The sequence below is a fragment of the Anabrus simplex genome, chromosome 1, assembly GCF_040414725.1.
Source record: "Anabrus simplex isolate iqAnaSimp1 chromosome 1, ASM4041472v1, whole genome shotgun sequence".
In the NCBI taxonomy this organism is placed as follows: Eukaryota; Metazoa; Arthropoda; class Insecta; order Orthoptera; family Tettigoniidae; genus Anabrus; species Anabrus simplex.
The window spans coordinates 774,670,367-775,247,082 of NC_090265.1; positions in this window are offsets into that span (position 1 = coordinate 774,670,367).

The window sequence follows — 576,716 nt, forward strand, 5'->3', positions numbered from 1 at the left end:
ACGGAAGATGACAGGTGGTCGAAGCTAGTGTTAGAATGGAGTCCAAGAGTTTATCAGAGGCCTAGAGGAAGACTGCCATACAGATAGGACAAAGACATCAAGAGAATAGCTGGTGCTACCTGGCAGAGAACTGCACAAGACCGTTCCACCTGGAGAGTTCCGCTAAAGACTTACCTGAGTTCACGAATTAAAGAGGCCACTTCATGTAATGATAGAATTTGCCGATGTTGATGATGAATAAAAGTAACGAAAATGGGAGCATCTTCATTAAGAAACTTAAGAAACACATTGCTTACAACCTCTGTGCCCTTTGTTTCACTTTAATTCAGTCTTAAAATCAAATTTGTTATACTATTAGGTTGAAATTCAGCCCTAAATGATAGTTTAAAACCTTTGAAGAATTTGTTTTTAAAAAGTTTTAAAACCTTAGATAGACTGCAATGCGAGGAGCTCTCACAAGGAAAAATTAACACACATACCACAGTAGAATAAAATAAAATAATCAAATGTGCAGAAGAATTAAAACTTAGAAAGGTTGATTAATATCAGAAGTGCATTAATGGTATTTGAACGATTACAACATCATCAGACTCGAATTACTCTCAGGTAATTTAATAAGCACAATCTTCAAACAGCATAAAACTGATCACTATCCAATCATTAATAAACATCACCATGACAACAACAAACACACCCACTTCCGAAAAGCGTTGGGCCAATCCCGAAACAGAAACGCAACAATGCACAAAAGATAGGGAAAAAAGAAATTCAGTAAAGCAAGTCCCCAAAAACCAAAGGGAAAAGGCAAATAAATTAATAACACAGAATCAAAAAGAGAAAGAATGAAACTTCCAACACATAAATTTTGTGAAAAACTGTATCTGGGGTAACGTTAAGAGCTATTTAATACAGTCTTGCTCACAACATGTACAATAGCTAATCTAGAATTCTGTATACAATGTAGAATTCCGTAGCGAAGCACAGGCACATCAATTAGTTTAAAATAAAATCAGCTATGCTCGCAGTTAGACCGAAAAGAGTTACATACATATCGTTGTCACAAAGAATAAAATGAATCTCTTGAATCTGAAGAACATAACAAATACTACAAAAGTTTAAAACATGGGCCTATAAAAATTGTTCTGCAATATGTATAAAATGCGCATTCTAGCAAGCATTCTCCTGCAAGAATTTGCAACATACCCTTTAAGAACCCAAACGGCACATGTCGCACTTTAAGAGCCCAGCGCCGTCGTAGCATGAACTTTCTTCATGCCAGCATTGTTTATACCCTGTCATCTGCAGCTTTCCCTCAGTAATAAGCTTCTTCACAACAAGCACAGAAAAATCCCACTTCTCGTACAACAGTATGGATCATTGAAATTGGTACGACTGAAGGACTGCCCGAAATGAGTGCTTGTTTGTCTCTGTTCGGAAATGTCCTGATTGCTAGCGGAGCGTTCTTGTACAGACTTAATACGTGTACAATACCTCTTATAATAATAATAATAATAATAATAATAATAATAATAATAATAATAATAATAATAATAATAATAATAATAATAATAATAATCCGCCTCTGTTGTATAGTGGTTAGTGTGATTAGCTGCCACCCCAGAGGCCAGGGTTCGATTCCCTGCTCTGCTGCGACATTTGAAAAGTCGCACAAGGGGCGGAACGGGGTCCACTCAGCTTCGGGAGGTCAAATGAGTAGAAGAGGTTTCGATTCCCTCCTCAGCCATCCTAGAAGTGGTTTTCCGTAGTTTCTCACTTCTCCCCCAGGCGAATGCAGGGATGGTACCTAACTTAAGGCCACGGCCGCTTCCTTCCCTCTTCCTTGTCTATCCCTTCAAATCTTCCCATCCCCTACAGTACCCCTGTTCAGCAGAGCACGTTAGGCCGCCTGGGCGAGTTACTGGGCCTGCTTCCCAGTTGTATCCCCACCTCAAATTCTCATGTTCCAGGACACTGCCTTTGAGGTGGTAGCGGTGGGATCCCTCGCTGAGTCCGAGGGAAAAACCAACCCTGGAGGTTAAACGGATTAAGAAAGGACTAATGATAATAATAATAATAATAATAATAATAATAATAATAATAATAATAATAATAATAACCTATTTTTTGAACTACCGAATACAGATACCTTAATTTGACGCCATCTGGCTCGTTATTGAACTTTGTCGGGGGATCACCAAATGTGTCGACATCGCTTCGAATGGAGAGTTGGATGGACTTTTCTCCACACTTCAAAAATCCGACTACCTCTGCCGGGTTTGAACCCACTATCTTGGGTTCTGGAGGCCGACACTCTACCACTGATCCACAGAGGCAGCTAATAATAATAATAATAATAATAATAATAATAATAATAATAATAATAGGCGGCGAGATACTTCTCAGGTGGTAGAACGCTAGCCTTGAGAGCCCAGATTTGAGGATTCGATCCCGGCTCGGAGGTGTTCAAATACGCCAACCTCGTGTCGGTAGATTTACTGACGGGTAAAAGAACTCCTGTGGAAGAAAACTCCGGCATCTTGGCAGCTCCAAATTCCGTCCGATGTTTACATGGCATGAAAAAGCAAGAACATAAGATTGGTTGATATTGATCCAAGCCCTCGTAAGTGGTAGTAAGTGATAACGATACATAATAGTTGAGAAATCTGGCTTATTACGTCTCTCGTTGAGTGCAGACCTTAATGAGAGATGGAACAAAAAGAAAACCTCCTCAATGAAACATTAATTAAGAGGAACAATGTCAAGAGACCTGAACACAAAGTGAAATGGGGCTACCACAGACCACAATGTGGCTTGTCTTCTTCAAGATCGCATTTAGCTCGTGAATACGGGACTTTAGCCGTGATTTCTACAGAATATCTTATACACTGATTTGGAATTTGAATGCTTATATTTGAGAACAGGAAATCTGTACCGGTGGTGTTCAATCGGGGTTCTTCGTAGGATGTACGTAACGTTTAAAACAAGCAGGTGCTGCTCTTGTTAGGCATAATAAGAGCAAATCTGCTACTTTTTACAGCCTCGGGTTTCCAACTACACTCTCAACAACAAAGTCTTGAAGTTGCGTTCATTAGGTGCTCCTCAGCTATTTCTCAAACACAGTCAGCGCAAACAGCACGCTATCATACAAATCTGAATACCACGTTCAGGAAATTCAAGTAATAGTGTTAATGACTGGAACTCGTGGTACCGTAACTCGTCATTTTGCCGCCACATGGCAGTGACTCTCTCGTCCTTTGAGGCTCCATTAAGATTCTGAGCACAAATTGGTGCAAATACTCATTTATAGAAAGCTAAATTAAGGATTGGATCAATTTATCAAGGGAAATGCCCGATGAGAATCCGAGTTCCTTGAAATAATTAAAGAAACGAGAAGGTGAACAATTGGTAGGTAATCTGCCACTTCGGTGGCAACCGTTGATTGATTGATTGATTGATTGATTGATTGATTGATTGATTGATTGATTGATTGATTGATTGATTGATTGATTGATTGATTGATTGATTGATTGATTGATTGATTGATTGATTGATTGATTGATTGATTGATTATCGCACTAGTTAAAATTTCATTTTCAGTATTTTACATTACCTCTTAGATGCTTCCTTAACTAATAGAAATTCACATATGCAATTTCATATGTATTAGTTTGTTTTGATGATTACTTATAAACGCACGGGATAAGTTCCATGCAGCACTCCATGCCACTCCTTCCTGTGCTAAACCTTTTATTTCTATGTAACTACCACATCTGCTCTAATGTGTCTGTCATCTTCATAAGTTCGTCTACCCCTATCGTTCTCACCGCCTATATTTCCTTTAGAAAAATAACTTAACTAGTCCTGAATATCTTACGATTTGTCTTATCATTCTATTATATCTTCTGGTCAAATTTCGGCAAATCGATTTCCTCTGACTAATTCGATATATTACCTTTTCATTCGTGATTTGATCTACCTATCTCGCCTAAAGCATTCTTCTGTAACACCATATTTCAAAAGCTTCTATTCTCTTTCTTTATAAGCTACTTATCTTCTGTATTTGACTTACTTACAATCAAACGTCTAGACAAAAGTCTTTTTAAACATCTTTAAAATTTCTATATCAACGTTCGAATTGAGATCATTTTCCTTAAAAATGACCCTCCTTCCTTGTGCAAGTCTGCATTGTATGTCCTCCTTTCTTCTGCCATCGTTAATTATTTTACTACCCAAGTAACAATTTTCGACTATTTTCCTTAAGACTTCACTTTCTAATATAATTTTTCCTCCATCACCTGACTTCGTTCGACTGCACTCCATTACACTTATTTATATTCATCTTGTACTCCTTCTCTAATTTTGTGTCCATTCCATTTAACATTTTCTTCGGATCTTCTGCAGACTGATAAAATAATATCAACGTAAAATCTCAGAGTTTTGATTCCCTCTCTTTGAGTTCCGTTACTACCTGTTCTACATAAACATTGAAAGGGAGAGGGAGCAAACCACATCCTTTCTGGATTACTGCTGCATTTTCAAAGCCCTCGATTTTGATAAATGTAAGCTGAATTTCGTTTTTCAAATTTTAGATGATTCTTCGTTCTCAGTCATCAACATCATCGAATGCCTTTTCTAGATCTGCGAGCGCCATATAAGTAGGCTTGTCCTTCTCAATTTGATCCTCTAGGATCAGACGTAAAGTCAGGATTGCTTCACGTGTTCCCACATTTCTTCCGAAGCCAAAAGGATCTTCTCCTAACTCAGTTCAACTCCATTTTCCATTCTTCTCTAAATACTGCGGGTTGAAATTTTGCAAACGTGAGATACCAAACCAATGGCGCGGTAATTTTCAACTTGTCAGCACCGGATTTCTTGAAAATAGGTATAAATACAATCTACCGAAAATCTTATGGCACTTCTTCTGCATCATAAATACTATACTGTACACACTATACATATTTTCATTAGCATGATCGTCCATGTTATTGTTTATAACTTGCTGATTGTGAAAATGTTTCAGTAGAATTTGTTTCAGATATGTTAAATTATAATTTTAATTATCACTAATTCAAGGCTGCAAAGTGCTTTTTTTTTTGCTATTTGTTTTACGTCGCACCGACACAGATAGGTCTAATGGCGACGATGGGACAGGGAAGGCCTAGGAATGGGAAGGAAGTGGTCGTGGCCTTAATTAAGGTACAGCCCCAGCATTTGCCTGGTATGAAAATGGGAAACTACTGAAAACCATCTTCAGGGCTGCCGACAGTGGGGTTCAAACCCACTATCTCCCAGATGCGAGCTCACAGCTGCGCGCTCCTAACCGCACGGCCGTCTCGCCCGGTGCTGCAAAATGTATCTAAGGGAACGGAGATCTGGTATGGTATCTGCTGCTTGTTGTATGACGCGAGGCGACTGAAAGGAAAATTCCCAATCTCTCTCGACTTGGGAGCGTAGATTGGCAACCACGGGCTCCTAGCTGAGTCTCACATAGCTTCCACGTATGTTTGATTCTTCACTTCACTCTCTCCCGATGTGAGCTTGCATTTGGGAGATAGTGAGTTCGAACCGCACTGCCGGCAGCCCTGAAGATAGTTTTCCATGGTTTCCCATTTTCAGATGGGGTAAATGCTGGAGCTGTTCCTTAATTAAGGCCACGGCCGCTTCCTTCCCACCCTAGTCCTTTCCTAGCCCACCGTCGCCGTGAGACTTATCGGTATCGGTGTAAAAATAATCATTTGTCTGGCCTCCCTTTGTCACCGCTTGCTTCTCTTACAATTACTAAGGTATTAAGTCCAAAAACCTCTCATTGTTACCCCTTCCTTTCCTTTGCCAATATCTTAATTTCAGAAGTGTGAGACCACTAACTTTTCCTTCATCTGGTTAGAGTTAGAAGAGGATGGTTTCCCAGTTGTACTTCTTAAAACAATAATCAACACTACCACAAAAACCTCTTGTTCACTTCCTCATTGTACAGTACAATATTGATACTGTGCCCCACTTTAAAATACGCATTATTTAATGATACCGTTGTGGTTAGTCATTCTCACCAGAGCAAAGAACACTGTGTGTCGCTATTTGGTCCTGGAACATTACAGTACATTGTACTATCTCACGCCATGAATGTCAAACTTACCGTATTGACCGCAGTGCAGTGACCACTTGCGGATCATTTAATATTAAACTATTTTTTGTACATCATTTCTCTCGTTACGAAAGGTTTCATCTTGAGGATAGTTAAGGAACACGTTTAATTCCATATTGAACGGAACAATGATTTTGTAAGAGTCCACAAACAAGCCACTAAAAGAAGAGATTGGAGGCTAATTTACATTCCGAATAAGCGAGAATAATGTTTAGTAAGTTAACAAGAAAACTGTACTGATTACGTAGGTGAAACGAATTTTTGTGGCCTTCTTTAATGTTGGAAACAGATCTTCCCAGACAAGGTATGGGTATACTACGAAAACCGTAAATTTAAACATTTTTCCCAACTGTGTCAAACGTTGAAGGGATAAATGGCCTGAAAATATTTGAAATAGTGTCTTAGATATCTCTGTCAAACTAAAAAGAAACATTTCGAAAATCACTTACGGCCTAAATGCATTTCCGGAAAAACTGCATAAAATCGCCTGTTTCTTTACTCGTTTAATTTCTTATTAAAATCCTTGCCAAATTAACTTATTTACATAATTATTTCTGTAATGTGTTCCTTGTTTCAATACTCTCAAGCAAAATTTTATTTCTTGAAAAATGTAAACGCTGAATGTAGTTATAAAGGCTTAATTGAAACTCTGCATTGACTCACATTAGCGCTCGTAGTGTTGGAAAAAATGCAAACTGCTAATCTAATCGACCGGATAACTTTGATTAAGGAAAGGATTATATATTTTAGGAAAAAATCAAGAATATATTCTCATGCTTTATGTACCTAAAATTCGTAGCTCACATCTCCAGGAGTTGCTCACCTGAAGGGCTAGAAGTGTGTTGTGCGCTGCTGATAATCTACGGAAAACTTTGTTCACCGAGTGAGTTGGCCGTGCGGTTAGGGTCACCCAGCTGTGAGCTTGCATTCGGGAGGTAGTGGGTTCGTACCCCATTGTCAGTAGCCTTGAAGATGGTTTTCCGTACTTTCTCATGTTTACACTAGTCAAATGCTCGGGTTGTATCTTAATTAAGGCTACGGCCGTTTTCTTCCCACTCCGATCCCATCGTTGCCGTAAGACATGTCTGTGTCGGTGCGACGTAAAGCAAACTATAGAAACCAAATGTAACTCTCCACTGAAATAACGTTAATAAAGTAAGGTCTTCGCCCCCACTGACTAAAAAAATACTGGTTAGATAATTTGAAGGAAACCGAAGCCAAATTCCAATCTACAAAATGCTCTTGACAAATCTCGTTATATTCTATATAAGGAATGAAATTAGCGGATCGCTATTGTACGACAAGTTAGTTATATCCATTAACAGTTTCTCAGAATGGGTAACCCGTAACTTGCCTTTTTAGCCACTGTCGACACAAGACACACGCGTTGTCTTACAGGTTTCCTCGATGTCATCTTAATTTCTTCTACTGTCAGAACCTCTTTTCAATTCACTTCACTTTAGATCATTATGGATTCTATAGACTCAGAGATGACATCTAGTGTTGTTAATACAACCTACAAGGGACGTATTGATAGAAACAATAATGCGTGACATGCTATAATTACATATTAGATTCTACTTCCACGCCTCCTGTGGCCACATTAATCCGCTCCAGTATCTTTATCGAGTGTTCTTCTTAGATACTATACTTCCAATATTTGGTAGCGCGCCAGGGTAAGCCAGACCTAGAGCCGAACTTTGCTGGAGAAGTTTGAGAGTTTCAAGCCATTCCATAAAACATGTTCAAGAACCTCGAGAGCCTCTTTCGCGCATATTTCTACCGTTATTACTACAAGCAATTAACAACGAAATAACGGCTAGCTCATATTCCTGAATGAGGTAGGATGGTTTTACCTTTATCGTTTTTTGGGTTGCAGTTCAACAGTTTCACTTATTGAACCTAATTGAGTACAACACTCATGATAAACAGTTGGTCGAACATTTCTTGAATGGTTGAGATTGTAATATCATTCATTATTCAGAGAGATTCTGCAAAACAAAACAAAAATTAAAAAAATTTAACCATTAAATTTATGAACTGGAAGCGGATGCAACTACAGACTGTCTCACCATGTTCGAAAATCGAAGAAAGCAATCGCAAGCACGTGTTTTCTGAAGTACTACCTGTTTCAAACATATCTCTTTCGTTCATTAGACTGTTTCACCTGAGCAAACCGACTTCATTTTCTACGTGGAGAACAATAAGCCGTTTAACTTTGCCGGGAGGAGATTTAAACCCACTCGATGAAACTCTAAGAAATATATCTTTACTATATTTCATCGTATTATCTTTCCAAATTTTCGAAGTAGTGTAGCCTGCATTTACCCACATTTCATCAAGGAAATAAATAGATCAACCACATTCATGAAATTTCTTAATCTGATGTAAATACTTTTACTTTTCTTCTCCACATCACTGTTTCATTCTTTTCAATAAGCACCCATTGGCGATCTCAAGATACGTAAGTGCATTTCATAATGTTTAAAAGTCTGTGAAGAGTAGCATGAGAAAATGTAGGCAATATATCGTCCCTATTAACTGAAACTAGAACCTAATATTTTATTAAGACTTGGTTTTTCATTTCATACAAAAAGAATTCGCGAGTTTATTTACGGATAACGTCTTTTCTAGTAAAAGTGTCGTACTTTTCACTTAGATTTATCACTTTACGTGTTTCCTTACGAGTAACCAGCTTCCAATAACCTCAAGTTATTTCCTTTTCTTCTTTTTACAAGTTGCTTTACGTCGCACCGACACAGATAGGTCTTACGGCGACGATGGGACAGGAAAGGGCTAGGAGTGGGAAGGAAGCGGCCGTGGCCTTAATTAAGGTACAGCCCCAGCATTTGCCTGGTGTGAAAATGGGAAACCACTGAGAACCATTTTCAGGGCTGCCGACAGTGGGGTTCGAACCCACTCTCTCCCGAATACTGGATACTGGCTGCACTTAAGCGACTGCAGCTATCGAGCTCGGCAAGTTCTTTCCTAGCAAGGTAAATGCTCGCCTTAGAAATACCGAGTACATCTGTTACTGCACGTGTTACTTCATCCACAGTATTTCCAGGATTTTATTAACGAAATTTCGAAAACACGTTCAACACCAATATCTTCTCTCACTCGTTTGTTTATGTTATACACACACTAGTCTGGTTCACAAATGGCTTAAAATGACGGCACTTTCTCACACACAAACATATATACTGCATGGACATTTTCACTTCCAACTAATTACAAATTATAAATTATAAACGTTGTGTATTATTTTTATTCACCACAAAATAAGTGCAAGTAAACAAGAAAACTGGACACATGTGATTCTGATCAGCAAACACTGAGCAAACAATCAAAGAAGAATGTTTACGAAACGGATCGTCGTTTCCTGAAAACTTTTTCGTCAAGTGACTTGCCTCCGTACATCTGGGAGATGTAACGTAATGCATGTGTGTATCATTTTGGAAAGAATAAGGAATACTCGATGTAGATTGCTGATAATGAGCAAAAGCACCATGTATTAGGCTTGTTACATTTCTTCCAAACTACGGAAGCTGACCAACGTTATATTTTGTGCAGATGTTCATTTAGGGGCCGACACCGCGGTGTAGAGTTAGCGTGCCTGCATCTTACCTGGAGGCCCCGGGTTCGATTCCCGGCCAGATGAGGGATTTTACCTGCATCTGAGGGCTGGTTCGAGGTCCACTCAGCCTACGTGATTAAAATTGAGGAGCTATTGACGGTGAGATAGCGGCCCCGGTCTAGAAAGCCAAAATAATGGCCGAGAGCATACGTCGTACTGACCACACGACACCTCGTCATCTATAAAGCCCTCGAGCTGAGCAGCGGCCGCTTGGTAGGCCATGGTCCTTCGGGGCTGTTGCGCCATGGGGTTTGGTTTGGTTTGGTTCATTTAGGGAGTGCGTTCCTAAAACCAAACATAGCACAGTTTGCATAATCCGAGTCTTAAACATGGTGAGACAGACTGTGGCGTACATCTACCTTGCTCTTAAATAAATGGAATATGCGCATGTGTTCGAGACTGTGAGCGGACGAGTCACCTCACCTTCGAAAGGCTGTAATTGGAGCATTAGTCTGACGAAAATTCCACTTTTAAACAAACCAGATCTAACATCTATGCTTTCTGAAAACCATCTAAGTATATTGGGCTGTAGGCCTACCTCATTGAAGACCACGGGCGCTTCATCCCATTGATATCTTTGACGTGTTACTGCGCGTTAAACTAATACTTCAGAATACGGTCTTTCAGTCAGTTCGTACAAATTACCCTGTGCTCTTCACACTATTTAAACTATTAAATATGATTGGTAGAATAAGATTAAAGACGTACATGACATTGAAACAAAGGGTTCTTTAAAACTCAGCAATGAATATATTCTTCATTTGATGAAAACGTAAATTAATCAGTGCCCACAACATGATCTAGATATGGAAATGTGTTGTAGGATCAGCTACCTGATTGTAAAAGACTAATGTTTACACCCCAGGAGTGTCTGCTGACACCTTAAGATTTATCCTCCCCAGAAATGGCACTGCGAGGTGCTGAAAAGAGGTTGGACAATCAGCGGTGGTACCCCCTGGCTCGCAGCTAATGGATGGCAGCCTGCAGGGAAGAAGATAGTCACGCAAGCCAGGTTGACCCACACGATAAATACACTCGTGCGACTCTCAAGGAATTCACGAGCTCACCCATATGTTTCAGTTGTAAATAAAAGTTTACACAGAAAACAAATATCGTATTTAATCAGTGCTGGGTAATCCATTGAAATAAGAGAATAGATGAACTCTTATGAAAAGTAGAAATACGCCTTTTAAAACATATCTCCAAATGTTCAAACTAAATGAGTGAATTAACTTTCTTAACTCTCTTGGTGCCAGGCGGTAGTGCGAGCATCCACCCTTTAAATTGCCAGAGCCGATCTGGTCGGCCGTTAACAATCCAGTCGGAAGTTGCCAGAGCCGATTACATCGGCCGGCTTAAAATTCTGTGATATACGTAATTTTGAGGCAACCTATAGTGAAGTGCATACTTTTGTTACAACCTGTAGTAAAGGGGCTACACGTCATTATGTGCCTGGCCTTGCTTTGGCAGTTCTAAGAGGGTGTTATACCATTTCACAAGAGTCGTTTCCTGTGTTTACAAATACCGCTAACCGGTCAGAAAGAGATTGCTCCTTGCAGTGAGTGGTTTTGTGACAGGAAAATGGCATGTTATTCACGTGATAATTTTTCAGCAGGTATTGATGACAATAAATTAATGCAGTATTTAGAACAGTGCGAAGTTAACGCTGATGATTTATCGGATAGCGATAGGGAATTTAGTTCAGAGAGTAGCGACGAAATTATACCGGACACGTCCGCGCAATCACCGCAGCTAAAGAAGAGACGTTTATTTATGTCTAACAGCACTAAAGCTGCTCTGAATATGGTGGTAGATGAAACTAGTGATAACGAATATGATGATGATGATGTCTCTGGAGAACATTTTGTGGAAATTTGTCCCAATGAACCCGACAACATTCCTCAACCTCCTGTCTCCTTCAAGAAAGTTCTTGGACCTAAACATCCCCTACCGTCTGATTCTCAGCCCGTATCACACTTCTATTTACTTTTCACTTACTCTCTGCTAAACCTTATAGTCACATATAGTCCTCTATCATTACCTAAATGCCGGACTCCGCGGGCGAAGTGTAGCGTGCCTGCCTCTCACCCGGAGGTCATGGGTTCGATTCCCGCCCAGGTCAAGAATTTTCGCCTGGTCCTGAGGGTTGGTTCGAGGTTCACTCAATCTAAGTGACCCTAGGTGATTGCAATTGAGGGGATATCTGAGGGTAGGGGACCCCGGTCTGGAAAACCAAGAATAATTACTGAGAGGATCTGTCTCACTGACCATGATTCACCTCGTAAAGTGCAGGTACCGAACTGAGCAGCGGTCGCTTAGTAGATCAAAGCAAATCACGGCTTTAGTGCCATACATTTATTAATTTCGTAAATTCTGTTGTATTGTAAAATTATTTTTCTAATATATACTACAACCGAAAACGAGAAACTACTTTTTCTGAAAAAAAACTATAATATCAACTACTATTTTTTACTTATTTAATAATTCAGAATTATTTTAATACTGTGTTGTCCACACGTAGAAAATTTGTTGTCAGTATTTGCCAAACATCGATACATACACGCGAATTTTATCGGTGAGTAAAATTGTCTTGTTTTTATTAGTGACATATGTTTGAATTTTTTATTTTTTACGTTTTTATTTTTCTCGTTCAAATTAGTTATTCTATAGAATTGTATTTAGAAATACATTATACATAATTACGTATATTCTTTTGTATCGTAAATTATTTTTTCAAAGTAGATATTGAGAGAGAAAGTGCGAAAATATTTTTCTCATCCTAAAAATAAACGTTATCGACAACTATATATCAACAATAAAACGTTTTTGACTCTTTATATCACTCCAAACCAGTTTCTTATTCTACGTAGTCGATATGTAGAAAATTTCCTGCCGGTATTTGCTATACACCGGTAGATATACGCGAATTTTAAAATACATGTATTTCCACTGAAAACGGCCTGGCACTTTACAGTAGTAGAGTGGAGGCGGAGCTCTGGCCTCTTCCAGCTGATGGGGAGCGGCCGACTAGATCGGCTCTTGGCTCCAAGAGGGTTAATAAAATCACTTTTCATTCGATTATTTCGAAAGCATTCACTATTCATTTGCCTCATTCATTCGAATGGAGTTTCGAATGAATTATCGAAATAATTTGTAATTAAACCCTGTTGATCAGCGCTGTATTAAATAAAAAATGCGAACACCAACAGGGATTAATTCCAGAGGGGAAAAAAGCAGGCAAATCCATGACCAGCCACCAGCCGTACACCACAAGTGGTGACGAATTTGAAGGCCCTTATCTCAGGTGGTAACCCTGACCCCCAAATTATTATGGCACGTAAGTTAAGGTTGTCTATTTCAACAGTTAGCACTATAATCAACAAAGACCTGCCATTATAAAAGCGGCATAAGCGCAGAGTTCACAAGCTCTTGCCTCGTCACATTTCGGAACGTCGCACTAACGCAAGAAAGCTATATGACGGCTATCTGGCAGGGGACAGATAAAAAAATGTGGTGACTTCAGGCGAAGCATATGCGTACCTAAGCAACTATAACAAACCCCGCTCGATTTACTACCGCCCTAGAGACAAAAATATTTATCAAACATTGATTAAAGAATGCCAGGAAAGTTTCCCAAGAGATTTCATGATCATCGCTGGATACTGCTACAGTGGCAAGTTAACAATTCGCTGTGTCGCTAATAACATGAAGGTTAAGTCTAAGCACTCTCAGCAAGAAGTTTTTACACCCATTTATAGCACAGATATCCCAGCACTATACGGTAGGGTGAAAAATCAGGTATGGGTACATCAAGATAAAACATCCAGTTACACCTCTAGTTCGACTTCGTTGTTCTCAGAGAGAATAGAGATGAAAGCTGGAATTCGTGCAATTCCTTTTACTGACATTTCGGTGAACGCACCTGATGGATCACACATGGACTTCTGTGCATTTGGACTCCTGTGAAGGGCCTTAGGAAATAGACGTACATAAACTGTGGCATCTGGAAAGCCTGTTAGGAGGAGTGGGATAAGATAGACGTGCAATATCTGCGAAAACGTCTGTTGCAATGGAAATAACATAGCCGTGCTATAGCTAGAAATGTTGGCTTTCCAACTGAGCACGATCGTTGGTGGAGACAGGGCTTTTCGTAATTACACTACATACATCGTCCCCAAGAGATCCCGAATGACCTCTTGTCATTGAATATGGGTAGCAGAGCTTCTTAATTAATCTTATTTTCATATTGCGTGGAAGAAGAAATGGGTGAATTCCGAGTGGGTGAAGCGAAGCATATCGTTGTTGAAGAAACAAAACCTCGTATGTCACAAGGCTTTTCCTGTCCATTATTGTCCTCAAGACGGGTCACGCCTCCCAGCCACATATGGATATGCAATCCATCAGAACAATGATTGTTGTGATCGTTTTCCTATGCGAAAGTGTAAAGGCAATTGAACCTAAAATTGTCTCTACATTATACAGAAAACATGCATTCCTACAGTGGTACGGCAAGGTTCATTTTACTTTACACATTAACATAAGAAAATAAGCACAGTGAAAAATGTTATGATGGACTGCGTATCCATTATGTGGTTGAGAGGCGTGACCAGTCTTGAGGAAACTAATGGATTGGAAGAGCATTGTGAAATACGAGGTTTTGTTTCTTCATCGACGATATACTTCTTTGCAAGTGTCAATTTATTTGTTCATTCCAGTCTAAGATTTCATTTACAATGAACATGAGCGGGTGAGGAGGTGTTTCTTTTATTATAGCTATAGTTATTGCCCGTCGTATAATTATAGCCTGTGTCTTAATTGCATTAATTGGGAGAACATTTTCACTGAAATAGGAGTTGATTAGGTTTAAATTAGTATTCATCTTCTGAATGGCGGAATCAATATCTTGAATTTTTAAGTAGCTGTACATTTGTAGGTAATCTGAATAGTGGTGGTTATATATATGTGAATTACTAGCGATACCATTACTGTAATGAATAAATAGCAGAGGTCCAAGTACAGAACCCTGCAGGGCGCCTGTAATTTTACTTTTCCACTCTGATGTTTTACCGTCTAACACTACATGCTGATGTCTGTTTGTAAGGTAGGAGGTGAACAGTCGTAATGCAGTGGAACTGGAATGAAATCCTTTCAACTTAGCTGATAAGATGTCAGATGAACTGCTGAAGTCTAAGAAAATTACAAGTGTCAATATTCCATCATCAATGTATTTTCTAATGTCGTCCGTAATTCTAACTGGGACTGTCGCAGTGCGTGTCCTTTCCCAAACCCTGATTTATGGGATCAAACAGTGAATATTATTCGAAATATTGTACATGTTGTCTATTTTTTTAGACTTTTTAGGGCTTTAGAGAGAGCTGAAAGTATGAATACAGGGAAAAAGATTGAATAGGTCTTTTGGAGATTTCTTTGGATTGTGGGTGGTAAGGGCATCTTTCCATTTAGGTTTAAAGTATCGAGTGGTGAGACAGGCGTTAAATACACTAGCAGAAATGGAAAATGTTACACCATGAACACCTTGACCGAAAGCCACCAAACTTTTAACTCAATATTTCCATGTCTGCGAGATATGATGATTAAAATTTCATCCACGTAAGGCCTAATTGTTAATACAGGAACACCCCATTACAAAGGATGGCGGCTGGTGTGTGTACGTGATGGCTGCTGGGTGTGTCTAACGTTACTGTCTCTTTTCAAGTAGAGATCGTAACACAGAATGCCTAGAGGACGTGCACGGGCAGCTTATCGTCTCTTTCGAACTTTGTGAAATGTCGAATCATTGGCATGAGGAATATGATAACATCTTACCGAAAGATTGCGCAGACAGTTGTCTGTAGTGCAATGACTGCAGAACGAGTAGTGACGAGATGGACTCAGTACAATAGTGTGGCACGAAGAGCAGGTATGGGTCCTTCCAGAAGAACTACACCACTAGAAGATCGTAGGATTCGTCGGTTGGCTCTGACGAATAGACGGGTGACAACAGCTGAAGTCCGAGCAGAGGTTACAGGCAGAGTGTCACCACGAAACTTTGGGAACAGATTACTGGAAGCTGGGTTGTGATCTCGAGTTGACATGCGTTGTTTACCGCTGACACCAAACCACAGAAAACGGAAACTTGCATGGCGTAGAGTCAGAGTCAACTGAGAAATCGAGTGGCATTCTGTGGTATTCAGCGATGAGTATAGCTTCTGTTTGTGGAGGTCAGACTAACGTGAACATATCCGTAGGCGACCTGGTGAAAGGTCACAGGAGGAAGAGATTATCGAGGCGCATACCTCTCCAACTCGTGGAATCATGGTGTGGGTTGCAATAGAATATGATAACAGGACGGATTTGGTACGTGTTGAATGGAGACTACATGCTCGCCAGTTTGTTCCAAGAATCGTAAACCCTATTGTCATACCCTTAATGACGAGGGTACAAAATTGCATATCCAGCAGACTAATGCAAGAGTCCACACTGCAGATCACACCAGAAACGCCTTTGGGAATGTACGGATCCTTGACTAACCTGTCCGGTTCCCTGACTTGTCACTCATGGAGCATGTCTGGAATGCGATGGAAAGACATATACTGTCATACCACCTTATAGCGAGCAACTTTAGTGAACTGACACAGTATGTGTTTCAGGCATGACAAGAAATCCCTCAAGATGACATTCGGGGGCTGTTGGCTTCCATGCCACGCCGAATACAAAAGTGTATTCATGCCTGTGGGGTCATACCTCATAATGATGATGATAATGATGAAAAGTTCCGAATGGGCTGAAAGTTTAATCATTTAATACCTGTTATGTGGTGAACATCCCCACAAAGTTTGATAAATATCGGAGTGGGTACTCTTGGTGTAACACTTTCCCTTTACGCTAGTATTGATTTGTTTGACTGGAAAAATTCCCGATGGCGTTGGTAATGTAGGAGATAAGGATGTCATTGGCTCTCACAGGTCTTGACTTAATCCAGAGTACCTCCTTCCGTACTTCGTACTCTATAGGTGTTTGGAATTTGAATATTGGGCTGTTGCCGAATCAAATAATTGATTTTATTTTACGCGGATTTGCTGTTGTGTGTTTAAGAATTTCCTAGGAAAGTGATTGTTTACCTCATCGAGATGAATTTCGGGACCATCATAACGGTCATCAAGGTTACCAATACCTAACGATCGGAACTGTTTCCAAGTGATTCCACTATTTGTTTTATATAAATGTCGGAAATACTGACATTTCTTGTCAAGGATCTGTTATTTGAATCTGTTCCTGAGAGTTCGGTATTGTTGTTATATATCTGTCGATGAGGAATGTTTATAACGTCAATATAGAGCGTCACCAGTTGCCACCATAAATTTTAGTTCAATTGTCAACCAAGGGAAGGCAGGCTGACCGGGAAAGTTCATTTTTCTCTTAGATGTATGTTTGTCGTTAAGCCGATGGATAACAGAATAAAACAGTTCTACATTCTCATTCACATTCTCTGCCAAAATTACATTATCCCTTTCACTGCCAAGTGCATTGTGTTTCAGTTGTTGCCAGTGAATGTTTCTGAAATATCCGTACGTCAGTAGCAAGTAGTAGCAAGTAGTTTATTTATTTATTTAGCGTATGGCATTACAAATACAACACACAATGATTTTGAAGAACAAACTATATATTTATATCCAGGTTATTTATATAGCTAACTGTCTCTGGAAGCGCATGAGCAAAGTCACTGATATCGCCACTGTACTTTCTTTTCGGACATTCGCTGATAATGTGCAGGATGGTCTGCTTAGAAGCACTACAGTCGCAGTTAGGCGTAGGAATTCTTTTCCACTTGTAGTGGAAATCTGCGCAGTTACCATGGCTCTATCGTATCCTGTTAAGAGTAGACCAGGTTTTCCGAGGAAGCTCAAATCCAGGTTGCAGTGACGGTCCTATGTGTGGCAAAGTTTACTCAGGCTTAGTATCTTGTCTTCCCTGCCATTCCTTAGTAATATTGAAGTTGGTATTCTTCAGTTCTATTGCAGTTCTTATTGGCGGATTTTGGGACCTGATACGATTCAGATGAACATCGGCGATGTCGTCATGTATTGGTAATTGGAGATTATTTATTAATTTCTTAAATTCCCTGAGGAGAGCGTTTTTACGTCGAAGATCTGGTGGGGAGATATGGCTGAGAATAGGTAGACAATATGTGGGTGTAGACCTTAATGTGCCAGTGACGAGACGCATCGTGGTGGTGAGCTGCGTATCTATGAGGTTGGTGTGAGGGCTATTCAGCCAAACAGGAGCGCAGTACTCAGCAGCCGAGAACACAAGTCCCAAAGCGGTGCATCGGAGTAAATTTGCTGTTGAACCCCAAGTTGTACCACATAATTTTTGAATTACGTTGTTGCGAGTTCTTATGTTGGATTGGACGTTACGAAGGTGTTGTCGAACGGAGAGTGTTCTATCTAAGGGTATGAACATACCGAAGATGCTTTGCAACTCACGGTTGCGGTCGAGGTTTACGTCGCGGTTGCGGTTTACGTCGCGGTCGATGGAGGGTGAACATACCGGGGAGGTTTACCTTTCAGTGTTCTGAGATGTGTTTACAGTGAGTGGACGTAATGTTTAGATCTCCGCGTTCAAGTTAAAGACAAATTATCCTCTATTGCTGAGCTTTTACAAGTATAGAGTATGTATTCAAGTGGCAATGGGGATAGTGATTCATTGTGCATAAGCACATGATGGTGGCTACTTTCAAATCAGTCAGCCCGCCAGTGGAATGCTCATCCTATAAATCAAAGAAGGCAGGCGATGGGGGAATATCACAACTTATTTGAAGAACTGAAACACCACCCGGACAGATTCCATTCATACATGAGTAGGTCCCTTGAGACGTTCCAATACATATACAACAATGTGGAATCAAAAATTGATACTGTGAAGTACAATAACTGCCACACGAATACACACGCGGGCTCTGTGAACACCAGGATCAAGGGCACAGTAGAACGGGGCGATATATCACGTGATCTCGAGGCATCGACTGCGATGTAAACCGCGACCGCAAGCTGCGATGCATCTTCGGTATGTTCACACCCTAAGGTAACTCCTAGGTGTTTAGGGAATCTATTATGTCTCAATAACTGATTTCCAATGTACACCTGCAATTGTTTGTTAGCCATCTTGCTGTTTAGATGGAAGCAGCATACTTATGTTTTATTGGCATTAAGTGTAAGTCCCCACAATTTAAAGTACTGTACCTACAATTTTATGTCGTCCGTTAAGATTATCTCGGATTTCTCGAATGTTGTATCTCTGGTAGCAATAGCCCAATCACCGACATATACAAATTTTCTTGAAAATGTGGCAGGCATGTCTGAGATATATAGGCTAAATAAGATTGGAGCAAGGACAGAACCCTGAGGAAGTACATTATTTAGTGATCTTTTGGTGCTCACAGAATTCCCCATACGTACTTGGAAAAGTCTTTGGCATAGTATATTATTCAGGAGCCGGGCAGTCGTTTTACATGGTATCACTTTCAGAAACTTGAAGAGTACCCCACACGTGATCCCCGGGTGGTGTTTAGCGAGCAACAGCGAATAGGCGACCAGACATATTCCTCTCGTGGTCAAGATACAACATTAGTAGCAAGTAGTAAATAAGCTAAGTAAATGTGGTCATGTGTATAAATGTGTGTGAATGGTATTTGTCCATGTTTGAGGAAGTTTTGTGTGTGTATCATTCATTATCACGAGGCCAATCAAAGTGTCTGAGGATATATTAGAGGTACAAACATAATTAGCGGGTCCAAGTGGCGATAGCGTCATATCACAAGACTTGAAAATGTTCATTAATTTTACTTTACTAGAGGCATGTGTTAGAAAAGCTTCCATGGCTCAGTGTCAGCGCGCCGGCCTCTCACCGCTGGGATCCATGGTTCCAATCCCAGTCCCTCCACATGAGATTTGTGCTGGTCTAAGCAGAAGTGGGGCAGGTTTTTCTCCGGATATTCCGGTTTCCCTATCATCATTAATTTCAGAAATATTCACCAGTTTCATCTGCCAGTCATTAATCATTGCCGCAGAAGAGTGTGACAGACTTCGGGAGCCGGCACAATTCCTAAACTCGCCGCTAGATGGGGGCTTCATTCATTCCATTCCTACTGAGCTCGATAGCTGCAGTCACTTAAGTGCGGCCAGTATCCAGTATTCGGGAGATAGAGGGTTCGAATCCCACTGTCGGCAGCCCTGAAGATGGTTTTCCGTGATTTCCCATTTTCACACCAGGCAAATGCTGGGGCTGTACCTTAATTAAGGCCACGACCGCTTCCTTCCCAGTCCTAGCCATTTCCTATCCCATCGTCGCCATAAGACCTATCTGTGTCGGTGCGACGTAAAGCCGATAGCAAAAAAAAAAAAAAAAAAAAACATTCCATTCCTGACCCGGTCGAATGATTGGAAACAGGCGTGGATTTTCATTTTTTGCGGTCTGTATCACTAGGTTAATGTTAAATTCGCCAGAAACCAGCACGTGTTCGTAGAGTGGTGTAAGTTACATTAGGCTGTCTTCTATGTCTCCGATGCTCCCTGCGCCTGTCTGAGGTGGTTTGTATACCACCGCAATGAGATCCTTTACGGTGTTAATAACAACCTCTACGAACGTAAATTCAGGACCGCGGTTTATGGTTGAAGCTGACGTATGTATTACCTTGCTCTTAAAACCTGACCTACAAAAATAAAGCCACCGCTCGTCGATTCCAGCCGTGGCGATGAATGCAGTACTCTTCTTTTGGTAGAAGAGATGAATTTTTCGCAGCCAACCTTCGCTTAGAGTGAAAAAATGTATTCCACACACTTCAAAAATAAATCCTTTTACTTGGTCTAGGTTAGCCACAAGAGACTGGCTAAATCAATCAATCATTATTCATGTGCATTTAAGACTGTCGCCCAATTGGAAGATTCCCCATTCATTGTAGACTTTTCTTAATTTATTTTAAAGAAGCTGGAATATTTATCTAAATTTTCCCTCTATACACTACTTAATTTCCTAATTGCTTTTTCTATAAATGAATATTTGTCCCAATTTGTGCTCTTGAATTTCACCTGTACCTTCATATTATGATATTTCGTACTTTTGAAAGTTTCACTTATCGGTCTACTGATGTTTTTAGTTGGGTAAAAGGTCGTGCTGGCATTGTTGGGCTACTTTTCTTCGAGAACAAATGATAAAGTCATTCCAATCCATTTCTCATCTGGAATATCGTGACTTGTCGTATAGTCAAGCTGCTCGTGTCGTTACTCCCAATTCCTCTTTGAAACCTTTCCATAACACTACTCGTGCCACTTTCCTCTGGATCTTTTCCAATTGTCGAGTCAAGTAATCCTGGTGGGGATCATATACAATGGAAACTTAATCTATCTGTTGTCTTAGAAGTGAGTTATAGCCCTCTGCTTTACATCCTTCCTGCAGCCATTGAACACCCTCATATCCAGGTGAAGAGATCTCTAACCTTTATTTATGACCCCGTTAATGTGATTTCCCCAATGAAAACTTTTCCTTACGTTATCCTTGTATTCTGACTAGGATCTTTATTTCGATATTCTCTCCCATGCGCTACGATTTTTTACGTGTGGCCTTGTCTTACACGCAACCGCATGTGTTTATTTAATTATTTATTTATTTTCATTATGGTAACCTGCAAAAGCTGCAGGAATATTTTGAAATACAAATAAAACTTGTGAGTACAGTAAAACATACCCTAAATTTGGTGTCAGTTCTTAAGAAAAAATTTGTATAGCTAAAATATGCGAAATGGAGTCGATATTTAATAATTACTCCATAAAATAATAAATTCGTTTACTCTTGTCAGTGTTTATGACTGTATTATACATTGCCAAGTATTGGTCGGCATGCATTTTTTGTCATTGTATAGTATATTGTACATTGTCAAGTCATGGAAGGCATACGTACTATAAAGTTTTATAATATATTCTGTAAATTCAAACAAAACATACATTGAATATGGATGGTTGACATCTATATCCTACTATATTGCTTTACGAGTGTTTTACTTTTCCTTACTTGTTAAGTATTTAGACATTTGGCCTGCAAATATACTGTGATGAATCAACCAGAAAATTGACATGTATCCTAGCAGAGTCAAACAATACTATTTTTTGTGATATGAAAGAAAGCAATTTATTTTCAATGTAAAGCAGAGCCATAGATTACACTTGGTGCACATTACAGTCATCTGAGCCTTGCAGCAGTATTTGCAGCGGCCCATTTCCCCATGAAACGGAAGGTGATCCACTCCATCGTATCGAATCTCATCACTTGGTCTTGGGCACACATATTTCAGAATCTTTCGTGATATAAAATAATCTAAACTCACACCTCCATCCTGTAAAAAGTCAAAAAATATTTTTATTTTGCAATAATAGAATGCAGGTAGACTTGGCAATGTATACTCAGCTATACATATATTTCATGTGGTATTTTTATTTCTAAATTGTGATCATAAAACCATACTTATTATATAAACAGTCTTATTAAACGTTAAGATATATACTTTAAAGTAAAACAATTGCAAATATCATCATTTTGAAGTAAATAAAACAGCTTTCTTACCTCTGCAGCACATGCCTTCCTCAAACTGGCAGCCATTTTTCTAACCACATTGTCATGAAGCCCAAGTAAATGTTTTTCAAGATGCCATGAAGACGGCAGCACTATCCGGTCTGCTTTCATTAGATGTATACTATACTATACACTGCCAAGAGATGCAGTTTTAGGCATTGTGTGCAGTACAGAGAGCAAATAAAAACCTGTATAATATATTATACAATGCCAAGTTCAGGGTTTTATTTATTTAATGTTCATTATGGTAACCTGAAAACCTGCAGGAATATTTTGAAATACAAATAAAACTTGTGACTACAGTAAAACCTGCCCTTAGCGGAACTTTTAAGAACAGAAAAACTGTCGATACCGGAAAATTTTTTGGTTCCCGTGAATTATGGTTTGCTGGACGAGTTGGCCCTACGGTTAGGTGCGAGCAACTATGAGCTTGCGTCCGGGAGATAGTGGGTTCGAGTCCCACTGTCGGCAGCTCTGAAGATAGTCCTCCGTTGTTTCCCATTTTCACACCAGGTAAATGCTGGGGGTGTACCTTAATTATGGCCGTGGCCGCTGATTTCCCAGTCCCAGACCTTTCCTTTCCCATCGTCGTCATAAAACCTATCTGTGTCGGTGCGACGTAAAGCAAGTTGCAAAAAAAAAAAAAAAAAAAAAAAGATTTACGGTTTAATATTCATGTACGATTATTATCTGTATGTAGCGGAACTTATTTGACGTGGAAATAGAAGAACATAATTTATTATATTATATATTATAATATATGATTATTATTATTATTATTATTATTATTATTATTATTATTATTATTATTATTATTATTATTATTATTATTATTATTATTATTATTATTATTATTATTATTTGCGTATCGACACTGTTGGATCACGCAGTGCTTTCATGATTCGCCTTTCTGATCTTCCACATGGATTTCATTTTTCTCCGTGGGCTCTCTTCCTTTTTTCAGTCCATTTGGTGCCTGGTGCCTTATGAACTTCATTCGCTGGTTTTACTACTCATCTGTTTACTTTCTTTTACGAAACAGATTACTGTCTAATATTTCTGATATAGGCCTATCTACTTGGGCTTTCTCCACGTCCTGTGTGTCATCTTGGATCCATGGTAGACTCTTCAATTTTCTGCTGTATGTCATGATCTTGTGTGCAAGCCTTGTTGTTAGGAGTCTTTGAACTTGTCGATAAAAATTTCAATAATCCTTTTTCTAATTTCTGCTGCCTGGTTGGACAGGTTCTCTGTTGCTTCATGGGATTTTAGTACGTATGCGTCTTCAGTTTTTCTAGACCAGGAATTTTCCTCATGGCTTTCGTTCTTCCTTCAGAATCTTTTCTAGATCCCATTTTTCTATTGTTTACCAGCATTTCGCTCGCGTATAGAACTTCAGGTTTGATCACAATATTGTAGTTCCTGATCTTTGTATTTGTGGGCATACATTTTATTTAAAATGTCTCACGTTCTCCAGTACGCTCTTTTGAGTTTATGTAGGCAAACTTTTTGTGCTTCCTTTTCTAACCCGGTTGGTTCCACGTCATCAAGGTATCCAATCTGTCCGTATTTTATGTTTAGTTTCTGAATGTTGAAACTAGTACAAATGAACTTAGATTTTTCAAGTTATCCCAACCCTGAAGACTTCTGTTTGATTGTTGTGATTTCACGGTCCGCTAGTATTGCTAGGTCGTCTGAGAAAGCCAAGCAACAGACCTTGATGTCCTCTTTTGTTCGTCGGAGTTGAGTTAGTTCCCAGTGGTTCTGATTTTTTAGTTCTTTCTCCAACTCTCTAATAACTTTATCCAGGACGATATTGAAAATGAGTGAAGACAGTCCATCATCTTGTCGAATTCCAGTCTTAAGCATGAAATGACCTGATACTTCGGAAAGTATGTAAATTTTAAAATTTCAGACGTGGAACCAGCTTGTGGGTGGTTAGGCCGTATAGGTTTGCAGACGTGCCATTTGTGCTCATCAGTTGGATAGGCAAGACTCTGCTTTGCAGTGGCAGACCAACTTCTTGGTCCCGCTTTATTAGCAAGTAGAGATGGCTAACCTGCTAAAGGAGGACTGAATTCTCCGTTTTCAAAAGTATGTACTCCCCATGGAGGTACAATTCCAAAAATGGTTTTCACAGCCGAAGAATTAGTACATTTCCTCCCTAACCCTCTTCAGTACATGTGTATTCCGAGTGGATCTAACATGGCCGAGTTGCATTCGGTCAGGAAATGTCTATCTTTGCGCTAGACGCTGCAGTTTCGATCGCAGAAGCAGATAAAGGAGTGTCGCCAAATGCGGTTCGTCAATGCTTTCACAAAGCCCAGTTTATTTCACACACTGAACCGTAATAAACGAAAATAGTGACGGGCTACAAGAAACTCTCGAATGTCAGTGCAGAAGATTACGTGGCCATTGATCTAGAACAGAGGTGCTCAGCTGGTCGCACGCTGAGGCTAGCCCAGTGCGGCCGGGCTGGCGTGACGAAAATGTGAGCAGCTTACGTAGCAAGCATAGGTCACACTGAAGCGAGAGAGCGAACACAGCAGGGAAGGAAGCAGTTACGTTCGATTGTGACTTCAAAACTCTCCTCCAATACTCAGTGAAACGCTATAATCGCAAGAAAACTGAGCTGTTCAAGATATTCCGGTTTGATTGATACTGCGCTCGATATAAACAGTTAATTTTTTTCTTATATTTATACTTTAGAGAAAACTGACACGATATAATGTTTGTTACAATTTACAAAGATACAGGGTTTAATTATATACTATATTCTTTATGTGAAAATGACAATATTTCCATTTAAAGAAGTAAAATTCCTGTTAATCATTCAGCACAACGTAATATACTTACATAGTACAACAAATTTACTGCTTGATTTTGCACAGTATTATGATACTTTCAATGTTCACCAAATTTCTGAAAATAGTATTTAAAACTTCGGGCGTCCGGTGATAATAGCGATGAGTTTCATCAGGTGTGAGGACATATATATTTACTGCCCTAGATTAAAGTACAGAAATGTAAATGTATATACTAAATAGATATACAACATGCTTTCAAATAAATAACCTGACTGATGTTATTCGCGGTAAGAATGATAGGTTTGGTGAGTTCATCGGATAATTTTAAACCAAGCAACCACAAGCCACAGCTTATCCACCCATATTGTATTAGAAATGTTTCTAAAGCACTTTTTAAAATAGGATAGTGAAAATTGTAATTCATTACGTACATTATAAAAATATTTGAGGTTGTAGGTCTACTCTTTATTCTATCAGGTCAAAATGGCACTCCACTCACTCGGCTTGCTGTACACGGAAGCTCGGCGGCCGGTGATGCTCTTTTATTTTTAGTTCACGGAATTGCCGATAGGAGCGTCTTTTACGATCTGCCAGCGATCTGGGAACTGTTGCCAACTGTTAAGGAAATGTCCAACGGACTGTTGTTGCGAAATTTGTTGTAGGTTACAACCAATAAATTACTATTTTCTTGCCGTGCGGGCAGTATGCACTGCGGTGATAGTTAAGAGCCTTTTCGGGGGCCACTGTTCTCATGACAGAGTTTGGCCTGGATTTGGAAAGATAGGTTACAGCTACTAAATTACATATTTTACTTGGCGTGTTCCTTGCTGTGTTTTTATTCTGCGCGGGTTGGTAACGGAACCAGCGAGTTAGGAATTATGGGAATGACGTCATGTCTGCCAATGGCCGTACTCGTAGCTGGCCGACTAATGGTCGATGGCGCGTGAAAACTTTCGTTGTGTTATAAAAGTGAACATACATTTCTGGGCGGGTTGGGTCGGTCCCTGGCATTGGCAATGAACACATCTCTCTTCTAAAAGGATTTTAAGATACATTTCATACATATTTCTTCGCATAGTTGTGTGATCTATACTGGGGTGCCTACACTAGGGCGCTACCGGTAAAAATACAAAAATTGCAATGAACAAACAACTTATTTCTTGCAACGTAAACAGAAAATGATGTGGATTTCTGCCCTATTTTCTTTCATTATTTTCTGCCTACATTTCAAACTCGGGTATTCCTGCAGTGACCGAGAGTGACTGGGAGAACTTATCCCAACCTTCACGACCTGTGACGTGACCACAACGTATCTGTGGCTGAATAGCATACGCTCATCGCCTGCCTGCCTCTCTTAAGAGTGCTGTGCGCCCGCGGGACGGAACGTCCAGCGTGAGCACCTCTGATCTGGAAGCTGAGGCAGAGGCGGGGTTAGATAACATTGAGGAGTTCGTCACCCTTCACCTCCAAGAAAAGAAAAGAGAAATTGGTGGCGATGATGACAAGAACAAAGAAGACGAAGATTGTTTATGTAACGTTCTGAAAACCATCAGGCCAACTAACAAGTTCAAACGCACTCGTTGAATGGGCGTAACGAATAAGGAAAAACAATGTTATTGGCTTTACGTCCCACCAATTACTTTTACTTACCTTATCAGCCGTAAAGGACATTCAGTATTCCTCATTAGCAAAAAATGACGCAAAATTGTTCGCCATTATTTTCCATATCCGCATTTTAATTGAGAACCCTGCTAACAGGGATAGTTGTGTTCAGCACACAATTCTGGATTACTAGAAGTAAACGACAGTACTATACAGTATTAGTACTGGTGTTATTTCTAGTGTATTAGATAAGTGTATGTACCGTACTACTGTGAAGAAATTCGAAGAAAGAACACATTTGTTTTAGTGCTGATGAAGTGGTGTATAAAAGTGTGTGATTAGTATCATTATTGTACCTTTTGCTGATGAAGTGGTGTATATAAGTGTGTAATTAGTGTCATTATTGTATCTTTTGCTGATGAAGTGGTGTATATAAGTGTGTAATTAGTGTCATTATTGTATCTTTTGCTGATGAAGTGGCGTATAAAAGTGTGTGATTAGTGTAATTATTGTATCTTTCGCTGATGAAGTGGTGTATATAAGTGTGTAATTAGTGTCATTATTGTATCTTTTGCTAGTTGCTTTACGTCGCACCGACACAGATAGATCTTATGGCGACAACGGGATAGGAAAGGCCTAGGAATGGGAAGGAAGCGGCCGTGGCTTTAATTAAGGTACAGCCCCAGCATTTGCCTGGTGTAAAAATGGGAAACCACGAAAAACCATCTTCAGGGCTGCCGACAGTGGGGTTCGAACCTACTATCATCCGGATTCGAGCTCACAGCTGCGCGCTCCTAACCGCATGGCAAACTCGCCCGGTATTATTGTATCTACTATCATACAAAATGATATAGGCCTACAACTACTGATGAATTATGTAACGAATTTATGTAGTTATGATTATTTTATTTTGAATGGTTTCCACTGAGGATAGGTTTTCCTGTATTTCATACAGAGATATGGCTCGAAATGTTTATTTGGTGGTTATCGTCCTATTAACTCAGCACCATTAAGATGAAGATCACACTGCACCGAAACTGTTTTGCCCAATGCACGTCTTCGCTTCCCAAGTGGCTTCTTAAGTATATGCAGGAGGGAATTAACACATGCCCTCCACTTTTAGCGCCGAGCTCACTCGAGACGAGATAACCCCTTAATGTTACGTCTTAGCTGCATTAGCACTACTCAGCGGGCGCCTTTCTGCTGTTAAAATAATTGTATTTTTGTCATTACGTTAATGAAGCTACAGATCATCGTTCAATAGTCTCAGTGAGCGCGCTTTAACACAGTACATCAAAACTAATGTGTGCAATTTGTCAGATTTGAAGTAATTGCGTTTAATGGCCGCAATTAGAGATAGTTATCACCTCAGTACCGATAATTACCAACAGGTATAACAATAGATCACACGGTTATCCTCACTACGTTGAAGAGAGTTCTGATGTATACGAAACTTGCCAGGATCATATCGAAACAGTTGTGTACACAACGTCCTTCGTCGGCGGATGAGGTACGAGTAGTAAAAGAGAGTATACTAATAATGATCACATGAATTAGAAGTTTGAATGCAGAGGGAGAAAAATTCCCAAGCAGGTGCCTCTGAAATATTATTCCTCTGGTTTGAGAGGACCGGTCTAAAAAGCCAACAATAATGACCGAGAAGATTCGGCGTGCTGACCACACGACACCTCGTAATCTGCAGGCCTTCGGGCTGAGCTGCGGTCGTTTGGTAGGACAAGACCCTTCAGGGCTGTAGTGCCATGGGTTTAGGTTAGGTTAGGTTTGAGAGAAACTCATTGATTCATATTATAAAGGCTACACCTTGTCGACACATTCATCTTTCTCTGTCCATTGCTGTTCGTTTCATGTTCTTGTAATTATCGCATGTCGTTCTACTATACATAAGTCGATCTCCCACTTTGTTCCCTGCAAGGGCGTAATAAATGTGATATACGGGCACGCTTACCAAAATAAAAATTCCGGCCCCCTCAAACGAAATGCAAAACCTATGAATATCCAACATAAACTTAATTGCAATAATAATAATAATAATAATAATAATAATAATAATAATAATAATAATAATAATAATAATAATAATAATAATAATAAACTCCGCTAGAGATGGAAAACGGCACAATTTCACAGGTTTCCTCCTTCAAATACCTTGGAGAAATCATGCTACCATCGGGAGTAGACAGTAGGGCAGGGCCTCTCAAATGCCCAAAAGCTCACGCGTGCAAATCGAGGCGCAAGAGCTCCGTGCACTGTGCATCGGTCCCGCTCGGCTGAGCTCGGACCAACGCTTCGCCTCTGGGCTACTCGGTTAAGCTCGGCTACGCTCGGCTCTACTTGGCGCAACTCAGCTCGGATTTGGAGCGCTACGGAGCAAGTGTGGCAGAGGGAGACAAGGGGGGGGGGAGCGAGACAGGCGTGAGGAAAGCGACAGTAAGCACTATTGCTCCAAATCGAGGAGTGGGGGGGGGGGGGGGTCTGCACTCTGGTCAACCAAGCGAAGTCGTCTTTTGCACCGTGCACAGTGCATGCACTGTGAGAGGCCCTGCAATAGGGCAAGCATAGAAAAAGTCACTAAACGCCATAAGGCGTACACACTAACGTGGAATTACTACAACAAGAGAGTAATGAAAAATTACGACATTGCAATACAGTTGTTTTGCCGGAAAATTTATACGCCTGAGAAATCGTATCCCTTCGAGGTCACTCTAAAATTATAGAATAAGAGAAGAACAGCGGACCTCTACTCATTAACTGAGAGGTTCACTGATGGCGTACGCAAGAAATGCCTGAAATTCTATTGCCATATCTATGGAATGGACTGCAACAGACTCAAGAAATTGAAGGTAAAAATAATCTGGCTAGAAGAAACTAAGGCCGACCTCCAAGAAATGAACATCACTGGCGACACCATAGAAGATCGTGGAGCTTTCAGCACAATAGTAGATAAGCACAAATTCGTGAAGAAATCTAAAAGGAAAACTGGTACGAAGTGGTCCACTGAACGCAAGATGCAACACAGCGCATTCATGAAGAGATGTTGGGAGAATAAAAAGGCGAAAACCATCAGGCCAACGAACAAATTCAAACGCACTCGTTGAATGGGCGTAACGAATAAAGAAGAAGAACAATGTTATTGGCTTTACGTTCCACCAACTACTTTTACTGTTTTCGGAGAAGCCGAGGTGCCGGAAATTTAGTCCAGCATGGATTCCTTACATGCTAGTGCATCTACCGACACGAGGCTGACGTATTTTTAAGCACCTTCAAATGCCACCGGACTGAGCCAGGATCGAACCTGCCTAGTTGGGTTGAGAAGGCCAACGCCTCAACCGTCTGAATCACACAGCCCGGCACGTAATTACAGCACGTAGAACTAACGGAATACATTGTAAAATTATATCAACAAATGGATTATTTATTATTGTAAGATTATTGAAGAATAATGTTTCAATAGGGTTTATTTGACGGTCTCGGTAGTGTAACACTAAGCTGTTGAGCTAACATATTCGTACTTAAAATTGGTTTCATTTTACAACCACGGAACTACACTCTATACTGAAGTCACGGTTATAATAATTTATCCGTTTACAATCCAGAAAAATAAACGAACAAAATTACATCAAAAACTGTTCAAATAAAGTTTGAAAACCATCAAACCGCACAACTGATCCGCCTGGTGTGTACGTACACAAAGAGAGTTCGTTCAAAACCGCATTGAGTGATTGTTACTACATCAAGTTATTGGAATTATTTCTTGTTGTCGGATAAATGTGTAAAAAAGTTAAATGAAAACACGTTTTGTGCATAATACGATCTCAGGTGCACAACACATCAATAAAGTATCATTTATAGCTAAAATAAGATGTTTTGGTATCAATTTTCATTCCTGTAATTATTTTTTAATAATTTGGTGCAGGTCTTTTGTCGCGGTCTTGCGAGAGACGGTAAAGGCAAGCATTGCTTACAGCTATGTTCTCTAACACTCAACACTGTTACGATAACTGCTGATAGATGCAGCCGAATGGTAACTCCTCTTTGTATAATTTGCAAATACAAACCATTTCGTCGTGATCTGATCTTCAGATCATTTCCATGACGTTAGGATAGATATACTGTGCTTTTGCACGGAGTCGACGGGACCCCTTGAAGACCTGTGCATTGTAGTCCCTGCAGGCGCTAATATTACGCCCCTGCTTCCCTACCACTTTATATGTTGGTGATGAAGATTACTGTTTAATAATATGCCCAATAAATTGAATGTTCCTGTTTAGCATTTCTTTCAACAATGTTCTGTCCTGCTTTGCTTCTCCTAACAATTGTTAACTTGTCCAGGTCCTTTTTGTCATCTTATCAACATTTCCGCTGCTTCAAGGCGGCTCTTCTCGTGTCCAGCCTTCAATTCCACAGAGCAGCGAGCACACAGAAAGTCTCCTAACGTCCATGCCAATGTGCTTACTTGTCAAAATACTTTTCTTTACCATAAATGTCCGCACAATATAAGTAATCATGACGATTTAATGCAACAGCTTGGCTATAAATCATTAGAAATATGATGTGTTATTTCAGTTTGTATATTCATAAATTATTTAACAGTAATAATGGTAGGCCTGGATTGCTCTCTCTCTTCACATGCCAGTCATAAATCCACCTACACGACCTTCTACTGCTCAAGATTAAAACACAGAAACATTGTCATTCACCTGTGTTATAGTAAATGAACATTTTTTATGATTATATATGGGCCACCTTTCAAACGTTAATGACGTGCCCATCTTCTAACAGGCGAAAATCGTAATAGTGAAGAAAATTAAAGTAAATTCAAGTAAGGTATTAACTATTCTTATCCATGCTTAAAATTTAACTAAAACCACAGTGGCACCTGAAGTTGAAACCAAATATCGTGTGAAGATTTTCAGTGTTTAATCTGCGGCTGGTAATAAACATCTTTGTTTCTTCTCTCAATTAGAGATGTAACTATCATTATTGCAAAAAATATTCGTCAATTATGCCAATTACTCATATTCGTTACGAGTTTACAACAAATTTTCTAGATTTCCGCTATTGTTCACCATCTCGTTGTTCACAATATTTGAAATTAAGAGGGTTCTTCCTATTCAATACAACGATGTTTATTAACGTGAAAGAATCACATATCGTTCACATGAGGTACTAGTTTCGGCACCAAATATGTGCCATCATCAGCCACAAAGTCAAATCAGGCACACACAATAAAACATTAAAACAACTTTAAACACATTATAACACCTGCATGGATGAATATGAAATATGACTTTAAAACAACTTTAAAAACACACTATAACACTTGCACATATGTCTCACGACATAAAAAAACTAAGGTAGAGCGTATAGCACGACCAGGGATTATACCAAGAAAACAAGAATAATAGGTACCACATCACTTACCGTGCAATCCCAATAGAAAGGTCGTCGCAATGTGTAGAAGCAACAGGGCCAAGAGGCCAGGCGAATCAATTAAACAAATAAAATTAGCTAAAGGCTGGAATAATAACTACTGAATAAATTTGAAGAAAAGAAAACTTTAATTAACAAAATCTTCTAAAGAAAAATAACCGACCTCTCAAACTACAATTGATTTAAAATTTAAAAGTTGCAACTGGATCAATTAAAAGGGAAAATTAACTGAAAATTAAACCATCAAGGTCGATGCATTAATTAAAGAGAATCAAATGACAATTAAAATCTATAAATTCTCAGTTACAGTCTTGAAGATGAAAACTTCTCCAATGACAATCTCGGTCATACCCTACCAACCCATGTTACTTCAGTAATCTTCAAGAAATAACCCAAAAAGGTACATGATCCACAAGAAGGATAACTAAGAGAACATTACATCAGAGACCGAAACTTAAATCACTTGAATATCACCAAACAGCAACCGGTCCACCACAAGGCGACCAAATCAAGACCATTACATCACACGTTTCTAGCCGTCAATAATCAACTCAGATCCTCGCCTGTCACAGGCAACAGGACAACGCCCACCCACGTGTGCATTCTATTACATCGTACAGAAACAAAACAGAGTCACCGTAATTCAAAATGGCTACGCCAGTACCGAGTAGCCCAAAAGAAAAGTTTTCATCTTAACAATATTCCAATATTACCTAACACCCTCGAATAGGTTTGAAAAATTTAGTAATCAAATAATTATTATTATTATTAAAAGGGAAATAAGAAAAATGAATTAGGTTACACCGATACTACATACATATTTACCAGTGAGGAGCTCCCCCAAATATAAAATCTTGTTTCATGCGCATGAAACCTTAAGTGACAGAACCAAAAGTTAAAATTAATATCATAGTTACCATTGAACCTTGAAACCCCAAACCTAGATTGAATTTTACAAGCTCATAACAAGACCTGTAGGAAAAGTCCTTCACTTTAAATACTCAAAACAAATGTCCGAAACATCAAATATTCCATTTCTCAGATATCATAGCCATAAATTTTCTCCATGTCTTCAAACGTCATTATTAGTAGTTTCTTCGGCGATATCAACCCAGTTTCAGAAGTACATATGAATCTACTTACGAGGTCGGCTAGTTAGAAGTGAATAATCTTTTCAAATGACAAACCAAACTACGAGCCTAAGGCTCAGGTGGAAATCCTTTAACCCGGATCAAAATTCACCAACATCTTCTTTCTTGAATAATTAACTTGTCGTTAAAAACAACCAAGAGCTTAACTTCAGAGCGTCTCTTCAATTCAGTCCCAAGAATTAAAAAAAACAAAAACGCTCAGACATCATTGTCGAGCACGGTGCCTCGTCAGGTAAACTTCACGTTTCGCAGACAGATCGCAGCACACACTAGCCACCTCGTGTTTCTATAACCAAGTCCACCGCAAGATGGCTCCCCATGCGTAAATCCGAGAAGGGACCATGGTATCTCGAACTCTTAATTCGTGGACACGCACACCATAATATTAAACTATATAAATGGAATCCAATATATGTAGTTCTAAGGTAATGGAGTAATACAACTCCATTACAGCCTCCCCCTCGAAAAGATCTACAAGGGGTGGGGCATGACGAGCAGGCCCGATGAAAATTACAACTATATATAAGAAAATTTGGTTTCCTCCAACAACCAACACTGACATGTCACGAAGCGAGTAGAGGCACATGAACACACATGCCAAACCAAGTGCTACAGCTCGCCCACAGTTCGTTAAGATTCCTTTAAGTTCTTTTTTTTCACATTACAATCTTCCTTGAAATGTTCACTTAATTCCGAAGCGATTGACCTAATACGAGTAGTACATGAGTACTCAAGTTCGTTGTAACACAATTAAACCTCAGGAACACACTACGCTGAGAAGACTGGTCTTACAATAATTTTAAGAGTAGCATAAAAAATTCTCTGGAACTTGTTTTGGGGTTTTCTCTTACGTAGGAAAAAGGTAAGGTATTACCACATTAAGTAATAAGATTAAATACAAGGAGAAGAAAAGAAAAGATAAAATAAGATAACCAGGAAACACAAACATCTTCAAGACATAAGTCAGTGCACCGAATTCTACATAATCCTTAAGTGACGTTTCCACACTAATCTCCTTATCATCAGTTTCCTTTACCATAGAGGCATGAACTCCAGATCAAGGAATATTACATAAATAACTAGACAACACACAATCAATAATCATGCCAACAGCAAGAATAAGGAGGAACTAACATTACAATACAGTTAAATTTAACACACACATACATCTCCGTGAAATCAAGGGCCAGCAAACAAGTAGAATTACATAGTCCCCCACCAAAATTTCTTTTAACATCATATCTAGTTCAGAAATCAACAATTACTCAACACTTACTCAGGATCAACTTCCATACCCCAGTACACATAATCTCATTCCAAAGAGAAGCTGAATGACTAGAACAAGAATCAATAGAAGGACACGGAACAAACATGCTTAGTATAGAAAAACAAACTAGAGTAGAAGATATCAATGTTCAGAGCCATGGTAAAAGGTTAATTACAGTTGGAGACATATGCACAATTCAGATGTAGGGTACGCGTAAGGTGGGTCATCAACAACCGAACTAGCAGCGATTACCAGACAATTAACATACAATATAAACACCTACACCGGGACAGAAAATGACCAGGAGAAAGAGGGGAGACAACACTATTCTGAAATCACATACTCCTTCTACAAGCCCCCATATGCAGGTAGAGGATCGATGACTGCAGTACCGACTGCACGAACCGAATGATCCCATACTCATTCTTCTTCATGACAGAACGATAATTTACTATACCAACGACATCATTCAGATGTAACTCCCATTATAAAAGGCCTTAGATAGGCAGGTTACTTAAAATGAACGTTTAAATCCACAAGCATAAGCAAGATGACCACAGGTGAACAAGACATGGCAGAGAATATAAGAAGTTGAAACACAAGTCAGGTGACAGACCCGAAATAAACACATAGTTAAGAATTTTTCCCAAAATGAGTTGTAGATACATAAAATGAGTTTTCACCAAATCCACGCTTGACACCAAGAGAAAAATAAAAAGGCAAAGTACAACCTCCTCAAGGTGTCCATACTACAACAACCCACATAATAAGTAACTCAAATAACAACAATACATCACCACTCAAATGACCACCAGTGCCGATGTGTCAGCCACGAAGGTAAAGGACATACAAATCCTCGACAGCATCTCACAAATCACAGAGTGCCCACCCAATATCATCACAACAACCGCAATAACCATCATGACTTCAGAGGAACACAGTCACCTCTCAACGAAACCATAATGCCACCCAAATATAATTCCCAAAATCAAACCCATAATACCAAAACTCACATCCATAATAAGGATCAGAAACCGTACCCTACAGGTCAAAAGGAGGTACACTCCTTAGGTCATGAATCCTTTAACTATCTCAACATCACTTCGCTATAACGGATGGAAGAAGTAAAACTCTAAATACATTACATGAATCTACAACTCTCACCAACAATATACTGGAAAATAAGTAGTAATTTCCCTCCAGACACCTTAGAAAATGATGATAACAGCAATGAATAAACAGGGTACCAGAGCATCTTACAACGTGAAGTCCACACGAATATTCAATACTTCCACAGGATGAAATCACTTAACACAACTTTCCTTACACTTCCCCTTTTCAATAAGATTCGAACTCCACCAGATATGCAAGGCATCAAGATATAGTTACACCAATACTTAACTTTTCCAATATTGATACGGACCGGACAAGTCCTACGCTTATATCACAGTTTTAACTAAAACAATTACCTGATTAAATACCATCGACTTCCCACAAGATTTTGAACTCAACCCAAAACACACAATATATCAAGTCGCTTTCACTTGGGATAAATGAACTCTCCGAATCCTTTTCGCCACAGGATCACTGACAAGCATAGATACAGGGCTCAAAAACTGCAATATCGTACAAGGTCCCTGAAATCTAGGAGCTAATTTTGAAGTAAATTTATTTATAGCCTTGCTGACAGGATAACATTTTACGAAGACTTGGTCTCCAACACTTAGCTTGGTGGGCTTTCGGCCTTTGTCATAGTTCTTTCGTACCTTTTCATACGACACAGCCAACCTCGTTTTGGCCTCATCCCACACCTTTCGCACATCACGAGGAGTAGACACTTCAGGAAGCAGTTCCTCAATTCGAAGGAGATTTGATAGCGGAGAAAATGGAACAAAACTAAACATTAACTCCATAGGAGTTTTGCCATGAGACTCATGGGTTGCAGTATTAAACGCATACGACAACCAATGAAGACAGGTGTCCCACTTGGTATGATTCGAGTGGTGGTAAGCTATGAGAGCAGACTTCAAATTTCTATTCATCCTCTCGGAATATGAGGGATTGGGATAATATGGAGTAGTGGTCACATGGGAGATGCACAAATCAAACAAGTACTTCCTGAATAAATGGCTAGTAAACCCAGCAGCATTGTCAGATACAAGAAACTTAGGAGTTCCAAAGGAGGCAAAAATAGAATTTAAACAGGAAATAGTGGTCTGCGAATTGGTCGATCTAGTCGGGAAGATCCAGCAAAATCTGGTAAAACCATCAATGCACACCAATGCATGAGTATTTCCTCGACTGGAACGTGGAAAGGGTCCAACATGATCGATAAACAATCGCTCCATAGCTCTGGAAGCTTGAGTCGATGACAACAACCCCACACGTTTGTTTAGGTTAGGTTTACTAATGGCGCAACTTTTACAAGACTTAACCATGGATGTGATATCCTGATCCATGCTTTTCCAAATAAAAAACTCCCTTATTTTTGACCTAGTTTTGAAGTTTCCCAAATGTCCACCAACCGGACTATCATGGTAATACTGAAATATTACAGGAATTAAAATCTTGGGGACAACAATCTTTATCTTCTTATCATAACGGGATTGACAACAGAGTACCCCTTTTGCCAAGGAATAGGGTTTGATAATTTTACCAGAATTAATCTTTTCCAGAATTTCCTTTAACTGAGGATCATCGTTTTGATACAGAGCAATATCTTGATACAACATTGGAAGATTAGTCAAGATAGAATTCACATTTACCGAAACAACTTGAGATACACTCTTCGCTTCCAAGTTTTCAAAACCATCCTCCTCATCAAACATGCGACTAAGCCCATCAGCGATTACATTTTCCGTTCCACGAATGTGCCGAACATTAAATTTAAAAGCAGAAATTCTCAGCGCCCACCTAGTTAGCCTTCCAGTTCTTTTGGGTCTTTTCAGAACCCAGGAAAGAGCTTCATTATCTGTCTCTAAATCAAAATTAACGTGCTCCACATAAACACGGAATTTCTCCAACGAAAATAGTACCGCTAAACACTCTAATTCATAGACAGAATATTTCCTTTCCAGAGGGGAGAGAGCTCTAGATGCGTAAGCGATAGGACGTCTACCCATTTCCGACTCTTGCAATAAGACTCCTGCAATAGCCTTGCCTGAGGCATCAGTCTGGATGTTGAACCTTTTATTAAAATCGGGAATAGCAAGTATAGGAGCATTACTGAGAGCTCTCTTCAAGGTTTCAAAGGCTCTTTGTTGAGGGTCTTCCCACACAAATTTGACATTCTTTCTACGTAAGGAATTCAAAGGGGCAGCAATTTCAGCATAATTCGGAACGAATTTTCTAAAGAAATTAGTCATACCAATGAATCTGGCAATCCCTTTCACATCTTTAGGTGGTTTAAAATCGTGAATAGCTTGAGTACGGGCATGATCAATTGAAATTCCCTGTGACGATACTACATGTCCTAAGAAGGAGATCTGAGATTTGGCAAAATTGGTCTTCGAAAGCTTGACAGTTAAACCTGCTTTCTTCAATCTTTCAACTACCTCCTGTACATGCTTGAGATGATCTTCAAAATTTGCAGAATATACAACAAGATCATCAAGATAATGAATAACGTACTTAAATTTCACATCCCCAAACACAGAATCCAGTAATCGAGTTAACACAGCCGCTCCCGCCGATAGCCCAAAAGGTATAACCGTGTATTCATACAGATTCCAGTCAGTGGCAAAAGCAGTGAGAGGAATAGATTCCTCATCAAGAGGTATTTGGTTGTATGCCTGACTCAAATCAAAGGTCGAAAAATAATTAGCACCATGGAACCAAGAGAAGCAAGTATGCAAATCCGGTAGGGGCACAGACTGCATTACGATCTTACGGTTTAACTCTCTATAATCCGTCACTGGCCTGAAACCTCCAGATGACTTGGGCACCAGAAACATCGGAGACGAGTATGGAGAGATAGAAGGTCGAATAACACCATCCTGAAGCATCTTATCGATGATTTTCTTTAACTCAACCATCTTAGGTGGTGATAACCTATAGGGCGGAGATCTAACAGGAATCTTGTCCGTAATATCAATGTGGTATTTAAGCACATTAGTTAATCCTAATTTATCAGTGAAAACTTCAGGATACATAGCACAAAGATCACGAATTTTGCTAGCTTGGTCGGGAGGCAGATGATCAAGATCTAACTTATTACCACTGCTGTCCTCAATATCCTCATCAAGAGCACAAGCAGGATACCTTTGAAATATTATATCCTCATAAAAATTGAAAATTCTACCGGGACAAAACTTGAAACTAAAATTTCTACCTTGCCCATAAAATCAGCACCTAAAATTATTTGGTGAGATAAATCAGAGGCAACCAAACAATCAGCTTTCCAAGTGAAATCACCAATTCGGATCTTAACCGAAACCGAACCCAGAATCCTTAATCCGCCTCCATTAGCAGCCACACATTGAAGTTTAGAAGCTTTAATAGTGGGTAATTTACAACAATTCTTCATCTTCAAATACCAAGCTTCACTGATAAGTGACACCATCTACCCGAATCAATCAACCCCAATGCAGGTTCATTATTAACTTCAAGACAAATGGTAGAAGATTTCGGAACAATATCACTAGAGATACCTAAGATTTGAGGAAAGGGAATCCTATTCTTTCCATGATCTTCAACCAATAAGTTCTTATTCACTGCACTGGGTACACTAATAGGTCATTGTGAATTACCGTTCCTCATTTTAGGGCACTGTCTTTTCATATGAGACTTAGATCCGCAAACATAACAACTAGCGTTTTGATTTGAACTCACGTTACCACTTTTCCTCACTGAAGGACAATTATTTCTTAGATGATCTCTGGATCCACAAGCGTAACATTTTTTTGATGATAAGGGAGTGACATGATGGTTAGAGATATCATTAGCTCTATAAGAAACACAGGGAGGAGGATACCTAGTGTGCCGAGACTCATCTCCATGTTTTACGTCTTCAGCAAAGGTACATGCTTCCTCAAGTTCTGCAAAATTACTCGGGCACTTAGTCAAAGATAAAAAGGACCGATATTGAGGAGTAATGCCTTTGATTATACGAGCTACCATCTCTTCTTCCTGTACCATGATTTTAAAAACCTCGCAATAAAATTTCAAATCCAAGACATAGGTCAATAGATTTTCATGCAAGTACTGCGTCCTATAACAATGTTTTGGAACTAGACTTTGTAACGCAAGGGACGGAATAAACTTTGCCAAGATTAACTCGTGAAATTCATTTACACTTAAATTGCTGCTAATAGCCTTGGAAATTTCTTTTTTAAGGACACCTTGACAGTTAGGAAATAACACTCTAAAAATCCCCAGAGCATCCATGCTATACACATTAGCCGACTCAGATAATTCTACCAGAAACCGCAGAAATCTGATGGTTTCGTCAATGGAATCTACAGAAAAGACCTTTACATCCTTAAAGAGATCTTTAATAGAGTTTGGGGCCGAACATGACCTAACCAACAAATTCTCTAGCACAGGACTTAGCCCACAGCAATGAGATGAGCACGGATTAGTTACGTTTTGGGGAGAAATATTCTCATTAGCTTGACCAAAGCAATTACCTTCATTATTCTCAATTTCATCATTCAACGACAATTGACCAACCTTTTTGGTACTTATCATTAAATCAAGTTCCACAGAAATGTTGATGACAGAAGTCAACAAGGAAGTACACTGGAAAATCAACTCTCCTTCAGGCCCAAGGGAAATTAAATCCTGAACCCTGTTGATAAGGTGATTAGTTCGAGCCTTTAGCCTTCTCAACTGATAGTCAGATGGATTGCATTCTTTAAGCTGATTTAAAAAGACTAACAATTCACTAACTGAAACTGAAAGGTAATTCACTGACTCACCCACTTGGATGTTCATGTCACCTGGTTTTACAGCAGAATCCAGGGAAGCCTGAAGCAAGGCAACGTCACCCTCCATGGAACCGGTTGATACCAAGCCGCGGACTTGCAGTTCGTACTGCAGCTCCCCTTTTCGTAACATTCGCGGCAACAACACAGCACGTGCAGGCATAATGATATGAAACAGAAAACACAGAAGTTACCACCCAACGTAAGTCTGCCTTCCCTTCACAACCTTGAATTTTTGTCTCAATCTCCTTATTATTCCAGCCAATAGACCATTGTGACTTGGCTAAATTAGCCAATAATTCACAAGAAATATGAAAAGAAAAGGTGATACACCAGGTATCAATTAGTAGTTCAATAAATTACACGTGCTCAGATACTAAGCACAAATAACGTGAATAACAGAACGTAGTTGCTATGGCAACCACGCAATCTGCTACCAAATACACTCTCACGACATAAAAAACTAAGGTAGAGCGTATAGCACGACCAGGGATTGTACCAAGAAAACAAGAATAATAGGTACCACATCACTTACCGTGCAATCCCAATAGAAAGGTCGTCGCAATGTGTAGAAGCAACAGGGCCAAGAGGCCAGGCGAATCAATTAAACAAATAAAATTAGCTAAAGGCTGGAATAATAACTACTGAATAAATTTGAAGAAAAGAAAACTTTAATTAACAAAATCTTCTAAAGAAAAATAACCGACCTCTCAAACTACAATTGATTTAAAATTTAAAAGTTGCAACTGGATCAATTAAAAGGGAAAATTAACTGAAAATTAAACCATCAAGGTCGATGCATTAATTAAAGAGAATCAAATGACAATTAAAATCTATAAATTCTCAGTTACAGTCTTGAAGATGAAAACTTCTCCAATGACAATCTCGGTCATACCCTACCAACCCATGTTACTTCAGTAATCTTCAAGAAATAACCCAAAAAGGTACATGATCCACAAGAAGGATAACTAAGAGAACATTACATCAGAGACCGAAACTTAAATCACTTGAATATCACCAAACAGCAACCGGTCCACCACAAGGCGACCAAATCAAGACCATTACATCACACGTTTCTAGCCGTCAATAATCAACTCAGATCCTCGCCTGTCACAGGCAACAGGACAACGCCCACCCACGTGTGCATTCTATTACATCGTACAGAAACAAAACAGAGTCACCGTAATTCAAAATGGCTACGCCAGTACCGAGTAGCCCAAAAGAAAAGTTTTCATCTTAACAATATTCCAATATTACCTAACACCCTCGAATAGGTTTGAAAAATTTAGTAATCAAATAATTATTATTATTATTAAAAGGGAAATAAGAAAAATGAATTAGGTTACACCGATACTACATACATATTTACCAGTGAGGAGCTCCCCCAAATATAAAATCTTGTTTCATGCGCATGAAACCTTAAGTGACAGAACCAAAAGTTAAAATTAATATCATAGTTACCATTGAACCTTGAAACCCCAAACCTAGATTGAATTTTACAAGCTCATAACAAGACCTGTAGGAAAAGTCCTTCACTTTAAATACTCAAAACAAATGTCCGAAACATCAAATATTCCATTTCTCAGATATCATAGCCATAAATTTTCTCCATGTCTTCAAACGTCATTATTAGTAGTTTCTTCGGCGATATCAACCCAGTTTCAGAAGTACATATGAATCTACTTACGAGGTCGGCTAGTTAGAAGTGAATAATCTTTTCAAATGACAAACCAAACTACGAGCCTAAGGCTCAGGTGGAAATCCTTTAACCCGGATCAAAATTCACCAACATCTTCTTTCTTGAATAATTAACTTGTCGTTAAAAACAACCAAGAGCTTAACTTCAGAGCGTCTCTTCAATTCAGTCCCAAGAATTAAAAAAAAACAAAAACGCTCAGACATCATTGTCGAGCACGGTGCCTCGCCAGGTAAACTTCACGTTTCGCAGACAGATCGCAGCACACACTAGCCACCTCGTGTTTCTATAACCAAGTCCAACGCAAGATGGCTCCCCATGCGTAAATCCGAGAAGGGACCATGATATCTCGAACTCTTAATTCGTGGACACGCACACCATAATATTAAACTATATAAATGGAATCCAATATATGTAGTTCTAAGGTAATGGAGTAATACAACTCCATTACAATATGAATATAAAATAAAATATGGTACATGATGAAGTTATCGCTTTCATAACATTCTGGAACGTTGATTGCCCATTTTCACTTCTTTTACGAATTTACCGTACAAGATGTGAACATTATATCTATAGTTGGTGTAGTTTAGATTGTAAATGGCTTGACCAATGAAGACGTGTGCAGTGCCTGTTCTTGCGTAATGTATTCTTAAGAAGCAGCGATTTAAATGAACTGTGTAGAGAAGAAAGGAAGTTTCCTGCGAATTTTCCTGAAGTCTACAAAACAATGAAATCATGCGTATGAGCAGAGTAAAAGAAGATGGAAGAGAAATCTGTGCTCCAAAGTAGCGTTGGGCAAGTTAAAAGCGAGAATGGAGGTCATAACGTGGACAAGGGTTGTAACTAGATGGTCTGAAGTCCGGAACTATCTGGATCAGAACTGGACGTGATCGTGGAATTTGGAACAATCTGTGGTAGCCCTCTTCTCCACTAGCAATTTGGCCGTGCAGTTGGTGCCGCGCAGCTGTGAGTTTCCATTGGGGGGATAGTGGGATCCAACCGCAGTATTGGAAGGCCTGAAGATGGTTTTCTGTAGTTTCACATGTTCACACCCGTCAAATGCTGGGGCTATACAACAATTAAAGCCACAGTTGCTTCCTTCCCACTCCTATTCCTTTCCTTTCCCATCGTTGCTATAAGAACTATGTCTGTCGATGCCACGTAAAGAAACTTGCAAAAAAAAAGAGAGAAAACAAGAAAGATACTCTTCTCCAGTAAGGGGGTTGAATGGGGTGCAACAGAACAAAACGTACTATTTAATCTATATAGTATTTAGTGTAATGTTTTATTTCTGTGAGCCGATTAATTTTCCTGTCTTTCAGAAACAATTTCCGTAAATTTGATTGTAATTTTCTTTCAAGATTACATTATCTCCTCGTTGGGCCACGAGGTCGGTGACTATCCTGCCTATTTGAACTGGAATATTGACAAAAAAACACGTGTCGTGGAAACTGAACTCTTCACGACCTACAAAAAATATCTCAGGTCCTAGATTGGACGTCAAATTAATATTTTGGTGATACTTTTAGCTACAATGACGGAAGAGATGCTCATGTAGTGTGGTTGATTTAATTTATTATATTTGGATTTAAATTCTGTATATTTACTGGGCATGTAATATTTCTTAATATTCTGATGAATAAGCAGGACTGATTACTTTATTCATACTTTTATTGCTGTGAAAATAAAACTGAGACAAAATTCAATCAAATCTCACATACATGTCATTTTGTCTGCTTGTCAACTCTACAGGGATTCAACACTACTTATGCCACCACTCTCCGTCGCTTTGCCGCTAATAAGAGAAGAATTCGATTCAAACAGAGAAAAAAAGACGATTATTCTTCACGTTATATGGTAGGCTGGACAAATGTATTGCAGATAATCAGTATAGATTCAGAAGAGGGAAAGGAACAAAAGATGCAATTGAACTTTTAAGAAGTATAGGTGACAGATTGATTGAATGAGGTAGAGAAATTTATACTGTTTTCATTGAATTGGAGAAAGGCTTTGACAGAGTACAGTGGAATAAATTAACGCACATTATAAGGAAGAATGGTGTTTACTGGAGGGAAAGTAGGCGCGGGACGATAGAACATTCTTTATCTGAAGGTGCAAGAATTCCAAATGTTAAGCAATACGAAGTTGTGAAACAAAATTCGGCTTGTTGGTGAGAGACTTGTAGACATTGTGTGTTTCCTTGGGAATGAGGAGCTTGGATTTCGAAGTCATTTTGAAGAGGAAGACTGGATTAACAGGGGCAGTTGTTAGATTGTTGTTAGATCTTCTTTCAAAACAGGGATAGTACATTCGAGATCATCTCCAGTCCACATCGGGCTTTAAAGGTACATCATGCGAAGTACAAAATGGATTAAATCTGTAACTGCCATCATTCAGGTGACAATCAAAGCAGAGTTAGATTATTGTGATTTCATAGGTATTCAGGCAGATGAGACCTTAGGTGTATCAAATGGTTATCAAGTTAGTGTAACATACCGGTTCTGCTCAAAACAGGGTCCCACAGAAAGATGTTATGATGTTTCGATTGATAAGACTCTATCAGGCATATCAGAATTAATCGTCGACATTCTGCGAAAGTGGGCAGTGATTAATAAAGTCGTATGTCAAACATACAATGGAAGGAAAGTATAGGTGTGTACAGCATTACGTTAAACATGTTTGCCCAAGGGCAATATTTCTACACTGTTATGTCCACAAGTTAAACCTCGTTCTTCTCCATGGCTACAAAACAATAAAATCAGTCAGGCTCTTCATTCATAATCTGACCGAGTTTCATTCAGTTTTTAGTAGATACTCAAAAAGAGCTCGTCTTCTAGAATGCAAAGGATTCAGGCTCCCATAATCATGCAGTACCCATTGAAGCTTTCATTCCAGAGCAGTCCACACAATATGTTCACACTACGATGGTCTAAGACAAGTTTTTGAAGACATTGCAGAGGATGATGAGGATTGGGACAGTGAATCGTACAGTTCAGCTGTTGGGTAGCTTACCATACTCAAGAAGGTCCAATTCATTTATTTTCTCTGTCTCTGTAGAGAAATGTTTATTTATACAGACCATTTCCTTGCTCTACTGCAACACAAAAGCACATCTGAGAGTAATTCTGTGCAATGATGAAAATAGAAAAAAACGCTGGTATCATAAAGGACATGAGATCAGAAAACACAGTATCCTCTTGCGTTGAAAAATGTCGCAAAATAAATAGTGAGATAAATGTAGTTAACAGGACACAGCAAACGCTCAAAATGTTAACATATGAAGTTCTAGACATCTTAATTATGGAAATGGAAATATGGTTTGACGATTTTGAAAGCATCCAGTGTGAGGCATTGGATCCAACTCATTTCATAGTTTACAAAACTGAACAGTTATCAACATTTACCCATGTTTTATTAGATAAAGTTTGGAAAATGAATTGATTAACATTTCTTCCGATATAGGAAAACATTTGTCCCCTCAAAAGCTTTTAAATTATACTTTCCTCAATGACCTCGAACTAGTGTATGTTGAAGTGTCAAAATTGATTCGTTTACTGTAATATTATTATTTCCTGCAACCGCGGCTTCCTCTGAAAGTAGTATGATTACTCCGAAGAGAATAAAAACATACTTGCGTAATAAATTATGAATGAAAGACTCAGAAGTCTTAGTACCATTTCTATCGAGGAAATTCTTATGAGGGAATTGAACAGTGATACGGTATTGAAGGACGGTGTGATTAACCGTTTTCCAACCAAGAAAACTCGACGTTAGGAGTTACTTTAAGGTAAGATTTCATGCCTACACATTCATTAAATAATAGCTTCACCACTGCTGGGAAGCATAATAATTGAAGACATGAGATACAAACAGGATTGCAAGCAATCAACTTCATGATCCGAATATATGTATAAAGTACCGATATTTGATAAGTAAAAATGAAATATTTATCCAGCCATGTAGATACTATATATTTATTGCTTTTGGATCTAAGCAATTTCTTCAGCTAGTAGTACACGTTTCGTTCCTGTGCACATAGTTCAAGTTTCATTACGATACAAGTTCTGCACCAGTCAGAGTTCAGATTTTCATTATGATACAACTGTTTGACCAAATAGGTAAGGATAGCATCGCACCTGCGCTCAACGCACTAGCTTCACACTTGTTTCCAAAATCAAACATGTCGGACACACATATTAACATCAGTGCACCTTCTACTTCCAATATTCCAGAGCCACACGGCACATTCCCGCAAATTCACTTCACCAACTGTACATTAAACAGTTTGTACTTGAAATAAAGCTAGGTTATGATAACCTTCTATCAAAGCTTTGAAAACATATGACATTGTCAAGGTCTCTGATCCACTCACGGAAAATCAATAACCCAGCGCATGCGCTCTGCGCTTTGTTCAGTAAACTCAACTGTCAAGCGACATCTCGACAGAAATTTATGAATATTTAAAAAATAGAGATATAATTATCGTCGATTGTAAACAGTCGTATGCAACTCGCCTATAATGGTAATTAAGACACTCGTATTGAAATTATAAAACTCGCTTCGCTCGTTATTATTATGTCATTTGTGTATGTTCATACATCTGTTTTAGTCATTATATGTGTTTGTAAAGTTTTGTGTTATGACTGATGATGGCCAGCCAAGGCCGAAACTAGTTCCTAGATTAGAAATGTAATGAAAATATTACATGATATAGTATTGAAAAGTTGGACCATTACGACATATGTTAGTTATTATTACATTTACAACATGTCATAAAATAAAATGGACATGGGAGTTTCTCAATATTCTAAATAATTTGGTAATAAGGTAAAGGGCATGACCGTTCTGTACGCTCAAATGGCACTCTGGGACGCTTGCATTTGATGTGAACACGTAAGACCATTATGACTGACAATTATGATGTTGTTTTAGTAGCCGAGAGTACGTCTTCAAGTGGAGCTTAATATTAGAGTGGGGAGTGAGTTTACTGACCATCTTTATATGCAGGGCGCTGCTCTCTACACGTGCTGCCGGGAATTAAAATGTTCCTCGTCTTCCATTAGCCCAAGTAGCACATCATGAGCTAATGTGCGGCCCTCTTTAAGACACGTCCCACCAAAGTTATGTCTAACAGATATTACAGCCGAACGTTTATCACCCATTGATCAAAGTGGCTCAGTACTTGTGAGGTCAGTTATTGGTCGGTGATCATGGAAATGAATCTGCGTGCCCCTCTGAATCCTGCTCCTGACAAATGACGAATGTAACTTAAGTGAGGCAAAACACTCGGTTGTAATGTACAAAGTAGATCACGTACCTGTTTGTACATGACACATTGTGTAAGGGTGGTGGTATTCCCAGCTTGTCACAAGAGGCAGCAGCTAGAGGCTATAATCCTGAAATAGTGTGTTGGCGAGCACGGGGTCCTTATCTGAGTCTTCTCATTCCTTCCACTTAATTGTATCAGGCTCCTCCCTTTCATCTATCCTATCCGACCTTGCTTGGTCAACTCTTGTTCTTCTCCGACTCCAACGATATTAGAGTACTCGAGCCCTAGGGAGCCTTTCATTTTCACACCCTTCGCGGCTCTTGTCTTTCTTTGGATGATACTTTCATTTTTCGAATTGTCGGAACCCTTCTATATTTTATCTCTGACTAGTGTTGCGTAGGGTATGGTTGCCTAGTTGTACTTCCTCTTAAAACAATAATCACCAGCACTACCACAACCACCTCAACAATAGAGGGAGAAAAGAGATGGACAATGGAAACTGGAGATGGAATCAATGTTACAGAATTACTGCGGAGGGTGTATTACAGTGCAATGACTTATGGATCTGTGACGTAGCCAGTGAGGGGAATGAGTGAATATTGGGTACAAGTCTTACTAGTGAAATTTCTGAAACCGGGCGAGTTGGCAGTGCGCGTAGAGGCGCGCGGCTGTGAGCTTGCATTCGGGAGATAGTAGGTTCGAATCCCACTATCGGCAGCCCTGAAAATGGTTTTCCGTGGTTTCCCATTTTCACATCAGGCAGATGCTGGGGCTGTACCTTAATTAAGGCCACGGCCGCTTCCTTCCAACTCCTAGGCCTTTCCTATCCCATCGTCGCCATAAGACCTATCTGTGTCGGCGCGACGTACAACCCCTAGCAAAAAAAAAAAAAAAAAAAAATTCTGAGAACTATGTCTCAGAAGAAATGGGCAAAAGATGTAGAGTCTGATAAAGCAAAAAGGGATGACCACGGATCATTTGAACACGTTAAAAGTATGAAGCAGGTGAAAATAAAATAAATAGACCTAAAACAAAGATTGAAGAATCTCTCCTTCACAAAGAATAGATGAATGATTTTGAAGAATGGCTAGATTTAGTACTTCAGATTTCATTATTAAATGTCATTTCTATATTTGAACTGTACTCTTTTACGAATGTTCTCGCAATAATGCATTTGTAGAAATATTAACAAGAATTCGGTGCCTCTCCCATTGAGAATGTAATGAAATAAAACTTATAATTTGATATACGGTTGAAAATGTGTTTTATTTACATCAGATGAGGACATGCAATATCACTCTACAATATCATTTCACTTCATCTGTCATTCATTAATCATTGCTCCAGCGAAGTGCGACAGGCTTCGGCAGCCGGCATAATTCCCATTCTAACCGCTAGACTGGAGCTTCATTCATTCCATTCCTGATCTGGTCGTATGACTGGAAACAAGCTGTGGATTTTCATTTCATTTCATATGCAATATTCCACAGATTACCTTAACGTCACATACACAGTACTTCAGATACTGGCCCTGTAATCTGGTCCAAGCAGTTAATGCGTTTTCAGAGCTGATTCATCAGTAAGCCAATACTCATAAATTATATGCTTATGTGCCTGGTTGAATATCTCAGGCAGGAGAGCTCTGCTGGCACAGACTGGTACTATTTCAGGCTGCTCACTCTCGTGCTGGTACATTTATCGATACATAAATGATCTCCTGTGGGAGAAAATTCCAGCAGGTAGGTGTCTTCGAAGACTATACATGTCGAATTTTAGCGCACCTGCGTCTTACACGGATGCCTCGGCTTCGATACCAGGCCGCATCAGAGAATTTTACCTGCAGCTCAGGACTGACTCCGAGCCAATCTGCCTACGTTATTATAAATGAGGAGCCACCTGACGCTAGACGACCAAGAATGACGGCCGAGAGGATTCGTTGTGTTGACCACACGACACCTCGTGATATGCAGGCCTTCGGGAAGAGGACGGCTGGTTGGTAGGGCAAGCATCATCAGCGCTGTACCACAGTGGGTTGAGTAATTTATTTACTTATATCTTCTTCTTCTTCTTTCTTCGTTATGCCCGTTTACAGGGCGCGTAGGAACTAGTTAGCTTGATGATGGTTTTCCTTTCTTCTTCTCCTCCCAAAGTCTCTTCATGAACTCGCTATGCTGTTTCTTGTGTTCTTCCGTTCATTGTTTCCCTATGGTTCTTTTAGCCTTTTCTGTGAACGTGTGCTTTGCAATCAGAGTTCCAAAAGCCTTGCGATCCCTGATGGTATCTTCTCTGATGTTCATTTCTTTTAGTCTTGCTTTATTTCCTCTAACCAGTTGATTTTACCTCCTTTGAATTAATTATACAGCCAACGGCCGTAGCCGTGTTGAAACACCGGATCCCGTGAGATCTCCGAAGTTCAGCAACATTGGGCGTGGTGAGGAGTTGGATGGGTTGCCATGCGCTGTTGTTTGGGGGGTAAGGGAATGGAGGAGCGGAAAGGAACTGGCCACCCTATCGCACGTAAACTCCGGCTCAGGAACACCTCTGCGGAGGTGCGGACCTGCCTTCGGGCAGAATAACCCTTACCTTACCTAAATTAATTATACCAAGAAGATTTTATGCATATCTAGTGTCGTCCATTCTAGAGATGTGGCCATAGAATTTCAATCGTCTCCTGCGTACGGTATTGGTGAACTTGTCGATTGCTTTGTACAAATCTACGGTTTTTCTTTTGATCCACATACCATTTCCATGAACGGGGCCATATATCTTCCTAAATTTATTTATTTAATTATTTTTAAAGCATTGTTCTGAACATTACAGTTTCCCCGATTACACTGTTCACTACTTTTTAAATATAATCAGCAATCATTACAGTACAACAGTGCTTTGAACTAATAATATAACATAATTACAGAAGAAACGGATAGAGGAAGAGGAAATAAAATTAATATTGGATTCAGTTATATCAAGCCGCCACTTATTTTACAAAGACTGTAGCATTCCATTGCAGGATTTAGCAAACTTCTTTTCCGACATGCTAATGATGTCTATATGAGATGATTTACTAGATTATATTCAGTCATAATTATGTATAATGGGGAGTTCTTATGTGAGTCTGTTAGTTTTCAATATGAAGAATATATTTACTGGGAGTTATATTAGGAACAATTATGCAATTCTCTCTCTGGTGTTACTATCGTCAATTTTGTTATTTATTACTTTATGAAACAAATACATACCCTGAAAATTTCTTCTGTGAGGTAGTTCCCTAGCATTAACAGCTTTGAGAATTAGGGCGTACGATTCGTAGTAGGGATAATAGCCAAACATCTTGTAATAAAGGTCCCAGGGGCTTTCAACTTGGGAGCGTGTGTTGGCGACCACGGGGCACTTAGCCGAATCCCGGTATTGCTTCCAACTACTTGTGCCAGGCTCCTCACTTTCATCTATTCTATCCGACCTTGCTTAGTCAACTCCTGTTCCTTTACGTCCCCGACAGTATTAGGTTTGCGAATCCTAGGGAGTCTTTCATTTTCACGCCCATCGTGGCCCTTGTCTTTCTTTAGCCGATACCTTCATTTTTAGAAATGTCGGATCCCTTCCATTTTCTCCCTATGATTAGTGTTATATAGAGGATGGTGTCCTAGTTGTACTTCCTCTTAAAACAATAATCACCACCACCACCACTACCACCATCACAACTCTTGTAATAAACATAATGAACATATCTGAGGAACTTTCTTTGGACTTTCTCGACATATTTCACTGGGTAGGGATTTCAAATAATCGATCCATCGTACGAGAGCAATATTCAATATTATCAAGGTCCTACAAGAAAAACTTAAGGAATTCCTGACAACAAATCCCATACATGTGTGAGCTTTGCTAACAATATTTTCTGTATGAGTTTTGAAATTTAGGTCGCAGGAAATGTAGCACCTAGATCTCGTACATCACTAACTACGCGAAGTGGTTTATCTTCGATTTCGTATTGATATTTGATGCTAGATTTTAGTCGAGTGAAACTCATTGTTTTAAATTTATTAATACTGGAAAGTAGGTTATTAGGGTATTATTATTATTATTAATATTATTATTATTATTATTATTATTATTATTATTATTATTATTATTATTATTATTATTATTATTATTATTATTATTATTATTATTATTATTATTATTATTTCATAAACGTAGACTACAACAAAGTATAGTATATTAGACAAGAAGCAGTGTTGTAACCTGTGGAAGGCCCTAGAGTTCCAGCAACACGTCAAGCAGCTATGTTTGGCGGTGCCTTGCACGCCCTGCGCCTTGTCTGCCACCCTCGTCTACTCTCGGAGTTCTTCGGATTTATTCGCGTCGCGCAGGCAAAGCTCTCTTCTCCTCTTCGCTTTAATGACTCCAATTTGCAAGACCAACTTTTATTAGTCTATTAACCGCCAAGTTTATATTACGGCTGTGCATTGCCGTGACTAGCAAGCAAACTGCAGCGACTGATGTAAACCACAGCAAGGTCCGTGTCACCCAATGCACCTCATTTAATTGTTCTCTCACTAGCCTAAATAACTCACGGATAAATTTACGAGTTAATTTTTTTTCAAGGGATAAAATAATTTAGTGCTTAGCGCGGCTAAAATAGACGATGGATTTAAGTAGTCGGCAGTGTTGAAGGTAATTCAATTCAGTTAATTACAGAGAAACGAGTTCATTATAACACGAACGAGGAACTTTAATTCCTCATAACAGGATATTAAAGAGGCTAACATGTGAGGTACTTCTATCACTAACAGAATCTGCGCATAAGTTAGAAATATTTCTAATTTACTTCATACAGATCTACCCTATATACTGGGTGGATCATAAGCCACTTACCACACGGCAGTTGCTGTTACAGAAAAACCTCATATCTCAAAATGCTCTTCCTATCCATTATGTTTTTCAATACTGGTCACGTCTCCCAGCCCCGTATGGATACGCAGTCCATCAGAACAATTTCCGGTGTGTTCATTTTGGTATAGGCCTACGTTTGAATAAAGGAAAGTTCATCTCAAGCGCGTAGCTAGGGAGGATACTGGGGTTTCGAATCCACCCCCCCTACCGCACACGGAAATTTTATACGAGGAAAATAAGTAGAAACTGCCAATAAACAATAAACTAAATAGACATTCAAATACATAATTTTAGAACCAACAGATCTGTTCAATTTTTTTCGAAGAAGCTTCGAAATTAGTATTTTAGATTGTAAACTGAACATACTATTCGCTGTAAAACTGTTGACTTTGATCGCTTTGTTCTTGTTCTGTATTTTACTCTAAGATTTTTTACTGTATTGCAATCAGAATATCAACAAAATTACTCAAACTCAATCACTACTGATCTGCATTTAGGGCAGTCGCCCAGGTGGCAGATTCCCTGTCTGTTGTTTTCCTATTTTCCTAGCCTTTTCTTAAATGATTGCAAAGATTTTGGAAATGTATTGAACATCTCCCTTGGTAAGTTATTCCAATCTCTAACTCCCCTTCCTAAAAGGGAATATTTGCCCCAATCTGTCCTCTTAAATTCCAGCTTTATCTTCACATTGTAATTTTTCCCACTTTTAAAGACACCACTCAAACGTATTCGCCTACTGTGTCATTCCACGCCCTCTCTCCACTGACAGCACGGAACATATCACTTAGTCGAGCAGCTCGTCTCCTTTCTCTCAAGTCTTCCCAGCTCAAACTTTGAAACATTTTTGTAACGCTACTATTTTGTCGGAAATCATCCATTCACTTGTATCAGTGTCCTTATAATAACAAGACCTGCATGCGCGCACCACGCACACAGAAGCTCATTTATGGTTTGGTGTTCATCATATTGTAGTCCGGCTCCATGGCTAAATGGTTAGCGTGCTGTCCTTTGGTCACAGGGGTCCCGTGTTCGATTCCCGGCAGAGTTTTAATCTTCATTGGTTAATTTTGCTGGCACGGGGACTGGGTGTACGTGTCGTCTACATGATCATTTCATTCTCATCACGACGCACAGGTTGCCTACGGGCATCTAATTAAAAAAAAGAACTGCACCTGGCGAACTGAACATGTCCTCGAACACTCCCAGCACTAAAAGCCATACGCCATTTCATCATATTATAAGTAACCATCACTCCTCCCCTCCATTGGCCGATCCTATCTACGCTACTGATCAATCTTAAATACATTATACTGTATGAGTGCGTAAATACGTCGTGCAAACATACATCTCTAAGGTTCTGTACGGCATTTTACTGTACACGTAACCATAGGAAAACGAGCACAATAAAAATCGCTCTGATGGACTGTATATCCATATTTGGCTAGGAGGCATAAACAGTCATAAGGAGACACTCTAATGAAATTTCTAACTTGAATATTTTTCAACCCACTATCGGCAGCCCTGAAGATGGTTTTCCGTGGTTTCCCATTTTCACACCAGGCAAATGCTGGGGCTGTACCTTAATTAAGGCCACGGCCGCTCCTTCCAATTCCTAGACCTTTCCTATCCCATCGTCGCCATAAGACCTATCTGTGTCGGTGCGACGTAAAGCCCCTAGAAAAAAAAAAAATATTTTTCAATGATTCTTTTGCCATTCTTTCCTGAGATATATCTCTTCTGAAAGAGTAATGTTGGCAAACTTCAATATTTTATCTATAAAACGTTTTGAATAGGAATTGTTTTATCAGCATCGTAAACAAACAAAAGTCCCTGGAATCAAAATGTTTTTCCATTTGGCACCAAATGTTTCATTAATCTGCAGGATAACGCTAACAAATATCGGTGGCAGAGTTTTTTGTTTTACAAATATATTAGCATGTTGAAGTTTTAAAAATTAATGTTTCATTTTTTTAAAATATGTACACACACAACATTTCGAAGATAAAAATAATTTTCAATCACCTTCCACCGTAAGATGGCCATTATCATCTATGCAACATCTATCTAACTACAACTACAACTGTGTAAAACTATATCAGACACAAATTGCATTATAAAGGTATCATTTTATGAAAGAAGACATGAAAATTTTGCTAAGCCATAAAACGCGAAATAAAGCCTACGCAACTTCACTCAGTTTAAAATTGTGCGCCATTCGGACTTCTTCCTTCTCTCCTCTAGTGTTGTTTTCATCACCTTCTTCTTCCTTAGCGCTTTGCTTACACCTCATATCTTTTTCGTGGACTTTAAAAATGCTGGCATTTAAAACATAAAAGCATTTTTAATAGAGCACACATCAGGGTATTTTTTACTGTTCTAAACCCAGTTCGATAATTTTTTTGAAATTAATGAAACTTCACTTCAGTCTCCCCTTAAGGATAATAATGAATAGGAAGAGCATTTGCTGTAACAGTGACGGTATGTTATATGGACACTTGTTCGGAAACGTATTATTTACATGTTGAACTTACTTTCTACAACTCCACTCAGTGAATTAATCACGGGAAACACACAGGTACAGAACGTACCCGGATACCACTTAAAACTCTTCATTATATTAAATGTTCAAAACGCATTAACTCTCCCTTAGCTCAGTTACTCAATGAATAATAAAAATAAATACAACACGACGAATTAAAATAAAGATATAACGGCACAAGTAAATTTAAATTTAATTTCTATAAGAACAAACACCATCATTATGTGAGCATATCAGTCTGAAGAAATAAGAATAGAGGGGTATGAAAAAGAAGCAGCATTCCAGAAAGGAAAGACGCAAGGTAGCAGTTTACCCCCCCTACTTTTCAATGTTTATGTAGAACATGCAGTAAAGGAAATCAAAGAGGAATTTGGGAAGGGAATCACAATCGAAGGCGAGGAAATAGAAACCAAGAGATTTTCCGATGATATTATTCTATCTGAGACTGCAGAAGATCTGGAGAAATTGCTGAATAATATGGACAGAGCCTTGTGTAAGGAGTACAAGATGAAAATAAATAAGTCCAAAGAAACGTAATAGTGTGCAGTCGAAAGAAGTTAGGCGATGCAGGAAATATTAAATTAGAAAATGAAGTCTTAAAGGAAATAGATGAACACTGAGACTGGTGTAGTAAAATAACTAATGATGGCAGAAGTAAGGAGGACATAAAATGCAGACTAGCACAAGCAAAGAATGACTTTCTTAGGAAAATAAACTTGCTCACTTCGAACATTGAAATAGGAATTAGAAAGACGTTTTCGAAAAGTTTCGTCTAGAGCGTGACATTGTATGGAAGTGAAACATGGACTATAACTAGCTCAGAAAGGAAGAGAATAAAAGATTTCAAAATGTGGTATTGCAGAAAAATGTTGAAGGTGAGGTGCATAGATCGAGTCACGAATGAAGTGATACTGAATCGAATTGGTGAGAGGAGATCGATTTGGCTAAGTTTGACTAGAAGAAGAGATAGAATGATAGGACACATCTTAAGACACCAAGGACTTGCGCAATTGATTTTTGAAAGAAGTGTAGGCAGTAAGAAAGGTACGGGTAGACCAAGGTATGAATATGACAAGCAGATTAGAGCAGATGTAGTATGCAGCAGTTACGTAGAAATGAAAAAATTAGCACAGGATAGGTTGGTATAGAGAGCTGGATCAAACCATTCTGTGGACTGATGACTCAATCAACAACAGCAATGAGGTAAGTTTATTGACATGAAGTCGTTAACAGACATGTTGACAGTCCATGCTTTGGCGTGCGTGGTGGAAGTACGTTGGAAGTATAGACCTAGAAGTTTTCTGCACGGAAGTATTTCGTCGCTGTTGCAGCAAAACCTCTTAACTCCCAATGCTCTTCCTATCCGTTCATTTCCTTAACACTAGTCACACCTCCCATTCACTTACGGATATGCAATCCATCAGTACAGTTGCGTTCGATGCCAATGTGTAAAGGAAAAGGAGACGTGGCCAGTCTTTGGTAAAATATTGGATAGGAAGAGCATTGGGAGATACTATATTTTGCTGTAACAGCGACGATTCGTGGATACTGACTGGCCTCAAATTTCCGAGAGTACAATTCCAAATTACACGCCCAGAAATACAGGTGATAGTCTGTAACGATTATTGTAAAACTGATATGTGTTTGGTATCATTATCTACCATATCTACCAAAGTTTAATAATACTGTTCGAATTTAAGCAATCTCATTGCCTTTTAAAGCGGTAAATTAAAAATATGATGGAATTCGTACATTTTCATATACCCGCTCCCCGCAACTTTTGAGTAGCTTCAGAGCATTAGTCGCTCTTTAAATTACCGTATTAGGAATCGGAGGTAATTAGGACAGACTACCGGGCGGATTCGCCGTGTGGTTATGGGCGCACAGCTGTGAGCTTGCATCTGGCAGATAGTGGGTTAGATCCCCACTCTCGGCAGCACTTAAGATGGTTTTCTGTGGTTTCCCATTTTCACACCAGGAAAATTTTGGTGATGTACCTTCATTAAAGCCACGGACGATTCCTTCCCACTCCTACAGTAGATCTTTCGTATCGCATCGTCGCAATAAAACCTATCTGTGTCAGTGAGACGTAGAGCAAATTAAAAAAAAAGAGTATACTTTCTCCACCACACATTGAATATTTTGAATATTGTCCAATCCAATTTAAATTCTGTGGAGATTCAATCAATCACGTCGACGGTTACTGAAATACGAGTATTATAGAAATGAGATAACAAATAAATTCGTGTCCTCATCCCGAGGTGGTGCAGCTCTTTTCAGGCACAACCCCAATGAAGGTGAGCTGCGTGCACCATTTGACCCACATACCAGCCCTCCCGCAATTCTTAAACTTCTGGCAGTGCCAGGATTCGAACGCGGGCCCCCAAGGACAACGGCTAATAACACTAACCGTTACGCTACGTAGGCGGACATAGAAATAAGATGATCGCACGTGATAGGCAACAGTTTGGTTATTATAAAACGGGATGAGTGGTTAGAAATTCTTTCAGGTTTGAAACCCAACACGTAGTATTTACAAGGTAGCGAATAAATCAAATACGGCTGCAATTACAAAGACACGCAACGTTATCACTGAGGTATGCAATAAATTCAAATGAATTATTATGTTAGTTATGTTATTTCCATTGACAGCATACTACTACTAACTGTTTTCATTTCTTCCCTGAAGGAGGAGGCGGGCCTCCTAGATGGTGCCGCCATATCTCAGGCCAGGAGATTTGTATCGGGGAAGGTGAGACGGTTGCCAGCCATAGTCCATACTACAAACTCTCCCGGCATTGGCCTTAGTATAGGAGAATTGATAACCACGGAAAACCATTCTCAGGACAGCCGACAGAGTAGACTTGCCCCTCACCGTCTCCCGAATACAGAGAGAGCCACGGTAGAGTGGAGGCCACCCATCCTCCGCTCGGTTGGCCGGTCGGAGTGCAGAGCTGTCGAAAACGGACCAGCCGTGTGCACCCCTCCTCTGGTCGGATGGCCGGTCAGAGTGCAGAGCTGCTGGACCACGGACCAGCCGTGGCCACTTCTCCTCTGCTCGGTTGGCCTGTCTGGGTGCGCAGAGCTGTTGGAACACGGACCAAGCGTGGCTACCCCTCCTCTGCCCGGTTGGTCGGAGTACAGAGCTGTTGGACCACGGACCAGCGGTGGCCACCCCTCCCATGCTCGGTTGGTCGAAGTACAGAGCTGTTGGACCACGGACCAAGCGTGGCCGGCCCTCGTCTGCTCGGTTGGTCGGAGTACAGAGCTGTTGGACCACGGACCGGCGGTGGCCACCCCTTCTCTGCTCGTTTGGCTGATCGGAGTGCAGAGCTGTTGGACCACGGACCGGCGTCCACCCCTCCTCTGCTTGTTTAGTCGGTCGAAGTGCAGAGCTGTTGGACCACGAACCAGCCGTTGCCACCCCTCCTCTGTTCGTTTGGTCGGTCGGAGTGCAGAGCTGTTGGACCACGGAGCAGCCGTGGCCACTTGTAGGCCCAGACCCACTCGGCATCCGCCGACTCTTGTCAACATCCCTTTTTCTCAGCTAATACTAAGAGTTCAGCGGTAAATAAGTTTATAGTGAAGAGCATCCTTTTTACCGTCTTCTGACATAGCAGGCTCACTTTACATTTTTTGTTTAAAATTTAAGTTAAACATTGAAAAATATCGATGCACCATTCAGCACTGCCATAAGGGTGAATACACCTTACAATAGACCACTGTGCTTTGTCTTTCTCAAGTAGTGTAAGCGACATCTACCAACGTTATTACACAAGGCCGGAATATTGCGCTCAGCGACTGTGTAACACTGGAGTTCAGCGCTTCGCCACTAGAATCCCTGTATAACACCAAATACGGTAGATATAATACGCGACACTGAGCGAGATATCGAGGGACAGCTACTGGAGCACACTCTAGCGGATAGACCTGAACAGTACTGATTCTCTCATAAGAGCACGTGTATTTTTGTGTGAAGTTTTTGGTGTTATTTATGCGTTTTCAGTGAGTTGACATAAATAAATAGTAGTGTGTGTCATTCCTTGATATCTCCTCTCAACATGAGGGGAAAGGTATATGCTGTATTTGGCTGCAGTAATTACGAAGTAGAGAAAAATGTGCGGTCGTTCTTCGGGTTCCCTCGCGACAAGAAAATGTAAGTAATATTGTGTTTGCATATATATTCATCCAGTGACAGAGATTTTTATAGTACTTCATAATCTTCTGACCTGCTCGACCCATATTTTCACTGGCATAAAATGTAATACGCATATTTTATTGTATAGTGCAGCAGTTAACCTTCAATACCGATGTGTTGTTGTAGGTGTGATCTGTGGGTTTTGAAATGTCACAGAAGCGATTTGGATAAGGTGTACGCTTATATAAGAATTATAAGATTTGTTCAGATCATTTCCAGGCCAGCGACTTTAGAAATCCTCGACAATACAGCCAAGCGTATGTTTCATTTTAGCTCTAATTGTACGTAAATATTCCTCAAAGCATCACTATCGACAACATTTTCATACTTTTCTTTCTTTATCCCTCTTCTCAGATTAAAGCCGGGATTTTATAGATTATCTTTCTGTTAGTAGGCTTCATGTTAGGAGGAAAATTGTCCAGCTATTAAATGTTAATTCGCCGGGCTGAGTGGCTCAGACGGTTAAGGCGCTGACCTTCTGACCCAAACTTGGCAGGTTTGATCCTGGCTCAGTCCGGTGGTATTTGAAGGTGCTCAAATACGTCAGACTCGTGACGGTAGATTTATTGGCACGTAAAAGAACTCCTGCGGGACTAAATTCCGGCACCTTGGCGTCTCCGAAAACCGTAAAAGAGTAGTTAGTGGGACGTAAAAAACATTATTATTATTATTATTATTATTATTATTATTATTATTATTATTATTATTATTATTATTATTATTATTATTATTATTATTATTATTATTATTAAATGTTATTTCATTGCATCATATGTGTAAGGAATGTGCCGATATTTTTATTGACAAGTATCTTAATGTGATGACACAATGTTTTTAAATGAGAAAAAAGACAAATCCAACCGTAAGAGTTCAGGCAATAATGCTAAGGCTAAAAAAGTAATGCATAAATGAAAGATCAAGCCATTTCACTTCTTCTTTATATGTCTAATTTCAGTCTTTGAATAATAACCTTTTAAATAATTCTTCATTCATTTATCCAGAATTGCTTAAGGAACTTCGAAGTTAATATCTCAGTAACACTTTCTTTCTAGACGTAATTTATTTATCCATTTCCGTATATACATTTCCATTGATATTTGAATTTAGCGCGATTTGTTCAGGTCAAGTCACTAGGAGCGCCACCGTCGAATTGTCTTCCATTTTAGCAAGGCGAAATCCGTAAGTGTCGCGCATTATCTCTACTGTATTTGATAACACTCAGAGCGCACTAGGTGAAATTATTGTAAAGATGAGGGTCTATGTTTCTTTCCTTCTTGATCAGTTTACCCCCCGTGGTTGGTTTTTCCCAGAAACTCGGCGAGGGATCCCACCTCTACCACCTCAAGGGCGGTGTCCTGGAGCGTTAGATATTTCGTCGGGAGATACAACTGTGAAGTAGGACTAGTAGCCCGCCAAGGAATCCTCACCTTCTATGCTGAAGAGTAGCCTTGTGGGGGGTGGGAATATCGGAAGGGGCAGGCAAGGAAGGGGTAAGGAAGTGCCTGTGGCCTTAAGTTAGTTACCATCCCGACATTCGCCTGGAGAAGAAGTGGAAAATCACGGGAAACCACTTGGAGGTTGTCTGAGGTGTGAATTTCCTCCTCTACTCAGTTGACCTCCCGAGGGTGAGTGGAGCCCGTTTTAGCCCTCGTACCACTTTTCAAATTTCGTGGCATAGCCGGGAATCGAGTCCAGGCCTCCGGCGGTGGCAGCTAATCGCACTAACCTCTACACCATACAGATGGACATGAGAGTATATACCGACTGTTTTTATTGAAGTTTAAAACTTTCAGGTTTCTCATTCATTTTCGCCTTTGCTGGCGAGATGTAGTGTTTACAGTGCGCTATGTCTTCTGGTATGGGCAAGAATAAATTTGTTATTTCATTGATTTGTCTCACTCTTATCCTTGGCTTTGACAATATGAACGCGACTGAGGTATGAGCGATGCTAGTAATAGCCTACCTTTCCTTATGCAGCCAGTCCATGCTATGGATGGTATGAACATATCGCTCATACTGTCGGTTGGTGCATGGATTTCAGTGGGTTTGACGGTATGATATGTAATACGAGTAGTAATAGCAACTTCTGACTCAGTGAGGAAAGCAACGGGATACTACCTCACACCTCATTTTCCTAGTACTCCTCTCCAGCGAGGCCTAGGCTATCTACGACAGCTGTTGGCGGAGCTGTGGAGGATCAAGCCAGCTTTCGAAGGATAATACCGTAAATGAGCAGTCACACGTTAAAATTTCAGAATTCTTTTGTTGGGAGGCCTTATGCGAAGTTGCAAATGTCTTTCACTCCTGCTCCTGCGATTAACGGCTACATTATCCAGGAGCGGTTTCATGTATTTTTACAGAAAAATAATCGGAAGTTCAGAGTCGCATTCGTCACACTTATTTGTTTGAAAGGACTTTTCTTTTTGTACAGTTTGTCAGCAAGTTCTTCCGAGGCAGATATTGGACGGCACGAGACAATTGCATAACTTGCTCTAGCAACGGCACAAATGGTCTTGTACGGTACCTGAGCCCTCTCTCTCTTGAAAACACATGAGGCTTTCACTCGCAAGGAGAGAAATAGGTTGTAAACTACCTTCACAGCTAGTATTCTGCTTCGCGCACCTTATAGCCTGTTACTATTGCTACCGTTATCTTGGATGTAGTAGCTACACATTCTACAATAAAACCAAATCGTGTTTAGCTTCTATGGAATCAAATGTGTATGTTAATAATTTACCTCAAACGGGGTTTTCAATTACAGGGAAGCCGTGTTCGACTCTGTCGTCGTATCGGAGGTTTCCTAGATATGGCTCTCACTTGTTTGTGGTAAGGAAAGTCTGAGATTACTCAAGGAAAGGAATTAGGCCGAAAAAGCCTTCTAGTTGTGCTCTCACTATAATTGTCTTCACTACAATACGTACTAGAAACCATTGACCTCTCCAAGGAAGTCCGCTCAGTAACTGGTTTATCATTTGTCGATAAACAGCTGAAATCCACTTATTTCCAAAATCTGGATTAATAGAAAACATACGAAACAAAATGGATTTACACTTTCCCTCGCGAGAAGTAAAAAACGGAACACAGCAGTAAAACATTTTACCAAAATATTCATTAAAACGACCACTATTTGCAATAACGCTATTGAGTTAAAAAGGAGCTAATACTGAAGCTAGGGGGGTGAAATGCGATCCTAGCGGAAACTGGTGGAACTTCATGTAGCATCATTTCTAGCGGCCTCGTGCATAGCGTAGGCAACAATGTAGATGCACATACGAGTAAATGTAAGTTTATTGGCATTTACAGACTTCCAAGATGGCGTCAGGGAACATAGCCAAATGGTCATTATTGCGAAGCCTGTATATACCGCTTGTAGTAATTATTACATGGAAGTTACAGAAAATAATAAGACTTACTGTGATGTACAAATTGTGTTAATATTTAATATGTTAGTACTTTGTATCCCTAAAATTGTAACATCCATGTATGTTACCATAAGTTTAGGTTATATTACTTCTGTTGTCAACATTCCTTTATCTAAGCTAATTTAAAGCCTACCGGGATGAATAAGATAACAGTGGATAGGAATATTTACCGACTTATGAACATAGTACGTTGTCTATTTAAACCTATCAGGCTTGCTAACACATATATTAACTTTGAAGAAGAACACTGTTGCCATTTTAATCAGAAATTTTAGTGCTAAACGGGGCCAGAATACAGTGTCACTGCTCGGTTAATTGACACCGAAAATATTGTTGTCAAAGCACGATTTAACCTCATCCCATCCGACCCAACCTTGCCTTTCCAAACGATCAAAGTGAAGGTTGCCTTTCCAATCAAGGAACAAACACTTCAAGGAGCTCTGCTACAGTTGCTTTATGTTATGCCGTACTCAAGGAAAACTGTTTGTAGGCTTTTCAAGAAAAATATTGTAGCAATATTATTGTATCAGTTATCAAAAATGACAGGAATGGATTCAAGATGGTTGCATTCTGACATCAACTATTGTATACAAACAGGTATTTTAAATTGTAAATTCGTTCACATTAACTAGCTCTCTTTATGTTTTTGTGTATGCAGTACCCTTTGCTGAGTATTTCAACAACCCTACAACAGTCTAAAAGGTAGCAGAGAAAGGTTGGATTATTGGTATTATATAAAACATATATGATCTTTCTTACAGAAAATAGTCTTAAAAAACACAGCTCGTTGTTTCAGCAAATTTCCCTCGTGTTCTATGCTCGTGAAATTATCGACAAACTCGTTATATTGCATAATTTACTAAGAACCATTTTGACAGTGGCCTACGTACCTTCACAGACTATAAATAAGTCGATGATCGGCTTTGAGTCAATAAACTTATACCATTGCTGTGCTCACTGCCTATTTCCTACCAGTGCTATGTCCTGTTTCTGAAAGTGAAACAGAGATTCGAGACATCGCTGCATCGTTTACTGAGGTTTTCTTTAGTATTGATTAATACTGCATTTAGTGTTGCTCTGTAACAAACATTGTGCCTACACAGCTTGAGTTGTAACAGCCAGTAAAATCCCACAATTGTCATATTGTTGATTTGAGCCATCAGTCCATAGACTGGTTTCATGCATCTCTCCATGCCACCCTATCCTGTGCTAATCTTTTCATTTCTACATAACTGCTGCATCCTACATCTGCTCCAATCTGCTTGTCATATTAATACCTTGGTCTACCCATACCGTTCATACCGCCTACACTTCCCTCCAAAAACCTTCCGCACAAGTTCGGGGTGTCTTAACATGTGTACGTATTATTATATCCCTTCTTCTGATCAAATTCAGCCAGATTGCTCTCAGCAATTCGATTGAGTATCCCTTCATTCTTGATTCGATTGATCTATTTCACCTTCAACATTCTTCTGTAACACCACATGTCAAAAGCTTCTATTCTCTTTCTTTCTTTCTTTCTTTCTTTCTTTCTTTCTTTCTTTCTTTCTTTCTTTCTTTCTTTCTTTCTTTCTTAGCTAATTATCGTCCATGTTTCACTTCCATACTGTGCCATGCTCCTGACGAAAGTATTCAAAAACATATTTCTAATTCCTATATCTATGTTCGAGGTGAGCAAATATTTTTCCTTAAGAAAGGCCTTCCTTGCTTATGCTAGTCTGAATTTTAGGTCCTCGTTACATTTGCCATCGTTAGTTAATTTTGCTAACCAAGTAACAATATTCATCTGCTTCCTTTAAGACTTTCATACCTAATATAATATTTCCGGCATCATCTGACTTCGTTCGACTACACTCCATTATATTTGTTTCCAGATCTCCAGATCTTCTGCAGTGTCAAATAAAATAACAATATCATCAGCAAATTTCAGAGTTTTGATTTCCTCTCCTTGGGTTGCGATTCCCTTCCCAAATTTCTCTTTGATTTTCTGTACTTTACATATTGAAACCTTGCCTCACTCCTATTTAGATTGGTGCTTGTTTTTCAAAACCCACAGATCATACGATTGAGTAATGATTACAGTTTGTGATTAGTACAATTTTAGTCGGGTTCGTTTTCCTATGCTATCGTGGAAATGAAGCTGAACATTAATTACATTATAGTTGTAGGAGTGAGTAAATTCGTCGCGCACACATGCACTTTAGAGTATAATGTATTTAAGGTCAATTTTCCTTTACACGTTAGCATAGGAAAATTAAGACAACGAAAATGGCAGTGATGGACTACGTATCGATGTGTGGCTGGCAGGCGAGACTAGTCTTATGGAGAATGATGTAGAGGAAGAGCATTGTCAGGTATGAGGTATATCATTGACACCATGCTTATTTATTTTCCTGATTTGTAAATTCATCTCCCGAAGCTGGACTTGGAGTAAATATGTCATTTTCTTTGTACATATTAAACGTTTGCCTCAAACATTGTTTTTGACATGAAAACGTCTTTGTTTTCGGTCTGTCGCTGAGCGTGGGCTAGCGTTGAAAAGCCAGTCACGAACGTGACGGTAGATTGCAACCGGGCCGATGACCTTCGATGTTAGGCCCCTTTAAACAACAAGCATCATCATCATCATCAGTAGATTGCAACACAGATTTCTCCATCTCTGTTAAACATATCGACATTGTAATTACGCCGCTAGAAAAAAAGAACTCCTGAGCTACAAACTGATACCAAAAAAGTCTGACCCAACTCACCGAAAAGAAAATGACTGCCAAGGAACGCCTCATTTTGGCACTACCGCGCTGGAAGGCAATTATTTAAATTTCGCAACCATCAGGTCTATTTCAGAAAACAAATTGTCGTTTGGAAGGCAACATAATACCTTATAATCCGACTTAAAATAATTTCTGTTGGTGAAGCCTTTTAACGGACATCTCTTTGAAAAAAAAAAAGAAACTTGTGAATGTTTAATAAAATGTTCATAATGACCAACATTAAATCACAACAAAGAAAGGTAAAGATCCTATTATTCCACAGTGATAAGATAACTAAACGCCGAACAAAATCAGCTCTGTAAGACCAAAGTTGAGTTCGCAGCGATCAAGAGAATATCGTCAGAGTTTCTAGCACGAGCGAGTCGAGTGCGTCCGTGAAGTTGGACGATACCAACGAAATTGTTCAGTCGAGTCGGTTGGGAGAGTTCTACTGTGCCTGTTAACACCAACATCACCAGACCAGTCCGCCTATGTGGTCTAGTGGTTAGCGTGATTAACTGCCAACCCTGGAGGGCCGGGTTCGATTCCCGGCTCTGCCACGAAATTTGAAAAGTGGTACGAGGGTTGGAACGGGGTCCACTCAGCCTCGGGTGGTCAACTGAGCAGAGGGGTGTTCGATTCCCACCTCAGCCATCCTCGAAGTGGTTTTCGTAGTTTCCCACTTCTTTTCCAGGTAAATGCCGGGGTGGTACCTATCTTAAGGTCACGGCCGCTTCTTTCTTCTTCCTTGTCTATACCTTCCGATCTTCCCTCTCCCCACCAGGCCCCTGCGTAGCATAGCAGGTGAGGCCGCCTGGGCGAGGTGCCGGTCCTCCTCCTCATTGTATCCCCTCCGATCCAAAATTCCCACGCTCCGGGACACTGCCTTTGAGGCAAGAGAGGTGGGATCCTTAGCTGAGTCCCAGGGAAAAGGCAACCCTGGAGGGTAAACATATGAAGAGAGAAGAAGAAGAAATATTAAAACAACGATGAAAATCTACATTGCATACTCCTACTACTACTACTACTGAATGCTTTTATTCTTCCCGTCTCTCAGGCCGGAAGTTTTGTTACGGTGAAGCAGATGCTCGGAGAAGGCGAGGGAGTTGGCAGCCGTGGCCTATACTTGGAACTGTCCCGGCATTCCAATTAGTGCAAGAGAATGGAAAACTACGGAAAAGCGTTCTCAGGACAGCCGACGGTTAGGACCAGCCGTGAGGTCCTGACCCGTCTCCCGAATGCAGAGGCATAGAGCCACGGTAGAGCCGTGGCCACCCCTCCTCTGCTCGGTTAGCCGGTCAGAGTGCAGAGCTGTTGGACTATGGATCAGCCGTGGCCACTTGTGGGCCGAGACCCACTCTGCATCCACCGGCGTACATTGCATATCTATCTATCAAATGCTTTCATTCCCCACCCTGAAGGGGTGGGGCGGGCCACCTAGAGGGTGTCGCCCTCTCTCTGGCCAAGAGATGCGGGCAGGTTGGGGAGATGTGACGGAAGAAGGAGGTGGGTAAAGGATGTGAATGTGTAGGAGATGGCGAGGTGCTTTATTTATATCAAGGGGTTTACAATAGGAAGTACAGAACATTTTTCAACAGTGGTATTACAGATTTACAATTTCGGTTGTGGCATGTTACAAAGATTATGCACTGCATTATAAACATGTAGGGAAGCATGGTGGGATAAAGGAATAATGCAGAGGCTGTGGGACAAGTGAGGGGTGTGTGAGAGGGGTGAAAGAATGGGCTAGGTTGTGGAAGATACAAGAGAAATGATGCAGTGAAGTGAGTAAGATATAGAGGGGGTTTGATAGGGGTGGTGGTGGGGGAGAGAGATCGGGTGGAGGCGGGTAAAAACAGATGTGTGGACTCGGTGGAAAGAAAGGTGGAGCTGGCCGGGGACGGCGACGAGGTGTTGGAGGTCGGGTGGAAGTTTGGTGAGAAGAACGAGAGGGTTCAATCTGATGAAGGCGGCCGTGGATTTGAATTCCGTTGTCGATGAGGTGTTGGGCGGTGTCCGGAGTCGGTAGATGAAGTCGAACAAGGTGCGTAGGTCCTGAGACATTGAAGATCCTGGTTGCTCGGCGCACTGGTGTTCCGGTCTGGCGAAGGGCTTGGACGATGGTATCCGTGGATAAGAGCGGGTCCACTCCTCGGATGACGCAGGTGTAAGCTGGCAATAATGGTGGCGTCGTGTCGGTGGCAGGTTCAGATGCTGCTTGTTGGCTTGATGGGGTAAGGTTGGGAGGGGAGGTGACAGTAGTTATCATTATAGGGGTGGGATGGGTAGTAACCGAAGTGGTGAGAGAGTTTGTGATGGGGTTGTGAACAGAGGAGATGGTGGTGGTAATAGTGGTGGTGGTGATCGTGGCGGTAGAAGTGATGCAGAGAGAGGACAATGGTTGTGGCGGGGTGGGGTAGGGAGATGACGTAGAAGCATCAGATGCAGGAAGATCAGATGAGTAGTCCGGTAATTGTTCAAGAACTTGGCTAGGAGTGGGTTCCACGCGATGAAGACGGCTGCGAATATGGGCACCAGTGGCGAGAAGATGGTCACGGTCGGTCGGAGAGGTGAGAAATAGAAGGACCTCTGGTGCTGGAGCGGAGCCTTCGTAGAGTCTGGTTGCGCTGTACACTCCCGTCTTGCGGAGGTCGGAGAGGATGGTTTCTTCCGAGATGGAATGGTGGACGTCCAGGACAATACAGGTGAACATAGTCTATAGCCGACTTCCAACTAGGCGTCTGGCAAATATGCTTGTATCGGTGCGCTGGGTGCGATGGTAAAGTTGTGACGTCACCCGGCCGAATCAAAAATAATGAGGAGAAGGTTTCACCAGAGCTGTGTTCTTACATTGCAGGAATTATTTCAATGTTTATTATATAATAATCGCGTATTAGTTAACGATTGTATGTGACGGATTTTATTGAGGGAATGCTTTGTTTATATTGTAACTGGAATATATTCAACGTTGAAACGCAAAACTTAAAACTACTGCTACTTGTTTTCACATCATACTTGCTGCACTCTTTTCAATCTCCAATATTTCAGGCTGCAGGCTTTCAGCAATATCTGCTATTAACCCTCTCATACATGAATTAATTTTAGTTCGCGTTTGCTGTAGAAAATGTCAGACCGAGCTCGATAGCTGCAGTCGCTTAAGTGCGGCCAGTATCCAGTATTCGGGGCTTAACCCCACTGTCGGCAGCCGTGAAGGTGGTTTTCCGTGGTTTCCCATTTTCACACCAGGCAAATGCTGGGCATGTAACTTAATTAAGGCCACGGCCGCTTTCTTTCCATTCCTAGCACTTTCCTGTCCCATCGTCGCCATAAGACCTATCTGTGTCGGTGCGATGTAAAGCAACTTGCAACAAAAAAAATAGTCTGGCTTCAAAGTCCAATTGGTTTTCGGTGTCTTTGATTTACCAACAACTCTTATCTGTAGCTAGTACCTTAACAATCATATGCGATATGGTTTGCCATAATGGAATCTCTACGATTTTTTGCGATTTTTATGCAAAGCCTTTACTGTGATATCCAAAGACCGCGAATATTACTGCCTACTATAATATTAATGTTATTTGCTCTACGTCCCGCTAACTCTACGCCGAGGTGACGTAATTTAGTCCCGCAGGAGTTCTTTTACGTGCTAGTAAATCTACTGACACGAGGCTGACGTATTTGATCATCTTCAACTACCACCGGACTGAACGAGGTTCGAACCTGCCAAGTTGGGGTTAGAATGCCAGCGCCTCAACCGTCTGAGCCACTCAGCCTGGCTACTTGCCTACTGGCGTGGGCTAAATAGCTTACTGCATTCCGACATAATTATTATTAAGAAATGCATCACAATTTGGAAATATCCCGGTGGCAATACTCACTTACAGTAGTGTGATAATAAACTAAAGTTAAAACATAATGAACGAACAACAGCTACAACGAGTACAACAAGCAATTCCATGGAAATAAAATGTTACAATAAACTAGTACTTTGACATTCTGAATTTAGCATCATCACATACGAATTCACACACACCTTAAGTATTTCAAGGGCTTAACACTTTGGCTTTCATCTCTCCTCGCCACAAAACAGCAACAATTACCGCCTAATGATCAGCAAACTCTGTGAGTAGACGGGACTAGTAGAGGAACGAAACCACCAAAACTAGTAACCTCACTTTCACAGATTAAGGCGAATAAAAGACTAACGTATGAGAAAGAGAAAAAAAATACTTATCGGAAATATCTTTAAGTGTCCCCTTAATGATATCGTATCATAATTGCGGAATTAGCTCTGTTTGCGTCGCTAGGGCTGCAACCTTATTTTCTCGTGTCTACAGTGCGCACTCCGTATTTGAGATACATAACTATTTCATTCTAATCTTCGCGAAGATTATCCAAATCAGTCCTGTGGGAGAGATATCGTTCTCCTCTTACAACAGTTTACCAGGTGTAAGCTTCACGTTACAGTCGACTGCTATCTCAATGATGGAGGAGCTACTGGCTTTATTAAACAGGGACTTCAACCTACTTTCCTGACTTTAATATACAGGAATATTGTGATACACTGACTAAACTTGGAATAGTTCTCTAAGGGAGCTTTCTGTGGCAGACGTATACAAACCTTCGTTTCATGAAGTACAGTGTGCATCAAAAGTTTTAGGTCACATTCGAATAGCACGAAATGTCACCCACGTCATAAATGTCTGCCCTAGATACTGAGTGACTTTTTTGACACTTCATTCTAATTTGATAAAACATAATTTATGGTAAACATCAAACAAGCTCCAAAAATCATGAACACAACAAGAGGTAAAGTATAAAAGGTCAAGAGCTTTAAGTATCTTGGTGAGATGATCCAGTCTAATGGCTTAGAACAGGAGTCAATGAATGCTAGAATCAGAGAGACAGAATTAGCTTACCATTTGACAAAATATGTGTACAACAAGAAATCATTAAATCTGAGAAAAAAACTAAGGCACTATAATTCCATGATAAAACTAGAAGGACTATATGCTACCGAAACCTTGGATTTAACAAACAGAGAATTGATGGAACAACTAGAGAAGAAAGAAAGGAAGATCCTAAGGAAGAATCTGGGACCTATATACAGTGGCTCAAAAAAGTATTGGTCTGTCGAGATATGCTACATGTGAGGACGAGGAATCGAATGTATCGATGATAAAAATTGACATATACTAGATTCCTTGATTATTTATCATCTTTTGTAACATGTGCATTGTAAAAAACGTTATTCTTCCATGTCCATATAACTAAAAAACCATAACTTAAAAAAAATCATTTTCACTTGCCACCAAAAAAGTGTTGGTCTGAATTAACATAACGCAGTTTCTTGATCCTTCGTGAACGTTTCAGTATTTGGTAGGTCCTTCTTTCCTCTTTATAATCTCAGCTAACCTATTTGGCATCGATCGGACGAAGGTTTCCGTAGTTTTCTTTGGTATGTTATTTCCATTCGGTGACTAAGGCTTCTTTCAGGTCAGCTTTGTTTGATATTGCATGCTTTCTCACGTTTTTCTCCAAATAGTGCCACTAATTCTCGATGGGGTTGATGTCGGGAGATTGTGATGGAGTTTCCATCCAACGCGGAGTATTATATAACAGCCATAGCTTCGTGTTCAGGGCTGTGTGTTTGGGGTCGTTATCTTGCGTAAACGTATACTTTGTGCTGAGAGTCCTATTTTTTGTACACTTGATGGAAAATGTGCCTTGAGGATGTTTATGTATGCGTTGTGATCCATAATCAGTTCAATAAAGGCTAATTCACCTTCACCATTCGCACTCATGCATCCCTCACCACCAGAGAACCCCCTCCATATTTCACCGTAGCTGTCACATTCTTTTCTTCAAGTTCAGAATTCGTTTTCCTCCACACAGTCGCTCGTCTGTCTGACTGGAAGAGGGCAAACTTTCTCTCATCGGTAAAAACGACTGTCTTCCAATCCTCATAGCTGTAATTTCTGTGCTCTTTAGCGTACGCAAATCTTTTCTTCCTGTTAGCCTTACTGCTGTACGGCTTTCTACGGGCTGATCTGCCCGCATATCCTTTTTTGCGTAGCACATTTCGGATGGTTTCAAATGACACTTGCACTCCGACATCTTCTTGTAACGCAGTTCCTATCTTCGGCGCACTTAAATGAGGATTTTGGGCCACTTTACGCACAATTTGCCGTTTGTCTGGTACTGATAACTTCGAGGGGCGGCCACTTCTTGGTCTATTTTCTATTGTCTTTTTTCGTTTGTACCTGTAAACAATATTTTTAAGAGTTGTAACAGCTCTTCCAATGATTTCACTTATGTCCTTGAAAGATTTATCTTTTTGAAGTAGTCGCACTACACTCCCCCTTTCTTCCATGGTTGTTTCTTTAATTTTCCTTCCCATTGCTAGCTGAACACGGAAACAGTGCTGAATATTACCTTCCAACGTGTCAGCACAGACATAAAGAGCCCGAGTTCCGGCAGACAGCACGATGTCACGATGATATTGTGTACTAGACCAATACTTCTTTAGCGTGTAATGACGCATGCATGGTCCGTTTTCAAATAGCGTGAATCTCATTGGCTCCATATTCAACCTACTGATGTACTTGACTGTCCTACATATCTACATACGTGTAATTCCATTATATGTACAATTATTTGTACTATACTGTTCCGTTCATACCACGGCTATGGGCAGACCAATACTTTTTTGAGCCACTGTATGTTGGTGGAGCTGGGCCCGTGCTGTAGAGGTAGCGTGCCTGCCTCTTACCCGGAGTTCCCGGGTTCGATTCCCGGTCAGGTCAGGGATTTTTACCTGAACCTGAGGGCTAGTTCGAGGTCCACTCAGCCTACGTGATTAGAATTGAGGAGCTATCTGACGGTGAGATAGAGACCCCGGTCTAGAAAGCCAAGAATAACGGCCGAGAGGATTCGTTGTGCTGACCACACGACACCTCTTAATCTGCAAGCCTTCGGTCTGAACAGCGGTCGCTTGGTAGGCCAAGGTCCTTCAAGGGCTCTAGTGCCATGGTAGGAGAGGTATATATGTTGGTGGACAACGAAGATTAAGACCATAAAAGAGAGTTATACAAAATGACTGAGGGAATGATGAGAGTCGATGAAGAAGAGACGAATACATTTTATGGACATCTCCTACGTATGAATCAAGAAAGGCTGACTCGCCATCTCGTTACAAATTTCGGAGGGAAAAAATGTTGTTCCCCGGTGGTTTATGGAGATACATGCCAATATGGAGAGAACTGCGGTTAGTCATGAAGACATCCAAAACTGGAACCACTTTCGACAATTAGTTTTAGACTTCAGAGGCTTCCGGGGAGGAGGAGAAATTAAATTCTCAAAGATGATTTTTACACAAGAGAGAAGTAAGCAGATAAGCCAGCGAATGAAGCTACATTGACAAAATATCAAAGCTAGGGGAGGGAAAGATGATCCAGAATACCGTAAGTGTTACTCTGTGGTCCAGGGTGGACAAAATCGAACAGAAGAAGAAGATGAATTACATTTATATCATCGCTGTTGCAGCAAAACCTCGTATCTCCCGACGCTCTTCCTACCCATTATTCTGCTTAAGAGTTGTCACACCTCCCAGCCACATATGGACATGTTGTCCATCAGAACAACGTCCGTTGCTTTAATTTTCCTATGGTTATCCGTAACGGAAAGTGAACGTTACCGCATCGCGCTGTAGCAATGTACGTTTGAATGACGTATTTACGCACTCCTACAGTGTACTGTACTTAAGGTTCATATTCCTTTACACATGACATTAGCATTGAAAAATGAACACAACGAAAATTATACTAATAGACTGCGTAGATGGCTGTAAATGATGTAGTCCAGGCACTCGCAGGAGAACGGGCAAGGGAGCGGTCAGGTGGCGCATTTGGTGTCCATTTGACGGGCATTCAGTTGCTGCGTGGTCCTGAATTGAAGAGTGTCGATTTCACCGCTCCAAAGCGCATTTTGAAAAGGTGATCAGTGTTAATGGATTAAAATCGAGATTGCTCGTGACAGAAATGCGTCACAATGTTATCGAAGATTACGTGAAGCCTGTGGCAAAAAGCCGTTACCGTAGAAGACGGTTGCAAGATGGATGATGGCATTTCGTGAGGATCGGAATGAGACTGCAGATTCGCACTGCACAGGTCTGCTGTCTTTTCCTGAACATCAGATTGATGTTGTGCGTGATCTCCTTTCCGTAGACCATCGATGGACCGTCCTGACGTGGCATCTGTACTCCGTGCAGGACACAGGGCGCTCCGTCGCTGTCAGCAACAGACAATGCCTTGCCAACGGTGCCCTACGGCCTCCCAACATTTGGCAAAAGGATGTGACTACACTGAAGGAATGTAATAAATTGCACTTCATTAAATATTGCCACTACTTTATTTACACTCCTCGTACAGTGGAGCATTGTCAAATTCGCGGTTTTGTCACAGCAGCGATTATCATGGGATCAAGATACACATTAGTAGAACTCATACTAGAAATAATCAACAAGTCTCAGTCTCTCCATGTCAATGATTGCTTGCTTCTTCACAGCAGATTGAAATGTTCGTTGAAAAAAGAGAACTTCATGCTAACACGTAAACTACTGGTGTCAATGTTTTAGCTGAAGATGATGCTAAAGTGACACCGATTTTTGAGTAATTTGACACACGAGATTAATACTAGGAGTGAGCTCTTGGCTTCTGTCATTAACTTACTCCCTCGCCCAAAACATCCGTTAGGGCAATACTTCCAATATAGGACAAATAAACAAGCTATGCACAAGCAAAGAAAACACAAAGAGACAACCAAAACTGAGCGAACAACAAAACGGCACCAATAAACCGCCGTGAATGATCGAAACATCAACTCACTCAATCTCACTTTTTCTATCGGCGCAGAAAGGCTATTAGATCTGTTTAAAATGCCAGTGCTTCAAGTTGTAAAATTCCTTCGCGTGAAATATTCTGAAATCTCTGAAATTATCGGGCAAACTAATGGAATGATCCGATCCAAATATCCGTCCCAAACAGTGAAACTGATAGTTTATTTAATGACACTATAAGTGCGTGGGAATTCACATTTGCTGTTAAACTTAAGGCCCTGGGAATGTACCGACCACATCCTCGTCAGAGTAATCAAATAGATGGCAGAGTCCCTATATGCCGTTTACCTAGTCTTTTCTTACATAATTTCAATGAATTTTGAAATTTATTGAACTCACTTGGTAAGTTATTCCAATCCTCTTAAGCGAATATTTTCCCCAATTTGTCCTCTCGAATTCCGACTTTGTCTTCATATTGGGATCTTTCTTGCTTTTAAAACATCACTCAAACGTATTCGTCTACTAATGTCATTTCACGCCATCTCTGCACTGACGGCTCGGAACATGCCACTAGTCGAGCAGCTCATCTCCTTTCTCCAAAGTCTTCCCAACCTAAACTTTGTAACATTTATGTAATCGTACTCTTTTGTCGGAAATCAGCCAGAACAAGTCGGGCTGCTTTTCTTTGGAACGTTTCCAGTTCTCGTATCAAATAATCCTGGTGAGGGTCCCATACACTGGAATAACCCTAGGCGGGCTGTTACCAGAGACTTAACTGCCCCCTCCCTTACAGCCTTGCTACAAACACTAAATAAGCCCCCCAACCCCACAGCACTACAGCAATGAAGGGCTACCACTGTTCAGCTCGAATGCCTGCAAATTACGCGGTGACGTGTAGTCAGCACGACGAATCCTCTCGACCGCTATTCTTGGCTTTCTAGACCGGGGCCGCTACCTCACCGTCAGATAGCTCCTCAATTCTAATCATGTAGGCTGAGTGGACCTCGAATCAGCCCTCAGATCCAGGTAAAAATCCTTGACCTGGTATCGAATATAACCCGGGGCCTTGGGAAAGAGGCAGGCACGCTACCCCTACACCACGGGGCCGGCTACAACCCCTAAACACCCTCATGATGATGTGTACCCTTTATATACAATCGTGTTGATGTGAGTACCCCAATTAAGGTCTTTCTTTATATTGACACCTAGGTATTTAATATTGATCCCAATAAGGAGCTTTCATCTCATCAACGCAGTAATTAAAACTGACAGGAATTTTCCTATTAGTGAACCCCGTTTATCAGCATACCATTCCCTGCTGTCCAGCTCACAACATTGTCCAGTTCTTTTTGCGGTTGCTCACAATCTTGTAACTTATGTATTAATCTATACAGTATAAAAACATCCTAAAAAATCGATACCATTTATATATATCTATATAAGAAAATATAAAGATCCATTAATACTGCCTTGAGAAATTCTCCTCTCAATGACTTCAGGAACCGGTAACCTGCAGACAGGAATATCACGCAAATTCAGACGCAGTGTAGGAGAACAAAGCGCTCATGTTTACTAGGCGACTTATATAAAGTTCTCGTCTGTTGCCAAATCTGATTAACCGCGCCATCATCCACATTCTGGATGACTTTAATGAAACATCAATACGGCTTTCAATTAATGCGAAATCATGAACCTCTAAAAATCTCAATTTTGAGGATGGCGTGGTTATTATCACGAAATATTCTGAGCCATCTTCACGCCTTGCTCACGGCACCATACATCAATTCCAGGAAATTGTCCTTAATATCAACTTTAGCAAACGTAAAGGGATATATATCAAAATTATCACCAATGAAAAGAAATTGTATTCACGGCAGATGAAAACAAGATATCATGTTTGAAGAAGGGAGATTCTATTATAAGTACTTAGTCCTAAATTGATCAAATGATAATATTTTTAGTACGTCAGGTCTTAAATAAGCTAAAAACTAAACGAAAGGAGCACGATTTGTTCCGGGTCATTTTCAGCACAGGGGTAGTGTTACGAAGATTTTGCAAACTTTGTGTTGGGAAGACTTGGGAGTAAGGAGACGAACTGCTGGACTAAGCGGTATGTTCAAAGTTGTTAGTGAATAGATGGCGTGAAATGCTATTAGTAGATAAATGAGCTTGCGTGTAGGTTTGAAAAGCAGGAAAGGTCACGATATGATGATAAAATTTGAATTCAAGGGGTCACATTGTGGTAAATATTAATTTATAGGAATAATTGTATCAAGGGAAATGTTCGATAAACTTACAAGTGCTTTAAAATAATTTTATAAAAGAGTAGTTAAGCAGCTGATAGGGAATCTACCACCTGACAGGTGGATTAGTTGATTGATTGATTGATTGACTGATTGATTCATTCATTCATTCATTTTTCTTCAATTGCTAGCAATATATATGAGGGTTTTTTTTTCTAGTTGCTTTACGTCGCGCCGACACAGATAGGTCTTATGGCGACGATGGGATAAGGAAGGGCTAGGAGTAGGAAGGAAGCGGCCGTGGCCTTAATTAAGGTACAGCCCCAGCATTTGCCTGGTGTGAACATGGGAAACCACGGAAAACCATTTTCAGGGCCGCCGACAGTGGGGTTCGAACCTACTATCTCCCGAATACTGGATACTGGCCGCACTTAAGCGACTGCAGCTATCGAGCTCGGTGGTATATATGAGTAAGGCACTGATGTTTTAAATTCGTTTTTTAACAAATAAATCGGTTCATTTTGAGAAAGCAGACATGTCCACTACTACTAGTTTTGAGAAAAGTCGAATTTGGAATTTCTGCCTACTTTTTATACAAATTATTTGTGAGATCTTCTGTAATAATTTTGACCGTTTTTTGGAAAAGGATAAGCAAAAAAGAGTGTTACAGAGACAGAAAATTACTGGACATGTGTGATTTCTCAAATAAATAAATAAATAAATAAATAAATAAGTAAATAAATAAATAAACTCTTGAGAGGAAAAAAAGATAGCACCATGAGGGTATTTCGTGCTTACAAACATTTAGGCACAATTTAATTTTAAAGTTTCATCTTTAAGTTTCCGTTTATACAACAACGTTTAAGTCAAAATTCAGAAGTTTTCCTACATTGTCCGTGGTAACAGTATCACTTATTGCAGTTACTCACGGTGATCCTCCTGTTAACTAACAATAACGCCAAAAGAGTGTCTTTTCATGCCTGTTATTCATGTTCAAGATATGTTCTGCCTATTAAAAGTAGACCAGGGCAAAATTTTGAAGGTCCCTTATAGTGAAGTGGACATGGATGCTTTCCCTCTGAAACATGGAAACAGGCATAATTTTAACAGATATGCATTAAACCTATTTTGTCAGGAAATGGACATTTTTGGTTTCTCAGATAACCGATTCAAATATTTAGTGACGTCATTTTAATCTTACTGCTAATGTTACAAGGTCTAAAAGCGGGTCCAGACATGGACGCCCAACTCTGTAACGTAACCTCGTCGCACGCCAAGGTTAAACGAGGCAGGGCGAGTAGATAAACAAATGTTGGAACTTCCATAAAGCTCCTTAGTCCAAACACGGCCGACTGGATCCCTCGCTGCGCTCCTTACACCGGCCTTGGCAATCGCTTGTGAAGCCCAGCATAAAGCTGTAATTGGAAAGTTTCACCATAATGCCGCTGGAGCGCTGGCATCGTACTCACTGACAGGAAGCTGTATACCGCAAATTGCCGCATTACCAGTTTTATTTATATTGTTTTGCTGTCGTGAATGTCGGCAATGTGTTCACAATAAGGTGCTTGTTGGCTTGATAATTTGAGCTGATAGTTATGCGCTAGAGAGTTTAATTTTTTATTGTGCAGTGTGGTGATTATAATTTTTAAATTTTGTTTACAACTCTAGGAATTTGTGACATTATTGTGCGCCTTTTTGTACTTCGAGCAGAAATTTTCTGCAAACAAGAACAAATGTAATGAGTGGCTCAAAGTGTTTTCTCGCTGTAACTTCGTCCTAAACAAGAATTTTAATTTATGCCGTAATTCTTTTCTTAATGGCGTAGTGATTTGCTTTTCTTTAACTGTGTTTGGAAATATTCGAATATGTACCGGTATTGCTGTGTGCCTTTTTGTATTTCGAACAGGAAGAAAGAGCAAAGGGAAACTATCACTTCACGAATTCTCTGTAGACAAGGACCAAACTACGGAGTGGCTGAAAGTAGTTTGCACTTTCATCTTAGTTTCCCGTTTCTATGTCGGGTATTTATGTAATTTCTTTCTTAATCTGTTTACCCCTCTAGGGTTGGCTTTTCCCTCGGACTCAGCGAGGGATTCCACCTCTTCCACCTAAAGGGTAGTGTCCTGGAGCGTGAGACTTCGGGTCTGGGGATACAACTGGGCAGGATGACCAGTACCTCTCCCAGGTGGCCGCAACAGCTATGCTAAACAGGGGCCTTGTTTTGGGGATGGAAAGATTGGAATGGATAGAGAAGGAAGAGGGAAGGAAGCGGCCGTGACCTTAAGTTAGGTACCATCCCTGCATTTGCCCGGAGGAGTCGTGGGAAACTATGGAAAACCACTTCGAGGATGGCTGAGGTGGGAATCGATACCCCCTCTACTCAGTTGACCTCCCAAGGCTGAGTGGACCCCGTTCCAGCCCTTGTACCACTTTCGAAATTTCGTGGCAGGGCCAGGAATCAAACCCGGGCCTCCGGGGATGGCAGCTAATCACACTAATCGGGTATTTTTACCCCTAAATTTTCTTTCATTGAATAATCCCTTAGGCGGAGTCGTATTTGTCAACGACAGCAGCACAACACATTTTTATCCAAGATAATCTGAACTTTAAAATTTAAACACTGACAAGTAACGACCATTACTGCTATAACGGTAAAGCCAACGTATGAAGTGTTGTTACCTGAGCAATGAACAGTTTACAATGTATTTGTTCAAAATACGTTTCTCTCAATGAATTTTTATTCAAAATTCTTCTTCTTCTTTTTCTTGGTATTTGTTTCACGTCGCACCGATACAGATAGGTCTTATGGCGACGGTGGGATAGTAAATAGCTAGGAGTGGGAAAGAATCGGCCGTGGCCTTCATTAAGGTACAGCCTGATGTGAAAATGTGGAACCATGGAAAACCATCTTCAGGGCTGCCGACAGTGGGGTGAGAACCCACTATATCTCGGATGCACGCTCACAGCTCTGCGCCCCTTTCCGCACGGCTAACTCGCCCGGTATTTAAAATTCTAGTGAAAGATATGATTGAAATGTAATCTGAAACTATACAGAGTGAAGCGAAATTCGCGCATTCGGGCGTCGCAGCGCGACTCCTCACATGCCAGCAATAAATAAATGTCCCTCACAAAAGTTCGTCCTGCGAGTATAACCGGCTGAAAAGAACGTTGAAGAGTTGTTATCTGACAACACTGTAACCACATGTTGGGTAACTACCTCTGTCACCACGTCTGAGCAGTGCTGTACAGTTAGTGCATTGGATAGAGTTTCGAGTTAGCATGCAGGAGGTCGAAGATTCGATCCTTGGTTGAGTCGCTCTTTTTTATTTGCTTATTTCCATCGGACATTACATACTGTAATACAGTAAGACACCGTTTCTTAGGTCACATGTATCCTACATTTACAAAATTTGGTAACGCTGAACACGTAACGCATCTAGTAGATGAAGTGGTGCAATAAATTCACGCCCACGAGGTGGAAAGGGCTTCTTTCAAAGCTGACCAATGAAAACGAATTTTTGTGCATTTCTAGGATCGTAATATGTAAGTGCAATTGGTTTCTAGAGGACCCCTGCGATCGCTGTTGACGATTAAGATGCCAGATACTATGCCACCTGGACTACATTTACGAAATAAAAAAATATACGCCTCAAACCAGGTTCGACCCTTCCACTTCCTGCATGTTAACCCAAAACTCTATCCCGTGCACCACCTTACAGCACGGCTAATGTGTGCTGACAGAGGTAGTTACCCAACATGTGGTTACAGTGTTGCCAGATTGCCACTCCTCAACTTCCTTTTTCTCCTGGATATACTCGCAGGACGAACTTTTGTGAGAGACATTTTTTTATTGCTGGCATGTGAGGAGTCGCGCTGCGACACCCGAGTGCGTGAATTTCGCTTCACCCTGTATATATTGAAATTAAAATTTAAACATGTTTGAGTCAAAATGCTTATGTTATCCATACAACCAATATAGAAAAAGTAGGACTTTTATGTTTTGTCCAGCCCTTTTCTAGAGAGCAGCACTTGAAGAATGTTAAAACTCTAATTGAACAATGACTCTTAATCTCAAGGTTAACGTGAGAAGACAAAAGTACTGTGGTAAGTTCTGTTATGAATGAGGATACAACTATAAAGGTACTAAACACTGTGAAGGAGAGACTGAACATTGAACTGACAATGGCCAGCATTGACAGGTGCCACAGTCTTGAAGGTCGTAAGAGGACAGTCGCAGACGCAGTGTCTAATGGGAAGAGACCCATAATAGTAAAATTTGTTAGGTACCATGAGCGAGAAGCAGTGTGGCGTGCTAAACGGGCTTTAAAGGGTATAGTTGTTAATAACAGAGTCTCTTACTCAGACGAGGAAGGAGTTGCTTCAGAAAGCCAGAGAATGTGTGGCAGGCGAGCTTGGTCACAAGATGGATGTATCATTTTACTGGACAGTGCGACAAAAAGTGTTTTGTAAAAACACCTGCTGAACTAGGTTCTGTTCTACAAAGGCTTGGTGCAGAGAGAAACTGATTATTCCACAATTGCTGTATTATACTGTAGTGATCTTAGGATAGGTTTATATTATAGTCCGTGTGCCTCAGTTCAGTTTATTTTTATGTGTGTGTGAGTGCAAGTATAAGTTAGCAATACATATGAAGGTAAGACACATGTTTTCTCTCCTGGGTAATTCCGTTATTACAGAGTACTGTCATGGCTCCACCTAAGTGTGGCAATGAACTTCAGGTAGACAGCGGGCCTGCTCCTTCCCTTTCCCCGTCCTCCCAGCACCTGCGCCCTTCCCACCCATTGCTTTTGTAACACGCTAGAGAAACTATTTGTGACTAAACCCTACCTATTCTTTGAACTGCATTCACACAAATTCACAGTCTGTCCCAGCCCATATTGACGAGCTTAAAGCCCTACTTCAAGACAGCAACGTGCATATTGGTGGAGTGAGTGAAACATGGTTCAGGAAATCCATTCCTAGTAGCATGGTAGATATAAACGGATGTCGTCTATACAGGCATGACAGAGATGACAGGAGTGGAGGAGGAGTAGCTTTATACTGTAGAGACGATATCCGTTGTAAAATAGTTTACACTTCTGGCCACTCTGCTGAGACGAGACCTGAGTTCATGTTCGCGGAGGCAATTATTTCCCCAGTAAAAGTATTAATTAGTGTTGTCTACAGGCCCCTCCAGAGTAGGGCATATGACAGACTTTGAAGACATTCTACATCGACTATTACCGACTTATGAACACGTATTAATATTCGGAGACTTCAGTACTGACATATTGCAGCAGACAAGTGAAACGAAGCAATTGCTAAACATATTCTAGTCGTATAACATGACAGTATTACCACTAAAACCGACTAACCACACTATCGGAACCACCTCCTCATCTCATACCCTTCTTCATTTAATGGTTACGAATAACCCTCATAAAATGTTGCTTCATGGTCAGATTCCTGTTCCATGCATTTCTAAGCATGACTTGATATACCAAAATATAAAATGAAATATATCACTTATAGGGACATTAAACATATAAATATGAATGACTTTAGACTGGATACTTTTCATTCTCCTTGGGAGGACATAATTAACATAGATGATATTGACTACAAAAGTTCAATTCCCTCTTACTTGGTGTCCTCAATAAGCATGCTCCGAAACGTAGAGTTAAAGTATGTAGACCTCCCTCACCATGGCTAACTGATGACATCAAACGCATGATGTCCCATCGAGATTCATTACATCCGCTATATAGATGAACCAACTCTCCTGATGTTCTTGAACAGTATCGGTCTCTGCGTAAAACAAATTAAGTATTGATCCGAAATAAGAAATTCTCTCACTACCAACAGCTAGCTAATAATAATATGAATGCACGAACCACATGGCGAGAGCTTCGCTCCATGGGAATAGGGAAACTTAAACCTAACCATTGTAACCCAGATATATCACTTGACGAATTAAATAAACACTTCTCTGACGTTAAAATTAAGTACCAATCACAGATTATAAATCATACAATTAACACATTACTGACTAAACCGCCACCAAATAGACCAATGTTTAAATTCCTTGCTGCTAATGAAACTGAGGTGAAACGTGAACTGCTTTCAGTCAAGTTAAATTCCAATGGAGTTGATGATCATCCCATCATCATCATTGAACGCATTCTAGATTTCATTTGCCCAGTAATTACTCACATATATAATTTCTGCCTCAGTCTGGAATATGTCCAAGGATATGGAAAGATGAAATCATAAATCCGGTATCGAAAAGAAGTCTCCAGCTATTTCCCTATCAGATTATCGACCTGTGTGTATACTTTCATATCTCTCCAAACGCTTCGAACGGATAATCCATCGGCAACTAGCGGGATATCTTAACAAATATTCCTCGTTTGACCCATTACAGTCAGGCTTTAAAAAAGGGACACACCGAGCTCGATAGCTGCAGTCGCTTAAGTGCGGCCAGTATCCAGTAATCGGGAGATAGTGGGTTCGAGCCCCACTGTCGGCAGCCCTGAAGATGGTTTTCCGTGGTTTCCCATTTTCACACCAGGCAAATGCCGGGACTGTACCTTAATTAAGGCCACGGCCGCTTCCTTCCAATTCCTAGACCTTCCCTACCCCATCGTCGCCATAAGACATATCTGTGTCGGTGCGACGTAAAGCAAATAGCAAAAAAAAAAAAAAAAAAAAAAAGGAACACAGCACGACCACTGCCAAATTCAAGGTTACAGATGATATTAGATACGCAATGAGTGAACAGAAGGTCGCATTACTTACTCTTCTTGATTTGAGCAGTACATTCGACACTGTTAACTAACCGGTAGGCATATTGCTAGCCAAATTAAAATCCCTTCATCTAAATCAGACTGTTTTACAGCTCTTTAGCTCTCCTCACAAACCACAGACGAGTGTTTATAAAGAATAAGACTTCTCAATGGGCAATGGAACACGCAGGAGTACCCCAAGGCTCTGTACTTGGACCATTGCTTTTTATTTTATGCATAGACGACATAGCATCTCGACCGAAATATTGGAACTATCATATATATGCGGGTGACCTCCAAATATATTATCACACAAATTTGGGAGATATTCGTCTAGCAACTGATAGAATGAATGCTGACTTACAAGATATATCATCATATGATTGTGAGAACTCTATATTAATTCCCTCCAAGACAAAAGCTATTATAGTTGGAAAATAGAAATTGATAAACATGACAAAGTCTTTAGACATCGCTTCACTTACTCTATCTGGTACCAAAATTCCATACGAAAGCTCGGTAAATAATCTAGGTGTTGTTATAAATCAAAACCTAAATTGGAATGAACACGTCACACGTATCTGTAACAGGGTATATGCCTCACTCCATCCTCTGAAATCCCACCGTAACATTTTACCGTTAAATATGAAAGTCAGGCTTATAAAAACATTAGTTCTACCTTTCTTCTACTATTGTAATGCTGTATTCATAGATGCAACGAAAAAACAAATTAGAAAAATACAAAGCACCATGAATTCCTGCATCAGATTTATATTTTCTTTACGCTAAGACACTCATGTCACACCTTATTACAAGCAAATTTTCCTCCTGAAATTTGAAGAACTCAAAAATCTTCATGTAGCCCTGTTGGTCTACAGATCACTAACTGAGAGAACTCCCCTGTACCTGTCATCAAACTTTGCATACCTTTCCTCTTTCCACCAGCATAATACACGCTATGTTACTACACTTGTCATTCCCTTTAGCAGGTCAGCTGCCTATAATCGCTAATTTATTGCGACAGGAAGTAGATTATGGACCTCTGTTCCAAATAACATCCGAAGTAGTAACTCAATAGAGTCTTTCAAGTCTTCCTACAGAAGGTATCTCTTAGATGCATAAGCCCACGCTGTGAATCTTGATGAGTGAATGGTGATGTATGGATGTGTGTATAATTTAGTTAATTTTCTTTAAATTAAACTTATTTATCATTAAAATTCATTTAGTAGTTTGACAAATGATATGTTCATATTGGAATGATTATGATGTATTTATTTTGAATTTATGATACAAATTAGTTTCTTTTAAAAATATTTAATATTTTCTACGGTTTTTCTCTACAGTGACGTGGTTAAGTGTAAGACAGGACCATGAGTCCTAACTTCGCCACTATTAAAGACAAATAAATAAACAAAATAAATGAATGCCTTGATAATAATCACAGTGAAGGAACGTAAGTTGGACTATTCCACCTCTCCGCAGTTTAATTTCATGACGTCATTTTGGCAAATATCGACGAATAGAAAAAAATAGAGTAGACGAATAGACAAAAACAAAATGATACCGTGTGTCAGGAATTAATAACCTGAATCTTAACCTTTACGTCCAGATTACATTTCCAGTCTTTTTCTTTTCTACAAATATTTCTGAGTTTCGTTACATATTTACTTAACTTTAACATTTCTTTGTATGTGCAGATTTCAGTCCTAATTCTGTTTTTACCTGAATTTCCACATTATAGCCTAATAATAGTCTGACATTGGACGCGAGTAAGACATTTTCAAAGGAATAGCGCTAAACAAACGAAAGAACCAGGTAACAACCACCACGCTAAATTTCATTACATTTTAAGTCACTCCAACTCAATACAAAATTTACTACAACTTCCGCATAACAGTACGGTAGTTAGAATCCATTGGTAATACGTAAGAAAATATTTAACTTCTAGTTTGCAAAACTGCAGCCTTCGTATCTGGCTGTTTATCTGACAGCCGTAGTACAGGCTCTCATTTACTCATTACCGTCCAGAGAAAAGCGCGACGCGGTTACGTTATGAGGTTCTGTTGCAAGTCTGGACGTGCCTTAAGATGTTTCACATGACACCCCCTGAACACATTGGTCTAGTTGTCATTTCAAGTTTTGTGATGTCACGGTTCTAAACTTGTTAAGAATTCCGAAAACACAGTTCTAACAGCTGCAGAGTGTGTCCGTTAGAGTCATTTTACAATTCTTTATTTGATGTTACCTATCCTAATCTGTCACTCACGGATAGAGTTATAACTGATATTGTAGTCGGCAGAGCAACGCTCAGAAAAGTGCTATCTAACGAGGTTGAAAACATAAATCTCGTTAATGGATTATACCGTCATTTATCAATTCACTTAATACTCGCTAAGTAAAGCTTGGGAAACACAGAATACGACGACAGAAGGTCTTTATAAATTTATTTTGTAAGTCCATTAAAGTGAAAGAGTAAGTTTATTTGTGGCTGTCAAGTTATCAATTTCCCGGTATATGAATAAATAGATTGAGACAGTATCTTATCACAAATGCCATTAATCGTGAAAGTTAGAGTCACGAAATGCTCGCCGTCTCTGAGCAAAACACAATCTGTGCCACTTATTCTGTGCTGCTATCAGCCCCGGACAAAATTTTCTCTAGCTGTTGGGTTACAGCAACAGTAAGGCCATTGAAATATTACTGGAGAGAAAACTTTATTTTACTTCTCACATGTGGCATATAAATTGATTAATGACACATACAAGAAACTGAGTTTTGTACTCAGTAAGGTATCGTCATTTAAATAGCTAAGTACATATGTTAATTAGCTTGTTCAAGGCCATCGTGAAACCAAGGTTAGAATATGAAAGCGTTGTATAGATTCCCAGAGAAAAATGCGCATTATACTAAATTATAAAATACAGAAACGATTTCGCAGAGTATTACAGTTCAAGATGAAAATACAATTTTCCCTGTATGAAAATCAAGTGAGCACAAATATATCTCGCGGTCTTGGCCATCCATCAACGACTGCTAATTTCAGATGGCAATCAGCCATAAGACATAGCCTGCACGGTTGGTACGTAACATTGTCTGACCATCCATCCATACCTTTCATCATTGCCTGCACGGTTGCTAGGTAACATTTTCTGACCATCCATCCATACCTTACATCATTGCCTGCACGGTTGCTAGATAACATTATCTGACCAACCATCCATACCTTACACCACAGCCTGCAAGGTTGCTAGGTAACATTGTCTGACCAACCATCCATACCTTACATCATTGCCTGCACGGTTGCTAGGTAACATTTTCTGACTATCCATCCATACCTTACATCATTGCCTGCACGGTTGCTAGATAACATTATCTGACCAACCATCCATACCTTACACCACAGCCTGCAAGGTTACTAGGTAACATTGTCTGACCAACCATCCATACCTTACATCATTGCCTGCACGGTTGCTAGGTAACATTTTCTGACCATCCATCCATACCTTTCATCATTGCCTGCACGGTTGCTTGGTAACATTGTCTGACCATCCATCCATACCCTACATCACAGCCTGCCCGGTTGCTAGGTAACATTGCCTGACCATCCATCCAATACCTTATATCACAGCCTGTACGGTTGCTAGGTAACATTGTCTGACCAACCACCCATACCTTACACCACAGCCTGCAATGTTGCTAGGTAACATTGTCTGACCAACCATCCACACCGTACATCACATCCTGCACGGTTGCTAGGTAACATTGTCTGACCAACCATCCACACCTTACATCACAGCCTGTACGGTTGCTAGGTAACATTGTCTGACCATCCATCCATACCTTACATCACAGCCTGCACGGTTGCTAGGTAACATTGTCTGACCATCCATCCATACCTTACATCACAGCCTGCACGGTTGCTAGGTAACATTGTCTGACCAACCATCCACACCTTACATCACAGCCTGCACGGTTGCTAGGTAGCATTGTCTGACCATCCATCCATACCTTACATCACAGCCTGCACGGTTGCTAGGTGACATAGTCTGACCAACCATCCATACCTTACATCACTGCCGCCTGCACGGTTGCTATAGTTTCACTTCCGTCACACATTTTGTCGCGTCACTTTACATAAAATTTCGGATTACCCCGAGCCATAAAACATATTGGTGTCAAAAGGTACACCTATTAAAGACTTCATACATCTATTTTCCTCTGAATGTCAAACTATGCCACAATTAAATACGAAAAGAGAACGCTACCATGCTGCTTCCGTCCGATATTATAAAATACAGAATTAATCATTCCGTTTCCCCGGCACAATTAAAATTTAAATTCACAAAGTGGATAGGAAAAAGTCATTATTTAAAACAGAGAAACTTAGAACATATGGCCATACAAATTCTCCTCACCACAGACTAACAACTATCTACAACAGCGTCGTTCGTAAAAATCACAATAGTACGGTACGGTAAGGTTCATTTTAGGGTTGGCACTATGTCCCTGTTTCGGCACACTGTGCCGGTGCAGTTATGTTCCGCTGTTCCGGAACACGAATTGTCAGTTGTTCCGAATCATTCTCGAGCGAGACCGAGACAGTGACTCGCTATCCCATCAGAATCGCCACTATGCACTGCCCTTCGCCTACTAGCTGATTGTCGATACCGGCAGTGTGTCGCCATGTACTGTAGTGTTCCGTGTTCCGTCGTATCCGTTTTGTTCTGTGAGTTCCATTGCAGCGGCAACTGGCCTTCTGTACATGCGGATAACTTTCTGTTTTGTAAGAGCGTTGACGCCTAGTAATATATACCGTACGACAAATGGTAAACTTAGCATAATGTCGCACCGGAGTCCTCCTTAGGACTTTTTAGTAGAATAAAACCGGACAGGGTGAAATGCAATTTGTTCTATTTTGTCTGCAAAGGGATCTTCAACCGGCACAATGACGAGACATTTCCAACTTAAACATCCCACTATTTTTATTTTCTTGTTCTCCTTGTATAGTTTTATTTTTAATCTCCATTTCGCTTGTATATAATGTTTAATTTTTATCTTCGTAGTTTGCTTGTATGGGTTAATTTTTATTTTCGTGTTCTGCTTGTATAGGCCTAGTTTTATTTTTTAATCTCCTGTTCCGCTTGTATATAGTGTTCAATATTTATCTTCGTGTTTTTCTTATATAGGTTATTTTTTTATTTTTATGTTCCGCTTGAATGTTGTGTACGCAAATAGAGTACTGCGAGTACATTTTTAATTGGTAAAAATAACATTGTGACATTTGTAAACACATCTACCGCCAGTATAATTGTGACAGATGTATTTCAGAATGAATGAAAAGATTCTCATCCTAAAAACATCGTTTAGACATGGTTTTTTGGGTGCTTATTACAGAGTGCTTTTTTACGAGCCGTGAAGTTTTATTCTGGCCCTAATTACTTTTTGCAAGTTGTTTTACGTCGCACCGACACAGACAGGTCTTATGGCGACGATGGGACAGGAAGGAGCTAGGATTAGGAAGGAAGCGGCCGTGGCCTTACTTAGGTACAGTCCCAGCATTTGCCTGGTGTGAAAATGGGAAACCACGGAAAACCATCTTCAGGACTGCCGACAGTGGGGTTCGAATACTGGGTACTGGCCGCAATTAAGCGACTGCAGCTATCGTGCTCGGTCCCTAATTACTCGCAATATAGGCCGATGCATTCAAATGTTGAATATATCCTTGGATTAGTTAGTTTTTGACACTTGTACTGGCCATTGTAACCGTGTTACATGTATTTCATATCGATCGAAAAAATCTTCACCTAAAAACAGTCTTTGAACGTTATTATTGGGCGCGAATTTCAGTGTTCCGACTGTTCCTGCACGTTTCGTGCAACTTTACCCTGGCCGTCACTACACACGATACGTCCAGTAGAGCAGCACATTCCTGCTGACGCGGAGCATGTCATGTTGCCTCACGAACTTCTCTCTACCGCGCAGTTACAGTCCCGTGTGCCGGCACATTGTACCAAAACACTCCGCCACAAGCTCCTAATGTTCCGGAACAACTGACTGTTCCGGTGTGCCCAACCCTAGTTCATTTTCCTTTAGACGTTAGCATACGAAATTGAACACATGAACATTCGTCTGATGGACTGCATATCCATGTGTTGCAGGGAGGCGTGACCGGTCTTAATGGAAATAATCGTCTGAAACGCGGTATTATTCGTGGAACTAACCTTCGATATATTAATGTGATATGGAAAGACAGAAAAGAGCCTCCATGGCTCAGGCAGCAGCGCGCCGGCCTCTCACCCCTAGGGTCCGTGGTTCAAATCCAGGTCATTCCATTTGAGATTTGTGCTGGACAAAGCGGAGGCGGGGCAGGTTTTTCTCCGGGTACTCCGGTTTTCCCTGTCGTATTTTATTAAAGCAACACTCTCCGATATCATTTCATTTCATATGTCATTCATTAATCATTGCCCCAGAGGAGTGCGACAGGCTTCGGCAGCTTCATTCATTCCATTCCTGACCCGGTCGAATGACTGTAAACTGGCTGTAAATTTTCATGCAAGGACGGAAGTGCAGTGCGCGTTGGTGGCGGAAGACTAAAATGTCGGATTTGTGGCGACAATGTGTGATTAAAGCAATTGTTGATTTTCACAATGTGGAAGCTTGTAAGAAGACATAGTAATGTGGCAAACAACGGAGGAGGCGTTGAGGATGGTTAGGAATCGTCTAGACAGTTAAGCATGTGAATAACAGAAATCCCTCGCGACTGAGTGAGGGAGTTACTAGGCAGTCGCGTGTCAGGAACGAGTCATTCGGGAGTGTGGCAGTCTTGATTACGCAACGTGTGAGGATGACACTGCACAGTAACAGGCCATGTTGGACATTAGAAGTTGGACAAGAGAGAGTACCAACTGCTGAAGGGGAGTGTTTGACAATTCAGAGAGTTATAAGATAATTTTGAAACCTAAAACAAGCATACCCATTATTTTCGCTGCTGATTTTAATATTGCTACCATATATAATAGACCTCTCATTGCCTTATGCTACAGTAGTTCAATCTGAATCACATCCCAGCTTACTCACCGTCTACCTCAGACAATACTTACATTGATATTACGTTCGCAATGAACTTTAATGTCATCTGTATGCCATTTGTATCATAATTCTCACACCACCTTATCGTTATAAATAAAATTATACTTGACTACTAAACGTGAAAGCATTCCTTCATTCTTATACTTCACACGTAACATCCCATCCCAAGGGGCGTATTCACGCATGAAACTTACGGCTGTCTCCGGAACAAACTTCCCCGTTTCTTCGTGCATACAAACTGTGTACACACTACACGGTGTTATTATTCTGCAATGATTAAACAAAATAACAAACGATCGTTCTTGAAATACACTTTCGACGTTATTTCTAGTACAATGTGGTAATAAAGATTAAATATTCTATGATTATTGTTAATATTATAATTATCATTACAATCATCCTTTCTCTATTTACAGACACCGACGCTCTAAATTTCCGACGGCTAGAGAGTCCTTCATTTTCATGCCCTTCCTGGCCATTGCCTTTCTTGTGCCAATACCTTCACTTTTCGAAGAGTCGAACACTTTCCATTTTTTCTGTCTGATTAGTGTTAATAGAGGATAGTTGCCCAGTTGTGCTTGCACTTAAATCAATAATCACCGCCACCAACTCACAGATGACCAAGCCAGGCTGCGGCCCTCGCAACCGGCCCGATGATATGCCGCGGTCCATTCTCTACTGTTCTCTCCGCCTGATTTGCCTGTATGCCTTCTAAAATTTGCATCTCTAATGTTCCGTCTCTAGGCGAGCACCGAAGATCCTAGTACACCGCTATCACGATATTAAAAGGAGGCTGAACACGAACAATCAGTTCAATTGTTTGCCTATGTCGGCAGTAGTGCTGGTGGTTATCAGTGTCTCACCGGTGTCAGAGTATCGTCCTGTACTGAGCGGAGTACTGCATGTGTAGTCCCTTGGAGTACTGTGCGTGAACTACTTTGGAATACTCTGTGTGGACTGCCTTGGAGTACTGTGTGTGTACTGCCTTGGAGTACTATGTGTGTTCTGCCTTGGAGTACTCGCTGTGCAATGCCTAGGAGTATTGTGTGTGTACTGCGTTGGAGTACTGCGTGTGGACTGCCTAGGAGTATTGCGTGTGTGCTGCCTTGGTGTACCGCGCGTGTGGTGCCTTGGAGTACTGCGTGTAGAACTATTGGTTTGTCATTGTTGAGTACTCCGCAGACTGTGTTGACTGTGTGAGTGGCGGACCTCCTCTAGAGTCGAGCCAAGGAACAGCCGTCGTGTTCAAACTTGTCTCCGTACAGCTATTGGTGAGTGAGGAGACTGAGCAGAACAGTGCGGAGCGAAACTGAAAGGTGAAGCCTGTACCAGGTAAAGAATGTTTAGCAGGAGTCTTGCTGTGAGAGACTTGTGAAGAGACAGAAATGAATGGTAGTTCTTGTTTTCCTACTAACTGGGTCATCCTGAATTGAATTAGATCGATAAAGCTTGTAGATTTGATTCGTAACAATATTAACCAGATGTGGGTAACATGATGATCGTGTGCAGACTCAATCTCTGCTGAGCTACATGGACTGCGTAGCAGCGAATTAGGCCCTGTTTAACCTCCGTCAACAGGATATCAATTACTCTTGTATGTACAGTACATTTCCTACTTCGTATCCGGTGTTCCGCAGTTGTGAGCTATTTCGTGACATGTTGATCGTTCAGTATGAACTGTATTTAGTTGAAAGGCTTCCTGGAGTATCGTCGTGAATTGAAAGGCTTCCTAGAGTATGGTCGTGAAATAGAGGGTGATCCAAATAAACCTTTACACATTTAATGGGTTATGATTTCCCTCTGGACTCTAGTGTAAACATGAAATTGTGTTTAACGTTCTTACTGGCTCTGTGAGAACCTACCTTGGTACCGCTACCATGCACTGATGACTATAACGACTGTTGTTAGTTCGCAATCTATAGTTTTATTACGCATATATATAGAACAGCCGGCTCCGCGGTGTAGGAGTAGAGTGCCTGCCTGTTACCCGGTAGCCCCGGGTTCAATTTCCGGCTAGGTCAGGGATTTTTTCCTGAATCTGAGGGATTATTAGAGGTCCACTCAGCCTACGCGATTAACAATTAAGGAGTTATCTGACGGTGTGATGGCGGTCCCGGTCTAGGAAGCCAAGAATATCGGCCGAGAAGATTCGTCATGCTGACTACACTATACCTCAAAATCTGCAGGCCTTGGGGCTGAGCACCGGTCGCTTGGTAGTCCATGGCTCTTCGGGGCTGTTAGACGATGGGGTTTGGTTTAGTTTACATATAACGAGCGGGTATACGCGTGATCGGCTCGCCCGGAAGGAAGAGGGTTCGATTACCCGCTAGAAAGACGTAAAATTTAAGAAAGGAGATTTGAACTTCCGGAGGTACATATAGTCCTGATGTTCACCCAAAATGAGTAGCAGGTTAATTCCTGGGGGGAAAAGAAGCCGAACCTAGAGCTAAAATCTCTACTCCACCATCTGCCGAGGTGGAAGCCTCTACCACCCACGACTCCCAGGGTCATCATGCTCTGTACAGAGATGACTTTGGTTTGCTTTGCCTTTGGTAAAGGAAATCAAAGTGGAATTAGGGAATGGAATCGAAATCCAAGGAGAGGAAATAAAAACTCTGAGATTTGTGGTTGATATTGTTATTTTATCTGATTCTGCGGAAGACCTGCAGAAATTGCTGAATGCTATGTACACAGTCTTGGATATGGTGTACAAGATGAAAAATAAATAAATCCAAAATGAAAGTAATGGAGTGCTGTAGAATACAATCTGGTGATACAGACAATTTTACATTAGAAAAGGAAGTGTTAAAGGGTATAGATGGATCTCGTCACTTGAGTGGTAGAATAAATAATGATGGCAAAAGTATGGAGGACAAAAAATGCAGACTAGCACAAGCAAGGAAGGAATTTCTAAAAAAATAAATTTGCTCACTTTAAAATTGATATCGGAATTAGAAAGAATTTCTTGCGCCTGGAGGGTGGCATTGTATGGAAGTGAAATATGAACGATAACTAGCTTAGAAAGAAAGTGAATAGAATCTTTGGAAATGTGGTGTTACAGAAGAACGCCGAAGATGAAGTTGGTAGATCGAGATACAAATGAAGAGATACTGAATCGAATTGGTCAGAGGAGATCGATTTGGCGAAATTTGACCAGGAGAAGAGATAGAACACATGTCAAGACACGCAAGACTTCTTCAGTTAGTTTACGTCAGAAGTGTAGGCGGTGTTATTGTCAGGTGTAGGCCAAGATATGAATGTGACAAAGATATTAGAGTAGATGTAGGATGTAGTAGTTACGTGGAAATGAAGCAGAGGATAGGGTAGCATGGAGAGTTCTATCAAACCACCATATGAAGTGCTGACCCAAACAACAATACAACACTAATACGCAGAAATATCTTCGGCAGCATGATTTATTGTCGAAGGATATTGGAAATAAAATCCCTTGATGGAATCACAAAGGATTTTTCGAAGAGAATTTGTCGTGCGTGATGTTCCAGCTAGACCAACAATTCTGTATATCGATGGTAAGGAAGTTGGAGAGAACTGGATCTCTCGTCAGAAAGAGTAGAAACTAGAGCTAGGATGAGCCAAGAATGTGCTGATGTTGTTCGAGGACTCTTAATGAACTTACTAAAGAAATAATTGCTCCGATTGAGCCAGGAGACATGGCGGAGGGCTGGAATTGGGTTTACAAGCATATACAATGCATGCAGTGCTCAGGGCGGGAATCTTACACAGTTACTCTGCAATTTAGAATAGATTGCACATGTTTTCTATTATTGGTTCAAGAGTTATAAGTAGCACTTGGATGTTGAAGAAAAAAACTTTTTTTCTCTAAAGTCAGAGGACGAGTCCCAACATAATCTGTCCATTCTGGGTCATTGTAGGCCAGAAAATTGTGGGTTTTATTTGTTCTTTTCAGCATTTTTAGGTATTAACGGCCTTTTTTGTAACTTCATGTTCTTTCGACTGCTCACTCTCAGTTGGAATCATCATTAGTTCATCAGTTTAATTATTCTCTAGTAAATACATATATTCTATTTGAATCATATCTGAGAAGAGAGAAAATGAAATTAAAATTATATTAAATGAAAAAATTAAACTAGTGCTTGGAGAAAGCCAGAGGTATCAAATTATACGCTTGGTAAGAGAAATATTCAAAGGAGAAAATGTTGATGTGGGTGTTTTTGAAGAGGACAATCTCACTTGGTTCAAGTATGAACCGTTAAAATCCCTTGATGTGAGTAAAAGTTTCCCGGTGTCTCAATGTCCGACAACCGACGATCCTTTACACCTAACAACCTGGAGATGATTATTGTGATATACTGCAGAGCCAACTGAGATGAGGTTCTAAGTCTAGTGTAGTATGGAGTGAATGACGTATGACTTTCAGTGCCGGGAGTGTCCGAGGATATTTTCGGCTTGCCGGGTGCAGATCTTTTGAGTTGACGTTCGTAGGCGACCTACGCGTCATTATGAAGATGAAATGATGATGAAGACGACACATACACCCAGTCCCCGTGCGAGCGGAATATACCAATGATGGTTAAAATTCCCGACCCTGCCGGGAATCAAACCCGAGACCCCTGTGGCCAAAGGAAAAGTGGTAAGCCACGGAAAACCACCTACAAGGATGGCTGAGGTTGACTCAGTTGTCTTTCCGAGGCTGAATGGACACCGTTCCAGTCCTAGTACCACTTTTCAGAGCCGGGAATCGAACTCGACCTCCAGTGGTAGCAGGTATTCACACTAACCACTACACCACACGGGCTGACAAATATGTAATTAAAACTAAAATTATGAATGAATTTAAATTGCATTTTTACGTTCCTCTTGCCAGCTTTTATGTCAATTGTTTGGATGTTGTTAGGTCCTCTTATAGGTTGTCAAGTTCCGAGCACTAATTTTAAGTAAGGTTGGTCCTTTGTCACAAAATATAAATTATTTTTCACCAAATCACTCACAAGATACAAGGCGGAAGGTGCATAGACACTGTGGATTCGAACTCTTAAATCTCCGTTTTCGTTTAGAGAAGTGAAGCTCTGTAATGCTTTTTTCTTGTGTTGTGTTACCATTTCGACTGAGAAACTTCCTAAACTGCGTAACTGAAGAAATTAAGCCTTTTTACGCTCAGGACAAACAAACTTCAATGTTCCCAATTTATCCAGTGAAGCTTACGATGTCTTCAGCAAATAAACAGGGTTCCTTATTACCAAATCCTCGTAAAGCTGGCAGCGATCGTTACTTGAAGGTCTCACTACGTCCAGACTGGGCCACTTTACGGTCGCTCAACAAACACCGGCTGTGGGAGACATTAACATTATCGTCAAGACGAGGAGCGTTAAGTGACAATGGCGCTACCTAACATTATCGTCCGTACATTGTTGAAATTGTTTATTGGTCGACGTTGGACGACGTTGCTGGTCTCGCCATAAGTCTGTGCCCGTAACTGGAAGTTCAGGCCCTCACGCTGCGTAAATAATGACATAAACGCACTAAAGTCTTGCTAATCTATTATTGCACAAGTGATAATAATAATATCCGCCTCTGTGGTGTAGTGGTTAGTGTGCTTAGCTGCCACGCCCGGAGGCCCGGGTTCGATTCCCGGCTCTACCACAAAATTTGAAAAGTGGTACGAGGGCTGGAACGGGGTTCACTCAATCTCGGGAGGTCAACTGAGTAGAGGTAGGTTCGATTCCTACCTCAGCCATCCTGGAAGGGTTTTTCCGTGGTTTCCCACTTCTTCTCCAGGCAAATGCCAGGATGGTACAAAACTTAAGGCCACGGCCGCTTCCTTCCCTCTTCCTTGTCTATCCCTTACTATCATCCCATTCCCTTACAAGGCCACTGTTCAGAATAGCAAATGAGGCCGCCAGGGCGAGGTACTGGTCATCCTCCCAAGTTGTATCCATCGCCACAGAGCCTGAAGCTCCAGGACACTGCCCTTGAGGCGGTAGAGGTGGGATCCCTCGCTGAGTCCGAGGGAAAAACCAACTCTGGAGGGTAAGCAGATTAAGAAGGAAAGAATAATTAATAATCATCATAATAGTAATTGTAATGATAACAGAGACGTGATAACATTTAATTTTGTTTCAACTTCAGTTGCTGAAAATCATGTTCTTTCTTTTTTAATCTGCTTACCCTCTAGGGTTGGCTTTTCCCTCGGACTCGGCGAGGGATCCCACCTCTACCGCCTCAAGGGGAGTATCCTGGAGCGTGAGACATTGGGTTGGGGGATACAACTGGGGAGAATGACCAGTACCTCGCCCAGGCGGCCTCATCTTCTATGCTGAACAGGGTCCTTGGTGGGGGATGGGAAGATTGGAAAGGATAGGCAAGGAAGAGGGAAGGAAGCGGCCGTGGCCTTAAGCTACATACCATCCCGGTATTTGCCTGGAGGAGAAGTGGGAAACCACGGGAAACCACTTTCAGGATGGCTGAGGTGGGAATCGAACCCACCTCTACTCAGTTGACTTCCCGAGGCTGAGTGGACCCCGTTCCAGCCCTCGTACCAATTTTCAAATTTCGTGGCAGAGCCGGGAATCGAACCCGGACCTCCGGGGGTGGCAGCTAATCACATCACAGATGCGGACTGAAAAATCATGATTTTATTATTATTATTTGATATATACAGGGTGGAAAGAATGCTGCACATAGAGGTCGGCATGCGGTTCCTCGTTGAAATTAACAACAAAAGGTAATCTTGCAAAACCTAGTCCCACCGATAGGTTTAATAGAAATGCGAGTTAAGGAACGAGGCTCTGGCAACGCTGTAGTGGCGTGCATCGTGGCCAAGCACAGGTCGCATGAACTCGGCGCTCTGCCGGAGCTGTCTCATTAGATCAGTGAGACGAGGAAATTCCATAAATGCCGGTTGTGCGGACGCGCCGTTGTTCGAGTAATGTTCGCACCAATTTTTTTTCAGTTAATGTATGAAATTGTATCCAATGTACACCTCCGCTTTGCAATACACTATGTTCTATCTTACTGTTACAGTTAACCATTCAAACATAAAATGAATTTCTTACAGACGTAAACGACCACTTTGTTTCTACCATGGCAAAATAAAGGCAATACGTAGAACATACTAGTGGATACAGTAACATCGTCTCTATCCAATGAGGTACAAGGAAACACAACGCATTACAGTAGGTAAGCTACACTGGATTGCCCATTATGCTACGCATAATCATTCCATAGTGTACGTGTGACGTCCAGTCTTATCTTCACAGAGCCGGTACGTACACTTACGAGCAACGTTCACTTCACATCAGATGTTTAAAGCGACCACCTTGCATTTGCAAACACTTCGCTACTCGCTGGAGCATACTTTGCCGGACCCTACGCAACACACCTTCATCCACCATTGCCGATGCAGCATACACGCGAGCTATCAGGTCTTGTACATCCATGGTTGGAGTACTATAAACATGTTCCTTTATGTGTCCCCACAAATAAAAATCTAGAGGATTAAGGTCCGGGTAACGTGGAGGCCGGAACATTGTACCTCCACGACCAATCCATTTCCCTAGAAACCCTTCATTTAACCAGTTACGCACAGTTATTCCAAAGTGTGGTGGTGCACCATCATACTGAAACCATAGCTGTCGCCGAACACCAAGTGGAACGTTTTCTAAAGCGTCAGGCAAAGTATTGCCCAGAAACGTACGATAGCGGGGCGCATTGAACTGGTCCGGCAATAGGCAAGGGCCTAGAAGCACTCCTCCCACGATTCCAGCCCACAAGTTTATGCCAAAGCGTGCCTGAAAGCCACGTTCACGGGTGGCATGTGGGTTGTGGTGAGACCAATATTAGCTGTAGTGATGGCTGAAAATATCTTCCCGAGTGAAGCCACATTCCTCATTCCATATCACATTATTTATAAAATGATCGTTATCTTCAATTTGTTGCAAAAGCTGTACTCGTTGAATGCGGTCTTCTGGCCGCTGGTGTTGAGTTAACGTGTAATGATATGGATGCAGTTTGTCGCCGTGCAACATGTCAATAACCAGTGTTTCAGAAACCTGGAACTGTCTTGCAATATCAAGGGTACTTCGCCGAGGTTATTGGTGAACGGCTTCAAGAATATCGTCCTCTGTTTGTGGAGTATGTGTAGTCCTTGGACGACCTCTGTCCACTACTTGTGAACAAAGATTACCGGTTTCCCGCAGGCGTTGCTCAAGGTGACGAAAAACATTCTTATCGGGACGGCGCCTTTGAGGGTACCGTGCTGCATACTCACGAGCAGCAATAGAAGCTTGGTTATCGGATGCACCGAACACTAAAAGCATATCGACGTATTCGCCGTTTGAGTACTCCATCAGGGAGCCGCCCTACATGCACTTGACAGGATCGGTTATGGTTGTGCACTGCGTGGTTCGTCGACCCATGCATTCAGTCGAATGGATCACATTGTCATATGTTGAACTATTGTAATGTGAGAACAGGATGCCATGCTTACAAACGTAGTTACACAACGGGAACTAGGGACCCGACTTCACACATACAAAATAAATAAAAAGCCTGACGTAGATTCGAGCCGTAGCTCCACGGTGCATGTGGGTTTAATAACCCAGCCGTTTACTCAGTGAGCTGGGACGGCGGGTACGGTAGAGCGGGATGATGCACGTTTCTCTATTACATTCCGATGCACTGCAGGATGTGACAGTGTTGCCAGCTTCTCGTTTCCGACTTGTTTTCCAACAGCACAAGATCCGATTTGGCTATAGAAACTTTCGTCTTGCAATGGGATGAAGAATCGCAGGCCGACCTCCAAGTGCAGCATTTTTGTTCATCCTGTATATATGTGAATAAGCCCATTAAGACTACGCAAAGTACTGAGAGGCGTGTATTTGCCTTGCGTTGTGCCCATATTTATTTTATTCTCTTACTGTGGGCTTCCTTTCTGTCTTCATACCAGGTTGTTCCGCTCTACTTCTTTGGTCTTTCCTCTTAGTCAACTTGCCATTTGTGAATTCCGGATCTGAAGATGACGTTGTTCTGGTCATCTGCTTGTGTAATTCCTGCCTGTTTCAAATCGGTTTTGTTTTCCCCAATCCATTACATTGTGTCTGTGTTAGCTTTACTCCCGTTTTCAAAGTATTCGACTATTTGTTAGGTAAGTCTGCCTGGATGCATTATTTTAATATGGACATGGAATCTTAGCCTGCGTTTTCTAACGTCACTGTGAATACTTTTGTATTGTTTGATTTCCTGTCTGCCTCTAAGTTGATATTGTCCATCGGTGAATTTTTGACCTGGAATTTTTCTTATGTTTTGCGTTCCTTTTTCTCAGTGTTTTAAATATCTGCTTTACTGTTCAAAATTAATGTCTCTGATCCATAAAGGCATTCTGGTTTAATGACTACTGTAATGTCTTAGTTTTGTGTGCTTGGAGATACATTCTTTTGTTGCCATATTTTGGGTTAGTCTATATGCAATTGGGTGGCGTATAATATTTCATTGGCTTTCTTTTCATTCCATTTTCCTGAAGTGATTTACCGAGGTACGTAAATTGTGGTACGTTTTGCCATATTTTGCCTCTATGAATTTTGGTTCTTGTTTATTGCAGGTCATTTGTTTTGTATTTTCAAAAGATATCTGGAGGCAGACTTTTTCCGCAATTTCCTTCAGGAGTTTCATGTGATTTTGGACTGTTGAAAGGTCGTGGGTTAATATTGCTAGGCTGTCCGCAAGTGCTAGACAATCTATTGCTAGTTTTCCTCTGCCTAAAGTGATTGGTTAGTGAATTTTGGGGACCAATTTCTGTTTGCGCCATTCTTGTATCACTTTTTCAAGGGCGCAGTTGAAGAGTGTTATTATTATTCTTACTATTATTATTGTCCGACTCGTTGGCTGAATGGTGCCAGCGTTGGGGGGTCTGGTTCAGTGGGTCCTGAGTTCAATTTTCGACCTGGTCATGTTTCTTCATCGCGTGTGATTAAAACTTCTTGTTCGGGGACTGGTTGTTTGTGTTTGTTTCAACACTCTCCTCCTCATATTCAGACAAAACACCTCATCACCAACCAGCACAGAAACACGCAATAGTGATTCTACCCCTTCACATAGGATTGACGTCAGGATGGACATCCGGCAGTAAAACAGGGCCAAATTCACAAGCCCGTCAGACGATAACCGAAGAGATGATAAAGAAAGGCAACACTGAACGATTTTTCATTTCGGAGTAGTGTATGTGAGCATTTAAAATAGTCGCTGAATCTTTTTAACATCCACAATAATTTTTTTGCAGTGTTGTGTTCTGAATTCCAAGCTATTCCAGGATTTCCCACGTAAGTTTGGGTACAATGTCTCTGCCTCTGCATCATGGACCAGTTTGCTTGGCGAATGGTATGTGTCTCACTTAGACATGGTTCGTGGTAAACTTCCTTGGCCTCGGAAAAGTCTCTTTCAAACCGGATGGCATAACCTAAATGTTATATGTGCTTAAAATTTATCAAATACTTGCTTTAGTTCATTATCACATTATCGTATGATTGCAGTAACCACCTTTGGAAAACAGTTAATTTGGTTGTTACGTCACTACGCCGAACTGTGTGCTTTCTGGTGCTATAACTTGTTTACCGCATCTTAGAGAAAATAATTAATATTCTCTTCTTTCTTCGGTTGACAGGAGAGCGAGAACGAGCTAGAAACATGTCGTAATAGTAATAAAAATATACGCGGTGTGTCTTATAATGGGGGAAATTGTATTGTTGTTTCCTTGTCACTATAGAGCGATACGAAGCTTACTGAGTGCATTTCTAATTGAAGCATTTGGAATTATAGGTTGGTCGGAAACAACGTGAGCGGTAGAGAGTTGGTCATACTGATGATTAACTTTAAAAAAAAATCGATATCTCGTGCTGAAGACCGCCAATCAGTTCGCTTCGCGGGTGAATTCAAAAGGGCATTGGGAGGCGGTGTTGCTAAATCTGCACATGACTTAAGTCATATTCCTTTGATATTTCAAACTCATGTTAGCATCGATTTATCTTCATTCTAGAGCCTCGTTCAAGCGTGATGATGTTATTTTGTACAGGGTAATAAATAAGTCACAAGATTGTGAGCAACTGCAAAATGACGTCGATAATGTTGTGAGATGGACAGTAGGCAATGGTATGGTGATAAACAGTGTTAAAAGTCTGGTTCTGAGTTTCACAAGTAGGAAAAGTCATCTCAGTTTTAATTACTGCGTTGATGGGGTGAGAGTTCCTTTTGGGGATCATTGTAAGTATCTCGGTGTTAAATATGATTAAATATGATTGTAAATAAAGGGTACATATCTCTGCACATGGTTATGAGGGTATTTAAGGGATGTAGTAAGGATGTAAAGGAGAGGGCATACAAGACTCTGGTAAGACCCCAACTACAGTATAGTTCCAGTGTATGGGACCCTCACCAGGATTACTGGATTCAAGAAATGGCAACACTCCAAAGAAAAGCAGCTCGATTTGTTCTGGGTACACTTCCGACAAAAGAGTAGCGTTACATAAATGTTCCAAAGTTTGGGCTGGGAAGATTTGGGAGAAAGAAGACGAGCTGCTCGACTAAGTGGTATGTTCCGAGCTGTCAACGGAGACATGGCATGGAATGACATTAATAGATGAATAAGGTTAAGTGGTGTCTTTGAAAGTAGGAAAGATCACTATATGAAGATAAAGTTGGAATTCAAGACGACAAATTGGGGCAAATATTCGTTTGTAGGAAGGGCAGTTAGGGATTGGAATAACTTACCAAGTGAGATGTTTAATAAATGTCCAATTCCTTTGACATCATTTAAGAAAAGGCTAGGAAAACAACAGATAGGGCTTGCGAGCGCTTTTGTCGTACGCAATCACTGTGACCGACCAGAACAACGAATTCTGCTCCAATATGCCTATCATTTTGCGTCGAGATTCCAATTTTGATTCCTTCAAGAACAGAAGAGTTACTAATTTTGTTGAACAGTTATTTCAGCTAAACTGCATGACCTCTATCGAACTTGCCTCGATCTTACATCAGTCTGAACATCTGTTGAAGTGTGTTGTCATTTCATAGATCATAATCTTTTAAGTAATTTTAAGTCAGAACCTGAAAACACTAAGTTTGGGTAGCATTTCACCAGGTCACGTAGACGTAATCACTCTTGAAGCTTTGAAGCCAAACTCCGATTGATTTCTTGCTATTTGCTTTACGTCGCACGACACATGTAGGTCTTATGGCCACGATGGGACAGGAAAGGTATAGGATTAGAAAGGAAAAGGCCGTGGAATTAATTAAGGTACAGCCTCAGGAATTGCCTGGTGTGAAATTGGGAAACCGCGGAAAACCATCTTCAGGGGTTCAGGGGTTCGAACTTACTATCTCTCGGATAAGAGCCCCTAACCGCACGGCCAACTCGTCCGGTAACTCCGATTCTTATGCGTATAGTTATGGATACGGAGACGTCAGTGATGAAGGAAAGAGAAATATCCTAATCACCGTTACGAGTTATCTTCGGAAAAGCTTCAGTTATTGTTATTTCATACGCGATGTACACCTGCTCCTGTAATGAACTGGTGATGAAAAACGATTTGCGAACAGTAAATGCGATGGGTTTATAATTACTTCGCTAGTTTAATCACAGGTTGCTCTAGGCACGTTCACTTAGCCACCTCAATTAATGTTTGTATCGGGGACAGGTAATAGTGTGCATGCAATAATCGAAATACTCAGAATATCATATAAACGATGTTCTGGCACATGTGCGAACAAAGCCTCGAGCTACTGTTCTTCTTTTAGCTTCACCGGAATGTCCACACATTCTGAGTGATCCTCAAATTATCGAGTTCATACAATTAACGTACGTTTAAGGAGGGGCCAAAGTTTTGTTATTATTATTATTATTATTATTATTATTATTATTATTATTATTATTATTATTATTATTATTATTATTATTATTGTTGTTATTATCTCGAATACTTTCGGAGTTATGATGAAAAGCGTGAAGGTCTGCTTGATGCTCCTTTCCCGCAAATTTTGTTTTCAGAACCGTTTCTCTGACAACTCAGAACGTATTTAAGATATTAAGATGAATCTTTGTATGCATGTATATATCATAGAGGAAAAGAATGTATAATAGAATTATTGAGCTAGCGTCATTGGTTAAGTTTTACAAATATTTTCAAATGAAAATTATTGAAATTATTGACCATTTGAGAATACAGTATCTTCATAAAAATATTTATACTTTATGAAATTCACTGATACGGGTACAGGTTGTAGCTATAAAATTATTTATCATAATAAGGAAAGAATCATAGAAAAATATTAACGTGTTTGGAAATTATCAGGGAAACGGGGAAATAGTGGCCAAGATACACCGCTATTTTGAATAGTTATATATTGAATACTTGAATAATGAAGTTACTTGTAATTTATTAGTAGATCGAGCGAGTTTCTAAATATGTAGATATATTATTAAGGAATAATATGTTTGTCATACTAAGTTTCCTCTTAGTATTCATTTACATTGCTGCGGGAAATATTTTATACACCCCATTTTTCTATTTTCAAAGGTGTAGATGCCCCCTCAAGAAAGAGCCTTACTCACCGTCAAGACGACCACGAAGATAGGTTTGTGTGAAGATGCCGGCGTTCAGCCAGTGAAACTACGGGAGGCGCCAGACGAGACGGTCATCGTCATCATCAGTGAAATGAAATGAAATGGCGAATGGCTTTTAGTGCCGGGAGTGTCCGAAGACAGGTCTTTTGATATGACAATCGTAGGCGACCTGCGCGTCGTAATGAGGATGAAATGATGATGAGGACAACACATACAACCAGACCCAGTGCCAGCTAAATTAACCAATGACCGTTAAAACTCCCAACCCTGCCGGGAATCGAACCCGGGACCCCTGTGACCAAAGGCCAGCACAATAACCGCTTATCCATGGAGCCGGACATCGTCATCAGTGTTTAAAGGCAATGACTTGGTGCAGCCATTGTTCTCTGCCATTAGCTCCATGTTCCATTTCATGGTAGGAACAATAATGAAGATCCTCTGCCAAGACTTGAAGGTCGTTCTCGGCCTTTCTTCCCCGTGATATTTCCCTTCCAGCAGACTGGTCGCAAGTTGCAGCCAGTGAATATAACTTATCTTCTCTGTGTCGTTAGTATTAGTTCCCTGTTCCCTTCATGTTGCTGCAAAACGCGTTTCTTCGTTTTTTTTCAATCCATTTAATTCATTTCCAGCCCCACATCACAAACGCTTCCAGTCGTTTCCATTCCCGATCTCACACGGCTCAAGATCCACAGCGATACAACAGCACATAAACAACTCATAACATATTTCTTCTTAATTCCAAAATAAATTTGCACTGATCCAAATGAAATGAAATGGCGTATGGCTTTTAGTGCCGGGAGTGTCCGAGGACATGTTCGGCTCGCCAGGTGCAGGTCTTTTGAATTGACACCCGTAGGCAGCCTGCGCGTCGTGATGAGGATGAAATGATGATGAAGACAACACATACACCCAGCCCCCTTGCCAGCGAAATTAACCAATGATGGTTAAAATTCCCGACCCTGCCGGGAATCGAACCCGGGACCCTTGTGGCCAAAGGCCAGCACGCTAACCATTTAGCCATGGAACTGATCCAAAGATTTATCTTAATACTAAACGGTTGTTTGTCAAGAGCTTTTTGCCTTCTCATCGCTCTGCTGCACATGTCATTGGTGATCAGACATCCTATATGACGGAAACTGGCGACTTGTTCCTCCATCTTCTCAGTAAGCTTGATGTTGATGTGAATTTATTCAGGATGTATACACACAACTATTATCTTGGTCTTCTTAACATCAATGTTAAAGCGCGAATCTGACAATGCTGATGACAACACATTCGGAGTAGTGAATGAGTTGCAGGACTGTGCGTGACAGCAGGGGGACTTAAAACAATATACTGAGATGGCCACCAGGCAATGGTATGAAGGTAAATCGGATGATAAGACAAGTTGTAAGTTTCACCAAGAGGAAAAGTCCTCTCAGCTTTAATTATTGTATTGATAGGTTGATAGTACCTCATGAGGAACACTGTAAGCAAACTAAACCAAACCCCATGCCTCAACAGCCCCGAGGGGCATGGCCTACCAAACGACCGCTGCTCAATCCGAACGACGGCAGATTATGAGGTGTCGTGTGGTCAGCACGAGGAATCCTCTCGGCCGTTACTCTTGGCTCTCTAGACCGGGGCCGCCAGCTCACCGTAAAATAGCTCCTCAATTGTAATCACGTAGGCTGAGTGGACCTCGAACCAACCCTCAGGTACAGGTAAAAATCCCTGGCCTGGCCAGGAACCGAACCCGGGTCCTCCGCGTAAGGGGCAGGCATGCTACCTCTACACCGTGGGGCCAGCTCAACACTGTGAGCACCTATGTGTTAATATAAGGAATGGTCTTCACTGAGGTAATTTATAATGAGGTACTTAAGGAAATATACAGATCTCTTCACAAGGTTATGAGAGTATTTAGCGGTTGCAGTAAGGATGTAAGGCGTGGTTTCCCATTTTCACACCAGGCAAATGCTGGGGCTGTACCTTAATTAAGGCCACGGCCGCTTCCTTCCCACTCCTAGCCCTTTCCTGTTTCATCGTCGCCGTAAGACCTATCTGTGTCGGTCCGACGTAAAACAACTAGCAAAAAAAAAAAAAAAAAAAAAAAGGATGTAAGGGAGAGGGCCTACAAGTCTCTGGTAAGAACGCAGTTAGAGTATGGGTACGGTGTATGGGGCCTTCACCATGACTGCTTGATACGAGAACCGCAAACAATTCAAAGGAAAGCAGCACGATTTGTTCTGAGTGTTTTACGACAAAGGAGTAGTGTTACTAAAATGTTGCAGATATTGGACTGGGAAGACTTGGTAGTAAGGAGACGAGATGCTCGACAATGTGGTATGTTTCGAGTTGTCAGTGGTGAGTTGGCGTGGAATGGCATAAGCAGAAGAATAAGCTTGAGTGGAGCTTTTAAAAGTGGGAAAAATCATAATAATTATGAAGACAAAGTTGGAATTAGAGAGGGCAGATTGAGGCAAATATTCATTCATAGGACGAGGAGCAAGGGATTGGAATTATCAAGGGAAATGTTCGATAAATTTCCCAAGTTCGTGTAAAATATATAAGAAAAACAATTATAAATAAATGTAAATATGTGGTAAACACAGTAAACACAGAGGAATGCGACAGGCTGAACAGAATTATATATTATTTGTATGAAAATAATATTCGTTTAGAAACCCGTAAATTAAATTGTAGATTCAGTCGATCAGAACATAATGGGCCGATTGCTGAAGCCTTAGACAACGTCTACCTAAACAACGTCTAAATCGATCACAGTCTTCCATTGCAAAAAACAATGTTCAGCCGGTGTTTAACTAGACATCGTTTAAAGTTTCAATATTGGTTTGAAAATGGACATAGAAGTATCCTTCATGCACCTCTTTGCTTGTCGCAACCAATTAAATTCGTCGGTGCTCACGCCGAACACCAGTCAGCTGTTTGTCTTCCTATACACATTACTCAAATATGGCTAAGCATGAGCATGGCATCCCCACAGACAAGAATATCGCTTTCGGTGGAAATTGAATGTCATAATATTATCGACACTAAAGCGACACGTAACGGCACGGAGAAGTGTAGCTTTGATTATAGCGTTGTTACGGTGAGTGTAATCTACTCGTAAATAGCTTCGACGAAGGGAAGATGAAACAATAGTAATGTTTTTTTTTTGCTATTGGCTTTACGTTGCACCAACACAGATAGGTCTTATTGCGACGATGTGACAGGAAAGGGCTAGGACTCGAAAGGAAGCATCCGTGGCCTTAATTAAGGTACAGCCCCAGGATTTTTCTGGTGTGAAATTGGGAAATCACGGTAAACCATCTCCAGGGCTGCCGACAGTGTGGTTCGAACACACTATCTCCCGAATACTGGTTACTGGCCGCACTTAAGCGACTACGGCTATCGAGCTCGGTCAATAGTAATGTGTAACCGAATGTGTTATACGGGCCATATAGATGTAGCTTGCATTCTGGACATCGTAGATTTGAAACGCGTCATCGGCAGCCCTGAAGATTGTTTTCCGCAGTTTCCCTATTTCTACACCAGGCAAACACTAGGGCTGTTATTATGGCTACGGCTCTTATTCCCCAATCCTCCTTCTTAAACAGTAATTACCACCATCAGCGCTTGGTTGCCGAAAACTTGTCTGAATTGGCGCGACGATTATATTATACACTGAAGAAAATGGAAATTACAACACCCAAAAAGAGTGGTGCTACATTGCTGCAATTAAACACGCAGGACGAGTGTTCTATTGTACTTCGATGATTACACGTTCAGATTCCTCTGACCGCAAGTTTGGACAGCAATAAATACAGGATATGCCCACCACGAGCTGCAATACATTGATGAATTCGTCGAGGCATGGAGTCAATAAGGCCCTGGATCGCTTCCTGAGGAATTGTGGTCCATGCTTGCTGCACTGCACGGGTCAGTTGTTCCAGAGTTATGGGTGGCTGAGGACGGTTGACCAGTTGTCGACCCATCATGTCCCACACATGCTCAATAGGACTGAGGTCCAGGGATCTGGCGGGCCATTCTAAGGTTGTGACGTCGTGGAGAGCTTCTCTGGAGATGCGTGCAGTGTGAACCTGGGCATTGTACTGCTGAAACATCCCTTTAGCAATGTTCGCAATCATATGTACAACCACTGGATTGAGTACCCTATCAACGTACTGTCGAGCAGTCATAGTGCCCTCAACAAGCACTAATTGTGATTTCACATTAAAGCCAATAGTTCCCTAGACCATAATCCTTGGTGTTGGCCCTGTGTGCCTCGCGACAATAAGATCTGGGCGGCACCTCTCCCCGGTACGTCGGCGCACACGATTCCGGCGATCACTGCGGACAAGACAGAAGCGCGATTCATCACTAAAGACGACCCTATGCCATTCGTCGACCCACGTCGATCTTTCTCGACACCAGGCCAGCCTTATACGTCGCTGTTGTGGGGTCAATGGAACACCTTCTGCAGGGACACGGGCTCGTAAGCCAGCTGCACGCAGGCGATTACCAACTGTTTGTTGTGTAACGTGGGGTGCCACAGCTGCTCGAATTTGCGCTGCTGTTGCATGGGGTTCCATCCGAGCCATCCGACGATCCTCTCTCACAGTTGTTCGTCGCACTGGGTCTGTGCCAGACCTACGAGAGTGGGTACCTTCATTTGACCACTGCTGCCATACACGTTGTACCGTAGATGACTGACGGCCAACATGTGCAGCGACAGTCCTAAGCGATAATCCAGCCTCACACAGTCCAATTATCCGAGCCCTCTCGAACGGCGACAGTTGTTGATAGCGTGCTCTTCTCTGTCGTCGAGGCATGTTTGACGGGGAACACTTCACTGCACAGACTGCAAGTCAACTACGCTACACCAGAGTCCGTATACTGTAGTTGATTCCTCCGTGACCAATCACGTGGGGAGACCTGTAGCAACAATCCAATGGGTCTGAATCATTGATCGTTTACATACCTACATGGCATCGTTCCATATCTTGAAAATCAACACAAACGCTTGCTTGCTGCTTGTTGTTTTAAGGGGCCTAAAATCGACCGTCATCGGCCCTCAACACAAACGACCAATGCCTTCATAGTGTTGCAGTTTCCATTTTCTTAAATGTATATAAACCACATACGACCTACTTCTAGTATTCACTATTATGTGTGCTTACTTGCCAGTAAGTATAAGTGAATCCCTCCCGGTTTATGTTAGTGACAGCCTTCTGGTGACTGGGATAAGTAATTTTGACATGTATGTAGTCGAAGTGAACTACAATTCCATGGAAATTACCACATGTACAAAAAATATATCGGTTGCCAAGAATTGTATTCAATTTGATAGTTACCGGATTGTCCCATTGTCAGTCTCAAGAAACAGGTCTCCTGAAAAGCGAAATATTATTTTACGCTCGACCTCCCCGTTCATTTCAAATGAATTGCTGCGATTTCGCAGCGGGCGACCCACAGAGAGGCCGTCGGACTAACATTTCTTCCCGGAATCGTCTCAACATGTTAATACAAATTACATGTTTCATGGTACATAACCTCTGATTGTGATTTACTCCTATCATTTGAGGTTAAACAGTGTTCTCGGCAGTGTTTAAACATTGCCGGTTGAACATCGGTTTTAGACAGTGTCTAAGTTATAAATAACGTCTATGCAATGCGGCAGCCGTACTTAGACACTGCTTACCGTAGACATCGTCTAAACACAGTTTCTGCAACCGGCCCAATGAAGTTTTTTTTTTTTTTGCTAGTTGTTTTACGTCGCACCGTCACAGATAGGTCTTATGGCGACGATGGGACAGGAAAGGCCTAGGGGTGGGAAGGAATCTGGCATGGCCTTAATTAAGGTACAGCCCCACCATTTGCCTGGTGTGAAAATGGGAAACCACGCAAAACCATCTTCAGGGGTGCCGACAGTGCGATTCGAATCCACTATCTCCCGGTTGCGAGCTCACAGCTGCGCGCTTCCAACCGCACGGCCAACTCGCCCGATCAATGAAGTTTCAAAATCTTCACTATACACTTGTATACGCTATAACGTTCAGTCTGCAGCCTTGTCTGAATTAACTATACTCTGCAACAAACTCTTATCTGTGCGGACTCGTTCTGAATGTTGGCCGGCAGGTTGGGGGAGGTGGCGGTATAGGCCTACTATTTCTAATCACTAGACTGCGTGCCAAAACCTTCGATTAAATTCCGAAATCTCCCTTCGGTGCTCATATGGAGTGAGGGCATATGACGCTGTTGAGTGTGATTCGTCGGTCTGATGGCGACGTTAAGCCTTGAGCAGACCCCTTGGTGTTATTCGACAGGAGTAGGCTACGTGTCGAGACCGGGTTTGACTTTCTCCCTACCTCTTTATCATCATCAACCCACATCCACACGTGCAGGTCGCCTATGGGTGTCAAATAGAAAGACTTGCACCAGGAGAGCCGAAGATGTCCTCGGACACTCCTGGTACTAAAAGACATACGGTAAATAAATAAATAAATAAATAAATAAATAAATAAATAAATAAATAAATAAATAAATAAATAAATAAATAAATAAATAAATAAATAACGTATGTTATGATTAAAATTCAGTTTAACTGTTGTCGCTTTCTCGTACCCTCCATAGCCGATTCTCCTCCTCACACTACCCCAACACCGAAGCTTCAGCCATAGCTTTGAATTCTTTATTCGAAACACCCCCGGTGTCTTTGTACTCCTCTGTTTGTACCAGCACTATTCTTGCTAAATTTATATCTGTTATTTCCAACGTATGAATCAGATATTGTGAATGCACCCAGGTTACTGCGAAGTCAGCCTGAAAACAGAACAACGTTACCAGACAACTCACTTCTTTTTTACATTCGACCACAACTGCGAGCTTACTGGATTAGCCTTATCACTCCCCCATTCAGTTTCATATCTTATACAACCTTCTGGAAGATACACATCCAAAATACTCATTCCGACCTTATTTGTGCCACGTTAGCACCAAGCGTATTATTTACAGCCAGCTAAGGAATAATTTCGGAAGTAAAACACTGGCAGGATCTTTAACTCAAGGTACGGTAGCTTAAGTCTTTAATGGGCGTCTCCGAAGACCTTAAAAAGTAGTTAGTGGGACGTAAAACAAATAACATTATTATTATTAAGTCTTTACTGTACCCATCTATAGGGCTATATTAAAAGAGTTTATTAAGAGCAGATTTGGCAAATCCGTCTACCCGTTCTACTGGACCGATTAGCTTCAGTTTTGTTCAATTCTCTCCGGAATCACCTCCCGATAAATCATGCGACATTGATAGGTCTCTAAGTTCAGCTAACTTTGAATAATCATAAAATCAAGTCACTAAATAATTACTCCAATAATTGCAGGCGAAGGCTTACCCTAACCCGCAATACCTCCTGTACTTAGCGGGTTGCAAATCGACTAACACTTTCATTAATATTCTGATATAATGTGATTTTCATCCTTAGTAATACCATTGCATGCAGCCATGTTTGATTACTACCTGTCAAGCCAGACAATACACACTTCCTCTATTCATGGAAGAATACCGTTTCCTGCTAGGTACTATTTGATTCTCTAACCTTTCCTAGCTCCAAATATATTCAACTGATGGCAGAACGTTCCCAATAACTTATATGCTGCTAAGAGAAAAATGTCTACGTACGAACAGACATACGCCTTAGACATTTTCTGTGAACACCTATCGAAGAATAACCTAGCTAAACTAGAAAGAGTGAAGGCCATCTATCTTAAAGAAGTCCTCTGCCTGGAAAGAAAATGCTCCTTCGAGATTAACCTATGAGCTCACAAGACAACCGTTCTATACAGAAGAACTAAGATTAAAATTATCATTGCCTTCTACGACAAAACACCAGGCTTTACATCATGAGTTGCAGCGAATACATGGATAGATTTCTACCAACTGACGGCACAATGACTGACTACGAGCTGCGGCATAACATGACGCACTTCTTATTAAAGGTTCAAAACCGAGCTGGATAGCTGCAGTCGCTTAAGTGCGGCCAGTATTCAGTATTCGGGAGATAGAAGGTTCGAACCCCACTGTCGACAGCCCTGTCCCATCGTCGCCGTAAGACCTATCTGTGTCGGTGCGACGTAAAACAACTGGCAAAAAAATGTTCATAAAACCATTGAAAAGGTCAGGCAAAACAATATGGCTACGACAAGCATATCAAGACGAGTTATTTGACCTACTTTTAACGAATGCTGTGGAGCAGCTCGAGTCCTCTAGTTAAATGAGAATATGCCTCTTGAAAGGAAATATAAAATTAAACTTTGTATCAAATATTTAAAAAATAAGTTGTGAACTCCTAGCTGGAAGGAATGCAATGGAAAGTGTTCACACTAGTCCTGCTAATAGAAGGGTTTAATTCAAATAACGTCCATGCCGTGGTTAAGGAGACAAATGAGAGGTTAGTTGGGTTTGTGTTATCTGCTGGAGGTCAACAAACTGAAGCACCTCCTGTATTGTGTGGTGAAACACGAGACTTGTTGTCACCTCGGGGCACGTTCCTTTGTCGAGAAGTGCTTGAGTTCTTCACCCTCGTATTGTTTCGTACGCAGCAGTGGATGTCCTCAGTGCCCTTCCTTCATGATGCTGCTGAATCCGCAACCGGAAATATCAAAACTCAGAGGAAACTTCGTTCTCTAGCATCCTTTCGTTCCTAGTAATAATGACGAGTTAAATTTAACAACATAATTCGTAAGCTCACTGGACCAAAAGTTAGTTCACCTTGTTATATATGCATAAAATTCCATTATCTGAGTGTTTTCTTTCCATCATTGAATGGTGGGTGATGCAATTCCCTTCCTAATACCCGACCAGGTGGTAAGTACGTTCACTTTCAACGTATACTTCCATGGTTTCCCACGTTTACTGCAGGTAAATATGCAACGATTGTTACCATTCCTATCCCAGGTCACTGTCAGCGTAATTGTGTTAACGTGACGTCAGACATAGGCACTACCTTCATGATATCCAGGCCGTACTGTAGCGAGTACGGGAAAGCGATCAGCTGATCGCTAGGACGGAAGATTAGCACGTGGTTTAGTTGGGCTGGTTATGCATTTTTCGCTGTTCTATTTAAATTTCCAACGTTGACCGCATATCTGCTCAGAAACATCACAGACTGAATCATCATCGACTGCATTTTTAAGAGAAAAGTGCTCAATTAGCGAAGAAAACGTATGTGTGAGCCTATAGGGTAAGAAGGTCGCTCTCCATACTAACTTAAAAAATTAATTGATATTGTGAGTTCAGTGTTACATTATCAACCACGATGTATATACGATTGAATTAAGGTGCTCAGAGAGGGAAATCGCCATGCCGAATAGCTTCTGTACTGCTGACTGGAAAGCTAATTAGAAACTACGAGAGTACAGTCCCGTATTTGCGTTTCTTTCTGATGAAGAAAGAGTTAGATTATGAAAGAAGGCTATTCCTAGGGAGAATTTAATAGTTTATGAAAACACAGTCGTGGGTATCAACCACTTTCCTGAAGTGGTTCCTGAGGGAAATAACGAGGGTCTCGTCCAGATGGTGAGTTAAAATGTATTATGCCATAAGCATGGGTAAAGTTACGTACATTTCAATGTTGACAACATTTCTTAGCAGACAAAGTAGGGGTCACAATACTACGAAAAAGTTAAAATTAAGCCATTTCCTTAATTTTTAAGAAAACTGAAGGGCTGAAGGTTTCAAATTTTGAGTCTTGGACAGCTCTATCAAAATAAGAAACAAGTTTTGAAAGTCTCTCTCGGTCTAAATGCAATTTCGGAGAAACAGCCTAAAATCGCATGTTTCTTTAATCGTCTATGTTTTATTCAAATCCTAACAATATTAACTTATTTGTACATCTCTTTTTGTAATGTGTTCCTTGGTTCAATATCCTCAGGCTTTTTTAGATTTTTCAAAAATGGCCACACCGAATCTAGTTATAAGTGCTTAAGTGAAACTCTGCGTTGACTCTCATTAGCGTTAGTAGTGGTAGAAATAGGCAAACTGCTAATGTAATCGACCGGATAACGATGATTAAGAAAAGCATTGTAATTTTTAGGAATAAATGCACTATATATTATTACATTTTATTATATTGTATTTACCTAAAATTCGTAGCTCTTATCCCTACGATGTTTTCAACATTGAGTTGCGTGCCTGAAGATCTACAACTGTGTATTTGTTATGTAACCAGGCTTAGGTTTATCTGCGTTCAGCGTGTTAGAAAAATAAGGTCTAATTTGTGCATTTTCCTAATATATTGTGGAATAAGACTATTGAGATTTTTCCTCTTAAACTTCGTATCATAGACTACGGTAGTGAGTTATTCCATGAAAACTGAAGGTGAATGTAGTCTTATAGGCGTAACTTGCATTTTCAGAATTTACAATGTTTTAACAATCGCTTAATTTCATGACAGTTGCAGTAAACACATTTTTTATTGTTGTTGGAGGCTAGAGGTCCAGGAAAGCTGCAGTGTTCATGGAGTGGAAACCGTGAGATGCAGAAATAATTTACATTTGGGTTGTATTTTTAATATATTGTATTAGTAATTGGTTGCATCTTTTCTGTCTGTCTGTCTGTCTGTCTGTCTGTCTGTCTGTCTGTCTGTCTGTCTGTCTGTCTGTCTGTCTGTCTGTCTGTCTGATGTGACTGTTCCAGTTGACTTGAAAATGGATAGAAATTCTAAGAATTTTTCGGCGGAGTGTAAGCCTCTACTCACGGAAACGAAGGGGTATACGCGAGAACAGTATGTTACCGGGAAGGATATGCATTGTATGTAAGAATTAATAAATATTTATGGGTATTTTTTGGTTTTATAAGGTGTTGACAGTTTCTTAGGTAATTAAAACGAGTATTTTATTCAAGCGGAGCGAGTGGGTATCGTCTCCAAATCCCATCAGAAATGTGACTTCATCAGAGCTACAATACGGCCTGGACATAACGACGACAGTGACAGAGGTCACTTAGAGGGACTGGCACACACGCAGAAGGAACGATAGGCAATAATAACTTTTAGTACCTGTGTTTCCTCCACGCTGTTTCGTATTCAAGTAGTATCTAATACATTTCTGCAGTACCACTCGTGATCTACAAAGTTGTGCGAATGATGGAGAGTACTGCTACTGACCGCCGTCGACAGCGCAATGAGGACAATTAGATGCTCTTAGCGTTGATAGCACGGGCATGTCAAGAATACATGACCCCAGCTAACATACTTGTAGCGGAGTGTAGTGTAGTATGAGGCAGAGGGCGATAGAGTGCATTCCCTGCCACTGACAGGGGCCAGAGGCTTTCAACTTGAGTTGGTGACCACTGTTCCACGAGCTGAGTCCGGCATTGCATGTGCCAGGCTCCTTACTTTCAACGTTCTTGTCTGACCTCTCTTAAATGTAGCTTACATCCCCTTCAGTCTGTCAAACGCACAGGTTAAATGAAATGAAATGGCGTGTGGCTTTTAGTGCCGGGAATGTCCGAGGACATGTTCGGCTCGCCAGGTGCAGGTCTTTTGATTTGACTCCCGTAGGCGACCTGCGAGTCGTGAGGAGGACGACATGACGATGGAGACGACACATACACCCAGGCCCCGTGGCAGGGAAATTAACAAATGATGGTTACAACTCCCGACCCTACCGGGAATCGAGCCCGGGACCCCTGTGACCAAAGGCCAACACCCTAACTATTTAACCGTAGAGCCGGACACATGTCAAATATAAATATTATACTACAATATACCTGTAAGGAACATTGTTAAACAAGGAATAAGAGTACACACCATTAAACAAAGAACGACATGTTTTGTTCTTCAAAGAACAATATCAGATTCTATCAAGTCACACTCAAATATTTACGTTTATCTCTGTTTAATATTTAGGAACTTAAATTCTAGAACTTGTCTTAATTATGTATTGCTTTGTCTCCTCTCCAGCTTTAAGTGACCCTTTATTCAGCGATACCATTGAAATAAGTTCTAGAATTTAAGTTCCTAAATGTCAGAGATAAACATAAGAATTCTAAATATTAGGGTGTGACTTGGTAAAATCTGATGATGTTCTTTGAAGAAAGAAACATGTCGTTATTTGTTTTACCCCTTGTTTAACAATGTGTTTTACAGGTAGCCTATGTTTTAGCATAATACTAGCTGATGTACCCGTGCTTCGCTACGGTTTTCTACCTTTGGATACAGAATTCTAGGGTTAGGTAGAGTACCCGTTGTGAGCAAGGCTGTATTAAATTGCATAGCACTTAACGTTACCCTAGAAACGCGACGGGGAATTCACCAAAAGTCTTTTCCCATATGAAAACTGGGTTAGTGCATTTTCCTTTAAAGTAAGGCCCGCTTGCCTACCATCAGTCACCGTCAGTTTGGGGAGTTTTCATTATGATGTCAGACACTCACACTCTACCTGCCCTTTTACATCCTCAGAAATACTGTCTTAGTGATTTTCCTAACTGAAACGAACATAGATCATTACAATGACGTCAGTAGGACTGGCGCGATTAAAAGCAATGCTTTCATACGAAATACTCTATCAAATGAAAAACCACACGTTTTCTCACTTTTAACGATCGCTGCCGATCTGACAGTCCAAAGTTCCAGAGCTGGAATGACCAGGCCGCAGACTGCCGTGATCCGTGAACACTCTTCGTCTTTTTTCGGCGGGGGCAGTCGAATAGTGGAGAGTCCCAGGACAAAAACTATGTCTTTTAACTAATCTGTTTCCTAGGAGTACCTAATGAGTCGGAAAATCTCAATTCAATACACTGCGGCGGAAAAATCTATCTGACTTAGAGGCAAATTTTTCCTCCAAGCCAGAGCAGAAACCCCCTCTTCACTGCTAATTTGGAATAAAATGAATGTAAAATTTAATACAGGTGAAGAAGAAGAAGAAGAAGAAGCTTTTCTTAAGAAACGGCTCTTTTCCGTGTTGAATTTTGAGTTATTTAGTGAATTGTGGTGCTATAATCTCGAATAGGCCTAAATTGTAATTCTAAACCAGGTCATACCACTACTACTACAACTACCACAGCCCGTCAGTGTAGGGATCGAATAGCTGGAATACTATGATGAGCCAGTGTGTTACGTTCCAGCATTATCGGAAAATGTATGAATGTATGCTAAAGAAGAAAGTTTTCTAACTCCCCAGCCATTTTCCACCAATATTTCGTCAGGCTGTTATACTTGGTACACGGCAGTAATCCCATCTATTGGAGTTGAGTGGAAGTATAAGAGACAAAGAATATCACAACAAACAGTGGTCAATGTAATGTTATTGTTGACAATGTTATGCGCTTTCGATATTGTAGGCCTTCATATTTAGTTTTCTTCCGACTCTGAAATACTACTCTTATCATAGTCGGTACGGTAAAACTGATTAAAACACAAATTATCGAAAATTGAATTCTCTATAACTTTTGTTATATAGTAATTTTCGATATGACCAACAACATAGGTATTTAAAAAATAAATTTAGGCGCCTTCCCCTAAACTAAAATTTCACCCAGAGTGAATAAAACTGTTTATAGCCTAGACTGTAGCTTCTTATTCCCCGTTTCTATATACCGATTTCATTAAATTCTGTTTACTCATTTTCTCGTGGCTCGGCGTTGATATGGACATAGCCACAAAAATACAAATTAATGAACATCTGTGTTATCGTAGTCGGTACGGTAAAAATGCATAAGACATAAATGATCGGAAATTTAATTCTATAAAACTTTAGTTATGTATTATTATTTGACAGGACCACTAAAAATATAAATATTTGAGAATTAAATTTTAGGCCTTCCCCTAAACTACCATTTCACTCAGCGTTAATAAAATGATTTATAACCTAGATTGTAGTGGTTCATACCCCGACTTTACATACCGATTTTCATCACATTCTCTTCAGCCGTTTTCTCGTGATGCTGTATAGACAGACAGACAGACAGACAGACAGACAGACAGACAGACAGACAGACAGACAGACAGACAGACAGACAGACAGACAGACAGACAGACAGACAGACAGACAGACAGACAGACAGACAGACAGACAGACAGACAGACATTACGGAAAAGTAAACATTGCATTTCCTTGTTACAGTGGACATGACCGATACAGAAATACCATTCTTTTCAAATTCTAAGCAATGTATAGACAAAACTCTTATTTTATATATATAGATTTAACGTATCTGTCCGACTCGTTGGCTGAATGGTCAGCGTGCTGGCCTTCTGTTCAGAGGGTCCCGGGTTCGATTCCCGGCCGGGTCGGGGATTTCAATCGCTTCTGATTAATTCTTCTGGCTCCGGGACTGGGTGTAGGTGTCCATCCCAGCATTCTCCTCATAATATTCAAACAATATTCCACACTACCAACCACCACAGGAACACGCAATAGTGATTACATCCCTCCAGATAGAGTTGGCTTCAGGAAAGGCAGCCTGCCGTAATACAGGGCAAAATTTGCGCCGCAGTTCGTACCCGCGAACTCACATGTGTGGGAAAAAGCGGTGGGAAATGAAGAAACTTTAACGGATATGTTCGAAAGTCTGAAGAGTTTTTTAGGTACCCATTTAACTGAGTCGAATCTGGGAGTATGGCTTCCTTGTTAACAAACGACGTCCCTTAATCAGCTTTTGTTCTCATTCGATCCCATCGCTAGCAGTCTGGGGAGGCCCAGGGAGTCTATGATTTTTCAAGACCTTCGTGGCCCTTTTTTCTTATCGCAGATACCTTCATTCTTTAAAGTGTCCGTCCGACCGCTTCCAATTTCCTCTGATTGGTGTTACAAAATTATGGTTTTCTGTTATACTTTATCTTATAATAATCACCACTGCCACTTTTTGTGTGTCTTGTAAAGAAGATCCATTTTCAGAATATACAAAATACTACAAGGGATTGTTTATATTTCTAAAGTAAACAAAGCGTAACTAGCGAGTGCATTTTTATGTGCCGTAATTACATACTTTTTGCGCAATTTTTAACACAATTTGCTACGTTTATTATTCCTGTTGTTTATCCTCAAGCCTTAACATAATCTTATCTGTATAAAAAATCGTAACGACCGTGTGCCTGTATATTGACTATTTTGGCGAAATGTTCCTACAGTTATCGTTTCAGGTGTAATGGTGATCATCTGCATATATTTAGCTTTGCCGCCTGTTCGTCTGTTTGTTTTTTTGTTTGTTTGTCTGTCTATAACTTGAAAACTACTGGATATATTTCTATCAAACTTCGTATTTAGAATCCACCTGTCCTTGGGTAGGTTGAAGGGCGAATATTGTTTCTAAATCCCTGAACTGACTGGTGGTTTAATTGAAACCGATGCCGTGATTTTGTACTCCCATAAAACATACACAACCAAACTTAATGGAAATCTACCTGCCTTAATGGAAATCAAGTTTTAAACCTTTTTTCTCATGTCCATAATTTCGAGACGAGGATTAATAAGGGAGATATCATTAACGGACCGTTTTTCGGCACAAGTCCCACAGGACTTCACTCAAGAGCGGGTGCGTGTAAAACGTCTTGAAAACTACTGAAGTTATTTCAACCAAACTTAATATTTAGCATCCACTTGTCCAAAGGTAGGTGTTAAGGCCCATACCATTTCAAATTCCTGGAATGAACAGGGGGCTTATAGGGAACCGAAACAGTGATATTACTCTCCCACAATATTTACAAGACCAACCTGACTGGAAATCGACCAAACTTGATGGAAATCCATTTCTAAAACTTTTTTAATGTGCATTTTTTCGACAGGAGGAATAATAAGGGAGATATCATGAACGGTCTGTTTTGCAGGCTAAGTCCTGCGGACATAGCCCAAAAGGTGTACGTGGAGCAGATTCCTTATCTATATTTGCAATTTAAAAAAAATCCTATTCACTGCATGTACAGTAATTTACTTCGATATCCGTATGCAATGTACCGTACTACCGTAGCGAAGCACGGGTACATTTGCTAGTTTCACACAAAAACACATATTTTCACAATTTTTTTTATGTAAATACATATTTTAAGAAAATCCATAATAAACACATAAATCGGCGATATTTTTTACTCAATAAAATTTAAAATGCTACTGTGTTATAAAATGGTGCTCATAGTCTCATTTTACGATTACGATCTTGTTCTCTAACAGTGTATCTTACGTCATATTTCTGAGTATTGTGGCTATTTTTGGACTTCCCTCCGGAAGTTCGAAATTTTGCTAGTCACTGACTAAATACACCATTACTCGCTAGTTTTAGTCAGCCAACTCTGGTTTTGTTTATAGAATGTCAGCGAAAGACTGTCACAGAGAGATAAGGTGACGGGGATTACCCTGAATTAAACTGCGCACTGGGGACTGGGAAGATATTCTCAGTGAGATTGTGTCACTCCTAACAGTAAGGTTAGTTGTTCGGGTCCATATATCATTTCCCTGGTCGTGTGATCTTTTTTTGAATTTCTAAGGGACAAGAAATATTTATTTCAGTGTCTGCTGCTATTTTTATTTATTGAAAGAGTGATTCACAGTAAATGCGTGCGTAACCTGCAGAACAGTGCCGAAAGTGATGTCGAGTACAAGATTGCGTCTTCAACAAATAATAGAGGAATTTAAAAACATTTTCACAACCATGCCAACCATGAGGTAAAACAATAAGTGCAGATCAACGTCCTCAAATAACCCAGCATTTGTCTGGAAATAAACACATTGCGGCTGCTTCGCGTGTGCGTTCGCGACAATTACGAATGGATGAACCAGCTACTTCATATGCAGGCCCATCCAAATACTCCCAGTATTGTCTAGATGTATGCAGTGCATTTGTTTGCGCCGGCATTCCTCTTGGAAAAATAAATAGTACGGGCGTGATAAATTTCCTTACAAAATACATACATTTTGAGCCTCCAGACGAATCCATATTAAGGAAAAACTATCTTCCAAAATGTTATGAAGAAACTTTACAAAGAATTCAGGCGGTATGTGATAGCGAAAAACTGTAGGTGAGCATTGACGAAACCATTTATCAAGTGACAGAAAAGTAGGGAATGTTGTAGTTGAAGTGTTGAATGACAAAACTGCTTGTGAACGTTCTTATGGCACCTGGAAACTATGTCACTCTAGCCAGGTTGTTAAATGAAGGAATGCACTTACTTTGGCCAAAAGGTACAAAATACGACAATGTATTGCTTCTATTTACTGACAGTGCAGCTGATATGAAAAAAGCAGCCGAAGGCCTTTCTGTAAGCTTTCCGAAAATGATACACATAACTTGCATAGTTCATGCTGTACACAGGTTATGTGGAACTGTAAGCGCTCAATATCCTAAAGTGGATAAATGAGTGTCTAATGGGAAAAAAGTATTTGTAAGAGCATCCTCAAGAATAGATCTGTTTAGAGAGAAAAACTCAGGTCTTGCACTTCCTCCTCTGCCTAGTGTCACGCGGTGAGATACCTGGCTTTGCGCAGTGGTATACTACGAAGCCAATTTTGAAAGTTTCCCATCCGTTGTGATTGCACTAGATAATAACACGACTAACCTTCAATTGAAATTCTTCAGGAGTTACTGAAAGACAGCTCACTGAAAAGTGTTTTTGTTTTGGCGTTTATATCTGCCAATCTGAGCGTCTTGTGTAAAACCATGGTCATACTTGAAAAATCCACTAACCTGTTGTTCGAAACAGTGGAGGAAATGCGTGATGTTGAAAATAAATTAGATTCACTCGCAGCTTCGCAGGTACTGGGACTGTTAGAGACCAAATATCAAAATTTGTTCTGTAAAAACTGAGGTTTAAGAAAATGTGCGAAGTTGCTCAGGTATTGGAGGGTGCTCATGTTCGTGAAATTGAAGGCATCAGTGTTTGATGATATTCCTCTCTTTAACTATGTACGTCTGACGTCCTGTGATGTTAAGCAATCGTTTTCACAGTGTTCGCAGGCGTTCTTCAGAGATAATCGACATGTATTTGTGATGGACAATTTGTAGATGACCTTTGTTGTTCACTGCAATTCTGAGGCTACTTCTAGCAACTAATATTCCAGGAAGTGTTTGGTGAGTACGAACTGGTACTGGATTTTGCTATAATTAAACAAAACATCACCGTTTTTGTAAATACGGTAATATCTACTGAGGCACATCAAAAATGAATATACCGTACTGTACCTTTCGGTATATAGACAACCATTTGCCTTAAGGAGCACGTTTGGCAACACCATACTTTAATATAAAATTTTATATTTATTCACCTCTTGAACGCGAGTAGTTATGTGGTATTTAAAGCAGAATATTTTAACATTTCTATCACATACTTTAAGATTTTCCAAGGTATAAAAATAAAAAAAATCACTTTGTAGCGCATAAAAAATCCGCTCCCGACACATAACACATGCTATTTTCGTGAACTAAATATTGACCAGGTCATCACGAATTTCAACACAGAGTACTGACTAAATTCATCAGAAAGAAGCAGGCATAAATTATGTACAATATTAAGTTTAAGTATACACAAAGATAATGGTCACATAAAAGAATTTTAATTAGCTTTCTTGGTTATGAGGTGGAAATCGGGCGCTTAATACTGATAAGAATCCAAAAGCTACTCGAATGAAATGCAAATATGCAGACAACAAAGTTTGTTCAATCAAATAAAGTCAAATTAAAAAATTACTGAATTAAATTGAAACAAGAATAGACACTTTGAAAAATACATACGTAACTCAATCGTCGATCTTTGGGTAGTATCCACGACCATTCTCCAGCAAAAAATTCCAATATGTTTTTAAAATTGTATTTTTAACTTAATGCAATTGCGCTGAGGGTTAGAAAATTATTAAAATCACCAAGAACACTTTCTTTGTAACTACAGAACAGATCAACGAAGGTCACACTTCCCAGGGGATATGTCATTCCTCAAGAAGACACAATTGCGTTCAGCCGCATACATCTTATTGTTTTCAAGAATCCCCTCCCCTGATCACCCAGCATGGAACAAGCAAAAGTAAAATTTGTTCCGAGAGCTCCAGGAAGTTAAAAACGGGTAAACGAGTTTGTGCAGCAAAGACAAAAGGACCTAAGAAATTAAACATGTTGGCAATGAAAATGAATAATATAGTAAGGGACCAACACGGGCATGAAACTACAAGCCTCGAACCGGCATCAAAACATAGATAAAATGGAAATGAATAATCGAAACGGTCAATCGGTATGACACATGTCCTTCAACACAAACATTTCGGTACTGATATGCAAATATTAGACCGGGTACACAGATCCAACAGTAACATAATTTCGTAAATATCGTGACCCCAAGGTCACCCAAGGGTTACGCAGATGGGCACAGGAACGTGCGCATGGTGCATGCACGAAGAGTACGATAACAAGAGCGTGCAATGCAACGCACCAGAGAATTCCCATCACGACCGCGATTCGTACAAGGCAAGAGAATTCTCGCGATGACACGAACGGCAATCACAATCTGATGGTTTAAGGCAAGCGAGAAGGCTGACAAAAATATACAGTATACGCTGGACCATCTCATAATCAAATGGCATGTCAACCAAGTACTAAAACTCACACGTACACAGTCCGTTCATACAACGGAGTAAACATTGCATATCGAAAATAAGGAAAAAAACAATATTAAATATAAGATAATTTACTAATAGCTCGAGCTAACGAGGACTCAAACAGGAAAATGAAAGGTAGTTATAGATGCACTTGAAACGTTTAAAAACATTCTTATACGTTAAAAACGCTGCTCCAATGTGCAGGGAAGCCATTTTCTTTATACAGTCCCCAAAATAACAATAACCAAAACAGTAAGGGAGATAAAAGATTCCCAGGTGGCAGGAAGTTTGATCTTCGGCGACGAACACCGAGATGTCCGCCATCTCTCGCACACACATGATACTATTAACCTCATATCAAGTGAAGTGGCAAGACGCTATTACAGTAAAACTTTGTTCGGAATAAACCGAACTGACATGTCGATACGATAATTAGCCAATGCAAAGTGGCTCAAACTTATTTTAAAAGTTTGAGTTATACCTTTCCATTTACTGCTTTCTTGCACACTCGCCCTACTGGTATATTATTGATGTTTGTTTACAATTTGCTTTACGTCTCATCGACACAGACAGGTTTGTATGGCAAGGAGTGGGAAGGAAGCGACCGTGGCCTGAATTAAGGAACAGCTCCAGCATTTGCCTGGTTATTATTATTATTCTCGTTTAGGACCATTAGAGACCGCGTCAAGTAAATATAAGGCATTTCTGGAAGCCTCTTTTGCAGCCCCAAAACGGTGCATTTTTACCGTGTCCGCCTGTCTTCTCTCTTCTGTCCAGCCGCTGTTCTGCTTTTGCTCATTGTAGAAGCCCTTAAAATTGTTGATCACTGACTGTATTTTGATCGGTTAGAGATGTCCTGATTCAGTCCCATGCTGTTGAGGTCATTCCTTACTTCCTTGAACTATTTATCCGAGTTGTTCGGTCTGTTGTCCAATACATTAAACATCTGCTTCGTTAGTCGAGATGCATCCACCCTGAACACATGTCCGTAGAACTTCAGTCGTCCTTCCCTTACTGACTACATCAGTCGTCCCTGTATATATCTTCTCTTCCTCAGAGACCATACTTTCCATCTGTTATCTTAAGATCCATTATTTTGCAAAGGATCTTGCGCCCATACTACTTTGTTTCTCTCCTGTCATTCTGAGGCTTTCACTTGCGTACAGACACTCGGGTTTGATCACTGCGTTATCGTGTCTGAGTTTATCTTTCCTTCACATTGCCCTTTTCTGGTACAGGACATGCATCCTATGAAACGCTGCAGTCATCTGCTCTCGCCTGCTGTTGTTAGCTTCTGTCTCACTAGTTTTCATCTGCACTATCTCATCAAGATATCTGAGACTGTCCACTTTTTGTATTTTACCATATTCTCTTGGGTGTTGAGGTTCTGTTTGGATATTGCTTATGTACTTCGTTTTCTCGAAGGAAATTTTGAAGCGAGCTTTCTCTGCCTGCTCTTTCAGCATGTTAATTTGTTCTACAGATGTTTCTATGCTTCTTGATGGGATTTCCAGGTCATCGGTGAAGGCAAGGCAGTTGACTCTCACGCCGTATTTTTGAGCCTCCAAAGTTAACTTTGTTCAGTAACCCTTTTCCGGCTAATTCATTTTCACATTCTCGGATGACCTTTCCTGACACGCAATTGAAGAGAAATGGGGACAGTCCATCACCTTGTCTGACACCAGTTTAAATTAAAATTTTTGGATAGTTCTTCCAAGTGTTTTACTTTTGAATGTGTCTGTGTTAGAGTTTGCTTGATAATTTCCACTGTTTTACAGTCCACTCCAAATTCTATCAAGATGTCAAACAATACTTCCCCGTCGATCGAGTCATAGGCTTTCTTAAAGTCAACGAAGACCCCTACTAGGTCCTTAGACACGTAATTTTCCAATACTCTTTTCAAGCACCAAACCAGTTCAACGCAGGACCTCCCTTTCCTGGTGATTATTATTGATATCATCGCAATCATTGAATTTTGTATCGAATTTCAACACATTGCAGGTAGATACATACGTTTGGTATAATAATGTACAGATTAACAATTTGTTCCATACTCACCACGGAAAAAAATACCATATTCGCATAATATATCGTCGTTGTTACCGAAAACCTCATATCTCCCAGCGCTCCTCCTCTCCATTATTTTATTAAGACTAGTCATGCCTCCCAGAAACACATGGATATGAAGTTCATCAGAACAATGTTCGTTGTGTTCATTTTCCTGTGGTTATGTGTAAAGGAAATTGAACCTTATCTTACCGCGGTGTAGAAATGTGTGTTTTACATAACGTATTAACGCACTCCTATAGGTATTTAGCTAAATTGCACTGACGGACTGCATATCCACATGTGACTGTGAGGCGTAAGGAGAATAATGTTTAGGAAGAGCGTTGGGAGATATGTGGTTTTGCTGTAACAGCGATGATATTGTCCATCAGTTTGACCATTCCTTCGTATCCAACTTCATTAACAAGTGAATTGTATGGCTAGTCAGAGTGACTGCACCATCGTTGTTGGAAAAATGTAAAATAAATTGTAAATTATTTCACCAGTTGTAATTAAAAAAGGAGGCTGTTGAGTTTCCTCCCATGCGCGTTGTTGTAATGACACTATCAATGTTTAACGCGTTCATCCGTTGGAATTGCAATTCTCAACGCCACAAACTGTTATTGTTATAAAATAAAATGGATGGCAGGCCACATGAATGGAGTCCTAAACGCTTCACAAGTAAAACAATAAATATGTAATCTGTACTGCTTTCAACATCACCCATAAAAGTAAATTATTAAAGGCTGGTGGACCTCTCGGTGTAGTGTGTTGAGATATCTCTTTACTGTACTCTACAAAATGCCGTCCTGTATCTAAACAATCCAGCGCCACGTCCATTTAGAGCAGACGTGTTGAGGAAGCCAGGTAAGGTGAGGGTGGTTACGGCGGGTTGTCTATAAACTACGTGTTCGTAAGATGGAGGAAGGACACGTCTCAACTTCTCCGTGGTGTGATATTATAACATTAGATAGTGTGATGTTGTGGGAACTTGTTTTAATCGTCTCACTGAAAACAATAACTCAGATTTCAATTTGAATGACGACTGTGAAGTCCCCTGAATTTGCTAAATAATAGCATAAGGGGACAAATTCCAAAATTCATCTAAGACTTAAGAAGTGTAAAGCAAAATTCCTGGTAGATTCAGGATATGTTTTTCTATAAGTTGAATGTAACAGTGAAGGTGGCCGCAATGACAGGAGAGTACTCGAAATGAGGACATTGTACGATAATACAGAATAATGTTAAGCCCATGTTGCAAAGACTTCACTTTAATGAAAAAGGTAGGAAAGAGTTTTACAAATTAAACAGCCCTTCAGATCATATGTAAGTTATTATGAATGTTTCTGAATTTTACGCTACCCTTAATATCAAAACATACACCTTGCGTGAGTTAGTGTCTTTATAATAATTGCAGTACCAGTACGTTACAAGAAATTTAGTCGTTTATGAACAACTCGCTTACGACCTCAAATTCCCTCAGCTATTCCTTCCAAGATACATTTTTGTGAAGATTTTCTTATGATCTGTGCCACAGGATTAGGATTGTCTACAGCAGGTCGCAATGTAACCGCAAATATTTACAATAACGTCAAGAAAGTATGTGGGGTGATGTTGATAAAAAGTTACATATTTTAAGGCATATTAATACTTGGAGTTTAATTCCGTACATGCTTCATTAATGTTGGCTGATTATAGTTTACTTCCTCGTATTCGCGGGCACTTGTTGAGTTCAACTGCAATCATTCCGGAAGTATTCGCTCCAGAAACCTGTAACCTGTCTTGCATTGCTGCATGATTGCTATGCTATACATACATACATTATCATTATAGACTGTTATGCCTTTCAGCGTTCAGTCTGCAAGCCTCTGTGACTTTACTAAACGTCGCCACAATCCTCGATTTGCAACTAGTGTTGTGGCCTTATTTAGTTCTATACCTCTTATCTTTAAATCGTTAGAAACCGAGTCTAACCATCGTCGTTTTGGTCTCCTTCTACTTCTCTTACCCTCCACAGCAGAGTCCATTATTCTCCTAGGTAACCTATCCTCCTCCATTCGCCTCACATGACCCCACCACCGAAGCCAGTTTATGCGTACAGCTTCATCCATCGAGTTCATTCCTAAATTAGCCTATATCTCCTCATTCCGAGTACCCTTCTGCCTTTGTTCCCACCTGTTTGTACCAAAAATCATTCTTGCTACTTTCATGTCTGTTACTTCTAACTTATGAATAAGATATCTTGAGTCCACCCAGCTTTCGCAAACGTAAAGCAAAGTTGGTCTGAAAACAGACCGATGTAAATATAGTTTCTTCTGGGAGCTGACTTCCTTCTAACAGAATACTGTTGATCGCAACTCTGAGCTCACTGCATTAGCTTTACTACACCTTGATTCAATCTCACTTACTATATTACCATCCTGAGAGAACACACAACCTAAATACTTGAAATTATCGACCTGTTCTAGATTTGTATCACCAATCTGACATTCAATTCTGTTGAATTTCTTACCTACTGACATCAATTTAGTCTTCGAGAGGCTAATTTTCATACCATACTCATTGCACTTAATTTTAAAGTTCCAAGATATTAGACTGCAGGCTTTCGGCACAATCTGCCATTAAGACCAAGTCGTCAGCATAGGCCAAACTGCTTACTATATTTCCACCTAACTGAATCCCTCCTTGCCATTTTATACCTTTCAGCAGATGATCCATGTAAACTACGAACAGCAAAGGTGAAAGATTACAGACTTCTCTAACCCCTGTACGTACCCTTAACCAAGAACTCATTCTACCAACAATTCTCACTGAAGCCCAATTGTCAAAATAAACGCCTTTGATTGATTTTAATAATCTACCTTTAATTCCGTAGTCCCCTAGTATGGCGAACATCTTTTCCCTCGGTACCCTGTCATATGCTTTCTCTAGATCTACGAAACATGAACACAACTGCCTATTCCTCTCGTAGCATTTTTCAATTACCTGGCGCATACTGAATATCTGATCCTGACAGCCTCTCTGTGGTCTGAAACCACACTGGTTTTCATCCAACTTCCTCTCAACGACTGATCGCACCCTCCCTTCCAAGATGCCAGTGAATACTTTGCCTGGTATACTAATCAATGAGGTACCTCGATAGTTGTTGCAATCCTTCCTGTGCCCTTGCTTATAGATAGGTGCAATTACTGCTTTTGTCCAATCTGAAGGTACCTTACCAACACTCCATGCTAATTTTACTACCCTATGAAGCCATTTCATCCCTGCCTTCCCACTATATTTCACCATTTCAGGTCTAATTTCATCTGTTCCTGTTGCCTTATGACAGTGGATTTTTTTTACCATCCTTTCCACTTCCTCAAGCATAATTTCACCAACATCATTTTCCTCCTCCCCATGAGCCTGACTGTTCGCAACACCACCAGGATGATTTCCTTTTACATTGAGAAGATGTTCAAAATATTCCCTCCACCTCTCCAGTGATTCCCTGGGATCTATTATGAGTTCACCTGAATTACTCAAAACACTGGTCATTTCCTTTTTCCCTCCCTTCCTAAGATTCTTTATTACTGTCCAGAAAGGTTTCTTTGCTGCTTGACGTAGCCTTTCCAGGTTGTTACCAAAATCTTCCCAGGACTTCTTTTTGGATTTAACAACTATTTGTTTCGCTCTGTTTCTTTCATCTACGTACCAATCCCTGTCTGCCTTGGCCCTTGTTTGTAGCCATTTCTGATAAGCCTTATTTTTACGTTTACAGGTTGCTCTCACTTCATCATTCCACCAAGATGTTCGCCTTTTCCCATCTTTACACACAGTTGTTTCTAGGCATTCCCTTGCTGTTTCTACTACAGCATCTCTGTATGCCACCCATTCTCTTTCTATATCCTGAACCTGCTTACTGTCTACTGTTCGAAACTCCTCACTAATCATATCCATGTACTTCTGTCTAATTTCCTCGTCCTGGAGATTTTCTATTCTTATTCGTTTGCAGACAGATTTCACTTTCTCTACCCTAGGTCTAGAGATACTTAGTTCACTACAGATCAGATAGTGGTCTGTATCATCGAAAAATCCGCGAAAAACTCGTACATTCCTAACAGATTGCTATGCTATTATTTCCAATTTTGTGAACGCCAAATTGATTTGTGAGAAATTATAATTTCTTGCATGAGTCTCATTTTCTAAGGAACTCCTTCAGAGGGAACGTCAAAATTTATACTACGTATTTATAGCTATAGGATGGTTAAGTTGAAATATATGGTAGAAGTAGGACTAACAAAATAATAATATAAAATGAATGGAAGTCGTTATAAGAATCGTCGAAACATGATTTGTATTCCTCATAAGGGTGAAACGGCACAAACATGTAAAATGACAGACGAACTTTCACAAATCGACTACAGAGCATTAATATCGGAATTTCATTCGAATAAACAATTATAATTGCCCGAACAGTCATCAAAATACGTAAATAGATCAGTAATATATATAAACTAGCAAATGTACCCGTGCTTCGCTACGGTATTCTGCATTGTATTCGAATATCGAAGTAAATAGTGTACATGCAGTAAATAAGATTGTTTAAAATTGCATATCTCTTAGCGTTATTCGAGAAACAGCTTGGGGAAGTCCCCATACGCTGTTTCCAATGTAAAGTGCTTGTTACTGATTTGTGATATAACGGCAGGCTCACTTGCCTACTGCAATTCACAATCGAGTTGGGAAGTTTTCCTAGGCATTCCCTTGCTGTTTCTACTACAGCATCCCTGTATGCCACCCATTCTCTTTCTATATCTTGAACCTGCTTACTGTCTACTGTTCGAAACTTCTCACTAATCATATCCATGTACTTCTGCGCGGTCACAATCGATTTGGGGAGTTTTCGTTACCATGGCAGCCCCCTGCTTCCAGACAGATAACAGTTGATGAGTTTTTATTAAAATGGCAGGCAACTACCCTACTATCAGTCGAAATTGAGTTGTGCATTTATCATTATAATTTCAGGCCCTTTTTCCTACTGCCAGCCAGCTTACTGCCAGTCACACTAAGTTGGTGAGTTTCCTTCGAAATAGCAGGCCACTATGCCTAATACCAGTCACATTTTAGATGAGGACATTTGTTTATAATGGCTGGCACCCTGGCCTAGAGACAAGCACAATCGGGTAGGGGAGTTTTAAAAAAACTGCATGCTCAAACGTAAAAAGGATACAGATACGACAAAAAGTCATAAGAGCAAGGTTGTAGATAATTTCAAATTGAACGGAGATTGTGCCATCCGTTATGTGATAGGACTTCCCGAAGGTCTGCACCATCATTAAAATTGCCTCCATATTTCGATATTCATCGGGGATAAAAAGTGAAAAATTTAAAGATCATGGAAGTTTTCCGTCCGTACAGGCTAAAACGCACAATTTAGTCTAATTTCCATTTTCTTTTTCGTCTGGCAGTTTATGCCGCAATCTGGATTTTGGGCGAGGAGTGTAAAAATTAGGACTTTGAGGAAACTAAACCAAAAAATATGCAGATGGTCATTATTACCCCTTAAACGGATAGCTGTGCGAAATTTTCGCCAAAATAGTAAATTTAGAGGCACACAGTCGTTACGATTTTATTTGTATAGATAGATAAGGAACCTTCTCCACGTACAACAACTTTTGGGCTATATCCGCTGGACTTAACCTGCAAAACCGACCATTCATGATATCTCCCTTATTAATCCTCCCGACGAAAAAATGCACATGAAAAATAAGTTTTCGAGATGGAATTCCATCACGTTTGGTCGATTTCCAATCAGGTTGTTCTTGTCTTTTATATATTGTGGAAGAGTAAAATCACCATTTCGGTTCCCTATAAACCACTAGTCCATTCCGGGAACATGAAATGTTATTGACCTTTAAAACCTACCTTTGGACAGGTGGATGCTAAATATAAAGTTTGGTTCGAATATCTTCAGTAGTTTTCAAGTTGTAAGAAATACGCTTTGCACGCACCCGATCTTGAGTTAAGTTCGATGGGACTTGTACCGAAAGACGGTCCGTTAATGATATCTCCCTTATTAATCCTCGTATCGAAATGATGCATATGAGAAAACAGAAATTAATTTCCATTAAGGCGGGTAGATTTCAATTAAGTTTGGTTGTGTATATTCCGTGGGAGTGCAAAATCACGGTTTCGGTATCGTATAAACCCCCAGTCAGTTCAGGGATTTAGAAACAATATTTGCCCTAAAACCTACCCAAGGACAGGTGGATTATGAACATGAAGTTTGATGGAAATCTATCCAGTAGATTCTAGCATTCGCATACATATGGAGTAATTAAGGAAGAAAATAATACAGTTAAGAAAGTTGAAATAAATAGAAAATAGGTTATAAATGAGGACAGCTGGATAACGACAAGTATGTAAATGCCAAGTGAATGTATTGGAAAATCAAATGCCCCTCAATAAATAATGCTGGTGTGAGTTATGGATATAATAAAGCGTTAACAGAGGAGAAATTTAAGCGCAGTGATTCTTAGGTAAACAGATAAGAAGATGACTAATGGTGTTATTACATAAGCTATTCGAGGGCGGTTATAACCTCCAACGATATTCCGCCAATATTCCGCAGATAGGCAGATTGACGCCTCTCTTGCCTTCTACCCAAGGAACAACCACGAATTTAAAAGCATGATGAGGAAAATGGCAATACATTACTTCCCTGCTGGCAAGCAGTCAGAGAACCTGTAGGTTCGTTGTCGGTCTGTCGGTCACTCAATGCAGAGCATGATACCCGCAAAAAATAGTAAATTTCTCCGTCATGTGAAGAGTAAGGTAAATTATGAACATAACGAAAGTTGTTTATAATGAAGAGGCGTTTCACACACGGTCCACGGAGTTTACAGAAAATCAATATTATAAGATAAAATGGGGGAAAACCGTTCTGGTTTTCCTATAAACCCCCCGTCTCTTCAAAGATTTTAAAATGATATGCATATCAAAACCTTCCCTGGGATGAGTATACTCCAAATATGAAGTTTGGTTGAGATCTATCCAGCCGTTTCGACGTGATGGTGGAACAGACAGACAGACAGACAGACAGACAGACACGAAAAGTAAAAACCACCGATTCGGTCTTAAGTTGACCTAAAATGGATGAATATCTGAAAAATTGGCAAAACAAATGAAATTACATACAGCGGACCCCCTACAACTTTATTTATATAGATTGTCTTATTTTTCACTCTCTTGAAGTACACTGACCGATAGTGTATGGTAACTGGACCGCAGCACAGAACACTCATGCGCTGTCCGTTTCAAAACTGTTGGTTAAATAGGTCCTCCAGAAATAAAAATGACTAAACTGTCTTTCAATGAAATGTGTGACGCAATGTTACATAGCGACCGTACAGCTGTGATGTGAAGTGTTGATGGATGGCCATGACATACAGATCCCCGGCCTGTGCAGTTCTCGAGGTACCGTTGCTAGGTAACATGGCGTCATAAATTTTATTACATGACACTATATCGTTACGCAGGTTTTCACATCATGCCCAGTTCTAAGATATAGTTTGTCAAATCCTATTCTCCGTTAAAACAAAGAAATTCTATTATTCTAGAAATATACTTTAAAACGTGTTAGGTCATGTTCATCACATACAGGACATATCGAGAGATGTTAAGTACAGTCAAATTCCTTCGGATCTCAGTGCTGTCCGGTTAGCCATTATTTACCGTATTTAACATACCTTCGACATGTAGGCAACTATATCGTCGCTATTACCGTAAAACCTCGTATCTACCAATGCTCTTCCTATCCATGACCCTCTTTAAGACTGAGCACACCTCACAGCCGCATATGGATACGTAGTTTTTCAAAATATCGTTCGTGTTGTTCCTTTTCTTATGGTTATCCTTAAAGAAAATTGAAAAGTATCGTAGGAATTTATGTTTGCATGATGTATTTACGCATTGCTGCTGTATAATGCATTTAATGTTCATTTCCCTTTACACACCAGCATAAGAAAGTGAACACGACTGTCATTGTTCTGATGGACTGAATATCCAAACTTAAGGAGAATAATGGTTAGGAAGAGAATTGGGAAATTAGCGGTTTTGTAACAGGGACGATATGTAGCCCTACTCAACAATACCTAAAACTTTGAAAGTTTGGAATAGTAATTAAATTATATTTACAAAATCTCATGTCTTGCTTTGTGCCAATGCTACCATCAAGAAAATAGATCAACGAACACACAAGGTGTGATTAGATAACCCATAAAATGTTCGTAATATTTTCTGAAACATGTCCAGAGAAAAATAGATATAAATTTGTTACTTTTAACCTTCATACTTCCAATAGATAAATAAAATTTCGTGTGGCTATTTCTAGCCGAGTGCAGCCCTTGTAAGGCAGACCCTCCGATGAGGGTGGGCGGCATCTGCCATGTGTAGGTAACTGCGTGTTATTGTGGTGGAGGATAGTGTTATGTGTGGTGTTTGAGTTGCAGGGATGTTGGGGACAGCACAAACACCCAGCCCCCGAGCCAGTGGAATTAACCAATGAAGGTTAAAATCCCCGACCCGGCCGGGAATCGAACCCGGGACCCTCTGAACCGAAGGCCAGTACGCTGACCATTCAGCCAACGAGCCACTTCCCATAGACAGTAGCCAAATATTTAACTTAAACAGACATTGTTCACTGTATAACTTCAGAAAGATTTTCACCTTGATATGAAAAACCTCAGTCTGTTTCCAGTTATTCGAAGAGGATATGAAATGTGACGACTGTGAAAGCCTGTCGCACTCCTCTAGCGTAATGATTAATGATTAACAGATGAAATGATATTGTAGAGTGTTGCTGATAAAAAGATGGCAGGGAGAACCGGAGGACCCGGAGAAAGACCTGTCCCGTCTGTGCTTTGTCCAGCACAAATGTCACATGGAGTAACAGGGATTTGAACCACGGAACCCAACAGTGAAAAGCAGGTGCGCTGCCGCCTGTGTCATGGAGGCTTAACCACCTTGATATATACTTTAATATTTTTGTTCAATGTTGGGTCGTCGTTCGAGATATTTCCAAATTAATTCTTGCTTCAAGAACATGGAGCACGTTGGACAACGGACAAGAGGCTCTGTCAGTTTCATTAACATATGTGTTCCAGATCTCGTATGACTTGAAAACAAATGAACATTGTTCTGTACTCGGTGATAATTTATGGACAAACCACAAGCGAATAACAAATGACGTTTAGTCTGACACAGACACGGCCGACTCTATTTGCATATCATGAGCAACTTCTGTTGGTCCAGACAAGATAGCCGACCGATCGTATACCATTCTCAGTACATCAAGGATAACTTTCTACTGAGTATACCATTCTCAGTACATCTTTTACATCTAACTAGCTGGAATGATTTTAAGTAATGTTTATGACTCGTGAGTCAACGACCAGTGCATCCATTATCAATACATTACAATTTAAATAGCTCTCTCTGTGGGCCAGAGGTAGAGAGGCGACCTTCGGATCCCAAGATAGCGGGTTCAAACCCGGCAGAGGTAGTCGGATTTTTGAAGGGCGGAAAAAAGTCCATTCGACACTCCATGTCGTACGATGTCGGCATGTAAAAGATCTCTGGTGACACATTTGGTGTTTACCGGACAAAATTAATTAAATCTCAGCTACAGACGCCCAAGAGAGTTTAGATTTACTTGGCCTGGCATCTAGTAGGCCTAGAGTGGAACAGAACGTCGAAATTGACGAGCAGAGGGCGTCAATTTGATATGTCTGCACACGGTACCTGAGGCCATACGATGATGATGATGATGATTATTATTATTATTATTATTATTATTATTATTATTATTATTATTATTATTATTATTATTATTATTATTCAAATGTAATATTCAGCTCCAGAATATCATCGATGTTTGAGGAAATTGTGATGTTACTCCAACCAGCTCGTAACATACCGCTTAGACTTCGGGGAAGGGAGGCGAGTTGCTCGACTATGTGGTATGTTCCGATCTCCGATCTGTCAGTGGAGCAGTGGCATCGAATGACATTAGTATACGAAAAAAAGTCTGAGTGGTGTTGTTAGAAGGAGTAAAAGTAGTGAAGATAAAGTTGGAGTTGAAGATGACGAATTGGGGCAAATATTCGTTTATACTCGTAGCAAGAGGAGTTAGATATTGGAATAATTTATCAAGGGAGATGTTCAATAAATTTCCAAATTCATTACAACTATTTAAGGAAAGACTAGGTGAACAAAAGATAGCGAATTCTTCATCTGAGTGATTGCTCTAAATGCATGTCAGTATTGATTGATTGATTGATTGATTGATTGATTGATTGATTGATTGATTGATTGATTGATTGATTGATTGATTGATTGATTGATTGATTGATTGATTGATTGATTGATTGATTGATTGATTGATTGATTGATTGATTACCCGCAACAGAGGAATAGATATTGTTTTCCAAGAAAATGCCTTATCACCTAACAAACATCCTACATTCAGAGAAAACCTACTTCAAATTGATGAGCGACAGATAAAGCTATTTGGAATGTTCATGACTACGAGTTTATCAAATACAATTACATCGTTCTGTCCAGTGTGCTAAGAGTTTCCTCAGTCGGAGGAGCCAAGACGCTGAATACGAAAGTTCCGTTTTGTGAAAGCAACTTCTTCAGTTACTAATATACATGGTTTGTCTGGTAATGTGCGGGCGTGCATGTGCATTGACCCAATTTTAATCCAATGTTGTAGGATAAAATTCAGCGCTCCGATAGCAATATTTTCTTTTCATGCTTTGCTTTACGTCGCACCGACACACATAGGAAAGAGCTAGGAGAGGAAAGGAAGTGGCCGTGGCCTTAATTAAGTTACAGCTCCAGCATTCACCTGGTGTGAAAATGGGAAACCACGGAAAACCATCTTCAGGACTGCCGAAAGTTGGGTTAGAATCCATTATGTCTGGAATGCAAGCTGACAGCTGCGTGCCCATAACCGCACGGCCATTTCTCTTAGTCGGTAGCAACAACAATGCACAAGGTGAATTTGGCGACATTTATGTACAATGGAATCCATTGGGTATCGTTACAATGAATAAAACTAAGTAATTTTTCTTCTGTCCTCCTCTGTGGTGTAGTGGTTAGTGTGATTAGCTGCCACCACCGGAGGTCCGGGTTCGATTCCCGGCTCTGCCACGAAATTTGAAAAGTTGTACGAGGGTTGGAACGGTGTCCACTCAGCCTCGTGAGGTCAAGTGAGTAGAGGTAGGTTCGATTCCCATCTCAGTCATCCTGGAAGTGGTTTACCACTTTACCACTTCTCCTCCATGCAAATGCCGAGAGTGCACCTAACTTAAGTCCACGTCCGCTTCCTTCTCTCTTCCTTGTCTATCCCTTCCAAACTTTCCATCCCCCACCAAGGCCCCTCTTCAGCATAACAGGTGAAGCTGCCTGGGTGAGGTAGTGGTCATCCTCCCCAGTCGTATCCCCCGATCCAATGTCTCACGCTCCAGGACACTGCCCTTGAGGTGGTAGAGGTGGGATCCCTCGCTGAGTCCGACGGAAAAAGCAATCCTGGAGGGTAAACAGATTAAGAAAGAATGTATTGAAATAGTATTTAGTATTTAGGTAGTATCTCTTCACTTCACTTCACTTTGAGATCAGTATTTGTGACAGTACTTGTGGTGTCTACGTTGGCTGGTACAGTAAACATGTGGTTACAATCGTGAAGTTACCAGAAGCCTCGTATGTAGGACAATGCAGTGACTGTGCATTAGGGGAAGCATGTGTCTCCACTACTCTTGTGGAAATGCCTGGCTCTGGCTTTTATATCAAAAATTTAGTTCCCAGAAGTAAACCATAATTTAATTTCATCTATTGCAAATGTTAAAAATATATTGATGTTACAACAAGAGCAAAAACTTGCTTTCGTACTGCTGGTCCTTGGTCGGACAACTCTGCACTCCGACCTGCCAAACGAGCAGAGGAGGGGTGGCCGCGGCTCTGCACCTCTGCACTCGGGAGACGGAGAAGCGCCGGTCCACACCGTCGGCTGTCTTGTGAATGGTCTTTTTATATACAGCGATAGCATAATATACTCAAAAATGAAGAGTATAAAAGTCCACGCTCGCATTTTTTTAAAATTTGGTACAAATTACATTATTCACACTCACATTTTGATTTTGCAGTCCTTTATGTCTCTTGACATTCAGCGACATTTTCAACATTCATTACACAATACTGAAATTTCTATCAAGTTTATAGCAATGAAATTTTAATTGCTTCGTTCACATTATCATTAACACACTGTTCCAATAAATGGGAGAATTTGTCATTTGATCCATGCAACTTCTTCCATGTGCTAGAGACAGGAGTAGATATCACTTCATAACCTCAATATTTTCAGAATCATTTCCTATGTGATAATAATAATAATTTCATGTGGCTATTTCTAGCCGAGTGCAGCCCTTGTAAGGCAGACCCTCCGATGAGGGTGGGTGGCATCTGCCATTTGTAGGTAACTGCGTGTTGTTGTGGTGGAGGATAGTGATATGTGTGGTGTGTGAGTTGCAGGGATGTTGGGGACACCACAAACACCCAGCCCCCGGACCATTGGAATTAACCTATTAAGGTTAAAATCCCCGACCCGGCCGGGAATCGAACCCGGGACCCTCTGAACCGAAGGCCAGTACGCTGACCATTCGGCCAACGAGTCGGACTTCCTATGTGATGAGAAATTGTCTCAGTTCCACTAATGTACCTCCAAGGAAGCTTTTTCGTCTTGTAAACCTATTACTAAATGGAGGCATGTTCGATAAGTTCCAGTTGCACAATGGAAATAATGCAACGCAAATCTTGAACTAACCGCCAAATGACTCAATGTAAACAACTATATCCAAGCAATACAGAAATGCAGACAAAACAATAGCCAGTCACATTAAGAAGCCAACACAAGTAATATTCCGTACATACTTAATATAACGTCTTAGGAAAGACCGGAAAATTTGAATAATGATCTTTCCACTTCAAACGTATACACACACACACAACTACAGCACATGATTTAAAACATGTTTTTTAATACTTGAATTTGAGCTGCTGATAAGATTAATATGTAAATTTAAAGAGGATAATATGCAGTATTCTATTTCGTAATAAACCAAAAAACAACATTTCATCATGTTCAGGGTACGGGTTCCCTTAAGACGAGACACGCCTCCCAGCCACTTGTGGATATGCAGTCCATCAGAACACTTTTCGTTGTGTTAACTTACGTGTTACGTGTAAAGCACCGCAGTGTGCTGTAGGAACGTATCCATTGTTTGAGGTATATTTACACGCTCCTACAATATACTGTGTTTAAGGTTAATTTTTCTTTATGCACAGACATTCCAAAATGAATGCAACGGATATTGTTCTGATGGTCTGCAGATACGTACGAGGCTGGGAGACGTGACCAGTCTGAAAGTAAGTAATGGACAGAAAGAGCCTTGGGAGATACGAGGTATTGCTTCTTAGGCGTCGATATGAGGGTCTGCCGTGATGAAAGCCAATAAAACTTGGCTGATAGCTCGGCTGTTATTGTTAAGACTCGTTGATATAAATAGGCTTTAATCCAGATATAATGTTTATTATGATAAATAGATGTTTTCTTCATTAACAATTCAACGTCCTTAATTATTACTAAACTTTAGAATTATCACACCCTTATTCTTAAAATTATAGCAGTTACACGGAGAGAGTGGCTGGGAGGTTTGGATCACATAGCAGTCAACCTCACTATCGGCAGCCCTGAAATACTTTTCCTTGGTTTTCCATTATCACTGCAGGAAAATTCTGGCACTGTGCACTAATCATGGTTCATGTTTGTGGGTTACTGTAGTCACTTCCTAGTTCGTGAACCATGGGCAACGGCTGAGTGGCCTAGTAAGTGGTCCTGAGAGTCGGGATACCAGTTGCTATGGAATGGGAGTGGGCATCTCGGACATATTCTGAGTCATGGCCCTCCTTGTGCTCAGGCGGCTAGGACTATACAATTCACCGGTGGTCCATAACCCATTAGAGGAGAGATCCTCACTTGGACTATGTGCAAGTAGGGTAGCATTCTGCTTCATGAATTAGTAGTATAATAGACGGGTTCGGCCGCCTCCTCCTCCTCCGGCTCTCGGAAGAGGCCTCCTCCTCAGCCAGTGGCCTCCTCCTCCTCCTCAGCCAGTGGCCTCCCAGTGGCCACCTCCTCCTCCTCCTCAGCCAGTGGCCTCCCAGTGGCCTCCTCCACCTCAGCCAGAGGCCTCTTCCAGTGCTGCCAACTTAACCTAACTAGCGCGAGATAAACAAAGCCACGTGCTTTTTGACAGACAACAACGCACCGCTAACCTCAGTACTGCCATCTTGACGGGCCTAAACCTCAGTAGTGCCAACTTAACCTCATAAGCGCGAGGTAAACAAAGCCACGTGCTTTTTGACAGCCACGTGCTTTTTGACAGATTTGTAAACAAAGCCACGTGCTTTTTGACAGCTGTCATCGACAACAACGCATCGCAAACATCAGTACTACCATCTTGACGGGCCTAAACCCCAGTAGTGCTAACTTAACCTAACTAGCATGAGGTAAACAAAGCCACGTGTTTTTTGACAGCCACGTGCTTTTTGACCGATTTGTAAACAAAGCCACGTGCTTTTTGACAGACAACAACGCATCGCAAACCTCAGTACTGCCATCTTGACGGGAATAAACCTTAGTGGTACCAACTTAACCTAACTAGCGAGAGGTAAACAAAGCCACGTGCTTTTTGACAGCTGTCATCCGCCATCTTTAAACCACAAAGCACTGTGCTGCCCTCTTTATCGCAGTAGCTGCAAAATTCGTCACCTGTCATCCGCAGTGCTGCCATCTTGACGGGTCTAAACCTTAGTGCTACCAACTTAACCTAACTAGCGTGAGGTAAACAAAGCCACGTGTATTTTGACAGCTGTCATCCGCCATCTTTAATCTATAGAGCACAGTGCTGCCCTCTTTAGCTACTTACCTTTGAAATGTGGTGGCGGATAATTTGAAAAATGCTTTTTGACAGCAGCCATATTTGTACACCGTGCTGCCCTCTTTAGCTAGATACCTGTGGTGGCAGACAATTTCACGTGACAGCAGCCATCTTTAATCAAGAGAGCACCGTGCTGCCCTCTATGTGGTGGCGGCAATTTGAAAAATTCTACATTCTCTTGTTTGGAAACAAACCCATGCGCTTTTTTTTGACAGCTGTCATCCGCCATCTTTAATCCAGAGAGCACCTTGCTGCCCTCTTTAGCTACTTACCTTTGAAATGTGGTGGCGGCAAATTCTACGTGCTCTTGTTTGGAAACAAAGCCATGTGCTTTCTTGACAGCTGACATCCGCCATCTTTAATCTATAGAGCACAGTGCTGCCCTCTTTATCGTAGTAGATGTAAATTCGTCACAGCTGTCATCCGCAGTGCTGCCATCTTAACGGGCCTAAACCTTAGTGCTACCAACTTAACCTCACTAGCGTGAGATAAACAAATCTACGTGCTTTTTTTGACAGCTGTCATCCACCATCTTTAATCTATAGAGCACAGTGCTGCCCTCTTTAGCTACTTACCTTTGAAATGTGGTGACGGATAATTTGGAAAATGCTTTTTGATAGCAGCCATCTTTGAGCGCCGTGCTGCCCTCTTTAGCTAGATACCTGTGGTGGCAGGCAATTCCACGTGACAGCAGCCATCTTTAATCATGAGAGCACCGTGCTGCCCTCTACGTAGTGGCGGCAATTTGAAAAATTCTACATGCTCTTGTTTGGAAACAAACTCACGTGCTTTTTTCTGACAGCTGTCATCCGCCATCTTGCATCACAAACCTCTGTGCTGCGCTCTTTAGCTAGATACCTTTGAAATGTGGTGGCGGCAATTTGAAAAAATCTATGTGCTCTTGTTTAGTAAACAAAGCCACGTGCTTTTTTTTGACAGCTGTCATCCACCATCTTTAATCAATAGAGCACTGTGCTGCTATCATGCGGGTAATTTCATCACCTGTCATCCACCATCTTTAATCTACAGAGCACCGTGCTGCTCTCTGTAGTAGCGGGCAATTTGAAAAGTTCTGTTAGCTGTCATCCGCCATCTTTGAGCACCGTGCTGCCATCTATGTGGTGGCGGTAAATTCCACGTGCTCTTGTTTAGTAAACAAACTCACGCGCTTTTTTGTCAGCTGTCATCCGCCATCTTACATCGCAAACCTCAGTGCTACACTCTTTAGTTGAAATATGGTGGCGGATAATTTAAAAAGAAAAATTCTACAGCAGCCATTTCTCGGCGCTAATTGCACAAGATGGTGGCTATACATGACTCCTTAAAGGTGCTTATGCAAGATGGCCGCTATACATAGACTCCCTTGGGATGCTTGCGCAAGATGGCGGTTATACATGGCTCCTTTTGAAATATGGTGGCGGATAATTTAAAAAGAAAAATTCTACATCAGCTATCTCTCGACGCTAATTGCACAAGATGGTGGCTATACATGACTCCTTAAAGGTGCTTATGCAAGATAACCGCTATACATAGACTCCCTTGGGATGCTTGCGCAAGATGGCGGTTATACATGGCTCCTTATGAGACGCCCTAGAGATGCTTGCGCAAGATGGCGGTTGCTCTTATGAGGTGGCTTAAGGGTCCTTGCACAAGATGACTAGAGACGCCCTAAGGATGCTTGCGCAAGATGGCGGACGCAAGATGGCGGCTATACACAACTCCTTATGAGACACTTTAAGGGTGCTTGCGCAAGATGGCTGCTGCTCTTAGCTTAGAGGCTAACGTGTCGTGCTAGTTCGATTCATTAAATTTGGAGGCTTAAATGCAAAATGTTAAAATTCTCGAAAACGATGCATCGTAGAGCAAAACGGACAAAATTTTTCTGACCAATGATTTAACAGCTGCTGTTATGCATGCGGTGGAGGGCAATTTGAAATTCTATGTGCTTAATCAACAGAGCGCCCTGCTGCCCTCTTTAGCTGAAATGTGGTGGTGGATAATTTGAAAAATTCTTTTGACAGCTATCATCTTTAAAAACAATGGCGACTATACATAGGCTGTTAAGGCCTTATCATGCTCCTCCTCCTCCTCCTCCTCCTCCTCCTCCTCCTCCTCCTCCTTCTCTACCTCCTCCTCCGCCTCTTATGTCAAGGCATAGCTTTATATCGAACAAGTTTAAACCTGCATCGCGAAGGCAAGCGTGTGCAGCGATAACATTATTGTGCATGTTTAGACTTTCGAAACATAAGAAGAGTAGAATCAAACGCTGTACTCGATACGACATGTGATCAGAACATTGATTGATGCGTTCAGAAAACAAAATAAGTGATCAAGACTAGAATCGAACACTGTACTCAATACATCATGTGTTTAGAATATGTCATGGGATACCCTTGATCAGATTGAAACATAACAAGACTAGAATAGAACACTGTAATCGATGTTGTTAACTTCAACATGTGATCAGAACATTGATTGATGTGTTCAGAACACAAAATAAGTGATCATGACTAGAATTGAACACTGTACTCGATACAACATGTGATCAGAACATTGATCGATGTGTTCAGAACACAAAATAAGTGATCAAGACTAGAATCGAACACTGTACTCAATACAACATGTGTTTAGAACATGTTAGGGGGTACTACAACCTCATCGATCGCTATCAGCAAGAACGCTTGTACTTTGTTAAGTGTAGAAAATTAATCTTTATTGGTAAATGGTTTTATGTTCAGAACAAGGAATGGAACCTAGGGGTTACGTCTTACCTAATAAAATCCCTGAGGTGCGATGAGTTACGTTTTTCGAACTAGTGTTTGGAACACTGAACTTTTCAAGATGGCAAGAGTGAGGTTAGCAATGTTCTGTTGTTGGATTTTAAATTCTACGCTATAACATGCATAAGGTGGCAGCCTTGAGGTTTACCGCCGTAAAGATGGTAAGAGTGAGGTTAGCAATGTTCCGTTGTTGGATTTTAAATTCCTCCGCTCTAACATGCATAAGGTGGCAGCCTTGAGGTTTACCGCCGTAAAGATGGCAGCAGTGAGGTTAGCGACGCTCTATTGTCCTCCAAAGTGAGGTTAGGGTTCGTCAAGAAGACAGCTGTCAGAAAAAAGCACGTGGCTATGTTTACCAAACAAGAGCACGTGGCCGTGACGTCACGGTCACGTAATCAATCCTTAGCTCGACGTCGTTAAGAGCAGCATTAAGGTGAGCTATGCTTAGAAGTCTTGGGAACAGAGCAGCAGTATGAATTGCCATGTTTCAAAGCGTGTACACATCACCTATCGATTTTACATGCATCGACCATCGAACTACACTTCATCCGCTAGATCGTGCTGCTATCTTAGCATAACCTATACCCATAAAATTAAAATAAAATGAATAGCCATGTTTCAAAGCGTGTACACATCACCTATCGATTTTACATGCATCGACCATCGAACTAAACTTCATCCGCTAGATCGTGCTGCTATCTTAGCATAACCTAAAAGTACAATGAATAGCCATGTTTCAAAGCGTGTACACATTACCTACCGTTTTTGCATGCATCGACTCTCGTACTAAACTTCTTCCGCTAGATTGTGCTGCTATCTTAGCATGACCTTAAGGTACAAAGAATAGCCATGTTTCAAAGCGTGTACACATTAACTATCGACTTTGCATGCAACAAATATCGTACTAAACTTCTTCCGCTAGGTCGTGCTGCTATCTTAGCATAACTTATACACATGAACTTAAAGTACAAAGAATAGCTATGTTTCAAAGCGTGTACACATTACTTATTGATTCTGCAATCATCGAATCTCGTACTAAATTTATTCCGCTAGATTGTGCTGCTATCTTAACATAACCTATACCAATGATCTTAAAGTACAATGAATAGTCATGTTTCAAAGCGTGTACACATCAACTATCGATTTTACATGCATCGACCATCGAACTAAACTTCATCCGCTAGATCGTGCTGCTATCTTAGCATAACCTATACGCATGAACTTAAAATAAAATGAATAGCCATGTTTCAAAGCGTGTACACATCACCTATCGATTTTACATGCATCGACCATCGAACTAAACTTCATCCGCTAGATCGTGCTGCTATCTTAGCATAACCTATACGCATGACCTTAAGGTACAAAGAATAGCCATGTTTCAAAGCGCGTACACATTACCTATCGACTTTGCATGCATCGACTCTCGTACTAAACTTCTTCCGCTAGATTGTGCTGCTATCTTAGCATAACTTATACACATGAACTTAAAGTACAAGGAATAGCCATGTTTCAAAGCGTGTACACATTAACTATCGACTTTGCATGCAACAAATATCGTACTGAACTTCTTCGCTAGATTGTGCTGGCATCTTAGCATAACTTATACACATGAACTTAAAGTACAAAGAATAGCTATGTTTCAAAGCGTGTACACATTACTTATTGATTCTGCATTCATCGAATCTCGTACTAAATTTATTCCGCTAGATTGTGCTGCTATCTTAGCATAACCTATACCAATGAACTTAAAGTACAATGCATAGTCATGTTTCAAAGCATGTACACATCAACTATCGAATTTGCATGTATCGACTCTCGTACTAAACTTCTGCAGGTAGATTGTGCTGCTATCTTAGCATAACTAAGACGCATGAACTTAAAGTACAAAGAATAGCTATGTCTCAAAGCGTGTACACATTACCTATCGATTTTGCAAGCATTGACTCTCGTACTAAACTTCTTCCACTAGATTGTGCTGCTATCTTAGCATAACCTATACGCATGACCTTAAGGTACAAAGAATAGCCATGTTTCAAAGCGCGTACACATTACCTATCGACTTTGCATGCAACAAATATCGTACTAAACTTCTTCCGCTAGGTCGTGCTGCTATCTTAGCATACCTTATACACATGAACATAAAGTACAAGGAATAGCCATGTTTCAAAGCGTGTACACATTACTTATTGATTTTACATTCATCGAATCTCGTACTGAACTTCTTCGTTAGATTGTGCTGGCATCTTAGCATAACTTATACACATGAACTTAAAAGTACAAAGAATAGCCATGTTTCAAAGCATGTACACATTACCTATCGATTTTGCATGCATTGACTCTCGTACTAAACTCCTTCCGCTAGATTGTGCTGCTATCTTAGCATAACCTATACGCATGACCTTAAAGTAAAAAGAATAGCCATGTTTCAAAGTGTGTACACATCACCTATCGATTTTGCATGCAACAAATATCGTACTAAACTTCTTCCGCTAGATTGTGCTGCTATCTTAGCATAACTTATACACATGAACTTAAAGTACTAAGAATAGCCATGTTTCAAAGTGTGTACACATTACTTATTGATTTTGCATGCATCAAATATCGTACTAAATTTCTTCCGCTAGATTGTGGTGCTATCTTAGCATAACCTATACCAATGAACTTAAAGTACAATGCATAGTCATGTTTCAAAGCGTGTACACATCAACTATCGAATTTGCAGTTATCGACTCTCGTACTAAACTTCTGCAGGTAGATTGTGCTGCTATCTTAGCATAACTAAGACGCATGAACTTAAAGTACAAAGAATAGCTATGTCTCAAAGCGTGTACACATTACCTATCGATTTTGCAAGCATTGACTCTCGTACTAAACTTCTTCCACTAGATTGTGCTGCTATCTTAGCATAACCTATACGCATGACCTTAAGGTACAAAGAATAGCCATGTTTCAAAGCGCGTACACATTACCTATTGACTTTGCATGCAACAAATATCGTACTAAACTTCTTCCGCTAGGTCGTGCTGCTATCTTAGCATAACTTATACACATGAACTTAAAGTACAAGGAATAGCCATGTTTCAAAGCGTGTACACATTACTTATTGATTTTACATTCATCGAATCTCGTACTGAACTTCTTCGCTAGATTGTGCTGGCATCTTAGCATAACTTATACACATGAACTTAAAAGTACAAAGAATAGCCATGTTTCAAAGCATGTACACATTACCTATCGATTTTGCATGCATTGACTCTCGTACTAAACTCCTTCCGCTAGATTGTGCTGCTATCTTAGCATAACCTATACGCATGACCTTAAAGTAAAAAGAATAGCCATGTTTCAAAGTGTGTACACATCACCTATCGATTTTGCATGCAACAAATATCGTACTAAACTTCTTCCGCTAGATTGTGCTGCTATCTTAGCATAACTTATACACATGAACTTAAAGTACTAAGAATAGCCATGTTTCAAAGTGTGTACACATTACTTATTGATTTTGCATGCATCAAATATCGTACTAAATTTCTTCCGCTAGATTGTGGTGCTAAATTAGCATAACCTATACCCATGAACTTAAAGTACAATGAATAGTCATGTTTCAAAGCGTGTACGCATCAACTATCGATTTTGCATGTATCGACTCTCGTACAAAACTTCTTCAGGTAAATTGTGCTGCTATCTTAGCATAACTAAGACGCATTAACTTAAAGTACAAAGAATAGCCTTGTTTCAAAGCGTGTACACATTACTTATTGATTTTGCATGCATCAAATATCATACTAAACTTTTTCCACTAGATTGTGCTAAAATCGTGTTAGTGTGCTGCTATCATAGCATAACCTATCGATTTTACATGCATCGGCTATCGTACTAGACTTCTTCCGCTAGAGCATGTAGCAATCGCTTTTGTGTACCACTAACCTATGTGCACGAACTTAATGCACAAAGAAGAGTTACGTTCTAAAGCGTGTACACATCACCTATCGATAATGTATGCATCGACTATCGTACTAAACTTCTCCTGCCAGAGCGTACGACTATCGCTTGTGTGTGCATGAACTTAAAGCTTAAAGAATAGCAATGTATAAAAATCTTGTAAACAAAGCAGCAGCATTACGTATAGTCAAGTTTAAATGCGTGCACACATCATGTATCCATGATGCACACAGTACTAAACTTATTCCATTAGAATGTACAAAGTTCGCATGTGTTTGTGCTGCTATCTTAGCATAGCCTATGTGCATGAACTTAAAGAATAAAGAATAGTTATGTGTAAAAAATCTTGTGAACATAGCACAATGTTTACTACGTAGGTGTAGACATTGAACTTTGCATGCTGAGGCAACATACTACGTGACCGTGACGTCACGTCCACGTGCTCTTGTTTGGTAAACATAGCCACGTGCTTTTTTCTGACAGCTGTCTTCTTGACGAACCCTAACCTCACTTTGGAGGACAATAGAGCGTCGCTAACCTCACTGCTGCCATCTTTACGGCGGTAAACCTCAAGGCTGCCACCTTATGCATGTTAGAGCGGAGGAATTTAAAATCCAACAACGGAACATTGCTAACCTCACTCTTACCATCTTTACGGCGGTAAACCTCAAGGCTGCCACCTTATGCATGTTATAGCGTAGAATTTAAAATCCAACAACAGAACATTGCTAACCTCACTCTTGCCATCTTGAAAAGTTCAGTGTTCCAAACACTAGTTCGAAAAACGTAACTCATCGCACCTCAGGGATTTTATTAGGTAAGACGTAACCCCTAGGTTCCATTCCTTGTTCTGAACATAAAACCATTTACCAATAAAGATTAATTTTCTACACTTAACAAAGTACAAGCGTTCTTGCTGATAGCGATCGATGAGGTTGTAGTACCCCCTAACATGTTCTAAACACATGTTGTATTGAGTACAGTGTTCGATTCTAGTCTTGATCACTTATTTTGTGTTCTGAACACATCGATCAATGTTCTGATCACATGTTGTATCGAGTACAGTGTTCAATTCTAGTCATGATCACTTATTTTGTGTTCTGAACACATCAATCAATGTTCTGATCACATGTTGAAGTTAACAACATCGATTACAGTGTTCTATTCTAGTCTTGTTATGTTTCAATCTGATCAAGGGTATCCCATGACATATTCTAAACACATGATGTATTGAGTACAGTGTTCGATTCTAGTCTTGATCACTTATTTTGTTTTCTGAACGCATCAATCAATGTTCTGATCACATGTCGTATCGAGTACAGCGTTTGATTCTACTCTTCTTATGTTTCGAAAGTCTAAACATGCACAATAATGTTATCGCTGCACACGCTTGCCTTCGCGATGCAGGTTTAAACTTGTTCGATATAAAGCTATGCCTTGACATAAGAGGCGGAGGAGGAGGTAGAGAAGGAGGAGGAGGAGGAGGAGGAGGAGGAGGAGGAGGAGGAGGAGCATGATAAGGCCTTAACAGCCTATGTATAGTCGCCATTGTTTTTAAAGATGATAGCTGTCAAAAGAATTTTTCAAATTATCCACCACCACATTTCAGCTAAAGAGGGCAGCAGGGCGCTCTGTTGATTAAGCACATAGAATTTCAAATTGCCCTCCACCGCATGCATAACAGCAGCTGTTAAATCATTGGTCAGAAAAATTTTGTCCGTTTTGCTCTACGATGCATCGTTTTCGAGAATTTTAACATTTTGCATTTAAGCCTCCAAATTTAATGAATCGAACTAGCACGACACGTTAGCCTCTAAGCTAAGAGCAGCAGCCATCTTGCGCAAGCACCCTTAAAGTGTCTCATAAGGAGTTGTGTATAGCCGCCATCTTGCGTCCGCCATCTTGCGCAAGCATCCTTAGGGCGTCTCTAGTCATCTTGTGCAAGGACCCTTAAGCCACCTCATAAGAGCAACCGCCATCTTGCGCAAGCATCTCTAGGGCGTCTCATAAGGAGCCATGTATAACCGCCATCTTGCGCAAGCATCCCAAGGGAGTCTATGTATAGCGGTTATCTTGCATAAGCACCTTTAAGGAGTCATGTATAGCCACCATCTTGTGCAATTAGCGTCGAGAGATAGCTGATGTAGAATTTTTCTTTTTAAATTATCCGCCACCATATTTCAAAAGGAGCCATGTATAACCGCCATCTTGCGCAAGCATCCCAAGGGAGTCTATGTATAGCGGCCATCTTGCATAAGCACCTTTAAGGAGTCATGTATAGCCACCATCTTGTGCAATTAGCGCCGAGAAATGGCTGCTGTAGAATTTTTCTTTTTAAATTATCCGCCACCATATTTCAACTAAAGAGTGTAGCACTGAGGTTTGCGATGTAAGATGGCGGATGACAGCTGACAAAAAAGCGCGTGAGTTTGTTTACTAAACAAGAGCACGTGGAATTTACCGCCACCACATAGATGGCAGCACGGTGCTCAAAGATGGCGGATGACAGCTAACAGAACTTTTCAAATTGCCCGCTACTACAGAGAGCAGCACGGTGCTCCGTAGATTAAAGATGGTGGATGACAGGTGATGAAATTACCCGCATGATAGCAGCACAGTGCTCTATTGATTAAAGATGGTGGATGACAGCTGTCAAAAAAAGCACGTGGCTTTGTTTACTAAACAAGAGCACATAGATTTTTTCAAATTGCCGCCACCACATTTCAAAGGTATCTAGCTAAAGAGCGCAGCACAGAGGTTTGTGATGCAAGATGGCGGATGACAGCTGTCAGAAAAAAGCACGTGAGTTTGTTTCCAAACAAGAGCATGTAGAATTTTTCAAATTGCCGCCACTACGTAGAGGGCAGCACGGTGCTCTCATGATTAAAGATGGCTGCTGTCACGTGGAATTGCCTGCCACCACAGGTATCTAGCTAAAGAGGGCAGCACGGCGCTCAAAGATGGCTGCTATCAAAAAGCATTTTCCAAATTATCCGTCACCACATTTCAAAGGTAAGTAGCTAAAGAGGGCAGCACTGTGCTCTATAGATTAAAGATGGTGGATGACAGCTGTCAAAAAAAGCACGTAGATTTGTTTATCTCACGCTAGTGAGGTTAAGTTGGTAGCACTAAGGTTTAGGCCCGTCAAGATGGCAGCACTGCGGATGACAGCTGTGACGAATTTACATCTACTACGATAAAGAGGGCAGCACTGTGCTCTATAGATTAAAGATGGCGGATGTCAGCTGTCAAGAAAGCACATGGCTTTGTTTCCAAACAAGAGCACGTGGAATTTGCCGCCACCACATTTCAAAGGTAAGTAGCTAAAGAGGGCAGCAAGGTGCTCTCTGGATTAAAGATGGCGGATGGCAGCTGTCAAAAAAAAGCGCATGGGTTTGTTTCCAAACAAGAGAATGTAGAATTTTTCAAATTGCCGCCACCACATAGAGGGCAGCACGGTGCTCTCTTGATTAAAGATGGCTGCTGTCACGTAAAATTGTCTGCCACCACAGGTATCTAGCTAAAGAGGGCAGCACGGTGTACAAATATGGCTGCTGTCAAAAAGCATTTTTCAAATTATCCGCCACCACATTTCAAAGGTAAGTAGCTAAAGAGGGCAGCACTGTGCTCTATAGATTAAAGATGGCGGATGACAGCTGTCAAAATACACGTGGCTTTGTTTACCTCACGCTAGTTAGGTTAAGTTGGTAGCACTAAGGTTTAGACCCGTCAAGATGGCAGCACTGCGGATGACAGGTGACGAATTTTGCAGCTACTGCGATAAAGAGGGCAGCACAGTGCTTTGTGGTTTAAAGATGGCGGATGACAGCTGTCAAAAAGCACGTGGCTTTGTTTACCTCTCGCTAGTTAGGTTAAGTTGGTACCACTAAGGTTTATTCCCGTCAAGATGGCAGTACTGAGGTTTGCGATGCGTTGTTGTCTGTCAAAAAGCACGTGGCTTTGTTTACAAATCGGTCAAAAAGCACGTGGCTGTCAAAAAACACGTGGCTTTGTTTACCTCATGCTAGTTAGGTTAAGTTAGCACTACTGGGGTTTAGGCCCGTCAAGATGGTAGTACTGATGTTTGCGATGCGTTGTTGTCGATGACAGCTGTCAAAAAGCACGTGGCTTTGTTTACAAATCTGTCAAAAAGCACGTGGCTGTCAAAAAGCACGTGGCTTTGTTTACCTCGCGCTTGTGAGGTTAAGTTGGCACTACTGAGGTTTAGGCCCGTCAAGATGGCAGTACTGAGGTTAGCGGTGCGTTGTTGTCTGTCAAAAAGCACGTGGCTTTGTTTATCTCGCGCTAGTTAGGTTAAGTTGGCAGCACTGGAAGAGGCCTCTGGCTGAGGTGGAGGAGGCCACTGGGAGGCCACTGGCTGAGGAGGAGGAGGAGGTGGCCACTGGGAGGCCACTGGCTGAGGAGGAGGAGGAGGCCACTGGCTGAGGAGGAGGCCTCTTCCGAGAGCCGGAGGAGGAGGAGGCGGCCGAACCCGTCTATTATACTACTTGAATTTACCGAGCTCATAACATTTTAAGCAAGCCTCGGACCTATGGGAGTAACGGAGTCCCACTCCCATTTGACAGGCGAGGGACTCTTTGGAAACAACTTGGCGAACGAAATGCAATTGGATGGGGAGCTATGAATATTAATGGGGCTTATGGAAGAAAGAAAGTAGAACTGGCTGAGTCAGCAAAGAGGATGCATCTGGATGTGCTAGGAGTAAGTGATATTCGGGTAAGGGGAGATAACGAGGAAGAGATAGGAGATTATAAAGTGTACTTGACGGCTATTAGAAAGGGAAGGGCAGAGTCTGGGGTAGGGCTGTATATTAGGAATACCACTGCATGCAACATAGTTTCTGTTAGGCACGTAAATGAGCGAATGATGTGGGTAGATTTGTCAGTTGGAGGAATTAGGACTAGAATTGTATCCGTGTATTCACCATGTGAGGGTGCAGATGAGGATGAAGTTGACAAGTTTTATGAAGCATTGAGTGACATCGTGGTCAGGGTCAACAGCAAGGATAGAATAGTGCTAATGGGCGATTTCAATGCGAGAGTTGGGAATAGAACTGAAGGATACGAAAAGGGTGATTGGTAAATGTGGGGGAGATATGGAAACTAATGGGAATGGGAAGCGTTTGCTGGACTTCTGTGCTAGCATGGGTTTAGCTGTGAATATTGAATTTTCACGACTGCATTGTAATCGAAACAGACTTTCAACGTATTAGGTCGTGTTACGTACATACAGTACGTGTTGAAGAGATGTTAAGTACAGAACAAAAATGGCCAACCGGACACCAGTGGGATCCGAACCCACAACTTTACATCTCTTCAACACGTACTATATGTACGTAACACGACCTAATACGTTGAAAGTCTGTTTCGATTACAATACGGTCGTGAAAATTCAATATTCATTGACATGCCCCACAACGGGCGACTTAAACGCACTCTACAGTGTGCTAGCAGCAGTGCCAGACCTGTAGCTCAGATCCTTTCAAACAGAACAAAGATGGCCTAGGCCACCATAGCTCAATTGGTAGAGCAACCGAGGCGAAATCGGGAGGTTGTGGGTTCGGATCCCACTGGTGTCCGGCTGACCATTTTTGTTTTGTACTTAACATCTCTTCAACACGTACTATATGTACGTAACACGACCTAATACGTTGAAAGTCTGTTTCGATGGGTTTAGCTGTTACGAATACATTCTTCAAGCATAAGGCTATTCACCGCTACACATGAGAGGCTAGGGGTACCAGATCCATAATAGACTATATCTTAACAGACATCGAATTCAGGAAATCTGTTAGGAATGTGCGAGTTTTCCGCGGATTTTTCGATGATACCGACCACTATCTGATCTGTAGTGAACTAAGTATCTCGAGGCCTTGGGTAGAGAAAGTGAAATCTGCCTGCAAACGAATAAGGGTAGAAAATCTCCAGGACGAGGAAATTAGACAGAAGTACATGGATATGATTAGTGAGAAGTTTCAAACAGTAGACAGTAAGCAGGTTCAGGATATAGAAAATGAATGGGTGGCATACCAGGATACTGTAGTAGAAACAGCAAGGGAATGCCTAGGAACAACTGTGTGTAAAGATGGGAAAAGGCGAACATCTTGGTAGAATGATGAAGTGAGAGCAGCTTGTAAACGTAAAAAGAAGGCTTATCAGAAATGGCTCCAAACAAGGGCCGAGGCAGACAGGGATTTGTACGTTGATGAAAGAAACAGAGCGAAACAAATAGTTGTTAAATCCAAAAAGAAGTCATCGGAAGATTTTGGTAATAACCTGGAAAGGCTAGGTCAAGCAGCAGGGAAACCTTTCTGGACAGTAATAAAGAATCTTAGGAAGGGAGGGAAAAAGGAAATGAACAGTGTTTTGAGTAATTCAGGTGAACTCATAATAGATCCCAGGGAATCACTGGAGAGGTAGAGGGAATATTTTGAACATCTTCTCAGTGTAAAAGGAAATCATCCTGGTGGTGTTGCGAACAGCCAAGCTCATGGGGAGGAGGAAAATGATGTTGGTGAAATTATGCTTGAGGAAATGGAAAGGATGGTAAATAAACTCCATTGTCATAAAGCAGCAGGAATAGATGAAATTAGACCTGAAATGGTGAAGTATAGTGGGAAGACAGGGATGAAATGGCTTCATAGAATAGTAAAATTAGCATGGAGTGTTGGAAAGGTTCCTTCAGATTGGACAAAGGCAGTAATTGCACCTATCTATAAGCAATGGAACAGGAAGGATTGCAACAACTATCGAGGTATCTCACCGATTAGTACACCAGGCAAAGTATTCACTAGCATCTTTGAAGGGAGGGTGCGACCATTCGTTGAGAGGAAGTCTGATGAAACCCAGTGTGGTTTCAGACCACAGAGAGGCTGTCAGGAACAGATTTTCAGTATGCGCCAGGTAATTGAAAAATGCTACGAGAGGAATAAGGCTGTTGTGTTTATGTTTCGTAGATCTAGAGAAAGTATATGACACGGTACCGAGGGAAAAGATTTCGCCATACTGGGGGACTATGGAATTAAAGGTAGATTATTAATATCAATCAAAGGTATTTATGCTGACAATTGGACTTCAGTGAGAACTGATGGTAGAATGAGTTCTTGGTTCAGGGTACGTACAGGGGTTAGATAAGTCTGTAATCTTTCACCTTTGCTGTTCGTAGTTTACATGGATCATCTGCTGAAAGGTATAAAATGGCAAGGAGGGATTCGGTTAGGTGGAAATGTAGTAAGCAGTTTGGCCTATGCTGACGACTTGGTCTTAATGGCAGACTGTGCCGAAAGCCTGCAGTCTAATATCTTGGAACTTGAAAATAGGTGCAATGAGTATGGTATGAAAATTAGCCTCTCGAAGAGTAAATTGATGTCAGTAGGTAAGAAATTCAACAGAACTGAATGTCAGATTGGTGATACAAATTTAGAACATGTCGACAATTTCAAGTATTTAGGTTGTGTGTTTTCCCAGGATGGTAATATAGTAAGTGAGATTGAATCAAGGTGTCGTAAAGCTAATGCAGTGAGCTCGCAGTTGCGATCAGCAGTATTCTGTATGAAGGAAGTCAGCTCCCAGAAGAAACTATCTTTCCATCGGTCAGTTTTCAGACCAACTTTGCTTTACGTTTGCGAAAGCTGGGTGGACTCATGATATCTTATTCATACGTTAGAAGTAACAGACATGAAAGTAGCGAGAATGATTGCTGGTACAAACAGGTGGGAACAATGGCAGGAGAATACTCGGAATGAGGAGATAAAGGTTAAATTAGGAATGAAATCTAACGATGAAGCTGTACGCATAAACCGGCTTCGGTGTTGGGGTCATGTGAGGCGAATGGAGGAGGATAGGTTACCTAGGAGAATAATGGACTCTGCTATGGAGGGTAAGAGAAGTAGAGGTAGACAACGACGATGGTTAGACTCGGTTTCTAACGATTTAAAGATAAGAGGTATAGAACTAAATGAGGCCACAACACTAGTTGCAAATCGAGGATTGTGGCAACGTTTAGTAAAGTCACAGAGGCTTGCAGACTGAACGCTGAAAGGCATAACAGTCTATAATGATAATGTATGTATGTAATGTATGTGCATTAATCAAGTCCATGATCGCTTCCTTCTTATGCCTAGTCCTTTCCTATCCCATCATCGCCGTAAGACGTCTGTGTGTCGGTGGGACGTAAAGCATATTGCAAAAATTCCAATATCTTAACATTAAGGGGGAAGTAAAACTGAATATACTGCAGTAATATATTTTAGAATTGCACAACATTATTTTGTATTACAATACACAAACCGTCATCGCAGTCTAGTGACACGTGTATGCAGCTGCCGCACTCTAACAAACAAGTGCGTCTCGACGCCAGCTCACTGGTAGAGGGCGAAAGAGCGCAAAGAGAGTATGGATCTTCAGCAGTATTGCTTGATTCGAGGACTGGAAAAGATCACAAGAACAACATTTTCTGTTCTCGGTGATTTACAAATAATGGTTGTGTTACAAAATATTGCAACTTTGGGCTAGGAACACTTGGGAGTATGGAAACGAATTGCTTGACTAAGTGGCATGTTTCGAGCTGTAAACGGATACTTAGTGTGGAATGACAGTTGTAGACGAATAATATAAAGATGGAATTCGAGAACAAAAATTCAGGCATACATTTCTTTGTAGAAAGAGGAATTAGGTATTGGAATAACTTACGGAGGAAGACGTTCGATACATTTTTCAGTTCTTGGAAATAATTTGGGAAAAGACTAGAAAAACAACTGATAGGAAATCTAATACTTGGGTGGCAACCATTGCGGATCATTGATTGATTGATTGATTGATTGATCGGATGAATGATTTATTGCTTTCTTGCTTGCTTGTTTGCTTGCTTGCTTGCTTGATTGATTCATTCATTCATTGATTGATCGATTGATTGATTGATTGATTGATTGATTGATCGATTGATTGATTGATTGATTGATTGATTGATTGATTGATTGATTGATTGATTGATTGATTGATTGATTGATTGATTGATTGATTGATTGATTGATTGATTGATTGATTGATTGAAGTCAGGTTGTACGTTTCTCCAAGAGTCAATGTCCTCTCAGTTTTAATTATTATGTTGATGGGGATGATAGTACCTGGTAGGGATAGTACCTGGTGTTAAGTATAAGGAAAGTTCTTCATTGGGTTAATAACGTTAATGAAGTTGTAAATAAAAGTTACAGATCTCTTCGTATGGTTATGAGCATATTTAGGGCTTGTAGTAAGAATTTAAAAGAGAGGAAGCATAATTTGCTGGTAGAACCCGAACTAGGATACAGTTCCAGAATTACAGGGTGTCCCATATAATCGCACGGTGCTTGTTCTCTGCGCTACGGCAGTTGACTCACCCGAACTTATGTCGCGCGCGCCTACCGTGCTTTAAGCGTGTAGGCTATACAGTACAATCTTATATGAAATCTTGCATTATAAAAGATGCTGGAAGTGTCGCCCTTCCTGAGTTACACAGGCATGATATTGGGTAATCACATTCTGGCTGACGCGAACAAATACTGCCATTGTAATGTTTCTGATTTCATTCGTAGCCTTATGTTTCATTTCAGTTCCACCGGTGTGTAAGGATTTGTTCGAAACACTTTTTATTTCAGTTCCCACAAATAAAAATTACACAATTTTAAATCTGGAGAACGAGGGGAAATAAACCAGCACTGATCTCTTTGTCTGCAAACACTTCCCAGATTGTAAGAAGGGAATCTTATCTTCTAGCCTACTGCATGAGCAGGGGCTGAACCTGGTTTAAAAAACCCATGCGTTTTTTCTCCTCCCCTTAACTGATGGAAGAACGATGTCAAAATTTATCATGGTACCTCTCTGCATTTACTGTCGCCTCGAAAAAGCTAGCCCAAATTATTCGTCTTGCATTAACAGCATACCAAACACCAAACTTCCTATCATAATGAGGGACTCCATAAACACCAGTAGGATTTTTTGCACACCAATGGCGAGAGTTATGACTGTTCTCACGGCCATTAAGATGAAACCAGGCCTCATTCAAAAAGAATGCAACTGTGAATCGAATAAACGATCATTCAATAATGCAAGGTACCACTCTTGTGGCTAGATCAGCGGGTTTTAAACTATGGGTCCGTATAAACCTGTACGGTTTGATGTGTATCAGCTTGGTAGCTCTGTATGCAGCAAAAACCGAAAACCCTGCTAGTTGTGCTAATTTTGTGAGTGATTTATTCGCACCAGTGTCATCTAGCTTATCGTGTGTTAAAACAGTTCGTGTGCGCGCATGATCTTTTATTGAGCACTGAGTCACTACTTTTAAATTTATTTAAAATTACGTGAATCTGTGCTCGTGAAGGTGGCACTTCACCAGGAAATTGCTGAACAAGTGCATCGCGATCCGTCGATCCGACTAGTTCTTAAAATAACGTATACACACAAAAATACGGTGCTGCAATTATAACTGTATCATCATGTTAACAGCTGAGTTTCAGACTGGCGACTGATGCTTGCGAGGTCGAACACATGATTGCTACTTGCAAGGTCAAGAACTATGCGCGCACCTCCAGTACCGCAGCTTACGTATCGGAGAGAAAAAAACGCCGCTTGGACGGTCTTAGTTTATGTGGGAAATCCTGTATTTCATTCGAGAAATGGCAAAGATCAAAAGGAAATTAAGGCGATTTGTTGTGGGTGATTTCGGAAAAAAGAGTAGTGTTACGAAAATGTTGTTGATATTGGGCTGCGAAGACTTGAATGGCATTACTCGACGAATAAACTTGAATGGAGTTTTTAAGTAGTAGCGTAGCCAGGATTTCAGTTTAAGAGGGGGGGGGGGGCATTAAGGTAGATCTTAATTCAGAATGTCATTGCGATAGGTGTCCAAACTTTCAGAGTTTAGGTGATATAGGATACCTAAAAAGAAAATGAGTGTCCTTGGATCCAAGTATGAGTGGTAGATTCGTGCGGATTCCGGAAACTAATAATAATATGCATTATATATAAAATGCTTAATAAAAGTACATTCGTTAAAACTCTTGGGCTGTCTGGACTCCTTGGATGGCATCCCCACAACCCCCACGCCAACCTCTGTTATTCCCCTCCCAATATAACTGCAGCATTTCACACATTTCGAATTCGAGTGAAATGAATGCAAGAATAATTATAGTTTTAGTAAAGATGCAATATTCTGGTTTAGAATAAATACGGTAATTTCATTATAATAATCGTCATGTGATGAGAGCTATAAAGAAGAGTCATTTTATACAAATATTGCAGCAAAGAAATACACATACACACACAACATGTATATAGAATGTAAGGGTTATGGGTATAGATATTTTGTCAGTTGGTAGAGAAAACTACACGTCACAACGTATGCTAGGTAGGGTTCACCTCGCCCTGTGATTTTCCCTCGCAAGCCTGGCATACAGAATATAGTAGTATAAAGTTACAGTTTTATGACGCTAATATTCGTACGCATGATTTTTATTAACGTGCCAAAAACCAACGACATGGAGCTGTTGTCATTTTAACACCATTTTAAAGGCCACCGACCCAAGCCGGGATTTGATCTTACGATCTCGAACTCCGAAGGACAGTGACTCAACCAACTGAGCCACATGAAAAGGAGGCGTTTATGATTACTGTCATAAATATATGCAGTTAGTTTGTACAAAGGTTTTATCAGGGGCATTTATTAAGGCGTACGTTTTCCAACTGTCCCAAATGCACGAGACAGGACGGAAGAACTAGCTGAAAGCTAAAGAGCTTTGACGTGATGTCACTTCCTTCTCTGTTCACTGTTCCAAAATAAGTTCCTTGGCGTAAGAGCCCCGAAGGCCCATCGCCTACCAAGCGATCACTGTTCAACTCGAAGACCTGCAGATTATGAGGTGTCGTGTGGTCAGCACGACGAATCCTCTCCGCCGTTATTCTTGGCTTTCTAGATCCGGGCAGCCATCTCAACGTAAGGTAGCTCTTCAATTATAATCACGTGGACTGAGTGTACCTCGAACCAGCCTTCAGATCCAGGTAAAAATCCCAGACCTGGCCGGAAATCGAAACCGGTACCTCCGGTAAGAGGCGGGCACGCTACCCATACACCGTAGGGCCGGCTGTTTACTTTTAGGTCTCCTTATTTTATAATTTGACGTAGGGTATCCTGCATTCGATTCCCGGCACTGACAGAGTTAAGTAAAGCAGAGGATGGGAAGGATACAGCCTTGTCTGTGGGTGCAATAGAGTTGTTCTTGCGTCTCCAGTAATCGAAATATCTACAACCTGGAAGCTAGTCACTTTCACTAGACGTAGTACCAACGTGGTTAGGTTTTTAAGAAGACAAATTAAATGAAGATTCTACTTCCTTACAAACGAAGAACGATACTATCCATTTTAGGAACGGTTTCAATAATGCAGTCGGTTTATATTAAGACGTCAGAAGCTATGATTTCGATTGTTGGATATAATTACATGGTAACAATGAAAAGCATCAATACATACTGAAGATCCGTCACCGCACTTGGTTGGACCGGCTTTCTTTTCATATATACCCGGCGAGTTGGCCGTGCGGTTAGAGGCGCACGTCTGTGAGCTTACATCCGGGAGATAGTGGGTTCGAACTCCACTGTCGGCAGCCCTAAAGAAGGTTTTCCGTGGTTTCCCATTTTCATACCAGGTAAATGGTGGGGCTGTACCTTAATTAAGGCCACGACCGCTTCTTTCCCACTCCCAGCCCTTTTCTTTCCCAACGTCGCTATAATCCCTACGGTGCATCGTAAAGCAAATTATAAACAAAAAATTAAATTTTCTTTTCATAACCTCTTCCAAGGAAAAGTCGTATCCACGCTACTGGCCTGAATTCATACCCCACTAACTGAAATTATTTTGTGGGTACGTCAATGCATCCACTCACCATTTCAGGTACAAGGTATGCCCGAAGAATGGTTGGATACTCAAAATATACCACCATAAATGATGCGGTTATGGCCCAAAGTAATAAAGAAGGGTAAGGGGTGGGATCTAGTGTTTTAAGAAGAATACGAATCATTAGAACGTGACTTCCCATTTTAAAAATGTTTCATGCATCGGCTGCGATTCAACCCTCGGCTGTCTTTATGAGAATATAGAACCATTGGAACTGAGTTATCACGGCCGCTAATTACGAATTAGTTACCCGCACTTTTGTTGGTGCCATTTGAGGTTCCATTCAGTTCCCGGGGATTTGACAAAATATGTAGGACTACTTATAGAACTGAGGCATGCATCCGCGACCTGTCTTGCCACTGTTAGAATTTTAAAAAATACGTTTTCATAGCTTTGATGCACATAGTTTTCGCTTCTTTATGAAAGCTTCAAAAAAGCTACTTATGTTGCACAAAATGAGGAACTAACGTGTAGCTCTCAATCCTGTCATACTCTTTCAACGCTAAAACTCAAACAGAGCACAACTCTTCACCACGGTACAACCCGGGATCCCAGGGACATTCTTGTTTCCTAGAACCGATCTGCAAAAGCTGACACGATGTTGCACGCTTGCAACTGTTCCTTTCCGTGGCCCCCGTTATCTCGGTGGTCACGTTCCGGCCCCTAGTGAGTAATCCCTTGCTAATTGCCCTTTTCCTCATCTCTTGACATTAATCAACACGAGGTCATATTCACAACACTGAAGTCTCTACACAGAAATATCCCCGCCCATCATAATCCTAAGTGTGTTCCTTTCATTCAAGCAGTATAAATATGGAGAACTAGCAAGATACTAGTTCTTCGCTACTGCTTTAAACAGAAAATTATTATTCAAAGTTTTAAATTTTAGAGAGTCCACTGTCAGCTAAGCCTGTAAAATACGCCCTTAGTTCGTACGCCAAACGTTTTTGGGGGAATGATGATTTATTTTCAGATCTAACGCATTTTAACCCAATACGGAAAAATTTGAATGTTTTAAACCCTGTCTTATTTACAATCTTTGATGTAAAAGCGACCAACCTGTGAAATTTTGATTTTATAAGTCGAACAGTAATGGAGGAATGAATACATTTTAACGGGTGAATGTTTCTAAATATTTATGAACATCTAGAGTATAGAAAACCAACTTTCATTAAAAAAATAAGTTAGAGCCTGAAAGGGTTTCAGAAGAATGGATATTGTATTTTTGAGGGTCAACGACCGTCTAAACTCCTTAGGGGAGACATATTTTGAAGTATACGATATTTCACACCTAAGACATAAAAGAGCACCCTTCTTGTAAAATTAGAACACTGTAAATCAAAGAGTTTTAGAGGGATGAATAATTTCGTTTACGGAGCTAACCTCTTTTAACACTTTAGGGTTAGAACGTTAAAAGATATTTTCTATTTCACACGTAGGATTTGAAATTGAAATTTTGCCTTCGTACGTTAAACCTTTTCGGAGGAAGGAATGAGTATTTGTTTTCGGACCTTAACCCCCATTCAACTCTCTGAGCGGTTAAATTTGTTGCAAACCGTCTGTTATTTGCCGCCTAGGATATCATTTGAAAATTTAACTTCATAATTCGAACGGTTTCCTATAAATGCATATTTTTATCATCATTCTTCACCCCCACCCCCAAAACAGAACCCCCATAGTGGTGTATTGCTTTAAGTCCACTTCTTATTGGCATCCTTACAAAAATTAATCAAACCCTTTTACACTCCCTTCAGTTGATTCCACCCCGCTCCCCCACCACAAAGTACGTGCGTGTTTATTTTTAAAGGAGATTCCAAATGCCAATTTCCTCGCCCGTAATATCCTTCGTTTTCGAGATATAGTATCCTCAAACAAAGAATTCAGTTCATATTTCAAATCATTTATCTCTCCCCGTTGATTGGATTTTCCGAAAACAAAAAAATACGTGTTTCTAAAAGGAGATTCCAAATACAAATTTTCACGTCCGTAATATCTTCAGTTTTGGAGATACCTGTATCGAAATTTAAAAAATTCAACCCCTTTTTCAGTCATTTAATCCCCCTTTAAGTGTTTTTTCAAAACAAAATATACCTGTTTCTTTATTTTTAACGGAGATTCCAAATACCACCATCCTAATAAAAATAATTTTACCCTTTTTCAGTCATTTTACCCTCACCCTTAAGTGTTTCTATCGAAAATAAAAAATACGTGTTAACTTGCTTTTAGAAGAGATTGACAATACCAATTTTCACTTCTGTAATGTGTTAAGTTTTCTAGATATAGTACAGATTGCTCATTTTAAAAATTCACCCCCTTAACGCTTACCCTCAAGTGTATTTACAGAAAGCAAATAAGGCGTGTTCCTTTACTTTTTCAGGAGATTCCAAATACCAGTATTCCCCTCTGTAACATGTAACGTTTTTGATATATATCGTAGATATACTCATTTTAAAAATTCACCCTCCTTGTGACTCCTGTTTACCCCCTCTTAAGAAGATTTACCAAAAACAAAAAAATACGTGTTTCTTTGTTTTTAATGAAGAAAATCAAATACCCATTTTCAAGACTGTAACTTCTTCAGGTTTTGAGATATAAGTATCCTCATAAAAGGTACTCAAACCTTTTTTCACCTTTCTTCATGCCCCTTAAGAGGACTTCCCGAACACAAAAAATACGTGTTTCCTTATTTTTAAAGAAGATTCCAAATGCCAATTTTCACGTCTTTAAATTGTTAAGTTTTTGAGATACAGATACACTCATTTTCACCGCCTTTGCAACTGAATATCCAAAAATCTTCCCTTAGTGATCACGTTGTTTCAATGACGGTGAAATCCTGACATTCACCTCCCCGCGGTAGAAAGGGGGCAACGGCCGCATATAAAAATAATATTTTAGTTGCAGGCGGCTAACGAATGAAGGGACCGATTATCTCCCGGTATAAGGAGATCCTCTATACCAAGTGCCAACAGTCTCTTTGAGAGTGGATGAGCGGGTATGGGTAAGGGCACTCTATTGTCCTGGGGTCAAAAAATTGTCTCCGTTTGGAGACGACGTCTTAAGAAGAAGAAGTGATCACCTACATTGTAATATAAATTTGTCCTCAAAACATCATTTCATTATGTTCAGTAGTTTTGGCTCGGCGATGATGAATCAGTCAGTCAGTCAGTCAGTCAGTCAGTCAGTCAGTCAGTCAGGACATGTTATTTTATATCTGTATATAGATTATGTGTGGCCCCACTGACCTTTGTTTGTAGATTCTTTGTCGTCACGTTAATTTAACATTTCGGGGTAAGTTTTTAAGTGGTTTGTACCGTACGTAAAACAACAGCTGATCCTCACTCTAGTTTCAGGAAACTTCACTACATCCACATTTCATAAGAAAAATAGACGTACCCCTGGCCGTTAGTGTTTTAAGCACACAAAAGATTATAATAATGAAGATATTGTTGGAATTTAAGGGGATAGTTTGGGGGACAAGTACAAGAACTATACTGGAAATTATAAGGCACAAATCAGATATAAGGAATTTAATACATAGAAAGCCCATACTAGTAGACAAATTTTCCGAAGTATAGTGAATCCTTGAGCCTGCAGTTCAATGATTATCGTGGTCAACTATAGTTTCCAGTTTGTACAGCAAATCACAAAATATTTAGGATACGCAAAGTAGACTTCTTGCTTGAAACAGATGAACCCTCGACGTGACACCGTACATGGCAAAAAGAAACAAACCGCGATACATTAGCTCAAGAAGGGCTATCGTTAACACACGTGATGCTTTAAATCAAAGAAAGACTGTCAGGGGTTAACTTAATGTATTCTAAGCGAAGCTGCACAAGACTTCAAAAGGTTTGGCTTGTAACAAAAGTAGTTCCGAGATGAACTATCCACAACGTTCGACAAATGTTGATAGAAGAGTAATATTTTAAACAGGTTAAATTTCTGGCAATGATTTTGTGGAATTAGGACATTCCCTCGGCGGTCAACACAGTTCTTAAAGTTGGAGATACATTAGTTTATAACATTTAACACACTTGAGTTCGGAGTATGAAATCCGATAGATATAAGCTCGAGTCTAAAATCAATCTGTCTCTAGACCGAGGGCCACCCGGAGCCTTGTTAAAAGAACCCCTGTCTAAGTATCCTACTTTCTCACGCACCACCCACAACAAAATATAACAGCTTACTTCATATAACACCTTACTTCACTACATCCACATTTCATAAGAAAAATAGACGTCAGTTTGCGCATTAGCCGACGTCTGCGTCTGTCTCTCGCTCCCACCTGCACAAACACACACATTCACAATCACTCATCATCTACTCTAGTCCAGCTCCATGGCTAAGTGGTTAGCGTGCTGGCCGTTGGTCACAGGGGTCCCGGGTTCGATTCCTGGCAGGGTCGGGATTTTTAACCATCATTAGTTAATTCCGCTGGAACGGGGACTGGGTGGATGTGTCGTCTTCATCGTCATTTCATTCTCATCACGACGCGCAGGTCGCCTACGGGAGTCAAATCAAAGGACCTGCACCTGGCGAGCCGAACATGTCCTCGGACACTCCCGTCACTAAAGGCCATACGCCATTTCTTTTTTCTTTTCATCATCCGCTCTTATTTATCCATGTATGTACTGTATGTTCTACATCACCCGCACGTTGTAAGTTACGTATTTATACAAAGCACCACAATACGATCAGTGTCAAGTATGACTACTGCCTTGTGATATCAAATAGTTTCATTGTATACATTCCCCTTCGTCTGTTACGTGTGGTATAACCTGTTTGTCAATGTTGAAAGATGAAATGAATAATAATAAAGTATACACGTTAACTTAATTATTCAGTGTAACGGAGTTTGTAAAAACAAAAACAGGATGGAAAACAAACTTGTATGAGTATGTCAATATCTGTTCACGAACCAATGTTGTCACGTCCACAATGCAATCACGTATTATATTACAAAGATCAAAAATCAAAAATAAAATAATCTGTTTAACCGTGTAAAAGCGCAAATATACATTCCTGCAGTACGGTACGTAAGGTTCCTTTACACAATTACATCGGAAATTGTTCTGATGGACTGCATATCCATGGGCAGGGAGAACATTGTGGAATAGGATATATTGCTCCTTAGTCCACAAAGCTTTCACTCTCTTACATCAAAATTTATCTGAACACAGACCGGTGTAAAGATAATTTTATCTGGGAGGTGACTTCCTTCTTACAGAATTGTGTTGAATGCAACTGCGAGTTCACTCCGTTAGCTTTGCTACATTTTGATCCGATCTCACTTACAACACCTCCTTCCTGGGAAAATACAAAATACCTGAAATGTTCTACCTGTTCCAGTTCTCTATTTCTAATCTTGGCAACAGCTACTGCTAAAACCTCATATTGTACACTCAACAGCATCCAGATCATTTATATGAGAACGGAAAGCTAATTATGAATCAAATGGCCCTGCCAGAATTCACTATGCGGAGGCATGAGGTTGAAATCTTATATTTATCAGGTGTATCAAATGAGATCGCATGTTCTAGACAAGGACTGGCTTGTTGAGCCATCAAAGCCATCTACACAAAGCGGACTAAGCATGAACTGCAGGTGAAAAACTTATCATCGGATACGGCCAACAATGACGGCGACGAGTAACAGAACATTTATTAATGTAGGAGTGTTGGCGATTTACTCTCTCCATTCTAAAATAATATAGAAATTTTCTTGCAACATTCTAAAATCCTGTGCTGAATGAATTATTTTTTTAAAATATTTACATCATTGACGAAATATAGAATATTACTCGTGGAATAAGTTATACACAACCGTAGGTCATTGACTAGTATCAGAAATAACAAAAGGCCGTTAGCTTCCCATGGAATTGCATTTAGTTCACCAAGTTGTTTTCAAGGAGTCCGTCGTCTGTCAAATCGATGTCGAGCTCGGTAAATTTTGTGAAAGCAGGATGCTACCCTACTTACACATCGTCTACACCTGAGCACAGAGAAGGACCTGACTCAGAATATGCCTGAGATGTCCACCCCTATTCCCTAGCAACTGGTATTCCGGTTCTCAGGACCACTTACTAGGCCAATCAGCCGTTGTCCATGGTTCAAGAACTGTCACGTGGCTACAGTAAACCACTCCAGGAACCATATCAAATGATACGTTGCATGATACGTTGCTATTTCTCGTAAAATACTTTCTTGAATGGATTATCTCCATACCTCGCATAACTTATGCTTCATACTCCTTCTATATCGGATTTATGGTCTCCACTATTATTACACTACAGTATTAAGAAGTAACACATTTACCATGAGATGATTTTCTAAGACTGTTCAATGAAATTGAGTTTACATGAAGTATGCGATCTGCAGTGCAGCCAAGATTTCTCTCTCTCTCTCTCTCTGTGTGTGTGTGTGTGTGTGTGTGTGTGTGTGTGTGTGTGTGTGTGTGTGTGCGTGCGCTCTATTTTGAGTAGTTTTATTAATTGCGCTTGTGCATTTCCGAGAAGCTTAACCATTTTAGAGCATTATTTGGTTATCCATTTCCATGAAGGTTTGTTTTGATTTGGTTTTGTGTTTTTCTTTTCAGCTGTGTTCTTTGTTTTGTGTTGTGTGTTGTGCTGTGTTTCGTTTTGTGTTTTGTTTTATTTTATATTGTGTTTCTTTTTGTTTTGTGTTCTTCTGTATTTTGTTTCTGTTTTGTTTTGTGTCTTTTCGGTTTGTTTTGTGTTGTGATGTGTTCTGTTTTGCTTCGTTTTGTTTTGTGTTGTGTGTTATACTGCGTTTGGTTTTTGTTTCGTTTTGTTGTATTTTTCTTCTTTTGGTCTTGTCTTGTGTGTTTTAATATGTTTTGTTTTGCGTTTATAGTATAATAATTATAATCTTCAACTCTTCTTTCTTTTTCTTCCAGGTAAGTCTTGATTTAAGGATAAAGTACGACACTGCCAACGGAAAGAAGTATGGAGGGTTCCATTCAGAAAGGTATCGCATGTTTATTTAATGACCAGGCTAGTACTAAATGTACAGAATGAATGAACACTTGCGGATTACACCCGAGGAGATATTTGTGTGGTAGGTATGAGTGGCATTGAAACCTCAGTGGGAATTTGTTTCAAGAAAGTATCTTAAATACAGGTGATCATCATTTGATTACAACGTTTTCGTTAGTCACGTCTTCTATAATTTGAGTGATAATCTTGAGCGATAAATTACCTTACAATGAACAGTATTTGAGGCGGTGCGGAATGGCATACGTTCAGACCATTTGCTACAGCTCGATGACAACAATACCTTCACAGAATATTATGATATAACTTGTTTCAAAACTTATGGTGAATATTTCTATCTGCATAAATGATTAGTATTCAGTGGAAAATAATTTGAAGTTTACGAAAATTGGTTTGAATACCCACCGTCATGTGTTAATGCGTGCAGACCAAGGAGTGGTACCGTTTACTGCGTGAATACTCACATTTCATTCCCTTTGCGTTGAGCACTGAAGACAAAGAACCGTCTAGAAAATCTTGTCAAGCTTATGATCAGAACTACGACTTTTTAGGGTATTTTTCGTAGGAAGAAGGGTGAGAGAATATGACACAAAAATGGGGCAGAAATAGAGCCAAAGCCCTGCTTATCCAGTTTCATATAATGTAAATCAGCTCACTAGAAACTACATATCTTAGACGGTTAGATAAATCAATCATCAGAAGATGGAAAAACATGAAACTGTTGTACCACAAAACATTAAGTATCTGTAAGTTTTTAATAGCCAGTTTGTTTGGAGATATGACATCATTGTTATGCTACTACTTTCTTTCACATCGACAAAAGCCAGGTCGTATTAATTTGAAATGGCAGCTTCGTAGACGTTGCAAAATTCACAACATTCCGATTTTTCTGAAGATTATCCTCAAGGATTTCTTTGGCAAAACCACCTAATGGTCCCGTACGGAAGTGAAGATATTCCATTATTTTACTCATCTAGGCCTTGTTATTCCAAGCTGTTGACGTCTAACGTCATATATTTGTAACCATGGACACAAAATAGTTCTGGCTACAAATCATATATCTTCTCTGGTAACAGAATCTCCTGTATTTCTGAAATTTCACCTGCGTCGGTTGGATCCAGAGGAAACACAAACTCGTAAATTTTGTCAAAAGCCACACACTAGAAATCAGCACAATTAATCCATGTTCCCCATCGAGTAATTTTCGAATAAGCAGGCCTGTGTTTTCTCTGTAGTGAACAGTATGATACGGTGCTCTTTTTGAGACATGAATTAATTAGTTAATTCACGATATATTCATTCGTAATGGATTCAAAAATCCTGTGAAGACCATGGACCAAGCAAGTTACATGATTTAATTTGGGAATTAAAGGATTCAATTGGTCAAGAGCCGAAAGGATGTACGCAGCCGGGTCCGCAATCACGAGAAGAATTTTTTCGAAGTGGGTAACACAGGGCCACGAATTTTGACAAAAATCCATGAATGACTGCATCGCTGCACTGGAACTGGCTACATGCAACTCATGTAACTTCCATAACTTCTTCACCTGCAGGGGACAAGCCAAAACACTCAAAATGCAGCGATCCGTTGAGTGTGTGGTTGCATCTAGTATGATTCCCACATCGTTATCCTACACTTTGTCTTTAATTCTTTGTATGGTCTTTCATAAATATACTCAAAATGTTCCTTAAACTACTCTCATTTTTGGCACTGACATCTCTGTATACTTTTCAAGAAATCGTTTCGAGACAGGATGGTTAGTTTAGTTTAGTAATGTTTTATTTTACCCGGCAAGATTAAGGCTCTCAGGCATTCTCTTCCATCTAACCAGGCACTGGAATGTACAGATATTACATCGTATTACTTTACAAGATTTAGATTTAATATAAATTAAATCAATAATAATACATGAATTATGAGTGATAAGATAAGATGAAATAAATTAGGTATAATAAAAGGATAAATTCTTAGAAGTAATATTCTACATGTAAAAAAATAGGTTGTACATAAAATATAATAACATTTGAAAAACAAATCCGGTAAGAATTTTTGACTAATCTTCAATAGAATGATTGTGAGTAGCAGCATCAAGTTTACAGATGATCCTTACTGGTGCATAAAATGTCTCCTAAGTGTTTCCTTGAAAGTGCGAATAGCTATTAAGCCTCTGATATTTTCGGGAAGGAGGTTCCGCTCACGGCAGGCAATTGCTGTGAATGAATTTCGTAGATGGCAGTTCTGTGGATAAGTAAAGCAAGGATGGAATTATTAGTAGGTCTGGTGTTAAGACTGTGATAAGATCACCTTATTAATTGGAAATCTCACTAAAAGTGTAGTTGCACACAGATCAGTTTAAAGTCCTTTAAATTCTATATCTTCGCAGAACACTGCTCTAAGATATTTCTTAACGGAGCTGTCGGGACTTACTTGTTTGAATAGTCATTTTCTTCAATCAATCACCACTGATCTGCATTTAGGATAGTCGGCCAGGTGGTAGATTCCTTCTCTGTTTTCTTCGTAGTCTTTTCTTAAATAATTGCAAAGAATTTAGAAATTTATTGAACATCTCCCTTGGTCGGTTATTACATTCCCCAAGTCGTCTTCATATAAAGGAATGTTTGCCCCAATTTGTCATCTTGAATTACAACTTTATCTTCATAATTGTGATCATTCCTACTTTAAAAAATCAAAACTTTCGCCTGCTAATGTCATTCCAAGCCACTGACACCTCGGAACACACCCCTTAGTCTTCCTAGCCCAAACATTGCAACATTTTCTTAACGCTGATATTTTGTCGGAAATTACCCAGAACAAATCGAGCTGAGTTTCTTTGGGATTGTTTCCTCTGATCCTTCGTCTTTGAAATATGTTGGATGTGGTACCGTTTGTGTTTTTCATTGAAAGTGATTCCTGAATCAGAAATAGTGCATCGTATAACACTTCCATGTCCAGCCCCGCGGTGTAAGGGGCAACGCGTCCGCTTGCCACTCGGCGGCCCCGGGTTCGATTCTCGGTTGGGTCAGGGGTTTTGATTGTAAATTACTAATATCCCTGGTCTGGAGCCTGGGTGTTTGTGTCGTCCTTAACGTTCCTTTCCTCTCTTTCAACACTCTACACTTCCTCCATTACAATTACACGCAAGTTCATATCACATGTTGCAAGTAGGGGCAAAAGATCTTTATAGGTCGAAGTCCCGAACAAATAGCATTAAAAATAACACTTCCAACAGTTTCTATGAAATTCTGCCTGAACTCCAGGGACAGGAAAATCTATCGGGATTTGGACTCATTTGACATGGCTAATTCTTGACTGAACTTGCGAATGTAAACTAGCGAGGAAGGATATTTTAATAACAGTTAATTGCTCGATGTTATTCACTATTATTACCACAGCTAGATTTAAACTTCAAGCTCACTAAAACTCGATTTTAATTGGACCGTTGTTGACTTTGCGAATTCCATTAATGAACTGGTAGTTCTGTAAGTGTTACATTGTTCCCCGCACTTGCAGGTAAGCTGAATCACTGAAGTCGGACAGATTCACAACTCCCATGTTTACTGACAGCTGAGGAGAAATATTACGATAACGAACAACTTAAAATATTTAAATATTTCTTGGGTTTTGGAAAGTTAAAGCCCAAAGTGAATTTCCTTTGTTACATGATGTACTCCATGCCATGCAAGCTTATATACTAAGGGTACAACGTTACTATTTCTCCCCTGTTAATACTGAATATGTATTTCCTAAGTCTTGGGTTCGATTCAGTGTCGCTAACGATACAGTTTAAGAACCCTATTTGGCTAATACTGGGTAATTAGAATTGAGGCATCTTCGAACAATGCATTTAATAACGCAGTTTGTGTTAAATGACGAACGCAACATTTTGTTAATAGGATTTTTTTTCGCCCCTTTCGTATGTATAGAGTTCAACAGAAATCTACAAGAACTCCTCTGAAAAGGAAAGCAACATTACCTCCTCTATAAGGATTAGTTCAGTTGAAATGGTAAGAAATTTTGTTATCAACCTCACCTAATCGTGTCTTGTTTCGACTTTGGTACGGTTGGTAGACTTAGCCTTTGTGTATTTTCATTAACATGTAACATATTTGCTTGTGCGTATTATTAAGCGTGATTCACTGCTCTTCGACAAATAATAGCAAATTTGAAGAAGGGAGCTGAATTATTTACACAAGGCGAACACCGAAGAATACGGTTATAGTAATGTGTACAACAAAATAAAGGCAGAAATACATACCATGAAACTAAGAGAGAGTGTGTTTCCTTAACTCCTCGTTGCGCTTGAAAACCAACTTACTTATGAATGTGTCGTTGATCGTTTACTTGGGTAAGTGAACCTCTATTATTGAGACCTATATTGAGGTTAGTTTGTTGATGGTTATGTCTTGTGATTTCAATATGTAACTAGTCAAGTTGGCAGCAGTGATGAACCATTAAAGAAAGGTAATAGGGGAGCGCTATTTGCTTTTTAGTGCGCAGCCTTACGTGAAAACTACTTCTTCTCCTCTTCTTTTACCGCTTTTTCCCAGACCTGTGGGGGTGTGAACAGTATCGCACACGTGATATTTGGCCCAGTTTTACGGCCGGATGTTCTTTCTGACGCCAACCTTATGTAGAGGGATGTAATTTATTTTGTGTGTTTCTGTGGTGGTTAGTAGTGTGATTTGTTGTATGACAAACAAAAATTCCCAGTCCCCAAGCCAGAAGAATTAATCGCACCCTACCGGGAACCGAACTCAGTACGCTCTGAACCGGAGGCCTCAATGCTGACCAATCATCCAAGGAGTCGGATCATTACGTGCCGAGTACTATAAAATAAAATATCTCCAGCGCTATGTACTTTCATCTGGTGTGCCATTTGTCATAGTGCAGTACGGGCCATTGTTGACAGCTTTTGAACACCTGCTGTTGATATGAGATTTGAGTGTGTTCTGGTAGAGGACAATACGTAGAAATGACTAACAAATTTGTGAGTGGTTGAACAAACTTATAATTTTATGTGTAAGTGTTATGTTTTTGTTTAATTGCTTGGCATACTCGACTTTAGTTCAAACGTTCCTTAGTTCAGTTGCAGCCTGAGCAGAGAATTTTGACTTTAATTGTTTAATTCTTCCAGCACAGGACTGTGTATTTGTGACATATACAACGTCCTCTAATATTCGATAGTGTGGTGAGTAGTTTGTGTATTAAGACGGTCCGAAACATCCAGTGTTCGATCGAGAGGAATCAACATTCTCGGCCAAGCCAAGAATCGAACCCTGGGCCCTTTGAACAAAATTAATTACGCTGATCGTTCAGCCAAGGACCATGGCTTCATATTGTGTATATGAGTTAAGAATTTACCTCATATTACACCACGAATAAACTTATAATATTTCCTTTGCAACTGTGGGTAAAAAACTTAGATGCGAGGGTTTATGTACCTTTTCGCCACGCGAATACTTAACAATTAATTAAAATATAGTGTCGACTGCGTAAAATACAGAAAATCAGCAGATAAAATTCCAAAATGCGGATAAAATGCGATTAAAGACTGAATAAGCCGGTAAAAGGCAAAGGGATTACTGAAAGGAGAAAGTGGATCTGGAAAATTACCTTCATTCTCAATTTCAGGCGACGTATCACACACTGGTTTCTTTCAGGGGCTGCAATTTTCACCTATAAAGATAATGTAAACCACTAAAAATCCTGCTGAAGTCTGGAAAGAATAGATTTGTTAATGAGGCATTTGGTGTGGTATGTACAATCCTCTGCGGACGTGCTGTATGCTATTTATAGTGCCCAGTATTTAGAGTTGAGGAAGGCTGTTCTGTTTGAACAATAACTGAATACAATTAGAGTCACATTATGAGCTCAGCACATCTGAGGCGTGCAGCCCAATGACAGCAAGTGTCATACATTAAAACACTCTCGGAACAAGGTCGGAGATTCATATTCCAGCTGCGCCTAACGCGATTCATCACAACGTGACAGGTGAGTTATTTGCTGTGAACTAAAGCGACAGATACTTATTACTCTGGCTGAAGGCATGTCCTTAGTAACTTGCGTTGTCCTACTGAATAATACATACTTAGGCAGGATAAACGGTTGGGATTTTGCGTTGTGAAGAAAACAGAGGAATTCTTTACGTTTCTCGGAAAAATGGAGCCGACTTTAACGGGAATCGAACCCGGGACATCTGTGACCAAAGGTCAGCACGCTGACCATTTAGCCATGGAACCGTACTCCATTTCTCGGAGATTTTACTCCACGTCTTTACAACAGGAAACAAGTCTATCCACAACAAAGACGTCTCTAACAACGACGGATTGCATTTGAAAATGGTTGTCCGTTGAACCATAGCACGTAGTGCTCTCGTTTGTAAACTCATATCCTCATCCCGAGGTGGTGCAGCTAGGTTTTAACGTACTTCCACAATGAAGCTGAGCTGCATGTACCATTTCAACCACATACCAGTCCTCCTGCCATTTTTAATTTTCTGGCAGTACAAGGAATTGAGCCTGGACCAAGGGGACGGCAGCTGATAACACTTACCGGAGGCAGACATTCCCTGCATCGCAGTTTTCTAATATGTGCATTTTTCCTGTTAATAGGAATGTAGCCTAAATTCCTGGCTGTAATATTTATTGTAATAATATTGTTTTATATCTTAATCAATGTAATTTTTTATATTAATTGTCCACACTTCTTCGATTATATTAATTTGTTCATGCATAGGTAACCTACTGGCTGAAAAACATATTATGATAAATTTTTTCGTATAGTTAATTCCATTGCAACTGTTCAGGACGTATTAAACCCGAGTTCTTACAGGTTACAATTGGCAGGCAATACAAAATAATTATAGAAGGTTTTGTGTCCTTAAATCCTAAACTCGCCTATAAGCAACATGGAAATGCTGTAAGGAACGCCCACACTGAATCCCAAAATGGCGTTTCCATGAGTAACATTTATGTGCTGATCTGTGTATATAGACCTCGGCCTTATCAATGCAAAGTGACGACGCCATCGTAGCTCCAAGTGAGATGTTCCCTAGTTAGTGCATCTGTGTTTAGAAAAATAGACAGCAAGGTCATCAAATTGATTAAGGACGAGTGTTGTGGTTAAGTGTAAGAGAGGTTCATGTGTCCTTACATCGCCACATACAAAGGCGTAAAGTAAACAAATAAATAAATAAATAAATAAATAAATAAATAAATAAATAAATAAATAAATAAATAAATAAATAAATAAATAAATAAATCCGCTTGGATTCGGATTGGAAGTGAGTCCACAAGATTGATCCAGGTTAAGCTACTCACTGAGGATTCGACAGCACAATGCCACCAAATTGGGCGATGTTGATGTTGGCGTTTTACCCGCCGTTCCCACATGTCCCACAGAGTTTCACTAGGTTCCAGTCAGGTGATCTTGCAGGTCAATCGAGATATAATAGCGTGCGGGAATGTTCATAAGACCAATCACATCTGCGTCCAGCCCGATGAACTTTGCTGTTGTCATTTTGAAAATCAGGATATACTTATCATGCAAATGTTGAGTGAAAGACAACACCTGATCATCCAGAATGTTTAAATAAGCATATTGGTTCATGTCAGTGGTCACGTCAAGAGCGGGCCCAATCCATGATACGAAAAAAAATCCCAAAACTTCACAGACCCAGCTTCGGCTTGAACCGGACCTTGCAAGCATCCAGGATGAAATGCTTCATTTGGCCTTCGGTGCATTCGACGACGTGTGTCATTGAAATACAGGAAAAACTTGAATCGTCAGTCCGCATTACATTCCGCCAGTCAGCTACTGTCCACGTTCGATGATTTCCAACCCACTGAAGACGCGCAGCTTTATGTGCATGTGTGAGCATGCAGTTCCCGCCACAATGTTCTCTCACTAACAGGTTTGGATGGACCTTCACTCACTGACTGCAGCAATTCCTGTTAGGTTTGGAAGCGATTTTGATTGACAAGCTGCGAAACGCGTCTCCGGTCCCTCTCAATCAAGATCTTTTCCCGACCACAATTTTGACGTCGTGTTTCGTAGCGACGTGTAGTGCACCACTGCTCGTAGACACGTTGAACAGTCTGCTGCGAAACACCATCAAATCGAACAACTTTACGCACCGAATGGCTATGGCCACGGCCAAATACGATTTTCCTTCTTTTGCTACTCTGGCACATCCTTACATCTACCATGTTGATATTCACTGTCCATTTGAAGCATCAATGTCTCACTAATCGCTACTGCTTTATGTTCACGGAGATACAGTGCGCGTGCGGTTGAGGACGTGACTCATTCGCTGCGGCGTCTGTACAAGCTTAGCGATCCATATGTGCGTCCGCACTAGGGTGACTAATTTTTATCCGGTGAGCTTACTTGGTAGGAGTCATGAACTACGACAAACCTAAATACCTCTAGTGAGCACCAGTGGCTTTATACAAGGACAGTCATTTCTATTCCGATGACTTACATAACATTAATACACTTTACATGCAATTAACCTTCTCTCCAATTAGATGACAACAATTAAATAAGGAGATATATACTAGATTTTGATGGGTTACTTCTTGTGATAGCACCAGTTGTGCGTAATGTTGTTCTTGACTAGTTGTCGATCACTTAGCAAGAGCCTGGTTAACATGAAGAATGTTTTTGTAGACTCCTCAAGTTGTTACTGAAGTGTTGTGATACATACGTCAACATGTGGCTGCCAGCGGCTTTCCGTGACGTATCCGCTTCCTTGTTTTCCGTGGCCCTTCCAAGTTTTATTTTCAATGTTGCCCTGTTTAGATCTGTTCCTTCCAGTATAAGAAAACCAAGTGTCAGGTTAATATTCAAGAAGTAGGTAAGAGACAAATGTACAAAGCCTTTAAGGGGAGGTCGTACCACCTGTATTCGTGAAGTTAATTTTATCTACTTCAGGTACATATTTTGATAACACTATAAATAATATTACTGTGAAATTTAGTGCACATACAGCTTAGGGGTTTCAATGTCAACAGAAGCTATTAGACTTCGAATAATAAACTGACTTAATCTATATATTAAAAGAGTTTACAACAAACAGTTTTGGAAAATCCGTCCGTCCGTTCTACGGGACCGATGAGCTTACTTTTTGTTTTATTCTCTCTGGAATTATATTCCGGTGAATCATGAGACATTGGCAGGTCCATATTCAGCCAACTTTGAGTAATCATAAAATCAAATCATTAAATGATCACTCCAATAACTGCAAGCGAAGGCTTACCCTAGCCTGCAGTATATTCTGTACTTAGCGGGTTGCTAGGCGACTAACACTTTTATTAATACTCTGATACATGTGATTTTGATCGTAAGTAATGCCATTGCATACAGCCATAATATTACACACTTCCCATGAACACGGAAGAATACTATTCCCTGATAGATACTGTCTGATTCCCTAACCTTTTCCAGATTCCAAAATATATTCTATATATGACAGAGCGTTCCAAATAACTTGCATTCTGCTAAGAGAAAAAATCTACGTAGAAACAGATCCCATCAAGACATACGCTTTAGACATTATCTGGGAAAACTTATCGAAGGACAACCCAGCTACACTAGAAAGAGCGAAGGCCATGTATAAAATTGTCTCTGTCTTTCAAAACACGCTTCCTCAGGGCTAACCTATGAGCTCACAAATCAATCGTTCTATACAGAAGAACTGCGATTAAATGTACCATTACCTTCTACGGCACAATACCAAACTTTGCATCAAGAACCGCAGGATACAAAAGCGAATATATGAATATAATTTTAACAAACAGGTGGCATAGACGAATTCTGACTACGAACTGCGGCGTACCATAACGCGCTTCTTATTAAATGTTCACAACATTATTGAAAGTGGCAGGCAAACAATATGACTACGACAGGTATATCAAGACAACTTGCCCGACTTATTTACAGTATAACAAATGCTGCGGAGCATCACGGTTCCTCTAGTTTATCTAAAAACATTATCGGACACACATTTTTATTCATATAGAAGAATTTGCAGACGAATAAATTCAAAATATTTTAATTAATGAGGTTAAAAATTACGAATATGTGGAAAACAACCAGTGGTATAGGAGATTGATATTTCATGCTCGTATATCTAGTAGTTTACTTTCCCTTTAAAAGATACACATTGTCGCCATAAGACCTATCTCTGTCGGTGCGATGTGAAGCATAAACACCAAGTAATGTGACTGATATCCTACAAAGATTTTTTTGGAACCCTATTCCATACGACTGTATTTAATGACGTATTAGGTTTCTGTGTTCGATCATGCAATCATTTACGGAGTAATTCTGGATCAACAAGTCTCCTGAACACAGACATTTTTTTTTTTGCTAGGGGCTTTACGTCGCACCGACACAGATGGGTCTTATGGCGACGATGGGATAGGAAAGGCCTAGGAGTTGGAAGGAAGCGGCCGTGGCCTTAATTAAGGTACAGCCCCAGCATTTGCCTGGTGTGAAAATGGGAAACCACGGAAAACCATCTTCAGGGCTGCCGATAGTGGGATTCGAACCTACTATCTCCCGGATGCAAGCTCCCAGCCGCGCGCCTCTACGCGCTCGGCCAACTCGCCCGGTAACACAGACATTACAATAGAAGCAGCCATAACAAAAATATGTTCAACAACATTACTTTCTCCACAGCAACTAGAGTATGAATGTATTGTAACTCATTACTGAAAGGGAATGTAAGCTCAAGTGCCCACTCTTCGTTTAAATTGTTTTAATACGTACTCACATAATAAAGTACACTTCAAATAAAAAAGAACTGATAATTTTGCATAGGGGTTTGGGTGTTTACTAGCTCCCCTTAAACGTCGCTACGATGATTTCTATAGAGGTAAGGGTTATTCTGCCCGAAGGCAGGTCCGAACCTCCGCAGAGGCGTTCCTGAGCCGGAGTTTACGTGCGGTAGGGTGGCCAGTTCCTTTCCGCTCCTCCATTCCCTTACCCCCACCAACAGCGCGTGGCAACCATCCAACTCCTGACCACGCCCAATGTTGCTTAACTTCGGAGATCTCATGGGATCCGGTGTTTCAACACGGCTACAGCCGTTGGCATTTCTATAAAAAGTCACCATAGAATTAGTTATCGACTTTTGGACCTGAATTTTAACAAGACAGGTCGTGATATTTCACTCAATTTTTACTTTGTCGGTAAAAGTTATAGAACGAAAAGGTTTGTAAATAATATTTTTAATACATGTTTTCTTGAAAGTGTTTTCTCTGAAAGAAACTGTAAAGGATATACATCGAGCTTTATATTTGAAGACCTTTTGAAGATCGGCTCCTACTGAATTTATTTGCAGGAAGTACGTACTCGCCCTTATCCCAAACTTATTTACTCAGATTCGTATAAACCTACGTATCCATTTTCCCGTGAATCTGTAACAGACGTATATGAATCCAACTGAACCGGACATATGTCTTATTTATTCTGCCCTGTCTCAGATTTGATACTGAAAAAGTGCGTACAAGAAGAAGATTTTAAGGTACATTTTAGGGGCTTGGGCGATTCTAGGTCGTCACATCTCGTTTTATTCCAGCTGCGCTCTGCTAGGACATTTCGTCACTTCCCCATATATTTTCTAATGATCGTTCCATCTCATTTCAAAAGTCTTTTCGGGTGATGTTGACTATCGCCAGGTGGTTCGTTAGCTACATGACTGAACAATATTTCCACACCGTTGATAGACTTGGTAATAAATATTTAATTCGCGAATACTTCCTTTATTACAGCCCGCACAGTAGAAAAGAATAAAATGTGAAAGAAGGCAATTGTACTTTTTATTTTTCTTAAGCGATTTTTTTGGAGAGAACCTGCAAATTTTAAGATACGTTGACTAGTTTACACAATTAGGTGATATCGCGTTACCTAGCAACAGTACCTTGAGAGATCTGTATGCCTTATACTTCACATCACAGCCTCCACGGCTGCTAGGTGATATCGCGTTACCTAGCAACAGTACCTTGAGAGATCTGTATGCCTTATACTTCACATCACAGCCTGCACGGCTGCTAGGTGACATCGCGTTACCTAGCAACAGTACCTTGAGAGATCTGTATGCCTTATACTTCACATCACAGCCTGCACGGCTGCTAGGTGACATCGCGTTACCTAGCAACATTACCTTCAGAGATCTGTATGCCATATACTTCACATCACAGCCTGCTCGGTTGCTAGGTGACATCGCGTTGCCTAGCAATAGTATGTTGAGAAATCTGTATGTCATATACTTCACATCGCAGCCTTCACGGCTGCTAGGTGACATTGCGCTGCACATTTCATTGAAAGACACATTTATTATCATTGATTTTTCTAAACGAAAATTTAATTACATTGCTATAAAAGTTAAGTCAATTATTTCGATGTTAACGGAGAAATTTGAAATTTCCTCATTTGTCTATCTGGAGTTCATTTACGTTCCAGAAGCACCCTGAGAATTAACCTACTACCTTCAGCTATGAATGAAACCACCCAGTGCGCCAAGCTGTGTATATATAGACCTACGTACGCTGGAATCGAAAAGTGGTATCTTTAATTCATTGGTTTCTTGTTCAGCTCAAGGAGAAGAATGTAAGTTGTGAGGGAATACAAAATAAGTTGCCGACAGTACATTAGCCTGTTAAATCACCTGCAGCGGGCGCAGGTCGATCTCGCTCTTCCCGATAACGAACAAAGTTTCTGTTACTGGAGTTGGGAACTTTACGAGACCTCGCACGGGCCGCCCATTAAAACAAGTTCTTATTTTGTAAACATCATCGAGTACTGAGTTTCATTTCGAATGTAGAGAAGGGATTAGCTGGCTGGCTAATTACACTGGCTTTGAAAACACAGCCCTTTGCAGTTCTGCGGATCAGCAGGTAATCCATTCTTCATGGCCGTGCAGTCACAAAGCGGGAGAAAATGGCTTTACAAATATCCGCGGGTAAGCAAACTGCACATGTTCTTCATTGTGCTGAGTGGCCCAGTTGCCGTAGCCATTGCATGCTAATGTATGTTATCAATCCTCACACTGGGAAGGAAAGGGTTATCCCACTCTCTGGGCAAGGGATGTGGGTGGGGTGAAGGGGATTTTTAAGGAAGAACGGGGCGGGTGAAGTGAATTTGAAATGATTATGATTAATCTTGGGAATATAGACCTCCCGGCTAAGTATTCCTTATATATAATGCCTTATTTGACATTGAATTACCTTGAATATAATTAATTTGTACATAATGTTATATAGACTGCATCGTTCATTTTTTGGGCTTTGCGGAACTTGTGTTATTTCATACAGAAGTTAAATACGTATTTACATACATAGGTGCATTTTGCACAATACACACACTAGACAAGTGTTTATAGATTTAATATACAATATAGACATTAAGGAATTGTATAAATAGATTTGAATGCGTATAGTTGATCGAACGTTCGTAAATACGTGATTAGAATTATTTCACTAATTTTATACATTTTTTTCTGAACTTTGACTAGATATTTTCATACTTGTAGACATTGCCTTTCACCCATACAAAATTTATATTATAAGGCGTGATCAAAAAGTTTCCGTTAGAGGGCGCTGCTGCAGCGCAACTCCGATGCGGGTATATAAGCCCGGACATGTAGGCAAACGGATTAGTTTGACAATCGTGTCGTGCCGAGGTGCGCGCGTTAAATGTGGCCACTTGAACTACGGCGACGGTTATTACCAAAGGCGTCCAAACAGGACCTACATGCTGTTATTCTGTTCTTGGTTGCCGAAGGACAGGCACCGGCGGATATCGGTCGCAGAATGAAGATTGTGTATGCGGGAGCATGTCTGTGGAAAATCGCCGTTGTGGGCTGGTGCACCAAGTTCCGTGCAGGTCGCGTTTCGACACAGACGCCGGTCAATCTGGGAGACCAGCCTCATCCATTACAGATAACAAGAGGGCGATGGATGAGGCGATTAGGGCGGACGGGCGCATAACCATTCGCGCGCTAGCAATGTATCTCGACATCAGATTCGGTGGCCTCAGAAAAGGCTTTGAAGTTTCTACGCCTACTCTCGGACGAGAATGTGCAGCAGGCGGTTACAGGCTTCTCCAGACAGCAGGACACGGTGTTTTACCACATGAGGATCTTCAAATTAGTGCGTCGGTGGAATTTTTGTCTCACTTTTTACGGCTATTTTGCCTGATTAGCATCCAGATACAGGACTGTACGACCGAAGAATGGAATTGTTTTGATCGCCCCTTTTATGATACACAAATTTGACACACATTTATTTACATATCTGGAGTTGTGCCCACGAAAACCACTGTGTGGGAGAAATACTGACCCGCAACACAAATATCATAAAGAATGAAAATTATTTGACTAGACTGAACCTTAGATGACACGTCCTTACCGGCCAAAGTTCTATATTGATAAATTTGACATAGCGGTTTTCACAGGAGCAACAACGATGTGTTATGTTAAGAAGGAGGTAATTCCTTTTCAGTGTTACCTTGGTTAATGTAACTCCCAACAAAGGTAAATGGTTGAAAATTTCATCAGGTTTTGAAAAACGAGCCTATCTTCCTAACTATCTTGGTGCTATAGACGGCATTTATTCGAAACACGAGATAGATCAATATATCTGTAACAATTAAAAATTATATGTGGAATTTTTACTTATAATTGTTCAGTTTTACAGGCATATTGTAGTGTTTTTGAATGGGCGAAAAAATAAGTTATAAGCTACACTTACTAGACAAGAGTTTAGATATACAGTAATGCACAATTCAGAAATTAAAGAAATTCTCAACAGACTTGAAAGTATACATATATAGTAAAGAAGAATGTGTGCAAATATAAGATTAATCTTAGCACATAATTTAAAGCGTGAGTGTACAGGGTATAAGGTGGTTAAATGTTAGAAATTATGGGTGAAATAGTGGACGTTTGATTGCCGGAATGAAATAAAAACGAATACGTGAGGGAATTAAGGATGCTGTAGTTCACTATGACAACATTTTGTGGCTGAATCCTGCATCAAAATGTGATGCGGCCAGATTCACCGTATTTGGAATAATTTCGTTCGGCAAATGGAACTTAGGTCGTTCAGAGCATGAATTCCTTCTCCCAAGAAAGATACCTGGCTGAAAATTGCATCAGGGTTTGAAAAAAGAGCCTATCATCCTAACGGTCTTGGAGCTATAGACGGCAGACACGTTCGTGTAATAAAACCAACAGAGTGTGGCTCATTATTACAAGTACCGTATGTCTTTTTTCCAACTATTTTAGCCTGTCACTGATTCAAACTATAACATTGTTTACGTTGAAATAGGATCCTACGGGAGGTTTTCAGACTCAACAATTTATTCTAACAGTTCACTTGATCTCATAATACTAAATAATGAACTACATCCTACAAACTCCAAACCACTTACAGAGAATGGAATATGGTTACCATTTGTTCTGAATTTGATCTTTCGAATAATTTGTTACTTCCATACGCAAGGAAAAAATTGTCTAGGAAGGAAAAGGTCTTCAACTATCGTTTATCTAGCGCTAGGAGAATAGTGGAATGCACTGTCGGGATTCTAGGGAATAAGTGGAGAGTGTTTCATAGGCCACTAAATGTGTTAATTGGTATTGCTGAGGATATAGTTAAGACATGCTGTTAACTGCATGATTTCGTAAGGCAATTACGACGACACCCTCACTTGTGAAGGATTCCTGGACTTGAGAGGCTGCCCCTCTATAAGCAGAAGATCTGCGAACTGTACGTGCGAGGAATTTACAAATTACTTTGTCTGCCAAGGAGGAAGTTGTGTGCAATGGAGAAGAATTTAAACAGAAATGCACTTGTCAGAAACAACTGAAATTTCGTTGGCAGTGAGTTTGTATGTCGTGTATATTTGAAGTTAGCAATTACTGTTACTATCTTCAAGCTTGCTAGAATATGTGAGGATGCATAAACATTGTTTAACGAAATAAGTGTAGGCCTAAATCTTACCTATTTCATTTTTCTCCTTTCTGCTTAACTCCTGGAAGTTACCGTGAAAGACTTCACAAATCTCCCATGCATTGACCTTCTCAATTCTGTTCCTATACGCGTCACTAGTGTAGTTCCATACAACGGGTTGAGCTTGATCTCGGCAATAAACGTGTCCGTATCGAAAGGCTCCATCATGAGAAATGATGGCAGGAACTTGTCACCGTCGTCACGATGTGGCTAACATGTCGCCCGTGTGACAAGGAAAGTGCTGCAGTCGGGCTGTGGTCAGTGGGTAGGGTCGGATACGGCTGGCGACTGAACAGAGGAAGCATTCTTCCCAAGGCAATGCGGCGAGAAACGACCACACGTCAACCACTTTTTTGTCGACAATGACGACAGAGAAACGCTTGCGTGTAAAGGCGCTTATTACAGATGAAACCCGGAAGCGGTGAAACATCACTGTATCTGCTCAGTCCGCCTGGCTAGTCCACTTTCTTACCAGGTCGTGGTCGGGTATAGGCGGTGATAACAGTAACTCTTAGCAGTGACATTACTTGAAGGGACAATGAGCAGACGATCTTGCTGCTGATATTATTCTTATTTCTTCTTATTATTATAATATCAGAAGAAGTCCTTAGATGTGTACTTTATTCTTCATGTGAGCTAACATCTCTTAAATAATTTTCTTTTCTTTACGTTTCACTAACTACTTTGATTTTTCGGAGACGCTGAGGTGCCGGGAATATTGTCCCGCATGAGTTCTGTAACCTTCCAGTAAACCTGCCGACAGAGGCTTACGTTTCTGAGCAGCTTCAAATACCACCGGACTATACCGGAATCGAACCCACCAACTTGAGCTAAGAAGGCCAGTGCTCTACCGCCTGGGCCACTCGGCCCGGCTGGCCTCTTAGCTCCAAGTTGTTCCACTTAACTTCTTCCGTCTCTCCGTTTGGTGAACTTGCCTTTTGTGAGTTCTCCCTCCTTCTGTTGGCATGTGTTCCGGTGTAAAAATTTCTTCCGTTTCTCCGTTTCGTGAACTTCCCTTCTGTGAATTCTCTTTCTGTCGGATTGTTCCGGTGCATGGTAGCTCTTCATTTCACCAGTCCACTCCATAGTATATGTTTTAGCTTTTTCTCACAGAATTCAAATAATTATGTGCTTTTTGAGTCTGTGAGAGTTTAATTTTTAATGTGTCCATAAAATATTAATACTTGTTTGCTAACATCACTGCAGTGTATTGTTTGTTTCCGGGACTGTATCGCTCGAGTCTGAGTCTTGGGCTTATGATTTCCCTCTCTCCTTTCTCAGTGTTTCCGATGCCTGCCTTTCTGTTCAAAACTAGTGTTCCCAATCCAAAGAGTGGTTTATCTTAGCACTTTATGATTCCAATGTTAGGCTATATTTTGTTGTAGAATTAATGAGTGACTAAATATGCTGTACTCAATCTTTAGCATCTAATTTCTTTGGATCTTACTTTCATTTCACTGAGCTATTCAAACTGTGGAACTCATTATTAGTGTTATTGTTACTAGCAGTAGTAATTATTGTTGACGGGACAATCACATAGCATGTGCAAGGTTATCTAACTCCCCAGCTATCAGAGATGAGTGATAGCAGAGGAGATAAATCACATCACAACAATGGTAAATGGTTTCATGAGCTTTCACTATTGTAGGCATCAACATTTACTTTTCCTCCGATTCTGTCATATTCGTGCATCTAATGTATAGGGCGTTCTTCCTACTTTCATGACACCTTCTTGGCTTATTATTCAAGCGATCGTTCCTTTACGACTTTTTCTCATTCACAATTTTTTTTTTTGTTGACATGAACCGAAGACCACGCAGTTTTACACCTAAAGAAATCATGACGAAAACCATTGCCAGTTAACGCCATTGAACAATATTACCATGTTATAAATACTCTACGTTGATACAGACTAAGCAACATGGGTAATAAATTTGCGAATTCTATTATCATAATTGGTGCGGTAAGATTATATAAAACATAAATGACTGGAAATTGTATTTGCTATTATTTTGTTTTGTTGATAGGACCAATAATATGGGTATTTAAAAACTACATGTTTGGCGCCTTCTCCTAAGCGTCCATTTCATCCAGCGTGAATAACATTATGTATATCCTCACTTTACATAACGATTTCCATTAAATTATATTTACCCATTTTCTCGTGGTTCGGCGTTGATACTGACTTACCAACAAAAATCTAAATTCATGAATATCTCCGTTTCATAGCCGATACTGTAAAAATGTATAAGACATAAATTATCGGAAATGTATTTCTATAAAACTTAGATTTGTATTTTTGCCTTCATGTGAGTCTATAGTTCTTTAATAATAATTTCATTTTATTTATGTTCCACTACTTAGGCGGTTTTTGAAGACGCCGAGGTACTGGGAATATTGTCCTGCACGAATTCTTTAACTTTCCAGTAAATCTGCCGATACGAGGCTGACGTATTAATCGATAGCCGCATTAATAACATAGATATTTGAGAATTATATTTTCGTCCTTCGTCTAAACTATCATTTCACTCAGCGTGAATAAAATTATTTATAGCCTTGATTGTAGTGCCTCATTCCCGAATTTTACATACCTGTTTTCATTAAATTATGTCCAGCCATTTTCTCGTGATGCGCGTACATACAGACGGACACACAGACAGAGATGACGGAAAATTGAGAAGTTTATTTGCATTAACTTAAATTCTGTGCAATGTAAAAATTATATATATATAATATATATATATATATATATATAATATATAAATTGTCGTCGTCAATTTTTATATGAAAATATTAACCTATTTTCTTGTTGTCCCATTTTTATTAATACAATTTATCATGTTAAAATATATCAACATTCACAACTTAAGTGAAAATTCGCAGGAATATGTGTAGTTAAAGAATTACAAAGTATGAAAATATAAATGAAAATCTTGGAAACCATGTTTCAATGAATGTGCGGCCGTATGTAATATAGAGAAATCGGAAGATCAGAGAGATCCTGTAAAACAACTGCTAAGGAACTGAACATCTCTGTGACCCTATGATATAATTACTCAGGGATACTAAGCACTTCTACGGCTGTTATCGTGGAAAAATCTCACATGAGTTACATACATATTAGTGTAGATTCTACACACCATTACGTTTGGGAGATGGTGGGTTCGAACTCCAACGTCGGTATTCCTGAAAATTTCGTGGTTTCCCAGTTTCGCACCAGGCAAATGTTGGGGATATACCTTATTTAAGGCCAGGGTTATATCATTTGTGTAAATAATATCTGGAATTTCAATTTTATGACAGTCATCCTTATCTTTCAAAACTGTGTTGGTCTATTGTTTCATGCACAGTATTTATGTGGAAATGTAATTTTTTGAACAAATTTTAAAAATCTGTCTTTTTTTTACTGAAACATTGTTCAGTGTATTTATTTATCTTTTACTATCTGGGTAAATTCATATTGTCGACAAGTGTTCAATTTCCCCATTTAATTTAGAATACGAAAGGTTCCTTTGAAGTATAATGCATCCCTACAGTATCTTCTGGTACGGGCAATAACAACTTTCATTGACCTGTATCAGACTCATCCTTGAAGTGGATGACACGAAAGTTACTGAAGTTTGAGCGATGCCAGTAACACCATTGCTTATGCAGCCAGTTCGCGTTATGAGCTTTAAAACCCGTTGGTGGTGCTGTTGGGAATCGAATCAAACTTCGGACTGAGGACTAAAACGTAAGATGACTCGTCTGAGAGTTAGTTCATCTTCAACAATTTGAGGATCCGAACAACAAATATATTTCGTGTTTCTCAGCACGATCTTTCACTCCCATATTCTGTGACTCTGCAATTCCACTGACTTTAACATGAGCATTTACATTAAGTGTTTAACCACTCCAGCAATTTCAGCTTGATAATCCACGTAATGAGGAACTATTGTCAAGTAGAGCAAGACTTTGTAACAACTAGGTAATATGATCCTCACTAACAATCTCAAGTATCCAGTAACCAATATTGTAGCTACGTCTTGCCGCTAATCGCTCGCCTCATCAAGTGTCTGAATTCGTGGAGCGTAGCGGAGCTCTTTGTCTATGCGCTATTGCTTCCATATTTCAATTGAGAATAATACCGCGTATTGCTTCATAATTCAGAAAATGATATTTACCTTTCTAGCTCTATTTAACTCTTACCTCTGAAATAGCTTTCGTACTTTTTTCAGCTCCTTCCAGGTTTGAATACTGTTAAATCATGGGAATGAAACAAACACTGATATCAATTTCTTCGCTATATAACACTTTTTGAATCATTCTCTGAGTCGTCCTCGGTTCTGTAAATGTGTTGTACGTATATAAACAGCGATTTAGTGGTTGGCAATGAAGACTCGCCTTCCCCAACTTGCATGTTTCTTGCAACATGACTGTCAATATTAGGAAGAAAATCGCTATTGCTATCTCACGATTTCCTTCACGCAGACTGTTTCGTGTTTCCTTCGACTTCACTCTTACAGCACATAGTGTTTCTCTTGTCAGTGACAGAGATGAAATGAAGAATTTAAGAATGCGTTGTAGAGAGCGTTCGTGGCTCAGGCGACAGCGCGCCGGCCCCTCACCACTGAGTTCCGTGGTTCAAATTCCGCTCACTCCATGTGAGATTTGTGCTGGACAAAGCGGAGGCGGTACAGATTTTTCTGTGGGCTCCGATTTTTTCTGTCATCTTTCATTGTAGCAGCACTCTCCAATATAATTTCATCCCTGAGCCACTAGTCATTGCTCCACAGGAGTGCGACAGGCTTCGGCAGGCGGTGTAATTCCCATCCTCGCCGCTAGTTGGTGCTTCATTCATTCATTTCCTGACCCGGTCGAATCACTGGAAAAAGGCTGTGGATTTTAATTTTCAATGCATTGTAATCAAAGTATGAACGCTTACGGCGATTTTTGCAAGCAGCTGCATGCTTTCTCTCGAAATGGCTCTAAACATTAAATCACGGAGTTAGGTCAAAAATCGACCACTTTCAGCGCCAACAATACGTAAATGTTGACGCAAAATAGTTCACCATGTTCACCCACACGTGAATAGGAAGGATTACCAACTTGAGGATTGCCAGTGTCTGTGAAAAAAAAAATTAAAATGAAAATCCACAGCCCGTTTCCAGTCTTTCAACCGTATCAGGAATGGATTGAATTAAGCCGCCATCTAGCGGTGAGGATAGGAACTGTGACGGCTGCCGAAGCCTGTGGCACTCCTCTGGGGCAATAATTAATGACTGACAGATGTAATGAAATGATATCGGACAGTGTTGCTGGAATTAAAGATGGCAGGGAAAACCGGAGTATACGGAGAAAAATCTGCGCCGCCGTCGCTTTGTCCAGCACAAATCTCACATGGAGTGAACAGGATTTCAACCACGGAACACAGCGGAAAAGGCCGGCGCGCTGCCGCCTGAGCCACGGAGGCTTCCCAGCGTCTGTAAAACAGCTAATTTTCTAGCTTGTCTGTTGGCACAGATGTATCCTTGACCTTTCCTAAAACAATGAAAATGTGGAAAACAGCATGGAGCCTGAGAAATACTGCTGTAGCACGTGCTGCAGCAAGTTGCTTTACGTCGCCTGATATCAACTAGTTATTAATAATACGTGTGCTGGCATTTTTATTTGAGCCAGTTAATCTGCTTGGGCATCAATTTTGACGTTGTTTGATAATCTACTATACTGCAAAGTAAATCGGATCTCTCTTGGAAGATGATTGAGTTTTAATTAACTTTGTCGGGAAAACACCAAATGTGTCGAATGAACATTTTTCTACTATCCACAGACAGAGATTATGATATCAAGACAGAGTCCGCGACCATTACAACAGGTAACTCAATTCCAATGGCAATGCAATCGTGAAGCTGGGACTCGAATAGCGATGGTAAAGCCTGCACCCTCTGACAAGCAGCTCTGTGATGAGTGTACAGTGTACAGTGTACAGAAAGACATCCAGAGTATGGAAGCTTTCCAGATGTGGTGTTGGTACTGAATCGGAAAATAGCCTGAGCAAAGAAGATGAAGATTGGAAAGGTACTTGAGAGGAGGTAGTTGCTGAGCCAGATCCAAAAGGGACATATCACGTGGATAGACCGTATGCTTCGACATGGCAGATTGAAGTTAGAAGTGACTGAAGGTAAGCCCGCTCGAGGAAGACCAAGGAAGACATTCACCCGTTGAGATCGCTCGACTGTGAAGCTATGGAGAGGCGAAACGTGCTGCTCAAGGTCAGGAAGACGTGTTACGGGATAAAAAATCTCCTGCGCCGTAACATCCGTCTACATAATGTCCGCTATTATTTAATTTTAAAAATGACTTCCAGCCCAATTCATTTGAAATATTATTACCGAATGACTTATACAAGTTATAGGTTTGTTGTTGTTGTTGCGGGCGAGTATGTGAGAGTCCCAGGGTGAAAACTATGTGCCCTTCTCATCTATTTCCGAGAATTAGCAATGAGACGGAAAAATCACTGATTTTGTAGATGCGGGGGAAATTCGATCTGGCTGAGAAGCGGTATTTGGCTTCGGTCAGGGAAGAAACCCCCTCACCGCTGAGACATTGAATTACAATTTTGAGTCGGAGAGCTATTAAGGGGTGTGGCGACCTTTGCATCAAACAGCCTCTTTCATGGTTTTAATTTTGAGTTAATTTAGTGAGAAAGTGGTTTAAGTTTAGAAATTTCCCAGCAGAGGTCGTAAGTGAGCCAAAAGCCGTGATTTTTAAAACATGTGTTTCACTTCTTGCTCCTTACGACCCATTTTAGGAGTAGGATGCCAGGTTAGCTTGAGTGACTAAGCGACATTCTAGATTTGGTCATCTTTACTACTTTGTTTACACGAGTTCTAATAAGCGGGATACGAAGTTTATTTTGTATCCACCTATAACATCTCAATCTGGGGCCTGTGATCATCATTATGAGTGCTTTATTCCGAATGGTTTGCAATTTAGGAAGAGGAGTTTTAGGAATATAGGTCCAGCTCTCACAACCATACAGCAGAATGGGTCTGATACATGGTAGGTAAATGTTTCTCTTTCGACCGTGCCGTGCCACGTTGTAAACCCTGATCTATATTATATCTCCATGAAAAAATTCTGTCCATAGTTCAGCCTAAATACGTAATTTTGTTTTTTCCAGGACAAGGGGAAGTTATTTAAAGAAAGTTGACCAAATCTAGGCCGACGCTTGGTGAAAATAATTGCTTGTGTTTTAGCAGGATTTATTTTTACCTTGTTTCGTATGCATCACTCCCAGAAAGACGTGATTCATTGTTGCAGCGCGCGTACGGCATGGCCATTTCTCCTCTGAGAGGTGTAAATAGCAATACCATCCGCGTATACCTGGATCTCCACTCCTTGAAGGGTTAAAGGTCGTCCACATTTAGGCCGTATAGGGTGGAGAGAAAGGATTCATCCCTGTGGGAACCCGAAGTTATGGTATCTAAGAGGACTGTTTGTAAGTTTAACAGTGTCACTACATTCCTGCTCCTATCCCATCACCGAGCTCGATAGCTGCAGTCGCTTAAGTGCGGCCAGTATCCAGTAATCGGGAGGTAGTGGGTTCGAGCCCCACTGTCGGCAGCCCTGAAGATGGTTTTCCGTGGTTTCCCATTTTCACACCAGGCAAATGCCGGGGCTGTACTTTAATTAAGGCCACGGCTGCTTCCTTCCAATTCATAGGCCTTTCCTATCCTACCGTCGCCGTAAGACATATCTGTGTCGGTGCGACGTAAAGCAAAAAAAAAAAAAAAACTATCCCATCACTTTGTACTGTCACCCCCAACAAGAACAGCTGAGGTCAGACAGCGCGTCGAGGCTTGGAAGGCGACTGCCGACACGTGCGTCGTTGAACAACCCACTGGTGCATTTCCTGGAACAAGGGGCGCCGCCATATCGTCGCCATATCGATTGATCGATACAGGACAGCTGGACACTGGAATTACTTTTTCTAAGAGGACCCATTTGTTTGAGTTCCAGGAAATTGCTAATAAATTCTATTCGATATGAACTGCTGAAGCACACCGAACTCCAAGTCGCATTCTTATTCCATCGTTCCGAGCAAAGTTTCTTACTTTACATGAGAAGCTCTTCTCTGCACTTCACGACTTCTGTAGACCATGATATCTTCTATAGAACTGTCACACACACACACACACACACACTTACAATAATAATAATAATAATAATAATAATAATAATAATAATAATAATAATAATAATAATAACATTCCCTAGTTTAAGTACAGACCTCAAACTGTATTCGACAATAATGAGATGAAATGTACTGGGACTGAACAATTATCACGGATAAGAGGACTATCCACAACAAAGCGGATAGAGTGGTGTTAGGGAAGGGAATAAAAGTGGCTTTCTGATAGAAATAGCTGTACGGAACACCGGGAAACTCCATGAAAGATATACCGAGAAAATCAACCATTGGTGGAGCATATTCAGAGACTATGGCACAATGAAGAGGTGATGATTGTACCAATGGTCCTTTCGACTACAGCTCCTATACCTAAATCTCTGGCGGAAGGACTGAACATCGACAAGGCAATGTAGAAGACGGTGGTCATTGGCACGACTGGAATTGTTCAGAAATTTACGCGTTCCAAATCTGCGTAAAAATATAGTGTAGATAAAATAAGGTTTATTGTGCATTGATTTCCTAAAATCTATACAATTGATTGAATATCGTTAATACGAAAATGTTCAAAATAAATAAATAAATAAATAAATAAATAAATAAATAAATAAATAAATAAATAAATAAATAATAATAATAATAATAATAATAATAATAATAATAATAATAATAATAAGAATAAGAATAAGAATAAGAATAAGAATAAGAATAAGAAGAAGAAGAAGAAGAAGAATAAGAATAAGAATAAGAATAATCTAGAGGACCCGTGCTGTTTCGCAGCTTTCGTTATATATAGGTTAGATAACGTGTCTTGGTATAAAATCGCTCCATGTGCTGCCTGGTACTTTTTGAATGTTTACTTATCGGATTATTATTACCTGTTAATTATGTGTGAAGTAAAATTTTGTAGATATCTTTGTCGTGAGAATGAATGATATTTTAAGGACTTGATTTGTTTTGTTTTACAATTTATTTTATGTCCCACCGACACAGGCAGATCTATCACGACGATGGGATTGGAAAGTGGGAAGGAAGCGAGCGTGGTGTTAATTAAGGTACACCCCCAACATTTGCCTGGTGTGAAAATAGGTCCACGGAAACTACTTTCAGAGCTACCGACATCGGGGCTCGAACCCACTATCCCGAATGTAAGCTGACAGCTACGTGACCCAAACCACGCAGACACTCGGTCTGTTTTTACTAAATATTTTGTGGGTTTAGAGTTATTTTTGCGTTTAATTTACAGTTTTATATAATTTTGGTTCGCGTGGTACTTCGTCCTTTTGGCAGACAAGATTGTCCGGGAAGTTGTTGATCCACTCAAATAATAAAAGTAAGGGATAGCTTTATGCATTTGCACGTCGCGCTAAAGATATGATGTACACGATTCAAGTGACCACTGGGACCGTCACCAATCAGAAAATAACAATAATAATGGCGTATGGCCTCGGGAGAGGCCTGGTGCAGGTCTTTATCTAGTAGACGGCCTATTATGCGACCTGCATGTCTGTGAAGATGAAGATGAGGGCCCTACCTAGGATGATTTCTAATGTTGAATACGCCACACACAACCAGCCCCCGAGCCATTGGAATTAACCAATTAAGGTTAAAATCCCCGACCCGGCCGGGAATCGAGCCCGGGACCCTCTAAACCGAAGGCCGGTATGCTGACCATTCAGCCAACGAGGCGGACACCAATCAGATAAGCGAACGCGAAAACTGTACGGGAATTTCTCTCCACAAACCATGAGTCCTCGACTGACCACTCAGTTATGTAATCTATTTATTTGTCGTAAGTCTGTACAGAGTTCTCCTCCACATTCAACAGACACTATGCATGAACTGAATAACTGAATGGCTACATGAATGCATGAATTAATTATTGAATTATTGCGTGACTAAATTGTATTCATGCATGCATGAATGAATAAACACTTCTCTCCCAGTCACGGGTAACCACCAACTGAGGAGAGAGCATTCCTAATTGAATGAATCGATGGATGAATGCATGGGTGAATTTATGAATGAATGCATGAATGGATGAATTAAATGCACTCGGCCTATAGCTACGAAACACCACCAGCTACGGAGAGATTATCCCATTCGGAGTGAATGAATGGCACTCATGCATGCATGAAAAGAAAAGGAAACTCTTCACTCCCAGTAACGGATAACCAGTAAATGCGGAAAGAGCCCTCTTTATTGAATAAATGAATGACTGAATGAACAGATGACTGAATGGATGGGATAATGAATGATTCAATGAGTGAATGAATGTTCTCATCCTACAGCTACGGAACACTACCACCTGACGAAGAAATATTCCATCTATTGGACCTGACACATTACATGCAATTTAAGAATTAATTATATTATGTAGGTTTGAACCCCACTGTCGGCAGCCCTGAAAATGTTTTTCCGTGGTTTCCCATTTTCACACCAGGCAAATGCTGGGGCTGTACCTTAATTAAGGCCACGTCCGCTTCCTTTCCACTCCTAGCCCTTTCCTGTCCCATCGTCGCCGTAAGACCTATCTGTGTCGGTGCGACGTAAAACAACTAGCAAAAAAAAAAAAAAATTATGGAGTACTAACAACAACGACAATACAGTAATACTAATACTAACTATAATAATTAACACTATTGACAGATTCTTAACTAACCGCTTCATAAATCAATCATCCATCCAGTTATGCCATCTACAGCGAGGAGATGTCATACCAGACGGCACATGAGTGCGCGCATGTGTGTGCGCCCTTTCTAATTCTGGTCACGCACATGGCCGGCAGTGGATCGACAGGTGGCCTTAAAATACTGGCAAGCAGTTTGGCCAATTAGAAAGCTACAATTTTCTTTAATAATTTAAATATATTCGGCAAAAAATGTTTATGCTTTTAAATAAACTCTGCAAATCTACAGGACCAGAGATTTCGTCAGAATGCTTTACGATGTCAGTCGGTTCAGCCGTTCTCTCAAAATCGATGTAACAGAAATCAGCCTAGTGTTTTAAATATACAGATTGTAAATCGGAGACCGCAGAATATCTAGAGAAAATACTGAATCGTATGCGAAAAGTCACGGGGAAGGAATTCAACATTTAAGTAAAGAATTAGGAAAGGGACATAGTAGAATGCAGTGGAATAGTCAAATGATGGAGGAATAATATTATATAACGAAATTAAGTGTTAAAGAACGTAGATAATATCGTTAAATAGGTAACGTAAGAGGTAAGGAGGATATAAAATGCTTACTAGCGTAAGCGAAGTAGTCTTCTGTTAACAAATTAAATTTGCTCACCTTAAGCGTGGATATGCATTTTAGGAAGATGATCTTGAAGATTTTCGAGTGCTGAAGTATGATATTGTATGGAAGTAACAGAAACCAGTATCTGAAGGTGCTATAGAAGTTGCCGAAGATCGGACAGTTGGATCAGATCATATATAGACTTGATTAGGAGACAAGCATCCGATAAAATTTGACAAAATCAAGGTACAGAACAATAGGACACCCCGTACATGTTTAGTTACTTTTTCAGGTAAATGCTTTTTTTTTGCTAGTGGCTTTACGTCGCTCCGACACTGACAGGTCTTATTGCGACGATGGGATAGGAAAGGGCTAGAAGTGGGAAGGAAGCGGCCGTGGCCGTAATTAAGGTGTGAATATGGGGAAACCACAGAAAACCATCTCCAGGGATGCCGACAGTGGGATTCGAACCCACTATCTCCCGGATGCAAGCTCACAGCTGCGCGCCCCTAACCGCACGGCCAACTCGCCCGGTTGAGGTAAATTTTAGGGGGTAGACCCAAGAAGACCGAACAGATTAGTTTAGTTGTACGATGCAGTAGTTACGTAGTGAAGAAACGGTTAGGAGGGAGTAGGGTAGCATGAAGGATCTGCAGCAAACCTGTCTACGGACTGATGTCCCAAGCAATATTATGGTCCATACGATTGAAGCAAATACAGTAATCCAGTCTACGACTAATACGCAGTCTATATAAACTTAGATTGGAATAAACAGAATGAAATACGTATCAAAGCAATCAATCAATAATGATTTCGGACAATAAATGTCTATGTTGCATCAGAGAGCAAAATCGAACTGTGTAAGTAATCATTCGACACTTATTTACGGAATTGAGATTTATTTTCCAGATAACAAATCACGAGATTGTATATGGATATTCTTTGCTATTGTGTGTCCACGATGTATCATAAAGCAAGGTTAATTTTCCTAAGAATAAATCCCTAGATTTTATGTAGATATTCCATGATGTATCATAAAACAAAGTTAATTTTCCAGAGAATAAATAGTGAGATTGTACATAGATATTCCTTGCTATTGTGAGTTTCATGTTGTATCATAGAACAAAATCCGCCACCTGTGGGCGATTATTTGATACTCACTTATGGAATTTATGGAGGTTAATTTTCCAGAAAATAAATCACTAGAAATCGTCATATTATATCATTATGGATAAGTGCCACGCTATTCGTTTGGTATAAAAATGGCGTCAATACACCGGTACATCACATGTTAGAACCAATTTCATTGTATTAAATCTTTGAAGATATAACGACCAATACGACTTGTGCGAGTGTCGTGAGCTTTGGTGCAAATGTTGATACTGATCGTACAGCATAGGACATCGGCTGCCAAATGGTCTGTCTTTCAACCCACAAAATTTCGATCACATCTGCAGGGTTTGAACCAACGATTCGGGGATCGGAAGGAGGACACTCTAACATTGATTCATAGTGGAAAGTTACCGAATTCGAGAAAGGAATGCGGTTTGATTTGATTTGCAGTTGCATATACACACAGACGGTTGAGGTTCGAATACTCGTTAATCATAAACCACTCTTTATATTAGAAATTGCATAAATTCTCGTAACAAAACTCAGAATTAGCCAGTATGGCAACAGTGACCTCAGAAATAACTATCCTGATTAAATGCAATGTGTGATGCGAAGGAAGGAGAAGAAATCTTGTAATTCTACATGTGATGTACTTCAATCAATCACTACTAATCTGCGTTTAGAGCAGCCGCCCAGTGATAGATTGCCTATCTGTTGTTTCCCTAGCATATTTTTAAATAATTCCAAAGAAGTCGGAAACTCATTGAACATCTCCCTTGGTAAATTATTCCAATACCTTAATCCCCTTCCTATGAATAAATATTTGTCCTGATTTGTGCTCTTGAATTCTAACGTTATCTTCATATTGTGATCTTTCCTACTGTTAAAGGAACCACTCAAACTTATTTATCTACTGATGTCTTTCCACGCCATCTCTTCACTGTCAGCACGAAACATACCATTTAGTCAAACAGCACGTTTCCTTTCTCCCAAGTCTTTCCAGCCCAAATTTTGCAACATTTTTGTAACGCTAAACTTCTGTCGGAAATCACTCAGAACAAATCGAGGTGCTTTTCTTTGGATTTGTTTCAGTTCTGGAATGAAGTAATCCTGGTGATAGTCCCATACACTGGAGCCATACTCTAGTTGGAGTCGTACCAGAGACTTATATGACCTCCTCTTTACATTCTCACTACGTCACTTAAATACCCTCAAAACCATGTGCAGAGTTTTGTACCTTTTATTTACAATCCCATTTATGTGATTACCCCAATGGAGATCTTTCCTTGTATTTACGCCTAGGTACTTACAATGTTTCACATAAGGAACTTTCACCCCATCGATCCAGCAAATTAAAACTGAGAGGACTTTTCCTATTTCGTGTAACTCACAACCTGTCTTCTAACCCCGTTTATCTTCGTACAATTGATTATTGTCCATCCTACAACATTATCGGGGTCATTTTGCATTTTCTCACAATCTTGTAACTTATTTATTACTCTATAGAGAATAACATAATTCGCAAAATAGCTTTATCTCTGATTCCACTTCTTTACTCATATCATTTATCTCTATATAAAAAACGCTAACATCGACTGGCTGTAATCAACGGCCAGCCAAGGGACATAAATAAACGATATTCTGGGTATACATTTATATTACAGTGTAGGTGCTCACCAAGGGAGGAATGTTTGGATACTCCGTCGCTAAAGGGGAGAAAAGTGGGGAGGGAAACTGTTTAAATGAGTACATCTATATCTCAAAAACTTGACAGTTTGCAGATATAAAATTGGTATTTGGAATCTACTTTAAGAATAAAGAAACACGTACTTTTTTGTTTTCAGAAAATTCCCTTAAGGCGGAATGCTATTTTTTTTTGCTACTTGCTTTACGTCGCATCGACACAGATAGGTCTTATGGCGACGATGGGACAGGGAAGGGCTAGGAGTGGGAAGGAAGCGGCCGTGGCCTTAATTAAGGCGGAATGAAAAATGGCGAAAAAGGGGTTGAAGTATTTATATTGTAATAGTTATCAATATAAAGCAAATCCTAACAACCGTATGTCTGTACTTTGATTATTTTGGCGAAGTTATCGTACAGTTATCAGTTTCTAAACGGGAAGTCGTATCACAAAACGGATTGTACAATTGGCTTCATTTCTCGACTGTACGTACATTTTTATGTTTTTACATGTATACTTCATAGTTTGAAACACTTATATGAAAGATGGAATCATAAAATTCGGCACGAACATTGGCCTCCTGGTAGCCATATGTAAGCCAAATTCTATATATCCAGCTGTGACATATGTATCCGAAAAATAATTCAGTGTGAGAAAACCTTACACAAATTTCTCCTTATTGTACGATTCTGTTTCTGACTCAATCTAACTCATAAATAGAGGAGATACGCGTAAATGTTTCAGCATCAACCATTCAGCTGTTAAAAGAGGCAACTCATGGCGCAATCCGTGTGTCGATATAACGTAGCGTTTAGCAGCTGTTATTCAGTGTGTGGGTCTGCAATATTGTAATCATGCAAATACATTCGTATGTCGATCTGTATATACTCATTGAAGTCAATTTGTACCGATCTAGAATGGGTGTGTCTGCCATTATAATTAATATGTTACAAATCGATAGTCACTGTTAGCACTAGGACGTCTGCTATTGTAATCTATACTCCCCACATCGATTTTGACTGTCAGTAGGAATGGGTTCCTCCAACTCCTGTGTAACTGGCATTAGTAAGGAGGGCCTACCATTGTAATGAATAATTAACTTCTCGATTTGAAGGCAAGGGAACGTGAAATTTTCTTCAAATTCCCCTACCCGATTGTGTCTGTAAGTAGGAAAGGGGGCCTAATATTGTAACGAAAACTCCCCAAGTAGATGGTGACCGCACAGTAGACAAGGGTCCTTTCATTGTAATGGAAACTTCCCGATTGCGAATGGTAGTAGGCGAGTGAGCCTTCCGTTATCTTCACAACTCTGCATCTCGCAAACAAGGTATGGAGACCTCCCCATGCTGCTTCTTGGATAACGCTAAGAGACATGCAATTTAAAAAACCTTACTCACTACGTGTATAGTAACTTACTTCGATATCCGTATACAATCTAGAATATCGCAGCGAAGCACGGATATATTTGCTAGCATATTAAAATAAAATATTGAGGTCAAAAATACTGCCTTGAAGAATTCTCCTATTAATTCCTTCAAGGTCATTAGCTGATGTCAAACAAATGTCCCCGCGCTGAAGACTAAACGGGCGCGATCTGTATCGTTTATTAAATAAAATTTGAGTTACAACCTCTTGTATAACTTGTCTTAAAATCTCTGGATCTTGTACTCTAAACATTATTACTCTTATCTTAAGCGAGCACATAAACTTGACAACGAGCGCAGTTTGCATCATAAATAATTACACAACTTCTCAGTTTACGAGAGGAGCATACAGTAAATTCTTCCTCCCCGGTGTGAAATGTTCCCATTGACCGTCGCTATAATAACAAGAATATATCACTGAGGTAAATCTCTCCCTTACGTGCTTCAGGACAGGTCTTCTTAAACCAGAAGCGTCTTGCTTAAAAGAGGACAGGACAGAGGAATAACTTCAGCGCACAGTCGATTAGTTGTTGTCCATTCGTTCCCGAGATCGCCGGTGTGATGCCGACGGAGGTCGGTGGAATTTAAGATTGAACATAGAAAAACATAGAAGAACATAGAAAAATTTGGCGTATTGAACATTTTTCCCGAAGCAATGGAATTGAATACTAAAAGGAAACTTAGGAAACAAACACATTATTCCTTAATAATATGCGTACATATTTAGTAATCATGTAAACCTACGACATTATATACAATTAATTATTCAAAATGGCGGTGTATCATGACCACTATTTTGCCGTTTCCCTGATAATTTCCAAACACATGAATATTTTTGTATGGTTCATTTTTATTATGATCATTAATGTTATTGCCGCAACGTGTGCCAATATCAGTGAAGTCCATCAGGTATACATATTATTTCATGGAGTTATTTTCATGTAATATATTTTTCATCGATTTTCATTTTAAAAAATAATTCTAGAATATCTTCTTATTCTCTAAGATATATACACTCATGCAAAATTTAATCGTAATATCTTAGAAACTTTCAGAGTGATACGGGAAACGGTTCTGAAAAGCAAAAGTTACGGGAAACGTTCAATAAATTTAAGGGCTTGCTTGGGTGACCGTAAATGCGAAAGAATCGGAGATATTGATAATAATTTTGCACTGTTATAAGCGGAAAGTTAAATTTTAGTTGCGAAAGTAAATAGAAAAATCGCATGTTTGGTCGGTCAAAGGTGTTCATCCCCACTTACAAGTCTGCAATTGCTTACACTTTCATCTTTCCTACCCAAAGTTCCTTGGCCAAATTTTACTCTTTCCCCACCCCGACGGTATTAGACTTGCGACGCGTTGGAAGTCTTTTTAGGACCTTCGAGTATTTTTCTTTCATTTGCTGGTACCTTCATTCTTTGAAGGATAGGAATTCTGACTTTTACTTTCTGATTAGTGTAACAGAGGATGGGCGTCCTGTTGTACTTCCTCTTAAGGCAGTAATCACCTCGTAAGAGAACCTAAAGGAACAGTACAACATTAGTGATAGGCGCTCACTAACACACCAGATAACTGCTAGTCCGAGTTGTCTTTGTGGCTCTGGTGAAGTTGGAAGGCGCTGAGTAATCGCCACAACTTCTCAGAGTCATCAATAGTAACCCGTACCTGTAATTACCAAAGTTGGAGACTCCGACTCCGCTGTTGCAAACTGCAGACATAGTTCAAGCAGTTCCCACAGAAAAGTAATCATACCCAAATAACTCAGTTACGTAGTTCAGATGGAAGGAAGATTCGACTCTTCCCTAGACCATTTTTTACTTCTTCCCTTTACTAAGTTATACCGATATACAGGGAAACACTACAGCCGTACTTACATTAAGGCGAGAGTCTAAAATTTGTTAATGAAAGGTACCATTTATTTATTCAAACGCGACGTAATTGAGAAGCTTTTAACAACATGAAAAACATCTGAGACAGACCGGTATTCCAGAAAATAAAATAAATGGCTGGCATCAATATAGACGAGTAATCAAAGGCTAGCAAGGGTTTAAACTGGAGCGAAAGCCTATAAGAATGGAAGATTTTAAGTTACACTGGCGAAATCTATATATTAAAAGAGTTTTCTAACAACTACTTTGGCTAATTTGTTCGTCCGTTCTACTGGGCCGATATGCTTCATTTTTCTTTTATTGTATGCGCGATTACCTACCGGTGAATCATCATACACTGATAGGTCTCTAAGTTCACCCAACTTTGAGTAATCATAAAATCAAATCATTAAATGAACTCTCCAATAATTGCAGGCGAAGGCTTACCCTAACCCGCAATACATTCTGTATCTACCACGTTGCTAAGCGACTAACACTTTCGTTAATGTTCTGATATATGGTGTGGTCTTGAGTGAAATTGCAGGCAGACATGTTTGACTGCTATCTGTCAAGCCAGAGAGTATACACTTCCTCTGATCAAGGAAGAATACTAATCCCTACTAGATACTCTTTGATTCCCTAACCTTTCCCAGCTTCCAAAGACATTCAACAGACGGCAGAGCGTTCCTTACATGCTGCTGCGAGAAAAAAGTCTACATACAAAAAGACCCCATCATGACACGCAGCTGGGATCGCCTATCGATGGATAACTTAACAACACTGGAAAGAGTCAAGGTCATGTATTTTGAAAATGTTTTCTGCCTGCCAAAAATTAATCCCATTCGAGACTAACCTATGAGCTCACAAAACAACCGTTCTATATAGATCTGTCATTGTCTTCTACGACACAATGCCAAGCTTTAAATCGCAAACTGCAGGATAAAGAAACAAATATATATTGTAGATATCTTTTTACCAAAACAGACGACATGATGGCGTCAGAATGGATGTATTCTGACTACGAATTGCGGTATGCCATAACGCGCTTCTCATTAAATGTTCATAAGACCATTGAAAATCGCAGGCAAACAATAAGACTACGACAGGCATATCAAGACGAGTTATCTGACCTATTTATGATGAAAGCTGTGGAGCAGCACGGGTCCTCTAGTTTTATTATTATTATTATTATTATTATTATTATTATTATTATTATTATTATTATTATTATTATTATTATTATTATTACAAGAATAAATACGACGTGGTGTGCCTAGTGGTGTGATCGTTACGGCGTCCAGTCTATATGGCTGCCAGCGTGGTTAGGGTTTGGAGCTCCATTGGTCAAAACGTGTTCACCATCAGAATGTTGGCCGGCAAGGTACGGGAGGTGGTGATATACAATTTGTAATCACTAGACTCCGGGCCTCTAAGATCAGACGTAAAGTCAGGATTGCTTCACGTGTTCTCACATTTCGTCTGAAGCCAAATTGACCATCTCCTAACTCGGTTTCAATTGTCTTTCCATTCTTCAGTAAATAATACGTGTTAAAATTTTGCAGGCGTGAGATATTAAACTAATGGTGCGGTAGTTTTCACACTTGTCAGCATCGGCTTTCTTGGGAATAGGTATAACAATATTCTGCCGAAAATCGGATGGCACTTCTCCAGTATCATACATTACACAATAAACGGAATAACCTCTCCATGCTGGTTCCTCCTAAGGCAGTCAGTAATTCTGAGGTATGTCCTCAGTTTCCGCTTGCCTTGTTCTTAATTAGGTCTCTCAAAGATCAGTCGAATTCTGACCTCAAAATTGGGCCTCCCATGCCATCAACATCAACTGCCTTTTCTACTTCCACAACCCTACCATATACTTCTTTACCTTGAAGCAACTGTTGGATATGTTCCTTCCATCTTCCTGACTTGTCTTCTTTCCCTAGAAGTTGTTTTCCATCTGAGCTCTTGATATCCATACACCTAGTTTTCCTTTCTCCAAAGGATTCGTTGATTTTCCTGTATGCATTTTAGTTAGTGATACTTTGGTTTAGTGATACTTCAGTTAGTTTAGTTTAGGATGTAATGATTTAATAAGTTTAAATTACGTTATATCAGTTCCAGTTCCAGGTCCAGTGATTTGAAATTGTTAAATTGTAAAAATTATATTGTAAATTAGTATTCATTTATATACATGAAGTGGTTAAGTGTAATAATAATAGTAATAATAATAATAATAATAATAATAATAATAATAATAATAATAAAATGTATCCAGACATACGTTATATTTCAGGCGAATGGAGTAGGATTGGTTACTTAGGAGAATAGGCTAGTGTACTCTGTCGTGGAAGGTAAGACCAGTAGTGGGACATTAAGGCCATGTTGCCTACACTCGAGTTTTAATGATTTTCTGGTGAGACATATGGAAATAAACGAGTCCTTTGATTTAGTTTCAAATAGGGTATTTTGGAGCCTGTTATTTAACTCTCAGAGCTGTGAGCCTATAATGAACATATCGGTACTCAGAATCAATTTGCTTACCACGAAAGTAGTCATCATTTGAATCATTGTGCAATGGGAGGTATTGGTTTAATCAGGAGGGTGCGTTTTAGACCACGAGCCTTCTAAGCAGAGTCCAGCATTGCCTGTCTCATCACTTTTATATTTCCTTGTTCCCTTCAGACGCCCACAGCGACGTTATATCAGTTCCAGTTCCAGGTCCACTGATTTGAAATTCTTAAATTGTAAAAATTATATTGTAAATTAGTATTCATTTATAAGTTATACATGAAGTGGTTAAGTGTAAGAAAGGGCCAGGAGCTGTAACTTCGCCACAATAAAATCGCTCTGTTATTATTATTATTATTATTATTATTATTATTATTATTAATTATTATTATTAATATTTCGTTTCCGTATCTTTTATCGATATCTTTATTGTTCGAAGTGCTGTTCATCTCTTCCTTCTGGTAAAAGTTCAGACCTTGTCACGCAAGTTTGTATCGTAGTAATCATGGCTGACGATGGGCGAATGGACACTGCCATTGGTTGAAGGCTAGTCCACTGAAATGTCGTTCCCATAATTCAATACAGACAGAAGCTATGACCATCTTACGCGGTGAAAAGACCTAAGAGTGAGGCAATGTCAAAGAATAACCATATGAAACAAATAAGAGTAAGAATATCTGCCTATGTTGAACTATGGTAGTGACATTTCATACGGCAAATCTTCAGGCGATGCAGAGTCCATTCGTGCCAACGCCAGCCACGATTATTAACGATTATATAACAACGTGATTGAATATAAAAAAGAAATAGAGGCCTAATTATTAGTAGTACGTAGCGTTCCCGATACCGGAAGAAAAAAAATCACAACGAAATGTAACGTGAATGATAAACAATGTATAATAGAGAAGAAGAATGTATGTAAATGGAACCAACCTTAATGTAGTGGAGGTTAGGCGACGACACGAAAAAACAACACGATTGAACTTCTCATTCACTAATAATTTGACGTGATGGACACACCATTCACATACTCTGCTATTTGAAATCAAATTGTGACGTAGATAGAATTGAAGTAAATCCTTGAAGTTGTTCTTGTAATTCGCTGAAAAACTTGTTACATTAATAACACATCCATCGTACGATGCCATGTCAATATAATTAGATATGTTTTCTGTATCAACAATGGCCAGATGCATTGGATGCGCTATGTACGAAGAAAGAAGTAGGCTTTGCTTCTATCAATCCTATCATTTCGTGACCAGTAAGCGACATAGAATGCCGTGGTGTATTAATGTGAAGAGAAACGTCATTGTGGTCCAGGGCTAAGTCGTGCGAGTCGTCTGCGAGAAAAATAAACATAGTCCAGGGCTAACCTAACCTAACTTAACCGCGAGTCGTCTGCGAGAAAAATAAATAACCTAATCTAACCCAACCTGCGATAAAATTAAACATAGTCCTAACCTAACCTAACCTATGTGAAAACAAATGTAATTGTGGTCCAGGGCTCAGTACCATTTAGTTCCTAAGTACAGTGGTTGGCAGCATCGGCGAGTCGTGCAAGTCGTCTGCGAGAAAAATGAACATAGGACAGTCATACCGCGCGTAGATATTGCCGATGCAAGCGGTAACCATGGTACTAATGTTGCGTGACATAGACTGAAATTCTAATGAAGTGGCGAGTCGTCTGCGAGAAAAATAAATAACCTAACCTAACCCAACCTGCGATAAAATTAAACATAGTCCTAACCTAACCTAACCTATGTGAAAACAAATGTAATTGTGGTCCAGGGCTCAGTACCATTTAGTTCCTAAGTGCAGTGGTTGGCAGCATCGGCGAGTCGTGCAAGTCGTCTGCGAGAAAAATGAACATAGGACAGTCATACCGCGCGTAGATATTGCCGATGCAAGCGGTAACCATGGTACTAATGTTGCGTGACATAGACTGAAATTCTAATGAAGTGGCGAGTCGTCTGCGAGAAAAATAAATAACCTAACCTAACCCAACCTGCGATAAAATTAAACATAGTCCTAACCTAACCTAACCTATGTGAAAACAAATGTAATTGTGGTCCAGGGCTCAGTACCATTTAGTTCCTAAGTGCAGTGGTTGGCAGCATCGGCGAGTCGTGCAAGTCGTCTGCGAGAAAAATGAACATAGGACAGTCATACCGCGCGTAGATATTGCCGATGCAAGCGGTAACCATGGTACTAATGTTGCGTGACATAGACTGAAATTCTAATCTTCCTTCTGATTAGCGTTAATGGATGAAGCTTGCCCAGTTGCACTTCAAACAATAATCATCGAGCGAGTTGGCCGTGCGGTTAGGGTCACGTAGCAGTGAGCTAGTATTCGGAGGACCACTCTTTCAGTAGCTCTGAAGATAATTTTCGATGGTTTCAAATTTTCACATTAGACAAATGACGGGGCTGTACTTTGCTTAAAGCCACGGCTGCTTCCTTGCCACTCCTAGCCCTTTCTTATTCCATCGTCGCCATAACACCTATCTGTGTCGGTGCGATGTAAAGTAATTTGAACCAACATCCCATTGTATTTTCAAGGAGTACAACTAGGCAACCATACTTAAATACACCCCAAGAGAATGTCCCCAGTAGTGATAGCCCGATAAATGTCTTAAGAAGCCGAGATTTGTATTCCCGGCAGGTCCAGTGATTTGAAATTTGTTGTACTGGCAAGTCAAAGCCGTAATGGGCTTTTCAACCACGGGGGAGGAGCATATTGAAACACGTTGATTTAAATCCTGCAAATGATATCATTTTCGGGATTCAAACAGAGAACGCTGTGTAGGTGGAAATGTGAGCTATCTGAGATCAATATTTGTCGCATTTATTACATACGGTTACTTCTTTAGTGTGTAATATGTATGAGGCAAGAGAAGTTCCACCCGATCTCCGGCAGAATGTTGTTATACCTACTCCCAAGAAAGACGGTGTTGACAATTGTGAAAACTGCCGCACCATTAGTTTTGTATCTCATGCCTGCAAAATTTTAGCACGTATTATTTACAGAGGAATGGAAAGACAAGTTGAAGCTGAGTTGGGAGAAGATCAGTTTGGGTTCAGAAGAAATTTAGGAACACGTGAAGCAATCCTGCCTTTACGTCTGATCTTAGAGGATCGAATTAAGAAGGACTAGTCCACGTACATGGCGTTCGTAGACCTAGAAAAGGCATTCGCTTATGTTGATTGGAGCAAACTCTTTCAGATTCTGAAGGTGATTAGGATCAGACACCGAGAACGAAGAATTATCTACAATCTGTATAAAAATCAGTCTGTAGTGATAAGAATCGAGGGTTTTGAAAAAGAAGCAGCAATCCAGACAGGAGTGAGGCAAGGCTGCAGTTTTCCCCCTCCTTTTCAATGTTTACATTGGACAGGCAGTAAAAGAAATCAAAGAGGAATTTGGAAAGGGAATCACTATCCAAGGAGAACAATTTTTTTTTTTTGCTAGGGGCTTTACGTCGCGCCGACACAGATAGGTCTTATGGCGACGATGGGACAGGAAAAGCCTAGGAGTTGGAAGGAAGCGGCCGTGGCCTTAATTAAGGTACAGCCCCAGCATTTGCCTGGTGTGAAAATGGGAAACCACGGAAAACCATTTTCAGGGCTGCCGATAGTGGGATTCGAACCTACTATCTCCCGGATGCAAGCTCACAGGAGAACAAATTTAAACCTTGAGGTTTGCCGATGATATTGTTATTTTATCTGAGACTTCAGAAGATCTCGAGAAGTAGCTGAATAGTATAGACAGTCTTGGATAAGGAGTACAAGATGAAAATAAATAAGTCCAAAAGAAACGCAATGGAGTGCAGTCGAATGAAGGTAGACGGTGCAGGAAATAATAGGTTAGGAAATGAAATCTTACAGTAAGTAGAGGAATATTGTTACTTGAGTAGTACAGTAACTAACGATGGCAGAAGTAAGGAGAACATAAAATGCAGACTAGCACAAACAAGGAAGTGCTTTCTTAAGAAAATAAATTTGCTCACTTCAAACATAGATATAGGAAAAATATTTCTGAAGACTTTCATCTGGAGCGTGGCATTGTATGAAAGTGAAACATGGTCGATAACTAGCTCAGAAAGAAAGAGAATAGAAGCTTTCGAAGTGTGGTGTTACAGAAGAATGCTGAAGGTGAGATGGATGGATCGAAACACGAATGAAGAGATACTGAATCGAATTGGTGGGAGGAGATCGATTTGGCTAAATTTGACGAGAAGAAGAGAGAGAATGATAGGACACATCTGAAGTGACTCAGGACTTGTTCAGTTGGTTTTTGAAGGAAGGGGTAGACCAAGGTATGAATATGACAAGCAGATTAGAGCAGATGCAATATGCAGCAGTTACATAGAAATGAAAAGGTTAGCACAGGATAGGGTGGCATGGAGCGCTGCATAAAACCAGTCTATGGACTGATGACTCAAACAACAACACTTCTTAAAATGAGATCCTCTAAGTGCTGTTTAGACAACAGCCATCACGGTGTAAGTGCTCAGCCTGTGTTATTTTTATTTTCATCTGTGTAACAGTTCTTCATGTTTGCATCATCATTCCACAGATTAGTTTGATGCAACTCTTCATGAAACCTTATCCTATAGCAATATTTTAATTTTAACTTCTGGATTTTATACTCCCTTCAACAGCTAACTGAACAAGTTCTGGGTGTTGTAAGGTACAGTACGTCCTATCATTCTCTCTTTTCCTCTGGTCAAAACTCAGCTAGTCGTTCTCCTCTCAGTACCTCAATTCCGCATTCCTTCACCTGTCATCCAATCTATCCATTCTTCTGTAACAACACATTTCTAACCTTTTCTTCTCTCTCTGGGTACTCCGGTATTTCCAGTCATCTTTCATTCCAGCAACTGTATTCAATATTATTTCATCTGTCAGGTACTAATCATTGCCCCAGGGGCTTCGTCAGCCGGCACAGTTCCGATCCTCGCCGCTGAATGGGGGTTTCATTCATACCATTCTTGAGTCGATTGAGACTGCAAACAACCTGTGGATTTTCATTTTTTCAAATAAGAACATTCATCAACTTCCTTTAGCTCTTCACCTCCTAATCTAATATTTCCTGCTCCATCTCACTTCGTTCAACTCATTCCATTACTTTTGTTTTGAATTTATTCATTTTCATTTTGTACTGCTTCTCCAAGACTGAGTCCATTACATTCAGCAGTTCTTCCTAATCTTCTGTAGAGTCATTTAAATAGCAATATCGTTGGTAGGTGTCAGGATTTGATTAGCTCCCCTTGAACAGTGGTTATTTTCCCAAACTCTTCCTAATTTTCTTTACACCCTACTCTGCATAAACCTCGAAAATTAGAATGCATGAACTGTATGACGATAATTATTGGATAGGCTACCTATTTACTCACACTGACTTTCCTTACCTTGTAAGTAGTCATAATTTGAAAGAGAGGCATTTTTTGACAATTTGAACGAACAATTAAGATGCTTATTAGAATTGACGGACGGTCCTAATATTCAGCATACAACTTGTATGCATAAGTCTTTTCCAGTTTTACTAAGAGATGGCGCCAGCGAACAGTACGCAGTGTCTGAATTTGACACGTACGTCAGTTTGTTAGTCTGACATTAACCTACCAACACACACAGGTTGAGTCCGTCAAGCACTAATGTCTGTGTTGTATCGTTCAGTGATCATGTCGACGTTTGTGTCTGGAAAATAACATTTGCGGCACGCATTGATTTTGTTAATTAATCGAAAGAAAAAGGCTGTGGAAAGTCATCGTTTCCTGGCAGAAACATATGGTGAACACACACCATCAATTAGAACATGTGTGTCATGGTTTCGAAAATTTAAACGTGGTGATTTCAATGTGAAACGCAGTGCGCGCTCTGGCAGATCATAAAAGTGTAAACAAATCTTGAAGCCCGACGAAACCGTTAATGTACAACGCTATCGCCAACAAATGATTAATTTAAATTACTCATTGATCGAAAGGCAACTGGAATGGGCCAGAAGACATGGCAAAGTGATTTTGTTACAAAACAATGCGCCGTATCACACAGCAAAACCAGTGAAAGATAGCTTGAAATCGCTTAGAAGGGACATCCTTCCACACCCGCCGTACTACCCCGACCTGGCGCCATCTATCACCTCTTCGCGTCAATGGGGCACGCGCTCGCACAGCAGCACTTCAGCAATTTCGAGAGGAAGTTGTTAAATGGCTTGGCGAATGGTTTGCCGCAATAGACAAGCAGTTTTTCTGGCGTGGTATTCATAACTTAACTGAAAGATTGGCGCAGTGTGTAGAAGCCGATGGTCAATATTTTGAATAAACCAAAAATTGATTTCCTTTGAAAATTACGTATTTTCTTTGTCACAAAACCCGGCAAGAACTTTACATACACCTGGTACTCAATAAAACCAGACAATTACACATGCCGTCCAAAGAACTTCCTCCTTATCTAATTCAGTTCGATAGCTTGAAGTTGGAGTGAAATATTCCACCCAGAGACAGTAGTGAGAGAGCCACGTCTGTGTGATAAGTTATACAGGTGAGGTAACATCGATGCAATCCCATTAGCCACCAAAGCAGAATGGATAAATTGTTGCTTTCTCTCACTGCACTGTCCAAATTCAACTATAAGATGGCGCACCTCATATACAAGTGATCTACCAGTGCGGCTGGTAATATGATCTGACTTCTCCAACATCAACACGACCTGATCTGCGCTCAACGGTGAGTTGTTGTGGTGCTACAACAGGATCATCCTGTGCTGATCTGTCACGGAACACGTGTATCAGGAAACGGCACTCACTTCATCCTCATTTCTTGTGTGGCACTGGATCGAGATATCTTGGTATTTCAACAGTTACTATCGATGCTAGAATTTTAAGGGGCAGCCTCCAAACTCCGCGAGAAGTACGCTCCAGAGGTTTCGGTGGGAAGCTCTTCAGCAACCTCCCTATGGCCCATACTTGTCCCCTTAAGATTTTCATTTATTTGTGGATCTGAAGCATAACATTCTTCGATTTCGGCTCCGTGGACAGCCAATTAGAAATTTCAAGAATTGGACTGACTGTCACATCTCCCAGAGGGGATGAACGTCTTCACAGTTCTGAATATTTTTAGTTCTGCAATGTTCTAATAAACAATAATAGTAATAATGAGAAAGCAAAGTATACGGGAGGGATTAAATCAGGTTTCAGCAATTAACCATTTATCACAAAGAATGGAAATACCGCTCAAGCAAGCACCTAGGTGAAATTATCGAACCAGCAGGGTTAAAGCAGCAAGCTAATAAAGACAAAATTGCAAAACTTCAAAGAGCATTCAAAATTACTTGGAAGAGATACAATAAAAGAACTATATCAATAAAAGCAAAATTACGGCATTGTGTCACAGTAGTTAAAACAGAAGCACTTTGTGCATCTGAAACTGTTACAATTGCTGGAAAATCTCGAATAAAGATAATCGAAAAACAAGAAATTAAAATCCTCAAAAAAATCTTAGGACTAAAATGCGAAAATGGAATTTGGATGAAAATAAATTTTATGAAATCTATGAAGTTACAGAAAAAATCACAGATACAATCAGGAAACGGCGATTACAATTCTATGGTAACTTATATGGAATGAATAATAAAAGGCTCACAAAGAAAATTAGTTGAGCATAATGAATTAATAATAATAATAATAATAATAATAATAATAATAATAATAATAATAATAATAATCGTATGATCTCAGCTGCCGTGTACAAACATTTCAATTTGACGCCATCTGGCTCTCTGCTCGTCAATTTCGACTTATTGTTTTTAATCTAGGCCTACTAGATGGCACACAGAGTATGTACATCTACGCCATAAATTTAATCGAACTGGTGAGAAGAGATCGATTTGGGGAAATTTGACCAGAAGAAGAGAGAGAATGATAGGACACACCTTAAGGCACCAAGAGCTTCTAGTTGTTGTTGTTGTTGTTGTTGTGTAGTTATGTTATAACTTTTCTTTATTAACACTTGTAATGTTAAGCTAGTACATTAATAAGCTCAACCTATAGTATTGTAAGCCGTAGTGTTAAGCACTGTGTGAATCTGTATAAGATGATTCTTTATTTAGAATGTTAAACTAGCAGTATTTCTAGTATTATTTTCTTTGCATGGAATTGGCTGTTGTACTATTGTAGTAGTAGTAGTAGTAGTAGTAGTTGTTGTTGTTGTTGTTGTTGTTGTTGCTATGTTTTCCTTTATTTTATTATCACCACTTGTAATTTTAAGCTAGTAGTAAGCTCAAACTATAGTATCGCAAGCAGTGGAAATATTGAAGTTGTGTGTGAATTTGTTATGATGATGCTGGATTTAGAATTTTAAACTAGTAGTATTTCTTGTAATATTTTCTTTGCATGGAATTCGTTGCCGTACTCTTGTTTTTGTTGTTGTTGTTGTTGGGTAATTACGTTTTGGCTTTACTTTATTATCGCACTACTGCAAGCGATCTTTGCCACCGGGATATTTCCCAATTGCGATGTTAATTGTTAATAACAACTTGTTCAGTTAGCTTTTGAGGGAAGCGTAGGTGGTAGAAATGGCAGGGGTAGACCAAACAGACAAGCAGGTTGGAGTAGATGTACGATGTAGTAGTTACATAGAACTTAAAAGTTCAGCAACACCGTCTCAAATGTGCTAGTATGGCTTTTGGTCGTCTTCGGGTAAGGGTCTTTGATAATCATAATATCAGCACTCAGACCAAGCTTTGTGTGTACAAAGCTAGCGTTATACAATCTCTTACATATGGATGTGAAACGTGGACTACCTACAGGAGGCACATACGATGCCTGGAAAAATACCATCAACGTTGCCTGAGAAGGATCCTGAGATGAAATGGCAAGATCGACGCACTAACATCAGTGTTCTGGAAGAAGCTAACTCCACAAGCATTGAGGCCATGATTATCAAGCACCAACTTCGCTGGACAGGCCACATCGTTCGCATGCCTGAATTCCGTCTCCCAAAACAAATGATGTACTCCCAGCTAAAGGATGGTCATAGAAAACTTGGAAGACCACAAAAGCGTTACAAAGATGCACTAAAAACCAACATGGAAAAGTGTCAAATGAAAACTAACAAAGCTACAGCACATAACCGCACAGTCTGGCGTCGCAATGTCTGGGAAGGAACTCAGCGCTTCGAGCAAGAAAGGCGGAGAACAGAAATTGACAAGCGCAATGCAAGAAGACAACATCAGCTCATGAAGAAAAACCAAACTACACAGCCAGTACCTAACGGAACAAATGTGTGTCAAAAATGTGGAAAAATCTGCGGTTCTAGGATTGGCCTCTACAGTCACTTAAGATCTCACAAAAACTAAGTTCTTCAGGAAGACAATCATACTCGTTTACGAGGGATAGCCCATTAAAAGTTCAGCAGATATAGGGTGACATTGTGAGCTGCATCAAACCAGTCTATGAACTGATGACCCAACAACAACAACTTGTTAAAAATTACTCTATGATGGTCTGTGAGAAGATGGTACAAGAAGAAGATCGTTAATGTTTTCACAGTAGGAAGTGTAAGTATAGGTTAAACATGAGTAAGGTATATCCATCTCGCAATCTTACATATCCACAATGAGTCGAGAGGTCATCCTTCCTTCCACCGATATGATATGGTCAGTCACAATGGAGACTCTATAGTTCACTGTGTGCTTTGTTTCTTCCTGAAATGCTTCCTTCAAAAATATATGAGTGTTTCATAAAGCCAGAGTTGTAGTCATGGGACAGTGGAACGCGCACCTGGTTTGATGTCCTGGGGGCAGATTTGATTTGTTTCCCCGTTCTCTTCACTCCAGGTATATAGCGATAATTGATCTCCAGTGTGACCTGCACAAATTCACTTGATTGCAGTTTAATTGAAGCTACATTCAAGACATGTTGGATGTTTTACAGTTTTTCAGTGCTGAAGCATCACACAAGCATTCACACATACGAATGCAAAACTCATCACGGAATTGAAACTGCCACGAAGAATTGACACGTACAAGCACCTGTAAGCAATAGATAATCTATCTACATTCCTCATGGTGCTTGCGAATTTCCCTCCAAAAGCTCTTTCCAACAGAAATGAACTAAAATCGATCAGGGAAAAATCAGCTTTTTCTGGAATGTTGAAGTTTCATGCAAACGCGAGACAGGTAGTGCATATAACACTGGTGATATATCATCGCTCTCCTGGGCTGGGTAGGTCAGGCGGTAGAGGAGTGGAAAGGTGACCACTTCTATCCCAGCTCCGGCCAGTACTCTTACCTGAATGTCGTCAGCTATGAATCCTTCAAATCCCTATCTTCTTCAGTCCTGAACCTGTCTTAGCGTTCGGTGGACTCTATTTTGCTCAAATAACTTTAAAAAATTCACCAAAGGAAATTAGTATGTTTCACTAAGTTGTTTTATGACTTGTAGCATATATGCTACATCAGGACTCAGAGTTGACTTTTCTACCATTATTATTTTTTCTTTGAACTGTTTTGTATTATTTTAAGTTAAACAAAACCACATGTAGAGCATATGATACTTACAGACTGAGGAGGGTATTCAGCACTCCCTCATAAGACTGCACTATTCTAGACGCTACTTTTTACAGCTCAATGTACTGTAGATACTTTTCTTAAACTTTATCTAGTGAAGTGCATCGTTCAGCTAGTGCTCCCACCACCACTGGAACAACAACCACTCTGTCCAAATGCCAGATATCTGCTACGTGTGGACGTTTTGACCGATATTCTTCTGCTTGTTAGAAGGAGCTCGATTGCGATATCGATCTGTTATGTGACCTCTGACACCTTGTCTGTCAGTGCGTCAGAAACATCTTAAATTCACAGTTATTGGTATTTATGTATTTATTTATTTGTTTATTTATTTGTTATTCGCTAATCGGCCAGCAAGGGACCACTATAAGTTTCATTATACATTCTGGCGTTTACTCAATGTTTTCATTGATCCAGTAGGTTTTCAGTAGCTCACTGTGTCGAGTACTTAGCATCAGTTGTCCACTTCACATCACAGAAACTCCCAAAAGTCACGATACTTTTATTAAGAGGTGTCGTTTGTACACGTCATCTGGTCGTAGGCCCATTTCTTCGAGGTCTTTCTTGACGAATTATTATTATTATTATTATTATTATTATTATTATTATTATTATTATTATTATTATTATTATTATTATTACCTATCTATTACACGAGTTTTTAAAAGACAGCTTTTTCCAGTCAGTCCGTCCGTCCGTTCCACTTGACCGATTTGCTTCATTTTTGCTTTAGTTTCTTCGGAATTACCTTCCGATGAATCATCAAGCATTGATAGGTTTATAAGTTTCAGTTAACTTTGAATAATCATAAAATCAAATCATTAAATGACCACTCCGATAAATGCAGGCGAAGGCTTAACCTAGCCCGCAATACGTCCTGTACTTAGCGGGTTGCACACAGTTAAGGAACGATATATTTACGCAAAGATATCAAATCTAGAGGAATAATTATGGCGGCGACTATAGGGAAACCAGCAATTTCAACCGAACATGATACACATAATACACGGAATACTATCTGCAGGGAAATGCTGTGGGAGAAAGACACACCTAGCACCCATCGGGGTGGAGTGGGGATGGAGAAACGTGTAAAATTAATAAAAAATGACCAATATTCGCATTTCATCTCTAGTTTACTGACTCTCTGATTGAATAGTAACACACCGGACTGCATTTAAGTCCACGTTCATCCACCATCGGCATGGAGGGTTGAGAAGGTGTTAAGAAACAATGAAAATGTCCAGAATAACCGAAGTGTTGTATGTGTATGTTCCAACATAACTTTCAACCAAACTTGGTATACATATGACTTATTTATAACAAATGCTGCAGGGAAGCATGGGTCCTCTAGTTATTATTATTTTTTTATACCTTCAGAATCATTTACTGCCTTTGGAGAAACCGGCATGGCGAAGTTAATCCACTTGGTGTGTAAGGGGAATTTATAGATGAGAAGTGCCATCCAATTTTGGAACGAACGTTGTTATATCGATGCCTAAACATGCAGGTGCTGACAAGTATGAAATCAATCCCATCATTAGTTTAGTATCTCACGGCTGACAGATGTTAACATGTGTTATTTACAGGAGAATGAAGATAGAAGTTGAATCCGAGTTGGGAGACGATCAGTTTGGCTTAGGAAGAAATGTAGGTACAAGTGAAGCAATCCTGACTTTACGTCTGATCTAAAGGATCGAATTAATAATGACAAGCCGATGTGCATGTCATTCGTAGATCTAGAAAAGAATTTGATAACGTTGATTGAACAAAGATGTTTGATATTCTGTAGATAATCATGATCAGAAGAGAGGATAATCCACAATCCGTACAAAAGTCATGATGCAGTGATAAGAGTGGAAACTTATAAAAATGTAGCAATAAACCAACAAGGAATGGGACAGGGCTGAAATTCACCCCGCCCCACTACTTTCCAATGTTCCTTTGTTCAGTGTATTTATTATAGAACCCTCATCGCCTATCTGTTCCGGTGAGACGTAGAGCAGCTTTTAAAAACATAACAATAGTTCTACAACCCCGAAAAGCAATGTTCGTAGGAGGAGCGACATACAGGGATAGGTTTATAACCCAGCAATATTAAAAAAGCGTTTAAATGACATTAAAAGAGGAAGTACATCCCATTCTTAGATACTGCACATAATTACCATAAAATGAATCCATATGCATGATAGATACTACACGTAAATACGAAGGAAGTACAGTAGCCATTACGCGGAAAGGTAATTAGAAAATAAATATTTCAGTGCATTTGCTCTGAACTGTCGTAAAGGCGCTGTTAAGGCTGTATCCCGTCGCCTACTTTATAACTTAATGGTTTAGTGTTGTATTATTTGCAAATCAAATGTTGACGACTCTTCCTGTGTTACAAATCAAATGATAGACTTGCCTCGTGTGACACATGTGCACATCATTAGGTGTAATTAACATTGTATGTGATCTTATAAGACCGTTTTTAACAGAGCACAGGTGTTTGACTAAATCGTTTTAATTCATACAGAAATAAGCTTAATTTCTAAAATGCTGTACAGATCTCCAGTATGGATCCTATATGGGAGATTATAAATAATTCTTGTAGCTCTGTTCTATTGTTTCTTTTTACAAGTTACTTTACGTTGCACCAACACAGATAGCTCTCATGGTGACGATGGGATAGGAAAGGGCTAGGAGTGGGAAGGAAACGGCTGTGGTCTTAATTAAGGTACTGCCCACCATTTGCCTGGCGTGATACGCGAAATCATGGTAAATCATCTACGACGCTTCCTACAGTGGGATTTGAACCCACCATATCCCGAATGCGAGCTCACAGCAGAGCGACCCTAACCACACGACCAACTCGCTCGGTTGTTCTAAATTACCTCAAGTTCAGGAAGTAACTTTTTCTTACAATATTCCCACATTATATGCAAATAAATATGATGGCTATCAATTAATTATTAATACTTAAGCATTTGACTTCTCATATGAAAGTGACATACCTCAATCTGTAGAATATTTTGACTAGATGATTTTCTCTTCAATGAAATGAATACGACATTTCCATATAAGGATACTGTAATATCAATCATTATTCACATGAATGAAATTGAGTCAATTCTTTTCACAAAATTACTTCTACATTTTGGGTCTAAAACGTGTGATTATTTGTGAATGTACATATGATTAGTTTTATAGTTAATTTATTCTCTTTAAACCACAATCTCAGTTTAGAGATATAATATTGCATTTGGCATATTAATTCTATTTCGTTTCGTCCTTAATAAAATATGTTACTGTCATTAGCGAAAAATACCATTTTACCTTTAAGGTCTAGATCCACTACATCATTCACATACACATACATCGTTCTTGTGCCTGCAAAAGTGCTATGTAACCGCTATGTATTGGATAAATAATGACTTGTAGCACATAGTTACTTAAGAATGAGAATTCTTTGAGGATCATCGCACAATATCGAAGCTTAGAAGACAGATTCTTAGCAGCCAGTGTTCTAAGCAGAAGGATTATCACATACTGTTTCTGACAGGCACAGCGACTATTATATATACATGCTACATAGTATTCGAAATGAAATTTGTCCCTGAGACACTCGTTACTTCATCGTAGTCTGCATAAGATCTGTGTCAACTGTTTAATGATATGGAAAGAGCCTTGAAGGAATAAACTGTCAATGTGCTAATGGATGGAGAGAAATTAGTCCAAGTAAATGAGTTTAAATATCTGGGGAGCCTGATCACATATAATGGAAAGTGTACGAGGGAAGTAGATGCGCGAATTGCACAGGCGAAAGAAGCCTTCTCAAAAAGGAACTCTCTACTAACATCCAAGAATGCTTACTTAGAGTTGCGGAAGCATTTTGCGAAAAGTTTTATATGGAGTATTGTAGGCTATGGCTCTGAAATATGGACTGAGCGGAAAGCAGATGTTTTGAAACTCAGGACATTTGAGATGTGGTGTTGGAGACGAATACTAGAGATACCTTGGACTGATAAAGTCGCAAACGAGAATGTTCTGAAAAGAGTAAGTGAGAAACGCGCCCTGGTTGAATCCTTGAGCAAAAGAAAGAATAGCTTTGTTGGCCATTTGATTTGTCATTCTGACTGGTGCACTACCCTTATTGAAGGGAAGCTTGAATGAAGGGAGGAGCAAAGGAAGACCAAGAAATCAATTTATAGACGGCATTAAAGGCAAAGGCACCTATTGTCATTTGAAGCTCTTGGCTAAAGAAAGAAGATGCTTGGAAAACGTGCATGTCACCCACCAACCTAACGGTTGAGGAGAAGAAGAAGCAGAAGAAAAGAAGAAGATGTCCTCTTATAGGTTAACTTCATTATGCGGAAGCTTTCTAAGTATAATGATCGGAGGTTTGCGAAGATTTTCGATGCTGCATTTTAAATTGAGGTAGGCCTAACAGGTTATGAGCATGATTTCACTATTATGGTACCAAACGTTGACATATTTTAGTCGATTTTGCACATTCAATTGAGATAGGCCTAAAGTGAATAAAAATCACGGTCGAAAGTTATACAGGGTGTGAAAATGTAATAATTGTTCGTAAGGTACTCGTCATTTTTCCGAATGGTATTCTATGCAATGCATAGGGTAAGAAGGCTATCTTCGATATGCTGAACTGGAAGTAGCTTCACCTGTATGTTATTGGATCTCACGAGAAGAATCGATTCATTGATATTATCGCATTTAACAGAACGTAACACGAAGGTTACAAACTCGAAGACCAGAAGAACTCGCAAGACCAGGCAAATGGAGTTGACGAAGAAAAAAATACATCTATGAGGATTGCATCCCACATTTGCGTGAAAAGTTTTTCGGACGCTAGGGTTGTTTCTTGGAGACCGAGGAATAATTTTTAATATTTGCGGAATTTTTTACAACGATGTGACGTAGAAAGGACTTTGTTAAACTTTATTGCGGAAAGTATCAAAGCAGACTCTGTGGCTATAATACATCTCCAGATTTTCAGAACCTGGTGGATTAGATTTATTTTATAAGTTCATAATGACTCATGTCCTTTTGTATGTCCAGAAATGGATATGCTATGTCGTGCGACAACTTGAAGAAAATTGAGCAGTATCATTTATTATGTATTCTGTAGTATTGCAAATGTGTTTCTTTCTAAATTTGGAGCAATAACCATTTGTTTAGTTTCTCTACTTTAAAATAAGATGAGAATGACGGCCCCTAAAGAACAGGCCCCTTTTATTCACAGCGACCATGACTAAATTTTACTTACCAATGGTGATTTGCAGTTTCCACATACATCACTGCCAGACGCTATTACAAGAACACGTACGAACAAATGCTCAAAAACGTAATTATTTACACCGTGCGTTTATTATTGACGAGATCATAAATTCATTAGAGGATTTAATCTAGCAGCCTGCGTCAAAATCAGTCACAGGTGGCGTACTATACATGCAGCAAAACAACTAGAGTGGTTACGAGATATAGCGTCACGTAGGTTAACAGGATCATTCGAGATTCTATATCTCATTTTCTATTCTTTTTCCTATTACATAAGGGTCTTAGTTCATTAAAGACCCACGAACGCAATAAGCCAATTCTATCCGTAAGTGTGAAGAAACAGGCCTCTATCTCAGTATCAAAAAGACCAAAGTTACAGTAATAATAATAATAATAATAATAATAATAATAATAATAATAATAATAATAATAATGGCATGTGGCCTTCGGAAAGGCCTGGTGCAGGTTTTTCGAATTGACGCCGTATTGGCGATCTGCGCGTCTCTGAGGATGGGATCCTACCTAAGATGATTTGTAATGATTAAGACAACACACACGCCCAGACCCTGAGCATTGGAATTAACTAATTAAGGTTAAAATCCAAGACCCTGCCGGAAATCCAACTCGGGACACCCTGGACCAAAAGTCAGCTTGCTAACCAATTATCCATGGAGCCGGACACCGAAGTTATGACTACGGATGAGTGTGGTACAGTTTGTATAGAGCCAAATGGAGAGGAGATAGAGAGTGTGGAGGATTTCATCTTCTTGGGAGCCAAAATCAGTGAAAGTGGAAATTGCGGTCCTGAAATTAAAAGACGGATTTCGATTGAACAAATCGCTATGATGACTATGTCCCCGATATGGAAGAGCAGAGATATCAGTTTGGCTCCAAAATACGGATTATATTTGCACTGGCCATGTATGGATGCGAGAGCTGGACGCTGAAACAGGCAGACAAGAGGAAGATCGACGGTTTTGAGCTCAGGCTAAAACTCTTATGAACACCATGGACTAGAAAAGTGATCAATAAGGCAGTTTTGGAGCGTATCAAGCCCCGTATGTCATTCGTTGCTATGATTATCAAACTGAGACGTTATGCGATCAGATGTATTGAAGAAAATATTCATACTAGGAATGATCTGCGGTACAAGAAGACCAGGTCGCCAGAGGATTCGTTGGTTAGGCACAATTAAAACAAACACAACCCTTACCCTGGAAAAACTAAAAGCTTCAGTGTGGAACAGGACAGCTTGGAGAGCGCTAATTTATAGTATCGCCGATGGTCTGAACGAATGACATCATCATCTTCCGTAAATGATTTGGCCTGCACCTCAGATAAGTGTTACTAGCCATTTTAACACACTGCGATCTTAAGCAGCGTTTTTACTGTTTACTGAGAACATGTTATACATTCGATTATGGTATTTAAACACATTTTTCGCTTTATTTTATACTTTGAATAATTTCACTGAAAACGTTTACGAAAATCGTTGTCTTATGTAAAGCAAAACTCCCTCTTAGAGAGAAACATATTCCCTTTAACTCATACGTCTTGTTTATAGTCTTCAGTACGCTGAGCAATTTCCTGAGGGCTTGAAAGAACCGCAACGTAATTTGCCTCACAGATTCTTTTATTTTCTTGTAAAGAGAATTACTCTGTGTCTGTAAACAGACTGAGAACAAACAATATATGATGTGGTAGTATTTTACAGCCGTGCACCTTGTTAGCGACCGAAATATTATGTAATTGTGTCCAGTAAGAACCATCAGTAAAATATAGATTTATCCGTAGGTAGAAGCCAAGCAGTTCTTAAATACATTAACGTACCAGTGAAGAGATGCATCATGTTGCCTTCTAATTTCCTCTAAATACACTACTGTGCAAAACATATGGACGAAAGTAATTTTCGCATGTTGTGTCACTACCAAGTCACATAGCTCGATGAAACTTGAACCATACATAGGAAGAACTGCTACAGTTAGGCAGGGTAGGAAAGTGAAAAGAATATGCGAAGAGACAAACAGAAATTACACTTTTATTTAGAGACAATAACTTACACGTAAGTCACTGAGACTCATGATGGTGCCCTGGGCATCATAAAAGAAGGTACGTGGTTCTTTAAAGTGTGTGTGATCACCACGGACAGCGATCCATGCTCTGCAACGTGATCCCATTCTGGCCACATTACTCGAAAGGAGTTCTTATGGTACGGCATTCCATTCCTCCACCACCGCAGTTGACATCTGCTGGATGTTCGTTGGTGCATGTGACGTGCTGCAATACATCTGCTCAACATGTCCCACACATGCTCGATGGTATTTAAGTCGGGAGAATGGGCAGTCCATCCGCCGAATATCCTCTCGTTCCAAGAGCTCCTCAACCTGCGCTGTTCGATGCAATCGTGGATTGTCATCCATGAAAATGAAGTCAGGACCTAATTCGCCCTTGAAATTACGGACATGAGCAATGATTACACTGTCACCACAATGTTCATTAGTGAGTGAACTACGTTCAAACTTTTCGAGGTCGGTACGCCCATACAACAATATGCCTCCACACACCATAACATTTGGACCACAAAAATGATCATGTTCGACAATGTTCCTGGGTGCATTACGTGTTCCCACCTCTCGCCAGAAGATGGTACGTCTGGAATAATTATTCAGACTGAATCTGCTCTCATCTGAGAAGAGCACACGACCCCACTCCTCGTCGGTCCAGACCTAACGTTCTTGGCACCATCGCAGACGGTGCCACCGATGTGCGATGTCAACGGAACACAACCTAATGGTTGTTGAGAAAACAGACCACCCCTATGTAGTCTCTGTGCCACTGTGGAGCGTGAGATTGGGTGCAGTGAAGTCCTGTGAAATGTGGTTGCAATTGCATCCGCTCTTTGACGTGAGTCTCTTCTTGTCTGTTGCACAATGCAGCGGTCATCTGCTGTTGCAGTTGACCGTGGTGACCCCCTCATCTCCTTCGGGCAACAGTGCCTGAGGTTCGGAGTGTTCTCCATGTACGTGAAGCAATGCTGTGAGCAATACTGAACTCCTGGGCTACACTCGTCACACTTCGTCCTTCCTCCAATTTTCGAATGATTCTTCCCCGTGTGCAGTCATCCATATGTTGTCCCCGGGCCTTGTTGTAATGAATAACACCACCACAGTTCACAACAACAGCTCGGTGATGACTCACACTGTCTTTCCCGTTCCTTCAACTGCCTCGTTTTGTGGGGCCAGACCCATTTGGCGCTATAGTCACGTTGACCTCACGCCAGGTTTCTATGCACGTTTGGGAGACCTCTGGAAAAATGTACCGCAATTCATTCATTTCCTCCGAGTTGTTGAAATGTTATGTTGCTTTATTCATTTCGTCCTTAAGTTTTTTCACGGCTGTGTTGTTTAAATGGATTGCTAAATTTAAATATTCTTTAGGTTAAAGAAATCGCATAAAGATAAAATATCACCTTCCGTCAGACTGTAAAAAAATATGGTAGTTATTGAGAGAATATTTCGAAGTTACTTGAGACTGGCTGCTAATTAATTCGTAATGAGGGGCGGGGGGACGATTTTTAGGAAAGTGATTAACCAACCGCGATAGTTCACCTAGAAAAAATTTTATTGGCATAAACGACGTAAATTATACAAAGCAAAGTACTATTTATGACACTCTGTTTTACTGTTGAATCAGAGCTACTGAAAATTCCGCCATTAATTTGCACAAAATAAAGCTTTGTAAATGCTTTATGATTTTATTTAGTTAAAATATATTAAGTTAGTCCATTCAACAAGAAATGTGTACAATAATAATTGTTTAAGTTTCCAGTGGGTAAATAATCTCGTTCCCACCAAAAATTGGCAACTTCCTCCGAATATGCATTAAGGGTTCAGTCTGCAAATCTCTGTGAATTAACTAAGTGTCTCTACAATCCTCTATTTCGTCGCCTAAGAAGCAATATTCGGTATGTCACAATGCTCTCCCTACCCTTTATGTTCCTTTGGTCACGCCTCCCAGCAACTTGTGGATATGCAGTCTATCATAAGAGTTTTCATTGTGTTAATTTTCCTATGCTAAAGTGTAGAGGAAAATGAACCTTATCGTACGGCGCTGTAGGGATATATGATTACATGACGTATTTTCGCACTCCTACAATATAATGCATAGAGGGTTACTTTTCCGTTACACACCAGCATACCAAAATGAACACAACGGAAATTGTCCTGATGGACTACATATACCTATCGGGCTGAGAGGCGTGACCAGTCTTAACCCACTGAAAGGCGTGCATAGTGCAATATCACTGCCAGTTTTATAACACTTCTGGTTATAAATGGCAGGAAAATGTTTCCATCGTAGTATGTAAAGCCTAAGTGATCGTCCACCAGATGACCATAGTTCCATAAATTTCGTCGTACCAGGCGTTCTTACTAGATTCTTCATCTCAATAGGTACATTGTGTATTGCACTCTGTTCGCCCACCTGGCCGTGCAAGCAATACTTGTTTCACCTTTATTTCATGGCACTCATTCTGAATGTAGTAAGAGTATGTACTGTTAAAGACGCTTCGTTATTGTTGTAGTTATTATTTGGATATAACTGTGGTTATTTCCTGCAATAGTTCTTGTATTGTTTCTAATGGGACCGGTCCAAACAGATGTATTTCAAAGACGCAGATTCAAATTGTGTCATAACTTGCGTTAATTGTTTGTAAAGACTCTATGTGTGTCCACTGGGGGTAACAAAAGTGTTTCTGGCTACATTTACCGTTATTAAATTCTGGGGAGGAATTGTGCGTCTGCTCTCGTAACGAAGAAACGCACGCCTGCCAGAAGGTTAAGGACTATAATTGACAGGAAGAGCACAGTGGCATACGAGGTATTGATTCTTAGGCGTCGATTTGTAGCTAACGTATTTACGAACCTATGTTCTTGTGCAAAGCAATGGTGTAATTTTCAGTAACTCTGATTCAGTCCTAAATAGTGAAACAGAGTGTGATAAATAGCACATTTCTTGGTCTAATTTACGTCGTTTAAGTAAAAAAATGACTGGTAAGTGAAATGGACACACTTGTATCTTGTATCTTGCCGTTATCGGAATCATCAGTCGATGTTCAGAATACGGCTTGAACCTACACCAATTTGAAGATAGATGGTTTACTGCACAGTTTATCTGTGCTATAAATTAAAAAATGAAGTGAGGAGAAAACATAGTATTGTCTCCCGTGACAGCCAACCCATATCGAGGAATTGCTTCCGTATTCGCAAATATACATTTCACAGATATATTTAAAGGGCGGAATAATAATAACATTCATATATCTTCAGTATAGAATGAACTTTAAGGGTTGTGTATGTAAACTAACAATGTATGTCTACAATCCTCTATCTGTAAGTATTTCTGCCTAACCACAACCTGTACTTCTTCTACGCTCCAGTGCCGAGTCTAGTATTCTCCTAGGTAACCACTGACCTCACATTACGGCACCTTCGATGTTAGTTTAATGCCGATATCTTCTTTCTTTGATCTGTCAGACCTCTTTCCTTTTACTTTTTTATCAGTGTTATAGAGGATGGATCCTCAGTTGTAGTTCACCCTAACACAATAATCACCACCAATACCATTACAGGATATGGTCGGACAAAACTTAAATGAGGTTTAACAAGTATGTAGCGAAAGGAAGTAAGAACAAGCAATACATGAATTATGGAAAATAATGAAGGGTAAGAATAAGAAGAATAAGAGACATGCTTGGCAAGGAACAGTGTATAGGCCTCTAATTAGTGGAAGGTTAATATGATACTAGTGGACCCGTGTTGCTCCGCGGCATTCTTTATAAACAGGTCAGATAACTCGTACTGACATGCCTGTCCCAGGTATACTGTTTTGCCTGCCCTTTCCACTAGTTTTATGAACACTTAATACCGGTACATATTAAGTGATTCATTCGTAATGAAGTTTATAAAACGTCTTTCCATACAATATGCTCTGTGCTTCCTCCATTCGGCCGTATCTGGATCTTAACATTTTCAAAAAATCTACCGAGATGGTGCAATATACAATTGGCAGTGGTTGAATACCGGTTCGAGTAAGTAGACTACCCACTTTTTCAAGCGTTTGTCTCTGCGCTTCATTGTAAGTCATACGGAAGGCTAGTCGACTTGATACCTTGCCGCCTGTACATGCTAGACCGTTTTCTATTAGCAGCATGTGCATAAGTTACTAGGGACCCTCTGACATCTGTTGAGTATACTTAGAAGGTGGGGAAGGTTAGAGGTTCAAAGAGTAGCTAGAATTTTCGGAGGAAGTGTATACTCTCTTGTTGACAGGTAGTAATGAAACATGGCTGCATGCAATGGTATTATTAAGGATGGACATCATATATCAGAATGTTAATGAAGGTGTTAGTCGCTTAGCAACCTACTTAGTAGAGAATGTATTGCGGGTTAGGGTAAGCCTTCACCTGAAATTATTGGAGTGATCATTTAATGATTTTATTTTGTTATAACTCAAAGTTAGCTGAACTATCAATATCTTATGATTTACCGGCGGGTAATTCCGGAGAGAATAAAGCAAAAATGAAGGAAATCGGTCCAGTATAAACGACGGACGGATTTGCCAAAACTATTTTTTGTAAACTCTTTTAATCTGTAGATTAAACCTTGTAATATATAAGTTGTTGTATTGTCGTGTCACTAACATTTTCCTTCATTTAATTATTAAAGTGTTCGTGAATTGAACGAGAATATCACTTCATTCATTCATTCATTCATTCATGACACTCTCTCCCCAGTTAGTGGCTATCCGCGACTGGAGAGAAGAGTGTTTAGTCATTCGAGCACGAACACAATTAATTCAATCACTAAATCATCCATTTTTTAAAATAAATAACAATAGCTGGAGTTTACTTCAGGTGAATTCATTTTTGACGTAGTGTAAATTGAAGAAAAATAAATAAATTACAATTAGTATTTTATTCACATAGGTAGGCATTTATCCAAACGTAGGAGATAACGGACACAACAGCCATTTATACAAACGAACAAGTGCATTTTATGAGTCATAATTCGTTCTAAAACTGTTTCTTAACTTAACTGTGCGTGAGCAGTAGTTACGAAAACAACAACAGGCGTTTTACTAAATATAGACAGTATTTTATTTATATAGGTTGATACATTATGTGTAGAACAGTGATGGTGGAACATGTTCAAGTGATCAATCGAGAGCCGCAGGAGTTAATGTTACGCTGCTCACTTTTGATAAGGAGACGGTATGTCACAGTGCGGGGCTTTCTTATCTCAACACGGGCCCGAACTTCAAGGGTATGCTCAACTTCTGTCAGCTCCGTTATCAACCACGGAGAACTGAGCAGGTTAAAATTCAGAGACTGAAGAAGACATAATCTTCAGCAGCGTGTGATTTAGTACGGATGATAAAGAAATTATGACTGCGGGAATGTGGGGTGATTAAAATACACGGTAGATCTTCATTCTGCGCACAGCAACTTAGAGGTGGTCAGCTGGGCGCCCGTTGAGGCTATCCAGTGCGTCGGGATGGGCTCACGTAAATGCGAGCGGCTTTCGTAGCAAGTATAAAACACAGTGAAGCGAGAGGCAGGGAAGTGAAGCAGTGTCGTTCGATTGTGAGTACGAAGCTCTCCTCAAGTACTCAGCGGAATGTTGATTGCGGTACCGTACAGTCAAGGCAGCCTCTGCATGAGAAGAAGTATTTCATAAAATAATTTAAAAACATTATAATGGCCAGAAAAACCACCTTTTCCAGACATTGTGGTTTGATTAATGCAGCGCACGATATAAACAGTCAGTTTTATTTCCTTATATTTATACATTCAAGGAAAACTGACACGTAATGGTTTTTTGTGGTGCAATATACAGAGTTTAAGCGTAAAAACTACGATTTACAATTCCTTGGATCTAAATGACAGTATTTTTATTTTAAAATAGTAAAAATCCTGTCATTCATTAAGCAAGACGCAATCTTTCTTTATTCGAATCAGAAGTACAATAGAACAATACTACATTTAAAAGAAACAACCTATATACATAAATATATACAAGTAAAAGGTCTACAACAATGTATTTTGAAGATATACTGACCCGCAGCACATACGTTATGAGGAGCGAAAATGCCTTGGCAATATGCACACAATATTGCACCTTACATGACAGGACCTTACCGGCCAAAGTTCTAAGGTAATTTTTTTCGCATAGGAGGTTTTGTCCCAGCAGCGACGATATGTCATACATATGTCACACCGATTCGGCCCAACATTTGGCCACTTCAAGGGCATTTGGATTGGCCAGCACCTAATCTTCCATTGTGCAGTTTAATATATTTACATAATTCAACAAGTTTATTGCTTGATTTTGCATCGTATTGGGCGATTTTCCCTGTTCATTGAATATCTGAAAGTAGTATCTAAATATAATATATATAAATATAATAACACGTCCGATGAAAATAGCTAGCCCCTAAATGGCGAGGGAATTTTATCAGAGTGAGGACATAGATGTTAACCATCCAAGATTAAAATACAACAACAATGTAAATTATCTACTAAATAAATGAACAGTATGCCTTCAAACAAATACGCTAACTGATGTTACTCCCCGTAAGCATCATATTTTAAATCCGAGCAACCACAAGCCACATTTTATCCACCTTAGCTCCGTAATTTATTAGAGTTGTTTCTCAAAGCACCTCTTAAAATATAATAGTGAAAATTGTAATTCGTTATGAACAGTACAAATATATTTCAACTTGTAGGTCTAAGTCTTCATTGTATACGGTCAAAATGCACAAACTGCAGCGACCTTAAATAACTTATTCCTTAGTACGTAAATTGAAAATGACCCGGATTCCTGCCTTCATTCATTACTTTCGCCTCCATTTCAAACTCGGGTATCATCGCAGTGATCGAGAGTAACTGGGAGACCTTCACGGCCTGTGACGTAGCCACAATGTCACTGTGGCTGAATAGCATACGCTCATCGCCTGCCTGCCCGCCCACTTACAGTGTTGTGAGCCCGCGGGACGAAATGTCCAGTGTGAGCACCTCTGATTTAACTCATACTACGTTTGAATTTTGAAAACGTGTACCTTTCTGGACGAGATTTGCTTGGATGTGAAGCAGTTATATTCATTCAAATGTTGTTTACCCTATATATTAGAAGTACCTTATCATTGGTTTTCACAGTGCCATTTCCTTATTTCATTACGTACGGTGCATTTTAAGTTCTTCTTTGCTGCGCTGTCTGCACACGTGATATGTTTGGAACTGCTTCCTGAGACAAAGCGAGTTTGATATACAGCATTCTCCACCGTAGACTATGTATTAGATGGGAGGGCTAGGGACGTAGTTAAATTAAGAATAAAAGAGAAAGTGGACTTCAACTGAAGAAAATGTCTGTTTCCATGACTAAATGGCTTCCATCATAAGAAAAGTTAAAGGGCACTTCAGAAATAGCAGTAACTGTAATACTGTCAAATTATTTTTAATATAACATACAAACACAGCAGTGTGTTCTTTACCTGGACATAAAGTCGCTCGATTCGAGTGTTCGGGTTTAACTGAGGCAGGTAGAATTCTCTAAGTTCGTGTGCCGCGGTAAAATATTTCGCTCAGTTCGAGTACGCCCAGATATTCAGGTTGGAGTCACGTGTATTATTATTAGTTTTAAATGTCACTAGTTACTTTCCGGTTACATAAGACGCCGAGGTGTCTGATTCTTTTCCCCCAGTAGTTCATTTACATACTGAAAGGAGGCTGACTTACTGAACGCCTTAAAATACCATCGGACTGATCTAGGGTCGCACCCAGTAGATTGGACTAAGAGAGCCAGTGCTCTACCGTTAATGGACATTTACATCGTGATCACTGACTAATGGCAAGGAAATGTAAATCCACAGTATGGTTCCGGTCATTCGACCGGGTTAGGAATGGAATGAATAAATCCCCCATCTAGCAGCGAGGACAGGAATTGTGCCGGCTGCCGCAGCCCGTTGCACTTCTCTGGGGCAATGATTAATTAATGGCAGATGAAATGAAACGATGCTGGAGAGTGTTGTTGGAATGAAATATGACAAGGAAAACTGGAGTACCCGGAAAAAGACCTGTCCCACCTCCGTTTTCTCCAGCACAAATCTCACATTGAGTGGCCGGGATGTGATCCACGGAACCCAGCGGTGAGAGGCCGGCTCGCTGCCGTCTGGGCCATGGAGACAGTTTATTTAGTTTTCCTCTCAGGTTGAACCGTGTTGTTATTTTCTGCACATTCCGTACAGTTTGCCGATGTTTCGAATACATTGCAGTATTCTTTGTTAAGGCGACTGAAATATCCTACTCGGTCTGAGGGATTCAGTCTCCCAGGCAGCAATCAAAGTACGAGAGTGGTCACTGACCTTCTTCTCACGGTTCAACCCTGAAGAAGAACTAAATAACTCTACACATCGTGGAAGCTTCATTTCAAAAGCAATATTGAGATGTTGGTACCATTCGATCTTCGTTCAAAAAGTCGCTGTACGCAGTTAGAATTTACGAATGAAAACTGGGTGTCATTCCAAACGTTGCTATGTTAAATGGTCCTGTTACTTCAAAAGTGTCTAGAGTATTTGAACTTAAAGGAGTTAACCAATAAGGTAATTAGAATGTAAGTCACATGACTTGCTATACCCAACCACCCATAAGGTGATCCGATGTGTAATTACGTGAGCGTGCGTTCAACAATACACCTCAATACGTATCGAAATTACACTCGTTCTGCTGTAGGAACCAACGAACTAGTGAGCGCGGAACCATACTGTTTTACGGATACTGGAATGCCTAGGTCTGTGGTCAAGAAAGGTGAACGCCTGGCTGACCTGTGGGTTACTCCAGTACCAAGAGGAGTGAGCGTGAATCCTGCAGAGCTTAGGAATATCAACAGACTACTTCCAGCACATCTTGGTCCATCTTGGGGAACAAAAGCTCAAGGCGTAGAGTTGTAAAATGAACGTCAGTTAACCAAAATTATTACAAGGGGAAAATCCCTGTGGAGCAGCAGATGCCATGTGCAATGCCATTCCATGTGAAATTTCGTAGATGTGGAAACCAGAACTAATTCCGGAATGATTTTTTTCGTGTTAACCGTGTCGACTTTTGTCACAACGAGTTTCCAGATTGGACTGTCTGAAATGATAGTGTTCTATTAAAATTAGTTTATTTTCCTCTTTAAGTAGTGAATTTTATTCTTTTATTCAATAAGCACTGATTCACTGGTACAGTATGATTATCTGAATAATTGAAGATATAACTCATTAAAATTTTCCAGCTCCCTTCTTATAACTGTTTGTTACATTCCTGTGTTATTCCTAAAATGTTCTTCAAAGTCCACCCTCTCATATTAGCATGTTAATACAATTCCCAAACATGCGTTATTCCTAAACTTGCTATCTCACAATTAGTGTTCTTCCAAGACCGGCTATATCCATGCTGTTTTAACAAACCTGGCTATGTGCATAATTAATCACTAAAAATATCATTAAAATTACAATCCTTATGTGTGATTTTTTGAAAAATTGTAAATTAGCAGAATAATTTTTGGATATGAAATGGTTTCAAAACCAGACGTTTCTTTCGATTCATTAAAAATATACAAAATGCCACATAGCCAGTTTTATAGTGGACTGCCTCAATTAAGAGGATACCAAACTAAAGAACCAATTAAGGTGGACGAGGAATGTAGAGGAGAGAAGTCTCTCAGAAGTGAAGCACCAGCCCCAGAGCTTCACTATCTCCACATTTTGATTCTTGTCGGAGCGAGTGAATGTTGACTAATGCTCAAATTAATTTGGTGCAGGTAGAACGAAGACACTTCTCTAACGTTTGTTTGGTGTTTCCCAACTTTGTGTGGCCATATCTCCGTCTGCTGAATCGCTAGCATCAGTGTGTGCCAACCACACAGAGTTGGAGGAGTCACGTTTCATTATTTTCACGTTATTTACTTTAAGCGGGCAATAATGAAGCTGAGTACTTGTAATAACATGCCCTGATAGTTGGCTAAGCCTTCAATTAGAAACCCTCATAGTTTTGGGGGCATGTAGTAACATGTAAGTATCTATTTTCTTTGAATATTTAAATTGCGCCGGTCTGAGTAGCTCAGACGGTTGAGGCTCTGGCCTTCTGACCCCAATTTGGCTCAGTACGGTGGTGTTTGAGGGTGTTCAAATACGTCAGCCTTGGTCGATAGATTTACTGACACGTAAGAGAACCCCTGCGGCACTAAATGTTGGCACATCAGCGCCTCCGGAAACCGTAAAGAAATAGTTAGTGGGACGTAAATCCAATAACATTCTTTTGTTTATTTGCGAATTGATCAGTTAGGTTCACGTTACAGATTTATTTTTCTTTGTCTGAAGTTTCCTCTTCCTCCAGTACTCCTTCATATGGGCGGTAAGCTGTTTCTTCTGTTCATCCGTCCAGGTTCTTACCATCTTTGTAGTTCTTTCGAGTTGAAAACCTTCCAAATTTTGAATCAGAGTCTGAATTCTTCTCCTGTCTAACATCTGAATTTCCTGAAGGTTGGTCTTCTCTAGATCTTTACGAAATTCCTTAATGCATGCCATCGCTGTCTTCTTGTTCCACAGGTAGTCGTATAATTTGTCCATTCTGTACAAATATCTGAGAAATGATAACCTTCTCTTTTCCATGGTATCTCAAATTTTCCCCACATTTTTGTAGACTTCATTGTTGTTCCGATGTTTCCGGCCGGTTTATTATTATTTAAATTGATGCTTTCACGACCCGTAATTGTAGACATGTTATAGACTTTTCGCCTTTTGCCGCGTCAAGAAAACAAGGTGAAACTCTTTACGTTTCGCAGAGAACTTTGCTCCGTGTCTTCTTATCAGTGAAATGCCGTATCACTGGTGAAGAGACGAGATTTTCTTCAGAAGACACGGAGCAGTTTTCTCTACGAAACGTAAAGTATTTCACCTTGTTTTCTTGGCACAGGAAAAGTCGAAAAGCCTATTATCCTGTCTGCAATTTTCGTGAAGTCAAACCTATCGTAAGGAACAGTCTTTCATTATTCGGGTATGTTTTACTCAACACCAGACTACTAAAATATTTGTGATTTTGTGACCGTAACCAGCATTTCTCTCTTAAATGCTCTTTCTTAGAAAAAAATCAGTTTTCGTAGTAATTTCTCATTTGCAACAACAACAATTCCTAAATTATTATGCTGGTGCGTAAGTCTGTACCGTTTTTGGTTTGCGTGTAGGTTCTCCGGTTGTTATGGGTTTATTTATCGACTGTCATTTTTGTTCATATGGGCAAGTCTTGTTCTTCAGGCTACGTATTGAATTTTTCATTCTCGGCAGCCCAGTAAGTGTTCGTGTGGACGTTAGAAAATGGAGTGTCAAGAGGAGAAAGTGTAATATTTCTGACATATTCTTGTCTTTGCGTTCGATAGAGGGGCGAAGGCAGCTACAAACACAGCACGGCAAGAAACTGATTTTATCGTTTTAAAGAGGGTCGTTTTGACGTGAGTGACACTCCACGTTCAGAAAGACCTTCAAAAATTTTGAAGACCGTTTAAACACCTAAATCTACAATAGGAAATGAGATTAACTGTGTCCAGTCAACCACAGTGCGACATTTTCATTCTGTGGGCAAGGTTCGGATATAACGTGTGTGGGTACCGCATGCTCCAAGTCAAAACCACAAAAATTAGCAGGTGGCCATATGTGCATCTTTGCTTACTCATCATCGATTGTCTTGTTAGCAACGTATCATTCCTATCCAAAACAGTTTTTGATGGCGATAAATTATGTGTTTACGCTATCCTAAGGAAAAGAAAGTAAAGGCTGTGTCCTAACAAGAAAAGCAGCTGCTAGTATAAATGGACATCCAAAAAAGGTAATGTTATGCATTTGGTGGACAAAGAGGGTATACTGACCCAAGAATTGTTTCTTCAAGGTGTAACCATCATTGTCGACATTTAGTGCGAGCAACTGAGATGCCATGCAGACGCAACCCAAGAAAAACAACCAACAGGACTGCGTAAAGTGAAGGTACTGCACGATAACACTCACCTATACTCTGATAACCTTAAAAAGTACCACTACCCAGGAGTTGGGTTGGGAAGCCATTTCACACCCGCCTTATTCACCTAATCGTGCAACCTCAGATATTCACCTTTCCCGCTTTCTTTCAGACAACCTTCAAGAAACTTCCCTCCCGAACATTGATTGATGACTTTTAAAAACTCAGAATGACAAGATTTCTACAGGCTAGGAATCGATAAACTACCGCAGCGTTGCCAGACTATTGTAGATAGTGAACAAGATTACATTGTTGGTGATTGATTTCTGCTTTATGAACATCTTATGTTTTTAAGAAACTTATCAACAGCGACGGGAATTATAGACAAGAATAGGTTAGAATGCAAACATATTTAACAAGGCGCAAGTGTAATCTAGTCGCTCTACAGATATGCCGATGAGTTCCTTACATTTTAGGGGTTCGGATAGTTCAGATCGCAATTACTTATGCAAACCTCACTACAGGACCGTTGTGCGGGTAGTAGCCACTTGCGCCTTCGTTAAATACGTTTGCACTCTAACCTATTGGTGCCTATAACTCCAGTCTCTACTTATGAAAAAACGCCACAGACTTATGCACAAGCTGACAAGGTACAAGTTCATAAATACGATTGATGAACTATGAGTGTCAGAGCTGGACAGCATACAAGTAGAGACAGCGTCAGTGAAAGCATTGAGCAAGTGACGTTGTATGAGTTCTATATCGTGCGGGTAACATCCGTCGTAATTGCTAACGGTTTTCACAAATGCCATGTTGTCGAGAGTTTAATGTTCATGACACGGATTTGTCCAATTACAGACGAACAAATGCTATCAACAACAACGAGAATCGAACTCGGTACTACAGAAATAGATAGCCTATAACTAAACGATTGGATGTATGACAAAATAATCATAATAACAGTAATAATAATTATCGAAATAGCATTCAGAGTCATCTGTGATTGTCACTGCCGAACATTTCTGGACGTAGAAACCATGAAATGGTCTGTATAAAAATTCTGAGCTTTATACATGCGACTAGGATCACCCTTCATATTATCCAAATATTTTAATGGTTTCAGTGAGTAAGTCCTGAAGGGATGTCTCCATACAGCCACAAATTGGGACAGCTGATCTCTGAATAGTCTTCGTTTGCACTTATATCAAGGAGCACCATTCGGTTATGAAGTACCTGAAGACCAACTTGACAGAAATAAACTCATTGCTTGCAGAACTGTCTAGACAGAGGAACTCAAAGGACGTTACAGTGATCACTGAATTATGAAAAGAACATGTCTTTGTGGCTTGCGCGATAACGTGCGAAAAACAAAGACTTCATTAATAATAGTGATAAAAATAATCGTATTATTGGTTTTAAGTCCCACTAATTATTTTTGAACGTTTTCCGAGACACCGATGTGCCGGAATTTTGTGTTTTAGGTGCCAGTAAATCTACCTACAAAAGAATGACGTATTTGAGCACCTTCAAATACCACCGGACTGAGTCAGGATCGGACATTCCATGTTGGGTTCAGAAGACCAGCGCCTCAACTATCCGAGCCACTCGGCATGGCACAAAGGACTGAGTAAAGAAGAAGAGTGGACATCATCGTAGCTACCTTCAGTATAGTCTTGGATTCAGTTTTGAACACTCTTGCGGCTTTAATTTGATTTTAGGAATCCCGAATGTTTGAAACTCAGTTTCAAGCACAAAAACAGGTTTAAAACTGTCACTCTGCTTTGCAGTAGTTTTCAAATCTAGGAGAATGTCAGCATAGTACCTACGATATAGATCACGACTTTCTATTATTTTATCAATTCTAGCTACAGATATTTTTCAAACTTGATACATAGAGCCTAAACAAACAAGGAGAGAGATCAGACACTGGGCTCTTCTGTCGTGCTGTTTTCATTGTCCTGTTGAATGGTATCTGCTATTCATTCCTTCCTATGATCAGCCTTCTCTAGCAATCAGATGAATGACTTAGTGGTCAATGCCTGGATATTACGGCTCCAACTCGCCAAACTAATAATATTATATTGAATACACTGCTGTGGTTCAGGAGTGCGGCAAACAAACTTGCTTCCTTGTTATGACACATCGATCGTTCTGAATGACAGGAGAAATTGCTGTTTACTTCACAAAGTCATGAGTCAAAGACTCACATAACTATTACGGGAGCTTTCCTTAGGATTGTGTGAAGTTTTGCCTTCATGACCAAGTCAACTTCTGGTGAAAGGAGTGCCTTAGTGCCTAGGAGTCATTGGTGGGAACACGACTATTGCACGTTTTTATGGAGTTCTGTTGATGGTACTTTTCAAGGGTTTTTTGTTCCTGTTTGGGGGAAATTTAAGCGTGAAATCCAACTCAGCTACATGTTCAGCTACCATTCTCCTTCGTGTTATTTAAAGGGGCTGTATTGAACCCTTGAACTTACCATTCCATCGTTGGTCGGCCACGGCTGCTACAGTAGAACAATCTAGAACTCTTAACTCATGGGTCGTTGCGGGAATAAATTCGGTCACGATCTTAACCAAACGATGGGGTTCAGAAAAATGTGCTTACTAACTTCTATTAAATTGAAATAGCACGATAACATCATTAATTTAATATGCATTCTTGCAAAATAAAAAAATATAAATTATTGATTTTTGAATGTCCCAAACACAGTCACATTACATAACGTCAATTTGTTTCTTACACTATCGAAGAGTTGCTTCGGAGAAGTTAATATGTTAGTGGACAGCGAAACTGAAAAACTGAAAAGAGGAAGACCTGAAAACCGGGCACCTATTATTCCAAACGAGAACTGAGAGTTAATCCACACGATCCGTGGAAAATCTGACTTTCAACAAGTAGAACGCCTGATTTCTCTCAATTAAGGTTATCCACCGGTCGAATACCCTTCACGGATACGGAACACCCGCCGAATGGACCCTTAATCGAACCAAACTGACTATCAGTTGCTTTGGATAGGTTGCGAAATATTATGGGAAAGCATGGTGTTCACTACGAGTTAACAGCATCATTCACAATTGAACTAAAATCCCACCATGTATTTGTCATTCATGACACCCTTAAGTGACAAGGTAATCCCGATGCTAAATGTGCATCACCCAAAACAGCTGTTCGGAAGGAACCAACAACAACAGGATCCGTGAGGATCTTACGTTATGTCGTTCTAAAGGAACAAAACTGCGAAATGCAGGGAACACTTACTAATCATGCATTTTGAAGAAATGCCAAATACTGAAGTTAATTAAAAAGTGGAAAGTCACTTGAAAAATATTATTATCGAACCGATTTTCAGGTTAGAAATGGGTTTGTTATGCTTAATAAAATTACCAGTCCACGCTAAAATTTACTACAACTTTAAGGAATTCTTTCCCTTGAAAAACAATGCTACCCGTACAGATCTATCTATTTATTGTCTGTCCCAACACACTACTTATAAAGTGATTACCTAATTACTTCAACTATGAATAAAAATGAAAGTACGACAAGATTGAAAATAAAATATTGTTACTGGCTGACGAATCGAAACCGCATTCGCAACTCAAGTCTCACACTAATACACTGAGTGTCAATATGCACACTATCAAACGAAACGGACGTCAAAACGAGAAAACAATAAAGTCCGTAAAATAAATTAACATCTCGAAGTCATTAAAGCTTAACACGCACGGAGAATCACAGTAAAAATATTAAATCTCCATCAGGTCGAGGTCCAATATTTGGGCAACCCTCATTCGCTGATAGCGGTCCCGTTATCTCAAGGATACGCACAGACTCTCTTCATAATTTATATTTTACCAGGCCAGGCCACTTCAACAAAAAAAACAAAAGAAACATATAATCTGAGACTTGAGTGTGTACAGCTGCCATCCCAGACCTATCGTCGGGCTCACTTGAAATCTGTACATCCTAACACTAATCACTATGTACATGATGCCTTCCAAATTCTATCGTCGGGCGTGAACTAGGACGTCTCATCATCAGTGACACCAAAGATAACATGTGACGTCCTAAATCTATCGTCGGGCGTCAAAATGGGTCGTACCACGCATCCCTTAACATATCAGGCGAACTAGCAATTTCAAACAACTCCGACATTTAATACTAAATCTGGTCAGGCAAATAACGCACGACGGAACCAACGTCTCTTACTATCAAATGAATGCAAGTCAAAAAATACAGTAAGTCTCTACCTCATTACAATACGTGAACTCAAAATAAAATGTACGTGACGAACAAATCTCCACCTCGAACACAATCTCAGCCTGTGCATTGAAGTTTTAGGGAAGCAAAGGAAAATTCCCAACACACGTTTACCATTTAGTGGATGCCTTCAAAATAATAATCATCACTACCGCATTCGAAATTCTCCAATCGCCTATCATCAATTCCAACTATTTATATCAATGACCTATCCAGTGAACAAATTCAATACAACACCAACCGTGTGTCTAAAGTGCTCTTTTATCCTTGAGGTCGCATCATTTTAATATTCATACAGGCTTTACGTAACAAAATCACTGGACGTTTACTACCAAGATTTTAACCTTTTACTAGAATCGTTTTCACTTGGGATCTTTCTATAAATTTACGGTGCTTCACACAGTAGTCGTCTCAAATTCGGATTGATTGCGGAAAACAATACAGCCTGCCTCAACACAGCCTGTTTCCTAAATACTTCCTCTGCAAAATATATATAGCTTGTCTCAAACTCCTTCTCCTCGCTTTATTCCAGCGGTATCACTTAAAATCCAAGCTTCATTTCATCCATTTCTCTCATCTCCACATACATATAAATTCGTCGCTCTCAATCCCTTTCTCTTATATTTCCAAGACCCTTTTTCATAATTCAATCCGCTGGTGAAAACAACAACCATTATTAAACACATCTCTTACTTTACTATTATTACGACTTTCAGACCTCGAGAATCCAAGAGCACACAGCGACTTTTCGTATCATTGATATACACGATGTCTTAAAATTTCCTTCCCATTAATAATGGTAACTCTATCAAATTTCATCGAAATTATCTAAATATGCCTGCGATCCTTGTAAAAAAAAATATATACTGGTAAAATGCACTTTAACATAGAAAAATTTCCTTATCCCGCGGTAGACATTATTATTATTATTATTATTATTATTATTATTATTATTATTATTATTATTATTATTATTATTATTATTATTATTATTATCGACAAACATTTCTGAATTCAACTGACCCTTGAAATTTAGATATTCGCCACGACTAATTTACACTTATAACTTTCCAAAAATCCACGCTTTGGACACTATCTCATCGAACATTTAACACCAAAATTTAAACGTCGCATTTTACCGTTCTTGACATGAAATTTACACACTGAAACTTTCACACGCTGACCCAAAATTACAACACCTTTCGCCTGATAATTACGAATATCAACCCGACAATCATCTTGAAAATTTTGTTGGGACAGAACAATTTAAACTAACTACAACATAATATAAATATAGACAGACCTGCACATGGTACCATTCCCAGCATTCTGGTCACATCGTCACCAGCAGACCTCGTGCTTAGCCGTACATTTTCACAGATAACATTTTCATTTCCAAAACCTCACTCTTACAAACACTACCCTTCTCACACACGATATTAAAATTACCACATAAATCAGGCACTTTCTCTATAATTTGCACCACGACTTCCCTCGTTCTGCAGTCGACTACAACTGTCTGACTCGTTCCCAGAGTCTCTCTCCGTTACTCCAATAAAACAGGTGTTCAACAGATAAAGGGAGCAGAACTACTCTGAATAGCTTCCCCAAACCCTCTTCACTTTCAAGCGTACATGAGATGATATAAATAAAACCTGCTGTGTATATTTCAACCAGCCTACACTTTCCTAGTTCGTCGGCTAACGTTCAGAACTTTCCAATCACATTCTCTTCTTACCCGAGTATGTGGACCTTAGCCACGGACATGTATTTAATTATTTGTCGATCAATCTGGCGCGAATTTCCAATGACGACGGGCACAAGCTCCCGCGGCTTCGAGTTCCAGATCGACACTGAAAAATCTACGGTGGGGGTTTCTTTTATAATCTCAGAAGGGACGCTATCCCCACTATGAGGCTTGATTGTGTAATCTGCCAATTTTGCGTCTAATAGACCAATTTTGATGAGACTTGTCCCAGACCTCCGGACAGGCTTGCACTTATTTTAGATGTTAATCTTATAATTTTACTACACTCACAACAGGGGAAATAAATTATTTCTGCCCGTGCGTTTCGCGCGTTTTCTTCATCCCCTGACCTTGGCACGTGTAGCTAGTTCACTGATCTGATACTGACATGTACTTAGGCTTAACTGCATTTAAGTTTTTCCCTGGGGGCTCTGTCTTCACGTAGGGTGTACGAATAATTTTGCTTATTTATTTCTTTATTTGCCGTATTGCCAAAATCCCTCGTTATGTAGAATTCCATGAATTTAAAGAATTGTTGGGCACTCGAGTTCCACCGAGGTGTCCCGATATTTCACGAGCTTGCCGTGAGATCCTTCCCACGCGACATCGGGGCTCTTAGGAGCGCAACATGGCTGCCCTCAAACATAAAAGTAGCTTCTTGATATCAAATAAATATTGAGAAAAAAATATTTTTCTAACCGTAGAATTATGGGTTCAGTATATCATGTTACTAATAGCTTGGTCAGTAATTACATAGTTTGTGGAATAATGATAGCAATACAGATTTGATAATTCAAATACCTGGGAGAAATATTTCAACAAAATGTTTTAGAAAAATTTAATGTGGAGAAAGGGTGCACCAGATGGAAAGAGCGTACGGCATCACTAATAATATTTACAACACGAAATGCTTATCTAAATGTCTTAAATTAAGGCACTAAAATAAAGCGATGAAATCAGAATGTCTTTACGCTAGTGAATGTCTAGTTTTAAATTATAATTTAGATAAACTTGAAGTACTAGGAAGAATCATAAGAAAAAGCTAACGTTGAATGAAAACAAAAGAACAATGGAAGCTAAGAAGTAATAAGGAAATATACCACAAGATGGAAAAATAACAGAATCAATAAGAAAAGGGGGATTGCTTATATTTTGGATATATCTATCGAATGGATGATAACAGATTGACAAAACAGATATTCAAGCACCTTTTAGAGAAACAAGTCAATATCGAGCTGGATACAAGAGGTCAAAGAAGATTTAGCAAGAAAGAAAGTAAGAGAAGAGGAATGTATAGAAAGTTTGAAGGCTGGAGGGATTCCAAGGAAGAATAAAAACGAAACCCGGCCCTAAAAGGACTAAGGAGAGAAGCGTAAGGCTTAGAGCAAGGCCCCTCAGAGTGCATGCACCAGCGCAATGCACGGCGGAAGGTGCATAAGACGACTTCGCTAGGTTGACCAGAGTGCAGATCCAAGCTCCTCGATTTTGAGCAATAGCGCGCTCTCGTTCTTTCCCTACCTCTGTCTCCCCCTTCCTCACTCGGTCTACAGCGCTTCACCATCCGAGTAGAGTTGAGCCGACTTTAGCCACGCTTGGCCGAGTCATCCCGAGTCAAAATGCTGGCCCGAACCGAGCCGAGCCTGGCCGATGCATGGTGCTCACAACCACTGCGCCTCGGTTTGTACGCGTGAAATTTTGAGCGTCTTAAAAGCCCTGGCATTGAGCAATATGAAGGAATACTGGAAATTGACATGTGGTTCCTAGCAGGCCTCATCTTAAATAATAATTATATTAATAATACCGGGCAAGTTGGCTGTGCAGTTAGTGGCGCGCAGCTGTGAACTTGCATCCGGGAGATAGTGGGCTCGAACCCCACTGTCGGCAGCCCTGAAGATGGTTTTCCGTGCTTTCCAATTTTCACAACAGGCAAATGCTGAGGTTGTACCTTAATTAAGACTACGGACGCTTCCTTCCAACTTCTAGTCCTTACCTATCCCATCGTCGCAATAAGACGTACTGTATCTGTGTCGGTGTTACGTAAAGCATTTGCAATAATAATAATAATAATAATAATAATAATAATAATAATAATAATAATAATAATAATAATAATAATAATAATAATAATAATAATAATAATAATAATAATAATAATAATAATAATGTAAGTCCCGATTCTTGATACGAAATAGGGGTTGAGGTGATATGGCAAGTTTTACGTCCGGATGCCCTTCCTGACACCAACCTCAGTTGAGGAGCTAATCAAGATAACATGAACGATGGTGAATGGAATTTGAGTAAGGTGGTGGAAGGATCCATCTGTGGCCCACGAATGGTAACTGTCCCGACATTTCCCTGGAAGTGAAAATTATAAACCACAGAAAACAATTCTTAGGATATTCGGCGGCCGGGTTCGAACCCACCTGTCTCCCGAATGCAGAGATTGGTTCCGTAGCTGTAGTGCGTTACCACGGTTGCTAGGTAACAGTACTTCACAACCCAGCCTGCACAGTTGCTAGGTAATAGTACTTTACAACACAGCTTTCACGGTTGCTAGGTAACAGTACTTTACAACACAGCTCGCACGGTTGCTAGGTAACAGTACTTTACAACACAGCCTGCACGGTTGCTAGGTAACAGTACTTTACAACACAGCTTGCACGGTTGCTAGGTAACAATACTTTACAACACAGCTTTCACGGGTGCTAGGTAACAGTACTTTACAACACAGCTTTCACGGTTGCTAGGTAACAGTACTTTACAACACAGCCTGCACGGGTGTTAGGTAACAGTACTTTACAACACAGCTTTCACGGGTGCTAGGTAACAGTACTTTACAACACAGCCTGTACGGTTGCTAGGTAACAGTACTTTACAACACAGCTTGCACGGTTGCTAGGTGACAGTACTTTACAACACAGCCTGCACGGTTGCTAGGTAACAGTACTTTACAACACAGCCTGCACGGTTGCTAGGTAACAGTACTTTACAACACAGCTTGCACGGTTGCTAGGTAACAGTACTTCACAACCCAGCCTGCACGGTTGCTAGGTAACAGTACTTTACAGCACAGCTTGCACGGTTGCTAGGTAACAACACTTTACAACACAGCTTTCACGGGTGCTAGGTAACAGTACTTTACAGCACAGCTTGCACGGTTGCTAGGTAACAATACTTTACAACACAGCTTTCACGGTTGCTAGGTAACAGTACTTTACAACACAGCTTGCACGGTTGTTAAGTAAAATACTTTACAACACAGCCTGGACGGTTGCTAAGTTACATTACTTTACAACACAGCCTGGACGGTTGCTAGGTAACAGTACTTCACAACCCAGCCTGCACGGTTGCTAGGTAACAGTACTTTACAGCACAACTTGCACGGTTGCTAGGTAACAGTACTTTACAACACAGCTTGCACGGTTTAAAGGTTACACTTCCATCACACATTTTGTTTCATGAAACTATTCTGTTACACAGATTTTCTGATGATCCTGAGATCTAAGACATGTATATTTCAAAAAGTGGGCCTTAACTGACACAAAACTGTGACTTTTGTTTGTGAGAAAATTTTGAACCGAAACAATCCACGCATAGCTGAGTCCAGGGAGATGAAATTAAGCGAGTGATGAATAAAATAAGAGAATTACGATGCGTGTCACAGAATTTCATTCGAAGATTCCAGGTCTGGATAAACGAAAATGGAAAACTTTCAGCAGCTTTTACGATATTAAAGTAAGAATATACAAATTATTGTCTGCTTTTACTGACTTTTTTGTTCTTCATTATGACGAGGTTGTTTCCTTATTCCCTCTTGTTGAAGATATTTTTTGTAATATCTGAAATCATTCCTGTCCAGTTTCGACTCAGTTAATATATAACTGTTAGAATCTTCAGTTTGTCGAAACTGAGTAAATAAATGTATAAGGTATCTGAAATAGAAAACATATTATAAAATTAGTACACCTGAAAAAATTCATTAAAATAAAATCACACGTTTCGTACATGAAAAAAAATCAGTTCGTTGCCTCTAGTCCAGCATTTACTGCGAGGTTTGTGAAAAACCGTTGATCTGTCATTGGCGTAGGTCCAATTTGTTGTAGTCCGTTGACCTATTTCAGCCACGTTACGTTCCTCCCCTTGCCTAGGTCAATAACACGCTATGGTATTACTATTATTATCATTGTTGTTGTTGTTTAGTTATGCCCATTCATAGAGCGCGTTGGAACTTGTTCATTGGCTTGATGACTTTCGCCTGCCAACTCTTCCAAAGTGTCTTCACGAAGTCGCTGTGTAGCCTCTTCTGTTCTTCTGACCATTTTGTACCAGTGCTGCCGCTAGTTTTGACGACAAATGTGTGTTTATTTACTGAGATCCCGAAGACTTGGCGATTTATCATGTCTTCTCTGATGTTCAATTCATTCAGGTCTTCTCTTGTTTTCTCCAGCCAATTTGAGAATTCATTACATTGAATAATCTTTTTGTGAGTCTATTATTATCCACCCTAAAAATACGTCTAAAAATTTCAAACGTTACAGTATCCATCTGCCTATCTATAAAGGACGGCAGTTCGCCTTTTGATCCAAATTCCATTTTCTCTTATGGGGCCCAAAGTTTTTCTAAGAACATTCTTGTTTGTCAGCATCTGTGTTTCCTGTACTGCTGCAATTTGAATATCAAATGTATTCAGGATGTCAATTAGTTGTTTGAATTTCCCAGTTTTCAGAAGGGTGTTTGCGTTGACTGTACCTATGGAGTTCTTTTTCTTGGGAGGAAGAGATTTTAAGAAGCTCCGACTCTCCTCAGCATGACGCTCCCAATCCCCGAGAATCCGATGATCGGGAGAACCCGAACTGTGTACGTCCGGGCCCTGGCGTAGTTGATTTCATCGACAACGATCCATCATGCCATGTTCATAAGTTGAAAGTGAGTAGATGGAGTATCACTTTAGATGATCACATGATTAAAACCCGATTGTGTAGATCGAGAGATGCCTCTTGATGTTCTGCGACTGTCTGAAGTGTGTTTGGTCCGTGAGAGCTGTTTTATTTCGCTTAAGTCCGCCGGTAAGCAGGTGAGAACCCCCCATCCGCCACCTGGGACGCGCCAGGTGGAAGTACCACCTCTTCCCCCTGCTACGGCATCATAGTAGGTTCGTGGTATTATTATTATTATTATTAATATTATTATTATTATTATTATTATTATTATTATTATTATTATTATTATTATTATTATTATCGTATTACAATAATCTTTGTAAGATATCCAAGGGTTCATAAAGACCATCTAATGGGCTGTAATATACCCAGTAGCGGCGACTGAAAATTAGAAGTGGGAGGTGTAGCAAAAAATGTACAGACAACTAAAACTAGCCGGATTTGTGGAATATAGTGGACAAGGGGAGGGGTGTATACACATCAAGACTGAAAAAAAAGCTACAAAATTGTAAGTTTTTAATGCTCTTTGAGCAAATTCCGTCAGAGAGGTAACGGTTGACAGTTTACTACACAATAAAACTTTCCCCAAAGGAACAATATTACATATGTATTACAACTAAATAGAAGTACGGCAAGATTATACAATTAAAATCATTTAGTATTTGATTACACACTGAGAAAGTAGCAAATAACTAAATAGACTGCCAGACTTACGAATGCCCGTGGCACGCGGGAGAATAATACCTCATTGTCCATGACCTTAGAAAACTTTCAGCAGCTTCTATGATATAAAGGTAAGAATAGGAAAACCATTGCCTGCTTTTATTGTCTTTCTTGTTCTTTATGATGATGAGGCTGTTACCTTATTCCCTTATTCCTTATTATTTCTTATTATTTACCTAGGCAACGCCGGGTACTACTACGTTGTATCTCTTCACAAACAACAATAATAAAAATTAAATGCAGTTGTGAAAAAACGTACCATATGCAAAGTCTCCAATTTTTGCTGCTGCGCTAAACAAATTGGTTAGCCGTGACGAACGATATTTTGTGCGCATATCCGCCAATAATTTTGTTAATACTTAAAGAAAATACACGAAAATATTGTACAAAATGCTTTCTAAATAATTCCTATAATTCCTCGTTTCAGTCGGCTAAAATGGAATAAAAATGAAATGTTTCGTCCACAAAGTGGGGGGCCCGACTATTCCCATCCGCCCCGCCCTGATTGTCGCTACTTATTATACCGGTAATTTGGGGTATTTCATTTTCGTTTACTTCAACTGTTTTGGAAGAGTACATTTGGTTTTTTTAGATTAATCTACGATTATAATTGTAATGGTAATTTAAATTGACTTTGAAAACTATTTAGAGATATTTTAACGGAATATTTAACGGATTGGCTAGTTTTATAATTAGGGCATCATTAAGGGAAAAATGGAAAAATGGGGCTTATTAAACTGCTTTACTGCTACTGGAACGAATACTAAAAGCAAACTTAGCATGACAAACACATTATTCCTTAGTAATATGCCTATAAATTTAGGAATCATATAAACCTATGACATTATATATAACTAATTTTTCAAAATGGTGGTGTATCATGGCCTATGTTTTGCTGTTTCCCTTCCAAACACATGAGTATTTTTCTATGATTCTTGTTCATTATGATTAGTAATGTTATAGCTGCACCCTGTACTGTAGCTCATTCCATGTTAAGAAAACAGTATTGCTCTTATGACAACAAGGTTGCCATATCGAACAGCTCTGCCCAGCAGCATTACGGGTAAACGGCGGCACATAAATTGGTGAAACTCGGTATTCGTAAATAGGAAGAAACCAATCTGCAAATTATTTTTATTAAATCCAGCACCCTGGGGGTTTATAGGAGCTATTTTTTATTTTGCACAGAATCAGAGATAAACTACGGCACATACAAAACATCAGCATTGAATTGTAAGGCAAATTGGGGAGAAAATAGACAAATATTAATTTTTATAATCTCGAGGGCTTCTAAAATATTCAAAAAAGGCAGTTTTGCCATTCATTGTTTTCATTTAAAATTGAACTTTTCTCTTTATAACAGTGCAAATGTTTTGTTAATATCTCCAATACATAAATGCGAGGGCAATTAATTTTCCCAGGCAACGCCGGGTACTACTCTGCTGACGTACCTCTTCACAAAAACAATAGTAAAATTAAATTCAGTTGTGCAAAAACAGCGGTAAAATTAAAATGAGCTTAAGAAAGAACAGCTAGATAACAAATCCAAACACAAATAAAACACATGGCAAATGTTTATATCAGTACAAGTCATGCCATGAAGTATCTGTGCACACCACAACAACAAAATCTTCAGTAACAACTTCTGCACACAGCGATAATAATAGAACACACACAAATACTATGCAATACACAAAAAACTAAATATCTGGTACGCAACCAAATTAATGTTAAAGAAGGAAATGGCACACGTAGGTTTATCACATAACTCTCACTCAACACAAGACAAGTACGCACTGATTTAAAGCCTAAAAACACAGAGGCAACATTAAATACTGGAAATGACTTCATTACAGAAATGAGCTGCCGACGGTTCACATAGTGAGGAACTACACGATGCTTATACCAGACCAACACAGAAGAAGGAAGGCAATGGAGCGATGTACTTATGATAAATAAAATATTAAGTAGTTATTTTAATAACTCACTGGCGAAAATGCTTCATACATCACGAAGCACACTATAATATCCCTTAATCACGAGGAATTATCGGTGTATAAAACGGGGTGTGTTCACCCCTTGTAGATCCATTAGAACAATACTGTTTCCTTAACGTAGAATGGGCTATAGAATCAGTGAAGTCCATCAAGTATAAATATTTTTCCATGAAGTTATTTTCAACTAGTAAATTTTTCCATTAATTTCAATTTGCATTTTTTAAAACTTAACCAACGAAGACATCTCAAGATCAATATTATAGTATATCTCCTTCTCCACAATGAAGTACAAATTCATGGAAAATTTCATCTTAATATCTTAATACTCTCAGAGTTATCAGGGAAACGGTCCTTAAAAACAAAGTTACGGGAAGCGAGCAACAGACATACCGATAAAAGGCTTGCTTGGGTGACAAAGCTTCACGCTTTTGGTCATTACTCCGAAAGTATTGAAGATATTAACAAAACTTTTGCGCTGTTATAATGACAAATGTTCAAATTTAAACGAAAAAACATAAAAATCGCATTTTTGGTCCGTCAAAGGCGTTCGTCCCCACTCAATATACTGAACCCTTGGGCCACAGGTCAATACGTTCAATACGTTCCATATTTCAAGTTCCTAAGTATTTAAACAGAAATAAACATACATATTAATTTCAAAATATTTGACTGTGAATTGATAGAATGTGATATCATTGTATTTTAATTCAGTTGTTTCCTTTTTTTCCTCAGGTGTAATTCTTTTATGTTTTCTCTTTCAGGTAGCTTATACATTTATTTACTCAAAGAGCCTAGCAGTTTTAAATCTTGTTGAAGAGGATGGCGCAGAGGATCGGTAGTTTCTGGGAGAATACAGCCTGCTCTTCCGTGGCAGTCACTGCATAACTTTGTTTAATCATTTATTTAATATCCAAATACAATGCAGGAACCCTATTTTAACATAGGTATATTAGGTTTATAGATTAAAATCACAACAAAAATGTCCTTATTAATTTAGTTTACAAAAATTTTGTTAATGAATGTGAGAAACTGCACTTACTATAATCTATCAGCTTCATTGTCCGTATTGATGAATTAGAATACGCTCCCCGCAAAATTGCGGCCCAACAAAGCACTTTGATCGTGTATTCACAACAGTTGGTCTCAGTGCCGACATGCTGCAAAGACGTTTCAACTTAACACCGAAACCTCAGTGATCCTCTATTCTATAGGAACTGTATTTTCAACCTCTGTTATACAATTTTTGGAGTGTGTGGCATTCAAGGGACTCCAGCAAGCCAAAGCCCTTTATTGCACCATATGTATATATGTATATTGTTTGACATAATGTTGGCAACAGCACAGGTTTTTGAATGGAACTCCAATGAGTCTAAGCCCCATATTGTACCATATGTATATATCTTAAGTAATATTATATTAGAATAAGTCATTCTTGTTAAATTAGTTTTAGTAATGTTTTACGTACTATCGCTATTAAGCAGGTTCACCAACATCTGATGATGACCTTTTTACAGGTCGAAACCGGTACTGTTTCAATGAGATAACTTCAAACATATGTAATAAAGTATTGATTAGGTGGAAATCTCATTCTTCATAATTGCAAACTGCACTTAACAACATTGTCTCTTGAATACATTATGCAGTGGTTTAGAAAATTCCAGGTTACAACCATTCGGGTGACATTGCAAAAATATCTTCTTATTTCAAACACTGGACACTCACATATCTAATGATGCACTGTATGAACTGATCCACAAAAGCATAAGTAGCCGTCTGTAACATCAAGTTTAAAGCGTTCTAAATACGATTTCAATTTTCCATGACCAGTTAAAAATTGAGTTAAAACAAAGTTCGGCACTAATAAGTTACATAATAGTCGATTTTGAACGTCCGGAAAAAATATTTCTTGCGTAACAGATCCTTTAAAACTACGTGTCCATAAATACCCCTGTGATGTAAAATATATTACCTGATTCGTCTTTGAACATAACATATTGGATATTTATGATATACAATAACCAAAATAGACGTAGCAGCTGATTTAGCTAATGAGTCTGCTTTTTCATTTCCAGTAAACCCAGTGTGACCTCTAATCCAAGATGTACAGATGTGCGAACACTCCTGAGTTATTGTTCTGATATTGATAGCTATTGGATTTAAGTCATATTTATCGTTTACTGAGTTCAATGCATAACTTGTAAGATAAGTCCCAGATATGGATAAGAGTCACTCTACAAACGTTTTGCAAGGTAGATTACATTTCTGTACTCTCTATTCTTTTGAGGATACAACATAATTCGGGTACTTTGCTGCCAAGTCACTCATTCTGGAACAAGACTCTAATAATATTCTGGCATTGTACCATTTCATAACATTGATTTACTTCGGAAGTAGTTGGGCTCTGGGCAATACCAGGTTTGTTTGTAAATACATTACTTAATTATTGTGCATCGTCTTAACGTCAGAATATTGAAAGGAAGAGCTTGTGTTTGAGTAAGTCTCTTTAAAGGTGGACTCATCAAGTAAGTGGCCGCAGTACTAATTAACGGTAGTCAGTTACTTAATTAAACGCAAATAGCGAACAGATACTGAACAACCGGAGCTCGGTAAACATCGTGTTTGTACTCCGGGGAGCAAACGTAAAAATACAATCACTTCACTGATACCGGTGAAGTGAACAGTCACCAAACGTATGCATTTCACTTTTTCACGTAGCGAGCCTGCATCTTACCCGAATGCCCCGTGTTCGATTCTCGGTCCAGTGAGATTTTTTACGTGAAACTTTGGGTTGTTTGGAGTTTCATTCAGCCCACCAGGGAACAATAAGGGGGAGGTATCGACACCTGCTAAGTATAACGGCTGAGAGAATTTGATGTGTCACCTCGTAATCTGCAGGTCTTCCAGCGAACTTTTGATAGGACAATGCCCATCAGTGCTAAAGCATCATGGGGTTTAGTTTTTATTGGCAATGCTTTCCGTACAGTGAGCTTTCCTGTGAGATTTGTGCTGGACAAAGCGAAGTCGGGACAGGTCTTCCTCCGGGTACTCAGGTTTTCCTTTATTTTATTCTAGCAACATTCTCCAAAATCATTTCATTTCATTTGTGAGTCATTCATCAATGCACCAGAGGAGTGCGACAGGCTTCGGCGCCAGCACAATTCCTATCCTCGGGGCTACGTTGATTCCATTCCTGACCCCCTCGAATGACTAGAAACAAACTGTGTATATTTATTTTCACAGCGAGCTTTTCCGAAACGAAAACTGTATCGCATATGTATCCCTAATTACATACGATGGCACCACTCTCAGCAAGTTACATTTTTAAATACACGTGACCACTCAAAGAGCTCAAGGACCTGTGAAACGTATATATTTCCCTGAAATGCAAGTAGACCTTGTACGGTAGTAAACGCCATCAAATGGTTTAAGGAAACCTGTCCTTTTAGAGAGCCCACTTCAATAAGGGAAAATAGTTTATTGGATGCACTTGTGTCTCTTCATTGTACGTTCTAGTGTTCACAAAGAAAGTGAAGTGAGATCTTCAGTGGAAGTTGTACCTCAGGTTGTGGAAGGAAACTGAAGTTTTAAATATGATTAACTGCTATTTGCAACCTTGTTTGTTGACTAACTTAGATAAATAGTCGATATTATAAATGGACGTTAGATAATATAATGACGCTCACCTTTTTCATCTACAGTACCACCGCACTTACGCAGACACTAATGGATTTTGTGTTGAAATTGTATCTCCCAGGAACTGTCACTTTTTTACAACAAGGAAGGTTTTCCTAATGCAACCTTGTGTGGAGGGATGTATTCACCTCTCGTGGTTGATAGGTGGTCAGAATGTGTATAGGACGAAGGGTGCGTTTTCCATTTTGGGAGAATCAAATGATCATAATCATGCCTTTAAATAAACGAAACAACGAGCTAGTTGGCCGTGCGGTTAGGGATGCATAGATGTCAGCTTGCATTCGGGAGAAAGTCGGTTTGAACCCCACTGTCGTCAGCCCTTAAGTTGCTTTTCCGTGGTTTCCCATTTCAACACTAGGCAAGTGCTTCGACTGAGCGTTTATTAAAGTCACGGTCACTTCCTTGCTACTTCTACCCCTTTCCTATTCCATCGTTACCATAAGAGCTATCTGTGTCAGTGCTTGGTAGAGCAAATTGTAAATGAACCGAAACTCAAATTGATAACGAATAGTTTATTTCGAGAGACATCTTCGTGTAATTTGGAGTGAACAAGTATAGGATTCAGTCCATCGCGGAGGTAAAACTGACCGATGGTCTGTAAAACTACGACGAATGAAATATTCACTTCTGTAGAGAAGGTTTCTTAAAACATTTTGTATCTAAGCCCTCTCAGCATATCGCATGCATGTTCAAGCAAAACACAGAAATTTGTAATGTCACCATGTTTAATTTTATGCTTATAATATTACTAGCATGTGCCCGCGTTTATTAATTCAACCGTTAGATGTTCTAAACTCTTTATTTCAAAGCAAATTAAAACATTATATTTATTAACTCACATATTTATGACGTGAATTGCATGAAATAAGTTATCTTTTTTTAAATTCTTACTTTCAATGCTTAAGATACCGGTTTGATGGATGGTACAAATAATATTAAAACCATGTAAAAGACCACGTTATATAATACGAAATATATTGTTTCCTTATAGAGCTTCGGAATAAACTATATTAATGCCCTTCCATTTGGAGGTATGATGTATACTGTATTGTGTTTGCCTTTCGAACTCTTGAACAATCCACTTACAGTTGACAATGGCAAAAGCACCGTTTTCGAAGATGGAGACCTACAACTTTAAGCGATTATCCTATGTCAAAATTTCATATCTCTGTGTGTCGTAGATTTCACTGGGCTTCGCACACATACACACAAACACTTCCGAATATTACGGGCTGATGGCTCCTCGTGTCGTGGAGCGAAAATCGCTTCCTACTGAACTGACTTACAGTCTGAGGAATATTACTTCGCCCGCGGCATGCTCAGTCATGATGGTGGCTTCAATAATATTCGTCATCAGTTTCAATCAGTGTTCATTTCAGAAGGAAGGATTCATATTCCTGAGAAGGATAATTGGTGCCACAATCGTCCACCCCAAGATGTTCGAGGGTACTCCAGGTGACTCCAAATTGTTCAAAATCTCTGTCGTGTAGTTGACAGCCTCATCTGAATGACATGTCGTGTCAATAGACTTTTCAATTTATAGAAAACCGAATAATTCTTGTGAATGTTGCTTCTTGATGACGTTGACAGCTTCATGTCTTGGTGCAATAATTGCTCTTAGACACAACCATGCGTCTTAGGTGAAAACCTGTGCCCACCTATGACAAACATTTTAGATCTTTGTTTGCCGTGGATTTGGCTGGGCATCGCACACATGAACACAGACAGACAGACAGACAGACAGACAGACAGACAGACAGACAGACAGACAGACAGACAGACAGACAGACAGACAGACAGACAGACAGACAGACAGACAGACAGACAGACAGACATCATGGACTGAAGGAAAATGGCTTCCTATTCCACGGACTTAAAATTGCATCTTGACTGATATATGTATTATTCCTTGTTTATTATTATCGTCTATCTTGTGCCATATATGTTTCCTCTAAATGTATACGTGTCCAACACTTGTCCCCTTCCTCGACGGGGTTTGGGTATGAAGTGAGATGAATCTTCGTAGCCAGTTTTTGTATGATAGTAAGAATGAAGAGGATGAAACCCGGCGCCGGCACATAGTCCACTCCTCTCGAATAGCTCAAGACTTTACGTTCCGATCCGACGGACGAATCACCATCAACACCGCCATATGCCCTCACACCATATAAGACCAAAAACGGCTTCCTCCGCCCTGGACGCAAAACGGCTCCTTGAATATTGTGTTCTCTACCTATCTTATGTACGTTGCCTAGCGACAGTGACTCTTGCATTTAATCTTGGTGACAGCACGTTGGATTGTCATATTCCAATGTACGTTTTTCGATGGGTTTTCGTTCATAACTCACCAACGAAAGCGAAAATGAAAATTCCGGCTTCGAGGTGCATTCGGACCGCTTTCCATCTACCTATGTTCAAAATTTCAAATCTCTGCGTGCTGTAGATTTTGCTAGGCATCGCGCACAGACACACAGACACACAGACAAACACTTCCTTTTATAATTATAGATTATTTTTCTATCGTTTTCCCACACATGTGGGGTCGCGAGTGCGAACTGTGTCCCACATGTGAATTTGGCCATATTTTACTTCCGGATGCCCTTCCTGACGCAACACTATATTGGAGGGCTGCAATCACTATTGTGTGTTTATGTAGTGGTTGGTAGTGTACAGTGTTCTCTGTATATGTATCAGTGTTGGAATAGTCTCCGAGCCGCACAAATTAATCAGAGGCGATTAACATCCACAGCCCGACCGGGGAATCCGGGACCCTCTGAACCGAAGGGCAGTACGCTGACCATTCAGTCAACGAGTCAGTTTCATGTGTATAATAGGCCTAATATTGTCCGGCCCCGCGGTTTCGATTCCCGGATCAGGAATTTTTAATTGTAGATGATTAATATCCCTGGCCTGGGGGCTGGGTGTTTATGTCGTCCTTAATGTTCCTTTCCTCACATTCAACAATTTTACACTTCCGCAACTTTCAAATACACGCAGGTTCATAACATATGGTGCAAGGTAGGGGCGAAAGAACTTCTTAGGTCGACACCCAAAATAAATAGCATTTAAAACGGCCTAATATTTCCTTTCAGTTTAAGGTTTAATTTAACTTCGTTTACAGTACATAAACACACATCCTATTTATTCTACATAAAAGTTATAAAACAATGTGACCCTTTGGTGATAGGCCTAATTATAATAGTCTGGATCTGGAAACTTAGGCCTACTTCAGAACAGCTGTATATGGCGTTCGTTCTAGTTTTGGTACAAGGCTCCACACTTTCGACCTCCCTTGGCGCATTTTGTTCTCTTCGAAGACTAACGTTATTAGGTTCGAGAGGCGAAGGGTGACTTAATGTGACGCCTTCGTGACCCTTCCTTTCCCTTACCGATGCCTTCTCTCTCCGAAGAGCCGGATCTCTACCATTTTTCTCCTAACTTACGGCCATGTCTATCCCTTCCAATCTTACCATCCCCCCCACAACCCCTGTTCAACATAACAGGTGAGGCCGCCTGGGCGACGTACTGGTCATTCTCACCAGTTCTATCCTCCGACCCAATGTGTCGCGCTCCAGGACACTGCCCTTGAGGTGGTAGAGGTGGGATCTCTCGTTGAGTCTGAGGGAAAAACCATCAACCCTGGAGCGTAAACGGATTAGGAAAGAAAGAAAGAAGATTAGTGTTAGGATGGTTGAAATTGTCGTAAATCAATAATCACCACCACCACCATGACCAGAGAAAGGACGTTGTTGTACTAGCTCACCAGCACTTTTCAAGAGCGTTACTGGTAAAGGAGAAATCCACACTTTAACCAACTTAGCTCACGAAGCAGCCGTCAGGTGTATTTACTGAGCTGCCGGTAACTCTTACATTTTACTCGAGTATTTGCAAAGACCACGGCGGAGGCTTTAACAGGAGATAAGGCTACGTGCTGGGGTGCCTCCATGGCTCCAACAATATGGTTCCCCTGAGATAAACATCACAGCACCGTCTGATTCTGAATTCAATTAACAAACACCACGAAGAGATAATTAACAATCTTAAAATCCTTACTCTTCAACCTTTATGTTTCGTTAAATGATATGAGTAAAAGACTGGAATCATAGGTGAGGCTAGTTGCGAATGATGTTATACTCTGTACAGTAATAAATAAGTTACAAGATTGTGCACGAATACAAAAAAGACCTCGACAACGTTGTGAGATAGAATGATCGTAAACGGGGTTGAGTCAGATTGTGAGTTTCACTAATAGCAATAGTCCTCTCAGTTTTAATTACTGAGTTGATGCGGTAAAAGTTCCTCATGGGGAACACTGTAAGTATCTAGGAAAGATCTCCATAGGGGTAATCACATAGGCCTACGTAAATAAAGGTTATAGATCTCTTCATATGGTTATGAGGGTATTTAGGCGCTGTAGTAAGGATGTAAAGAAGAGGGTATATAAGTCTGTGTTAAGACCCCAATTAGAGTATGTTACCATGGTATGGAACCCTCACCACGATTACTTGATTCGAGAACGGGAAAAATTCAAAGAAAATCAGTTCGATTTATTCTGGGCGATTTCCGTCAAAGGAATAGTGATACGAAAACGTTGCAAAGTTGGTCGCCCGGGTGAGTGGCTCACACGGTTGAAACGCCAGCCTTCTAACACCAACATGGCAGCTTCGATCCTGTCTTAGTCCAATGGTATTTGAAGGTGCTCAAATATGTGAGCGTGGATTTACAGGCACGTAAAGGAACTCATGCGTGACTAAATTTCGGCACCTCGGCTTCTTCGAAAACCGAAAGTAGTTAGTGGGACGTAAAAACAAAGAACATTAACATTGGAGAGAAATCAGACGAGCTCCTCGACTAGGTGGTATGTTCTGAGCTGCCGGTGGAGAGATGGCGTGGAATGTCAATAGTAGACGAATACGTATGAATGGTGTCTTTAAAAGTAGGGAAGATCACAGTATGAAGAGAGTGTTGGCGCATATATTCGTTTATAGGAAGGAGAGTCAGTGACTGGAAATTTACCAAGGGAGAGGTTCAATAAATTTCCAAATTATTCGCAGTTGTTTAGAAAAGACTTGGTAAACAACAGATTTCTCTACTGCCTAAATCAGATCAGTGGTAACTGATTGATTGATTGATTGATTGATTGATTGATTGATTGATTGATTGATTGATTGATTGATTGATTGATTGATTGATTGATTGATTGATTACGTGGATGTATGGTGTTACCTAGGTATATTCGAAACTGTTTTCATGTCCCGTGATCTAACACAAGTCAATGAACCAGTTATCTTCCTCCCTTCATTGCTGAAATAATATTTCACGACAAACGAGTTGTTCAACCCGTTGGAAATTGCCGTTGGTGGTATAATTATATTAATTATACTGGTAAAACGCATGCATGTCTAATTAGTACACAAATACAAATTATATTGCTAATATAATTGTGATTTGATGTGAGTGTTAATTACATATTAAGTGCACCTGTATTATTAATATCACTAGTTCATCCATTTGAACGTCACGACCAACAATGAACTCTATACAAGCATTCTCTCAAGGCGTACTTTGCTCTTCCAAATCACAGAATAATTAAAACGAGCAATTTATACAAACTCTGTTGTCCTATCACATAATTATGTCCTTTATTTTATTAATAACAAAATTATTCGTGGAAATACGCACAAAATATCGTTCGTCGCTGCTAACAGATCTATATAGAGCCACGGCAAGCAGAGGAGACTTCGTATTTGCTGGGAGGAAGGGTAGCAGGGGTTTAGTCTTTTGCAAAGATCATGGACACTGAGATATGATTCACCCGCTTGCCGAGTGCATTCGTCAGTCTGGCAGAGTCTTCAGTATTTGTTAGTTTGTTAATGTGTAGTCAGTGACTAAATGAATTTTAACTGTATAAACACGCCGTAATTTTATTTAATTGTAATACATGTGTAATATTGTTCCTTTGGTGAAAGTCTTATTGTATTGAACCCTTGACTTACCATTCCATCGTTGGTTGCCCCAGCTGCTACAGTAGAGCAATATCGAACTCTTAAATCTTGGGGTCGTAGCGGGATTATTTCGGTCACGATCTTAACCATAGGATGGGGTTCAGAAGAGAGCCTAACTACTTGAAATGAGGAGCAAATATATGCTTACTAACTTTTATTGAATCAATTAAATGCAAACTTTATTTATATAAAATCACTGATGAAGAAAAATTAATGATTTAATGTTTCAAACGCAGTCACATTGCATGGCGTTAGTTTTATTAGTTACAGTATCGAAGAATTTTTTCGGAGAAAAGTAGAAATATCACAGATTAGTGGACAGCGAAAACTAGAAAAATGAAAAGTAACCTGAAAATCGGGCACCTATTGATCCAAACGATAACTGAGAATTAATCCACACGATCCGTGGAAAATCTGACCTTCAACAAGTAGAATTCCAGATTTGCTCTTAACTAAGATTATCCACCAGTCAAATATGTCGGATATGGGAACACCCGGCGAATGGACCGTTGATCGAACCAAATTGACTATCAGTTGCTTTGGATAGGTTGCGAAATACTACTGGAAAGCATGGTGTTCACTACAAGTTAACAGCAGCATTCATAATTGAAAATAAAATTCCACCATGTATTGTCATCTCGTGACACCCTTAAGTTATAGAATAATCCCGATGCTGAAATGTGCATCACCCAAACAGCTTTTCATTAGGAACCAACAACAACTCGATCCGAGTGGATCTTACGTTACGTCGTTCTGCAGGAACAAAACTGCGAAATGCAGGAAACACTTATTCATCATGCATTTAGAAGAAATGCCAAACACTGAAGTTAAATAAAAAGTGATAAATCACTTAAGAAATACTATTATAAAACCAACTTTCAGGTTATAAACGGTTACGTTACGCTTAATAAAATTACAAGTCCACATGGTAAAATAAAATCAAAAATCTAAGAATTATTTCCTTTACAACAACGACCACCATTACAGATCCATCTACTTATTGTTTGTCCCAACAAACTAACTACAAAGTTATTGATCGACCAAATTCAACTATTACAAAAATGAAAGGACAAAATATTGAAAATAAAATACATTCCCGGCTGACGAATGGAACCCGAATTCGTAACTCAAGTCTCACATAAATAAATTAAGTGTCAACACGCACACTAGCAAAGCAGTTGGACGTCTGAACGACAAAACAATTAAGTCCGTAACTAAAATAAAATACTGAAGTTCAATGAACCCAAACGCGCGTGGCAAACCACAGTAATATTTAATCACCTTAAGCTCAGTACCCAATACTGGACAACTCTCACGTTCATGCCACTAGTGGTTCCATAATCTTAGGTAAACACCTTCCAGCTGGTAAGGGCTGTGCCAAACATAGCCTCAATATTACTTAGCTAACACTCTTCGCATTGCATACACTACTGCAGACACTACCATCGCTCAAGTCACTTCGCAAAAACACCTAATCTAAGACTTGAGTATATACAGCCGACACCCTAAACCTATTGTCGGGCCTACATAATGTCTACACACCCTAACACTAACCGCTATGTACCTACACACACCTCTCTAAACCTATCGTTGAGCGTAAACTGGGACGTCTTATCATCAGTATACCCCTAGGATAACATGTGACGTCCTAAATCTATTGTCGAGCGGAAACTGGGTTGTCACCGCTTCCTCTAGAATGTCAGACGAAGTCGTAACTTCAAACACACTCTAAGATATTTTAGCTGTAAACCTTGTCGAAACGATAGCACACAATGAAACTTTCCACGGAATGAACCTAAGTCGGGAAATGCAACCAAGTCCCTATCTTGTTAATAAAACGTGAAATTGAAAATAATAACGCGTGGCAAACAATCCACAACTCAAACACGATCTCGACATGCGCAATGAAGTTTGGGAAAAGTAATAATAACTTTCAGCACACGTTTAAGATCGCCAAAACAGTAATTATCACCACCGCAAAAATCCACACTATAATTCTAGGGTGAGGACCAAAATTCACCTACCATCTCACTATTCCAAACAAATCGTATCCATAACTATCCAGTGAAGCGAAATTCAATGAATCTACACAGCCAAACTACTGCTTTAATAACGTCCAATATCTTATCGCACAATGTTTCCGATTTAATGATAAATTATCTCGTAATTTATGAAATGTACTGACTGGAAATTTGTTATAACAATCAAACAACACCAACCGTGTATTCATAATGTTCTTTTACCCTTCAGGTCGCCTTAATATTCATTATGCTAACTTTACCTAATCGTCACTTGGACTTAACTGCCAAGATTTACAATCTTCAACAGAAATTGCTTTTTCACTGGGGGATCTTAAATTGAAATCATAATGTGCGTCAGAGAGCACTCATTTCGAACCAACATTCACCCGGTCAGCTGTTCCGGATTGTTAGCGGAATATCACTAGAGCCTGCCTCAGAAATATTACATTTAATATATAGCCTGTCTCAAAACTTCTTCGCCATCAACAAGTATAGCCTGTCTCAAAAATTCATCTTCATCGTCTCTCACGGCGGCATCACAAATGAAATACAGGCTTCCTCTGCCCTCAACATCTATACAGCTCTTATTTCAAAATATCATTCCAGCACAATCCATTTCTCCCTGTTTCAAAACTTTTCACCTCAATCCTCCCGTGACAAACAACTTTTAGAAGAATCCTTTTTATTTATTTTCACTACAACTTTCGCACCTCAAGAATACAATAATACACCGTGACTTCCTATATCACCGACATACACGATGTCACAAAATTACCTTCCCACAAAAAAATGACTTTATCAGACTTCGCTGGATTTCGAGACAACACAAATCTTATTGAACATATCTGTTGAATACACTTTTAACATAGAAAAATTTTGTCACACGGTAAATATTATTATTATTATTATTATTATTATTATTATTATTATTATTATTATTATTATTATTATTATTATTATTATTATTTCGACAAAATTTTCTGAACTCAAGCGATATTCGAAATTAAGAAATTCACCACGACTACATTATCGTTGTCACTTTCCTAACTTTACTCCATTTGAACACTATCTCAAAAAATATTAACGTATTATTTAAACTTCGCATTTTATAGTATCTCGACATGAATTTTACAACCCTGAAGAGTTTCACACGACGACCAGAAATGTAACACATTTGCCTGAGCATTATTAAATATTAATTCGACACACGCACTGAAATTTTTATTGGGACAAACAAATTCTAAATACAACATTGATAAAAATATAGTCACAGACCTGTAATCATAGTCGTCTTGGAGATTCCGGCCACATTTAGCCAGGCTCCCTCGTGGTTAACCCTTCATGGCTACATTTGTCGTCATCTTCTTATATATATATATAAAACTTAAATTTTACACTCGTTATCGGTTAACACCGCAAATGACACACTTTCTTAGCGTTTAACATGCACCGAGCACCCTTCTCAACTGGCTACTGTCACTGTTTTCCCAGGATCCTGCTTTCGCTCACGCTACTGCTGGCCAGGTGGTTTCAAATAGATAACAAAAATCAGACCTCACGTTTAGCCTCCAGACTTCCCTTTGACAAATATCAAACACACTCAATTGTAATACGCAGAGAAGCTCAGCTCCGTATTTTAACCATATATCTAAACCTTCACAGTTTTCGTCGGCGGAAGTTCAGGAAAATTTCTATCACTTTCCATTTAATATTCTACTTGAACTATTGACAAGAATGTATAAGAAGTTACTTTGAGAACAAAACCCCGCACTTTGTTGCAGACGAGTGACGTGGGCTTCACCGTTCCGACCATCAGACAGAATGTGTAAAATAGGCCGAGGGGGTTTCTTTTATACCTTTTATACCCTCTCCATGAGGCTCGATGTCGCAATCTGCTAATTCCACATCTACTGGACCAATTTTCTTGTAATTTATTCCACAAATTCGTACAGACTTATAATTCACCATGGTGTTAATTTGATATTTTTCCCATACTTATAACGGGCGTAATGAATTTTTCTGCTATGTAGTTTCGCGGCTTTTCTTCAGGAAAATGACCTCGCCACGTGTCGCAGATCCGCGAGCGTGACGCCAACTTTACTCCAGGCTTAACTGCGTTTACATTTACCCTGGCGATTCTATCTTCACATACGGTTATAAATAATTTAGATCCTTTATTCTTGGATTTACCATGTCGCCAAAATCTCACATTATGAAGGATTTTTCGAAATCGATAGATCATTGAATACTCGAGGTCCACCGAAGTATCCCGGCATTTCACGAGCTCGCAGCTTGCTTGTCACGGTCAGCTCGTTCCCACAAGATAGCGAGGCTCTTGAAATAAAAACATGGCTACTCTTAAAAAAATGATGGTTCATGTTTGTGGGTTACTGTAGTCACGTCCTAGTTCGTAAACCATGGGCAACGGCTGAGTGGCCTAGTAAGTGGTCCTGAGAGTCGGGATACTAGTTGCTATGGAATGGGAGTGGGCATCTCGGACATATTCTGAGTCGTGGCCCTCCTTGTGCTAAGGTGGCTAGGACTAGACAATTCACCGGTGGTCCATAACCCGTTAGAGGAGAGATCCTCACTTGGACTATGTGCAAGTAGGGTAGCATCCTGCTTCATGAATTAACCGAGCTCAGAACACTTTAAGCAAGCCTCGGACCTATGGGAGTAATGGAGTCCCACTCCCATTTGACAGGCGAGGGACTCCTCGGAAACAACTTGGCGAACGAAATGGAATTCGATGGGGAGCTATCAATATTAATGGGGCTTATGGAAGAAAGAAGGTAGAACTGGCTGAGTCAGCAAAGAAGATGCATCTGGATGTGCTAGGAGTAAGTGATATTCGGGTAAGGGGAGATAATGAGGAAGAGATAGGAGATTATAAAGTGTACTTGACGGGTGTTAGAAAGGGAAGGGCAGAGTCAGGGGTAGGGCTCGTTATCAGGAAAACCATTGCACGCAACATAGTTTCTGTTAGGCACGTAAATGAGCGAATGATGTGGGTAGATTTGTCAGTGGGAGGAATTAGGACAAGAATTGTGTCCGTGTATTCACCATGTGAGGGTGCAGATGAGGATGAAGTTGACAAGTTTTATAAAGCATTGAGTGACATCGTGGTCAGGGTGAACAGCAAGGATAGAATAGTGCTAACGGGCGATTTCAATGCGAGAGTTGGGAATAGAACTGAAGGATACGAAAGGGTGATTGGTGAATGTGGGGAAGATATAGAGGCTAATGGGAATGGGAAGCGTTTGCTGGACTTCTGTGCTAGTATGGGTTTAGCTGTTACGAATACATTCTTCAAGCATAAGGCTATTCACCGCTACACATGGGAGGCTAGGGGCACCAGATCCATAATAGACTATATCTTAACGGACTTTAACTTCAGGAAATCTGTTAGGAATGTACGAGTTTTTCGCGGATTTTTCGATGATACAGACCACTATCTGATCTGTAGTGAACTAAGTATCTCTAGGCCTAGGGTAGAGGAAGTGAAATCTGTCTGCAAACGAATAAGAGTAGAAAATCTCCAGGACGAGGAAATTAGACAGAAGTACATGGATATGATTAGTGAGAAGTTTCGAACAGTAGACAGTAAGCAGGTTCAGGATATAGAAAGTGAATGGGTGGCATACAGGGATGCTGTAGTAGAAACAGCAAGGGAATGCCTAGGAACAACTGTGTGTAAAGATGGGAAAAGGCGAACATCTTGGTGGAATGATGAAGTGAGAGCAGCCTGTAAACGTAAAAAGAAGGCTTATCAGAGATGGCTCCAAACAAGGGCCGAGGCAGACAGGGATTTGTACGTAGATGAAAGAAACAGAGCGAAACAAATAGTTGTTGAATCCAAAAAGAAGTCATGGGAAGATTTTGGTAATAACCTGGAAAGGCTAGGTCAAGCAGCAGGGAAACCTTTCTGGACAGTAATAAAGAATCATAGGAAGGGTGGGAAAAAGGAAATGAACAGTGTTTTGAGTAATTCAGGTGAACTCGTAATAGATCACAGGGAATCACTGGAGAGGTGGAGGGAATATTTTGAACATCTTCTCAATGTAAAAGGAAATCATCCTGGTGGTGTTGCAAACAGCCAAGCTCATGGGGAGGAGGAAAATGATGTTGGTGAAATTATGCTTGAGGAAGTGGAAAGGATAGCAAATAAACTCCATTGTCATAAGGCAGCAGGAATAGATGAAATTAGACCTGAAATGGTTAAGTATAGTGGGAAGGCAGGGATGAAATGGCTTCATAGAGTAGTAAAATTAGCGTGGAGTGTTGGTAAGGTACCTTCAGATTGGACAAAAGCAGTAATTGCACCTATCTATAAGCAAGGGAACAGGAAGGATTGCAACAACTATCGAGGTATCTCATTGATTAGTATACCAGGCAAAGTATTCACTGGCATCTTGGAAGGGAGGGTGCGATCAGTCGTTGAGAGGAAGTTGGATGAAAACCAGTGTGGTTTCAGACCACAGAGAAGCTGTCAGGATAAGATTTTCAGTATGCGCCAGGTAATTGAAAAATGCTACGAGAGGAATAGGAAGTTGTGTTTATGTTTCGTAGATCTAGAGAAAGCATGTGACAGGGTACCGAGGGAATAGATGTTCGCCATACTGGGGGACTATGGAATTAAAGGTAGATTATTAAAATCAATCAAAGGCATTTATGTTGACAATTGGGCTTCAGTGAGAATTGATGGTAGAATGAGTTCTTGGTTCAGGGTACTTACAGGGGTTAGACAAGGCTGCAATCTTTCACCTTTGCTGTTCGTAGTTTACATGGATCATCTGCTGAAAGGTATAAAATGGCAGGGAGGGATTCAGTTAGGTGGAAATGTAGTAAGCAGTTTGGCCTATGCTGACGACTAGGTCTTAATGGCAGACTGTGCCGAAAGCCTGCAATCTAATATCTTGGAACTTGAAAATAGGTGCAATGAGTATGGTATGAAATTTAGCCTCTCGAAGACTAAATTGATGTCAGTAAGTAAGAAATTCAACAGAATTGAATGTCAGATTGGTGATACAAAGCTAGAACAGGTCGATAATTTCAAGTATTTAGGTTGTGTGTTCTCCCAGGATGGTAATATAGTAAGTGAGATTGAATCAAGGTGTAGTAAAGCTAATGCAGTGAGCTCGCAGTTGCGATCAGCAGTATTCTGTAAGAAGGAAGTCAGCTCCCAGACAAAACTATCTTTATATCGGTCTGTTTTCAGACCAACTTTGCTTTACGGGAGCGAAAGCTGGGTGTACTCAGGATATCTTATTCATAAGTTAGAAGTAACAGACATGAAAGTAGCAAGAATGATTGCTGGTACAAAGAGGTGGGAACAATGGCAGGAGGGTACTCGGAATGAGGAGATAAAGGCTAATTTAGGAATGAACTCGATGGATGAAGCTGTACGCATATACCGGCTTCGGTGGTGGGTCATGTGAGGCGAATGGAGGAGGATAGGTTACCTAGGAGAATAATGGACTCTGTTATGGAGGGTAAGAGAAGTAGAGGGAGACCAAGACGACGATGGCTAGACTCGGTTTCTAACGATTTAAAGATAAGAGGTATAGAACAAAATGAAGCCACAACACTAGTTGCAATTCGAGGATTGTGGCGACGTTTAGTAAATTCTCAGAGGCTTGCAGACTGAACGCTGAAAGGCATAACAGTCTATAATGATAATGTATGTATGTATGTCTTAAAAAAATTGTTTGTACCTGAAATAGATATTTGAAAATTTTTTCATCGTAGAATTATGGGCTCAGTATAGTATTGATTCAAAATCTCTAAAAACTATCATTACCACACTTATGTTGGTAAACTGTCAACTTTTAACGCTCTGTCGAAAATCGCTCAGAGAGCGTAAAGAAACTTGCCATTGAATAGCATTTTCTCCAGTTTTGATGTACTCATATATACTCTCCCTTCCGCTCTGCCGCCCGCTATATCCCACAATCCCGGGTACTTTCTGTTGTCGGTTAATTTTTGCCCCCTCCCCCACTTTTAATTCCCCACTTCCCGTTACTGGCCACACGTTCGTCATTCTGATCTGAAAAATTAAAACAAATGACTGTAATACGCGGCAAATGGTGGATAGCACTGTAAGTGGCCTTGGGTTGTTATGGTAACTCGCTGGGATTACGTTCGGCAATCGATAGGTTGCTACCTATTTAGTTATAACATGTGGAAAATGGTTGCTTACGAAGTGGAGATGGCCGTGTATGACTTCTCATTTAGAAAGTACACGAGCGTGTAAGGAGTGCACATTTTCGCCTCAAGCCTTGACCGTACACTGCGTTCTCTCCCACGCATTGTATATTAACTACGATCACGTTGTGACAGATGCTTTGGGCTCAAGGTCACTACTTCGCTTTTTGTTCACAAAGTGCAATAAGTTGATAAATATGCTCGTTATGACGCAACAAGAGCGTCTGATGAGCACGCAGTTTGCTGGCTTTTTTCTTCCTAGTGTAAATCATGTCAATTGACAGCTCTATGTCCAAGAGAAACGTAGTCTCTGTTTTCCAACGACAGTGACTTCCTTGTCAAGAAGCTACCTGAGAAGGGTCAGAGTAGATCAGTAGTTCACCCACCGATCTGCTAAGGAAGACCAGATCGATGTGTAAGTTGAGTTTTTAAATTCACATTGAAAAGTCTATAGATATTGCCAGCCAACCCTTTTATAATCAGACACCTAAATTAGTGTGAGCTATGCCGATCGCGAAGCTTCGCACCACTCTTCATGACAGAAGGTTTCAATGCCACGACCTTGGTGCATCCGCAGGTTTTAAGTGCTTTGTCATACTGTACATTTATGTTTATCATAATAAATAAAATGGATTGCTTTTTAAAATCCTATCTGCCTTTTCATGACAGGTTTTGAAGACTAATCCATCTTAAGTACAAAGGAAATTTTTTGAAAAAATCGTGACGTCGCCATTACATTGACACTTTTTGCATGTTGATTTTTCCACCTCTTTTTCCAGTAATTTGTGTTTTTTTTTACATGAATACGTCTTATGGCTGGGCTTCATCGGAAAATTTGTGTAATTTAACGGGACAATATGTATGACGCAAGTGACATCACATTGATCGTTTTCATAGGCTTGGTCGCCAAAGATGCTGTGGCTGTGGATTTGTATAAATAGTGCATATTGAAATAGAAATTGTACCTTCAATGACGTCACATGGTCGTTAGCGTAGGCCTTGGTCGCTAAAGATACTACGGCTGTGGATTTATAAAAATACAGTGTCTTGAAATAGGAATTGTACCTTAAGTGACGTCACATTGGTCGTTAGCGTAGGCCTTGGTCGCTAAAGATACTGCGGCTGTGTGTTGAGTGTGTTCAAATAGAAAGTATACCGTCAGTGACGTCACATTTGCTGTTAGCGTAGGACTTGGACGCTAAGGACGCTAGGGCGTTGATTTCTATAAATAGAGTGTGTTGAAATAGAAATTGTACCTTCAACGACGTCACATTGGCCGTTAGCGTAGGCCTTGGTAGCTAAAGATGCTGTAGCTATGTGTTGAGCGTCTTGAAATGGGACGTATACCGTCAGTGACGTCACGTTAGCCGTTAGCGTAGGCCTTGTTCGCCAAAGATGCTGCGGTTGTGTGTTGAGTTTGTTGGAAAAGAAAAGTGTACCGTCAGTGACGTCACTTAGCTGTTAGCGTAGGCCGTGGTCACCGTGTTGATTTCTATAAATAGTGTATGTTGAAATAGTAATTGTACCTTCATTGCCGTCACATTAGCCGTTAGCGTTGGCCTTGGTCGCCAAAGATGCTGCGGCTTGGACGTAGAGATGCAGTTCTCTTTGATAAAACACTGAGTCTCATTTATTGAAAGACATATTCATGATCAATTTTTTTCACGAAGAGAAACGTTCCGTTTCCTCGTTGACTCCTTCAAAGATGAAATGAATCCATGAACGACTTTTCTGGGATAATACATAAGAGAGGGAAGTAGCAGGGTTCGACCGGCCCATGAAATCCGGCACTTGGTGCTTGGGACAAACGCAAGATTGATTTACTTTTGACTTACCTGCAAACTATTTCTGACTTCACTGTCCAATGTATCCTCCTCCCTTCCAGCACCTCTCGCAGCTAGTACCGCTTTTCAGTTTACATAATTACCTGTTCTCCATTAACAATTCATCAACCATATTAATGAACAAATAGGGAAATTAAATTAGTTCACGATACAACAGTAATAACTTCTGGAAGTTTAATTACGGTAGATAAGCGTGTGCAACTGGCCGTAACATGGTCGGTAATGAAATATAGTTCTTATAATAGCGAATAGCTAATTAATGAAGGCCTCATCTGTAAGCATTACCTAAGTGTAGGTCCCAAATTGGACCTTCAGATGAGTTCGGCACGTTAAAGATCCCACTCGGAGTTAGAGACAATAATCGCGTACTAACGCTATCGGTCGTGTTTATGCGCTCAACTCATGCAACCCTGCGCGCATGGGAGGAAATATTCCACACCGCATAATATAAAAAGTCCCAAGCTGAAAGATAATGGCTTGTAAAATAAAACCAATCTTAAGGAAATGAATAATAATATTATGCAAGGTTAGAAACTGTTCTATGGGTATTTTGACCTAAAGACAGGAAATCAGAGACAAGGATAGAACAGAATATATTTATGTTACAAGTTTGAGAGGAAGGGAATAATAATCCGTCATGACCACTTTTTTAAACATACTTCTGATCATGAAATCCCATTATTGCTTTGAAATTACTCAGATGAGATATATATTTTTTGGCCCTTGCGAGAATTAAAAGTTCTTTCTAATCATCCCAAACTCAACAAGGCTTCATTCATTTGCAGATCTTGCCATTGAAAATCATATCAGAGCACGCTTGAATTACGAACATGTCAGGGAAAATTTTGTTAATTATAATTAATCATCTATAACATGACAGGTATTTGTAACGTGAACAGATACATGCCAGTCATTTTCGAAATTTACAGGCAATATTTACTTCTACCTCTGAGCAGATCCAAGAGACTCTATCCACTCTACACGCAGTATCCTTTAGTTCATCTCGCCTACCTTCAAAATGTCCCCTGGGTCATTCCTCAGCCATGAAGTTCATCTACAGTCACGCATTAAAATTAGTTTTTCCCCATTTTTATGGTGTTTCCTTACTTCGGACATCACCTGCTGTTCTCAAACGGTTCAGTCGATGCCAAGTTGCACTGAATAACCGAAGTGATCGTAGGTGTGTGGGATATTAGGCTGGTGTTGGCTGAAGTTACGGATACTGTCCCATATTGACTTGCACATCTCCCCCGTTCTGTCCAATAGACCAGAATGGTTCCCTTGACTGTAGATGAAGGGCTGAGTCTTATTGGATCGGTAGCTGTTACAGGAACTTCAGATTGCTGCAATTCTCCCGTTCATGAATTGGTGGTTTGGTTAGATCTTAGGACGTCCGATGTTATCCTCAGTGTTTCTTTGACGGGATTATCGACTCTCTCTATGTGAGAACTTTGGATCTACACTGGTACGCAGTATACTGCATTAGAATAAACCAGTACCAGAACAGCCGTCCTCTGAGTTTCTGCTCGCGCTCCCTAAGTAATTACTGCTAGTTTTCGGATGGTATTATTTATGATTTACATCTCTTCTCCAATCGTCTACAGCAGTTGTGCTCAGCTGGGCGCCTGTTGATGCTAGCCCATTGCGCCGGGCTGTCCTGACGTAAATGCGGCGAGCTTACGTAGCAAGTATACGTCACAGTTAAGCGAAAGAGCGAGCGCGCTTTGAAGGGAAGGGAAGAGTGAATTTCAGTTATGATTACAAAGCAATCCTCCACTACTGAACAAGGTGATGAATAGCGGTACAGTATTTTAGAAAAAAACCTCTATAATTCCAAGATACCGACCTTTTCATGATATTTCGGTTTGATTTGTACTGCGCTCAGTCAGTTTTATTTTCTTATATTTATAAATTCAAAGAAAACTGACACGTTATAATTTTTATGTTACAATTTACAAAAGTACAGACAGGGTTTAAGCGTACAAGTTAGGATTTACAATTCCTTTGATTGAAATGACAGTATATCCATTGCTTAAAAGTAACATTCCTGTTATTCATTCAACAAAAAGTTGTGTAACTTACTTACATAATTCAGCAAGTTTACTGCTCACAGTGTTGTAGTGTGTTACTTCCCTGTTCACTGAATTTCTGAAAATAGTATTTACAACTTATCAGGCGTTTAATCGGGGATTGTTGGTGAGTTTATCACGAAATTTAAACCCAAGCAACCACAAGCCACAGCTTGTTCATATTAACGTATTATATTATAAATGTTTCTAAAGGACCTCTTAAAATTTAATAGTGAAAATTGTAATACATTAGGTACATTACAAACATATTTGATCGTGTAGGTCTAACTGTTCATTGTGTCCGATCAAAATTCATACATGCAATTAATATAAATAACTTATTTTTACAACGTATATTGATAGTGACGTGAATTTCAGTATTCTCTGCTTCCATTTCAAACTCGCGTATCACCGCAGTAATCGAGAGTGACTGGGAGACCTTCACGGCCTGTGACGTAACCACAACGTCACTGTAGCTGAATAGCATACGCTCATCGCCTGCCAGCCCGCCCGCTTACAGTGTTTTGCACCCGCAGGTCGTAATGCCGAAAGTGAGCACCTCTGGTCTAGAATGATGTTACAAACTAGCTGAAGAACTTACCTTAACTGACTGGTAACTGAGTGTCAACTTAGTCTACTAGGCAAGCAGAGTTAAAAGTCAGCTGATGAGAATATGTCCTCACATTACCTTCCCATATTCAAGAAGGCTTTCGAAATATATTAAAGACATCTGTAGCATTCATAGATCTACCTGCTGGTTACTTTTCAGTTAGGATGGATGGACTGATGCTGAAATTCAAATGGACCATCCCCTACTTAAAACTAACCGCACTGCTGTCGGGTATGTTTAAGTACGGATATGTACGTAAGTTCAGCAAATTGTACTCAATCTGCTCAAGAGAATACTAAGCTGCTGAATATCTCGCACCCATGGGCGTTGCAGTTGTTAAATTCGGGCCTGAACATCGTCGTTAAAGAAACCAAACATCTCACGTCACAATGTTGTTCCTGTCCATTATTTTCCTTAAGACTGGTCACGCCTCCCAACCACATATGGATTAGGGTTGGGCAGACCGGAACAGTCACCTGTTGCGAAACATTAGGAGCTTGAGGTGGGGTGTTTGCCTACAGTGTGCCGATACACGACACATGGAACTGTATCTGCTCGGTTAAGAGAGAACTTCGTGAGGCAACATGGCATGCTCCGCGTCAGCGGTAACGTGCCTGCACAAGACGTTCTCTGTGTATATAAGAGTTACGACCAGCGTAAAGCTGCACGGAACGTGAAGGAATAGTAGGAATACTGAAATTCGGGCCCAGTAATCATGAATAAAGGCTGTTCCTTTTCAGCCAATATGAAATACACGTATCAAGGTTACAGCGACAGTACAGGTGTTTAAAAGTAACTATACCAAGGATATTTTCACCAATTGAAATGATTCAGCCCTTATTGTGAGCAATTAAGGCCGGGTTAAAGCTTAACGGGACGTGAAAAATCAGTCGGAACTCTGAAATATGCGCTCAAAAATATCATGTTTAAACGTTGCTTTTAGGATAAGAATGTTTTCATTCGTTCTGGAATAGCTGTCACAATTATATCGACAGCAGATATATTTACAAATATCACAAAGAGAACTTCGTGTGACATTCTCCAAAGTTTAGTCTTTTCTACGGTATACGATATGTTACTAGACTCCCTTTCCAGTTGAAAACAAAACAGAACACATTAGTGATTCGCATGTACCGAAGCCCAGTGACCGGTGCAACAGGACTCACAGAACACAGAACACTCCAGCACGTGGTGGCACACATTCAGCTAGTAGGCGAAGAGCGAAGGGCAGTGTATAGTGGCACTTTTGATGGAACAGCGAGTCACTTTCTCGGTCTCGCTTGGGAATGTTTCAAAACAACTGACACTGGGTGTTCCGGAACAATGGAACATAACTGGGCGCCGGCACAGTGAGCCCAATCCTGACATGGACATGCTGTCCATCAGAACAATTTTCATTGTGTTCATTTTCCTATATTTATGTGTAAAAGAAAATGAACCTCACCGTACTGTAGGAATGTAAGTTTGCCGGACGAATTTACTTACTTCTATATTTAAGGTTCATTTTCCTTTGCACTTTGGCATATGTTTCTTCATCTATGGTAAACTGCAGTGTGCTCTGCACCTCTATAAAGGGAAGAGGTTGAATAAGAGTGTATTATTTATCAAGAGACACAGCAATATCCTGTTAACCTGTGAATTATTGATTCAGTTTTCACCAGAACCGTTCTGTACATGTAGCTCTGCCCACCACGAGGCCAGTTGAGACGGATACAGTTAGTAATTTACAAGGTCTGCTTCTCTCTAAGTTCACCTGCTGCGGCAGAATCAATATCCCAAAGAGCCTGGGATATTGTTAGGAAATGCAACTCGACGCGACACGCCGCAGTTCCTACCATCCATCACGGTGTCTTACCAGATAGAGTTTGCCGTCGGTATGTCACAAGTTCGTGTCGTACCCGATTCTAACATCGATAAAAGTTGTAAAAGCCAAGTTGTAAATTACCAACACACTCTGATCGAATGTTAATGCTGTTTACTTCCAACTCGCACGGGTGGCAGTCGCCATACACTTATTTTCTCTATTATTAGTTTTCTTGGGTGAAATTCAGTCCTTCTTGCAGCTTTCGTTACATTCAACAGATATGTACTAATGGGTAGTATGAAGTCGTGGCGATTATATTGAAACTAAGTTCTTTAAATTTAGTCACAAGCAGGATTAACGATCCTTAGACAACTCTCACTACAACTTAAATTAGTTAGCACTGCATAATGTAAATAAGAGTTAGTATAAAATAATATTTTCACAGTGGAAATAATGTAACACTAGGGGACCCGTGCGAGAAATCTCTCATGTTCATAAAGTATGTGGTGAAGTAGCCACCTGATAAACTACTGGTGAACTAAGAAATACACAAATCAGTACAATATTAGTCAGTCTTACTCACCAATTAATCTTTGATATTTTAACATTTATGTTATCCACTTGAACGGAAGCAAATGCAAGTGCATTATTATACTGACGAATGTTCCAGAGGGAATTTTTGGTTTTACTATCATTCCTTTCTTAACTGATAATTACAGCATACTACTAGCAAATGTACCCATGCTTCGATGCGGTATTCTATATTGTATACGTATATCGAAGTAAACTACTGTACATGAAATGAATAAAATACTTTCTTATCGCATGTCTCTTAGCGTTATCCTAGAAACAGCATAGGGAGTTCCCAATTCCTTGTTTATAATGTAAAGTGTGAATTCCGTAGTTGTGACGATAACGGCAGGCTAACTTGCCTACTGCCATTCAAAATCGAGTTGAGAAGTTTGCATTATAATGGCAGGCTCCATTGCCTAATGTGGGGTCACAATCGATTTGGAAAATTTTCGTTACAATCGCAGGCTTCCTTCCCTGCTTCCAGACAGATTACAGATGAGAAGTTTTTATTATAATGGCAGGCCACTTCCCTACTGTTAGTCAAAATTGAGTTGTGCTGTCATCATTATAAAGACAGGTCCCGCTTCCTAATGCCAGTTAGCTTACTGCCGATCACACTGAGTTAGTGAGTTTCCACTAAAATAGTAGGCCACTACGCCTAATGCCAGTCACATTTTAAATGGGTACATTTGTTCATAATGGCGGGCACACTCACCCACAGCCAAACACAATCGGGTAGGGAAGTTTTGAACAAAATTGCATGCTCCCTTGCCTTCTGCAAGTGAAATCGAGAAAGCAATTATTATTTACAATGGTGGACCTTCCTTACAAATGCCACTTACACAGGAGTTGAAAAACGACTCCATGCCTACTGCCAGCCAAAGTCGATCGGGGGAGTACTGATTACAATACCAGACACACCCTTTTTCGATCGCTACAAATCGACATCAGTAAATATATATAGATCGACATACAAGAGTATATGCATGTTTAAACACGGTGAATAAGCTGAAATTTGTGTAAGATTGTCTCACAGTGCATTTACTTTTCGGATAATTATGTGACAGCTACAAACATAGCATTAAGCTCACATATGGCTACTGTGTGGGCCAATGATCGTGCAGAATTTGATGTTTCTGTCTTTCCTGTAAGAGATTCAAAATATGAATTATGCGTGTAAAAGTGCAAAATTTACTTACAATTGAGAATTAGAGACATATCTAATCTATAAGGGATAATAATACGACAAAATGTCATAGGACCAAAGCTGTAGATCACTCCAATTTGAATGAAGAATGTGCCATCCGTTTTGTGATAGGACATACCATTTAGCCATGAAATACCTCGAAACGAAAGTATGCATCATAATTAGAATTGCCTCGATATTCTTCGGGGATAAAAAGTGAAAAATTTAAAGAACTTGGAAGTTTTCCGTCGGTTACAGGCTAAAATGTATCTTCTCATTTCCGTTTTTCCTACCAATTTTCCCACATCTGTCGGGTTGCGGGTGCGAACTGCATCCCACATGTGGATTTGGTCCTGTTTTACGGCCGGAGGTCCTTCCAGACGCCAACCCTGTATGGAGGGATGTAATCACTATTGCGTGTTTCTGTGGTGGTTGGTGGTGTAGTGTGTTGTGCAAATATGAAGAGGAGAGTGATGGGACGGACACAAATAGGCCTACCCAGTCCCCGAGCCAGGAAAATTAATCATAAGCGATTAAAATCCCAGACCCGGCGGGGAATCGAACCCGGAACTCTCTGAATTGAAGGGCAGTACGCTGACCATTCAGCCAACGAGCTGGACACAGGCTAAAATGTATAATTTTGCCAAATTTCAATTTTATAGCTCGTGTGGCAGATTGTGCCGCATTTTTTATTTTGGTGGAAGGCGGTAAAAATGAGGACTTTCGGGAAACTAAAGCCAAAAAATACGCACATGATCATTATTACCCTTTAAACGGGTAGCTGTACGAAAATTTTGCCAAAGATAGCCAATGTACAGAAACACGGTCGTTACGATTTTATTTTATATATTGGTAAGGAATCTGTTCCACGTACAACACCTTTTGGGCTATGTCCGCTGGACTTAGCCTGAAAAAACGACCGATCATGATATCTCGCTTATACATCCTCCTATAGAAAGATGTATATGAGAAAAAAGTTTTAGAAATTGATTTCCATTAAGTATGGTAGATTTCCATTAATTTCGGATGTGCATATTTTTGCGGGAGTGCAAAATCATGGTTTCGGTTTCGGATAAACTCCCAGTAAATTTAGATATTCAGAAATAACATGGCCCTAAAACCTACGCAAGGACAGGTGGATTCTAGATGTCAAATTTGGTAGAAATTTATCCAGTAGATTTCAAGTTATAAGCACTGAGACACACAAACATACAGACAGGCCAACCGACAGACACCAAAGCTAAAGAAAATACATATGGTCATTATTACACCTGAAACGGATAACTGTAGGGAGATTTCGCCAAAATAGTCAATGTACAGACACACGGTCGTTACAATTTTTATTTATATAGATGGCAAATAAGCATGAGCACGTTTATAAGTGCAGGCCTTCATTTCGAGATTTACTGATCCTGAACGGTACATCATATCAACAAACGGTTTTCACCATCAGACGTTCCATTTATCGTTCTATATGTTTGGTCCTAAAACATTTTCTCGTATCTCCAATATTTATGGATTAGATTGAGTTCGAAAATTTCAATAGTGTGAAATTTGGGTACATTTTTAACAGTTTACATTATTTAATGCATACTTATGTATAAGCAGGAATCATGAAATTTTGTTCACGTATGGCCATTGGTCATGTCAATGTGCGTACCAAATTTGAAGACTCTATCTTTCTTATAAGTTTGTCAAACAATGAAATATAGGCCTACGTGTAAAAGTCACAAAATTTCCGTACAATCGAGATATACAGCTAAATCTTAAGTATAAGGGAGAGAGACACGACAAAAATGCATAGGACCAAAGTTTTAGATCACTCCAAATTGAACAGAGATTGTGCCATCCGTTTTGTGATACGACTTACCGTTTAGCCGGGAAATAAATCGGAACGATGGTCTGCGTCGTTATTAGAATTGACTCTATAATTCGATATTCTTCGGGGATAAAAAGTTGACAATTGAAAGATCTTGGAAATTTTCATCGGTTACAGGCTAAAATGTGGAAGTTTGCCAAATTTCAATTTTGTTGCTCGTGTGGCAGATTGTGCCACATTCTTGATTTCGGGGAAGGGCGGTGAAAATTAGGACTTTCAGAAACGAAATAGATAAAGAATCTACTCCACGCACAAAAACTTTTGGGCTATGTTCGCTGGACTTAGCCTGAAAAACGGACCGTTCATGGTATCTCCCTTATTTATCCTTCAATCGAAATTATGCACATGAGAAAAAAGTTTTAGAAATTGATTTCCATTAAGGATGGTAGAATTCCATTAATTTTGGATGTGCATATTTTGCGGGAGTGCAAAATCATGGTTTGGGTTTGGGATAAACCCCCAATAAATTTAGTTGTTCAGAAATAATATTGGCCCTAAAACCTATCCAAGGACAGGTGGATGCTAAATATCAAATTAGGTTAGAAATATTTCCAGTAGATTTCAAGTTATAGGAACTCAAACAAACAAACAAACAAACAAACAAACAAACAAACAGACTCGTTGGCTGAATGGTCAACGTACTGGCCTTCGGTTCAGAGGGTCCCGGGTTCGATTCCCGGCCGAGTCGGGGATTTTAACCTTCATTGGTTAATTCCAGTGGTTCTGGGGCTATATGTTTGTGCTGTCGCCAACATCCCTGCAACTCACACACCACACACAACACTATCCTCCACCTCAATAACACACAGTTACTACACATGGCATATGCCGCCCACGCTCATCGAAGGGTCTGCCTTACAAGGGCGGCACCCGGAAAGAAATAGCCACACCAAATTATTAGTACTGGACCAAAGGCCTGCACGCTGCCCTTTTAGCCATGAAACCGAACATCTAATTCATTGAAATGAAATGTCGTATGGATTTTAGTGCCGGGATATCCCAGGACGGGTTAGGCTCGCCAGGTGCAGGTCTTTCTATTTGACACCCGTTGGCGACCTGCGCGTCGTGATGAGGATGAAATGATGATGATGACAACACATACACCCAGCCCCGTGCCATTGAAATTAACCAATTAAGGTTAAAATCCCCGACCCGGTCGGGAATCGAACCCAGGACCCTCTGAACCGAAGGCCAGTACGCTGACCGTTCAGCCAACGAGTCGGACATCTAATTCAATAATATGTCGTCTGTTCATAACCAAAATTCAACTTGTAGGATTCCAGCAAGGTATCGTGGCTACGTGAACAAAACCTAATCAGACTAACCAATACACCACACAGGCAGACATAATGTATTTAAGGTTCATTTTCGTTTACACGTCAGCATAGAAAAATGAACACAACGAAAATTGTTCTCATGGACTGCATATCCATATGTGGCTGGGAGGCGTGACCAGTCTTATGGAAAATAATGGATAGGATGAGCATGGTGAGTTACGAGCTTTGGTTTCTTGAACGACGATATAGTTTATTGTATATGAGTTATTTTAGTTACTAAAGAAATAGTAAATTTACCTGCATTCATTTGTACAATGTCAGCAATACTGTATTTATAAATGTTACGGTATTTTATTTCTCTTAAAATTGAGTTACGTCAGTTCAGTATTGACATTGTATCACAGTATCAAAAAGTTAGTGATGAAATTGAAAATTAAGTGACACTAGCGTGCATAAAGAGAATATTTCCTTAATTTTAACGCCATTATTGGCGTGACTTTACATTTAACGTAGGGTTACTCGTGTGAATGTCATTTTAGCCAGATATCAAGCAAGTTGAAATAAGTGCAATTCAGGTTCTTATCACACTCCATCAAGTTGTTCTGCTTTGCCCTTTAGATTTATTATTTATTTATCTGCGATGCATAACACAATTTGCAGTTTCTATTCTCTTCCTTTCGACAACAATATTTGTTGTTTCACTTGAGAGCTATACGGGAGGTTTATTGGAATGATGGACTCGAGGAGCAATAAACGACGCGCACGCTAACTAGGGCTGTATGTCGGCTTTAAAGGAGACTTTAAAGTGTGGGTGGATTTAGTGTTAAATTATTACATCCAAAACTCCAGCGTTCACGTAACTTGCGAGTGTTTGTTTAGCGTCGCACACCGGTGATGAGGACCTGTCTAATTGCTCTTCGATCTCAACTATTAAGAATTCAGGCACGAGCTCGTAGTTTGTAGAGCATAGCCCTTGTTAAATGTATCTGGTTTATATTTCTTGAGGGAATATACGTATTTGCTTTTATCAGTTTGAAAAATGAGAATAGCAAGTTTAGCAACCCCAAGTTCTCCGGTCGTACAAAGTTGATCATTCGTCATTTTATGTTGTCGTTTGAGTCATCAGTCCATGGACTGGTTTGATGCAGCTTTCCATGTAACCATATCCTGTGCTAAACGTTTCATTTCCACATAACTACCACATCAAACATCTGCTCTAATCTGTTTGTTATATTCATATCTTGGTCTACGCTTACAAGATACACTCTCCTCAAGGTGACGAACTTCGGGTTACCTGGCTTATGGTACAATGCCATATTAAGAACTGGAATTTAAAGGGTAAACGATAATATTGAAAAAAAATTCCTTATGTGAATGTGTCCTGAAATCTTCAGTTTAATCTCTGACACATTTATCTGTGTTCTCAACTTCAGAAATTAGAGCGCTTTAAAATTTAATCTCTAAAATTTCGGTATAGTGATTTTTTGTGGACAAATTTTGTAAGTCACATAGGCTATCAAAATATTATTATTCTTTTCGTTTTGGCCATCTGAGGGCCACGTTAATTCGAATCAGCTTCCTCTGTGTCTAATATTCTTTCATTCCCATACATTACAACCTTCTTCGCTCTTCTGTCTATGATGATTTTCTTCTGGGCCTAGTTCTGTCCTGAAAACCTGTACAAGGCTGATATTTTAATTTAAAAATCACTCTTGTATATCTCTGGTTCCTGTGTTTCTGTTTCTTGTTGATCCCTCCGTACCTCTTGGATCCAGAGTACTTTTTCTCTATGTTGATATACAGTTCACCGAGCTCGATAGCTCCAGTCGCTTAAGTGCGGCCATTATCCAGTAATCAGGAGAAGTGGGTTCGAGTCCCACTGTCGGCAGCCTTGAAGATGGTTTTCCGTTGTTTCCCATTTTATACCAAGCATATGCCGGGGCTGTACCTTAATTAAGGCCACGGCTGCTTCCTTCCAACTCCTAGGCCTTTCCTATCCCATCGTCGCCATAATACCTATCTGTGTAAGTGCGACGTAAAGCAAATAGCAATATATATATACAGTTCTTGGTTCGATCGTCTTCCGAACTGACCATCCTCCGCTCTTCGCGGTCACAATATCTTCCTGAGAATCTTTCGTTCCAACATTTCTAATCTCTTAAGTACTTCTGTTCTTACTAGGTTAAGAGTTTCTGCTGCGTATAAAGCTTCATGGCTGATCTCTGTCTGGTAATGTCTCAATTTTGCATTAATCGAAATATCGTCGTTGCCGGGACAAAACCTCCTATGTGGTAATATTTTGGAGATATTCTGACCCGCAGTACATACATTATGAAGAGCGAGAATGCCTTGACAATATTCACACAATATTGCACCTTAGATCACAGAACCAAAGTTAAAAGCTAAAATATTCCACATAGTCGGTTTCGTTTCGGCAGCGACGATATTATTCTTACTGTAGACATTCATAGTTAGTCTGTATAATAAATTCATTTTGTTTATTCGATCTCCCATTGCTCTCATACGTTGTAAACTTATGTTTTTAGAACTCCGTTTGTTCCTTTGGGGTCGCATTTAGACGAAGGGTTTGAAATTAACCCTGTTTTCGTAACACTTCTAGAAACAGTGTGCATGGGTACACGTTATAAAGTCGAAAACTGTCTCTACATTCCGAATTTCGGGTTAATATTTCCTCTTGGCCTTCGACGAGGTGTTCAGTCATTATTAATTCTTTTTAGCAGACTGGCAATTGACATCATCTCCTGACTGAATGAGTAAAGGATTGAGAAAATACTTCACCCCGCATTCCCTTAATATGAACTCTTCACTTACGCCTGGGCTACCTATGAGAGCTCCTGTAGTTACAAGCAGCCCTGGGGTCAGTGAAGAGTCATGTTACCACACTTCAGCAGCGTACGTAGTGTGGTCGTGCAACCGGAACTGCTGCTCCCTCGAAACATTGACACATAATCCGCAGCATAGCCTTACAAACTATGCTCACACATACATGCACATTTTGTCACGCACAGTGTAATTTATTCACACGCTATGTAGCTACATGTGACCCTTATCTTAATTGCTGACCAACGTGGATAAATTTAGTCTTAATTTTCTCTAATTTATGGCAGAAAATGTTGACTTCGAAATTTAGGATTATAAACCAAACAGACCATATAAAATAAGATGTGGCGTGCAATAATTCGTCACGAGTACATATTTGAGTAGAGGTGTGGAAACTCGACGAAGAGGGAATGAATTAGATATTTATTATTTCTCCTGTAGTTGTTATCACATTCTAGAATACTCATCAACCATACTTCTCTTTCACAATTTGCTTCACGTTGCACCGACACAGATAGGTATTTTGGCGATTATGGGATTGGAAAGTGCTAGTAGTGGCAAGGAAGCGGCCGTGGCCTTAATATGGGTACAGCCCCATCGTTGGCCTGGACTGAGAATGGGAAACCACTGAAAACCATCTTCAGGGCTGCCGACAGTGGGGTTCGAACCCACTACCTCCCGGATGCAAGCTAACAGCTGCACGCTCCCAACTGCATGGTCAACTCGTCCGGTACATCCTTTTCACCTGCCGAGTTTTCTTCTTTCCTTTGCTATAGTCGCTGTCAATCGTTCCCACTCAGAGCACCGCTATAAGTCAAGATGGGAGTTGGGAAAGTCGTACCTAACTCACAGTGAGTCCAGCCCTTCTATATCCCATAACATGGCACTCGGAACCTTGCCGGCCTAGAAACAATCAAGTCTATTAACTTGGATGTATAAAAATCAGAATAAGCTTGTATTTTAACGAAATGCTGGGTACTTGTCTATAGCACGCAGTTGAAGTGCTAGTGAAGTGCCATCTTGTACAGCCCTATCTTTAACTCGGCGAGTCTTATACTACTTCCAGCAATTGGTTTTCGTTCCAGTTCGAAGGACGTAGACCCTAAATTGAAGGAAACATACCGGCTTTATCACCTTCGTAATGTCCCTCCTCATAGGGAATATAAAGTTTATACCCCGACATAAATGTCAGGACATTTCAGCAGTGTATTAGCCTCTTCTTTCAAATTCACTGTGCTCACTACTTTCCACTACAAAGGATGGATACAGCCCTGTGATCTCTGAGCTTTACGGCATCACAGTACATTTCTGTAAACGGCGATGAAGTAGCCTACTGTGAAAGTAATCTCATTATCACCACGACACATCCGTAACACCTTATTACATTCTCCCTGTGCCGAAAATCTCCACCGCATGTAGAAATCACCGTGATTTTTCAGAGAAGCCTTCAAATGCATGCTACCAATAGACTAAACCTCGTTATACAATAGTTGGCGAATAAGATCCATTGAAATTCAAGAACATCCAGTCAGATATTGTATTTATCATTTTTCTCTATTTACTTAACACGCCTTATTGTGTCGCCGTTCTTAATGGCTTGGATGTTGTAATAACGCAGATGGGAGGCAGCAGAAAATACCAAACACACCTCCACTAACAATGAACCTAAGACCTCGCAATAAGAAACAGGCCCACTATCCTTACATTACGGAGAAGTTGTGGGGATCAAACCGCAAAAACTGGACAAGTACACAGACTTTTCTTACTGTGTGTCGTCTAGAAGTTATGAGCTACAGAATATCAGTATACCGGATCATTTTCTTACCCATTTTTCAACACTAGCGCCTAGTGAGAGGATTGTACTACGAGCAAAACCCGAAACGCGCTTGCGCACTTCCATGTTTCGTTAGTTGTTGAATGAGACCGCGCTAATGTAACTATTTGAGTAAACACATGCTTTAAGTCGCACCGTCACAGGTAGGTCTTATGACAACGATGGGACAGGAAAGGGCTAAGAGTGGGAACGAAGTGGCCGTGGCATTAATTAAGGTGCAGTCCCAGCATTTGCCTGGTATGAAAATGGGAAACCGCGGAAAACCATCCTCAGGGCTGCCGACAGTAGGGTTCGAACCACTATCTCCCGGATAAAAGCTCACAGCCGTGTGACCCTCACCTCACGGCCACCTTTTATAATATGACTATTATTATTCCGTTTTCGGTGGTTTCGATCGTTTCTATTATTTTATTTTATTTTATTTTATTTTCTCTTTCCTTTTCTTTTCTTTATTTCCTTTTCTTTATTTTGTTGTTGTTCTGTTCTGTTCCGTTTGGTATGGTGAATAAGATGATAAGCAGTAACTGTAGCCTATGTTTACTCGCGCTGAGTGTGAACGTGTGTACGAAGCAAGATGTTCTTTGCGGAGGCGTGGAAAATAGAAACATCCTTTGAAACTGGAAAAGATAGTGCCCAACTCATGGAAACCCCAGGGTAGCGGTATTCATACCTGTTACGTATCATAATATTATAATAAACATTTTGTACAGCAATCATAAGAAGCTGCATGAGCACCCTGATACAGAACTATCAGAACTATTAGTGACAGAAGTGGGCTCTTAAAAGTGCTGCTGTATATGTCTGCCGAATAAACTCTCAATCTACTGTGTGTAACTGCGTGCAGAACATCCACCAGCCTGAATACACTGTTAAGTACCTGTATTATACGTGTATATTACCGACGTGAATTAATCCATAGACTGTACTACTTCTCATTGCTCTTTCCTTTCTGCTGTCATAATGCGCGACTGTAGCATCCTGGTTCTCGCTACTTGCCTGCAGTTTCACATGCGCACATTGAAAGCGGTTCATAGTACGGAACTGTCCCTAGGCGCTTGTTTTTTCAACCCGTTAGAGGTTGAATTTCCAAAAAAAAAAAAAAAAAATATTAATTGTATCACTACATGACGGTTAAAAAATAATCCGCAACTTTCATGTTTCTAGGTACAGTAGTTCGTACTGGGCACAGATGAATCTGGAAGTCAGTGAATGATTATAGATTGCTTCGTCCTAAACCGGGCGATGGAATAATAGGAGGGTAAAACTTCAGCCGTACTCACGCAAGTTTCATAAGGAGGTGATGTAGAATAAAACATGCAAAACTTACGTGGAGTTCCCTTTAGGGAAGATATGTGTCCATTGCTATGGTCAGTGACCCACCAACCTACCCCAAAAAGTACATTTACTTTTATAACCTAACGAAGAGTAGCGCACGCCATTTTCCATTGCTGGAATGGCTACTCGCATTGCTATTGGCTGTCGTAAAAAGCGTTGTTACGTCATTGCAATTAATGACTAGAAGCACATAGCGTTGCCATACCGAGAAGTAAAAAAGCACGGCCTTTTCCAGGCCCTACCCTAACCAGTGCAGACCAATGGTGTTTCCTCCGGTAAGTAAAGTCCTAACGCCTCTCCAACCTTTGCTCACTGATGGTCTAGTTGCTAAGTAGAGTGGTTGGTAGCGTTGTGCTTCGCTCGATCATGCCGTCTGCGAGTCATCTGCGAGAAATAAACATAGGACAGTCATACCGCGCGTAGATATTAGCGATACATGCGGTAACCATGGTACTAATGTTTCGTGAACACCACTGAAGTTTTGATAATGGGAGAAGTAAAGGCTAAGTCAAAGAGGGAAGTGTCTGTCTTAATATTAAGGCAAAGCTGTAGCATTTCCTTGCTTTTAAAATGGAAAACCATAAAATTTTATATTAGGGCTTGCAATGGTTAGCTTCGAACCCGCAATCTCCGAGGTGTAATCTCACAGTAGTACGCAGCCAATTCACTTGGTTGCACTAGCCATGTGACCACCAAGTTGGTAGCCAGAAAACGTGAATCACATGCTTTTTGCTCGATGACTGGATCATAATATGTGTAATAGTAGACATCGCTCCCACGGACCATTGTCCACTTCGATTGTGTTTCAGAGTTGGGGAATGCGGACGAAGGGGAGACGGAAGGAAATAAATAGCTGCTTTGCTCGGCAGAAGATCAATACGTTTGGACCTCCAGATTCTTGTGTTGTAGGGTCATTACAGGAGCTCCAGCTGCTCTTATTAATATTTCAGCTCGTAGTGTGCAACACCTCCACCAGTCCCCGGGGTCTAATCTCCTGAGCTTAGGAGGCTTGTAATAGGCGATGACGGCCACTCCACTCCACTCTCCTCCGTCCTTCGGCCATATCTATGTGTTTGTAACTTTCTCTATCTCTTATTATGATCTAGGGGAACTTGTTAGTTCATAAATGGACATGCAAATAGCAATAAATCGCTTTTACATATTTATATGTCTTAAAAACATTCTATCGTTAAATTAATAGTGTTTCGCCCCAGTGCAGTAGTGGGATTGCTACACTCTTCCAAAACACTGGCTAGTGCACCTTTGAAACACTGCTGCTACTCCTCCTCAAGTTCTTATTCCATCCCTGAATGGGACAGCGGGCCACCTAGAGGGTAACGCCGTCCTTCAGGCCAGGAGATTTGTAACGTTGAAAGACATTGTCGGTGAAGGTGAGTGGTTGGCTATACTAGAGCTATTCCTGCATTCGCTTTAGTGGAGGAGAATAGAAAACTTCGGAAGACCATTCTCAGTGCAGCCGACGGTGAGGACGAGCCCCCGCTCAGGCGGTGACGCCGTCTCTCAGGCCGGGAGATTTGTATCGGACACCGGTCGGAGTGCAGAGCTGTTGGACCATGGACCAGCCGTGGTCACTTTTACGACAAAAGCTACACTGCATCAGCCCTTTGAAACACCGTTTCACCGAGCAAGTGGCTGTGTGGTTTGGACCACGTAGCTCTCACCTTGCATTCGGGAGATAGCGGGTTCGAACCCCACTGTCGGCAACCCTTAAAATAGTTTCCCGTGGTTTCCTATTTTCACACCAGGCGAATGCTGGGGCAGTACCTTAACTAAGGCCACGGCCGATGAATTTCCACCTCTAGCCGAGTGCAGCCCTTATAAGGCAGACCCTCCGATGTGGGTGGGCGGCATCTATCATATGTAGATAACTGCGTGTTATTGTGGTAGAGAATAGTGTTAGGTGTTGTGTGTGAGTTACAGGAGTGTTGGGGACAGCACAAACACCCAGCCCGCGGGCCATTGGAATTAACCAATTAAGGTTAAAATCCCCGACCCGGCCGGGAATCGAACCCGGGACCCTCTGAACCGAAGGCCAGTACGCTGACCATTCAGCCAACAAGTCGGACAGGAAAGGAAATGAAGCTGCCAGTTTTGAAGTTGTAATTCTATATTTCGATTTTCGTACTTCCACACATTCATGCCCGCACCTTCTTTCACCTCTGTGATCCACAATATTTCCGTAATAATAATAATAATAATAATAATAATAATAATAATAATAATAATAATAATAATAATAATAATAATAATAATAATAATAATAATAATAATAATAATAATAATAATAATAATAATAATAATTCTGTACGGCCTATGTAGATGTCTGGTGCAGGCGACCTGCGCGCCTGTAAAGACGGGACCTTATCTAAGGTGCATCCTAATTTTGAGGAAGACACAGACACAAACACCCAGACCCCAGGCGTTGACTATAAAAAGTTAGTTAAAACCCCCGATCCGGTCAGGTATAGAACCCGGGACACCTTAGACCAAAGGCGTGGATCCTAGACAATCAGCCATGAAGCCGCACTGAATACACAGTTTCTGGGTTCTTTCAGCAAATGCATCCATCTTGAAATTCTCAACCTTTATCGTTTGAATAGCAGTACTCCTCACGCTGGGGTATTGCTGCTGTCAAGTTATATTCCGCCTCTCCTCTATACTATGTAGAATGTGGTGTAAAGGCAGGTTTTGAAGGAAGCTGATCATAAAGATCACAAAGCAACTTTTAAGCCTCACGTATAAAAACCACAGGCGTATGTGAATTATATAACTAACGGTCGTGAGTAAACTACAAAGTGTTGTACTTTGTCTCATATCTTGATCCTAATAATAGGAAGAGCTCGTTGACATGGTCGCTCCAGGTTCATTAAATCAGGACTCTGAGTATGTGTGTTTGCACGCCATGCCAACACTTAAATGGGCCATCGTGGTACCTGGAGGCTGGCACCTAACGCACTGCTGCCAACATTAATAACAGCGAATCATGCTTCAAGTTACAGAGTATGTATGTAGACACCTCTGTGCAGGTCGTGGTTGCCACGCCGCGCCGCACGTGAAACTATTGTTGCTAGCGGAAACTAAAAATTTCAAATACATTTTGCACCTATGTTATTTATAAGAAGAAAGCTAATTCGTAAGTACAAAAGCTGAGTTGAAATCGCATAGCGGTACGACCTACAGACCGCTGACAGAACGGATATCACAGATAAGGCTATCTGCGGCTGATGTTATACTGTCGTCTTTATCATCGCTTCTCTGCCTATCAGCAAATTTTCGCATGCATTTTCCAAGCCAATCTGTCTTCTGTCATCCGTTTAGTGTTCCAGTATCTTCTATTCATTTGCACACTGTCGATCATCTAATATCTCTTTATTCCTCTCAAACTTCTCCCTGCAACTTTTCCTTCCAGTGCGTGTGTTGGTAAACATTTCCATCGTAAACAGTGGCTTAACCAATTCCTCTTTCTCTTTTGAATGTTTTCCAGTAGCGTTGTCCTTTCTTCACCTGCTCTTTCCAATACTACTTCATTCCTTAATTTTTTTTGCCAGTTGATCTTCTCCATTTTCTTCCATACCACATTTCAAAAGATTCCAATTATCTTACTTCCTCCCTTCTCAACGTCCAGGTCTCAAACCCATAAAGAGCAACGCTTCATACAAATCATGACACTAACCCCTTCTTAAGGTCCATATTCAGTGGCTTACTCATCAGCACATTTTGCCATTGAAATCCTGCTCTTCACCTCATCCAAACAATATAGATCACTTGTGATTGTGCTTCTGATAGCATCGTGTGCGTAATTTTCACTCCTTAATTCCTTTTTGTACTGTGTGTGAAAGACATTTCTTATTCTATGCTCATATGATTCCTACACAGTTGCATATAAGGTGTTAAACAGTGATTGTAGGTTTCATATTGAAGAAATGAAGTATACTTCGTCGTAGTGGCAACCCCATAATAGGGGAAGTTATAATATAAATATAATGTGTAGAGTAGCAATTAATTTACAGGATTGTGGCGCACTACACCAATACCCAGGCAGTTTTGTAAGATGTAAAGAGGGCAATGGTGTGGTAAATAGGATGAAAAGCTAAGTTGTAGCCTAATTTTCACCAAAAAGAAAAGTCCTCTCAGTTTTAATTATTGTGTTGATGGAATGATAGCAACTCATGGGGAATACCGTAAGTACCTAGGTGTCAATATAATGAATGGCCTCCATTAGGGTAATCATATTAACAAGTTTTTAAAGGATAAAGATGTCTGACATAGTAGCGGCGATTGGGAATTAGATGTGGTGGTGGGGGCGGGGAAAAATGCACAGTCAACAAAAAGTACCCGCGTTTTTGGAATATCACTAAAAATGGTACGAATTTTGATGTAAGAAATTTGAGTACCATAATAATAGTTTTTGAGACTTTGATTCGATACTAGACAATAAAAGTTTTACCAAAGGAACAGGAAACAGGAATATCTATTACAATTAAATAGAAGTACGGTGAGATTATAAATTTGAAATTCATTTAATTTGACTACACACTAAGAAACCAGCAAGACACTGAAGAGACCGCCAGACTAACGAATGCGCGCCGGCACGCGGGTGAATCAATCCTTAGTGTCCTTGACATTGGCAAAAAATGAATACACCTTAGCTACCCTTCTTCACAGCACACTCAACGTGTCCACTACTTGCTGTGGCGCTATAGAAATAGGTTAGCAGCTACGAACGATATTTTTTTGCTTATTTCTGTTAATAATGTTGTTATTAAAGAAATAAGGGAAAGAGTTAGCTGATAAGGTAATAGGGCTTGTACAAATAGCTTGTTTTAATAATTCATATCAGTTCTAGTTTCAGCCGGCTAAAATGGAATGCAAATGCAATGTTTTCTCCACAAAGTGCGGGGGAGGGGCAAGTGCCCCCCATCCCCCTCTAATCGCCGCTACTGGGGGAATAGTGCCGCATGGGGATCACTGAAAGTCCATAGGTGATAAAATAAGGAGTGATCTTCTTTGGGATAATCTCATTAAGAAGTTTGTAAAGGAAGGATGGAGATTCCTTCACATGGTTACTAGAGTATCCAGGGGTTGTAGTAAGGGTAGCGTGCTTGCGTTTAAACGGAGGCCCCGGGTTCGATTTCTGGGCAGGTTAGGGTATTTTACCTTTTCTGTAGACTAGTTCGGGGTCTACACAGTCTAAGAGATTACAATTGAGGAGCCATCTGATGGTGAGATAGCGACCCCGGTCCAGAAAGCCAAGAATAACGGCCGAGAGGATTCGTCGTGCTCATCACACGACACCTCGTAATCTTCAGGCCTTCGGGCTCAGCAGCGGTCACGTGGTAGGCCATTGCCTTTCGGGGCTGTTGTGCCATGATGTTTGGATTTTTAATAAGGATGTAGAGGGGAGGTGAAGAAGGCTCTTGTAAGACCCACTTCGAGTATGTGGCACCCTCACCAGGACTACTTGATGCGGGAACTGGAAATGATCCAAAGGAAAGCAGCACATTTTGTTCTGGGTGATTTGCGACGAAAGAGTAGCGTTACAAAAATGTTGCAAACTTTGGGGTGGGAGGACTTGGAGTAAGGAGATGAGCTGCTCGACTATGTGGTATGTTCCTAGCTGTCAGTGTAGAGATGCTGTGGAATGACGTTAGTAGACGAATAAGCTTGATTTGAGCTTTCAAAAGTCGTAAAGATCATAATATGAAGATAAAGTTGGAATTCAAGAGGATACATTGGGGCGAGTGCCCATTTATAGGACGAGGAGTAAGGGATTGGGAAAATTTATTAAGGGAAACGTTTCATAAATTACCAAATGCTTTGAAGATATTAAAAACTATACTAGGTTAAGGATTGATAGGAAATCTGCCACTCGGGCGACAGCCCTAAATGCAGATCAGTGTGATCTGCTCTGTCTCCACGAAATCCTTCACATTCAAGTTTTTAATCAGACTGATGTTATTATTTCTAACTGCCCTTAGTTAGTTCTATTCTCAAATCACTTTTACGATGAGTCGGCGGTCCTAGAAACATTTAGATTTCGTTAGGCAAAATAATCTAAATATTATTTGTTTAAAAAATTCGTTCAACAGAAAATTCTGTGACGTTATAGTTAATCATTATTGCATTTGCCACATGGTTCTATCATAACCTAGTGTAGCTCATACAAAAGGTTTTGGTTTTTACGAATTTTTAGAAAAAGCCTTGTTGCTTAAATTCATAACAGTGCTGTACTTGGTTACCCTCACTGCATTCATATGTCCAGAGCTCAAGAAATATTGTGCAGCCCTTGTTCCCTTCCTCTCCGGGGTCGGGTAGGAAATGAGATGAATCTTCGTAGCGAATTTTTATGACCGGTTACCCTTTCTGACGTCATGTTCATCAGATGAGTTAATGCGGTGAAATTAATGACGTTACATTTATAGTAGGAAGGAAGGGTGTGAAACCCAGTGCCTACCTTTGTCGAATAGCACTAAGGGTTCTGCTCAAAACATTACGTTCCCATCCGCCGGAAAAATCACTATCAACACAGTCATATGCCCTCACCCCAGATGGCTAAATGGTTAGCGTGCTGGCCTTTGGTCACAGGGGTCCCGAGTTCCATTCCTGGCAGAGTCGGGAATTTTAACCTTAATTGGTTAATTTCGCTGGCACTAGAGCTGGGTGTATGTGTCGTCTTCATCATCATTTCATCGCCATCACGACGCGCAGGTCGCCGACGGGAGTCAAATCAAAAGACCTGCACCTGGCGAGCCGAACTTGTCCTCGGACACTCCCGGCACTAAAAGCCATATGCCATTTCATTTATTTATTTTTCACTCCATGTGAGCACTGCGGACAGGTTTGTATTGAAATCTAGGCTTTTGGCACGAAATCTAGTGATTAGAAATTGTATACCACCACCTCTCCTACCCTGCCGGCCTACATCCTGATGGTGAAAATATTGTCGACTATGAGGACTTTAACGGACTAACTAGTCAGATCATATAGAGTTGACTCCTTAATGTTCGTGGCCACCAGGGCGTCTCAACAAACGATCTCAATATAACATGTATATCTATATCCAGCCCCCGTGGTGTACCGATAACGAGTCTGCCTGATTCCCGGACAGATGAACGATTCTAACCAGTTTGAGTGCTGGGCCACTCACTTTCATCGATAATAATTGATGGTCCCGGTCTCGAAATGCTGTACCGGGTGCGTTGGCAACGGGGTTATGGACGCGCAGCTGTGAGCTTGCATACGGGAGATAGTCGGTTCTAATCCCACTGTCGGCAGCCCTGAAGGCAGTTTTCCGTGGTTTCCCAAATTTACACCGGACTGTTCCTATTTTAAGGCCACGCCCGTTTCCTTCCCACTCCCAGTCCTTTCCTGTCCCATCGTCCCCATAAGACGTATCTGTGTCTGAGTGATGTAAGGCAAATTGCAAAATAATAACCTGTAGTGTCACTTGATCAGTCGAGTTCAACCAGTGATCAATTTCTTGTCCAGCTCCTTGGCCGACTGTTGAGTCATAGGGACCCGGCCTCAACTCCTGGCCGGGCCGAGGATATTGTAATGTTGAAACAATTTCTTAGCAGAGTAGGTGCCCTCACACTACGGAAAACGTAAAATTAAGCAATTTCCTCAATTGTGCCGAAATTTGAATGGATAAAGGGCCCGGAAAGGTTTCAAACTGTGAGTCTTGCATACCTCTATAAATCTAAAAAGAGAACACATTTCGAAAATCACTTACGGCCTAAATGCAGTTCCGAAAATACAGCCTAAAATCGTTTCTTCCTTTACTCGCCTTCTTTATTATTCAGATACTAGCCTAATTAACTTATTTACATTATTCATTATGTAATGTGTTCCTTTTTGGACATACAATGCGCCGAGATGGTAGTCTACAAAAGCTGATTGTTGAGGGCAAAGTCCAGGGAACCAGACAACGAGGACGAATACCAACGCGATGGATTGATATGGTTAACGGCCCCCTACAGTGTTCTCTCAGAGTAACCACATTGAAAGCTTTAGATGGGGAAGAATGGCGGAGTATGGTTCATCGGCTAGAGGGCTGAATATTATGATAGTCACGACGCCTCAGTCATGAGGCAAAACGAAAAAGAAGAATGTGTTCCTTGGTTCAATACCCTTAGGCGATTTTTGAGTTTTTGAAAATGTCCACATCGAATATCGTTATAAAGCCTTAAGTAGAACTCTGCATTGAATCACATTGCCGTTCGTAGTGGTAGAAAAAGGCAAACTGCTATTCTAATCGACCGTACAACGATGATTAAGAAAGGGTTGTAATTTTTTGAAACAAATAAAAATATATATTGTCATACTTTATTATATTTTATTTACCTAAAATTCACATCTCTTTGATGATTTCAGCATTGAGTAGATTGCTAGAACTGTGGATTTTATTCTTCTTTGTGTTCGTCTCAACTTGATGTGAGAAGAAGTTTCATGTCGTATACTGGTACGTTCTGTTCCTCTGTGTTTCCCATGAAAACTTGTAGAAAATGTGTTCTAACGTGGAAGTACAGAGTTTTCCGACCCATGTCCACATAACATATCATTGCTGCGGAGCCAAGACCACGAATATCACAATGCTCTTCCTATCCATTATTTTCCTTAAGTCTTCTCACGTCTCCCACCCACATATGGATACGCAGCTCATCAGAATAACGTTTGTTGTTTCTGTGTACAAAAGGAAAATTGAAATTAAATACATTATACTGTAGAATGTATGTTTGTATGACATATTCACTCACTCCTACAGTGTAATATATTTAAGATTCATTTTCCTTTACACTTTCGCATAGGAAAATTGAACACAACGAACGCTGTTCTGATGGACTACATATCTAAGAGTGGCTAGGAAGCGTTACCAGTCTTAACGGAAATTATGGATAAGAAGAGCATTGTGACATACGAAGTTTTGTTCCTTCCACGACGATATTTCCTTCTTCTACGTGTAAGGAAGGTGCCCTGAAAATTTATCGCAATATCAGTTAAAGTTGACGATAAAAGAATCACAGAGCATAATAATGTTATCCTCAGATGAGTACGATCTACTAACACATTTAAATTATTTAAAGAAGATCTAACATGACGTGGGTACGGGCACTCATTACAGTTAGCGGTGTGTCTCCTCTGCTTCTTGGACGTTCACCATAAATTGTTAAGTAATAATAACCATCATCAACGGTTCTCTGCTTATCAGCAGGGTTTCGCATGCATTTTCCAAGCTGATCTGTATTCCGCCTTACTATTACTCATCCAATATCCTCCATTAATTTCCACACTGTCCATCATCTGATAACTTTTTCTCCCTCTTAACCTTCTCCCTGCAACTTCCCCTTCTGATGCCTGTGTTAATAAACCTTTCCTTCGCAAACGAATTCTTCTTTCTCTTTTGAATGGTTTCCAGTATTGTCGTCATTTCTTGACCTACTCTTTTCAATACTACTCCGTTCCTTAATTTATCTTGCCAGTTGATCTTCTCAAATTTCCTTCATTCCCACATTTCAGAAGATTTCAATATTCCTTCTTCCTCCCTTCTCAAAATCCAAGTCTCAGACTCATAAGGAGCAACGTTCCGTACAAAGTACTCCACTAACCTCTTCTTAAGTCCCACTCATCAGACACCTCTGCTTCGTGTACGCTTCCTTGACCATTGCGATCCTCCTCTTCACTTCATTCAAGCAATATAGATCAATTCTAATCGTGCTTCCTAAATATCTGAATGCAGATAGGCCTACTTGTTCTGTTTCTTCACCTGAGAAAACTATCTTTGCTGTTACATCCTTCTTCTTCCTCCTCATCATGCCCTTTGTTTCATTTGTGTTAATTTTCATAACCAAAGTTTTCACACGATCTGCTCAATTTTTCCGTCATGATATTCATCATTTTATCAGTTCCTTCAAGGACCACCATGTCGTCAGAAAATTTGATTCAATCAGTACGAATAATAATAATAATAATAATAATAATAATAATAATAATAATAATAATAATAATAATATAAAGAGTTGCTCTTCTAAAAATACCAAGATATATCGTTACAACATTGTCGTCAAGGCGGTATCTGTCTATGCCTCAGAATTCCTTATCCTCTCTCAAAAATGCGTGCTCGGTAAGTTAGAGCTAAAAGATTCTCCACAACATACTTGGCCCAATCTACATAGAGAAGAAAAGAGCGGGATATACATAAGAAAATGCAGACAAGAAATCTACTCCAAGATAGGGACACAATGAGCAAACGCAGGGCTCTCTTCTGCAGTTGAAATGTCGTATGGCTTTTAGTGCCGGGATATCCCAGGACGGGTTCGGCTCACCAGGTGCAGGTCTTTCTATTTGACTTCCGTAGGCGATCTGCGCGTCGTGATGAGGATGAAATGATGACGAAGACAACACATACACCCAGCCCCCGTGCCATTGGAATTAACCAATTAAGGTTAAAATCCCCGGCCCGGCGGGGAATCGAACCCGGGACCCTCTGAACCGAAGGCCAGTACGCTGACCGTTCAGCCAACGAGTCGGACTATTCTGCAGTTATTTAGGACGGATAGGCGACCCTCGATGGAAAAAGTCATTTTTGATTATTTTGACTCAAAATCAAAAATAACAATTCCCTGGTACGTTAACGTCAAGAAAGACCTCGAAGAAATGGGTCTACGACCAGGTATTAATTGCGTGTAGCTATTTCCAGCTGAGTGCAGCCCTTGTAAAGCAGACCCTCCGATGAGGATGGGTGGCATCTACCGTGTGTAGGTATTTGCTGTTATTGCGGTGGAGGATAGTGTTATGTGTGATGTGTGAGTTGCAGGGATGTTGGGGACAGCACAAACACCCAGTCCCCGAGCCAAGGGAATTAACCAATGAAGGTAAAATCCCCGACCCGGCCGGGAATCGTACCCGGGACCCTGTGACCCGAGGGCCAGTACGCTGGCCATTCACCCAACGAGTCGGACTACGACCAGATGACGCGCATAAACAAGGCCTTTTCAGAACAAGCATTATAACTTTTGGAACTTAGCGGGATGAGAAGTGGACAACTGGTGCAAAGAGGTCGGATGAACGCCGTGATCGATACAGCGATCCAAAGAAAATTAGCTGGACCAGTTGCAAATTCAATAAAAGTATAATGAAACTTATCGTGGTCCTTAATTGGCCGATTAGCGAAAGATGATGATGATGATGATAATAATAATAATAATAATAATAATAATAATAATAATAATACCGGGCTAATAGGCCGTGCGGTTAGGGGCGCGCAGCTCTGAGTTGCATCTGGAAGATAGTAGGTTCGATCCCCACTGTCGGCAGCCCTGAATATGGTTTTACGTGGTTTCCTATTTTTACACCAGGCAAATGCTGGGGCTGTACCTTGACAATGGCCGCCTCTTTCCCACTCCTAGGTCTTTGCTATCCCACCGTCACCATAAGACCTATCTGTGTCGGTGCGACGTAAAACAAATAATAATAATAATAATAATAATAATAATAATAATAATAATAATAATAATAATAATAATAATAATAATAATAATGTGCAGTTTCTGGAGAGGCCTGGCGCAGGTATTGCGAACTGACGCTCGTAGGCAACCTGCGCGTTTGTGATGATTCTACCGATGATGAATTGTAATATTGATGATGGCACACACCTACCCAGTCCCTGAACAAGAATAATTAACGAATTAAAATGAGCATCTCCGACCTGGATAGAAATAGAATCGAATCCTCACGAGAATCACTTTGCAAGTACCTATGAGTTAATGTAAGGAATGATCTTTATTCGCGTAATCACATTAGCGTGATTTGTTCTGGGGTAATTCTGACAAAAGAGTAGTCTTACACATTGTCTTACACATTGAGGTGGGAAGGCACGGAATCAAGGAGGGCAGCCTGTCGATAGGAAGTAACATAATATTATTAAGATAAAGTTGAAATTCAAGAGCAGAAATTGGGGTAAATATGGGTGAATCTGCCTCCTGGTTGTCAGCCCTAAATGCGGATCAATGGTGAAAGGTTTATTGAAAGAGCCGTATCGCCTCAGCTCCTTGGCTGCCAAGCGGGACCCTCGTGGCTATTCCTTAAGACGAGTTAGTTCTGTCAGGTGAACGCATAATGTGCCTTCCAATATCCCTAAAATCATGAACCCGAGAACCTGACCCACCTTTCCCACAGACTTGGGATCCAGCTCTATTCGACCGAGGCAGCTTTAAACTATCGTTACCCCACAAAACTATAGGCTGTTATTTGTAGCATATATGTCCTTCTATGATGTATTTAGGTCGACAGGTTCGAAAAAACAGAACAACCCAATTCAAAGGACAGACGTCAAATCTCGAGAAAGATGATAACTATAACAAGAAAGAGACCGCTTCGCTTAATGTTTTTCATCGAGCTTGCTTTAGGTACGTGGCCAGAATGTCGACTCTAATGGCCATTCAGTGGACAATTGTTAGGAGACAAGCGCCAAGAACGAGCACATTTTGAATGCTGCCTCCGTCCAGCGTTTGGCGCCTAACGACGCTGTGATCACATGCACTCCGCGCGATGTCACTCGGCTAAGTTCGGATGTTTCCGGCAGACGCTACTCGCCGAACGTGTGAACATGTCGGCTGCCTGCGAGCTCGTGAGTGGCACAGCTTGGCACTGGCTGGGGAAACACACCTGCTCGGGTTTCAGCTCTCCCCGTCTTGAGTTATAATGAAAGACGTTGTTTTGGGAGGGAATACTAGCGATCCTTCGGTCAACGAACTAATCCCCATGCACACACAGGTCCACCTTGTACTTCAGATTTTAAGGGGAACTTTATTGAAATTTCCATCTTAATTAATTTTAACCTTATTTACGCCACATTTGGCGAGATAGTCAGAAATTTTAAAATTCGGTTTCAATTGAGTAATTGGTTTCGAAATGATGGCTCCCTTCTTCCAATAAAAGTAGTCAGTTCATCTTTCAATGCTCCAGACGCAACAATTTGTTGTTTTCTTTTATAGGTACAATTTACTTGTTAAGGAAACAGGGAAGTGTGACAGGCTCAAAAATGTCAAATTTCGTTTTTGTTCTTAAAAATATCCAATAATTCCTGAAGAATATGGTGTATCAGTTATTGTGTAGAAGTTATATGTGAGGCAATAAAATTAGGTTTAAACATAACTCTGCACGCTGAATATAATTAGATGGTAGCTACCAGTTAAACTTTTCTTTTTTGAATTTTCCGTAAATCATATTTTTTTGAAAAGTTGTGTATCCTTTTCTCACAAACAATCTCATCAATGCATTTGGAACTTAGTAGTTTGTTAGACACTATACAGCTCTGCTTGTAGTAAATTTAATCAGATACCTTGATTAGTTCATGGAGGCCAGCTTGAAGAGCACTAAAAATGTTACTGAAAATTTCACTTTTCAAGTAGTATATATAAGAAAATCTCAACTCCTGTAAACAATAGGACGAAATTTTACTTCAGAAGCTCAAGAAAGGTTTAAATATTATACATGCTAAGTTTCTTGGGTCTAGTTTGAGTATTTTCTCAAAAAATGTTACACCGATTGAGGGAATTTTTAAGTTAAGTTTTCTATAATGTTCTTTCTGGCCCAAAATGTTAAACATAGAAGCATCATTTTCTACCCAAAATAATTATGAATGTATTTTCAATATATTAAAAGAACATTCAATGAAATACCGGTTTTCGTTTCTGAGACATGTAATTAAACATCGGAAGTTACATTCTCCTATCGTTTCACACTTCCCGGTTCCCTTATGTCTAGGAAGGTTGAGAAAATTATTTGTAGTGTTATGCTTATTAAAATGAAAGCCTATACCTTTAATTACATATTTTGTTGATAAGAGGCATTCCATCATAAAATATACTTCAATTTGTGAACAGGTAGCTGTTACCCACAGCTTCGCTTCGTAATTTGATAAAAAATACTTGTTCCTCGGTACTGCACTAAGACATTATCTGCAAATCCCTTAAGTATGAAATCTCACCGAGAAATTGCATTTCATTTACCCAGAACCTCTTTGTAAAGCCGTTTGTGGCATTGCCTTTTGGGGCTAAGATGGCCAGGCTACTGGCAGACCTAAATCTGGAATACGGGAAATGGAACTCTATGTGGGAGAAAGAGTCATCTTTTATGCTGAAGGCCGGGCTGGGTGGCTCAGACGGTTGAGACGCTGGCCTTCTGACCCCAACTTGGCAGGTTCGATCCTGGCTCAGTCCGGTGGTATTTGAAGGTGCTCAAATACGTCAGCCTCGTGTCAGTAGATTTACTGGCACCTAAAAGAACTCCTGCAGGACTAAATTCAGGCACCTCGGCGTCTCCGAAAACCGTAAAAGAGTGGTTAGTGGGACGTAAAGCAAATAGCATTATTATTATTATTATTATTATTATTATTTTATGCCGAAAAAAGATTTTTTGTTTCTAAAGCAGATTAAAAATACCAAATTTCACGTCTGCAACATCTTAGTTTTGGTGAGATAAGTATCTTCATGAAGAGAATTCAACTCCTCCTTCACTTATTTTCGATCTCCAGTTTAAGTTAATTTTCCGAAAACAAGAATTATGTGTTTCTTTATTTTTAAAGGAGTCTACAAATACCAATTTTCACGCCTGTACCATGTTACGTTCTTGAGATATAACGTAGAAATACTCATTATAAAAACTGCCCCACTCCTTGGCTGAGTGGTCAGTGTTGATGTCTTCGATTCACAGGGTTCCAGGTTCGATTCCGGGCTAGATAGAGGTTTTTAATCGCGTGTGTTTAATTCTTCTGGCTCGGGGACAGGTTGTTTGTGTTTGTTCCAAAATTCTCCTTTTCATATTCACTCAACACACCACATTACCAACCACAACAAGAATACGCAATAGTAGCCTAATTACATCCCTACACGTACGGTTGCCGTCAGGAAGGGCATCCAGCCGTAAAACAGGGTCAAATCCACATGTGCGACACAGTTCGCACCCGCAACCCCACAGGTGTGGGTAAAGCAGAAGAAGAAGAAGAAGAAGAAGAAGAAGAAGAAGAAGAAGAAGAAGAAGAAGAAGAAGAGGATACTCTTTTTAAAAATTCACCCGATTTTTTATTCTTTTCACCCCCTTAAGTGGATTTTCCAAAAAAAAGTGTTCATTTTTAAAGAAGATTCTAAGTACCAATTTCAACGTCTGTAACATCTTCATTTTCTGAGATTTATATATCCTCATATAAAGAATTCAACTCCTTCCTCACTTCTTTCCACCTCACGCCCCTTAAGTGGATTTTCTGAAAACGAACATTTGTGTTCTGTTGTGTTTAATGGGGATTCCAAATACCAATTTTCATGTCTGTAACATGTTAGGTTTTTGTGATATATTGTAAATAATTTCGCTGCTGTAGAATCCTGGAGCTGACGTTGCCATGGTTACGGCAGTTCATTACTTTATCCGATTCCTAGAGCAGGGGTAGTGTGGTGCCAATATCTCCGTAACGGTTGGTTTTAGGGCCCGTAAGTCTTACCGAGCTTTGTTCTTTGCATCAAGGCGATTAAACTGAGCTTTGTCTCTTCCTTGCACGACAAATTCGATATTGTGCCTGTATTAGCAAAGTATTTTTATACATCCCGCCGCTACCCCCACCCCCACATCGAAATGTTTTGAAAATAAAATAAAATATAGCCCATGTTACTCAATGGTAATGTAGCTTCCAATAGGTGAAGTAATTTTTAAAATCGGTTCAGTAATTCTTGAGTCTATCCGGTGCAAAAAAAAAAAAATACAAATTTTTCCTCCTTATAATATTAATAAGTATAGACAAGATACAGATGGATATTTGTGCAAATTTTCAAGGAAATCGTTTAAAAATCAGATTTATCTAGAGGTTTTGAATCCCTTTGAGAAGAAAGAGTAACAATAAGACATTGTCGACAACACTACTGTAGGCATTTAATGCGTAAAGCGTCTTCTTCTGAGGCGGGATGTGCACGAGTTAAAATGAATAGTTGAAACGAAAAAAAAAAAAACTTAAAATCTTGGATCTCGTTGCATAGCAACTTCTGAGAAGTCAACATCGTTACACAAAACGCCGTCAGTGTTAGTGATTGCGCCTCAATCGCCAATGCTTGCACAAGTGCACTAGGCGCTGATACGGTTCCTGCTTCCGAAATTTTCGGGAATATAAATTGGACGGTTCTCGACTTCCCAGATGAGGATTACCTGCTCTGTTCAATCAATCAATCAATCAATCAATCAATCAATCAATAGTCCGCATTCAGGCCAGTCACCCAGGTGGTAGATTCCCTGTCTGTTGTTTCCGTAGCTTTTTATTTAAAAATTGCAAGGAATTTGGAAATTTATTTAATATCTCCCATGGTAAATTATTCCAGTCCTTAACTGCTCTTCCTATAACAGAATATATGCTCCGATTTGTGCTCTTGAATTCCAACTTTACCTTCATACTCTGGTCTTCCCTACCATAAGAACATCACTCAAATCATCAACTATTGTCATTCCACGCCTTTTCTCCACTGACAGCTCGCAACATACCACGTAGTCAAGCAGCTCATCTTGTTTCCCGAAAGTCTTCCCAGCCCCAACTTTGAAATATTTTCGTAACACTACTCTTTCATCAGAAATCACCCAGAGAAAGGTCGAGATGCTTTTCTTAGGATATTTTCCAGATCTCGAATCAAGTAGTCCTGGTGGGGGTTCCATACACTGGAACCATACTCTCGTTTGGGTCTTACCAGAGACATATATATCCTATCCTTTACATCCTTACTACAACCCCTAAATACCCTCATAACCATGTGCAGGGATCTGTACCTTTTTTTTACAATCCTAGGGTCTGATGACCAACAAGTTCGGCCACTTTAAACAACAATAATAATCATCATCGTCATCATCATCATCATATTTACAATCTCGTTTATATGATTACTCAATGTAAAGATGTTTCCTTACATTAAAAACTAGGTTATCTGTACACATTAACATTCATATTTTGGAAATATTTAGACATTTTCCCTGAAATGGGGAGAATATTGAACATTTTCACAACTTACAATGTACACATTTTTACCTCTGTGAATTGAGTTGGTTTCGTGATTTAATCCATCGGAACGATCGAAATACTTTAAACTGAACTCACACATGAGCTACTCGCATTATTTTTACGTAAAGCTACGCTAATTTTACCAAGTATGTTAGCCATCGTCTTTTGTACGATGCCATCATAAATTTCAACCCTTCCTTTTATGAATAGTGCAAGGCCGGTTCGGGCATCTCTTATATTTTCCGAGTTATGAAAAAATATCTGATACACACAATTTCCTCGCATCGCTGAAAGCCATATAGATCCCCATTCGCACCGATTTATCACATCAAAAACAAAGCTACGGTAGAGTGGGCGTGCCCGGTTGAAGGGATATAAACATTTCCGAAAAATAAATTAGTATACATAAAATCAGGTATCTCCATGAGCTCCGAATTTTAAGGGATCTTTTTGTTCGAAAGACTCATTGCAGGTTTCATGACCATTTATGGCCGCGAAACTCAGTAGGATCTCATCTTTCACAATGCCAAAATACCTTCAGTGAGATTTGTAAATGAGTTATTTTAAAAATAGTTTTTAAAATATTATTTAGTATTACTTTCCATATCAGTACAAATTTTGTTTGTATAAACATGTAATTTAAACCTCAGGCTAAAAATTGACCACTCATTGGTATTGTGCCTACGCTTGCATATTCGGCCTCCGAGTCACACTGCGATAGATCCCAGCACGGCTCCGTTGACAATTTTTTAAAATCATATTGACCTTGTGGTGTTGAGAGTACCCGGTACCAAGTGTTAAGTATATAATGTTTGTAGAAACGTCTCATTATTGCTCGTCAGTATGTCCACATCGCCAATCTCTGACTCCTATAATTAGGTAGTATAGACAAGGATTTTATTGACCGGGGGAGCAGTTTTTCAGTGAGGTGGGTAAGTGAGAGAATTGTTCATTTTCACCTATCGAGTAAAAGCAACTATGCAGGTTCTAAGAATGAGGTAGGGACATATTTCAGGACACATTGCTCACACGTAGAATACAACGGAAATTGTTCTGCCGGACTGCGAATCCACACGGGGCTGTGAGGCGTGACCAGTCTTAAAACCCATTAGTTCCAATTGTTCTGAACGACTTCAGCTATGATTCTCTAATGGAAAGAAAGGTGGCGGTCAGTTGGTGGTAGGATTATTCCCGCTTTTCTGACAACCGGAGGTAGTGAAATGTAACCTTACATGATGGTCACTTTGTTCTGCTGCGTCGTTCTACCGTACGTTTAAGTTAAAAGCAAATTATTGCATTTTATATACGAGGTAGTTCATATTGTGTTAGTTTAGTCCTGCATAGTCTTGCCGAATTTTTCTTGTTCACAATTGGCAAGGTCCAGGTCCTTTCTTGGGCGTGAAGGAAGGGGCACCATAGGGCACATATCTTGGGCCAGTTTCACTGTAAGTGAACGTACCACAAACAACGCTCCTTGTGAACTGAAGCTGAACTATCTTCATGTTAGCTTCAAGAATGTTACATATTCTTCAAGCTGCTGATACTTTCAAAATATTGAGCGTGTTCATGAGAATAGGCCAGTACCATTTTTGGATATAATTACTGGTCTGTATTGAGATAAGAACCTATCGGACAAGGAACAATAGGAACAATGGGTATCAACCGTTCGAATATTGTGAGTGCCATTATGTAGTTAGTTAGATCAAGAAGTCAGGACAGTAGTCGTTATTTTTAAGGGCATTCTTTCTCATGAGCTCTGTTTGAAGGGAGGACACTAATTGCCATAGTGAGTAGTGATTCTCATCACAATCATTGTCAGCGTTTTCGATATTGTACAAATACCAGGTAATTTGTCTAGCTACAAACTATGATACATTGTACCCAACTAATCAAGCCAAGATATATAGCCGCGTTAAAAAGAAGCACATACAGGTTGGACAGCCTTGCTAACAAATAAGTACAATACGCACATGGGTGGCGTGGACTTGGTTGACAGGTTCCTATCTCCATATTTTCAAAAATGGTACTGGCCTATTCTAATGAACACACTCACTATATTGAGAGTAGCGGCTTGGAGAATCTGTACCATTCTTGAACCAAACCTGAAGATAGATCAGCTTCACTTCACAAGGAACGTTGCTGGTGACACGTTCACATACAGCGAAATTGGCCCACGATCTGGGCCATGTGGTTCTCTTTCCTTCATGCCCAAGAAAGGGCCTCAACATCATTTGATCTTAGCAGAACGTCGGGGACGATGTAAAATATGCAAAGGAATTACCAGAATGCTGTGCGTCCAGTGTGAAGCCTAGCTACACATTCATTATTCACCAGAGTACCACATCTAAGAACATGCATTGCCCTGTCTCATTGATCCCATTTGGGGGCATGTCTTTTCTATAGTTGTAAATTTCTTTTCTTTTTTAAAAACTGGTCATTTGCCGTAATTAAGATATTAATGTGTGTGAAAATATTTTTTTCATAATATTAAGATTTTTCAAAGGAACTAATGTGTCCTCACATGTAGAAGGCAACAGAAATTGTTCTGAAGAACTGCATTTCTATACGGGGCTGTGAGACGTGAACAGTCTTAAGGAAAATAATGGACATTATGAGTATTGTGAGATACAAGGTATTGCTTCTTAGGCTGCGATAAATACTGTAATAATAATAATAATAATAATAATAATAATAATAATAATAATAATAATAATAATAATAATAATAATAATAATAATAATAATAATAATCTATATGTTAAAATAGTTTACCAAAAACAGCTTTGGCAAATTCGTCCGTCCTTTTTACTAGACCGATTTGCTTCATTTTTGTTTTATTCCCTCCGGAATTACGTGCCAGTGAAACATGAGACATGTATAGGTCTCTAAGTTCAGCAAACTTTGAGTAATCATAAAATCAAATCATTAACTGACCACTCCAATAATTGCAGGCGAAGGCTTACCCTAACCCGCAATACATTCTGGGCTTAAGAGGTTGCTAAGCGACCAACACTTCCATTAATATTCTGATACATATGATTTTCGTCCTTATTAATGTCATTGCATGCAGCCATATTTGATTACTACCTGTCAAGCGAAGCGTATACCCTTCCTCTGATCACGGAATAATACTATTACCTACTAGATAATCTTTGATTCTATAACTTTTCCCATCTTCCAACTAGGTTCAACAGATGGCACAGCGTCCCTAATAACTTACATTGCTCTATGAGAAAAAAGTCTATGTACAAACAGACCCTTAGATATTATCTAGGTACATCTACCAAAGGATAACTTAGCTACACTATAAAGAGTGAGGGTCATGTATCTTAAAAAAGTTCTCTGCCTGGCAAAAGACACTCCTTCGTGACTAACCTATGAATATAGAAGAACTGAGATTAAAAATACTATAGCTTTCTACGACACAGTGCCAACCTTTACATCAAGGAATACAGAATAAATAAAGGCGAATATAAGAATAAATTTTTCCCAAACAGACGACATGATAACGTTCCATTTTTTTTTTTTTTTTTTTTTTTTTTGCTCGTTGCTTTACTTCACACCGACCCAGATACATCTTATGGCGACGATGGGACAGGAAAGAGAGAGGGATGGGAGGGAAGCGGCCGTGACCTTAATTAAGGTACAACCCCAGGATTTGCCAGCACTTGCCTGGCGTGAAAGTGGGAATCCACGGAAAAAGTCTTCAGGGCTGCCGGCAATGGGGTTCGAACCCACTATCTCCCGAATAGTGGATACTGGCCGCACTTAAGCGTCTGCAACTATCGAGCTTGGTCATGATTACGTTAAAATGGATGTATACTGACTACGAACTGCGGCATACCACAACGCGCCTCTTATTAATTAAATATATATAAAACCATTGAAAAGGGCAGGCAAAACAATACGACTACTACAGACATATCAACGCGAGTCATCTGACGTATTTATAACGAATGCTGCGGAGCAGCAGGGGTCTAATAATAATAATAATAATAATAATAATAATAATAATAATAATAATAATAATAATAATAATAATAGTAATAATATGCCAAAACTACTGGACATACAGAAATGAAACTTTGGGGATACAATCATATTAAGCTGTAGGTGCTCGCGAAGAGAAGATTTTTGGATATTCCGTCGCTAAGGGGGTGAATAAGGGGATGAAATTTTAAAATGAGTGTATCTATATCTCAAAACTTTAAAAGTTTTCAGATGAAAAAATTGGTATTTAGAATCTTCTTAAAAAATACCGAAACACGCCTTTTCTTGTTTTCGGAAAATACCAATAGGAGGGTTGAAAAAGGGATAAAGAAGTTGAATGCCTTTAATCAGGATACCGGTACTTATATCTCAGAAACTGAAGATACTACAGACCTGAAAATTGTTACTTTTGATCTCTTTTTTAAAATTCATGAAACACTATTTTTTGTTTTCGGAAAATCCAATTAATGGGACGGTGAAAAGGGGGGGGGGAATTTTTAAAATGAGTGTTTCTATATCTCAAAACTTTGAGAGTTTACAGATGTACAATTTGGTATTTAGAATCTTCATCAAAAATGAAGAAACACTTATTTTTTGTTTACGAAAAATGCCAATAGGAGGGGTGAAAAGGGGTGAAAAAGTTGTTGAATATTTAATGAGGATTCTTATATCTCAGAAAATGAAGATATTACAGACCTGGAAATTAGTGTTTGGGATCTCCTTTAAAAATAAAGAAACATGTATGTTTTTGTTTTTGGAAAATCCAATTAAAGAGGGATGAAAAGGGGGAGAATTTTAAATTGAGTGTATCAATATCTCAAACTTTTAAAATTTATAGATGTAAAAATTGGTATTTGGAATATCCTTGAAAAATAAAGAAATACGTATTTTTTGTTTTCGGAAAATCCCAATAGGAAGGGTGGAAAAGTGGTTGAATGCCTTTAATGAGGATACTTATATCTCAGAAACTGAAGAGAGTACGGACCTGAAATTTGGTATTTGGGATCTCCTTTAAAAATAAAGAAACATCTATTTTCTTGTTTTTGGAAAATCCAATTAATGGGGGTTGAAAATGGGGGAGTGAATTTTTAAAATGCGTGTATGTATATCTCAAAACAACTAAATTGTACAGATGTAAACATTGGTATTTAGAATCCCCTTTGAAAATAAAGAAACACATTTTTTGTTAATGGAAATTCCCAATAAGAGGGGTGAAAAAGGGTGAGAAATGGGTTGAATGCCTTAAATTAGGATTCTTATATCTCAGAAACAGAAGGTATTACAGGCCTGAAAATTGGTATTAGGGATCTCCTTTGAAAATAAAGAAACACGTATAATTTTGTTTTTGGAAAATCTAATTAATGGGGGTTAAACAGGAGTGACAAATTGGGGTGAATTTTTAGAAAGACTGTATCTACAGTATATTTCAGAAACGTAAAATATTACAAACGTAAAAATTGGTATTTGGAATCCCCTGTAAAAGTAAAGAAACATAGGTGATTTGTTTTTGGAGACTTTACTTAAGGGGAAGTAAAAGGGGGTTAAATTTTAAAATGAGCATTCCTACATATATCTCAAAAACCTAAGTGAAAAATAGTATTTTTTTATCTCTGTTGAAATTAAAGAAGCCCGTAATTTTTGTTTTCTGAAAAACCACTTGAGTGGAGGGGTAAAAGTGACTGAAAATGAGGTTGAATTCTTTCAATTAGGATACTGATATCTCAAGAGCTAAATATGTTACCGACATGAAATTTGGTATTTGGAATTTCCTTTAAAAATAAAGGAATACGTATTTTTTTGTTTTCGGAGATCCACCTAAAGGGAGGAGGGAAATTGAAAAATTAATTGAATTATTTGTATGAGGATACTATTATCTCAAAAACGAAGATTTTGCAGACGTGAAAATCGCTATTTGCAACCTGCTGTAAAATTAAACACACACGTATTCTCGGAAAATCCAATGATGGATGGGGGGGTTGAAAAATTGAAAAATTAATTAAATTAATTGTATAAGGATACTTACATCTAATAGAAACTAAAGTTGTTACAGACGTAAAAAATAATATTTGGATATCCTTTAAAAACAAAAAAAAGCGTTTTGGGGCGAAATCATTTTGTGGGAGGGGATGAAAAGTTGTTGAATTCCTTTTATGTGGACAGATATCTAAAAAACTGAAGATGTTAGAGTCGTGATAATTGGTATTTAGAAGATCCCTTACTATTAAAGAGACAAGTACTTTAAACGGGAAATTAAATTAAAGGGGGGGGGGGAGGGAGTGTGAAAGGAAGTGATCAAAATTGATTTTTCATGGGGATACTTATATGTCAGAACTGAAGGCAACAGACGTATTTGGAATCTCCTTTAAACGTAAGGAAACACGCCTTCTTTTGATATTTTTTTTTGGGGGGGGGGGTTAAATCAACTTAACGGCAGTGGGGTGAAAAAGAAGTTGAGACCAATTGATTTTACTGTTCACAATGTACTTATTCTGATCATAAACTGATCATTTTTAATCTTTCCTGGGTTCGTTTTCAAGAACCATCATTTCCTTTGGAGTACATACAGTTAGATTACAGTAGATTCTTCTGGCGTTTAAATAAAAATGTAAACACATTTGAAATAAACCATATGAATGATATTGACCGTGCAATTGTTCACCTCTATAATAAAGTCAATAATTCACGGAAGTATATCATTCGTGTCGCCAGAAATCTCGCACACTTGCTTACGCGCGACGATGGTTCTGGTCACATTGTCAGCAATGACAATGGCAGAGGATGTAATTTTCCGCCAAGTAGCGGTCTTGCATCTTGCTGTGGATTCCAGACCATTATTATTAATAATAATAATAATAATAATAATAATAATAATAATAATAATAATAATAATAATAATAATAATATTCTGGACCGGCGTCAAAATGTGCGGACTACGCTGGAAACGGGTCCTGGCCGGGTAATGACTACGATTGGAGTCCGGCCGCGGGTTCAGTACCGCCAAGGCACCCAAGACGACACCACGCCGGATCTCTTCAAGGATTTGATCCATATTAAAGTGCTTATAGGTACAGATGGCAAAGATTTAGGGGCCCAACTGGGCTGGTGGTATACCTGGACCTAGCCCGGGAAGTACAAAATCGATTGCTGGAAAGAAAGATTGAAAAATGGGAGGAACTTTGCCGTAATCTCTCAGAAAACGAGTCAGATCACGAATTTTGGTGGATTCTCTCAGAAAACGAGTTAGATCGCGAATTTCGGCGGATTATATATAAAACGTTAAGCATTCAACTATAAATTTCATTATAATACCATAGCGAAGCACGGGTATCTTGCTAGTTGTATATTATGTATGTTGTAATTATTTATGTTGCAAATATTTGCAGATATATGTATAGTTTCGTAATAAAGAGGGTGACCTCTTGCTTAGACGGAGTCAATTTTTTTTGCTAGCGGCTTTAATATCGCACCGACACAGATAGGTCTTATGGCAACGGTGGGATAGGAAAGGCCTAAGAGTTGGAAGGAAGCGGCCGTGGCATTCATTAAAGTACAACCCCGGCGTTTGCCTGGTGTGAAAATGGGAAACCACGGAAAACCATCTTCAGGACTGCCGACAGTGGGATTCGAAGCCACTATATCCCACATGCAGAGACCGAGTCAGCCCATTATGTTACCGGCGCGAGCCGAGCCTTCCTAAATGGATATAATAATAATAATAATAATAATAATAATAATAATAATAATAATAATAATAATAATAAATGTTTTTTACAGTGTTGCTTTACGTCCCAACGATGCAGATAGGTTATATAGCGACGTTGGGATAGGAAAGGCCTAGGAATGGGAAGGAAGCGCCCGTGGCATTGGTTAAGGTGGATCCCAGCATTTACCTAGTGTGAAAATGGGAAACCACGGAAAACATATTTCGGGGCTGCCGACAGTTGGGTTCAAACCCACTACCATCCGGTTGCAAGCTCACAGCTGCGCGTATCTAACCACACGACCAACTCGACCGGTAATAATAAATGTTCCTTGTGACACTCATACAGAAGGTGAACCAAATGTTCCCTGAAATGAAAGCTCAGGCTTGTGTGAGTAAATCTCTGGTATCTACATAAATGTTAATTCGTATTCATTGTTCAGCATAAATTATCTTCATCCAATGTTCTTCTTTAACTCGCGAACTGATAAATTCATACTTAAGGAGAAAAATTACCGTTTAACGTCGGTCTATACATTCAAAACTTGTTCGCTGTTTATACTCATTCCTTCTCGACATCATATCATTTTGAAGCTCAAACAATGCCTTAATTAATCGAAATGCTCATGTTGAATGTGACTGAGAAGTGTCCAATGGATTTAAATAAGCGCTAATTACAGTGAAGGATGATAAATGAACGTTTTTGTTTACTTGACATTATTTACAGGCTGATAAAGTTATTAATTGCAACTCTTAAGTCACACTAAGTGACAAGAAGGAAGCATTAAATGTGCAACCATCACGACATACAGTAGATTACATCCGAGTAAGCTGAATATGTCCATCAATCCACGTATCCATGTAGCCGCAGGGATACAAACATAACAGTACGCGAAATATTGAAGATATACTGATTGTGACGTGGCATATGTCCAAAAAGGAGTGAGGCAAGGCGACAGTTCGTCCTCCCTCCTTTTCAATTTTTCTACAGAACAGGCAGTAAAGGAAGTCAAACAGATATTTTGAGAGGAAATCACAATCGAAGGTGAGGAACTCTAAACCCTGAGATTTTCCGATGATATTGTTATTTTATCTGAGCTTGCAGAAGAGCTGGAGAAATTGCTGAATAGCAAAAGATACAAGATCAAAATAAATAACTCCAAAACATAAACAATGGAGTACGATCGAACGAAGTTAGGTGATGCAGGAAATATTAGATTAGGAAATGAAGTCCTAAGGGGAGATTGTACCTTGTATACTGACAAGGTTACATTTGTCTCATTTAGGTACATTTATCTCAAGAAATTTTAGTGGCTGATAGAAGATGATTGTCTCTTCCAAACGCCATTTTTGTTCATATATATTTTGCATAAATTGGTTTTTAGAAATTATTTCGTCAGTTATTAAAAATCCATATTTTTCAAATTAATTAATTGATAATTACCAAACATTTCTACTTAATTTCTTAAAATGCATGAATAATATTATACTTAACCTTTGTAATATGTATACCCAGCTCGATAGCTGCAGTCGCTTAAGTGCGGCCAGTATCCAGTAATCGGGAGATAGTGGGTTCGAATCCTACTGTCGGCAGCCCTGAAGTTGGTTTTCCGTGATTTCCTGTTTTTTCACCAGGCAAATGCTGGGGCTGTACCTTAATTAAGGCCACGGCCGCTTCGTTCCCATTCCTAGGCCTGTCCTATCCCATCGTCGCTATAAGACCTATCTTTGTCAGTGCGACGTAAAGCAAATAGAAAAGAAATGTAATATGTATAATTTTCATTCTCCTAAGATGGTTAGTTTCTGAGAAATTTGTAATTATCTTATAATTAAATTTAAAAATATCGATTTTTAATGACTTGCGAAATGATTCCTATAATCTAAATTATGCAAACTAATTAGGTACAAAAATGGCGTTTGGAAGAGACAATCGTGTTCTATCAGTCACAAAAATTTTACTTTGTCATCATCCATAGTTGTTGAGATAAAATTACCTAAATGAGACAAATTTAGCATAGTCACTATACAAGACACATTCTCTCCTTAAAGGAACTACATTAATATTGTTAAATAGGTAGTAAAATAACGAACCACGGCAAAAGTGAGAATGATATAAAATGCAGACTAGCACAAGAAACTAAGGCCTTTCTCAAGAAAAGAAATTCGCTCACTTCGAACATTGATATAGAAATTAGAAAAAAATATTTTGTTAATTTTGCGCCCACTTTGGTGTAAACAAACAAGTTTCTGAGGACGTAGGTATACTAGCATTGAAGGGCTTCCTTCATAATATAAGAAAAGTGTTGTTACTCTAGCGTTAACAGACTATGTAAACGTTTCCTGTGTTACAATAATTATGTGCGTTAATTAAGACTATTTGTCCGCCTCTGTGGTGTAGTGGTTAGTGTGAATAGCTGCCACCGACGGAGGCTCGGGTTCGATTAGCGGCTCTGCCACAAAATTTGAAAAGTGTTAGGAGGGCTGGAAAGGGGTCCACTCAGCCTCGAGAGGTCAACTGAGTAGATGGAGGTGGGCGTGGTTAGATTCCCTCCTTAGCCATCCTGGGAGAGGTTTTCTGTGGTTTTCCACTTCTCCTCCAGGCAAATGTCGGGACGGTACGTAACTTAAGGCCACGGCCACTTCCTTCCCTACCGGGCGAGTTGGCCGTGCGGTTAGGGCCGCGCAGCTGTGAGCTTGCATCCGGGAGATAGTGGGTTCGAACCCCACTGTCGGCAGCCCTGAAGATGGTTTTTCGTTGCTTCCCATTTTCAAACCAGGCAAATGCTGAGGCTGTACCTTAATTAAGGCCACGGTCGCTTCCTTCCCATTCCTAGGCCTTTCCTGTCCATCGTCGCTATAAGATCTATCTGTGTCAGTGAGACGTGAAGCAAATAGGAAAAAAAGAAAGAAAAGCTTCCTTCCCCCTTCCTTGTCTATCCCTTCAAATCTTTCTATCCCGCTGAAGACCCCTGTTCAACATAGCAGATGAGGCCGCCTGTCCGATGTAGTGGTCCTCCTCCCCAGTTTTATCCCCTGACCCAAAGTCTCACGCTCCAGGACGCTAACCTTGAAGCGGTAGAGGTTGGTTCGCTCGTTGAGTCTGAGGGAAAAACCGACCCTGGTGGGTAAACTGATTAAGAAGAAGAAGAAGAATTAAGTGATTAAATAAATAATATCCGAAGGAAAATGAACATTTAATACAGTATAGCCAACTGTAGGAGTGAGTAAACATATATTCCCACCGCGCGGTACTGTAAGGTTTACTTACATAGATCATCATTATAGACCGTTTTGCCTTTCAGCGTTCAGTCCGCAAGCCTCTGTGAATTTACTAAACGTTGCCACAATCCTCTATTTGTAACTAGTGCTGTGGCCTCATTTAGTTCTTTACCTCTTATCTTCAAATCGCTAGAAACTGAGTCTAACCATCGTCGTATTGGTCTCCCACTACCTCTCTTACCCTCCATAACAGAATCCATTATTCTCCTCGGTAACCTATACTCCTCCATTCACCTCACATGGCCCCAACACGGAAGCCAGTTTATGCGTACAGCATCCATCGTGTTCATTCCTAACTTAACTTTTTTTTACTCATTCCGAGTGCCCTCCAGCCACTGTTCCCAGCTGTTTGTACCAGAAACCATTCTCGCTACTTTCATGTCTGTTATTTCTAACTTATGAATAAGATATCCTGAGTCCACCCAGCTTTCGTTCCCGTAAAGCCAAATTGGTCTGAAAATAAACCGATGTAAAAAGTTTCTTCCTGGAGCTGACTACTTTCTTACAGAATACTGTTGATCGCAACTGCGAGCTCACTTCATTAGCTTCACTGCACCTTGAATAAATCTCACTTACTATATTATTATCTCTGGAGAACACACATCGTAGGCCTTAAACACTTTTTGTCTCCAATCTCACATTCAATTATCTTGGATTGCTTGCCTACTAACATCAATTTACTCTTTGAAAGGCTAATTTTCGTACCATACTCATTGCATCTATTTTCAAGTTCCAATCTGCCATTAAGTTGTCAGCATAGGACAGACTGCTTACTACTTTTCCACCTAACTGAATTACTCCCTGCCACTTCATACGTTTCAGCAGATGATTCCTGTAAAATACGAACAGCATAGGTTTTAAGATTACACACTTGTCTAACCCCTGTAATGATCCTGAACCATGAACTCATTCTACCATCAATTATCACTGCAGCCCAATCGTCAACATAAATGCTTTTGACTGATTTTGTCTCCCAGTATGGTGAACATATTTTCCCTCGGTACCCTGTCATATGCTTTCTCTAGATCTACGAAATATAAACATAACTGTCTATTCCTCTCGTAGCATTTTTCAATTACCTGGTCCATACTTTTCTTTATATACTGTATTAGCATAGGAAAATGAACACAATGAAAATTGTTCTGATGGACTGCATGTGGCTGGGAGACGTGACCACTCTCAAGGAGCATAATGGATAGGAAGAGCATTGGGAGATGTGAGTTTTGGTTTCTTCTACGACGATATACTGTAGTAGCAATTCACTTAAGGAACAAGCGTGTCTGATCAAAAGGAACCTGCAACCTCGTTGCAGCACCGAACGACTTTCGTTTGCTTTATAAGTTTTCTCCCCCTAACATGCAAGTGGCATTCCTGTAAGTTGTGTACAATAAATTGCTTATATTTTTACGAGCTTTAGAAGTTATCCACACACGCAACAGCTGTCACGACTGGGGTAGGCTATTAACATCAGCTATAAATCAGGGAACAAATGCCAGGTATACTATTGAAGAGTAAGTCGGTCTTAGGAAAATATGTGAGATTTGTTCGAATAACTCGTTAGTGAGTCATACGTAACTGCTCCCCTACAATTAACCACATTTCCGCAATAAAACACCACAACAGGACACGTTAGTAGTATTAAAGTGACCTTGTCCGAAACACTCCTGGACTGTGCAAAGTAGCTTGACATTAACTTTACGATGCCTTTACATGGAGGACCTACTGTTTACAGTGCACTAGGTCTTCTGATATAGGCTAGAGCAATTTTGTTACTTTCATAGATCTGTCACTGTCTTATCCTTATTTTCGACAATATGAAAGTGACTGAGGTATGAGTGATGCTAGTAATGCCATTTCTTATGCAGCGATTCCCAGTTATGAATGATGGGAAAATGTTGCTCATACGGTCGGTTGGTGCATGTATTTCAGTGGGCTTGCAGACAGATATGTATAGTCCTGACGCTCAACCCGTACCCAGCGGCATTCAAAGAGTTCGGCAAACGTTTGATCACCCTGGCCACTTACGGGCCTAGCAGGGGGTGATTTATGACGGCAGTGGGCTTTAAAACGGAAGTTCGCATTCCCCTTCAGAAATCCTCACAGCTCTGTTGCCAATGCACCTCTTGTTAAATAGACGTCAGTCTCTCTTTTCAGCTCAAACAATTCACACTTGCTTTGTTCGCTGTTTGCAAGTTTTGGATTATATCTTTGCTTCGTTAATTAATATTTGTGAAGTGTGTTGTTTTTCACTTCGCTTCACGCAGTAATGTGGAGGCCGTGGGAATCACACCTGGAAATTATCGCATCAGAAAATCCTGAATTAAATCTGCCAGTGCAGGCAAACGATCCTCAACCGAGCGCCGGTAACAGTGATATTCGACCGAGTAGTACTGGTTCCGTGTTCGCGAGTGATACTCAGCCGGGTAGCAGTGGTTCCGCGCCCACGATTGATATTCAGCCGAGCAGCAGTGGTTCCGCACCCGCGAGTGATACTCAGCCAGGTAGTAGTCCTTCCGCGGAGAAAAGAAAGGCGACTAAAACTTGAAGTAAACAAAGTCAACGGCTGGTACGTAACGCATACGAATACGTTATGAAGAACAACGTTCGCAAGGGTTATATTTCTGAGACAGCAAAAATGTTGAAACTTAACAGGAAAACTGTAAGTAAAATAGTAAAGAGGGGACCTACAACTCCGAAAAAGTGTGGTAATAATAGGGTTATCTTTAATAAAATTGATGATTTTTGCTGTGACTTGGTGAGACGCGAGGCATATGCATTCTTTACTAACCGTACAGGAACTGTTAAAGCATTTGAAAAATGTGTGTGGCTTTCCTTATGAAAAAACTACTCTACGACAGCTGTTGAAAAAACTTGTGTTTTGTTTCCGAATTCTGAAGAAAAAACAGATTGTAATGGAATCTGCTAGAATAGTAGCTTGGCGATATAAATCCATAGAGCGTCTCCGGAAGTTGCGTTCCGAGGGATGCAGAGTTGTCTATCTAGATGAAACTTGGTACGATACTCATGACATTGTGAAGAAAGGGTGGGATGATGGAACATGTAATTGCGTACTGAAAGCACCAACATCGCGGGGCAGCGTATTATGGTATTGCATGCTGGAGGCAGTGAGGGCTGGGTTGAGAATTGCCTTTATTTATCGGCTAAAAACATTCGAGACTGCAAAGCTGAAAGCTATGACGAAATGACGACTCAAGTTTTCGAAAACTGATTTAGGTCTCATCTTCTAGAGAACCTACCACGTGACCGAAAATGTGTAATCGTGATGGACAATGCAAGCTATCATTCGCGGCAACTGATTAGGCTTCCTTCCATGAACACTAATATTAAGGACATTATTAAGTTTATGGAGTACAATAACATTCCCGTGCCAAAACCTGTACCCATCAAGGCAGTTATGTTGCAGGAAATCAAATCAGCCAATATCAGTAAAAGGTACGCTGTAGAGGAGATCGCAGCCTCACGTGGACACGAAGTTTTGCGACTCCCTCCATATCACTGTATTTTAAACCCCATAGAAATGATGTGGTTTCAGCTGAAGACATATGTTAGGAAAAATAATGTTACGCCAACTTTGAGTGCTAGTGTGTGTCAACTTCTTCGTGAAGGAGCTGGAACGATCGGTCCTGAGAGGTGGTCTGCTTGTGTTCGAAGCACCATTAAGACAGAAGAGAAGTACATGAAACACGACACGGATAGCAACCAAGATAGATTTGTAATTCACCTAGCAGACAATGACGAGGACGACGAATAGAGGTAAGGTAAATACTGCATTTGTTTTAGAAGTAGCTAAATTTGCTGGATATTTTTTGTCCGAACTACATACTCCGATTATTATTATTATTATTATTATTATTATTATTATTATTATTATTATTATTATTATTATTATTATTATTAATCTGCTTACCCTCCAAGGTTGGTTTTTCCCTCTGGCTCAGAGGGATCCTACCTCTACCGCCTCAAGGGCAGTGTCCTGGAGCGTGAGACATTTGGTCGGGGGATACTACCGGGGAGAATGACCAGTACCTCGCCCAGGCGGTCTCACCTGCTATGCTGAACAGGGGCCTTGGTGGGAGATGAGAAGATTGGAAGGGATAGGCAAGGAAGAGGGAAGGAAGTGGCCGTGGCCTTAAGTTAGGTACCATCCCGGCATTTGCCTGGAGGAGAAGAGGGAAAACACGGAAAACCACTTCCAGGATGACTGAAGTGGGAATCGAACCCACCTCTATTCAGTTGACCTCCCGAGGCTGAGTGGACCCCGTTTCAGCCCTCGTACTACTTTTCAAATTTCGTGGCAGAGCCGCGAATCGAACCTGGGCCTCCGGGGGTGGCAGCTAAACACACTAAACAACTACACCACAGAGGCGGACAATTATTATTATTATTATTATTATTAATATTATTATTATTATTATTATTATTATTATTATTATTATTATTATTATTCCAGTCCCTAGTTCGTGATTTTACTTTTCCTTTGCCAGGCGTGTTGGCCGTGCGGTTAGGGGCCCGTAGCTGTGAGCTTGCATCGGGGAGATAATGGGTTCCAGCTCCACTGTCGGGAGCTCTGAAGATAGTTCACCGTGGTTTCCCATTTTCACACCAGGCAAATGCTGGGGAAGTACCTTAATTAAGGCCACGGGCACTTCCTTCCCACTCCTAGACCTTTCCTAGCCCCTTAGTCGCCATAACACCTATCTGTGTCGGTGCGACATAAAACAAATTGTAAAATATTGTTGCACTTTTCATTTCTTTACTGAAAGCGAGACACTGATATTAGCAGCATAAAATTAATATTTTAATGGGGCTACTTTGTTATCAATTTACGTTTAGTCTTTGTCGAGTTTATTTGCCAATGCCTTCTTCCTGTTTTTTCTTTCTTTCTTTCTTTCTTTCTTTCTTTCTTTCTTTCTTTTTTTCTTTCTTTCAACATCTGCGACCACCGCATGGGTTAAGCACGAAACAAATTATTCTGCGATATTGGTTTGTGCTATGGTTCATTATCAAGTTTTTATATTTATATTTTGACTTTAGAATAAATTAAATGTTAACATGTTTAAAATAATCGACGCAAAATATGACAACCTTGCTTTTGACAGAGCTCACTTGCCGTTTAAACGACACGCGCCTCTTGTGTCCAGAGGAACGGAGCCGACTGTCAACCCTCATTATTACCAGGGTGGGCCAAGTTTTGCGATCAGAAGATACCGCTTGGGTATACGTTGAGCGTCAGGACTATAGTAACAACACTGGCTCGGTGAGAAATGTAACGGGAAACTAACTCACTCCTCATTTCCCTAGTACGCGTCTTCAGTGATGCCTAGGCCATATATGGCAGCTGATGGCAGAGCTGTTGGGGATCCAACCAGCCTTAGGGCTGAGGACTGAACGTAGATACATGACTTTACACTCAAAATGGAAAAAGGAAAAGAAAATGAAAAATGAACATTCCTGGATCTCCCTTTAACATACACTGACTGACAGAGAAAATGCAACACCAAGAAGGAGTGGTTCGAAAGGGATAAAAGTTGGGAAAAAAACAGAGACGGCACGGACGAATAATTGATGTTTATTTCAAACCGATATGCAGGTTACACAATGCGCACGGCATCGACTCAGTAGGATGTAGGACCACCGCGAGCGGCGATGCACGCAGAAACACGTCGAGGTACAGAGTCAATAAGAGTGCGGATGGTGTCCTGAGGGATGGTTCTCCATTCTCTGTCAACCATTTGCCACAGTTGGTCGTCCGTACGAGGCTGGGGCAGAGTTTGCAAACGGCATCCTATGAGATCCCACACGTGTTCGATTGGTGAGAGATCCGGAGAGTACGCTGGCCACGGAAGCATCTGTACACCTCGTAGAGCCTGTTGGGAGATGCGAGCAGTGTGTGGGCGGGCATTATCCTGCTGAAACAGAGCATTGGGCAGCCCCTGAAGGTACGGGAGTGCCACCGGCCGCAGCACATGCTGCACGTAGCGGTGGGCATTTAACGTGCCTTGAATACGCACTAGAGGTGACGTGGAATCATATGCAATAGCGCCCCAAACCATGATGCCGCGTTGTCTAGCGGTAGGGCGCTCCACAGTTACTGCCGGATTTGACCTTTCTCCACGCCGACGCCACACTCGTCTGCGGTGACTATCACTGACAGAACAGAAGCGTGACTCATCGGAGAACACGACGTTCCGCCACTCCCTCATCCAAGTCGCTCTAGCCCGGCACCATGCCAGGCGTGCACGTCTATGCTGTGGAGTCAATGGTAGTCTTCTGAGCGGACGCCGGGAGTGCAGGCCTCCTTCAACCAATCGACGGGTAATTGTTCTGGTCGATATTGGAACAGCCAGGGTGTCTTGCACATGCTGAAGAATGGCGGTTGACGTGGCGTGCGGGGCTGCCACTGCTTGGCGGCGGATGCGCCGATCCTCGCGTGCTGACGTCACTCGGGCTGCGCCTGGACCCCTCGCACGTGCCACATGTCCCTGCGCCAACCATCTTCGCCACAGGCGCTGCACCGTGGACACATCCCTATGGGTATCGGCTGCGATTTGACGAAGCGACCAACCTGCCCTTCTCAGCCCGATCACCATACCCCTCGTAAAGTCGTCTGTCTGCTGGAAATGCCTCCGTTGACGGCGGCCTGGCATTCTTAGCTATACACGTGTCCTGTGGCACACGACAACACCTTCTACAATGACTGTCGGCTGAGAAATCACGGTACGAAGTGGGCCATTCGCCAACGCCGTGTCCCATTTATCGTTCGCTACGTGCGCAGCACAGCGGCGCATTTCACATCATGAGCATACCTCAGTGACGTCAGTCTACCCTGCAATTGGCATAAAGTTCTGACCACTCCTTCTTGGTGTTGCATTTGCTCTGTCAGTCAGTGTATAATTGAAAATATGATGGTGTTTGAGGTCTTTTAGGAAACCAAGAGAAGAATCACCACAATTAACATTAATCTCCCAACAACCCACAAATTGGCAGCATACAACAGTTATATTAACGGAATGTTGGACATTCCTACAGATGAATAACAAACAAATTTATCAGGATAACAAAAAGATCGCAAAAGCGAACGGATACAGCGAAAAATAGTTGACAAAATCACACGTAAATAAAGGAAAGTGTTAAGGAAAATAAAACGTTACTAACAGTATTTTCAAGTTCTCATATTTTGAAAAATTCATTTATAAAATTGTCAATATTTTAAAAGAAATTTGATTTAAAATTGCTTTTAGAAACCGGGAGAACTTTCCAAGAAAATATATCATCCAAATATTGTCGAAAATAATCCACAGTTCTGGCCCTTCAGGCAAGCAACTCAGTCTTGAAAGCAGCCAAGGGATATCAGCTACTAATTTTAGGAAAATAAAACATAATAAAGTACGAGAATACAATCTTTATTTATTCCTAAAAATTACAATCCCTTTCTTAATCATCGTCATCCGGTCGATTAGATTAGCAGTTTGAGTTTTTCTACCACCACTTGCGCTTAATGTGAGTCAATGCAGAGTTTCACTTAAGCCCTTATAACTACACTCAGCATGGAATTTAAGAAAACGCCTGAGGGTATTGAACCAAGGAACACATTACAGAAATAGTTATGTAAATAAGTTAATTTCGCTAAGATTTTAATAAAAAAGAAGACGAGTAAAGAAACAAGCGATTGCAGGCTGTTTTCTGGAACTGCACTTAGATCGGAAGTAATTTTCGAAATGTATTCATTTAGTGCGGTACAGATATCCAAGACTCTCGCTTTGAAACCTTTCTGGGCCCTTTAGCAATCAACGTTCATCAAAATTGAGAAAATTCCTTATTTTTACATTTCCGTAGTTTAGAAACCTCTACTCTGTCTGATAAGAAATGTTTTCAACATTAAAACAGAATAAGTCAGGATAAAAAAAAACAAATTGCAAAAGCGAATGGCTTACATCGCAGGTAAATAAAAGAAATCATTAAGGAAAACAAAAAAAAATTAAAAAATTTATACTCTTACTTAAAGTTCACATATTTTGGAAAACACATTGATAAAATAGCTAATATTTTGAAAGAAGTTTGATTTAAAAATAGCTTTTAGAAATCAAAAATGTTTCGTAAAAATATATACAACCCAAATACTTTTAACAGAAACGTATCCTTACACCAATTCGCGAGTGTATGGACTCACGTGCAATGATTAAAAAAGTTATGATAATTATTTGGGGATATTAGGTCGTGTAATATTAATTATTAGCTGACGCGTTTCGATCGTCTTCAGAGCAGTAACAAAGCATAATGGCAACTGTCACTCCATAGAAACCAGACTCAAGACAGAGAGACCCTGTTAGAAATGTAGTTCATTCCAGGGCCTCCAGAGTCACGGAGAAAGGTGTTGACGAGTTAACTATGGAGGGTAGCCATGATCTACTCAGTATATAGGCTTCACCTTTGTTAAAATTATTCTGGCGTTTAGCATTTTCTATCTCCTCACGAATGATTCTAGGATTAAAATATTTCTCTTTATAAATGACAGAAGTTGCATCAACAATTATTTGATGGTCGTTATGTACGGCATGTTCTGCCTCAGCAGAACTTCTCTGGCTGGCAAGGACGTAAGTGCCTATGATGATATTACGCTTAAAATGGTCTTGATATTGTACTAACTGAGTAAACCCGCCCATATAATATATATCTTCATGGTTCCTATCATCACCATCCTTGCCAAAAGCGTGCTGTGCTTAACACCCTAATCAGCCGAGCAAGGGAGGTTTGTGAGGAGGATAAATTAAACGGTGAACTTGAGTTCCTAACCAGAACATTTCTGAGCAATGGCTACTCAAGAAAACAGATTGACGAAGTGCTAACTCCTAAGCCAAAGGACAGATTGTCACGTGATCCTCGTCCTTTGAATCTGGCCTTCTTGCCATACGTACAACCTGTCACGGATAGGATTGGCAATGTTCTCAGAAAGCGCAATATCAAGACCATTTTTAACCCTAATATCATCAAATGCAATTGTTTGCGATCTCTCAAAGATTCTATTGGTTTAAACTTCGCTGGGATATATATGATTCCTTGCTCCTGTGGGTCGGTTTATGTTGGCCAAACATGTAGAAAGGTAGCAAAGGGGTTAAAGAACATCGCAGGCACTTATGTCTTTGCCAGCCAGAGAAGTCTGCTGTGGCAAACATGCCATACATAATGGCCATCAAATAATTGTTGATGCAAATTCTGTCATTTATAGATAGAAACGTTTTATTCCTAGAATCATTCATGAGGCGATAGAAATTGCTAAACGCCCGAATAATTTTAACAAAGGTTACACCTATGTACTGAGTAGATCATGGCTACCCTCCACAGTTAACTCGTCAACACCTTTCTCCGTGACTCTGGAGGCCCTGGAATGAACTACATTTCTAAGAGAGTCTCTCTGTCTTGAGTCTGGTTTCTATGGAGTGATAGTTGCCATTATGCTTTGTTACTGCTCTGAAGAGGATCGAAACGCGTCAGCTGATAATTAATATTACACGACCTAATATCCCCAAATAATTATCATAATGTTATTTAGTGGTCATGAAAGTCTACGTATAAAGATTTAAAAATATTTATATAGGACGGACCGGGCGAACATTTGCTCAACTTTATCAGCAGCATCTTAAAGCAGCACAATATAATAAACATTCTGGAACTAATCTGTCAAGGAAATTACGGGTTATAACCGAATATTCATGAAAATTCCGAAACGATTCTAGCGGAAAAGAAAAAGGATCGAGTTAAAACTGGGGCAGAAAATGTACTATTCGTAACTCTGAGATGACACAGCGTCAAGTGACGCTCACTAAACAGCAACACATCCAGTGCACTTGAGTAACAATTAATTAATGCTATTGGTTTTACGTCAAGCTAACTAACCTTTTACGGTTTTCAGAGACGCCGGAATGTTCCCCCGTAGGAGTTCCTTTAACTTATAATAAATCTACAGACTCGAGGCTGACGTACTTGTGCACCTTCATGTACCACCGAACTGAGCGAGGATCGAACCTGCTATGTTGGGAACAGAAGTATCTCAAGCGGGAGGGTACTGATTTAGCTTCTTATTGAATCTTCTTGAGAAATATTGCTTTGATTTCCTCCAACTTATTCATGTCGCCCTCTGTCACGTTTTTCCAGATTTTTCGAATCCCTATGTGACATTTGGACCGATTGTTCATCGTGAATAATGTGAAAGATGCTTCAATAACCGCGCAATATAGATAGAAAGACAACAGCAGTTAAGACGAATCAGAATAACAAGAGCTTACCTATGCTGCCGTTCAACACTGCGCTTGACCATGTGTAGTTATTTGCTGTCATTATAGCGTCGTCCCGAACACCGTTGTACCCACCTTTTCTAGTAAAATCAAATGCATTCTCTGTTGCTTCTGCTGTATCTTCATCATTTTCGTCTGAAGTCCTGTTCTAGAAAATATTCCCAGTGCCATATCGTCAGCGTTTGTTAATACAGTCGTCGAGGTAGAGTTCAACGTTACTCGTAATGTCTGCTGTTGCTTAGTTGAATAGCAGCGGGCTTAAGTGGTCTCCTTGCAGTACCCCGTTTGTTTGAAATACTCCATTTTTGTTTTGATGTTGCATTAAGACTGGACAATGCACAGGACGTATTCAGCTCTGTTGTTATTCTTGATGTATCTTTTGGGGTTCTGGTTATTTCGTTATGCGAGTGTAAAATATCGAGTGCTGTATTTCTAGATATGTTAACTATCTGACTTGGATTAAGAGGTATAAATCGCGAACCAAATGATGTAGGCTACGTCAAAACCGTCACATTTTTCAAAACAAACCCCACCTCGATGTATTTAACTGAATCCCGCCAAATATCATATATTCCCTAATGTCCCACAATCCAATCTCTACGTGACCTGATAATATAGACGTTGTCGCGTTAGAACTGGGAAATACATCCAAGAGTTTCAGAGAATCAGCTGCCTTACCACTAAAGGGTAAGGGTGTTGTACTATACAGGGTGAAGCGAAATTCGCGCACTCGGGCGTCGCAGCGCGACTCTTCACATGCCAGCAATAAAAACAATATATCTCATTAAAGTTCGTCCTGCGAGTATATTCGGGAGAAAAATGACGTTGAATAGTGGCAATCTGGCAACACTGTAACCACATGCAGTGTAACTACCTCTGTCAGCACATATTAGCCGTGCTCTACAGTTGGTGCAGTGGATAGAGGTTTGGGTTAGCAGGCAGGAGATCGAGGGGGTCGATCCTGGTTTAAGGCGTATGTTTAGTTCGTAAATGTAGTCCAAGTGGTATGGTGTCTGGCATCTTAATCGTCAACAGCGATTGCAACGGGTCCTCTAGTGTGATTAGCTGCCACCCCCGGAGGCCCGAGTTCGATTCCCAGCTCTGCCACGAAATTTGAAAAGTGGCACGAGGGTTGGAACGGGGTGCACTCAGCCTCGGAAGGTCCACTGAGTCGAGGTGGCTTCGATTCCCACCTCAACCATCCTGGAAGTGGTTTTCCGTGGTTTCCCACTTCTCCTCCAGGCAAATGCCGGGATGGTACCTAACTTAAGGCCACGGCCGCTTCCTTCCCTCTTCCCTGTCTATCCCTTCCAGTCTTTCCATCCCCCTGCAAGGTCCCTGTTCAGCATAGCAGGTAAGGCCGCCTGGGCGAGGTACTGGTCATCCTCCCCAGTTGTATCCCCTCGCCCAGAGTTTGAAGCTCCAGGACACCGCCCTTCAGGCGGTAGAGGTGGAATCCCCCGCTGAGTCCGAGGGAAAAACCGACCCTGAAGGATAAACAGATTAAGAAGAAGAAGATATACGAAATGCAAAGGCTATGAGCTTGCTACTTGCAACCGTTTCCCTGCAAATATTGACGTTTAATATGTTTTATTTTCAGAGAACTTCCACATAGTTCTGACTCTTATTTTCGAATATTACTTCTTTCTTATAATTTGCTTTACGTCGCACCGACACAGATAGTTATTATGGCGACGATGAGATAGGAAAGGGCTAGGAGTCGGAAGGAAAAGGCCGTGACTTTATTTAAGGCAGCCCCAGCCAGCATTTGCATGGTGTGAAAATAGGAAACCAGGGAAAACCATTTTCAGGGCTGCCGACATTGGAGTTCGAACCCACCATCTCCTCAATGCAAGCTCACAGCAGCGAGCCTCTAACCGGTATTTCCGGATCTTTGGCTGACTGGTACAAAGCGAGCGCTGCTCAGACCATAGGCTTGCAAATTACGAGGGGAAGCGTTGTTAGCGTGACGAATCCTCTTGGCCACTATCTCATCATCAGATTATAATCACGTACGCTGAGTGGCCCTCAAAACACCTCACATCCAGGTAAAAACACTTGGCTCAGCCGGGAATCAAACCCAGGCCCTCCAAGTAAGAGGTAGGCTCGTTATCCCTAGACCACGGAGCCGGCTCTCGCAAAATTATAACAGTTTGCTTGATTGATATGAAATGTCGTATTGCTTTAAGTGCCGTGATATCCCAGGACGGGTTCGGTTCGCCAGGTGCAGGTCGTTCTATTTCACTCCCGTAGGCGACCTGCCCGTCGTGATGAGGATGAAATGATGATGAAGACAACACATACACCCAGCCCCCGTGCCATTGGAATTAACCAATTAAGGTTAAAATCCCCGACCCGACCGGGAATCGAACCCGGGACTCTCTGAACCGACTCTCTGACCGTTCAGCCAACGAGTCGGACAGTTTGCTTGATTAACGTATTCCTTTTAATGAACTGTAAACTTAACTAAACTCTACACATTCAGTGCATTTCTCAAGCTGAATAGTAACTTCTACTGGTAGTTCCTCTTCTTTCAGTCTCGTGAGTTTCACAAAATCGCCTTATATTTACGGGTCAGTGGGTCTTGAGTCTGCCAGCCTGCAGCACTGGGAGCCACTGCCTTGGAAAGATTTCATTGTCCCAGACGCAGTCTTATTTAACTGGACGTCTCCTTGTTTAACAAGAGGGCTACTGCGGCTTCACGCTGGGCTGTACTGTGTCACAGTAGTCGAATAGGGTAGTTCATGGGTGACTACTGACGAAAGTGAGGGGTATTGGACTAGACAAACGAATGGTTGAATGGGTGGCTAAATTTCTATAAAATAGAACTCAGCCAATTAGAGGTGGTGAAGCATTATTTGATTCTGTAGTTGTTCGGACGGGGGTTCGGCAAGGCACTGTTATTAGACCTTTACATTTTCTTATACAGGGTGTTTCAAACGTTGAAACAGGTAATAGTGGGTCCACAACAGATTATTATAAGATATAATACCAATTGTCGGAAATGCATATTTATTGTATTGTGGACAAACACAGCGAACATCGCATAACAACAACGTAGCTCATAGTAATTGTTCAAAGTGACGACCGCCAGTCTTAATGCATTCATGACAAAGGTGCACGAAGTTCTGCTGCACTCTCTATAAGATTCCTGATGTGTGTTGAACCTGGAGACTAGCAGCTTGGACCCTAACAAGCAGGTATTCATCCGTTTCTACGGGGGTTTCATACACCAACGACTTGACGTAACGCCAGAGTAAAAGGTCTAGAGGTGTGTGATCCGGTGATCGCGCTGGCCATGGGACATGGCATCCCTATCCAGCGATGAATGTACGTGTTCTTCAGACGCTTGATGACATTAATATCGAAGTGGACTCGTGCACCGTCGTGTTGAAAGCACACCCTTTCGCCGACAACAAGGGATGCAGTCTCCACAAACTGTGGCAGCACATTTCGCAGAAACACCAGGTAAGGTGGAGAAGTCAAACAGGGAAGCAGCAAATGAGGTCATATTAGGTGACCTAGGAGAATGCCATCCTGTACGTTGGCAGAGAATAGTTGCTGCTGGCCACCGATTTGGGTGGCATGGCGATTGTCCTCACACGGCTGTTGCGGCTGATGAAGACACCATCACGAGGAATGAGGCATCATCTGTGTACAATACAAACTGTACAAAGTTCGGCACTAGGGCAGTGCGGTGGATAATCCATTGACAGAAGTGCTCAAAATCTGTTAGTCCCAGTGCTTGCACCCGTTCTTTATGATAGGAGTGTAACACCTGTTCCGCCAATACTCTCCACACTGTATCCTTCGAAGTGTGCATTTCACGGGCACGTTGACGGGTGCTTATTGCTGTGTAGTCGGCTGCAGCATTCAACACTATCTTCTCAAAGTCCGGTGTTCAGACATGTCTTTGGTGGGAAGCCTTTCTGCGGCGTGAACGACCTAGTCTCTCGTAAGTTGGTATCCACAGAGATAAACTTCTTCGAATTAGGATGATGCCTGTTGGGAAAGCGTTCTCTGTACATTCATGCTGCTGTACGGCTACCACACCCTGCTGCACCGTACATTAATATCTGCCAGTTCTCGTGACCAGTTATGTTCCATTTTTGACAGCGTGTCATGCACTGTACACAGTAACACATATCACTATGGACACATCACAAGCTGTCGGGGATAGTGGTGTGCGTGCGGCACAGGTTAATGTGCCGGTGCGACGCACTCCCTCGCCACATGACACACGTGCTATGAGCTAAGTTTTGTACAGTACGCCTGTTTGGTTGTCAAGGGTGTACGCTGTTTATCACCCGCTGCCTATTCCAATATACAACAGAGACCCAGCATCTTTGCGGGAGTGCGGTAGAACTCCTTGCGCCGTTACAATACATGCATTGAGACTGGCGATCGTCAGTTTGAACAATTACTATGAGCTACGTAGTTGTTATGCGATGGTGTATGTCCATAATACAATCAATGTGCATTTCTAACCATTGGTACCCTATCTCGATATAATCGGTTGTGGATCCTTTATCACCTGTTACACTCCGTGTATATAAATAATACGAGTGTAGAACCGCAATAAGAAATACGGTATTTTGCAGATTACGTTATCTATATAAATAAAATCTTAACGACCGTGAGTCTGTACATTTACTATTTTGGCGAAATTTTCGTACGGTTATCCGTTTCAGGTGTAATAATGACCATCTGCATATTTGTTAGCTTTTTACTGAAAGTCCTCATTTTTAACTCCACCCCCCATCCCCAAACAAGATTGAGGCACAATCTGTCAGACGAGCTAGAAAATTGAAATTTGACAAAATTATATGTCTTAGCCTGTAATCGACGGAAAGGTTCCAAGATCTTTAAACATTTCGTTTTTTACCCCAGAAAAATATCGGAATATTGAGGCAATTTTAATGTCGGTGCAGACCTTCGTTTCGAGGTATTTCGCGGCGAAGCTTTGACTGATGAAAGCAGGGTGGGAGGCCTATAATACAGCACTATATCGCATGTAGAAAATTTGCCCAGATCTAGGCTACGTACTAATGGTGGCCTTATTGTACTCTTCGAACAAGCAGAACAGTGTCACCGGGCATAGTGGCTCAGACGGTTGAGGCGCTGGCCTTCTGACCACAAGTTGGGAGGTTCGATCCTAGCTCAGTCCGATGGTATCTGTAGGTACTCAAGTACGTCAGCCTCGTGTCGGTACATTTAATGGCACGTTAAAGAACCTCTGCGGGACAAAATTCCGGAACTCGCTGTCTTCGTAAACTGTCAAAAGTAGTTAGGTGGAACGTAAAGCACAATAACATTATTATTATTATTTTATTATTATTACTATTATTATTTTATTATTATTATTATTATTATTATTATTATTATTATTATTATTATTATTATTATTATTATTATTATTATTATTATTATTATTATTATTATTACAGAACATTGTCCTTATGAAAATGTATTGTAACCTGTACCACCACACTTAGCCCAGATCTAATTTGATGAGAGAGAGAGTATTTACAGTGCACTGTATCTCCTGGTGTGGTATGCGTAGAACAAGTAATCGTTGACTTAGACAAAGTAAAAGTGACAAATATGAGCGATGCTAGTACTATATAAAGTAATAAAGTAATTGAGAGTAAGTGAAAAAATGACCTAAACGATGTTATGAGATGGGCAGCAGACAATAATGCGATGGTAAACGGGGTGAAGAGTCAGGCTGCAGAGTTCACCAAGTCGAAAAGTTCTCTTAGTTTTCATTATTGTGTTGATGGAATGGAAATACCCCATAAGGACTACTTTAAGTTCCTACGTGTTAAAATAAGGGATGATCCTGGTTGGGGTAATCACATAAACGGGGTCGCATGAAGCATGCTCGTCAAAATTCTTATAAATTCGTTGCTCGTTTGATAACAATCGAGCTGAAGAAAGAGCGCGCCATTCTGGGGAAAGCGTTTGTAGGATACATTTGTATTGTTGAGAGTGCTAGCTGGAGCTCATCCATGTTATTCTATAGCCTGCAGTCTATTTATTCAGCAATTTTCATTATCATTGTCATCGCATTATGTTTCTGCACCTCGTTTCTATGTATTTAATATCGGGTAGGTTTAGTATACGTTAATAATCGACATTTCATTTTGCGTAGGCTCAGAATTCACATTCTTATTAAGTTACCTGTATTATTATACTCTTTGCAGTCTCCCGTTTTTTATGTATAGCGAAATATATGATTGTGAGACTCTGTGTGATGACCACCTCCCGAGCCGAGGCCGGCATTTCGTGCCACTTACTTCTGCCAGGCTCCTGTAATCCGTCCTGTGCGACCTCCCTCTTGAGTACCAAGTGGGCATAAGCTGGTTGTTTATGTACCGGATGAGAAGATCGTAAATATTGTCTACAAGAGCGTGATGTAAGACACACACATACATTAGTGGGCCTCCTTAGTTCGACCACTTTAATCCTTTCTCATAAATCCATACGAAGCACGTATACTTCTATTACTAAATTTTTTCATTCCTCCCCTGAAGGGGGAGGCGGGCCTCCTAGACGGTGAAGTTGTCCGTCTCTCAGGCCAGGATATTTGTAACGGTGATGGTTAGAGTGTTTTCGGCCATAGCCTATACTAGGAACTTTCCCGGCATTCGCCTTAGTGCAGGAGAATGAAAATCCACGGAAAACCATTCTCAAGACGGCCGACGGTGGCCGCCCAGGGTAGAGCCGTGGTCACTCGTCCTCTGCTCGGTTGGCCGGTCCACGGACCAGCAGTTGCTAATTGTGGGCCAAGACCCCCTCTGCATTCGCCGAGGGGGTAGTCCGATATAGAAATGAAAGGATACTCTAAAATTTGAAGTGTTTAGGTTATCATTTTTATATAAATAAGAAGCTTATTTCCGGAAGGTAGACTACTAAAGCCAACAGATTCAAAACTGAGATGATAATTGACAACACAGGTTGGTGGGAAGCTCCCTAGTGGAAATCGACAGCCTGATTCTAGTCATTCGACCGGGTCAGGAATGAAATGAATGAAGCCCCCATATACTGGCGATGTAGGAATTGTGCCGGCTGCCGAACCCTGTCGCACTCCTCTGGAGGAAGTTTGAAAATATGAAAGAAAACTAAATCGCCAAAACGGCTCAAATCGATGTCAAACAGAGCGTTGAAAATCCCATTTGGTGCCAATAATAACCCATAATTACCAAAATTCACGGGGTTAATTGGCCATAACATAATGTATCCATGCAGCCAATGAGGAGCCATTTCCAGTGCACGTGACTATCAGGACTGTCTTATGTACTGTATGTATAATAGATATGAGTAAGAAACCTGAAATCACAGATAAGGCTACTTGCTATGATGAATACTGTATTGAGTACTAAATGAGTTACAGTATTGTAAGTGACTGAAGGGGGACTTAACCAATGTAGTCAGATGGACAGCAAACACTCGTATGAATTTAAAAGGAACGAAAAGTTAAGTTATAAATTTTCACCAAATTTCCTCTCAGTTTTAATTATTGTGTTGATGAGGTGATAGGACCTCATGGGGAACACTGTAAGTACCTTCGTGTTAATATAAGGAATGATCATTGAAGTAAACATATTAACGTAGTGTCCAGCTCCGTGGATAAACGGTTAGCGTGCTGGCCTTTGTCCACATAAGTCCCGGGTTCGATTTTCGGGAGGTTCAGGAATTTTAACCATAATTGGTTAATTCCGCTGGCACAGGGGCTGGGTGTATGTGACGTCTACGTCTACATCATCACTTCACCTTCATTACGACGCGCAGGTAGCCTACGGGAGTCAATTAAAAAACCCTGCATCTGGCGAGCCGAACTTGTCCTTGGACACTCCCGGCACTAAAAGCCATAAGCCATTTCATTTCTTTTTTCATTAACGAAGTAGTTAAAAAAGGTTACAGGTATCTTAACATGGTTATGCGAATGTTTGGGAGCTGTAGTAAGGATGTAAAGGAGAAGACCGCACTTAGAGAATGGCTCCAGAGTATGGAAACTTCATCACGACAACATGATACGAAAACCGGAAACAATTCAAAGGAAAGGAGCACGATTTGTTCTGGGTGGTTTCCGACTAAGGAATAGTGTTACGAAACTGTTGCCAACTTTGGGCTGGGAAGACTTGGGAGAAGGGAGAAGAGATGCTCCCTTATGTGGTATGTTTCGAGCTGTCAGTGGTGAGTTGGCGTGGAATGACATTAGTAGACGACTAAGCTTGAGTGGAGCTTTTAAAAGTAGGAAGAATTAAAGTATGAAGATAAAGTTGGAATTCAAGAGGACAAATTGGGGCAAATATTAATTTTTAGGACGAGGAGTAAGGGAATGGAAATAAATTAACAAGGGATGTGTACGATAAATTTCCAAGTTCATTGAAAATATCAGCTAGAAGAATCAGCCATCTGGGCGACAGCCATAAATGAATGCTGAACTATGTAGAATGACAGCGCCAGAAGTTATCAAACTGAAAAACATTTAACACAAATACTTTGTATAATAATGCATTTGTTCTATTTGATCACAGTAAAATAGGTGAAATGACCTTTGACTTGACATTATCCACCCTTAACTTCTTTTCCTCTATCCTGTAAAATTTTTACTTTTGGATTTGTTACCTTTTCGAAAAAAGCTTCTCAGTGTAATGTAGACTGCAAAACTTTCAGGACTAAAACACCACCAGAAGTAGCATAGAATTATGTAGCTTTCCAGTACCAGCACAGTGTTTATAACCGGGTAAATCAGCCGTACTCGAACTGCATCAGAACAGACAACTTGAGAGCCTCAATATCTCCCCAGAGAAAGAATGAAACTGGTAGAGTGACGAACTTGGAGCGACTAATTATTCATTCAGAGATGAGATAACCAACTTGCGACTCCAATTACGAAGCAGACGGGGTAATTGAGATCAGCCATATTTCTAGCTCGCAGTGCACTTTTATGGCAACAACCTGATTAAAGAAAGCAGGGCAGAGCCAGTGGGTAATGAGAGCAGGCGCGGGGCTTTAATCTGGCAGTAAAGTGCTCCCTGGGATTCCTTTATCAGTACACATTCCTTAAATCTAATTTTATGAAAATTATATGCTTAGGATTATCAGCGTGTGAGGCTAATTGTCATGGTGTTACAAGAGATGTAGAGGACAGATTGCTAGACAATCAGTGCCAGCTGACACTATTACTATGAGCAGAACGTTACACATCAGCATAGGGAAATGCACACAACGAAAATTGATCTGGTGGAGTGCATATCCATAGGTGGCTGGGAGGCGTGACCAGTCTTAAAGAAACTAATGGATAAGAAGGGCATTGTGACATACGAGGTTTTGTTTCTTCAACGACGATGTGAACATTCTAAGAAAATCTGATTTAGGGATATGTCTGTAACTGAAATGTGTTTAAAGCAGAGCTGGGACTCTTGATCCCCGAGGACCCGCTTGTAGGCCGCCAGTCAATGCTGATTGACATAGGATTACCGCCGTGGTATTAGCGGTCCCTGTGCTTGCCGCTGCAGCACATGACCTTTGAACACACATTATTGCATGTGTTTTCGTTATCGAAAACTTACTCCTTTCCCTTGTGGACTCAATGACTTATCCTCCGACCTGAGGTTTGTAGGATCGAATCGAGTCCATTCACATTTGGCCGATATTACCTTGGCTTACAAACGAGAGATCCGTGTCAATAGATCACCTGGACTGCTAAAAATGTCCTTGGTGGCAATGTCATGCAATCCATTAAGACAATTAAAAACTTCGTGAAATATTATTTTCATCATCATCATCATCTGTTTACCCTCCAGGTTCGGTTTTTACTTCGGACTTAGTGAGGGATCCCACCTCTACCGCCTCAAGGGCAGTATCCTGGAGCTTCAGACTCTTGGTGGGGGGATACAACTGGGGAGTATGACCAGTACCTCGCCCAGGCGGCCTCACCTGCTATGCAGAACAGGGGCCTTGTGGAGGGATGGGAAGATTGGAAGGGATAGGCAAGGAAGAGGGAAGGAAGCGGCCGTGGCCTGAAGTTAGGTACCATCACGGCATTTTCCTGGAGGAGAAGTGGGAAACCACGGAAAACCACTTCCAGGATGGCTGAGGTGGGAATCGAACCCACCTCTACTCAGTTGACCTCCCGAGGCTGAGTGGACCCCGTTCCAGCCCTCGTACCACTTTTTCAAATTTCATGGCAGAGCCGGGAATCGAACTCGGGCCTCCGGGGGTTGCAGCTAATCACGCTAACCACTACACCACAGAGGCGGCCTGAAATATTATTTTTATAATTATTATTGTCCGCCTCTGTGGTGTAGTGGTTAACGTGATTAGCTGCCACCCCCTGGGGCTCGAGTTCGATTCCCGGCTCTGCCACGAAATTTGAAAAGTGCTACGAGAGCGGGAACGGGGTCTACTCAGCCTCGGGAGGTCAACTGAGTAGAGGTGGGTTCGATTTCCACCTCAGTCATCCCCGAAGTGGTTTTTCGTTGTATGCCACTTTTCCTCCAGGAAAATGCCGGGATGGTACCTAACTTAAGGCCACGGCCGCTTTCTTCCTCTTCCTTGTCTATCCCTCCCAATCTTCCCATCCCCCACAAGGCCCCTGTTCATCATAGCAGGTGAGGCCGCCTGGGCGAGGTACTGGCCCTCCGCCCCAGTTCTATCCTCCGACCCATAAACCTCAAGCTCCAGAACACTGCACTTGAGGCGGTAGAGGTTGGATCCCTCGGTGAGTCCGAGGGATAAACCAACCCTTACTATTATTATTATTTCCTTTCACCCTCGTTGGGATACGTAGAATCAATCATTGTTGTTCTTTTCTTAGTGGTCTGTATTTCTTCATTGTTTCAGTTTTTCGTTTCCTCTCGTCATCCGAGATAATACGTTTGACTTTTAATGTAGATTTGTCTTAGAACCTTATATTTTTGTCTTTACTTATTACTTTAGCTGGTCGATCGAATTGTGAATTCTCTGCAGTTTTCAATTCTACGAGGACTTTTTCAGTTTCTTTTAATCATTTGGGTTTTGTTTCGCGGTTACGGAAGAAATCGTTGTTTGGTTGCTGTATTAGACTTAATCCTGAGAAGATGACCGTCAAATTTATCTTCCTTTTTCACATAGTATCTGAGAGCTTTTCAATGTTCTTGTAGAGTGTTTCGTTCTTGATGTATATTATCTTGTTATCCTGAAATGTGTTCCTTTCCTTTAGCTCAAGTTTCTCCATCTGGTCTTTGAAATTCATGTGCAGAATTTCTGCGGCGAATAGTGCTTCTGATTTAGTCACTCTCTTGTAATCTTAAATTTCGGACTCGCATGAAAGGGATTTCTTGTTGTATGTATATTTTATTAGTTCGAAGGCAATTTCAAGTTTGATTTTCCTGGATTCCATTGCTATGCATTCCGCAGTGTTCCAACTAATCCATTCCTCGAGATATTTGAATTCTTTTACTATTTCAGTCTTTTTTTTCTTGGACTTTGAGGTATTTATGTGGGTGATTTATGAGCGAGATGAGGCCTCGGACTTAGGACCTGCAATAGTGAAGTTGTTGTTATTATTATTATCATTATTATTATTGTTATTATTATTATCATCGATTCGTTGTGCCCAACTAAGGAGAGCGTTTGAACTTACTCAGTACAACGTATCTTCTTTTCTTCTCAATATCTCTTCCTTTTTCATTCTGCGTTCTTCTGTCCTTTCTCTATTCGGGATAGTGGGGAAGATCGTGAACAGGGTGTATGAGTTTTAGAGGGTTGGTTATTCTGATAAATAATTATTGAAAGAAATAACTTGATTTCGCGCAGCGTTGTCATTCTATCAACTGCTGGACTTTTGGGGCGAATTAAAATGGGCTTTGCGCGACAGTGTTGCTACATCTGCACGTGATTTTAGAGCGATGCCCAGAATGAGCATGAAACACAAAGAAAGCGTTGGTTTCCGCCGCTGTCACCGTAGCGCACTTGGTTCGGCGCCATAGTCACTTCAGAGGTCTGTGTTCAAGTCCCGCTCCTGGCGATGATTTTATCTTCGACTGGTGCTGTCATACCGGTCATAAGCCACGTGGAGGTTTAGCAACACCGCGTCGCGAAATCGCCGACGGAGCGATCTGATTGGCTAAATTCAGCAGCTGATAAAATGACAACGGTGCGAGCTATCGAATTATTCTTTTTCAAATTACTTATCAGTATGACCAACCCTCTAACACTCATACATCCGATTCTTTCCGACCACCCTAAATTTCCTTTTAGGTTTTTGTAGAAATTAATGTTTGTTTACTAAGCTTCTAAATGTTGCTCTATCAGGAATGTTTCCCTGGGTAATACAAATTTCTGCTAGTTCTTACTTTATTTCCACTAACCAATTGTTGCGGTTTTTCAGGGATAATGCTAGGTTTAGAAGTTTTCTGGTCAGCCTGTTGTAATCCATTCTGTGTAGGTGTCCCTAGATTTTTTGTCGCATTTTTTAATCGTATATTCGATTCTTTCTCTGACTTAATACATTTTGTGTGGTTTCCTTTTCAACCAAATTCCATTTTCAAATTATGGTCCTGAGAATTTGCGTTGAATTTTCCTCTCTTGTTTTAATGTTGGAAACATTTCTTAGCAAACGTAAAATTAAGCAATTTCTTCAATTGTGGCGAACGGTGAAGGATTAAAGGGCCCAGAATGGTTTCAAATTGTGAGTCTTGAATAGCTCTATCAAACTAGAAAAGCAAATTTCGAAATCACTTCCGGCCTAAATGCAGTTCCGGAAATACAGCCTAAAATCCCTCTTATCTTCACTCGTTTCCTTTTTTATTAAAATCTAACCCAAATTAACTTATTTACATAGTTATATCCGTAGTGTGTTTCTTTGTTCAATACCCTTAGGCATTATTTTGATTTTTTGAAAAATGTCCACAGCGAATGAAGTTATAAAGGCTTTAAGTGAAACTCTGCATTGACTCACATTAGCGCCCGCAGTGGTAGAAAAAGGCAATCTGCTAATCTAATCGACCGGATAATGTTGATTAAGGAAAGGATTCTAATTGTTAGGAATTAATAAAGAATATATTCTCATACTTTATTATATTTTATATACCTAAAATTCGTTGTCATATCCCCAGGAAGTTTTCAACATTCAGTTGCTTGCCTGAAGGGCTAGAACTGTGGATTTTTCTATGTTTGTTAAGAAGCCTCCTCCAGTGTCAACTTATTTGTGATCTACTGCCAGTTATCAGAGTTTAGGATACATAAAATGCCTCTGGTTGGATGACTGTGTTTTAGTCTCGTAACTTAACATTTTTTATATAGAGTTTGTTGTTTGCATTGCAGGTAAATTATCAGTTCTTTATTTGTTTTGTTTTTTTTCCTGATTTATTCCTGCTGGTTGAATCAGTTCACCTATACTAAGGCGCACGAGAGTTGGAGTCTGACATTAAGCGCCACCGGCGAAAAACGTTGACTAACGCTGCTCGAAAATGTCCTCTTGCCATGGCAACGATGACAGCGATGCCAAATTTAAGGAAGCTATCGCCACGTTGGTTGGCTTGCTCTCAGTCGCTCTTGTGATATTACTCGGAGTGGTACTGTGTTAGCTGTGTTACTTGTTGCTGTTCTATGTATTTACGTGGTTTTTTGGTGAATATTATTACTTTTTGTAAGTTAAACAGTGGCTAGTTGTACAGTTCTTTTCAGTATTTAACGTGTTCATTTGGTGAGGCTATTGTCAAAAAGTGATGATTTTGTTAGTGCTTATGAAATCTTATCGGCAATGGCGTGTTCTATCTTAAATGCTGGAATTATTAGCACGTGCTTAGGAACGGGTCAAAAGTTTATTGAACTGCATTGGACGTTACATGTTTTATTAAGCACTCAGCCTGCGTTAAAGGGTGATATGCCACAGATGACATGACTACGCAGCGTTCTTCAAAGTTACTACTTTCGCCGCTCATATGTCAGAGGTGAATATTGTTTTAAGAGGAAGTTCAACTAGACCTGTGATTATCGACTAATTTTCTGAACTTAGATCTAACACAATGTCATCTGTGATGCCTATTTCCTGAAGATCTTTTCCAAGTTGGAGCAGCTAATTTTTTACTTACTTTCATTGGCAGGGCAAGGCTCAGAATTCGTTTGGTCAATCACTGATTACTCATTCTGAAAATATGTCCGTAAAATTTCACACGTCTCTTCCTAAATGTGCCTCAGATTTTCTCCGAGTATTTTTACAGCTCATGAGATTTCCTTGTCATCCAGACTGTACAGATTGGTCCAAAAATTTTCCTTAAGATTTCTTCTTGCTTTTATTATTATTATTATTATTATTATTATTATTATTATTATTATTATTATTATTATTATTATTATTATCAGCAGGTATCTCTAAGAGGCAAGAGTCCACGGGCAGTTTACCAGACTTCTACTGTAATATCAAATCTCAGTAGGCAGAATCACTTTTTCAAGAGACAGTATAGACGAGAGCAGAAAGAAGTCGTTTATGAGAATTTTCGCGTCATTATTTTTGATGGCTTACCTATTCACGGACAGTGAACTTATTGACATGCCGTAGAATGTTGTTCCATTGTTGCCATTTGTTCTTGAGTTCCATATATTTCGAAATAAAGCAATGGGCCATCATTACCCACAACGCAGGATTGCTGTGGATGATAACAGCTGACAGTTTACTTGGTGCAGCCGTAAGATCAATGTCACACTACCTCATTGTTCAAGTTACATTACGCTATGCGTCAATAAGAACCAATTTCACATTTCAGCGCACCATTCCCGAGCTTTCTTTCTCCTCAGCGTATTGTTTCCATGGACAGCAATATATCCGCACTTAGTGCACGCTCCAAGTCTCCGGCGGTCGTGCGAAGCGAAACGGTCCTCTCCGTACCCGATTGCATTCGCGCCATGAATTTTTATGGCAGAGGGGCCATTGTAGTTTACATATTCCAACTCCACTGGCTGTTTAATTATCGTACTTGGTGAATGTTAATACTTCTTTGCTGAGGCAGATCATTATTATTGTTATTGATCATCTGCAACAGGGACGAGCTGACCGAGGTGACAGGTCAAAACGTGAAAAAGAAAAAAAACAACCTTCTTCGGTCGTTTTAAAAAGTTTATACATCGCTGTTCTCCTTGTTTATATCACCATTAGTTTTACCGAGCCGATTAGCTAGGGTTATGGAGCCGAGCTCTGCTTTCGAGAGAAGAATTGTTTTGAACTTTACCTTCGACTGTCCTGTCCTGAGAATAGTTTTGTGGTTTCACTTCCAGGCAAATGCTGGGATAGTTCTTATTCGTAGGCCACAGCCGATCCCTTCAACCTTCTTACCCAGTTTTATTCTTTCTTTCATCCTTTCTTTCTTTCTTTCTTTCTTTCTTTCTTTCTTTCTTTCTTTCTTTCTTCAGTTTCATTCTTTCTTAATCCTTTTACCCCCCAGATTTTGTTTCTCCCTCGGACTCAGTGAGGGGTACGCCTCAAGTCCAGTGTCCGGGAGCGTGAGACTTTGCGTCCGGGGATACAACTGGGTTGGACGACAGTACCTTTTCCAGAACGCCTCACTTGCAATGCTGAACAGGGGCCTTGTGCGAAGATGGGAAGATGCGAATAGAAGCGGCCATGGCCTTAAGTTAGGTACTATACCGGCATTTGTCTGAGGAGAAGTGTGAAACAACGGTAAAACACTTCGAGCATGGCTGAAAAGGGACCTGTTGATTCTGAGTGGAATCCAGCCCTCGTACCACTTTTCAAATTTCGTGGCATAGCCGGGAATCGAACCCTAGCGTCCGAGGGTGGCAGCAAATCACATTAACCACTACACCATAGAAGCGGACCCAGTTTTATTCACCATCTTCATGAACTTCTCAATTCGTTTTAGTGACAGAAAGGGCATTATGTCGTAAAATTATGCTACTTCTTCCCCGACCCTGTATCAGGGAACGTGACTAAATGGTAGACATACATACCTCGATTACTTCTCACGTTGTTACTTCTTCTGTGGGAGCATGGGAGCATGAAGACCAGTTTCTCCATTGTTGCGTATCAGTATAAACTAGGTCCGGCTCCATGGCTAAATGGTTAGCGTGCTGGCCTTTGGTCACAGGGGTATCGGGTTCGATTCCCGGCAGGGTCTGGAATTTTAACCATCATTGGTTAATTTCGCTGGCAAGGGGGCTGGGTGTATGTGTCGTCTTTATCATTATTTCATCCCCATCAAGACGTGCAGGTCGCCTACGGGAGTCAAATCGAAAGACCTGCACCTGGCGAGCCGAACTTGTCCTCGGACACTGCCGGCACTAAAAGCCATACGTCATTTCATTTCAGTATAAACTAGAAATAACACAAACAAATTATTAAAATCGACTACAAATGCCTGCAAAACGGCTATGAATGAAATAATCAGTTATTTAGAGAACCAGTCAAGGCCTCCACCAATACTTCACATCGTAGCCCCTAAGATCACATCGACCATCTGTACTCTAACGCCCCTCTTTGATGATATGTCTCTCAGTCATGAAGAGGATGGTTGCCTAGTTGTACTTCCTCTTAAAACAATAATCACCACCACCACCACTCTCAGTTATGGCCATCCATCAATAATTCACAGCACAGCCTGCACGGTTGCTAGGTAACATCCCGTCACACAATTTGTGTCGCTAAATTCATAACGCAAATTTTCAGGTGACCGCTGCCATTAAGACATGTTTATGCCAAAACATATATTTTAGGAATAAACCTCTTTTTTAGGTCAGGTTACTTCCCACAGTCGGCGAATATACCGAGAGATCACTATTTATGGTATAATGCATCATAAATCATTTAAAGAAATATTAAAAAGGCACAACTTTACAAATTAAGCCACCAAATGCAAGCAACAACACAAAAACAATAATATGTCTCCGAAATATTACATGGTGGTTGCATGGTGGTTGGCGCATCCTTAAACGGTATGATACCGGGTGAGCTGGCCGTGCTGTTATTGGCGCGCAGCTGTGAGCTTGCATCCGAGAGAAAGTTGCTTCGAATCCCACTGCCGGCGGCCTGAGGATGGTTTTCAGTGGTTTCCCATTTTAATTCAATGCAAATTCTGGGGCTGTGACTGAGTTAAGGTCACCGACGAGTTCTTCCCACTCCCGTCCCTTTACTATCCCATCGTCGCCATAAAACCTTTCTGTGTCGGTGTGATATAAAGCAACCTGTAGAAAAAATCTTAAATGCGAATATTTTTACATGGGGTTAATCTGCTGCTTTGCAACGATTACGCGTATTCAAGTGGCATAACATGTTTGCAGCAGGAAACTATGTTGATGACGAAAAACGAATATTTTATTTAATAATATTAAATGCTGCAAAAATTAAGAAATCTTTTTTTAAGGGAAAGAATCTGCGATGTTTCTTTTTTAATTTGCTGGCTTACAGACAACGAGATGTGGTGAACCCGGTACGCGTCAGAATTTTCCGCTTATAAAGCACAAGGATTTAAATGCACCTTCATCACTGACAAGGGAAATGGTTGGCTTGGGACAGTCAATGAACATGTCCCACATTGAATGGTATTCATCATTTGGTGAACGATAGTATTATAATTCATAGCTGGGCGGGTTGAAGCACTTAGTTGATGGTGACGTACAGTACAACAATCATAATCTAAGGAGAGGGTATCAAAACTCTCAGACTTGCCGATGATATTGTTATATTATTTGAGACTGCAGAAGATCTGGAGAAATTGCTGAATGGTCTGGGCGAAGTCTTGGGTAAGGAGTACAAGACGAAAATAAATACGTCCAATATTAAAGTAATGGAGTGCAAACGAAGTTAGGTGATGCTGGATATATTAGATTAGGAAATGAAGTCTTGAAGTACAGTAAGTAGATGAATATGTTACTTGGGTAGTAAAATAACCCATGATGGCAGAAATAAGGAGGGCATAAAATGCAGACTAACATATAGGAAGACCTTTCTAAAGAAAAGTAATTTGCTCACTTCGAACATTGATATACGAATTAGAAAGATGTTCTTGAAGACTTTCCTCTGTAGCATGGCATTGTATGTAAGCGAAACATGGACGATAATAAGCTGAAAAAGAAATAGAATGGAAGCTTTTGAAATGTTGTGTTACAGAGTGCAACCCGACAAAGATAAAAACAGGAATGATAATAAAACCCCATAAATATAACCAAATGTGCACAAGAAGCAAAATACTTACCATCGAGCAGGAGCAGTATTAACAAAACCAGCGTGGAGGGCACAGAACATAAGGGAAAGGACTGGATCGAGGTAACTACTTGAGGGGTTGCCAGGTCAAGATTGCTAAATGAAAGCAAGATTAATGTTTAAATAACTTGAACTTTACTTAAAATTAGGAAAAATTTAAACAGAATTTAGGAATGAAAACTGCAGAGCAAAAAAAAATCTGTAAATAATGTCTTTAAATTATAGATAAAAATCAATTTTCAAAGCAAAATATACTATGAGTGCGCACTCGGATAACAACGTAAAATAATTTTTATGTAGTAATAAATAAGTAAATAGAAGAAAGATAAAAATTGTAATAATTCAACTCATTAAATTAGGAGACAAATGTCTATTTTTAGGATAAATAAAATCGTGAAAACACACTCAGATTACAAGCTACACTTTGCCTTAGAATCAATGAATGACAAATGTTAAAACGGATCCGTGCATTAAATATTAATTACATAACTGGCCAGCTTTTCTTTGTGAGTAAGTATACTACAATTAATCACAATAAACTGGAATTTGCTTCCGGAACCAGTACACAAGGATTTCAATCACCCCGAAACACGGAAACACACTCAATATTTAAGGCAACGATAGCAGACCCAAAAAAAGGTTCCACACGTAAATAATTGAAAGGACACAAGAGAAAATCGCACGAACCCGAATAAAAATATGTCTGAAATAAACTACAAATTACGAAGGGAAACACATAAAATTTCACAGACAACAAAACAATGGTACACACGAAGCATACAGCTTCCCAAAACCGAAGCCAACATCCGACTTAAAGAGACAATAGGCAAAGCCCACACAAAATTAGCGTACCGGAGATAAGATAAAAACATGGCACGCAATAATGAAAGAAGAAGGAAAGAAAAACGGACGCGAATAACCTGAGGAGGGCAAAAGTATCATCAAGAAATAGGGAACAAATTCCAGTTTATTATAACCAGAATATTACAATAATTATGTATAGTCTTTTAAATTTAACATTTCTTCCAACCAAAATATTAATAAAGGATTTAAATGCCGGTTACACAATTTTAATTTTAGGAGGCCTTGGAAAACGGTAATGGCCGAATAACACCGGAAATAAACTATCCCATTAAGTAATTAAACAATGAGCCATTACGAAAACAATACTAGTACATAACGTCTTTCAAAACGTTGTCAACAGTCCATCGGATGCCACAAATATGAACCAAGAAATGTAAAAAGTAATCCACCAACAAAAATAATAATAATAACTTTAAGAAACAGAAAAAGGCAGCACAACGATAATCTCAGTTAAATTAAAGTAATGGAATAATAGGTCTCTCACCCGCGCATATACCATGTTCCAGAATTACTCCATAAGAATAATTTGGATATAGAACATTACCAAAATCACGTTAAGTTACATTTTAATATTTACCAGATACAATTTATATCATTAAAATGTCCGATGAAGAAGAAAGTCCAGCTTAATTTAATGAATAAACGGTGGTCGCCAGGTCCATAAACTATAGGCCTAATTTCAATTACAGTAGCGGAGTAGAGACGAAGTAATATTAACAGCGTTGCCAAAACATTTCTTCTAATATAATAGTTGTCGCAGATAGCTTGATACACACGTTCTTCTCCAAATAATCCGGCAGCAGAACAGTTTCGAAACAATTAAGTAGATACTTGTACTTACATTTTTGGGTGTCCAATTTAATATACTGTAATCCAATAGCTTACATTCTAGCTCATTTTGTAATGAAGAACCCTCCTTCAGATAGTTCGGTCACACTAATATTAAAAAAACTGTAAATATGAAACACACAACATTATCGCGCTTCAATTAAGGCAATGCCTTAATTAACGAGGCTATTAGCCTGGTTTATCAAACTCCACTCAAACAACTTTCAATTGCATTTTGTACACAACTTCTCCAAACGCGTCCATCTTGGCGATCTGCCGGGAACAGACTGGCGTTCAGTCCAGTCAAGCCGCGGGTCGCTCAGTTGAAGATCGACACTGCGCACGCTCGAGTCAAGAATTTGGTTATTGAGCCAATCAGAATTTCGAAGCAACCGACGTAACAATGGCAAGAAGATACATTTTAAATCGCCACAGTTTCAGGCACATAATTTAACAGCAATGCAAATGCAACCAATGGCCGATAATTGCAGATAAAGTCCCACACACAAATACATATGTCCAACAAATGAGTGTATGGTAAATTATTGTCTCACAGAGGAATGCTGAAGGTGATATGAGTTGATAGAACCACGAATGAAGCGATATTGAATCGAATTGGTGGGAGGAGATCGAGTTGGCTAAATTTGACGAGAAGAAGAGATAGAATGAAACGACACATCGTAAGACACCCAGGACTTGTTCATTTAGTGGTTGAGGGAAGTGTAGGCGGTAAGAACGGTAGGGGTAGACCAAGGTGTAATTATGACAAACAGATTTGAATAGATGTAGGATATAGTAGTTACGTAGAAACGAAAAGATTAGGACATGATATGGTGGCATGGAGTGTAACATCAAATGAGTCTCTGGACTGATGACCCAAACAACAACATAATGGGTGCAATGGAAACCACAAAGTCTTACTTTAGGTTACATATCCGTTAGAGTATTATGAAGAGCGTTTCCCTTGCAGTCCTTAAATAATCTACAGAAGTGCAGTACTCACGCACCACATGACTTCTATTGCAAGCTACCAGAGGCGAACAGCTGCCGGACATAAATGTGAAGCTTCCTGCAGCTATGTTTGTTAAAATGATTGTGCTTTTAAATTATGATATTTCGTTTTCATTTATATTATATGTGCAAACATTACGCTTTGTCCAGTGCGGCAGTCCATAATTGTGGGAAGCAAGTTAATAAATACGCACCAATACTATATTTATAACAATTTATACCGAAAATGAAGCTTCGACAGCGTTAACAGAACTTACACCATTCTTCAAATGTATTCTGCTAACACTTACAGAAAAAAGATTCATGTCTATCGAACCCACAATGGAATACATTGAGAGAAAGTCCCGCTTACAGGAAGTTAGTGTCTTGAAGGTGCTCAAATACGTCAGTCTCGTGTCTGTGGATTTACTGGCACGTAAAAGAACACTTGCGGGACAAACTTCCGGCACTTCAGAGTCTCCGAAAACCCCCAAAGAACTTAGTGGGACGTGAAAAATAATGGCATTTGTATTAATGTTAGTGAACCGGACTAGTACTTGGCAGTTGCGGAAAAATCGTAAAATCATTTCTATTGTTTTATTCTTTTTCAACAGCAAGCAGCTAGGCAATCAGGTGGCCCTTACGAAATCATCCGTTTGATCGTATTAAAGGAAATATCCGAAATCTGAATAGTTATGAACTTACAGAGAGAAACACAGTCTAATAGTTTTGTTTTTTACATTCAGCATTCGCAATGTTTATTATGGGATCTTTGTGATATGTATATGGCAATTCTTTTTTTATCTCTGGTATTCTTTGGCTTGCAGTGTGTGCAAAGCAGACCTCTATGCTATACTTGAAGCACTGTGGCACACGCTGTCCAATGAACGTCGAAAGTTTCTGCTGTGTACTGACTCCTGATGCATGTATTCTGCCGCACACTCTGGTGCAGCGGATCCAAGACCTGCTGGCCGGGTTTTGGAGTGCTAGCACCAGAATCACGTTTTTTTTTTGCTTCCTAGCCACATGGGTGTAGCGGAAAAGGCGTTAGCTGATAGGGCTGCCAAGGAGTTGGCCATACTGCCCCCGTTGCGTTACAAGGTTCCAGTCAGTGATATTCTTTCTCAGTTGAAACATTCGCAGATGTCCCATTGGGAGATGGAATGGCAGACTACTCCTCTTTGAAATAAGCGGAGAGAAGCAGCGGTATAACGTCGTCTTCGGATAGGCCACGGTATAGCAACGCACTCCTACTTGCTGTAGGGAGAAGCCCCCACGATGTGCACTTGCGGCTGTAATCTGTCCGTTACACACATTCTTACGGAGAGTGTGGACCTGCCTGATCTGCGCTGGGTACCATCTCGCTCATTCTACGAGATGACGAACTGTCATCCGTTTTATGAGGGATGTTGGCCTGTTTAAACGTATATAAAAGTGAATTTTCTATTTGTTCTTCATTTTCATTTCCTAGTAAACTACATATTTTATTCAGTTTGATCTGTTTTAGTTTGTCTTTGTGTTTTAATGTGTTCTTGAAACTTTTAATTTGATAAAATATATTATTTCATTTCAAGGACTGTGCCTTCTTCTTCTTCTCCTCCTCCTCCTTCTTCTTCTTCTTCTTCTTCTTCTTGTCCGTTTTACCCTCTTTGGGGTACGGTAGATCTATCAATGGTTAGTGAGTCGTGTTTTCCTGTCCTCCCAGTAATTTTTCTTCCTTTAAGATCTTGCATTCCTCTATTTTTCAGAAATTCTATATAGTCGTTTGGGTTTCAACCTGTCCTGAAAACTCTTTATTTTAGCTTTGGTCATTTTCTTCCCAGATCCATCTAAACGCATCTCTTATGTAATTTGGAATTGTCGTATGTCCTTCTCAGTTTCCTTAAACCAGTTCGGCTTGGTTTTCTTATTACGGAAATAGTCAAAGATTCTCTTAGTTATCCTTTTCGGGTGCATTCTTATGATGTGGCCACAGAAGTCAATTCACCTTTTCCTTATTGTGTCGGAAATCCTTTCTTTTTTCCTATACAGGGTTTCATTGCTCATGTGTGAAAGTTCGTTATTATGGAATTTGGGGCTAGAATATTTCGCCGTATTTTCCTCGCCTTTATCTCCAAATTTTCCATTGGACCATATGTAGTTATAGACAGTGTTTCTGCAGCATGAATGGTTTCAGGCTTGCCTACTGTATTATAATGTCTGATCTTGGAATTCCAGGAGAGGGATTTTTGTTATAGGTGTATTTCGTAAGCTGGAAGGCTGTTCGTCGAAATTCCATTGCTTTCTTCTCATGACCATTCCAACTGATCCATTGACCAAGGTATTTGAAATCCGTGACGATCTCTATTTCTTATTCCCCCACTTTCAAATATTTTGGATGATTCTTAATGTTGGTTATTACTTTGGTCTTTCCAAAGGCGATTTTGAGACCTATCCTCTCTGCTTGCTTCAGCAGTTCGAAGGACTACTCCTTCGCTACCTCCCACGTCTCAGCTAGTAAGGCCATGTCGTCTGCGAAAGCTAAACATTTGATCTTGATATCATTGTTTACCAATCCCAATCGAATTCCACCACTGGTTGTCTTATCCCATTCTCTGGCTACCTTCTAAAAGGCACAACTGAACAGTATGGGGGACATTCCGTCACCCAGTCGGACATCAGTTTTTATCTCAAAAGGAGCCGACAATTTTCCCATGAATTTGTCTTTGGAAAATGTATTAGTGAGAGTTCCCCTAATGAGGTTTGTCGTTTTGTTGTCTAGGCCGAATTCTTTGAGTACAGAAAGGAGAATCTCCAGGTCTAGTGAGTCATACGCCTTTTGGAAGTCAATAAAGGTGATGACGTATGTTTTTGCCCTAGATTTCTGGTATGCTATGAGATTCTTAAGGATCAATTTAAGTGCATTTTAATTTTAAATTATTTTATAAAAAAATACGGCATTGCGAAATAGATCAACTGAGTATTATTATTATTATTATTATTATTATTATTATTATTATTATTATTATTATTATTATTATTATTATTATTATTATTAGCTCATGGCAAGGAAATTATATGCATAATATACAATATATACACAATAACAAAAACATAGATTCACTTTCAGGCATCCGTGTTATCTGTTATCATATCTGAATGCCCAACTCTTGAATCCTCTGTAGTATTTCCGCTGTTGGTGATAGGGAGTTCCAATCTACCTGCATAAGCCCGTAGCTGACACTCGCTTACAATGTGGGGAGTCTTGCAAGGGGCTCTACAATCGCATTCTGGAGGTTGTACAAAGTTCCAATTGTAGAGAGAATCCCTCCACCTTCTGTGACCTGTACTCATCCTGTTCAGTCTGGTCGAAGCTGCACGCGGCAGTTGGGATCCGTAAGGAATTTTTTCCCCTCTGAAGTTGTTATGAAGGGCAAGTCAGGAGAGTTACTGCAGCGGCCTTCCCACTCCTCCAAAGCACTGAAGTTGCTGGACGTCTTCAAAGCAGCATCAGAAAGGGGTGGATGTCGTGAATTCAGTCTTTGGAGACTAAGAGCTGGTATGTCGTCTAGAACAGGTAACAGAGGATTCTTGCAGATCTTGTTGTACTCTCGAAGAAGAGCACTGGGTCTTCGTAAGTCAGGTGGCTCCATTCCAGACAACAGTGGGAGCCAGTGTACTTGAGCTGATGTGATGGTCCCAGATATATGACGCATGCTGGTATTCAAATTGTGGGTAAACATACTTCGTACACGGGCTATTAAGCCACACTAGCGCACAAAAGTCGGCAGTGGAGAAAACGAGAGCTAAGGCTGAAGAGCGCAGGATGTTTTCAATAGGTGCCCAAGAAGTAGCAGGAATCTTTCTTTCTTTCTTTCTTTCTTTCTTTCTTAATCTGTTTACCCTGAAGGTTTTTTTTTGCACGGACTCAGCAACGGATCCCACCTATACCGCCTCAAGGGCAGTGTCCTCGAGCGTCAGACATCGGGTAGGGGGATGAAACTGGGGAGGAGGACCAGTACCTGGCCCAGGCGGTCTCACCTGCTGTGCTGAACAGGGGGCTTGTGGGGGATGGGAAGATTGGAAGGGATTGACAAGGAAGTGGGAAGGAAGCGCCCGTGGCCTTAAGTTAGATTTCATCCCATCATTTGCCTGGAGGAGAATTGGGAAACCACGGAAAACAACTTCGAGGATAGCTGAGGTCGGAATCGAATCCACCTCTACTCAGTTCACCTCCCGAAGCTGAGTGGACAGCGTTACAGCCCTCGTACCACTTTTCAAATGTCATGGCAGAGCCGGGAATCGAATTCGGGACTCCGGGGGTGGCAGCTAATCAAGCTAACGACTACACCACAGAGGCGGACACCAGGTATCTTCTGAATAACATATTACTGAGTACTTTCTGTTTATAATCACCTTCTTCAGAACATCTTTTAAATTCTAGTCAGTGACTGTGGTGCTCAAGTGCAGTCTGTCAAGCACTTAGTTTTAGAGTGCCACCTACGTGCATTTCCTGGTTCCGTAGAGGAATTATTTGAAGGAACACCGGAAGTGATTACATGGATAAAAAATTTGGACATTAAAATATGAATGTTAAGTCCTTATACTGTTACCAACTTGTACATTTGTATATTTTGTATTATTTTTGTATATTTTGATTGTCACATATTACGCTAATAAAAATAGCGGGTAAATTTCAAATTTTAATGATCATCACATTTCGTTTCAACACGTGCCATTTGGGGCTGATGACCTAGTTGTTATGCCCCTTTATACTACAAACATCATCATCGTCAATACCTTTGTCTTGTCACGACCAACAGTGGCAAAAGTAAGAAGAAAATAAAAGGAATGTGGATTTAGGATTTTAATCTCTCTATATCTTTTAAAGTAAATGGAAGGTAAATTCAGAATGAAATTTGCATTAAATGTGTACGTTGCCGTCATAAAGCTTTGTTAGCACGAACGAGAAAAATACCGGATTCCGGTTCACAATCAGTAATTTTGTTATGCTTGTTGGCAGTAGCATCAGGAGTGCAGTCATGTTCCGATAATCCGGTCTGAGATATATGGAATGTCGTCCATTTATATGTGAAGAAAAAATTATTAATTTTAAGTAAGTAATTATTGTCATACGGCAGAATGTCCAGTCCCATAAACTGTATGATGTCTTCATTGATGATCTTCGCAAGTATTTTCAGAATCGAACTGATCCTAACCAAACACTCCCCTTGAATGAACTCAGAACAGAAAAGAATACCCGGAGAGAGTAACAATTTATTGTGATCAAAAATGTGTTTTGACACATGCATTCTTTTTTCTTATTACTATTTATCTATTGCTACTTTACATTGAAATTAAACTAATTAATTCTTTCATATCCGCCTCTGTGGTGTAGTGGTTAGTGCGATTAGCTGCCCCCCTCGGAGGCCCGAGTTCGATTCCCGCCTCTGCCACGAAATTTGAAAAGTGGTACGAGGGCTGGAACAGGGTCCACTCAGCCTCGGGAGGTCAAATGAGTAGAGGTGGGTTCGATTCCCACCTCAGCCATCCTGGAAGTGGTTTTCCGTGGTTTCCCACTTCTCCTCCAGGCAAATGCCGGGATGGTACCTAACTTAAGCTTGCTTCTCTCTTCCTTGTCTGTCCCTTCCAATCTTCCCATCCCTCGCAAGGCCCCTGTTCAGCATAACAGGTGAGGCCGCCTGGGCGAGCTACTGGTCATTCTGCCCAGTTGTATCCCAGACCCAATGTCTCACGCTCCAGAATACTGCCCTGGACGCGGTAGAGGTGGGATCCCTCACTGAGTCCGAGGGAAAAGCCAACCCTGGAGGTTAAACAGATTAAGAATAACTCTTTCATCCCAATTTCTAAATTGTATTTTTTTAAACTGTATTTATATATTGCTGCCCTAGACGTTAACAGTTATATATTCTATGTCAAACTTGTATCTGTTTTTTTTTTAATGATATTTGTTCGCGGTGTCGACCTCTGCAGATCTATTGCCACTACTTTCACCATATGAGAGCAACCTGCGTGTAAGTGTAGTTGCGGAAGTGTAGAGTGTTGAATGTGAGGAAAGGAACGTTAAGGACGACACAAACGTCCAGTCCCCAGGCCAAGGATATTAATATTTTACAATTAAAAACCCCTTACCCGACCGGGAATCGAACTCGGGACAGCCAGGTGAGAGGCGGATGCGCTGCCCTCTACACCGCGGGGCAGGACAACTTATATCTTACCTTCCCTAAGTTGTATTAGTGCTTGCTTTTGTCTCATCACTTTTATAGCATTACCCTACAAATACAACATACATTTTGAATGAATTGAATGAAAGCATGAATGATTACATGAATTGGTGAATGAAGGATTTCATTATTGAATTGTGTTCATGCAGGAATGAATGAATAAACACTCTTCTCACAGAGTCACGGATAGCCACCAACTGGGGAGAGAGCATTCATGATTGAGTGGATGAATGAGTGAACGAATGAATTATTTTTTAAAACTTGCTTTACATTGTACCGACACAGATAGGCATTATGGTGACGATGGGACAGGAAAGGGCTAGGAATGGGGAGGAAGCGGCCGTGGCCTTAATTAAGGTACAGCCCCAGCATTTGCCTGGTGTGAAAATGGAAAACTATCTTCAGGGCTACCGACACTAGGGTTCGAACCTACTACCACTCTAATACTGGTTACTGACGGCACTTAAGCGATTGCCTCTACGGAGCTCGGTGAATGAACGAATGAGAGAATGAATATTCTCATTCAGTTCGCATGCAATTTAATAACTTACGGAATAAAGAGTAACAATTTAACTCCTGCTTTTTTTCTAAGAAGTGGCTTTACGTGGCACCGACACAAATACGTCTTATGGCGATAATGGGATAGGAAAGACATTATGGCGACGATGGGACAGGAAAGGGCTAGGAATGGGAAAGAAGCGGCTGTGGCCTTAATTAAGGTACAGCCCCAGCATTTGCCTTGTGTGAAAATGGAAAATCATCTTCAGGGCTGCCGACAGTGGGGATCGAACCCACTATCTCCCGGATGCAAGGTCACAGCTTCGCGCACCTAACCGCACGGCCAACTCACCCTGTATCTCTCGCCATATTTAATATTATATTTAGACCTTATTTCTTCTTCCTTTCTTAATCCGTTTACCCTCCAGGGTATATTTTTTCCCTCGGACTCAGCGAAGGATCCCGCCTCTATCTCCTCAAGGACAGTATCCTGGAGCGTGAGACTTTCGGTCAGGGAACAAAACTGGGGAGGAGGACCAGAACCTCGCCCAGGCGGCCTCACTTCCTATGCTGACGAGGGGCCTCGTGGGGGAGATGGGAATATCGGTGGGCATAGACAAGAAAGAGGGAAGGAAGCGGGCGTGGCCTTAAGTTAGGTACCATCCCGGAATTTGCTTGGAGGAGAAGTGGGAAACCACTTCGAGGATGGCTAAGGTGGGAATAGAAACATCCTCTACTCAGTTGACCTCCCGAGGCTAAGTGAACCCCGTTCCAGCCCTCGTACAACTTTTCAAATTTTGTGACAGAGCCGGGAATAGAACCTGGGCCTCTGGGGGTGGCAGCTAATCAGACTAACCACTACACCACACAGGCGGACATATTTAAACCTATTAGTAAATATATCTCCATGTTGTCACCCCCAGTTTTATTTCTGACCTAGATGTAATACAGTGTTACATATTCTCGTACAAACATGTATCTTATTCGTCATTATTTTCGTTAATGATAGTTTCATTTTTACTTTATTTTATACCTTCTAAAATTCAAAAAATTGCAGCTTTTCCCAGTGCAATCCGTTTGTTACTTCATAATTTAAGGATTGTGTAGAATTCTTTCTATATATGTACTTAGTGAGAATTGTTGTCTCCTTCCAGGAAGCAGTTGTTAAGTGATTTTTTAAGAGATGGAAGAAAGAAGGAGGCTCCGCTTGACGTCACCTTTGAAAAAAATCGTGATCACATTTTTGCCATCACTGACTGCTCCTTGCACAATCGCCAGCTCCCTTTATAAAGTTGGTAACAATATCACCAGTTTATTGGGGATTCAGGAATACTTTTCCTATAATTGATGGTAATTCATCATTAGGCTGGGCGGGATAGTTTTAATTTTAAATGCGATCTGTTTATCATTAATGAGCCGATAGAATTAGCTTTATGCACGTAGTCCATTGTTTGTTATAAGCCTGACTAATTAATATTATTTTCAATGAAATGTTTGCAGTCTAATCGCGTGTTACATGGAGGATGAAGACTTAGCGTAGTGTTTGACACAAAATTGAACACTAAGCTCATCTGTATGTTAATAGCCTCTTCATACGAGGAATTAAACACGGGTGTAACAGGTATTTCATATGTTCACTCATTTAGCGCATAATGTCTCACATATTTACGTAAAATATTATAGAAATAAATCCTATTCGGCTTGCTATAAGATGTCTAATGATTCCACACACGAGATTACCTTGGGAGTGACTTCGTGAAAGTCTTGTAGGGAGAAAGGAAATTAACTATTTATGTCTGATGGTCTGTAACTCAACCCCAGAGTCTGTTCAGCCATATTTATTTAGGAAGATGGCAAATCCTCAGACACTGTTGAGCGTGGTCCACGCAGGCGATTTTGATACAGAAGCTCGTGGCTGTTTTTGCAGACAAGTTTACGGAACTTTAATCTTGAGCGAAGCTGCTCTGTGTCCTATGTCGTTTCCTATGAGGGTGAAATTAATGAGGTTTAAATTCCCATATTACTGGATATTTGAGAAAATATTTCTGTAGTGTCAGAGGAGTTCATAACAAATTTAGGAAAAAGGCATTGTTAATGATAATTGCAAAAGGCTACTGAAGTTTATTTGCCAATGGGCATCCATTTGTATATCGTCGATGAATAAATCAAACCTCGTATGTCACAATGCTCTCCCTATCCATTATTATCCTTAAGACTTGTCACACCTCCCAGCCTCATATGGAAATGCAGTCCATCAGACAATATTTCGTTATGTTCATTTTCCTATGCTTCTGAATAAAGGAAAATGAACCTTATAGCACCGTATTCTAGCAATGTATGTTTGCGCGGCGAGTTTACTCCATCCTACAGTACGCCGTATTTAAGGTTAATTTTCCTTTACATTGTCGCGTAGGGAAATGAACACAACGAACGTTGTTCTGATGGACTGCATATCCATATGCGACTGAGAGGCGTGACCAGTCTTAAGGAACGTAATGGATAGGAACAGTATTGTGACATGAGAGGTTTGGTTTCTTTACCAACAATATCTTTCTTAACAGTTTTATCCGTAAGAACTGCAGATCTAAGATAATTCCATAAACTCCTAATCACAAAATTATCATCAAATATTGTCCTAGGATACGATTTCATGACTTATGCCAACATGTAAAGTGAATTTAATAAGAAATCGGGGTTTTCCTCCAAATCAGAAGATTTTATTTACTGTGGATAGCGCCCGTATGAGGAACAGGGATTGTTTCCTAAATGTGAGGTGGTAGCCCCCTATCCAGAAAGAGTACGGTGGGCCTTCTGTGAGTCCAGGGAGATTCGTTTCGGTGATTTGTAGCGTGCAGAGGGTGGGCAGGCAGTGGCCGGGCCTATATACTAGGAACTGTCCCGGCATTTGCTTTAGGGCAGGAGAATTAGGGTGACTAACCGTCCTGCATTTTAAGGCATTTTTAAATGTCCACGTGGGGCGTCATTTGTCCCGCAATTGTTTCGTTTGCTGTCTGAACGAGTTTTCACCTTATTGTCATCGGCACTCCACTGGCCTGTCGTCTAGCTTTAACTAAGCATAGCGTAACCGTTTCATGATCATTGCCAGTGCAAAGAAACCGGTTACAGCATCTTTGGAGAAGCGTTCTGGATGTACCTTCCGAGTTCCGAGTTACCGTTAGCAGTGGCAATTCTGTACCTTGATGATGATGATGATCCTTGTTGTTTAAAAGGGCCTAACATCTAAGGTCATCGGCCCCTAAAACCATAATTTAAACCTGAGTAGGCAAGAGTGAAAATTGAACGAATATGTGCATTTAATGCAAAGTGGGAAACCAACCCGCCGTACTTAGGTATCTCTTGATCAAACTAACGTCCACAAGGCATTTTGCAAACTTTGCAAGAAAATATTCATTATTTATCATGGTTGAAGGGTTTTCAACCCACAGACTAAAAAGAAATTTTGCAATAAAGGTGAGTGAACTTTTGTTGTTCTTATTAAAAAAATAGGAAAATTGGCAACACAATGCTTTTGAAAATGTTACAATTTAAGTCATTTAAAAAATTGAAGCTAAAAAGGTAATTGTCCCACTGAATTATGGATTGTCCCGATATTTTAACTGACTTGACCCTCATTCCTTCCTTCAACAGTTGGTCACACTGAGGGGAATGGGAAACCACGGAATACCATTCTCAGTGAGAGCCTACCTTGCTCGGTCCTGGTGGCCACTAGACCAGACTTTACATACAGCCTGCATTGTCTGGTGAATTTGAACATCGTATAGGTGAGGTGGTCACCCAAACCCTCGCACTGCAGCTTCTTCAATCAATACATTCAGAGGGAATAATAATAATGCCATTTGTTTTACGTCCCACTAACTACTTTTTAAGGTCTTCGGAGACACCGAGGTGCCGGAATTTAGTCCCGCAGGAGTTCTTTTACGTGCCAGTAAATCTACCGACACGGGCCTGTCGTATTTGAGCACCTTCAAATACCACCGGACTGAGCCAGGATCGAACCTGCCAAGTTGGGGTTAGAAGGCCAGCGCCTTAACCGTCTGAGCCACTCAGCCCGGCTCAGAGGGAATAAAGGAACGCACAGTATTTATACTTAGTAGCTGCTACAGGCTTGCGCTTCTATTACTGACACATCTACAGAGTAGAAAAATATTAAATACGACACAATACAGCACAAGTGTCGCTACATTGTTGACTGTCCTCGACGTCAACCCACTCTCTTAATCACTGTGTGTGCTGTAATAGTTTCGAACAAAGGAGTGAGAAGAAGAAGTTATGTTATTAGTTGCTGGGTTTAGACCCAGAAGGTAGAAGTTCGAGCTCCAGTCGATACTGGGTTGAAATATTCATCCAAAAAGTACGTGGTGTCGAGAAGTGTACTCAGACTTAAACCCACAACCAAAACCAACATGAGTCTGGTTGGCTGCAGCGGCCACAGAAATAACTGGAATAAGCTGAAGGATAGGAATAATAATAATAATAATAATAATAATAATAATAATAATAATAATAATAATAATAATAATAATAATAATCTAGCTTCGGAAAGACTGAGTTTATTAGCAATATCAAATCTGTCCCTAGAAAAAGGAGAGTGATACGAAGCATAGGCCATAAAGAGATCCAAAATTATAAAGTGGCTTGGAGAGTAGATTTCAGAAGACCTTTGTGAAATGGTTGCTCTCAAACAGAGGAGATTCAGGCTAGACAAGTCATACCATGTCTACAGAAAACTGTACGCCTCAATTCAGCTACCAATGAATGTCAGACTAAGGCATTACAATGCAATAGTGAGATCGTCAATCCTCTACGCAAGAGAATGCCTATCTCTAACTATGAAGATCTTCGAAGTACAAGAAAGGAAGTCCCCTCAGAAAGATAGTTGCACCAACGATCTACTCAGATGGAGGGCGATGGTACAAACCAAACCGTGTACTATACCAACACTAAGATGCCATCAGAAGAAGACGGTCCGCTTTCTAAGGAAGCGTCATGGTATACGAGTGTAATTTAAGAGTATTTCTTAGCAGTTTTAATACACGATATCATTTAGATTAATCACGATTAATTAAGATTTAAAGCAAGTCATGTTTAGCTAGATGTGTTCCATTACGTTTGCGCATAACTCATATGTTTGTAAAGGTGAATCTTCCAACATCCAATTATAGGGAAATTAGATTAAGACCATTTCGTAGTTGCGCTGCGAGGTACCGCTATGCGATAATGTTGAGAGGAGTTATACTGACCTGCAGCATAAGTGTCACTTAGAAGAAGAATTCATTGATTTAGTTCATACAATATAAAACCTTTCTGGCCAGAGTTCTAAGCTGGAATATTATCACATAGGGGTTTTTCTGGGCATAACGATGATATTCAAATTAAAAATAGCTCGTAAATGTACATTACTTTCAAAATTAATTTGTTCAGTTACGAGTATAATGTAGGTAATAGTGAGAACTTTTTTTTAGGTTGTAAATTGAGTTTAATTTCGATTACAGTTGAATCGGTCGATCTGATGGTAAGAACATAATATTGGAACAGGGGCAGTCTCAGATACACGTCATGTACCACCACACTAAAGATCCGTATGTAAAAAATTGCAACATAAATCTGCCCAACCAGCTCAGTTGCTTCCAGAGTTGCACCAACTTTATCTCAAAAAAAAAAAGCACCGATTCGCGTGATGCCGTATAAAAATGTCTTTCGGGATTAGAGGAATCTCTTTAATCAGTTGTCGGAGGAAATTTATAATGTTGAAATAACTTGACTCCGTCACTAGAAGGAATAAAAGAACGTTAGGATACTTCTAAATTAAAACCTGAACTGGGATCCTCACAGGAGTAGTACATCTCTTTAGAAACATTACAGATCTATTTTATCTATTTTAAATACCCACATTGCATTCTTCCTCAGTATTATTCAATGTTGAATTCTACTGCCGGGAAATTGTTAACCGGATATCAAAAGGCATTACCTATTATAAAAATAATCCCCCGTAACAGCCTACCGTAGACCTCTGTGTAATTGATTGCATGTGATCTCCGAAGATTCCTCTATTTCACACCCACGGGGTCACGCCTGTGTGGCTGCGTGATGATGATAACGATTCTACTCCTGTCCAATTATACTAAGGGCTTAATGTCTCCATCCAACGACGAATCATTATCAACAATGTCATATCCCCTCACTCTATATGGACACTGTGGATAGGTTTTGGTATTGAACCCTTGCTTTCAGCATGAAATCTAGTGATTGGAAATTGCGTGCCCGCACCCTCTCCTACCCTGCCGACCATAATAGTGGCGTATTCTTTTTTCAATGAATGGGACTAGAATCAGGTAGCCACGGTGTCAGGTATTTTGGCACCTAAAGGAGTTTGGCCATGTTCGGACTCTCACAGTGATAAGTTTTGTAAAACCATGTTTGTAATTCATGGAGGGAGGAACAACATCAAACCCAGAAGTGATGTTCCCAAACGGATCGATCAACCTCATTACAGAATACAAAACAACGATTCCACTGTCAGTGAAAATGTTTATTATACTGTGATCTTGAGGAACAACCATACGAAATATTCACAAATAAATTTAAGAAGTGGTACATCATGCATCCCTTTTACTCGGTGCATGAGTACTTTGAAATAAATGAGTTTGTTATGTATTCAAATTATATATTTATCCGAGAATGTGTATGATTATTTGTGACGTTGTTTCCTTTGACAATATCAAGTATATTTAAAGTACGGATTGTCTAAATACATTATCTTCTGTTCCGTTCGTGTTCAAAACTGAAGGAGAAAGTGTAGCTATAACTGAAATGAGCTGCTACTTCATTAGAAGCAAATTTAATTTCCAGCTGACCGGTGTTATAAGCCAGCGGTCATATGAACGTATAATTCCCCGAGTTACGACCGATATATTTTATCAACTTACTTGTTGGGCCGCTATCGGCTCGCCACAGCCTACAGAACACATTAACTAAACATAATATTGGCTTTTTAGCATGCTAGCTCACAGTAAAGTAGAATCTTACACATAGATACCAGGGCTTAGTGTGAAATTAACGTAACTATAAATCTTAAATTTCTCAGGACAGAAAAAAATGAAATTTTCTTTAATAATTCGGAAATTTTGGTATGCCTCATACGAATTGGAGGAGACATACTATTTCTGTCATCAAAACAGCACATACAAATGAATGTATTATCCTAACAAAACAGGCTTGTAATGCCATTTACACATAAGCAGAGTCATTTTATATTAATAATTATTGGCGTACGTCTTTATGTCCGAAAACAAGTCGAAGTAGAAATATGAAGTTGGACGAAATCCTGTTTGTCTTTAAAAGAGAATACAACTTTCTCTTAACAGTTACTACTACAGATATCCTCATTCTAATGCGTATATTCTGTTTTAATCGACGTGTATAAATTATTGGATACATCCATTTCATTTCTCACTAAAATGTCAATTCACTGGCAGCAAAATTCTTAACGGGCACTGCGTTTATTTCAAATGAAATATATACCTTCTTGTTTTCTATTTAAGCACTGTATTGTGTACAAAATTTTGCATAACAGATAGAGTTACGACCCTTTATCACCTTGTAGAAGATGAAATGCTATGGATTGGTGTGAGAAACTTAAAATGTCAATTATTTTAGGTATGATTAAGCAATTGATTGATTGGTTGATTAACTGATTGGTTCATTGATTGAGTGATAGATTGCTCGAATGGCATATACATAGTCTCAAGATGGTTAATTTATTTTTCTGCTATATGTGGAGAATGATTACCTCTTTAATGTAATAATAATAAGAACAATAATAATAATTGTACTGGTGGGTACACCTTCTCCGTCCGGTTGAACTGCGCGCCTTCCAGAAGGCCATCTGTGCTACGAATCTGAATCTAATGTAACCCAAGTTACTTGGACCTTCAACCATTACATGTCTGTACTATCGGCCTATGTGCCCCCTCTGGCGGAATTACGGACAATTAATTTTTAAGGGAATTTTCAAATTTCAATATTTGTAAACCTTATGTTTTTGTAGATTGTTTTTTTTTTCATGTGTTAAAGTTGTCAACACTCCTACGGCTTCCTTCTTCTTTAGTTATTAATCACTGAGCTCGATAGCTGCAGTCGCGTAAGTGTGGCCAGTATCCAGTATTCGGGAGATAGTGTGTTCGAACCCCACTGTCGGCAGCCCTGAAGATGGTTTTCCGTGGCTTCCTCTTTTCACACAAGGCTGTACCTTAATTATGGCTACGGACGCTTCCTTCCCTCTTCTGGCCCTTTCCTGTCCATCGTCGCCGTAAGACCTATCTGTGTCGGTGCGACGAAAAGCAACTTGCAAAAAAAGTTATTAACCAATCTGGAATTTCGTGTATATTTCTCTAGTCAATTAAAATTGGGGGTGTGTACAGGCATCCAACCTATCTACAAAAAGTTATGGAACTTTCCTCTCTGAGATGCTTAAAAGCTGGGCGCTTTAGGGTCGTATTGTCATCTTCATCTCTCTGGTCTAGTGAGAGCGGCTTGTTATTAGGAGCCAGGGGCTGCCTGCCGTCTTTCGGAAGGTCCAACTACTCAGGATAATGGCAGAAATTACTTAACATGTGATAGCTTCAGGCAGATAACTTGAGGGGAAGTTTTCAAACTTCTTTGATCAATGTAAAGTTCTAAAGTCATTGTTTAAATGTAAATTTTCGGCAAGTCTGTTCAAATCCCTGCTGCGAAACAAGCAAATTACGGGAACAAAGAGTGTTCATCTTTTGTAGATTCCCATTCAGCTTGGTATGAGGTGACTAAAATTTTCTAAACATCTAAATTATTCACACTCTTCGGCATTCAAAATTGTTCGTTTAGTCACCCCTCTGTAGTATAGACTTAGCCTCTGCAACTTCGGGTCATAAGCCCATTTCGGGTTTTAAGTGTTTTTCTAAAAGGAGTGTAAGTGTTTCGCCTCCTACCCTTTTGTCCATGGCCATTCATGTTAAATCTTTCATTTTTAAATCAAGGCCATTTAGAATGGGCATTCATTGCCCCAGTTTATTTGGCAATTGGTTTTCGACGAATGTGTAAAAGACTGTTCAGCAGAAGTGACTGTAAACACTGTTTTTGAAAGTTGAGAGACGTAATTTTGTAAGAAGCTTGTGCCTCTTAGAGGCTGGACTACAGTAACATTTCGAAGAATGTTAATGAGTGGAGCAAAAATGCCTTTGTAAAATAGTGTATCTTCAGAGCTCCAGTGCTCATCCCGTATATATTATCTTGTTGATAATTCTATCCAACTCCTATACCTGATTTATTGGACTTATAGGCCACTGTTTTTATCGGAGCTGACGAGCTCGTCGATATTCCATTGAAGTGTTATTTGTTGTTGCTTGTTAAGGTTTCCTACGTAGCAAATTTTAAAATCAAAAACAAAATGGGAAAGTAATAAAATTTTAAAATTTGGTGCTTTAACTGATGCTCTTATCAATAATAATAATAATAATAATAATAATAATAATAATAATAATAATAATAATAATAATAATAATTGTACCGGAGGTACACCTGCTCCGTACGTTGACAACTAGCGCCTTTTATAAGGCCCCCTGTAACTCAAATTCGGAAACCACTAGTTCAAGAAGTTCGGCCGTTTTTTGACAGATGTCTCTACTGTCAACTTATATCTTGCCCTTTGGAGTGAAGGTGGACTATTAAAGTTCAAGAGTAATTTTGTTTGTAAAGGTTTCGTAAACTGGAATGCTTTTGATATTCAAAAGTTATCAACACTTCTATCTCTTTCCGCCACCTTAAGGAGGTGTTCAATGAAAAATGTTGTACATTTATGTATTCATCAATGATAATATTTTGACGTTTATTCGATTATCCAATGAGAATTGGCATGTGTCAGGGCCTTGGCCCAGAGTTTTCTGGAACCTTCCCCTCTGCTATAAAAGCTATCATATTTTCGGACCAGTTTGTCTTAGTGATCGATCCAGTCTAGAGTGTGTTCGTAACGGAGGCGAGGGGCACCTCATCCATCTTCTGGAGGTCCACCAGCTCAAGATAATGGCAGTTTCGGCTTAAATATGTGATAATCTTTTAAAGCTAGCTCGAGGGGAAGGTTTCAATTCTTTAGTAATGTAAGTTTATTTTCTGAAATGTAAATTTTAAACTTTAAATGTAAATTTCAATCAATCCGAAATAACTTAAACGAAATCAGGGAATAGAGAGTGAGGTACCCTCTCGCGTTCGCTGTCAACTTAACTTTGAAGTGACTATGTTTTTGTAACATTTTCTATCTGGTAATTTCTTTAACTTAAATATTTTTCTCTCCCTAGTCACCTCCGTAGTATAGGCTTAGCCTCTGTAAAGTCGGGCCCCAAGCCCAAATAGGGTTCTATGAATTTAATGTGCATTTTAAGGAGCGCAGGAGTTCACCTCCTCACCATTTTGGTTTTTGGGCCAGTAAATTTAACCTTTTGTTTTTACTACAGGCCTTGTAGAATGGGTACTTCTTACCCCTGTTCAACTCTATTTCATTCTTTTCATGTTAAAGATACCAGACGGTTGTGCGCATAAGACAGTGAAGACTGTTTAATTTTGGTAAATGTAGGTTGTGCCTTTCATAGGCCTGAAAAGTGTGAATTTTCAAAAATAGATTCCTAAGTGTAAACTTATAGAGCAAAGACGCTCTTTCTATTAATGTAAAGGTTGAATGGTGCCTTTGGAAGGCTGGAATGGTATAATGTTTGGAGACTAGTCTCCTAGATAATTTTGTGGAGCAGAGGTGCTCTTGTAAGGTAGCATATTTTGGATACTCTGTCTCCTAGAGGTATTTTTGAATGGAGCAGTGGTTGCTCTTGTCACATTGGCAAGGTAGGAGCTTCAAGCTCGTATTGTTAACCAATGCTATTTAATTGTTTTAGGAATTCATAATATTACTTCTCGAGCTCATTGTTGTACCTGCGATTTTGCTATTCGCTTAGCGAATTATTTGTTAAAATTTAACATCTGAAAAGATGGAAAAATGTTAAAAAAGGAAATAAAATTGCAAAGTTTAAAGTTTTATAATAATCTTTCGACTTTAGTATTCATGCCCGCACCTTCTTTCACCTCTGTGACCCAGAATATCTCCGTAACAATAATAATACACCTACACAATGCACAAACGTATGGTTGACTCTTGATGTACAAAACACATTTTTAACAATTTCGATTAAAAGCAAAACATTCCGGCAGAAGCGGAGTAGTACGAGTACAGAGCGCTGATTGGCGAGCGATAGGTAAGGGCGGAGATAAGCAAGTACTAATACAGCTTAGGGTGGGTGTAGATGGCAACGCGTCCGCCTCTCATCCGGCGGCCTCGGGCTCGATTCCCGGCCGGGTCAGGGGTTTTTAATTGTAAATTATTAATATACCTGCCCTGGGGACTGTGTGTTTGCGTCGTCCTTAACATTCGACACTCTACACTTCCGCAATTACTCTTCCTTAGGACAAGACAGTCGACGGTAGAGTTCAAAACAATTCTTCTCTCGAAAGCAGAGCTTGGCTCCATAATCCAAGTCGAAGCCATGTTGTTGCTACACACAACGCGTCTTCTATCCATGACTGCTGGTCTCCTGGTAATGCTATAGTCAAAAATAGGCCTCGAAGAAATGGACTACGACCAGATGATGCGCACAAACAAGACCTTTTCATAACAAACATTGTGACTTTTAGGACTTTTCGGGATGTGAAGTGGACAACAGTTGGCAAGTGCTCGAAACAGCGAGCTAATGAAAACCAACTGGATCAATCGAAAACCTCTTACAAGTACAGAATTGTGCAGGCGATTAGTAAATTCACAGAGGCTGAGTAAAACATGAAATGGCGTATGGTATTTAGTGCCGGAAGTGTCCGAGGATATGTTCGGCTCGCCAGGTGCAGGTCTTTTTTATTTCACACCCGTAGGCGAGCTGCGCGTCGTGATAAGGATGAAATGACGATGAAGACGACACATACACCCAGCCTCCGTGCCAGCGAAATTAACCAATGATGGTTAAGATTCCAGGCCCTGCCGGGAATCAAACCCGGGACCCCTATGAACAAAGTCCAGCACGCTAGCCATTTAGCCATGAAGCCGGACAGAGACTTGGTGACTGACCGCTGAGAGGAATAACAGTGCATAATGAAGATGTATATTTTTATGTATGTTATTATTCCTGATAACCTCTCTGCAAGTTCACCAGCTACCAAATCTTCCTCACTGCACCCATAAGGCCTCCTTCAGTACCTCTCATACGCATGTTAGACGAAGATGTCTCGTTGGATAACAGATGTATCCCCTGGGATCCATTCACTTCTCCAAAACATCGCAAGCCTATTTGATAATTACCTTTGAAAATAAGCATGATTTATGATGGAGGCTGAGAGGTGTGGGGAAGAAATACTCAGCCTGTGATTCTCGATATTACTACAGGAGTGCGAACAAACTGTACGTCATTTATTACAGGTAAATTGAACACTGGCCAGGGACAAGATGCAGGCATATGAAGAAGGAATATCAATAAACTGTGCTAAGAACCTTCAGGAAAGTACCAGGAATACTTGTGAAGAGTCTGGTTTAAAATAAATCATCTTAGGGGTGCCCCAGCTCAAGCAGACAACCTCAAGGGCCACGCTAACTGTCAGTAATTACTGTACAATCCCGAAGTTAACATAGTAACCACGATGACTGTAAGAACAAAATATACTAGCCCCAATACGGAGTTACAGCCAGTACTGGGGTACAAATAAGAACATGTGAGTGATAGAAGTACACAACCCAAACCCTAAAGACAAGATAAAATTTAAGAAAACGAAACACTTACCTCCCCAAAACGTGCAAGCAAGGCAAAGGCCGTGAAGAAATTAAAAACCTGTCGCCGTGTTGAATTACCCAATGGAGAAAAAGAAACCTACACAATTTGGGTAAGAAAGATTGTTTTTAATTCAAAGAAGCTTTACCCCACATATCAAATCAAGGGAGAAAAAGAAACCAACACAATTTGGGTAAGAAAACGATTGTTTTTAAAGAAGATTTACCCCACATATCAAATTAAGAAAATAATAATAATAATAATATATTAATAATAAGAAGAACGTAATTGTAATCGTCCTCAGATATTAACACTCGAACAAGCAAAGAAATAAGGTTAATAAGGTCATAGATAATAAATAGAATGTTTACTAAATGAAATAATGGTTGACCGGTCCCTTTAAGAAAAAATACATTATTTTAAATAAGCTGAGTGAACCTCAGGGCCATATGCACCTCCGGAAGTGGAAATCTTGTTTCTTAAAACATTATTTTAAATAAAGTAAGTTTAAATTAATATTACCAAACTTAGTCTTTCATGCAGTAAGATTTATACCACCTAGTGTTTATCGTGACTTCACCAAATGTTAGAGGTAATCTTTAACCACGCCAAGGGGTTAACGCAAGAGCTTTAGGTTATCTCACGAGTCTTTAAGTAACACAAGTTACCCAAAACCCCAAACAGGAAGAATAATAATAAGATGGTAAGAAGATACTTTAGAAAATATCAGAGGCCAAAACGGGTTAAATACTCAGTAAGATTCACTGTCACACCAGCGTAAAATCCGTTATCGTCACCAAATCAATTATTATCACTTCACAACAATACCCCACATCAACGCATCACCATGGTGACGAACACAAGCCACCATACAAGGGGCCGTCAACCAGCACCAACCGCCCACACACATCAATGCGGCCTAAAAGACAGGCACCGCAGAAAATCTATTAAACGCATACTTATATTACAGAAGAAATATAAGATGACCAAGAGTGTAAAAGGGAAGATTAAATAAAGTCAAACAAAACAACGAAACCTTGCGTGAACCCACTTAGCTCACAAACCCATACAATTTACCTCGAACGTCAATAATAATAATAATACAAAACATAAAATGTGATAGTTCCCAAAAAGCCTCAAATGGCTGGGCTATACCCCATTATTAATATTAAAGAAATTGTAAAGGAAAGTCACAGATCTCTTCATAACTTATGGTTAGGAGGGCGTTCAGGATTTGCAGTAAGGATGTAAAGGACAGGGCGAATAAATCTCTGGTAAGACCCCACTTAGTGTATGGGACCCACATTAGGATTACTTGATACGTGAACTGGATAAAATCAAACGGAAGGCAGCATGATTTGTTCTTGGAGATTTGCGACAAACGAGTAGTGTTACGAAAATGTTGCAAACTTTCGGCAGGGAAGACTTGAGAGTAAGGAGACAAGCTGCTCTACTAAGTGGTAGGTTTCAAGCTGTAAGTGGGGAGGTGTCATTAATAGAATAAGCTTGAGTGGAGGCTTAAAAGGTGGGAAAAATCATGATATGAAGAAAAAGTTGGAATCAGGAGAACAAATTTGGAGAAATATTCATTTATAGGAAGAAAATTTGCAACAAGCATTTGAGAGAAGACTAGGAGTCTACCACCTGGGCGACAGCTCTAAATGCAGATCAGTGGTGAGTGATTGTTCCGCTTGCCGGTGTTGGTGAGGCTATTAGGTGTCAGCAGTACTGCGCGGCCGGCTCCCTTGAACGAAGCCCTTCATCGCAGCCTTAAGCCCGACTTACTGCGGTTGATGCTGTAGATACCTTAGTTCCTTGAAGGGTCTTCCCGCCCTAACAGGATTACCTTTCAAGTAGCCGTTACTTAATATATATCCCGCCGACACTCCGTTGGAAATAAGGCACTGATTGACTTGCATGTGATCAGCCTTCAGTACTCTCTTCTTTGGATGTAACTTGCCGAGCATGCAATGATGAACCCTCATTTCCCCTGTATCCTTCGCTGACGGGTTGGTGCATGTGCAATTACAGAAAATCGATCCTCAATTCCCGTTCAGCAGTAATGCCATTCACCGAGCTCGGTAGCTGCAGTTGCTTAAGTGCGGCCAGTATCCAGTTTTCAGGAGATGGTGGGTTCGAGCCCCACTGTCGCCAGCCCTGAAGACGGTTTTCCGTGGTTTCCAATTTTCACAACAGACAAATGCTGGGGCTCTACAGCCGCTTCCTTTCCACTGCTAGCCTTTTCCTCTCCCATCGTCGCCATAAGACATATCTCGGACGTAAACCCACTTGTAAAAAAAGAATGTAATGCCATCTAGTGTAAGCGAGTTGCAAGAGAAGTGACAATAGAACGTCTTTATACAGGGCGCATCATAATGAATAGGGCAAATTGAAACAGCTGTAAGTACGCGATAGTAGAAGCAAAAATGTCTTAGTAAACATGCGTCAGCAAACGAGCCGTTTGCGAGATAAGTTAGAGGTTGTGGTTACCAGCCTCGGCTGACTTCATTGTGTGTAAACGTCATCCTAGTTACGAAAAGGTACCAATACTCATTAAGAAAAGATGTAAGATGCTGTGATAGCAGCGCAGTTCTTTTAATGATCAAGAAAACATTCTCCTTACACATATCAATACCGTGCCACCTATCTGAACCAAATTTTGTATAAGGTAATTCCGGTAGAGTTGCCGCACTTTTTATGTCTTTTGTTATATCTCGGTATATTTACTTAAAAAATTGTTGCAAATTCATCGAGCATAATTTGAAAACATGTACATTTGATCAGAGCTGAACAAAATATTGGCAATTGAAAGTAAATGGGAGAAAGGAGGGAACAAAGGAATTGTTGCATCTGCGGCGTCTCTCCCTGGATCCCGGTATAGATGCCGACTTTGCTCGGGAGAGATGCCTCAAGTAAAATAATTAATGACAAAATCAAAATCAAACACTAGAACGTACTACAAGACAATTATATCCACATAATATAATCATTCAATGGTAAAAGAATCTATCTGATAATTTACAACATTAAATTAATCATATTTTAATTTCGATTTACTATATATGTGCAATGGATTCTTCACTGTGTTATATAAAACCCCACGGCATTTAACACCCTTGAAAGGGCTCTGGCCTGCACAGCGACCGCTGCTCAGCCCGAAGGCCTGCAGATTACGAGGAGTCGTGTGGTCAGCACGACGCATCCTCCCGGCCGTTATTCTGGGCTTCCGAGACCGGGGCCGCCATGTCACCGTCAGATAGATTCTCAATTCCAATCAAGTAGGCTGAGTGGACCTCGAACCAGCCCTCAGGTCGAGATAAAATTCCCTGACCTGGCCGGGAATCGAACCCGGGGCCTCCGGGCGAGAGGCAGGCACGCTATCCCCACAACACGGGGCCCTCGTGTTATATAAAGGAAACATCAAAATCATATTGAATATAATTCTGTCCTGACACAGTAATTTGGAAACATGTCTAAGGCAGGATTCTTGGATCAAAAACTGATATTTATCCTCTTACAAGTTTTTACAGATTGTTTCTTAAAACTTTGTTCTCTAGCAGTTTTGCTGCAACAGTCGTTATATGTAGAGCAAGATTCATGCAGTCACTGTTCGTAACACTGGATACAGTCATCCTTTTTTGAATATCATTTTGACTTCGGTGATTATTGAAGTAGCTATACCTGCTGGACCCAGTGAGCCTTTTTCCAGATTTCGTGACTGCATTCTAAGTTTCAGTGTTCGTTCCGGAATTCTGTAGTATCATTCTGCCTCCCTGATCAGTATTTCCTTGGCTTTCAGTCTTTTAACAGCCTCTCTTAAATTTTCCTGTGTCCATTGAGGTATTTTAACAGTGCCCTTACTTTTATACTGAGCAGGCATGTCGCAAATTTTTATTGCTGAAAATAGTAAATTTTATATAATAAAATAATGTTCCCAATGAAATTAATAAAAATAGATTATGTATATTAAGAATCGTGAGACGGTAAGATATTCGAATAAAATACCGGTTCACTCTGAATAGTATTGAATGCTTCCAGATCGCTTGTAGAATCTGATAGCAATGAGGCATCTCAGCCGGATTGTTATGCGGCAACTCTCCCAACTATCAGGGAGAGACGCCGCACCCTCCTGTTTTCATACCTCAAGGCTATCATTGCCCAAAATTAGTTTACTCTCAACTGCAGTTATGCTTCTGACGTCTACTGTACTAAAAACGTCTGATTTAAGCATTTGAAGCCATAATAATATAGAATAAATTAACACACGCAGAAACTTTGTCAGGAGGAAACATGTACTCGCCTCATGATATCGGCTATAATTGGCGTAATATACGAGCAAATTTCGTCACACTCGCAGACAGTAGTTCTTCCTTAGAAACTGAAAAACCACACATATTGCCATCTAGCTGTAACGATGGGCACCTTTAGCTACAGTGTATGCGGCATCTCTACCGGGGCGGCATCTGTCCCGGATTTACCTTACTTAACATCTAGAACCCTGCGGGTAACCTCGTATGCAAGAAATCTTAACAGCTTTCTCCATTTCCCATATTTAGGCCGTTTGGTACATTAACGTAGACTAATATAAAAGCGAAATATGGACTTTTTCGTACAAGGACGTGATAAAGCTCATTTTATGCCTCACGACGCTGAGAACGAAACTCGCTATGCCACTTCAGGCAGGTAACTCAAATCCCGACAGCTAGTCTATACTAATATATAAAGAGGGACTGCGAGTCTGTTTGCATGTCAGGGGTAATCTCAGAATCTACCGGACCGATTTTGAAATTATCGAAAGGTAGAGAGCCCAACACGAGGGAATTTTTCCCACAACCTACCTTTATCCCATACTGAATTTCATTTTCTATCAGTTCGGTCTTCATTCCCTGATGATATTTTCTAGAATGCAACAAGAGTGGAGAAAGGTTATCTCGTTGCCTTAGGCTTGCGTTTTTCTCAAATGGACTAGAGAGCTCGTCCATGTTAAATTTTAGTCACATGCGATTGTGACATCTGTGCACCATGGTCCAAGTGAATACAGGTGCATTTCAAAAGTTGTAGCAAATTTAATTTGCAATCATTTATGACATTTCTTTATCGTGCGGTAATATTTACGAATCCCTTCGGCCCTTTTTTTCAGCTTTATAGATCGGGACCACTACCTCAACCGGGCCTTCCTGGTAATCTCGTGATTATAAATTGTATACCACCACCTCTCCTACCTCTGCCGGCCAACATTCCTTTCTTCTTTTGCTAGTGGTTTAACGTCGCACCGACACAGATACGTCTTATGGCGACGATGGGATAGGAAAGGCCTAGGAGTTGGAAGGAAGCGGCTTCCTTTCCCCTCATGGCCCTTTCCTATTCCATCGTCATCATAAGATATACCGTGTCTGTGCAACGAAAAACAACTAGCCAAAATAATAAAATAGAAAGGGAGCATATCCCGTCACATACAGTGCAGTCACTCAGGATACCCCCACATTTTCAAATATAATTACAGGTAGTGTAATACTGTAACAGCTACGACGCAATCACTTCCGAATTCACAGATCATTACAGTAGACAATTTCCAACATCCCATCACTACTGTCTAGGCTACAGTCAATCGAGCTATACAATGAATTATCTATGTATATAAAATGTGAGTTTTGTCTGTACATTGTTCATATTTTAATAATGGTATTTATGTATCGGTCGTGTCCTCAGTAACAAGAAAATGCACTTGTAAATTATCCGTCACCGGGCGAGTCGGCCGTGCGGTTAGGGGCGCGTGGCCGTGAGCTTGCATCCGGGAGATAGTAGGTTCGAATCCCACTGTCGGCAGCCCTGAAGATGGTTTTCCGTCGTTTCCCATTTTCAGACCAGGGAAATGCTGGAGCTGTACCTTAATTAAGGCCACGGCCGCTTCGTTCCCATTCCTTGGCCTTTCCTATTCCATCGTCGCCATAAGACCGATCTGTGTCGGTGCGACGTAAAGCTACTAGCAAAAAACAAAATTATCCGTCATGTCTGTCTGTTTACCAGTAGGGCCTATGTATGTATGTATGTATGTACGGGTATCACGAGAAAATGGCTGAAGGTAATTAAAAGAAATTGGGTATATAAACTCTAGTGCTAAGGTATAAAAATCTAGGCTATCAATAATTTTATTCACGCTGAGTAAAATGGTCGTTTAGGGGAAGACCTAAAATTCTCAAATATTTATGTTATTAGTGATCCTATTGATAAATACTATATAACTAAAGTGATATATAATTACATTTCTGATCATTTATGTTTTATATATTTTTACCGTACCGGCAATGATAAGAGAGATAGGCCTTTTTTATGAATTTCTATTTTTGTTGTTAACAACGCCGAGAGGAACAATTGTTTAATCGTGTTAACTGGCGATGGTTTTTGTCGTGATTGTCTTAAGGTGTAAAACCACGTGGTCATCTGTACACATCGTCAAGTAAAATTGTTAACTGGATTATTAAAAAAATAAGAAAAATCGTAAAAGAACAATCGCTTGAAAAATAAAACAGGAGTAAGTCATGAAAGAAGGAAGCTTTACATTAGATGCTCTACTTAATATCACAGAGTTGGAAGGAAACTAAATGTAAAGGCCTACAATATCGAAAGCTCATAGAACTAATCAAGAATAACGTTACATTGATCATTGTTGTGATGTGATTTTGCTGTCACTCATCTGCGATAGGTGGGATTACAGCTGTGTCCCGAGTAAAACAGCCTGCCGGAATATTGCGGGAAAGTAGCTGGGGAGTTAAATAACGTTGCACATTCTATATGTTTGTCCGGTCAATGACGGGTACTGCAGCAAGTGTAAATTTAAATATAACACCATCACTCGGAAATTCGCGCCGAATTTACGGGAAATTGGAATATTGCCCTCAATGCATTAATTCGAGGATTTACAAAGTAATATTTATCACTCAGTAGTTTTACCTTACGCCTGTTTTCACTCTGCCCAGGATCATATCGAGCAATACCGCGTGTATTCCTATCCACTATTTTATTTAATACTGGTCATGACTCCTAGCCACATACAGTATGAATATGCAGTCAGACTGAACAATCTTCGTTGTGTTGATTTACCTATGCTTACGTTTAAAGAAAAATGAACGTTACCGTACCGTATTATATAAATGTATTTTTGCGTGTCGTACTTGCCCATTCCTACAGGATAATTAATTTAATGTTCATTTTCGATGTTGATGATTATAGAGGTTGGCCCTTAGTGATACGAGTTGCAACGAAATGAAGCTATAATTAAAACCCAAAATGTATCCACTGACTAAATTCGAGAACGAATGTTGATGAAAAAATGACCATGAATCCAAAACAATCAGTGCGTCCGATTCGCAATGTCTTATTTTATCGGATGTTGCTTGTTGTGCAAAGGGGTCCAAAATCCAGGTCACCAGCCCTACATAATAGTACTAATCACGGGTAAAGTAGAACCATGGTCTTCCTCCTATAGTGGTAATAATGACAAGTAAGGTAGACTTGTGGTGTTCCTCGCATGGTGGTACAATAACAGGTAATGTAAACCCGTGGTACGTCACAAACAATGGCACCACTCACAGCTAATACATATCCATGGTGTTCCTCATATAATGCCACTACTCACGAGCAACGTAGACTCATGGTGTTCCTCACTTATTGGGACTAATCACGGGCGCCGGTGTACGCGTTGTGTTCCCCACATAGGCAATGCAGAGCCACGGTGTATCACACGTTATGGTACCGTCCACAGGCAACACAGACTCATAGTGTTCCTCGCATAAAAGCACTACTCACAGCCAACGCAGACTCATGGTGGTCCACACACAGCGGTACTTATCATGGGCAATGAACATCCCCGTGGAGTTCCCTCATATAGTGGTGCCAATCACAGGCAATGCAGACCTATGGTCCTCCTCATATAGTGGTAACGCCGACCCGTTGTGAATACAGGGGAACCAGCGCAATTCAGCGCGGCGCACGGCAGCACCGCCCGCACATTGTTCTGATGGACTGCATTTCCATTTGTGACAGGCAGGCGTGACCAGTTGAAAGGAACAGAGTGGATAGCAAGAGTATTGTTTAGACTATTGCTTTCACTGCACGTAATGGTAGGCATGGTAATAAGCTCTTGGGTGTTTGCCGAGTCAAGAAAACAAGGTGAAACGCTTTACGTTTCGCAGAGAACTTTGATCCTCGTCTTCACAAGAAAATGTCCATGAGAAGTCTTTCTCGTGAACAGTCCTGTAAAATGTGAGCCGAAAAGCAATTCCTCTCATATTCCAGAACGCCACTTATCAGCGGAATTGGGTTGTGCTTTTCTTTCTCAGCCTCAGGTTGGCTTAAATAATGAAGTCATTGTATGAGGTTTACGGCCGTGCAATTAGCGAACTCCTCATTGGGCTATGTATAATTAATGAAGAAGATGCTATTCTTAGTTTGATCAGAACGCATTCTGGCAGCTAAATTACTAACCATCATAGTGATAATCACTGCTGCCAGAGTCGCCACTTCCGACGTTAGCACGCGAAAACAATTATACTCATTATGGCCGACCGCTGCGCCGGTCTGCTTCACTAATAAATGTCCCAGAGCCGCAAATTTCCCCTGTTGTGTGATAACCCTCGTACCTAAATAAAGGTGTAGTAGCACTCCAGAGGTTTTCTGTAGGAGCACTCGACCGAACCGAACATAGAACTATTGATGTCAAGAAAATTCTTCATAGAAGCTGAATACGAGACTATTTCACAGTGGACCGAACTTGGCGTGAAGAGTAGTCTGCTTGAAACCCGAACAACTAGCTCTAATACTGGATCCCAGGTAATGACTCCATGATTTCAAATTATCAAAGATAATCGATGATTATGATGATGATTTTGTTGTTTAAAGAGGCCTAACAGCTAGGTCATCGGCCCGTAATGGTACGAGGTGAAATGAAATGAAACGATAATTAAAACTTCACAATGTATCCACTGACTAAAATCTGAAACGAATGACGATAAAAAATTGACCTAAATCCAAAACAATCAGTGGATCCGATTCACAATGTCCCATATTCTAAGATGATGTTTGTTGTCCAAAGGGCTCCAAAATTCAGGTCACCGGCTCCTCATAATTGTACTAATCGCTGGTAAACCAGAACCATGGTGTTCCTCCTCTCGTGGTACTGAAATGGCGTATGGCTTTTAGCACCGGAAGTGTCCGAGGACATGTTCAGCTCGCCAGATGCAGGTCTTTTTATTTGACTCCCGTAGGCGATCTGCGCGTCGTGATGAGGATGAAATGATGATGAAGACGATACATACACCCAGCCCCTGTGGCAGCGAAATTAACCACTTATGTTTAAAATTTCTGACCCTGCCCGGAATCGAACCCGGGACTCCTGTGACCAAAGGCCAGCACGCTAACCATTTAGCAATGGAGCCGGACTGTAGTGATACTAATCACAGGTATTCACAGGTAATGTAGACCCATGATATATCACACATATTGGCAGCACTCACAGGTAACACAGACCCATGCTGTTCCTCACATAAGGGTACAACTCACAAGCAACGCAGACCTATGGTGTTCCTCACATAGTGGGACTAATCAGGGGCGCCGGTATTCCCGTGGTGTTCCTCACACAGTGAATAATCACTGGCCACGTATACTCATGGTGTTCCTCATATACTGGTACTACTCATAGGGAACGTAGACCTGTTCTGACGACAGGGGATACAACGCTGTTCAGCGCGCCGCACGGCAGCTCCTTCCGCACGGACGCCAGTCTGTGTGTCGAGCACCCGCTCCCCAGCCTCGGTGGAATGCACACAATGGTACTAAACACAGGCAACGCCCAGACCTGCGGTGTTCCTCACATAAGGGCACTAATCGTAGTAATGTTGACCCGTGGTATTCCTCACTTAATGCTACTAATCACAAGTAATCCCATTGTTCCAATTCCATCATCCCTTGGTCACCCTGTTTAGTCTCCGTCAAGATGGTGACAGGGAGTAGTCGTGTGTCGATATCGCTCCGTATCTTTTGTCTGTTAGTAGTGGTCAAATATTGTATCACCTCCGTTCGAGTTTGCCTCCGGGATGAGAATGTGCTAGACTTCGACGCGAAATATGAAAACCGTTGGGAAACCGCTTTTATAAAGGGCTCGGAGCTTCGTATTTCGCCCCACGTGCTGGCTTTAAATGAAACTATGTATCTGGTGACGTCCCAACCAGGCGGCCAGTCTGCGAGAGAATAGCAGACGAACTCTAGCACGAAGATATCTGATTCAGCGATTCGTGTGCTTCTACTGGCTGTCCAGCGATAAACATCTGAACCCAGGACCCCAGCATGACAGCGGTATGAATTTATTCTACCAAAATGTAGGGAGTATGTGGAATTCTTTGACGGGCTTTTTCCTCGCTTTCAGTGACGCCAGCAAGGATTATATTTGTATAGTTGAAAGTTGGTTAAATGATTCTGTTGGTGATAATGTACTGTTGTCTACTGATTACTGTGTATTTCGTCAAGACAGACATCAGGTCCATAATAACAAAGTTAAAGGGGGAGAGATTATGGTTGCTGTGGAATCTGTTCTAAGGCCAGTTTCCCGGCCAGAGCTGGTGGGAGACTGGGAGTGTCTCGTGGTCAAGGCCACCCCGACACCAGGAAGGGCTGTGTTTGCAGTGTGCTGCTACCTGCCTCCGGACGAAGGATGAGTAATCTACGAGCAACGCTGGCCAACGTTACAGCTATTTTAAACCCACAGGATATTCTTGTATTTTGCGGAGATTTTAACATCAGGCATTTGGCTTGGAATCGCGGTCCAGTTATAAAACAAAGCTGTGCGGAAGTCTTCTTACTTCATGAAATCGTCAGTGAATTGGAACTCAAGCAAACGAGAATTCCCTTGACCTTGTTCTAATCTCGGAACAATATTGTGGACAGTTGGACTGCTCCTTCAATTATTGCATGTTTTCATCTTGCATCTTTGGATACCTCCAAATCATGTGGTCGCGATGACGTACCCGCAATAGTTTTGAAAGAGTGTGCATGTGAGCTAGGTAGGCCACTTGGCGTCATTCCAGTCGGGGTATTTTCCGTGTGAGTGAAAGAAGGGTTACGTTATACCAGTGTTCAAAAAATACAACAAAATGGTGTCTGGTAACTATAGGCCTGTTGTGTAATTGTCCCTTATTTCAAAGGTGGCAGAGAAGATCGTGTATGAGGAATTGTACAGCTCAGTATAACAATATATTAATATAGCTCAGCACGGTGTTGTAGAGGAACGCTCTACCGTATCCCATATGGCGGTGTATATTAATTTCATTTCAGAATCTCTGGATAGGAGGCAACAAGTGGTTGTTGTTTATACGAACTTCTCCAGATTCAGTTCAACATGATGAGCTACTTATCAAATTGTCAGCATATGGGATAGGAGGAAGTGCTTTGGAGTGGATTAGAAGCTATGTCACTAATAGGGTTTGCGTAGTAAAAGCTGATGGTGTTATGTCAAAGCCGTACCACCCTACTTCCGGTGTCCCCTAAGGATCTTATTGGGCCCTCTTATCTTTGTCATATTCATAAATGATATAACAAAATTTATACAACACAGTAATTGCCTTCTCTATGCTGACCATGTAAATATCCTTAAGGGGATAAATAATGAGTTGTACTCTAAGTTGCTACAGTCTGACTTAATCCTCTTCAGTAACTGGTGTAAAAAGTGGCTGCTTGGTTTGACTACTTCAAATACATTGCAATTACATTTTCGCGTAAGTTGGAACAAGTAAATTTTCCTTACCAGTTATACAATTTTCAAATAACTCATGGGTATGAAATAAATTATCTTGGTGCGACACTTTTAAACTGTTAAATGTTTGCAGAAATAGTTTAATAACGTCTATTATTTAAGGAGGTTCAGTTTTATTTATTATTTTATTTATTTATGTATTTATTTAAGGTGCATTTGTTATAAACTATGTTTCAATGAATCATCTTTAATTGGGCAAATGACCTATAAGCCTTTGCTGCAGCCAGAAGATATCGTGGGTGTACTCTTCAACGTTCAGGGATATTCTGGTCACCATTAGTAAGAATCATATTATTACTTGGTGGCATTTTCCGCTGCGTAAACGGGATAAAGTCAAGGGTTATTATAGGAATTGTGGCGATACGCTTTACATAATTCATTACTGTTCCCTAAGAAGATTGTATGGTACCATTGAAGAATAGCATGGAGTCAACGAAGACGCTCTTGTTTGGTTCACAAATTCAGACACGTAGTTTTGATATTATACGATGACTTTTTTACACAAAAGTACATTTCGTTGTGTAATAAGGAAATATTTTATAAAATCCATAGAATTGTAAACTTTAAAAAATCATGAACCTTTAGCCAATCCACACAGGCTGTAACTCATCGGAACTTTATCTAATCAAAGACAAATATCCACTGACTAAGAGGAGCAATGCCCATGCTATCTCTTCTCTACAACAATGGATCTTGTCATACTGGGAATGGTGTATCCGAAATAAGGTGAAATGTAATGAAATGGCGTATGGCTTTCAGTGCCGGGAGATGCGAGGACGGGTTCGGCTCGCCAGGTGCAGGTCTTTTGATTTGACCACCGTAGGCGACCTGCGCGTCGTGATGAGGATGAAATGATGATGAAGACAAAATATACACCCAGCCCCCATGCCAGGAAAATTAACCAATGATGTTTAATATTCCAGACCCTGCCCGGAATCGAACCCGGGACTCCTGTGACCAAAGGCCAACACGCTAACCATTTAGCCATGGTGCCGACCAGGTGAAATTAAACCCTACAAAAACACTGACAATTATCTTCAGCAAGCGTCGGACTGAGTTATATGGAATTATGAGTCATGGAATAACTACCATACTCAGTCTAAACAAACCTAGTTCCCTGGAAGCAATTGTTTAGTGCTAGTACCAACCATCGTCCTGTTATTGTCTTTCATGTGAATAAAGCATAACAAGTGGCATCGCAGGACCCTCTACGGGTTCAAATTCCTCTCCGTAGAGGAATATTTAATTGAATGTGTTCAATATATACCTCGTCAATGCGAATGAGGAAGTCCATGGCATGGGAGTAAATGGCAGCAGGGGGAGGATAGACATTATCACCAACAAAAGGAAAACAAATATGTATATTAGACCCCGCAGTAAGATTTGAAAAGCACTCCGACAAACCAGAGAAATTAGACTGAGAAAATAAGTCCATTTACATGCCTAAAGTGCCGTATTATATGAATAAATACGACGTGGACGACGTAGATGTGAGGGGTCTCATGATCGGTGCGAGAGGGGCAGTCCCCAAGAAGACGATAGAGTTGATGAAGACCTTGAACATCAATTCAAAGGAGTTCATCAACTGGGAGCTAAAATCGCTCAGAGGTTCTCTTCTGACACTCACCACTAGTTATATTCGCCAGATTGAGATATAATTTACTTCCTTTTTATTTTTTAATGAAATTATTTTTGTGTATTCTTTGTCTTCGGCAGCTTCCAAGTGCAGGAAGATCTTGAAAATTTATTTTATTTATTCCTCACTTACTTTTGTGGCCCTCTATTAACACTTAACCGCTTTAAACAATAGTATTTAAAAATGTAAATACAAAAGTAAAACATAGTAATTCTACAAAGAAATAATACTACGGACAGATATACTAAGTCACAAATCAGTACGGCAATTAGTGTGACAATATTAATAATAATAAGGATAATATAAAGAAGAAATATAGAAATAATAAGAATAATCACTGAAGAGCATAATAGATGAAGAAAACCCATTCACACAACATACACACAATAACTCACACAACTCAGTTATGTTCCCAGGATTTTTTTTGTCAGACTAATTTGAATTTATGAGAGGAAGTAACGTGCCGAATGTCCATTGGGAGTGTATTCCAAAGTCTCGATGCAGTAACTAAAAATAAATTATTGTAGGAATTCGTTCGATTTAGTCGAATTTCAAGTAGGGAACCAGAACGGGTACTAATTTCATACAATGAGGAAAGGAAACAAAAATTAGAACATAAGTAAGTAGGAGTGTTCTACGGGAGAACTTGGAAAAATAGCCATTCCAATGTTTTGAAATATAGTGCAATATGAGTGTCATGTCGCAGTTGGAAGGGATGTCGTATGCATGAGTTTTGTGCTCGTTGAAGTCTCTAAGCATGTTTAGCATTTAGATTGACTAGTACCGTACCACAGAGTCTAAAAATTGGGAATAATAATGATTGGATTAATTTTAATTTAAGTTTTTGGGGAAAAGAATTCTTGTGACCTTTCAGGGGATATAGAGCTGCATGAACCTTTCTAGTGCATACATTGGCTACGTGTTCGTTCCAGAACTGATTACCATTGATGAATATTCCAAGATTAGTTACATTTTAAGGTACAGTACTGAACCCTTGAACTTATCATTCCATCGTTGGTCGTCTGCCTCGGCTGCTTCAGAAGAGCAATATCTCTTGGATCTTGGGGTCATTGTGAGTTTTTTTATCACTTCATTGACCAGGCGGTAGGGTTCAGAGCAGAGCATAACTACTCCAAATTAGCAGCAAAAATGTGCTTACTAAAATATCTATTCAATTTAAATCACAATAATTTATTTATTTAATTGATAAAGAAAGTCACATGAAAATTTTACACCATGTTTTAACGCAATCACAATGTATAACGTGAGTGGTAAATTTTATTGAAATTGTCGTGGACAGAAAAAGCCAGAAAAGAATGAAATACCTGAAAATCGGGCAACATTGATCCTAACGATAACTGAACCCACACGATCCGTGGAAAATCTGACTTTCAGCAAGTAGAATTCCAGATTTCAGCAAATTAAGATTATCCACCAGTCGACTATCCTATCGGATATAGGAACACCCCGCTCATGGATCCCTAGTCGAACCAAATCGACTATCAGTTGCTTCGGATAGGTTTCGAAATATAACTTGAAAGCATGGTGTTCATTAAGAGTTAACAGCAATTGTCACAATCAAAAATAAAATTCCACCATGTATTGTTATCTCGTGACACCCTTAAGTTACAGGGGAATTCCGATGCTGAATAGGTATCACCCAAGCAGATGTTCAGAAGGAACCAACAACACTTGATGCGATGGGATGCTACGTTACATAGTTCTGAATGAAGAAAACAGCGAAATGCAAGAAAATATTAATTCATTATGCATTTAGAAGAAATGCCAAACACTGAAGTTAAAGAAAAGATATGAATCACTTGAAAATGTTCCAAATAAACCAACTTTCAGGTTATGAAACAGTTATGTCGTTAAATTCGTTAAAATACAAGTCCACACTATAAACAAACAAAAGGAAATCTTTGCAATTTTCTATAACTACGACTAAAATTTTAAATCTGTCTGCCTACACTTGTCCCAATAAACTAAACTACAAGTGAACGGTAAATCAATGTCTCACATAAATAATGTGAATAACGAAAAATGAAAATATAATACATCAACAGCTGATAAATAGAAACCGCATTCGCAGTGAAAATCCTCCAAATATCAACTAAGTGTGAACTATGCTTAAATGGCATGTTCATAAATGTGACGTTTCTCATGTGTAAATGGCTACTTAAGGCTTCAGTTCAACGGACGTATGTGTTTCTATCAATGTCCTAGAGAGGGCAGCACTCTATGTTATAAACATGGAAGATCGTTCCTTTTACGAGACGAGTAGTATTATCTCTTTGAAGCGATCTTTGCTTTGTTTATGTGGGATGAATTAACCCTCAACTGGTATCATCTATGTTTGTAACGTAACTGGTATCGTACGTCTGTCAGACTTCAGATATTTACTTTTAAATTAAACAATGTGTTCTTAATTGTTCGTTATTTATTCAACTTAATTCCTTTACATATGTATTTTTGAAGATGTCAGTGCAAAAGGTAGAAGACAAAAATTACAAATCCAGAAAAAACAATAAAATATTAGAATGATGCTCCAAAAATGTAGACGCCTCTGTTTTTTCTAAAAAATCTAGACAATATGATTATTATGATCATTTCGCTGATATGTCAGTGTTATACAAAGACCGTACAAAGAAATAAAACATAATATTACTGGAAAACTCAAAACACAAATTTCAACTTTAAGGTTCAAAGTCACTGTTTGTTAGAAAGCACAATTTTCCTTTTCACAGGATATGTTACCTTATTATTACATGTATATAACTACAACTCAAAACATTTTGTGTCTAGATATAGCTATGATTTTCAAAATATATAGAAAAACATGTTAGATTTCAAAAATGTTTCACACGCCCACATACGTTCATTCATTTATCCGCAATGCACTCTCAGCAGATTTTTTGGCGCACTCCAAGAAGATCGGTTTTCCACACTTCTGGCACGGGTACTTCGTTCTCCTTTTCAGTTTAGGATCGCAAAGGTAGCACGTTTTATGAACCTCGAAGAATTCAGGCAGTTCATGCAGAATGTGAGTTCAAAGTTTGGTTCAATAGGTCGTAAAACTCGCCGAAATGTTCCTGATTGTGGTTCCATTATTATTTATAGGAATTAAATGCACTGTAAGTAACAATAATGTTATACTAACTCACAATAATCACAATAAACACTCAATACTGAATAACGTCATTCGCGAACAATAGTCACGGAACTGGCATACGTCTGTCAGACGGGGCGATAAGTTTACTACGCACTTACCCAAGGTCAAACAAAGCAAGCGGTACCTCACCTTCCCTACAGGGAAACAACACTCCAACTGAGAGGTAGACAAGGGAAGAAAGCAGTAGGCTGAGGAAAGGAGAGGGAATGGCCTTGGAAAATTTTTCAGCCGTCTCACAGACGTATGATACCAGTTGAGGGTTAACAATGGAGCCCGCGCAGATGGGAATAGCGTTCCTATGCTACAAACGGGTATTTAATATATTCAAACTGACCACATACTAGAATCCTCCCTATTGTTTTAATTATTCATATTACAGGTACCGATAAGTTAATCTTGGTTTTATTTTGAGTCTATGTTTATCTCGTGGGTCTCTTGCGATTTTTATAGCTGATTGATATGCGTCTTTCGGCCCACAGCATGAATGGAATGTGTGTCTGTCATTATTATTGTGATTATGAGATGTTGATAACTGGGTCTCTGATTGATTGAGTGTGCACTGCGACGTATGGTATTTCGCCATCAAATGTATGTAAACCCTCCGTGTCTACTCGAAGTTCCATTCTTGTCGTACGGGGCGCGTGACATGATGGATTTGTGTACGGGATTCTTTCCGATTCCGTTGTTAAATTGTTTTGCGCCGTGGACGCTGCTACCTGATATATGTGTGACCTGTTGTGTGTGACCAGGTGAGTCATGTTAATTGAATTGGTGTTCGACCTTATTAACTCGAGCGGCCGCTCATATTGCTATCCGATACCGGCAAATGTGTGAATGTTTGTGTGCGTGTCCGTGAGCGAGGGGAGCGCAAAGACGATGTATTGGTCAGTTCCATTCATGTTTTTAATCTTGCTTCTGTGCCTTATGTTGGTTCTCGGTACAGTGTTATTTATTTTTACCATGTCTTGATCTTTGACATGGCTTGCCCGTGAGGCCACCATGTTTGTTTACTTTCATGCATTTGGGCTATGCCCATGCCTGTATTCCTCCTTGGGTTTTTAATTTTGCTTTTTGGTCCAGAGATGTTTTTCTCTGTTGGGGTTATTATCTAACGTATTCTTATTACCTGCCCTTCCTTTCTCCTTGATTCGTGGAGGCTTTGATGAGCTGTGGTTATTGTTGTGTGGACAATGGAGTGTGTAAAGACGCGTCCGTTATGAACGAAATGAATCTCGTGAAAAGAACGACCTAGTTGCTGCGTGTAAATTGAAATAATATTGGTACATGATGTAACGAGAATGTATTTGAGGCGGTGAGCTTGGGGTAATTTTTATTTTTATCTGGGAGTGTGTAATAACGCCGTGCTCCCTCATTGATGTTGAGAGTTTCATTCAACAAGGTATGCTTATTTTAAAATACTTTATCTTTTAATTATTAATTCCCTTACTTTGTTTTCGGTTTCAATTTTATTTTATTAATAAACCCCCACTTAAATTTCATTTGGGTTTTATTGCTGTAGTATTAGGTTCATAGCCTTATTCATCAATAATGTAGGTCATTTCCAGTTCAAGGCGGTGTTCTCCTGGCCTTTCCTAGTCGCGGTTCACGCCTCATTTTTCCCTGTGTGTGTGTTACGTTTGGGGTTATTTAATACATTATCGGTGAGGGAGTTAGGGTTTGGCACAAATGGTAGCAGAAGCGTGCTCGACTATGATATCTCCTCTGTAAAAAGAATCAGACGAGGTAGAGCTGAACATTTATATTATGTCAGTCCTAATTATCCCTAGAGTAAGCCTTATGAAGCCATTATTTTCAGATTCTAATTCTGAATGTTACCACTAATTCTTGTATTCTTGTGACCATGTGTATGTGGGTTTGTTGTGTCTGCTACTGTCGAAATTGTGCCTAGAATATGGAAAGTCAGAAAGCATTAGACATGATTAATAAAAGTGAAATTTATACCGGGGAAATCTCCATTCTTGAAAATCAAAAGAGGGAGGGAATCGATGTTGATGGATCGCCTGTGTCTGGTAGCGATAGTGGTAAATGCCCTGATGATAGGAATGCCATTGCATGTCGAAATTGTACCCTTGGCGAGAACTGTGTGTAGGCCGTTTTCCCAAATTCTAGACCTGCTAATGATCGAAATGCTAATGTGAACCCTGCTTTTGACGTCGCCCGGAAATGGAAGCAAATTTTTTCTGGGGAAGGGAATAGCTCCAGTGTCATCGAATTTCTCGAACGCTTGGAAGATATTGCCGAATGTAGCTCGCTCCCCTTGATCGTTTTGTTCCTGTTATCCCGGGGATGCTGGAGGGGCCAGCATTGAAATGGTTCAGGCTGATAAAAGCAAGCGTTCAGTCATGGGACGATTTTGCCACCCGTATCAAACAGCGCTTTGGGTTGTCCGACATGGACTACTGTTTGAAACAAGAAATTTTCAGGAAGACGCAGGGAATAGGTGAAGGAATCGACGATTATGCAACCGGTATTTTGAAATCTAGCCCCCGATTATAAATTGAACATAAAGAGATCTCAGGTTGAATGTGTTGAAGACACCATTAACCTAGATCGTGAGTTCGACCGCGCCAGTTAATAAGGTCGAACACCAATTCAATTAACATGACTCACCTGGTCACACACAACAGGTCACGCACATATCAGGTAGCAGCGTGCACGGAGCAAAACAATTTAACGACGGGATCGGAAAGAATCCCGTACTCAAATCCATCATGTCACGCGCCTCGTACGACAAGAATGGAACTTCGAGTCGACACGGAGGGTTTACATACATTTGATGGCGAAATACCATACGACGCAGTGCACAAACACTCAATCAATCAGAGACCCAGTTACCAACATCTCATAATCACAATAATGATAGACACACATTCCATTCATGCTGTGGGCCGAAAGACGCATGTCAATCAGCTATAAAAATCGCATGAGATCCACGAGATAAACATAGACTCAGAACAAAACCAAGATTAACGTATCGGTACCTGTAATTAAAACAATAGTGGGGATGCTAGTATGTGGTCAGTTTGAATACATTAAATACCCATTTGTAGCATAGGAACGCTATTCCCATTTGCGCGGGCTCCATTATTAATTCATCCCTCATAAACAAAGCAAAGATTCGCTTCAAAGAGACAATACTACTCGTCTCGTAAAAGGAACGATCTTCCATGTTTATAACATAGATTGCTGCTCTCTCTACGACATTGATAGAAACACATAAGTCCCTTGAACTGAGGCCGTAAGAAGCCATTTACACATGAGAAACGTCACATTTATGAACATGCTATTTAAGCATTTTCGAAGTACACGAGTCGCAGCACGATGGTGTATGTTAACAGCAACGCACAGTTTTCTTTGTTTTGTCCCTCTCAATGTCATGCCTGCGACATATAAAGGGTTATGATGGTAACCAAGTTTCCTCATCAGAAGATATATCCTCCACCTCCTCCTCTTTGTCTCAGAATTCATCAGGATCTGCAGTGGTAGGCTCACTTGGAGCAGGTGGAAGTAACATCTCCAATGTCTCTTTTAAAAACGGTTTTGTCCTCTTTCTAGATAGTGGGTTCATTGCTGTCAAAGGATTGGAACATAGAAGAAATCGATTAAGCACATCCAGTTTACATGATTCTCTAGAGAACTTTCTTGTACATCGTTAGCGATACAAGTGAAAATACTTATTTCGTGTTTCAGTGGCCTCTTCAGAGAGCTGACCTATTGAAGTAGAACATTGTTTGTAAATGTAGAATCATGGATGAGGATTTTGTGAATTGTATTATCTGATGCCATCGATATAACTAGACGTACAGCTCTGCAGCAGCCATTGCATATTTATCTATAGGAATTTTATGTGTAGCTACTTGATATCACTTATAGGATCAATCTGAAGCGGTATACGAGATCGAAATTTATTCCTGTTATTTCAGCAGCTACTTCTGGATGCATGAAAAACCGTAAACTATTATTGCCATTTTAGTATTACCAAATCCAGGCTTTGGTACGTCAAATATCAGTCCCAATTTGTTTGTGAAATTTTCTTGAATTTTTAATTTCTTTTGTCTTATCACCACCATTCAACCACCATTTCTTAATTTGTATGACAGAAGCAAAAGACCGTCAAATAAACGTATCCTGGCGTGCAGATTCGATAACCCAAGCTCTAAAGGTCCTTCTTTAATACTTCGCTTGAGTGTTAAATTATTTAAGTCTTTAGATGTTGCACTGCATATGTAACATTTCATTGTTGAAGTTGCCTGAGTGGCAGCATTACACATCTTAGCATTAACCATGGTGAACATTACTTTATGTTTGACAGCAAAATGCCCTGCCTGCTAACATGACTTTTGTTTCATGCAATGTAACTATTAAGTATTTTGTAAAATCTCTTTCTTCATTTGTGGCGTCTTTGGATCTTTAATAATAACAAATAAAAAACCCATATTTGCAAAAGAACTCTGAGAAATGTTAGCATCGGGATCACTGAAGAGGCATACTAGGGAAATGAGGAGTAAGGTAGTTTCCTGTTGCTTTCCTCACCGAGGCAGAAGTCGCTGTTACATATCAGTCTGCCATGCCCACTGAAATCCATGCAGGTGGTGGTTGTGATTATTGTTTTAAGAGGAAGTACAACTAGGCAACCATCTTCTATATAACACTAAGCAGAGAGGAAGAAAATGGGAGGGATCCGACACTTCGAAAAATGAATGTGTCAGGCAAAGAAGGCAAGTGCCACGAAGGGCGTGAATATGAAAGACTCCCTAGGCCTGGAGTGCTCTAATACAGTCTAGGTCGGAAAAGAGTAGACCAAGGGAGGTCGGATAGGACAGATGAAAGTGAGGAGCCTGGCACAAGTAAGTGTAAGCATTGTCAGGACCCAGCTAAGAGCCCAGTGATCGCCAGCCACGCTCGCAAGTTGGGAGGTCCTGGGGGCCCCGTATGTCGCCAGTTACGACAGGCAGCGGATACCGTGGGTGTTATTCTACCGCCTCCACCCACAGGTGTAGGAATGCATGCGCCACCCGACCCTATGAGCGATATTTTCATACCATTAATAACAGGGACTCGCTGCATAACGAATAGTGTTACTAGCATCTCTCATACCTCGGTCACTTTCATATTGTCAAAGGCGTAGGTTTATGCGAGTGAAATTACTCTATGACACTTAACTCAATATAGATGTACACATGAGATTTGTTAAAAGCTACGCTTAGTCTAGCCTCGTATATGACTCTCAAAACAGCAATGGGAGAGCTTTTGAGATGCGAACGCATCATGAAAATACCTCGGATAGTACGGAAGAACATGCCGAACGAGTTGGCTGTACGTGAGACTAAGACAGATCAATGAAGGAAACAAATTTATTCTTGCCCATACCAGAAGACATAGAGCACTGTAAACACTACGTCCCGCCAGCAAAGGTATAAAATCTTATACGTTGTATATAAAAATGAATGTTTTTATGTTCGTATTCTATAGACTCAAAAACTACTGCACCGATTTCGCTGAAAATTTCATACTTTGTTCTTATTGCTCCTGAGAGGGTTATGGAAGTGGTTCGATATGTTAAGTCCTCACCATTCCTTAGATTTAGCCCCTATGACACATCACAATAGGCTGATATAGGCAAAATATCGAATCTGTCGTACAAGGCCGAGACAAAGCTCATTTGAAGCGATGCGAGAAACAAACCTCGGTATATCTATAGGGGACCCGAAAACCACATTTTAAGGTCCTAAAACCAACTGTTTTCGAGATATTGGCACCTCAGTACCCCGGCTCTAGGAATCGTCTGAAGGAAAGAACCGCCGTAACAACAGCAACGTTAAAACAACGACTCTAGATTATCGAAAAAGACCAATATTAGTGTCGATCCATAGTTTTTAGGGTCGCTGAGATGAACTGTGACAAAATTATAGATGTAATAATATATATAAAATAACTTGTCCTGGCTGACTGACTGACTGACTGACTGACTGACTGACTGATTCAGCATCACCGAGCCAAAACTACTGGAGAGAACGAAATAAAATTTTTGGATGTTCCGTCGCTAATGGGATAAAAAGTTGGGGGTGGGGGTGAATTGTTTCAATGAGCATATCTGTATCTCAAAAACTTAAAAGTTTACAGACGTAAAAATTTGTATTTAGGATTTCCTTTAAAAATAAAGAAACACTTTTTTTTAAATTCCCCTTAAGGGCAGTGAACAAGGGGTAAAAGATGTTGAATACCCTTTATGAGGATACTTATATCTAAAAAACTGAAAATATTGCAGACGTTGAAATTGGTATTTGGAATCTCTTTTAAAAAATGAAGAAACATGTATTCATTCGTTTTCGGAAAATCACTTAAGAGGATGAAAGAATTGAAAAATTATTTTCGTTATTTGTATAAGGATACTTATATCTAAAATAAAACTAAAAATGTTGCAGACGTATTATGAATCTGCTTTAAAAATGAAGAAACACGCATTTTTTTGCTTTCGGAAAATCGACCTAAGTGGGGGAGGGGAAGGGTGAAAATAAGTAAAGCATTTGAATTCTGTTTATGATGATACTTATATGTCAGAATGTGAAACTCATTTTTCTTTGGAATCTCCTTCAAAAATAAGGAAACAATTTCTTTTTGTTTTCCGAAAATCCACTTTAGGTGTGAAAAGAATTGAAAAAGTGGGTGTAATTTCTAATTTTTAATTTCCTACCACTTTTTTTCACACCAGCGGGCTTGCGGGTGCGAATTGCGTCACGCATATGGATTTGGTCCCGTTTTACGGCCGGATGCCCTTCGAGACGCCAACCCTATATTGCGTGTTTCTGTGGTGGTTGATAGTGTGGTATTTTGTCTGAATATAGTGAGGAGAGCGTTGGGACGGACACATACACCCAGTCCCCGAGACAGAAGAATTAATCAGAAGCGCTTAAAATCCCCGACCCGGCCGGGAATCGAACCCGGGACCCTCTAACCGAAGGCCAGTACGCTGACCATTCAGCCAACGAGTCGGATAAATGAGTATCAGTATATCTACAGTATATGTCCCAAAGCTAACATGTTACAGACTTGGAAAAAGGTATTTGGAATCTCTTTTAAAAATATTGAAACAGTTTTTTGTTTGTTTTCGACTTGAGAGAAGACTGCTTCTCACATGTACAGTTCTATGTCACATGGTCATCTTAGCCCCAAAAGGCAATATCACAAACGTGATTTACAAAGAGTTTCTGGGGTAAATGAAACTCAATTTTTCGGTGAGCTTAGGCTATATTCTTAAGGGATTTTCAGATGATATCTTAGTACAGTACCGAGGAACGATTACTTTTAACAAATTACGAAATCCATGCGAGGGAACCCGCTGGTAACTTGCTAGTTAGTATATAATCAATCAAATAACAGTATATACATACTGGGGTAAATAACTCGCACCGAACGGAAACCTACGAAATGAAGTGAAATAGAATAGCAAAGCCGAGTCTGTGAAGGTTTGTTTACAAACACTACAGCAATGGTGCTCAAAAGATGGTCGGAAAACTGCACTAATTTATTTCTAGGAAATTGCGTCCAAAGAGGTTTTAAATATGAATGAAACCGAACTCACTGCAGCTGTGGACATCGAGAACGACAAGAAGTAGACTGTCGTCGTGACATCTGTAGAAGAAATGAGGAAATTACGAGAAGTAATACGAACATGGCCCGCCTCTGTGATATAGTGGTTAGTGTGATTAACTGCCACCCCAGGAGGCCCGGATTTGATTCCCGGCTCTGCCACACGAAATTTGAAAGTTGGTACGAGGGCTGGAACGGGGTCAACTCAGCATCGGAAGGTCAAATGAGTAGAGATGGGTTCGATTCCCACCTCAGTCATCCTGGAAGTTGTTTTCAGTGGTTTCCCACTTCTCCTCCAGGCAAATGCCGAGATGGTACCTAACTTACGGCTATGGCCGCTTCCTTCCCTCTTCCTTGTCTACCCCTTCCGATCTTCCCATCACCCCACAAGGCCTCTGTTCAGCATAGCATGTGAGGTCGCCTGGGCGAAGTACTGGTAATTCTCCCCAGTTGGATCCCCCAACCCAATGTCTCACGCTCCAGGACACCGCCCTTAAGGCGGTAGAGGTGGGATCCCTCGCTGAGTCCGAGGAAAAAACCGACCCTGGAGGGTAAACAGCTTAAGGAGAATAATAATAATACGAAGATGTCGAATATTCGACAGTGCCACTACAGCAGGGACCAGAGTGTCGAATATTCCACCGTTGCCGGTTCTACTGAGTGTGATAGACGTCTTAGTTTAACATAGCCCAGGAAGCCGTCCATTTGCATGCCCTTCGTGGGCGTCACTTTCCCTTTACCGATAACTACATTGTTCAGAGTATCAGAGACATAAGGATGGGTGAACACGGGGAGATACGTTCATACTCGTAGAGGTCGATGACTGTAACGCATTTGTTCTATACAATAACAGAAAATACATTTCACTACAAATACTATCTATATCTCACGAGAAAATAGTGTATCTCTTTTACGAACACTGAATACAGGCTTTCTCCCGGCATTTTTGTGGCACTTAAGCTTATGCCGGAAAGAAAAGGTAAAATGATTAGAGAAATAAACAGATTCAAGTGCATAGGCTGCTGGATTGGCCACTAATTACATCCTGAGATAGAAATCTGGACTAGGATTGAGTTAGCGAGACGTAGGTTTATACGAGTGAAATTACTCTGTGACACGAAACTCAAAAAAGATGTACGCATGAGATTTGTTAAGTGGTGTGCTTTGTCTAGACTCTTATATGACTCCCAAAACAGCAACGGGAGAGCTTTCGAGATGCGGATAACTTAACGCCTCCTAAACATACCTCGGATAGTACGGAAGAACATACCGAACGAGTTGGCCGTGCGGTTTAAGGTCGCACAGCTTTGACTTTGCATTTGGGAGATTATTTATTTATTTATTTATTTATTTATTTATTTATTTATTTATTTATTTATTTATTTATTTACGAAGCACAAGAGCACTGAGCAAATTTCACTTGTACTGTCAACAGATTAATTAACAAATGTAAACATTCATAATAAAATATAACAAACATAACAAAAGATAACGAGTTGAGGTACACAGCCTATTAATAACAACAATGAGAATGTCCATGTTCATAGCCAAGTCGTCGTGGTTCAGGATGGCTGTATAACCACTACACATCAACTTATCCTTAAGAGTCTATTTACATTCCTCTCGAATATACTTTTACTTGATGCTGTATCAAGCTCTTGTCTCTTATTAATACTCTTCAGGAGATTTGGGAGGTGGACTAGAAAACATCCTTGAAGTATTGAAAGCTAAGTGTGGGGAATGTGGAGTAGGTCTTTGACTGGTGGAACGGGAAGGAACACGGAGAAAGAAGGGTGAGACAAGATGTTTCGAGCGGTAATGCCCATTTAGGATCCCGTGGAGGAAACTCAGGTCAGCTACCTGTCGCTTGATGTGCAGCGGTGACACATTTATTCCACTAAATACTTAATTTCTGAGTTTGGGGTTTCTGTTCCTAACAGATGCAGCAAAGAAGGACACTGCTCTGTCTAACTGGTTAATATCGGACGGGGAGGCTGTTGTCCAAATCAGAGAGCAGTAGTTCAAGAGAGTTTCAATGATCGTTAGGAAGAAGTCACGAAGAGCACTGGGATCAGATATTTCTGTGAAGTGGTAGAGAATGCCTAATCATTTCATAGCCTTGGTGTGTACAGTATGTATGTGGGTTCGAATAGCACCGCCGGCTGCCCTGAAGATGTTTTTCCGTGGTTTCCCATATTCACACCAGACAAGTGCTGTACCTTAATTAAGGCCACATTCGCTGCCTTCCCAATCCCAGCCCTTTCCAATCCTTTCGTCGCCGGTGCGAAGTTAAGCAAGTAGCAAAACTAAACAAAGAAAAAGAGATGGACAAATAGGAAGTCCTGCGTAAAGTACAACCAAAGAAAGAGATATTTCACAGCATTAAAATAACAAAAACCTCATTAAACAACTCAAACTACGATTACAATTTGTGTTTCACCCAGAGGATAAGGCAGGAAATTTAGTATCAAGGATGCCTATGAAAGACATGATTTATTTCGTTTGTTAAATTAGTCTGGTTTATCTCATTACTTAGGTTCTGGTACGTTTAGTTCATAAACGTAATTGTTCTGGGATCAGAAATCACTTTGCACAGCTCAACAGTTGTCTGCCGGTGCTATGTAGGCCTACATAAGGCCAGCTGTTTCAGAAGATGAACAGTTATCCGATATGAGTCTTCACGTGGACATATCATGAGCTCTCTCAACGAATATTTGGAAGGTACGGAAGAACATTCCCATGGCTCGTTAGGAATTGCGATTGGCTGAATGAGTGGGAACGCCGGCCCTGTGGTGTAGGGGCAGCGTGCCTGCGTCTTATCCGGAGGCCCTGGGTTCGATTCCCGGCCAGGTCAGGGATTTTTACCTGGACCTGAGGGCTGGTTCGAGGTCCACTCAGCCTACGTGATTGGAATTGAGGAGCTATCTGACGGTGAGGTAGCGGCCCCGGTCTAGAAAGCCAAGAATAGCGGCCGAGAGGATTCGTCGTGCTGACCACACGACACCTCGTCGTCTGCAGGCCTTCGGGTTGAGCAGCGGTCACTTGGTAGGCTAAGGCCCTTCACGGGCTGTAGTGCCATGGGGGATTGGTTTGTTGGAGGTGAGTAGGAACTAACAGTTTTGTGGATGAAAGTTTTTGGGAGATGACATTCCCACAATCTCTTCTAGAGATCATTACATAAATAACTTACTTTCTGCTTATACAGGGTCTCTCACATAAACTAAGACCGTCAAAGCGGCGTTTTTACTCCCGTATACGTAAGGTGCACTACGGGAAGAGTGCGCATAGTTCTTGACCTTGCAAGCAGCGTGCACGTGTTCGAGTTGGCAAGCATCAGTCGCCAGTCTGAATCTCAGTTATCATTGAAACACCATATTTTCGCATGTAAAACTTCTGGCTTCATCTTAATGGTCTTGTGAACAGGCATACTCTCGCTACTGATTTGCTGAAAATCATAATGGTCTTTATGAAATCCCTCATTATGATTGGGCCGGGCTGAGTGGCTCAGACGGTTAAGGCGCTGGCCTTCTAACCCCAGCTTGGCAGGTTCGATCCTGGCTCAGTCCGGTGGTATTTGAAGGTGCTCAAATACGACAGCCTCGTGTCGGTAGATTTACTGGCACGTAAAAGAACTCCTGCGGGACTAAATTCCGGCACCTCGGCGTCTCCGAAGACCTTAAAGAGTAGTTAGTGGGACGTAAAGCAAATAACATTATTATTATTATTATTATGATTATTATTATTATTATTATTATTATTATTATTATTATTATTATTATTATTATTATTATTATTATTATTATTATTATTATTGAAGGATTGGTGTTTGGTGTGCTGTTAGTGCAAGGCGAATAATTGGGCTTATTCTTTTCGAGACGACAGTAAATGCAGAGAGATACCAAGATGACATTTTGACGCCGTTCTTCCAGCAGTTAATGGAAGAAAAAAATCGCGTGGGTGGTTACAGCAAGGTTCAGCCCCTGCTCATACTGGAGAAGGTTCCCTTCTTAAAAGCTGGGAAGTGTTTGTAAACAGAGTGATCAGTGCTGGTGTATTTCCCCCTCGTTCTCCAGATTTAACCGTGTTTTATTTTTACTTGTGGGTAAACTGAAAGAAAAAGTGTATCGAATAAATCCTCAGACATTGAAGGAACTGAAAGAAAATATTACGAATGAAATGAGAAACATTACTGGTAGAACTAGCTCGTGTCAGCCAGATACAATGCCTGTATAACCTACGAAGGATGACACTTCCAGCATCTTCTTTAAGGTAATATATTTCATATAATATTGTGGCACACGCTTGAAGCACAGCGGCCGCGCGCGACGTAAGTTCGGCTGAGGCAGCTGCCATAGCCCAGAGTACAAACACCGTGCGTTCGGTCTGAGTTTATGTGAGAGACGCTGTGTGGGCATGATAAATATGACATTCACAACTTATAACGGAAGGGAAGATGGAAGTGGGGCAAGGAGAGAAACGCAGGAGAAATTCCAAATGTTAGGAGGTCTCCCAACTTATGACGACAGCAGTGGAGAGAAATGTCTATACCATAAGGAACTCCGAACATCGTTAAGGAGACACCAGTAGAAAAAGTACACCAGTCTTCCACTAATGAGATATTCTTTTTTCAGTTAGAAGGAAAATAGACGTTCACAGACAGAACAAAATTTGCATTTGACCTAGTATTAGTGACACTAGATGATCACTAAACTATCAAGGGAGATGCATGTTAAAATTCCGGTCTGGTACTGATTACTTTACAGGAGCTCACACGTTCGTGCCGAGAGCTAATTGTTTAATGCACCTATAAAATGAATGCAAAGCAGAACAAGGCTGAGAAATGAAGTGAGTGCGTTAAGCTGAGCACGAAACTACAATGTCCTTGTTGTCTCAAATATACACAAGCTACGTGTTGTATTTCATTCCGTACGTGGATATGGTTCTCTGAATTAAAGCCGATATATTTCTCAGTTTCGCCATCAAGAGGATTAATTTAGCTGGTTAGAGGATTATCTACTAAAATAGTTAAATCTTGGTTCTCTCTTCAATCTGACACGTCCTACTGTCGTTCTGTTACATGAGAACGTTTCCTACCGGGCTTCAGTTATGAAATAATGTGTCTTACTTTAGTAACATATATATAGTACACATTCTCCTAGCCCTAAACACTGAACTTCTGAACAATCACATAAAGCTCAAACGGTTATGCATGCACTTCGATGCCACCATTCTTCGAGGTGGATTCCCCCCCCCCCGCCCCCCTCTGATTAGTGCAAGAGAGGATGGTTCTCCAGTCGTGGGTCTCATATAAACCCAGACCGAGCAACTGCACTACGGCAGCTGCCTCAGCCGAACTTATGTCGCGCACGGCCGCCCTGCTTTTAGCGTACATACAATCTTATATGGAATCTTACCCTATAAAAGATGATGTAAGTGTCATCCTACCCTGGTTTTACAGGCATTGTACCTGGTAACCACGTTCTGGCGGAAGCGCGTAAGTTCTGCCCCTGTAATGTTCCTGATTTCATTCGTAATGCTTTCTTTCAGTTCCTTCAATGTGTGAAGATTTATTCAATACACATTTTTTCTTGCTTTACGTCGCATCGACACAGATAGGTCTTACGGCGACGATGGGATAGAAAGGCCTAGGAATTGGAAAGAAGCGGCCGTGGCCTTAATTAAGCTACAGCCGCGGCATTTGCCTGGAGTGAAAATGGGAAATCACGGAAAACCATCTTCAGGGCTGCCGACAGCGGGGCTCGAACCCACTATCTCTCGATTACTGGATACTGGCCGCACTTAAGCGACTGCAGGTAAAAATCACACACTGTAAGATCTGGAGAATGAGGGGAAAATAGACCTGCCCTGATCACTCTGTCTGCAAACACTTCCGAGATTGTAAGAAGGAAAACTTATGCTGTATGAGCAGGGGCTGAGTCTTGTGGAAACCACCGAAGCGATTTTCTTCTTCCGTTAACTGTTGGAAGAACGACGTCAATATGTCATCTTGACACCTCTCTGCATTTACTGTCGTCTAAAAAACATGGGCCCAGTTATTCGTCTTGCACTAACAGCACACCAAACACCAACCTTCCTATCATAATGAGCGATTTCATAAACACCATTGCGATTTTCTGGTCACCGTTAGCGAGAGTTATGACTGTTCACATGACAATTAAGATGAAACCAGGCCTCATCCGAAAAAGAACACAAGCAATGATGAAAGATACCATTCACTATATCTCACTCTTGTGGCTGGATCATCAGTTTTTAAACACTGGACCCGTGTAAACCTGTAGGGTTTGATGTGTAACAGCTTTCTAGCTCTGTGTGCAGAAGGAAACGAAACCCCTACTTGTTGAGCTAATTTTGTGAGTGATTTATTCGATGACCGTTTAAAATTTGCACCAGCATCATCTAGCCTTTCCTTTGTTACCACTGTTCGTGTGTTCGCATGCTTTTTATTGAGCACTGAGCCAATAGTTTCAAATTTATTTATCATTACGTGAATCTGTGCTCGTGAAGGTGGCGCTTCACCGGGAAATTGCTGAACAAATGCATCTCGTACCCCGTCAAGCCGACTCGTACTTAAAATACCTTTTACATACGGAAATACGGTATTGCAATGATAACCGTCTCGCCATGTTAACAGGTGAAATTCAGACTGGCGACTGATGCTTGCGAGGTCGAACACGTGCAGGCTGCTTGCAAGGTCAGGAACAATGCGCGCGCCTCCCATACTGCAGCTGCCGTAGCGCAGAGTACAAACACCGTGCGCTCGGTGTGAGTTTATATGAGAGACCGTGTAGACCGTCTGTCTCACTACTGTTCTATATACCATTCTTTTGAGCCCTAAAGAGCTCGTTTCTGATTTCTAGATTCGTCATCAGAGTGAACCTCAACGCTCAGTAAGCGGTCATCTTGACAGATCGTATCTTGATGAGGAAAATGCACGATTTGTTTACTCTTTCCCATCACTCATATTGACTCAGAGGATTCCTTTTTCCCCCTTGTGTTTGTTCTTCGTTCTACCGACTTTCATAAAGTCCTCATTTTTCCTACTTTCATCCAGCTGTGTTCTTATCTTATCCCTCTCACACCAACTCATATCTGTCAGTGAGTGAATAAGGTGAAGCTCCTGATGAAGCAGAAATGATCTCAACGGGGACCGAGAAGAAATGCAAGTAAAGGAACTGGTACTGATGGGCAGAGAGCGTCGCGCTTTCCTCATTGACTTTTCTTTAAATTCCATTATGAGTTCTTATTCATAGCAGAGGCAATTAGTGGTTGCATGGTTGTTGTGTCCTCCCCCCCCCCCCCCCAATTTCGTGGAGAAAACATTACATTTGTATTCCATTTTCGCCGGCTGAAACTACCGATTATTAAAAAGCAATTTGTACAAGCCCTGTTGTCTTATTAGCTAATTATTTCCTTAACTTTCTTTAATTATTAACTAAATTATTTACGGAAATACGCTCAAAATGACGTTTGTTGTGTGGCTATTCCGACCACTACTCTTATACTTTCATCTCTTCCACACAATATAAATAACATTTGTTTGAGCGCCAGTTGCTTTTTTAAGAAAAACAACAAAATTCGGTAGAGCATACCTCTTATATCAATTATCTCAAGGCGTGAGGTGATAAACTCACATATTTGGCAATATACAGGGATATGGATCAGGAAAATATTAAGTTACTGTTGCATTTCCACAATTGAGGATTGTACATGGAACTGGAATCACTTATTATAATTAAAAATAAAACTGAGTTTATGACTAAATTTACGTCACAATGAACAATCATTGACGTCTTAGTTAAATTAAACTAAAGAAATATATTGTGAGATTTGCGGTACTAAGAAAAGGAAAATTTAATCTAAACAAAAAAAGCTATTGGCATGAACTTGAAGTGAGATGTGATATCGCCGCTGATTACACTCTTCTTCATGTTATGAATGCATAACATGTCTGATGCTTTAATTACCTGTTGTCTGCATACACCGCTGTTGAACTTGAAAATTCTTGGGAAAACCTGTGAGCTGAAGTCGGGAGCCGTCTGCTGTAATCTTCTTATGTCACAAGGAGTTGGCCTACATACCATGTACGCGTGTAGGGAGCTCCAATGTAATTACGTCCACTCAATATCTTTTAAATAATTGGAAAATATTATTGGAACATCTTGTGAAGTCCGTCCTCACAAGAAAATGATGTTTCTTTATCAGCATAGTACCCGTCTCTGCTCGGATACAAGCACCACTTGTAGACCTCCTCGATTATTACCGGACCTCTTGAAAACACAACTCTTAGCTCTGACCATCACTCGAAGACCACTTCTTCCATTTGATACATCTGACTGTTACATATGATCTGCACGATATCAACTGCTTATGAACTGAGTAAGAACAGAATACCTCTCCCCACCGTCGCCTTGACTTTATATCACCTCGCGATGACGACTCATCTCCCCACTCACTGTTCATCCCTTCCACTTCCACATATAGTAGCTGGCGAATACTGACACTTGGTCGCAATCACGTGTCCACGCACTGATGTCATCAGTCATGTGTCGTCTAAGCGTACCCAAGCGGTCCGAGAATGACTATGCCGAATGCGTCACCGGGAAAACTCCTTGCACAGTTAAACATAGCCTCGATTGCAAAATACTATGCCAGCTCATCTAGCCAAAGTTACAAGCCACAGCATGACAATATGAAACCAACAAATCTCACTTACTACAATACAGAATAATTACAAACATATTCACTTAACCTATGATTAAATACAATAATATACGCGATACCTAATTATTACAGTCTAAATGATGAGAAACAGAATATATAAAATCTAATGAATCAGGTTAATAATAATAATAATAATAATAATAATAATAATAATAATAATAATAATAAATACAGAATGGAGTCTGTAACCCTGTTGTACGGTTACAGAACGCCTCCCTCATGAAATAATCGATTAAATGAATCGATTGATTCATGAAATATCTACACAATCACCTGAAATCGAGTACACCATAGACACAAGTATAAAAATGCACTTTACAAATTTGGTACATAGTATCATCCATCTGGATGTTCGTTGTTACACATATAAAACATTTATCAATTATCATTTTCACTTTGATTATACAGTATTATTTACATATAGATTACATTTCTTTCTCACTTCTGTCGTTTCAAACGTTCATTGAGTGTTCAAAAGTAATTCTCGAAGACATATCCTTATATACACTGTCTCCAAGCACTGGAGTTTATTGCACTGCCGTGCTTTACTTAATATCACAACACACGCTAATTTCACTGAAGTCCTGTTCGCAATGCCAGCTTCATAAAATATGGTGAATTCACATAATAATGAAAATTAATCAACAAACTCACATGATATATTTCTTAAGATTCCTTATATTGAATGTGCCTACGATATTTCCTTCCTTGTCTTCTAATGAATAAGCACATTTCCCAATCCGTTTCACTACGGTGAAGTATCCCTGATATAACAAGAAAAACTTAGAAAATTGACCAGCTTCTGCTGATGACGGGAGTGGCACTCTGAGTAAAACCTTGTCACCAAGCTCAAATTCATCCAATATAGTCTTACAAAAATTATCATGCACAATCTTACCGTGTTATCCTTCTTAGGTATAATAACAAGTGGATTTAAATTAGGACTACATGATGGTTCAATTATATTATAATCTAGCATAATGTCAATCTGCTCTTCAACAGCGCTAGCGTATTTTAACGGAATGGGATATTTCGGTCCTACAAAAGTTGAATTATCAAGAACATTAAATTTGTGTTCGTAAAGATGTGTTCTACCAGGCCGGTTACTAAAAACATCACTATGTGATATCAATAATTCACACAATTCGTCCCTCTGACTCTCCGCTAAATTACATTTCTCCACTGTCTCATACAATTCATCTCTAGAATCTCTCTGTATAGACACATGGCAGACATCAATATTCTTCCTAATATTAGGAATTTCACAAGATCCTTCCGTACTAGAACACACTTTATTCGCACTAATTTCTGACAAAACATCATATGGTAAACTGACTTCCCTGCTACTCTTTCCCCAAATAAGATTGACATTACACAGATCAAAATTTAATTTAGCCTTGTGACACGTTAACCAGTCGGTACCTAAAATAACGGCATAAACTAAATTAGGCACCACTAAGCATGGTTGGAAAATACATTCTCCACTTATGCTAATGGGGACAGCTATTTGTTTATTCACTCTTTGAGACTTGTTTCCAACAGCTGTTACGATGAACGTATTCCTCACTGGAATTTCCGCTACCTCATACTTCTCTCTCAAAACTTCCTCATACAGCTTGGAATTTACACATGACTTCTCACTCCCAGAGTCCAACAAAATCTTAACTTTTCTGCCCCATATCAGCAGTTCAATCGTCGGTGTAACAGTAACACTACTTAAATTATCCTCATTACATAATATAAGATCACTTAACAAATCTTGCCTTATATCTAAATTTAAATTACACTTATAAAATTTATTGTCTACGATTAAGTCGTCACTTAAAACATTTGAATTATTGCTACTTAGGTCACAATCATGTTCACTTACAACTATAGGCTGGTCGACATTAACATACTTATCTACCTTATACGTGAACTCACCATTTACGGACTGTCTCAGTGACCTGTTTATACAGCCCGTTGCGCGTTTAAAGTACTTGGTTCGGTTACGACTTGTTGGTTACACACCTCAGTCGGCCTCCCCTGTTGCCTATTTCCTCTAGCTTCATTATTATTATTATTATGGTCTGTATTCTCCCGCCTCCCAGCTTCTGGTTGATTACCATAATCACGCCTCCCAGTCATGAAATATTCCGAACTATTTTGATAATTTCTCTCCCTGTGGAAATTATTATTAGGTCTCTCCTGATATTCTCTTCTGTAGTTACGATTATTCATAGGCCTGTCCTGATTATTAGATTGGTTACCCCTTCCTTCTACATTCCTATTTAGTGTCCTACTATTATTCAAGCTACTACCTAAAGCATCAAAACTTTCCAAGAAAATCTCCATTTCCTTAATAGTCTCCACTCTTTGCATACAAACAGATTCTCTTATTCTATCGGGATAGTGCTTAGCCATAAGTCTAACTATATCAGCCTCAGGTCCAATACATTCTAAATTTCTCCACACCAACACATGAGCCAAAAAGTATTCAGTCATTCTAACACCCTCGTTAGAATTATACCTGCCAAACATTACTCTCTCTCTCTCTCTACTCTGAACACCTTCACTCCAAAATTTAGCCATGAATTTCTCCTTAAATTCAGTTAGACTAGACATCGAGCTTTTATATACTTGAAACCAAGACTTAGTCTCTCCTACGAAAGCATTAGATAAGATCTCCAATACAGTTTCCCAGCTAATAATATTGTCTCTTAATTGAACAGCAAATTTCTTCTCTACTACTCTCATAAATTCCATCGGGTTAAATTCTTTCCCAGAAAACTTAGGTAAATCATGATCTCTAGTGATTAAACCATTATTTACAATTATCTCACGTACATTCTTACTATCACGCACTTCTTGCTGGAGTACTCTCTGGCAACTCAGAAATTTTTCTTCCACTGTTTCCTCAGTCTTTTCTTGAATTTTTCTTAATTCCTCCAACTTTTTTTCCGATTCTCTCACCTTCTGTGATAATGATTTCTGCTCACTCCCTAGATCACCTACTTCTCCAAGTTTTCTTTCCACCAGTTCTACCCTACTAATACATTTCCTAGTTTCTTGCCCCACTGTATTGGTTATCTTTTCAAACCTTTCTTCTACTAACTCATTGATTTCTCCTTTATTGGACTCGATCTTGGCGCCTAATTCATCAATCTGTTTGATGCATGTCTCACTAATTTGCTCTATTTCAGTATGGAGATTGCTCCGACCCAATTCCATCTCAGCTCTGATGTCACTACACTCCCTATTTACCTTACTTTCTAAATTATTAATTTGCTTACTTATTTCTAACACCTTATGATCTATCTTATTACTAACATCATCAATCTTCTTATTAATACTATTTATGACCTTACTCTGAGCTTCAATTTTCCCACTCATAATATTATTCTGAGATTCAATTTTCTCACTAATGACCGCTTCAATTTTCTCACTCATAATATTATTCTGAGATTCAATTTTCTCACTAATAACCGTTTCAATTTTCTCACTCATGGCATTATTCTGCTCAGTCATTTTGGACATCAGCAAATTAAATAAACCCAGGTCAATCACCCCTTTACTTTGATCTTGCGTGACAGCGTTTTCCTCAGTTTCTACTATTTTCTGACTTTCAGCAGGTCCCACCTTAGTCACCAACTTCCTATTTATGTTACCACCTTGGATTTCCTTGGACACAATAACCTCAGCCTCATCACCTGACTGCATATTGCTATCCTTGTCCATCTTCGGTTCCCTACTTATTTTTCGCGATCTCAAAGCTATTTCCCCTTGCAATTCCTCTGACATTACCCCTTAAATACAAACTTCAACAAAATGACCTTCCTAACATTACTCGGTGAATTTAACATGTGCGTACTCATTAAAAGAACTGATCCATGTATATTGCCATTCAGAAACACTTTTTCTGAACCTTTCGAGTCCCACGTTGCTGGCGACACTTTGTGGCTACTCCGACCACTACTCTTATACCTTCATATCTTCCACATAATATAAATAACATTTGTTTGAGCGCCAGTTGCTTTTTTAAGAAAAACAACAAAATTCGGTAGAGCATACCTCTTATATCAATTATCTCAAGGCGTGAGGTGATAAACTCACATATCTGGCAATATACAGGGATATGGATCAGGACAATATTAAATTACTGTTGCATTTCCACAATTGAGGATTGTACATGGAACTGGAATCACTTATTATAATTAAAAATAAAACTGAGTTTATGACTAAATTTACGTCACAATGAACAATCATTGACGTCTTTTAATTTAACTAAAGAAATATATTGTGAGATTTGCGGTACTAAGAAAAGGAAAATTTAATCTAAACAAAAAAAGCTATTGGCATGAACTTGAAGTGAGATGTGATATCGCCGCTGATTACACTCTTCTTCATGTTATGAATGCATAACATGTCTGATGCTTTAATTACCTGTTGTCTGCATACACCGCTGTTGAACTTGAAAATTCTTGGGAAAACCTGTGAGCTGAAGTCGGGAGCCGTCTGCTGTAATCTTCTTATGTCACAAGGAGTTGGCCTACATACCATGTACGCGTGTAGGGAGCTCCAATGTAATTACGTCCACTCAATATCTTTTAAATAATTGGAAAATATTATTGGAACATCTTGTGAAGTCCGTCCTCACAAGAAAATGATGTTTCTTTATCAGCATAGTACCCGTCTCTGCTCGGATACAAGCACCACTTGTAGACCTCCTCGATTATTACCGGACCTCTTGAAAACACAACTCTTAGCTCTGACCATCACTCGAAGACCACTTCTTCCATTTGATACATCTGACTGTTACATATGATCTGCACGATATCAACTGCTTATGAACTGAGTAAGAACAGAATACCTCTCCCCACCGTCGCCTTGACTTTATATCACCTCGCGATGACGACTCATCTCCCCACTCACTGTTCATCCCTTCCACTTCCACATATAGTAGCTGGCGAATACTGACACTTGGTCGCAATCACGTGTCCACGCACTGATGTCATCAGTCATGTGTCGTCTAAGCGTACCCAAGCGGTCCGAGAATGACTATGCCGAATGCGTCACCGGGAAAACTCCTTGCACAGTTAAACATAGCCTCGATTGCAAAATACTATGCCAGCTCATCTAGCCAAAGTTACAAGCCACAGCATGACAATATGAAACCAACAAATCTCACTTACTACAATACAGAATAATTACAAACATATTCACTTAACCTATGATTAAATACAATAATATACGCGATACCTAATTATTACAGTCTAAATGATGAGAAACAGAATATATAAAATCTAATGAATCAGGTTAATAATAATAATAATAATAATAATAATAATAATAATAATAATAATAATAAATACAGAATGTAGTCTGTAACCCTGTTGTACGGTTACAGTTGCGGCTAAGCAATTTGTATAGCGCCACAGCTACTAGTGGAGACTTTGCTTGTGTTGTGAGGAAGGGTAGCAGTTTTTGTTGTCAAGGTCAAGGGCAATGAGTTATGGTTCACCCGCTTGCCACCCGCATTCGTCAGACTGTCAGTCCCTTTAGTGTCTCTTAGTTTTTTAGTGTGTAGTCAAATACTAAATGATTGTTAATTGTATAATCTTTCTTAATCCGTTTACACTTCAGGGTTGGTTCTTCCCTCGGACTCAGTGAGAGATCGCACCTCTACCGCCTCAAGGGCAGCGTCCTGGGTCGGGGGATACAACTGGGAAGGAGGACCAGTTCCTCGCCCAGGCGGCCTTACCTGCTTTGCTGAACAGAAGCCTTGTGTTGGGGATGGGAAGATTGGAAGGGATAGACAAGGAAGAGGGAAGGAAGCGACCGTGGCTTTAGGTTAGGTACCATCCCAGCATTTGCCTGGAGGAGAAGTGGGAAACCACGTAAACCACTTCTAAGAAGTATGAGGTTGGAATCGAAACCCTTTCTACTGAGTTGACCTCCCGAGGCTGAAAGGACCCCGTTCGACCCTCGTACCACTTTTCAAATTTCATGGCAGAGCCGCGAATCGAACCCGGGCCACCGGGGGTGGCAGCTAATCACGGTAACCACTACATCCCAGAGGCGGACGCCAGTTGTAATTCATGTGCATTTTTTCCTTTTTTTTGGCAGTCTTATTGTACAGTTTGTATAGTATTGAATCAATATCTAAAAAACTATTATTACCGCACTTAAGTTGGTATTTTGTCAACCTTTACCTCTCTATCGAAATTCGCTCAGAGAGCATCAGAAAACTTACCTTTTTGTAGCTTTTCTTTGCAGTTTTGATGTATATACCCCACCCCCTGCCCCACTTCTAATTCCCAATCAGCGCTACTGTTTATTCATATACCTGGCTTGTATGGGCTCTCAGCGCACCTGCCGGTAGCGCTTTATGCAAAGATACATCAGACATCGAGAAATACCACTCACACCAATAGCTGAATTGACACCCGTATGCTAGTGCGTCCCATTGAATTAATTCATCGTCACGTAACTGCTGAATAGATGGCAAAGGTCACTCATAAATCAGTGAACCATGAACGATCTACTTGCAATGAATACTACCCCATTAGCAAATCAGCACTGCCTTTTAGAAACTATAGCTATCATGAGTTCAGCCTCAATGATCCTCTAACATTTACCTAGGATAGGATTACATTAACATGCTATCTCAGTTGATCTAGTTTAAGTCCAGAAGGTAAATTATACGTTCAACAATTAGCTACATCCTTAACACTGTTTGGAAAAGCAAAATGGACCACATGAACGATACCACACTTCTAAACAGAAAGCCAGACTACTAGGCAGTCATGTTATGACCAACATAAAATTAAAAATTCAAATGTTGTTTTTTGAGTCATCATTCAATGGATTAACATTGTTCAAATCTCCATGTCACCCTTTTCAGCGTTAACCTATTAATTTCTGCCTAACTACCATATTCTACATCTACTGTAACCTGTTTTTATACTTCTACAGTTCTTACCGCCTACAGTTCCCTTGAAAAGTATATGAACAAGTCAAAATTTATCTAATCATTCTCTCTCTTTTTCTGGTCACATTTCACCAAATCCTTCTCCTCTCGCCACCTTTATTCTGTATATTTTTATTCATGATCTGATCTTACCTTATTTTATGCTTTTATTCTCTTTGTTTCTTATCTAATTGTTGTCCATAATTCACATCCACACAATGTCATACTCCAGACAAGTCTACAAAAACACCTTTTTAATTTGTATAATTATGGATGTTTGAAATGAACAAATTTCTTATCTTAAAAAAAGGCTTTGCTGTACTAGTCTGCATTTTATGTCACCCTTACTTCAGTCTTCGTCAGTCATTATCTCACCTTAGTTACAATATTCACTTAGTGTTGACATTGGGTCCAATAACTTCCAGGATAAATTCATTACTACTATTTAGATGTTACGGACATCAATATTCTAATCGTATCTTGATTTACTGGTGTAACTAAAATACTGCTTATACAGAGACTAGATAAACGCGTAGTGTTGTTAAGTGGAATGTTCAAGATAACACACATTAAGTACACTATGAATCATACTGAATACTTGCATGCTATCGCCTTCGACTGTACATAAGGAAAGCGATGTTACTCTTTAGATTAGTTCTTTAGGTAAAATATAACGGAGGTTACCGTGTAATTGGGTCAAGTTGTGAACGGATTGCCGGAAGTAGTTGTACTTGGAACCTGGTCTACGATCCAAGTTTTATGCTTCCAAGAACATGTAGGCTACAGAACATCGATATTGCGTGCTGGTCTCTTGGCTAAATGTTGTGTTTGACACACGGTGACCATTAATATATTCAAGTCACTAACTGGCATTAATAGGACACAGGTCAGCTTAGTTATGCGAGAGTGACAAGGAGAGAATGACAGGTTGTTTGTGAATTCCTAAACCAGTCATTGCTCTGGCCATAGACGAAAATTGAGGTTTTATGTTAAGGACGCCGCAGTCTCCTCCCACAAAATGATTGTTTTTATTTTATTTATGCGATAAGTGAGCTAAGGTGTTCACCTCAAGTAAGGTACAATCAGCAATGTTACTGCGGGGTTCATCTCGAACTTCCTGACGGAAACTGTTGGAAACGAGAAGCTGAATACATTAGCAAAAACCTCAGTTTCTCCACGTGTCCCGTATCGCATGTGAATAAGAAGTGAAATGAAAGAGCGTTGGAACGAATAGCATCAAGGGAAATGTCACACGGGAGTTGTTCTTTCCAATCGTTCTTCACCTACTTTAATCCAAAAATTCTTCGAACCCAGTTTAATACTTACACATTTTACGGCTGGACATGGTAAGTTTAGAAATTATTTTCAACGGTTTGTACCTATATGATACCTATGTGAGTGCCAATAAGAACGAGCATGTAACTTTCTATTGTCTACTACACACCATCGAAGGAAACAATTGGTTAGGACCCTCAGTTACTGTAGCCTAGTGTAAATTTATCTCCTCCGGCTTCTGATATATTTGTGAAAAGGTGTTGCACTTCATCTTAATTTAAATTCAATGATATCCTTAGCGGAATTCACTGTAAAATGGTATGTATGGTATTTAGAGTAGTATGTCCTTGTTGCCGACAGGGATTCGTCATGTAACGGATTGTTTGCTTGCTGGATGCAGAGACGAGGTGGGAGCGGCTGGCCTGTTGCTTTACGCTCTGATTTCCCGCCGACCAACTGAGCAGAGGAGGGGTGGCCACGGCTCCACCGTGGCTCTACGCCACTGCATTTGGGAGACGGAGAGGGTCTGGTCCCCACCGTCGGTTGTCGTGGAAATGGTCTTCCGTGCTTTTCCATTCACCTGCACTAAGTCGAATGCCGGGACACTTCCTAGTATAGGCCATGGCAGCTAACCCTCTGACCTTCACCACAAATCTCCTTCCCCATTACAAATCTCGTGGCCAGGAAGACGGCGTCACCCCCTTCAGCGCAGGAATGAAAACGGACTATTCTTAGGCCCTCATACTCCTTTTACTGTGTTTCAATTATTCTTTTTTCGCTGTCCACTGTTTTACAGTCTGTGGAATACAATAATTTAGACTTGTGTCCGACAGACTGTGTGCTTAATACGTTATAAAAGCAGTCTGCGGTACATCCCGACCGTGCTTTTGGACCGCGGATTAGTAGGATGCCATAGGTGGATGCAAGCTCGAAAGTCAAACCGCAAATCTGGGGAAGAAAATGAGGTGCAAAAAGCCTGAAGTATCAGTGTTGTTGACCAATATGTATTAGCTAAAAGAGCGTGGTTAACTGTCTTGAATTCCACTATCGGCAACACTGAAGTTTCTTTTCAGGGATTTCCAATGTTCACATCAGAGAATTGCTTGCACCGTACATTAATTACGACCACAGTCGCTAACATCTTAGTGCTAGCCCCTTTCTGTCTCATCACCGCCGCAAGATCTGTGTGTGTCAGTGCGGCGTAAAACAAATCTTAAAAAAGAAACAAAGTGGTACGAGAGCTGGAACGGGATTCAGTCAGCCTTGGGAGGTCAACTGAGTAGAAGGGGAGGGTTTCAATTCCCACTTCGGTCATCCTCGAGGTGGTTTTTCGTGGTTTCCCACTTCTCCTCAAGGAAAATGGCGGGATTTTACCTTACTTAAGGCCTCGGCCGTTTCCTTCCCTCTTCCTTGTCTATCCCTTCTTATCTTCCAATCCCCCCACAAGGTCCGTCTTCAGCAAAACAGCTGAGGCCACCTGTGAGAGGTACTTGCACTCCTTCTCAATTTCATCCCCGAGCGAAAGTCTCACACTGCAGGACACTGCACTTGTTGCGGTAGATGTCCGATCCCTCGCTGAATCCGAGGTAAAAAAACCAACCCTGGACGGTAAACGGATTAAGAAAGAAGAAGAAGGAAAGGAAAAGAAACATACTGAATAAACAGCCCTGTCCTTTAGGAAGTGAAATCCGTTTCAAGTCTACGACCTGAAAGGAGCTCTGTGTTAGTACAGCATTTATCGAGCCAGGAATCTACCTGAGTGCTGGGAGCTAACTAATGTGTTGACAGCCAGCCTGCTTGTTAATGATTAATTGGGATATTATTTCCATTCTGATTGTGTATCTGGCACCACATGTCACTGGCTAACCCACAGTAGTAAGAGAGCCTTATTGATTGTGACAAGCCATTTTAAATTATTTATCTAGTGAGATTAATGTCCACCGCAAATACCTGCCAATACTGCTTCACCAGGCAGGGATGTGAATGTTCATTGACCCGCTTCTGGGATTCTTTCAATGATGATTTTCAGCGACATTTTTCAAGAGGGATTCCATTGTCATATAGCATTGCTCCTCTAGCAAAGCAAAGTTATCTCCGTACAGGCCATGAAGGCCCCTGGATGGGTGGAAGGCGAAGGCACTTGATAGGGTAGTGCGGTTAGCTGTACGTCCGCCCGCCTTTGCCCGCAGGAATTAACCTGGTACTCATTTTTGGTGTAGGCTGAGTGAAACTCAGGGCCATCTGCAATTCCGGAATTGGAAATTTTGTTACTTAAATGTTACGACTTCCTGACGGAGAATCGAACCCACGTCCTTCCGGGTGAACCCAGCACGCCTTTACCGCCTCAGCTAGGCAGCCTCTATTGCTCCTCTAGACAAGGTAAAAATGCAAGCGTAGATTTATGTCCTGGTGATGTCTTCATTTTATTGTACGGGAATGAGGATGGGTAATCTCAGAACATTGATAAACTGGAAACAGGAGACATGAAAGTACCCGGAATCATTGATGGTGGGCACAATAGTAGGAAGGTAAGGGTAAATGCTAAGTTGGGAACGAACTCCTTTCATGAAGCAGTAGATAGATAGATAGATAAGAAATGGGTGAGCCCTGTTTTCGCAGAGCTCCACACGTAGGTCTATTTCATGAAGCAGTACGCATAAACCGGCTTCAGTGGTGGGGTCATGTGATGCGAATGGAGAAATGGGCTGAGTAACAGGAGAAGAGGGTGATAAAGGCTTCGGTGATTAGACTCAGTTTATTTATTTGTGATGTGGAAGAAAATGAATTCACAGAGCTAGCAAAAGTTAGAGTACTGCGCAGGCGTGAAGTTATCTCTCAGCGGCTTGCAGACTGAACGCGAATGGCATAGAAAACTATAATGAGGATGATATGTGTTAACACTCTATGTTTGCTACTTTTAAACGCCACACTAGCACCGAAGGGTTTCGCCAGCGGAAGGATGGGAAGGGGCTAGAAATGTGAAGTTTGCTGTCATCGCCTAAATTAGGGTACAGCCCCAGCATTTGACTAGTGTGGAAATAGTAAACCATGGGAACACATCTTCAGAGCTCCCGAATGTAAGCTCAGAGCTAAGCGACCATAACTGCACGGCAAGCTCGCTCGGTGGTACAATTTAAATAAGGTGGACGTTATAGGGTGTCTTCTCCATTCTGCAAGGCCATGGTTGCTTTAGCAATGACGTGATGGTCAAAGCGGCCCGGATGCGGAGGGCGGGAATTTACTTGTGTGTTCTACGATAGTACGATAGTAAAATGCCAGTCAGTTTCAGTTCCAAGATATATAAGGCGGGACCAAGAAGGTTCTTTTTAATGGTCGTGCTGCAGCGTATATGCAGCGTAGCGCGACTCCGATGCGGGCATAAAAGCACGGACATATAGGCAAAAGAGACTAGCGTGGGAGTCGTGCCGTGTCGAGGTGGGTGCATTAAATGCGGCGAAGTGAACTATGGTGAAATTTTTACCAAATCCGTCCAAACAGAACCAACGTGCTGTTATTATGTTCTTGGCTGCCAAAGCACAACCGTGGACATCCATCGGAGAATGAATGCTGTGTATGGGGCAGCATGTCTTTCGAAAACCACAGCTGTTGAATGGTGCACCAAGTTTCGTTCGGGTCGCGTTTCGACACAAAACGCCGGTCCATCTGTGAGGCCAGCCTCGTTCGTTATGGACAACAACAACACCAACTCAAGTGGGAGACACTGAGCATCCGCCTTATTGTCCTGATCTCTCCCCATACGATTATCACACCTTCGCTCCCCTCAAAAAGGCCTCGAAGTGTCGACGCTTCCTGTCGGACGATGATGTGCAGCAGGCGGTTACGGACGTCTTCACGCAGCAGGACACGGTGGTATATCACAAGGGGATTTTCAACGTGGTGCGTCGTTAAGAATAAGTGCCTGAATGCTCGCGACGATTTTGCCTGATTGGTATCCCTATTCAGGACTGTAGGTCAGTCAAACGGAAACTTTATGATCGCCCCTTTTACAAGACGACCATACACAATTTTACACTGCTTGGCACCGAGAGTTGGACGGTAGCAATGGACACCGAAAATGCGCACGCTCCGTTGGATCATGTATATTTCTTTTTTGACCACTTCACCTATGAAACTTGGTGTGTCATGTATTAGTGTAAACATGAGAGAATACGAGATACACTGTAATGTGCAAGTTCTCAGAGTGGCACTTACTTCCCTCGCCAAAACTGCCTAACACCTGGACACCAACGGTGATTGCCGAAGCAGGGATGGCTACACGGGATCAGTAAGGACATGACAGTATTAAACCTCATTCGTGAGGACAAAGTGGCGGTCGAAGATCCGCAGAGCGGGATGTCGCTAAGATGTAAAAAGAGTTGATATCGTGATCGTAACCGCTGGATCTCCAGTTTTATGAAGTTGAACCACTTGTGCGTGACGTTTCATTTCAAAACGCTGTCATGCACTGGCCGAGAATTGAAATGCGGCCGTCTAGTACAATGCTTAATTAACATGAACCATCCCAGAAGGACAGAATAGAAATTTGTTGATTATACAAGGAATCATGGAGCTGATCTTCTACTGTTTATTACATTATTATTATTATTATTATTATTATTATTATTATTATTATTATTATTATTATTATTATTATTATTATTATCGCGTGGACTCAGCGACCGTGTAGCTGACATTTTAATTTGACGCCATCTGACTGCCTACGCATCAATTTCGACGTTCTATTTTACCCTAGGCCTACAAGTGGCGGAGTAAACGGAATCTCTCTTGAGCGTCTATGCTTGTGGAATCAATGAGAAATTCAGATTAGTGCATTCGATTAGCTCATGATTCATTTTGTGTAGGTACGATTCACTTTCTAGAGGCCAAATAATTATAATTATGATAATGGCACTTGGCTTTCCAAAAATACGTGAACTGTTGATCAGTCCTGCAGTATTCCATCATAACCAAACACGGTGGACTTTATTTGCCTTTCTCATCACATCTAGTACACACATTTTTCGTTTTTTAATTTTTTTTACAGTCGCACCGACACAGATAGGTCTTATGGTGACGATGGAACATGAAAGGGTTAGAAATGGCAAGGAAGCGTCCGTGGCCTTAATTAAGGTACAGCCTGGTCTAAAAATGGGAAACCACGGAAAACCGTCTCTAGGGCTGCCGACTTTGGGGTTCGAACCCGCTATCTCCTGAGTGCAGGCTATAACTACGTGGTCCAAACCGCTCGGCCACTTGCTCGGTAGTTTCAGTTTTACTGCCAAACGTACCACAAAACGCCTAGGAACTAACATACACAAACTAGGAACGTAAACTACTACGGCTATTTCTTCTTCTTCTTACTTTTTTCTTTACAAGCGAATGGACCGCTAAGGATCACGCTACAACTTCATTTCTTTCTCTTCGTGTGGAGTTTTCTCTGTGTCCAATACTCCTTCATGCGTTCGCTGGCCTGCTTCCGTTGTTCATCTGTCCAGGCTCTTCCGGTCTTCCTATTTCTTCCTGCGGCTTGAACACCTTCCAAATTGTTCAGTGTGTTCCTAAACCTATTCCTTTCTAACAGCTGGTCTTGCAAGATGCTTAACCTTTCCATATCCTTCTTCGTTTCCTTAATCCATTATTATTATTATTATTATTATTATTATTATTATTATTATTATTATTACACAGATTCTTATAAGAAAAAACTCTCAAAGAGTCAAACTGTGTTATTTTCACATTAAGCGGCACATAACCCAAACTTTATTAAGGGCCAATGCGGACTTGATTTTAAAATACGTCTCCCTTACACGAGTAAATGTACTCAAATCTGCTGCCATATTATCTCAACCAACATGACCCAGTATAAGCCCATTGCCTAACCAGCTGATCTTACGGAATTAGTTTCATAACTGCCGCCATTACCACTGCCATCATCGCATACAGCGATTCATACCGACTATTTCCTATCCCTTAAAAATTCCAGTCTAAATTAACACCATACTGTATCTATTTCTCAGTAATGTGAAAAACACATAATCTAAATTGAGGCAGCTGACGTAAAGAGGGCACGTAGAAGTATGGGACCGTTTTTGGCAGAATGCATAGGTTTATCCACCATGTTCTCTAGTTAATCATGGCGAAAGCTGATGTTGTTACACCTGTTTAAAGTTAGCCGTGCAACTTTTCCAGTTCGTGATCTGTGGTTGGAACTTTGGACTTATCAGACAGTACATTAATCAGAAAGAAGTAATTGAGAATGCCAAGCCTTAAATTATTGCAATGGTATTGTGCCGAAGAAACCATTCTCTCTTTTTGAAGTTACCATGGATGTGGACCTACTGCCAGAATGGGATAAGGTTTTACTCCATTCTTTCTGGTCAAGCCAGTATCCAGAAATAATGTCCTATTCACAATAATGCAGTCATCATCATCAGTCGTATTACTCATTACTGAGTGTCGTGACTCCATTGTTTTGTCTCTAGAGAGTTACATTCTTCACACAGTGTCGCCATCAAACTCGATCTTCAGCTTGACTTAGGACGTTCTGAAGAGAAGGCCAGTTATCTTCCTAGTCTGATCTAGCCATCTACTTGCTGTCCTTCCACTTGGTCTTCTGCCTTCTATTTTGCCTTCTATGGTAGACTTTTCCAGGTTGTCTCCATCCCTTCTTAAGATATATCCAAAGAACTGAAGTATTCATTCGCTGACACGTGTAGAGAGACGTTTCACTATGCAGCATATGATCATAACCACAATGAGAAGTGGTCCTGTTTTGTGTTATCACACATTCACTGCAAATTTCAGCCTTTTTCGCATTTGGGATTGTCCTTACAAACAAGAAAACTTCACCTTTGTAAAGACCGCTCCGCCAGACATCAACGAAAGAAAGTGAAGGATATAAGGAGCCTGTGCAAATTTTTGTCTGAAGACTATGTTGCGTTTATTGGGGGGACGATAAACCAAGACTGAATAGAAAATTATATTCTTTGAAAATACTGATCTATTGTAAGCCACTTAATTTTTCCACGAACTCAATCTTAGGTATTAATATCGGAATATCTTTAATTTAAAGCATTGTAGGCCTATTTAAGTCTTGTTTATTGAATTTTACCACCAAAAATGCTGTCTGCGTAGAAAGGACTCATAATATTGATTTAATAGTTCTTATTTATTTAATTAATGAGCCATTTAAGTCATATTTTATATGAATTATTCATATCTGAATGAAAAATGAAAACCTACAACCTGTTTTCCAGTCATTGATGGGTCAGGGATGTGAAGAATGAAGCAGATATAGGCTATTAGTACGATGGGGTCGCCACTCCCAAAATGATTTATTAATGACTGATAAATGCTATGAAATGAGAATGGAGAGTGTTGCTGGAATGAAATATGACAGGGAAAACCGCAGTACCCGGAGAAAAACCTCTCCCGCCTCCACTTTGTCCAGAACAAATCTCACATGGTGACCAGGATTTGAACCACGGTATCCAGCGGTGAGAGGCCGACGCGCTGCCACGGAGGCTCCTCATATCTAAATAAAGTACTCTAAATAATAACAAACACTACAGTATGAAAAAAATAAACACCGTAAACAAGCGAAGACAGGTATTTCATTTCTTTTTTTCATTCTCCAAAATGAGTTTTCACCTATGTGCCCTTTTTGCGAGGACTGCCTCAATTACTGTCTACAGTTAATACGAATATTGATTATCGCTAGCTATACGAGGAAAAACGTTGGTTATTTTAGTATCTTATAATTAATTTTTGTTTCCTGTATTAAAATATTCACCAGTCGTTCCTTTACAAAGCCACATAATTGTTTTGTCACCTTTTGCTATTCATATTTCATTCACTGGCTCGTTAAATCTTGTACTATGGTAACCAAGCAGCAGCCTTTCTGCTCAACGGAGCATCGCACGCTTGGTATACCTTCACTGTGAATATTTTACTTTTCTTTACGGTACAGGTTAAGATACATTTTATTTTCTATGTTGGTAACGAGAGAAATGCGGGGAGCAGTAGTAATACATCCTAACAAGGCTTCTATTGTTTATACGAAACCGTGGAAACGTTTCGTGAGTACTTTGTAGTGTGTTTTCACATTCCTTGGTGATTATGAAATAATTTTTAGTTATGAGGAGAATGAAGAAGTTTGGAAAGCGTTAATTTTGTACGGTAACAACTCTGGTTTTAACAGCACTGATGTAGAATAAGCCTATATCGCATCAGTTGAAACTTCACTCCAAAAAGTTCTACCAGGACAACAGAGAGCTAATGTATCATAACGAAAACTTTCGGATTGAGTAAGGAAGCTTATACAAATTAAGGTAATATTGTTGTTGTTTTATATGCACTTGTGATATTGTAAAATGTAAATATTGTGGAAGATTTGAATGTGAGTATTTGAAGTCTAGGCCCATTTTATTTATTTATTTCGACTTTCCGCAACTGGAGATTGCCCCTGATGACAAAGTATACAAAAAGTCAATGTGAATATTAAAAGTAATTATGAGTTTGTTAGCACGTTTTACATACTGAATGTTATTGCACCAAAACGTTTTGGAGATATGATTCTTCAGTATTTGGATGGAATGTTTCAAGGTAGTCACTGCAACCTTTTTTTTATAAATGCCTGATTGAGGTTAAATAATTTACAGAACTGGACGAAAAAGTGAGGAAATTAATGGTTCCTCTAGCGCCAACCATTAATCCTATGACTTCGATATCACCCAGCCGGTATTCTTGTTGACAGAATGGAATGGTTGGTTTATATGTTGTTTTCTTTTCCTTATGTTCCTCATTGGGTTGTGTTTCGGATGTCTCGAATCTGATCGTCGAATCTATTATGAAGCTCCTTCGGTGGTCTTTAAAGGCTATCATAGCAATTGGACGGGTGCTGCCTGCAATAGAGAGACCGTGAACCTCCTCGAAGACTGAGTCCCTTACCGCTTGAGCAATGGCAGATCGTATTTTATGGTGCCTAGTATTTCGTAGAACATCTCCATGCGAGCAGTAATCGAGAACTGAGGACGTAAGGCTATACACTAAAGAAGAAATATCGCCGCCCTATTTTCTTTTTTAATGACTCATGACTGCTGCCAACTTGACTAGTCACATAATGAAATTACGGGACATAAACATCAACAAACTAACTTCAATGTAAGTATCAATACTGGAGGTTCCCTTAAGCAAGTAAATGATCAATCAAAACATTCATAATTAAGGAGTTAAGAAATTAAGTAGATAAACACTCTCTCTCACTCTCACTCAATTTAATGTTATATATTTCTGTTTTAATTTTGATATACTCATTACTATAACTCTATTCTTCGGTGTAAATAATTCAGTTCCCTTCTTTAAATTTGTTGTTACTTGTCGGGCTGCAGATAAATCACGCTGTAACGATACAACAAGTAAATATATGCTGTAACTCAATAAAAGCCGTATCTAAGTCGTGACAAGAAGAGGTTGGGTTAGGTCAGGTTCATAACGATAATTCCCTCCATTTCAACTGAATTGATCTATTACGAGGAAATAATATTATTTTCCTTTTCGGAGAAGCTCTTAAAGAATTTTACTGCTTCTTACACATCCTAGTTGTGTTCTATAAGTAAGAATTGGACGAAATAAGAATGTATTATTAAAATGCTGCGTTCATCGCTTAACACCAACTACGTTTTAAAATGCATTTTTGAAACATGCTACAATTCTACTTACCTGGTATTACCTCAAAAGATTTACCATCCTGCGTTAAAAGAAAATATGCTTTACTTATACCCACAAATGTAACAATAGTGATGTTCGTAATAGAGCAGTGGCTGTTCGTAAAATCTCGCAAGTCACGACAAAATTATGACTATTTTATGCCAACTCCTAACTGTAAGACGTAGTAACGGTACGTAGGGTCCCTAAACTGTATGGTTAGTGACACTGATTCGAACCAAACAGTTAGAAAAAAACTATAAATCACTACCTTCAATATTAACAAGGGAGCAAGAGTGAGGTTGTACCTTTAGTGTATGCGCTTACATGGCAGGGGGAATGGGACTGACCAGCAAATTAAGTATTGACTGGGCCGGGCTGAGTGGCTCAGAGGGTTGAGGCGCTGGCCTTCTGACCCCAACTTGGCAGGTTCGATCCTGGCTCAGTCCGGTGGTATTTGAAGCTGCTAAAATACGTCAGCCTCGTGTCGATAGATTTACTGGCACATAAAAGAACAACTGCGGGTGTAAATTCCAGCACCTGAGCGTCTCCGAAAACCGTAACGGAGTAGTTAGTGGGACGTAAAGCAAATAACATTACCATTAAGTATTAACTGCAGTTCATAAAGAGCCTCAGACTCAGCCTGATGAACTTGAGACTTTTATCGTGTACCCCAGTAGAAAATCAGCTCAGGAACTTCGTGAAATGATGAAATTACAATCTATACCTTCAGACGTTTCCCTATATACTGGCATAATTTCAGGGCAGAAGTTGAAGAGCAGCTAATGAGGTGGCTGAGGTATAGATTTAGCTCTCTCTATCGATCGGCGGTAGAGTGTCAGCTACCTGATCCCGGGATCGCAGGTTCAAATCCGACTGAGGCAAGGCCTGCGACACTACATGTCGAACGACGTCGGCGTGGAAATCATCCAAGGTGCTCGAGAGAGATTCAGTTTACACTGCCACCTAGTAGGTCTTGAGTAAAATTAATGTGGAAATTGACGAACAGGCAGCCAGATGGCACACGGTAGCTGAGGCCATATTATTATTATTATTATTATTATTATTATTATTATTATTATTATTATTATTATTATTATTATTATTATTACTTTAACCCTTTACTACAACTGAATATTAATTGCCTTGGCGACATCCAATGAAATAAAACAATAAATTATGATTCCATCGAGACGGTTGTTCAGGAATGTGATCTTTGTAATTCATCATCTGTCAGAATTGGGCAAAATGTGTTTACTTCTGCCAGCTTGGTAGGAAATTTGGTGTTCATATGATAGAATGCCTGTGTGATGCCAAGATCAATCACTCATCTTGAAACTGTGGGGCTTCCATTGAGTGACAATTTGAATATTGTGAAGAACATTGAGTGTGATTAAAAGAAAGGGAAGAGTGAAGTGGTTGACAATCATTCTGAAAAACTGCAAAGAGTGTTTTTCTCAAATGAAGGTTATTCGATGCTTTGTAAGATAATTTACATTCGTTGTGGACACCATACATTTCGGGATTTTCAGCAGCAGTTTTCTCCGAAGGACATAACCTTGTTCACATCTAGCAATTTCACTGCCGGAAAGGAATACTAAGATCAGGTATGGGTATATTCATCGTTATTTTTATAGAAATTTGCCGATTCACAACAAGTTATATACTTTATCAGATCATTATAAGTTGCTAATTGTTTTTTGTTTTTTTAGGATAAGTGTGCTGCCAATTCTGAGGATAAAAATTAACTTTGTAATTAACAGAAATTGAAGGTAACAAACAAAAACTTGCAAATGTCCACTAATAGGCCTAAATTAATAAATTATGGTGTGAGGTAATATTTTTTCCCTTTTTCGGTCATATATTAAAAACTTTAAAGGTCATATTTGCTTGCATGCTTCGAAGATTTTTAGGTCATTAAATTCTGCCCCTTAATTAGTATTATTGGTGTTCAATCTCTACATGAAGAGAGGACTATAAATATCATACGAAAAGACCAAGTACTTCGAGAATAAGCACCCCGGGAACGCCCCATTTGACGACCATGTATGGAAAGGTTAGAAAAATCAATCGATTCCGGTATCTCTGAGAAAGGATCCAACCCAATGGTGCCAAACTCAACGCAGCATACTGTGCCAGGAACTGTTTTAGCATGGTACATTATTCTAAATTTACTAGGATTTTTGGAAAAGAAGGGCAGTAATATGTGGCAGTAATATGCCCGACATCTTATGTGAACTCGATACGAAGTTCCTCGTGGCAAGCAGGACACGTCACGAGCGATGAACCTGCGGGTGACGTCAATGCCACATGACGTATGCCTTTCTCTCGAATGTAGGAGAACAGAAAATTTACTAACTTTTTAACCGATGAAGATACAGAAATGTCACATACCTCATCGTGTAACTAGTGCTCTGAAGGCAAACATATGTCAACTTCAGTAAATTCTATCAAGGCATTCAAGAGATATCAAGTGAGAAAGAAACCACTTTTTTTTTCTCGTGACGTAGCGAGTAACCTTGGTCTTTTGGAATATAAGCCGAGGCTCCGGCCAGAGCAAACCAGTTCCAATTCTTCGCTCACGGCTGGCTCGTCAGTTATGCTGCTCGTGACAAGTGAAGTCAAACTTAGTGTTCATTCTACGGGAACGTCGTATTATTTTCGACAGCAAGTTTTGACACTTAGTGTATTTGAACACCAGTGTGTAACGTATGACTTTCCTTGAGAAATTGTTGGACTTACAATTCGTCAGTGACATTTGAACTTTGGAAATGAATATGTTTATAACATTGAAGTTATAAGACTTGTAATATTTCGCCATTATTTTAACTTATAAAATATCTCGATTTTCGTGTGAATAACTTTAACCAACTTGGAGCTAGCACGACTACTTTAAAATTTAATGGTCATGAACTGTTTCAACTTAGAACATCGTGAGTGTAGGTTTGCAACACATTAACTATTTTGAATATTATCAAAGTCTAAAACCCCTTTAACTTGTGCATAATGACTGTTTACTCATTTTCGCAACAGACTCTACCATTTGAAATCAATTCGTGCGAATAGACTGTCTAACGAACTGTAAATACGCCGTAATATATTACGCCTGCTTCATAATTCAGTGACATCGTGAATTATAGGATTCGTACACTAATATTTGAGGAAGTGTGATAGTGAGAAGGTACACTGCGATGTTTTACGACAGAGAGCTATTTATTTATTTATTACAGTGAAAGTGAGTCATGATAAACTGTTCTTAGAATGAGAGTCATTTCTGACAATACGAACGGTGTGCAGTGAGTGTAAAGATGAACTATGCATAGAAATGTGCTTTTCATTTTCCAATTATTTCAACTTACGTACAAACTGGGGCTGGTAAAAAGAAAAGTAACCGTGCTTCGAAAAAATTCTCATCTAGTGAATGGTGATTATTTCTGAAGCCGTTTTAATCACTTCTAACACCACAAATCAAATTGTGCTCATTTTAACACTCTAACAGTTACCTAGTCAGATGGACTTTCTCGTGTTAGAGATACTCTTTATTAACGTGAGAAATCCTGACTCAAGACGACGCAGATCGACGGAGAACTACGCAGATCGGCGGAGAACGACGTAGATCGACGGAGATTGATGCAGATCAACGCAGAACGTGGGCTTGGTACTACGAGGGACGGTTCCTGGGACGCGGTACTATGGAACATCGTGGTACGTTGTGTTCAAGCAGTATTGAACAGTCCGAGCTTAACAAGAAGACATATTACAGGTGATATAAGTGTCTTTTCATTCACAAACATAATTATGACTCTCAAAAGATCTCTTATAGACAATGTCATAGCTGACAAAGAACATTAACTCAATTCAAAACCTCACTTACTTGATGTTTTGATGAACAATTATTAGCAGAATATAAACTTTGAAAATTGAAGTTTTACAATAATTAAAAAATAGAGACAGACTTTTTGAAGACAGTGTCTTATCACGTTAGCTCTCGTAATATCGTAGGCCTATGTTCTCACTTGTTGTAACTTTAGTATTTAAATTCAGTGGTTCATTTATATTGAAGGCGTACAATAAACTCTTAATTTTCCATATGCATATAAATTGTATAATAAGTTACGTAAACATAGGATAATACTTAGAACATTCTACCGGAAGATCTAATTTAATTTGAAGTGTTTTATATATGAATATTTTGAGAATTTCACGAGGAGATATTATAGAATTTACTATGTTTAATTTACGTAGAAAACATACTCTGAAATCATAAACGATAGCAGAAAAGGCTTTAGGATTTCGTTAAATTGGAATATCGACTTACTTTCAACATGAATTATTGTTTTAGATCAAGAAAGTTATAATGGACATAACTGGTTGAAAAGAATCATTACTCATTTGGATAGCAAGATTTTTATACGATCAACACATTTTTTGGGGTAATTTTGTTGTAGAAACTGGAACATATTTTCCAATAAATATCTTTGATCACCACATTCAGCGATATAATAGGGTAACTTTTCATATATTGAATAAATGGAAGAAAGTTATGATAACTATTATTTCGCCTTGCGATCCTTCCTCTCTGTACCCGCTTCTAAGGACTAGGCACCCCTTAGAAAGATCTCGTGCTCATTGATACCAATATTTCTTGGTACAATAGCAAGTGTTGCAAAAGCTTTGCAACAAGAAGTGCATTTCGAAGAACGCTAAAATATGCCATTACGAAACTGTTGTCAGATCCCAGTTCTTATATGCTGCGGAGACCTTACTGGTGAACAGGAAAGGCACCTTGGATAAGCTGGTAAAAACTTGAAGGATGTATCCTCTGGAAAATTCATGGGCCATGAGAGCTCCCGGATGGAACCTACCGACAGAAAGCGAACTATGAACGGTACCAACACTATCATGCGACGTAGGTGGCTGAAATTTGACGGGCTCTGAGATTGGACAAGGCAGGCTTACGAAGAAGAACTTCTCCCTCATCTAAAGCTACAAGACTGCAGCATGTGGCTCAGCGAAGTAAAAAGAGAGCTTTTGCTGACATTTCTGATACTGATGTCTCAGACCACCCTATATTTTATAAATTGGTAAACTCGTTGTCTCCTCTGCCAAAGGTTGTCAAATCTTGCAAACCTCTTTCGCAGGAAAGAAAGGAAAAACTTAGCACGACTCAAGAGGTACTGGGAACGAAAGCGAGCGTTCAAAAACAACTAGTGGTAAGTGCTTCCTAGTGGTGTTAAACCACTAATAATTGTTATCACTGTATGGTATGCTCACTGCGCCAGTTCAAGGAGAGGTAAGGTCATCGATGTGAATGATACTGTGATGAAATGAGATGGCGTATGGCTTTTAGTGCTGGGAGTGTCCGAGGACATGTTCGGCTCGCCAGATTCAGGTCTTTCGATTTGTCTCCCTTAGGCGACCTGCGCGTCATGATGATGATGATGATATGATGATTAAAACTACACAGACACCCAGCCCCTGTGCCAGAGGAATTAACCAATGTTGGTTAAAATCCCTGACCTTGCCGGGAATCCAACCCGGGACCCCTGTGACCAAAGATCATCACGCTAACCATTTAGCCATGGAGCCGAACGATATTGTGATAACTGTTCTGGAAAGGTGCAAGAATGTGTAGAAACTGAGATAGATCCAGTTGCGGAGCGGGCAAATGTTATAGCCGAACGGTGCAGTCAATGGATTATAATCAAGACATCCGGGATTGAATCACGTCCTTGCAGCACCTTGAAATCATTTAAGAAAACACTAAGTAAACAACCAGTGATGGGGAATCTGACATCTGGGTGACAACCCTAAATGCAGATTGATTGATTGATTGATTGATTGATTGATTGATTGATTGATTGATTGATTGATTGATTGATTGATTGATTGATTGATTGATTGATTGATTGATTGATTGATTGATTGATTGATTGATTGATTGATTGATTGATTGATTGATTGATTGATTGATTGATTGATTGATTGATTGATTGATTGATTGATTGATTGATTGTATTAGTGGTTATATTGCAGGTACCGTGGCTATGATCAAACTGCAAGTTTGCTTATGGTTAATGTGGAGGCATGGAGAAAATATTACAAACTGCGGTCCGTCTGTGGGTGAAGGGTATCTCCTGATTGTCTTAAGGGGACTAAAAGGGGAACTCACAGGGAGCTGTCATTTAGAATCATGACATTTAGCTAAATCTGGCATGACTTCTACTTACAGTTCCTCACTTTCATGTTTACTATCCAACCTTCCTTGGTCAAATTTGTTCTCTTCCCATCCCAGCTATATTAGATTTTCCAGGACTAGAGAGTCTTTCATTCGCAACCATTTCGTGGCCCTTGCCCTTTCTTTGACCGATTCTGCACCCTTTTGTCGGTAGAGCTGCGGCAACTACTCTTGACTCTTGCCACGGCTGCTGTAAAAAAATCTACTTACCGCTATTGGAGATTCTGTCTCATTGGTGATCAGTTCTTCGTCGCCTTCAGGGTGATAATAAGGAGTGTCTACTCCTGGCTATCTATACTACCTACTAAATAAATTACATGACTCAGACTGGTTTTTTAAACATAATAAATCTTTATTAATCAAAGTAAACATATTTATCATTATTAACTGATTACTAAAATGAAATGCAAACATAAATTATTGAGTTGTAAACGTGTTAAATATGTGTCCAAATGAAAAACTAACAAGCTTTTACAGACATTGTTAAATGATTTTTTTAAAAAATAGATTTTTATGAAATTAATTAATTAGTTAAATTTATGATGGACTTTAATATCCAATTAATTAATTCATTATCACCTTATTAATTCATCTTATACCTGATAAATCTGTAATTAATATTATGATCATTTATGATCTGAAGTGCCTTACACTGGCTTAATAAGCACCAGTTTAATTACATGATTGACCCTTCTTCTTCTTGAGGCGCCTTCTCCTAGTTGCAGCATGGACAGCATCTTCTGAAGTGCAGTTGTGCCATCTTCGGATGTCCTTCAGCCATGAATTCTTCCTCCTGCCAACAGACCTTTTCCCCTGTATTTTACCTTCAATGATGAGTTGTAATAGCTGGTACTTCTCGCCTCTCATAATGTGCCCTAGATATTGGGTTTTTCTTTTTTTAACAGTAAGTAATAGTTCTTTTTGTTTCTTCATGCGATGAAGGACTTCGTCATTTGAAATTTTCAGCACCCACGGTATTCGGAGTAGGCGGCGATATAGATAAATTTCAAAAGCATCAATTGTTTTTTCTAGATTTTGGTCAAGGGTCCAGCTTTCACATCCAAAGAGAAAAATGAAGAATACATAGCACCGAATCATTCGCATTCTTAATTGCACACTTAGGTCCGATTTTGTAAATAGCTGTTTCATGCTAAAAAATTGCCTCCTGGCCTGTTCTATTCTAGATTTTAACTCCCTCTTGGAATCACATTCCTCATCTAGCACAGTACCCAAGTATTTGAAGGAGGATATTTGTTCAATCTTACTGCCGTTTATTGACAGGGTTGCTGGAATTTTTCTTTTAGAGAAGACTACAACTTTGGTCTTGGAAGCGTTGACAAACAGGCCAAACTCTTCACTGCGCTGGACTAATTTGTCTATCATGCGTTGGAGCACAGGTAATTCATTTGCTATGACAACAGCATCCATCATCTGCGTACCTGATATTGTTAATTGCCTGTCCATTTATAGCTATCCCGCTGTTTTCCTCCAACAATACCTCCTTAAATATTGCCTCAGAATAAATGTTGAATAAGAGAGGTGACAGCACACAACCCTGACGAACACCTTTTCTGATTGTAGACGCTTCTGATGTTCTTTGGTCGATTTTGACATCTGCGGTTTGATTCCAGTACAGTGCGCTGATAATGCGTAAATCGCATTGGTCAATACCAGTCGATCTTAATATCTCTACCATCTTTTCATGTTTCACAGAGTCGAAGGCTTTTTTGTAGTCAATAAAACAAGTATATACATCGACATTCATGTCCCTGTACCTCTGTACTAGTACATTTAAGGAGAAGAGTGCGTCACGTGTGCCGATCCCATTTCGGAAGCCAAACTGGGTCTGATCCATATAATATTCACATTTCTTGTAAATCCGGGTGTGTATGATTCGCAGAAATATTTTGAGGGCATGGGACATCAAACTAATCATACGGTAATCATCACACTGGGAGGAGTTCTGCTTCTTCGGTATTGGTATGAAAGTTGATCTCAGCCAGTCAGAAGGTATCTTTCCTGATATATAGATGATGTTGAACAACGATGTTAGTAGACTGAGGCCGGTTGAGTCCTGTTCAGCTATAACTTTAACAACTTCGGCGTAAATTCTGTCTGAACCAGTGGCTTTACCATTCTTCTGAAGTTTAATGGCATTCAATACTTCACTCTTTGTTATTTCAGGACTGGCTTCATTGATTCTTTCGTCAGGTGGTGGAGGATCATCTCTGTCATCATTGAAGAGATATTCGACGTATTCCTTCCATCTTTTAAGTTTTTCTTCAACTCCTAAAATAATCTAATTGTTTGTGTTCCTTAATATTTGTCCGAATCGCTTCGTTTGTAGACCACTCAGCTCTTTCACCTTTTTATATAGGTTAAAGTGATCATGCTTCTCCTGAAGTTCCTCGATTTCCTTGCATTTGTCAGACATCCAGGATTCCTTTGCTTCTCTGATTTTTCTACGTATCTCTTTGTGTAGATTTTTGTATTTAACGGGGTCTTTACCTTTATATTTCCTCCTTTCATTCATAAGCTCCAGGATTTCATCAGTCATCCAGTTTTGCTTTTTGCTGCTGTTGACGTATCCTATGTTATTTTCCTGGACTTGAGTTATGCTATCTCTTATAGAGTTCCATGTGGATTCTACTTATATATGTTGAGACTCTTTTATTGCTTCCATCTTTTCTTCCAGAGCAGCACGAACACTAGTTCTGACATCAGAACTGGCCAATTTTTTGATGTCTATGCGTCTTGATATTTTAGCATACCTTGTAGCGTTTCTAAAGCGTTGCATTTTAAAGTCCATTACTACCGGGTTGTGGTCACTGTTAATGTCGGCACCAGGATAGGTTTTTACTGATTTCACGAATTTCTTCAGCTCTTGACCCTGAATGTCACCAATTGTTGTTTAATAATAATTTATAATTTTACACCATGGGTTACTAGCTTTTCAACACCTTAGAACGTTCCAATGAGATTTCAGGAGTCATTTCTCCTTAAACTTTTTTTATTATTTAAATGTGGCAAATTTTCATTGTAAATAATGAATATAAAGTATAAAAATAAAGATAAAATAAAATAAAATCACTGTGTAACATTCCATCATTTGACAATAGATTTCCGAAACTGTTATTACTGAAACTTGGAAATTACTGAACTTTATTTTTAACATCAATATTACTGTTTCCACAACAATGTGGGATCTATATAATCCTATTTGAATATTCTCAAAAATTTACTTTTACAAACATTAATTATTCATTAATAATAGATTCGACATATAATTAGTAACAAAATATAATTTATTCACCAAGTTTTTAGTTCAGTAACTCCTATAACTCTGTTGTGCAATATTGTGTGTGTATAAATAGTAAATCTAGTACGTTGTTTACCTATTCTTACGCGAGCTATCATTTCCCTATTTAACATAAACGTAAATGGTGATTATATCACTAAATTGAAAGGAAAATTAATGAAAATAACTATGTTACACTATATTCACAGAGGAATATTACCTAATTATACTCATAAACATTAAGATAAATAACAATCATGGCTGAAAAACAAATTACATCCTAAATCCTACCTGTGTTCACATTATTTACACGAGTTTTCATTCACACACACACACACACACACACACACACACACACATTATCAAGTTTATAAATACAAATATAATTGGCCTCAGATTGCACCGTTCGCACATAAAAAACAGGTTATCCGGCTTAGAGTCCAATAATTACAAATCTCTGCGTGCAGACATTTTTCTTCCATGACCATTACAGTCTTTCATGGCTTCATTAATACTTTGCAGTAATAGATAGATATATAAAAATCAGGAATAATTAAAACAATAGTCAGCTTGCAATAAAACATAATTTTGGAAACATGTGGTATTAATGGCTTACCAAATATCAAATTTAACATAAAATCGTTAATAAAATGATTGTAACACGATTTCTGCACGTCAATTGGGGTTTCAGATTGCATTAATAAATATTAATCATAATCAATATCTATTGCTTACGTAATTACGTTACTTAACGATGGTGTGCCATATTGCTTATATATTCTTCACTCGTGACATTCACATATTATACTAAGCCCCTCGACTACATTATGAGACTTGTCCTCCCACTCAATTTCATTACTACCTCGGCACACACGGCCGGCATTTATTTTCTTAGCTCTAAAGGCTAGAATATTCTTAAATTACATTACATCAGCACTTGGCTGGAATCCTTTCTCTTCAGCTTATAAGAACCTATAAATATTGTAATAGTAAGGTAGGGTGCTCATATTTCGTCACCTAGCAGATTTGGACTTGTAAACATTCAGTAATATTGTGGACAAGGCTAGAAATTGGTGTATATATTATTGAATATATTCTCCACTTACGGGAAAGTTACGGTGACACTGTTATAACGTAAGGTAGTCAACATTTGACATAAACATAAGTACTACAAAAACTAAACTACCAAAGATGTGTTCGTAATTTCGTCCCTCACAATATTTATGAAAATTACAAGTAATTTCAATATAGTTTCCCTTTCTAATCTCACCAAACATTTCCCCCATAATGCATTACTTGAAGGCCATTTATGACAACTGTTTTCTTGGTATTCTTTTTAACATAAGCTTCCAGCGCTGCGGTGGGATATTGAACGCTTTACTTGCACGTTTCTAACCCATTATCTTGTCATTGTTTACCGTAATAGCCTACTTCATAGCCTCCTTATCCCACTGCTTGCGCTTTTCCATCTGAAAATAATAATAAATTCATAAATCACAAAGTCCGCCTCTGTGGTGTAGTGGTTAGCGTGATTAGCTGCCATCCCCGGAGCCCCTGCCACGAAATTTGAAAAGTGGTACGAGGGCTGGAACGGGGTCCACTCAGCCTCGGGAGGTCAACTGAGTAGAGGTGGGTTCGATTCCCACCTCAGCCATCCTGGAAGTGGTTTCCCACTTCTCCTCCAGGCGAATGCCGGGATGGTTCCTAACTTAAGGCCACGACCGCTTCCTTCCCTCTTCCTTGCCTATCCCTTCCAATCTTCCCATCCCTCCACAAGGCCCCTCGTCAGCATAGCAGGTGAGGCCGCCTGGGCGATGTACTGGTCATACTCCCCAGTTGTATCCTCCGACCAAGAGTCTGAAGCTCCAGGACACTGCCCTTGAGGCGGTAGAGGTGGGATCCCTCGCTAAGTCCGAGGGAGAAACCGGACCTGGAGGGTAAACTGATGATGATGATGATAAATCACAAATAAAATGAAGGGGGACGAAATTTTGTACTTATTATAATGGCCGCTGAAGTATATCACGCCAACCACCCCACTGTAGCGATTACACGCCAGGAACTACACCACACGACTGAAATGTAGTCCAGTATATCAATGCTCACTGTAGGAATAACAGGCTCTTAACTTGAATGCTGCACTAACTCAGCTCAGCATGGAAAAATACATCCTCCTTGTACACGGAAATTAAACGTGGTACACACAACCAACTCTCACAATGAAATGAAATGGCGTATGGCTTTTAGCTCCTGGAGTGTCCGAGGATATGTTCGGCTCGCCATGTGCAGGTCTTTTGATTTGACTCCCGTAGGCGACCTGCGCGTCGTGATGAAGATGAAATGATGATGAAGACGACGCTTACACTCAGCCCTCGTGCCAGCGAAATTAACCAATGATGATAAAAATTCCCGACCCTACCGGGAATCGAATCCGGGACCCCTGTGGCCAAAGACCAGCATGCTAACCATTTAGTCATGGAGCCGGGCACTCTCGCAATGAGACAACGCGATGAGGCTATGAGTGTGCGAGCGACTAAACATTAGGTACCAACCGTACAATCTGGAAATCCCTTGGGGGAAATAATTAGGTGCGGGGACGGAATTTGACCCCCTACCTTATAAGTAAGTCGAATGTATCAGCAAAAGGTTGAATATTTTGAATGTATAATTCCTTTATCTGTGAATCTTTCAACAGATCTGAAATGTATCCTGGGCACAGCTCCGTTGAATTTCTGTCTCGCCGGGCTGAGTGGCTCGGACGTTTGAGGCGCTGGCCTTCTGACCCCAACTTGTTAGGTTCGATCCTGGCTCAGTCCGGTGGTATCTGAAGGTGCTCAAATACGTCAGCCTCGTGTCTGTAGATTTACGGGCACGTAAAAGAACTCCTGCGGGACTAAATTCCGGCACCTCGGCGTCTTCGAAAACCGTAAAAGTAGTTAGTGAGACGTAAAGCAAATAACTTTATTATTATTATTATTATTATTATTATTATTATTATTATTATTATTATTATTATTATTATTATTATTATTTCTGTTTCGTTCTTTTTGTACTTTTGTTATTCCTGATGTACTTTCTTGAATATTTGCGTAGCTTACTGCGAACCAGAAAGTAAACACGTACTTATATTTTCTCTGTTAAACAAATCGAACAACATAAGTCACTGAAGGGGACATTGACCAAATAATTCAAAGAAATTTGTGTTCTCACGACCAAGAAATGTGTATATAATCTGTTAACGCAATAATTATTTGCTGTTGTGTACAATTATTACAATCACTTTAGTCACCGGTTCTGCTCGTATTTTATATTTTAATTCCATTTAGAAAAATGGAAGGCTATTTCAGGCAATAAATTATCATGCAATGAGCTTAATTGTTAATGTAACCAAATATACTGTAATGTGCAATGATAACACAGTTGATTAATAATATTGTATAGGCCTATTACTGTGTACAATAAATAATCTCATTAAATGCCATCATGTTTACCTGTTATTAAATTAACTAATTCTCAGTGTACATACATTACTGGTAGTTTATGCTTTATCTGAGAACAAGTTCTCCAGTATTTTCTGCTGATACGGATTACCTTCAGAATAATTAAAAATATTGGTTAGTTTCTGTGAGAGTGGACTGCTGAGGTGATCCTATGAAATTGTCTCGAGTTTGTTTGCTGTTTTGAAGTAGCAAACAGTCTAGGGTAGTGATGGTAGTATTCGAGATCAAAATGTCCAAGAATTAGATTCTTACAATATCTCGAGATATATCGAATGCTGATAAAAGTATTCGAATACTTCCGCTCGAGGTATTCGCTAATGATAATCCCAAAGCAAGACCACATTGGCCTCTCCTTATGCAATACCCGAGAAGAGAGAGGATAGTACCGCCGTCTCTGGACGTAACTCAGAACTACCTTGTATTCATGATTGGGGTTCAATGGTTAAAGCGAGTAATGCACACCAAGACAGTATTTATCTAAGATGTATTCGAATGCCTCTCTCAGGCAGAAGAACGAGGAGTTCTCGAATATAATCTTACTGATTGAGCTTGTACGCCAGTATCAAGTTGTAATGATGGTTATAGGTCAGTATATGAACTCAAATCACTCATAATCAATTGTTTGCTTTCTTTATATTTCTTACAAGGAGAAATATTTAATTTTATTTTTTTGGAATTTTGATTTACGTTGCACAGACCTACGAAAATCTTACGGTGACGATGGGATAGGAAACGCCTACGAGCGAAAAGGAAGTGGCCGTTGCCTTAATTAAGTTCAACCCAAGGATTTTCCTTGTGTGAAAATGGGAAACCACGGAAAACCATCTTCAGGGCTGCCGACAGAGGGATTCGAACCCATTTTCTCCCGAATTCAAAGTGACAGATTCGTGCCCCGACCCACGCGGCTACTCTCTCGGTGAAATAAAATGTTAGTTAACACAACTGATATGTAATATATGAATGGAAATACACAGTACAGTCGGACATTTTGACAACAACCAATGGCGTGATATCAAATTTTTATAAAATACTTGCAGTTTAAAATTCCTTATATGTTCGTCAACTGTACAAGGCTAAAGCGCTTCCTGGACTAGGATTATTCCCGACTAGCTGATGTACCCGTGCTTCGCTACGGGATTCTTAGAAAGGCTGTCTTTGTAGTTTTCCTAACTGAAGTCAACTGAGGTCATTACAAAATTGTCAGTAGGAGTGTAGCGATTAAAAGCAACATTATCATATAAAATACTCGATCAAATGAAAAACCGCCCATCTTCTCACTTTTAACAAACAGTACTACGGAGCCGATCTAACAGTCCAAAGTTCCAGTGCTGGAATGACCTGGCCGCAAGCAGCCGTGAACACTCCTCTGCCATTATTCCGTTAAATATGCACACTGCTCATTCCAATCAGTGTCCCAGAGTAAGAATTGTATAGCTCGAATGCTATGATGAACCAGTGTGTTAAGTACCAGTAGTATCAGAAAATGTATGAACCAGAGGAAAGGCATGCTCAATAAGACAGTTATCTAACTCTTCATCTACTTCCTGCCAATATTCAGGCAGGCTGTTATACTCCGTCCGGGCGAGTTGGACGTGCATTTAGGGACGGACAGCTGTGAGCTTGCATCCGGGAGATAGTGGGTTCGAATCCCACTGTCGACAGCCCTGAAGATGGTTTTCTGTGGTTTCTGAACTTCACAACAGCCAAATGCTGCGGCTGTACCTTAATTAAGGTCACGATCGCTTCCTTCCCTCTCCTAGCCGTTTCCTATCTCATGTCGCCACGAGACCTATCCGTGTCGGTGTGACGTAAAGCAAATTAAAAAAAACTCGGTACTCAGCAGTAATCCCACCAATCGGAGATGAGTTGCAACAGAAGACACAAGGCACATCACAACAAACAGTGGCCAATGTAATGTTAATATTGATCAATTTTATGAGCTTTCTATATTGTAGGCCTTCAGATGTTTCTTTCGATTCTGTGATGTTAGGGCGTCTTACACAAGTATTTATAGCGTAGACTGTAGTCCCTTATTCCCCGACTTTACAAGTCGATGCACATTAAATTCTGTTTACCCACTTTCTCTTGGCTCGGCGTTGGTACAGACTTAGCAGCAAATATTCAAATTCATGAATATCTCTGTTATCATAGCCGTTACTGTAAAAATGTACGAGACATAAATGATAGGAATTTCAATACTACAGTATATAACTTTAGGTACGTATATTTATCGATATCACCAGTAATAACATAAGTATTGGAGAATTAAATTTTGGGCCTTCCCCTAAACTACCAATTCACCCAGCGTGGATAAAATTATTTACATCGTAGATTGTATCCACTTATTTCCCGACTTTGTATACCGATTTTCATTAAGATAGGACCATTAATAACATAAATATTTCAGAATTCAATTTTAGGCCTTCCCTTAAACTACAATTTCTCTCAGCGTGAATAAAATTATTTATGGCCTAGAATGTAGCAACTCATTCCTTTACTTTGCATACCGATTTTCATTAAATTCTCTTTAGCCGTTTTCTCGTGATGCGCGTACATACAGACAGACAGACATTACGAAAATTAAAAAGGATATTTCCTTGTTAATATGGACATGACCGATACAGAAATACCATCTTTTTTTAAATTCTGAGCAATGTACAGACAAAACTCTAATTTTATATACCAGGTGACTCACGGACGCCGTACTTTCTACTTATAAATGTCCCGCATGCATAAGTGATGTGTGGGGTGTCTACCGACTGATTTTAACAGGGGAACTACTGCCAGCGGCCAGGTTACGTCACAATATGAAGAGATAAGAAACAGAGTCACACTCGCAGCATGTTACTCAGCGCTGGCGGTCGAATGCATCCCTTGCATTAGTAAACATCGTTTTCGACCGCATAGTTCTAAGCTGGTGTATGGTACAGCCGCACTATATTAACTGTCTGCTTATCGCCAATGGCTAGTGTGTTCAGCAGCGACGAATACATAGACATTTTAATCTGGACAACCCGGTCGGAATGCAACCGAAGCTCCAAACAGACGTATGCCCTCTACACAAGTATTTCACCGAACATTATCGTTTTTGTTTCATACAAGCAACTCTTTTATCGAGTGGAATGTCTACACATGTAGAACCCTGACAGTAACACGTCTATAAATATCGCTTTAGTTACACCACACGTTTCGAAGACGTGTCACCCAAAGCCTATTATTTAAAGTTACATTAAAGTTACCAAATGGAATGAACAAGGAATAGAGGTGGTGGAGGGGCTAACTCTCCCCTCCTTAAGAGGAATAGATGGCATTCATTCGCACAACACGTCAGAAAAACGTATGGTGTTACTGTCAGGGATAAATTAACAAGTGATTAAATTTCCTTTTCTGCATCTTTGGCGTGTTAACAAACAGTAGCAGCGATTCGGGGGTGGGGCGTGAAGGGAAAGACGCCCCCTTCCCTCGCCACTTTGTGGAGTAAACATTACATATTCACTTTAGCCACCTGGAACTAGGAATTATTATTGTTTTGCTAATTGCTTTACGTCGCACCGACACAGATAGGTCTTATGGCGACGATGGGATAGGAAAGGCCTAGGAGTTGGAAGGAAGCGGCCATGGCCTTAATTAAGGTACAGCAACAGCATTTGCGTGGTGTGAAAATGGGAAACCACGGAAAACCATCTTCAGGGATGCCCACAGTGGGATTCGAACCCACGATCTCCCGGATGCAAGCTCACAGCGAATTATTTGTAAAAGAAACGTTATCTGTACAAGCCTTTGTGTCTTATCTGCTAATTCTTTCCTTTATTTTCCTTAATTTTTAACATAATTTTTGGCGGAAATAAGCACCAAATGCCCTTCGTCGCGGCTAACCGATTTGTATAGCGCTACGGCAAGTAGTGGAGACTGCATGTGCTGTGGGGAAGCGTAGTAGAAGTACAATGTTTTTGCCAAGGTCGTACACTGAGTTATAATTCACCGGTATGCCGCACGCATTCGTCAGTCTGGCAGCCTCTTCAGGGTCTGTTAGTTCCTTAGTGTGTATTAAAATACTAAATAACTTTTATTGCTTGATCATGCCGTACTTCTATTTAATTGTACCGGCTGAGCTAGCCGTGGAGTTAGGGCCGCGCAGCTGCGAGCTCGCACCCGGGAGGTTTCGAATCCCACTGTTGGCAGCCCTGAAGACGGTTTTCCGTAGTTCCCCATTTTCACACCAGGCAAATGCTGGGGCTGTACCTTAATTAAGGCCACGGCCGCTTCCATCTCATTCCTAGGCCTTTCCCGTCCCATTGTCGCCATAAGACCTATCTGTGTCGGTGCGACGTAAAGCAAAATAGTAGAATATAGTTTTACAATTGGTTTTACGTCGCACCGACACAGATAGGAATTGTGGCTACGATGAGACAGGGAAGGGCTACGCGTGGAAAGGAAGCGGCCATGGCCTTAAATACGGTACAGCCCCAGCACTTGCCTGGTGTGAAAATGGGAAACCACGGATAACCATCTTCAGGGCTGCCGACAGTGGGATTCGAAACCACTATCTCCCGGGTGCGAGCTCGCAGCTGCGCGGCCCTAACTCCACGGCTAGCTCAGCCGGTACAATTAAATAGAAGTACGGCATGATCAAGCAATTAAAAGTTATTTAGTATTTTAATACACACTAAGGAACTAACAGACCCTGAGTAGGCTGCCAGACTGACGAATGCGTGCGGCATACCGGTGAATTATAACTCAGTGTCCACGACCTTGGCAAAAACATTATACCTCTACTACCCTTCCCCACAGCACATGCAAAGTCTCCACTACTTGCCGTAGCGCTATACAAATCGGTTAGCCGCGACGAACGTCATTTGGTGCTTATTTCCGCCAAAAATTATGTTAATAATAAAGGAAAATAAGGGAAATAATTAGCAGATAAGACACAAAGGCTTGTACAGATAACGTTTCTTTTACAAATAATTCGCTGTGAGCTTGCATCCGGGAGATCGTGGGTTCGAATCCCACTGTGGGCAGCCCTGAAGATGGTTTTCCGTGGTTTCCCATTTTCACACCACGCAAATGCTGTTGCTGTACCTTAATTAAGGCCACGGCCGCTTCCTTCCAACTCCTAGGTCTTTCCTATCCCACCGTCGCCATAAGACCTATCTGTGTCGGTGCGACGTAAAGCAATTAGCAAAACAATAATAATTCCTAGTTCCAGGTGGCTAAAGTGAATATGTAATGTTTACTCCACAAAGTGGCGAGGAACGGGGGCGACTTTCCCTTCACGCCCCACCCCCGAATCGCCGCTACTGTTTGTTTACACGCCAAAGATGCAGAAAAGGAAATTTCATCACTTGTTAATTTATACATGTGTAGACATTCCACTCGATAAAAGAGTTGCTTGTATGAAACAAAAACGATACTGTTCGGTGAAATACTTGTGTAGAGGGCATACGTCTGTTTGGAGCTTCGGTTGCATTCCGACCGGGTTGTCCAGATTAAAATGTCTATGTATTCGTCGCTGCTGAACACACTAGCCATTGGCGATTAGCAGACAGTTAATATAGTGCGGCTGTACCATACACCAGCTTAGAACTATGCGGTCGAAAACGATGTTTACTAATGCAAGGGATGCATTCGACCGCCAGCGCTGAGCAACATGCTGCGAGTGTGACTCTGTTTCTTATCTCTTCATATTGTGACGTAACCTGGCCGCTGGCAGTAGTTCCCCTATTAAAATCAGTTGGTAGACACCCCACACATCACTTATGCATGCGGGGCATTTATAAGTAGAAACTACGGCGTCTGTGAGCCACCTGGTATATATAGATATCCAGAGTTCACTTACATTTCAGTTACTCCGGTTATGTAAGATTCGAGAAGTTGCTTCCAAATGCAAGTTTGGATTCTAAAATGCTCTCACATGCATAGTAATCGATTCTCTAAAGTATCTGATTCTGCCCAACATTAGTCTACAGTATTTCATGAAAGAAAGATTACAATGATTCCTTACAGTGTTCGACAGAATACAAGAACTGCGTGTGCTATTAGAAGAAAGATGCTGAGTGATGCCCCAGTCTCACACGGAGTTTCCGGATGACCGGCTCCGATTAAGGATTTTAGCCCATCGACCGAAATGAGGTCTTGATTGCTCTCTTGACAATTAGGTTAAGACTGCATTGAGTGGGATGGAGGGGAATCCTGTTGTGCGGTTTTCATTACTGGTCAGGATATGACCTGTGCCCCTTTTTAGGGGGCGACTAACTTTTGGAGATCTTGGATTTAGGTCCAGGATTTCTTTGCCCAACAAGTAGTGGGTGATGTTAGTCTCTCATGGCACAAGGATGTAGTGAGCAAGCAGATACAGGTACACATTCAGGTCCTAACCACGCGAAATGTTGCTTAACTATCAATGGTGCTTTCCAAATAATTCAGTGGTATGAAGAAGAAGGTTCGGAGTGGGATTCAGCAAGGCAATTTGCTGGGGAGTGGGGTGTACTGGTTATGGCTTCTTGGCAGGAGAGCCAATACACTCACACAAAGGGAAAATGGTGAAGTAGCTCAGTTTGTGGATCAGGACTCTTCCATATCCCAAGATTGTGGGCCAAACCCCACCGAGGTACCCGGAGTTTTGAAGGCCGGAAGAAAAACCTTTCTGCATTCCATATCGTTCGATGTCGACATCTAGTGGCATATTCTGTACTGACTGGACAATTAAAACTACCCATGGTTCCCTTAACGTTGGCCCTAATTCTCTGTCACGTGGTCGAGTAAATCGGAACGCCAAAACTGACAAGCAGGCAGTATAAATAGCGTCAAATTAAAATGTCTGCACATAGTAGCAGAGGCCGTAGATTACTACCACCATTATTTTTTTCAATTTTCGTATCGGCCAGCTATGAAACAGGAGCTGCCTGGCCGAAGTGGTAAAGGCGTGCTCGGTTCGCCTGGGAGGGTTCGAATCCCCGTCAGGAAGTCGTAAAATTTAAGAAACAAGATTTCCACTTCCGGAGGTGCACATGGTCCTGAGGTTCAGTCAGCCTACACCAAAAATGAGTACCAGGTTAATTCCTGGGGACAAAGGTGGCCGGGCGTAGAGCTAACCACTCAACCCTATCAAGTGCCGAGGTTACGGATAGTGGAAGCCTTTACCTTCCACCCCTCCAAGGGCCTTCATGGCCTGTACGGAGATGACTTTGCTTTGCTTTGCATCTATGGATCAGGTGTGACAATCTTTGCAGTATTTTAGCCTTCTCTGCCTTCACTCCACTCTTTTCATTCTTTCTCCTACGTTCTTCTTCTTCTCTTCGGCATATGATCCCCCTTTCCTCACAAGTGTTTCTCCAATCTCCTAGAAACCGTGGAACTGTTTTACTAGATGTCTAATTTGATTTACGTCCATTGTAACATCTTCCGGAAACCCCATCTTCGTCAAGTTCAACCTCACTTCTCGAAACCATTCGAGCTCTGTCTTCCTCTACCTGAATAATTCATATATTCACTTCGTTAGTCTCTCATCCTCAACGAGTGTCCACAGAAGTGTAACCTTCTCTATTGTTATATTTTATTTGCGAATTGACCACTTAGGATCACGCTACAATTTCAATTTTTCCTTGTCTGGAGATTCCTCTTTCTCCAGTACTGTACTCCTTCATATGGGCGATGTGCTGTTTCTTCTGTTCATCCTTCCAGACTCCTTCCGTTCTTGCAGTTCTATCGACTTTAAACCCTTCCAAATTTTAAATCATAGTCCGAAATATTTTCCTGTCTAACCTCTGAACTTACTGGATGTTCGATTTCTCTAGATCTTTACGAACTTCCTTAATCCATGCTGTCCCTGTCTTCTTGTGCCATAGGTAGTCGAATAACATTTTGGTTAGTCCCGTTTTATCCATTCTGCACAAATGTCCAAGAAATGATAACCCCTCTTTTTCATGGTCTCCAATATTTTCTCCACGTTTTTGTAGACTTCATTGTTGTTCCGAAGTTTCTAGCCGGTTTCAGTCTGGATTGGATCCTAGATTTTTCGTAGTATTCTTCTTTCTAGGATCTCCAGCTTCTCCAAATTGTAATTTATCCAGAGGCTTTCGCTAGCATACAGGTATTTCTGTTTTTACTACAGTGTTTAATACCGTGTTTTGGCATTACATGAGATGCATTTCTTGTTGTAGATAATTTTAGATAGTCTATAAGCTCTCCCTATTTTTGAGATACGATCGTTTACAGCAGCTTCCTCTAGTCCGTTCTCTTGTATGATTTCCTCTCTATCATTGTTATTAGGCTTCTTATTACAAGAAAATGACAAGACAATCCTCGCTGTCCTTACAGTTATTCGTTATCTGCACCGCCGTACTCTCTTGAAGTAAGGCTTCTTCTGTAAAATACAGAAAGTTCTCGGTAAGTGTTATTCAGCTCTCCCTTGCCTTTCAGTAAGTGTGAATGAAATAATTATCTTCCTCGAAAGGAAGCTTGTGGTGCGGTGGCTGACTCCATCACTCTCCCTCAGAGCGTGCTACAATCACGTATTGGATTTCACCACTGAGCTGCCCATTACTGAGGGATCGTCTTACCACTGCTCGAAACACTAATTACTGTATCCTCCTGCCTTCCGAGATACTTAACAACAAGCGTTCCTACGACATTCTATCTACATCTATCTATCTGTACATATATAGTCTACGTATTTTCATTGCAGTCTCAGCCTGTGTGCTGTGTGCACGAAGTAAGAGTCTTCTTTACTCATTGACGTACAGGGTGACCCGAAAGTCCGTTAGCATTTGACGAGGCAATACTTCACAGAATATTGTAGGTAGAGAGGTAATAATTGACACACATGACCGGTATGACACGGGGTTTTATTGAAACCAAAATAAAGTACACAAAATGGCCAACAGATGGCGCTTCCTACGATGCAAAGCAATAATTAGCATAACAATCGAGGTTTAGCAAATTCGATGTTCTTTACACAATCATCAGCAATACTTGTAGTCGAGGAACAACGTTGTGATCAGGACTGTGCACCACATCCGTAGGTATGGTGAGAAATTGCCGTCGGATATTGTGTTTTAACATCCTTAATGAGGTCGGACGATCGCGGTAGACTTGCAACTTCAGGTAACCCCACAACCAATAATTACGCGGAATGAGGTCGGGGCACCGGGTGGCCAAGCATCACATGCCGCGATTGCAGGCGCATCTGACGCCCTCTCTCACTACAGCTCCTTTTATGCTGTACACGGGTCCTCTGCAGCATTACTGACGTGCTGCTGTCCAGCGCCATCTGCTGGCCTGTTTGTGCAGTCGTTGTTGATGTCAATAAAGCCCCATGTCATGCCAATGATGTGTGTGTCAATTAATACCTCTCCATCTCCAATATTCCGTGAAGTATTGCCTCGTCAAATGTTAACCCACTTCTGGATCACCCTGTACGTACTTTGAATTCAACTGAACACCCTTGTCCGATTTCTCTCGCTGTTGTAGCAGAGTACACAGAGTAAGCATAATTACTAGTGGTCGGAAGTCTATGACCTAAAGAACTACAAAATTTGCAAGCAAATATGCCCTAAAAACTAGCTCATTATCACCTAACAGAAAGGTAAAATATAACTCAAATATTTCTGGGATAGGCTGCAAGTAGGTCTATTAGAGTATTACTAAAATTACACGTGCCGATAGAGAAGCGTTCCACAACCCCTTCACACTCTCGTAAATTGATTTCTATACATTTCTCCCTTGGATTGTTTTTTAAATACTGACCCTTTGTTCAGTGCCTACCTTAACGTCAAGTACTAGAAATGAAGCAACAAACTGGGGAAGAAATCTAACAACTATAAAGGTACGATAGGACCAACAGAGTGCGTGGGCGGTAGTTGACAAAAGATTGGACCTAGGCCTACACATTGCTTACATATCAAGGAACATCTTGAGACTGTCCATCGTTCACCCTGTGGATGGGGACGGTGGAATAACATTCTATGTCTGTCGTAAGAGGCAACTAAAAGGGTCGGTATGGGGTGTTAGGTTTGGAGCATGGGATGGCAACCACAGTTCCACTAGGTGAGTTTGCCTTCATCCACGTGCGTCACCTTCATCTGTCCTGCCCCACCATCTCCCTTGATCGACTCGTCTTCTTTTCCTACCCCGACGCTATTAGAGCAATCGAGGCCCAGGCAGTCTTTCACTTTCACGCCCTTCGTGGCTCTTACCTTTGTTTGGCCGATACCTTCGGTTTGAAAGGGTCAGACCTCTTCCTGTATTCCCTCTGATTAGGATGATTGCCAAATCGTACTTCCTCTTAACAGTACTCACCATCAGCTCCGTCTGTGCTCCGTTCACGTCAAGGCAGGCGATGCAGCGCATCTGAAGGAAATTCAATAGGTACTTCCGCTTCCGAAATGTTGGGTAATATTATTTTTCGTTGTTCTGCAGTTCCTGTAACTTTCACCGATTATAATTATAGACATCGTACTTTTTCGCCATTACTAGTCCACATACTACTGAACGCTCCAGAGCGTACCGCCAGTTGAGACTCACTGTTATACAGGAAACAAACAAGCACAAAAACAAACGTCCCTAATAAGCCTTTGACTTACCAAGTGACTGCCCTGCAGCCCGAAGGTCTGTAGATTACGAAGAGATGTGTGGGCGGCGAGACGAATGTTCACAGTCGTAACGTCTACATTTTAATGACAAGTTCAGTAGACTTCGAACTAGCTCTCAGAAAAACTAAAATTCCCTGACCTGGCCAGTAATCGAACCCTTGGCTGCCCCTTGATCTCCCCTCTGTGTTTGGGGGGGGGGCGGCAGAATAACACCCGCGCTGTCCCCTGCCTGTCGTAAGAGGCGACTAAAGCGGGCCCAGGGGATCTCAAATTGGGAGCATTGGTCGGGGACCACGTTGCCCTCACCTAAGTCCCGGCATTGCTTCAATTTACTTGTGCCAGGCTCCTCACTTTCATCTATCCCATCCGACCCCGCTTGGTCAACTCTTGTTCTTTACCGACGCCGACGGTATTACGTAGTAGGCCTAGGTAGTATGGAATATTCACGCCCTTCGTGGCCCCTGCCTTTCTTTGGCCGATATCTTCATTTTTCGAAGTGTCGGATCCCTTCATTTTTTCCTCTCTGATAAGTGTTAACCGAGGATGGTTGCCCAGTTGTACTTCCTCTTAAAACAATGTTATAGAGTAAGAGGAAATTTGACATCGTCAGGCAATAGGCTAAATAAGGTCAAATCAGAATGATGATAATGAAGGGTATTATTATTATTATTATTATTATTATTATTATTATTATTATTATTATTATTATTATTATTATTATTGGACAGAAACGGGCATGACTTCGACTTCTCAGTATCTTAGATGATGCTATCTTTATTTAGTACCAAGCACTCTCAGCTACTCTTTATATAGAATGTATATTTGGATGGGATTTGAACATTGAGCAGTAATAACATTCATAAACTGTTGAGTGTGTAGCCTAGGATATCAGAAGACATGGCTTGCTGTAGATCGTTGAAACGTCCCCCAGCTTTACTTGCACACGGATCAGCACTCAAGCAATGCGGCGCACGTCCCAGCAGTGTGCCTAGTACCCGCCACCACACATCACCAAGTGTTAAGAGATCGACAATTTTCAGCTTTAAATTTCCATTTTAAAATATAATTCAAATTTTTAAGATTAATTGGCATATCTTCTGTTAAGAGATTTGATTTTTTCAAGATTACGAAGTGATAGTTGAAAATGTAAGTAAGTACACAAGTAAATGAGTAATTAAGTAAGTATGTAGTTATTTCCACTACAAGTGGCTTACAACCGATGGTAGCACAAAGTGGAGATTACAAAAAGGTATACAATAAAATGAAATGAATAAACTACACTATACTGATTCTGGATGTCAAGCGAAGATAAAGTGTAATGACCCCTTATATGAAACTGATATTAAAGATGTTTCCAGTAATCATTTTTCTAACAAAAAATTAATATAACAAAATAATAACTTAGAAACATTCAGAATTAAATTAAACCACCGTATTTTCGTAATAATAATAATAATAATAATAATTGTACCTTCAAATACCACCGGGCTGAGCCAGGATCGAACCTACCAAGTTTGGGTTAGAAGGCCAGCGCCTTAACTGTCTGAGCCACTCAGCCCGGCTGATCACCGTCTTGATAAGTGTGTGCGTTAAGGCAGGAGGCAGGGCCGCCTCTTTCTTCGGTCAGCAGAACATCTAAAGGTAATGTCCACATAATTTCATTCTTTCCTGCTACCTCCGCAGCTTTATTCGAGGGGAAGGTCCGAATATTTAATTATGTAACAGTACTTTCCTTTGGCTAATGTAAAACCTTCATAAAATCCTTAAGAGTAAATCGGGGTTAGAGAGTGAGTTACCCTCTCGAGCTCCCCTTCATATTGGTTTGAGGTGACTACGTTTTGTAACGGCTTTCTCCTATAATGTAGCAAAGTAATTTCTATGCGAATCACCTCAGTAGTTTGGGAATAGCCCCTGCTTCATCGGCCGAGAGCCCTATAGGTTTTAATATTTCATTACCTGGAGCGCAGTTTTCGCCACCATTCAGTTTGTGTTCGGGCCGTTTATTTAACCTGTTCTTTTTCGCAAAGGCCCTGTAGGTTGGGTACTAGATAGCACTGTATAAAATTATTTTCAATTTGTAAATAGTGCCTTGAGAGGCCAGAGATTGTAAGTTTTGATGTTGCCTTGAGTAGGCTGGTAGAAACTGAGAGCCTGTAAGCTCTTTTCAAAGTTTTGTAAGAGTGAAGTGTGCCTCTGAAAAGCTCGATATTGTATTTTGGGAGCAAGTGCTCTTGGATTAGGGGATTTCTGCCCTTAACTAAACAATACCACTGTTAATTGTAAATTTGTATCTTAGGGGCTTGTAGCCCAGAATCTTGAATTTTCCAATTTTTGAAATTGTCATTGTACCTGAAGTTTCATTGTTATGTTCATTCAGTGAAAAATAGTTAAGTTTGAAGTTCTAAAAGAAATATAACCTTTTACAATTTTAATTCAGTTATTGATATTGTAGTTAGACCCATTCAAGCCCACACCTTCCTTCACCATCTCTGCGTTCCACACAAACCCGGAACAACAACAATAATAATAAATTATAATAATAATGACAATAATGATAATAATAATATAATCTTCTTAATCAGCTTACCCTCCATGGTTCACTCGGAATAAGCGACAGAACCCACCTCTAACGCCTTAAGGGCAGTGTCCTGGAGCGTGAGACGTTGGGTGGTGGATACAACTGGGGGAAGGACCAATACCTCGCCCAGGCGGCCTTACCTGCTTTGCTGAACAGGGGCCTTGTGGGGGGGATGGGATGATTGTAAGGGATAGACACAGAAGAGGAAGGAATTGGCTGTGGCTTCAAGTTATGTACCATCCCGGCATTTGCCTGGAGGAGAAGTGGGAGAACCACTTTCAGGATGGCTGCGGTGGGAATCGAAACCTCTCTACTCAGTTGACTTCCCGAAGCTACGTGGCCCCCTTCCCGCTCTTGTACCAGTTTTCAAATTACGTGGCAGAGCCGGGAATCGAACCCGGGTCTCTGAGGGTGGCAGGTAATCGCAGTAACCACTATACCACAGAGGCGGACATTAACAATATTATTATTATTATTATTATTATTATTATTATTATTATTATTAATAATAATAATACTGATAAAGTTAAGATAAAACTGTATACGTTGCCATTGATGCTTTCACGGCCCATACTTATAGACATTCGATCCAATAAGTCAGTGGTCCGTCTGGAGTATTCAGGCATGTAACTCCATGGTCACACAATTAAAATATTATATAATAACATTTATATCACACTGAAAAATGTGTAGGTAATTACAAATTCAGTGTCCATCATTTACGAACTTATACTTTTCACTAGCACTAATGATCTTCTTAAACGTTTTGATACCGGAAGGAAATCTATCAAAGACTGCTGCACGCAATTTATTCCAATCCCTCATGGTCGTGTTTATGAAGGTAAACTTGTCCACATCCGTATGCTGGTGTCTGTCCCTAATTTTGTGCTCGCGATCATTTCTCGATAAGCGCGAGTGTGGTTCGAACCTACTCCTAATACTACTGTAGGCAGCCCTTTTCGTGTAGCACTTATAGAGACCACACATGCGAGCTGTAGTTCTGCTAGATTCAAGACTTTCCCAATTAATCGTTTCTTCCTATTCCCGTTTACGAAACGAACTTAATGACTTCATTTCTCATTGAAATCTCCATATTTTTTTAACCAGTCGACAAAAGAGGATATAATTTTCACTTACCAGTAAAGAGAGCTTCTTTCCTAACATTAGAAAGTATTCATAATAAATTATATAGAATGAAATAATAATGAAATAATGAAATAATAGTGCAGTACTTCGTGATATGATTGTTCATTTCGATCGCAGTTTCTGGCATTTGATATCTTACAATTACTCTTACAGTTGTAAACTACATACAATGTATGCCCTCTTACTTGTAAGAGGCAACTAAAAGAGGCCCTCATCAAGGGAGCATGAGTTGGCGACGACGGTTCCGCTGGCTGAGCCTGGCATTGTTTCCTCCGTCCTACCTGACATCCCTTGATTAACTGTCATTCTTCTCCAAACCTAACGCTTTTAGGTTTGCGGGCGTCGGTAATGTTTCATTATCGTATCGTTCATTGCCCTTGCCTTTCTATCTCCGATATTTTCAGTTTTCGATGTGTCGGACCTCTTTTATTTTCCGTCTTCATCGTAAAACACCACCACTACATAGGTAATTAGTCCGTGGTCTATTCCCCCCTGTGGGTGGGGCTGGTAGAGTAACACCCACGGTGTCCCCAGCTTGTAGTAAGAGGCGAAAAAAAGGGACCCCGGGAGCTCTGTACTTGGAGCTTGTGTTGGCGACCACGGGGCCATTAGCTGAATCTTGGCATTGCCTCCACTTACATATGCGAGGCACCTCTTTTTCATCTATCCTACTCGACCTGCCTTGGTCAACTCTTGTTCTTTTCCGACCCCGACGGTATTAGAGCACTCGAGGCCTAGGATTTTTTTTTTTTTGCATTCTCAGGCCCTTCATGGCCCTTGTCCTCCTTTGGCATATACCTTAACCAGCATGTGCCCGCGGCTTTGCCCGCGTTTATTAATTCAACCGTTATATGTTTCTAAACTATTTATTTAAAGCAAATTAAAATATAATATTTATTAACTCACATCGTTTTGACGTAAATTACATGAAATACATTATTTTATTATTATTATATTGTCACTTTCAATGCTTAAGATACCGGGTTGATGGATGGTACAAATAATATTAAAACAATGTAAAATACCATGTTATATAATAAAAATGTATTGCCTCCTTACAGAGCTTCGTGATAAACTATATTAATGCCCTTCCATTTGGAGGTAAGATGTAGCCTATTCTGTATTGTGTTTGCCTTTCGAACTCTTGAACAATCCACTTACAGTTGACAATGGCAAAAGGACCGTTTTCGAAGATGGAGTCCTACAACTTTAAGCGCTTATCCTCTGTCAAAATTTGAGATCTCTCTGTGTCGTAGATTTGACTGGGCTTCGCACACATACACACACACTTCCGAATATTACGGGCTGATGCCTCCTCCTGTCGCGGACCGAAAATTGCTTCCTACTCAATGGACTTACAGTCCGAGGAATACTACTTCGCCCGCGGCATGCTCAGTCATGATGGTGGCTTCAATAATATTTGTCATCAGTTTCAGAGCCTTGTTCATTGCAGAGGGAAGGATTCATATTCCTGAGAAGGATAACCGGTGCCACAATCGTCCACCCCAAGATGTTCGAGTGTGCTCCAGGTGACTCCAAATTGTTCAAAATCTTTGTTGTGTAGTTGACAGCCTCATCTGTATGACATGTCGTGTCGATAGACTTTTCAATTTATAGAAAACCGGATAATTTTTGTGAGTGTTGCTTGTTGATGACGTTGACAGCTTCATGTCTTGGTGCAAGAATTGCTCTTAGACATAGCCATGCGTCTTAGGCGAAAGCCTGTGCCCAGCTATGACTAACCAGACATCATGGATTGAAGGAAAATGCTTCCTATTCCACGGACTTAAAATTGGCATCTTGACTGATATATGTATTACTCCTTGTTTGATATTATCGTCTCTCTTGTGTCCTATATGTTTCCTCTAAATGCATACATGTCCAACACTTGTTCCCTTTCTCTACGGTGTTTGGATACGAAGTGGGATGAAATTTCGTAGCGAGTTTTTACGACCGGATGACTTTCATAACGTCAACCTAGTCAGATGAGTTAACGAGATGAAATGAATGACATGATATTATGATAGTAAGAATGAAGAGAATGAAACCCGGCGCCGGCACATAGCCCACTCCTCTCGAATAGCTCAAGACTTTACGTCCCGATCCGACGGACGAATCACAAGCGAATCAACAGCGTCATATGCCGTCACACCATATAAGACCAAAAACCGCTTCTTACGCCATGGGCGTAAAATGGCTCCTTCAATATTGTGATCTCTACCTATCGTATGTACGTTGCCTAGCGACAGTGACTCTATGCATTAAATCTTGGTGACAGCACGTTGGATTGTCATATCCGATGGTTTTTCATTCATAACTCACCAACGAAAGCGAAAATAAAAATTTCGGCTTCGAGGTGCATTCGGACTTCCTTCCATCTCCCTATGTTCAAAATTTCAGATCTCTACGTGCTGTGGAGTTTGCTGGGCATCGCGCACGGACAGGCAGACACACAGAGGCAAACACTTCCTTTTATTATTATAGATTTTTCGAAGTGTCGGGTCTCTTCTATTTTTTCCCTCTGATTAGTGTTACATAGAGGATGGTTACCCAGTTTTACTTATTCTTAAAACCACCACTCCGTGTCTACGCAATCCTACAGTCCCGTGCGAATTAATCGGAACAATGCAATTTTTTCCATTATTTTCCCAATGGTTAGCGACAGTGTGCTCCGCATGACTTATTCTTAGTTTCCGCTCTCTCTACACGTCATTTACACTGTTTTAAAATGTCGTTTAATTTGTGTGGCGATTGTTGTGGATACAAACTGTATTTATTTGAAGTGAATCTCTTTTGAGGATTTTTGAGGTGGTAGTAATACCTACTTCTTCAATGAATATGACTCCCAGGAAGCGTAGTGCGATTATAGCATTATCTCAAATTACTTCTATGACACAGAGTTACCTACTAAATTTGGTGCCGGTATAGGCGCTATAAATAGATTTATTCAGCGGTACAGACAAATTGGATCAATTTCACCAAAGAAAACGGGAAACAGTGACAGGAAAAGGAAAACAACGCCAACTAACGACCGTTTTTCCTCGGGAGAAGTAAATTAAACCGTAGGCCAACTGCTGAGGACGTGGCACGTGAATTGGGGGAAAGGGGAGTGAATGTAAACGTTATTGCCACGTCCCGATTAATTCGCACGGGATTGTAGGACATATTTAAATTATGTATTCTGATCAGTGTTTAGTCACAGCTATGAAATTAAGCTGCCTCGTTCTACGGACGGCGTGCCTTGACGTAAATATCCCCTCAGTTTTAAATCAACTGGTATCATTGACTTTCTTATTAGTATCCAGCTTCAGTGACTACTGTGGACAACAAATTAGGTAGCCTAACGTAGCTCACCTCAGCAGGTCGAGCCACAGCTTGACTCGGGCAATTTGGTGGGCTGTAACGAGGTCACCGAACTATCGATCCAATAATTGTACTTCCTATTGGCCGCACGAATAACAAGTGGTCGTCTTAAACTTGAGACTTGGAAATCTGCCAAAATATTTGATGATAAAGGAGTATACAAGGTGCAGTGTATTAGAAGTCGATACAGTTTATCTGCAGTGAGGACGTTAAATATAGAGCACCGAGTATTGATGCAGCTTATTATCAGCAGTTCTTTATACACAGTATCAGAACAGTTTTTTTTGTCATGATCTGTATTTATTACGGGAGGAGACAAAGTGGACCTTTCATCGTCTTATAGGACACTTTATACTGAATTTCCGACTCGTTGGCTGAATGGTCAGCGTACAGGCCTTCGGTTCAGAGGGTCCCGGGTTCGATTCCCGGCCGGGTCGGAGATTTTAACCTTCATTGGTTAATTTCAATGGCCCGGGGGCTGGGCGTTTGTGCTGTCTCCAACATCCCTGCAACTCACACACCACACAAAACACTATCCTCCATCACAATAACACACAGTTACTTACACATGGCAGATACCGCCCACCCTCATCGGAGGATCTGCCTTACGAGGGCTGCACTCGGCTAGAAATAGCCACACGAAATTATTATTATTATTATTATTATTATTATTATTATTATTATTATTATTATTATTATTATTATTATTAGCGTATTCTCCCAATAATGGAAGACGTTAAGCAAACAACTCAATCAAGCTTTCTTTGGGTTCTTCTTGTTCTTCCAATAGGCTTTCATTCTCTCTGAGAAGGCTTGTTTACGTTCTTCCGACCATTTCGGTCTGCACTGTTTTTGCTTTGGTTGCTCTGATGTAACTTCCCACTTGTTGACTTTGTGTCTGAAGGTGTCTCTTTCTAAAATGTCTGAATGTTCCACTTCATTCCCACATCAGCTATCATGATACTAGTGGCCTATCGCAGCATTAGCTGTGAACAAAGACTAAAAAGGTAACTGATGTTTGATGTTAAGGAAGTTTTTGGAAAATATACTGAACTCCGGAAGAACTTTTACTTAATTTCATTAAACTAACATTACCGTTATGACTATACATGTGGGATTTTTGGACCTTGGCAATTGCACTATTGAACAATTGAACTTACTGTTACTGCAACAGGCAAACCAAAAGTTGTCGTGAATGTCGTACCATCCGGTAATAACAATCGTGTAATTTTCACGTCCATGCAGCAGCGATTGCAATCCCACCTCTGCTTCCAAATGTGTACACTAAACTTGAATAAACAAATGTTACTTGCTTCTAGCACTCCACACTCAGGAGCCGTCATCGACTAAGTTCGTGCTCGATCATCGTGGCAGGATATTCAACCGCACCCTCCCTCTGCTTGAGCTCATCAAAACTAAGGATTAACACTTTTCTCGAGCTCAGGGCATTCTGAACAGAATTACCGCCTCCGATGCGTTCGGTACTATGAGCCGAGCGGCAGCGAATATAGTCGATGATGGCTCCTCAGTGTCAACGTTAGACGAAAGTACAAACTTTTTTACGCAGCCTCGCGGAACTTGTAAAATAAATTGTGTTCGGACTTGATTTCACAGAGCCATCTATTGGCCAAACATAGAAAGAGCTGCATAGACAACTTTCACAGAGCCCTCTATTGGCCTGCACAGAAAGACCAGTGAAGACATCTTTCACAGGGGCACCTACCCGTTCGTATTATTCAAATAAATGACTATTTTAGGCAAATAAAAAACTCCTTGAAATACATAATATTTTTAAAACTAATCCTGGTATGGAGACTTTTCTTTTGATGTACAACACATAGGCGTTGTTCATGCGGTTTTCTCACAATATTTTGTTACAATTTCAAATGAAAAAATGAAATGAAATGGCGTATGGCTTTTAGTGCGGGGAGTGTCCGAGACGAGTTCAGCTTCCCAGGTGCAGGTCCTTTGAATTGCCCCCGTAGGCGACCTGTGTGTCGTGATGAGGATGAAATGATGATGAAAACGACACGTACACCCAGCCCCCTTGCCAGTGAAATTAACCGATTGTGGTAATAATTTCGGACCCTGCACGGGAAACGAACCCGGAGCCCCTGTGACCAAAGGCCAGCACGCTAACCATTTAGCCTTGGAGCCGTACATTAAATGATATATTAGATAATGTACGTAATGACTTACTGACTTATGACTTATTTCCTTTAATTCCATGTGGAACACAGGGCCTCAACGAAATTTCTCCAGCTTGTTCTATCTGCCGCCAATGCTTTCACCTCTCTCCATGTCTTGTCAACTCCTGCAATCTCCTTATCTATGGTTCTCTTCCAGGCAATCCTCGGTTTGCCTTGCCTGCAACTGCCTTGTGGATTCCAACTCAATGCCTCTCTTGTGATACTCTCTTGTGGTCTTCTCAGGGTGTGCCCAATCCATCTCCATTTTCTTCTCATTATCTGTTCCTGTATGGGACTTTGACTTGTGGCCTCCCAAAGGTCTTTGTTTGAGATAGTTTTTGGCCACCATATTCTCATAATAATGTACGTCAACACCTTCCTATTTCTTTCCTTCATTAATATAACTTACCAATGCTAAGTATATATTTTTTATTTACTCAAGAATGGACCCCTGGGCCGAGGCTCTTAACGGTGCAATACAAGGAATAATATTGGCAGAGTTTACAATATATTTACAATACAGTAATACCTTATTTATAAATACGTTACAGTCTTAGAGAAGGGGAATTCCTTACAAATGTATAAGACTGCTGTACATTACTTGGTTTTTATATATTTCAATTTACATTCCACCTTCATCCATAAATCCTACTTTGTGTTAAAATTACTTACTGTGCTATTGTGAATTTTGGGTCCAGCTCCTCAGCTCATTTACAAGAGAACTGACCTTCAGTCCATAAAGCCTCGTTCAGTTCTCAGCTGGACAGGGATATTTACAATATTTGGATAATTCCTTTAGCTCGGTTGTGATGTTTGGGACATCACTGCATGTTTTCAATTATTGAACTATATAATTAATTGATAAGATGTATATACTTAATCACTGATAGGTCACTTTTAAATTAATATGTATATATATATATATATATATATAGGGTTTTTATCATCCATTTCAATCATAATTTCATTTCTTTGTATCGCGGCTATAACGTATTCTGAACGAACAAATAATTGGGTAAAGTATTTCACCATCATTCATATTAATAACTTGCAGTGAATTTTCCAATAGCCGCTGTGAGGTGACCAGAGTCAGCAGGCTAATTTCAGCACATTTCCAGGAAAAGTACGTCATCAAGGTTACGAGAGACCTTACCCTCTCCACCTCATGAAGAGACAGTTGATACATTATGAACGCCCACTTTTCGAACTTCGCTACCTGACGCTTTATTTCAGCGGGGAAGTTCAGCCTATGTGAATGAACGTAATGAAGCAACGTGATGGATTCACAGCAATACATAGGAGAAGGGATGAGACCTCGAATCTTACTGGACCATGTGATATGGCTGATGGAAGGAGACTTTTGAACCTATATACGTCGAAGACAAGAGCTGGAGAGGACATTCTTATTCTCACTCTTAGACACTGAGATACTCTTGGAAGACACTCTTACTACGATTCTACGTCTGCACATCGGAGAAGATTTTAACTTAGTTCACTTCGCATCTGAGTAGTACCGTAGGATACTACTCAAAAGTTACTCTCATTGGGACTTGTTATCTCAATGACGAGAGGGATAGTCAACGGGAGACCGGTTTTGACTAGTACAGGGAAGGAGAGCTTTTATTATGAATTTAGCTACGCTACTGTTCCGTAATACGGAAGAATACGAGTGTATTCTCTCCATGAACATAACCCATGGTGATTTTGCATTTACAATTAGGACTCATTACGACTTTATGAAAGGAGTACAGTAGGAAGTGTTAAAGGCAGGAGAAGCAGAAGTAGGACTGGAATCCAACAACAGATGTCGCAGCCGGTACGAGAGATCCACCCATCATCATCTACATATGGTAAGCTAAAGGCATAAGTTACTGCAAGTCTTCGCGCAAAAGTTCATTTTCTTAGAGTTAATTTCATTCAATTTTTCTTTTGTTTCCGTAAGTTCAGATATCGTTAATACGGCGTTACGTCACGTTTTTCATCCAAATAAATAGCTGTTTTAATTTGTATTTTATGAAATGATTATTAATGATCCTAAATTCCAAGTTAGTGTACTTAATGGTTAGTGTCTCGTCACCCTATCCCTGGGAGTTTTTGAGTCTCATGACGTATTATTATTTTTATTATTATTATTATTATTATTATTATTATTATTATTAATTATCAACTATCGTTTTCAAGCCATAAATTTGAAGGCTGGCGCCCATGGGATATTGTTTATTGAGAAACAATGAAATATCATTTATTTATATTACTATTAAAGTGACCCGCCACGTTATAATACTGTCACACATTTGTGGGCTGAGTGGGTACGTCACATATTGACGCCGCAAGTGTGGGGCTCGTAAATCATTAAGTACTTGTATAGAACGACTAGAATCAGTATTTTTAGGGTAACTGTTGGTTATCCACGTTATATTTTTCTTGTGTGTTTGATTTTGGGGGTAGCATGGCTGAGCAAGAGGAGAAAGACATGACGCTGCGTAGTGGGCACGTGCTGAAAGGTAGTACTTTAAGTAATTCTAAGGAAGATAAATGTGTAGAGGATGAAACTGATAATAGGAGCGAAGATAGCGAAGGGAATAAGAGTAGGAATGACGAAGTTACGTTAATTCAGACGATAGTACGATGGGGGGCGAGGCGGAGGTTAGCCCTAACAATGAGGCTAATAATACTCAGTTACTTGAAATGATGCAGTTAATGTTGAGTAAGATAGAGGATAGAAAATCTGTATTAAAAAATGAAATGGAACAAAGTAAATCCGAAATAAAAAAGGAATTGGAACAAATTAAAACAGATGTGGAAAAAACTAAATCAGAAATTAAAAATGAATTAGAACAAACTTAATCAGAAATTAAAAATGAAGTAGAACAAACTAAACGAGATTTAAGCAAGGCATTGAATGAACACAAAGTCGAAGCCAATAAAAGGATGGACGAACACAGCAAACAGTTACAAGAATTATTTAAACAAAATGAAAGATTTAACAAGCAGATAGAGGAACAGAAAGAGACAACTAAGCAAAACAAACAAGAGGTAGAAAATAAATCTGTAGAGCAGAGGAATGAGTTGTTGGGTTTAATGGAGAAAGAAAGCAACAACACCAGAAAGGAGTTAGAGACCCAGGTGGCAGGTATTAATAATAAAGTTGAGACCGAAAAGGAAGAAATGAGAGAATTTAAGGAACAGGTACAAAACAATATCGATACGGTTAAGTGTATAATAGAAGACAACACTAGGGAACAAAGAGAAAAGTCTGCGATGGTAGAAGGCAATACAGTGGAAATTAAGACGTTGAAAGTAAAACAGAACACTGCAGTGAATGAAATTGAAAGAAGAGATAAAGATGTAGAGAACAGCATAGCGATGGCAGAAGCACGCATACGACGAGAAGTAAGAGTAATTGTATTTGTTGCCCTTCGCTGATAGGCTACTTGCATTGCATTTTTGCACCTTCCAAACGTGGTTCCTCGTACCATGTGCAAATGAGTTCGTGCATGCGATTGTAATAGTCTCAAAGAAAAGTTGAAATCTGGACAATTTCTTCAGTTGTTCGTCAAATCTCTTCTAATACATAGGAGTGTGTAGACAATTCCAAACAAAACAGAACAATCCTAACAGCCCACCATCTTTTTCTATTGTGTACTTTCATTCTCCGTGATTGTATTTCGTTCCTGATAACACTGAGGTATTGTGATCCGTATTGGGTATTGATAGCGTACTTTTAGGGTATAGGGAAACCTAAGAATCTAACAATTCAATTAAAAACAGTCTCACCAACAGAGGAATGGCATGTGTTCCTCATTAATGTAGGAACTTTTCCTTCTCGATAGCTGGCTAACGGGAGACGCAAACGCTTCGTTGAACTTGTAAGTTAGAATCAAGTTACACGTTCCTTTATTATCCCCGCGGGGAAGGGACGGAACGAACAGGTACTTTAAACCATATGTTCCTTGTACACTTTTATAGCAACTCGAACTTTCTCGCAAGATGTTATTAGCTCAATGTTCTCGTTACTGCACGTCAATGAACCTTAACTACTAACGTTTATGATTCTCTAGATATTTTTAAAATGAGTGACCACAGAAATGCTATGAACATGATGTTAGGCAGAGAGAATTTATTGATGATTTAGTACTTCTTCTCGGTTGAACCGTATGGTTGTTTTCTCTACATTCCGTACATTTTGGAGACATTCCCAATACATTGCACTATTCTTTGTCACGGCCTATCTTGGATGACTATCATACATACATTAAGAGATACAGACCTCAACATAAACACGCAGGACGAACCTCTAATTACCTAACAGCGCGGGCAAGTCCCACTACCTGGCGGTCACACATAACATTCCGGAATTCTCACGAGACAGCCAGGAGGCTTATGCCAGCTACAGAGGGTAGGATATATAAGGCCAAGGTCAGTAACTACCGTCGTAGTGTGATTGCTGCCTGGGAGGCTGATTACCTCGGATGGAGTAGGGGTTTCTCAGTCGTCTTGACGAAGAATACTGCTATGTATTCGAAACGTCGGTAAACTGTACGGAATGTACAGAAAACAACAACCCAGTTCAACTCGCAAGAAGAACTAAATAATTCTGCACACCGTGGAAGCTTAACTTCTGGTATTTATTGATATTTGTTTGAATTTCTTTCTTAAGATCCTTACAAAACTTACTCCCAAGGCCATGAATTACGATGGGAAGATGTTTAATTAACACCTGTTAAATCTGCGCACTCATGCAACTGCCAGTGAGATTTCTGTATGTGCTAACGAATTTAAAGAATTTTATACCCAGGACTTTCCCATTTCCAACGCGAATCTAGTATTAATATTCAGTAATGATCGCGGAAGTGCTCATATTCAAGGCTTTGGATATGTGGTGTTCGCGTCGACTCCTAAGAATACCTTAAGACTGATAGAATAAAAAACGAGAACCTTATCAAAAGAGCAGTTAAGGCACGCACTTTGGTTGATACCTTAATCATTATAAAAAATAGCTTCGTTTATCCACTTGCTTCGTCATTCTGGTTGGTACACCAGCCTGTTTGAAGGAAAACTGGAAGGTAGAAGGAGCAAAGAAAGACCTAGAGTACAATGTATAGACAGCACTCACATTGCCACTTGAAGCTGTTGGTCAAAGGACGGAAACACATGTAAGCTATGCATGTTTCCCACTAACGGTTACGTGAAGGAATCGTATCCATGAAATTTCATTATAACGTTTGTCCTGAATGGAAGTTAATAATTGCTTTTGCGCAAATCAAGAGTAAAATTAGCGGTAAATGAATAAATATTGGCATACGTACCTACGGCTTTACGTCGCACCGACACAGATAAGTCTTATGGCGACGGTGGGATAGGAAAGGCCTAGGAGTTGGAAGGAAGCGGCCGTGGCCTTAGTTAAGGTACAGCCCCAGCATTTGCCGCAGAAGAGAGTCGTGTCTACAACGAAATAGTCGCCGTAGATGCGTATGTCTATTCCTCTAGTAATTTATTAATTTACCGCTAATTGCTACTGTTGATTTGCATGAAGGCAATTATTATCCTTCATTTAGCACAAAGATTGTGCAATGAAATTTCACGGATACGATTCGTTCACGTAAACTCCACTTACATTAGGGATGAGGAGGAGCAGAAGAATTGGTGTTGATCTCCTTCCCATTATGAATATCCTGAAGTAAGTATTAGCCGGAATGAAATCAATTGCCGTTCTCTTAGTTCAGAAACTACTGTACTATGTGCTCCTGAAGACATTCATTTCTCCTCCATTGTTTTGAGACCTACCTCTTCTGCAAATATCATTAGCGCATGACATGTCAAATGGGATCTATTTTGTAGGAACTGATAATCCCAGTAAATATTTACAGTCACATGGAACGGAACCATCGCTAATCTGGTTCTAGATTTGGGACACAGTTTCATCATTCACTTATATTACGTTCTCAGCAGACCCCTTTATAATTCCCCTTAGCGTGAGGGCTGTCGAATACATCAACGACATCCCCTTCCTGTCGTAAAGGGTGACTGAATGGCGACCAGGGACTCTCAACTCGTGAGCGTGGGTTGCCCGTGCGGTTAGTAGCGCTTAGCTGTGAGCTCGCATCCGGAAGATAGTGGGTTCGAACCCCACTGTCGACAACTATCGGCAGCCCTGAAGATGCTTTTCCGTGGTGTCCCATTTTCACACCAGGCAAATGCTGGGGCTATACCTTAACAAGGCCACGGCCGCTTCCTTCCCATTCCAAGGCCATTCCTGTCCTATCGTCGCCATAAGACCTACCCGTGTCGGTGCGACGTAAAGCAACTAGCATTTTAAAAAACATCTTCCCCTTACTTGTGGGTGGGTATGGTAGAATAACACCGACGAGTAGTATAATTCGATGGTTCGGGCGCCACCACCCCCACCGGCTCCCAGAGGCCTCCTCCACCACCACCACAGCCAGAGGGCTCCCAGATACCTCCTCCACCACCACCACAGCCAGAGGCCTCCCAGAGGCCTCCTCCAGCACCACCACAGCCAGAGGCCTCCCAGAGGTCTCCTCCACCACCCGCGGAAAATTTGAATTTGTAAACAAAGCCACGTGCTTTTTGACAGCTATCATCGACAACAACGCATCGCTAACCTCAGTACTGCCATCCTGACGGGCCTAAACCTCAGTAGTACCAACTTAACCTAACTAGCGCGAGATAAACAAAACCACGTGTTTTTGACAGCCGCGTGCTTTTTGACAGACAACAACGCATCGCTAACCTCACTGCTGCCATCTTGACGGGCCTAAACCTCAGTAGTACCAACTTAACCTAAATAGCGCGAGATAAACAAAACCACGTGTTTTTTGACAGCCACGTGCTTTTTGACAGACAACAACGTATCGCAAACCTCAGCGCAGCCATCTTGACGGACCTAAACCTTAGTGGTACCAACTTAACCTAACTAGCGCGTGCTAAACAAAGCCACGTGCTTTTTTGACAGCTGTCATCCGCCATCTTTAAACTACAGAGCACTGTGCTGCCCTCTTTATCGCAGTAGCTACAAATTCGTCACCTATCATCGGCAGTGCTGCCATCTTGGCGGGTCTACACCTTAGTGCTACCAACTTAACCTACCTAGCGCGAGATAAACAAATCTACGTGCTTTTTTGACAGCCGTCATCCGCCATCTTTAATCTATAGAGCACAGTGCTGCCCCCTTTAGCTACTTACCTTTGAAATGTGGTGGCGGATAATTTGAAAAATGCTTTTTTGTCAGCTGTCATCCGCCATCTTTAATCGACAGAGCACCGTGCTGCCCTCATGCGGGACAATTTCGCTAGCTGTCATCCGCCATCTTTAATGAACAGAGCACCGTGCTGCCCGCATGCGGGGCAATTTCGCTAGCTGTCATCCGCCATATTTAATGAACAGAGCACCGTGCTGCCCTCATGCGGGGCAATTTCGTTAGCTGTTATCCGCCATCTTTTAATGAACAGAGCACCGTGCTGCCATCTTTGTGTTGGCATCTTTATTCTTTGACATGTGGTGGCGGTAAGTTCTACATCCACAATCTGAGAGCACCGTGACGTACTCTTCATTGTGGCGGACAATTTAAAAAAAAACATGTCAAGGAATACCTTTGTTCTAAAAGAAAACAAGACTACGGTTCTGAACGGCTTGCGTAAGTTAGCGATTGTTATAACCTCCTTTTCCCTGCTCTGTTAAGGCATAGCTTTATCGAACATACAACGCGATCTTACACATAAGACAGCATGCATATCACGTACCTGCAAGTTTAGACTTGAACACATAATACTGCTTATAGTTCGACGTTGTTGAACACTGCATTGCATGACTAGAATCGAGCACTGTTTAGAATATCAAGCTACATCTCTATCGAATATGCATTGCAAAAGCAAGAGTATGCAAGTTTAGACTTGAACACATACTACCGTTTATAGTTCGATGTTGTTGAACACTGCATTGCAATCAAACACTGTTTAGAAAAAAATTCTCTTCTCAACATGAGCTAGACAATAACATACTTACGAATCTGCTCATCACCTTCTTTCTTGCTTTTCTTCTTTGAGTAATAAACGAAACTCTATCTTGCAAATAAGGAGCGGGAGGAAGGTAATACCTAACCTAAAATAAAAGAATATGCCAATTCTACATTATTTATATACATCTTGTATGTACAAGTTTTATCTCGAATCATTTTACCATAGTGATGTTCGCGTACTTCTCCTATTCTCGATGCAATTCTTGTATGTACAAGTTTAAACTTGCCGTACTACGCTCTCAGCGTACCTCTCCCTACAATATGTACAGTGAATTGTGATGTAAGACAGCGTAACGTAAGTACACACCTCTAGCATAATGTTTACACACATCTGCTTTATGTAACGTAGTACCTATCAATACTACTATGCCCCCATGCTAGAGTTGGTAGAATTTGGAATGACAAACCGTTTGCAATCATCATTATTAAGGGCTACCTTACTAATTAAATGTGTGTACAACTGGTGCTTCTTGCTTCTAATGACAGACATTTGCTTATGCAAAACAGGTGGATTACTTTTAATGCAATTGTTATAGTTTTCAAAACTTAGCTGATTCTGAACGACATTCTTTTTAACCCCCTTCAATCTCTTTATTTGTAATTCATTTAAGAGTTTTATGCAATATGACTTGGATTTAGTACCTACAAATGAATCGATAATATTCCCAGCACATTCATCTTTCATTTTACCTAGTACCTTTTTGTTCACTAGCGGTAGATGATATTGATTATTTGCAGGATAGTTACTTGTATCAAACCTACCCAAGTCAGGCTTTATATCATTGTAATAGTCATCAGTTTTGATTTGATAAATAAACGAATCGGTATCTGTGTAGAGCAATTGCGCATTATGCGCGTACTTCTTCATCATATAATCGTAATGGAATTCATACATGAGTGTTTTAGCCAATTCAAGTACTGCGAAGCCGACGTAGGTAGGTTTGTCATACTTAACCTTAACAGGATTCATCTGTATAATAACTAAATTCTCATGTATGATGGTGCAGCTGTGGAAATTTGGTTTACTTATTAAATAGTTAGCACCATACCTTTTCTTAATATTTTCCCAGTTTGTAATCAATTTTACATCAACGCGTTTGTCAACATTTTCCATAGTCTTACCAAACACACTGTTATTCATGAGCTTGTAGAAATCTTTTTTCAAACTCGTTAACCGCATTCGTTCTTAAATTATTGTTCAGATCGATATATGGCTTTAGCCACGGTGACTAATTAAATTCTAGTACGCGATGAATTTTGGATAACTTCAAACCATGCTGCAAACACTGTTTTAAATTTCGGTAATGAATGATATACTTAGATTTATCACACAAATTAGCAATGAGCATTTTCGTCGTTGATGCGATGTACGGGGACTTCACATTGTCAGGGCAGAAAGGTAAGTCATTATGAGAAGTGTGTAACTCTTTAGATTACTGTAAGTCAACTTCGAGGAAATAGCCTTTATCAGCTTCATCGCCTAGGGTGTGCAGCTGTAAAGCATCAATTTCGCACTGCGTTAGCCAGCGGAAACCACTCACCGGTAGATGCTGACTCATCGCCCACCCATACTGATTATTAGCATCGAGATAAAGGATATACTGAGATTCCTGACTAGAATCGAAACTCGGCATGTACTTATTATTTGCCTTGGAGTACCGCCCGCTGCACTGACTTAAACCGCCTCGAATAGATGATTTTATAAAGTGCACCATATCAATATCAGTTAGCAGTTCCAAATTCACCTGCGTGTATTTTAACATCGCATCCCAACTTAACCCAGGCGCAGTAAAATACTGACATGGGTCAAGGCTGTACGTTTTCTTGCAAACACAGCGAAAATTTTCAAAAACATCAGCTAACAAAAGTACATCCGTCTTTAAATATAAATCGGAGTATTCACCCAGCGTTTGAATGTGGAACTGCTCCCAGATATGTTGTGCATGTAAATAGTCATCATCACTAATATCTGCTGAATTCAGCGAGCTGTAAAAGGATTGTTTCGAGCGCAAAGCACGTTCTTCGAGGCGTTCTAAGCAGTCAAGATATTCATAACAAAAAACACCCTTACGCCGAAGTAAATTAAACTGCGCTTCTTCGGAAAAAAACGCGTCGAATTTCCGTAAATTGTTCTGGCTGTAAATGACTAGAAAGTTTATCGAGGCTACTCGCCATAAAGCGAAACGAGTCAAGGAATCTCAGTTTTATAGAATGCTCCGCATCTACTTTTACAGACTTTGCAAACGCAATGTACCGCTCTTTATTCTGAGGGATTATATCTACTTTTTCATCTGAAGCTCCAAATTGTGAAATGATGACATGAGAGTCGTAACCAGATAAGTTATGAAAAATTACAGGGATAAATTTAGGAACTCTATACTTAAGATTACAGCTATAATGAGCGGCACATCTGTAGAAACCAGTTAAATGATCATGATCAAAAAATTTAGGGTCATTTTCGGAAAATTCCCCATCACAAATGCTACACTTTGTAGCACGTTCATGATCATTTAACTGAATTTCGGTGAGTGGCTTCATAGGAATATTACTATTTAGAATACGACCAAGACGAACTGCATCACTTTCAAGTCTTTCTAAAAATACTTTAGCAGCATCATGTCCTCGATACAGCTCTAACTTGTTAAGCGTACTATCGTAACTACACTTGATGTAATACGCGAAGCTATACGGGACATGCGTGTGCGTAGTATTAGTGAAAGAGTTGTCAGGATTAGGTAAGCATGTGTTGCATGGCGTGAGGATGGCTTCAAAGTCTGCATAAATCACGAACGGTACACACATCTGCTTGTGAAAATTTGTAAATTTTAAAACATTATTGCCTGTAGTAGGTATCTCTGTACGTACATGATTGCAGTCATTCTTGGAATGCTTCGTTAACTGATCTTCAGTTCTAAAATACTGCAAGGATCCATCACATAGCCACTTTTTGTTACACCTGTTTGACAACTGACTACCAACAAGTCTACTCAGATTTTTAATCCAGCAAAAGTGACTATTCTCACTGTTTTCAATATAGAGTAAGTTAACATGAGTACTCTTCTTATGACATGTATAATACAGGGGACCTACTACAGACTTTTTCTCTACACCATACACATTAATGCTAATGTTATTTAGTTCCTCAAAGCGCTTAATATCCTTTATCTGCACAGGAAATTCTATACTATCGAAATTTAGTTGCGTTGAATAGTGTGGATACGATGATGTTCTATTCGCTACATTCCGTTTCACAGGATTTAAAGCCGATATCACCGCCCATGCAAAACATGCTTCGTCATTGTTTTGGATGTTTACAACAGCTTTTCTTTGCTGACTCCATGTCGGCAGCTCGATGTGCGAAGATCCACGCATAGGATTGTACTTATTGATGTTAACTTCTAGATACATTATTTCAACTAAAGCCCACCCTGATTCCTTTTCCTGAAATTCCTCGCTCTTAGTTGAAATAATGTTAGAGACATCCCTAAGTACATCACCAAAATTAGTCAACTCACTTATGACAAAGTTCTTCGTATTAAATGATTTAATGTCCGTTATTTCGGATTCATCCGTGCTTTTAATGTACAAGGCGAAAAGTTCAAAATTAACTTTAAATAAATTATGATTGGACAAAGATTTAGCAAGAAGCTGTTGTACATCCGGTTGAACACAATTTAAAAAGTTTGAAGTGCTCTGAAACTTTTGACTGGTGCGAATTCTGTAACTAGAAATCCTACTTTTAAATGCTGTATTAATTTCCTCGATGTTCGCGTTACTACCACTTCTACACGCATTATTTTTATGCGCATTACTCCGTAAGTGTCCCTGAAAATGTGAAGATGGTACATCAGTATTATAGTGTTCGCAGTAAATAGTTTGAAGTTCATTTTTCCTAGGTTTTTTACTACTAGTACTTTCTACAGCTACATCAGTAGCTGCACGCTTTTTCCCTACTACTACCTGAGGGCAAGTAGATATTTGATGTACCTCTACTAAGTGAGCCTGGTATTGCTTTACATTAGCGAAATACACCCCACAAACTTCGCATAAAGCGGATGTTATCCTAGGGTGTTTTACTTTTTTATGCCGCGTAAGGGCATCTACCCTCGTAAACGTCGCCTCACACTGCTCGCAGGTGAACGTAGTAGACGCTTCTCCATGTTTCATTTTTAAATGTCGTGTGAGAGCATCTCGTCTTGTAAACGTTACATTGCATTCCTCACAGCAGGGGAACATCTAAAAAGAGAACAACCAATAGAGATTAGGTGAAAGTTACGATGTTCGGAAGAAACCAAGTTTCAACGTATAGAGGTCGGACATTGCTATGAGTTTGAAATTATAAGATTAACCTCGTCTATAGCATGAGGATTGAAGAGAACAACTATTTATGATTAACTTAAAGTTAAGATGTTCGGAAGAAACTAAGTTTCAACGTATAGAGGTCGGACATTGCTGTGAGTTTGAAATTATAAGATTAACCTCGTCTATAGCATGAGGATTGAAGAGAACGACTATTTATCAATAGACTAAAGTTACGATGTTTTAGAAGAAACCAAGTTTCAGCCTGTTGAGGTCAGACATAGCTATGTGTGTTTGAAATTATAAAATTAACCTCGTCTATAGCATTATTATTGAAGAGAACGACTATTTACCAATAGACTAAAGTTACGATGTTTTAGAAGAAACCAAGTTTCAGCCTGTTGAGGTCAGACATAGCTATGTGTGTGTGTGTGTTTGAAATTATAAAATTAACCTCGTCTATAGCGTGAGGATTGAAGAGAACGACTATTTATCAATAGACTAAAGTTACGATGTTTTAGAAGAAACCAAGTTTCAGCCTGTTGAGGTCAGACATAGCTATGTGTGTTTGAAATTATAAAATTAACCTCGTCTATAGCATGAGGATTGAAGAGAACGACTATTTATCAATAGACTAAAGTTACGATGTTTTAGAAGAAACCAAGTTTCAGCCTGTTGAGGTCAGACATAGCTATGTGTGTGTGTGTTTTGAAATTATAAAATTAACCTCGTCTATAGCATGGGGATTGAAGAGAACAACTATTTATGATTAGCTTAAAGTTAAGATGTTCGGAAGAAACCAAGTTTCAGCCTGTTGAGGTCAGACATAGCTATGTGTGTGTGTGTTTGAAATTATAAAATTAACCTCGTCTATAGCATGAGGATTGAAGAGAACGATTATTTATCAATAGACTAAAGTTACGATGTTTTAGAAGAAACCAAGTTTCAGCCTGTTGAGGTCAGACATAGCTATGTGTGTTTGAAATTATAAAATTAACCTCATCTATAGCATGAGGATAGAAGAGAACGACTATTTATCAATAGACTTAAGTTACGATGTTTTAGAAGAAACCAGGTTTCAGCCTGTTGAGGTCAGACATAGCTATGTGTGTGTGTGTTTGAAATTATAAAATTAACCTCGTCTATAGCATGAGAATTGAAGAGAACGACTATTTATCAATAAACTAAAGTTACGACGTTTTAGAAGAAACCAAGTTTCAGTCTGTTGAGGTCAGACATAGCTATGTGTGTTTGAAATTATAAAATTAACCTCGTCTATAGCATGAGGATTGAATAGAACGACTATTTATCAATAGACTAAAGTTACGATGTTTTAGAAGAAACCAAGTTTCAGCCTGTTGAGGTCGGACATAGCTATGTGTGTTTGAAATTATAAAATTAAACTCGTCTATAGCATGAGGATTGAAGAGAACAACTGTTTATGATTAGCTTAAAGTTACGATGTTCGGAAGAAAACAAGTTTCAACGTATAGAGGTCAGACATACCTTAAAATCTTCGCGCTGCAAACTGTTACTCGGATGAATAAAATGCGTGCGTTCAAGATTGAAACTCGAATGCTAATATTCTGGTCATACCTAAAAAGAAAAGGACAAACATATATGAATGTAGTGTAGGGTACATCAGCTAGACTAGCTCTCTTTACAACTCAAAGTTCGAAAACATACCTTAAAAATGCACGTGTTGCAGACTGTTACTCGGATGAATAAAATGCGTACTTTCAAGCCTGTAACTCGAATGATAATATTCTAGTTGTACCTAAAAAGAAAAGAACAAACATATATGAATGTAGTGTAGGGTACATCAGCTAGCCTAGCTATCTTTACAACTCAAAGTTCGAAAACATACCTTAAAAATGCACGTGCTGCAGGCTATTACTCGGATGAATAAAATGCGTGCGTTCAAGCCTGAAACTCGAATGATAATATTCTAGTTGTACCTAAAAAGAAAAGAACAAACATATATGAATGTAGTGTAGGGTACATCAGCTAGCCTAGCTATCTTTACAACTCAAAGTTCGAAAACATACCTTAAAAATGCACGTGCTGCAGACTGTTACTCGGATGAATAAAATGCGTACTTTCAAGCCTGTAACTCGAACGATAATATTCTAGTTGTACCTGAAAAAGAAAAGAAAATATATGAATGTAGATGTTTATTACCTAGCGTAGAAGTTGCTTTGCAAACAGTAACTAACAGTTCTGGCTTACCTTAAGATAAAGGCTGAAGAATAATATTCACAGCAGACAGTACTTAGACGGGAGATGTGCACGTAATAAAAACATACAAGGAACTGTGAGCGCTTCACGCAGACTGCAGCGAGTCAATATACTCCTTGTTACCAAGCGGATATCAAGAATTGCAGACGTTTGCAGTACAGTTGGAACTAAATGTTTATGCAACAAGAGCTCTCCTGAGGGTCTTACGATGAGTTCTGCAGGCTGACGTATTTAAGCCGGGATCGAAACTGCTGTTGATGCCGAGGTGTCAGACTTTAAGAGTTCCGCCGCGGATCGAGCCTTGGAAAGTTAGCACGCGATCCTCGACTTCTGGACTTAAACGGGAGGGTACTAAGCTAAGCAAGAAGCCGACATCCGCAGTATTCCTTACCTGTAGACACTTAAAGGTATTGAGCTAAAACCGCATCTAGCTAGATCATGTCATTACACGTTATGACGATCGCGCAGGCCCCTCGCCTAGCATTTGCTATTTTTTACGGCTTCCGACAGTAGGAGTTTGAACCCGCTATCTCCCGAAGTAGCGAAAATGATTGCGGGCACAAAAGTGTTGAGGGTGATTCATTTGTCGGATGGAGGTGATAAGCCTTGTGCAGGCTTCTTCGGTAGGAGTAGGCTATGTGCTGGCACCGGGTTTTACCCTCTCCCTACGGTACTATATCACATTCTTAGGCAGTTTCGAGGGTGTGCAAAAAGCCAGCATTAAGTAAGGGCTGTTGATGGGGGTGTTAAACCTTGTACAGGCTCCTTCAACAGGAGTAGCCTAATTGCCGGCGCCGTGCAGGCTCTTTCGATAGGGGTAGGCTATGTTCTGGCGCTGTTTTTTATCCTTTCCGTACAATCATAATATTTTATGTTAGGAACTTACACGAGCTAAATGCTACACGGCTAAGAAAACGTTCCGCGAGTTACAAGTGGCTTATCAGCACGCAGTGTCCTCGTTCAAGGTTAGTACAGCCGGAAGCCGAGTGTACGATTTCAGCCAACGCATGCATTCCATACTTCGCTCTAACTGACTGCGCCGATACAACTTCAAAGATAGTGTTCTATGCGGTAGAACAAAAAAATGTAACCCATAACCCGTTCCTAAAGCTTAACACTGTAAATGTTTGGAGCTCCTGTTTTTACAGCTAGATGTGGTTCCTAACGTAGCAGGGCCGGGATTACAAATATGTTTTACAGCCGAGTGCCTCCTCCTGACGCAAGAGTTTAAATCGCAAGAATCTGTTTTACGACCGGTTGCCCTTCCTGACGCGAGATTTTAAATCACAAGAATCATTTTTACAACAGGATGCCCTTCTAGGATTTTAAAAAGCAGTATCTAACCTCTTACATCATACACTATTGTTTTACGGTACGGCCGGTTGCCCTTCCTGACGCGAGATTTTAAATCACAAGAATCTGTTTTACAACTGGATGCCCTCCTAGGATTTTAAATAGCAGTATCTAGCCTCTTACATCATACACTATTGGTTTACAGTCGGTCGCCCTTCCTAACGTCAAAGAACTGGGAATAAGAATCTGTTTTACAACTAGATGCTCTTTTTAACACGAGAATCGGGGTTTTACAGCTAGATGCTCTTCTTAGAATTTTAAAAAGCAGTATCTAGCCTCTTACATCACACACAATTGTTTTACGGTACGACCGGTTGCCCTTCCTGACGCTGAAAGACCAGGATTTAGCCAGTTACCCTTCCTGATGTAACAAGACTAGGATTTATTTTTAGACTGCACTTGGCTAGAAATAGCTACATGAAATTATTATATGGAAAGAGAATCACTTTGTATGTTCGATAAAGCTATGCCTTAACAGAGCAGGGAAAAGGAGGTTATAGCAATCGCTATCTTACGCAAGGTGTTCAGAACCGTAGTCTTGTTTTCTTTTAGAACAAAGGTATTCCTTGACATGTCCGCCACAACGAAGAGTACGTCACGGTGCTCTCAGATTGTGGATGTAAACTTACCGCCACCACATGTCAAAGAATAAAGATGCCAACACAAAGATGGCAGCACGGTGCTCTGTTCATTAAAAGATGGTGGATGACAGCTAACGAAATTGTCCCGCATGAGGGCAGCACGGTGCTCTGTACATTAAAGATGGTGGATGACAGCTAGCGAAATTGTCCCGCATGAGGGCAGCACGGTGCTCTGTTCATTAAAGATGGCGGATGACAGCTAGCGAAATTGTCCCGCATGAGGGCAGCACGGTGCTCTGTCGATTAATGATGGCGGATGACAGCTGACAAAAAAGCATTTTTCAAATTATCCGCCACCACATTTCAAAGGTAAGTAGCTAAAGAGGGCAGCACTGTGCTATATAGATTAAAGATGGCGGATGACAGCTGTCAAAAAAGCACGTAGATTTGTTTATCTCGCGCTAGTTAGGTTAAGTTGGTAGCACTAAGGTTTAGACCCGCCAAGATGGCACCACTGCCGATGATAGGTGACGAATTTGTAGCTACTGCGATAAAGAGGGCAGCACAGTGCTCTGTAGTTTAATGATGGCGGATGACAGCTGTCAAAAAAGCACGTGGCTTTGTTTACCACGCGCTAGTTAGGTTAAGTTGGTACCACTAAGGTTTAGGTCCGTCAAGATGGCTGCACTGAGGTTTGCGATGCGTTGTTGTCTGTCAAAAAGCACGTGGCTGTCAAAAAACACGTGGTTTTGTTTATCTCGCGCTATTTAGGTTAAGTTGGTACTACTGAGGTTTCGGCCCGTCAAGGTGGCAGCAGTGAGGTTAGCGATGCGTTATTGTCTGTCAAAAAGCACGCGGGTGTCAAAAAGCACGTGGATTTGTTTACAAATTCAAATCTCGCGCTAGTTAGGTTAAGTTGGTACTACTGAGGTTTAGGCCCGTCAAGATGGCAGTACTGAGGTTAGCGATGCGTTGTTGTCGATGATAGCTGTCAAAAAGCACGTGGCTTTGTTTACAAATTCAAATTTCCCGCGGGTGGTGGAGGAGACCTCTGGGAGGCCTCTGGCTGTGGTGGTGGTGGTGGAGGAGGCCTCTGGGAGTCCTCTGGCTGTGGTGGTGGTGGAGGAGGTATCTGGGAGCCCTCTGGCTGTGGTGGTGGTGGTGGAGGAGGCCTCTGGGAGCCGGTGGGGATGGTGGCGCCCGAACCATCCAATTATACTACTCCGACGGTATCCCATGTCTGTCGTAAGAGGCGACTAAATGGTGCCCCCGGGAGTCCCAACTAAGGAACGTGGGTTGGCTACTACGGAGCCTTTCACATGTCACATAACCGTGTTCGTTTCTTTCCAGTCCCCACTGTCTCCCACCCAAGTTTTTCTAGCATACTTGTCACACTATTACTAGGATTGAAATCGTTCATCGGAACGTATTCCCAAAAAAGTTGCTGTTTCAGATTAATGCATTTATATGAAATAGATCACTAGATGTTCGGTTCCCATCAGTATCTAGTACTGTATTCATTAAATAACATTACCTTCGGCATGTGCTCAATACGACCTAAGTTCATTGGTGAATCTTTAACTGCTACCGGTCTTGTTTGTTTGTTTGTTTGTTTGTTTGTTTGTTTGTTTGTTTGTTTGTTTGTTTGTTTGTTTGTTTCTCCAACCTTTGTACCGTTTCTCTACGGGGTCGGGTATGAGTTGAGGTGAGATGAATCCGTCGTGGCGGGTTTTTATGACCGGATGCCCTTCCTGACCTCAACCTCATCAGAGGAGTTAATGAGATGAAATGAATGACGTGATATATGATATCAGGAAGGGAGAGGGTGAAACCCGGTGCCGGACGTAGCCTACGCATGTCGAATATCACCAAGGGGTCTGCTCGGGTCTTAACGTCCCCATCCGACGGACGAATCACCATCAACAGCGTCATATGCCCTCACTCCCTATGAGCACTGAGGAGAGGTTTGGAATTCAATCCAGACAGGCTTTTGGCACGCAATCCAGTGATTTGAAATTGTATACCACTAACTCCCCTACCCTGCCGGCCAACATTCTGATGATGAACATTTTCGAACAATGGTACTCGAACCGGCTAACCACGGTGTCAGACCGATTAGACTTCAGCGTCTTAATGATCATGGCCACCAGGTGGGCTTCAGCTGATACCGGACTATTCACATGATAAATGTTACCCTGACAAGTGACTTGATTGAACCACAAATGTAATGACATAAGCTTTCCGAATGTGAAGAGACTGTGGCTTGAACCTAGTGCCATCAACTGCACTCGTCGCCCAGACAAGGTCTACTCATGTTATTTATTTAACAATAGCTACCTTCACTAGTTGATTGACAACGTTTCCCAGAAACGGTTTGTTGATAATGAATGACTGTTCCTTTATATGTCGTGTATTACACTATCTCAATATTTTTTTCTAACCTGTGGTTGTAAAAGGGTTTATTTATCTGAAACTTTTATATCTAGGAATTTCTATCCATTTAGAGAAGTTTGGTTTATGTTTTATCGGTAATAGCTTTCCTATGATTTGAAAAGTTTCAATTGGCCAGGCAATCATGGAAACAGAACTGCAAAATTCCATCATACGATGCTTGAGCAGGCCGGAGTAAAATGAAGTGAACTCAAGGAAGACGAAGTGGGCGTCATTTACGTGTACTTAATGCAACTCAAGTCCTCATTCTTTTAATGAAGATAGTCGAGTAAACTGCGGATCATCAAGTCCTCACATCCACTCGATCCCTTGCCATTCGCTACACCATCCTGTCCTTCACGTGAGATATTATTATTATTATTATTATTATTATTATTATTATTATTATTATTATTATTATTATTATTATTATTATTATTATTGCGTTCCGGCCTTCTAAGGACCACGTTATAATTTCAATTCTTCCTCCTTACTTCTTTCCTTCTCTTCCAGTATTCTTTCATTCTTTCACTGTGATTCTTTTTCCTGTCTTCAGTCCACTTTGTGCCTGTTTTCTTTTCCTTCCTCCATTAGAATCCTTCCATTTGTAAGACTTTCTTCCTAAAAATCTTTCTTTCCAATAATTTCTTCTTTTCGTATGTTGTTCCTTTCCAGGTCTTTCTTGACTTTTTGAATCCAAGTGGTGGTTGGTTTCTTTTCCCAAAGATTTGTTTAGTTAGTCTATTGTCATCCATTCTGTAAATGTGTCCAAGAAATAGCAATCTCCTTTTTCTTATTGTTTCTGATATGTTTTCTATGTTCTGGTAAATTTCATTGTTACTTCTTAATTTCCAAAACTCTGCAATTCTTAGAGGACCTAATATTCTCCTTATAATTCTTCTTTCTAATTTTTCTAATTTATCGAACTTGTAGTTCAGTGCTAGACATTCGCTGGCATAAAGGCATTCTGGTTTCACTACTGTGTTGTAGTGATTTATTTTAAGTTTTCTTGATAAGCACTTTTTGTTATGAGTATTCTTAGTTATACCGTACGCTCTTTCCATCTTCTGTATCCTCTCCTCTATAACAGACTTTTCTAAACAATTTTCTTGAATTGTCTCACCCAAATATTTGGATTTCTTTACCTTTTCTATTTGACGAATATCCGTTACTAAAAACTTTGGGGCACTTTTTATATTCGTCAAAATTTCGTTTTCTCGGCAGAGATTCTCAAGCCTGTCATGTTGGCTTTTCAAGGAGACTGACTTGCATTGCTGCATCTGTAAGGCTTTCTGAAAGTATGGCCAAGTCGTCTGCAAATGCTAGGCAATTTATTGCAACACCTGTGTTCTTCTTCCCCAGCATGAGTGGCAATAATTTGGATTCTTTCAGTTTTTCATTCCAAATTCTTACAATTTTCTCCATGACACAATTGAAAAGGGGTGGAGATAGACCATCGCCTTGCCTGACACCTGTATTTATTTTGAAAGGTCGAGATATTTCACCCATAAACTTTACTTTCGGGATAGTGTCTGTAAATGTTTCACGAATTTTGACAACATTAGTCATTCTACTACCGAATTAACAATGCACATCTACTTCTCTTAAGACTTCATTTCCAACATTTCGTAATGTAATATTTCCTGGATCACCTGAATTCATTCGACTGTACTCCATTACTTTTCTTTAGGAGTTATTTATTTTCATCTTGTACTCCTTCCTCAAGACTCCGTCAGTACCATTCAGCTATTTCTCCTGATCTTCTGCAGTCTCAGATAAAATAACCTCACCCCCAAGTCTCAAATTTTTTATGCCCTGTCCTTGGATTGTGATTCCCTTTCCAAATTCCTCAAATTTCTCTATGATTTCCTTTACCACCTGCGCTATACCGACTTTAAAAGGCGAGGGGACAATTTGCAGCTTTTCTCACTCGTTTCTGAATTGGTGCTTATTTTTCATAGCCCTTGATTCTTATCACTCCAGTCTGATTTTTGTACAGATTGTACTCTGGACATTCTTACATTTGGTCTCACTATATCGGAAATTTTAGTTGTGGACATTCTGTTCATTGGATGTTGTGCTGTGGACCAATTGACCTGGAATGAGAAATATGGATGAAGTCCTATCACTCAATTATGGGAAGAATTTTGGTGTACTTTTGAGATCCATCAGGGTTTTTTCGATGGATGCCACAACCGTTGGAAAGACAAGCCGTTTTCCTTTGCTACATATTTCATTTTTCGAATATTGATTATGGTGGTACCATCTTCATGCCACAACAAAACATCTCTTTAACGGAAACTGAGTACAATTAATTCAATTTGTTCAATTTAGCGTAAGATAATACATTTAATCTTTTTATATCAGCAATTCAATATTTTACTAATTCAGACGTGAGTTGCACCTCACACAATATGAATGGATGGTACTTTCTAATAGTGATAAAACGTTATATGATTAAATAACAGGTAGGAAATAAAAAAGGCATTCCTGAATCATAACAAATACTTTCAGGATCAATTAATCACTACTGATCAGCATTTATGGCAGCCGCCTAGGTGGCAGATTGCCTGTCTGTTGTTTTCCTAGCCTTTTCTTAAATGATTTCAAAGAAATTGGAAATTTATTGAATATCTCCGTTGGTAAGTTATTCCAATCCCTAACTCCTTTTCTTATAAACGAATATTTGCCCCAATTTGTCCTCATCTTACTATTGCCTGTAGTCCATCTCACAACATTATCGAGGTCATTTTGCAGTGGCTCACAATCTTGTAACTAATTTATTACTCTATACAGAACAACACCATCCGCAGAAAGCCTTATCTTTGATTCCACTTCTTTAATCATATCATATCACTGCCTTGAGGAATTTGTCTCTTAATTATTACAGTGTCAGATAAAGCTTCGCCTTCTCTAATTCTCTGAGTTATATATTTTAGAAAAATAGTCAGCCAGTCAGTCACTCTTTTGTCTAGTCGAATTGCACTCAATTTTGCTAGTAGTCACCTGTTTGAGTTGAAGTGTGTTTTGTCTACCTAAGTCTTTTAAATTCATTTTTCCTCTGGTTCGGATGTTTGATCTCAACATTCACAGCGACTCTGAATTGCCTTTTCACTATGACAGCACTTGGTAAATACTCGTCGGAGCGTGCTCCAAGTGGCAGGCAGGCGGACATATGTAGGATAAGAAGCGAGGCTTCTTCAACGTTACTGATCCTTGTTTACTTGCCGTGCTCTTTCTTCCTGACTACGGCTCTGCGCCCGGCACGATGCTGCCCACATGGCACGTCCCCATTTTATGACACGAGGTCACGGGATCGACCACGTTCTCGGCTCAACATCTAATATTAAACATCATCCAGTCAATTTTCACTCCTTGAACCATTTCGTTAACATCTCGAAGACCACTTTATTTTACCCTAGTCCTAGACTGCTCTTCCATCAGCCAGTCCATTTCCTGAGTGGCCCTACATCATTTGGTAATGAAACTAGAAGACGTTTGTGAAATACAAGAGCGTAACTTCTCAGCGTCGAACATTTCAGAACGTTCAATATTTATAGTTAATCTTCACTTCATTCGTACCGAGGGAGTTGGCCGTGCGGTTAGGGTCCTAACAGGTTTGAGTTAGCATTCTGGACATTATGTTGACGATGATGACGATGGTGATTTTTTTAAATTTGACATCCAGCAACAAGCATTTGGTATTTCTGGTATAATCGCAATATACTCGCAATTCGGGGATACGAAAGTAAAACAATTGCATTTTGGGGTTGGGTTCGAATACCACCTTCGGCAGCCCTGAATACGTTTCTCTGTTGTTTCCAATTTTCACACCAGGCAAATGTCGGTCATGTACCTTGATTAACGCCATGGGCGCTTCCTTCCCAGTCGCTGCCTTTTCCCATCCTTTCATCGTCAAAATCCATCAATGGTTTGACGCTAAACCACTTGCACAAAAAGTCTTCATTCGTTACTGTGCTTTTTTATTGGAGCGGTTTGTGATTTCGCCACTATGCTCTAAGTCAGCGGTATTCAGACTTTTATTGTAATTTATTAACGTTTGATAGATGCATTACGTTTTTCCTTAGAATTATTTGACTATTACTACACTAAATATAATTTATTTTGTCCTAGACGTTAACAATGTTATATAGCCTGGGACAACACATATCCTTCCTTAGCTTATTCAATGTTTACTTTTGTGTCACAAGTCTTTCTGGAGTATCCTACAATTAACTACATGCCTTACTTAATGGCTGAATTATGAATAGAAGATAATAACAACAATTTATATATTACTACATTTGATATTATATTAGTAGGACACGCAGGCCTCTTATTCATCTTATTCTTCACTATTCTTGCTTGTATTTGTTTTGATATTTTAATTTACCTTCTCCAGATACTTTTTAAAATGAATTATATTCTTTCCGGTGTAATCCACTCTTTATTTAATAGTTTAGAAATTGTATTGAATTCTCTCTCACTTTCTATTTTTATCTTTTATTCACTTCCGAGGTATTTTACCCTCAGAGCTTCGGTTGGCCTACAAACTCTTAATAGATGCGCTCCTTCCAGTTCTTCTCCTTCGAGTTGACACTGATTTTCGTTCTCTCTCTCTCTCTCTCTGACCCTTATTGTTTAAATTCCCATTAGCCACCACACCACTCCTTTCTCTTCTCTGTTTGGAAGACTTTCTCTCCCCTATTGTCATAATGTGTGCAGTTTTACAGAATTCCAGTGTCCTTTTAGCTCCAAATTCTGCGATAATCGTCTGTTTCTCAATATCTCTCACTCTGGCCAATGGTCGAATAATAGGATTATCATTAAGCAATGAAAATGCCAGGTACTTTTCTCCAGCCATTGCACTCCGTTCAGTTTTTGGGCTGCTTCTCTGAGCTTTACTCCGAAGGAGTTACGAGGATTTCTTTGCCCAGCGACGGTATATATTTTCAGTTGAAAATCCTGTGGTGTCAGGAAGGGCATATGGCCTAAACCACTACCCACAACACATTCATTCCCCAGTGCGTGCAGAGACCCTGCGCAAGCAGGGTGAAATGCGCAAGATGATGCTGATTATTATTATTATTATTATTATTATTATTATTATTATTATTATTATTATTATTATTATTATTATTATTATTATTATTATTATTATTATTATTATTATTATTATTATTATTATTACTTCACAACTTTATAATTGGTAATACAACACGTATTTCGATATTTTACCTATAAGAAATATTGCCCTATCGTAATTTATGTAACTTTGCAATATACGCCTTCATCATTTTCTTCATTGTGGAGGATACAGCCTTTTCAATTTTGGTCCGTACTGAACATTGAGGAATGTTCTGACGATGTTGCAGGTCTTGAAAATTGCAGCCTTTCGTGCCACATTGTGAGTGAAGATAGGGAGCTGTATTTTCATTATTTTTTCTGGAAATGATTTTGGTGTGAGTCCAGTGGAAGAAAGGAGAAAATTAAGAATTATCACTCTGCCTTGTTTCCAGATCCTTGCTACTTCCATAGCCAGAGGAGTTTATTTACCGACCTTCTATCTGTATTTCTGTTTCATACTGTGGTCATTCGGGATAGCGATGTCAATGAGATATGTGTGTTGATTCTTTTTATCCGTTAGTCTTATGTCTGGTTTATTGTGCGGAGTTGTCTTATCTGTTTGTATCGTTCGATCCCAGTATGGTTTAAAATTTTCATTATTATTATTATTATAATTAGTATTATTATTTGACATCCAGAAACAAGCTTTGTTATATCTGATATATAATCGCAAAATACTCGTAATTCACGGGGTACGAAAAAAAATCATTTTGGTTTTTTGGGGTACGCCATCCTGAAATTTTGAATACTACTGCCCTAAGTTACACTTCGTTTTATCCTTAAGTAGTATACGTCATCGTAAGCATTTAATGTGGGACTATTTCCCTGCTTACATTTATTCTTCCATGTAAATTGTTATTCACATGCAACACCCATTGTAATCATGGACATCATAATACAATAATATCAGATGGATTATAAGAGACAAATTCATGAAAATCTTGATACCCTTCTTACGAGAAACTACGACTCCTGTGATAAATCTGACCTTCTAGCCTCATGAAATGACCCGTGGTTCATTCCGAATAAGCTAATTAAGAAGCTTGAAAAATGTGGAGATTGTCAGCGCATTATGGATCGTGAATACATAATAAATAGCGAATACAGGGTCTCTCATATAAACTCATACCGAACGCACGGTGTTTGCACTCTGCGCTACGTCAGTTGCCTCAGCCGAACTCAACGTCACGCGTGGTCGCACTGCTTTAAGCCTGTATACGATCTTATATGCAATCGTACCTTATAAGAGATGCTGGAAGTGTCGTCCTTCTTGGGTTAAATAGGAATTATATCTGGTAACCTAATTCTGGCTGACGCGAGTGAGTTCTGAACCGCACCCCTCCCTTACCGATAACATATGACATAATATAATACGCACATCGGGAGATTCGAGGCATGGACCGCGACTAGGAAAGGCCTAAGACACAGCCCTGAACTGGAAATGACCCTTACCAACAATGCACAATAGGGATGAGACTAATACTACTAGCAATAAAATTCAAATAAAATTTAAATGAGGGTTTTTTGATGTAATAAATTTCAAAGAAAAAGAAAATGAAGCCACCAATTTAAAGTATTAAAAAGATACGTACATGAGTTCATTTGGTTCAGTCGATGTACTGACGTAAATGCGAGAGCACAGCATTTCTCAAAACACCAACCTTAATATTAAATTTACGACGTGCTCGCCGTCTCAATTGTAATCTCACTACATATTTAGCTAATTTGAATACAATCCACACCGATAAGTTTGGTCTTTCTTTCCACGAGATTAATTACATTGTTTACATACGCGTCCTTGAAAATCCATCAACAACAACAACAACAACAATAGCTATAGAAAGATAAGATCCCCAAGCATCCGGGAGAAGAAACTCAGAGCAGATAAAAAAATGGAATGCAGGTATCAGCATGGCTCAGAGAGAAAACATCTCTGGACCAAGGAAACAAAATTAATACCCAAGGAGAATCACAGGCATGCAGATAGCCTGAATATAAGAAAGCAAACATGGCGGCCTGGTGGGCAAGCTAACGGCCAAGACAGAGATCAAGGCAAAATAATTAACATCGTACCGAAAACAAACACAAGGTACGGAAACAAGATCAAAGGGAAAAAAATTAAGCTGACCGATACGCCGTCTTTTCACTCTTCTCACTCACCAACACACACGCACACTGACATTCAGACATTGCCGGTAACGGCAAACGATGCGAACAGTAACTCCCGTCAATAAGTTGAACGCAAACTCATATTCTGTGACCCTCACGGTCACAAACAAAGGTCTCACATATGTCAAAGATAGCGTGCACGGCGCAGACAATTAGCAGTAGAATAATAGGGACCCAGTGGTCACGCATAAACCCATCATCTTACGCACTTCGTAAGTTACGACACGAATTGATCTCCGCGTCGACACGCAGGGCATACATTCATTCAATGTCGAAATACATTAGATCGTAGTGCGCATAAATAGAATTGATCAGAGACACAGTTACCAACATCACACAATGACAGCAACAAACACGCGGCCCATTCACGCCGCAGAGCAGAAAGGTGCATATCAATCAGTTGTAATTAAATGCGGAGAATATCACTACGAACCGTAGAAAAATATATTAAATATATTAAAAATAAATTTAAATTAAATAAATTAAATATATTAAAAATATATTGAAACAAGGATCACCATACCTGCGATATTAGCCGTCAAAATAAAAAGAAGGATGGCAGTTTAAATCTAATAAATACCCATCTCTAGCTCAGAAAAGCCACTCCGATCAGTGTGGAATCCATATTATATTCCTCTCTCATAACCACAACAAACATTCGAGTCAAAGAGATAAAGTTACAGTTTCGCCGGAAAGAATGACCCTCCGTGTTCACGTGCTGCCCTCTCTAGTACAACCTTGGAAATAGTTAAGTCAATCAATGATAAGCCGCAAGAGGCCTTTAGCAATAATAGAAAGGTGACTTTATGAAACAGCCATTCAAACATGGCTCAGTTCTGCCGATGTAATGTTTATGATTTCATTCGTAATGTTTTCCTTCATTTTCTCCAATGTGTGAGGATTTGTTCTCGTTCTCACTAGGCTAAATGGTGACAGTATCAATGGCAGTTGTAATTGGGTATATCGTATCTACTGCGCGACACGTAAACACATACAACCATCACTTATGTTACTTTTGTTATTAGTCTGAAAGTATCGTGTAATTCGCAGACAATATGGACTGCAACAAGGATAAACTTCCACCCGAAACAATCTAAAACTTTAAGAACTAAAACATAAATAAAACTTGAAATTAAACAAAAAAGTACCAGGGCAACTCATGGAGTGATTTCAAATCAAGACACGTTATTTTACCTATTAATAATGAATGCACGGGTCCTATAGTAGAAACCCCTACTTGTTGGGTTAAATTTGTCGGTGATTTATTCGGTGATCGTTCAAGACTCGCACCAATGTCATCTTGCTTTTCCTCTGTAAAAACTGTTCGTGTGCGCGCATGTTCTTTTATTGAGCACCAAGCTAGTAGTTTCAAATTTGTTTACAATTAACTTATGTGAATCTATGCTCGTGAAGGTGGCACTTCACCCGGTAGTTGCTGATCAAATGCATCGCCTACCCATTGAGGCGACTTGTACATAAAGTGACTTTTACAAACGAAAATACGGTGTTACAATGGCAACTGTCTCACCATGTTATCAGCTGAGATTCAGACTGGCGTCTGATGCTTGCGAGATCGAACACATGGACGCTGCTTGCGAGGTCAAGAACTATGCGCGTGCCTCCAGTACCGCAGCTTAAGTATCGGAGAGTAAAAACGGCGCTTGGACGGTCTAGTTTATATGGGGGACCTTGTATGATAACGGAAGATTAAACTGGCGAACTCTACACTGGCAAGGTATGTTTCAGTCATCTTCTAAGGCTGCACATTGACGATAAAACCACCCTGCTGCACCTTCCTTCGTGAACACTTGTTTTTTTTCTAACCTAGAGTAAGCCAATGCAATATTTTATTTTCATTACCCTTTGTTCTTGAAGAAGTTTGCCCTCTCTTTATATTTTCTAATAATAGAGAATGGCTTTCCAATTGTTAGATAATAATCACAATCATTACAGCTCATGTTCTAATTTTTATATCCATCATACAATTTTCCTTAAGCCAACTTCTCCCTTTCTTCCCTAACACTTTGCATTTTTAGCGAACAATATATTGTGTCAAAAGATATGTCCAAACATTTTAAATTTTCTACTTCTGATTCCCTTCATCAGTCTTCCGGCCTCCTCTACATTTCTTAATAACTCTCGCCTTGTCTATCTTTCACTTGAGCTCCTGTTCTTCATTATTATCGGTGTGATAAGAGAAAATCTTTAAGGGACAATGCAGGCGGACGCGGAAATTTAGAGGACACGCAGACTCCTTGCTAAAACGTAACTAACTAACTAAATAAATAAATATAGCCTAATGTCACTCTGCACGGAAATGGTCTGATCAGTTTTCTAGAATCATTAAAAAATATTACAATTCGTACGTAGAAGAATCGCCATCTAGCGCCATTTATTATAACACAGCTGTAAACCATTCTTCCACTTGCCGTCTCCCACAACACCGCGACACGCTCCTCACAAAAGACCTGCACCAAATGAAAATTGATACCTAAGTATCATATTTTAGTTAGAAAATGATACTTTGTTGATGCGTAGTGCACCTGAGATCTTATTATGTACACATTTTGCTGAACATTTAACTTTCATCACACATTTACGCGGCGACAATAAAAACTAGCTGTAGTAACACTCAGTCAGTTCAATTTCGAAGGAGCTCTCCTTGTGCGAAGGCTTATCAATTGTGCTGTTTGATATTTTTTCGAACTTTATTTGAACAGTTCTTAATTACATTTTGTTAATGTATCTTTCTGTGTTGTAATCGAATAAATTATTATAACTGAGACGTTGGTTTTAGTTACTGAGGATAGTTCTGTAGTTACTGTAAAATGAAACCAATTTCAAGTACGAACAACTATGTGGTGTACTTTTCAGCAGCTTAGCAGTTAAAGCACGGAGGTAGCCAAATAATATGTAATAATATTAATTTTTTATAACCTTACAATAGTGAATAATCCCTTTGTTTATGTAATCTCACATTATACTTCTTATTATATGCCTGCTGTAATTAAATTGGTATTGGTTACTAGCTGTTACCCTCGGCTTTGCACGAATACATTTCATAATTTGATAAAAGTAATCTTTCGTGGCTACTGCACTAAGACATTCCTAAGTTACAAAATCTCACGGAATAACTGAGTTTCATTTACCCCAGTACCTTTCCGAAAACGATAAGTATGTTTCTAAGGAGATTCCAAATACCAATTTCCACGTCCACCCTCCTTCTTCTGCCTTCAGCCCCGCCCCGTAAGTGGTTTTCCCGAAAAGAAAAGTACGAGTTTCTTCATTTATAAATTAGATTAAAAACACCAATTTTCATATCTGTTACATCTCCAGTGTTTGAGATATAAGTTCCATGAAAGGTATTCAACCCCTTTCTTCACCCACCCTAAGGAGATTTTACGAGAAAAATATGTTTTTTTATTTTTAAAGGAGATTCCAAATACCAATTTTCATACCTGTTACTGTACATCTCCAGTGTTTGAGATAGAAGTTCCTCATGAAAGTTATTCAACCCCTTTTTTGCACCCACCTTAAGGAGATTTTACGAAAAAAATATGTTTCTTTATTTTTTAATGAGATTCCAAATACCAATTTTCACGTCTGTAACATCTTTAGTATTTCAGATATATGAATCCTCATACAAATAATTCAACTAATTCTTCAATTCTTTCACCCCCTCCCTTTAACAGGATTTTCCGAAAACGAAATAAATAATACGCGTTTCTTTACATTTAAAGAAGTTTCTAAGTACAAAATTTCATGTCTGTAACATATTCAATTTTTGAGATATGAGTATCCTTATAACGGAAATTCAACAGCGTTTTCAGTCCTCTTTACAACCCCGTTAATTGTATGTGCGAAAACAAAAAAGACGCGTTTCTTTATTTTTAAAGAATATTCCAAATACCAATTTTTACGTCTGGAACATCTTCAGTTTTTGAGATATACTCATTCTAAAATTTGACTGCATTTCTCACTTACCCTTAAATGGATTTTCCGAAAACAAATTATCCGTGTTTCTTTATTTTTAAAGGAGATTCCAGAAACCAATTTTACGTCTATGAGATATAAGTATCTACTACATAAAAGCTATTCAACCTACTTTTACGTTCTTTCACCCCCTTAGGGGGATTTTCCGAAAACAAAAAATACGTGTTTTTATTTTTAAAGTACATTACACATTACAATTGCAATTATCAATTTTTACGTCTGTAAACTCTTAAATTATTGAGATATATTAATACTCATTTAAAACATTGGCTCACCTTTACAACCCCTTAGCGCAGAGTATCGAAAAATCCTCTCTTAGTGAACACCTATACTCTAATATAAATGTATCACCAAAATGTTATTTCTTTATGTCCAGTAGTTTTGCCTCGGCGATGACGAATCAGTCAGTCAGTCAGTCAGTCAGTCAGTCAGTCAGTCAGTCAGTCAGTCAGTCAGTCAGTCAGTCAGTCAGTCAGTCAGTCAGTCAGTCAGTCAGTCAGTCAGTCAGTCAGTCAGTCAGTCAGTCAGTCAGTCAGTCAGTCAGTCAGTCAGTCAGTCAGTCAGTCAGTCAGTCAGTCAGTCAGTCAGGACATGTTATTTGATATATACAGATTCGTAGGTTTTACATTTTACTTGGAAGGGGGTGTGTGGTTATTTTGCCAGTCGAGCACGTACTACATTCGTTGCCTCCCTGCACACCTAAGGACCTTTGAAGAGGCACCATAATTTTAAAATATTTTGTTCGATTTGACGTGGAGTGCCGATACACTATTGAAAGTGAACGAGGTGTCACGTTTTAGCTTTTGATATTCATCGACGTAATACATTTCGAATTATACAAGTTTTTCTCAAATACAACAGTAAACAAAATGATACATACAATATTTTAAGATCGTACTGTGTGATACAGTCATGTTTATTGTACGGCCTGTTTGTTGATGTTCGTCTCCGGGGAGTGCTTAATGGATAACACACATGTTTATAGATTGCTCTCGTGATTAACAAATAAAATAAACTGTGAGCCGATTAATTTCGACAGAAAACTAAACAGGACGAAACTCTCGGCCCAATGTTCTAATTCCAGGCTGAAGTAAAATGAATGTTAATAACAGGGGGAGATGCACTGCTTGTATTTTCGTAAAGTAACTTGAGAAGGATTTAAAATTAACGGAAGATTTACTAGATCGTCCACCGTCTGTTTACGTGGTTCGATGAGTAATGTTCATATCTTTGTTTCCTTAAAGATAGAGTAGAAGGTAAAATCCTAGACTTCCGCTGGAAAAGCTAGTTCAAAACCATAGTGTCATATAACCGAGCGAACTGCATATCGATGGTCTAGAACCATACTGTTTTATGTCCATTTATTTTAGAATATTAGTCATGAAGTTCAGCGAATGTTCCATGTCCAGAACTACGCTGTGATTGACAGGGAGGGAGGAGACCCTTTTAAAACACCCGATATCAACAGAAAGGTTTTGTTTCATGTCAATAATTCCTTATTATATTTCGGACCATAATGCTCCACGTCCAAGAATCAATGTACTAATGCAACGCCAGGCACAACATATCAATTTGCCTGAATTATTTTTCTGGAAAGCGACAAATATGGCATAAACGATATAGAACATAAATACCAAGAACCTGGTCATGCTAATGTTCAAGAGGTCGATTAAATGCATGCAATTATAGAACCCCACATTAGAAACATGGAATTCTATAGATCATTGTCTGTGTTCAGGGTCATTCTGAACTGTAGGCCAAATAAGAAATTCAGAGTTATCTAAATGGTGCTAAAGGATGCTTTTGAATTTTATTATAAACCAGTCGCTCTTAAATGAAATCTATATGACGATTTGACTTAGAATTTAAGTATAGACAATATGAAAAGTGTAGTAGTTCAGTGAAATAAGAATGCTCTTTTTCAGAAAGTGATTTTAAGGAAGTTTGATATTTCTGCACATAAAACGAGGTGTAATTCTGCTGTACGTTTACCACAACCAAAAGTAAGTAGCACCGCAATCTGCAAAGAAGATAGAGGAGATTAAGTCAATTCACAAGTATTTTTCATTAGAAGAGAATGAGGTATGAAACTGTTTCCTGAAATGAAACATGTATCAGTGATAGCAGAAATAGAGAATAATAGTGTATTACAATTATTTGTTAAAATAAATATACGTAATATGAATGTTCCATGTCCTTGATCCCTTCCCGCTGTGGGTAGAGGCAGTAAAATAACACCCACGGTATCCCCTATCTGTCGTAAAGGGCGACTAAAAGAGGCCCCAAGGTTTCTTAAATTGGGAGCGTGGGTTGACGAACACGCGGCCCTTATCTGAGTCCTGCCATTGCTTCCCCTTACTTGTGCTAGACTCCTTACTTTCCTCTATCCTATCCGACCTCCCTTGGTCAAATCTTCTTCTTTTCCGCCCAAACGGAATTAGGTTTGGAGTCCTAGGGAATCTTTTATTTTCACGCCCTTCGTGGCCCGTGTCTTTCTTTTGTCGGTACCTTCATTTTTAAGTGTCCGATTCCTTCCATTTTTTCCCTCTGATTACTGTTAATAGAGGATTGTTGCCTAGTTGTACTTCCTCTTAAAACAATAACCACCGAGCTCGATAGCTGCAGTCGCTTAAGAGTGGCCAGAATCCAGTAATCGGGAGATAGTGTGTTCGAGCCCCACTGTCGGCAGCCCTGAAGATGCTTTTCCGTGGTTTCCCATTTTCACACCAGGCAAATGCCGGGGCTGTACCCAAATTAAAGCCACGGCCGCTTCCTTCCACTTCCTAGGCCTTTCCTATCCCATCGTCGCCATAAGACCTATCTCTGTCGGTGCGACATGAAGCAAATAAAAAACAATAATCACCACCACCACTCCTTCATCTCTGAAAAAATCTATTTCAGTAAGCCATTTTTTTCTATGTCCATCACCGTCACCTCCCTCACGCATATGTATTTCCAGTGTTTGGAATAGTTTGTTCATTAATACATCTCATAATTACAAAGGAACATAATAAAGTCACGAGGTCAGCCAATGATAACAAATAGGGTTTAAATTGACTGTCGTAAAATGAAATCGCTTCTACCGTAAAATGAGAAAAATGAGACTTGGAACATCATGGTTCTAAACGGTCGATATATCTAACGTATTTTTGTGAATACTCGTACAATAATTTTGTGTGGATATTTCTAGTTGAGTGCAACCCTTGTAAGGCAGACCCTCCGATGAGGGTGGGCTGCGTCTGCCATATGTAGGTAACTGCGTGTTATTGTGGTGGAGGATGGTGTTATGTTTGGTGTGTGAGTTGCAGGGATGTTCGGGACAGCACAAATCCCAGTCCCCGAGCCAAGGAATTAACCATTTACAGTTAAAATATCCTACCCGAATCGAACTCGGGACCCTTTGCACCAAATGTCAGCACACTAATCATTTAGCCATGGAGCCGGACGTCTGTACCCATAATAAAGTAAAAAGAGAAGGAGTTTTTGAGTTTGTCTGTATGCGGAGTCTAAGAAACACACAACTGTATTCTGTAATGCATTCACCACCAAAAATACAGCGTTATTATGGGCTCGCTACTTCATCAGGTTAGTTGAGCTAAGTGTAAGTTACTTGTACAGAAATTTCTAGGTTGTCCGTTAGAGAAAATCTTCACTCTTCTCAAGGTGCTGCAATTGTAAAGGAGGTTATGCAAAGGTCAGCAGCATATTATATTGCTAGGTCACAGAACGAACGCTGCTGGTGGATAGTTTCGTGTGGGAGAGTATTTTTATGTGCTCGTTCCTATCTGCGAACGGAAATTAGAGCGATGGCTTGGAAGCCTCCGTTTCATAATTACATTCTTATGTTGTTATCATAGCCTCGATACGTTAATTCATGTAAGCTATTTCGAAGGAGGCTGAATTAACATTTATTTATGCAAACTGCACGAATACAAACCCTTCTTAATGGCTACAAAGTATTCGAGACATCCAAATTGCAGCATATACATTGCTTGCCATTCATCCGGCCGCTGTAGCACCACTCAATTCGAGTATCCCAGCTTTCCATTTGCATTCTAGAACGGATGTATTACATCAAAAATGCCACCTTGTCATGCGAGTTTAATTGTACTTTAATGAACAATAAATGTGTGGTTCGTATTGATGGAATAACTTGAACTTTCTGTAATGACAGCGAAGTTCAGGGAAATGTCTAGAAAAACTAGATTACCATTCGTTCGAACCCCACTGTCGGTATTCGTGAAGATAGCTTTCCGTGGTTTCTAATTGACACACCAGGCAAATGCTGAGGCTGTACCTTAATTAAGGCCACAGACGCTTCCTTCCCACTTCTAGGCCTTCCCTATTCCATCGTCGTCATAAGACCTATCTGTGTCGGTGCGACGTAAAGCAACTTGTAAAAAGAGAAAGATTACCATTCAGTCCTTAACGTAAATATATAGGAGAATTAAGCCAAGCAATATGAAGGTATCTCACACTCCTTGGCCGAATGATCAGCATTGAGGCCTTCGATTCAAAGGGTCCAGGGTTCGAGTGCCGGCAGGGTCGTGTATTTTAATCGCGTCTGATAATTCTTTCTGACTCGGGGACTGGGTGTTAGTGTTTCTCCCAACATTCTCCATTGAAATTCGGTCAACACACCACACTGCAAACCACCACAAATGCAAACAATAGGGTTGGCGTCAGGAAAGGCATCCGGTCGTAAAACAGGGGCAAATTTACACGTGCAACACAGTTAGCACCCGCGATCCCACAGATGGAGGAAAAGCGGTGGAAGGAGAAGAAGAGTATCAAGGTATTTCAAGGTATTGTTTAACCACTAAAAATATATATTACTACAAATGATATGTGGTATCATTTACGGGAATATTGTGGACTATAACAGCATTTGATATTGTTTTCAATAATTACTTCAATTTAACCCTCTGAGAAATCAGACACTGAGACAATTTTAAGTCATCACTTATCGTACTTTATTTTCTTAATCCGTTTACCCCCCAGGGTTGATTTTTTTCTGGGACTCAGCGAGGGATCCCACTTTTACCACCTCAAGGGCAGTCTCCTGGAGGGTCAGATTTTGGGTCGAATGTTACAACTGTGGAAGAATACCAGTACCTCGCCCAGGCGGCCTCACCTGTTATGCTGAGTAGGAGACTTTTAGGGAAATGGGAAGATTGGAAGGGATAGAGAAGGATGGTCTTAAGTCAGGTACCATCCCGGCATTTGCTGGAGGAGAAGTGAGAAACGACGGAAAGCCACTTCGAGGATGGCTGAGGAGGGAATCGAATCCCCTCTGAGTGGACCCCGTTTCAGTCCTCTTACCGCCTTCTTCTTCTTTATCTGTTTACCCTCCAGGTTCGGTTTTTCCCACGGACTCAGCGAGGGATCCTACCTCAACCGCCTCAAGGGCAGTGTCCTGGAGCTTCAGACTCTGGGTCGGGAGATACAACTGGGGAGGAGGACCAGTATCTCGCCCAGGTGGCCACGTGTGCTATGCTGAACAAGGGCCTTGTGGGGGATGGGAAAATTGGGAGGGATAGACAAGGAAGAGAAAGGAAGCGGCCGTGGCCTTAAGTTAGGTACCATCCCGGCATTTGCCTGGAGGAGAAGTAGGAAACCACGGAATACCACTTCCAGGATGGCTGAGGTGGGAATCGAACCCACCTCTACTCAGTTGACCTCCCGAGGCTGAGTGGAACCTGTTTCAGCCCTCGTACCATTTTTCAAATTTCGTGACAGAGACTGAAATCGAACGCGAGCCTCCGCGGGTGGCAGCTAATCACACTAACCACTCCAACACAGAGGCGGACCATTCCTCGAACCACCTTTCAAATTTAGTCGCAGAGCCGGGAATCAAAGCCGGGCCTTCGGAGTTTGCTGCTAATCACACTAACCACTACACCACAGAGGCGGAATAAACTACACCTAGCCTAAATGATAAATCATTTAGTGTTTCCTTTTTGTACAATAAATTTAATATCTTCGGTCATCATCGCCTAAATTGTAAAAATTCCGGATCGTTGTGGTCATTCACTCTTTGTGAACTGGCGTATTTTAGTCACATGAATTACCAATAAGTGGATGGAAACAATCCGTGACCACCTCAACGTGTCCCCAATTTGTAGGAATATTGTTAATCAAAATATCAGGACACAGTGCGCGAATAAACTTTGTATCTTAGATTAAAGGTGTGTGAAGGGGAGAAAATGCAAGTGTTACGAACGGACCACGGATTTTAGGCAAACATCTATTTTGTTCCTGAAGGGATAACTTACAATGAAGCTGTGTTTACAAGTTTCGTGCATTTATAGTGTTAAAAACGGTGGTCCTCACATGCCTTCATTGTCGTCGGAGCATAGTCTATATTGTCAGGTCATCCGGCCAGAGGCTGGTTGGATCCTCAAATAGCACCACCAAAGGCTTTGCAGTTATAGGAAAACAGCAAAAACCAATGGCAGAGCCCAAATGAGGCGTACTAGGCAAGATGAGGAGTGAGGTAGTTTGCCATTGCTTTCCTCACTGGGCCAGAATGTGCCACTGCAGCACGACTGACCCTATAAGCAACACCTTTCATAACACTCAGATACTATTTGTGCTCCGAATGTAATTATTCAGCACCACTCCCAGCAACTTCCATATTGTCACAGTCATGGATGAGACTGGGACTTCAGTGGAAGCTACACTTTGCCCGGGCCTGTGCCGAGAGACGGATACAAAAGTAATGCACCCATCAAGAAAAGGCAACAACAATCCTATAATTCCTACTTTTTGTCTCTATATGGATTTTAAGATATTTTAAATTTATTCCGAGAAAGTAAAATAATTACCGACTCGTTTGCAGTATCTTTAACAGTACACTTTTAAAATACTTTACAAACAAAATTTTGAAATAGGGTAACTGTAAACTGCACTCCCTGGAAGTCCTCCGGCAGTAAACACGCCCGTAGCCTGCGTGTCACAAGGCAGGAGACAGGCTAGAGTGACCGTCTGGAAACATAACTCTACATTTATTTCTCTGAGTACATTACAGTTATCTGTTTGTTCAGGGAGTGATTTATGCCGAAAGTGTCAGCTTCCGAGTCGTCTTTACTCAAAATGTGGTTACAGGAGTTTCCCCATTTCACATCGGATGATGAAATTATATTGTAGCAAAGAGGTGAGTGATATTTGATTTATATTTCTCCCTAACGAGTCATTATCCATTCAGCGAAATATAAATGTTACGATGCCTATTAAAAACAACTAAAATTATAGCTACCTAAAATTCATTTTAGAACCTATATTTTCATATTTGAGAGTCTCTTTTAGTCACCTTAAATATAATTTTTAGCACAATACCGAGCGAGTTGGCCTTGCGGTTAGAGCCGCGTGACTGTGATCTTGCATCGGGAGAAAATGGGTTCGAATCCCACTGTCGGCAGCCCTGAAGACGGTTTTCCGTGGTTTCCCAATCCTACACCAGGCAAATTCTGGGGCTGTACCTTAATTGAGGCCAAGACCACTTCCTTCCAGTTCCTAGGCCTTTCCTCTCCAATCGTCGCCAAAACCCTATCTGTGTCTGTGCGACGTAAAGCGACTAGCAAGAAGTAAAAATAAAAATGTTAGCACCTAAAAATCGGAGATCTAATTATGAAGAAAATAACGACAAGAATGCGGCGATATGTTTCGGCGCTTGAAGATTTAGGATCGGCTTCCAACCTCCCAAGTGCACGAGCGTAAACGTGACACACACTTAATATTTTAGCTACACGCAATGAATACGGACAAACGTACAGTAGCTCAGAGCAGATTTATCGACACCGGAGCAACATAATTTCGCATATTTTTTGGAGAATTCCCGGCGTTTCTCGACAAGATGTGCAGCATCAACTATCCGGAAAGACACAAGGAAGAGAGAAAGAATATCGCGTGAACAGCTCTCCATCGAAAAAAAAATGTGGTTCGTTGACGCTTTAGGATTTGGGAGGTAGAGAACTGAGAATAATCGTTCTTATTCTCACAATACTTGTATTTGTACCCTCAAACTCTCTGTAAATTTTCAAAACAAAGCTTTTTCACACCCTGTATTATATGTTTTTTCGACATTTTATTTCCCGGCCATTTGGAACAACTTTGAATATTCCAGCTTCGTCTCGTAGTGTTTCACTAATTTCCGATAGGTGGCAGGGATATTGCTAACCTTCAAAATTGCGTTCTTAACGGGGTGCGTACCCAACAGAGATAAATTATTGAGTTTCTTTTGGCGGAAAGACAGGGTATCACAGATATTCATAGGTACTTGCAGAATGTCTACGGAGACCTGAAAGTGGACAGAAGCACGGTGAGTCTTTGGGCGAGGCGTTTCATCATTAAATCATCGACAGGAGCTCATGGGGAATAACACGGTGTATTTGAATCCTCAATAAAGCTTTTAGAAAAGAAAATAGTTGTATTATGTATTGAACCCCCTTCGTAATTCAAATTATCACTCACAGAAATCAGTGAAAGTCTGAATAAAAACGTGCTATTTGGGAGTGGAGGTTAAAGAATACACTCAGTCTGCTGAATGGGGGACGAAAATGGGGTCCTGGGGCTGAACATGAGAGCGTGGTTTCCCTAGCTGAGTCCGGCAATCCTTCCACATCAGGTTCCTCGTTTTAATATTTCCTATCTAACCGCTATTGGTCAACTCTTGTTTTCTTCCGTCCCGACGGTGTATTATAAGTGCAAGTGTAGTTGTGTGAATGGTAATCATACGTGAAATATATTTGTGCAAAATTTTCAACACCAGATTTCATTTATTTCTTAATATTCACTGCACGTTTTCCTTTTTAAAATCGTAGACCAAGTGCCATTATCAATTAACAATATAATCCATCGAATAGCTGGTATCACAAATTTGTAACTTTTGTTTGGCAGGACAGAGCAAAACACGTGACTGTTAATGGTTAAAATGAGTCACGATGACAATATTGTCATCGTCCTTCACTGCACACATTCTGGATATTAATAGTTAATCATCATGCTTCAAAAGTAAAGTCTAGGCGATTAAACTTACTGGTCTGTAGCGCCTGAGCGTTGAACAGTCTCTAAATTCTTCCGGAAGACTAAAACATAAGATTTATTGAAATGTACACGATTGCAAAGAGTTTTACGCTATCCCAAGTTCTATCCCAGTTCATTTTCCGGATGCAAGAGCTCGGTTACCAATCGAAATGCAATATTCGTGATCTTGAAACTTTCTTGAGATGCGACATGAAACAAGTGGACGAGAAAGGAATTATTAAGAAAGAGACAAATGGACAAAGTTTGCGAGAGTGACAGATCCTTTAAAGAAGTTTAATTCATTTCACTCAACTGCTGTCTTCAGGTCAAAACAAAGGACATGCACCGATTTATTACGACGTGGAATTTCTCGTAGCGGTGGTGTCTTTGGTAATTAATGTTGATAGCCAAACTAAACTCCATTCATGGAGATAAAGCACAGTACTTACATATGTTGGAAATAAAGTAGCTTTGAAGTTCTGTACAACCTCTAATTAAACAGTACTTTTCTGCAATACTCTCTTCAGGATTCGAGATGTGTCGATACCGTAACAAAAAACTCGACGCCTGGATATTTTGATCTCGAATTTAGTGTGAGTCTACTCGAGGTCATACCTCTTACTTCAAAATAGGACTCAGAGAATTAGAGTAAGTGAAGCGTTATCTGATCCTGTAATAATTAATTAGGGGTCCCACGAGGCAGTATTATTGGACTTATATATTTTATTATATATATAAATGATGAGAGGAAAGAACTGGAATAATAAGATTTTTTGCAGATGATGTTATACTGTATGGAATAATAAATGAGTTACAGGATTCCGAGCGACTACAAAAAACCTCAACAATGTTGTGAGCTGGACAACAGAAAATGGTATGATGGTAAACGGGATTAAAAGTCAATTTTAAGTTTCACGAAGTGGAGAAGATCTCTAATTTTTAATTACGGTATTGAAGGGGCGAAAGCACCTCACGGGAGTCACCATAAGTACCTTGCTGTTTATATGAGGAATTATATTCTTAGGAATAATCACTTTAATTATCTCTTCATATGATTATGAGCCAATTTTGGGGTTGTAATAAGTATGTAAAGAAGGAGTCTGTCACATTGAATGGCTCTTCAGCGTTGAGTCCATTGGTTCAGAGGGCCCCGCTTTCGATTTCAGGTTGGGTTGGGGATTTTATTCACGTCCGATTATTCCGGTACGGGAACTGGGTATTTGTGTTTCTTACAGCACTCTCCTCTTCATATTCAAACAACACACAGCGTAGGGTATCCATCAGTAAACATGTGCCAAATCCACTTGTGCTCAACAGTTTGTTCCCGAAACCCCACAGCTGTGGAAAAAGTACTAGAAGAAGTAGTAGTAAGGTTAAAAAGGAGGAGGCATATAAACCGAAAAATGTTATTGTTTTTACGTCCTACTAACTAAATTGGACGGTTTTCGGAGATGCCGAGGTGCCAGAATTTTGTCCCACAGGAGCTCCTTTATGTTCCAATAAATCTATCTATACGATGCTGACGTATTTGAGCACGTTCAATTACCACCGAACTTGTAAAGTTGGTTTCAGAAGGCCAGCGCCTCAACCGTCTGAACCACTCAGCCCAGCATATACAAATCTCTGGCAAGACCCCGTTAGAGTATGGTTCCAATGTATTGGACTCACACCAGGACGACTTCATACGAGAACTGGAAAAGTTCCAAACGAAAGCAGCACAATTTGTTCTGGGTGATTTCCGACAAAAGCTTAATGTTACGAAAGTGTTGCAAACAGAAGACTTGGGATAAGCTGACGAGCTGCTAGACCAGCGCCTCTCAAACGCCCAAAATCACACGCGTGCAAACCGAGGCGCAGAGGTTCTGTGCACCGAGCATCGGTACGACTCGACTCGGTTCGGATGAGTGTTTTGTCTCGGGGCGACTCGTGTAAGCTCGGCTAAACTCTACTCGGATGCAGGAGAGCTGCAGAGCAATTAAGGAAGTGGAGAGAGGCGGGGAGAGCGAGACAGGCGTAGGGAAAGAGAGAGACAGCGCTATTGCTCAGAAGCGATGAATGGGGATCTGCACTCTGTCAGACCAACAAAGTCGTCTTTCGCACCAATGCATGCACCATGAGAAGCTCTGTGCTGGACTAAGCGGAATATTCTGAGCTGTGGAATGACAATAGCAGACGAATAAGCTTGAGTGGAGCTTTTAAATGTTGGAAAGATCATAACTTGAAGATAAAATTGAAATTCAAGAGGATCAATTGGGGACAATATTCATTTAAAAGATGAGGAGTAAGGAATCGGAATAATTTATCAAGGGAAATGTGCAATAAATATCCAAGTTCTTGGTAATAATTTAAGAAAAGTCTAGGAAAACAATAGAGAGATAATCGGCGATCCGGGCGAGAACACTAAATAGAGATTGATTGATTGATTGATTGATTGATTGATTGATTGATTGATTGATTGATTGATTGATTGATTGATTGATTGATTGATTGATTGATTGATTGATTGATTGATTGATTGATTGATTGATTGATTGATTGATTGATTGATTGATTGATTGATTGATTGATTGATTGATTGATTTAATATGGAAAATGTATTTTAATTGCTAGTAGGAAATAGTAAACGAAGCTGGTGTACTATGGATGATCAGCCAAATAAATTCTATCAGTTGAGTTCGTTCTCTTCCTGGAAATCTTGGAGTCCCCGTGAGCTCCATAAAACTTGTCATCAAGGAGGTGAAATTGTATTGTATTAATGTGTGCCGAATTAAATCAATTTATTTTAATAACACCACCTCGGCCGTGTATTTTAAAATGAAAGAAATATTCTCTCAGCGTGACTCGACATTTCATGTCATTAACGCTGAAATATTTTTGTTCCCAAGAAAAGGGACGGCTAAATAACATTGACACTGCCTGCCTTGTCTCATACATTTGAGTTAAATAAACACGGTTTCGCTTGCCCCAGCCACATAAATATCTTGTGCGCTTTGTTGAAGCTCGAAATGTTTGCTCTGATGCGTGAATATATGGTGGAAGGTATAATTTAATTTCAAACACTCTTAAGTTAGAAGCGAGTGGTATTTATTTCTTTAGCTAACTTACTCCCTAGGTATCCGTTATGTACATAGTAGCTCACGAGTTTCTTCCCATCAACACTACTATTATTCCTCTCGTAAGTACATACCATTGTACTTTGTGGATCACGCGAGCTGCAGTGATTGCTGGTTTTTATGAGTTTCAGATAGTTGAGTCCAACCAGAGGTTGTTTGGTCTTCGACAAAGATTATGGACTGGAGTCAACTGATGATCTTCGAATATGTTCTAACTAGCCATAAATAATTGTATTAATAATCCTGCATCCTTACGTAGTGTCACTCCTTGGCTGAATGGTCAGCGTTGAGGCCTTTGTTTTAGAGTGTCTCGCTTTCGATTCCTTGGCCGGTCGGAGATTTAATGTTGAAAATATTTCTTAGCAGAAAAAGTAGGGGCCGAAAGTTTAAAGGCTAAAGGGTCCACAAAGGTTTCATTTGTGAGTCTTGAATAGCTCTATCGAAATAAGAAACAGATGTTGAAAATCACTTCCGGCCTAAATACAGTTCCGGAAAAACTGCCTAAAATCGTTTGTTTGTTTCTTTACTCTTGTTTTTAAATTCAAATCCTGGCCAAATTAATTTATTTACATAATCATTTTTGTAATGTTTTCCTTGGTTCAATACCCTCAGGTGTTTTTTGATTTTTTAAAAAATTTCCGCACCGAATGTAGTTACAAAGGCTTAAGTGAGACTCTGCATTTACTCACATTAGCGCTTGTAAAATGAGACAATGCGTTGACTCACACTAGCGCTCGTACTGGTATAAAAGGACAACCTGCTAATCTAATCGACCGGGTAACGATGATTAAGGAAATGATTGTAATTTATAGGAATGAATAAAGAATCTATTCTCATACTTTATTATATTTCATTTGCCTAAAATTCGTAGCTCATATTCCTAGAGTGTTTTCAACATTGAGTTGCTTGCCTGAATGGATTTTAATCCCGTCTGATTATTTCTTATGGCTCGGGCAGTGGGCGTTTGTGTTCGTCCCAACATAGTCCCCTTCAAAGCACCAGACAACCAGCCACCACAAAAACACGCAATAGTGATTACATCCCTCCACATGGGTTTGCGTTCAGAAGGGATTCTGTACGTAAACCAGGACCAAATCCGCGTGCGCGATACAGTTCGCACCTGACATCCCACAGGTGAGGGAAAAGAGGTATCAGAAATGTGGACTCACCCACCGAGTGCAGGCATTTTAATTATACGCCATTTAAACCTTCTGCAGGTCACTTTGGACATTGCATTTTACTCTACGGGATGGCAGAGTAAATGGGACCTCTGTTGGGTGAGATTCAATGAACACCAACTTTGTCACAAGAGAACTTTTTCATGCACCATCGTGGTAGACTCTCTCCCGTCTTCCAAACTGGACTACCTCTGCCGGGTTTGAACCTTGGTACCTTGATACTTTACCACTGAGCACAGAATAAGCGATGTCCCAAGTCTTCTTGTTGAATGAGTGGAATATTCTTCTCTCCCAGTTAGGCAACTGTGAGCGCTGGAGTCAGTTATAAGTTCCTAAATTTAACCATGATACATACCGAAGTGTGAGTCATACATCCATTCACAAATAGCAAATTCCCTTCATCTGTTCATCCTGAAATTCGTACTTCCCTACACACGTACCTGTCGGACGTATTCGATGAGAATCAGATCTCTCCCCCAAGTAGAGATTCTGCCACTCTACAATTTGTGAAGTTGGTATTAAACCTGACATCAAAAAAGGATGCTTTCTGACTGTTACGAATTTTCATGTTTCAATCGTAGAATACCGAAACTTCTTTTCTAAACTTTCCGCTAGATATGGCTCGGATCCTGCTCACCTCCGGCATATTTTAGTGCTGAATTTGGGAGTTCTACATTGGATTTAGTTTCTAGTAGTGAACTGTCAAACAACTCTCAGAACGCATCTTCATATTGCGCACATCATTGAAACGTCGTATACATCTTCCTAAATTCCTGACTGCATCTTCCTGCGCTTTTAATTAAAGACTGGCCGAAACCCGTCAAAACATGACGGTCAACGGGGTAAATATTTAGTGCAGGATTTTTACATATGATAAATTCTTTGTACAATTACTTTTTATCATTACTGCAAATTTTGAGGGTGTCAAAAGGTCACACTCTTGGAATTGCGATATATACCATGGCTGAGACCTACATATTACAGTGTTTTCCCTTGAGAATTTTCGATCGTAATACAAAATGCCGACTGAGTATGAAATTGATGGCACTGAAAATAAAATAGAAATGTTTTATTTAAAGGAGTTAAAACTCGAGGGATTAAAGATCTCTGCCAATTTTTAATGTACAGTGCACTGATAGACCGTTGGGATACAAAATGGTGGCTATTCCTGTCCAAGCAACAAATATATATATCACAGCCTTAGTGCAAAAGTTACGACAGGGAGAAAATGACTTTTACTCTTCTCCCACATAAATTCAAGCTAGCAAATATAGGGAGAGCTACAAAGAGACTATAACATTGCGCCGAATACCTTCTTCTCGACTAAATGCCTCGCTGCAGCTGCAGCTCAACGCAGAATGGAACAGCTGACCAGGAAAACAGCGCATGCATGCTTCCCCCCCCCCCCCAACATCTTCTCCACCCCTCGCGCATCGTATGCTTCAGTGCTACCAGAGTCCATGTGGCCTTGAACTTACTGGTGAGTGTTTTGGCCGATCACAATGCTACATTTTTCTTTAATAATTAGCAAACATGCGGCAAGGAATGTGTATGCTTATAAAAACACTTTGTAAATCTAAAGGCCAAGAGCGCTTTACGATGTCAGTCGGTTCAGCCATTCTCTCAAACTCGATGTAACCAAAACCAGCCTAGTGTTTAAGTATACAGATAAGTCTTCTCCTTAGGCGGGTGGGTGGCGGTATAATTCATCCATTGCTTTGATTTACTTGTGTCAGGGTCCTCATGTTTCTTTAGTCTATGGTCCGACTTCTCTTGTTCTACTCATGTTCTCTTTCAACCCCTACTGTATTCGGTTTAGGAGGGCTATGATGTATTTTATTTATCGGTCCCCTTCTCCCCCTGCCGTAATTGGTGACTAAAAGGGGCCCCAGTGTCTCTGAACTTGGGAGAGTGGGTCGGTAACCACGGGACCCTTAGCCGAGCCCTAGCATTGGTTCCACTTACTCCTGCCAGGTTCCTCACTTCCATCTATTCTACCTGACCTTCCATGGCCAACTCTTATTCTTTTCCCACCCCGAAGCTATGAGAGCATTCGAGGGCTAGGGAGTCCTTCATTTTCACGCCTTTCTTAGCCCTTGCCATATTTTGACCGATATCTTCATTTTTAAAGTGTAGGATCCCTTCAGTTTTTCTCTCTGATTATTGTTATATAGAGGATGATTGTTCGACGGATGGCGCTTCATACGATACACAAGCAATAATTAGCTTAAAAATCGAGGTTTTCTTTATAACACATGCTCAGCATATCGGCCGTCATTCATCAACAATATCTGTAGTCGAGGGACAATGTTCCGATCAGCACTGTACAGCATATCCGTAGGTATGGTGAGAAATTACCGGTGGATGTTGTCTTCTAGCATCCCTAATGAAGTCGGACGATAGTGGTAGCCCTGCGACTTTTTGTGTACTTTATTTTGGTGTCAATAAAACCCCATGTAATGCCAATCATGTGTGACAGTTCTACCTCCAATATTCCGTGAAGTATTGCCTCATCAAATATTAACGGACTTTTGGGTCATTCTGTATAATGATTTCTTCCTAAGACGAGACCGCTTGGGTAGAATGAGTGTTCCTTAACACATTTAAAAGACTGGTACTATTTTTGTAATATTCAAATAAAAGGCCAAGTTGTTTTCTGTTAAAAATTACAACACGAGCTGCAGGTCGTACTGTCAAGGCCTGCTGGAATCATTGTTTAATTAGTTACACCAACATCGGCTTTAAAGCGTAACTTTGCTTATGATAGACAGTTGGCATGAGAGACAAACTGCAGTTTTAAATAAGAAGCAGTTTCAGCACTGATGTTGAGATGCGGTATAGAGAGTTCTAACTGAACTTGGCTGCCGTTTCTACATCCCGAGTTTCCCCTCTCAATGGCTGTTTCTTTCCAACACAAGAAGCTTTCACAAATTATGCCTACGTCTTCATTTTTTCAGAAGGAACTAATTTCGTTCTGTCAGTAAGGGTTGCTTAAGTTGGAATTTATGTCTGAATAGCCAGGGTTGAGACCTTCGGTTCAAACGGGCCCGTGTTCGATTATCGGTGGGGTCGGTGATTTTAATAGTGTTTCATTAATTACTCTGGCTCGGAGACAGGCTGTTTGTTTGCGTACCAAAACTATTTTCTTCATATCCAGGCAACACCCGTCACTACCAACCATAACAGAAACACGCAACGGCGATTACATCCCTTCATATAGCGTCAGCGTGAAACGACATACCATTAGTATTAACAAATACATCGCAATTGAGAAATATCCCGGTGGGAATGTTCGCTTACAGTAGTGTGATGATAAAGTTAAAACATAATTATCCAACTACTACTAATACTACTACTACTACTACTGCTACTACTACAAATGTACAACTAGCAATTCCATGGAAAGAAAATGTTACGAGAAATACGAATAGTTTAACATTCTAAATCCAGCATTATCATACACAATTTAACACACAACTTAAGTACTTTCAATGCTTAACACTACGGCTTACAATACTATAGTTCGTGCTTACTGCTAACTTTACATTACATCACCATCATAGTAAATGTCTTAAGCGTTCTGGTGATTATTTTGAGGTACGAAATGCTCCAATACAATTTTTGGCAGGTGACCTGTTTTTGTTCGTCCGCCCCTTTTACTTCAAGACGGTACCTCACCCCACGTAGGCTGGGCATTAGGAGGAGTATCTGGCTGTATAACAGGAACAAGTCCACATGTACGGCACAGTTTGCTGCGAGGATGTGAGAGAAACATCACAGGAATAATGAAACTTTGTGTTCGACGCAGTGGGAACTTACACGTTGTTCCACCAAATATCTGTCAATGTCTGAGTATTAATTAAATTGCCGAGAAAGCACCAAATGTGTCACCAGGCACATGCCTATATCATGCGCCGTGGATTGTTGGATGCAAGTTCCTCAGTCCTTCAAAAATATCCCTGCACGCGACAAATTTAGACCCACACTCTTGGAACAATTGTTTCCAACAAAACACTAATAGGCCTAAATGAACGTTGAGAAGAAGGATCATGGTGTATTCACGTCCGGTAGAACAAAGAATAAGTGATTTTGTTACCGCCTCCTTTCAAAACTAGATGTTACTCTTATAATGCAAACAAGATACATTGAAATTTGAGTGTGTATTTTGCAGTGCACATAATCATCACTATCTCCAAGTAAAACAGTAATTATAACACTCCCGCTTGGGTAACTGCGATTGCTTACAAAAGGAATGTAATGTAGTATAATTGCCTGCACCTTTGTAGCTGTCAATGCTTTGTGTGCCGAGCTAGTTAATTAATTATAATAAATCTCGCGGCGCTGCAACAGAACATCAGTGGATACATTGAGCGAACGTCCTAAGTGAACGTACTCTTCTGATGATATTATTGTTATTGAAGTTACCATTATTCCTAGTGGCGAAGTTAGGAATCGTGGTCCTTTCCTACACATAACCACACGTCCTTTACTGTGTACAAATGAGCAAAATATTAACTCTTAATCTTATGTTAGAAACTACGTTTACAATCTAGAAGTATCCTGACACAAAATATCTTTACACAAACATTCACTCCTCAAGATTCATTCAACCCGGCAACACGCACTGAGGAGACGCTCACGGCAAGACGACTTAAAAATAATATAAGCTAGTAAGGAAAAGTAAAAAAATGCTAGAAGCCCTTGTTTTCCCTCATTTCGACTGTTGTAAGGCGATTCATAGAGACTCTGGGTTCAAGTTATTGAGCAGATTACAACGTGGTCAAAATGCATGTGTGAGGTACGTCTATAACCTTCGGTACTATGACCATATAACTCCTTCATATAACCACCTTTCTTGGCCCTGGCTAGAAGCCCGTTGCACTGTGCATACCCTATGCCATCTCCATAAAATCCTTCATTCTTCACAGCAATTTTACCTTACTTCATATTTCAAATACCTCTCATCTTATCACAGTCTTAACACCACATCTACTAATAATTATATTCTTGCTTTGAACTACGATAATTCATTCACAGTAATAGCCTGCCGTGAGTGGAGTTTCCTTCCCGAAAGTATCAGAGGGTTAAGCGCTATTCACACTTTCAAGGGAGCACTGTAGAGGCATTTTAATCACCAGTAACGATCATCTGTAAACTTCATGCTGCTACTCACATCCATTCTATTGTAATGAATGCCCTGGTAGAAGATTAGTTTAAAATTATTAACCGTTGTTGCAGCTCATAGCTGGCTGAAATGACTGCCTGAATAATAACAATAATAATAATAATAATACCCGGAGTGCACCTTCCCTGGCTAGTAAAACTGCGCGCCTTCTCTAAGGTCATCTATGTCAACAGACTTGAAATTGTGAATTTTCCAGTAACCTTTGCCTTCTACAGTTAGATGTCTCTACCATCGATTTAGTTGCTCCCTCTTCTGGACTAACGATTAACTACTGGAAAGAGTAATATTTATTTTTGGGTTGGCAAACCTTTTCTTCTGAGGATTGTATTGTTTGAGAGTTCTTGAGAGTGCCGACTGGACGGAGGCCGAAGGGAGGCAGGGACAAGGCCAGCGTGAGGAAGATTCAGCGGCTCAAGGTAATGGCAGAATTTACCTAGACAAGTGATAGCTCCTGGGGGTAGTTTGAGGGAAATGTTTCAACGTCTTTTCTTTAAATGTAATTTTGTAAACTGGTGGTTTCAATGTAGAATTTTTGGCAAGTCTGAGGACTCTGGTTTTATTTCCTACTGGGAAATACGTAATGTAAGGGAACAAAGAGTGATGACCGTCTGTCGTTTCCCATTCTACACTGCGTTGTGTGACTAAAGCTGTCTACCTCTAAATTTTGTAAATCTTGTGTTGGCATTAATGTTTCTCCTTTAGTCACCACCGTGTAGTATAGTATCTTCGGGCCGTAAGCACACTTAGGGCTTTAACAATTTCTACAATGAGTGCTGGTGTTTCACCTCCTCACTTCTTCTTTATGGCCGGATATGTGCAACAATTTTCTTCTTCCATTAAGGCCATGTAGTATGCGAAATTACCCCCACTGTTTACTAGGTAACTGTTTTTGCATCCTGGTTTTCTTTAGGAACAGTGCTCAATGTTATTTCATTTGTGGAGTACTCTCTAAAGTGAGGTCACGCGATAGTTTTCCTATTGTAATTTTTTGTGTATCAAAGGAAATTGACTGCCTCTGCGAGGCTAGACTACGGTTTTTCGGAGCTCAGACTCCTGAGTAGTGCCCCTTCTTGGAGCAAGTCGTGCTCTTGTAAAACATTATACCTGTCAAAAACAATAATACTATTTTCTATGTAAATTAACTGCCTAGCTTTTGTACCTGATTTTCGGACTTAATTATTAATTATATTGTTTGTTATTCATTCATATTTTATATTTCTTAATTTTAAACTAGAAAAGGATAAAGGAAAGAAATAAAATTTCCAAATTTCTTTGTTAGTTATGCTCTAGTTAATTCCTTGTCCAGTCATTCATCCAGGCGCTTCTTATCCCTCTGTGAGCCACGGAAACACATTAATAATAATAATAATAATAATAATAATAATAATAATAATAATAATAATAATAATCATATGGAAGTAGCTAGTACCAGCTATCCTCCCTCGAACGCATAGCAGCTAAAGTAGGGTTGAAAATCGCTGTCAACAAAACAAAATTTCTGACTAACTTCAGAGAAGCACATAACTTCATTTCTTTGGCGGACAAAATAATACGACCATCTTTACTGTACGCCTTAGAATGCCAAAACATGAACCCGAAAGGACAACTCAGAAAATTGGAACTGAAAGAGAGAATGGTCCTCAGACGTATTATGGGTATCATTAAAGAAGGAGATGAGTACAGAATCAGGCACGACAAGTAAAATAGAGCATTACAACAACTATGAGGAAGAGAAGACAAATTTTCTATGGTCACATAGCGAGGATGGACAGCCAGAGACTCAATTCTAGGATCTTCAACGCTGTGTCTAGAGAGATAGCAACAAATGCCCAATGGACGAATTCAGTTCGGAAAGACCTACAATACATAGATATTGATTACAACCGAGATAGGTTCATAAAAGGAATCAAGTCATCTGACTCTCTCCAGTTACTAAATCACTGCGTCCATGTGTAGGAGTGAAATGGATTCAAGAAAAAAAAAGACATCCATAGCGCTGAAATGAAGGAATACTGGGCTAATAATAAGAAAAAAAACTCGCCAGAGTTAAGAACCACGTGGTCCATTGTAGGCCTAAACTAATAATAATAATAATAATAATAATAATAATAATAATAATAATAATAATAATAATAATAATAATAATAAATACATTACAGCACGGTTGTTAGACGAGAAGGCTTACATGCTTCGGAAATCCTGTGCATGAATCGAAAAGTACAAGCCAATTAGATATTTACAATAGAACGCAGGCTACTACGGAAGATCGTGGGCAACAGATGGATTGACGGGCAGGTTCGACTGAAATCAAATAAAGAAGTATACAGAAAGATGGAACCGATAACAACAAGAATTAGAAAGAGAAGATTGCTGTTTTATAGCCACATCTTCCGTATGAACAATGAACGGCTCACAAAGAAAGATAGAAGTTTCTAAAACCAAAGGCATCCAAGTTGGGATGGTTCGAAGAGTGTGAGAATGATCTGAGAATGGTGGACATTACAGAGGATAAAATCAATGACAGGAATATTTTCAGAAGTATGGTGAAAAGCTGTCAGGATTTTATGGTGGGGCAGAACCCAGAATACCGCCCTTTACCAGAGGAGCAGAAGAAAGCACTTATCCATGGGCTCAAGAGAAACTGGCAGGAAGTCAAAGCCGGCAGACGAACAAGCCACAGAGAATGAAAATGAGATTGATCGTTAACACGCATTCCATAGAGGTTCAGTTCGATAAACAAAAAAACAAGACAACAAATTACAAGCTTGATTTACCTCCTAATGTCAAAGACATAGCCAACTGTAGAACTGAGGCCTGCAAATACAGTATAATCTCGGTTGTTGTTCAGTCTCCACCTGGGTGACTCGGCACAAAGCACTTTATCCTAAACTACCACAGACTATGTAACAGTACTCCCACTATCGCAGGTGGAGCTTGTTTAGATAAATTACAAGTTGAAGTGTTAGTTTTGTTCTACAAGTAATTGTTGTATATGTCATAACAATCTATAGAGATATGTGATCTTCAGAAATGAGGACTCCACTGTCTCGTAACGACCGCTCAGTAGAGAGACTTAATAAGTTCACTCATTGAACTTTGCAGTAACCGTATGGGCCGTGTGATTTACTGCTGCAACACAGCGATAAGACCAATGTCAACACAGCACGACCGGAGATGGGAATCTGGAGCGGTAGTGTGCAGGAAGTCGCGCTGTTCTCTCTGGGAAACAAGTTCCTTAAATTACATTTCCTGACAGTCTTCATAGTGCACTCTTTTACTCGCATGCCGCTTCTTTATTAAGGGGGGTCAGGACCAAAAGTATGAACTTCTACTACTCACCAATTATAAAAACCAAATTTGAAACACACGCGCATATTAATACGATATAGCCGAACGCAAGACTTGAAGTTGATTACTTAAATGGCTGCAAAGTTATTGACAAATAAGTTTTATTTCTATATGTTGGATGGGAAATGCTCCTTGAGGCACACTTTTCAGTTTCTTGGACCACAATTTGGGAGACTTGTCAAAAATACTCATATATTTAAGAAAAACTTCGGGTTTTGCACTCAGATATAAACGACTGGAGATATTTTTTTATTTTCATTGTTCATTATTCTTTCAATAGGCAAAAATCTAGTTTCATGCTACTTCAGAAGTAACGGTACAATAATAAATATAATAATAAAATAAAATAAATATGTAATAATCTTCTTTGTTGTTTGGGCCTACTGAGGGCTCGTATCTTCTCGTCACTTGTGCCTTCTGTTTCGTCCTCTTCCACTATTCCTTCATCTTCTGGCTGTGAGTCAGCTTTCTTTCCTCGGCCAACACAGGTCTTCTGGTTCCTGTGTTTACTAGGCGAGTTGGCCGTGCGGTTAGGGGCGCGCAGCTGTGAGCTTGCATCCGGGACATAGTGGTTCGAATCCCACTGTAGGCAGCCTTGAAGATGATTTTCTGTGGTTTCCCATTTTCACAACAGGCAAATGCCGGGGCTGTATGTTACTTACGGCTACGGCCGCTTCCTCCCCACTCCTAGGCCTTTCCTATCCCATCGTCGGCATAAGACCTGTCCGTGTCGGTGCTTCGAGAAACAAATTCTAAAATCAAAAAGGTTCCTGTGTTGTTCCTATTCGTAAGTGACGTTGGAAAGATTCCCTTCTGGAAATAATAATAATAATAATAATAATAATAATAATAATAATAATAATAATAATAATAATGTGAGCTTGCATCCGGGAGATAGTAGGTTCGAATCCCACTATCGGCAGCCCTGAAAATGGTTTTCCGTGGTTTCCCATTTTCACACCAGGCAAATGCTGGGGCTGTACCTTAATTAATGCCACGGCCGCTTCCTTCCAACTCCTAGGCCTTTCCTATCCCATCGTCGCCATAAGACCTATCTGTGTCGGTGCGACGTAAAGCCCTAGCAAAAAAAATAATATGATGCGTTTAATCCCCCTACATCTTCGAACATTCTCTGAATATTTCATGTGAATCCGAAAAGAACTCTGTTGCAAGGAACATTTTATGCATAACAAAGCGTTGAAAATGATTTTAGTTACATAAAAGTAATTGAATATTTTAAGAAGCATACTTGCTTTAAAAGTGCCCTGGAGTGTAAATTACTTCCTTAGATGTCCTTTCTTCTTTTACGCACAGCATAGGCTTACTACAAGGTAAATATCTTCCAGTGGTATTATTCAAATTGTAGTCCGAAAGAACATTGAAGCCAATTTTGTCTGACAGCTAGCGAGAAAGGGACTTGGACTTGCTCCACATACACCGAACTACTACTTTTTAAATCCGGCATTTAGTGCCAAAACTGGCGTTAGAGTGAAACTGATGACGGGATTTTAAAGAGGAAGAATCGAGGGATCTTTTAAGGTTAAAATAAAAAGTCTATTGTTTGGTTAAAAATCGAACCATTTCAACACCGACCACCACTCGCTACCATGAATATAGAGAAGCTAAGTCATCTCTGTTTAGGCCATGAAAAACCTTGGAGTGGTGGAAGGTAAAAGCTACACAACATAAGCAGTTGGTGGGGTAGAATGACCGCTATTGTTCCCTGGTGTTCATTTCTGGCACAGACTCAATGAACCTCATTCCCATGTGCACCTCCGCAAGTTCAAATGACGATTCTTAAATGTTTCCTTAAGTGGAATCGAACTCACATCCTACCGGGTGAACCGAACACGTTTATCTCCCTCGGCCAGGCAGCTCCTAATACACAGAAGTACTCGACTTGAATTCTAAGGAAGCACCTTAAGGCCCACTAACAGCGAACATGCTGACGTTCATGGATTCCAGAGTGTGGAACGCAGGCTAAAATAGAAATGCATTCAGACTTCTTTGAGGGTTCCTTGGAGATGATTAGTTCAACGATATTCCAGGATTTGAACATCAAATTTCCGTTTGCCAACGTTCCTATTAAGACACGGGTATGGACTACATAATTTTTCTGTAAGCAGTTACAGATTTAATAATATATTACAACACCTCAAATGTTCCTAGTAAAATGAATACGTTCCCCAGTGGATGAGAGAGGAACATATAGCGTGTCCCACACCCAGCCGGGGCGGGATGCAGCATGCGTGTTCCGAGCGGCATATCCATAAACTCCCACGTATTCTATTACCGATATTATTACATTTATTGCACTCAATAACTTTTATCATAAGTACTGACCTTTTTCACAGGCGGTGTTGGAAGTGTTGTCCTCCAGTATTCAAACATTCCTGGCATCTTCTAATGAAATTGCTATTCACATGCATAAGTTCCTGTTGCGTGATGATTTACAGTAGTAGGTCTATGTACTGAGGATTTTGAGATACCGACTAGTTGTGCAACACGTCGTACAGATTTACTGGGAGATCGTATGAATCATGTGTTAATGTCGTCGATTTTTTCTTCCGATAGAAACTTTCGTTTCGATTTAGGAATCATAGTATTAATTGATCCCGTTTTTCTTAATTTATTCAGGAGACACCTAACTGTTTCTCTGCCTAGAACTGGAACCCCAGAAATCTCTCCTGAAATCACCTACAATCCTCTCTACATGACTCTGTTGTTATATATGTATGTCATACGTAAAAATTCTTTCTTCAAGCATGAATTTAACTGGCATTTCAACGGTGTTATAATGTAATTCATTCTACTGTAATTCATCCACATGTGCTCTCGCAACAAACGTATCACTTCACGGCTTCCCATAACACACACACTTGAATAACTGACCGCCTCATAGCTATGCAGTGAGTTTCACGAGGTTAAGAATACACCGTTGAGAGCGTACATGTGCATGTCGACTGCCGGCCCCGCTGGGAGTGAGACACACTGTACATCAGACAGCAGGAATGATGTAGGCATTTAGGGCTTGTGCCATGTCAAGGAAATAAAGTGAAATAATTTATGTTTCGCAGAGAAGTTTGTTCCGCGTCTTCAGAGGAAAATCTCAACTGTTCACGAGGAAGATTTCTCCAATAATAAAGGTTAGAATTTAGCCGTTCATTCGTCACCAGATGGCTCACCGTACGCTGGCACAACGCTAGCATTCCAAGGAGCAGCTGTCGGCACCATCTAGAGTCGGTCTAGGAGGTGGGGAGAAATAACAGGTGTACATATGTTATGAAATTATGAAACTGACACACGCCTGGAATGGGATATCTGGTGATGAGGAACGTACGAATTTAGAAAACACTGAAACGAAACAACAATAGTGAAAGGACCACCTAGGTAAATGCTTAATGTGTGGCATTCACGTATTACTTAATTGATAGCCAGTATCCCTTTAGAAATTGTTAGGGTTTCTATGTATTTCCACGTCTTCCCTGTAGTGTTTAGTGTGGGTAAGAGCTCGAACATCTTGGAACACGATATTATGACCCCCACGATAGGGCGTGCTCAGCTATTGCTGATTTGTCTGGCTGGTTGAGACGAATATTTCATTCATGTTCCTTGACGCGAGAGCCAATGGATCGGCATGTTTGGCCAATGTATACCTTGCCGCAGGTACAGGGAATTTTTTACGCCCCAGGGTGTAATGTTGTGGATAATTTTTTCTTGGTTTTACCTAAATTGTGAGCAATTTCAGTGTAGGTACCAATCACGGTTTTAATATAGTGCTTGTGGAGGACTTTGGCAAATCGATCTGTGGTATTGTGAATTTAAGGCAGGTAGGCAGTTCCCTTCATTCTCCTTTCTGTGATTCTTGCTTAGTCGTCCCTCTGCTGTTTTAACATCCGCTCCAAATTCACTCAAAATGTCAATTACCACTTTTCGTTCGACTGAATTTTATTCTTTCAGGAAAATGTACAAATACGACTACCAGATCTTTTCAGGTGTAATTTTCCATAAACCTTTACCAAACTCCATATCTGCTGAATGCATGTGGATTTTTTAAATTTACCCCGTGTCTAATTTTTTTTAATTTCTTTGTAATATATTAATTATATATATTTTATTTTTGACATTAGCTGAAAATGGTCCATACTAGGACCTAAACGTGTGATCATTTGAGATTATATTGACTATTTTTATAACTAAATTAGTTGAACTGTATTGGACAGGTGGATGCTTACTTAAACAAATTTTCTTGTGGACATTTCTTAGTTCTTGAGTGTCCATGTTCACACCAGAAAGATATGATAGACGTTAGTGATTGCTCCCTGAATGAGAGACTGCGGGAGCCATTGAGAGAAGTGATCGGGAGCTCAGTAGCACCTGGCTCAATCAGAAGGCAATTTGTGCCGCACTGGGAGGGTTTTGTATCAAACTAAACTTTCCCTCGGCCTGTGAATAAGAGATTGGAATCTACAGGCGCTGCCTTACCTCCAAGTAAAATGAAGCTTTAATGTTAGTACCTATAGGGATAACTGCTTTAGTCTCAAACTTTCAAAACATTAATTTTTCAACTTCTAAATTAGTTTAGCTTTCGGGCAATAGAGCAGCAGGAAAGCTCATTTCTAGCGCAGTACTCTACAGGGTACGCGTGAACAATGTCACAATAGCTCTGACGGTAAGGGTGAAGGCTGAAACTGAACGGAATGTGGTGAATCATGATTGTCTTTATATTTCTATAGCTGGAGGATTATGATAATGATAATAATACCGGTTTCATCAAAATACTCTCGTAATGTATACTCGAAAGAGCACAATAACAAAATACTTTAAAGGGGATAATATCAAGCAGAATTTTTGCCAGGAAGATGGTTCAAAAACAAATTCTGAACCTTAAGCTAGTCCTAAGACAAAAAAAGGTTGTAGGAAAAATTAATTATTATATTTCTTAGAAGTGAAGCTTCCACGGTGTGAAGAATTATTTAATTTATTTTCCGGGTTGAACCGTGTTGTACTTGTACGCATATCACGTACAGTTTGCCGACGTTTCGAATACATTGCAGTATTCATTGTCAAGGCGACTGAAATACCCCTACTCGATCCGAGGTAATCAGTCTCCCAGGCAGAGTTACACTACTAGAGTGGCCTTGATCTTGGCCTTTTATATCCTAGCCTATCTGGCTGGCGTAAGCCCTGGCTGTCTCGCGAGGCTTCTGGAAAGTTTATGTCACAGCCAGGTAGTGGGGGCTTGCCCGCGCTGTTATGTAATGGGGTTGCGGCCCGTGTGTTTATGTTGTGGTCTGTATGTCTTAAGCTATGAATGATGGGCATCCAAGAATTACTGATTTTGTATCCTTCTTCTAAATTTATGTTATTCGGATGTTTCTTGATTTCGATAGCCTCGCGGATTTTTCTTTCCAGATTCCAAGGGATAGCTGCTAGGATCTTGGTCTTGTCAAATGATATTCCGTGCCTAGTTTCGTAGGAATGCTTGGCTACTGCTGAAATATCTGTGTTTTGGTTCTTGGTGTGACGGATATGTTCTTTTAGGCGGGTGGAGATCAGACGTTTTGTCTCACCTACATAACAAGCTCCGCAGCTACATTCAATGTGATACACTCCAGGGGCCTGTAATTCTATTGTGTCTTTTACTGGTGGTAGATAACGGGCTAGCTTACGGTGAGGTTTATAGATAGTTTTTATGTTGTATTTGTCCAGTATCTTGCCGATCCTGTCTGTAGTGTTTTTAATGTATGGCAGTATCGCTGTTTTCTGGCGGGTCAGTTCTTCTTTCCCGTTGTTTTCTCCTGCGGCGGTCTTTTCTTTCTTCTCTTCTGATTTTTTAAGGACTCGTCGGATGTTATTGAGCGAGTAGCCATTTTTCCTAAGGGTTTCCGTGAGGAAGAAAAAGAACACCTCACGGAAACCCTTAGGAAAAATGGCTACTCGCTCAATAACATCCGACGAGTCCTTAAAAAATCAGAAGAGAAGAAAGAAAAGACCGCCGCAGGAGAAAACAACGGGAAAGAAGAACTGACCCGCCAGAAAACAGCGATACTGCCATACATTAAAAACACTACAGACAGGATCGGCAAGATACTGGACAAATACAACATAAAAACTATCTATAAACCTCACCGTAAGCTAGCCCGTTATCTACCACCAGTAAAAGACACAATAGAATTACAGGCCCCTGGAGTGTATCACATTGAATGTAGCTGCGGAGCTTGTTATGTAGGTGAGACAAAACGTCTGATCTCCACCCGCCTAAAAGAACATATCCGTCACACCAAGAACCAAAACACAGATATTTCAGCAGTAGCCAAGCATTCCTACGAAACTAGGCACGGAATATCATTTGACAAGACCAAGATCCTAGCAGCTATCCCTTGGAATCTGGAAAGAAAAATCCGCGAGGCTATCGAAATCAAGAAACATCCGAATAACATAAATTTAGAAGAAGGATACAAAATCAGTAATTCTTGGATGCCCATCATTCATAGCTTAAGACATACAGACCACAACATAAACACACGGGCCGCAACCCCATTACATAACAGCGCGGGCAAGCCCCCACTACCTGGCTGTGACATAAACTTTCCAGAAGCCTCGCGAGACAGCCAGGGCTTACGCCAGCCAGATAGGCTAGGATATAAAAGGCCAAGATCAAGGCCACTCTAGTAGTGTAACTCTGCCTGGGAGACTGATTACCTCGGATCGAGTAGGGGTATTTCAGTCGCCTTGACAATGAATACTGCAATGTATTCGAAACGTCGGCAAACTGTACGTGATATGCGTACAAGTACAACACGGTTCAACCCGGAAAATAAATTAAATAATTATTATATTTGCTGATTTCAAAAACGTATGACTCAATTGATTGTGATTCATTACATCATATTCTGAAAGAACAAAGCTTAGATCTCAAAATGCTAACACAGACACTAAGTCGAATGTTAAATTCATGGGAAAGCACAGAAACATTCTAAACCTAAACGAGAGTAAGATTAAGAGATGAGCTTTCCCCATTGATCTTCAACTCTTTACTCTAATAAGTAAATTAATCCTCAAAATTTAACTAGCTACAATCGGTTGAGGAAAATTAGATACGGATGGCCCAGCATTTGCAGACGACCTGGCAATATTAACTAGCGTTATCGCATCACCGGATGATAAATACACATGTACCCTACCTGCAACAAGGAAGTTCAAAAATACGTGGAGACAAAGTACGGAAAAAAATGTATTGTATTGTATTGTAAAAGTAATGGAATTGAAAGAAAGATCACCAAGCAAGTGGTCGCGTGACTTGTGTCACAGCTTGTATTCCTTGATATAGTGGGTTCGAACCCCACTGTCGGCAGCCCTGAAGATGGTTTTACGTGGTTTTCCGTTTTCACACCTGGAAATTAAGGCCACGGTCGCTTCATTCCCATTCCTAACTCTTTCCTGTTCCATCGTCGCCATAAGATTTATCTGTGCCGGTGCGACGTAAAGAAAATTGTAAAAGAAAGGAAAAAGAAAATCCCACGAAATTAGACATCAAGCTTTGGACTCTACATGCCAATTCACCCAGAATACCTGTAAGAAAAATGCATATCCGAACTTACAATACGGTCGCTAGATTAGAACATCTCAGGGATGGGGGACACCGATCTTGAATGGGAAGGGAGACTTCAGAAACTTTGACAAAAACTTCAAAGATGGTCGCACCATGTGACACGTGTCTGGTCAGTATGGGTTTAACATTGTAATGTCGACTTTCTTTATTTAAAATGTACATATATTCAAGGCCAGTGGGACAGGAAATCTGCCCGACTGTGGAGCGTTCAGCCTGGCCCAGCCATGTATTAGAGTCATGGAGATTGCTTTGCAGAGGATCAACCACAGTAACAGATTTTACTTCTGTTTTTAGAGTATGACCGCGCTGTACACTCTCTCACCCAGACAGTGAACACAGCGCTTCAGTGGCTTGCTATTCGGGAGATAGTAGGTTCGAACCCCACTGTCGGCAGCCCTGAAAATGGCTTTCCGTGTTTCCCATTTTCACACCAGGCAAATGCCGGGGCTGTACCTTAATTAAGGCCACGGCCGGTTCCTTCCCACTCCTAGCCCTTTCCTGTCCCATCGTCGCCGTAAGACCTATCTGTGTCGGTGCGACGTAAAACAACTAGCAAAAAAAAGTGGCTTGCTACTCATTCGAACTGGTGTGAAACACTTGCTCCTAGAGTAAACAATCTGATTAAAAAATGAATTAGAAAGAAAGTCTTGAATATCTAATGATAAATAGTCTGATTTATTTTGTCATTTACTGTACACAACTGCAGGAAAGAAAAAACATCCAACCACAGAGATTATAACATATTCACGAATTACACGCTGCGTCTCTAATGACTTAGAAACTCAAGTCCTGGAGGAATCGTTAATGAGTTGTGGAACTGAGCAATTAATTTCCTTAGACACTCTCATATTACGAGACGTGAGTAATTGAAAGTTCCCTTAAGACGTGCAAGATGTTACGTGAAACTTCATGGAAATATCATAACTGTTCTCAATTACTGAGGAGTTCGTGAAGCTCTACGTAAGATAGTGGGTTTGATCCCAACGTGTTGTTTGCCATTTATACACCAGTTTTCCAGAATTTCTACATTTTCACCTCCGAGTGAAGCTCTAGTTCTCCGGTCTGGTCTACGATATGCAGTGTTGCCAACAGTGGAATAGGATTACCCTCTAAACGCCTGCTTCAAAATTCAACAGATACCACTAGCACCCCATCCACACATTCCTTTCAAGCTTTACTGAGTTTCGAAAATACTACATCAAAAGGAAAATTAAGTGTATTCTTTTAGTTCAAAGGTTAATCACAATCATTTTCATCATGATAATTTCCCTTTGCCCAGCTCCTGCGAGGTCGAGATGTTGAAGGCACTTCTCCAACGTTACCTCTCCTTCCGCATCTCCTCTTCAGTAATCATATTCCAGTCCAGTTTTCTTTTTCTTATACTGTTCTTGACAGTGTCAATCCACCTTGCTCTGGCCTCCCTCTTGCCCTCTTCCCTTCTACCTTATACCATCCAACACTTGTATTTTTATCCTTCGCTCCTCCATCCTCCTAAAATGTCCAAATCATCTCAATTTATTCTTCTTCCAACCCATCACTCAATATTTCCTGTCTGGGTGAGTTGGCCGTGCGGTTAGGGGCCCGCAGCTGTGAGCTTGCATCCGGAAGATCTTGAATTCGAATCCCACTGTCGGCAGCCCTGAACATGGTTTTCCGTGGTTTCTCTGTACCTTAATTAAGGCCACGGCCAGTTACTTCCCACTACTAGGCCTTTCCTATCCCATCGTCGCGAGAAGACCTGTCTGTGTCGGAGCGACGCAAAGCCACTAGCAAAAAAAAACATTTCTACACCTATGTCTTTTCTGAACTCAGCATTTCTTACTCTGCCTATCTTTGTCTTCCCTACCATAATCCATAGGAACTTCATCTCACTGGCCTGAATTTTACTATCATCTCTTACTAACGGAGTAAAGGCCGGCCTGGAGACTTCCAACAACATCTCTATATGTTTTAACCAGGAATTATAAACAACTAAGATTCTGATTTGAAGGAGTTTCCGCCGGTTACTAGAGTTAAAAATGCAAAACCTCCGTACATATTCTAAGTTAATGGAATGCGCGTTGTATAATATCAATATATTTACAAGAAAAAACTGTTGTACATCTTTAAGGTATAATAGACAATTACAGTGACAAACTAGACATAGAAAAGCAGTGTACGAGTGAAATAAGTACGGTAGTAGCCGAACGCGCAGTGAGAAGGTAGTAGCCCCGCAGAGGAAGTAAAAAGGGACAAGAGAGAACCAAATATTAACTATGTAAAGGAATATATTTAATAATCATCAAGTGAATAAATGAACATATCTCGATAAGATAGGAAACACCAGATAAGTTTTGCCTAACAATAAGATATAGATAAAAGCTGGGAAGACGACCAAAACATGCCACGTTTACAATATCAAGAATTTGAAGTACATCGAGAATGGAATAACAAATGGTGAGGCACAGGTACAATTACAGTAGTGTATAGTTAATAATGAATTAACTCAAATCGGAGAAAGCAGCGTAAAGATCAAGAAAAATGTAAGAAAGGGAGAGGGAAAAGTAATAAGGATCAAAACTAGAGAAAAGATTCTCTTCGCCGGGTAGTTAATTACTAAAGAACTTTCACAAGTGAAGAGCTAGCAATAGACGTCGCAAGCAGGCCATGTAAGTGATCCAGATTAAAGTTCTCATTGTCCAAAGTATAGTCCGTTACAAAATAATAAAGTCTGCGTATTTCAATTTTAACGCCGCTAAAAGCTGGCACGAGGAAAGTACATAAGAGACCAGATAGCCCAATGAAAAATTTAAGTCCAAATAACATATTCAAAGGTCTTGTTCACCAAGCTGTCAGCAGGTTTTAGGTCAATAAGGTAATGACCATTCATAAGATGGCACAGATGTTCGGTACTCCACCACTCCGCTGCGAAAACAAACTCATTTGTGAGAGGTGGAGCCTGGGTGGAGCACGATGGAAAAGTCTAGATGTTTAAGATAAGATAAAGCTAGCATGTTCTAGAAATGACGACGTCACGATCACATGTCCGTACGTGTAGCACAGGAACGCATGGCGTAGGAGGAGAAGGCCGCAGCGTCTTGAGAATGATGACGTTACAGTCACATGTCCAGCAGAGTAGTTGACAGCGGACGAGCACAGCGATCGAACAGAAATGCGGCAGCAGAAGGTAGAAGTATGACAGTAGTATGTAGTAGAGGGATCGTAACAGAACCTACTCCCTTTAAAAAAATAATGCTACAAGGAACTATATTACCAATACGAACAACGACGGGTTCAGTGTTTTAATTCTCTACGGAAAAGCATTTTAATTTCACTATCAACTTAAGTGTTCTCATTATTTTACATGTGCCAATATTTGTACTTAATATACTTTTTTAAATAGCCCGCCTGGTGGCCATGATCGTTAAGGCGCTGAAGTCTAAAAACGGTCTAACACCGAGGTTAGCCGGTTCGAGTCCCGTTGGTCGAAAAAATTTTCACCATCAGAATGTTGGCCGGCAGGGTAGGGGAGGTGGTGGTATACAATTTCTAATCACTAGATTGCGTGCCAAAAGCCTGGATTAAATTCCAAACCTCTCCGCAGTGCTCATATGGAGTGAGGGCATATGACGCTGTAGATGGTGATTCGTCCGTCGGATGGGGACGTTAAGCCTTGAGCAGACCCCTTGGTGCTATTCGACATGAGTAGGCTATGTGCCGGCACCGGGTTTCACCCTCTCCCTACTATCATATATCACGTCATTCATTTCATCTCTCATTAACTCCTCTGATGAGGTTGACGTCAGGAAGGGCATCCGGTCATAAAAAACCGCCACGACAAATTCATCTCACCTCATACCCGACCCCGTAGGGAAACGGGACAAGGGTTGGACAAAAAATATACTTTTTTAAATCTGAATATGTTTAAAACTGGAATGAACCATGTTCTTGTAACGTTTAATTAGAATTTAAGCTGACACATGTTTGTATGCGCATCAGAACTAGCTATAAAATTAAAATAAACATTGGATGGTGGGAAAAATTATTTAACCTTAGTTTCATCTCTTTCTGTCGAAGTCCAAGTCCGTGATGCATACATAAATTAATGTAGGATTATAGTACAAATTGTATATTATCTCTATACATTTCATAAGAAATGCTTTGTCGGACACCACCTTCCTTACACTTCCCTCTTGCACACTTCTGCTCATCTCCTTATGCAGCCTTGCATCTTGCATTATTTCACTTCACAAATATTTGAAGTATTCAACAACCTCAAGATTTTGTCCCCTGATACTAACGATTCCTTTTGTTTCTCCTCTTGTCATCACCAATGATTTTCTCTTCTCCACACTGATTTCCAAACCATATTTCTCAATATTGTCATTTAAAGGCTATGGTCGTATTTGGACTTCAGTATAGCATCAACATTTGTTGTGTGTGTCCTCCGCCGCCTGCAAGCTCCGCAACCCGCCCAGCATCGACGCTTCTAGATACCACGAGGTGTAGATTGCAGCGCGCTGACGTAATCGTGTGTGACGTCAGTCAGCATGTATACACTGTACGACGTCTTCTCCACTGCAGGCACTCCCACAGTGTCCAGTGATCAGACTACGCCGTATGTCAGACACGGAGGTACCCTCTTAAAAATGTGTTCTGAACAGGTGGACTAATTCTGGTCGGGAGGTCTCACCTCAGGGCATTTCCGCCTCAAGTATCCTGCCTCCCGTATCACCGACATGCGTCCTGTCCTATCATTCTGCTACTCATGAACTTTACCACAAGTTCCCTGCAAGTTCTCCAAGTTCGGCCTAGCATTCTGCTACCACGAACTTTAATCCAAGTTCCCTGTATAATTCTACAAACTACAGATAGTCATCAGCTATCACGGACATTCGTTCCTTCAAGCGTCCTATCTTATCAAGGTAGACAGCATTGTACATATCACATTGTACATATTAATGTATATGATTGTACATATTTCTCAGACCATCAGTCTACTAGTTTATGTCATTATTTAACGTGTGCAGCGCTTCAAGCATCAAGTTTTCGTTCTTTTTTGTATATACTCTGTAAAGATTTACAAATAATAAACTTTTATGTTGTGCTTTATATATGGAGTTCCTTGTATACAACAACATTAATGTTCGAAATATATTTCAGGGTGAATAGTTAGTGATTATTGATGTCTTTTCTTAACACTTCGCTAGAAGGCATAGAGAAAGAATATGTCTGCTAAATTTTGGTAATACTTCCTTTGATAGGTCATAAGGCAGCATTGTTCCTTCCTTCTTGGTCCTTCCACAATAGATAAAATGCAAGGCAGTATAAATGGACATAAGCAGATAAATGAAACAAAAATAAATCATCAGGGGCGCAAAAGTTTGACGTTAAACTCACTACGCCCTGAAAGGTACGTAAAGCACGTCGGAAACTTGGACCGTCATTTTCTCAGAAACGGTCGAGTGTCTACGGATAAGCCGAAACATGTGTTCGCTTATTTCCGCCACTCTTTCACTGAGCGAAGTTTCTGGCAAATCGGGTTTTTATACTTGACGGGTTCCCCTCGTCAGACAGAGGGGAATGCTGTGTCGTGGTCGAACTACAGTCTCCGTGTGTATAGCAATGTGCTGCTGCGGGTGGACATTACGAGAACTACTTAGGGGCACCTACATCAATAGCTGACCATAAGAAGATCGAATATGTGTGATGTTTACATGCATATATTCAATCATTTTACAGTGGCCCTCTATCGCTGACTCCCTTTCGTTTTTTTTTGTGTAACGCCATTATTAGAATATGAGACCACATTCCCTACGTGTTCATCCGGTCATGTTTGTTATGTAGATAGCCGCCGTGATGGATCACACTGACGTGAAGAGTAAAACCTTGTGTCCCTGTACATTCTTTATCCCAAGTTTTTGATACAGTATATGATAGCTATGTATGATTTTTAAGCTAATTTCTTATCTTCCCCCCTTTTACAATTAATATATCATTCTTCATAGTTTTGCCTTTACTCGATAAAACGACTAGTGGCTAGGTATAACGCGAAAGTGGAACACCATAAATAAATTAAGGAGAAGAAGAAGAAGAAGAATTTTACAATACTGTCTTCAGATTATTATTTTAATACCATAAAGTTCGGGCAGAACTATATGCTTCTTGTTGGCTGCATGAATGAATACTGTGTTACGAAAATTTTCTTCACGACCTCATGAAATTCATTTTAACCATTTTATAAATAGGTTAACAATATTAGAATCAAATTAATATAGCAATGGTATATTTACAAACAAGCTACAGTAGGCCATCTGTTATAGATCACACACGTCATAATAGATACACATTGTATTGTTTTGTCATAGTCTTAATTATAGCCAGTATAATAATAATAATAATAATAATAATAATAATAATAATAATAATAATAATAATAATAATAATGTACCTTACTTTACTACAGACCAAAGTGTGAAACTCTACAGTATTCCGTTACAAACTAATGAAATGGATTTGGAAAGGCAGTAGACAAATACAATTATACAAATGAGCCTCTATTACACAATATCAATAGCTCAGAGAAATACCGTATTTTAAATCCCTACATTCATTTTCTCGTCCCGAGGTGGTGCATTTTCTTTCAATGGAAACGAGCTGCATGCACTGTTTTAACCACATACAAACCCTCATGCCAATCTTAAGTTTCTGACGGTATCACAATTCAAGCCCGGGCCCACGAGGAAGGCAGCTAGTAGCACCAACCGTTATATTACAGAGGTGGACTTGATCATATTATAAATGCAAACACACCATATAAATAATCACTCATTGGCAACTTTAAGTGATTCTGAACTTATATTCTCATGCATAATTTTTGATAGAGTACATGCAGTTTCAGTATCAGGAATTTCATTAAGTCCAACATCAAGCCTGAGCCTTTTTATCAGAAAAAGTTTCTCTACTCTCTTCCCGCTGTTGTAGTTCACTTTCCCTATGTTTGAGAAGCGAGGCCGAGACCATTCACACGGTCGATCAGTATGCGAGGTGACATTTTCTGAGCAAACTGCATAAACAACAGCTGAACTATGCTTACATTTCATGAAAACTGTTCCGGGGTTACCTGTAGAGCAGAAACTACAATATCAAAATTAATTTAAAAATTGAACGGAAGGTTATATTTCTTCAAAAGGACAACAACTCAACAAATAACAATATGTCAGGTACAAAAGCAATCTTGAAACAAGAGTAGGAAAGTCCAAGATTACTGTTTTTACAAATTCTGGGCTTCAAGACCCTAGTTTTATAATTTTACAAAAGAAAGAGGTATTATTTAATGATGGGCAGAAATCCCCTAATTCAAGTACACTTGTTCCCTAAATCACAATACAACTACAAATCTTTAAAAAGAGCTAACAGGCTCTCAGGTTTCCAAGCCTACTCAAGGCAACATCAACTTACAATCACTGGCCTCTCAAGGCACAACTTACAATTTGAAAATGATTTATATAGGGGTATTTAATACCCAACCTACGGGGCCTTCATGAAAAAGGAAGAGGTTAAATAACTGGCCCAAACTCAAAATGAATGGAGGCATACACTGCGCTCCAAGATAATGAAAACTTAAAAACTTACAGGGCTCTAGGCCGATGAAACAGGGGCTATTCCCAAACTACTGAGGTGACTGGCATAGAAATTACTTTAACACATTACAGAAGGAAAACAGTTACAAAACGTAGTCATCTCAAACCAAGATGAAAGGGAGCTCGAGAGGGTACATCACTCTCTATCCCCGATTTACAGTTAAAGATTTTATGAAACTTTTACATTAGCCGGAAGAAAGTTACATTTTAGAAACGTAGGTTACATGGTTAAAGGTTCGGACCATCCCCTTGGAATAATCTGCGGAACTAGCTACAAAAAGAAAGCTGTAGTTTATGTGGCCATTACCTTACAGATGTTCTGCTGCCGAAGAAAGAGGCCACCCGCCTCCTGCTTAAGCACACGCACTCAGATAGACGACGATCAGTTGGCCAAGAAACGTGAAAAGCCGAAGTTTATAAACCGTCAGGGAAGGTTCGAGATCATTCAAGACTAAACTAGCCACACCCTCTCAATTTTATTGGTTGAGTTCAAAAGTAACACTCAAAATCGAACAAGAAGCCTGTGATATGTTGAAAATTAATTACAGAACATTTTCATTGGCCAGATTCAAAACTGGCTGAAATAAAAAGGAAGTATTGCCGACCCAAAAATAAAGGAACATAGATCAGTTATGGAAAACCTAGGAATACAAAACTTCTTTAAGTTATAATTTCTTACACCTTGCACCAGGGTGCGTGATCATAGTTTTTAGTAGTGTCATCTGTAGAAGAATGTCCAAACTTCTTGATGAATGACAAACAAAACAAGGAGAAATTCACTCAGTTTAGGAAACTTCACAACAAAACAATTACTTAATTTTTCAGTGGTGTACTTCTTTTGATTAAAATTCAAAGTTCCTGTTGTAGTAGTTTCCACTTTTGTTCGATAGAGGAGTTCATTAGGCGCTAATTTTGAATGCGCGGCGTTGAGTTGTACCTCCCGGTACAGAAACAATTATTCACCTTTATGAAATAATAACGATTACTATCAAGGCCTCTCTTAGAAAAACATATTTATGTTTAAAATTAATTAAAATTTAAATCTAAAATTAATGGCCTCCCTAGCATCATTAACCAACGCTAACATGATATCGTATTACGTAGAAATAGACCAAGGATATTTTTCTGAAGACAGCTTTGTTGAATATGTATATGAACACTAATCTCGTTATCACCACCACTAATACATAAATTACTACGTTGCCTCTATCGTGAAATGGTAGGGTATCTAGGGAACCAAAGTTTCTTTCTGATCACATTTGCAGTTATTGCTTTGTTGCTATTTTCTGCAAACTGTTTTTCTTGTTAATTCATTACATTACCACTTTCTGCAAGTTTTGAATAATGTGGCCAATTGGTGTTGCATAAAACACTCTGAAATCCCAATGTTATCACTTAGTCGGCCATGGCAGCACGCGGTAAGACGACAGCGGATATGTGCGCGGTGAAACGCATTAACTTGCAATATTCGCCACTCGCGGCGTAGCGGTGCATTTCTCCCATCAGCGCACGGAAACTATACGCCCTTTACTCTGCTGTCATTCAGGTCGGAGCCCCGTTGGATCTTCCTTTTTCCTACATTCGTGTCGTATCTTGAGCGTGTTAAACGTAATTTCAAGCACTGTCTTCTTGGCTTTATGATGATCGAATCACCCCTTTTCAAATGAGAGGAAAGTATTCCTTTCGTTAAATGAAAGCCGGGCTGAGTGGCTCAGACGGTTGAGGCTCTGCCTTTCTGACCCCAACTTGGCAGGCTCGATCCTGACTCAGTCCGGTGGTATTTGAAGTTGCTCAAATACGTCAGCCTCGTGTCGGTAGATTTACTGGCACGTACTGCGGAACTAAATCCCGACAGCGCGGCGTCTCCGAAAACCGTAAATGTAGTCAGTGGGACGTTAAGCCAAAAAAAATATTCGATAGATGAAGCCTCACTCACTAATTGCATGCTATGTTCTCTCTCCACAGATGACTCCGTCCGTATTAAACATTCCTACAGAAGGCTTTGCTTGATCGCAGCAAATTACTTCGTGAATTATCGGCTTTAAGAGGACGCAGAAGTTGTTGTGTTGTGGAAAGGTTTACAATACATGGAATGAAAGCTGCTTCATTCGTAGTCCCTTTTTAATGCATTCAGCCAATTTTGTACGAAATAAAAGGCAGCTCTGATTTCCCAAGTTACTCCTTATTTTGTGTTTCGAGAATTCAACCAAGCCTGACTTTTGCTGAGATATTTAAGAAGCGGACTATATACAAGTGTATACAATGCACAAACAATTTCCCCTTGTAGCGCTTTTTCCGCCTCAGTTTGTGTATGTAGTAAACGTAATTTAAATTAAGTTTGGTTGACAAATGTATTTTATTTGCTATTTATCATTGTCTTTAATCAGCAAGTGGCTATGCGGTTTGCGTCAAGCATTCGAGAGCTAGTGGGTTCGTATCACATTACCGACAGCCCAGAAGGTGCCTTTCCGTGGTTTCACGAATGCTGGGACTGTACCTTAATTAAGGCCACAGTCGCTTCCTGCCCACTCCTACCCATTTCATAACCTATCGTTACCATAAGACCTATCTATATCGGTGCGACGTAAAACAAATTGTCAAAAAGAAAATTAATCCCTTTCTGTACATAACGCTGCTAAGGCTATAAACCCTATACATCTACATAGACTGAATATGCTGTCTAATATTCTTTCTTTCTTTCTTTCTTTCTTTCTTTCTTTCTTCTCGGCCTGACTTGGTCAGACGGCTGAGGCGCTGGCCTTCTGATCCCAACTTTTCAGGTTCGAACCTGGCTCAGTCTAGTGGTATTTGAAGGTGCTCAAATACGTCAGCTTCGTGTCGGTAATTTTACTGGCACGTAGTGAACTCCTTCAGGACAAAATTCCGGCACCTCAGCGTCTTCGAAAACCGTCAAGAAGGTAGCTAATGGGACGACAAAACAATAACATTATCTTTCTTTCCTAATCTCCTTACCCTCCAAGGTTGGTTTTTTCCCTCGGACTCAGTGAGAGATCCCACCTCTACTGCCTCAGGGGCAGTGACGTGGAGCATGTGGTCCATTGGGTCGGGGAATACAACTGGGAATGAGGACCAGTTCCTCGTCCAGGCGGCCTAACCTGCTTTGCTGAACAGGGGTCTGTGTGCGGCGATCTGAAGATCAGGGGGGATAGGCAAGGAGGTGGGAAGGAAGCAGCCTTGGCCTTAAATTAGGTAGCATCCCGGCATTTGCCTGGAAGAGAAGTGGGAAATCACGGATAACCACTTCGAGGATGGCTGAAGTGGGAATCGAAATATTGGAATAGTTGACCTGTCGAGGCTGAGTGGACCCCGTTCCAGCCCTCGTTCTACTTGCCAAATTTCGTGGCAGAGCCGGGAATCGAACCTGGGTCTCCGGATTAGCAGCGAGTCACACTAACCGCTACATCACAGAGGGGTATTCTCTCCAATACTAACATTTAAACTTGAAACTAAATTTAATTTCGTTTAAATTTAACACAAAACCTAACGTCGACATTGTTAACATGAATAGTTAATATAATAAAGGAGCTAATGTTTTATGAATGTAAGCTGTAATATTATTGAAATCTGCAATAATCTAACTGTCGAGAATGCATCGTAGTTTCTTTAAGCTCCATGTGGCAACACATTCTAGCACTTTCTATGGAATGACTTTAGGTTACTTACAGTTTACAGTATGTCTGATTTTAGTCGGGATACATTTCCAGGAAAATATGTTCGCCACAGTGTTGTACATACTGCTGTGATGAGCGTGACTGGAAAACAAGAGTTCTTGATGACCATCAGCGGGAGAGGTAATTGGAATCTAATCTGAGGTAATATGGATTGCCTGTTTGTAAGTAAGAAACAGCATAAAACTTCGGTCTACCAAATAATTTTAAACAGAATAGTTGATGGAGAAATGGGCTAAGGTGGGAATGAAGTGTAAGATCTAGAATCAATGGAACTCAAGCGTTATGCACCCGTTAAAGTCTACAGCCAAGTGAATAAATTAAGTTATTGTAGACTATCTCAGCATAATAAAATGTTGGGAGTATTAGTCCTTTAATGAGCAATTTACTGGTGTAGTACATCGTTTATAATTGACTTTGCACATTCAAAATATCAGCTTCTGAGGATATACACAGGCGCATTTTTATGAAGAGAGGAGATATTTTATGGTTGCTTTACAATATTAACTACACTGGATTCTCAAATTGTCTGATGTTCCGCGATATACTTAGTCACGAAATACAACTACTTTACTCAGACATTTGACCTTGTAACATGTAATAAAGAGAATGGAATGTTCCCGATATAGACAGAGATTTGTGTTTGTAATGGAATTGTACGTCCCGCATCGTTTAAAGTATTCTGTTGTGTTGATGAGTTTATCATTGTCAGAGTCTGACGAGGTCAACATAGTTAACAGATCAGTTTATAACAATTTTGGTACACTTTAAGCAATATTCAGAATTAATTACATGCCCAATGGTTTCTAGAACAAGAGTTGAAAGAGAATATTTTAATCCGTTTTACGTAGTGTGAAAATTGTGTTTTTGTGTCTACCGTTTTTTCGGATGAAACCCGCTAAAATGGCGAGCTGTAAAGTTAAACAAATTAATTAATTAATACATTCGTTCATTCATTTATCGATACGGACATCTGTGTGCCACGTTTACACACTCTACCTGCCCTTCTGTTTGGCTTCTCCTTTCTATTTCTTTCGCCGAGATTTTCCGTGGTTTTTAACATTCATCCCTCTCTCCCACAAACATTTTCCTAAATGTCGTTCTGTCCTGTACCTCTTCCTCCTCGACACCCACTTCTGCTAGGTCCTTATGTACTTTTGTAAGCCACTCAGGCTGTGTTTTCCACTTTTCTTGTAGAAGGAGTATTTTGTTGACCAATTTCTCCTGATTCATCCTTTTTAATGTGTCAGTCTTCTTTTCCTCAGCGTCGTCGTCAACTTTTCGATGATTCTGTGGACTTCCAGACTTGATTTCGGCCGGAAAGTACATTTGTCATTTTAAGTCATACCCAAGAGATTTCCAAGGAACGTTTTTCTCCTTTTAATGTTTTAAACATTGTAAACTGACAAATTAGGTGTCCCCATATTACGAAAAACATGAAATTAAGCAGTTTTCTCAATTGTGCCAAAAACTCAAGGCTTAAAGGGCCCGAAAGGTTTCAAATTGTGAGTCTTGAATAGCTCCATGAAGCTAAAAACAACAATTTACGAAAAGCACTTCCGGCCTAAATGCAGTTCCGGGAAAACTGCTTAAAATCGCGTGTTTCTTTAATTGTTTTACTTTTTATTTAAATCCTACCCAAATTAACACATTTACATAATTATTTCCGCAACGTGTTCCTTGGTTCAATAAACTCATTTTTTGTTTTTTGAAAAATATTTACACCGAACGTACTTATAAGGGCTTAAATGTAACTCCGAATTGACTCATATTAGCGCTTGTTTTGGTAGAAAAAAAGGCAAACTGCTAATCTAATAGACCGGATAACGATGATTTAGGGAAGATTTGTAATTTTTCGGAATAAATAACGTATATACCCTCATACTTTTTTAATATTTTATTTATCTAAAATTGGTCGCTCATATCCCTAGGGTGTTTTCAACATTGAGTTGTTTGTCTGAAGGGCTGAGGATTGTTCAAGATCTGAGTCTGCCACACTTGTCAGTGTTTCTGCTCCATCAAGAAACTGCCTTCTGATCACTGTGCACTAATGTCTTAATTTGGCTTGAATGGAAATGGACTTGGACTAGTACGTCATGGGATAGAATGAAGGACATCTCCGTCCTATCGTAATGAACAGATTTTTCTTTTATGAGAGTGATAATATATTTTCAATGAATATAGTTATATTTCAATCGTATTTTGTTATACACTATTTGTCGCCGAAGAAATAGTAATACAACATATGTATTTTATATCTATGCAATCAAAAGTAAGTTTGATTGATCCTTATATAAATCTACACCCTCTACTGATCGGTACCAAAAGTTGTACCAGAACGCATGAGGAAATCGGGCGAGACGTAGAGATACTTGTTTTGTCAAATTCGAACGTTTACTCCGCGTTTTAAAGGGAAAAACACAATATCATAAGCAAATTACTGAAGTTGTAGAAGGACCGGATACAGCTAATTTTACGACCCTGACTGCAATAAACACTAATCGATAAGTCCCTGAGGGACCCCGAAACACACATTCTAAGGATGTACACTCTGTGTGTTTTCGTTGTTCGTGTTCTCGAAGCACTATCAATACGGACCCATTCTCAACATTCTAATTATTAAATTAAATTTACTATTTTACTGTTTGAAAACGTGTTCTACATTGTGGAGTGGCATGGAAAGAGTGTAGTTGTATTTGAAGAACTGAGTATATTTGTTAACAGTTTTAAAACATTCAAAGGGTATTATGATCCTCTTGGCTACGTCACTGAAAATAAAAGCTGACATGGGGAGCTAAGATCCAGACAGTTGTAAGACCAGGACTGGATGATACCTGAAGATGATGTCAAACCTGCGAAACGACTTCCCTGGTCAGTGGACAGAAGAAACGCTCACATAAGAGAATGAAGGACTTGTGGACAAGGATACGTAAACCAGGTTGGAAACATAAATAAGCGTTATCCAATGAGAACGCAACGATGTTAATTGATAAAAGCTGAAAAAGGCTGTCTTTACCGACTTTTGACTCACTAGACGTGGACATTCTGAGACGTCATCGTGCTGGATGGAGTTATTCACGTGGACGGCCTGTCCTTTTCCAGCAGGTGGAAACAGCAGCTTTCTGCCAGATAGTCAGCCAATGAACTGGTGTAGTAATTTTAATAGATTCAATTAAAGGAAATACCCACCATCGTGTGATTTCCACCGAGGCGGGGGAACTGGCGCGCGGCAACACCGATTGGCGTCCGTGCGAGAGGAAATGCCTTACACCGCGCTGAATTGCGTTGGTTCCCCTGTATTCATAACTGGTCTGCGTTACCTATGAGTGGAGCCAATATACACTCATATTCACAGGACATGTTCACTAGCATGTTCTGCAGAAACGACTATCATGTCAGTCACCTAGGTTCACCATGTGCCCTGTTTCCGAGCAGGCACTAGGTCCTACATGGGTACTGATAACTTGTTCCACACGTAATAGCATTGACGCGTGCAAAGCATAAGGCGCGAATGGCGCCCTGGGGTATAGCCAACCATGATGCATTCAACTAGTTCAACAGTTCATCTTTGGTGGTTGCCATAGGGTCATAGCGCCGCAACCGTCATTTCACCATATCCCACACATTTTCGATTGTCGACAAGTTCGGTGATAGGGCGGGCCAGGGCAACAGCCTGACATCCTGTGATAACAAGAAGCACATGTTCGTTCAGCAATATGTGGTTGCACATTGTCCTGCTGAAATATGGTGTCTGGGGTGTCGTGCAGAAAGTGTATGGCTATGGGTCGCAGGATGTCATTCACGTAGGTCAAACTGGTCACACCATAAGGTATTGGGTTGGCGCTGTATGACTTGTGCGAATGCAGTCAATGTGATGCCTCTCCCCCTGTCTGCTGTGAATCAAAATCCGGCCATCATTTCCAAACAGAACGTGTATTCGTCCGAAAACACTATCTGCTGCCATTCTTGTCCCCAGTGACGTCGTTCCGTACACCATTGCAGTCTATCATGTTTATGAATATTAGTCAACGGTAGGCAGAGAAGTGGACGACGCGCCGGTAATCCAGACCGTAACAAATGGCGACGGACTGTCACTCCTGATAGTGTACAATGTGTTACACTGTTCCACTCTTGCGCCAGAACCGAGGAGAATGTAGATCTGTCCTGCAATGCCATTCAGTTAAGGTGTCGAACTTCTCGGCGTTGGTCTGTGCGGTGCGATCAGATCCATCTCGTCGTGTTCTACGGCCTTCTGTGAACCATTTTATGCACACCCGTTGCACTGCGGACACATTTCGTCCCACACGAGCAACAATTTCCCGTATGGATGCATCACGTCCTCTCATGCCAATAATGCGCCCTCATCCAAACTCACTCTTTTGACGGCACGGTTCTCGCATACGTCAGCGAGGAATCCTGCACGTCTGGTCAAGTCACACTGACCTTCGGTTTATAGGGACAACGAGAGCCGCTAGCACATTTTACCAGTCGGTGGGGGTACGCCGAGATACCGATGTAGACCTTGAACCTGAGGGACGACATGGTTCAAATGTTGATCATTTCTTCAGAAGATCCTAGTGCACAATGCACATGTCCTATGAATATGAAATTCCTACCTCTAGTCTTTCAAGGTGTTCTGATTTTTATGGACATGAGTGTATGAGGAGTACCATGGGTCTGAGTTGCCTGTGATTGTTCCCGCCATGTGAGGAACACCACGGGATTTTGCATTGCCCGTAATCAGTACCAATGTAGGGACCATCATTGATTACCTGTGGGTGGTAACATAATATGTGATACACCGCGGGTCTAAATTGCCTATGAATAATACCACTATGTGAGGAACTATGAATACATGTGGCCTGTGATTTATTCCACTAGGTGAGGAAAACCACAGGAATAACGGCGCCCGTGATTATTCTCATTAAATGTGGGACACTATGGGTCTCCGTTGCTTGTGAGTTGTACCCTTATGTGAGGAACACCATCGGTTTGTGTTACCTGTGAGTGGTGCCATTATGTGTGACATACCATGGGTCTATATTACCTACGATTAGTACCACTGTAGCTACAATGGTTCTGCTTTACTGGTGAACAGTACAATTACGAGGGGCCGGTGACCTGGATTTTTGACCCCTTTTGAAAAGAAGTACCATCTTAGAATATTGGGCATTGTGAAATGGATCCGCTGATTGTTTTGGATTCATGGTCAATTTTTTCATCATCATTCATTTTAGATTTTTGTCAATGGATATATTTTAAAGTTTTAATTACCGCTGCATTCCGTTGCACCTCCTGCCATTAGTGGACGATGCCCTAGCTCTTAAGCCCCTTTAAATCTCTGGGATCCAAACGACCACTGTGCCGGTACAATCCCCGGTGGTCACCGACCGAAGTGTTCAGCAGAGTGCACGTTTACAAGAGTGAAACACTCTCACATGCTGTAAGTAGGCAGACTTCTCGGTAGTAAAATATGTACTCGGTATGGATATAGAGATTGTTGTAGTAAATTAAGGTGAGGTGTATTTACACAGACTTCGTGAAATAGAGAAGGTGACCTCATAAGTTCTATTTTTGTCAGAATAACACGAGGAGGCTCAAAGTTATCTTGGTGGGCAAGGTAACTCTTGTACTGAGCAGTTCTCCTTGTTATGTTATCATTTACAAAGTTCTGTCCAGTTGGAGGAGTTCATTAATCTAAATAACACTCATAACCAATTTGGGGATTCAAGAGCTTTCAACGCTCGGAATTCAATTACTTTAATGGACTACCTTCTCGCTTCCAAAACATTCCTTGGGTGGGAGGAACTGCAAAATACTTCAGAATAATACGATTTGGTTATTTATCTCTGGTACTAGTGAAATTACATCGTCCTTCAGACTTTCTTGTTTGAGTCATAATTTGAAACAATTCGTCTTTCGCCGTGGCTGACGATTTAAGTACGTTCAACGGGAAAGTTTCAGGACCTTTAGAAGTTCTTTTTATTTCCGAATTCTTGTAGGATCCAATAGAAAAAACCTCGTCGGAACACCAAGATCAAACAATGAACGCATCGAAATCATATTTCTTCTTGTATTGTTCTAAATTTGACTGCTCTTCGTCTTTATTTCGGACTAGCTGTAGTACCCAGCCCTTCTCGGATACTTTATTTGAATGTTTAGAGTTTCTGTTAACTGTTTGAGGGTTTTGTGGCTCAGATGACATTGCAGCGGCCTCTCACCGCTGGGTTCCGTGATTCATATCCCGCTCATTCCATGTGAGATTTGTGTTGGACAAAGCGGAGGCGGGACAGGATTTTCTTCGTGTACTCCGGTTTTCCCAGTCATCTTTCATTCCAGCAACACTCTCTAATATCATTTCATTTCCTCTGTCATTCATTAATCATTGCCCCAGATATGTGTGACAGGCTTCGGCAGCTGGCACAATTACTGTCCTCACCGCTAGATGGGTCTTCATTCATTCCATCCCTCTCCTGGTCGAATGACTGCACACAGGCTGAGGATTTTCATTTGCATATTAACTGTTTGAAGTTACTTTTTTTAGATGTCCTTATTATGACGTTGACTGATAGTTTACGAACGCTTATGTAAATTTAGAGTTACTGTTATGTATTTAAGTTTTAAATTGAGATTATATTTTTCCGTTAACTATTTTCCTGTGCCATCCCAGATTCTCAGGGAAGTAACTGATTCTTTCAAATAATTAATAAGAGTATGTATTTACGCATCGCGCAGTAAATATTATGTACACGATTCTGTCACTGGCATCGTCACCAATGAGGTTAGGGACCCCGAAAACTGTGCAATCATCACAAATATTGGTCATTTTGGACATATTCTTGTTTACTCCTTCTCCAACACCCGTGATTATGGATGTAAACGGCATTCAGAGTGTCAAATTTCATCTAAGAGACCCCGAAAGTCATGGATTCCACACTAATATCGGTTATTTTTGTATATGGACCCTTCTCTTAGGGCTGCTAGTGGTGTCATACCCTCACATTATTTTTTCCTGATAGTAGGTCAAATGTGTACCAAGTTTGGTTCGGAGCTATGCTGGATGATACGAAAATTCATTCGTACTTACAGTAATTTTTTTAATTTTCATTTTCTCCTCTACCACCCCCTACCCTGCTACCATAACGTATCAACACAATACACGACATATACGCGCAGATACTTACCTCACTTACCTCTCATCATAAATTGCCTTGGATAGACTGGAACGAACTAAAACAGTTCGGAACTGGAGCCGTGCGTAGACAAAAGGGGAGCAAAAGGACAGAAAGGCAAGAACCCGTAACCCCCACGAATAAAAGAATGGATCAAGAGAAAATCGGGGTTTATTAACATAACTGCAGAAAAATAGAACATCAAGTAGTATCCCGTTCAATGACATAGTAAGTTTTGTGTTACACGGCGACAGTACATACGATCGCACTATTCACTTCCGTATGACCACATAAGAATACAAATTCGTTTCAGAAAATAATGTGACGTGGAACACGTTATCGAAGGAATCAGAAAATTGAACCACGAAAGGGATAATACAGTCGTACTAATGCGGACCGCGCACATATCAACAGTTAGTATACCCGTGCTCCAAACGAGCGTCCACTCGATGATAGCGCGTCACAACAACAATGCCAAAGCACAGCCTCCCAAAGGAGAAGAAGGAAAAGAACAAGATGATATTGCCACAGTTACAAAAACAGAAACTAATCGCCGACAATGGAGCAGATAACGGCCTAGAAATATGAAAGAGCACACCACACATGGCCCGAACCGGCCAACGAAAACGAAAAATAAAAGAAAGAGAAAGAAAAATTAAAATTAAAATTAAAATTACGAGATACGGAGACTGCTATAAACCGTACACAGGCAGACAGCACAGCCATGCGCACACACACGTATGAACAAGAAGAGAGACCCAATATAAAATCGACCCAGACCAGACCGGTAAGGTCAAGGCGCGACGTATACTTTCACACAGGATAGCGACGGATATCATGGACTCACGAGCATGGTTCGAACACCACAGATACAATGCTGGACCGCCGCAATAAAAAGGCAAGGCTGATCCAAATATAATCGTAGCGATCACAACAGTCGTCGACCCGCCACCCGGGACATCCAAATTGCCTCACGTGGACAAACATGGATTAAACCCCGTAGCGTCAAATCACACAATATACGAATGCTTAGCCATGATTCCAAGGGATGAGGAAACAGAAGTGCATGGTCCCAAACCCACAAACACACAGCCCCCAAACAAACATATAGGTAAATACCACTCTCCGTACTCGCGCGTGTGCACACAAAGAAAGAAAAATTAAAACACACACAAAATTAACTAAGAGCCTGCAAAGACAGGTGATAAAAGACTACCGAAATACAATTACATAGAACCGTTCATGTAACTATGGCACGTAAAATGAAATAAAATTAATGAATACCTGGGAGCAGCAATCGGGAATCTAGAAATATGTATGTCAATCAAAATAATGACTCCCAGCAGAGAGCCGAGCCTTGAAACAAGTAAATCCACGATAATAACAATTCGTAGATCAAGAAGCACATTTTAAATCCCAGTTTGTTCATCATTTTCGATCCCTCCATTGTTGGTACCACGAGCAGACCAATTTAACACTCGGAGAGCGAGAGACAGATTGTGTATCAACACAGATGGCTGGAGCGCCATCTTCAATGAGAAACTATAAGTTTCACGTCACACCCGGGTGATGTTATCGCTAATGGCGACAACGACAGTCAAGGAGAAGTAGGAATAAAGGAAGAGCATCACCAAGGCAGGATTAGTTCGGCACACACCTCTTCTACCCATACCGGTCTATCAGGACACAGAGTTAGCCGTATGGCAGTATGACTCCATGCGACAGCATTTAAGGGGCGTTTTGACTTGATGGTTCGTCCCGGTTGCTGTAAAGTGCCTTCATAGCACTGCGCATTGACGCTGAATCCACGCTCGAGGAAGTCAACAAGCAGAGGGCTCCTGCAGTCAAAGAAAAGGTTATCATGCACATTCGCCATGGACAAGAAGTGTTCACCATACACCGCAGATATGCGAAGATGAGTTTCGCGTATTCCAGCACGCTCAGCGACCAGAAAACGAGCCATCATTTTATGGTCTTCTTTGCTTGCCTCCATTTCTGTAGCTGACGAACACACTAGCCAGCCCACGCGCCAACAAAGACATAACCCAACAACTTCTTGCACCTATGAGTTGTCACTGTGCAGTTCTCCTACCACAGCGATGGAAGTATCTATACGTAACAAGAGTGTTGCCACCTTTCGCGCGAAATATGTGCTATGGCGGGTGTTCGGTTTTCATTTGACTTCTCCTGATAACACTACTTGTCCGGTGGTGAAGAACCGCCAGCGACGGTTAGTACAGTTAGCCCTTTATAATACAATTTCGACCAAGTCCTTACCTGATTTGAACACTGTGTCACGGAAAGTATTCTTGTGCCACTGGTGACTGAGGACTGAACTAGTAAGACGTCCTGAGACTCTGGATACTCGTTACTACATGTTAGAATGGTAGTTGCTAGGGTCATTCAATCCACAGAGGGACCCTGAAAGTCTGGTTATGTTCATCTGCTTCACAGATATTTGCAATGTTTAAGACCATTTGGCAGATGAGGACTGAACGCTGATTGGCATTTTCCTTCCTTCCTTCCTACGATTCGTTCTACGTCGCACCGACACAGAGAGGACTTGTAGTGACGATGGGAGAACAGTGGAAAGGAAGCGGCCGTGGCCTTAACTAAGATACAGCCCCATCATTTTCCTATTATAGAAGTGATAAACCACGTAAAACCGCCATCAGAGCTGCTGATAGTGGAGTTCCATCCACAATCTCCCGTGTGAAAGCTCACAGCATGTGACTTGAGTCACGCAGCCAACTCGCTTGCTCTTCTTCTTCTAGTGCTCTCTCTTCCTCTCGCTGAATATCGAGGTCCTTCAAGGACTAATTTTCCTATTTTGTCTTTCTCTATCGCAGAAAAGTCGAAGTACTGTCAGAGATTCCACGTACGGGATAAAATTCTTCGCCCACGTCCAACTTTCCCTTTGCTCCTCTCTTCTATGATCAGTTGCACCAGACTGTATATTATTTAATTACGAGGATTTGACGCAAGTAGGCCGAGGGTTAAGTCTTGACAGTATTTCAGTGCACGATCCGACTGCTTCCTCCCTGATCGGTACAGCGTGCGTGTATACTAATAAAGTGCTTATTTTTTTCTTGACCATTATGAGTCTCTGTTATGAACCCGCAAGCCGCAAGCCCTTCCATTATTCTCCAATTCAGACTGACGTTGTTGCATATTCTACTGCAGATAATGGAAAAGGAAAGTAGATTCCTGGAAACTAAAACACTGGAATGACGCTGTAACTGGTAGAACTCTCTCTGTACTAGCCTATAATTATGACGTACCCTTGTTTAGGCGTCTGAGCTTACAGACCTGTGAGAACGTAGGTTAAAGGTTGATGCCGGCTACATTGGCAAACCATCAAACATTTCTGTGAAGCGGTGTTGTATAGTACAACCTAATATGAAAGACCCGGCCTAGTCCCTCTGTGTCAAATCTCTCTTTTCCGAACAATTTGTTGCGTGGTTTGAGTCACGTAGCTATCAGTTTGTATTCGGGAAATAGCGGCTTCGAACCCCACTGTTGGCTGACTTGAACATAGTTTTCCGTGGTTTCCCATTTTCACACCAGCAAATACTGGGGCTTAATTAATGTCACGGCGTGGCTGTGAGCTTGCATCCGGGAGATAGTAGGTTCGAATCCCACTGTTGGCAGCCCTGAAGATGGTTTTCCGTGGTTTCCCATTTTCACACCAGGCTGTACCTCAATTAAGACCACGGCCACTTCCCTCCCATTCTTAGCTCTTTCCTATCCCATCATCGCCATAAGACCTATGTGTGTTGGTGCTACGTAAAGGAAATTGTAAGAGAAAATGTCATTTCAGGTAAATAGGTCAACATCACCACCAACAGCAACATGGTCATATGGTGGGGTATTTTCCTGTTTCACTTCTTATTGTGAATGAGAGAATAATTTTGCTTCAAATATTATACCCAAGTCCTTGTTTAATATAATTACTTCGTTAACACAGCATGGAAGACCACTGCTTTAATAATTTAGAACAAGGATAAATACGCCAGGTTATATCAATAATCTTAGATAACGAGTAACAAACGGCAAATTCCTATGGACACAGTCAGAAGGAAAAAAGACTAATTTCACACAAGAAGGAAAGAAAGACACAGAGTGTTTAAAAAATGTTCTCACTCTTGGAATTACAAAATTTAGGTGTTTATTTTTTGCTATTTGCTTTACGTCGCACCGACACAGACAGGTCTTATGGCGACGATGGGGCAGGAAAGGCCTTGGAATGGGAAGGAAGCGGCCGTGGCCTTAATTAAGGTACAGCTCCAGCATTTGCCTGGTGTGAAAATGGGATACCACTGACAACCATCTTCAGGGCTGCCGACAGTGGGGTTCGAAATCACTATCTCCCGGATGCGAGCTCACAGCTGCGTGCCCCTAACCGCACGTCCAACTCGCCCGGTTAGGTGTTTATTAATACGGATACGAGGCTAATGGTTTCATTTAAATTAAAGACAATTACGTGCAGGAAATTAAACTAACCTGGTCCAGAAGAAAAACAAGTCTATTGTACCTGTGTGTTTGCAGATGATCAAATCGATGACCTTTATTTTCCAGACACGCGGTCGAATGGAGTGAATAACTTACGAACCATTGCTTTTGGAACTACACGACATTGCCTTGCTATTTCCTCTTTCAACGCTTCAACTATTGTGGGTTTTGCACCACAAACCTTATCTTTAAGGTGCCAACATGAGGAAAAGTCCTTTGGAATTAGTTCTTGGGAACGCGCAGGGAATTCAGGGCTACCTCTTTGCCCAAGGTCCTGACATCACGGTCGTTGTGGGGTGGTGCTCCATCTTGCTGATAGTAACACTCCTCTTCACTAAACATTTCAGCAAGGCATAAACCGACGGATTATTGCAGCAAGTTTAGGTAAACGTCCCCCGTAACAGTACGGTACGTAATGAAAGGCCTTAGGATGCCCAATGCAGATATCTCACACCACGCGGTAACACTTGGTAGAGTCACGTGGGGTCCAACAGACATGCAGATCTTCACCCACCAGTTGGTGCAATTGTGTCGGTTGTTGTAACCATTTAACTTAAAGACAGCCTCATCACCCGGCACATTTTGGAACATTTATGAATATGCAGGGGGCACTAAACTTTTTTGGACTTGGTTTCTTTAATTTCTTGCGTTATATGGTGTTTAAATGAAACCGTTAACACTGTATCTATATCACCAAACGTTAAATATATTGTCATTCTAAAAGTGAATACTTTTTTCTGGACACCCTGTAAAAATATTGTCGATAACTCTCACTTCCATCGTATACTGTAATAGCTCAACTAATATGTAGGTACGCGAAAGAGCATCGTGTCTGTACATATTTGACAGTATTAGTGACGTGATACTGAAGCTTTTCAGTTGCCTTATCTATACAGTGACGGTCTACTCAAGGAGGAAGACCAGCCAGAATGAAATGCTTGGCCGATAAGAAATGTCGCATTATGGTAGCTGACTGGTGGTCAGCCCCATGTGGGTGGGGGATGCAGATGAAGAATACACCCACGGTATCCCCTACCGGTCGTAAGACGCAAATAAAAGTGCCGGCCAATCTGTGATTAGTACCATTTGGTGATGAACACCATGGGTTGACTTTACTTACGAATAGTACTACTACATGTGTCTGGTTGTGCTCCCTCTTAGAGTAATAATCACTACTATACTGAAATTCAACTCAAGAGCTTAGGAAAAGTATCATTCCGCACGTGAGCTCATCCCCTGCTCCCCCTTTCCGTCTCCGTTCTCCATCTCCGCCACAACCAGCTTATTATTAACGCCGTGCATCTATCTGACAAGTACTGTATTCTGAAATAGTGAAGCATCAAACGAAATCACAACCTTTCACATAGCTGTACTTTGATTACGTACCATACCTATTTATTCCTTCACTGACCATGTAAAACCTACAGATTACTGACGAATACCGAGGCAAGGGAAGCAAGGTTTATGTTTATTTCATAACGCAATTTGTGTGAGGCACATGGGGACTTACAACATAAGTATACGACTCCGCTCTCGTGCAACGACTGTCAGTGGCAGTTTCTCACAATTCCAGAAGCTGAAAAAGACACCTGTGAAGGAGACTGCAAAATACAATGTTTCCAGGAATGTTGTAAATATTGTAGTCTCGTCATTCGGAAGGTAAAAACGAGCTCATGATCCCCTCATGACATTATTTCTGCAGGTAGAGCGGGGTTACGAATATAAAGCAAAGTACAAATTATTATTATTATTATTATTATTATTATTATTATTATTATTATTATTATTATTATTATTATTATTATTATTATTATTATCGAATACGCCAAGGATCTTATTCCCATACCGTGTTAAGGCCCTTCCTGTTTCATTTACGGCGAGTGCTGAGCTGACCCATCGACCTTTCGCAGGAGACTTGGATTTTCCGTGGAGTTTAAATTCCACGCGAGCGACGTAAACACTACTTAATTTTTCTCCATTTTTGTTAGTTTTGAAGTATTTCACAGGGGACTCAAGCGTCACAGCATCGACACACGTCTTGCTCACAGCTGGCAACCATTATGAATACTGAACATGCTGTTGCAGCCAGTATTGCCAACAGTTTCCTTGGATCCATCTTCAACGTCGTACATATTGTGCGAACTTATCAGCACTGGAATGAACTCGAAAAAAGCTTACTAAGTACACAATGCTATAAGATATCAATATCACATTATTATTATTTTGCTACATACACTTGAACTTACCATTCCATCGTTGGTCGGTCACAGCTGCGGCAATAGAGCAATATCGAACTCTTATATCTTGGGGCGTAGCGGGTATATTTCGGTCACGATCTTGACCAAACTATGGGGTTCAGAAGAAAGCCTAACTACTTGAAATAAGGAGCAAATATGTGCTTACGAGATTTGATTAAATTATCAAAATGCCAAAATTATGTTTATAAAATCATTCATTAGAAAGAATTAATTATTTAATATTTAAACGCAGTCACATTGCATTGCGTGAATGTTATCTTTTTAAATTTTTCGAAGAAATTTCTTCGGAGGAAAGTAGGAAGTATCACAAATTAGTGGACAGCGAAAACTAGAAAAACTAAAATTGAAAATCGGGCCCCTTTTGATCCAAACGATAACTGAGAATTAATCCACACTATCCGTGGAAAATCTGACCTTCAACAAGTACAATTCCAGATTTACATTGAATTAAGGTTATCCACCAGTCGAATATCCTGTCAGATATGGGAATACCAGCCGAATGGACCCTTAATCGAACCAAATTGACTATCAGTTGTTTTGGATAGGTTGCGAAATACTACTGGAAAGCACGGTGTTCACTACAAGTTAGCAGCAGCAGTCATAATTAAAAATAAAATTACAACATGTTTTGTCATTTCGTGACACCCTTAAGTTATGGAATAATCCCGAAGCTGAAACATGCATCACCCAAACAGATGTTCAGAAGGAACCAATAACAACTCTATCTGAGAGGATCTTACGTTACGTCGTTCTGAAGGTACAAAACTGCGAAATGCAGGAAACACTTATTCATCATGCATTTAGAAGAAATGATAAACACTGAAGTTAATGAAAAACTGGTAGATCACTTGAAAATATTCTTACAAAACCAACTTTCAGGTTATAAGCGGTTATGTTAAGTTTAATGAACTTACAAGTCCACACGATAAAATAAAATACAAAAGTACTAAAGGGAAATCTAAGGAAATCTTTCCATTCCCAAATGATAACTACCATTACAAATCCGTCTACTTATCTTTGTCCCAACAAACTAACTACAAGTTATTGATAGACCGAAGTCTCACCTATTATAAAATGAAAAAAACGAAAATTTAAATATAAAAGATATTCACAGCTGACGAATCGAAACCGCATTCAAAACTCAAGTCTCACATAAATAAGCTAAGTGTCCACACTGCACTGCCAAAGCAATCGCACGTCTGAACGACAAAATAATTAAGTCAAGAAATAACATTAAAGTACTAAAGTTCAATGCACTCGAACGTGCCGGGCAAACAGCAGTAATAATCAATCTCCGTTAGCTCAGTATCCAATGCTGGACAACCCTCATGTTTGGCCACTAGTAGTTCCATGCTCTTATATAAACACCTTCTAGCTGGTAAGGATTGTGCCGAAACATGGCCTCAATATTACTTTGCTAACACTCTCGGCATTACATACAATACTGCAGACACTACCATCGTTCAAGTCACTTCGCAAAAACACCTAACCTAAGACTTGAGTATATACAGACGACACCCTAATCCTGTCGTCGAGCCTACATATTGTCTACACACCCTAACAATAACATCTGTATACACACGCAGCCTCCTAAATCTATCGTTGAGCGTAAAGGGGCATGTCTACTCATACGTATACTCCTATGATACGTATACCATGTCAGGCCAAATCGTAACTTCAAACATACTTGCTGATATTTAGCATGAAACCTTATCGGAAACTCTAACACAATGAAACGAAGCTTGCCACAGTCCCTTCTTATCAATAAACGTGAAATGAAAAAAATAATAACGCGCGGCTGCTCAATTCACGACTCAAACATGATCTCGACACACGCAGTGAAGCGTGGGAAAATAATAATAATATTCAGCACTCGTCTAACTTTACATGAATATCGCCAAAAGAGTAATCATCACCATCACAAGAAATTCACAACGTAATTCTAGTGTGAGGTCCACAATCGCCTACCATCTCACTATTCCAAACATCTCTATCCACGAACTATCCAGTGAAGCTAAATTTAGTGATCTGCACAGCCAAACTATCACTTTAATAACGTCCAATATCTCATCCCACAATGTTTCCAATTTAATGATAATCTCGTCTCGTAATATAAAAAATATACTGAATGGAAATTTGTTACAACAGTTAAATAACACCAACCGTGTTTTCAGAATGCCCTTATGTTCTTGCTCTATGCTGACTTTACATAAATCGTCATTTGGACTTAACTGCCAAGAGCTACAGCCTTCTACAGAAATTGTTTATCATGGGGCAATTCTCGACTTGATATCAAAATTGGCGTTACAATGCACTCCTTTCGAATCTGCCCATCATCCAACCAGTCAGCTGTTCTGGATTGCTAACGGAACCTCATATACAGCCTGCCTCAGAAATATCACATTTAATATACAGCCTGTCTCAAAAATTCATCTCCATCGCCTATCATCACGGCGGCATTACTCTTGAAATACAGGCTTCATATGCCTTCAACATCTACACAACTAATCTCTCAACATATCATTCCGACACAATCCATTTCTTCCCACCCAAAAAACATTTCAAACCTCGATATTCCCATGACGAACAATTTTATAAGAATCGTTTCATTCATTTCGGACCTCAAAGACCAAATAACATACCATGATTTTCTATATCACAAAATACACGTTTTCACAAAGATTAACTTCCCACGAAGAAATATAACTGTATCAGACTTCACTGCATTTCGAAACAAACGCAAATCTCACTCGACATTTCTGTTACGTTCATGTTTTTATTATTATTATTATTATTATTACTATTATTATTATTTCGACTATTTTTTTCTGAACTCATAGGATATTCGAAATTATTGTATTCACCACAACTAGATTATCGTTATCACCTTCCTAATTTTAATGTTTGAACAATATCTCATTGAATTTTTGCACATTATTTAAACTTCGCATTTTACAGTTTCTCAGCGTGATTTTTACTGCCCTGAAGAGTTCCACACGACGACCAGAAATATAACACTTTCGCCCGATCATTTTTAAATACTAATTCGATACACGCACTAGAAAATGTTATTGGGATAAACAAATTCTATCTGCAACTTTAATACAAAATATAGACAGACCTGTAATGTAGTCATCTCGGAGTTCTGGCTATATTTTAGCCAGCTGACCTCAGATTCAGCCGCACATGACTGTAGAATACATCATCTTCTTATAGATTACTTAAAAATACACAGATTTTTCACTCGCTATTAATTAACAACAACACAAATGATGCACTCTCCTCGCTCTTTATCATGCGAACGTACTTCCCTCTCTGCTGGCGAGTGCGAACTCTCTTCGGGGACTCTGTTCTCGTTCACGCTAATATGCCTGGTGTTTCAAAAGATAACAAAATCAGACCTGTCTCTGACTAGCCACCAAACCTCCTTTGACAATGTCAAACACACAATGTAATAAATGAAATCAGCTACATATTTTAAGTAGATATCTACGCCTTCACGGTTTTCGTCGGCGGAAGCTCGGAATTTTCTATCACATTCAGATAAATACTCTCTTGACTCATCTACGTGAATATATAACGTAAGTTATTTTTAAGAAACAAATCCCGCTATTTCTTGTAGACGAACGACGTGGGTTCCACCGCACAGACCTTTAGATAGAATGTGTAAATGTGGGTTGAGGGTATTCCTTTTATAAGACTAGAGGTGATGCTACCCCGATCATGCATCCTGGTGGTGCAATCCTCTAATTCCATAACCGATGGACCAATATTTCCGACATTTATTCCAAAAATTCCACTAAAATTACAATTCACAATGGTGGTGATTTTATTTTTTTCCCATGCTTGCAACGGGCGTAATAAATTTATTTCTGACATGTAACTTGGCGCGCTTTCTTCGGATATGACCTCCACCCGTGCCGCAAATCCGCCAGTACGGACACCAACTTCTCTCCAGGCTTAATTGCATTTAAATTCACCCTATGGATTCCGTCTTCATTTAATGCTTATTAATAATTTCTATCCTTTATTCCTGGATTAACCATGTCACCAAAATTTCTCGTTGAGAAGGTTTTTCCTAAATTGTTAATTTAGTCAGTACTCGAAATCAACCGAAGCGTTCTGGCATTTCACGAGCGTGTGGCTCGCTCACCGGGGTGAATTCTGTTCCCACGGAGGGAGAGAATCTCGAAATAAAATATGGCTACTCCCAAAAAAGTTATTTGTAGCTGAAATAAATATCTGCAATTATTTATTATCGTAGAATTATGGGTTCAACACCACTGAGAACAATAACTATTCATAGCCATCTACGTATGAAATATAAGAGTTGGCAACGAACCCGAATAACATACAACCTGTGATTGTTTTCCATATTTATACAGGGCAAACAATTTTAGTTCGTTAAGTCAGTTCACCAGAATATCTAACCAAACTGAAAAAAGCTCCTGACTTCAGGAACAAGTAACAAACCAGGGGAGCTATTTGGCGCTGCGGAAGCCTTTTCACCGACCAGAAGTTTGACTAACATCAAAGGGACCGCTAATGTCTTGAGTACCGTGCTCGATAGCTGCAGTCGCTTAAGTGCGGCCAGTATCTAGTATTCGGGAGATAGTGGGTTCGAACCCCACTGTCGGCAGCCCTGAAGATGGGTTTCCGTGGTTTCCCATTTTTACACCAGGCAAAGGCCACGGCCGCTTCCTTCCCAGTCCTAATCCTTTCCTGTCCCATCGTCGCCATATGACCTATCAGTGTCGGTGCGACGTAAAGCCAATAGAAACAACAACAACAACAACAAGGTCTTGAATTGACTCTCAGTATACCTGAGGAACTCGTACCGCTACTGCCTCCAGCTGGGTCTGTGATTAGTACCATCCAGGGAGGATTGCAGTGGAAGTTGTACGATTAAATGTGGAACACCGTGGGTCTTTGTTGCCTCTGGGTGGTGCTATAATGTGTGATACACCGTGGGTCTACATTACCCACGGCTAGTACCACTGTGTGAGCAACACCATGAACATACATAGTTTGTGATGAGTACCACTATTCGAGCAACACCATGAGAATACGAGGCCTGTGATTAGTACCTCTATGTGAGGAACTCCGTAAGTCTGCGTTGCTCGTAAGTAAGTTCGTGTCTTCATCCCGAGGTGGCGCAGCTCATTTCAGGCACACCCCCAGTTGAGATGAGTTGCATGAACAATTTCAACCACGAAACAACCCTCCTGTCATTCGTAAATTTCTGGCAGTACCGGGAATCGAACGCGGACCCCCCGAGAAAGGCAGCTATCAACACTAACCGTTACGCTACGGAGGCGGACTGCGTTGCTTGTGAGTAGTATCCTTATGTGAGGAACGCCATGGGTCTCTATTGCCTGTGAGTAGTGCCGTTATGTATGGCATGCGATGACTGCAGACACATTCGAATGTCCTCAACAACTACTAAAGATTGAAGCTGCCATAACAAAGACGTGTGGCGAGTGAGAGTTCCGGGTAGAAAATTCTAGCATAACAACGGAAGAGGGTTCAGTGCAAAGTGAAGGTTTGTAAGGCGCTATTGAGTAATGCAACGTCACAGAAGTGTGATACAGGTTTGGTTTTATTTCGTCTAATATAGACGAAAAAATGAGTAGTATTTACTAATGCACAATTTACGGTTCAACTTATATAAATTTATTACTGGGACACCTTATTCCTAACAGTTACAGTGCTCGATGTGGGGCCTTCCGGCTTACGTCAATGTTTACTCAAACAACAGATAAGTAAGTGCTTGATTAATTAGTTTATAGGACCTCTACTGTGTGTACTAATTTGGGTTGTCAGATAGGATGCCAGGAATACATTCGCTCTGTCTCTCAATAATAGACATTCTGTATAACCTGGGAAAGTGATCCCCAATTCATGAAAGGCACTATCATGCAACTTAACATTATATATGCGCCAAAGTCAGAAGAAAAGTAATATTGTGCAGTATAAACGTCCAAATATTCGCTATTAAATCCAAAATGTTCAAAATATGCATTATGCATTAATTTTCTCCTAAAAAGACCAAAAATTGCAAACATGCAGGGAAAAACAACGGTTCTCTAGAATCATTAAGTCATAAAACGAATATTTTCAAAGTCTGAGAAGTGTAAGCAGGTTATTTGAAAACATGCTTTTGCCTGGAAATCTGAGCTCTACTGATAATATATCGAACGTAGACTTGTGGCATTTTAATTCAAGAAACAACGGTAAAGAAAGTGCGGCGACTTATCAGACCGAAAGGTGGTTAGAGATCTACCGTCAGCTGCCATGTAAAGGCCAGGTCACTGTACGAGGGATATGAGTTGGTTAGTTTACCGTTATTTACCTCACATACCTTAAATATTATTTCAAGTCAACGATCATCCAAAAGCAGGTACTGTAAAAGGAAAGAAAAAACCTTGTGACTAAAATATCGGGACGGCGCTGTAACATCCCCCTGTGGGAGGGGGCGGTAGAATAACACCCACGATAACCCATGTCTGTCGTAAGAGCCAACTAAGAAACGCTCTTAACTCCGGTGCGTATGTTGGCGACCACTGGGCCTTTATCAGAGTCCTGATATTGCTTCCACATACTTGTATCACGTACCTCACTTTCATCTATCCTATCATCGTATCCTATCTGACCCTCCTTGGTCAACTATTGTTCTTTTCACACCATGAGGGTATAAGGTGTAGAGTCCTGGGGAGTCTTTCATTTTCACGCCCTTCATGCCCTTCTCTTTGTTTCGCTGATACCTTCACTTGTCGAAATGTCTGACCAGTCCCACTTTTTTCCTCTGATTTGTGCTAATAGAGGATGGTTGGCCAGTTGTAATTCCTCTTAAAACAATAATCACCACCAACACCACCTAGCTGAGACACGGGAACTCTCGCTATACCGGACTAGGTCATGTACTCTTAGCCTAAACTGACAAACGTTTGTTCCACTGTGCACTGATATAAAGATAAACGAATCATTTTCCGTATTTTTTCAATCTATGAATTGTGGGCTAATTATTAGAAACACATTGAGTTCATTATTACTGTTTGCTTTGCATGTTATTTGAAATCGTGACTTCACCACAAACATATTTCACATACAGTTCTGGACAAAGGAGGAAGGTGTTTAGAGTTTAGTTCACATCGAGTCAGATCTTATGATCTCCAGCCTTACTCTACCTCTTTACGTTGAGAAATGAAACATACAGTATGTAACAATATCCTCAACGTGTCTGTTAGTTTACCTTTCAAAGCATTGCTCAATCTATATTTTCTCTTTCTTTTTCTGTCCGCAGGTGAGTGTCTTGGATTCTTACTTTCATCTCGTCTGGTTCAGAGATGTATAGGCTGCAAAAGGTGAGTTTATAGCTTACGAGAGTTCATAATGTATCTTAATGACAGATCGAGCATACTCGGTATGTTGACAATACCTGCAAGTTGTAATTCACTTTCGGGAAGACCACACTGAATCTTTATCCACAGAGTTAAATATTAGCTAGTGATTGACCATTGGAACACACATAGTTTTCTGAACGTCAAGTCCGTGACGAGTAAGCAGGTACTGTGAAAGTAACACAATCAGAGTGCTGTTTCATTGTGTCTATTATTCTGCCAGTTCTTCTATTGCAGCTTCCTTCAGATAATGAGTTCTACACGGTGGACAACACAAAACTGGCCCGGAAAATATTTATAAGACTAACGTGGAATTGACTCTTGTTAATGAACAGGAGAACTGCCCATCACAGGAAATGCTGGAAACCGTGATTTCGATGCAGCAATCGGTTGGTGTCTCATGTCTGCGCGTGCGCATCTCACGAGTACGTCACTGTGTCATAATGCGCGAGTGAGTGAGTGGAGCAGACGTGTTTGCTGATTACTTGAATGCAACACAAAATGGTGTTCACGATAACACAGAGTGTGTTCAATGTCGAAAGTTATGCGAAGCACGATTCGTGGAAAACCTGTGCGGAAGTGCAAGTGTTTGGAACTGGACGTGTTTTGGCAAAAATCTCCAGCAAAGTCTGCAATGCAAAAGTTAGTGGCAAAATGGAATGAAACAGGCCCTGTAGCTAATAAAGATCATAATTATCCTGGAACGACGTCCGACGAAATCTCAACACCGTTTCTCTGTGCAAGTTTTAATTAAGAGTTCGTCGTGTAGAAACTTTATAAAAAAGGGCCTGCATCTGTATCCTTGCAGATTTAGGGTTGTGTTAAAGCGTCCAGACGAACTTTCGCGTGTTGAACTCTGCCGGTGGTTTATGTATGAAGTGGAGCCAGGACTGTTGGATCCTCAGATTTTTTCTCTTCAGATGAGGCACTTTACAGCATATGCTGTGATGTTCATTAACAAGGTTCTCCAAGTAAGTCAAATTGTGAACATTTTCTGGACTAGTTTTATTTTGTCCACCCGGTCCACCCCTTGGACAAAAAGCCAGCATGCGTATCCACAGAGGTACACAATGTTCGAATGACCACCTTTTACACGAGTTTAGTTCTCAGTTCATGTGAAGCGAATAAAGCTACTTGTTCTACATTGGTCGCAGTAGGCTATCTGTTCTACTGTCTCTTGACATTGGCCAGGATAAAATATAGCTTCCACAGAAGTGTGAGTCTCTGTGACAGTATGAGTGCTGTCAGAGCATGACCAATATGTATGAAATTTCTGAGAGGCGCTCTTCATAGCTTCAGTAATGACTCAATAGCACGTTCTGGTCCAGTGAGGAAAGCAATGGCAAACTACCTCACCGTTATGTAACTCGCTGTCAAGGGATGACAAGAACTCGTCTATACCAATATTTCAGTTGTAGACCTGATGGAGTTCACCTTAAGAATAAGCACAATATTACAACAAATTTGAGTTCACCTTACTCCTACACTACTAACTTCAATGCACTGAAACTTCGCACAAGCATTTAATGCCATCTCCTCAACCCAGAGAAAGAATATGATTATGACTGTAATGTCTAGTTTATGCATTTTTTAAATTTACCGTAAATTAAGTATTCTTACATTCAGGTGCACTTTTCTCAGAAACTACTGAACTTATTGTCATGACACTTTTATGGGCGTGCATGCGGTCAGTATGTATTCAATAAGTGAAATATAACTTCTGATGAAATGATATCATACACTAGAAAAAATAAATATAGCAGAAACTTTGGCACATCAAGTACAAAATATTTTATTGGCCAAATAATTAAAAAAAATGAATGAAACCTTTCACCCACTGGGTAAATCTAAGCCTATATAACATACGTGGGCAGTTTAGTTGCTCTCTCTATGCTATTTTCTGACCAAAGTGTACCCAAAGAGATTGGATCATTCTCAAAATTTATTTTTCAATTTAAACTAAAAATTCATTTTATATAAAATGGACATTACAATCATAACGGGTTGAGGAGATATAATTAAATGCATATGCGAAGTTTCAATTCATTGAGATTAATTGTATAGTAGTAAGGTGGCCTCAAAATTTCTTGTATTATTGTGCTCATTCTCAAGGTGACTTCTACTAGGCATTTTATGTCTGCCTGTAAGAGAATGAGTAAAAGGCAGACTGACGGAGTTAAGGAACTAGGTTTGTGAGTGAACGGGTGATAAGAATGAATTAGTACACCGGTTGTTTGAGAAAATGTATGCGTAGTGAGAAATTATACAGATGGTCGGAAACAAGGTACACCCCGGATATGAGCATTAGAGGGTTGGTCATACTGATAAATAATATTAAAACGAATAATTCGATATCTCACGCTGTTTTCTTTTCAGCTGCGGAATTTAGGCAATCAGATCGCTTCGCGGAAGAATTCAAATGGGCTTTGTTAGGCGGTGTGTAAACCTGCACGCGGCTTGAGAGCACCAGACGAAGAGAAGAACTGAACACAGACCTCCGAGCTGAAGTATCACGCCATAGCAAGTGACATCGGCTGAGACCCACAGTGTGTTTGATCAACATAGCTGTCAAACCGGTCACATGTAGCAACACCGTCTCGTAAAACTCATCTGAATTCGCCCTCGAATTGGCTAACTTGAGCAGGTGATAAAATGACAATGGCGTGGGATATTGAATTACTTTTTATCAAATTACTTATCAGTATGACCAACCCTCTAATGCTCATATACTCTGTTCACGTTGTTTCCGACCACTCTGCATATATCGCCGTAGCGCCTGCAAAAGTGGCCATGAGAAATACTCCTTTATAGAATTTTGGCCTCTAAGGTTCTGTTGTTTAAGGTTCAATATTGTGCGAAGTGTCTCAAACAATTGAATACTAGACTGCGAGTGGGAGCTAACCCACACAGGCATGAGCTTTGCGTTTGTCTTTATAGTGCGAAATTGAGCACATTAACAATCACATTTCTGGTTCTATAGTCCAAAATACATAGGCAAATTATAATCGTCTTGTAATATCCATTTTTATCTGAAACATGTCCGCTCCAAATCGCCAAATTTGAATAATGAAACGTTAAAAATCGGTTACTCTTATTATAGTCGAATTACTATCAATTACTTACTTTAAAATGCAGTTAGGTTCAGATTTACTTCAACATGAATTTCGTGTTACATTTAAGGTTGACTAATAGTGTCTGGGGTTTAAGTCACACCGATTCTAAACAGCCATCTGTCACCGTCAGCTAAGAAGTCAACACTAAAAGATGTGACAGCAAGCACGCATTCTATTGGTTACCATTGGCTGACGTAATGTTACCGCTTGGCTTGCTCCTCTTGCATTCCTCTTGCATTCTATATATATGCTATGTACTTTTTACGTCCTATTAGTTTTCCCATAACTGAGCCAAATATTTCAGGTCCTAATGTGGTTTGAACGGCCGTAGCAGGATACGCCGGTTATGTAATTCTGTCCACGTGTACTGGTAGTACAGTAGCAGAATATATGGATTGTTGAACCGGTTTCTTATCGCAGGCCAACACATGTTGTGCACTTCACCTAAAGGCTTGGCAAGTAGGGGAGGTTGACTCACGTGCCAGGCCACTTGCTGTACTCGAAAACCGGTCCATGGTGCTCTGTGTCAAAAGTACACAGAATTCTTACACAGACGTCGAAGATCCGTACCAGCACATACGTGCGAATCAAGTGGTGTGTAGTTGTGTGTGATTTATAAGACATTAATGGCACCAATCACTGATCCAAGCTGACAAAGTGAAAGGAAATAAATATTTAATGATTACATGAAAACTGGGTGCAACATTTCTGTGCTCTTATTGCGACAGTCTACGATGAATTTCTGACAATAGACAATGCGAGTTGTCTGTGCTTATTCATAAAATGTTCAGGTCAATGAAGGGAAAACTGAAAGAAAAGGCTATAAGTATACAGTGAAATTGTTATTAATGAGACTAATTTCAAAAACCGTAGTTGCATCCATGCGTGAACATTGCTCTTCTTCTTATTCTGTTTACATTCAAAGGTTGGTTTTCGCTCGGACTCAGCGAAGGATCCCATCTCTACCGCCTCCAGGGCAGTGTCCTGGAGCGTGAGACATTGGATCGGGGGATACAACTGGGGAGAATGACCACTACCTCGTCCAGGTGGCCTCACCTGCTATGCTGAACAGGGGCCTTGTGGAGGGTAAGAAAGATTTGATGGGACAGGCAAGGAAGAGGGAAGGAAGCGGCCGTGGCCTTAAGTTAGGTACTATCCCGGCATTTGCCTGGAAGAGAAGTGGGAAACAACGGAAAACCTCTTCCAGGATGGCTGAGGTGCGAATAGAATCCACCTCTGTTCATTTGACCTCCCGAGGCTGAGTGGACCCCGTTCCAGCCCTCGTACCACTTTTCAAATTTCGTGGCAGAGCCGGGAATCGAACCCGAACCTCCGGGGTGGCAGCTAATCACACTAACCACTACACCACAGAGGCGGTCAGAAGACTTATTACTGGACAATAAGAGCCGATAGGTAAAATGATGGCTGTAATTGACCCGTTTAATTAGAATTTCCGCAATAATAATATTACTACAACTTCTACTACTACTACTAATACTACTAATAATAATGTCTTTATTTTCCACTAACTAATTTTCACGGTTTTTAGAGACGCTGAGGTACCAGAATTTCGTACCGCAGTATATTTTAATGCAAGTAAGTCTACAGATACGAGACTGGCGTATTTGAGTACCTTCAAATACCTCCGAGCTTAGCCATCAGCGAACCTGCCAAGGTAGGATCAGAAGACAAGCGCTCTATCGTCCGAGCTACTCAGACCGGCATTAGAGCTTAGAGTAAGTTGGGCGTGCGGTAAGGGGAGCGCAGCTGTGAGCTTTCGTTCTGGAGATAGTGGGTTCGAACTCCACTGTCGGCAGCCGAGAAGATGGTTTTAAGTGGTTTCCGATTTTCACACCAGGAACATGCTGGAACTGTATATTTATTAAGGCCTCCAACGCTTCCTTCCCACTTATATCTCTTTTCTCTCCCTTCGTCGCCGTAAGACCTATTTGTGTCGGTGCGATGTAAAACAATTTGTAAGTACATGCTTCGGTAAATTCGGAGACATGTCCGCAATGATAATATTAATAATAATTCTGAAATGTTGACAGTTCACTATTTTCTTTAGTGTTTTCTGACAGATTACGAGCTACGAGGTATGAGTGTGGCGATTAATTTTTTTTTTTTTTTTTTTTTTTTTTTTTTTTTTTGCTAGGGGCTTTACGTCGCGCCGACACAGATAGGTCTTATGGCGACGATGGGATAGGAAAAGCCTAGGAGTTGGAAGGAAGTGGCCGTGGCCTTAATTAAGGTACAGCCCCAGCATTTGCCTGGTGTGAAGATGGGAAACCAAGGAAAACCATCTTCAGGGCTGCCGACAGTGGGATTCGAACCCACTATCTCCCGGATGCAAACTCACAGCCGCGCGCTCCTAACCGCACGGCCAACTCGCCCGGTAATAATAATAATAATAATAATAATAATAATGTTTATGTCCGATTGGAGACGCGCCGTGTCGGAATTTTGCCCACAGGTATTCTTTAACGTGCCTGTAAATCTACCGATCAGAAGCGCACTTATTTAAGCACCTTCAAATATCATCGGATTGAACCAGGATCGAGCGTGCTTCGTTCATGAAAGTAGTGCTTGAAACGTCTGACCCAATCAGCCTGGCAACGTTTATTTTGATACGTTTAATAGTATTTTGAGTCTCGATAGTTCGATATTCTCATAAATCCGAGCAGAGAAATTGATATACCGGTAACAAAAATTATAAATAGAGAGTTTCATTGTGCGAGTGCCTTGTACGTGGCGAAAGCTGAGCACAACACACGGAAGACGTGCTTGTAAAACGGCTAGACATTGACCTTGAATGCAGTTCGGCAGTTCCTCAAACCTACCCTCCACGTGGTTTGGGTTCATTACGTGTGTTCGAGCAGTTTATATTTTGTTTCTTATTCACTACGAGTTAAAACAGAAGACACTTCGCGTTTTTAAGGGCCGATGACCTTAAATCAGCAATCACCATCATCGTCATCATCATGACCATTATTACCAGGTTTAAAAATTCAGTGAAATGCTTGTTTTATATTCAATACTACTGAAATAGTAACTATAAGTTAACATTTAACTTAAGAAGGTTACCTAGAGTGTTTTGTTAATTTACAAAAGGCAGTTTAAAATATCTTTTAGAGTACGGCAATCTGTATGTTTTTGTTTTCTAAACCGGTGTACTGTACTGTTCAACATAGGTGCTTTTCTGTACACAGGCGTTTTCATGTACGTTCGTAGATCCGTGCTTTTCTATGCGAGATAGTCTTGTTACCGTCCACCTGGAATTACGGAGCCCCTACTGTATGTTAGTTCATTCTTTTCTACAACAGAGTGTTACTATTGCGACTGTAGTTCCTACGACCACACACCTCTTATGCCTGTGTCACTACTGTGCGCCTTGTTCGGCTCTGTCCTGCTTGACTATGTGGCTCTCGTTACCTTCTTCTTCCACTTCTTTGTACTGGAGTCGTATGTCTTAACAGGTATACTGCATTCTACCGACACTATCTTAACACGCAGTAGTGTAATCTGCTGCGATTTGCAATTAGCACCATCATAGTAAAATGTAGGATGTAGTTGTGGCGGAATCTTCTTAGATACGTTCAACATATGTGAATTGTATTGATAACTCATCTTGTACTCATGAAAGAGACCGTCGGCCTGGCGGTCAGGTTAATAGCTACATATCTTTAACTTATAACCTTGTTTATGTTTCGCAGATTTGTTGATGAGTATGTTTGATGTTTATACACAGTACGAAGTTACAGCTGACTTATTCCCACGAGCTTTAACTGGCTCTCGTCTTACGTATAGCAATCTGTAATTAACTACTGCGACTGCTGTTGCCTCACGGGACGTATATTTCGTCTTGATTCCTCCTAAACCTCTCATATTTTAGTATTTTCTTCCACGTATTTCAGCTCTTAATGACCTAATAATAATAATAATAATAATAATAATAATAATAATAATAATAATAATAATAATAATAATAATAATAATAATTTTAAGTGCTTTACATCCCACTAACTACTTTTACGGTGTTCTGAGACATTGAGGTGCCCGAATTTAGTCCCTCAGGAGTTCTTTTTATGTACCAGTAAATCTACCGACACGAGGCTGACGTACAGTATTTGGGCACCTTCAAATACCACCGGACTGGGCCAGGTTCAAAACTGTGAAGTTGGAGTCAAAAGGGAGGCACCTCAACCGTCTGAGCCAGTCAGCCCGGCAGGAAATGTAGGTACTTTTAATGTATTTAGTTGTATATTTTTCGTTTGAAACAAAAGATTCCACGTGCTTCGATAATTCAATTCCGATGCTACTCATTTGGACATCCTATCTATGCTTTCGTTGGCGTAAGGAACTGCCTTCTTTCTTCTACCTTTACGCAATGCACAACGGGGATCGTACCGTATTGCACGTCCCGGCGCACCTGTCCCAACCGATAATTATATCACAATCTCGTACAGGTCCCGCACCGACACAGGTTTTCAGGTCATTTCCATACTCACTAGACCACGGGGCTGACGACCATAGATCTCCGAATCCCCTAAAGGACGTAACAGCAAATGATCTAGTATTAACGCTGACAATTCGATACATATCCCGGGTCCAAAACCGATGACGAGGGTTGTCTGAAGTCCCTAAGACGGAAACTAAATACTAACAACAACAAAATCAGTCTGGCGAGAATGTAACGTAACATAGCATGCACTAGTAGCAGCCTTCAGCTATTACCGTAGTTCAGTTGCTCTTAAGCGTAAAAACATTTAACAAGTATGTTACGTAACATCCTGTAGCAGTGCATACAGTAGTACATTTGCTCGTAAACATAAACCAGTTTGTAACGGATGGCACGTGACTTGCCTGTTATGAAAGGAAAGCTATTCATTCAAAAGAACAATGCATACTACCTATTCTAAAATCAGCGTATCCTTTTGCTCTTGGACATAACTTCAGAGGATTACTAGAAGTTTGATATATAGTTGTTCGTCACATCGTTCTCTATTGCTACAAGAAATATCTGCACATATATCCCTAACATTCTGTATACGTGCCGCGGACCAGTAAACTCTCCCAAAACATTATTACATGGCGGTTTTCGCTGGCGCAACGACGGTATAATATTTAACAAAACCAAAACCCATGGTGCAACAGATCAGAAGGGGGATGGCCTACGAAGCGACCAGTCCTCAGTCCGAAGACCTGCAGATTACGAGGTGTGGTGGGCTCAGCACGACGAATCTCTTCGGCCGTTATCCTTGGGTTTCTAGACCGATAACGCTATCTCGCCGTCAGATAGCACCTGAGTTGTTATCACGTGGGCTGTGTGGACCTCCTACCAGCACTCAAATGCAGGTAGAAATCCATGACCTTGCCGGAAATCGAATCTAGAGCCTCCTGATGAAAGTCAGACACGCTACCCCAACACTTCAGGGCCAGCGATAACAAAATCACGCATTATCGATTAAAAAATGCAATTATTGCAAATAATATCTGAGTTTACATACGTCTAAGGAACACTTCTCATGTACGTAGAGCTCGCACTTTTCCACTACACCTTTTATGTTTTGGTTGCCAGAATTGTGGTGAATTAAAGAAATGAGCTAGGCGGTCACTATTGTAACGGCTGCAAAATTTTGATGGTTTCCTAGACTTACTTATTAGAAATAAAAGACAAATATTATGTGGATAATAAACTTCATTATATTTATTCGGTCAACATACACTTTTCTCGTTTAAACTATTTTTCACGTTTTTACCGAATCCTAATCAAATATTTCTTTTCCATTATTATGTGTGTTATTCTATACAAGTGACCACGATGTATTCCCAATGACAGCTAACCTCCAACATAGCGCGTGAGTCAACACAGCGCCATCTTATAAAAGAATATGCGTGTGACGACACATATTTAGCACAAATATTGCCTTACTTTGAAGCGCTATTTCATGGACACTGCGTTTCAGATTTTCATTTTTCTCGTGCCGATTAAAACATTAAACATAACCGTAAGTTAAATGCTCTCGGCGATATACGCGTTCTACTCAAACACTAAATGCGTCGTATTTTTGTTCTTTCCATATACCAGTTGTCGAGGAACGTTAATAAACCTCCTTTTACCTAGAACACATTTCCTGATTTCCGGCTTCGCTGTAAAGCCAAAATCATTGGTCGTGCTTTGAGAACCCCGCAAGCCCCCGGGCGTCTGACTTAATAGACAGGCAGACAGAGAGATTATCTATAATATCGAGGGTCTCGGTCATACACAGTAGAGACACTTAGTTCATTGATTGAGGATCGGAGACACGTAACAGTTTCAGTGAGAACCCTTTATTTCTTCCTGATAAGAATTATGACGTAAAATTATCCTCCGTGCGGGAAAATGACACCACTAAAGGAAACTTTCTCTTGACTTTTTACATGAGAGCACGCCGTCGAAAGTTTCAAGACTCGAGTATTCCACGCGGAGGGCGGTTGGTAATCCCAGCAACTTTATGGGGATCTACATGTCGCTATTGTGCTGGAAAGTTCGGGGAGATCCCCAAGGAACTCCCACTCGGGGGGAATGAAGGATGAGGCGCTCCCAGAGGACGGCAATAAATCATTCAATCAATTAGGTCCATCGTGAGAATCGAAGACACCAGGGAATGTTGCTCGATCATTTAAACGAATTACGCGGACTCCTACAGATATTTCGACAAGGAAATTCCTTAAGAAGGTTGTATCGTAATTACGGTAGAAGATACAGTAGGAATATTCTGTTTATTGATCACCAAGCGTGGAAGTTATGTATTCTGAGTGCGCGCGACGACCATTTCAGATATCAGTATAGCCCTCACCACGAAAGGCTAAACAGTAAAAAAAAAGCAAATATCACTGCCCTATTCTCTTTTTTAATGGCTCATCACTGCTGCTAAAGTGACTAGTTACATACCGAAATCATCAGACATAATCACAACGAACTAACCTCAATATAAGTATCAATAATTGAGGTTCGCTTACCCAAGTTAATGATCAATCAACATATTCATAATTAACACGGTTTTTAAGTTCAGTGAGGAATTAAGGAAATAAACACCCTCACTCAATTTAATGTTATATATTTCTGCTTTTTTAATATATATACTCATTACTACAACCGTATTCTTCGGTGTTTGACTTGTGTAAGTATTTCAGCTCCCTTCTTGGAATTATTACTTTTCGGACTGAAATGAAACTACGCTGTAATAATACACACAAGCAAATATATTATATGAACATAAGCCGTAAGTCAATAACAATACACAAAGGCTAAGTCTGCAAACCGTACCAAAGTCGTGACAAGACGAGGTTACTTTAAGTTGATAATGAAACTTCTTCACATTTCAACTGAAGTGATATTTATAAAGAAGGTAACGTTGCCTTTCTTTTCAGAGGAGTTCTTTATGATTTTTCTTCCTTCTTATACATCCTAGTTGTTTTCTATACATACGAAATGGGCACGATAAGACCGTATCAAAGAAAGGCTGCGTTCGCCATTTCACACCAACTACGTTATTAAATGCCACAATTCTACTTGCCCGGTATTACCCAAACAGATTTACAATCCTACTGAAAAAGAAAATATACTTTACCTACTCCCGCAAATGTAACACTAGTGGTTTTCACAACACAGCAGTGGCAGCACGTATAATCTTGCACGTGACGAAAAAATCATGAGTACATAGTGCCAGCCTGCAAGATTAACAGTAACTGTAAGACGTGATATTGGCAAGTAGGGACCCTAAACTGTATGGTTATCGAGACGGAATCGAACCCAGGACACCCGGATGCCGCCGACAATTTTGTCTACCACTTGTTCAGCATTCTACACATAACTGCGAGTGGCGATATTAAGAGGAACAACAACTTCGCAGTCATCCTCCTTTGACACTGTTTGGAGCGAACAGGGAAGAAGTACAATCCTTCCAACGATGAAATTATCGGCAGAAGAAAAGGAAAGACAAGGAAGACGTGAAAATGAAATATTTCCTAGGCTTGGCCGAAAACCCCACGACCGCCAAAGCTTCCTCCCAAGAGGAGAGCCCCTGGGCTACTCCTAGTCGCCTCTTATGACAGATAGGCAATGCCCCGAGGATGTATTTTACCTCTCCTAGCCATAGGGGCAAGAATCTGGCACTTCTATATATCCGGATATCACTTTAATATGTTCATGTTTGGAAATTTCATTTCTGCATGTATCTTGTATAGAATACGAGTCTCCAAACTTCAAACCAGGATGTGAATAATAATGAAACTCAAAAACTGAAATAAAATGACATTCGTATTTCTTCCTACCAAACACAAGTTACAGACCCATTGCCTGTTTTAATAATTTGGCTCTCAGGGAGTACATCCACACAGGATTTAGGGACATTCACCATCTCTGTCCTCACACGGTTCGCAAATTACCAGTTTAAAAACCAGATATGAGGTAGATATTCAGAAAGTACAGACAGATGTACTAACCGTTTAGAAGATTTGTAGATTAATAGAGCCCTGAATCCTAGAGAAAAGACCAAGCAAACCTCACAGAAGGAAGAAGTGAAGGGAACTTCAGAACACCACAGATCGAATTGACAAGGTCTTCCGCAAACACAATATAAAAACCGTGTTGGGCACCGTCACTAAAATTCCGCACAGTCTGGGTGAAACCAAGGACAAATTTTCCCCACTTTTACATCCGGGGGTATACGATATTCCCTGTACATGCGGTAAGGTATACATTGGCCATAGATGCCGGTCCATTGGTACTCGTATCAATGAACATGAACGAAATATTCGTCTCAACCAGCCAGACAAATCAAATCTATTGTCGGGTCATGATGTCAAGTCCCAAGGTGATCGAGCTGTTAACCACACTAGACACTACAGGTCCAGGATTATACGGGAAGCTATGGAAATACGTAGAAATCCTAACAATTTCAACACGAACACTGGCTATTAATTAAGTAATACGTAGTTGACAGCCATTAAGAATTTAAGTAGGTAGTTCCCTTTCCTGTTCTTTCACTATTGTTATTACGTTTCGGTGTTTTCTAAATTCGAATGTTCCTCATCGCCAGATGTTTCATTCCAGGCTTGTGTCTATGCCATGTGCGTACACCTGTTATATTATGTGACCCTCTCAGACTGATTATGATGGTTTCGCAGCTTCCGCTTCGAACGCTATCTCTGTACCGCGTCCGGGGAACCATCTGGTGAGGAATGAACGTACCATTTCCATTTCTATTATAGGATCTAAATTCAAACCTCATTGTTTGAGAAGCCTTTCTTGCGGACAGTCAATATTTTCTTCTGAAGACGCAGAGGAAAGTTCTCTGCGAAACGTAAATAATTTCACCTTATTTTCTTGACAACCAACAATCTGAAACATGTAACAGAAACAACTTACATTAACATTTATAAAGAAGTAATGGGACTTTGTGGCCACCCTGTAGAACCAGTCCTAAGAGACACACATCGAGTTTTATGGTTTAGGATCCCTGTGAATCCCCACTGCAGTTGGTTGTTTTGAAGATTCTACTCGCCATAATCCTAAACCTAAACGAAAATCAGAAAAATCAGTTTTCCTATGATATATTAAGAGAGAGAGTAGTTTTCCGCGTGGTTCGGCCCTGTAGCCCTTAGTTTGCATTCGGGATATTGTGAGTTCGAACTGCAGCCCTGAAGATGGTTTTCCGTATTTTGTCATATAATGCAAATGGTGGGGTTGTACTCTACATGAGGCCACTGACGCTTCCTTTGCACTCTTAAGACCACTGTTAGTGGGCGTTTTGTAAAGCAAAACACAAGGAAATTAAATTGAACACTACATAAGGCCTTCCTTGGCCTTTCCGATATCAGAACATGTATCGGGTTAATATTCAAAAAGTTCAGACAGAAAGAGGATTTTATACCCAGTGATTGCTAGGGCAAGAAGTGCGAAATATGTTACCTTAAATTGTAGTGAATATCAGTGAAATACGTAATTAAATATGTCATATCATTAAACCACTAAATTTGAAAAACAATTCGTAATTTCCTTTTATTACGACTTATAGGTAATGTATGAGGCAATAAAGTTTAAATACCTCCATAATTTATGAAAAAGTCATCGTTTTTCCTTTAGATAATTTATGTAGACTCTTTTCTAATTTTGATAGTATTACATAATCGAATTTTGTGATATCTCCGACCCCAGCATGAAACTGGCTGGCTTTAGACTGCCCCGTGCTGTTTGGTCAAACCTGAACAGGATCCGATGTTGTGTTGGTAGGACTGGCGCAGCCTTACATCAGTGGGAATGGGTAGATTCTCCCTGCTGTGACTATGGTACTCGAGTGCAGTCTATCAAGCACATAGTTCAAGAGTGCCCCCTACGTGCATTTCCTGGCGCTGTGGAGGAATTTTTTGAAGTAACACCAGAAGTGATTACATGGATAAAAAATATGGACATTAAAATATAAAAATGAAGTCCTGGTGCTGTCACCAACTTGTATATTTGTACATCTTGTATTATGATTGACCGGGCGCGTAGAGGCGCGCGGCTGTGAGCTTGCATCCGGGAGATAGTGGGTTCGAATCCCACTGTCGGCAGCCCTGAAGATGGTTTTCTGTGGTTTCCCATTTTCACATCAGGCAATTGCTGGAGCTGTACATTAATTAAGGCCACGGCCGCTTCCTTCCAATTCCTAGGCCTTTCCTATCCCATCGTCGCCATAAGACCTATCTGTGTCGGTGCTACGTAAAGCCCCTAGAAAAAAAAGTATTAGGTTTGTATATTTAGATTGTAATATACAGATCATACGCTAATAATAATAATAATAATAATAATAATAATAATAATAATAATAATAATAATAATAATAATAATAATAATAATAATAATAATAATAATCGAATTTTGAATCAAAAATGCTTCAAATATTCTTTAAAAAATGTTAAATATTGTACATCGCGGAGTTTAATGTACGATATATTATTATAGCTAAGTTCCTGTTGCCTCCATGCTCTGAAATGAAACAAATAAATAAATATTACAAAATACAATTAATTTAGAATCTGTATTAAAACCCCCATGAAACACAAATAGTAGGTTAACTTTTTTTAATCGTGATCCGCAGTGTGTCACCAAGTATTTCTCCATGTGTTCTATTGTGATGTTTTGGCACTGATGCGATAAAATTATTTTTAAGAGTGAGAAGGACCATTCAACATCGCAGGAAGTCGCTGATGCATATTTCTGTATATAAATAAATAATAAGAGTTTTGTCTGTACGTTGCTCAGAATTAAGAAGAATGGGTTCAGTTCTCAAATATTTATGTCACTAGTGCACCTGTCGATAAACACTACATAAGTAAAGTTATACAGAATTAAACTTCCAATCATGTATATCTTACTCATTTTTACCGTATCGGCTATAATAACAGAGATATTAATTAATTTCGATTTCTGTTGCGTAGTGCATATCAACGCCGAGCATTGTTATCCTGGAAATATTGTTCAATCGTGTTAACTGGCGATGGTTTTGTCATTTATAAAAGCGTAAAACAGCGTGTTCATCAGTTTGTATCGACAAAGAAAACTGTGAAGATGATTATAAAAATTAGAAAAATCATGAATAAACGATCGCTTGAAGAGTAAGACAATCGGGACTCATGAAAGAAAGAACGACTCATTTTATATTAGATGCCCCAATTTATCAGAGTCGGGAGAAAACTGAATGCGAATGGCTCCCATATCGAAAGCTCATGAAACTGTTGAACAATAACATTACACTGACCTTTGTTGTGATTTCTCTTCTGCTGCCACTCATGTCCGATAGATGGTGTTACTGCTGTGTCTCCAGTAAAACAGCCTACCCCAATATTCGTGGATAGTAGCTGAGGAGTTAGATTGTCCCGTCAACGACAGGTATTAACCTTTAGCTAGTTCAAAGATAAAACTACTTGTATGGAATAATATCTTCTGGGCGCTGTTCTTGTTCGCCACTTGATAACACACACATAGCTTGAATAATCTAGATTTTGTTTCAAAACTGCGAGGAGTTTGTTAGAAACTTTAACCAACGAAAGGCACCTAGACACCCCAGACTCTGAGAAAGGATTAGCGCTGTTGTATGCATTCGGACCTACTTTATTTCACAAGCAACGTGCTAGAGAAACCAATTGTAAAGGAATTTTAAAGCCAACTGTAGCAATTGAAAGTTATTGTATGATATAAACTTCACTGATTATTTGACTACAGTCTGAAAATTAAGGAAGCTGACATATTTTTTAAAATGTTTGATTGAATTACCTACAAAATGTACAAAAATGTTACATTCTTCATATAATGTGTAAAAAGGTGTAATTTTACTTCGAATATGTTAAATGAAACACAGGTATAACCATATCAGAAACACAATTCACCGATATTTTTCATTTTCAGTTATCTACAAGCAAAGGAATGGAATATCTATTAACATATGCTGTAATTAAATAAATTATATTCGAATTTTATTACAGTTTGAATTTGTACTTGAGTACCTGTCTTATATGTAATGCTCTGAGAAATTAGCAGTCGTCTTACGAAGACATTTTACGTTCGTAATGCGGGTTGCCCGCTTGTGAGGTAGTTCTGTTTTAAAATGTGGTAAGTGTTAACGTGTTCCTCTACACACTTGGCGCTTGCCCAAAATGGATTCTTGTAGACATTTGTGGACGTTATCGTGTGGCAGCTGTCGTGTTCGCCAAGACACAGAAAGGGGAGGAAATATACATCGCACACTTGTCTGCTTACGAACCACTGTCGAGTCCCATATTTCATATCTCCGGAACTCATTGTTACAATCAGCACTTTTCACTGCCCAGTTAGGTTGTACTGAAACCTTCCAGTCGGTCGAGGATACAAACAATACGCAAAGAGCTGAAAAATGTTGACCATTCAATGAACTGAATTTCCTCAATTCACACATCAAACTTTTATCTAATAACAGCCGAGCTGAGTGGCTCAGACGGTTGAGGAGCTAGCCTTCTGACCCCAGCTTAGCAGGTTTAATCTTGGCTCACTCGAGTGGTATTTGAAGGTCAGCCTTGTTTCGGTAAATTTACTGCCACTTAAAAGAACTCTTGCGGCACTAAATTCCGGAATATTGGCGTCTCCAAAAAGCCGCGAAAGTATTTGATTTTGAAACTTTTTTTAGCAGAAAATCACTTCCGGTCTAAAAATGCCGTTCCGAAAAATAGCTTAAAATCGCTTGATTCTTAACTCGTTACCTTTCTCTTTCAAATCCTATCCAAATGAACTTATTTGCATAATACTTTCTAGTAATGTGTTCCTTGGTTCAATACCCTCAGGCACTTTTTGAATTTTTGAAAAATATGCACACCGAATGTAGTTATAAGGGCGTAAGTGAAACTCTGCATTTACTCATATTAGCGCTCGTAGTATAGCTTAAGTGAAACAATGCACTGACACACGTAAGCGCTCGTAGTGGCAGAAAAAGGCAAACTGCTAATCCAATCGACCGGATAAAGATGATTGCAACTTTAGGAATAAATAAAGAAAATATTCAGATAATTTATTACATTTACCTAAAAGTCTTAGGTCATATCCCTGAGTTGTTTGCCTGAATGGCTAGAAGTGTGGATATTTTCTACAATTTGCTTTACGACGCACCGACACAGGTATGTCTTATTACGCTTAGTGGATGCCCTTGCCTTCCATCCATCGAAGAGCCTTCATGGCCTGAACGGAGATGGCTTTCCTTTCCTACCATCATGTATTAGCAATAATCAGAAGGAGAATGGAAGAGTTTCAACACTTATAAAAATGAAGCTACCGGCAAAAAAGAAGGAAAGGACCGGAAAATGAAAGACTCCCCCAGGCCTTGCAAACATGCTACCGTCAGGGTCGGAAAGAACAAGAGTTGACCAAGAGAGGTCGAAGAGAAGAAGGCGAGGACCCTGGCACAGCGATGGTCAGACTCACTTATGGGGCGGTGGTTGCTATCCCTCGATCCCAAGATGAAAATTTCTAATTCACACTTTATGCCAGGTAGATGATACCATCCGCTCCAACAGGGGCAGAATTCCTTTCTACCAATCTTCTGGGCGTCATTGAACATCCCATCTCTCCTTATCAGGGTTTTAAAGCCCAGATTTACTCTCCGTTTAACAAAAATCCGTTAACATGAACCCAACCTTCAAACTAGCACCCTCGATTGCACTTGTATAGCGAACAGACGGAGAAAAAGCTACAAATTCTATAAGACAGATAACTGATGTGTTCGCTTCTGACGTTACATGATAGAAAACAATGCAATCGCACGATCAGGTATAAAAAAATTGGAAAAGCTTTTCACTTTGAGATGTTGCAGCTGAGCGGATATGACAGGAAAGATCTGATTACACCGCAGCCGTTCTGTAGAAGGCGCTGTAGATCAAAGACGATACCGACATTCTTGTGCATATGTACAGAGGTAAACTCAGTTGGCCTGCTAGTATACATACGGTCCATGCTTGGCATAACAGGCTTTCCCATCATTATTTTTGTCGGTTTGGAAATACCGTCACAAGTCATAATCTCTCATTTTTTAGTTATTGTTGGGAAATTACGCCGAAAGGTGTATATTTGTATGAGAAAAAGTGTCGAATGTTAAACTCGCATAGTATCCGCTAGGTAGTGTCCCTCTGCTGACATTTCAAACAAGATAATGGGGAAGACAGTCATTTGTGTCTCTACTCTGATCGTGTGTACCCCACATTTAAAGTGTCACAGTAAGTGTTGGGTTACTTTTTCTCTGCAGTGTATCATTTCGAGACGTGCCGATTTTCTTCTCAAAGCTACTTCAAACCGATCGAACTTCACATGTTATATCTCCGTGTTTTACAGATATAGATTTTAAAATGTTAACCATGATCAAGTAATGTAACAGTATTCTGGAATAAAAAACCCAAACAATTGGTTATAATGTTGGGTATCACGTGGCATGAGGGGCATTATTGGTGTTACGGAGTTTCTGTGGCTTACAGACGTGTAAGAAGGTGCTGGGAAGGATAGAATTTTGACCAGAGCATAAGTTAAAGCACTAAATTTTGAAATTTTTACTTCTTTCCTCTTTTATTAGTGTAACATCTGATAGATAATCTGAACAAGCAACAACAAATAACAGTCAAAGAGCTCGACAGCTCCCAAAACAGCAATGAGATAAAGTCAAAAATCAGGTACAATAGAGAAGATTATTGACATAATAACTTGCAAGGGTTGAGCAAGTACACTTCTACAAGAGCATGTTTGCTCCACTCATTTTCATTCTACGTTCCAAAAGTACTACAGTCCACCCTCTCGGAGGCACAAGCTTCTGACAAAATTACACCTTATAAACTTCAAAAACTGTATTTAATGTAATTTCGGCTCTACAGTCTGTTACACACTCGTCTATAAATAATGATAATTTAAACAGGGGCAGTGAGTGTCCATTATAAATGGCCTTAATGTACAAAATAAAAGGTTTAAGACGATCGGCAATGGACAAATGGCTAGGAGGCGAAACACTTGCACTCCGTTTTGAAAGACACTTAAAATCCTTAATGAGCTTATGACCCGAAGTTTGCAGAGGCTAAGCCTATACTGCGGAGGGGTGACTAGATGCAAAATATTAAGTACCAAAGCAGTGTGAAGATTTTAGAAGTTTAAAAAATCTTAGTCACCCCATACCAAGTTGAATGGGAATTAACGGAGGGTGAACACCCTTTATTCCCTGAATTTACATATTTCCCAGCAGGGATTTGAACAGAGTCCTTAGACTTGCCGAAACAGAGACATCAGAATTTTACATTAATAAAAGAAGTTGAAACCTCCCCCGCAAGTTAACTGCCTTGAGCTCTCTCACATGTTAAGAAGTTATAACCGTGAGTTGTGGGGCCTTCCGAATGCGGGCCTACAGCCCCTGCCTCCTATTACACATAAGACCGGAGTGATGAAGATGACAATACGGCCCTAAAGCGCCTCGCTTTTATAACATCTCAGGTGGGAAAGTTCCAGAACTCTCCTGAGCTAGGCAAAATTCCTTACCACACCCCAATTTGAATTGCTTAAAATATATACACAAAATTCCTGATTGGTTATTAGCGTAAGGAAGAAGGAAGACGTAGTAGTGCTGACAACTATAACTTACGAAAAAATAATCTACAAAACTTAAGGATTATAAACATTGAAAATTCCCTTAAAGGGTAATTGTCCGTAATCCCGCCAGAGGGGGCACATAGGCCGATAGTAGAGATATCTAATGGTTAATGTTCCGAGTATCTTGTTATATATTGTATAGTGTAGGATTCACATCTCAGATGGCCTTCTAGACGGCGCGCAGTTCAACAGGACGGAGAAAGTGTACCCCCGGTACAATTTGAATTATTTGAATAAGTTGTAAAATAAATTTGACGCGTCAGTGTTGGACGTTATATTGTACATCGATAATTGCGAAGGACAAAATGAGAATAGGTTTATTGGTGCCCTGTATATCCATGCCATTTTTTTTTTGCTAGGGGCTTTACGTCGCACCGACACAGATAGGTCTTATGGCGACGATGGGATAGGAAGGGCCTAGGAGTTGGAAGGAAGCGGCCGTGGCCTTAATTAAGGTACAGCCCCAGCATTTGCCTGGTGTGAAAATGGGAAACCACGGAAAACCATTTTCAGGGCTGCCGATAGTGGGATTCGAACCTACTATCTCCCGGATGCAAGCTCACAGCCCCGCGCCTCTACACGCACGGCCAACTCGCCCGGTACCATGCCATTTTAAAACTGAACTGGTCTCATTCAATTATTGAAATACATATGTGCAGGTGTAAGAAATCTGTATCTATCTATGTGCTATAGTATCACTTGAGTCTTTGTCCGGTTAGCTAGCTGGTCTTTGGTCACAGTGGTCCCGGGTTCGATTCCCGGCAGGGTCGGGAATTTTAATCATAATTGATTAATTCTCCTGCCAAGGAGACGGGGCGTATGTGTCTTCTTCATCATCATTTCATCCTCATCACGACGCGCAGGTCACCTACGGACCTCAAATGAAAAGACCTGCACCTGGCGAGCCGAAATCCTCGGACACATTTCATTTCACTCGAGTCTTTTAGCGTACTGTAAGCAGAGTAAAAAGGAAACTTTGTTATTTAGAGAAAAATGAAAATGAAAATCCCCAGACTGTTTCCTGTCATTCGACTGGGTCTGGGATGGAATGAACCCCCATCTAGGAATTGTGACGGCTTCCGAAGCCTGTCCCACTCCTCTGGGCAGTGATTAATGATTTACAGATGAAATGAAATGATATTGGGGAGTGTTGGTGGAATTAATGATGACAGAGACGACCGGAATACCCGGAGAAAATTTTGTACCGCCTCCACTTTGTCCAGCACGAATCTCACATAACCACGGAACCCAGCGGTGAGAGATCGGCGCGCTGCCGCCTGAGCCACGGAAGTAAATGTGTCACGAAGATTTATTTGATCTTAAAGAACTTTCCCCGAAGTTTGGTATTTAGAACTTCAACAAAAAACACGAATGGTGAAGCGGTTAGATTGTCAGAAATAAAAGTGCTGATGGTACAGAAAGGCCACCTTAAGAAACTATTTTATAAACATTCTCACGAAGGCAAACAATTTTCAACTGTGCATATCCTGTATTCAAGACGCCAACTAGCTGATATCCTTTCTGTGAAATTCAATGCATCTTACAGACATAAAAGGGGAATTGCAGAGGCAAAATGAAAGAAGAAGAAATTGCTATTCTTATTTAAAAAGAACGTTGTACCAACATACTTCCGTCACTTATAAACACGTGTAGTTAGTGTGGCCTTGTTGTTAGTACATCTGGTTCATTTCTGATGTCTTTATTACTGTAATGTTCATAAAATAAACTGAATATTACTGTTTTTGTGTTCTAGTTGTTCCGTAATTTACCGACAAAAGTAATAACCACTTTTGTGAAAGCTTGTCACAAATTGAAATTAGGTGTGGTATACGGGGAAATCATGAGGTTGGGTATAAAACTATTATACCTAAAAATTAAGGATAATACCTACTTTTCACTCATTAAATTCCTTGATTATAGAGTATAAAATCTTCGTGATATCTAGATTTTAAATAAACAGCAGTTTCAAATGTTCCTCCTATTAATGAACTTCTTATGAGTTCTGACGACATTCTTCCAAGCGAGAAAATGTAGTCTAGCATAGATGCCTGCCTGGTGCACTATGCCTTCTGGTACGGGCTGGAAGACAGTCATTTTGAAAGTAACTGATATGTGAGCGAAGCTAATAAGTTCATTTCTCTACTTTAACGGAGTTGTAGCAATATTTTATGCATGCAATTCAGTTATTTTCCTGAAACAATGTGATTATTATTATTATTATTATTATTATTATTATTATTATTATTATTATTATTATTATTTCCTCTTCGGATTTCCGATTAACTGTGTCCTTTAGCCTTCTATCTGAACGGTTTCTGCTTTCTTTTAATGAGGCGCAGCATTGAGACGAGTGTTTGACTCGCTGTGTGTATCTGTGAGGGTCCGTGCCGTGTGTGATCGGCCATTATAGTGAATACGGCTTAAGACGGTCTCTTCTACAGACACGTTATGTAGCATCGTTTAATACTGGGGATTTTGCCCCACATTTGACCCTTCATCGTCCATATAATGTATGTATATATTACACGGCCTTCTCATTAATAGTCAACAATAATTGGATTATCATATATAATTGAAAAATACCTTCAAGAAATCAACACAACGGATGACATTTTATGGGACAGCCCTAGAGTTAGAACGTTGGTGAATAAACATAATTTTGCTGAAAAACCCAAGATGAGAAGCACCAGTGCATAGACGGTAAAACGGAAGAAAGAACACAGTGAGACGATGAAGAGATTCTGCGAAGAGAAGAAAGCAAATTTATCCGCTAAATAAGTTCACTCACGGTCCTTAGTTGAGCACAACATTGTGAAAGAAAAATGATAATACGTCACACTATATATAGATGAAATATATTGAAACAAATCGTTTGTTTTTCCCGGACAAAGAATTGTCCGACATCTAATTTAGCAAGTAATTAGTGAGTATTTGAGCCGATCATTACGCTATGGTAACACAACCCGGCAGCAGTTCGTTATGACAGAGCTGTTTCATTAGAAATCCTTTGTTGACGACATGCTTCAATTTAGTGTTATAATTAGGCCGTGATGATGCCTGGGCGGCCATGCTGTCATCGTCTTTTCAGAAGGTGTTACTGATGACTACGGGGTTTGGCAGTCGAATTTGAAAGGTCGGTCAAAAATGTTGTTTTTTAAAAATCTCCGGTGGTGTAGTCCGTAGTGGCAGAAAGAACATTTTCAGCCATAGCAAATATCCAGTAGAATTCTGCATTGGTTGCTGGATAGCAGCACGGTGGTGGTGGTGATTGTTGTTTTAAGGTGAGTTACAAGTAGCTTCATTGCAAGTTATGAATCTCATTCCGTATTGACGGTTATCACTTTACAAAAGAAAATATTTATAAAATCCTCCTATCAATACAAGTCAAGTCATCTGTTAGATGAAGCAAAGTCTATACATGTTTCAGCCTAATCTCAAGGCCATCTTCTAGCTTCTGTTAACATTAATCAGAGGAAAGATTGAAGGCATCGGCAAACGAAAGTCAAGGGCCACGAAGGAAGTGAAAAATTAGAGACTTTCTACGCCTCGCAACCAAATAGAGTCGAGGTCGGAAAAGAGTTGGCCAAGGGACATCGGACAGGATGGAGCCTGCCAGAAGTAAGCGGGAACAATCTCAGGCTTAGTAGTGTTGGCTACTGAATGCATGATTCGAAACAGTGTATCGATTCATTCAAGTGTCCGAGTGAATCAATTCACAGGAACGGCGAGCTCACGGAACACGATTCAGCTTACTCGCAGAGGACAGTGCTGAGTAGCGCACTCACTGGACGTTGACGGGGAGCCGAGCTTTCGCTGCAGCGAGACAGTGAATCATGGCACATCGAAAGTATCGTGAACGAGCGCGGCTCAATGAGACATAAGATACACACGGCTCCTTATCGGCACGCTGGACACTGGCGCAGAGCCGAGCTTCCGCTGCAGCGAGACATACAGTGAGCCATAGTATACTGAAATATTAGTATGCTATAATGGACTTTCGAGCTCAGCTCATTTGAAAATATTACCCACTTGCATTCACTGCCTTCTTCTTATAGGGAGGTTTAAATAATAGATGGATTTATTTGCAGTGTTAAAAAGGTAGTCAAAACATAATTGTGAACTAGCTAATAAGTAGGTAGGCTATTAGGTTATACTATTTATTAGTTTAATGAATCTTGGTATTATAACTTACTTGACAATTCATTAAACTCGACTCTAGCCTGCCTTATGACTATGAGTCATGCTCATGACCACTCAAAAGTGCCTGTTATATATTGGGAAGAACGGCTCAGCATTCTCTCAGTTCATATGTCACATCGTTGCACAAGACTTCAATCAAATGTGGACAGTAAGTGAGCCGACTGACGCAATAACTTAACCAACAGGATGTTGAATCAAAAAACCAGGGGGGCTACTGTACATCTCGGGTAGCCTATACAAAATATGACGATTTAAAAAAAATCCTCAGCTGATAGAAAAATACATATTTTCAAAAACGACTGAGTGAGTTGGACGTGCGGTTAGTATCGCGTAGCTATGCGCTTGCTTTCGGGGGATGGTGGGTTCGAATCCCACCGTCGGCAGCCGTTAAGATGGTTTTCCGTAGTTTCCCCATTTTCACACCAGGAAATGCTGGAACTGTACTTAATTGAGGCCATGGCTGCTACCTACCTAATCCTAGACCTTTCCCATCCTGCGTCGCCGGAAACCTTCCGTGTATTAGAACTAGCATTTTTTTCTAAGAAAGGAGTTCGTAGTATGAAGACCAGATGGCAGCTGCGAGCACTGAATGGTGTTGCTGCTGTCTTACCAGTACATTCTACACAGATGCAGTAGGAGCGGTGACTAATGTGCCGTGAATCGGATCACTGTATCAATTCAGTAACGTGAACGGAATCAAATGAATCGATTCAGTAAACTGAATCGAATGTCACATCACTATAATGTGCCGTGAATCGGATCACTGTATCAATTCAGTAACGTGAACGGAATCAAATGAATCGATTCAGTAAAATGAATCAAATGTTCTATCACTAAGGCTTAGCTAGGGGGAACCATGACTCCTGGACGACAGGCTCTGACAGGTAGGAGGTACAACCTCCATCCACATGTACACACGCCTCGTTTCGTAACTCTAGGGACGAGTGCGGCTCTGTTATCAACTTGAGCACGTCAAAACGGGGAGTGATGAATCACGTCAGTACTAAGAACGCGTGTGTACAGTTTCGTGACATTAACAGCAACGCTGCCGAAGCGGTGGGAGGGCTACATAACAGCCCGTTTCTATGCCAAATGTATGTATTTGCAATCCAAAGAATGTGCAAGAACCGTGATTTCTTGATATCAAGGAACGCGATCAGTGCTGTATTGAATTAAAAAAAAGGCAATGGCCGTCTGGGATTAATTCCAGAGGGGGTGGGGGGACAGGCAAATCGAGGAGCAGCCACTAGTCGTACGCCAGAAGTGGTGAGGAAAGTGAAGGCCATTTTTCTCAGGTGGTAACCCTGCCCCACAAAAAGGACTACCACACGTAAGTTTGGAATGTCTGTTTTCAACACTTGACAGACACCGTAATCAACAAAGACCTCCAATTAAAAAGCGGCATAAGCGCCGACTTCACAAGCTATTGACTCGTCACATTTCGGAACGTCGCACTAACGCATGAAACTGTATGAGGGAAATATTGCAGGGGACAGATGGAAAAGTGTGGTGACATTAGACGAAGCATGTGTGTACCTTAGTGACTGTAACAAACCTCGTTCGATTTACCACCGCCCTAGAGACAAAATAAATTATCTAACATTGTTTAAAGAATGCCAGGAAAACTTTTCTAAGGAGTTTCATGATCGTCGCTGGATACTGCTACAATCCATTCGCCGTGTCTCTGATAATGCGTAGGTGAACTTCAGATACGGTTAGTAAGAGTTTTTAATACCCATTTACAACACAGATATCCCAGCACTGTATGGGAGTGCGAAGAATTACGTATGCGTATGTACATCAAGATAAAGCATCCAGCCACACCTCTCGTTCGACTCGTCTGTTCTTAGAGAGAATGGAGATGGAAACTGGAATCCATGCAATTCATTTTACTGACATTCCGGTGAATGCACTCGATCGGTCACCCATGGTCTTCTGTTCATTTGGAGTCCTAAAAAGCGCCTTTGGAAATAAATGTCCACGCACAATCAATGGCCTCTGGAAAGCCGCTCAGGAGGATTGGGATAAGTCTGCTGCAATGGAAATTATGTTGTCAGACTATAGCTGGCAAAGCTGCCATTCCAATTGAGCGTGACCGTGAAATGGCTTTTTATAAGCTAATTACCCTTCAAATATCGTCCCCAGAGGCCCCAAAATACCTTCTGTAGATGGCCCCACTTCACTAAGTATGTAACCGAGTATGTTATGCTATATCATTACTATTATCATAATGTATATTGTGATTAATGTCATACATATTCATTATAGACTGTTAAGCATTTCAGCAAGGTTCATTCTAAACTCTCCATAATAGTGTGGCCTCGTTTATTTCCACACCTGACTTCATACTAGGCCAGTGGTGAATGATTTATAGACTGAATGTGTTTGACCAAAACTACATAGTTTAGTAAGGTGATTTAATGAGTTCGATCCAGTAAGATCGAAAGTAGACCGTCTACCCCACCTCACTTACTACTAGCACGCCAGTAGACAGGTCTGTTCAGCAGAGTTAATAACTACTTGCTACGTTTTAACTCCACATATCTCTCTTGCCAGTCACCTCCATTTCTCGAGGATCGGCAACACGGCTCGTTTGAGTGATACGACGGCAAACAGGAGTGTTTGCTGAATATGAAATGTACCTCGTACAAAAATAAAGTTTCCAAGACTGCTGAAAAGGTGGGAAAAGCGATACACCTACCGGGGTTTCGCCAGAAGGGTGTTGAACAAAAATTCAAAAATCCATGTTAGAATTATGAATTTAATTGTACACATATAACATTGTTAATCTCTTCCTCCTCCTCTTCCTAGTTGAGCCCTCACTCTCCACACTCCAGAGCAGTTCAGCACTAATAATAAGTCGTGACTGACCGCACACTCCGCCACGTGCTGTTTAGTACAGTTACTATGTCACTGGCCTAGAGATGGTCTCCTAGATAACCGATCCTCACAAGACACGCCACAGGATCCGGGTTATGCGTACTTAGTCTTTACGTTCTTGTTGCGAGTACTCTCTTGTCCCACTGCTTGGCTCCATGTCGACGTACTCAGACGGTCCAGAGTTCGAAACCCGCGCTGGACGAGGATATTAACTGGGTAAGATTAATTCTTCTGTTTCGTCTTAATACACTACTCATCACATCATGCTACCAGCACCCACAGAAAAACTTTTTACCTCTATATAGTATTAGTGTCGGGCAGGGCATCCGGTCGTAAAACTGAAAACAATTGCAAATCGATCGTCAACCTGAATAAATCAGTCAGTTAGGCAGCAGGATTTCATTGGAGTTAGCGCACTTGCATGATAGCGGCCGCGTCATTTAACGGAGTGTCCCATGTGTGCCTGACACAGCTGTCGAGAAACACGTCCACAGCCAAGTCACACGCAGTGACTCCACCACCTGAACACCACGAGAGTGTCATATATACCTGTCACAGCTGTCGAGAAACACGTCCACAGCCAAGTCACACGCAGTGACTCCACCACCTGATCACCACGAGAGTGTCATATATACCTGTCACAGCTGTAGAGGAACACGTTCACAGCCAAGTCACTAGCAGTGACTCCACCACCTGATCACCACGAGAGTGTCATATATACCTGTCACAGCTGTTGAGGGACACGTCCACAGCCAAGTCACAAGCAGTGACTCCACCACCTGATCACCACGAGAGTGTCATATATACCTGTCACAGCTGTAGAGGAACACGTTCACAGCCAAGTCACTAGCAGTGACTCCACCACCTGATCACCACGAGAGTGTCATATATACCTGTCACAGCTGTTGAGGGACACGTCCACAGCCAAGTCACAAGTAGTGACTCAACCACCTGATCACCACGAGAGTGTCATATATACCTGTCACAGCTGTAGAGGAACACGTTCACAACCAAGTCACTAGCAGTGACTCCACCACCTGATCACCACGAGAGTGTCATATATACCTGTCACAGCTGTAGAGGAACACGTTCACAGCCAAGTCACAAGCAGTGACTCCACCACCTGATCACCACGAGAGTGTCATATATACCTGTCACAGCTGTAGAGGAACACGTTCACAGCCAAGTCACAAGCAGTGACTCCACCACCTGATCACCACGAGAGTGTCATATATACCTGTCACAGCTGTAGAGGAACACGTTCACAGCCAAGTCACAAGCAGTGACTTCACCACCTGATCACCACGAGAGTGTCATGTGTGCCTGTCACAGCTGTAGAGGAACACGTTCACAGCCAAGTCACAAGCAGTGACTCCACCACCTGATCACCACGAGAGTGTCATATATACCTGTCACAGCTGTAGAGGAACACGTTCACAGCCAAGTCACAAGCAGTGACTCCACCACCTGATCACCACGAGAGTGTCATATATACCTGTCACAGCTGTTGAGGGACACGTCCACAGCCAAGTCACAAGCAGTGACTCCACCACCTGATCACCACGAGAGTGTCATATATACCTGTCACAGCTGTAGAGGAACACGTTCACAGCCAAGTCACTAGCAGTGACTCCACCACCTGATCACCACGAGAGTGTCATATATACCTGTCACAGCTGTTGAGGGACACGTCCACAGCCAAGTCACAAGTAGTGACTCAACCACCTGATCACCACGAGAGTGTCATATATACCTGTCACAGCTGTAGAGGAACACGTTCACAACCAAGTCACTAGCAGTGACTCCACCACCTGATCACCACGAGAGTGTCATATATACCTGTCACAGCTGTAGAGGAACACGTTCACAGCCAAGTCACAAGCAGTGACTCCACCACCTGATCACCACGAGAGTGTCATATATACCTGTCACAGCTGTAGAGGAACACGTTCACAGCCAAGTCACAAGCAGTGACTCCACCACCTGATCACCACGAGAGTGTCATATATACCTGTCACAGCTGTAGAGGAACACGTTCACAGCCAAGTCACAAGCAGTGACTTCACCACCTGATCACCACGAGAGTGTCATGTGTGCCTGTCACAGCTGTAGAGGAACACGTTCACAGCCAAGTCACAAGCAGTGACTCCACCACCTGATCACCACGAGAGTGTCATATATACCTGTCACAGCTGTAGAGGAACACGTTCACAGCCAAGTCACAAGCAGTGACTCCACCACCTGATCACCACGAGAGTGTCATATATACCTGTCACAGCTGTTGAGGGACACGTCCACAGCCAAGTCACAAGCAGTGAATCCACCACGTGATCACCACGAGAGTGTCATATATACCTGTCACAGCTGTCGAGAAACACGTCCACAGCCAAGTCACACGCAGTGACTCCACCACGTGATCACCACGAGAGTGTCATGTGTGCCTGTCACAGCTGTAGAGGAACACGTTCACAGCTAAGTCACAAGCAGTGACTCTACCACGTGATCACCACGAGAGTGTCATATATACCTGTCACAGCTGTTGAGGGACACGCCACAGCCAAGTCACACGCAGTGACTCCACCACGTGATCACCACGAGAGTGTCATGTGTACCTGTCACAGCTGTCGAGAAACACGTTCACAGCTAAGTCACAAGCAGTGACTCTACCACATGATCACCACGAGAGTGTCATGTGTGCCTGTCACAGCTGTAGAGGAACACGTTCACAGCCAAGTCACACGCAGTGAATCCACCACCTGATCACCACGAGAGTGTCATGTGTGCCTGTCACAGCTGTCGAGAAACACGTTCACAGCTAAGTCACAAGCAGTGAATCTACCACGTGATCACCACGAGAGTGTCATGTGTACCTGTCACAGCTGTTGAGGGACACGTCCACAGCTAAGTCACAAGCAGTGTATCTACCACGTGATCACCACGAGAGTGTCATGTGTACCTGTCACAGCTGTTGAGGGACACGTTCACAGCTAAGTCACAAGCAGTGACTCCACCACGTGATCACCACGAGAGTGTCATGTGTACCTGTCACAGCTGTTGAGGGACACGTTCACAGCTAAGTCACAAGCAGTGAATCTACCACGTGATCACCGCGAGAGTGTCATGTGTGCCTGTCACAGCTGTCGAGGAACACGTTCACAGCCAAGTCACAATCAGTGCCTCTACCACGTGATCACTGCGAGAGTGTCATGTGTGCCTGTCACCCCAGTCGAGGCACACATTCACAGCCAAGCACTGACTTTACCACGTGATCACCACGAAAGTGTCATGTGTGCCTGTCATAGTTGTTGAGGAACACGTTCGTAGCCAAACAGGGCCTCTAGCACCATGATCGCCAGGAGAGTGTCATGTGTGCCTGTCACAGCTGTCGAGGAACACGTTCACAGCCAAGTCACAAGCAGTGACTCTACCACGTGATCACTGCGAGAGTGTCACGTGTGCCTGTCACCCCAGTCGAGGCACACATTCACAGCCAAGCACTGACTTTACCACGTGATCACCACGAAAGTGTCATGTGTACCTGTCATAGTTGTTGAGGAACACGTTCGTAGCCAAACAGGGCCTCTAGCACATGATCGCCAGGAGAGTGTCATGTGTGCCTGTCACAGCTGTAGGGGAACACGTTAACAGCCAAGTCACAAGTAGTGACTCTACCATGTGATCACCACGAGAGTGTCATGTGAGCCTGTCACGGCAGTGGAGGAACACATTCACAAACAAGCAGTGACTCTACCACGTGATTTCTCATTTAGGGCTGGTTGACACGGGTAGAGTAGCGAGGCGAGTTGAGTGGACGACAACTACTAGCATCGTATAAACAACTGAGATGACAGGAAGAGTAGTGTAGCTAGTAGGCAGTAGAGTAGAGTGGGTTTCCGCTGTGGTAAAGTAAATCTACCACTCTCCTTCCCCCTCCATTTTTCAGTTGGTGCAGTCATTCGGCTACGTAATTTCTATGTGTACGGATGGTGTTCCGTGGAATAGAGTACCTTGAGCATCTGTGCGTCGGACGGAAGAGGAAACATGCAAATTTATAGAACTTTACCGCGGTAAAGAGTAATCTGGCACATAATTAGCATTACTTGCAGAAACAAGGATACGAGACGGGTGGTGAAAGAGGACTTGGTTAGGAAAATGGGTAAAGTGTGTTTTCGTACAACGGAACTGAAACAGAAAATTTAAAAATAAGTACGATGTACCTCCAACCAAGAACTGATGAAAATTCGTAAATCCAAAAAGTCTGGAGGTGGTTCAGCGGACATTTACATTCCCTCTCTTATGTTGTTTAGGACAATGGATACAATGTAAAATGATGTAAGGAGTAAAAAAGGAACTTTCTGTATTCTTCTTTATGCACTCTCGCAAGTTCTCTCAGAAGTAGTGCTGAGCCCCGAGTGTATATCTCCCACTAAGCCAGCCTGTTACCCATTCCGTTCTTTCCACATTTACTTCTTCGTCTAAAGCTTCACTAACCTCTTGTAGTAATATATTTGAAAATGTCTTTACACACTTCCTTAAGATGTCCATTATAAGGATGGATTGTGGCCTCCGAGGAGGCAGAGTGCAGGTCTTTCGAGATGACGCCGTATAGGCGACCTGCGCGTCTATGAGGGTGGGACCCCATCTGTGATGAACTCTAATGCTGAAGACGGCACACACACGCAGCCCCCGAGCCATTGGAATTAACCAATTAAAGTTAAAATCCCCCACCCGGCCGGGAATCGAACCCCGGACCCTCTGGACCAAAGGCCAACACGCTAATCATTTAGCCATGGACGCGCCCCTAACCGCACGGCCAGCTCGCTCACTATTATTAAAGTTAATACCAACTATTTCCGGGTATTTCGATAAGAATGCATCTACACTGAGAATACCCTGACAAAAATACTATATGATCGAGAGAAAATGGGACTTAAAAGCTTTTCAGTCTATCCAACACACAAGTTCAATAGAAATATCACACTATAACGTACCTGTAAAAAACACACACTATTACAATTCTTTTATTCCTTGTTCGATAGTGTTTTTTACAAGCATGGTATACATGGTAGAGTAAAATTTCTATACTTGTGTGCTGGACAGACTGAACCACTTTTGAGTTAAATTTAATTGAGTCGACACTGGAAAATATGGCTTCCTTTTCAGCAGACCGAGAAAATATAAAGAATGTGTCTCAGGAAGGTTTTACTACCCGGAAAGGTATCAGAAATATTTACCTTCCAACTGAGGTTCAACAAGACGTTGAATGCAAGGACCAATGATATGATTTCTACAGTGACAGACAAGAATACATGAAGGGGATGGACCCAGAAAGATTCGCCTCTAAAACGCTCTTATTACTTGAGTATAAGTGAAGTCCCATCCAAGTTGGGTGACACAGGTGCACAAATATCTTTATGAAGGTGGCATAAAACGAATAGCCTATAAATTCAAGAAAAACATGTTTTTCGAAATAAAGTTGTAGAATTGGGGGATTTTCAGTAGAAACCTTCTGCGAAACGACGGAATGTTTCGGAGAAAGAACGACGAACATAATTCGTAAGAAAGGTTCGGCGAGAAAAAGGTTTAAGGCTAAAAACAAAAATTATCATGAAGTTTGTACATCAGTAACCCACAGTTGGCTCTATGGATGTAAATTAATAATAATAATAATAATAATAATAATAATAATAATAATAATAATAATAATAATAATAATAATAATCTTCCACCGCTTTTGCCTCATCTGTTGGAACGCGGGTGCGAGCTGTGTCACAAATATGTAGATTTTCTCCTGTTTTACGGCCGTATGCCCTTCCTGACGCCAACTATATATGGTGGGAAGTAATCACCATTGAGTGTCTCAATGGTGGTTGGTAGTGTGGTGTGCTGTCTGAATTTCAAGAAGAGTTGGCCATGCGGGTAGGGGCGCGCAGCTGTGAGCTTGCATCCCGGAGGTAGTGGGTTCGAGCCCCACTGTCGACGGCCCTGAAGATGGTTCTCTGTGGTTTCCCATTTTCACACCAGGCAAATGTGGGGGCTGTGCCTTAATTAAGGCCACGTTCTCTTCCTTCCCACTCCAAGCCCTTTAATATGCCATCGTCGCCATGAGACCTATCTGCGTCGGTGCGACGTAAAGCAAATTGTAAAAATAGGGAAAACCCTTCATTAATCTAGGACCATGCTTACGATTCTGGTAGCTTAGTGGACTGTTCTCTGCTTCAAATAATGTTGATGTTTTTATATCATAACCTCATGTAAATATCTCTTATATCTTTTATAACAAGACACACACAACAAAACTAGAAAACATCAATAAATGAATGAAACATGGAGCTTGCATCTGGGAGATAGTGGGTTCGATCCCCACCGTCGGCAGCCCAGAAGATGGTTTTCTGTAGTTTCTAATTTCTAATTTCCTCAGCTGGCAAATGCCGGGGTGCACAATAATTAAGGCCACGGCCGCTTCCTTCCCACTCCTAGCCCTTTCCTATCCCATCGTTGCTCTAAAACCTATCTGTGCCGGTGGGACGTAAAGGAAAAGTATAGTGGATATATCGATAGAGTGGAATATTTAATGAACTAACAAGTGAAATTGCATTGCATTCCTTCATCTTAGTCACCCGCGAAGTCTATTAGTTTACCTTTTTCCAAATGTCCGGAAGCCGTTAGGGACGGATGGCAATGCATTCTCTGTGGATGACTGCGACGGAGCGCCCTACTGCGCGGATTAGAGATGCCACAACAGGAAATTTGCGGCTTCGGAGGGGTTCCTTCAACTTCGGAAGCAGGTCAAAGTCACACGGCCTCATGTCTGCTAAGTACGGAGGATGTTCAATGACCTCCTAATGTCAAAGTTGCAATAAGAGCTTGACACCTTGCTCTATCGTGTAATCGTCTTACGCAGTAATGCATTCTCGCCACAGGCTTCACGTAATCCTCGATAACTTTCTGAGGCATTTTAATCCACGAATAGTGATCGCCTTTTGAAAACATGCTTTAGATCGGTGAAATCGGCACTCTTCACTCCAACGCCACACAGCAACAACACTCCCAACTGTACACCAGTCAAATGCACACCAAATGCACCACCTGACCGCTCCCATATAATATTTGCGCGTGCCCGATCTCCTGTGAGTTTCTGGATTACGTAGCTACTACTTTATGTACAGCCCTCGTATAACGATATAGTCCCTTAAGCTGAGAACAGGACATTAATGGCTGACCCTTAATTGACGAGTCCACGAGTAGATTATGTTATATCAGTTAATTTATTGCTATCCAGAGCGATAGTAATGTAGTGGGAAGTATTAGCAAATCGTTTGTGACTGGATGCGAACATAGGACACACTGTATTAGTTCAACACCTCCTTCCTTCTTTAACAGTTCATTTCATGGTACACTGCGATATAGTCTGATGCAAGGAGGTATATAGTTTACTGTGTACGGAATGTGATGTTTTCGGAAAGACTGTGCTGCTCAGTATTCGAGGTGTTTGATCAATATTCTAATCGATATTCTAATCTGCAAAACCATTTTGATTTGCACGTGGCAATTACTACAGCCTGTTTTACGACGCCACATACCATCACAGTGACGTCATTCTTGTAGACGCAACAAAAGACTTCGAAACTTCAGCGAGCACTTAATTGTTCCCTTTGATTTATTTAGAGTCTGACTTATGATACATATGTCACCCCATACTATTACGCTCTTTCATGGCTGAAACCTGATAAACGACGAACGTATTACATACTGGTATACCGACTGCTCTCTGAAGGCAGACCACTATACAGTTCACTCCAGCTTGAGTACTTGTCCTCTTTCTAGAGCAGTATTAGCCACCCTATTCACCGATCCTCCATGTATAACAGTAGTGTGTTGATTGCGGAAACAAAATATTTGGGAAGGGTACCAACTCGTTTCAGGGTTTTCCTTTCCACACCTCCTCCACCCATCTTCGATTATAAAACCGAATGTTGTACATAAGAGTGTATTATTTAACAGTATGTATTTAAAATTATGAAGAATCTTGTAGATGCGAAATAAACATAAGCCTAAATTAGTACGTAAATAATTAGTAGTAAACTTGGCAAACTTCTTAAAAAGTGCAATCATTTATTCGGACAAAGCAAAAAAACTAACTATAGGAATAGGTCTTCATTATTTTAAATGCCGAGGACGATTAAACACCGGCCCCGTGGTGTAGGGGTAGCATACCAGCCTCTTACCCGCAGGCGCGACCTCGATTCCAGGCCAGGTCAGGGATTTTTACCTGGATCTGAGGGCAGGATCGAGGTCCACTCAGCCTACATGATTAGAATTGAGGTGCTATCTGACGATGAGATAACGGCCCCGGGCTAGAAAGCCAAGAATAACGACCGAGAAGTTTCGTCGTGCTGACAACACGAAACGTCGTAATCTGCAGGCCTTCGGGGTGAGCAGCGGTCGCTTGGTAGGCCAAGGCCCTTCAAGGTCTGTAGTATTCATTCCTCACAAATCACGAGCTTTACACTATTTTGTGAATAGTACTGTTAGATTAGTATTCATTTCTCACAATTCACAAGTTTTACAATACTTTTTGAATAGTGTTATTAGATTTGTATTCATTCTCACAATTCACGAGTTTTACACTTCTTTGTGAATAGTACTATTAGATTAGTATTCATTTCTCACAATTTACGAGCTTTACAATTCTTTGTGAATAGTATTATTAGAGTAGTATTCATTTCCACAGTTCACGAGCTTTACAATTCTTTGTGAATAGTATTATTAGAGTAGTATTAATTTCTCAAAATTTACAAGCTTTACAATTCTTTGTGAATAGTATTATTAGAGTAGTATTAATTTCTCAAAATTTACAAGCTTTACAATTCTTTGTGAATAGTATTATTAGAGTAGTATTAATTTCTCAAAATTTACAAGCTTTACAATTCTTTGTGAATAGTATTATTAGAGTAGTATTAATTTCTCAAAATTTACAAGCTTTACAATTCTTTGTGAATAGTATTATTAGAGTAGTATTAATTTCTCAAAATTTACAAGCTTTACAATTCTTTGTGAATAGTATTATTAGAGTAGTATTAATTTCTCAAAATTTACAAGCTTTACAATTCTTTGTGAATAGTATTATTAGAGTAGTATTAATTTCTCAAAATTTACAAGCTTTACAATTCTTTGTGAATAGTATTATTAGAGTAGTATTAATTTCTCAAAATTTACAAGCTTTACAATTCTTTGTGAATAGTATTATTAGAGTAGTATTAATTTCTCAAAATTTACAAGCTTTACAATTCTTTGTGAATAGTATTATTAGAGTAGTATTAATTTCTCAAAATTTACAAGCTTTACAATTCTTTGTGAATAGTATTATTAGAGTAGTATTAATTTCTCAAAATTTACAAGCTTTACAATTCTTTGTGAATAGTATTATTAGAGTAGTATTAATTTTCACAATTCACGAGCTTTACAATTCTTTGTGAATAGTACTATTAAATTAGTATTCATTTCTCACAATTTACGAGCTTTACAATTCTTTGTGAATAGTATTATTAGAGTAGTATTAATTTTCACAATTCACGAGCTTTACAATTCTTTGTGAATAGTACTATTAAATTAGTATTCATTTCTCACAATTTACGAGTTTTACAATACTTTTTGAATAGTGTTATTAGATTTGTATTCATTCTCACAATTCACGAGTTTTACACTTCTTTGTGAATAGTACTATTAGATTAGTATTCATTTCTCACAATTTACGAGCTTTACAATTCTTTGTGAATAGTATTATTAGAGTAGTATTCATTTCCACAGTTCACGAGCTTTACAATTCTTTGTGAATAGTATTATTAGAGTAGTATTAATTTCTCAAAATTTACAAGCTTTACAATTCTTTGTGAATAGTATTATTAGAGTAGTATTAATTTCTCAAAATTTACAAGCTTTACAATTCTTTGTGAATAGTATTATTAGAGTAGTATTAATTTCTCAAAATTTACAAGCTTTACAATTCTTTGTGAATAGTATTATTAGAGTAGTATTAATTTCTCAAAATTTACAAGCTTTACAATTCTTTGTGAATAGTATTATTAGAGTAGTATTAATTTCTCAAAATTTACAAGCTTTACAATTCTTTGTGAATAGTATTATTAGAGTAGTATTAATTTCTCAAAATTTACAAGCTTTACAATTCTTTGTGAATAGTATTATTAGAGTAGTATTAATTTCTCAAAATTTACAAGCTTTACAATTCTTTGTGAATAGTATTATTAGAGTAGTATTAATTTCTCAAAATTTACGAGCTTTACAATTCTTTGTGAATAGTATTATTAGAGTAGTATTAATTTTCACAATTCACGAGCTTTACAATTCTTTGTGAATAGTACTATTAAATTAGTATTCATTTCTCACAATTTACGAGCTTTACAATTCTTTGTGAATAGTACTATTAGATTAGAATTCATTTCTCACAATTCTTTGTGAATACACTCATTCTTCTTTAGAATTATCGGGGCTCTCTCCTTCCTTCTGGGTGGTGTTAAAGAAGGCACCCACTTTATGTGAGGGGAACAACAAAAGAATCTGTTCTCGCTCTCTTGTCTGTAAGACATGATTTCACGATTGTCCGTGTACGAGTACCGACTTTGTTGTACGGGAATTACAGCTGGGCATCGTTCTTATAAGATGGAATATGATGAAGGTAGAGAGAATGATTGCCCTAGGAAATACTGTACGTGGAGCAAGGGAAGCATGGTACTTGGAAATAGGATATAGAGGCTAAGTTAAGGTGCTGGTGGTGATTAGTTTTTGAAGAAAAAGTACATCTAGGTATCAATCCTCTATTAACATTAATCAGAGGGGAAAGTAGAAAGGATCCAACACTTCGAAAAATGAAGGCATTGGCCAAAAAAAGACAAGGGCCACGAAGGACGTAAATATGAAAGGATATGTAGTCCTGGAGTGCTCTAATACCGTCGGGGTCGGAAGAAATCAAGAGTTGACCAAGGTAGATGAAAATGAGAAGCCTGGCACAAGTGAGTGGAAGTTAAGACGATGGATGAAGCTGTACGTAGTAACCGGTGGTGGAGTCATATGAGTCTAATTGGAGGGGTAAGTTATGTAGGAGAATAATGGACTCGGTGATGGAGCGACGCCAAGATTTAGATGATTATATTCAGTTTTTCGTGATTTAAAGAGAAGAGATAACAGACTGACCACTGACAGGCTCTCTCTTTTTTACTGGGTCTTAGACAGATGTAAATAAACTAGGCCGACCGCGGTGGTTCAGCAGATCCCTTGTGTATAATTTTGAACGGCGAGAGAACATTACATTATTGCTCGCGTAATATGTCCGACTTGCGTTACTGAAATAAACGGAATATGATTCTTGGAAGGAATATTACATTCATTTCTCTCCTTTCCTACTATTTGAAGAAGCAACGACGGTTTTCATGCAAACATGACACAAGCATGTAATATATGTCATTATCCGCTTTCACTCTCAGAGGAACTTACCACTAATCGCATGTTTTCAACTACCAAAGTATTAAGCTGGGATAGTACTGTTTTATAAAGAGTGGTAGGAAATAGCGGGTATTAGAGGGTTCGTCAAATTGATAAATAAATTGAAAAAATTAATTTATATAAGGCGTGATCTAAAGTTTCTGTTTGACGGCATTGCTGCAGTGGACATGCAACATAGAGCGACTCCGATGCAGATATATAAGCACTGACATGTAATCGAAGTGATTAGTGTGACAGTCGTGTGGTGGCGAGGATCGTGCGTTGAATGCCGCCACGTCAACTATGGCGAACTTATTACCAAATGCATCCAAAGAAGACCAGCGTGTTGTTATTCTCGTCTTGGCTGCGGAAGGGCAAACACCGGTGGACATCCTTCGAAGAATACAGACTGTGTATGACGCAGCATGTCTGTCGAAAACCATCGTTGAAGAATAGCGCACTAATTTCCATGCAGGTCGCGTTTCGACACAAGACGCCGGTCGATGAGGGAGGCCAGCCTCATCCATTACGGACATCAACAAGCGGGCTGTGCTAGACATCGAATACCCTCCCTATATTCCTGATGTCTTACGAATGTGCAGCAGGCGGTTACAGACTTCTTCACACAGCAGGACACAGTGTTTAACCACACGGGGTCTTCAACCTGGTCAGTCGGTGCTCACGGCAACTTTTGCCTGATTGGCATTACCACTCAGCACTCTACGGCCGTCGAACGGGAAGTTTTGATATCCCCTCATATCTGCTGAAGGCAGCCAGTTAGGGAGCTTCGCGGGCGAATTCAAATAGGCTTTGCAAGGCGGTGTTGCTAAATCTGCATATGGCTTAAAAGCGAATTGAGAGCACTAATCGAAGGAAAACAACTTTGCCAGTAGAGAGATTTGAACACGAAGAGTATCGCGTCATAGGGAGTACGCTACGGCCTGAAACCTACGGTGTTTTAGTAAAATGAAATGGCGTATGGCTGTTAGTGCCGGGAGTGTCTGAGGTCAAGTTAGGCTCGCCAGATGCAGGTCTTTTGATTTTACTCCCGTAGGCAACCTGTGCGTCGAGATGAGTATGAAATGATGATGAAGACGACACATACAGCCAAACCCCGTGTCAGCGAAATTAACCAAATATTGTTAAAATTTGCGACCCTGTCGGGAATCAAACCCTGGACCTCGGTGGCCAAAGGCCAGCACGCTAACCCTTTAGCCATGGAGCGGGGCAGTGTGTTAGTGTTCGATGCTAACAGCTCTTAAGCGATAAACGCTGTTGCACCGGAGTGACTCCCCCGTCGTGTGTGCTGCATTCATTGTCATTGGAGGGGTAATATGACGCAGATCCTGCACCACTGGGGTAATAATGGGGTCCTTGTAAACAGCCTTGTCCACTGTTTCAGGCCGAAATAAGGACCCAGTATCCCATAACAGTACACGTAACGCCTGTTGGGGAAGTCTTGTTTGTGATGGCGGTTCTGTTTGTCCCCTTTCGTTGACATAAGACTGATCCTCTATGAGACTGAAATTGTCAACGAAAGCTCACATTCTTCTTTTATTGGGTGCCAACTAATTAAATCTCTCCTCGTACTGTTCCTAACATGAAGGAAACTCGGCCCATTCTGACGCCCCACTGCGAGTGTCCGGATATAACTTCTCCGTTGTAAGAATCATACAGCAGAATTTAACAAAACACTAACTTTACAACATATAAAACTATTTTGCAAAGTCACCACTGATCTGCCATTAGGGCAGTCACCCAGGTGGCATATTTCCTACCTGTTCGTTATCTAGTCTCTTCTTAAATAATTACAAAGAATTTGGAAATTTATTTAACATGTCCCTTGATGAATTATTCCAATCACTAATTCCTCTTCCTATAATCGAATATTTGACCTAATTTGCCTTCTTGAATTCCAACTTTACCTTCATCTGGTG